At 42.5% G+C, this 576716-nt stretch overlaps 4 protein-coding genes, 3 long non-coding RNA genes and 1 other non-coding gene across 57 annotated transcripts; 5 read left to right on the top strand and 3 right to left on the bottom strand.

Moving 5' to 3' along the window:
* Positions 1-26032: 26032 nt before the first annotated feature.
* SORBS1 (sorbin and SH3 domain containing 1) lies at positions 26033-280535 on the top strand. Of its 50 annotated transcripts, XM_064374041.1 has the most exons (36): positions 26046-26111; positions 31465-31557; positions 98361-98446; positions 148179-148233; positions 151821-151886; positions 154982-155077; positions 157095-157223; positions 167136-167162; positions 167279-167391; positions 172214-172930; positions 173544-173912; positions 177585-177729; positions 182778-182807; positions 189589-189761; positions 191468-191531; positions 193382-193456; positions 193780-193842; positions 205049-205096; positions 205219-205348; positions 208781-208895; positions 215074-215157; positions 219016-219081; positions 219639-219740; positions 223354-223403; positions 233935-234107; positions 236749-236834; positions 240343-240510; positions 245335-245381; positions 249790-249904; positions 250058-250183; positions 252670-252864; positions 254391-255164; positions 269348-269407; positions 269997-270187; positions 273724-273836; positions 277164-280535. In XM_064374041.1, the coding sequence occupies exons 4-36, from the start codon at positions 148224-148226 to the stop codon at positions 277229-277231; spliced, it is 4788 nt and encodes a 1595-aa protein (XP_064230111.1). In that variant the 5' UTR covers positions 26046-26111; positions 31465-31557; positions 98361-98446; positions 148179-148223; the 3' UTR covers positions 277232-280535. The 50 variants fall into 50 exon arrangements, with proteins under 50 accessions (XP_064230112.1, XP_064230126.1, XP_064230128.1 ...); XM_064374042.1 differs by lacking the exon at positions 31465-31557 and having other exon boundaries at positions 26033-26111; XM_064374056.1 differs by lacking the exons at positions 31465-31557; positions 172214-172930 and having other exon boundaries at positions 26033-26111; positions 270129-270187.
* LOC135273995 (uncharacterized) lies at positions 167648-168573 on the bottom strand. The gene is made up of 2 exons (XR_010341772.1): positions 168485-168573; positions 167648-167906 (listed from the first exon to the last, which is right to left on the bottom strand). It is a non-coding gene; the product is annotated as an uncharacterized LOC135273995 (long non-coding RNA).
* A 24025-nt stretch (positions 280536-304560) lies between the features above and the next one.
* Positions 304561-361880, top strand: PDLIM1 (PDZ and LIM domain 1). The gene is made up of 7 exons (XM_064374090.1): positions 304561-304742; positions 327045-327196; positions 329765-329849; positions 334512-334711; positions 351413-351564; positions 360774-360891; positions 361348-361880. The coding sequence occupies exons 1-7, from the start codon at positions 304647-304649 to the stop codon at positions 361532-361534; spliced, it is 990 nt and encodes a 329-aa protein (XP_064230160.1). The 5' UTR covers positions 304561-304646; the 3' UTR covers positions 361535-361880.
* LOC135274030 (U6 spliceosomal RNA) lies at positions 318227-318333 on the top strand. Its single transcript, XR_010341848.1, has one exon. It is a non-coding gene; the product is annotated as a U6 spliceosomal RNA (small nuclear RNA).
* A 5843-nt stretch (positions 361881-367723) lies between the features above and the next one.
* Positions 367724-403484, bottom strand: ACSM6 (acyl-CoA synthetase medium chain family member 6). The gene is made up of 11 exons (XM_012439549.2): positions 403418-403484; positions 403039-403251; positions 397250-397460; positions 392280-392487; positions 388709-388852; positions 387471-387627; positions 386574-386656; positions 384544-384667; positions 378048-378128; positions 371533-371634; positions 367724-368001 (listed from the first exon to the last, which is right to left on the bottom strand). Exons 2-11 carry the CDS (start codon positions 403228-403230, stop codon positions 367861-367863), a joined length of 1443 nt encoding a protein of 480 aa, XP_012294972.2. The 5' UTR covers positions 403231-403251; positions 403418-403484; the 3' UTR covers positions 367724-367860.
* A 28207-nt stretch (positions 403485-431691) lies between these two features.
* Positions 431692-454542, top strand: LOC135273940 (uncharacterized). The gene is made up of 4 exons (XR_010341700.1): positions 431692-431957; positions 433160-433289; positions 452912-453032; positions 454447-454542. It is a non-coding gene; the product is annotated as an uncharacterized LOC135273940 (long non-coding RNA).
* A 2227-nt stretch (positions 454543-456769) lies between these two features.
* On the top strand, positions 456770-482089 carry CYP2C76 (cytochrome P450 family 2 subfamily C member 76). Its single transcript, XM_012439626.3, has 9 exons — positions 456770-457000; positions 461168-461330; positions 462739-462888; positions 465133-465293; positions 466520-466693; positions 467625-467766; positions 469832-470019; positions 480649-480790; positions 481438-482089. The coding sequence occupies exons 1-9, from the start codon at positions 456833-456835 to the stop codon at positions 481617-481619; spliced, it is 1470 nt and encodes a 489-aa protein (XP_012295049.2). The 5' UTR covers positions 456770-456832; the 3' UTR covers positions 481620-482089.
* On the bottom strand, positions 469051-553399 carry LOC135273996 (uncharacterized). Its single transcript, XR_010341773.1, has 5 exons — positions 553153-553399; positions 551029-551234; positions 513163-513255; positions 470759-470868; positions 469051-469555 (listed from the first exon to the last, which is right to left on the bottom strand). It is a non-coding gene; the product is annotated as an uncharacterized LOC135273996 (long non-coding RNA).
* Positions 553400-576716: the final 23317 nt, after the last annotated feature.

The raw sequence follows: 576716 nt of genomic DNA on the forward strand, positions 1-576716 counted from the left end.
ATCAAAAAAAGATAACGGCATTATGTGCCTCCTGATGGAAACACAAAGAGCTGGGCTGGGGGCCTGGGCTGGGCTCACGCCTGTAATCCCAGTGCTTTGGGAGGCTAAGACGGGCAGATCACCTGAGGTCAGGAGTTTGAGACCAGCCTGGCCAACATGGCAAAACCCTGTCACTAAAAAAAAAAAAAAAAGGCTGGGCCGGGCACAGTGGCTGATATCTGTAATCCCAGTACTTTGGGAGGCTGAGGCAGGTGGATCACTTGAGGTCAGGAGTTTGAGACCAGCCTGGCCAACATGGTGAAACCCTGTCTCTACTAATAATACAAAAATTAGCCTGGCATGGTGACACATGCTTATAATTCCAGCTACTCAGGAAACTGAGGCTGTAGAATCACTTGAACCTGGGTGGCAGAGGTTGCAGTGAGCCAATATTGCGCCACTGCATTCCAGCCTGGGCGACAGAGTGAGACTCCATCTCAAAAGAAAAAAAAAGTCTTTATGACGCAATCAGTGAAATTTTAACACAGAATTAAAATTAAATTATATTTAAGGAGGCTGGACGTGGTGGGTCATGATTGTAATCCCAGCACTTTGAGAGGCAGAGGCGGGAAGATCACTTGAGCCCAGGAATTCAAGACCAGCCTGGGCAACAAAGTGAGACCCTCCTTCTCTACAAAAAACAGAAAAAAAAAGAGCTGGGGCATGGGCATGGTGGCATGTACCTTTAGGCTGAGCTGGGAGGATCGCTTGAATCCATGAGGTTGAGGCTGCAGTGAACCATGATCATGCCTCTATACTCCAGCCTGGGTGACAGAGCCAGGCCCTGTCTCAAAAAAATCATAATGATAAAAAAACGATATTTAAGGAAGTATTATTAACTTTTTAGGTCTGATAATGATTTTGTGGCTATATTTACATAGTACTTATTCAGAGTTATAAATTGAAATATTTGTGGGTGAAATTATATGATTTCTGGTACTTGCTTCAAAATAATCTTTGGGACATTTAGAGGTCAGCTGATGAGAGCATAGAAAAGCTAGGCCGGCCTTGAGGGATGGTTCTTGGGGCTGGGTAATGGGTGCATAGGAGGCTACTGTGTCCTTTTTGTGTGTGTATTTGGAACATAATGAGCACATCATGGGTGTGTGTGCTAAGAAGGCATGGTGCTGGGTGCTAATGATTCTGAAATGATGCATCACCATCCCTGCTCTAGAGTTATGTCAGTCTGGTTCCCAAACTCTTCTCACTGAGTACCTCTTTTATTTTTGTTTTCCCTCATGAGTCCTGTGTTTGGGAGATTCTCATCACCTAATAAATGTATGTATGTATATGTATTTATTTATAAGGTAGAGTTTCACTCTGTTGCCCAGGCTGGAGTGCAGTGGTGTGATCTCGGCTCACTGCAACCTCTGCCTCCTAGGTTCAAGCAATTGTCATGCCTCAGCCTCTCCAGTAGCTAGGATTACAGGCACACATGGCCATGCCTGGCTAATTTTTGTATTTTTAGTAGAAATAGATTTCACCATGCTGGTCAGGCTGGTCTCAAACTCCTGGCCTCAAGTGATCTGCCCTCCTCGGCCTCCCAAAGTGCTGAGATTACAGAATTGAGTCACCACGCCCGGCCAATGCATTTATTATGTAATAATTTTAATGTACTCTTTGTGGTGTGTCCAAACATTTCTTCTTTTGTAAAGTCTTAAGGGAAGATTGGGAATCCCAAAGTCACCCAACCTTTTAATTTTACAGAGACAGAAAATGAGGCCTAGCCAGGGAGATTGCCCAGGCTACACGCATTGGCAGAGGTGAGACTGGAGTCCACTTCTAGAGCTCAGTCTCTGCTTGTCCAATGCACCACCACTGGCTGAGAACAGATGGCGTTTTGGAGTGTGTAGCTGATCTAGTTTACATAGTAGAAACAGTCACTGCATTAGCCTGTCACCTTCTCTTTAAAAAGTAATTGATGCCAATGTCTTCAACTTTTCTTTTTAAATTTTTTTCTTAATTATTTGTGTGTGTGTGTGTGTGTGTGTGTGTGTATGTGTGTGTGTTTGTAGAGACAGGATTTCACTTTGCTGAGCAGGTTGGTCTCAAACTCCTGGGCTCAAGCGATCCTCCCATCATGGCCTCTCAAAGTGCTGGGATTACAGGTGTGAGCCACCAGGCCCAGCCCAACTTTTCTTCATAAATTTTCTTTACTTGCCACCTTCTGAGACTATCCCAAAGCTGTCTGACACATTGCCAGTTACCTGTATGACAGGTTGCTGAGTACTTATTTTCTTCACCCCTCTGTAGTGCAGAAGGAAGCTAGAAAAGAAGTCAAGCACAGTCAACTACTGGTTATCCCAGGGCAGGGCGGCCAATTTTCCATCAATCATGCTGAAAACAAAACAAATGCAACCACATGATAGGGGTAGAAGAGCAATCATTACATTGCCACACTGAGTAACATATTTTTTTTTTTTTTTTAAGATTGGTGAAGTGCAGTAGTGAGAAGGTGAAGAAAAAGTAGAACAAGCAGTTTGGTCTGTAACTGACTGAACAATCAACTGAGATACTCACTGTCTTCAGAGTAGCTTTGATGTTAGTATGTCCGTCATTTCACCAGTCTCGCAGGATGTGCAGGTTGGTTTACTGAGAGTTCTCTATATCTGAGTGTTTATTACTTTATTTTGGATGCTTATCACAAACACTTTTACTGAAATGTTTCCAATGGTAAGTGCACCTCATCAATGTTTCACTTGTAACCTCCTCTCACTAGGAACAATTTTCCTGTCAAAATGGTAGAACCATGTCCTCCTTCCCAGCCTCTCATCAGGCTGACAATGGAGTGTGAGCAACCAACCTCACTTGCCAACATTCTCACATGCAAGATTGAAATCTTTAAAAGCCCTTTTGGATGGTACTGTGGTCAACTCTTGTCTCTGTGGGGAATTATTTGGTTTCCTTCCTGAATTTCCATCAGGGAGAGAAAGCAGCTTGATCTGCCCATAGCAAGAACAAGAAGTGACTTTCACAGCACTGATTGGAATAGAAAACCATCATCAGATCCACCTCCAAAAAAGCTTTCACTTGAAAAAGGATGTAGTTTCAGTTATTTGCTCCAATTTTTACCAAAAAGCTCTTGGGAAATCCAGAATTGCTTATATAAATTAATAAAAGAAGAAGCAAGAACTATAACTAGAGCTTAGTTTTGTCATTGCTACACTCAAGGGTCACCTGAAATGTGAATTGCAACATCTCAGTTTCTGAGTAGTAACTCTCAGCACCATGACAGTCCCTCAGGACGGGATTCTCCACCATGCCCCAGCCTGCCCACTTGGCCTCAAGTCTTTTTTCTGATATTCCCTGGGTACTTCCCAAGCCAACCTACTTGTTACCCTGCTTCCCTGACTTTCAGTGCTTGATTTCCTACCTGGAAACTCAAGTCCAATAACCACAACTACATATTATATAAGCTTAGCAAACTAGGCACAGAAGAGATCTCCTCCCAGTTGGTTAAAGACTATTTGGCACAAAACCTAGAAAAAAAAATCACAATTAATGGCAAAAGATTAAAGGTATTTCCATCAAAGCTGGAACGAGATAGACATCTATTACTGTAGTGGAGATCCTTTACTATTACAACAGGTAAGAAATCAAAATCATTCATATAGGTGAGAGGGAAAGAGAGCTTTCTGGTTTTTATCTGCCCTCACTGCTGACTGCTTCCTTCTCAACTTGGATTTTTACCTTTCCGTCTGTGGCAAGGAGCAGATGAAAAATGGCCTGTAGCTTAAGATGCCTAAGTGATGAGAAAATGAGGATTTACTGATTTTACTTTTACCATGTTGACCATTTTCTTCCAGCTATCTGCAGCCAAGGTAAAAGGCAGAACAGAATGGGCATTTTTTTTTTTAAATAATCTTACTGATTAGAGTTTCCATGCTATAAAGAAAGATAAGGGGAAAGAAAATAATCAAGAAAGAATTAACTGAGCAAGAAAGACACATAAAAAAGAAAGGGAGAATGGATATATGGTGTATACATGAATGAGTAGTAAGGAGTAGAGTGGAGAGGTAGGTGGAAAATGAGAATGAGAAAATGGGAAGAAAAATAGGAAATCACCTAGAAGCTTATCATGACTGAAAAAGTGTGGAGGTGGGCTGGGCACAGTGGCTCACACCTGTAATCCTAGCACTTTGGGAGGCCGAGGTGGGTGGATCACCTGAGGTCAGAAGTTTGAGAACAGCCTGCCCAACATGGTGAAACCCTGTCTCTACTAAAAATATAAAAGTTAGCTGGGCGTGGTGGTGGGTGCCTGTAATCCCAACTACTCAGGAGGCTGAGGCAGAAGAATTGCTTGAACCCAGGAGGCAGAGGTTGCAGTGAGCTGAGACTGTGCCATTGCACTCCAGCCTGGGTAACAAGAGCGAAACTCCATCTAAAAAACAAAACAAAACAAAACAAAAAAACATGTGGAGGTGTCCGAGACAAAGCTGGGGGTTAACAGGAGGTTTTGTTTTGTTTTGTTTTTTAACAGTCTCACTCATGAGGTTTTACCATGTTGGCCAGGCAGGTCTCGAGCTCCTGACCTCAGGTGATCTGCCTGCCTCAGCCTGCCAAAGTGCTGGGATACAGGCGTGAGCCATCGCTCCCAGCCAACAGGAAGATTTGACTGGGAAAAATGGAGCTTGTGTGGGCATGGAGAACCATTTAGGTCAGAGGTAAAGTTTGGGGAAGCTCTGAGTCCTTAAAGATGTGTCAGGCACTCTGCTAAAAGTGGTTTGTATTTATTGTCTTATTTAACTCTTAGAATAACTCTGTAATGTGGATGCCATTATTTTTCCCATTGTACAGAAGAAGAAACTGAGGTTCAGAGAAAGGAAGCATTTTGCCCATGATCAGTCTTTCAACAACGAGTGGAGCTGAGATTCAGCTGGGCTTGGATCTGCTGACTCTAGAGCTCTGGCTGGGTAATCTCAGCTTCCCTCTTCCAGATTCTTGTCTCACCTGACCCAGTTTCTCTTCTAAGATAGGGTGTATTCAGGGTAACATGGGAGGGATTGGTATGCATTTTATGAGTAGGTGAAAATTTATGGATGCCAATGGGACATCCATGTCAAGTGAGGAACCTTTGGAGAAGCTGGAGTTGATTAGTTTGGATGAGAGAAAGGTGGGACATTGGATAGCTGAAGCACTGAATAGAAGAAGCAATCATCTGCTGGGTTGTTCCAGAGAGGAGATCAGATGATGCAAATTACAGGAAGTGGATTACAATTCAGTCTTGGGACAGACCATTAAGGATTTCTGAAAATGGATGAGCTGCTACATGCTGTAGAAGCTCCCCATCACTGAAAGTGTCCAAACCAAGGTTCCATCATTCATTCATTCATTCATTCATTCATTCCTACAAATTTCTGTGGAAGATCCACAATATGTCATCGCTGTTCTAGGGACTGGGGTACAAAAGGCAACAAGACAAACACACTTACTACTTCCTAGAGACTTAATTTTAGTGGGAAAAACAGACAAACAAGGATGGAGACAATTACACAAATTACTTGTAAACCATGAGTTGTTCTATCAAGGAAACAAACAAGGGTCTGAGATAAGAAATAAGGGAGGAACTGCAGTTGATCCTGTTGGTTGATGCTCTGCTGAGGTTTACTTGAATCGCTTTTGCAGTTTTGATGTGCTGGTCCTTCAGCTTCTGTGTGCTTTAATTTTAAGGACTGGTACGTATAACTTTGTTCCAAGAATGGCCCTTCAGCTACCAGAGTTCTTTGCTTACATGCACAGAAAGACTTTTTAGCCAAGCACTCAGCTAGTCAGGTGAGGGTACAAAAGCCCAGTCCCGTTATCTTTAGGAGGAACAAGTTCTGACTGCAATATATTCCCCAGTTTTCCTGAGGAATCAGGCTGAGGCTGAGTCTGGGTCTGAAATCCAGGCTTCCAGGCTTTTCCTTGCCTGACGTCTTCCACTTCCCTGTCCAGCTTTCCCTATTTTCTTACTAGCTTCTGCCTGGGGCACTTTTTAAATAAAACAGTTGCTCATGAATTTCTGTGTCAGGGTCTGCTTCTGGGAACCCAGCTCAGGACAGAGAGAGAGAGTCATAATCTGATTTACATTTTTAGAAGGTACCTTGGTTCCTGGGGGAAGAATAGGCAGTAGGTCTGTTGAGGGCTGGTCGCCTAGGTAACGGGTGAAGGAGGCTTACTCTAGGAGAGTGCCAACAGACATGGTGCTAGCAGGAGAGGAGAGATCTAAGATCTTTTTTGAAGATAGAAACGACAAGGTCTGCTTGGGAGTGACTGAAGGAAAGGGAGGAATCCAGGATATCTCCTAGATTAGATGAGGACCTGTAGAGGTATTTTGCACAGAAATCCCCTCATTGGGTGGGAAGTAGAACTAGGTGATTTCAAAGGCTATGTATCCATTTGAAAATCCATCTGCAATGGCTGGACTCAGCAACTGAACAAAAGGTAGGAGCTAGAGATTTTTACACATGAGAACAAACATAAAACACAGAGGACATACATATAGACTGGCAGATCGCTTGCAAAACTTATTAAAGTTGCCCAAATACCTTTTGAGTTGTCTAATAGGGTGTTTCTATTTCCTGCTTCTGCAATGCCCCACCCACTTGAATCCAGGCCATGCCTGCCTTGGTGAAATGTTCTGGGCCTTTCTCTAGGTGGGAGTGTCAGTGTGAGAATCATGCTGATCTTCTTGGCTTGGCTATCTTATGCTCTCGGTGCCTTTTTTTTTCCAGACGAAGTCTTATTCTTGTCGCCAGGCTGGAGTGCAGTGGCGTGATTTGGCTCACTGCAACCTCTGTCTCCCGGGTTCAAGCGATTCTCCTGCCTCAGCCTCCCAAGTACTTGAAATTACAGGTGCCTGTCACCACGCCCGAGTCATTTTTGTATTTTTAGTAGAGACAGGGTTTCACCATGTTGGCCTGGCTGGTCTACCTTTCTTTTTAAAAGAACAGGTGCTAAGCTTTATTATCAGTATCATCATTATTATTGCTAGCATTTACCAAGCACTCACTAAGTGTCAGGTACTTTGCAAACATAATCTCACTAAACCTTCACAATAACTCTTTTTTTTTTTGACGGAGTCTCACTCTGTTGCCTAGGCTAGAGTGCAATGGCACAATCTCGGCTCACTGAAGCCTCCGCCTCCCAGGTTCAAGCAATTCTTCTGCCTCAGCCTCCTGAGTAGCTGGGATTACAGGTGTGTGCCACTATGCCCAGCTAATTTTTGTATTTTTAGTAGAGACGGGGTTTCACCATGTTGGTCAGGCTGGTCTTGAACTCCTGACCTTGTGATCCACCCGCGTAAGCCTCCCAAAGTGCTGGGATTACAGATGTGAGCCACCACGCTCGGCCACATAACTCTTATATTCCCCTTCTGGGATTGAGCCGTCATGGCTTAGCCATTTGCCCAAAGCCAATTAGCCAGAGAGTGGTTGAGTGGGGTTTTGAACCAGAAGTCCCATACTATATCCCAAGTTCTCAAGCATTGTGATAAACTGACTAAAAAGAGTAAACGCTTCCAGAGGAGCCTGTGGACTTCCTCCATCTACCCCAAACCCCAGCCCCCTCATGACTGCTGGGCTGCAGGGCAGCAGTGCTAGCTCTCACTTTCCCATCCTCCAGATTCTCTAAGCAGACACACCCATAGCCCTCTGTCCCCACCCAGTCTGTCATCCTAGTTCTTCATAGCACCTGTCTTGCTCTGCTCTAAACAGGGCACCCTCTGACCACTCTCGTGTCTTTCTTAGTTCCTAGTGCACAGTAGGAGCTCTTAAGGAGTCAGCACCCTGTGTGGCTTGAGAATTTCCTTAGAGATGACTCCAAAGTGACTTGTTTCGGGCAATTTGGATCCATTCCACCGTGCTCATCAATACCTGCTCCATGTGTTTGGCAATGAGGGGAGAAGTGGTTGACAATGTTCTTGACTGCTGAGAACTCACACTTAATGTCAAATATGTCATACAAGTGCCACATATCTAGACAGGTATTTCCAATAGCCTTATATCTCCGTGTTACGTACAAACTTTTTTTGTGTGGGTGCTGCAAAGAAAAATTAGTACTGGGACAAAGGATCGCTCAGCAAAGCAATTATTTTTACTTCCTACAGAAAGGGTACTCCCACTAGCAATCTTGCCACGAGAGTACAATGAACAAAGAAAAACAGATATATTTATTTCTTATGCATTTGGGGTTGTCCTTACTGTTGTGTCTGATTTCCGTTGGCTGGGGCCAGACCTCACAATCTAAACTAGTAACTTGAGACTTTTCTAAACAGGTAAAAGCAATGGAGAGCTGGGACATGCCTGTGAGCACATGCAGCACAGATATCCTGGTTAAAGTACAAGGACATAGAATGTACTATATGCCTGTAAGCATGTCTAACAGCTACATAGGATAGGGCTTTTAGCAAAAAGGCAAGAAGGCTTTTGAAAAAAGTGTTTAAAACAGACTATTATTTCTAACACTTATGAATTTTTCTTAAACAAGAAAGAAAACTTTGAAGAGGAACTTTTCTACTTCCCACACCCCAGTTCTCTGGAGATTTCAAGGGCCTTTTCTAGTTTAAGAGGGGATCCTCAAAGCCCAGAAAACTTCCTGCCATACATGAAAGCCTAATAGTCTGAAAGTAAAGGATTGGTTAGCTCACTAATTTAATCCACATCATGAAACATTATTTTAGACCTTAAAAAAAAAAAAAAGAAAAATCCTGAATTACATAGTTTCATACTATGTTGTGAAGCAGGAAAACAAAAGGTAATGCAATATTTTGTACACTATTGTCCCACGTACACGAAAAAAATAAATCGTGTATATGGTTAATAGCGATTATCTTGAAATAGTGAAGTTTCTGATTATTTTTGCTTTCTTCATTGTGGTTGGCTTTAAATTTGATTTAAAAAATAAATTATTCAGGATCCTGTCCGAAAAGACACACTGTATGATTCCAAGTATATGACTTTCTAGAAAAGGCAAAGCTGGAGACAGTGGAAAGATCAGTAGTTTCCAGGTGTTTGGCTGGAGGGAGGGATGAATAGGTGGAGCGCGGAGAATTTTTAGGGCAGTGAAACTACTCTGTATGACACTCCTATGTCAGACATATGTCATTAAACATTGTCAAAACCCATAGAATGTATACCACAGAGTGAACCCTAATGGAAACTGTGCACTTTGGCTAATAATAAGGTATCAATATTAGCTCATCAGTTGTAACAAATGACCCACAGTAATGTAAGACAGTAATAACAGAGGAAATTGTGGGGTGGGAATTTAAGAAGAAACTCCTTGTACTTTCTGCTCGACTTTTCTGTGAACCTAAAACTTCTCTAAAAAAATGAATATTACTAATTTAAAAAATAATAATGTAGTCTATATTTCAAACATGCAGAAAAATACAGCCTATAAAGAACACACATTTATTCGTCACAGATTTAATATGTTTTAAGATTTTGCTATATTTGTTTTAAATCTTTTTAAAAGAAATAAGCTGGGTGTGGTGGCTCACGCCTGTCATCCCTGTACTTTAGGCGCCCAGGGTTGGGAATCTCTTGAGCTTGGGAGTTTGAAACTAGCCTGGGCAACATGGTGGAACCCTGTCTCTACAAAAAATACAAAAATTAGCCTGGCGTGGTGGTGCATGCCTGTAATCCAGCTACACAGGAAGCAGAGGTGGGAGGATGGCTTGAGACTGGGAGGCGGAAGTTGCAGTGAGCCGAGATCGTGCCACTGCACTCCAGCCTGGGAGACAGAGCCAGACCTTGTTTCAAAAAAAACCAAAAAACAGGCCGGGCGCGGTGACTCACGCCTGTAATCCCAGCACTTTGGGAGGCTGAGGCGGGTGGATCACGAGGTCAAGAGATCGAGACCATCCCGGTCAACATGGTGAAACCCCGTCTCTACTAATACAAAAAATTAGCTGGGCATGGTGGCGCGTGCCTGTAATCCCAGCTACTCAGGAGGCTGAGGCAGGAGAATTGCCTGAACCCAGGAGGCGGAGGTTGCGGTGAGCCGAGATCGCGCCATTGCACTCCAGCCTGGGTAACAAGAGCGAAACTCCGTCTCAAAAAAAAAAAAACAAAAACCAAATTACAGAAGCAATCAAATCTCCTTTATGCCCCTCCTTAATTTCAACCTTTTTCCTCCTTCCCTGGAGAAAAGTCTTTCCATACATTTTCTAATACTTTTTATATGTAAGTCAACATAAACAATGTATAATATTGTTTCAGATTTTTTTTTGAGACAGAGTAAGGCATGATCATGGCTCACTGCAGCCTCTGTCTCTCAGGCTAAAGCAATCCTCCCACCTCAGCCTCTGGAGTAGCTGGGACTATACCAACTAATTTTTGTATTTTTGTAAAGGCAGAGTTTCTCCATGTTGCCCAGACTGATCTCAAACTCCTGGGCTCAAGCAATCCACAGGCCTTGCCCTTGAAAAGTGCTGCGGGTGTGAGCCACTGCTTCCGGCCTTAGAGCTTTTAACTTCTTAAAAATGGCACTGAATTATATATTAATACCTGGCTCTGCAAATTACCTTTTTTATTAACCTTATATTAACAATTAAATTATTTGTGTTGATATGTGAAGCTCTAGTTTATTCATTTTAATGGCTGTATGGTATTCCATTTCATAAAAATACTACAGTAAAAGGTTTCAAAATATTGTTCTGTTTTTTTCCCTACTTTTACCTGAAATACCACAGTAAAATAATGTTTTGGAATATATCTTAACAATATGAGGAAATATGATGTTAAATGAAATAAACAAGAGGCAGAATGTTATTTATAATATGACACAAAACACATATATGCAAAGTAAAATACTATAACAACAAATGTTAAAATGTTAGCAAGCAATGCTTTTTTTTTTGAGACAGAGCTTCACTCTTGTTGCCCAGGCTGGAGTGCAATGGCACGATCTTGGCTCACTGCAACCGCTGCCTCCCCGATTCAAGCGATTCTCCTGCCTCCGGAGTAGCAGGGACTACAGGCGTGTGCCACCACTAGGCTAATTTTTTGACATTTTTAGTAGAGATGGGGTGTTGCCATGTTGGTCAGGCTGGTCTCGAACTCCTGACCTCAGGTGATCCACCCACTTAGGCCTCCCAAAGTGCTAGGATTACAGGTGTGAGGCACCGTGCCCACCCCCCTGCTTTTTTTCTATAGGGTCTTGCCTTGTTGCCCAGGCTACCAGTGCAGGGTGCTATCATGGCTCACTCAAGCCTTGAATTCGTGGGCTGAAGGGATCCTCCCAATTTAGCCTCTTGAGTAGCTAAGGCTGCAAGTGCATGTCACCATGCCTGGCTGTAAATATACAAAAATATATTTATTTTTGTAGATAATATAAATATTTATTTTTGTAGATAAATATAAATATTTATTTTTGTAGAGACGGGGTCCCACTATGTTGCCTGGGCTGATCTTAAATGCCTGACCTCAAGCCATCCTTCCACCTTGGGCTCTTAGAGTGCTAGGGTTACAGGCATAAATAAGCCGCCACACCAGCAACAATACTATTTTTGGATTGTGAGATTATAGACCCTTTCCCATATTTCCTAATAAATAAGCATTGATTTTATAATTTTTTAAAAGTTACAAATAAAAGCATGCAGTACTACTGAAACTGGAGTTTGAGCTATGTAATCTGTGAAATTATCACATCCCTCTCCACCTCCATTGGCAGAGCCCTTCCATAATCTGTAAATAGCCCCACCCTGCTTCTGCCCAGGGGTCTCTCAGGGGCAGCAGCTGCCTCTGCAGCTCCCATATCTCCCTGGTCTCTCTGTGGCACATTGGTTGGTTTTTCTGATGCCTGATACCCACAGCACAATTGCAGGATTGGCTATAATTATGCCTGCAGTGATATTATGGGATGGGATATAAATATTCTTGCTACATGTGAACAGGGTTTATTTCTGTCCACAGTTTACCATCTGGTTGCAGCACACCCTTTTCTAGCTGGGACAGAGGGAGAAGAGCACTATTCAATCCAGAGGTGAAACAGGAGTCGGATTGGAGGTTTTAAGTAATCAGCTTCTGAAAAATAATCTCAACATGTGTGCTGCTGATGGGGCCATTGTGTCAGGAATCACAGGAAAGCAGCACAAGTTTGTATCAGGTTGATATTGCACCTAATGCAGAGGGGGCAGGCAAAGAGATCTCAATTTCTCTTCCTGCTCTGAGCTCAGCATGAAGCTCAGTCAGGCTGGCTCAGACCTTCCCAAGTCACAGTGCTCCCGTGAATGTGATGCTCCCCCGTGTACAGAGGTACCCACATCTCCACTTTCTGCCTTGATCTCCCTCTCCAGGTCAAGTCCTACATTTTCTCCTGCCTGCTGGATAGTTCCATCTGCCTTCCCTGCTGTGCCATCAAACTAGATTGAGAATTATTTGTTCTTAGATGCCCAAACTAGTTCTTTCTCCTGACTTTCCTATTTCTCTTAACAGCAACACCATGGTCCTAGTCATCTAGGGGATATCTTTGGTCAGCTTCTGCCTAGGACCTGGTATTCCAGCAGAAGGCAAATCTTGTCACACCTTCCTTGATGAACTTAATGCCCGATCTAGTACAGTTAGCTCCTGGTTGTCAGTGATTAACAAATGCTTGTTGGATGAATGAATAAGTCGATGAATGAAATGTGTCTTCCTTTCCATTCCTCATGATCACCTCCCTTGTTCCAGCCCTTATTACCTCACACGTGGACTATTACAGCAACCTTTCAACTGGTTGTTCTGCCTCTGATCTTTTTCAGCTCAGGTTCCTCCTGGTCCTGCCACGAGGCAGGTTGTCCTTATGTATCACCTAGGATTGGGTCATACACAAGGAGTCACCAAGGTTTTTAAACAGGGAATTACACCAGTTCCCTGTTTATAAACTTTGGTGACTCCTCAGTGGCTACCACATAAATTCAGTCATGAGCTTAGCTTTCAAAGCCACTGCACTCCAACCCCAATTAATATCTTTAGCATGTCACTAAAATTATTCACATTTCTAACCCTGTGTTCTGTTCTCACACATCTTTCACTGGACCATCTCCGTGGCTACGCCCAGGCCATTCTCTTAGTTTGAGCTAATGTTGCCATTTTCATTGGTTCTCCAAACCTTCCCATCTTTCAGAACCCAGCTCACCTTCCTTCCTTCTATCAAGTTTGCTCAGGTTATCCCACCCCTGAATTCCTGGCCTAGGACTGACTGTCTATGCTATTGTTGGGAAGCTAATCATGTTCTGCCTTGTGCCATGTTTAAATAAATTTATTGTTTATCTCTTGTTTTTGTTTTACCCTTTTCTATGCTTGTCTTAGTTTTCTAACTAGATCATACAATCCTTGCAGGGGAGACTATTCTGCCTTAGGGACATTTTTGTTTGGGTGTTTTTGTGCTTTATCCATCCCCTCCCCTCTTCCATGTCCATTTCCCACTATGACGTGTGACCTGGACCAGACATTCATAGTACCCAATCCCCTTGTCACATTGATTATTCCAGGGATGACTCATCGTGGTCCATGACCCCAACTCATCCAACCCCTGTTTTTTCCCAGTATTTGTCCAACTGAAGATAGTGGGGAAAGACCTCTCACCTCTGGATTCCCACAAGTGGAAAAGTGTCAATCTGAGACCACCAAGTTCCCCTTCAAGTGGAAAAAGGTGGAAGTGGCCTGGTTTGCAGTAGGAGAGGATGTGGCCAACACCCAAAGAAAAACGGTCAGAACTGAAAAGAGAGAACTCTGATGATGGCTCTTGGATTGCTGGATCCAATTGTGCCTAAAGTCAGATTTACCCTTAACATTTTAATTACCAAACCAGCAAATATCTCGTAAAGGCTAATACACCTTACTGAATTAAAAGAACGGGGCTTTAAATTGATTACATGTGTGCTATTTTATTACTTTATGTATTTTACTAAAATTTTCTGAGGATAAGTGTGCGTTAATCATTTTAGACAGTTTTGAAAATGCAGAGAAGTTTAAAGAAAAAAAATCATCATCATCCATATCCCCACTACCCAAAGTTACTGCTGTCTACATTTGGCATGCTTTTGTTCTATTTAATCCTTTTTTCTATATATACTTTTTATGAAGCAATGTCACTGTACTGTATGTTCAGTTTTATATTCTGCTTTTCTTTCTAATCACTGTATTGTAAGTAGTTCAGCATTCACTGTTTTATAAACTAGTCTCCAAATTGTTTATGTTTTTCTCTTAAAACTGTTCTTATTTTTTTAACTTTTGAAGACGAGGGCTAAGATGAGAGAGGGGAAGGGATTGGAAGAAAGATGAGAGAGATGCCAAGGAGAATACATGAGAAAGAAAGAAAAGAATGCAGAGATGACCCTCGCTTGCTTTCTTAGAAGTCCATATTTTATGCTGCCTGGTACCAGAGAAGATTTAAGGCACTGTTGTCCTTGTGGCCTTAGAACACCTCTCCAGGTTCTTTTTCAGTGGTGGTGGCTGCAGTGGCTGCTGTTATTCTGAGTGTCTGTGCCCCTGAGGCTGAGCCAGAGCCGGCTTCTGCAGGCTGCAATTCAAGATGGCCAATTCGCAATCCTAGCAAAATCAATCTATTGGAAACTAATGAGGCACAAATAGTTCATGCACTTTGAGGCTGATCTGCCAAATGAGATAAACAGGGCTCAATCAGCAGGGAAAATCAGTGATGCAAAAATTCATTTCAATCTAGCGTTATTTCCCCCTGGGATGCCCACGACATCACATTCTATTGTTTTGATGCTTCTGTGGCAATTCTTGTCTAAGCTTCTGTAGACCAGGCCAAGAGAACTCCCTCACTCAGGGTTTTATGCTTCCAGAGGCTGGTAAATGCCAAGATTTTGTGGCTAAGACTGGGAGGTCTGGACAGCCAATATTGTAAGAAGCAAAGGTTTTATGTTTTGTATATAACACTAACCTCTGTTTCTAAACCATCTTCTGTATTAGGCAATGTAATTAGCAAATAACATGATTATGAACTTTGCAAAAGAGCAAATCACAAAAGTATTATACTATTAATTCACATTTATAACACACAAAATATAGAGTAATATTTTAAAAATCCTATCATTTTTGTACGACTGTCTGTTTTTCCTTAAATGTTATACTAGCAAGATATGATCATTGCAAAAAATTTAAAAAGTACTGATAAGCAAAAATAAAAAAATTGTCATCTCTTATTTTTTATTTATTTTTTATTTTTGGAGACAGAATCTCGCTCTGTCACCAGTCTGAAGAGCAGTGGCGTGATCTCAGCTCACTGCAACCTCCACCTCCCAGGTTCAAGTGATTCTGGTGCCTTAGCCTCCCAAGTAGCTGTGATTACAGGCATGCACCACCACAGCCGGCTAATTTTTGTATTTTTAGTAGAGATGGGGTTTCATCATGTTGGCCAGGCTGGTCTTGAACTCCTGAGCTCAAGCAATCTGCTGCCTCGGCCTCCAGAAATACTGAGCTTATAGGTGTGAGCCACTGCACCCGGCCTCTATTATATATATTTTTAGAAACAGAGTTTCATTGTGTTGCTCAGGCTGGAGTGCAGTGGTGCGATCATAGCTCACTGCAGCCTTGAACTCCTGGGTGCAAGCAATCCTCCCACTCAGCCTGCAAAGAGCTGGGACTACAGGCTTGTGCAAATATGCCTGGTTAATTTTTTTGTTTTGTTTTGTAGGCAAGAAGTCTTCCTGTATTGTCAGGCTGGTCTTGAACTCCTGGCTTTAAGTGATCCTCCAGCCTCAGCCTCCCAGCGTGCTAGGATTACAGGTATAAACCACCAAACCTGGCCCCTCATCTCTATTAAATTTTATTTATACATGTCAAATTTCTTTCCATGCAGAAATATTGAAAAAATAAGATCACATAATTCGTGCTGTTGTATAACCTACTTTAAAAAATTGTAATATAGCCGGGTGCGGTGGCTTATGCCTCTAAATCCCAGCACTTTGGGAGGCTGAGGCGGGTAGATCACGAGGTCAAGAGATCGAGACTATCCTGGCCAACATGGTGAAACCCCATCTCTACTAAAAACAAACATTAGCTGGGCATGGTGGTGCATGCCTGTAGTCCCAGCTACTTGGAAGGCTGAGGCAGGAGAACCGCTTGAACCCAGGAGGCAAGATGCGGTGAGCCGAGATCCCACCACTGCACTCCAGCATGACGCCTGGTGACAGAGCAAGACTCTGTCTAAAAAAAAAAAAAATTGTAATATATTGGAGTTGCCTATTCTATAAAAAACAAGCCTTTTCTGCTGTCATAGTGTTGCTTGGATGGGTGAAGCCTCTGTTGATGCCCTGTGTGTTTAGAAACCCACTTGCTTCTCGAGAGGCCTCATTAGACTAGATGATTTGGCTCAGAAAAGTGGGGAAGGAGTCAGGAAACACCAAGTTTCATCCTAGATAAGGGGTGTTCTGCTCAAATTGGGGCCCAGGCAACAGGCCTAATCAGTCAGCTAGCTCCACCACAACCACTGGGGATAAATGTCCACCCACCTTCCTGTATGGGTTCATGAGGTTAAACCCAAGGATGACCAGCAAACTGAGGTTTGAGATCCAAGGCCCAGCCTAACCAAGAAGACTCAGGGTGGGGCCATGCTGGGGTCCTGTAGAACCTGTGGGGACTGTAAAATCATCGATCCTCTCCTTGAGAGCAAGAAATGAGTCAATTTATAGCAGTCTCAGTGCCCGGTAGAGTAGAAATTCAGTTAATATTTGTAGAATACAAGAATGATGGTTCTACTTCTTCCTAATCCTTCTAGTTTTGGCTCAGATATTATCTCCTCCAGGAAGCCTTCTCTAAGTAATACTCTTTTATTCATCATTTGTACCCTCATACTTGGATAAATGCTCTCCACTGAGACCCATTATACAACTTAACAATCAAAAGATGAATAATCCAGCTTAAAAAGGTGAAAGCTTTGAATGGGCATATCTTCAGAGAAAATATACAAATGGCCAATAAGTACATGAAAAGATACTCAACATCATTGATCATTAGAGAAATGTAAATCAAAACCACAATAAGAAGCCAGGCATGGTGTTAAGTGCTTATAGTCCCAACTACTCAGAAGGCTGAGGCAGGAGGATCAGTTGAGGCCAGGAGTTCGAGGTTTCAATGTGCTATGATTACATCTGAGAATAGCCACTGCACTTCAGCCTGGGCAGCTTAGAGAAACCCTGTCTTTAATAAAAATAAAATAAAAATAAAAAACCAACCAACCAACCAACCAGAATGAGATGCCACTTTATACCCACTGAGATGGCTATAATAAAAATTACACACAATAACAAGTATTGGTGGGGATTTGGAGAAATTGCAGCACATACATTGCTGGTGTGAATGTAAAATGGTACAGCTGCTTTGGAAACCAGTCTGGCAGTACCTCAAAAACTTAAACACAGAGTTTCCATATGAGCCAGCAATTCCACTCCTAGGTATATATACAAGAAACTTGAAAACATATGTTCATACAAAGACTTGTACATAAATGTTCATAGCAGCATTATTCATAACAGCTGAAAAGTAGAAACAACCCCAAATGTCTATCAGCTAAGGAACAGATAAACAAATTGTGCTATATACATACAATGAAATATTATTCAGCCATAAAAGGGGAAAAATACTGATACATGCTACAAGGATGAACCTTGAAAACATCATGCTGGCCAGGCGTCGTGGCTCACGCCTGTAATCTCAGCACTTTGGGAGGCTGAGATGGGTGGATCACCTGAGGTCAGGGGTTTGAGACCAGCCTGGGCAACATGGTAAAACCCTGTCTCTACTAGAAATACAAAATTAGCCAGGCATGGTGGCGTGTGCCTGTAGTCCCAGCTATTTGGGTGGCTGAGGCAGGATAATCGCTTGAACCCAGGAGGTGGAGGTTGCAGTGAGCTGAGATCGTACCATTGCACTACAGTCTGGACAACCAAAGCAAAACTCTGTCTCAAAAACAAACAAACAAACAAACAAACAAAAACATTATGCTAAATGATTGAGGCCAGATGCAAAAGGCCACATATTACATGATTCCATTTATATGAGATGTCTAGAATAGGCAAATCTATGGAGATGGAAAATATATTAGTTATCACCAGGGATTAGGGGAGAAGGAAAATGGGGAGTGACTGCTGATAAATAGTACTTTTTATGCATGTGGTGATGAAATATTTTAGAATTCGATTGTGGTGATGGTTGCACAATCTTATGACTATATTAAAAACCACTGGATTATATACTTTAAAAGGGTAAATTTCATGTATGTGAATTGTATCTCAAAAAAAGAGAAGAGTGTGTCTATCGCATTGTCCTGTGATTGACTATATTTATTGGTCTATAGGATAGCGTCCTTATTTTCTGGTTCTCCAACACTGAGACCTGGAACACAGTAGGCACACGATGTTGGTGAACTGAAGAGTTTGAGAGTTCTCTTTCTATAATCCCAGGGCCACCCCTCTGGCTGCTCCCTATACTCTGAGAATTATTTGGGAGTTAGCAGCCCTAGTCCAGGTATAACATCCTCTGGAATCAAAGAGTGGGCCTCATCCACCCAGCAGCCTATGGTTTGTATACCAACTGGGGAACCACGTTGTTTAATGTATTAAGGCTTGTCAACAGGGGCCACAACGATTCCAAGTGAAGGGGCTGCCGCTGAGGGAGTCCTTACTTTGCTCCTGTTGGAGGATTCACCACGAATAACCCTTCTTCTCCGGTGGAAGTACCCTAGGTTGCAACAGGTTCTGGAAACCTGGTTCTAGCATGCTCTCTGTTTCTGCTCTCCTTCTACTTCAAGGTCAAATAAAGAAGTCCTTGGTTCTTTTGGCCTAAGGGAGGAGATAGGTATCTCTGTCCAATTCTCCCATCTAGAAAAGTCCAGTTGCTCTCACTCCCTTGGCTGTAGGACATGGTTCTTTCAGAATATCTTCTTTTTACAAACTAAGCCACATAATTAGGTAGGTCATGCAAGCATGTCTTAGATTTGTCCATTTAAATAGTGCTCCAAACATCCCTGGAAACAGAGGACTTTTCCAGGCCTCCTCTGAGAGACAGCCTACGAACACCTGAATGAATCATTTAGTTCAGACAGTTGGGTGAGCAGGTGGTAAGATCCCTAAGGGGCATGGCCAGGTGACCAGAGATGGTTACTAAACTGCCCTTCAAGAAAGTGGGTTGAGGTAACTTTGCTTTGCTGAGAGGGGACAGGAAAAGCAAGTTCAAGGACAGACTTGCTGAGATAATGGAGAGGGGCTGATACCCAATGGGCGGTCCAGCGGCCTTCACTTCTGCCCTCCTCCACTCCCCGTAGCACTCCACATCTCCACTTGAGAAATGCTGAAGAAGTGGAATTAACCTTCCCAGGATATCCCTGGGACTTCATTTGGTCCTGTGTAATGAGTTCCCTCAGTGAACTCTTTTAATCACCTCTGACAAGCTTCCAGCAGCTTCCAGAACATCTGTTATTCTCTTAACACCATTGTTGTTGATTTTTTAACCTTGTTAGGGTTGTATTAGTGAGGCTAGCTGCTTGGTTTCTGAAGTTGCAGTGTTTTTCTCTCAGTCCATCAGGATGATCTCACTTTCTCTGGCTCTCTCCCAATTTCCCTGTGCCACCTTCTTCCTCCTCTCTCCCTCCTTATTCCTCCTCCCTGGCACCTCTCCTCATCTCTCCAGCCTCAATCACAATGCCTCTCTTAGAGTTATCAGCTGTATACTCCAACCTAAAAATGGTTTTCTCAAGTAAACACTTCATTAATGTAATTATTTTAGAGTAGTGAGTCTTCTAAGGTAAACTCAGCATTTTCTAACCAATAAATCCCCTGCCCCAGTCAGAAAAAAAAAACTGGTCTCTCAGCAGCTGCCTTCAGACTGGCACCTTGTCTTACCCTCTCCCAAACCACAACCTTCCATTGACACAGTAGAAGTTGATAGAAGTGCATTCTGTACCTGTAATTTCTCTGAAAGGTGTATTGAGGTCAACTTCCTCCTTTCCCCCGCTGCTGCTTTCCTCCCCTCGCCTCCCTCCCCTTCCCTCCCCTCCCTTCCCCTCCCCTCCCTCCCCTCCTCTCTCCTCCCTTCCCCTCCCCTCCCCTCCTCTCTCCTCCCCTCCCCTCTTCTCTCCTCCTCTCCCCTTCTTTCCCTTCCATTCCCTCCTTCCCTCCTTTTCTCCCTCTCTCCTTCCCTTTCTTCCTTTTCTTTTCTTCTTTTTTATAGGATTTTGCTCTGTTGCCCACACTGGAGTGCAGTGATGTGATCATGACTCACTGGAGGCTAGAACTTCTGGGCTCAAGTGATCCTCCTGTCTGAGCCTCCTGAGTAGCTAGGACTACAGGTACACACCACCATGCTCAGCTAATATATATGTATTTTTTTGAGACACAGTCTCACTCTGTTGCCCAGGCTGGAGTGCAGTGGCACAATCTCGGCTTACTGCAACCTCCGCTTCCTGGGTTCAAGCAATTCTCGTGCCTCAGCCTCCCAAGTAGCTGGGATCACAGGCACCTGCCACATTACCTGAATAATTTTTGTATTTTTAGTAGAGATGATGCATCGCCATGTTGGCCAGGCTGTTCTCAAACTCCTGGCCTCAAGTGATCCACTCGCCTCAGCCTCCCAAAGTGCTGAGATTATAGGTGTGAACCACTGTGCCTGGCCATGCCCAGTTATTTTTTAAAAAATTTCTTAGCAGTGCAGTAATGTCTTCTGTCTGAAAGATTAAAAAAAAAAAAAAGAAAAAAAATTTCTTTGGCCGGGCGTGGTGGCTCATGTCTGTAATCCCAGCACTTTGGGAGGCCGAGGTGGGTGGATCACAAGTCAAGAGATCGAGACCATCCTGGCCAACACGGCGAAACCCTGGCTCTACTAAAACTACAAAAATTAGCTGGGCGTGGTGGTGAGCGCCTGTAATCCCAGTTACTTGGGAAGCTGAGGTAGGAGAATTGCTTGAACCTGGGAGGCAGAGGTTGCAGTGAGCAGAGATCGCGCCTTTGCACTCCAGCATGGTGACAGAGTGAGACCCCATCTCAAAAAAAAAAAAAAAAAAATTTGTAGAGATGGAGTCTTGCTATGTTGCCTAGACTGGTCTCAAACTCCTGACCTCAAGTGATCCTCCTCCTTCAGCCTTCCAAAGTGCTGAGATTATAGGAATGAGCCACTGTGCCTGGCCAGGCCAACATTTTAAATGTCTTTATTTTGACTATCTAATAGCATAAAACAATCTCCAAGCCAAACCTTGGGTATTTGGTCAAATACAATACAATATTTGGGGTGTTATTATATGTAGATGTTTTCCTCCAAGCAACAACAGAAGACACACTGGAGCAAGTGCTTTTGGTTTGTTTTTATTATCTTCTAGAGACAGTGTCTTGCTCTGTTACCCAGGCTTGAGTGCAGTGCTGCAATCATAGCTTACCGTAATCTCACACTCTTGGCTCAAGTGACCTTCCACCTCAGCTTCCCAAAGCACTGGGATTACAGGGGTGCACCAGTGTGTCAGCCAGAGCAAGTATTTATAGATTGATAAACAGAGGCTCTCTGACTAGAGTCCTGGGGTTACTCATACTCATCCTAGTACTGCTTTCCAAGCACAGCAATCCCTACTTATCCTCTGGTTTTCTACCTGGCCCCATAGACTTCTCTTGACCAACCTCCACCATTTCACCAAACTTCCCTAAAGCATCATCCACTAGCATTGACCTCTAAGGAATGTGGAATTCTTGGCTCAGGTATTCCATCATCTTCAAATCAGTTCTGTGCCCTGAGGCACACGTGTGTAGATTTGCTTTTTGCTCAGTAATTAATCAGTAAGAAACAAGACAATCAGTTATTTAAGGAGTTTTGCTCTTTCTTGCTTTACTTTTCTGTAAGGTGCTACAGAGGCATTAGACAAAAATCATCAAGGGGTTTTTGGTGATACAGCAGCAAAACTCTTTGATTCATAAACCCCTTTCTCTCACTTGATTTTCTTCTTTTCCCCTGGTGTTCTCCAGCATGGTATTTCTGAAAATGACTATGGTCAGTATTTTGGGTAACTGGAAAAACAACTAACCAAAACCAACGTATTCTAAGAAGGCGTCTTTCTCAACACTGCCTCCTAGTAATGTTAAAATAATATTCACTTACTGATGCCTGTGTGTGTCGGGCAGTGTGTAAGCATGATCTGCTCTTTAGCTTGCAAGTAAACCTACGGAGGGTTTTGTTATCTCCAGGTTAGAGATGAGAGAAGACTGCACACTAGGCACTGGAGCCAGGATTCTGCCAGGTGTCTCCGGAGCCCACAGACTTAACCGCTATGCTACTGCAGCCCCAGAGCTCCGGTTTATTTCCCTCTCTCCCAGTCTGTGTGGTTCTGTAGATGAAGTAAAGGCTGATGACTCTGGACTGTCTTCTGAAAAATCCTGCTCCCTCCTTTCCTAATTCCTCACACATATGACCTGCTTGGGGGATGCTTCGCACAGCATGTTTATGATCCTGGTTTGTGTGCACGACTCTCTGCCTGATATTTTTATTTCTCTCCAACAGCGGAAGGACTGCTGGGAATAATCTGATACACATGAAGAGAAAATGAGGAGTTACTAATAAGATTAAATTAAACTTAAGCACATTTTAAACAGTGTGTAAAACACAGGACTAAGCACTGTTTGAGATGAGCAGACACAAGGCACGACCTCATGGAATTTACAATCTGCTGGAGAGAGGAAATGAGGGATAAGACTACACACAGATATCCAGGAGTTTATGCCAAATATGGGAAGTTCCATGAGAAAGGAAGAAATGAAGCCCTATGTAGGGCTGGAAGGCAAAAGCCCTCCCGTTTCCCTGGGGACCCAGGTTTAAGAGAAATGGTGGGGAGTGAGACTGGAGAACGGGAAGTTTTACTCAAGGCTCAGTCACTGATGCACTGACAAGGCCTTGGGGTTCACCCTCCCAGGACAGGTTACATAATTTACAGGGCTCTGTTCAAAAATTAAAGGCAGGGCTCTTTGTTCAAAAGAGAAACATTTCAAGATGGTGAGAGCAGAGCTAGCTTGTAATCAAGTGTGAGGCCCTCCTCAGCACAGGCTGCATGTCTACGGGGCTGGCCCTGCCCAAAGGAACATCCCTGGGCCTCTGCTTCCTTATGGCTCACCTTTGGGAAGTAGGGAGCAAGTCTCTCTCTCACCACCCTGTAGCCAGCACCTAGCTCAGGGCCTGCTGCCCAGATGAATTCATGAATGACTGGAGATAGGATGAATGGACATGATTACACCTGACAATTTCTTGGGTTGCTTTCATTGTTAAGACATTGAAAGACTGGCTGGGCACGGGGGCTCATGCCTGTAATTCCAACACTTGGGGAGGCTGAGGAGGGCAGATTGCTTGAGTCCAGGAGTTCGAGACCAGCCTGGTAAAATGGTGAAACTCTGTCTCTACCAAAAATACAGAAAATTACCTGGCCACAGTGGCGTGTGCCTGTAGTCCTAGCTACTTGGGAGGGTAAGGCAGGAGGATCCCTTGAGCCCAGAGGGTCGAGGCTGCAGTGAGCCAAGACTGCACCATTGCACTCCAGCCTGGGTGACAGGAGTGAGTGAAACCCTGTCTCAAAACCAGAAACAAAAACAAAAACAAAAACACAACCCATTGAAAGACCATGACTCTGAACATTTCTTGGAGGAGAAATCTGAGATGAGTCCTGAAGGACGGTAGGATTTCTCTTTCTGTTTTCCTCACTTTCCTTCCCTCTTGACTTTGCACTATTTTTCCATTTCTTTCATAAATCCTAGTGGCAATGTTATGCCTTACAGTGAGACATGCAACAGTCACACAGACTGGAAACAGCAGAGAAGTTCAATATTTGAGGGATGACTCAAAGGCTTAGGCCTCCCTTAAGATTCCTTGAGATGGTATAGATGAAATCTTCACTGATAAAGTCTTGTTTTTGGTCTTCAAATTATTTTGTTTTATTTTCGTTGGACAAGTTGGTAGATGTTTATGAAGAAAAAAATCAGAAGACTATAGATTAGCAAAAATAATTACTTGCAATCCCATAAGAATAGTTCTAACGGGATTGTAGTATAAAACTAGCTTTCAACTTTTTTTTCCAGTCAATAATACAAGCATCTTTTTTTTTTTTTTTTTTTTTTTTTAAGATGGAGACTCATTCTGTCACCCAGGCTGGAATGCAGTGGCACCATCTTAGCTCACTGCAACCTCTGCCTCCTAGGCTCAAGCGATTCTCTTGCCTCAGCTTCCCAAGTAGCTAGGACCACAGGTGTGCACCACCACGCCTGGCTAATTTTGGATTTTTTTTTTTTTTTTTTTTTTTTTTTTTTTTTGAGACGGAGTTTCGCTCTTGATACCCAGGCTGGAGTGCAATGGCGCGATCTCGGCTCACCGCAACCTCCGCCTCCTGGGTTCAGGCAATTCTCCTGCCTCAGCCTCCTGAGTAGCTGGGATTACAGGCACGCGCCACCATGCCCAGCTAATTTTTTTTTTGTATTAGTAGAGACGGGGTTTCACCATGTTGACCAGGATGGTCTCGATCTCTTGACCTCGTGATCCACCCTCCTCGGCCTCCCAAAGTGCTGGGATTACAGGCTTGAGCCACCGCGCCCGGCCATAATTTTGGATTTTTTACTAGAGTTTCACTATGTTTCCCAGGCTGGTCTCCTGAGCTCAGGTGATCCACCCCTGCCCACCTCGGCCTCCCAAAGTGCTGGGATTATAGGCATAAGCCACCGAGCCCAGCCTATTATAAGCATCTTTATGTGTCAATAAACCTCTTCATTTTTGTAGCCATTAATATATGATATTCTGTCATATGGTTGTACTGTCATTAACAAATGCACTCAAGTTCGATATGGCTGAAGATTTTTGCAAGGGCAGCTGACAAACATCAGTGGTGCTCAGCCCAAGGGGCAACTGTCTTATCTTCAGGGATGTGGGAACACCGGCATGGAGGGAGCAAGTTCCAGACCAGTACTTGCTGGCTCTGCGACCTTGGGCCAGCAGTTTCCTCACTCTGATCCCTGCCTCTGTTTCCTTTTCTGTAACTCTGAGGGGGACTAGAGGAGCTCAGGAGAATGGTATAGCACAGCGGTTAGCTCTGAACCTCATCCAACACGGTGCCTTCCCTCCACTTGCAGTGACCCTGTTGCATTGTATTCACTCTAGTTTTCACATTGCAGAGGATCTTATTTACTTGTTTGCCACTAAAATGGAAGTTTCCTGAAGGAAGAGGCCTTGCCTGTCTTGTTCTCTGCAGTTATCACCAGGGTCCAGCACTGCCACAGAGCCTCTAAAAATATGTGTGTAGCATGAGTGAAACCTCAGAGCCTGGGTTCAAATCCTGATTGCACCACTTGCTGTATGACCTCGGACAAGCCACTTAAAGTACACCTCAGTTTTCTCGCTTAAAAATAGTAATTATTTTCAGTTTTCCCACTTGGAAAATATGGATTAGTAATCGTTCCTCTCATCAGGCTGATAGGATCAAATGAGGAAATATCCAGGAAGCATTAAGGACATTGGCTGGTACAGAGCACACTAATGATAACAGCAAACGTTTATGTAGCACGACAGCCAGGCACTGATCTAAACGCATCACATATGTTAACTATGTTAAGCTTCACTAGATTTTACGACTGATGGGTAAACTGAGGTCCAGGGGTTAAGTAACTTATCGCTGTCATTTTACATCTAAGGCTCCTTCCAAGCTCTCCGTGGGCGACCCCTCTTGAAGGACCAGAAGGCGCGCCAGGCCAGCGTCCGGCCCAGTCCGCCCCAGTCCGCGGCCTGGCCAGGACGTAAAGGGTTACTCGGCCCGCGCGCGCGTTACCGGCGGGCTCACAAAGCCGGGAGACGAGGGCCGGGCGCCGGACGCTTCCTTGCCTCCCATCCGCGCACACGCCCCTTCCTGTCACGGCTGGGCCCGGCTCCGCCCCCTGGCGCCGCCCGCTGGCCGGGAGCTGCCAGAGTGGACGGTTCCAGAGGCATGCTAATGAGGGGGCGGGCACCGCAGCCCATTGGCTGTTCGCGGAGTGTCGGTGAAGTCAGCTCCGAGTCCCAGAAAAACAGAGCGGGGCCAGCTGCAGCGTGTAGTGCGAGAGGGGCGGACGCGCGCAGCCCGCCCGCCCGGCGACCAGCAAGGTAAGCCAGCGCCCGCCCGTCCGCGTTCGCCAGCTCGGCGGCGGCAGCGCCGGGGGTGTGCGCGGCCAGGCCCCCGCGGGCGGCGCCTTTGTTCCGCGCCCTGAGGAGGCGCATTTAAAGGGCCAGCTGTTGGAGGGACCTGCGGGACCCCCTCCCCCAGAGCATCCCCCGATGGGCATGGGGAAAGCGGTGGTCGCCTGCGGCCGAACCGTCCATCCTGCCTGCTCGGCGGATCCCTAGTCTTTCAAGGAAAGTTCCCCAGGGTGCGGAGGATGTGAGGGCTTCCAGGGTTGGGTGTTTTTTTTTTTCTTTCTTATTTTGGTGGGTGGGGGGTAGTGCGATCATGGCCTCTGCTAGCAGAGAATGTCCTCCCGTCTCAGGGTGGCTGCAATGTGGGTGGGTGAAAGAGACATCAAAGCCCGGATGGGTTTGTGCTGTAAAGTGAAACTACCGAGGAGGGGCACCTCTGCAGCAGCCAGAGGAAGGCGGAGGGAGCGAGCGGCAGGATGGAGGCATCTCAGGTGTGTTCATTCATCAGCATCCCCGGGAGAGGGCGGCGGGAGGGGCGCGAGGACGCCGCGGCTGGCCAGACCCGCTTGAATGAACCGGGACGAGTGTGCGCCGGGGACACCGCGCCTGCCCGTGCCGCCCGTGCCCCTTCCTTTCCCCGAGTGGCTGACAGCATCTTGCTAGGCAGCTCGTCACCGACATGGACAGCAAGCAACTCCTTTCTCCGAATTCCCCGGGCATCCCCCGCTCTCACCTCGCTGCTTTTCGACGTGGCTTCCTAGATACGCGGTAGCGCCATTCAAGATAGAGGGAAAGAGGCTTGAAGTCATTATGTTTCCTTCATGGGGGAATGTGCTGTCGATTTCTGCATCCCCGTGCATCCGCTGTCGTAAGATGGCTTTGAAATTCACCAGTGCATGCTTTCTTCAGGCAGACAAGAATTTTTTACGCTATTACATTGCTACATAAAAGCAGAAGGGATCCCACTGAGCGTGGCTCGTTTTATCCAGTCCCCGGGTTTTCCCAGCATGTTCTGGGCGAGCCTTTGGATTTTTGTTTTAAATACTGAGCGCTGGGATGCCCCTGTTGTCACAGGGCCGACCTGCTGAAATTGCTGGAATTGGTTTCACCGTCAATAGGAGGGAGGTTCATCTAGAGACATCATGGAACCTATCTGGCATGTCAGGCCTCTGACTCCATCTCTCCCCTCAACAGCCCCCCGCCCCCCGCCCCCCGCGCCCTTTTTCCTCTCTTAAGGGGAGGCTGGGGACGGATTGCCTGTCTTCACTCTTCTTGTGTTTTGAGCTCCTCTGCTTAGATTCAGTTCTGTGTTTTTGGTTGGAAAGGTAGCTTGGTGGTGATCGAAGAGAGGAGGGTTGGATTAAAAGTGGGATGGGCAGCAGAGGGGTCAGCAGCATCAATGATAGAAAACAGATGATGGACATTATCTCCAGCCTTCAGACACAGACGAGGTAGATGGCTGTCTTCCGAGTAAGGGGCATATGTTTGGGGCTGTGAGGGGGAGGGGTGGAGGAAGAGGATGCCTCCAGCAGTTTTCTGCCCTGCCCTCTGGATGCTGCTTTAAATAGCCCTTTGCCAACCAAGCTCTGATGTCTTCTTCTTGGCCTGAGGGGAAAAGAGGGAAGGATTGATCTGTTGGTACCTTTGCCCTAGGCACTGTTGGAGCAGATGGTTAGGAAAGGGTTAGTTCTCGAGGGGTTTCAGAGAGCACATTTCTCAGCTGGAGGGCCCTGAGACCACTCCTTTGGCGACTTCCCTGCAGGGAAATAGCAACTGAAATGAAGTGCTGTCTACCCTCTGGGGTAAAGAGATGGGAGGGTATTATCTTGTGGACGATACCCACTCTGTTGACCCTTTCCTTTTGCTACCTGCTTTCATTTGTTGTAGTTGGAGAGTTTCTGTAAACTTTTCAGTAGAGATTGGGCATATTGGGGAGTGGGTAGGAGTTACGGGAAAGGATGAGCAAATGCTTCTTCCTGGCAGAACAAAGCACTGTTCAGCTATTCCCCTCTTTCCCCTTCTCTAAAATAGAGTTCAATACAGATAGCAGAGTCTAGGGTTTTCTTTGCAAAGAATGAAAGGGCAGGGCCCAGGAAAGAAAGCTTTTATTGTGCAGCATTGATAATCATCAGATCATCCAAACTTATCTCTGGACCCCTCCCTGGACGTAGAGATTTGCTGTAGAGGACACTCCATGGTAGGATTTGACCTGTCTGTAGGAGAAAGGCAGGGATGGTTTCCAAAAGCTTTGGTGGAGGAGAGCTCTGGACCAGAGGCAGGTCAGCTGGCTTTGGTCCTGGCCACTAATCTTTGGGCTTTGGGCTAGTGGCTTCTGCTCCCTGGGCCTGTATCCTTGCTGATGAAGTGGAGGACGTTAGAGCAGAGGTTCTTCCAGGGTTCCTGACATCTCTACTGTTCTTAGAGTCACAGTTTGTGATGGCATTTTTAGGTTCTTGTTTGCTAAACTGATATTAAATTCCAGGTATTGCACAATGGCATGAAAGAAGCATTCTAGAACTCAGGCTTCTGTTGGACTCACATCTACCTTTTCCTTGATTGTGTGATTTGTGAGGTTTTACTGTATATAAATAATTCAGAGCTAGAATGGCCCAGAGTGAGAGGTACAGACCCCAGAGTGAGTGGTTGTCTGTGGGTGATGAGGGTGAGATGATAGATTGCTGAGAAGAGGGAGTTTCTGTAATTTCTCTTTCCCTGTGGATGTTTAACTTGCTGGGTTATTTATGGTTATACAGGTGAACGTTTACCTATCTAGAAGATGAGAGTTGTAAAAGACCTCTGTGATTGCCATGTTCCGCCCCCCAACTCACTGAGGAATTTGAAGGGGTGGGAGGTTTGGCCATTGTTTCAAGGTCACACAGCTGGCAAGGCGTGGAGCTGGGGTGGGAACTCAGGTGGATAGATGTAGATCTTGGTGGGAACTCAGGTGGATAGATTGTAGATCTTGGTGGGAATTCAGGTGGATAGATTTGTAGATCTTGGTGGGAACTCAGGTGGATAGATGTAGATCTTGGTGGGAACTCAGGTGGATAGATTGTAGATCTTGTTTTCTAGATGTATCTGGGTTGTTTATTTATCTATTTTTATTTTTGGTGGTGGTTGTTATTTTGAGACAGGGTCTCACTCTGTCAACCAGGTTGGAGTGCAGTGGCATAATCATGGCTCACTGCGGCCTCGACCTCCTGTGCCCAGGCAGTCCTCCTACCTTGAGAAACTAAGGCACAGGAGGTCGAGGGACCACAGGCACGCACTACCACACCCAGCTAATTTTTGTACTTTTTGTACAGGGTTTTGCCATGTTGCCCAGGCTGGTCTCAAACACCAGGACTCAAGTGATCTGCCTGCATTGGCCTTCCAGCATGCTGGAGTTCTAGGCTTGAGCCATTGTTTCTGGCCTATATGTATCTGTTAAGGCCCCTCTTCCTCTGAGAGAATTGATTCTAAGATGGAATAGGGAAACATGAGGAGGAAATAGGAGCACAGGAAGAGAGAGGCTGGAGAAACAGACAAGAGAAAACAGTAGGCTGGGGACAGGTTATGGGGGGAAGGGAAAAACACAGAAACCAAGCTTGGAGGAGAAAAGGATGGCACTTGAAAGGGGGAGGCTCTATTGTCTCTGAAACAGCTGAGCTCTTCTTCAGCCCTTGGGTGAAGTGAGGAGAGGTTTGGTAGACTAGGTTTGGGGGTGGGGTGGGGGATGTGGACTGAGACTCACTTGGAATCTCCTTGGGATCGTTCCTGTTGACCCTCAGATTGCAGTGTGCTGGAGGCTGCTTAGTTTCAGGACCAACTGAGGCCTTTAGATCCATGGGAGCACGCAGCACGTGGACATGTGGGAGGTCAGGTGTGCGAATGGTGATGCTGGCTGATGCTGAGGTGCGACTCAGTTCTACTCAAGTCCAGGTTTTTTTGTAAATGCAAAGCTCAAAACACTTTTCCATGGATTTCTTTTCAGTGCAAGCAGCATTTTCTTCTCTGAATGTTTTATGAGATAGTGTTTCATGTACTCCCTTTTCAGAGGAGACACTTGGAGATGAATGATTTACTGAATTGTGGCTCATTTGGGGGAGATTCTGGCATGTGACCTAAGCTAAGCTTCAGAATGTTTTAATGAGCAATTAAAGAGCTGTGAACAGTGGTTGACCAGAGCATTAACCATTCAAAGGCAAGGGTAAAGTGTGATAATAGTTCAAGGTCTGGAGCTACAGCCAACAGCTGGCCATGAACAATGTAATTAACTTTGGCTAACTCTTCAAGCCCTAGGAAGTGTCTCTGTGGGTCCTTTGGTGGCTCCCCCTTTTTGCATGTGATTATGCATATGGGCCTGTGCCTGAATCTTGCTGTCTCTCATTCCTCTTTTCCTATGTCTCCCTCCTCCATCCGTTTCTTTTTCTTACCTCTTTCTCCTTGTCCTCCTCCCTCATTCTTTCTTTATTGTCAATAATATATCTTTGTAGTTTCTTTTAATCTATTGTCATTAAAATTTAATGTTCTCTGTTCTTCATTTAAAATCAGTTGAGAGCCAGGCACGGTGGCTCACTCCTATAATGCCAGCACTTTGGGAGGCTGAGGTGGGCAGATCACCTGAGGTCAGGAGTTTGAGACCAGCCTGGCCAACATGGTAAAACCCTGTCTCTACTAAAAATACAGAAATTAGCTGGGTGTGGTGCTGGATGCCTGTAATCCCAGCTACTTGGGAGGCTAAGGCAGGGAGAATTGCTTGAACCTGGGAGTTGGAGGTTGCAGTGAGCCAAGATTGCACACTGTACTCCAGCCCACTCCAGCCCAGGTGACAGAGCGAGACTCTGTCTAAATAAATAAATAAAATCAGTTGAGTTCACTCTTTTTTGAATGTGTATGTGTTTTACACACAAAACAAAAAAGGGGCAAATAAACCAAATCCAATTAAATTGCTTTTTACTTCTGTGTGGCCTTCTATTGATTTTTTTCCCCCTTCTTCTTCTGTGGTCAGCAGTAGCTTTTTATAGAAAAAAAAGTTCCAGGTCTCTGTCATGTGGTTATTGTTTTTACAACAATAGGAAAAGTTTCCACCCTTGTATTGTGGACCACAAGGGACACCCTCTCCCAAGGGATGTACCCTGTTTCTAAACTTCCTTCCATGGAAAAAGTGTCTTTAATGTATTCTGTAACAGAGGCCTGAACTGTAAGGGGCTAGGGGTGCCGATGGTGAAGGTGGGGCTCTGCTCAGTGATTGCTGTGCTGCTTAGAATAGGGGCTGGCAAGCTGTGGCCTAGAAAATATATCTAGGAAGAATTAGCATCAGTGTTTTCTCTTTTTTCCTCAGGCTGTGCTAACCTAACTGGCTGTAGCAGGACCCAGACCCTTTTGGAAAAGAATGAAATGCTTGTTAACTGATTAGTGTTGAGTGGGACCCAAGGTATGTATTCTGCCCACCTTGGGAGGATGGGCAGCCACGAACAGGTTGCTGGTGTAAAGTCCCTGGATGCTTTGATGGATGGATGCTGTACTGCTTTCTGATTTTCTTCTGACTCTAATTAGTTATAGAGAGGATTGACTCTTGATGCTCAGTGGTCAGCAAGTAATTTAGCATCTACAGTGGGCACTGCAAACCAGAAGTCACCTTGAAATATGCAGGTGTTATATTAAAAAATCACATAGGTTTGTATTCTCTACGATGTATCTGTGCTAGTTTTAGTATAAAAGTATTTAAATTGCTTTACTATTGAATATAATTGACGTTGTAGGAAAATGTGTTTATCTTGGGCCTTCATTTGTCCCAGCCCTCCCAAAATATGCATAGCAGTCCCATAACCTAGCTGGAGAAGCCAGGGATAGGGTAGGCATCAAGCCTGCTGGTGCTGAGAACCACCCTTCCATGCTTTCCTACCGGCTCTGCTGAAACACCAGATGCCCAGTCATTCGCTATTCCATGTACCCAAAGGCCAGGCCCTCCTGCACCCCCCAACAGGACTGGCTCCCTCACCAGAAGGCCTTTTTCTGTGTTTCCTGGCTGATGCCTTCTCCTTTCAGACTCCCCTCACATCTTAAAGAGATGCTTTTCTTCTTGTGTTCAGCTTTCTACTTCTGTTGTTATTGCTGGTTCCCTTGCCTGTTTCCTCCCCCATATTCTGAGTTCTGGGAATAGAGTGAATCCATCTTTCTTCTCTTTTTAAATTAAATTTTAATTTGTATAAAAGTTTCACATATATATATACACACACACATATATATGTATGTGTGTGTATATATATACACACACACATGCACACAGAGAGTTTTGTTTGTTTTGAGACAGAGTCTCCCTCTGTTGCTTAGGTGGGAGTGCAGTGGCACGATCTCAGCTCACTGCAACCTCCGCCTCCTAGGTTCAAGCAATTCTCCTGCCTCAGCCTCCTGAGTATCTGGGACTACAGGCACCCACCACCAGACCCAGCTAATTTTTGTATTTTTAGTAGAGACAGGGTTTCACCATGTTGGCCAGGCTGATCTCGAACTCCTGACCTCAGGTGATCTGCCTGTCTCAGCCTCCCTAGGTACTGAGATTGCAGGAGTGAGCCACTGTGCTCCCCACACACAGAGTTTTAAAAGTCAAATAATACTACAAGAAAAATATAAAGGCTGGCTGGGCGCAGTGGCTCATGCCTGTAATCCTAGCACTTTGGGAGGCTGAGGTCAGCGGATCACTTGAGGCCAGGAGTTCAAGACCAGCCCAGCCAACATAGCAATACCCCATCTCTACAAAAAATACAAAAAATTAGCCAGACATGGTGGTTAGGATGTGGACATCTTTGGGGGGCTGCTGTTATTCTGTCTACAACAGTTACTTCCAATGCACTGAGCCGTTTCTCTTGGTCTCACTATCATATTTATTGTTACCTGCTTACAAGGCTGTTTTCTGATTGTTCATTTTAGATGTTTTATTTTTTCTTATTTTTGTTTTTCTAGAGACAGGGTCTCACTATGTTGAGACCCTGCTTGAGGCCAGGCTGGACTTGAACTCCTGGCCTCAAGCAATCCTCCTACCCTGGCCTCCTAAAGTTCTGGGATTACAGATGTGAGCCACCATACTCAGCTTAGAGGTTATTTTTAGATGTTACTGCTTTGTGTCTTACTATGGATTAGAGCCTCTCCTCTGCCCCCCACAATACTTCCCTTTCTCCCTATCCTCTCATTATAGCTATATCACAGTTTTTGATTACATTGATATTTGGTACTTTCATTATTTTGACTGTGTAAATAGTGTTCATGACAGAGCCATAGAGTATACTATAATATTTTCTTTCTTGTACATTTTTTGAGTTAATAATTGTCTTACATTTTCTATTTACTTAGTTTCTGTGTACTTATTGCTAATTCTCAGAGTATCTGACAGCATCTTAAAACATTTGTTTTATAACGTGTGTTCCTATTTATTTATTTATTTATTGAGATGGAGCCTTGCTTTGTCACCCAGGCTGGAGTGCAGTGGTGTGATCGTAGCTCACTGCAGCCTTGACCTCCTGGGCTCAAGTGATCCTCCTGCCTCAGCCTCCTGAGTAGCTAGGACTACAGGCACCACCATGTCCAGCTAATTTTTAAAGTTTTTTGGTAGAGATGGGATTTTGCTAGATTCCCCAGGCTAGTCTTTAACTCCTGGCCTCAAACAATCCTCCTTCCTCAACTCTCAAAGTGCTAGGATTACAGGCATGAGCTACCGTACTTGGGCTTGTTCCTTTTTATTTTATTATTATTATTATTTTAACCCCCACCTTGGAGACTTTCTCTTTCCTTTGTTCTTGCCCATTGACCTCTAGGCCTGTGGCATGACTCATCCTGGGAATTCCCTTACCTTATCCTGTTTCCTCTGTTGATTTATTCCTCCACAAGTTTCTGAGAGAGGGTCTGTGGAAGCTGATCACTTTAAACTTGCAGGTCAGAAAACGTTCATATTCTACATTCATATTTGATTGGTAATTTGATTAATCTAGAATTTGAGGTTGAAAGCCATTTCCCTTAGAATTTTGAAGCCATCATTCTACTATCATCTAGGTTCCAATATTGGTATCAAAATTCAGATACCATTCTGATTCTTGATCATTTATGGATAACCTGCTTTCTCACTGAAAAGTTTTTAGGATCATCTTTCTTTTCCTGTATTTGAAATTTCCTTGCTTTAAAAATGATTGACTTGGGTCTTTGGTGGGTACCTTTTTTTTTTTTTTAAATAGATAGAGTCTCACTCTGTTGCCCAGACTGGAGTGCAGTAGCACAATCTCGGCTCACTGCAACCTCTGCCTCCTGGGTTCAAGTGATTGTCATGCCTCAGCCTCCCAAATATTTGGGATTACAGGCATGTGCCACCACACCTGGCTAATTTTTGCATTGTTAGTAGAGACAGAGTTTCACCATGTTGGCCAGGCTGGTCTTGAACTTTAGACCTCAGGTGATCCACCTGCCTGGCCTCCCAGGGTCCTGGGATTACAGGTGTGAGCCACTGAGTCTGGCTGTTGTGTGCCTTTTTGATCAGAAGACTGATAACTTTCAGTTTGGGAAAATTTTCTTAGATAAATTTTAATAATTTCATTTTCTCCATTTTCTGTGTTTTGTCTTCGGAATGCCAATTAGTTGAATGTTGGACTTCCTGGATCAAGTTTATAATTTTAAAAAATTTTATTTCCTTTTTTCATTTTATTATATTTTTGTCTTTCAGAGAGATATCTTCAGCTTTATCTTCAACTCTTTTCCATTTTTAACTTTCTGCTTTCATGTTTTTACACGAAACACTAGCCCTCTGAATACTTGCTTTTCTTTTTTAGATTACATTCTATTCTTGTTTCATGGGTGCAGTAAATTCCTTTATATTAGGGTGGGTTTTTTGTTTGTTTGTTTGTTTGTTTTTTGATGTTTTCTGCTGTTCTCTGCTGTCTCTTGGAGGAGGATGTTTCCTCTAAGTCCCTTTTTCCACTTGTTTTTGTTACTGTATCTTCCATGGCAGTTATTCTTCCATGCATGCTGATCTTTGACTATTATGTTTTAAGAATGGACACCGAAATGCTGATCGGGCATCAATGCCACAAGGAAAGGACTTGCTAACTTAATTGTAGGTGATCCAGCAGAGAGCCCCCTTTTTCTCTACTGGAGCCAACTAGATGTTTTCTCTGGGGCTTTCCTGGATAGGGCTTTCTTGGAGAGGATTTTGCCTGAGGGTGGGGTGGGGTGGGGTGAGATGAGTAACAGCCTGACTGTCCGGCATTCTGGGAGCCTCCATGGGGAAGGGGGATAGGTATTAGCCTATTTGATATGCAGACTTTCACTCAATCCCTGGGTCTTTTGAAAGTTGCCCCCACCCACCGTGTCCCACCCCCACCCCCATCTCCACCCCCACCCCCCAGCTCCCATCTCTCTACCTCCCTCAGCTGTGTCCCTCCGTCGTTGGCTGTATCTCTGGTATAAATTACCTGATCAGTGGATCTCCACCTTCTGCTGGCTGAGGCAAGGAAATCACCAGGCTGAGCAGATTGCAAGAGGGACCCTAGGTCTGGCTGCTCTTTGTACCAACCTGCAGGCAAGGATTCTTCTTTTTAGCCTCATCCTGCTTCTCCCTTTAGAGCAGACAACACAGAAACCTAAATCAGCTACTGCATGGTGGTCAGTTCTCCGCTGCTGTTGACAGTAGCTCATCTGCTGGGGTCTCCTTTTCATTAAGAAACACATCTGTCTATTGTCCTTTTAGTGGGAGTCCAGAAGACAGCAGAAATAAAATGGGTGTTCAGCTCTCTGATTTGACCAAAAGTTTATTTCATTTCTTCATTCATATATTTAAATTTGTGCCTGATATAGGGTATATTCTCAAGAAATGTTTGTTAAATGATATGCATACATTTAGTCATCAGATTTCAAGAAACCAAAACATACAGTCTTACAAAAATAAATCCATCATTTATTCTGAGACACACATAATAACAGGCAGTAGATCCTGCCTATTCTCCCCATGCAGTGGAGGTTAGAAAGCACTGGGAGGGAGACAGTGTTATAGAGTGTTGCTGTCTTCAGTCCTGTCAGTAACTACCTGAGTCACTTTGAGAAGTCCCATAACCTTTCTGGGCCTTGGTTTTCCCAGCCTTAAAATAAGGTATTGGTCAAGGTTTGATTCAGTTCTCTGCATTGAGCACCTGCTGTGTGCAAGCCACAGTGCTGGGATTCTCCACATGTCTCTTCTAAGGCAGCCAATGTGGTGTTTTGTACTTATGTTTGTTTTGGCATGGGTCACACTGAGTTGATTATGTTTGGTTTATATGTCTTTCTCCTGGCTTGGTTCAGTGCCTTGTACAAAGTGAATCCTTTGCACATTTTGACTCTCCCTTTTCTAAACCAAGGGCTCCTTGTGAGTACCACGTCGTCATCCCCTGTAGCTCCTGTGTGTACCACAGTTGTTGGTACATAGGAGGTATATAGGAAATAGTGGATTTTTTCACTAAGGAGTACATCAAGGAAATGGGAAAATGTGAATTGTTCTGCCAGAATCCCCAGACCCTGCTTGGAGAACAAGGCTTAGCTTGTTGAGGGCCTAGCTGCACACTCCCTGGCGCACTTACGGAATCGGGGGACTCAAATACACTGATATTAAAGTCAATGGAGATAGCAATTCTGGACCACAGCTCTGACACTAGAGGATTGTTTTCTCCTAAACAGATCATAGTCATGTATTTGTTTAACAGGCCTTGCACTGCTACTAGTTAAAATCGGATTCATTGGAGTCTCACTCTGTCACCCAGGCTGCAGTGCAATGGCGTGATCTCGGCTCACTGCAACCCCCGCCTCCCAGGTTCAAGCAGTTCTCCTGTCTTAGCCTCCTGAGTAGCTGGGATTACAGGTGCCCACCATCATGCCTGGCTAATTTTTGTATTTTTAGTAGAGATGGGGTTTCACCATATTGGTCAGACTGGCTGGTCTTGAACTCCTGACCTCAGGTGATCTACCCACCTCCGCCTCCCAAAGTGTTGGGATTACAGGCGTGAGCCACCATGCCCAGCCCGTATTCATCTTAACCATGAAAATGAATTATAGATGTAACCCGGCATTAAGGTGTTTAAAAACATTTAAGTGTTTTTTTCATGACTTCTTTTGGTTTTCCCACACTTGAGAGTTTATGTGCCAGCACTAGTAACTAGAAATTTTAGGGAGATTGATTTAGCTCAGTGGAAGAATTTTTTTTTTTTTTTTTTTTTTTTTTTTGAGACAGTCTTGTTCTGTTGCCAGGTGCCAGGCTGGAGCACAGTGGCGTAATCTCAGCTCACTGCAATCTCCGCCTCCTGGGTTCAAGCAATTCTCCTGCCTCAGCCTCCTGAGTAGCTGGGGACTACAGGTGTGTGCCACCATGCCCAGCTAATTTTTGTATTTTTTAGTAGAGATGGGGTTTCACCATGTTGACCATCGATCTCTTGACCTCGTGATCTGCCCGCCTTGGCCTCCCAAAGTGCTGGGATTACAGGCGTGAGCCACCGTGCCCGGCCCTCAGTGGAAGAATTTTTTATTGTAAGAGCAACTTTCTACCAGACTGCATTAGGAAGCCCTGAATTCTGTGTCAAGCCAAGGCTAAATGTCCACTGGCCAGGGAACATGATGAATTGATGCCTGTGTGGGAGATGAGGTACTATTAGAGCACCTGAAAAGTCCTTTGCTTTTGATTTGTTTATCAAACAGTTGTTGAGCACCAGCTGTAGACCAGCGTCCATGCTGGGCTCTGGGAATATAGCAGCAAACAAAGAGAAATGGCACCCACCCTTTTGGAGTTTATAGATTAGAGCTGAGCTGTCCAGTATAGTAGCTACTAGCCACATGTGGCTATTTAAATTAATTAGATTGAAATACTGTTAAAAATTCAGCTTCTCAGTCATGATAGCCACATTTCAAATATTCAGTAGCCACGTGTGGCTAGTGACTGCCCTACGGTCAGCATGGACAGTTATAGAGTGTTTCCATAATCTCAGGAGAATCTATTAGGCAGGCTGGATTATAGAGCTAAGATTTCTGTGTTTCTGGACCAGACATTTATGATTAGCATTTCATGGTGGAGGCAGCTGAGGCAGAGAAAAACCATTTGTTTAAGGTTACGTAGCTGGATAGAACTGAGCTAGGAATAGATCTCTTATCTCTGAGTATGACTCTTCTCTCTCTGAGGTGAGGTAGGGCAACTGAGAGTATAGTCTTTGCACTCAGGCTGCCTAGGTTCAAATCCTGGCTTTGCTACTTCCCAGATTTGAGTCTTAGGGCCAGTCACTGCCCTGTGTCTCAGTAGTGTCACCTCTAAAATGGAGGAAGTAAGAGCACCTACCTCACGGGATTGCAGGGAAGATTAGATGGTCCAGTCATACAAGTCTTTAGAACTATGGACTGGGCATGGTGGCTCACACCTGTAATCCCAGCACTTTGGGAGGCTGAGGTGGGAGAATCACTTGAGCCCAGGAGTTTGAGAGCAGCCTAGGCAACATAGGGAGACCCCCATCTCTACAAAAACTTGAAAATGGTGGTACAAGCCTGTAGTCCCAGCTACTTGGGAGGCTGAGGTAGGAGGATCTCTTGAGCCTGGGAGGTTGAGGCTGTGGTGAACTGAGATCACAGCACTGTACCACTCCAGCCTGAGCAACAGAGTAAGACTCCATAAAAAAAAAAGGAAGGAAGGAAGGAAAGAATGAACTATGCCTGACACATAAATAGTAATCATTCAGTAAATTCTGGTTACTATTATTGAGAATGAGAAGGGGACAGAAGGTACTGGGAGAGCCAAGGAGACATTTTCACACAGCAGAGTGGAGTGGAGAAAGAATGTTGTCAGGCAAGGCTGTGCTTGTAGAGCTGACCGACCACCTGGGGAGAGACACGTAATGGAATATTTCTCAGCCGGGGACTGCTTCGGTCATGTGAGCTGATGTGAAAATGCCAGTATGTCCATTAAGCCCTCTGAGTGTCACAAGTGGTCACTAGTCCTCTGAACAAGGATCCTTTCAGTGTCTCCCTTCTCCTGGCTTGCCTCCATGCAGGCTGGTCGCTACAGCCCCTTCTCCTGTTCCCATACATTTCTTTTCCCCTCACTACATCTTCATCAGGGAGTGGATGGGACATTTACCATCACCCCGCCATGGAGCAGAGGACTGCACTGAAGGAATGCAGAAGAGAGTAGGGACAGAAGGCCAGCTGGGCCCTGGTATTTTCTTGGAGGTTTCTCTCTTGTTGGTGTCATTCCCTCTCTTGCTTAGTCTTTCACAGTGTTCTAGGGGCGCCCCATTTTGCTGGATGAGGAGAAAGAGAGCTCTGATGTTAGCCCCAGGGATGGGAGGGTGCCCCATTGGGTAGGTAAATCCCTGCTTATATGTGGAACTTTGGCTTAAGAAGTACTTTATTTATTTTTGAGGCGGCGTTTCACTCTTATCACCCACGCTGGAGTGCAGTGGTACAATCTCAGCTCACTGCAACCTCTGCCTTCTGTGTTTCAGCAATTCTCTAGTCGCAGCCTACTGAGTAGCTGGGATTACAGGTGCCTGCCACCACACCTGGCTAATTTTTTGTATTTTTAGTAGAGGTGGGGTTTCACTCCTGACCTCAGGTGATCCACCTGCCTTGGCCTACCACATTGCTGGGAGCCACCACGCCCTGCCAAGAAGTAGTTTAATAGAGCAGTCTCATCAACACTGTAGACATGTGCCCTGCCCTGTAGGAGTTTATTTCTTTATGAACACCCAGAGGGCAGGGCTCTTGTCTTCCCCAACAGACATCAACAGTGCATTTCAGGTTATGAAGTAGGAAGGTTCTAGTATGAAACAGTGTGTGTGGAGGTGCAGGTAGTGAGGGTGCTCTAGTGCTACATAATGGATGTGGCATCTTGCCTCACCCAGGGGAGGCACACAGGGAATGTAGTATAGGCCAGTGATGTACCTGAGGTCAGGTGTCTAGTAGTGGCAGACCTTAGGCTGACCTGTGAGGAGACTGTTCCTAGCAAGCCTGATTCTCAGCGTGGCACAGAAATACAGGTTCTCCCTGAGTACTAGTGATCAGGAATATTGAGTGCTTGGCTGGGCATGGTGGCTCACACCTGTAATCCTAGCACTTTGGGAGGCTGAGGTGAATGGATCACCTGAGCTCAGGAGTTTGAGACCAGCCTGGGCAATATGGTGAAACCCCATCTCTACTAAAATACAAAAAATTAGCCAGTTATGGTGGCGTGTGCCTGTAGTCCCAGCTATTTGGGAGGTTGAGGCACGAGAATTGCTTGAACCTAGAATGCAGAGATTGCAGTGAGGGGAGATTGTGCCACTACACTCCAGCCTGGGCGGCAGAGTGAGACTCTGTCTCAAAAAAAAAGGAGTATTGGCCAGTCGTGGTGGCTCACGCCTGTATTCTTAGCACTTGGGAAGGCTAAGGCGGGTGGATCACAGGAGTTTGAGATCAGCCTGGCCAATATGGGGAAGCCCCATCTCTACTAAAAATAAAAAAATTAGCTGGGCGTAGTGCTGGGTACCTGTAGTCCCAGCTACTTGGGAGGCTGAATCACTTGAACCTGGGTGGCAGAGGTTGCAGTGAGCTGAGATTGCGCCATTACACTCCAGCCTGGGTGACAGAGTGAGACTGCATCTCAAAAAAAAAAAAAGTAGTATTGATTGCTTGAGGCTTCACCTGTGATACAGTTTGGATGTGTGTCCCCGCCCCAGTCTCATATTGAAACATAATTCCTAATGTTAGAGGGGGGCTTGGTGGGAGGGGATTGGATTATAGGGACTGTTTCTCATGAATGGTTTAGTATCATTCCTTTGGTACCGTCCTCACGATAGTGAGTGAGTTCTTGTGAGGTTTGGTCATTTAAAAGTGTGCAGCACCTCCTTCTTTGCTTTCTTGCTCCTGCTCTGGCCATGTGACATGCCTGCTCCATGCCTGCTCCCCCTTCACCCTCGCCTTGATTATTAGTTTCCTGAGGCCTCCCCAGAAGCCAAGCAGATGCCAGCATCATGCTTCCTGTACAGCCTGCAGAACCATAAACCAATTAAATGTCTCTTGTTTATAAATTACCCAATCTCAGCCATTTCTTTTTTCTTTCTTTCTTTTTTTTTTTTTTGTGATGGAGTCTTGCTCTGCCACCCAGGCTGGAGTGCAATGGCGCAGTCTCAGCTCATTGCAACCTCTGCCTTCCGGGTTCAAGTGATTCTCCTGCCTCAGCCTCCTGAGTATCTGGGATTACAGGCATGCTCCACCACGCCTGGCTAATTTTTGTATTTTTAGTAGAGACGGGGTTTCACCATGTTGGCCAGGCTGGTCTTGAACTCCTGACCTCGTGATCCGCCTGCCTTGCCCTCCCAAAGTGCTGGGATTACCAGTGTGAGCCACCGAGCCCTGCCACAGGTATTTCTCACATTGCTATAAGCAATGTGAGAAAGGACTGATACAACCTGGAACTGTCTTTGCCAATCCATTCCTATTTGGGCCTTGACCTTCCATCATCTTGGGTGGTGGTCTAGCTTATAACGGTTACAACAGGAATGGGTGCTTGGTAGATCTCAGAATTGTCCTTCTGCTTGCATGTGTGAAAGCTCGTTATGCACTTATATAATGGCTTGTGCATTGATTATTAACATCAGCCTATGGGCTGACCTTTGAGCTTGGTTTCCTAGTATGAAAGGCCACTAGGACATACCTTGTGAAATTCAGTTTCTCTTTTTGCCTGGAGTCTGTGTGGAACCTGGTGGCTGAGCATACAAGCAGTGTTCCTTGTCTGATGTGTAAATAGATAATTCATTGACAGATTACTTTTCTCCACTTGGAATTTACCTTTAGTTGGGACAGATCCAGTGTTGGGTGACATTTCCTGTGAGCATAGAATTATGGTCAGGGGTTGTAACTGCTTATAACAAATTGACAGGGAGGCAAATGGGACTATTTGCCTGGTACATTGATGTAAGGGAGTCTTTCCAGTGCCGCTATAAGATATACAATGCTAACTCTTCTGGGCTTGGGCCTGCCTTTCTTTCTTTTTGGGTTGGAGTTTCACTCTGCCACCCAGGCTGGAATGCAGTGGTGCCATCTCAGCTCACTGCAGCCTCCATCTCTCCATCTCCTGATTCCTGCAGCGATTCTCCTGCCTCAGTCTCCCGAATAGCTGGGAATACAGGAACCTGTGACCACTCCCGGCTAATTTTTTGTCTTTAATAGAGACAGGGTTTCACCATGTTGACCAGTCTGGTCTAGAACTCCTTACCTCAGGTGATTTGCCCACCTTGGCCTTCCAAAGTGTTGGGATTACAGGTGTGAGCCGTCACAGGGCCTTTCTTTATAGACAGTGCACACAGGAGGCTGGTGATAGGTGACTGGGCAGGGTCTAGAAGCCAGGGATGAGGTAAGAAAGGCTGGAACTCGAGCTGGGAGATCTGAGTCGCTGCTCCAGTGGCCTGGCCAGTGGGGAATCTGAGTGGAAAGGCGAGGCAGGAGTGGGAACTGCTTTTAAGCAGGACAAAGTGAATTAGAGGCTCTAGAGAAAGAAAGCAAAATCCCAACAGGGATGGAAATGAGAGTAGCTGGAGAAAGCTGGGGCCTGTGAGAGCCGAGGGCCTGAGCAGGGTTTGGTGGTGGTTGCTCAAAATCAGGTTGCCAGGCCCATGAACCCAGGCCAAGGCAATGTTAGGCCTTTTAGGACTATTTTGTGTTTGCTTCGCAAGGCCTCTGTGTTGGACATGGTACATTAGTGAGCCAGCAATGGCAGGTGTGAGGGGGCGAGGCCCCCTAGGAACTGGGAAATATTAGTCATGCCTGAGCACTGATAGAAGATACAGCTCCTCTTCAAGACAGCTGCTGCCGGAGGAGGCCCCGCAGCCGCCAGCCTGCATTACAGTTCGTGGTTTTGCCTTTAATTATTAAAGGCACGGGCTATTTAAATACTCACCTGAAGCGTCATTGTGAATAATTTTCCCTTCCTGGGGTCAAACGAGCTCCAGCAGGGAAGGGGTTGTGTGGCCTATGGTTCTGGGCTCTCCAGGTGCTTCCCTCAAGGAAAGCAAGGATGTCATGAGGACATCGTAAGATGCCCTTGACAGTGGGTTGCCGAGCTCTCTGGACTGTCTTGCAGATTGGAATTTATTTTGAGTGAGTCCTTCACTTGAGGAGTATGGGGTGTTCCCTTTTATCATAGGCAAGGAAGAAACAGTGCTGTTAGAAGATGTGAAATATTTAACACTCCCTTTAAAAAATTAAACTGCTCAGGAGCCTTTGATTGGTGGTGCCTATGGCAACATGCATGGTTTTCAGGAGTGTCTTCTCGGAGCCCCTGGGCTCCTCAGAAGGGGTGATGTGGGGGTCCAGTGTTGGGACGGCTGGCTGGGAGGCCGAGAGCCCACCTGTTCTGCTTGGCTTAGAGGCTGGGCAGTAGCAGGGCTGAGCCAGTCCTTCAGAGGGTTGTAGTCAGGGGTGGCCTGTTTTGACAAGTGAAGAGGAGTAAAGGAGAGTTTGCTGTCCTTCCTGGGCTTGCTTAGTTTAGTTTATTCATTTGTTTTGTTTTCTTGGCCTCTGTTAGTCCCTGGTGCCTACTGTTCTCCATCCAGCCTCAGGACTTTGCGTGTGTGATTTCCTTAGCCTGGAGTATGAAGGGAGCTTTCCTTCCTTACCTGATTAATGGTGTTTACCCCTCAGATCTCACCTGGAGCCTCATGTTCTGGGGAAATTATCTCTGGCCCTGCTTCCTAGGTTACACTCTCCTGTTGGAGGGCTCTCTCTCATGGTTCAGTGGTCTTTGCTATACTTGTTTGGAAAATCATTGTTTACGCACCCTACCATTCTGTAGGGTTATGACCACAGTGGCCAGGGCTCTTTCTTGTCACCAGTATGTCCCCAGTACCTAGTATGGGCCTGGCCTACTGGAGGGTCCCTGCTATCTGTTCAGTAAATTAATTCATTTTTTCCTTTATTATGTTTTGGGTTCTGTAGAGATTCTAGGAATACAAGGAGAATAAAACACCCCCTGCTGTCCTCACCGAGCTCCCAAACTAGAGCAGTGGATAAGCAGTGCTCAAGATAGCCATTGAGGTGCAGGAAGAAAGCTTTATCAGTTGGAGTTCTGCTTATGCTTTAACTAAAGGAAAGACTTAGCTTTCCTACTTATAGGAGTACAGATTTTATAATTACTTTGTAAATATCCTCAAAACTATTTCACAAATAGGAAGGTGTGATCAAAAAGTTTGGAGACCACTGGTCTGACGGGTAGGCAAACAAAAGGTTTTTTCTTGTTTTTTTTTTTTTTTGTTTTGAGATGGAATTTTGCTCTTGTCACCCAGGCTGGCATACAATGTGCATCTCAGCTCACTGCAACCTTCGTCTCCTGGGTTCAGCTGTTTCTCCTGCCTCAGCCTCCTGAGTAGCTGGGATTACAGTCGAAAAGGTTTTTATGGCAAAGTGTGATGAACAGTATGTTAGGGCAAGTACAAGGTGCTATGAGGGCACGCAGAGGGGAAGCTGGAACCTGACCAGAGGACAGAGGGGCTGGCACATACAAGGGCAGGGTGGTATGAAGAGGCTTAGTGGACTGGGAGAAAGGCACATACTTTAGTAAGGCGGGAGGAAGGCCTGCTACTGGGATTGGGAGGGGTTAAGAGTTAGGAATACCAAGAGAGATGAGACTGGGTCCCTGCCTACAACATGGGCATAGTCTAGTAGTGGCGTAAATGTGCTTTAGGAGAGACACAGCATGAGAAATACTTGGCATTCAGAAGAGGATAGATATTTTGCTCAGGAGGGATCAGGCCTGGTCATGTGTTAAAAATGGAACGTGCTCATGATCACAGAGGCCCCTCTCTTGTAAAAGGGAAAAGGAGGGCGTTGGGGGTTGACTTCAAGGTTCTTTTAAAGTCCATCTCGGGAGATGTGAAGTTCTCCTTGGTCTCCTTCTACCCAGTGGGATTTTTTATTTTAATGTGATTTAGACCCCTCCTCAGGTTTTATTTTGCATGTTACAACATTGTATAGGAAGAAGAAAATGGCGTATGGTATATATACATAAGCATATTTGGTGTGTTTACGTTCCTGTGTAATCACACACACTCCCTTTTCTTTTTTTGTTTTCAAGTCCCAGGGCTTGAAGTAATTACGTAATTAGAATCCACAAAGAGTGTGGCTAGATAAGGTGTAATTAAAGAGGAAAGCCTAATTTTGGAAGAATGATAAGAGGTCATTTGACTCAGTCTGGGCCCAAATCCAATCTTGGAAGAACAGTGAGAGGTCATTTGGATGTAGGGAGCTTGAGGTCACCCAGGAGCCCAGACTGGCCTTAGAATTGGACAGATTCTGTTTCAGTTCACTGTGAAAGCCACTCATTGAGCATCCTCTTGGTATAGGGTATTGTGGGAGGCCCAGATATGAGTAAGGAACAGAAGTCCTAGATCTCAGGGAGAACCCGGGGGAACAGGACCTGAGAACAAAGTGGAGAGAGAACTGATGGGGTGATGTGGAAAGATTCACAGAACAGGTAGCATTTAACTTGTGCTTTGAAAGGTAAGAAGGTAAGGAGGGTTTCAAGAGCATGGACAAGAATTTTCTGGGTATATTAGAGACATTCATATAATATTTGTGGAATGAATGCCAGACTGAGGTTGGAGGCAGAAGGAACATGGCCATGTTGGTGGGTGGTCATTTTGCAGTTTGGTGATGAGGTTAAGCTTATACAGCTCAGATAGTGTGGTGACAACTTGCAGCTAGGAGGCCAACAGGCTTAGGCCCCGACTGTGTAGTGGGGATTGTGTGCAGAGGAGTCAGAGAGCACTCTGGACTCCCTGAGTCCATGGAGACTCAAAGGAGGCTTCCTTGTGAGAGGAAGGGAGGCTTCCTTGTGAAGGGGAACTTAGACAGAGCCTTGAAGGACCAATAGGAGGGAGGAAAGGAGAGAAGGGAGGACCCTCCAAAGGAGGGAATGACTTGGGTACCTAGAGAGGGATTAGAGAGGAGATCATCCCCGCAAGAGGAGAGGGGCACATAGGGGAGCAGGGTGAAACCAGCTTGGCTGGGGTGGGTAAGACTGGTTTCTGAGGGTTGGACATGTTGGGCAGGACAGGATTGATCCAGTGGGACAGAGGAGCCATGATAGATTATTGGACAGGTGAGTGACATGAAAAAGGCATAGTAGGGCCAGAGGAATCTGGCCCTGGTGGGTGGCATGGGCTCTGGGGAGCTCAGCCTCAGCTCCTGGGCATGAGGTGGTAGGGACCAGGCAGTAGGCAGTAGGCTTGGGAGGGTGGGGCCATCTCAGTTTCTTATCACGGAAGGGTTCTGGTCTTGATGCTCAAAGGATGAGAGAAATAAGGCAACGGAAGAACTGGAGGTGATGGCAAGGTCCCAGCCTGGGAGAATGGAGATACTTGAGACAGAAGGGGTACCAGCTGTTAAGGAAAGATTGTGTGAGTGGGGACTTGGTATATCAAGGGCCCCAAGAGCCCTGTTCTAACCCCCAGTTGTGATCTAGTGGAGAGACCTTAGGCCAATTGCTTCATCGCCTGAGTTCCATTTCATTGTTAGCAGGAGTTGCTGCCTTTACGGTTTCATTTCATATCAGCGCAGTCATTGCAGCCCTGGACTGAGGCAAGGGGAAGGGTCCAGGCTGGGGATTTGTGAGGCCATCCCTTAGAAATGAGAGAAGAAATGCATTGTCTTGTTCCTTGTTCTCCTGGAGTGAGCAAGAGCCTGGGGAAGGGCCTCTGACTGACCAGTTTGGATGCAGAGTTGTGGGGAAGAAGGGGCTATCCTGATTCAACCTGCCCATCTCAGGGTGGTTTTGAGACTCTTTGACGAAGGGGTTTATGAATTCTAAGCTTATGGAGATGTTGAGGTAAGTGCACCATTCTGGGGCACAGTAGGGAAGGGCTTAATCTTCCTGAATTCGCAGAAAGGATATTCTCAGGGTAGAGAACTGGTGGCTAGTGAACTCCTACCCAGTCTCCACAAAGCTAGTCTTTGGGAAACTTAAGGCCTTGGATCTTTAGAGACAGAGTCTACAGGGAGGGCTTCCTGGCAGAGGAGGACTGGTTAAGAGCCATGAAGGACGAATAGCATGTGAGAAAGGAGAGAAGAAAGAACTTTCCAGAATGACATGGAGTTATAGTATAAAATTCACAGAAGAGATTCCAGAAAGGAAGGCATATGTTTTTTGAATATGCACACCTACTGTGTGTATTCATTATTTCTCTGCCACGTGCTTTCATGATCCAAATTTGTCTCATTATCTTTACATCATTTCTGCCTCTTATTATCCCATGGTACAGATAAGGCAGTAGGATTAGAGGGGTGAGCTACTTTGCCCAAGGTCTCAGTGGTAGAGTGGGATTTCATTTTATTCAGATTTCTGACTCCAGTGGCAACAAATACCCCACCACCATATTCTGCTGGCTCTCTGAGAACACAGGAAAAACGGATAATGATTTGTCTACATGACTTTATTCCCAAGTTGAACACCTAAAATGTGGCTGCGGCTGCCACGCCTGCTGCAGCTTTGCAGTGCTGTGCAAGATTTTAGAGAGCAGTGATGGGAGGCCCTTAGAGCTCCTCGGAGTCTGAAGCCCTCATTTACAGATGAGGAAACTGAGGCCCACAGAGGAGAAGAGAGTGTGCCAAGGCCAGGGGCAGAATCGGGATGAGAACTAGAGGAGTCTGGAGACTTTGGCCCTGTGGCTTTTTAAGGCTCTCCAGGCTCCCTGTGTAAAAGTTTGTTTTTAAACAACAATGGGAACCTTTGTTTGGAGAGTTGGTCTGAGCAGGGTTGAATATGAAAGGCTCTTTCTGTGTGTGTGTGTGTGTGTGTGTGTGTTTCTTTCCTTTGCTTTAACTTTAGATGCCTTTGAACTAGCAGGAAGGATTCTTTCAGACCAAAGGTTGAGACTTAAGGCATTTAACAGGTGGAAAGAGCATAGGAAGGAGGGGGAAGATCAGAAGCCACAGAAATAGAAGACTAAACTCCAGGCTTGGATAAAAGGAATTTTCCAAGCTTGTAAATAATCACTAATGTTTATTGAACACTCACGGTGCCAGGCAGTCTTCACATGTCATTTATGTAACTGCCATTGCTTCCCCATGAGGTAGGTGCTGTTTAATTGTTCCCATTTTGCAGATGAAGGAACTGAGGCTCCAAGAGTCTAAGTGACCTATTTAAAGCCATAGAATTAGTACAATGTAGAGCCAGGACTCCAACTCGCCAGATCCTAAGCTCTACCTTTAACTCCCAAGGTATTCTATTGGACTAGGTGCTCCCAGGTGCCTGAGCATTTGAGGGTATATGAAATAGCACACTTAGGGAGGTCATCCTTTGGCAATGGTTCTCATGGGGGTGGGGATTTTACCCCTAGGAGACATTTGGCAGTGTCTAGAGTCATTTTTGATTGTCACAAATGTTACTGGCATACAATAGGTAGAGGCCAAGCATGCTTCTGAACATCTTACAATGCACAAGATAGCTCCTTGTAAGAGTTACCCTAGGCAGAAGGTCAGTAGTGCTGAGGCTGAGACCTGGTTGTATTGTTACCACTCAGAGCACAGTGCTGGTGGAAGGTCCCATCTGAGGAACTTGGGTTGTTGCTTTAGCTCTAGAGACTTACATTGTAACTTACTGAATATTCATAGTTTGGGTTCCTCACTGACTGAGCCTTGATGGGCACAGGTGGTGGTAGTGGTGGGTGGAGGCTGAGAAGAAAAATTCTAGCAAGGTGTGACCAGCTGCACCTTAGTTGCAGCAGTTGAGAGGTGGCTGGGGTCCACTCCAGGCCGCTGAGAATTGATTTGCTCACTTCATATATAATTGAAATAAGAATTCAGATGCACTTAATTGTGCTTTTTTTTTTTTTTTTTTTGAGACGGAGTTTTGCTCTTGTCACCCAAGCTGGAGTGCAATGGCGCTATCTCGGCTCACCACAACCTCTGCCTCCTGGGTTCAAGCAATTCTCCTGCCTCAGCCTCCTGAGTAGCTGGGATTACAGGCATGTGCCACCATGCCCAGCTAATTTTTTGTATTTTTAGTAGAGACGGGGTTTCACCGTGTTGACCAGGATGGTCTCGATCTCTTGACCTCGTGATCCACCCGCCTCGGCCTCCCAAAGTGCTGGGATTACAGGCGTGAGCCACCGCGCCCCGCCTAATTGTGCTTTTTTAAAATTTGTTTTTATTTTTTTTTGTGTGAGACAGGGTCTCGCTTTGTTACCTAGGCTAGAGTTCAGTGGCACAATCACAGCTCAAACCTCCTGGGCTCAAGTGACCTCCTGCCTCTGTCTCTTGAGTAGTTGGGACCACAGGTGCATGCCACCACACTCAGCTAATTTTTAAACTTTTAGTAGAGATGGGGGTCTCCCTATGTTACCCAGGCTGGTCTTAAACTCATGACCTCTAGTGATCCTCCTGCCTTGGCCTCTCAATGTACTGCAGTTGTGCTATTTGTTAAAAAATTAAATTATTGCTCTGACTACTCAGCATCAGAAACCTCTGAGAAAGGGATACACGTTGCAGTTACACTCAGATACAAGTATGCTGCTTGCCAAACTCCTCTGTTACCAGTTACTGTTTAATCTAAGGCGAATCAGCCCCGTCCACTTGGAGGAGAACTGCGCACAAATGTGGGGAGCCCCAGGACCCTTGGGTTTTACTGGAGCCTCCCATGCTGAGCAGGTCAGTCAGAGCAGCCCCTCCCTGAGGGCAGTGCCGAGGCAAGGGGCCACTACGTTTCCCTGACTGCTGTTGCTGTCCGCTCTCTCTTCCAGGTCAGACATGGAAAGGTGGCTCTGTGGGCATGTCTCAGCTGGTGACCTCCCCAGTTGTAATGTCTGCTCCAGCAGCAGCCCCTCCCTCTGTAACTCTGGTTGAGTGCTAGTACTGCCTTGCCAAGTGTCTGCTCTGGCCACAGACACATACTCATGGCCCTGCCTTTACCCTGCCTGCCTCTTTCTTTCTGTCACTTGGGACTCACCCCAAGGCCTCTTTCACGAAGCTCTCTGATCACTCCAACTAACAGTGTCCCTTCCCAGGCACCCTCTGCTCCAGTGACTTCTTTGCCTGTTTTTTTTTTTTTTTTTTCTGGAGACAAGGTCTTACTCTGTCCCCCAGGCCGCAGTGCAGTGGTGCAATCATGGCTCACTGCAGCCTTGACCTCCTGGGCTCAAGCAATCCTCCCACCTCAGCCTCCTGAGTCACTGGACTGTAGGTGTGAGCCACCATGCCTGGCTAATTTTTTTGGAAAGATGGAGTTTTGCCATGTTGCCCAGGCTGGTCTTGAACTCCTGTCATCCACCCACCATGGCCTCCCAAATTGCTTGGATTACAGGTGTGAGCCACCGCACCAGGCCTCCTCTGGCTTTTCATCTAGTTGTTAACTTCTGAGCCTTTCCTAGATCACCTTCTGACCTCTCCAGTGGCCCATTCACTAACTGTGTGACCTCAGGTGAAGCAGCACAGCACTGAATCACTTCCCTTCCAGCATCGGGGTAGAATGAGAGTCAGAGTTGTGGGACCTGGGGTGGTGTTCCTCTACAGTCAGTGGAAATTCAGGTTCTCCTTTGATCTCATACGGATTAATGGAGAATCGAGAACTGGTTATTACCAAACTCTTCAGATTAAGTAAGTAAGCTTCTTTATTAATTATTCACCTAGCAAATGTTTGTTGAGACCTGCTCTACCCAGGGACATGTCGTAGGTTCAGCAGGGGTGGGAGATGGGCATCTTGGGCCTTGCCCTCAAGGAGCTTATAGCCTTGTGGGGTGGTGGTTGTGTCTGTTCAAAGCCATAACAGGATAGCCTCTCCAGCACGTCACTCTGTGTCTGTCCTTAGGGCCAGTTACCACAGTTATGTGAGTGTGCGTGCACCTACCCCAACACTTGAATTAAAGTTCTGGGAAAGGTGGAAGTTTTTCAGTCTTATTTACCATGTGCTGTAGTAAGCAGGCAGTACATATTTGTTGGGTGAATGCAGTAATGAATGGCACTAGTTAAATTGCATTTTGAATGCAGGATGACATTTAGACCTACCTAGATGGGTAAGGGGGCATTAGACTGGTGGGGGATGAGGATGGGTGGAGGCAGGAGGAGGGACAGGTGTGAGCAAATGGACAGAAGACAGTGAAAGCCAAGGCAGGTTGGGCACCTGCAGGCCCACTGTGATTAGACCATGTGGCACAGTCAGAATGCAAAAAGGTTGTGAAATAAGTTGGGTCCAGATGGTGGAGATTCTTGAATTCAAGCTGTTAGAGGGATTGGATTTATTCTATGTAGTAGGATGACCTTGTGGTCCAGTTTCCCAGGTGCTTCGTCCCAGTGTGACTATTGCTAGTGCCCCCTTTCCCTCTCCAGTGTCCCTGCTTGGATGATAAATTGCATGGTCTTACAATCATCAAGGCTGTGTGGCACCCCTGAAGATTTCACAGTGGGCCATGGTCAAGCCAGCCTTAGGAAGGTCAGTGTACACAGTGCCTGCTGGAGCCTGGGGGGTAGATGAGGCGTCCTCTGGTCTAGGAACTTCAGGCCTGGGCTGGAGGAGCTGTAGTGACTTCTGAAAGGAGGAGATGGTCACAAAAAGAGACTAGAAACCCAAGTGACACCCACACATCATCTCTAAAAAGGCTCCAAAGTGGCTCTTCCAAGATAGACCCATTCTAAAGTTCAGGGCTCCTGGACAGGCATTTTTCTAACTTGAGGTTATGACTGATAAGAAACAAAACAAAACAAAACATTGTACCCACTTCCTGAGCAATTAAAAGTCAAGAGAAGCTTCTGCCCAGCCTTCCAAATGGCCTGGTAGAACTCACTGGTATTCACTTTCCTAAACCCCAGCATTGTTCCTTGGAATTCAAAATAGGTTATGAATGTGCTCGGTGTCAGGAAAGATAAATCTGTGAGGAGGACTGTAGTCAATACATTTCCTTTTTAAGTAGAAACAATATAAAGAGCTTAATTCAGCCCTGAATCAATCTCACTTTGTTGCCATGATTGTGTAAAACTTGAACTGCTTTACGTCCGTCTCACAATGTTTATATTTCCCCGATGCTCCCGTCTCAGCCGGCCCTGCAGAGTCCCAGCCTTTTTAGGCCATGTATGGCTCTCTCTTCTTGAGGCTGTTTTCTTGTGTGCTGGAAAGGGCTCTGTGAGGAGCAGTGATTTCATTTTGTATCTGGGGGTTCTCTTCAGGGTGGCTATTCAGTGGGGCCCCCAAATGAGCTTCCTTGTCTAAGCGAGTTGGAAGGCTAAATTCTTTTGCCTTTTCCTTTCCATTAAAAGATTATTAAATGTAAAAATAGTTTGATACATACACATGGTTTGGAAACCTAGACACTATAAAAATGTACACAATTTCATTCTTATCCCTGCTGGGTCCACTACACTCTTTTCCTTACCCCGCCCACATTAGCCGGAATGAACCAGTTTGTCCAGGGCAGTTCCGGCTTCCCTGTTTTGTTCCAGTGAATGATCAATCACACCCTCTTTCATTTTCAAAAGTGTCCCAGTTTAGGTGATGAATTATATATTATCCAACAGATAGGTAATTACTTTTATTGGTTTATTGTATATCCTTCCAAGATTTCTATATGCAGATATATACATGGGGAATGTGTGTGATATATATATTGCTTTTGCCTCTTAACCATGTATCCTAGAAAACTCTTATCAGTACAAATGGAGTGTCCTCATTCTGCTAAACTGTCTTTGGAGAGCGATGTTTGTAGAGACTGGTAGTCAGTTGCCTTTCCCTTGGTTTATCAATTTAATTGCTGGAGGCTTGCTGCTCTTTAGAGTGAAGTGATAGGCTATAGAAAATGAGGCTAGCTTCCTTCACTTAGGAAAACCCAGTTCAGTAGTAAACCCATCCAGGATGCATTTATGAAGCACGGGCTTTATGCCTACCTAAGATGGTACTAGGTACTTTGGATGAAGTGGTCTCTTCTTCATCTCCACATATTTAAATCCTTCAGGGTCTAGCTCAGATGCTTTAGCCCTCATGAAGCTTTCCCTGATTTGCTGGCCAGAATTCCTTGGCATCTGTAGCCATCTACTCATCCATCCATTTCTCCATCCATCATCCATCCATTCATTTATTCACTTCATCAACCAGTGCTTACAGAGTCCCTCCTTGTGCCAGGACTTTTGCTAGATATGTGAGGAGGAAAAAGATGTTGAGCCTCTTGCTACAGGAGACAGAAAGAGACAGATACGGTGCTGTGTGGTAGCTGCAATGATAGATATGCCCAGGGTGCTGGGGAAGCACAGGGCGGAGAGTGCCTGATCACTGAGCTTGGGAGAGTAGGGAGGTCTTCTGAAGAAGACACTTCCCCTAATGGGACTTGCTTTTCACTTTCTACTCTCTGTTTGCCTTATCCTCACTGTTAGACTGAGATCATTCCTGTTTTCTTCAGCTCTGGCCCCCTCCCTTGTCACTGCAACTCCTAGTATAGTCTTCATTTAATAGTCACTTGAATACTTATTGAATGGGGGAAAAAGCCAAAATGAATTAAATAGACCTATCCAAAGGATTTTAACATCAAAAAGAACAGGTGAGATTTTCTTTGCTGCCCTTGGCCTTCACAGTTTATTCATGCAACAAGTGTCCTGCAAGGGCTTCTCTAAATTGGTGCTCCTTCCCATCTCCTTTTATCCACACCACGCAGCATCTGTCCCCTGACCATCCCTTAGCATTGCCATGTTAGGAAACCTCTATGACTCTGACTAGTGTTGAAACAGCTGCATGATGAGGGGCCCCAAGTCCTACCCCCTCTCTGGCTTTGGTTTCCCCCTTGGAATTAGGGGCATAGCTGTGATCCCTTACGGATTTCTGACATTTCAAAAACAATGATTTTCAGACAGACTGATGGCTTAGCCAGCTACTTCTTTTATCTTCTTCTAATAAATCCAGTTTCCTTTGCTGTTTCCTGGTGCCACAGAGGGTGATCTGTCCAGGATAAGAGATAGCCAGGCCAGGAAAATGACCTTTTAATAAAGTTGAAAGGGCCACTGAGAGAGTGGGACAGCCAGCTGTGGGGCTGCGAGCCTCTTTGCTTTGCTGTGTGCTGGGGTCCACGAGAACAGAGGTCCAGGTCGTGACTCCAGCTGTGCAGCTGTGGAGGGTTGTCCTGGAAGAGAATTTTGGCTGAATATTAGCAGACAGTTTCCTAAAACTATACAGAAGCAGCCTTTTGGGGAAGAGGTGCTATTTGTTTGACAGCTCACAGTCCCCTTTTGGTTGTCCTCATTTGTTCTTTCTGCAGTTTTTCACAGGAAGTTTAACAGTGGGATGGTGTTTCTCTGGTAAGTCCATTTTGGACTGTTGCACAGTGTTGTCTGTGTGCCTGGCATCACACTAGACATCTCTACGTTCCATTAAATCACAGGTTCTTAAACTTGCAGCGTGCAAGAATCCCTTGGGGTGCTTGTTAAAAATGCATATTACTCTCTGGTGGGACCCAAGAATTGCTTTTTTTTTTTTTTTGAGACAGAGTCTCACCCTGTGGCCCAGGCTGGAGTGCAATGACACGATCTCAGCTCACTGCATCCTCTGCTTCCTGAGTTCAAGCGATTCTCCTGCCTCAGCCCCTGAGTAGCCGGGATTACAGGCACATGCCACCATGCACAGCTAATTTTTGTATTTTTAGTAGAGATGGGGTTTCACCATATTGACCAGGCTGTTTTTGGACTCCTGACCTCAGGTGATTTGCCCATCTTGGCCTCCCAAAGTGCTGGGATTACAGGCGTGAGCCACTGCACTGGCCGAAGAATCGCTATTTTTAACATATTCGCTAAGTTATGCAGGTCATACCCAGATTTTTTTTAGCTACAAGTAAGAAACCCCAAGTCAGATTGGCTATGTTCTGCAGTAGGCAGGCCTGTGTGAACCTACCTCCAAAGTTCGAGGATGCTGAGAGGCTGAAGAAAGAGGCATAGCCAGTTTCTCAGAAACATTCAATAGGGACTTAACAAATAGAAACCATGCCTATGTCTCAGATGGTGGTGAGACAAGATGGTGGATCCCTGTGCCATTGCCCCCAGACGCAGGTCTTATTATACTGTACCATAGGGAGGGAGTGATATAAGAAGGGATGTGAAGGACAACTGAAGTGTGATAACATCAAGGTTGTTTTCACCTAAGGGCAGGATTTATGTATGGGCTCTTACACAAGGAAGAACCGATAAACTGGAAATCTTAGAGGCCTTCCATGAACAGTGGTTAATCAGAAGTCGACCTGACGGATTAACATCCAAGATGGAGTTTTCTAGCCTGCACAGGATGACAACAGGGAAATTCATTGTCTTTCAAACAGGAGTGGTTTCATGTGGACTGCAGTGTAAATCATGCCCCCTGGAATTGTGCAATGGGGCGATTCTTAATCCAGACACAGGAAGGGTTTGGGATTGATTGTTTCAGTGGCTTGGTGATGTCAACAAGGCCCCAACTTCTTCCCATCTCTGCCGTTCTTTGCATTATCTTCATTTGCAAGCTGGAAATGAGACGGCCATAGCATTTCCAAACATCTCAGACACAGCATCCATAGGAAGAAGGGTATAGAAGAATTCTGGTGCTTCTTCTCAGGAGTCAGGAAGCTTTTGGAGGCACCACCAGCACTCTTCTCATCATGCCCTCTTGGCTGGAGTTGGGTCACTTGTCTTCCCTGGGTCAATCACTGTTGACTTAAAGGGTATCCAATTTCCTGAGCCATCTGGAGGAGAGGCGCATATCCAGACAGAATGGAGGCTCTGTCAGGAAGGAAGGAGCAGGAACCAGAGGCCAGGAAGGCTACCAAGGGGCCCAAGGTGCAGGTGGTGTGCAGGCCACACTTGGAGAAACCCTTCCTTCCACCATCTCGACAGCTGGGGGTTGTTGATCAGGTTATCTGTGTTGTGCAGATGAGGAAGTGAGGCTCAGCAAGGGTTAGTGGCTTATCTTAGATAACAGGCCTGAGAGGTTGTGGGGGTTGCGACTGAGTGAACTGGGGTGTTTAAGAGGCCCTTTTAGCCCCAAGAGAGTAACCATCCTCTTTTGCCTTCCTAAGGCGTCCAAGCAGCCCCCTTCATTTCTGATTCTCCTTCATGACTGCATTTATTTGTGGCAGGAGGCCTTCCTGAGTATTTCCTATGGGATGAAATCTCGGGGCATGAGAAAAATATATATATTGTGTTTTCCCCTCCAAGTTGACTTTGCCTGAATATAATTGAAGTAATATCAGTTCCTATTCTGGGGAGAGTTAAAATAATAAAACATAAGAGATTGTTGTTAGGATTTAAGATCACACAATGTCAGGAGGCTGAGACTTGAACCTGGGAGGCAGAGGTTGCAGTGAGCTGAGATTGCGCCATTGCATGCCAGCCTGGGCAACAAAGCAAGACACCGCTCAAAAAAATAAAATAAAAAATCACACAGTGCACATGTTGGCTCCTGTGCATATTATCTTAAATCCTAACAACAGTCCCTTAAGTTAGGTTTTATTATTTGTATTGTGTGGGTGGGGAACTGAGACTTGGGAAGGTGGAGTTGACTGCGGTGGGTTGCACAGCTCGCTGTCAGTGGTGGACCTGGGATGGGGGATTGCCTGCCTGAAAGTCTGTGCTGCTTCTCCTTGCCATGCTGTGGCTTATCAGCTGCAGCCAGCCTTGTTATGCCCCTGAAGGCAGGTTCTCAGGGAAAGAGGTTTTAGTGTCAAAAGAGTTCCAAATGAGCTGAATGTTTCCTATGGGAATAATTCTCAGAGCATTAGGAAAAAAATATCCTGAACATAATAAACACAAGAAAGAATCAGGAAATCTGGTTTGTTATGTAGCAGCTAAAATGCAAATAGGGAAAACTTTCAAAAAAGCTTCAAGGGTTGTTGGCTTTGAAAATGGAAGGCCCCAGTTAAATGGTGAGAAAACGATACTGGGTGCAGGAGACAACTGATACATGTGGCCACTGTGGCAGCAGTGAGTGCTTGGTGGAAAGTCTGTACACCTTGCTGTGAGCCCCAGTTCTGCTGCTTTTGAACTGTGTGACCTCCTGCAAGTCACTTAGCCTTTTAGGGCAGTTTCTGCACATGTGAAATGGGGCTCTGGCTGGCAGTTTGGTGGGCAGAGGGAGCCTGGCCAGCTGCACAAGGCCTTGTGAGGGAGTAGCAGGTGTAAACCACAGACTTGGCATCTCTGAGTTGGAGGTTTAGTGCTGCTCTACCTGGCTGCAAGCTGGTACTTGCCTAGAGTGCAGGGGCGTGGCAGAGCATGGCAGAGCATGGCAGAGCAGGCTGAGGGCAAAAGTCTGGCTTTGACCTCTCAAAGAGAAATCATCTTTGCCTGAAAAGCCCCTCTCTAGCTGTGGACATTTGGAGAACCTCCCTTGGTGCTTTGCCTGGCCTGTGCGCCAGGGAGTATTGCGTGGGGACCACTGCCTCCATAGATGCCCTAGGGGAGGTAACATGAACAGGATGGGCAGAAATAAGTGCGTGGTTATCAGTACAGAAGGTACAGACTGTGGCAGCTGTGGGAGGGCCTGAGGCTCGGGAAGCTCTGGCTAAGCTGGGAGGAGGGAGTTGAAGGAATGTGTTGAGGGTGGACCACAGGTGTGTGGGGGTACTGACAGGGGAGGACCTTTGCAAGTGCTGCCAATACAACTCTCTGATCATGGTGGCTCTGGAGAGAAGGTGACTTGACTTTGCAGATTTGAGCAGAGGAAATACTGAAGCATTTCTTTCCCCCAGCAGAGCACATCTACAACTTTGTAGGGTTTTGAGTCTGTAGTGAGATATTTGAGATGAGTTTCTCCCGTTCATTCTTCCTGCCTTCCTCCCTTTATTGAACACCTTCTAAATGTTGGTTGAGCAACTTCTGCATGGCAAGCTGAGCTTGGGGCTGAGGTTTCAAAGAAAATAATTGTTGCTCTCAAGGAGTTGTCTCATAGGTAAGCAAGATGATTACAAAGCTGTGTGATAAGTGCTAACAGGTAAGTACAGGGTCCTCTGGGAGAGGTAGGAAGGAACACCTGGTTGTGTCTGGTGGAAGGAGGTGACACCTGAGCTGCAACTAGGATGAAGGGAAATGCAGCAGGTGAACCAGACTCTTGGAAGGCATTCAGTGCAGAGGGTGGTAACAGCATTCATTCATTCATTTAATTATACTTTAAGTTCTGGGGTACAAGTGCAGAATGTGCAGATTTGTTACATAGGTATACATGTGCCATGGTGATTTGCTGCACCCATCAACCCAGCATTCATTCTTGTAATAAAAGAGTTCATGAAGACTTTCTATCTGACAGTGGTGATGCAGAGATGGATGGGACCCAGTTCCTGCCCTGCAGGTGTTCACAGCCAGGGGAATGGGAAATGGTAGTACAGGTGCTAGTGTTTGGGGTATAGACAGAGTTCCGTGGTAAGCAACACAGGGACCCTGCTGAATGCAGTTATGGATATTTGCTTATCAGTCTTCCTCCCAGGGACCTCTTTTGCAGGTTCTTTCATTGGTGAGAACTGTGTTTATGGGCCTCCTTGCTGTCTGCTGCCCTCGGGGTTGACCATGCCCTTCAACAATTTGGATTATGCAGTGAGGCATCTATTCTTATTTCTAGCTTTCTTCCTTGTGGAGGCATTATTGGACTTAGGAAGCTAGACTTGGGCAAGTCACTTCACTACTTTGGGCTTCATTTTTCTTACTTACAATAATAGCCCATTGGACCAGGTCAACATTTCCTCAAGAATTGTCTAGGGACCACCTACCTTTGAATGGCATGGGGTGCTTACTGAAATATGGAGTCCTTATTGGGCTATGCCTCTTTCGCATTCATACAGTCAGCCTCTTTAGGTGCTAGGCCTGGGGTTCTGCATTTATCAGGCACTCCAGGTGATTCTTAAACATCTTAGAGTTTTGGGACCTCTGGTCTACAAGATATCAATCTGCAATCTTTTCTGCCCCAATCTCCTCAGCTATATGTCTACATGGAAAAATAAAATGTTAGCTTTTTGAATGTTTTATTGTTGTAATGATGCCCTTGGCAAACTGCTCCGCAGTTTAAGTGTCCAGAATCTTGACAATGTGTGTTTATGAACTGTTCTGCAGGCTGGTTTTGATATTCCTTAAGGAAGAAAAGCCTTGTTAACAGGCACCTGAATGTGGCTGTCAGAATCTGTTTAAGAGCTGAATCACGACAGCAAACACTCATCTGAACCTTTCATATCTGGCTTTGGAGTATATGACTTGCTTCCCTTTTCTGAGTCATTCTCTCTTGGCCTCCTGCATTCTGAGGAGGTAATTTGCATTGTCTAACGTTGGAGCCAAAGGTTTCAAATTCTCTGACAAATGGAATCTCCGCTTTGGTTTCAAGCTTACCATCTTTGTAGGGTCCTCCAGGGAGGTTCTCAGTGTTTTAATAGTTGCTGTGTGGGCTCTCATTTGTTGGTACTGTGTCTGTGGAAACAGTTTTTTTTTTTTTTTTTTGAGACAGAGTCTTGCTCTGTCACCCAGGCTGGAGTGCAGTGATCTCAGCTCACTGCAACTTCTGCCTCCCAGGTTCAGGTGATTCTCCTGCCTCAGCCTCCCGAGTAGCTGGGATTACAGGTGCCTGTCACCACGTCCAGCTAATTTTTGTATTTTTAGTAGGAATGGACCTACCTTGCTTTCACCATGTTCTCCAGGCTGGTCTTGAACTCCTGACCTTGTGATACATCCGCCTCCCAAAGTGCTGGGATTACAGGCATGAGCCACCATGCCCAGCCAGAAACAGTTTTTTATATACAAAGTAAGTAAACTGAGACTCTTGACCTTTAACTGGCTGCCTGGGATTCTTCTTAGTTACTTATCCTTTCCCCTCGGAAATCTCCTAGTTGCCTCTAAGACTTCACAGTGTTGGTGATTTTGAGAAGCTGTTGCCTAAGAACCACTCTAAGGGTGACCCCTTCATATCATTCAGGTGTGAATGAAATGAATTTTTGGACAAGGGCTGGACCAGGCACAGCACTGTATTCTGACCCATTATGAAGAGGTAAACCTTCAAAAGTGGTATCCTAGATCTTAGAAATAAAAAATTGTCCTCTGGGTCTTTATTCATTCCTGATTCTATTATTCTGTGTTTTAGTTTTCCTTGATGAAATCAATCTGTAAACACAGAATTTTGCACTATTAAATTTTAATGAATCCCTTGACATTACCCAGGTGGGGGAAATTCAGAGCTATCTTTAAACAATGTGGTAGATGCAGGTACACACCCAAGAAGGCAGAGCCGGGTGTGAGCCTTCTCCGTATTCTCCAAGGGTCGTGCACAGTTCTCTGCCTACAGTGGGTGCCCAGAAAGTGGCTGTTAGAAGAATGGACTTTTAAAAAATAATAGACTGATAATTAAACTGTCAAAGGTATGGAATTCAAAGGGTGGCTCAGTGTGGTTTTGAATTTGCTCTTGTTCTTCCTCAAGTTTAATTTTCATTGAAATATCAATTAGATGCAGGATTAGTTGCAATGCAGAATGGCAGAGAGGGGAAAAGGCAGACGTTGTATGCATTTTAAGTTCTTTGGTACATCTGTTGGTTGTTTATTATTTGCCAGTCACTTTGTTAAACAATCCCAAAAGACTGACAAACCCCTTCATTTTGTGTCCAGGGAAATTGAGGCTGAGAAGTGCAATAATTGGTGTAAACGTATGTAGTGAAGTTATTGGCAGGCTAGCTGACCATTAGTCAGGAAGGATTTATAGAGCGCCACCTCTCTACTGGATCACACAGGAATTAAATTTAGCTTTGTGAAAAATGTTAGAGGTGATGGAGGTCAACTATACACTGTCTTGGGGTGTGTAGTCGCTTTGTGATATTTCTGTTACGTGGCTATTTGGTCTCTGCTTGCATCTTTCCAAGGATGGGGAGCTCACTACTTATTGAGGCAGTTCATTTTGTTTTTGAATTATTCTAATTGTTAAAATTACTTTTTTTTTTTTTTTTTTTTTGAGACAGAGTCTCACCCTGTCACCTAGGCTGGAGTGTAGTGGTGCAATCTCAGCTCACTGCAACCTCCGCTTCCTGGGTTCAAGTGATTCTTCTGCCTCATCCTCCCAAGTAGCTGGGATTACAGGTGCCCACCACCATGTCTGGCTAATTTTTGTATTTTATTTTAGTAGAGATGGGGTTTCCCCATGTTAACCAGGCTAGGTCTTGAACTCCTGACCTCAAATGATCTGCCTGCCTTGGCCTCCCAGAGTGCTGGGTTTACAGGCGTGAGCCACCATGCCCGGCTAATTGTTAGAATTCTTTAATATGAGCTGGAATCATCCTGTATCACCGTTTTCTCATTTAGGACCCATGTCACATCCTGTGATTCATTCCTTCATCCAAGCATATGTATTGAGTACCGACTGTTTTAGGTTCAGGAGAAATAAGAATAAACAAGGTAGACAAGTTTTTGCCCTCTTGGAATTTAGAGGCTGGTGTTAGTATAGTGGAAAGAAGATTGAACTATATGTCAGAAAACCTGAGTATAAGCCAAAGAATTTTACACAAAGAAAGAAAATAAGAAATGAAGGTTATGTAACACTTAGAAACTTGGCTAAGACACTTGAGTATCAGTTTTCACTTCATTTAACAGAGGACATTATCCCATTGGACCTTCCAGAGCAGTGAAGGCTCGCTGGGATACTGTACCCTGAAAAATGTTAATTGCTATATATTACTAAGAGTAATAGTAGTTCTTGCTTCTATAGAGTAGTTCTTAAATCATGGTCCCTGGGGACCACTAGCATCAGCATCACCTGGAAACTTGTTGGAAATGCAAATTCTCCAGCCCCACCCCAGACCCGCTGATTCAGAAACTCACAGGATGGGACCCCCAAAATCTCTGTTTTACAAGTTATCCAGGTGAATTCAATGCCTTTCCTCGTTGGAGAACTACTGCTGTGGGTTAGAGCAATAATTCTCAGCCTTGCCTGCAATTGGATTTGCCTGAGAGAAGGGGGCACTTTTGAAACTAATCTGCTTCCCCCACCTCCTCAAAAGTTAGATCAGAATATGGGGCAGGGCCTGTGCAGAGGCTGATCTGCAGATGTGGCAGGTCTGAGAATGCTGCTCCGGCCACAGGTCCCAGCCCAGAGGGACAGAGGGTTAAGATAAGGTGCAGCAGCCTTGGAGTTACCTGGTTTGGTTTGAGTCTGAGCTCTGCCCCTTCCTGGCTCTGTGGCCTTTGGCAAGAAGACTCTGGCCTGAGTTTCCTTATCTGCATAGTGAGGATAAAAATGCCCATCCCTCAGGGTTTTTGTGACATGTCATTGTTGAGACGATGTGTACAAGCCCACAAGCATTTGTTAGGTGCAGGGATGATGAAGGAGGACTGAACTTAATGATGGTAGCTGTGGGTATCTGAGGGCGATGTTGCTCACCTTTCCTTGCAGCCCTCTTTGCTCCATACCAAGGGTCTTTAGCTCTTCCATCTGGGACGTAAATTCCATCCCCCTGTTTTAGAAAACCCCATTTTGTCCATTTCTCTCTTTAAAAGGTGGTATCCAATTTGACTGTATCTATCAAAATTGCAAAGATACCTATTTTATTCTGTAATTCCACTTTGTGGAATCTGTCCCACAGATATACCTGCATATGTGAACAAAGATGTATGTCAATTTCTAACAGCATTGTTTGTGGTAGCAAAAGACTGGAAAACCTAAATGTCCAACATTATAGCATCTTCATGCAGTTGAAGACTGTGCAGCCACAGAAAGAAGTGAGGCAGCTTTTTAATTACTCACATGGGATTCTATAGCATATATTTTTATGTAACAAAATGGTGTGAAACTGTATAGTGTGCTACCATTTGTGCAAAACCAGGACAGGACATTTGCTTGTATGTACATTTCCTACGCCTGGAAGGGTACAAAGGAAATGGGTAATGTTGGTTGTTTTTGAGTTGGGGTTGGAATAGGGATTTTTCACTGTAAACCATTGGGGGTCTTTTGAACCATGTGATTGGAATCCATTAAAAACAATACATTAAAAGAAGTGTGGTGCCCTGAGTTGAATCCTCCACTTGTGGCCTGACCACAGCAGGGTAAAGTGGGAGTATTACCATTTTTTCTGTGAACCAGATGCTGTCCTACTTTTAATGCCATTGAAGATTGCATTACTCTGGGCACAGTGGGCTCTGATGAACCTTGTGGTCAGGATGGCACCCTTCTCTGTTTCCCATGAATGGTTGCCAGGATAGTTCTCGTGGACTTCAGGAAGTTGAGACCTGCCCCCTGCCTGTACTTACACAGTCGCCTTTGTTTTTGGCCCAGAATGCTGGGCTGTTAGGGTCATTTGAATCTTGATTCTGTCATCTATAGCATTAGCTCTTCTTCCCACTTTTGTGCCATCTGAGGGTTTGATAAGCCTCCCCTTCATGTCTATCTCTAGTCAAGTCATTGTTAGAAGACTGTGGACAGTGTGTGCCTAAGAATCAAATACTGTGTCATGCCACCAGTAATCCTTCTCTAGCTTGTCATGCAGCCATTAGTGATGCCAGTGTATGCATTTACTCACCAGATGTTTATGTGCCCATTATATGCCAGGCACTGTGCCAGTGCTGAAGGTACACAGAAATAAGACAACTGTCCTGCCTGGAAAGAGACAGCTTGAAAAGAGATCATGATTGGCACACTTTTTCTCTAAAGGCCTAGATGGTAAATATTGTTAGCTTTGCAGGCCATACATTCTCTGTTGTAACCAGTCAGCTGTGCCATTGTGGCACCAAAGTAGCCGTAGACAAGGTGGAGACAAGTGGCGTGGCTGTTCCTAAAAAAACTGCAAAAACAGGTGACGGGCTGGGTTAGGTCTGTGGATGATTGTTTGCTGACACCTTGTCTAGTAGAAAGACAAGTAATTCAGTCAAGTTTAATAAGTGCTCTGAGAGTGTATGCACAGAGCACAATGGCGGCCCAAAGGAGGGAGTGATGTACGGTCAGTGGGGTAGTAACCACCTAGCTAGACAGTAGTGCAAGCAGCTTCATGCTATTTCACTATCTTATCTACAAGTGATAGTTTTTCATAGGGAGTTTTTCTAGATGCTATGCTGAAATCTAGGTGCATGATATCTTTGGCATCTCACCTGACCTACCAACTTGGTAACCACAAGAGAAAAATCAATTGGTTTTTGGCATGCCTTTGTCATTGTGGATGCACATTGCCTTTTCCCAGTGTTCACATTTTTTTCAAAATGTTCCCAAACCATTTGTTCTATAATTTTGCCAGGAACCATTCTTGGTCTGTAGCTGTCCAGACTTACTTATTTGTAGACGTCAGGATCGCCCACTTCCCTTCTTTAAAATCGGGACATTGGCCCATGTCTCCTTGCCTTAGACCCCTTTCTCATTTGTGTGATTTTGAAGTTGATCAATAGAAATTCTAAGAAACTTTTATAATCAGTTAAATATGTATGAAAGAAATTTTATGTTGTCGAAAGAAAAATTGGAACCACATCAAAAAGTGGAAATCAGTCATGGCGTTGCTGCTCCAGTGTTACCTCTGCTAACATTTTAGTGTTGCTTTTGGCAAATACATGAGAATTAATCAAAGCTCACAATCATATCACTCTGGAAGGGCTGTGGCTTAGAGGGGGAGCCTGATATGTAAGCTACTTGACGTTTTAGAGGGGCATAATTCAAGTGTATTTAGGGAATAGTGAAGGCATAAAGGAGAAAGGGGTTTATCTCACTTGAACGAGTGGATGTCTGGGAAAGGCTCTATAGAACAGGTGACCCTTGATAATCAAGTAGAAGTAGTTGCAACAAAACAGAATTGCATATGAGCTACTGTTACAACCATGTACTAAATGTATTTTTTTTTTTTTTAACTGCAGGGAACTGTCCTAAAATAATACTGTGGTTGGAATATTGCGGTTGGAATGTTGATGAATGTGGTTTTATTTTCTCTGGTTTTCCAAATGGGAGTCAATTGCTTCTTATAATTATTTTTCTTAATGTAACACATGCATATCCTTATCCTCAGGAACTCAGGGCTGCAGAGCTCAGCTGCAGTCTGCTGCAGGGTCATGGAGCCATGTTCCATGCAGCCCTGTCGTTTTCATAGTGGTAGCTGAGGATGAAGTAGATAATCTAATAATTCTGATAGCCCAGCCCTGGGAGGAGTCTAGTCTTAGGTTTGGAACCTGAAAGTTTCAGACAAATCTTGGAATATAACTTGAATACAATAGTGCAGATTGCTTCTTCACAACCCAGCCTGATTAGGTGAGACCTTGCTTCTCTGTGTTGAAGTATTTTACTTAGCAAGAATTACTTGCTTTTAAAATGTTCGAGTGCAAAAGCATGAGGTAATGGTTTGGGAGGTAAGTGACATTATTCGGGGCATAGAGAAAGTGTTTACACGTTTATTTCTGACACACAGATTTCCCACCCCCAGCATTCGTTCCCACCTGCCTTATCCACAGGCAGAAGAGAGGGCACCCAGAACTGAGGAGGGTCTCCAGACATTCTGAAGTCCTGTCTCACTCCTGTCCACCTCTGGGGAAAAAAGAAGTGTAGTTGTTGGATTGTCTAGGGTCCAGATTTTGGTGCTGCTTCTTAACTTGCTGTGTGACTGTGGGCAGTCTTGGAGTTCAGCTTTTCTTCTCCATTAAATTGGGATGATAACAATGGTCTCAATTGTAAGAATTGATTGAAGCAGATAATGTATGTAAGCACCAGCTCAGTGCCTGACCTATAAACAGGTACCCAATACATCATGGCTGCTTTTATTCATTATTACTGTTTGATTGTTAGTGCCAACCATGGAAATTGGCTCTTGTGTGTCCCCTTAGTGACCATGCAGAAAGAACTCTGGCCAAGCATTCATTATCAGTATTTGGCACCCATATAAATGATCTGCCCCATGGTTCTGAATATTGACATGAAGTTGGTGGGGCGTGGAGCACTAGTGGGATTTGTGGTCCAGCAACACAAAATAATGTTCAGTGAAATTTCTCTTCAGAGATTATTTTTCACAAAAGGCTTTCTACAAGAAGGCTTGTGTTCATGAAATGCCAGGTGCTGTGTGTGTGATGGCATCATGTTGATGAAGGCAGTGGTAAACTGGGAAACATGCATATGTTAAGTAGGGACTCAAGAAATAAGTATGGGTTGAATAGAAGAACAAAAGGGGAATAATTAGCAACAGGGAGAAGAAAAGGGAGAAAAGGAGGCACCTCTGGGTTGGGCCTTGGAACCCTGTCAGAGCTTTCGCACCCTTCCTGTCTCTCTTTAACCTATAACCACATTGGGACCTGGCTCTGAGCTTTATGAAGCCTGGAAAACTTGTCTTCTTGAAGTTAGTGATGTGATTTCATCCTTTTCCCAGACACGCCATTTTCACTTTCTTACCACTCTGAGATCCTACTAAATTCCAGATTCAGTCTTATTGGTGACCAGAAACAAGATAAAATTAGAGAGGCAAGGCCGAGTGCAGTGGCTTACACCTGTAATCCAGCACTTTGGCAGGCCTAGGCAGGGGCATCGCTTGAGCTCAGTAGTTTAATACCAGCCTGGGTAACATATCGAAATCCTGTCTCTATAAAACATACAAAAATTAGCTGGGCATGGTAGTAGGTGCCTGTAGTGCCAGCTACTCGGGAGGCAGAGGTGGGAGGATGGCTTGAGCCCTGGAGGTTGAGGCTGCAGTGAGCTGTGATCGTGCCCCTGCACTCCAACCTGGGTGACAGAGAATGAGACCTTGTCTCAAAAAAGAAAAAAAAAAAAAAAACAAATTAGGGAGGAAGCTCTGTCCTCAATCAGGAAGGTCTAAAGGGAAGATAGGCTTAGAAGTCAAGAGAGAGGAAGATGAAAGAGTTATCTTTGTCAGCTTCTTAAGATGAAAAAGGCTAACTTAGGGCTGACATGCTTCTCGGTTGCACTGAGTGCCGAGCTCTCTGTGTACTGTTTCCCTTTGCTTGCTGATAAATATCAGCTGTATCTGAAGGTATGGTGTGATGTTCAGCCCTTCTTCATTCTTAACGTATCATGGCCATTAGGGACTGGGAGGACAAAGGGTCAGGCACAGCGGGTACCTTTTTAGCACTGAGGTCTGGCACATAGTAGGTGTTTAGGTGTTTAATAAACACTCGACTATCTGGTTTTCTGGTTCAGAATCCATCTGTGGCAATTACTTTGAATTCAGGGCGTGGATAGAAATGAAACCATTCTTTGTGCATGTGTTGTTTTTAAAATATATTTGAGCAGTATGATAGATGGTATTGAGAGTACTGAAGTAAATATATAAAAAATGCTTTAAACATCTTTTTGTGGAAATGTCCATTTTGGCAAATTTTACAGAGATTAAAAGTCTGTTGGTTTCAGTTTAGCCACCAACTACCCTTTTTCCTAATTTGGAGAACCATAGCTGGATCTAATAGATTAGATTCTCAGTCTTTCTGGATTCTCTTAGACCCCCAAGCATTTATTGCCAGATTGTGGGAGCATTTTGTGCCCTTTGAGTATGCATGCATTAACACTTCCTTTATTTTTAAATACCTTAAAATTTTAATTTTATAAAGTTATATTTTGCTATTTAATTTAAAAGGGTTTGCTTAAGTATATTTAGGCATTTAAAAGGTTTTTCTTTTTTGTAGTGGAGTCTTGCTCTGTTGCCCAGGCTGGAGTGCAGTGGTAAGATCTCGGTTCACTGCCACCTCTGCCTCCCAGGTTCAAGTGATTCTCCTGTCTCAGCTTCCTGAGTAGCTGGGACTACAGGCCAGCGCCACCATGCCCAGCTAATTTTTGTATTTTTAGTAGAGGTGGGGTTTCATCATGTTAGCCAGGCTGGCCTTGAACTCCAGACCTCAAGCAATCTGCCCCTCTTGGCTCCCAAAATGCTGGGATTACAGGTGTGTGTCACTGTGCCTAGCCTAGAAGCTTGGTGGTTCCACTTAATATTTGTCAGTTTGCTTTTCTTATTTTGCAGGAGATTGGTACTGACTTAGTACAATTATTTTGTCAGGGTTTGCTGGTTCTTTGGTGTTTGATGGTTAGAGTGGAATTGCAGAACTCCCTTTTGAAAGGCCTTGGTAAGTATGGGGAGAGGAGAGCAGGATCAAGGCTATGAGGCAGCTTCAGGTTGGGTTGACTTAGCATGGGGCTTTCTCTTTACACTGTTCCCCTTTCTGTATTTTTCCTTCTCCCCCTCTTTCTGTCCCTAGTTTCCCCCTACTTTTCTGCTCCTGAAATATTTTATGTACATTGCTGGATTTGGTGCATCTAGGATTATGGTAAAGAAGAGGGATTTTCCTTCCTTCCTCCACTCCTCCCCTTCTGCTGTTGCTTAAAATTCAGATTTTATTCTGACGGACATTTTATAGAATATCTTTGGCCATTTCCTCCATACCCTGTCATACGTGTAAAAGTCAGTATGGGTTTGGCAAAGAGTATAGAGCTCAGGAGTCAGCTACAAATGGATGTCAGTTCTTTCGTGACTCCTGTTTTGGTTCTGGGGTGACTGTGCTCATTCTTGGTGGGGACCTGCAGGAGGTGGTGACATTCACAGGCGCTGGTGGCAGCGCAGGCTTGTGTGCTGCTGAAGCCTGGCCAGCACCAGACACCTTGGCTCCAGCTCTGCCCGTTGCTGACTGCATTTGGCTATTGGGTTTTGGCTTTCTGAAGTGTCGTTTGTTTCAGCCATTTAGCCTGTTCTGTTTCACAGCCTTTTCATCGTAGGAATCACACAACTTGAGCATTTTTGACCTTGTAAGGCTTTGTAGAAGAGACTGTGGAATTCCAGATCACTGTATACAGGAGTGCAGGGGTTGAAGTGAAGGACAATCTGTTACTTGGATGGATGGCCTTGGTCTCTGAAGACGGTCCCTGCAGTTGGTCTTGGGTGTGTGTTGAGCACATCCCAGAGGGAGGTGGGGCTGCACAGAAGACTGCTGATGGGCATGAGCACAAGGGAGACTTGGAGACTGACACCTGCTTCTTTTGCAGCATATGGTATTTTTTCAGTTTCCCACAGGAGAGAGGGAGGTTTGGGTTTATTTAAGTGTATGGTAAACAATCTCCTTTCCCTTATTACTTATCTTTGCTTTATTCCAAGGCAGTTTCAGGGGGCCTAGTAGAAAAGTCAGTGGCCCCTATCATTCTTCCCCTCTCTACCAGAAAGCTCAAAGTTTCTGGCTAACCTCCAGTTTGGGTGAGAGAGAGCTGAGAGGCAGTGTGGCTGGATCCTGGGTAAAGGCCAGGCAGATGCAGTTTCATGATAGGTTCTAACTGGCAGGTGTTTTTATGTGCTCAACAGCATCATGTCTTTTCTCTTCATGGCCATCTGGTTCATTCTTTAACATTACTGGGGAGGAAGCCTCCCTGAGGTCCAGGAGGTAAAATGACTTACTCTGGGTCACATAGTAGTGGACGAAAAAACTAGAATTGTACCTCTTTTCTGTTTTATCATGTTGCATTGAGTCTTTAGTGATGCATTGAGTCTGTACATCCTTCACAGACTCTTAGAGAAACTTATACCTAATATGGTGATGGATGGCTGAATATGGCTAAGAACACACACTTTGCGATCTGATTTGGGTTCTATTAATAGTTGTGGCTCTGCTACTTATCACTATGTGATCATAAGTATGTTCCTGATCTCCCTGAGTCTCAGTTTCTTCATCTGTAGAAAGGGGATCATAACTACCTCATTAAGTTTTGAGGATCACCCAGGACTATTGCTTGGTACATGTAGACACTCAGTACATTGCAGCTGGCAGCATTGTTTTCCATACCTTGCTGTAGAGTGCTGTGGTGAGGCTGGCATCCCTCCACTTTGAGATTGAGGTAGGGAGAACTGCAGCACATTCCAGACCTGCCTGGATTCCTGTGCCATCTTTGCTTCATTCAGCACATGTTCTTTGAGCAGCCTGGGGCATGTGCACTCATTGGAAGAGGATGCCTGTGGATTTAATAACTTGTGCATTTAATAATCAGCCTTTTTGGCTGAGTGATATGGCAGCAGTAGATTGATTTTATTGGGGCAGAAAAAGAGTTGTGTGCTTCTCCAGGTAGCCCTGAGTCACACGCCTCCGACTTGTTATCTGCATGTATGCACAGTCAACTGTACACAACCTCCTCTTCCCTGCCCACCTGCTCTGGTGTGATTCTACAAATATTTGGGTGCCTACTGTGTTCCAGGCACAGGACAAAGTACCAGGGGAAGGTACATTGATGAGCAGAAACAGACCTGAGCCCTGACTTCATGGAGTTTGTGAGGTTGTGGGGAAAACAGGCATTAAGCAAAAAAGGGTAAAATTATAATCAGTGTAAGGCTATGAAGAGCAAGTACTTGGGGCTACTGAAGCAGGTACTGGAGAGATTTGATCTAAGCTGGAAGTCCAAGGAAGGTTCCCAAAGAAGTGGCAGGTGAGCTGAAGGAAGGCCAAAGGGGTGAGGAGTGGGTGATAGCAGGACCTGACTCTTGTGCCATTCCCCGAGCCCAACAGCCTTCTTTCTTTTCCTTGGTTCTTTAGGAGGTAGTTAATCCTCTTGAAGTCAATCTTCATGTTATAATTTCAAATGTATGCTATTTCTTTTTAATTGTGTAGTTTTCAGGGAAAAAATAGTATGGTCACTACTTTAGGAGTTAAACAATATAAACTGCAACCACTTGTTGAATATCAACTGTGTGCCAGACACAGTATGCATTTCCTTCCTTCCCTCCCTCCCTCCCTCTCTCTCTCTCTTCTCACCAACCCCCCACCTTGACAATGTCTCACTCTGTGGCCAGGCTGGAGTGCAGTGGTGCGATCTCTGCTCACTGCAACCTCTACCTTCCCAGTTCAAGAGATTCTCCTGCCTCAGCCTCCCGAGTAGCTGGGATTACAGGCACGTGCCACCACACCCAGTGAATTTTTGTATTTTAGTAGAGACGGAGCTTCACCATGTTGGCCAGGATGGTCTCGCCTTGGCCTCCCAAAGTGCTGGGATTACAGGGATGAGCCACCATGCCCAGCCCACAGTATGCATTTTCACTGAATTTTCTCTACAACCCTGCAAGGTCAGTATTAGGATTCCTGGGTGAAGAAACTGATGATCGAAGAGAGGCTAAGTCACTTGGGCTTTTGTCTCATCTTGGTTACTGATTAGAAAGTTGGGATTTTAACCCTTTGGCTCACTGCCAAACACACTTGGGTCCTCTGCCTCTCCCTCTCACAGACAGCTTTGTGGCTTGACCTGGGGATCCAACCACTATCTCCATGTCACGTCCATGGGAAAATGCAATCTGATTTCCAATCCTCCAACTTGAAAATGAACTTTTGGCGCATGGCTGGTTTATCGGTTGAGGGCAGCGATAGAATGAACCAGATGGCCATGAAGAGAAAAGACATGATGCTGTTGAGCACATAAAAACACCTGCCAGTTAGAACCTATCATGAAACCGCATCTGCCTGGCCTTGTTGTCAGACTGGCATTGAGACTAAGTGGATCTGTCTCGCAGTGGTTTTAAAATCACTTTTTCAGTTCGAATCCAGAATTAATGGAAGCTGGTTTTGGAAATAGCCACTTGAGGTGAGTAACAATGGACCAGATAAAAAGAAAGTCAGTTTCACCCCTTTTGTGGCCAGCATCCCTGTGGACTGTGGGGAAAAAAAATGGGTGTGGGCTGGTGACTTTTAATTATTTAGAGTTAAATCTCTAACTTTCATGTGATTTGTTAATGAGTGGGCTCTGGGTAGTTACTTCATCTAGCTGAGCCTCAATCTCCTTCTCTGTAAAATGGGATAATGTAGCTTATTTACTTCCGCATTGCTGTGAGATTCAAATGGAATTACAGAGCTTTAGGGTTAGAAGAGGGTATCCCTAAGATAATATATTTGAAAGTGTTTTGTAGGCCTGTGTCTACGATGCTACTTTTGTTGATTTACCGCCGTGGTTCATATTATTATTAGTAGCATAACAGATTGGCTTTTAAACTTTAGCTGTATCAGCATCATCTGGAAGGCTTGTTAAGACACAGATTGCTGGGCCCCTCCTCCAGAATTTCTGATTCAGAAGCTCTAGGGTGGGGCCAGAGGATTTTTATTTCTAACAGGTTCCCAGGCAATGCTGCTGGGCTGGTGACTGCACCTGGAGACCTACACCACCCAGATCTGGAGCTGCCAGGCCCAAGCTGCTGCCTCAGGCCTAGAGAGTGGCAGGTGAAACCCACTGACCTTGGTGGAGAGTGGGTGTGGATATCAGTTCAGGGTTATCGTGTGGCCAGACAGAGCTGAGTTGGCATTGGCAACCCTAGGTCAGGGACTGTGATGTCTGGAGTGGGGTGGAGGTAGCCTTTCTGCTCCCTTGGGTCCCTTAGGATTTAAGATGGCCTCTCTCAGTCACCAATTCTCAGGGCTGTGGTATATGGGGCAGAAAGTACCTCTCTTGTAGGGTGCTTTGGGCCAAACTTGGATAGACCTATCCACATTGGTGAACTCCTTCATTCTTTAGGCTAACTCAGATCCATCCAAACTCAAGTCCCCTTGGGCTTCTGTAAAGAAATCACCTTCTTTCTTATGATTTTCCAAGGGTGCAGTGAAGGGAGAGTTTCCTTCTGGGGCTGGGTGCCTCATCCTAAGAGATTTCCTGTCTCTCATCCTAAGAGATTTCCTACTTCCTCATCCTAAGAGATTTCCTACTTCCTGCTCCAGCTACATTTCTTCCCCACCCCAGCCCATGTATGACTTCTCCTTAAATCTCTTTCTTAATTGAGATAAGCAGCCTTTTTAAAAAATTACCTCCCATTTCAGAAGAGGGCAGACTGGAGCAAGCTAGCAGCAATTTTTGCACTTTTGGGATCATACTGAGTGGCTTGTTAAAGATGCAGATTCCCTGGCTATCCCCTCTAACATTTTGATTTCTTAGTCTCGAGAGATCTCAGAAATTCTGATGCAGGGGTCTGAGAACCATACTTAGGGAGATAATCAAAGAGAATTTGACTTGCTTTTCAGTCTGTTGACATGTGGTGGATGCTGCAGCTACCCAGCACCCACCAGCCCCTGCTTGGACATCTGTCCTCGTTAGAGTCTGTACTTGAAAGCCTATACCTCATATTTGAGAGACAAAGTCATGGTGTGGGAGGGGAGTGGGGTTTGCTTAATGGTTGCTTTCTTGGTCAGCCAGCTGCAGAGTTTCCATTATGGCCTCTAAAGAGGTCTTTTTACCTGCAGTATCTTCCATCGATATTCTGCCTTGTATGCACTCTACTCCTGCCTCAAAGCCTGTATGAATCTGAAGTCAAAGTGACTTTTGTAGCCCACACTTGGTTCATTCTCACAACGTCTCTATGAATGATGATGGGTCTTTGGTTTTTCTTTTGCCTTGTATGGCTAGCTGATTAGCTTCCATTGGGCTGATTTTGTCTCTGAAATTATATTGTAAGCATCATGGAGGTTGTGGGATCTACATGGTGTTGGGCATACAGTTATCAATGATTATGGGTAGCTTGGTTCACTGTGATATTTCTGGGGTGGAGTGACCGTTGTTTGATACCTGCTTTGACAGATGTCAAAACCATGACAATAAGGGTCTAGAATTGACTTGATCTCCGCAATATCTCTTAGATGCAAAGACATTTTAGGTATAGGCCTTTGAGTATCAGTGCCATCAAATAGTACTTCCAGGGAGAACCCCAGGGCAAGTCTGGGTCCTAACTGAAACCGGAGGTTTTAGCCAGAAATAAACCAGCATCAGGAAGGGAGCTGGTCAAACACTGTTCTACTGCATCAGTGGGTGGCAGAGGCTGCTGGCTAGGACAGAGTTAGCTGGCATCAGTCATGGCAGAAGATGACTCATAAGGCTAGTTGAATGTGTGTGTATGAGTTTGTGTGTGTGAGAGAGAGACAGAGAGAAAAAAGATTCTTACTTCAAACAGCATTCTTCCTGTGTCTCCCGAGGATGTATTTTTTCCCCTCAGATGTTTCTTTTTTTCTACATAATAGTCAATGTTCAAGATTGTGTAAAAAAAAAATTAGGAAATGATCCAAGAACCCAATATTCAAAAGGACCTGGGCAAACTGTCAGCATTTTGTCAATGGCTCTTTCTAGCCTGGGTTGCTTGTGTGGTGGTGTGCCAGATCCATCCAACAAGGTTGCCACTTGCTTTGCCTGTTCTTTGCTCTCAGTCTAAATAACTTCTTAATTCATTCTAGTCCTTTTAAATTTTCATGGCTTGCTGCATTTTGTTAGCTCACTTAAAGTGAGAACATGGAATCAATACAGTACAACCACAGACCCAAAGATGGTTAGACTTACATGAGTCCTTTCTAGATGATCCCATCTGGCCCACAGAGATTGTGAGCGCATTGGTGTTAGGGTCCTAAACCCAGGTGTCCCATGTCTGAATTTAATTTTCTTCTCCCAGGTCTGCACCTGACACCCTTGCGATCCTGATTTCCCTCTGCTCTTCCCTCAGCCAAACTGATGTGTGGCCCATAGAGAGAAAAAGGTTTCTCAGGCCTGAAGTAGAAGGAACCATTTAAGGACAAGGAGACCGATGCGGAAAGGGATGTTGTGTTTAAAAATGGGCTGGGAATAACACTGGCTGTGAAAACATTATCAAAAATCTGCAAAATCAACACTCTTTCTTCCTGGTAAACATGAAAGGCTCGGCAGCTGCACCTCCCTCACATGTGTCTGGCCAACTGCTGCTCGGGACATTGTGCCTCCCTCAGCGGCTTATGGGTGCTGACTGAAGCCAGGATTGGCTCTTTGCTGGATCAAAAGGTGTGTCAATGTTCTGAAATGCCATACCAGTCGAGGGTTCAGTTGAACTTAACTCTAGCATATACCCGTCCATCTGGGTTACGTGGACACTTTGATGCGCCCCATGTCCCTGGTGAGGTTTCACTGCGTCAAGATCCAGGGCAGGCAGAACTGACCCTCCCATTTAGGCAAAGGTGACTTGTGGGTGATTTCTTTCCATCAGGATCTTCACCCTCTCGGTCACCCCATAACCTTATACAAGAGAATTTGTTTATTTCGGAGAATCAGCCCACACACAGGTTTGAAGCAAGTCCAAAAGGAACATTTGCTACTGTATGAAAACTTGTCTCATCTTGCTGTTGTTTGATGAGAACTGGTCCATTACTCCTCCCTGACCCCCGTCAAGTTTCCGACATCATTTGTAGAAAACTTACTATCTGGAAATTTACTGGTTTCCCAGAACTGGAGCTATTTGTCTGAGTTTCTTTTAGAGAAAGCTGAACTGCCTTTTTGGTGCTCCTATTCTTCCTCCCCAACACCCCCCATGTATCTTCATAAGGAGATGGCTTGGAAATAGTTACCGAGAAGAATGCAGCTGTGTACTCCAGTCTAATTTCCTGGAGTGTGAGCCATGTCAAAGGACTCGGATTCTATTTTTGACATGAACTCAGGGATGTGCTGCAGAGACAGCAGCAGGTGCGCTGATTTCAGTGGAGCGTCTAACCAGAAGAGCATCTAACCAGGAGGCTGTGGCTGAAATAGGATGTGGGGGCTGGATGATAAGGCTACAGATAGATGCACTGTTGGCTGAATTATCAAATCAGATTTACATCCTCAATTCAGGAGGCTTCTTATGATGTTTAGAATTGTGCTTGGACCTACCCTGTCTTTTTTTTTTTTTTTTTTTTTGGAGACAGAGTCTCGCTCTGTTGCCCAAGCTGGAACGCAGTGGCATATTCTCGGCTCACTGCAACCTCTGCCCCCTGGGTTCAAGCGATTCTCGTGCCTTCAGCCTCCTGAGTAGCTGGGACTACAGGTATGTGCCACCATGCCTGGCTAATTTTTGTACTTTTAGTAGAGATGGGGTTTTGCTGTGTTGGCCAGGCTGGTCTCGAACTCTTGGCCTCATGTGATCTGCCTGTCTTGGCCTCCCCAAATGCTGGGATTACAAGCATAAGCCACCGCGCCTGGGTCTGGCCATTTTTGATCAGACACTGGAGCTCCGGAGGGCAGCCCTGTGAAGTGGGCAGATCTCTCCAAGCTGGGAGACAGAGCTGACACTTCAAAGAGTGATTAGGACCTAACAGCTCTTTTAAGATGTGTCTAGCATCTAGGTTACAAAAAAAATCCTGTATGTGTAGGGTGGGAGTGACCTGATTTTAAAAGAAGCTCTTGTGAAAAAAGACTTAGCCATTCTGGATGACCAGAAAAAGGGTCAGGCCCTTCTTAGCGGGCTGGAGGAAGAGGTGGTTCTTTAGCAAGCTCGGATAGCTTTGGGTTTGCCTTCTGGGGCAGTTGACTCTCACGTATGGGGTGATGCTGGGCTGGTGCCTCAGGAGCAGAGTCACTTGGCTTTGACACTAGCCCTCTTCCCACGAGCCGTCTCTCCTCTAGAAAACTACCCTCTTCCTGATACAAGGCCTTTTCCATGTCTACACTGGCTTCTCCAGGCCGGAGTCAGGGCTTTTCTCATTTCTGAGGGTTTTTCCAACTCAATCCCAAAGGCTGCAGCTGCCTTTGATGTTGAGAAACAACAACAACAAAACAACAAGCAAGAAACAAGGCAGCAACATAGGCTGTAGGAGACGCATCCACAGGCTGGGCGTGGCGATTCTTGCCTGTAATTCTAGCACTTTGGGAAGCTAAGATGGGAGGATCGATTAAGGCCAGGAGTTCGAGACCAGCTTGGGCACCATAGAGACCCTATCTCTGCAAAAATAAAAGTAGAATTAGCTGGGCATAGTGGCGCATGCCTATAGTTGCAGTTAGTTGGAGGCTGAGGTGGGAACATCTTTTGAGCCCAGGGTGTTGAGGCTGCAGTGACCCATATCTTGCCACTGCACTCCAGCCTGAGCAACAGGGTGAGATTCTGTTGCTCTGGAAAAGAAAATGTTCTAAACAGAATTCTTTGTATTTTAGTTTATAACTTAAAACTGAGGAACATTGAATTCTATTTTGAAAATGTAATAAGAAAGTCATCTTAGTTCCACATTGCATCAGGTTACAGGTGGCATGGAAAAGGTACAGGTGTGAGAGAGTGAGAGAGGGGAATAAAACAGGAAGCTGGGGTGGAGAGGGAGGCTAGTGACAAATAGGGTTGTGGGGAGAAGGAGAAAGCAAAGAGAGGCTTGCACAGAAAGAGAGAAACACGCATGAGCAGGCTTGTGAGCCAAGTTAGGAAACAGCACAATTTGAGGTGGAATCAATTTGTAGTAAGGATCTTCTCCTATGTCCAGAAATTCTGAAAAATCACATCTTTGCTTTCATTTTTCTTCCACTTTAAAAAGAAACAGAGACAGGCTCTTGCTATGTTGTCCAGGTTGGCCTCAAACTCCTAGGCTCAAGTGATCCTCCCCAGTAGCTGGGACTACAGGTGTGAGCCACTATGCCTGGTAACACCTTTACTTTCCAAAAACTTTTGACAACCTGACATGCCTACCTGTCTTTGTAGAATGAATGCTTGATATTGACTGATGATACTATAAGAAGCAAAGACCCAATTTATTTAATAATCTTCAAAATAAAAAGCTTTTTCTCAGGACTTCAAGATGAGCCCGGCCAACATGGTGAAATCTTGTCTCTACTAAAAATACAAAAATTAGCTGGGCATGGTAGCGGGTGCCTGTTATCCCAGCTACTTGGGAGGCTGAGGCAGGAGAATTACTTAAACTGGGGAGGCAGAAGTTGCAGTGAGCAGAGATTCCACCACTGCACTCCAGCGGCAGAGCAAGTCGCTGTCACAAAAAAAAAAAAAGTTTTTCTTTTTCAGACAAAAACCTTATTGTTTTAGATGAGCCCAAAGAGTTAAAGAAAATTGCCTGGATTGCTATATGAATACACACACATACACACACACACACACACACACACACACACATATATATGTGTGTGTGTATATATATATATAGAAAAGGAAATACCTCCATATCATCCAGTGGTTTTTTTCTGCGTGGTAATTTTATGACTATTTTTTCTTTCTTTCTTTCTTTTTTTTTTTTTGGAAGAGTGAGTTGTTTTCTGTTTTTAAAAACAGTGAACAGGATTACTTTAATCAGAAAAAGAGTTATTAAGATATAATGCTCTGCTTGAAACATATGGAGAAACAATATTTAAATATAGTATTAGTTACCTAAAGTATTATTTACTTACCTAAAGTGTTATTTACCTTTTATAGCTTAAGTTTGGAAATGCATGCATTTAGTGTATATTAACCCTTCCCCGCTTTCTTCTAGCTTTTAAAATTTGTCATTTTTACCAAAGTTACACAGGCATAGAGTTTCAAGAGTCACATCCTTCTACAGGACCACAGTCTCCTGCCCTGTCACCTTTAGCTCCCTGCTGCCCCAGTGGCAGCCCCTTTAAAATCTTAGCTGATTTTTTTGGTATTTATTTCCACATTTGAAAGTAACCTGTATGTTTTACTACCTTTTGCACATCATCTATTAACTTGTCACCATGTAAGATGAAGATTTGGTTCTCTTTTCCCTTCCCCTCCCTATATACCATCTCCCTGCTTTTTTTTGGAGGAAGAAAAATTCTATCTTCTCTGAAAATCCTGGGTGTCATGCCTTATCTGAGAGCAACAAGGTTTCCTTATTTGGAGTAACATGTGCATTCTTTGGCCTTTTGTGATTTTGCCAATAAGACTTTTAAAGTCTGTTCCAAAACTCTAAATTATTGGCTTGAATTGGGCCATGTGTTGCTATGAGCTCTGTAGACCAAATAAAACCAGGGGATTGTCAGAATCTGGATTGAATTTAAGGCATCTCCTGCAGGTTGTTTTTTTGGACCAAATTACAGATTACCAATTATTATCCTTTGCTTTGGTCATAAAAATAGAGTTTAGAGAAAATATACCACCCTAGTTCATTGTTTGCTGGCCTCTGGTTAACTTGGGGGTAGGGTTGTCCTAGAAGGCGCCTTCCTTAAACTCTCAGTTTCGGGAAACTCTCAAAAGACGGCTCCTGTTGATATTTGGTGATGTACAGGGTTTGTGGGGCAGTGGTGGAGTCCCCCAGCCAGGAACCCGGCTGGATTTGTGTGAAGTCCCAAGAAGTGTTGCCTTTTCCAAAGGGGCTGCTACAATCCAGTGTCAGGAATGTGGACTGTTATCTGAGTTTTGACAGTTTCACTTTGTTCCCAGGGCCACCCCCAGTCACCTCCAAATTCTTTGTATAATTCCAGAGGCCATTCCTCTGGGCTTATCCTGCTTCCTCCATGCTGATGAATAACTCCCACCTCCTGCCCTTTATTTCTCTATTTATGGCCCTTCTGAGCTCTGGAGAAGACTTCACTGGGACTGACGTCAGTGAGCTTAACATCTTTCTCATTAATGGGCAATAAGAGAAGCCAGCAGGGCAATGCTGTAAGAAACTTGAAGACTCTGAATCTTAAAGTTAGTAGGGCAGTTGGAAGCCACAAGGTTTTTATTTTTTTTAATAGAGACGGGGTTTCACCAGGCTGGTCTTGAACTCCTGACCTCAGGTGATCTGCCTGCCTCGGCCTCCCAAAGTGCTGGAATTATAGGCATGAGCCACTGCACCAAGCCAGAAGCCACAAGGCTTTTACAACTCTACTTGTGTACCTCTGGCATTGAGGAACTCACTCTCTAGGAGCCACTCTTTCCAATGTTGGATGGCTCTTCTCTTTGGAAAGTTCTTTCTGCTGATCTGACATTCTTGTCTGGAACTTTCATCCATTTCAGAGGATAGGAGCATTCTTGACAGTGCAGTTTGTCTAACCAGTCAACACATTACTCTTCCTTTTGTTCTGACATAAGTGGCATAAAATGGAGTAATAGATGCATTTTGCATAGTTAACAGGCACTATACAAATGCAAGAAACATTATTGATTGGCTTTTATGGTTTAGATGAGTCTGACTTGAACTTTCAGCATCACGTACTCCATTAGTTGAGAACATTGCAGTGACCTCTTTTAGGAAACAGTTTCCTAGAGATTTAGTCAGTGTAGAAAAATATCATATTCAGCCTTTATTCCATAAAAAGTGAAAAATATTTATATATCTGAATAGTCTGGGCTGAGTGTGCCGGCTCACATCTGTAATCCCAGCACTTTGGGAGGCTGAGGTGGGAGGATTGCTTGAGCCCAGGAATCCAAGACCAGCCTAGGCAAGATGTCAAGATCCTATCTCTACAAAATAATAAAAAAAATTAGCTGGGCATGGTGTTGCACGCCTACAGTCCCCTCTACTCGGGAGGGAGGTGAAGGCAGGAGGTTCTTTTGCACCCAGAAGTTTGAGGCTGCAGTGAACTATGATCACACCAATGCACTCTCGCCTGGACGAGAGAGTGAGACTCTGTCTCAAAAAAAAAAAAAAAAGAAAAAGTCTGGGCCACTACTTTGGCTTAGATGCCCTTTAATTTCTCTTCCTTTCTTCCTTTCCTTTCCTTCCCTTTTCCTTTTCCTTTCCTTCTCTTCCTCCCTCCCTCCCTCCCTCCCTCCTTCCCCTTTCTCCCTCCCTCCTTCCCCATTTCTCCTCCCTTTCTCCCTCCCTCCCCTTCTTCCTTCCTTCTCTCCTCCCCTCCCCTCCTCCCCTCCCCTCCTCCCCCCTCCCCTCCCCTCCTCCCCCCTCCCCTCCCCTCCCCTGCCTTCCTTCCTTATTTTATGGTGTCTTGCTCTATCTCCCAGACTGGAGTACAGTGGTATGATCTCAGCTCCCTGCAACCTCTGCCTTCCGGGTTCAAGCAATTCTCCTACCTCAGCCTCCGAGTAGCTGAGATTATAGGCACGTGCCACCACATCCAGCTAATTTTTGTATTTTTAGTAGAGATGAGGTTTCACCATGTTGGCCAGGCTGGTCTCGAACTCCTGACCTCAGGTGATCTGCCCTCCTTGGCCTCCCAAAGTGATGGGATTACAGGTGTGAGCCACTGTGCCTGGCTGCTCTTTAGTTTCTGTGTCCCGCTTCTTCCTTTATGTGATCATGTGTGTACGTTTAGTTCTGTTTTTTTGGAGAAGAAAGATATTAAGTAAGAGCTATACTGTGATACATTTAAAAATGAAATTCTGAAGTTGAAGATTAAATTACTTAGACATTTTATTAATTGATATCTTTCAAGAGGAAAAGATCCTGTTTTATGCAAGGGTAAGATTAGGCTGTTTTTGATGAAGGGATAGCAGAATGGTTAAGAACAGGTTTTTTGAGTGGTGGCAGCTTTATAATCCCAGGGCCTACCCATTACTCACCTCTAAGTGCCTGTATTCTTTCCCAAGTCCTCACCCATCTGTGACTGGATATGGTTAGGGAGGAGGACCAGTTTTGTAAATACCAGCGCAAGTATCTTCTAACTGTATTTGAGTCTTGAAAAAAAATGAGTCTAACATGCAGCTGTTGGCCGGGTACGGTGGCTCACTCCTGTAATCCCAGTTCTTTGGGAGGTGGAGGTGGGCAGATCACTTGAGGTCAGGAGTTCGAGACCAGTCTGGTCAACATGGTGAAACCTTGTCTGTAGTAAAAATACAAAAATTAGCCGGGTGTGGTGGCGTGTGCCTGTCGTCCCGGCTACTCGGGAGGCTGAGGCAGGAGAATCGCTTGAACCCGACAAGTGGAGGTTGCAGTGAGCCAAGATCATGCACTGCACTCCAGCCTGGGTGACAGAGGGAGACTCCGTCTCAAAACAACAACAAAAAAAACCAAGCAGCTGTTATGCATTCTCCCACCTGCCCTAGGATTTCTCATACCTTTGCCCTCAAATGCTTTCTCTTTGGAAAAATCACTTAGATGCAGTTTGTTGAAACTGGAAAGCAAATTATTCTTTCCATAGCTCTGGCATAAGTGGCATTAGAAATGGTTTTATGAGGCAACCGTAAAAGGAGCTGGTTTTCTCAGTATTTAGAAAACTGTTGTTTTCTAAGTACTAAGTGTATTGCCAGAGGTTCAGTTTTGTTTTTCTTATTATGATTTTGATTTATTTGAGTCTGATGGAATGGTATCAGTGACATGAGGAATAATTACAGCATCTTTTGAAATTCTGTCCTGGAACCCCACCAGGAACTGACCCAGATTGGTGCCAAGGTACACATAACAGGTTTTAGGTTTTTAAAAATGCTTGTTGGAAATGCTAGACTTTTTGATATTTAAAGAGCATTGTTTTACTGGGTGGGGTTCTTTTTTGATCCTCTAAGTTTAAACTTCTTAGTTCAGGGGTGGCCAGTGACCATCCCCAGTGTTGTGAGAGTTTAAGAGGCCTCTGAGAGGCAAGACCTGCACGTGCGTGCGTGCACGCGCGTGTGTGTGTGCACATACGTGCACATATACACTCACATTTGCACTGTCTTAATTTTGTCAAGTTTTAAGCTTTTCTGGATTTGCTGCTTTTACTGAATCTTCAGAGATGCTTGCCATCTTAGGAAATTTATTGTGATATTCAGTCTTTAAATATAGATAAAAATGATTTGCTTTAAAACACGAAAAAGAGAGATTAGCAGCAGTAAATTAACATGTTAACATTGGTGGACAGATTCTTGTGTTTTCTTTGAGACTTCCTCTGTTTTCTCAGCTTTCTCTGATTAACATGTATTACTTTTATATTAGAGAAAATAATTTGTAAGAAAAGCATGGTTGCTTTGAAATTCATTCTCAGTCTGGCGATGGGATAACAAGGTAGAGAATACAAGAAGGATGACAGATTGGAGCTTAGGTAAGTCGGGAGCCAGGGCTGCTATGGGAACAGTTGTTCCTAGCCTTTTTGTCATCAAAGATGCCCTTCTTTTTATACTTACTTATTTTTCTTCTAAACCCCCCTTGCTCTGAAAAATGTCATCTAACCCAACACCATGTTTATTAAGTAATAATAATATTTCTCCACTCCCGATGAATCGAAGATAGACTTAACTGCCTATCAGAGTTACCTGAGTCTTTATGGAGTTGATATTGTTCCAGCTGAGAGTAAAGATGTGTGGTGTTTGAATTGACTCTTGTGTTAAACATTCATCTGTGTCCTCCACATTCATTTCTACCTGAGCAGAATTATCTGGGTGTTGGACCCAAGGCTGAGGCTCTGCAGTTAGAGCTCTTCTGTGTTTTCCTTCTGATGCTGGAGGCAAGAAATAGGCTTTTTATTTTTGACTGGGAAATGCCTCTTCCAACCCCTTTTGGTCCTAATCTAAATGAGAAAGGAACGAATCCCAACTCCAGCTTCCACATACTTAGGAATAAACCCACTCCCATGGAGTCCCGCAGAACACGGGAGGAGGAGCTTCTGGCACCTCCCAGCTCTGCATTCCAGTAATCTGGTCACCTTTTCTGAACCTCCTGTTGAGGAACTGTGAAAACAAAGAATGGTAACCATACAAGGAAGCAATCCAACTCAAACATAATAAAAATTAATTGAAAATGTTAGTGGATCTCTTGTTGAACACCAAAGAGAGGGAATTAAATTATTAATGCAAGAAAAATATCTTTAAGATCCTTTCTCCTCTACCACTTCGTGTCCCATACATGACAGCTGCTCCTCTAGAAACTCCCTTTTACTTTTCATCTCCTTACTCTCCCCAGCCCTCCAGGAGTAAGGGGCATAGAAAGCCTCCCATCCCTTTCATCCGGATAGATAAGGAAGCTAGAGGGGAGACTTCTCTTCTTACAGGATAACCTCAGTTCTGTTCCAAGGATAGGGTGTAGAACAAGAGTTTATAGGGTTTTTTTTTTTTTTTTAAATGGAGTCTTGTTCTTGTTGCCCAGGCTGGAGTGCAGTGGCATGATTTTAGCTTACTGCAACCTCCACCTTCTGGGTTCAATAATTCTCCTGCCTCAGCCTCCCAAGTAGTTAGGATTACAGGCACCGCTGACACGCCCAGCTAATATTTGTATTTTTAGTAGAGACAGGGTTTCACCATGTTGGCCAGGCTGGTCTTGAACTCTTGACCTCAGGTGATCCACATACCTCAGCCTCCCAAAGTGCTGGGATTGTAGGCGTGAGCCACTGGGCCTGGCCAAGAGTTATTAGTTTTTATTGGAACGTGGACCCCTTTGAGAACCTGATGAAAGTTTTGGACACTTTTTCCTGAAAACTTGTATGATAAAAACTAACATTTATGTTGTAGACATTGTGCCAGGCACTTAGGTGTATTACCTCTTTTGATGCTCGTCACAACCCTGTGAGGTGTAGGCATTGTAATCTCTGTCCTGCAGATGGGAACACTGAGCCATTGAGATGTTAAAAGATTTGTCCAGGGATACATGTACAAAAAGTAGTGGAGTCTGCATATAATTTTAGTTGGTGCTCAGGTTAAGATCTTCAGCTCTAGATTATGAGCTACCACCTACAATTGCTTAAAGACAGAAGTTTGTACATGTAACAGGGTAGCAGGTGGATACTAACCCCCAGGGCTGGTGAGCAACCTGCTTGTCAGGGTGGTGAAGGAAGGGAGAGGCTGCTCTTGGCTCCTGGTTTGCAGAGTCCTCCCCCGTCCTCTTGGACCAATTAGGTAAGTCTGCGTGTGGGTTTCTAAGTATCTGTGCTTTGCAGTGATCCCACACAGTTATCTAATTGGCATTTAATGTGAGCTGGGAAGTCAGACAATCTGGGCTTCTCTCTTGGTTTTGCTACCAACAAACTGTGTGATGTGGGGAGCCATTCAGACCCTATGTGCTCATCTGCAGACCAGGGAGAATGAACTCTGGACTTCACTAGGATGGGGAGGGTCTTGCTACAGTGTGAGAAAGTCACTGCCCTTAAGGTGTCTTCCTGTGGCCCATAAGTGAATGACCTGCTAGAAATAGTGTGCGCATCTTTCTCTTATTAAGAATAGGGGTCCCAGAAACTGACCTGTGATTGCTGACCACACTTGACACCTGCAGTTTTTGGAGCTGCAGAGAATGTTTTTCTTTCTCTCTCTTTTTTTTTTCTCTTTCTTTCTTTCTTTCTTTCTTTCTTTCTTTCTTTCTTTCTTTCTTTCTTTCTTTCTTTCTCTCTCTCTCTCTCTCTCTCTCTCTCTCTCCCTCCCTCCTTTCCCTCCTTCCTTCCTTCCTTCCTTCCTCCCTTCCCTCCCTTCCCTCCCTTCCCTCCCTCCTTCCCTCCTTCCCTCCTTCCCTCTTTCCGTCCTTTCTTTCCTTTTCTTTCTTCCCTTCCTTCCTTCCTCTTTCTTTTCTTTCCTTCCTTCCTTCATTTGTTTCTTTCTTTCCTTCTCTCTCTCTTTTTTTTTTTGGGATGGAGTCTCACTCTGTTGCCCAGGCTGGAGTGCAATGGCTCATTGCAATCTCTGCCACCCAGGTTCAAGCAATTCTTCTGCTTTAGCCTCCTGAGTAGCTGGAATTACAGGCATAAGCCATGACGCCTGGCTAATTTTTTGTATCTTTAGTAGAGATGGGGTTTCACCAACTTGGCCAGGATGGTCTTGAATTCCTGACCTTGTGATCCACCCATCTTGGCCTCCCAAAGTGCTGGGATTACAGGCGTGAGCGACTGCATTCGGCTGAGAATGTTTTCTTAGAGCTCTAATCAATGAAAAGTAATAATTAAGATTTTGTAATAGCTTGTACCCTCTCTTCTCCCTTTCCTTTTTCCCACCTGTTTGGCCATGACTCCCATGACAGGTATCCTTAAAATCACAGAGCTGTGAGACGGCAGTGCTGGAAAGGAACTTGATCACCTATGGCCAGCCATGCCATTGTGCAGAAATGGAAATAGGCTCAGAGAGGTACAGAAACTTGCCCAAGGCCACACAGCTAATCCATGAGAGTAGAGACTGGGTGATATTCATCATAGTTTTCCTGTTTTCATCCTCACTGCCTCCCAAACTTCCTCAGTGCATGGAGAATGAAGGAACGAACCATTTGCACAAGCAGAGCCATTTTAGAAGTTCTTCATGGTGCTAGGTCCACAGTTCCTCACATTCAGATCATTGTTAACTTCTCCGAGCACCAAGAGGACTCTGCTGTAGACAGGGACCTGGGAAATACCCCTCTCTATTTACTGCTTTATCCCAGGTGTAGAGATGGATATAGCCAAACAGTGTGTTGAGAAGCTTTTGGAGGCCAGGGTGATGTGGTTTCTGGGGTTCTCTCTGCAGCAGAGGTCTAACTTGGATATAACGATCATCTTTTCTGAAGCTGGACCCAGCTGACCTGAGTGGTGACATTTAGGGCTACTAGGCATTAGGTTCTAGCACCCACCACCTTGCCGCATGCCACTGTGAGTGTTCATGGACTTTCTCTTCTTCCCTCTGCTAAAGAGAATTCTGTTTTCTATTACTCAGCTTTCCTAGTAACTCTACCTTCTAAGGAGAAGTTTCTCTTGGTTAGTTTAGTGCCTGGGGCTTTTTCATATGGAGTCAGGGCAATGAGTAGAGGGTGAATTAGAGAAACAGAAAGTGGGGATGGCGAGAGAGAGAGAGAGAGAGAGAGAGAGAGAGAGAGAGCGAGTGAGAGAGAGAGTGAGACAGAGAGAGAGAGAGAGAGAGAGAGAGAGTGTGTGTGTGTGTGTGTGTGTGTGTGTGTGTGTATAAGCAGATACTGGCATCTGAAAGGGGCCAGTACTTGTAGGTGAGAAGAGAGAATGGAGATCAAAGGAAAGGAGAAGAGAGAGGGAAGTGTTTATCAGCTGGGGTTTAGGGAGAGTGAGATGAAAAGTAAAAGGAAGTTTCTAGAGGAGCTGTCTGTTTAGGATATTAAGTGGTAGAGAAGGAGAAAGCATTTTGAAGAACTTTCCTATGCATTAATAATTTAATTCTCTCCTTTTGGTGCTCGACAAGAGATCCCCTAACATTTTAAGTTAATTTTTATTATGTTTGAATTGGATTGCTTCCTTGTATGGCCACCAAGTGGACACTGGGCTATGTGGAGACCCAGTTATGTTCAGGGACACTGGTCTGTTCTATCTGGGCTAAAGGTGAGGCAGTAGAGGGTGAGAGGCACACTCTGGAAGGTGGGCGCCGGGGGACATGCTCTGTGGGGGGTGGCCCGGGACTGATTTGCTGAAGTCAGCATGTACTTAGTGTTACTTCATTCTGCGCAAATCTCAGATCATTTTCCTGTGTTAAAAATAAAGACATATGTCAGAGTTCTCAGATTCAGTGCTTATTTACTTCTTACCCTATCTTCAAAAATAATTTGAGGCAGTTTGAATTTAGTGGGGAAATGTGGCAATTTATTCAGACTGTCTTTTTTCCATAAATAGAACGGAAATTTGCTTTGAGAAGGAAGAATATGTTGAGTTTCTAGGCCACATTTTACTGACAGAAATATTATTGGGGAAGGATATTTTAATTTTTGTTCTCCAAGAAATTGCTCTTTTGTACTGCTTTGAGGTGGAGGTGGTTTAGCACAGAGAGGATTTTTAAACCAAGGGAAAGAGCAGTGACTGTTTGGCTTAGATAAAGAGAGTACTTTCTTCTGTTTGTGCCTCCTGGGGTCGAATCGATCTGTGTGCGCTGTCTGTCCAACATTCATATTCATTGAGATGACTTTTTTGAGTGGCTAAAGTCCCTAGAATAAACAGGCTGTTGAGACTTGCAGGTCTGTGCATGGAGCTTCTTTCTGTTGGCTCCCAGAAGGGCAGAGCAACGCTTCTGAGGAAGAGTAGCATCCAGAGGACTGACTTGCAGAGTGTTAAGGCAACAGTACCAGGCAAGGGCAGAAAAAAGACCCGCCTGGTACTGCTGGTAAGTAAATAAGCATCATAGTCTTATTTACTTATTTATTTATTTTTAATTTTAGAGATAGGGTCATGCTATGCTGGCCAGGCTGCAGTGGTTGTTCCCAGGTGCGATCATAGGTTGCAGCTTTGAACGCTTGGCCTCAAGCCATTCTCCTGCCTCAGCCTCCCTAGTAGCGGGGACTATAGACTCGCACTACCGTGCCTGGCTCCACCAAGGTCTTTTTAGCCCAATGGCCACGCTGTTGGGTACCTTGAAATTGTCCATATTTTTTGACCACCTCAAGGGGCTTTGTGTGAGGGCAGGAAGTGTCAGCTGCCTTCTGATGTTTGAAGCAATGCCCAGGGCAGATGGTGATTTCCTACCTAGGTTTGAAAGATCTCAGGAAAACAGTCCTCTGCTGGGGAAAGGCCTGTGACCAGTTCCTGGTCTCGCCATGGGTCACACTTGCCTTGTTCAGGCTGGTCTGTCTGCCTGGCTGGGGAAGTCCCCAGGGAGTCTTGCCGAGATTGGTCACAATTTCTCAGCTGTGTCAATGTTTCTCAAGTGACTTCTAGACCCCAGGCATCAGGATGTTCTGAGGCACTTGTGGGAAATGTGTATACCTGGACCCATACCAGGTGGACAGAGTCAGAATCTCTGAGGGGTTCGGGCTGCCCAGGTGATTCCTTTTACCCTGTAGATGTAGAACTGCTGTCCTACTTGCTTCCACTGTGCAGAACTGGACGTTGTGATTAGTAAATTTGAAGCCAGATGATACTGGACTCAAATTTTGTGTCCTTAAAGAAGGCGGGGAAGGAAGAAGGGCTGGCAGTCTGCAGGTGTTGGGTACCAGCTGTGTGAGAAGATGCGTGGTTAGTGCTTCCAGCTCTGCTCTTTTATTTGTGCTCAGCAGCAGCCCAGGGTGTGGATGTTATCATGCCTATGTACAGGGGAGGAAACTGAACATCAGAGATTGAAAGCTTGTTTAACATCACACAGCTGGTAGGTGGAAACCAGCATGGCCAGCCTTCTTGCCTTTTCAGTTATGACTGTAATCCTCACTCTAGAATGATGAGTATCTCCTTGAGTCTGGCTGTGCAGTGGAAATATGATTCAAACTACATAGGTAATTTAAGACTTTCTAGTAGCCACGTTAAAAAAGTAGAAACAGACAAAATTAATTTTCACAACTTTTTTTCTAACCCAGTATATCCAAAATATTATCATTTCCATATGTAATTGTATAAAAAAACCTCTCAGATATTTTACATTCTTTTTTCAAATTCTGAGTCTTCAAAATCCAATGTGTACATGACTCTTACAGCACATCTCAAGTCACACTAACCATATTTCAAGGGCTCAGTGGCCACCTGTGGCTGGAGAGGTATGCCCTACCCCACTGTCCAGGTAGCCAGGGGACAGAGTTTTCTAGATCACTGATTTGGATGGATTCATGCTGGACTGACTGCATGCGTGTCACCTGAGGAGCAGATATTAAAATTCCTCCATCAGACTGGAGCCCCAGGTGATCTTTTTGTATAACTTGGTTGGAAATGGCTGTGCTAAAAACATTCACTGGCAATTTACTTGGATTGTCTGTGACTATGCCCACCCCCTTTTCAGGGACAGTTGCATTCCAAGCACGTTCTCTGGGAGTGGGTGGAGTGGTGGAGTGGTAAAAAAGGTGGGGGAATGCACACCCTAAGGGCCTGTTCCCTACCTTACTAAATAGAACTATAGTTTCAGTGGAGAAAATAAATCCTGTTTATTTTTCGGGATGTGATCATGCATAAGGGGTGGAACCTTTCCTTTTGATGGCTGAGAGTGGGATCCTGTGTTCTCAGGAAAGGTGAGACGAAAGAACCAACATACTTAGGGGAGAATGAGATATTGTGTACTTAAGCTGTGTTGTTTTCCAGTGGTTTGATTTTAAGTTTTATTTGCTGACTTAGAGTAAGAAATATGGCCCAACAGAGTTAGAGTCCAGGGGTCTAAACCTCAAAGCTTCAGAGGTCGGGCAGGTAGCACGAGATGAAAGGTAAGTGATTGAAGACCAAACTGTTAGGAATGTTCTCCTCTCTCACAAAAATGTTGTGGTCTAGGGCCGGGCGTGGTGGCTCAAGCCTGTAATCCCAGCACTTTGGGAGGCCGAGGTGGGTGGATCACGAGGTCAAGAGATCAAGACCATCCTGGTCAACATGGTGAAATCCCATCTCTACTAAAAATACAAAAAATTAGCTGGGCATAGTGGCGCGTGCCTATAATCCCAGCTACTCAGGAGGCCGAGGCAGGAGAATTGCCTGAACCCAGGAGGTGGAGGTTGCGGTGAGCCGAGATCATGCCATTGCACTCCAGCCTGGGTAACAAGAGCGAAACTCCGTCTCAAAAAAAAAAAAAAAAATGTTGTGGTCTTCCCTTTTTCTGGAAACACAAGACTGCTGTCTTTCATTTTCCTGTTTTTGATAGATAAATATTTATCTTTTGTAAGAGAAAAACCAGTGCATGCAACTGTGATCAGTGGCAGCCAACACTCAGTTTTGGTGTTAGGGAGATGAATCGGCGAGCCATGGCCACTTACAGGGCAGCAGCTACTACCCTGATCCTTCCAGTTGTTACCCTTGAGGCTCAGTGTTACCAAATCCTGTTATTTTTAAGGAGAAGCCACATTTTGAAATTGTAAAATCTTTGGCTTTATAAATTGTATTGTAATTTTAAAATCATTATAAGGCCAGGTGCGGTGGCTTGTACCTTTAATCCTAGCACTTTGGGAGGCTGAGGCTGGTGGGTCACTTGAGGTCAGGAGTTTGAGACCAGCCCGGCCAACATGGTGAAACTCTATCTCTACTAAAAATACGAAAATTAGCTGAGCATGGTGGCGGGAGCCTGTAATCCCAGCTCCTAGGGAGGCTGAGGCAGGAGAATCACTTGAACCTGGGAGGTAGAGGTTGTAGTGAGCTAAGATTATGGCACTTCACTCCAGCCTGGGTGACAGAGCAAGACTCTGTCTCAAAAAAAAATCATTATAGACTTACGAGAAGTGGCAACAAATGGTACAGAGGGATCCTGTGTGCCCTTCACCCCACTTCCCCAGTGTTAATATTTTATGTAGCTATCGTACAGCATCAAAACCAGGAAACTGACATTGCTGCAATCTTTAATTCTTTTTCAGATCTCGCTTGTGTTATATGTACTCATTTGTGTGTGTGCATATGTGTATGTAGTCCTGTGCAGATTTGTATAATCACCACCATAATCAAGAAAACCTTTGAGGCTGGGCACCGTGGCTCATGCCTGTAATCCCAGCACTTTGGGAGGCTGAGGTGGGAGGATCGCTTGAGCTCAGGAGCTTGAAACCAGCCTGGGCAACATAGTGCGACACTATCTCACTAAAAAAAAATAATAAGAAAATCTTTGGCTTTTAAATCATTTGTGCAAATATAACATATTGAAAACTTTGTTTAGGTCTAAAGAACATGCCATAGGCCTGGTGTGGCCTGTAGGATCTCCAATTTTTCAATCTCTATTCTAGTCTAGCCCTTTCTTTCTTGTATCCAGATAAAATTCACATAACACAAAATTCACTGTTTTAACCATTCAAGTAGACAATTCATTGTTGTTGTTTTTTTAGCATATTCACAAAGGTTTGCAACCATCATTACTAATTCCAGAACATTTTTGTCACCCGAAAAAGAAGCTCATTTAGCATTCCCATCCCATTCACCTCTACCCCCTTTCCCCAACAACCAGCAATCTACTTTCTGTCTCTATGGATTTGTCTATTCTGGACATTTCATGTAAATGGAATCATACGGTATGTGACCATTCATGTCTGACTGGGCCTTTTATCTTACAGAGGAAGAGACTTAGGGCCAGAGAAGGAAGGTGAGATGCCCATGATTATACTGATGGTGAGCGCCCTAGTCTGGACTTGAACCCAGAACCAGTATTCTTTATAACATACCTTTCTGCCTCTCAGCATTCAGATCTTCAGTTTTATGATGATGATGATAAGACCACCACCCCAGCTACTTCTTTTCAGTTGGCTTTAGTAAGCATGCATAATAACAGAATATTTCTGTTACTTGTGCTGAGTATTAACGCTCTGCAAGGAGTCACTTTGGAAATGGGAATTGTCAAGGAGAAAACAAGGTAGTTTAGTTCAGTGTATATTTATTGAGTGCCTACTATGTGCCAGGCTCTGGGCCAACAAGGATGAATTGGATGGGTCCGAACTGTCAAGGGGCAGTCATTTGAGGGAAACAGAGATTAAAGATAATTTCCAGATATTGAGGGCAAATATGACTGTGGGGCAGAGGGAAAGGGTATTAGTTCCAGCTTGGGGGTGAGGTGGTGGTGGTGGTGGTGGTGGTGGTGGGGCAGAGGGAAAGGGTATTAGTCCCAGCCTGGGGGTAGGGTGATGGTGGTGGTGGGGCAGAGGGAAAGGGTATCAGTCCCAGCCTGGGGGTGGGGTGATGGTGGTGGTGGTGAGAGATAGCTTAAGGGGTGGAAGGAAGCTAACAGGTAATGAGGCAGCAGAAAGATGTTCTAAGTAGTAAGAGAGACCTGAGCGAAGGTTTAGGCATGGTGGATCCAGAGAGCTGGGCCATGAGCTCACTGGTGTTGATGGAGGACCCACTGGGGTATCAGAGATATGGTTCGAGGAGTGGGCTTGGGTCAGATCCTTGAGGGTCGTGAAGTCATAGAAGGTCAGATACCCCTGTGGATATCTTCATTTTTCAAGCTGAAGATGGCTGAATGGAGGCAGAGTAAGAGAAGCCAAACATGGGAATTGGGTTTCCTGGGAAATACCTAGGTCTGAGCAGTTGGGGGTAGTTGGGGGTATATGGTGGTGGAACCAGTATCTAAATAGCAACAGATTGAGAAGAATCAAGGCAAGAGAAAGCAAGAGACCCATTCTAGAGGCTATGATGAAGTCCTGCCCATGCTTCATACCACGATGAAGATGCCATGGGGTGTCTTTCAAGGGCTTTCAGCCCTATTCCCACTGGCCTGCCTCCTCCTTGTTTACCCACCCACCCACTCAGCAGCATTTCACTGAGTACTTGCTATGTGTTGTATTGCTGAGGGTACAGCAGTAAACAAGTTGGGCAAAATTTTTGCACCTTAAAGGGAAATATGGATAAATAAGATAATTACAGATTGTAAGAGGGTCTACAAAAAAGGTAGTTTTTGCTGGTGAGAGTAAGGTTAGGTAGTCTGGGCTGGCCTCAGTGAAAAGGCATATTTGATCTGAGCTCTCAAAAGTGAGAATGCTTTCTTTCCCTGGCAAGAAACCTGGAAAGAGCTTTGCAGGCAGAGAGAACAGCAAATGCACAGGACCTTAGTGGGACGGACCCGCTGGCGTGGGGTACCTTGGGCTTTGTCAAAATTTTTTCAGGGGGTCTCAAATCAGATAGAACAGGTTTCTGGCAATCTGGCCCAGTTACACTGTCTTAGGAAATGGAAGGGGGAGGAGAGAGAACCATTAGCTTTGGGAGGAAGAATACATACCCTAGTGGAGGAAAAATTGTGAAGTCATTGTGAGTCATTGGACGTAGGCATGCTTTTTTTTTTTTTTTAAAAGGGGGAGCTAAACTCATTTTGTGATTTTAAACTAATTTTGTTGTACTTCATGAGCTTTGTGTCATTCAGAGAACTTGGAAACATTCATTCTCCCTCCTGCTGAATCAGCGGAGTAGGTGGAAGAGCTTTAAAAAGCTCTCAAGGACCCATCTTCCTTTGCCAATGGATGCAAGAGGAGGACAGCTGGGCAATCGGAACAGAGCCAAAAGGTGTTTGGGAAGTGGGAGCCACCTCAGCATTGAGCACCCAGGAAGCTTCAGCGGGGTTCAGGTCCTGGAGATGTTGGCACTGGTTATGGCCCCAGTCGGTTTTGTTAGGGAAAAGAGAGAAGTCCTTTTCAAGGTCAAAAAAGGGATTCATTTTGCATATTAGAACATCATCTTAAATAAAATAATGCAGTGTGATTTAAAAAAACAAACAAACAAACAACAACAACAAAAAAACACTGCCCAAACATGAAATGGATAACTTCTGATTTGTTTCCTTCCCAAGGTGGTCAGCCTCAAGGCCAGTTGGGTATTTGCTCCCCTGGACTGCCTGGGTTTGTTGATGGAGGAGTTGGAATTTGTGGAGGGAAAAGAAGAAGGGAGTATGCCATGAGCTCAGAAAGCAGCTTGGGCCTTGGATCCAGAACAAGGAGAGAGGGACCAAGTCTGAGCTGAGTGGCATGAAATTTGGGGTGTATTTTGAAGGAAAGGGGGCTCAAAGGTACTATATTAGGATACAGTGAGCTAGTCAAACAAAGACCCCTTAAAATTGTAAAATGACAGCAGTAACAAGGTAAAACAGAAATGATTATATGGATCCCTGTCCATGTATAGGTTAGTGGGACAACAGTGTGAAAATGTAAGTGACTCATGGTAGGAAGGAGGATACATGGGGCTATGAGAACATGTAACAGGAGAGGCCAGAGTGGTCCAGAGTGGGTTGGGTAGTCTGGATTGATGTTTGGTAGGAATGAGGGTGGCGGAGGTGACTTTCACAAGGGCTGGTATCAATCTGTATTCTTGGGATGGGGGAGGAATAAGGGAGATGATGGATCGAGGTCTTTGGCAGGGCTTGGGACAACTCTTGTGAGGTCTTTTGGAGGGTTGCGTCAGAGAAATGCTTTGTTTTAGGCCAGGGTATAACAGTACTGCAAGGAAAATTAGTGAAGCTTTTAAAAATTGAGGACCACCAGGAGGGAGCAAATAATGATCTTGAGCTTTTCCTAAACTTCCTTCTCCACCATGCTCTTCCAAGTTTGCATTATGGTTCACGCGGAGGATCCTTAGGTTGATGGGGACACCTGCCTGTCTCCTTGTTCCTTGGAAGGATAGTGTGGATTGCTGCTGGGCCTTGGCAATCAGGAAGGCTGACCTTGGTCAGCTGTGGGTTTCTCTGGTGCTGGCTGCCTGACGGTCACCTAGTGACACCTTGTAATGTCAGGGAAGAGATTTTTGCAGGCTGGTGCATTCAGGGAGCCAGTTTACTCCGATCTGTCCATCATCTTTGTGGTGCACGGCATTTACTTTGCCAGTCTTGGCTTGAGATAGCTCAGGTCGTTACATGACCACAAAGTGGAAATCTGGAAAGAGAAGTGCTCAGCCAGCCTTGGCAGGTTTCCAGACACTGCACTGATCAGTAGAGTCCTGCCCTTTCGTGGGCAGGAAGGACCTGATCAGAGTGCTCTGTGCCTTGGAGCTGTTCCTCGAAGGCCACCTGGATGACTGGATGCTCCCACAGCCTTTGTTCTGCCAGAGCAGCGAACCCACACAGGTGTATGAAGGCTCAGATCTGCTGCTGAGATTGAACACTCCCAATCGTTTACCTGGAGGCACTGACACTGGGTCATGGTATACAAGAAATATGGGGAAAGAGGAAGGCCCCTTCGTTTACCCATTTGCTATTCTGGCTGCTGGCATTTTTTTTTTTTTTTTTTGAGATGGAGTTTCGCTCTTGTTACCCAGGCTGGAGTGCAATGGTGCAATCTTGGCTCACCGCAACCTCCGCCTCCTGGGTTCAGGCAATTCTCCTGCCTCAGCCTCCCGAGTAGCTGGGACTACAGGCGTGCGCCACCATGCCCAGCTAATTTTTGTATTTTTAGTAGAGATGGGGTTTCACCATGTTGACCAGGATGGTCTTGATCTCTTGACCTCGTGATCCACCCGTCTCGGCCTCCCAAAGTGCTGGGATTATAGGCATGAGCCACCGCGCCCGGCCTTTTTTTTTTTTTTTTTTTTGACATTTATTTAAAGGAAGTTGTGATGGTTGTCATAGTGAGATGCAGAGAGTGGGTAAACATACCAAAATGTGCTCCTCCCCTGAAGTCTGGATCCTTGGCTCCTTCCTGGAGGATGATGAATTCATGTCCTTTAAGAGGTTGTTTTGGATCTTCTGAGACCTCTGGGTGAAATATACCCTTTTCGTATTGGACATCAGAATCACCTGTGGAGAGGTTCTGGACAGTGCTTGGACCTCCAAACCAAAGATTCTGATTTAATGACTCTGGGACATAGGGGATTAATTCTGTAGGTGATTCTAATTTTCAGCCATACTTGGGAACTTAACCACTAGTTACTGGTCCAAGAAAGCTCTTCAATTCTTCAGGTGAATGCTGCCTCCTTGTTTCCTCATACAGGCCTTGAACCGGAACCCTAGCCTTGACCACACGTTTGTTCTTTCCTCTTCTGCGTGCTGCTTTCCAGCCTGTGTTTTGGAGTGCTTTTCCCTGGCTTTGACTCAGCCTAGATCAGGGCTGGTGGCTCACTTCTTTCTTATCTATGAAGAAAAGGATAACTCTATGTGGGGATTTTGAAGGGCTGATCTTCTGGAACATTTTTTCACAAAGCTTCCTGCTTGAGGCTCAAATTCATAGTAGCTTCTTGCTGTGGAAATCCAGGCCCTGGGGTGGAGATAGACAGGGCAGCCTTGTGACTGGTATAAGAAAAACCTCTTTATTTACTCCCTTCTGTACATCATGAAAGGCTTAGTATTTCTTTTCTTTCTTTCTTTCTTTCTTTTTTTTTTTTGAGACTGAGTCTTGCTCTGTTGCCCAGGCTGGAGTGCAGTGGCACGAGCTCAGCTCACTGCAACCTCTGCCTCCCAGGTTCAAGCAATTCTTCTGCCTCAGCCTCCGGAGTAGCTGGGACTACAGGCGCGTGCTACCACACCCGGCTAATTTTTTGTATTTTCAGTAGAGATGGGATTTCACTGTGTTAGTCAGGATGGTCTCGATCTCCTGGTTTTGTGATCTGCCCGCCCGGGCCTCCCAAAGTGCTGGGATTACAGATGTGAGCCACCATACCCAGCCGAAAGGCTTAATATTTCTACCACCATGTTTCTTAGGCCCTGTAGACTCTGGGACAGGAGACTCCAGGGAGTCATAGGTAGGCATTGCCAGGGAGCAGGGCTGAATCAGTAACATTTTTGATATGGGCGCTTATCAAGATGAACTTCTGTAAGTGCATATGTAGGGCTGTGGATCAAGTCCCAGCAGATGTTGGGTCATGTGGCATCAGGCAGGGACTTTTAAGACCCAGAGCTAATAAGAGATCTGAACAAGACCAAATTGGAGGGGGCTGTTCTCCCCTCCTTGCTTTTGCCTCTGTTGTCCTCCATTCCTCACTGTGCCTGGTCCACTCTCATCTAAGCTTTAGGATTTCCTGAGGCCTCTGGCTATGTTAGGAAGTATCTCTTCACCTCTACTGCATCAGGTGCCCCTGCTCAGTGCTCCCATAACACAGGTGCATCGTGGGCTCACTACATTTACTGTAGAGGGTATAGCTCAGGAGAAGAGCGTTTGACTGCGGATCACTACACTTACCCATTATTTTATCATTCATTTTGAGTGTCTGGATCTATCTTTTATTCAGACAGAGCAACTTGAGGGTCTTGTTCACTTTTATATCTCCATCACGTTGCATACTTCCTGGTATGCAATAGGGCTCAATAAATATTTGTTAAGTGAATGAATCCATAAATTTTTTGTGGGAGTGATATAAATAACTCCTATCAAGATCTTATTGTTGAACACTGCTTATTTATTACAGTGCTATTACCTTGCACATAAACTTATTTACAGTCTTGTATTCAAGATGCATGTTAAGGGAGATTTTTCTAGCATAAAGAGCATTCCAGATAGTTTGGGACACTGAGCATTTTTGATGTATGGCAAGCATTTTAGTGGAAAGTGCAGTGCTTCAACTGTATTTCCTTGACTTTAATACTTCTCTGGAACCTGAATATTATTTCTGATAATTAATTTTAATTAGTTAATTGTGTGTGTGTTGTTTATTGTATTAATTTTTTTGCTTAATAGTATAAGACTAGTATGTAGTCTAGCATAGTGAAGGAGTCCTGGATTAGATAATCGAGAGAAGTAGGTTGAGCTCTGCATCTAACTATGGGAGCAGGCAAGTCAGTTTCCTGCTTACATTCAACTCGTAAAATGGGAGTGTTGTACTTGTTTGGGGGTTGCAATTGTCTACTCCTACAGGAGTGAGACTACCAACTTGAGTTATTATATGTGCTCTACCATTTCTTTTTTCTTGGAACTAGGACCCTTTTGTTTTCCCACTTTTGTTAGAATTATAAGTAGAAGAAAATATTTCTGTACCACAAGAAAAACAATAATGCAAGGGCAATGACTAATAATAACCCCAGTTCTTCTCTGTGTTGAGGAGACAATAGGGAGTGGCGGGGACTGTGGTATATTGGAGCAGCCAAGCCTGACTATGAAGGGCGACTGCTGTTAATGCTTAGCCCTACCTGATTATTGTCAGACTAAATGTGGGCCATGTTGACAGGTCTGTTTTTTTTTTTTTTTTTTTTAAAGAGAGGCCAGAAGTCAGTTTTTGTGTGATAGCTCTGATTTTTACGTTTGGTTCAGATTTTCTAAACATGTCCATAGATGAAATGTAACACTTCCACAGTCTGGATGTCACCCACTGTGCTTTCAGTTTGTGATCTCTGTTAAAGATGAACTCTAAAGCTGCCTTCTGCCCAAGATTCTATAATTCTGATGGGGACCATTTCAGCTGGTGAATTAAAGATTCTTCTACTTTGGGAAGTCAGAGTGGGGAAGGGAGTTGGGCTAAAAGAGATAGGGGCTTAAGCCTAAATTGCCTGGCAATTGATGTTTAAATGAGTCCCCTTGGGGAGAGGCCCCAGGGTGCCTGTGATTCATACCAGGCATTTTGTACGTTTGTCATTGCAGGAGTTGGCATCCTTTGGAAGAGTTCCTGAAACCTTTCTGCCCAGAGCTCCTGGACCAATGCATCTTCCCACCACCTTAAACCACTGGTGAATATATATGTTTTTTTCCTTTTTCTCAGTGAAGGGAAATACTTTGTTAACTGTAGAATGTGATTTGCAGAGAACCATGCTATTCTTTCTATTATAGAAGGAAGGATACTGGGCTGGGCCTAGACATATCTGGGTTTTGGTACTTACTTGGTTCTCCCATTTTTACTGTGGGATTATAGGTGAATTCTTTGACCTCCCAGGCCCCAGACAGAGAAACATATCCTGCTGTTTACAGGATATGTTTGCTTTGCAGACTAAAAGAGATAATGTGTGCAAGAAATAATATATGCAAGAATGCTTATATTTGCCCAGGGAGAGTAAAGTCTTGGGCAAATATAAGGTAATACTATTTGGCTCTGAGAGGCGGAGCAAGGCAATTCTCCCCCTACTCCCTACATTTATTAACTTTATTAACATACTTTTTCAAGTTGGAGTTCCAGGTATAAGTGTTACAGTGTAGCTGCCATACCCAGCCCAGTTCAACTGACCACCAGATTGGGGCTTCCTGCCTTGGCTTTTTAATGTTCATAGACATCTTCATCTGCTAGTCTCATAGTGGTATTCAAGCAGGGCACTTCTGAGCCAACAGATACATTAAAGTGTGAAAACCGGTATGTTGGAAACAATGTTTTTTTTTGTTTTGTTTTGTTTTTTTGAGATGGAGTCTCACTCTGTCGCCAGACTGGAGTGCAATGGCACGATCTTGACTCACTGCAACCTCCACCTCCTGGGTTCAAGCGATTCTCATGTCTAAGCCTCCTGAGTACCTGGGATTACAGGCACATGCCACCATACCCGGCTAATTTTTGTATTTTCAGTAGAGATGGGGTTTCACCATGTTGGCCAGGATGGTCTATATCTGCTGACCTGTGATCCGCCCACCTTGGCCTCCCAAAGTGCTGGGATTACAGGTGTGAGATACTGCGCCCAGCCAACAGTGGGTTTTAAATGCTTATTTTCTGAGACTTCCAGAGTGGTTCTTTAAGAGATTTGCACTCTCTTTTTTTTGCCTTCCTACCAGTATAACTGCCATTTTCTTGAAAGATGAATTAATGACATTTCACAATTACCTTTATTTTTATTTGAGATCAGAGAATTTCACAGTTAACAAATGTTCTTCCTTTTTTGAAAGAAACTTAATTACTCATCACAGCAGGTACACGTCTTGCCTCTATGACAGTTGAAAGAGGCAAAAATATGTCCTTAATAATAGTGTGTTCCAGTGCTGAGGTGAGAGTGCCTGCAGGTATGCTAGCTAGTTGATGTTGAGGTCTTAGGTGAGATATCGAGGGAAAGGACCACCATGAGCTAGGGATGCTGAACAACCCACGCATCTTTATTTCAGCTACTCTTTGTAGAGAAAAGCTGGCCTGTTTAACACTGACTCCCTGGTCAGCGCCAGCGATGTGGATCAGGTGCTCTCATGACCCATTGAGACAGATCCCAGTGGGATGTCTACCTGGTGAGCTTGCAAGGTGCTGGGGGTTGGGACAGGAAGGAAGCGCAGTCAGTTAGGATAAGCAGGCCCAGGATTAGGGAACCAGCTCAGCCACAGGAGCATGGCTGTCCAGGCTGCCCTGTCCAAAGGGACATGATGGACATTCTGAGTCCCAGAACCTGAATCCCATCTAGGCAGGAAAATTTCTGTAGTGGAAGTCCTCAGGGAAGCAGATGGCATCAGGTAGCAGGACACTTACCCATTCAGCAAATAAATATCAATGCCTGCTCTGTGCCAAGGCACTGCTCTGGGCCCTGGGGTGGTCCTTCAGCGGTGAGTGGGAATGATAAATAAGAGTGTGCGCTCCATGAGGGCAGAGATTTTTGCTTCTCTTGTCTTGTTCACTGTTGTATCCTCAGCTCTTAGAAGAGCACCTCACACCTGATGGGTGCTCACTAAGTATTGTGAGCAATACTTATGAAGGAAGCAAACAAATAACTAAATAGACATTATAACTTCAGGTAGTAATGAGTGTTATGAAAACAGTAAAACAAGGTGAGGGGCTGGCGTGACTCTTTTCCAAAGAATGGTCTAAAAAGGCTTCTATGCCTGTGAGAGAGAAAAAGAAGGAGATTGATTTTGTGCAGAGACTTGAGTGGTGTCAAGGAATCAGGGGAGGAGTGTTCAAGCAGAGGGAACAGCAAGTGAAAAGAAAGGCCTTTGACGCAGGATAAGCTTGACATGGTAGAGGAACAGGAAGGCAGCCAGTTTAGCTGGACTTGAGCTGGGGGTGTTTATAGGGAGGATGAGTGATATGAAATAAGAGTGGTAAGTGGGAGCCAGACCCTGTAGGCCATGGTAAGGAGTTTGATTTTTACTCTGAGAGTGATTGGATTTCATAGTCCATGTGATCTTCTTTGTGCTTTAACATTTTTCCTCTGGATCCTGAGTGCAGAATAGATTCTAGGGGCAAGAGAAGAATCTGTATAACCTATAGGAGGTCCTTTCAGTGGTCCAGGCAGGAGATTAGGGTGTGGCTTGGATTAGAGTAGTGAGCATTGACTGATATGAAGAAGTGGTCAGGCTCAGGACACATTTTGAAGGTAGAGCCTGCTGGGTTGCATGTGGGATGTAAGAAGAGTCAAGATTAGTCCAGTGTTTTTGGCTAGGCGAATGACTTTGCTATTCACTGAGCTAAGGAGCAAAGAGGGATGCTAAGGGTTCTGTTGGGCCATCTTAGGTTTGAGATGCCCATTCGATCTTCCCATAGAGATGTAGAGTTGACTGGGGCCGGAAATGGTATCTCTCAGAGTCATCGGCATATAGATGATATTTAAAACCATGAGACTGAATGAGATCATCTAGGGAGAGAAAGGAAGAGATGCGTAGGATTTTTGACAGAGAAAAGAGGGAAGGCGAAGGCAAAGGGTAGATTTTCCATATAAAGTCCCTACTAAGAAGTAAATGTGAAGACATGCTAATGAATATGGTTTTCATTTTATGCAAATATGAATTATACAAATGAGATAATGTGATATAAAAGTAGTCATAAAGCCTCACCTTATATAAAAAGTTTGAAATGCTGTGACTTCCCCAAATCAAGAAAACTAGTTTTAAGATTGCATAATCATAAATCTGGTCAGCTGAGTGAATTATTAGCAAGCAGGAAGATCCAGCAGCCTTTGCCAATAGCCTATAAGCTACATTGCTCTTATGCACTGGAACTTCTACAAGCCATCTCAATGAGTAAGTTTAATTTACTGTTGATACATTTTAGGTATTTTTCTCATTCAATAGTTATGTCATCCAAAAGTTCATCAATTGAGGGTTCACTAAGTGAAAACATACCTGAAAATCAGTAATTTTTCAATGAAAAGTTAAATGTGATAAAATTTTCTGAAGAAGGCCCAACAGGCACCATGATTTACAGGGCTATAAGTTAGAAGATATTTATAATTATCTTCAAAATATCAAGGATAAATGCACAAGATAAAAAATATACTGTGATGTTTGTGGTAGATGTATGCATTCCACCTACCCCTTACCTGCCGTTGACTAATATGAGAAAATTAGTTGACTCTTACACACTGTCATCTATTTGTGGGCTTCTGGCATAAAATGCAGCTGCTCCATATTTGCTTTGTCTGTTTCCTGGACAAATCGTCCTACTGAGCTCCTTCCATCTTCTCACTGGATGCCTTAGTTTTCCCATTTTCAGCTCCTAGTGAGTTCCTTTAGTCTTGCAGTCTCCAGGCGCCATAGACATTTTTGCCTCTTACCACCGTCACTGGCTCCAAAGTCTGTCTGCCTCCTCCCCCTGACTGCCTTTGTGAGCCTTTCAGTTTAGGAACCTTCCAATTCCCCTGCCCCAAAAGCTTTTGAAGATCCTCAAGATTTCCTTCTTTGAAAACATTTTCACTCCTTCCCTCAACTTCAACCCCATGTGGTCTTCTCAGGCCTTTTGTGGAAATGATGACAAAAGAGAGGGCAGGGTGATCAGCAGCATTCTAGAATGGGATCTGTTCTTCCCGTGGGTATGGGCAATGCTGACTTGCTTCTACATGTATTTAAAGACTCTCCAGCTTGAGTGAAAACACTCTGAGTGGTACTTCCAGAACATCTAATCTCTAGAAAATGAGCATTGATTGTGTAATGTTCTATGTCTATGACCGACGGTTTATGGCAAATGAGGGTTTCAGGGGAGTGGTATTTATGACGAATGGCCTCAACCCTGGTTTTCATTTGTTGTCTTTTCTCACAGAGTGGCACCTAAATAAAATTAAAAAGAATGAAACTTCCTGACAATCATAGGGGGAGGATTATTCCTTCTGCTTCCTTCTTCAGTAAGTGATTTCAGGAATTAAAAAAAGTATGGGACCTTCCCATGCCCCTGGAGACTTAGAGTGGTGGGACATTTAAAAACTGGTGGTATCCTTCTTAAGTTAAAAAAACAAAAACACAAAAACAAAAAACTGCTGAGGCTGTAGAATAGTCTTCAGTGCTTGTCTACTTGCAGACCATCTCAGGAGGAGAGGCCTGAGATATGTAGCTACTTTAAATTTTTTTTGTGTTATGTTTGTGTGTTATCTTTTAAAAGGATAATAATAGTATGCCTTTTATTCTTTACAAATGATCTAGAAACATTGAAAATTTCCTGACCAGTTGGTTTTATAACTGCTCTTGCTGCATGTATCTTCTGATTGAGGGCATCACCTGTTCACAATGCCTTTAACAGGTTGGAGACTTCATATTCATTAACAACTTGGGACTGGAGTACTTTGACTTGAGTTTCAAATTTTGCACATATGGGGATATGTCAGTCAGGCCAATTTCTTTCTTTCATCCTTTTCCTTATTTCTAAAAAGGATTTAAAGCTGTTTGTGCTCAATATATTTTTTTATTCAGCAGCTTTAGACAAATATGGATTTGAAATGAGGTAGTTACCATGAGTTGACCCACAAATTATGGCCATTTCAACTGAACGTCTCACTGCTGCCCTTTAGAGCAAGGTCTTCTTGCATTGTGGAACAGAACAGGATTGGAATCCTTTGTGGTTGATAGTTTTTAACCTCGGAGTTCAGACAAATTAAAAAGCAATCCAAACCCATTTTCTTTGTCTTAAGAATCCCAGCTACCCTAGGAAAATGCTCAAAATAGAATTTGTATAAGTTGCCACCTCTCTGAAAGAGTCATGTAGAATTCAGTGTCCAGAACCAGTGATGCCATTCACCACACTGCTGTTTGGAGTGTGTGCTGTTGGGGGCAGCTTCTCAGGGGTGGTTGTCTAGAAGTATCTCCCTGGGCTGCCATATTGCTTTATGTCACCAGAGGTTCATAAGGCCACTTTCTGGCCAAAGTTATTGTGACCTATAATGACATGATATTCATTTCATGCAACAGTGACATCTCTTAGGTGTTGGTGTTTCTCCAAGAGATTTACACATTTGGATTTGTACTTTTTAAGCAAGCAGGAAGTTGTATCAACATTTGCTGGCCACATGTAAAAACAAGATACTTTCTCTTTTTCCATCTACTGACTACAAATAGAGTGTGGAATATATTTTTTGTCTTTCTTTTTTTTTTTTTGGTCCTGGTTCAGAGAAGTAAACATTAAATTGTATTAGGGTCGTCACTAGAACAAGGAGATCAGCATCATCTCCAGTGATTACTGCAGGTCATGGGAAGAAATCATTCTGATTGTTCTACTGACTAATTTAGACAAGGCACCATCTGATGCCTACTTCACAGCAGTGCCCTCAGCCTGCTGTCTCCTTATCAACATAGAGATGACTCACTCCATGTTTTCCTCACTCAGAGAGAATTTCTCTAGTCTGCTGATTACGGCAGTGATTAAATAAAAAATGGTTCCTGCAGAGGTGTGCTTGAAAAAATGACTGTATTATTTGTGCTTGTTGAACTTTGCATAATTCAACATTCACTATTATAATCAGTAAGGTATTGGTTTTTAGACTTTTTGAGTGAAGGGTCAGGAAGCCCTTTAAGGTACATATGCACATACATAATTTCTATATATAACACACACACACAGACACACACACAGACCCACACACACACACACACACACACACACACACACACACACATATATATATATAATGCATTTTTAGGAGATGGCATTCCCCTGCCCAGTTATCATGCTTAGTCACACATTTCATTCTAAATGTGTCTGCTGCTGGATAACTCTATGTGGCAGGTAGGTGCTCGCTGTAAAAGATGGCTTTTCTGATTAGATCTAGGTGAAAGATTGGGAAAGATAGCTATGTTCAAGGCAGCCTAAGTTCAATAAAATTTACAACTTTGAGAATTGTCCCAACATGGACTCAAAAGCTGGAAATAGTCTCTTATATAAGTGGCTAATCCTTTTAATTAAAAAAGGATGCAGAAGGACCTTTACCCTTTTTGTTATCTTTTTATTAGAGACAGGGTCTCACACTGTTGCCCAGGCTGGAGTGCAGTGTACGATCATGGCTTACTGCAGCCTCGACCTCCCAGGCTCAAACAGTCTTCCCACTCAACCCCCTAGTAGCTGGGACTACAGGTATTTGCCACCATGCCCAGCTAATTTTTGTTTTTTTTTTTTGTAGAGGCAGGGTTTTACCATGTTGGCCAGGCTGGTCTCGAACTCCTAGGCTCAAGCTATCCATCTGCCTCTGCCTCCCAGAGTGCTGGGATTACAGGTGTGAGCCACCACCCCCAGCCTCTTTTTGTTTTCTAACAGCTAATTTCATTTTTCAGCAGAATTCATGTTTCCAGACATTGTATTTATTCCCTGAATTAATCATATTTATAGCATTTTTGTCTTCTGTGGCCGAGTTGCAAGCTAGCTGGCCACAGAATACCAGTGTTTTAAAAGTTTTTAAAGTAGTGGCCAGAGTTTTAAAAATTAGAAAATTTCATGATCGAGACTATCTTGGCCAACATGATGAAACCCCGTCTCTACTAAAAATACAAAAATTAGCTGGATGTGATGGCATGTGCCTGTAATCCCAGCTACTCCGGAGGCTGAGGGAGGAGAATCGCGTGAACCTGGGTGCCGGAGATTGCAGTGAGCTGAGATGGCACCACTGCACTTCAGCCTGGTGACAGAGCAAGACTCCGTCTAAAATAAATAAAAATGAATGAATAAGTATCAGAAAATTTCACATAATTTGATTTCTAGCTACTTGTGAAAAACTAGAATATCTAGCAGTACTGGGCTTTATTCTTGCATGGGACAGTGGGCTGGAATGGAACAGAGGTTGTCCCCTCAGGGGAGGGAGTCCAATTTGCTGTGGCCCCACATCACCTGTTTGCTACCTGTTTGATCCTCTCAGGCTTTTGGTTTTGTCACCCCTGACTTACTGTTTGTTTAAAATCTTATCCTAAAAAAACAAGAGATCTTTAGGTTAAAAAAAACACAAGATTTTGATATCCCTCTTTTTTTCTTTTTTGAAATGGAGTCTCACTCTGTTGCCCAGGCTGGAGTGCAGTGGCGTGATCTCGGCCCACTGCAACCTGCACTTGGACAACGAGAGTGAAAATGCATCTAAAAAAAAAAAAAGAAATTTGTGTGTTTTTAACTAAGGGGAAGGAAAGAAAGCAATAAGGTAATTTTTAAAAAGTATTCTTTACAAATATCAAGTCATTATATTAGTTTTGAAACATACAGTGTCCTTTGTATAATGTGATTTACTCATAAAAATACCATGGTGGGAACATTTATACAAATTTACTAATGACATTGGCTCTTAGATATTTCCATTTTTATTTTTCAAATAGAAGTGAACTACTGAACTCAAAGGAGTTGAACCTTTCTTAGTTTTTTTTTCCTTTTTATAGTCAGATAAAAATATAAAACTGTTCAACAGAAGTTACCAGTGTTTTAATGAAACAAATAATTAGTTTTTTGGGCCCAGTACCTTCTAAAGCATCTGCAAATTCTAGAAAAGGAACTTCACACCAACAAAAAAAACCCCACCCAACCTAAAACTTGAATAACTGTGTGAACTGAATTTGAATCATTCCTATTTTGTGAGCCATCATGATCTGAAGTTTGTTTCTTCTCATATTGCCTTTTCCGTCCTGAAATCATTCTTGTAGAGTGCTGAAGACTAAATGCTAGCCTGATGGAGACCGAATCTCAACCTTTTTCATTTTTTAGCTTCCTGGTTTTGGGGTGAGAATTCATCAAACTCTTGGTATATGTGACTTACAACCAACCCTACAACAACCTGCTGTCTCTGAGTTTTAGTTGTTTCTGATATAAATATGATCATGTCTGGCTTTCCTCAAGCTCTGACATTCTAGAATTCCACTGTTCTGTCACATGCTGCACACACTCAGTGCTGGAGAAACCTGGAGTACTGGCCACATAACAACTTCTGTGGGGTTTGAAGAGCAGAGTCCCAGTGGAGAAGGGTTCCTAATGCCATCGTTTATTTTTCATGGCTCCCTGTAATAAACACGAAAGAAGAACTGGATATCGTAGCTCTGTTTAGTAGATAGTACAGAGGTAAATCAGGCAGAAGAGTTTTCATCTTCTTGTCATCCTGCAGAATATTTCTGATGACTAGAGCTCAGAGGTCTGTAAGCCTACCCATGGCGGTGCTCATGAGACTTGGACTACCCTAATACTTGGATTTTACAATCCTAGGTTATATTTTCCCTTTATTTTTTTGTGGTGAGTCTAAAGCCAGTTGAACACCATTTCTTGGCTGTGTTGAGTCAAAATTGTGACCAGGACAAAAAATAAATGGCGCAGAGGCTTTGGCAGAGTAAACAAAACATTTTATAGAACATGCTCAGCACAGGATAGTGTAATGGAGGCTGCAGGGGGTGTTTTGCTGTGGGCCTGTGTCAGCAGTCATTGGCTAAGAGCTTATAATGGCACTTACAGCATGGTACAAATGTATATATACACCCACAAAGCATAGTGTACTATATGTGCAATGTACTAAACCTGTTGTGCTTATATTTTATGCTAAATATATTGTTTTAGGAAGTTATTTCCAAAATAGCCAAAATACATCATTAAAATGATTCAGCGATGCTCAGGTTGGCATTAAGTGGGCTGTATGTGTAGGAGCAAAGAAGAGACCAGAGTTTTGAAAACTCTGGTTTTAGAAAGGATTTTCTTGGCCAAATTCTAGACTCCATTTCTGGTTCATATGTCTGATGATACTGTGTATTTTGCAGCTCTTTAGATTGATTTGTTTATTCATTTATTCAACCAATACATATGGAGTAGCTCTAATATTTACGCAGGGCCTTTTGGCATATGGAGTCCATTCATATACCTTATCCCACCTAAGTGTGCTTGTTTCAGAATCTAGTCACATGCATGGGCAACAGCAATCTCTATTTCTTTACAGAGTTTTTCTCTTTGCTTTCTTTTGTGCTTGTAAGCAGAGATAACCCGTGGTTTTGTCTGCACCATTAGAAAGGAGCTTAGGACAAGTGGGCAGGAGGGTTGCTATGGGAGTTGTGCTGGACAGTCATTCCCAGGAACAGAGGAGGTGGGAATCATCGACTGAGCATGAGAGTGGGGTGGGTGGGAGGGATGTGGTTGTGGCTTTGAGGAAGATGGAAACTATTTGGAACAGCTGACATGGGCTGGGCACTGGGGGCTGAGCAGGAGCTGAAAGCAAGGCCTGCCTGGTGACTGAGAGGAAGCTTCTGTGTCAGCAGGTGTGGCCTGGATGTGCAGGGTGGCAGGTGGAGCTAGATGAGACTCAGGGACAAAAGGAGAGGGCTGGGGGTAGGGGTGGGATGGTCGCTTGGCTGTCGATATAAGGGGACTTGGAGGAGTTGTTTCTGAACCCTGATGTGGCCATATAGGGAGCTGTTGAGGTGAACCGCAGGGGAAGTACAGGGGCCTGAGGGTGCTTGGCAGTAGCTCTTTTTAGCTTGGCTTATAAGGCCTTTGATCTCTTAGCACTCCTCTCACCCTGCATGCCCTACTGGGCCGTTCTTGAGTGCATACTATCATGTGTACGTACTATTCCTTTTTTTCTTTCCTTTGGCCTAATTGCCTCCTACCTCAAGTGTTAGCTGAGGGATCACTCCTGGGCAGCTGTTTCCGATTGCTGTCTGCACTGTCCTGTGCTGGAACCCTTCACCCTGTCCACACGTCTCTCCCTTTGTACTGTAGAGGCTCATTTATAAGTCTCTCACATATGTGGATCGGAAGGTTCCTTGGGTGCAAGATTGTCCCTAATACCCAGCACCTGGCATGCAGAAGCGGTCAGGAAATGCTTGCTGAATGGATGTATAACTCTTTCGTTGTATCATTAGTAGCATAACAGAATGAGAGAGCTGAAAGACACCTACAAGAGCTGCTAGTCTAAGTCATTTGATTCATGGTTCACAGAGAATTGAAACTCAGAGGAGTTGAATGCCTGGCCTGATGTCACACATCTTGTCCCAGGCAGAGCCAAGACTCAGGTTCACCTCCTCTGACTCTAAATGCTGTGCCCTTTCTGCTACACCACAGTGGTCTCTAAACGTTTTTTATGTGTGTGAAGTTAGCAGCCCTTTGCCTCTGCTTAGTGCCTGGATACAGCCTAATATCACTATTCATACTGTTATCTAACTTTTCTCATGGGGGTGTCCTGACGACGCGGAGAGCTTTTCCTCTGCATGCATGATGCCAGGTTTACAACAGCCCTTACCTCACTGCTTCCCCTTCCCTTTCCGGTTTGTCCTAGTTTATCTTTGGGCAGGGTAAGCATCAGCAACTGTTTCTAAGTAAATAGAGGAATTGCAGATTCAGGATTTGTGGTTTCAAACGTTCAGTGCCTTTCGCTTCAGCCCATCCCCTCCTGGCTGCCATCACTGCTACTCCTGTCTCCGCATTGCCCTGATTCAGCATGTGTTGAAGACTGGTAGTGCACAATGGAAGTTTCTTTCTTGGGGCAAGTAGAAGAACTGACAGAACATTGAAAAGGGAAGCCAAGAGGGAGAGAAAGAGAGAGAGAGAGAGAGAGAGAGAGAGAGAGAGAAAGAGAGAGAGGGAGAGTGTCAGTCTGCTGTTTTCTAGACCCATCCCTGGAAGATGGGATACAAGATGGCCATCTAGAAATGCTCGTTTGTATGTCTCCCTTCTCCAGAGTGTGTCTCTGAGCTTTTGGGCAACACTTGACCTTCAGTATGTTCTGTTTAGGGTTAAATTTGCAGCGAGACTGAGGCTGGGGTGTGGCTAGTTCCCTTACAGCCTGTCCATGGATGACGCAGTTTTGTGAGGTTGGTTCCAGATCGCCGCGGATCATCTGACCTCTCTCCCCATCACCCTGGTCCGAAGTATCTCAGGGTCAGTTCCAGGACTGAGTGCTGGGAGCGGGGGTGATTGGTTTGAACCTTTGGTCTCCTCTGTTAATTAACTAAAGAGTGCATAGCTAAAAATGCCTGTTTTGGGGAAAAGGGTCCTGGAGACCAGAGTCTTTAAATCCTTCACTACTTTAAGGAGCTCTGCAATATTGTTTCCCTCAGCACTTGTATATTCCCCTCACCTAATTTTTTTTTTTAAAGTAAGAAGATGATGTGCAATTCTCCCTTTAGCTCAGAAATCCTATGGCTTGGAACAAGCCCAGTGTCTTCACTCTTAGAGATTTCTGAAGCCACTTTGGACCTTCTTGGCTTCTAGCCACATGGGAGCCTGCATCTGATCCTCCCTGGGCTGGTCTTAAGTTCCAGGCATTGAGCTGGAAGTACATCAGCCAAGGATTTGGCTGTGTCAGAAAGTATTTTGATTTGCTATATTCTCTACTTGGCATTTACTCATTTCCTTCAGGGACGTCCCCTTCCTTGGAAAAAATAGCTCCAAAGATGCTTGTCTGACTGAGGAGCTAAAGAAGGAGTTCAACCAGGCGTTTCCATTCAGGGATCTTGGTTTGGCAGTCACAGGTCACTGAGTGAGAAGGGTGTCACCACACTTAAAATGCTCTTGACATACCCCCTCCCCTCCTGCCAGCAGTGGTCTTTATGGTGGCTAGTTTTGAGAATGACAGCCTGGAGACCGATTGGACTAGCAGGCTTGGACTAGCAGACTTTAACAAGCATGTATTTCTAAGGTGTCAGCCATCACACTGCTTGGCTGTGACCTTTAGGGAATTTCCTAAGTGGTGGCTTTCCTTGTACCATAACCTCAAGCTCTCCTCCAGGTATGCATGATTTTTCTGTGTAGTGCCAGGAAATTATGGTTATAAATGAGAGACAAGGGGCTCTGTGGGGGTCCCAGAACTGTGTGGGATCCTGTCTGTGAAGTTACACTCATCTGAGCTATTGTTCTAATAATTCTACTTTTAAAAAGGGAATTGATTAATTGATACTTTTTCACAGTGAGCCTATGTCAGTTCTTGGAGTGACACCAAAAGAAAGAGTCACTGCTTTCTTTTCTTAGCTATTCATCTATTTAATATTCTAGGCTAGAATTTTTCAGGACATTGATGCCAAGCTTCTTACTGTATACTTCTAGACCCTTCTTAATGTTAATTATTTAGTTCCTCAATTTTCATCACCTTTCCTCTTCTCAGAGGTTTGTGAAGGATTACTGATAGTGAGTCATCAGTGACAGTTCACATTCTTTTAGCTGTCTATGGATACGGTTCACCTGAGCCTGAAAACCCAAAAAGGAGTAGCTTTCAGTTAAAGGGGCTGGGGCTCTCCTAGATCACACCTGTCTTCTGTCTCAGTCACCTCTTACCAGAGTCTTCCTTTCCAGTAAGATCATTCTCGTAGTTGGAGGAGGTGGAAGCAACACGGGGATGAGTGGCTTGTCTTATAACATCATGTGGGCTTCTTCAAGCAGGCCTGTTTCATACTCTTTGCTTTTCTTCTTGGTCTGATCATAGATATTTTTAAAGAGAACCCCCAAAACAAAACCCTGATGGTTATTCTGATTTCTCATGTTTTAACTCTTCCCAGATCTTAGCCCAAGCTTGTCCAACCTGAGACCTGCAGGCTGAATGTGGCCCTGGATGGCATTGAATGTGGCCCAGCACAAATTTGTAAACTTTCTTAAAACATTATGGGATTTGTGTGTGTGTGTGTGTGTGTGTGTGTGTGTGTGTTGTTTTTTGTTTTAGCTCATCAGCTATCGCTAGTGTTAGTGTATTTTATGTGTAGCCCAAAACAATTATTCTTTCCAGTATGGCCCAGGGAAGCCAAAAGATTGCACATCCCTGCCTTAGCCTGTTGGACTTTCTTCTGACCATAAATACTGCTGTCCTTTGTTCAGCTTTGACTCCATTCCCTCTTCCTGTGGCCCAGACATGCAGATAGAGCATTCTAACATTAGGAGTGCTTTGCAGCCACTAAAAGGACTTTCTTAGTGCCTTCCTGGCTCCCGACTTTCTCCACCCTCTTTGGACCACAGAGTTTTTCTCCAAGCTCAGATAACCTCTGACTCCTCATTTGCCCTTCCAAAAACTTTGCTTCACACCATGGTGTTCTCTCTAATTTTAAGCTGTGACTTGCCCTCTGGGCTGCCAGGCATAACCGAACAGGGCTGAGTTAGTGACTTGGGTCAGGATTCAGCTGTGCTGACCACCCAGAACTTATTCCCACTCCTACTCCCCAAGAGATCAGCTCTTTGGGACTCCCACCCAGGGCAGGCCTGGGCTGGGTCCACCAATGCCTCTGCCAGAGTTGCATTCTTCAGGAGCATCTGGGCCTCTCCCTGAGCTGAGGCACAAGACCAAGGCTGCCCAGCCCCTAGGTCAGAGACTAAAGGAAGGAATGGGCTAGGGATAGGCTGGCCAAGAGTCCAGACTGCCTGAGCTGGGAGTAGAGTATTTGGGGAAGGGAAAAGAGGAGGAGGTTAGAAAGTTTGTGATGACTCTGAAGACTCTCCAGTTTGTCCCAGGGGGACCCAGGCCGCCAACTGTTCACTTTTCTACAGCTCAGTGTTGGGAGTATACTTTCTTTTGGAGTCGCCCATCCTATTTTGGGATGACTAAGTCAAAGGAGTAGCTCTATCTTGGTGCTTGGAAGTGCCTCACATTTCCTCATTTTAGACTTGCCATTCCTATAGAGACAAGCACCTTAATTCCATTATTAAAGATTCAGGATAATTAAGACTCAGGCTGGGTTGAAATTTATCTCTTTACTGTCTATGGAAAGGGATTTAAGGAGAAAAATCACTGTGAGGGATGTCGATTTAGGAAAGCTTTCTAAAGAACCCACTTTAGGAATGTGCATTTGCATATAAACAATGAAAGTGCTAATTAAAATGATTCTCACATCATCATTTTGGCAGTGCAGGGACTGCTGCTTGGCAACACTTACGGAGTGGAAATGAGTGTACTTTGAAAATAATAAAATATTGTTCCATCCGTTGAATCCACTAAGACATGAGGTCTTTTTATTTGCAAGTCCCTGTGCTAGAACCACGGCGTGTGTTCGTATTGGTCGAGAGTATAAAACCTAGTCCTTGCCCTCTAGGGTGGCCAACTGAGGGGTTTTCCTGAGATAAAAGACTATCAGGAAAGCCCAGGAAGAACCAGATTGAGTCGGGCACAACCTACCTTGGGAGTTGAAAGGCTGGTAGGAATGAACAGTGTGACTCAAATATTTCACTTGTTGAGATAGGCCATATCTGTTCACATTATTTTAGAAACTTAGCATTTTGCCCTGTAGGGCGTTTTTGCCCTCAAAATTGAGTAGTCTAATTCCCTTTTGAAGCGAGAGCACAACATTTAAAATATTTCTGTCATCATTGTCGTTACTGGCATCAGCTATCACTGGGTGCCTGCTGTTTGAGGGTGGGACTTTGCCCTGGAGAGTGGGGGTGGGCCTGATCTGGCCTGGAGATGATGTGAAAACCTTTTAGCTCCTGGGTGAACAACTGCCACCTTATCTTTTTTTTTTTTTTTTTTTTTTTTTTTTAAGAAGAATAGTGTTTTAGAACCTGGAGCCTGGAGTGCAGTAGATGCAGAGTCAATATTTGTGGATTGAAGTTTATTAACTTTGTGGTTTAGAGTTCAGGGTCTACGGTCACATAGACTCAGTTTCAAATCCTGGCTCTCTGCCATTTGCTTGCTCAACAATCTTAGCTTGTGACTTACCTCTCTGAGCCTCATTTTCTTCATTTGTGAAATTGAGATAAACATAAATTTAGTTATTACATAATATTAATGTTCATAGGATAATTGTGACAGGCTGCATATTGTGGTATATAGTACCACAAACTCGAGTCAGGCTGCTAAAGTTCAAATCCCACTTACTAGTATCATAATCTCCAGCAAGTTATTGAACCTCTCTGGGCCTTAATTTTCTTATCTATAAAACAAGGATAATAATAGTACCCTTATCAGAGGGTCGTTAGTTGTAAGAATTGTCAAGCACCTCATCCCAGCCATAAGAAAGCATTATATCCATCTTTACTAAACCTTAAAAACTGTGAAACTATTATTAATTATTTGATTTTGGTTCTTATAGAAATCCTGTGAGGTTAGATCCAGGGCAAGTATCACTCCCCACTGCCTCATTCCCTATTTGTTATTGCTGGTTTTGTATTTAAGGGGGAAAAAATGAAGTTCTGAAAGGCTAACGTGGTTTTGCTGAAGGGAACCTGGCTAGTAACTGTTATAACTGGAACTAGCAAATGTTATTACTTGCTATAAAAGATACAGGTGTGCCTATACACATTTATTGAGGGCATGAAGATATTAAGGCTTTACTGTAATAAATCTGAAGATAAGTGACTAGTGTATCTCCCTCTTTTGCACCACTACCCCCACACCATGTGCCAGATCTGCTGGCATACTGCTAACTCATGTTCTTTGTGAATGAGGGCATTGAGCTTGTGCCCTCTCATTGGGTCTTTGGGACTTACTAGGGAAGCCAGTTTAAACCTCGTCCAGATTCTATAACTGCATTCAAGTTAGTGTTACCTGCTCTCTGGCTGGACTTCCTTTGGAGACCAGAAGATTCTACTGTATTTTAAAACCTGATTTCAGAACCCCTTAGAGGAGCCATCTCATTTGAGGGAAGCTCAGGCTTAAAAAGCAACACTCCCCTCCCCCTACCTTTTTATTTGTGATAGGAACTCTTCATTGCTCTTTAGAAACTTAATTAGGAGAGCCGTATATCAGGGAGAGTAAACATAGCTTTAAACACTTGCCAGTCTCTTGTCGCTTAGGCAGTTATCTTTAGATTTTTTTTTTTTTTTTTTTTTTTTTTTTTTTGAGTCGGAGTTTCGCTCTTGTTACCCAGGCTGGAGTGCAATGGCGCGATCTCGGCTCACCGCAACCTCCGCCTCCCGGGTTCAGGCAATTCTCCTGCCTCAGCTTCCTGAGTAGCTGGGATTACAGGCACGCGCCACCATGCCCAGCTAATTTTTTTGTATTAGTAGAGACGGGGTTTCACAATGTTGACCAGGATGGTCTCGATCTCTTGACCTCGTGATCCACCCGCCTCGGCCTCCCAAAGTGCTGGGATTACAGGCTTGAGCCACCGCGCCCGGCCTATCTTTAGATTAAAACGTTCTCATGTTTGTTCATAAACATGGGCACTTTAAAACATGCTGCCACGTGAGAGGTTAAAACATAAATATTATCCTATATGAGCAATGAAAGGTGCTTTAGTACTTAAGTCCTATTTTTGAGCTATGGAATTCAATTCCTTCCTGTTGCCAGCTGAACCTGGGACTCTGATGTATTAGATGAAAATATATTCCTATCTTCAAACGTGGACAACAACAGGACATTCTGTCCTCCAAATTTCAGTGTTTGAATTGGGTGTTACAGGAAACTTGGCACCCTCTCTTTTCAAAATAATAAACAGACATGATGTGGCTTCATGTTTCATCTGATGGGGCTTAGATGCTATTGCCTCATAAAGGCTGATTCACAGACAAATGGAAACTAATTATAGTAGCTTAAAAATAATATCTCTGTTTAAATTTGGCAAGACAAGATGCCTCACATGCTTTGCAGGACATGAGAGACTCCGTTTCTTTGGTGGCATGGAGGTGACATACTCATTTCTTTTTCAGCCACAGTGGTGGTGCTGGTTCATTACCTGCCATCTTTATTTTTTTGAAGGATTTCTTGTGATCTCTCACGTATACCCCACGCACAAACATTAAACTACCTCTTCCTATAATCTATACAGGGAGTTCTTTCCTGCTATCTGTCTTCTACATTTTTAAGAAACAAATGTCTTGGCTGAAGAAAGTAGATGGCATTTTTTTTTTTTTTTTTTTTTTTTTTTTTTTTTTTTTTTTTAGTTCTAAGCGTTTCAGAATCTCTACTATGAAAAATTGCATGAAGTTATTCACTTCTGTCTAAGGAATGAATAGAGGATGTCTGTCATAAGAGACTGTTCTGATTACTTTTATTCTATTCATCCTACCCAAAACTGTGCAGTAGGTTGGAAAACAGTTTTAATTTGTTTTTGAATTTTTAATAAGTAGGTGATATACAAAATTGACCATGTGCAAAATTTAAAAATTAGCAAAAAAGTTTTCAGTGAAAAGTAAATTTTATACCTCTCTCATGTACCTATCTCATCATATCTAGGTACCTTGCTTCAGAAGCAGTCCTGAGCACCATTTTATTCTATACTGTTCTGGAGATTTTCTAGACATTTATAAATATGTGTGTGTGTATGTGTGTGTATATATATATTTCATACACATGACATCATACTATCTACAGTTTTTTTTTTTTGAGATGGAGTCTCACACTGTCACCCAGGCTAGAGTGCAGTGGCACGATCTTGGCTCACTGCAACCTCTACCTCCCAGGTTCAAGTGATTCTCATGCCTCAGCCTCCCAAGTAGCTGGAATTACAGGCACCTACCACCACACCCTACTAGTTTTTGTATTTTCAGTAGAGACGGGGTTTTACCATATTGGTCAAGGCTGGTCTTGAACTCCTGACCTCAGGTGATCCACCTGTCTTGGCCTCCCAAAGTGCTGGGACTACAGGCATAAACCTCCACGCCCAGCAATCTATAATATTTTGAACCATTTTTATTTAACTATCATCTTGGTGATTATTCCACAGCATGCATTGAGGTACCTCATTCTCTTTGACAGGTGTCTAGTTTCCCATTGAGTAGATGTGCCATTATACATAAACAATTACCTATGAACAATAGTTAGGGTGTCTTTATCTTTTGCCCATAAAATCTTGATATAATGAATAATCTTGTACATTTGCTGTAGGATAGGCGGTTTGTCTCAGAGGTTACAAGCAGGGCTCCGGAGCCCAAGGGCCTGGGGTTTAAACCGTAGTTTCTTCATTTACTATTGAAGTATATGGTCTTGGCCATATACTTATCTCTCTGTGTCACAGTGTCCTCATGTGTAAGATCGTGTTTATCTTGTAGGTAGGATGTAATGGTTAAAAACTCTAGTCTAGCTAAAGCTTATAGACCTATGCTGAACATGTAGACACAGGTCTGTTTGTATTTACTAGTGTTATTTCATATGATCTGGAAACACACGAATCCTAAGCTGTTCTCATCTCTGCGTGTTTCTAAACCATCTCAGTGGCTTTTAGAAACTGTACCACAGTTGTTGGGTCTGTGGCTTGTATCTCTCTCCTTGACTTATTCAGATGTCACATTTGTCTTTCCTTCGTCATTCCCTTGTTGCTTTTGTGTAACATCCTGGAGGAGAATAGGGAAGATGGTTTTTCAGGCCACTGTACTCATGTGTTCAAACCGCTTTAGAGGTATAAAATGTATTGTCAATGGTGATAATTTTAAACAAATGGTCTGACTCCCCCCTGCTCCATTCATAGTTAATTTAGAACTTCACAATACTTAAATATTTACATTTAGGCAAATATATAGCTCGTGTGTATGTATGAGTCAATATTTAGTGAATGATTTCATCATGTTTTAAGTTATAAGTTGAATCTTGAGAAAAGACTGTGTCTTTACCCTGCTTTAGTCAACTTTGGAGGTGGATGTTCCAGAGCCTTACATCACCTTAAAAGACTACTAGTTGGATTCAGACAAACCAGAGCTAAAATTGCTCTGGTTTGTTAGCTGTCTGACCATGGGCAAGTCACTTAAGCCTCCAAAGCTTTGATTCTTCATTTACAAATGGATCTACCTCATGGAACTTTATAAGGATGACAGGAGAGAGTAGGCGAAGGACTCAGCAGGGTGCGTCACAGGGAAGGGGCTCAAGGGCCATCTGTTCTTCCCTTCCCTCTCCTGCCTTCCACTTCCTCCTGTCACTGCCCTGCGGTCCCCTGAAAGTACCCTCCTTCACCTTTTCTTTTCGAGACAGGGTCTTGCTCTGTCACCCAGGCTGGAATGCAGTGGTGTGGTCACAGCTCTCTGCGGCCTGATCCTCCCAGGCTCAAGTGATCTTCCTGCTCAGCCTCCCAGGTAGCAGGGACTACAGAGTGCACCACCATGCCCAGCTGATTTTTATTTTTATTCTTCATAGAGATGGGGTCTCACTGTGTTGCCCAAGCTGGTCTCAAACTCCTGGGCTCAAGGAATCCTCCCACCTGGGCCTCCTAAAGTGCTGAGATTACAGGTGTGAGCCACTGTGCCTGACCCCTTCTCTGCCCTAACCTCAGTGTTCTTCCTCTCCACTCTCCTCCTGACTCATGCCCTATGATTTACCAGTGTGCTTTTCCTGCTTTTACTGGGAGGGCAGTTTACAGCTCAATTGTTGTCACTTGCATCCTACCTTAAACGTTAACCAAATGTTCAATGAATGAATGCCTGCACATGAGTGAATTAGAGGCAGATTTACCATCTCCCTACTCCAAGGAGGTTATTACTATTTCACTGACAGCAGTAACTAGCAACAGCATTGCAAAATCAGAATTGGGGGCACAGTGGTGTATGGTAGCCCCTGAAGTGATAATAGAGAATGGTATTTTCAACCTTCATTATTCCTTTGAAACATTTTGCCATGGCCCACTCACAAAATCCTTTCCCCAGATTTTTTTTTTTTTTTTTTTGAGACAGAGTCTCACTCTGTTACCCAGGCTGGAGTGCAATGGCATGATCTCACCTCATTGCAACCTCCGCCTCCTGGGTTCCAGCAATTCTCCTGCCTCAGCCTCCCGAGTAGCTGGGATTACAGGCACCCACCACCACGCCCAGCTAATTTTTTGTATTTTTAGTAAAGACGGGGGTTTTGCCATGTTGGCCAGGCTGGTCTTGAACTCCTGACCTCAGGTTATCCGCCCACCTTGGCCTCCCAAAGTGCTGGAATTACAGGCATGAGCCACTGCACCCGGCCCTTTCCCCAGATTCTATTGGTTGTTGTTGGCGAATGTGGCAGGGCATAGAGGCAATGTCAAGAAACTTTAATCTCATCGAAGCTCTATTAGAATGGCACTTGCATGAGAACTACATTGATTCCTTTGGCCCCCACTTTTTGAGGAAAGCATGGGCTGTTGGCTTGCAGATTTAGTGGTCCTTGGTTTAGGTTGTTGGAGATGGACTGTGAGGCAGTGGAGGTTTGACCTGGGGAAGTAAAGCTGCAGATGGAAAGGGAGCAGGAAGACCTTTGCTAGCTCCTCCACATCACTTATTTGTAGAGGAACTACTCTATTTTGCATTAAGTGTTTTGCTGCGAATTTTTGAGATAGCAGTCACACCCGTATTTAAATGTTAAGAACCAGAGTGTTCTCCAAAGACATACATGCCAGGTCTCTTCCAGCTCCAAAGGCTATGATTTTACAAACACAAATACTGGGATAATAGGAACCATTGTTTCCACTTGGAATGCTCTTCCTGTTCTTCATCTCTTTCTTACACAGGCCTTTCTGTCCTTTAAGGTCTAGCTCAATTCTCATTGTCCAACTTTTGTAGTTCTCTTACTCTGGAATTTTTGGCAGTTAGTTAGATATGGCATTGTGTGTTGAAGTGTGGTTCCTTAAACCTGTTGTCATTTAGGTGTTTTCATGTGTTTATGCCTTGGTCACCCCCTAGGTCTTTACTCTTTAGGGCAAGGTGCTACCCATCTCCTGTACCCCTACTGATGGATGTAGTGTAGTGGTTCTCCACAGGTGCCTCCCAGCAGCAGCATCACCTGGGAACTAGTTAGAAATGCACTCAGACCCACTGAAGTAGATAGAAAGCCTGGCGCCGGGGCTCAGCAGTCTGCCCTTTAACAAGCCGTGCTGGTGACTCTGCTGTATGCTGACTTTTGAGAACCTTTAGTGTAGTGATAAGAGCAGGGGGATGAGGGTCAGAGAGACCTGGGTTTGAAGCCAGCTGCACTATTTACTCTATGACTGACTTTGGGAGAGTGAATTTTTCTGTCTTCTCTCCTCTTCTAGGAGTATTTTCTAAACATTGATTATGCAGGTTGTTAATGGGTACCCTAAGGGTAGGGGTGGGTGAGGGGTTCTGTGGCCAATTAAGTTGGTGAAATGCTGCTTTGGCTAATTTAAACAGGATTCTTTTGGGCAAGACTTTTCAGATGCCTAAATATGTCCCTGAAGGTCTCTCATGGATGTTGCAAACTTGCAAGACCCTGAAATCTGCCGCATACTTGCTAACTTTTCCGGGAACACACAGTGTTTTGTGGAACACATTTTGGGAACTGTTGCTTTAGCTAATCTAAGGGTGCTTTGAGCCTCAAGGTTTTATGGCCTTGTAAATCAGTGAGACATTTAGAAACTTCACATACAGATTCAGTCAGACATGGTGCCAGAATCTATAATTTGGGTAAACCAGGCTTATAAAACAAGTTGAACATGTAGATGATCTGGAAGTAACTAAACATTAGAGAGTAAAGGGTTACATTTTTAAAATAAGTGAGTTTTTCTTAGGTAGAAAATGGTATATTAGGGGAAGATAAAGAACGGGACATGTCATTTACTGAGCATTTTGGAGGCCTGGCAGGAAACATATGGCACATTTAAATCAGGTAATTTAAGGCAATTTTAATGAAGGAACTATTTATAAAGGGTGTGGGCAGGGCTTGGGAGAAGCATCAGCGATGACGCAGGGTTTGATTTCTCTATGTACCCAAGGTTTTACATGTATCTCATTGTCATCATAATAGTCCCAAAAGAGGTCTTATTATTTCATACCTTGCAGAAGAGGAGAGTGAAGCCCAAAGAGGCAAAGCAAAATCCTCTTAGATATGACCTGAGCTGGAGGAGGTGGAACTCAGCTCTGCCCTGACATGCCCCCTGCCGGTACCTCCTGTCTCACATTTGTTTAGGCTGAGCCCCCTTATTTCCTTCAGTCTTTCTCTGTATGATGAGCCTGAAAACATTGCTTTGTAGAAGCTCATGTTTGGAGCTGGAGGTGTTGCACTGAGCTATCTGTAGACAGGAGAGAATAGCGTCATAGGCAAATATATAGATTAATAAGAAAAGTGTGCAGGTTCCATATGTGGGAAAGAAAGAAAGATTGTAAACACAAATTTTCATGTCTAGGTGAGTTGGGGCTGTGGAAATCTGTCATCCATTCTTTCCCAGGATCTATCCATCCTAGAAAATCTTTCTGGAGGAGAGATGGGAGCCATGTAAAGGACATGATGTGGCAGCTTAGCTCGTAGGGGTTGGGAAGAAGGAGAGGGAACATTTTTCAGATGGGGACCACTGCTTGGGAAGGCCTGGCAGTGAGAGTGGAAGGCAAGGGTGCTCCTTGCGCAGGTGCCTTAACCAAATGGCAGTGCAGGCAGTTTGGAGAAGGGGTCACCATGGGATCTGAGGGTGCCGCTGACCACCAGTTTTTATATCTGGGCCATGCTGTTCCAGTGAAGTCCCTTTAGCCTAACACCTTTGTTAGAAGATGGTAAAGGTTGAATTTTCTAAGAACCAATTTTACTTCCTTTGGGAAGTTTCAGTGTATACAAATGCTCAATTTCTCTTAAGCCCAAAGACAATGTAGAAGTCATGTTTCCATGGAGGTTTCTTTCCCCCATGTCAGTCTGAATTTGGGTTGGCTTTTAACGCTCAATTAGAATACTTCTTAAGGTTAAGTACTTTCTATTGCAAAAAACAAAAACACCTCTCAAATCCTGTGCACAGGATCTGCCTTTGAAAACATCTGGTAAAAATAACAAGTCACTTGGAAAACTGTGATTCTCAGATGGACCCCCGCCTCTTGGTTAGTGGGGAGTCACTGGGGTAAACCTTTATTTCCTGTTGCTTCCACACAGCCGGCCCTTCACGGAAATATTTCACGTGTTTCCTCAGGCAGCAGGGAACCTTGAAGGGCAAACAGAGGGCTGGGGCCCCAGATAGGAACAGAGTTGCTGTCTCTGCCCAATAGCGCCTCAGGGTGCGTGGAGAGCCAGCCACAGCCTTTGAAGCTGGGCCAGCTCCCTGCCCCAAACTGCTGAAAACCCCAGCTCTCCCCCAGGCACAGGCAAGGCCCGAACTTGCCACACCTCTGGCTCTTTTTACAAGAGAGAAGTTTTAAAATAGTCTTAAATGTCAGACATATTTTTTTTCACAACATGCCTCAGACATCTCATAAATTATTCTGCAGTAAAACTTTAATAGGAATGTTTAGAAAATGAAGAGTTCTGGTCAATGGAGTTTTTGGTAACTTACACAACTGTTAACCCCAAATCACCCTACTTTTTTGTACCCCAGAACTCATTGAAGAAAATCGTTTAAAAATAGATGATTTTTCTGAACTCATGTTGGAGGCTGTCTTTGATGACTGAGGTCTTATGTTTCTTCATAATGCTATGTGTTAGTTTGAACAATGTGATATTCCAATATTTAACTATTTTGTACTTTAAAAACGTAATTTGTGATGGTTCGGTCTGATAATAATGTAGGAAGTATAGGAGCTTGAGTTCAGTGTTTTTTGACCAGAACATACCTAGAAAGTTGATTTTTTTCCTTAGGAAAAAAAAATCTGTGATATCTACCTTTCTTGCCATTTGCTTCTTTCTCATGAATATGGGTAATTAAAGATTCTGGTTGCAGAATTTGCATCGTTGCTCAAGCTGTGTCTGCTGTCACATTGGCTCCACACTGGGGGCTCTTACAAATATGTGTCACATCTATAGCTGTAGAAATAATGAGCTTTCTTTTGTGTGCACATGCTTCTGTAGATAAGCCTGTGAGCCTTCCTTCCTTTTGTGGTTTCTCAGTATTGTGGCTTAGATTTATTTCTATTTATAATCCTTACTGTCTTGATTTATTTAGTTATTAGTTTCTGAAACGTTGGAATTTGGGAAAAATTTTTAATTATTGGGACAGAGATAGATAATTTGAAGCTGGGGATGTCCTAACAAGTCTGGGATATGGGCTGCATCACAGAATCATGATCATCAATGCCCAAAGTGATGCTGCATAGATGCCTTTTTGCCCATAGGAAGATTCAATGATATTAAGATGCTAATGGAGCTGGGTGCAGTGGCTCATGCCTGTAATCCCAGCACTTTGGGAAGCTGAGGCGGGCAGATCATGAGTTCAGGAGATCGAGACCATCCTGCCCAACATGGTGAAACCCTGTCTCTACTAAAAATACAAAAAATTAGCTGGGTGTGGTAGTGCATGCCTGTAGTCCCAGCTGCTCAGGAGGCTGAGGCAGGAGAATTGCTTGAACCTGGAAGGCAGAGGCTGCAGTGAGCCTAGATCGTGCCATTGTACTCCAGTGGGGGTGACAGAGACTCTGTCTCAAAAAAAAAAAAAAGACAGTTGCTATCGTACTTCATTTCATGATATTTCTCATGCTTTAGAAATTGGACTTGCTAATTTATCAGTATATTTCATTATCTAGAACATTCCATTAACTCTGTAGATGGCAAATGTTTGAAGTGAGAAGATATTTTCAAAGTGAGGGTATATTTCCTAGTATCTTTTGCCTTTTTATGTGAAATCAAATCAACAAAATCTCTACTGCCCCTTTACTACATCCAAGGCACTGTGTTAAAATTCAGAAGGCATGTTTGCAGTGGCTAAAGAATTTTGCTCCTCTTTAAACATGACACTATCATGACATTCTCCTTACCGTTTGGTCTGTAGAAGGTAAAGCCAGTAACCTATGACTTGACTCAGGACAGCATCCTGTGGGGAAGCAGTGCTGTGCTGAAAGTTAGAGCCCTTGTTTCATTCCTGTCCAGGTCCCAAGCTCACTCTGACTTTGTGGATGGACTTTTTCCTTTTCCACCTGGACTGCTTCCTTATCTATACAACGAAGATGTCCAACTACTTCATTTCTAAGGTCTTTCACGACACAGTAAACCCAACGGTGTTTTTTAGTGACTACTTTCTACTTCACAGGGTCCTGAGATAGTTCCAAGTAAGCATAAGAGAGCATCTCATACCTGGATGTTTTCAAGGGTCCCTCATAGCTAAGTAAACCAAGAAAATATATCTGTGGGCCATTCTGCAAGAGCAGAGAGAATGCCAGAGTGTGCAGAGTATTCATTCCCTCCTTCAGAGAGTTATGCGTGGCTAGGAGAAGAATAAATGGACCTGTCACATACGTGGGACAAAGAGTGGGCTAGACAGCGAGCACCCTGAGTGACAGTTGTTGTTTATCAAACACTTGCACCATCTCCGACTCTGCCAGGTGCTCTTAATTGCTTTACCTATAATATCCTTCTCAAGCTTTGTAGTAACCACCTGAGAGGAGTGCTCTGTTTACCCTGTTTTACAGATGAAGAGACAGATAATTTGCCCAAGGTTCCATACAGTAAGTGAATTTGTAAGGCTTTGAATTCGAGCCTACATTCATTTTTCTTTTTTGTTTTTTTTGAAGACAGAGTCTTGCTCTTTCTCCCAGGCTGGAGTGCAGTGGTGCAGTCTCCGCTCACTTCAACCTCCACCTCCGGGTTCAAGCGATTCTCATTCCTCAGCTTCCCAGGTAGCTGGGATTACAGGCACAGGTCACCATGTCTGGCTAATTTTTGTATTTTTAGTAGAGGTGGGGTTTTGCCATGTTGGCCAGGCCGGTCTTGAACTTCTGGCCTCAAGTGATCCTCCCACCTTGGCCTCCCAAAGTGCTGGGATTACATGTGTGAACCACTGTGACTGCCTGAGCCTACATTCTTAATTGCCTTGCCTCTGAGAGAAGATGAAGGCACAAATAGACGAAACAGGACTCACTCATTAAAATAAAGCATGGAATTGCCAGGGATTAACAATGGCAGGAGAATGAGACATTTGTGACCATGGGCTACTTAGGTGGACCTGTTTCCTAAGGGTTCTCTCACGTTGGTTACCTGTCACTGCCTTGTGGGCCCTGGGGGATACTGCCTCTCTGTTAAGAATCTGGCTCAAGCTTGGCCAAAAAAAAACTCCTGCCAGCCCCCCTCCAGCATTCTACCAGTGCTAAAAACAACCTTGTATTTATTGAAACTTGGGATATCTTTTCCACTTGAGTTGACCAGAGCCAAGTTAAGGGAGTAAACAGCTGGACTGAAACAGCCACTTGGAATTCGAGGGTGACCCCAGTAGTATAACTATCCAAAGGCTTTAAAAATCCCTTTCCAAATTTTCCAAAACTTGGTTTTACTTTAAACTGGCATTTCCCTTTTAATGCCTCCATTTGCAGAACCTAAAATTCCCAGTTTTGGAATTCATGTTGTGAAGGAGTCAGAGTGAGCAATGTGAAGTGTCCTCACTAGCTCTCAGTTTATTTCTTGGATGGAAGGGATCACTTGTATCTGCTCATGGGACTGAGGACAAACTTCTGTTTACTGTCACTCTTTTAGCAGCCATCATCAGTGGGACACTGGCCAGGGGTCACATGACTTTAAAAAAGAATCAGTGTCTTGCTTTTAAGCACCCTCTCTGTGCCTTGGATAAGACCACTGCCCCCTTGAGGGGCAGTGATAATGTTCATCTCTGTAGCCTGGTACTGAGCACAGCATGTGGCACCAAGGAGACACTCCATAAACACTTGGCAAATTTGTTGGGCACATTCTTTTTAATCACCATACAAATGAATGCAATGGAAAGATGTTTTTTAAAATGAGGTGAGTGCTAGGAAGGGAAATGCATTGCAAGGCACAGCTTTGTAGTACGAGGCATAGTAGTTCTTAAGAGCCCTGGGATTTAGGGTCAGATAGATTGGGTTATATATCACAATTCCACCACTTCCTGATACGGTGACCCTAGGGAAGACGCTGGATCATTGCCTCCTTTCTAAATTGGTAACAGTGCCTACAGGGTAAGGCTACTGGATTAAATGAGATATTGTATGTAATGTGCTTAGCATGAGGGGAGACTCTTGATGATAACAATAGGTTTTTTTTCCCCCCTAGTAATAAGTAAAGTACATCAAATTTAGCTTCCCTTTAAAAGAAGTGGGAAACAGAACTTGTGTATATGCCCCCTCCCTGACCAAAGAAAAAAAGTTTGCATGTTGCAGAGTGGTATAGTACTGAATATTTTTCAATTATCTGGATCAGAGGTAGGTTCAGCAGGATATAAGTGGTAGTTGTGGAAATGTAGTTCAACAGATTTCTAAAGTCTGGAAAACTCTTTATATAGAAACATGCAGAATTAAAACCATATTTCAGAGCTTTTATAGCAAGAAGGAAAATACTTATGAGACAATGCTATACATACACTGTAAACATAACCAGATTATATAAAGAAAGATTACAGGGAAATTCAGCAGAATAGTGAGATTGTGTTAGGGTGGTGACATTATGGATCTTTTTAAATTTCGTTTTCAGATGTTTAGTTGTGTGCTTATATTTCTTTTGTAGTTTAAAAAATGCTTTTTAAAAAACAAACCTATTCAAAAAGAGCTTCACTCTTGAAATGAGATGAAAAAGATTCTTCTTAAAAAAAGTTTGATACTTGAATGGCCACTTTTGAATTTTTTGGTTTTAATTATTTTTCTAATTTCTTTCTTTAAGAAACTTTTTCTTTTGCTGAATAATTAATAAAGACTATACTAAAAAAATGAGTATACTTAATGAAAACACATTGAGAAGTTGGGAATTTAAGAGTTTGATGCAAAATGAAAATTTTCCTTTAAAAACAATATGATAGGATAAAGTATTAATGGACTATTAGAAATCAAAACCTGTCTAATTAAAAAGCAAACATTTGCTCTTTAGATGGCATCACAGATGTATCAAATACATCCATTTTTAGGGTTATAGTCATTTTATGGATTATGATATGAAATAGTCTTAAATGTAGGGTGCATTTTAATTCTTTGCTTTCCTAAACATCTAGGCTTAGAAATATTTAAGTTAATGGATGAATATAGTCCTAGTAAACGTTTCACTTGGAAACCCTATGCCAGACTGTGTGCAGATGGGGCAGCAGTCATGACTGGCAGGCCCTGCAAGTGAAATTACATTTGCACATTGTTTTATTCATTGTGAACATTTTGTAGGAAAGAAAGGAAAAACGGTCTCCCTGCTTAATGCAATTCTGACACAATCAGTACAAATTATAAATTACATTCAACATGATGGTACAAATTAATGAACATTTCCAGCTTTGTGTGACAGTTTGAGGTTGAGCATCAGCATTTAATACTTGGTGTTCAAGTCACTTGGTTGTATTGACCAACATTTCTCAAAGTATAGCCCTAAATGACATCTGCCAGAAATGCAGATTCCAGGGCCCCCTTGGAACCTCAGAATCAGCATATCTAGGCCACAGAACTTGTAATCTGCATTTTAAATAAGTGCCTCCCCAGGTGATCCATATAAAGCAGTTTTTTTGAGGCTCTCTAGTACAGTGGGAATATTTGCAAAGATTATTTGTTATCTCAATTTAAGATACTTCTAAATCCAGAGGATACAAATTTATAATGAAAATTTGAGAGCAAAGCTGACTTATTTTGGGTCCATATTTTTGCTTAGGAGTGAGATTTGAGGCTTCAAGGCACTGTGGATAGTGTCTTCAATTTGTGCAATAAAATTAAATTTCAAAGTCCAAGTTAGAAGTTTAGTTATTCTTACATGTGAGAATACTTTAAAAATACTCCTGCTGTTTTTCCAAATTCTCCAACTTATCAGAGTTGACTTGGAACCAGCATTGCAGGTTGTAATTTAAAATACCTTTTCAATATCAATAAGAAAACTTGCATTTGAGAAAATCATTGATTATTAAGTCATTTGTGAATTCATAAAACAGTAAATTTGAAGAAAAGGGGATGAAGACAGAAACCCAATGTTATATCAAGGATTGTAACTAATGTTTATTTCAATAAATATAATTTATTTGGGGGTAAAAGTAAAGACAATATTCAGTTATCTGCCAAAAAGATGATGATGGTTTCATTAGGGTCTTCCAACCACATATGTACACTAAGCAGCATTTTTGCTTTTAAAGTAAAGAAATGAAAGCCAAAAAGGGGTCAGTTTATGTCTGGCCGTACTCTGTATAAAATTATTAATTTTTTTTTTTTGAGACAGGGTCTTGCTCTGCCTCCCAGGCTGTAGTGCAGTGGTGCAATCACAGCTTACTGCATCTCAAACTCCTGGGCTCCAGCAATCCTCCAACTTTAGCCTTCTAAGTAGGTAGGACTGCAGGCACACACCACCACACTTGACTAATTTTTGTATTTTTTTGTAGAGATGGGGTCTCGCCATGTTGCCCAGGCTGGTGGCACAAACTCCTGAGCTCAGGCAGTTCACCGCTTCGTCCTCCCAAAGTTCTAGGATTATAGGTATGAGCCACGGTGCCTGGCCTAAATATATTTTTAAGGGACTAACAATTGGGATTAGAGGGAAGCAATCACTTTGAATATCTTAAAACTTCTTTGAGTTTAAAAGGGATCTCACATAATGTATCTGTGCTTAAATATTATTTCTTACTGTCACTTGTGTAGACTTTGGTGATAGAAGAAATAAGATTTAAATAAAACTTTAATCTCTGTTTAGTGAATATACATATATATTTATATCTTTATAATTTTAATGATTTTTGTAAAGAATTGGTCTTTTTTCCTTGCTGAAATAGTGTTTGGGTGGGGACACATTGGTTTCCTTTTCATCCCCCATTTTGCTCATTTTTGGGGACTTCTCGCTCCTGTGTCTCATTTTCCTCCATCTCCTGTCCATCCTTGGCAGCAGTGGGTCAAGGAGATTGAATGTGGACCTTACACATCCTACAGAGAAACCACCCTTTGTTTCCAGGCAGGATCAGAAGTACTTGACTATGCAGCATTTTGGTTTCGCAGCTCCGGGCAGCCCCAACGCTGCAAAGGCATCTTCACATGGGAAGAGTCACACTCTAAGGATGATTTCCTTATCTTCCTGACAGTTGCCTGAAATCTCCCTTCTAGCACTGTGATCTATGAGCTCTCAGGCACTCAGTTTATTTTCTTTGCTAGGAATTTCTAGAGCCATGGTTGGGTCACCCTTTGCTTTCCTGGCAGCTGGCTTCAGTCTAAACTTAATGAGGTTGCAGAGCTGAGGGGCCACGGAGGGGTTTCCCCCGTTGGAAGGACTCTGGTGCTTGTCCCTATTAAAGGAATAAATGCTGACTGCTGGGTGACTCCAAAGAAGGGCTTTTCCAGCCAGTTTCCATGTGGTCAGTGTCTAGGGCACATTCCTGAGCCTGCCGACTCCTCCTTTTCTTCTCTTTGGACTTTGGTGTAACCAGCAGTGAACTAAGAGTGTATTTTAAATCACATGTAGATGTAACTTTTGGAGTTGCTGGGGATTTTCTGTCCCTAGCCACTGGTCAGACAATTTAGCAAATCTTGTTGGCAAACTTGTGTAGCCATCCTGGATTTCATGCCCACCCCCCAACCCCAGGCCTCCCTGCACCTGATTTTCTGCATTTGAGCTTGCTGGTTAGTTGTTAGAGCTGCGATATTCACAGAGGGGAATTTGAAATGCTTCATTACCATTCTAAGAGTTCAAGTATTTTTTATTTCTGTTTTTAGTATGTGCTTAAGACACGTATTTTAGCTTTTTTCCCTTACAATCTAGTGTATAAAAATCTTTTTAACTTAGACTTTTCATTCTTACAGAAGAAAAAGCTTATTTATTTTTGTACTTTTATTATTAAACAGATAGGAAAAAAAAGTCTACAATTATATGCTTCTTAAGCTGGATTTCCTCCAGAACTGTAATATATTCACCAAACTCCACAAATACCAAAGCTCCCTTTAAGCATGTTGGGAACCAACCCAAGAGTTCTAAAGTTACATTTTCCTAAAGGATTTTTGTTGCATACTTGGGAAAAAAAAAAGGTGAGTGGGGAGGTGAGGTGGGGATTCTTGTATGGGACCTGTATCCTTTCCCCCATCTGTATAGTCTTCTTAAAATGCTGTCTGTCAGACTTTTTGATGGTTTGCTCTTCAGATATTCAAGATATACTATAGATTTAAACAGTGAGATCCACTATTCAATGCCCCACATTTAGTGAACTTTTATTGAATGAATGAGCTCAGAAGCACCAAAGGACATTTGTTTGTGGACTTGCTTTAAGTTAAAGGGTTTTTTTTTGTTTTTGTTTTGAAATGGAGTCTCGCTCTGTAGCCCAGGCTGGAGTGCAGTAGTGTAATCTCGGCTCACTGCAACCTCTGTCTTCCAGGTCCCAGTTCAAGCAATTCTCCTGCCTCAGCGTCCTGAGCAGCTGGGATTACAGGCATGCATCACCATGTTCAGCTAATTGCTGTATTTTTAGTAGACATGGGGTTTCACCATGTTGGCCAGGCTGGTCTTGAACTTCTGACCTTGTGATCTGCCTGCCTTGGCCTCCCAAAGTATTGGGATTACAGGCGTGAGCCACTGTGCCATGCTGATTTTTTTTTTTTTTTTTTAAGGAGAAAGCTGACCTGAGCAAGGTGTTGCATGTCTGTAGTCCCAGCTACTTGGGAGACTGTGTCGGGAAGATTGCTTGAGGCCAGGAGTTCAAGCCTAATCTGGAAAACATAGCAAGGCCCATTCTCTAGATAGATGGACGTAGCTAGATAGTCATTTATTCTTCAACTCAGTACTTGCATATATAGTTTTAGTTTTAGAGACACTTGAACCTATGTAAATGTTAAGAAACCTTAGATTTTAATTCTTAACTGCTGGCTTTTCCTTTTTAAGGAAGGAAGGGAATGCCACAATGAAATTTTAAAAGCAATTTGAAATATTTTAATGCCCTCATGACTGAAGTGACTGAACAAACACCATACAGCCAGACATAGATGACTGTCTTCAGGGAGTGTAACATCCAGAAAGCAGAGCAGGACTACAGACATAGTAATTGCAACATCTGCTGCTGACATGGCTTACCCCTTGTCCTGTGGAAGGGCTTGGCAGGATGAGAGTTCTTTGTTTTAGGGGGGACGTGTACCTGGATGTTGCATTTTCTCATCTCAGTGGATTGATCAGAACTGTAAAGCCCATGACATTTGGAAACTGGTTATTTTCAGCCCTGAAATGCCTTTTTTTCTTTTTTGGTAGGGATATTTGGGTTTTTTTATAGACTTAGGGGTACAAGTATTGTTGTGTTACATGGATATGTTACATAGTGGTTAAGTCTCCAGCCTTGAAATTCTATGATGCTCTGAGTCCTCTGGCCTCATGAAACATTCTTGAAGACCGTATTGCCTTGTTTTTCTTCTTGTTTTTTTGAGATTGAACTCAATTACTGGCCTGTTACGCAGACAGCCAAGGGCACTGCTGTCCTGTAGCCTGCAAAGTTCTGCACAAATGCAGGGTGCTGGATGGGGTCACTACAAGGTTTGTGTTGAGTTTTCTCTGCACAAGGCAAAAGCCTTCATTCCTGGCAATGCCCTTGTCTCCATGCAGGGTCCAGTACATTGTTGTTACAGTAAAACAGTGACTGACTAGAGCCTTTTATTAACCATGATTTCTACTTCTGACTCTCCTCACACTTCATTTTTGGAGTTAAAACAGGATAAATAAACTAATTAAGTCAATAGGTGACCGTTTACTGAGTTCTTTCTGTGTGTCAAGCACTGTGCTATGTGGGTAAATGGTTGTCTAGATTAATTCTCACAACAGGAAATTTAGTGCTGCTTTTTATTCCCGTTTTGCATGTAGGGAAGCTGTACAGTGGTAGAGTCACTGCCTGAGCACCTAGAATTCTTTACTAACAGAGTTGGGTGTGAATAATTTAATTAGTTTCTTAAGATCTTAACACCCTCCCTCCCTGCCCCCTGCCACAGGCATCCTACACTAATTGGAATGGAATACATAGTTCTTTTCTTCCAACATGGTGTGTTCCATTGATACAAGTTGTGAATTGTGATGACAAGGCTATTTTGTATTGAGAACTATTCTCTTTAACATTTGTTAGTTTGGAAATGATCTCCTAAATGTCCCAAACTCTGTCACCTTTTATTCCATTGTAGTGGTTGATATCATAGTGTCTTTATTTAGTTAGCAAGCTTCTTTGAGTTCTAAAGGATTTTTAGACAGCTTTTATTTTCTGATGATTTTATCTTGTCAGCCACCAAGGCAATTGGGCAGAAAAAAAGCTTCACTGTGGGCAAAAGTAGCAAAATGAGCTTTAGGGAGTATACTCAGAAAATCACATTCTCTCAGTAGTTTTTGCTGCACATAAACAAGAGAACACAATGTAGAAACTGTTACCTATGGTTGCTGCCATCAAGACTTCTATGGAGTTTTCACAGCCAAATGAGCAGAACAGGTTTTCTGGGAGCTTCTCTCCTGGCCAGAGAGGGTGTATATGGTTGAGGGATATTTCTTCTTTTTTGGTCTCATAAAAAGCAGTGGGCACCACTGCCCCTCCTGTGGCCCAGCCAGCTCACAGCTATGTCAGCCTGCATGCTCTCCCTGCCCCAGGGACCCACCTCTGCAGTGTATTCTGCCTGCTTCAGCCAGATTCTTCCTGCTTAAGTCTTTGTCTTAGCTGGTTTCTTGCTGCATAACAGAATACCCCAGACTGGGTAATTTATAAAGAGTAGAGGTTTACTTGGCTCACAGTTCTGGAGGCTGGGAAGTCCTAGATCATTGAGGGGTCGCATCTGGTGTGGGCCCTCTTGCTGCATTCTAACATGGCAGACTCATCCTTTTATCAGGAGCCCACTCTGGCAATAATTAACCCACTGTCTTGATAATGACAGTTAATCCATTCATGAGGGCAGAGCCTTTTTGACCTAATCACCTCTTAAAGGTCTACCTTTTAATATTGTCACATTGGCAATTAGATTTCAACATGAGCCCTGGAGGAGACCTTCAAACCTTTGCAATCTTGAATTTGGAAACTTCTCTTCTGCAGAACTTTCCTGGGTTACACGGCCCAACAGAATGTCATTGCCTGGCATTCAAGGCCATTTTGTGGTCTGTGTACACCATCTACGTAACGTTATTTTTATATACTCTGCAATACAAACCCTTCGCATTAACTGAATTGGACTTGGATCTATTCTGTGTGTGTTCTGTGCTATGTTCTAAATATTACCGATGTGAGAACTGCTTTGGAAACTCTGGACACTTTGTGAGGAAAACAGTTTGTTGAAAGCAAAGGACATGGTAGACAAGTTTTTGTTTGTTTTGAGACAGGGTCTCATTGTGCCACCAGTGCTGGAGTGCAATGGCAGGATCATGGCTCATTGCAGCCTCGACCACCCAGGCTCAAAATCAGTCCTGCCACCTCAGCCTCCTGAGTAGCTGGGACTACAGGTACACGGGATCATGCCTGGCTGATTTTTATTTATTTTGTAGGGATGGGGTTTCACTGTGTTGCTTAGGGTGGGCTCATGCGATTCACCCACCTTGACCTCCCAAAGTGTTGGGATTATAGGCATGAGCTTCCACGCATAGCGTGGAAGACAGGTTTTATATATCCTGGAAAAAGTGATAAAGTTAAAAAAAAGTTTTACACGTAAATCACGTGATACCTATCCAGTGACTCCATGAATATTAACTGTGGGGAGAAAGAGGAGACTAGTTACTTTACTTCTTATGGAAAGTTATGAGAAGATTCCGCTGTTAGGGGAAGACAGACATGTCTGAGGGAGAGAAAGGTGTCCTAAGCTCTTAAAAGGAGCACTGACTGAGACTGTTCTTTTAATTAGCTTGAAAAGACTCACCTGTCTGTGGTTGAAATAGAACATCCAGGTGAGGAGAAAGTGGTTCTGACTCCCATGCCAGATGCTGTTAATAATGGTGATCATGCTGAAAGCAGCTAAAACTTATTAAACATTTTCCAATATTGTAGTAGGCACTGGATGTAGATGGCTATTATTATTCCCATTATATAGATGAGGAAACTGAGGCTTAGCAAGGTTAACTGATTATCCGCAGAACATACATCTAGTAAGCATCAGAACAGCAACTCAAATCCAAGTTACACTAAATCTAGGGATGTTGGTGGGTGTTGTTGCTTCCTAAAGTCTGTTAGAAAATGCTGTATGTGATCTTACCCCCTTTTAACTTCTCCTAATGAAGACTTTCTATAAAGAAATTGATACCATGAGAACTACAGGGCTATTTTGTGCTTTTGTCAGCATATGCCTGGGTATTTCCCAGGTAAGTTGTGAAGCTTGGCATTTCTCTTAGCTGGAAGATACCTGCAGCAGAGGGCAGTCCATGGATACTCTCCCATGCTGTTTGTTGTGATTCTTCAAGGTTTCAAGGGTTAGTGTTATCTCTCCAGTTAGAATATAAAGTCTCTGAGGGCAAGCACCATCTCTTGTCTTGGTTGATAAATTTGGTTATTTTATTTTATTACCACAGCTTGATAAAAAAGCCCCCAAAGACGATCCACTTGTCTAGTTTTTTCAGGTCTGTATATTCTCCAGGCAACCTTTGTACAAGAGTATCTTGCTGCAGGCAGGGACTGTTCTGTGCCTCCTTGGCTGAGGCCACGTGGCAAAGTGGAAGGAGCCTGGGTTGAGGAGCCAGAGCCAGGACCTGTATTCCAGCTTTCCCACTTGCTTCTGCAAGACTTTTCAAGGAGTCTTCTTTTATTGAAGCTCAGTTTCTCCATTTGCAGAATAGGTGTAGAAACCTTACTGGGTGCTCTGAGGAATAGAAATGACATGATGTGTCAAGTAAGTGTTTGGGAAATGAAGACATGGTTCACCTCTGCTTCTGTAGTGTGAGCACAGGGCCTTGCACAGAATGCATACACAATCAGTGTGTCTTGATAATAATGGTTTGGTTCTTTGGCACCTGAACCTAAGGAGGGAACAACTGTGAAGTCTTTTAAAACAAGATACTTTTTATTAAGAATGTCCTTCACTGACAGACTTGGCATAGGAAGGCAGACCTGGAAACGGATTGTTTGATTCTTGAATCCTACTTTTTGGTACGGGTAAGTACTGGTAATACCAACCTCATGATCAGATATACAGTGATCACATTCATTAGTCTGTTAATACAATAAACAAAGGATAACAAAGAATAGACCCAATACCTTTCCTAGAATACTTTTCCTTTTATAACACAACAATTTACAGAGTTTCATATATACAGTTATCTCTTGGTGTGCAAGACAGATTGGTCCAGAACCCCATGTATACCCAAATCTGAGCAGACTTAAGTCCTGCAGCGGGCCCCGCAGTACTCACATATAGGAAAAGTTGGCCATCCACATATGCAGGTGCCACATCCTACAAATGCTACATTTTTTATCCAAGTTTGATTGAAAAAATCTACATATAAGTGGACCCTCACAGCTCAAATGTGTGTTACTTAAGGGTCAGCTGTACTTTAAAATTTAATCTTAAAGAACAACTTAATGTGCTGGGTGCGGTGGCTCATGCCTGTAATCCCAGCACTTTGGGAGGCTGAGGTGGGTGGATCACCTGAGGTCAGGAGTTTGAGACCAGCCTGGCCAACCTGGCAAAACCCCGTCTCTACTAAAAGGTGCACACCACCAGACCTGGCTAATTTTTGTATTTTTAGTAGAGATGGGGTTTCACCGTGTTGTCCAGGCTGGTCTCAAACTCCTGACATCAAGTGATCCGCCTGCCTCGTCCTTTCGTAGTGCTGGGATTATAGGTGTGAGCCACCATGCCTGGACTAAAGTACTATTTTAAATTTCCTTTTATTGATGAGTAAACTGAGGCTAACAAATTAAGGGAATTCCCAGTTTGCACAGCCCTGCCAAAGTTTGGATTCAAACTGAGTTCTTCTGACCCGGCTTTTTGTTTTTTCCCTGCAGCCACTAGATACATATACAACTCAAGTCAAAATTATGCGCCAGATGCCCACTGAGTCAGGGTCCTTCTAAGCCTGTAAAATAGGCAAATTGTGTGTGTGTGTGTTTATATGTGTATCTGTGTGAATATAAACACATAGATACTAGTTTATATATGTATTAATATATAAATGTATAGTAGATGCCAACCTATTTCCTGGTAGTCTGAGAGACAACATAAATTAAAAAAAAATACTTTCATTGAATTTTTGCTGTTAGCTTGATATTATGTTGAATGTTTTAGTTTTGTTTTTTTTTTTAGATGGAATTTCACTCTTGTTGCCCAGGCTGGAGTGCAATGGCACGATTTTGGCTCACCATAACATCCACCTCCCAGGTTCAAGCGATTCTCCTGCCTCAGCCTCCTGAGTAGCTGGGATTACAGGCATGCACCACCACGCCTGGCTAACTTTTTTGTATTTTTTTAGAGACAGGGTTTCTCTATGTTGGTCAGGCTGGTCTCGAACTCCTGACCTTAGGTGATCCACCTGCCTTGGCCTCCTAAAGTGCTGGGATTACAGGCTTGAGCAACTGCACCTGGCCTTTTAGTGGTTTTATCTTGGTTTGAAGAAAACTCATTTCAGAAAGTTGTACTGTAATTTCAGAGGTTGGATGTACCTTTTATACCCGATATCTTCAAAAATAGGCAATTTTAGTCAAAATTAGGGTAAAAATAAATGAGGATAGAGAAAATTACCTAGCATGATATAATTCACTGGGTGAGTGATGGGAGGCAAGGTCTTGCATTTAGTGCAGTGAGGTACTATGATCTGACATGGTCCATGGCCCCAGAGCCTGTGCTCGGGGATTATTGATTTTGGGCCTGTATATATGTGTTCCACCTCAGTTACTAAACAAATGCCACCGAGAAGAGAGGTTTTCTCAGAAAAGATGGTGTTTACAGTGTTTCATATTACCTTCTTGGTAGGTTAGTATATATTCAGTTACAAGTTCAAAACTTCTTAAGGAAAATAAGCAATTCCTGAACAAGCCAGTATTATGAATTGAGGTATTTGAGTTATGTATTTGCAAAATACCCAAAGTCTTTTTACTGAATGGAGCCTCTGTTCCCTCATTCCTGAGCATGGTATGGGCCTGTACTGCAGATGTCTGTATAATATATGATGTGGTAAATACATAGCCTTAGGGATTTTGTGGTTTAAAAGAAAAGTTGAGAGAGAACTGTGGATTGTCTGTAAGAGCGGAGACCTCTCCTGCTATATCAAACCCACCCTGCTTTCCCATTTTCAAGCTCCAACAGACTGTTTTTCAGCTTTTTAATGCATTTTTTTCCCAGCCATACACAGTACTTCTTCGTGTCATTTACCTATATTATGGACTATGGCCCAACTTTGATTCTTCTGAGAATCCAGACTGCTTTCATTCATGATCTCTCACTGGTAGACATTGTATAGTGACCGCTTCAGAAGAAAAGTGGCTTCTATGTCCTCAGCTTGCCTTTATTAATTTGAGGTTCTGTATTTATAATTTAAACAGAGCTAAGATGTCTTGCTTTTATCTCATGAATTTGGGAATCTGCCCTATTGTGAGTTATCTGGATTGTCTAAGGAGAAGGCTGCAAATGTACTGGATGCCACAATTAGACAGCTTTGTTTTGGTTCTGTAGACACAACCATATTTGGGAAACACAAATAGGCCAGTTTTTGCATTTAAGACTTGTCTTGGTTAACAATGCGTGTTTTAGAAACTGTGTGTGCCCAGAGTTTTACGTATAAAGGATTTGAGAAGGAGCTCAGGGCTCTGGAATGGCATGAAGTCGAGTTAGAAGCAGGGATTGGCAGTGAGCAGGCCCAGGGAGAAGTGGGGGTACTTTGTGTGTTGTCACCTGGCAGCCCCTGCTGACTATTTTAAGATGAAATGTTTTGGTGCGATTGCTTCTTTAGGAAATCTGGTTGAACAGTTGAGTCTGTTTATTGCCCCTTTGTCCTCCTAAGGAACTTCATGGGAGTAGTTTGGCTTCATTAAACAAAAGCACTCACTGGTGATGAATGTTGGAATCCCACAAGTTGTATGGAAGATTGCATCAGGTAGCTCTGCCATATTCTAATGGACATGACTGTCAGTGGCATTTTTAGCTTGTCTCCTAGAATTTTTTCTTTCAAGTTCTAAAGATTACATAATTACATATCAAATGTCATGTAGGAGCTAAAAAAAAAAAATTACTTATCATTAGAAAAGAAACATCATAGGCCGGGCGCGGTGGCTCAGGCCTGTAATCCCAGCACTTTGGGAGGCCAAGGCGGGCGGATCACAAGGTCAAGAGATCAAGACCATCCTGGTCAACATGGTGAGACCCTATCTCTACCAAAAATACGAAAAAATTAGCTGGGCGTGGTGGCACTTGGGAGGCTGAGGCAGGAGAATTGCTTGAACCCAGGAGGGGGAGGTTGCAGTGAGCTGAGGTCACGCCACTGCACTCCAGCCTGGCGCCTGGTGACGGAGTGAGACTCTGTCTCCAAAAAAAAAAAAAAAAAAAAAAAAGAAAAGAAATGTATTATAACCATATTATAAACAGTTTGGAAAATAGAAAAAATGTTATCTATAATTCCATGCTGACACAATCACTATTAGAATTTAGACATATTTTCTTTTTAATATATGCATGTGTTTTTCCTACTATATAATTATAATCACAGAGCCGGGCATGGTGGCTCATGCTTGTAATCCCCAGCACTTTGGGAGGCCGAGGCGAGTGGATCACCTGAGGTCAAAAGTTCAAGACCAGCCTGGCCAACATGGTGAAACCCTATCTCTACTGAAAATACAAAAACTAGCCAGGTGTGGTGGTGTGCGCCTGTAGTCCCAGCTACTTAAGAGGCTGAGGCAAGAGAATCACTTGAATCCGGAAGATGGAGGTCGCAGTGAGCAGAGATCACACCACTGAACTCCAACCTGGGCAGCACAGACAGACTCCATCTCCAAAAAAAATTATAATCACAAATATCACACAGACTTATACCCTGCTCTAGTCACCTCATCTTATGAGAAGTCTTTTCCAATGTTGTAGGGTCTATGTTAGTTAATCTCATAACTGTTCAACAGTCCCCCCCAGTGGATATGTGGTCAGGTAATTAGCTTCTCTGTTATTGAACACCAGAGTGTTTCAAGGCTTTCACTATTATGAATAAAGCTATGGTAAACATCTCTGTATGTATAGCATGATTGTCATTCAAGTTTCTTTCTTTCTTTAGACTAGATTCTCCTAAAGCACAAGGATATATGGTACATAGCTCTTGGTGTGTATTGCTGAAGATAATGGTAAAAATGTAGTGTCACTGGCTGTATAGGAAAAAGCCAGTGTCTTTGCATTTTTCCACATTATTAGTTTTTAAAAATTTTGGACTAATGTAATAAGTAGAAAAAAACGATTAATCGTTTTTTTCTACTTATTACATTAGTCCAAAAATTTTATATATATATATAAAATATATATATAAAATTTTTTATATATATATTTATATATATATATATTTATAAATAAATATATATATGTATATTTTTTTAAGACAGAGTCTCACTCTTTTTGCCCAGGCTGGAGTGCAGTGGCATGATCTCAGCTCACTGCAACCTCTGCCTCCCGGGTTCAAGTGATTCTCCTGCCTCAGCCTCCTGAGTAGAGTAGCTGGGACTACAAGTGCCTGCCACCATGTCTGGCTAACTTTTGTATTTTTAGTAGAGACTGGGTTTTGCCATGTTGGCCAGGCTGGTCTCAAACTCCTGACCTCAGGTGATCCGGCCCACCTCAGCCTCCCAAACTGCTGGGATTACAGGTGTGAGCCACTGTGCCAGGACTTAATATATTCATTAACTAGTTGGGTTAAGTAAATGTTTTATCATAGATTTGTTTATTATTTGCATTTTCTCTTCTGGGAATCATTTCTTCATGCCTCTAAAAATATTTTTTCTTGGCAATTAGTATGATGACATTAGATTAAGGATATTAACCCGTCTATTTTGTTTGCTGCAAGCCATGCATTTTAATATGTAGTCAATGTAACATATAATTACAAATTATGTCTTAAATTCTGTTTTTTGAAGCTGAAATAATATTGCATTTATAAGAGTTGAAACTGTTTGGGGGGCTGAATTTGCTTGTTGGAACAGAAGTCAAGATTTTTTGTTTATTTAAAGGCTCTACTCAAGTATAAAAGGTAAAAAAAAAAAAATGATTACAGATTTATCGGTGGTGAATGTTCTAGCTCCAAATCTGCCCATTCTCTGGCATGGACCTGGAATGAGAGTTTGATAATGTTAGTGGAGTTTGGTCATGGGCTTTCTGAATTTTGTGATCATAAACAGGTCTTATTAAAACGAGTTCCTGGCTGGGTGCAGTGACTTATACCAGTAATCCCAACACTTTGGGAGGCCGAGGGACATGGATCACTTGAGGTCAGGAGTTCAAGACCAACCTGGCCAACATAGTGAAACTCGTCTCTTCTAAAAATACAAAAATTAGCCAGGCCAGGTAGCACATGCTTGTAATTCCAGCTACTCAGGAGACTGAGGCACGAGAATCACTTAAACCTGGAGCGGGGGCAGAGGTTGCAGTGAACCAAGATTGTGCCACTGCACTCCAGTCTGGATGAGAGAGTGAGACTCTGACACAAAGAAAACAAGAGTTCCTCATCTTTATGACTTTTAATAGAGATCGAAACCAAAACTATTTCCAGCCAGTGTAACCACAGAAAAAATAATAATAAAGTAAAATAAAATAAAAACTAGGTGGAAATAAAACCCTTTAGTTTTTGTTGGACCAGTGCATCTGGCTATTGGGATTGGCCTTAAATTTGGGAGAGATGAAGGAAAGGGCATTAGTGGGAAGCAACAAAGATTAAAGTCTTGGAAATGGGGACTCTTGTCAGAATTCAGTAGGAATAGCAAGTATGGTAGACGTACAGTTTAGGACTCATGGGAGGATGTGAGGGAGATGAGACTGGAAAAGTAACTGGGACGTGATCCTGCAGGGCCTTATGGCACATTAAATTTGGACTTGAATTTTTAGATCCGTGTTTCCAAAAGTGTGACATTTGAGGTGATTTTAGAAGGCATGCCATTGAACATTTGAAAATTTTGGTATTTACTCATTCCTTGATTTTCTTTCTCTCATGCAGAATTTATTCCTTTTCCTTTTGCATTACCATGACACAAGCCAGATTGCTAGCAGAAGGGTTATCCCATTGTATTATATTTAAATGGGCCACATCTGCCACCCTACAACCCTGTGATGGCCTCAAAGACAGCAATCGTATCTGATCGTGTTGGTCTTCCCTGGGCTAAGCACTTTCCTGGGTTCAGAGTAGGTACTAAAGAAATGTTTTTGAATTGTATCATCAGGCCTGTGTTTTAGATGTAATATTCTTTCCTGGAAGCTTTGCTGCCTTTCCGTTGCCCTCCATACTGCCGAGGGAACCCCTCTGAGTATATGGGAGCCCTGTGGATTTTTTCCCCCATTGAAATTTGACCCAGGTTGAAGTGAAAGCTGGGGAGTAAGTAGGTGGGTGCCAGCACAGTGGCCGGAGGGGGCTCATGGATCCTCCTTCAAACAATGTTGGAAAACCAGGAAACTGGGCTGGGTAACCTACATATATCCTTCTGGTTCTAAAGCGAGCATGTCGTTGGAACGGAATAAAGACTAGCTTAGGGCCCTCTGGTTCCCTAAACTCCTGAAGAACTAAAGAGGCCCTGTTCTAGAAGGATCCTTATGGCCCAATGTAAATCAGTTCACAGTGACACTTGGAAATCAAGACCAGAAAGTGTGGGGAGGAGGAAGGAGTTAACTGTCTTAAGTGCAGTGGAAAGATCAGTGTAGCCCTGACCACTGCAGAAACCGTCGGACTTGGCCATGCATGTGCACTGGAAACCTTTCTGAAGGCCATTTCAGATAATTGGTTAGAACGGAAACTGGGTTGGAGGGACTCCAGGAGGAAATGAGAGGATGTGGAGGATGGCCTTTCTGATGTGTTTTCCTATTGCTCCCTCTCCAGAAACATTGGTCTTTTCACAGAAACTTCATGCTTGTTGTGTTCGGAGCTCCCAGCAGTGTCATGGGATTCTAGACTGAAGTTAATGTCAGGGTCAAGTTATCCTACTTTGTTCCCCTTGAAAGGAAGTATCAGTGACTCAGTGTTTATACTTTCTGGCTTTTTGAGGAGCCTTCTGCATCCTTTGCAATAATGTAGAGGCTGCATTTGAAGAGAAATAACATTAATAGAGATTGAGAAGAGAAGGAGCTATTGAAAAATTGGAGAAACGTGGCTCTGCTAGTGGATCAGCAAAGTACAAAGAAATAAGGCCAAGCATTTATTCTGGGCTTTGTATGCTGTCTCTATTCTTTTCAAGCCATTGGAAGTAGCTGCACAAATATAAAATCAAGTCCCAGATTAGGTTTTTTTTTTTTTTTAATGACAGGGTCTCACTCTGTTACCCAGGCTAGAGTGCAATGACACAGTCTTGTCTCACTGCAACCTCTGCCTCCTGTGTTCAAGCGACCCTCCTACCTCAGCCTCCAGAGTAGCTAGGATTACAGGCGTGTACCACCACGCCTGGCTAATTTTTGTATTTTTGGTGGAGACAGGATTTCGCCATGTTGCCTGGGCTTGTCTTGAATTCTGAACCCAAGCAATCCACCTGCTTTGGCCTCCCAAGTGCTGGGATTACAGGTGTGAGCCACGATGCCCAGTCTCAGATTTTTTTTTTTTTTGAGACAAAGTCTTGTTCTGTCACCCAGTCTAGAGTGTAGTGTGATCTCAGCTCACTGCAGCCCCCGCCTCCGAAGTTCAAGTGATTCTCCTGCCTCAGTTTCCAGAGTAGCTAGGACTACAGGCATTCACCACCATGCCTGGCTAATTTTTATATTTTTAGTAGAGACAGGGTTTCACCATGTTGATCAGGCTGGCCTTGAGGTGCTGGGACCTCAAGCGATCTGCCCACCTTGGCCTCTCAAAGTACTGGGATTACAGGTGTGAGCCATTGTGCCTGGCCCCAGATTGGATTTAAAGCTAGGGCCTAACAAAATACCTTAGACTAGGAAGAAAAAAAGAAAAAAATAATCATAAAGCTAGGGCATAACCAGCCTTTTGTTCAAGTGGGGAGTTGGCTTCCTTTTAAAGAGCCATAGTGTAGTTAAGGAGGCTCTTGGTTATCTTGATGGTACGACTCCGAAGTTAGGTTCTGAAGGTTAAACAGAGGCGAGGGAAAAGGCCATGATGGAGCACCTACTGCATGTCCAGTGCTGAGGATGATGCAGTTTTTCCTCTCCGGATAATTTACAATCTATTGTTGGGGCTGGAAGAGGTATGGAGGCAAAACACCATAGTGCATAGGAGAAGCTGGAGCATGCTGGCTAGGAGATTTAACCAAAGGCTCTTTGTTTTCCAAGAACCTTGCAGGACCTTGAATTCATTTTTATAGACATATTCAGTTTCTCCCTAGTATATATCCCTAAACTATCCATATAAGGACCTTGTTTCCTTCCCTAGTAAACAATCCATATTTAGTTGTTTTTCAGCTGGAAGCATGAGTATAACTTTAGCTTTTTAGTAATTAATCATTTTGTGTCATCAAAACTTATCATAGAATTATAGGGTCATGGGATTGGCAAGGTGGGGGACAATGTGGAACAATTAATTATCTGGATGCTTTCTTAACAGCTCTGGCTGCTTCACATCTTGTTCTTCTCATGGAATGTCTGTGTTGATGCTGTGGTACTTTGACCAAGTATGGCAGGTCCAAGCAGCTCAAAGCATGGACTGGCAGTTTGACCCCTGGCTGGCACACCCCAGCTGTGACACTGCTATAGGTTCCTATAACTCACTAAGGGAATTAACTGCACACTTGCAGTTATCTGATTTTGCCACTAGATGGTACACTGTTGGTCCTTTTGGCTTTTACCCAAAGGTGCCTGGCTCATTTGGAGGGGACTTGTAAGAGACATTCCAAAGACGTACCATCATGTACTCAACCAAATCAGGCTTTTTACAGCTTGGTTTTTAAATAAACATTAAGTGTTAGAGGTTTTTATGTAAAATAAACTCTCAACTTCTACATCTGATTATAATGGCCCATATTATCTCTAAGTAAACAGCAGGGACTAGACTATGATTTTCAAAGCTTTCACTTCTGGTCAAGCTCAGTTTGTGCAGTTCCATGGATGTGTCCTCACTGTCCAGGCTCTGAGCACTTAAGTTTGTAGAGACACAACCACTGCTGAGCCACTTGGGATTCAGATCTGGTCAGCCTCATGTCAAGGAGAGAGGAATGAAGATTCTCCTCTTCAGATGGAACCTTGGGGGCTTCTCCCTCCCATATTCTACTGGTCAGAGTTCTTGAGTGGCAGATAACCAGAAACTACCTCTGGTGAACTCAAACTGAAAAGGGATTTATTGGCAAGATCTTGGGTAGTTCACGGAGTTTATGGAAGGTTGGAGAACTGCACTCAGAACTGGGGCAGGAATTCCAGGAGGCTGAGCTGGCTGGGATCAGAGCCAGAATCAGGCCCTGGAATAGTCTGGATAGGACATTGCTGCTGTTGCTACCACACAGGGGGACCGGACCGGGACACTCTCCTTGGCACTGATGCCGTTGCTGCAGTTCTTTTTCTTCAATCAGCCTGTACATCCTGAGCACTTTTGATTTTGTTTTAAACTCTCCCTTGTTTGTTAGTATCAGCTGCTGCAGATTTAATCACCAGAGTGAGAACAAACAACAGAACCTGCTACTCAAAAATTCTTCATGTGCAGAGCTGGTACTCACCTGTGCATTGTCATTGCTGCCTACTATTGTCATATTGGCTCTTAAAATATCAAAATAGTCCGTTAACACCCAGGATCCATTCTCTTTCTACCCTCTCACCATCCAGCCATGAAATGGTTAATAGCAGGCACAGGGAGGGGCCTCCCAGAGAGTGGTGCAACTGGTGTCTGCTCCAGTTGGTAGACGTTTGTGGCAAAATGATGGTTAAGTATTTTGAATATTATCCCTGACCATGTCTATTTTAGGTCAGTTTGTAAGATGGGCTGACACTTAGTAGTTTCTATATTGAGAAATGTGAAATATGCAAAGGGCTACCCACATATGACAGTGATTACTCATCATGTATGAGTTGAGGTATCCTTTTTGTTTGGCTCATAAGACATCTCCGTGCTTTGTACTTGCTTTTTAAATTAAGATGAATTAAACTAAGCTATACAAAGGGATTATGGAGTGTTATTACAATGAAATACAGCCATTAAAATGGTTGATATGCTGAATATATAGAATCTGACAAAAATGTTCATGAAATATTTAAAAATCGGAACACAAAGCTGTCCAGATATTATGTTTACAACAGTGTATATGCTATTTGTGTATCTAAAGTCTAGAAAGGACTTATAAAAGAATGAAAATAGTTTGAGTTAAGATAGCTTCACAGTTAAATCAGAAGGATTTCTTCAATAATGCTATAAAAATTGAGGAAGGGCCAGGTGTGGTGGCTCACACCTGTAATCCCAGCACTTTCAGAGACTGAGGCAGGAGGGTTGCTTGAGGCCAGGAGTTGAGGCCAGGTTGGGCAACAGAGAGATACCATCTCTATCTACAAAATAAAAATTAAAAAAATTAGCCAGGCATGATAGCACATGCCTGTGGTCCCAGCTACTTGGGAGGCTGAGGTGGGAGGATCACTTGAGCCCAGGAGGTTGAGAGAGGCTGCAGTGAGCTGTGAGCACACTAGTGCACTCCAGCCTGGGTGATAGCTCAAGATCCTGTCTCGAAAAGAGAAAAAAAAAAAGAAAAGAAAAAAATTAAGGAATAAAACCTTAGCATAATATAATTGCTCATGAAAATTATTTATATGGTGGGAAAAATTATAGAAAAAAATAAAATTATTTATAAAATAAAAACATTTGGATGGTATCACAGCAACCCTTTTGATCCTCGTAGGCAAACTAAGGTACGAAAAATTAGAATTGGAAAACATGAGGACATACAGATAACAGCAGGTTGTGTGTTTCTCGATTGAAGGAACAGATGTTTCCACACCTTAGAGAACTGTCTGGGGGGACAGCTCTTGAAGGTCATAGATAGTCTCAGATGTATTTGACAGTGACAGAGGCAAAGTTACTGCTGATTTGGGCTGCAGGGACTGACTTAGAATGATTTCCTTTTCATCCCTAGTATTCTATTCTGTTAATTACAAGGATAGGAAGTAAAGCAACCATCCAGAAAGGAAACCAGTATCCAACTTCAGCTTTATTTCTTTTTTAAAGGAAGCTAAAGCGTGTCGCCTTTTGCAGACCTTTAAACCATATCTTCACATCCCTATTACAGAATTTGTGAACTAGGGATTTCCTCTACATCATTGCTTCTCATACCTTAAAATGCAAAGGGAGCACCTGGGATTTTGTTAAAATGCCCATTCTGATTCAGTAGATACAGGATGGAGTCTGAGTTTCTGCATTTTCTTTCTTTCTTTTTTCTTTTTGTAGATGGAGTCTTGCTTTGTCACCCAGGCTGGAGTGCAGTGGCACATACAAAGTCAGCTCACTGCAACCTCCGCCTCCCAGGTTCAAGCAATTCTTCTGCCTCAGCCTCCCAAGTAGTTGGGATTATAGGTGCACACCACCACACCCAACTGATTTTTGTATTTTAGTAGAGATAGAGTTTCACCATTTTGGCAAGGGTAGTCTTGAACTCCTGGCCTTAGGTGATCTGCCCGCCTCAGCCTTCCAAAGAGCTGGGATTACAGGCATGAGCCACCATGCCTGGCCATGTCTGCATTTTCAGTAAGCTCCCAGCTAATGCCAATGCTGCTGGCCTGTGGACCACACTTGAAATATCAAGGTTCTACGTATCCTGAGGACTTGTTTTTCAGATTGTGTGACCTTCAGATATGTTCAGTAAGACCTTACTAGTCAAAGTATGTACAAGACTTGTAATTTGAAAACTATAAAACATTACCAAGAAAAATTAAAGAAGACCTGGATAAAGGGAGAGCTAGGCCATACTCATGAACTGGGAGACTCAATGTTGTTAAAAATGTTACTTTTTCACAGATTGATCTGTAGATTCAACATGATTCCAGTCAAAATCCCAACAGAATTTTTTTTTTGGTAGAAATTGATAAGGTAGTTTTAAACTTTATATGAAAATGCAAAGGACCTAAGATAGCCAAAATGATTTTGGAAAAAATCTCAAGTTGGAAGACTCACTGTATTAGGCCATTCTTGCATAGCTATTAAGAAATACCTGAGACTGGGTCGTTCATAAAGAAAAGAGATTTAATTGGCTCGTAGTTCTGCAAGCTAACTGCATGGGAAGCATGGTGCTGGCATCTGCTTGGCTTCTGGGGAGTTTCAGGAAGTTTCCAATCATGGTGGAAAGTGAAGAGGGGGAGCAGGTGTGTCACATGGCAAGAGCATAAGCAAGGGTGGGGGAGGTGCCACACAACTTTAAATGACCAGGTCTTGTGAGAACTCATGATTGCAGAGTAGCACCAGGCCATGAGGGATCCACCCCCATGATCCAGACACCTCCCACCAAGCCCACCTCCAACATCGGGGATTACATTTTAACATGAGATTTGGGCAGGGACAAATACCCAAACTATATCACTCACCTTACCAGATTTCCAGACTATGTAAAACTATAGTAATCAAGACAGTGCATTAGATAAAGACAGCTCACTGTAACAGAAAAGAGTCCAGAAATTGACCCAGCCATATCTAACCAGTTGCTTTTTGAAAGTGTTATGCTAAATGAGAGAAGCCAGACACAAAGGATTACTTGTACTATGGTACCCTTTATATAAAATCCTCGAAAAGGTAAAACAATAGTAATAGAAAACAGATCATTCATTAACAGAGAACTGAGATGGTACTTGGCTGCAGAGATACACATGGAAACTTTTTGGGGTGATGGAAAAGCTGTATATTGTGATTGCAGTGGTGGTTATAGGATGTATATATTTGTTAAAACTCATCGAATTATACAATTAAAATGGATATATTTAGTTGTATATAAACTATAACTCAGTAAAAGATCTGCTGGATATATATTAGGGCATTATCGGTACAATTTAAGCTTTCTTCGATTTGAAACCCTACTAAATAAAGGGGTCATCCATTTGAACATCAGGGATTGGTTCCCACCTCCAGGTAGTAGAGCACAGTGCATAGGAACTTGGACCAGAAAGTCAGGCTGTCTGGGTTCCGGTATCAGCTCCTTCACTGCGGCAAGCACATGGCTTCACCTGTCTGTGTCTCAGTTTCCCCATCTGTGTGAACTAACATGATATTAGTGCTTACCTCATAGGGTTGTGAGGGTCAAATGCATTAATATATTTCAAGCATTGAGAACATTTCCTTGTGCATAGTAAGCTATATATAGCATTCAGTATAATAATTAAGTTTTCAAATCAGTTTGTGTTGTGATTTTACCTTTCTTCTAAAATGTGTTTTTTCCCCTTTACCCTCACTTTAAACAGTGTGCACTCATATAGTGTGAGGTTTTTAATAGAATGTTAGATCTGAAAGGGGTCTTGGATAACATCAGAACAAATATGGGCAACAATATTGAAACCAGTGAGGCTGAGTGATGTGCCCAAGGTCACAATAATATGTGGGTGACCATGAACCAGAAGCCTGGCCAGGTGACTCCTGGTTCAGCTCTGTTTTATCAAGGGTTACAGTGTTTGCATTTTTAATACTAACCATTGGGATTGATCGCGAACCTGCCATTCATCAATTGCATTGTGTGGTGTTTGTTTTTCTACAGAGCAGTTCAGAGCCCCAGTTGCAGACAACTTGTCCTGCCACCACCATGAGCTCTGGTAAGTCATTTTAAACTCATCTTTCTCTTGTCATGTCTACCAAACTGGGCAGTTTACCCAGATTTCCTACGTACTCTGAAGGCCCCAGTGGCATTTTTTTTATTTTTTGCAACCTGGGTGAGTGCCAAAGCTTTGTCATAAGTTGTCATCATCACTATCACCACCTTCATGGTTAATGATTTTTTGAGTGCTTACTCATTACTATTGCCAAAGAACTGTGCAATACACTTTACATGCACCTGAGCCCTCTATCTCTTTATTGAGATTTAACTGGCATACCATAAACCACAGATATTTTAAGTATACAATTTGATAAAATTTGACATATGTATTCATCTCCTTGGCATTTCTTAATCTGAGTGACTGCAGCAAAAGTAAACAGATTGGCCATAATTGCTCCAGGATGTGAGCTAATCTAATGCTTCCTTCATCCGGGATAGTACAGCAGTTTGCTCCCTCTTTTGCTTTGCCTTTGGTAGTAAAAGTCAAGACCTAAAGAAATAATCAGTTTTGAGTATTTTTTGTTTTGAGCTGGGGTAGAAAACACGGGTTAGGGAAGACAGAGAGGGGAACAGATCCCTGCTCATCATGCAGCCAAGAGCTGTCAGCTTTCCAGCCCAGAATTGGAGCAGAGGAGTTTCCATCTGGAGATTAAGGCCCACCTAGGCTACTGAACATGCCCTGGAACCTCCTGAGACCTGCAGGTGGGGCAGGCTGTGGGGTGGGAGGATGACCCTGTGGATATCTCATTCAGGGTCTCTCAGTCCTGCAGTATTTTGTGAGTGTTGTCAGTGACCTCTGTGGATTAAAAATCACCCTTTTCCATTTATTTACTAAGTTCTGAGTAGGACAATTTGTAGTTAAGACCTAGGAAGACTCTGGGGTGGAATGGCTCAGGTCCACACCCTGACCTCCTTGTTTACTGGTTGCGTAGCCTTGGGCCTATGGTGGACCCTTCTGTGCATTTTCCTCTGCAAAAATGGACATAATAAAAGCACCAGTTCATTGGGATTTAGTGAGGATTAAGTGAAGTGATGCTTTTTATTTATTTATTTATTTATTTTGAGATGGAGTCTTGCTTTGTCACCCAGGCTGGAGTGCAGTGGCGTGGTCTTGGCTCACTGCAGTCTCTGCCTCCTGGGTTCAAGTGATTCTCCTGCCTCAGTCTCCTGAGTAGCTGGGATTACAGGCATGTGCCACTACATCCGGCTAATTTTTTTTTTTTTTATGTATTTTTAGTAGAGACAGGGTTTTACCATGTTGGCCAGGCTGGTCTCGAACTCCTGACCTCAGGTGATCTACCTGTAGATGTGAGGCACTGTGTCCGGCCTTAGGCAGTGCTTTTCAAGTGCTGAACTTTGTGTCCAAGGAATGGCGAGTGCTTCATCTTTGGATTCTTACTGTTACAAGCTCAGAGTTCCTCCCTGCAAAGCCAGGGACTTGGCTTCTCAGCAATTCCTTGAGTGCTTTTGCTGCGTGCAAAGAGGCTGTGCACCTTTTCCCCTCCAAGCGGGCTTGGTACTGCCAGTCGCTCCTGCTTCATAACTTGTTTTGTGTTGTCTCCTTGGCTTTTTGCTTTTGTTGTCATTTAAAACAGGCCATGGTGTTTTGCTTTATTTTGCTTTTAACTTTTTCTCTGTAGCCTAAAGCTACTTTCTCTTCCAGTGTCAGAACTGGCCTAACTTTGCATTGCCACTCCTGGCATTAAGGGCCAGAGAAGGAGGAAGGGAGGGGCCTGGAAGAAGGGTGTGGAAAAGCCTGGGAGACTTTTCCCCAGAATTGCTCTCTCAGGTCGGGGGCTGGAAGGAGGCATTGCCTAGGAAGAGTTCAGAAATTCTGGAGCCTTCGACCTGATGATCCCCTTCTTGGGAATTTCTGTCTTAATTCCAAGGAAACAAAAACATCACCCACATGAAGCAGGGAGTGGTGGTGGTGGGGTATGAATAAGTACGTTATGTGTATTTACTTGATGGAATATTACGCCGCTCTTAAAATAGTCATTAAGAGAAAAGTAGCTACATGGAAAATATTTGTTTTAATCACCGGTGGAAAGAGCAGTGTAAAAATGGTGGATTCTCTTTATCCCAAGTTTGGGCCGGGCTGCCAGTCACCAAGAGAAGTTCTTCACCTGTATGATCTTGTTACATTCTCCTGGAAAACCCCCACAGACGGGGCGCAGTTTGCCACCCTCATTACACAGATGGAAAAACTGAGGCCCTGAGGGGTTAATAATATGGCTGGGATCACTCAGCTAGTGTGTAGTGTTGTTGAATCAAACTCAGGAAGTTGGACACCAACATTGTGCTGCAGAGGTTTGAGTTTCAGGAGATGGAGTTACTAATTTTTAATTGCTTTTCTAAAATTTCTTCAAGTTTGGTTGTTACATTTAATTAAAAGAAAGGAAGAACATGGGGCTGGGCCTACTGGTAGCTCAGAGCCACACTAGCTTGGGGAGGCCTGGAGCAAGGCCACAGTCACAGAAGGAACTAGAGCAGGTACTTGGATTTCTGGCCTTCTCACCAGCACCATCCTTCCACGCATCTCAGAAATGAGAGCTCAAGGGAGATATCTGGGAGAATTAGCCTTCCCCTGTAGGTGGATGTGGGGAATTAACAGGATACAGTCTGTGGGACCAGCATGGGAACATCCAGGCACCAGGTGGGGCAGTGGCCCTGCTCATGTCTGGCCACAGGCAGCATCCAGACTAGCCTGTCGGTGTGGTTTACAGCAGGCGTCCACCCTTTGGGGAGGCTGATTGTTAAGAGCTTAGGTTTAGTCTCAGCCTAATGAATTACAGGGGTGTGAGACTAAGCTTCAGTCCCAGCATTTAGAGATATAGAATATATATCTATATGTATACATCAGGAAACCCAAATGTTTATCCCATTTGGGTAGTAAGAAGATGAGCTGTGAGATGGGCAGACCAAAGTTCAGATTTCAGCCTAGTGATTTTGGGCAGGCCCGGAATCTTCTCTGCCTCAATTTTCTGCCTCAATTTTCTTATCTATAAAATAGGCATTCCTAACTCCTAGTTCTTGAGGTCTGAGTCTTAAGGATAAAATGAGATGCTAATTATGGAATGATAAGCATGGATCCTCAGATCTAGGCAAGTCAGTGTTTAAAAACCCAAACATGATTATGTTTGTAGCGTGGTTAACTCTGGGCTTGAAGGGGGTTCCTGCAACACACATGTCCCAGGGTGACATGGCCTGCCTGCCTGCCTTTCTTGGCCTGCCTCCATCTATTTGGGATGGGGACCTGGGTGGGGCTTAGGTTGCAGGTGAACAGGGAGGGTCTCAGTTTCTGTAACTGAGCAGAACTCAGGAAACTCTCAGCCAACACAGAAGACATGACATCCGAGGAGAGCCTCAAGGGTGCGTGGAATTTCTGTCAGGTAAGAAGGGAGGAGGAAGCATTCTTGGCAGAGGGTCTCATAGGAACCGAGGCCTAGAGGTCTGAAAGTATCTGACAGGGCAGGACCCCTCTGCTTCCTCCTGACTCTGACCCCAGCACCTGGTGCCATGCAGGACTCAGTAAGCGCTGGGAGGGCATACTCACAAACCTCATGCTCTCTTTCTTTCTTGCAGAATGTGATGGTGGTTCCAAAGCTGTGGTGAATGGCTTGGCACCCAGCAGTAATGGGCAAGACAAAGGTAAGGTTCTTAGGGAGACGTCTGCATCAGTACTGGAAAGTATTTCTTTTTTCTTTTTTTTTTTTTTTTTTTTGAGATGAAGTTTTGCACTGTCTCCCAGGCTGGAGTGCAGTGGCACAATCCTGGCTCACTGCCACCTCTGCCTCCTGGGTCAAGCAATTCTCCTGCCTCAGCCTCTTAAGTAGCTGGGATTACAGGCACCTGCCACCATGCCCGGCTAATTTTTGTATTTTTAGTAGATACAGGGTTTTACCATCTTGGCCAGGCTGGTCTTGAACTCCTGACTTGGTGATCCACCTGCCTTGGCCTCCCAAAGTGCTGTGATTACAGGTGTGAGCCACCACGCCCGGCCTGTACTGCAAAGCATTTCTAAAGTTGTGGAGTATTGCAGGCTGGGGCCATCCCATCTGCCTGGTGTGAACATCACTGGCCTAACCAAGACATAAACTGGAGACGTGTTCCCCAAACTGATTTTCTGAGACCTGGAACCTGTTCTTGTATTTCAGGAGTCTGAGACTGCCATTTTCCCACCGTGAGGTATTAAAAACTTTCCCTAGCTCACAAGGTTGCTGTGAATAACTGATCAGATACATGGACCAATGCATACTTCATATCTGGTACAGATGGTATTTATCAGCCTGAAATATCCCTTGCTCAGCCTTTCACCTTCACCTATAATAAACAGTGATGTGTTCACAGTCTTGACCTTAAGGCAAGAGCCTAAATCATTAAAATAAATTATTTCATTGGCATTAATTTTATGCACATCCTCTCATAGTTTCAGTTTTTAAAAATTTTAGGAGAAAAGATTTAAATGTGAAATGGATGATGGATGTGATGACCTTTGCGTTACTCCTTGGCCTGGAGACTTTCATCCTGACCTCAGTGTGGCTGCGCAGATAGCCTGGCTACAGGGCCCATGGTGCCACTTTCACTGCGTGGTGTGATGGACACTCCAGCTGGAGTGACAAGGCATGAGTTCAAGTCTCAGCTCTGCCAATCATGAACAGGACATCTTGAGAGGTCCTTTATCTTTGTGGGTGTGGGTTCCCTTATCTACAAGATGAGGGAATTTTATGATCTGCTGTATTTATTTCTGCCTCAAATTCAGAATTGGAATGAACACTCATCCAACTAAATCTTATGGTATACAAGAGGAAGGGCGAGAATCCTGGCATTGGGCATTTAAGTCAAGATGCATTTCTCAAAGAATAATTTCAAACAATTTGGCATTTTGACCTTTGTAATTTCCATCTGGATCAGCAAAGCGTTCCTTTTAAGACAAGGCAAAGTGTGAACTAAGAGGAAGCAGCTGTAGGGGGTATGCCGAGAGACTAGGAGGGGTTGAGGTACAGGGCCCAGGTGGTGTGGGGGTGGGTTCCTTGGTGGCAGGAGGGGACCTGCCATGCTCCTGTTCTTGCCTCCCTGCCTGGCCTCCCATCTGCACCCCTGGTGTGGAGTCCTGTACAGTCTCTACCAAGTTGTACTTAGGGGACTTTGAGGGGCAGTGCTGTGGAGTGGCTGCAGGCATGTGTTTAGCATCCAGTGAGGAGCATAGGAAGGGGTGGGGCCCTGTGTGTTTAAAACCTGTGGGGTCATCAACCCCATCCATGTGAACTAATTTATACAAGAGACTTAAGGCATGTGGAGGAGGGTGGCATGTGGAGTGGGCCCCATTCTCTCCTTGGTGAGACGCACCTTTGTCTGGAAATAAGCAGGCAGAAGTCATCTGAAGGGCATCAGAGTGGCCTGAGGTCCCTGAACCGGAGCTGGGATAGCTGAGCTCCAGTCTTAGCCTCTCTGTCTGAGAACCGAATGAGCCTGAGCAGTTTGCTGAGCCTCTTGCTTCCTCTGAAAATGGTTACAAAAATATCCCCCAAGCCCATCTCCCAGGTGGAGCAGACAGAAGGATGCTGTAAGAGCACATTTGTCTTTAATACATGCAGTAGTGTCATTCACAACCTAGTCCTGGATGGCCAGGCGCCGTGTGACTGCCCTATACCTTACGAGGTGAGCTGACAGCAGGATGGACTAGAAGGTGCACTGCCCCTGGCCGACAGGCCTCCCTTCTGTTGCCTTGACAGACTCACCAGCACGATGCTGACTCTGCAGTGGTGATCTTGCTCCTAGGCAGCCCTACCTGCTGTGATTCTATAGATCTGTGGCCACAATTGACTTTGGCACCCTCGCACAGAGCTCCTATCCCTTTTTATGTGCTGCCGTTAAGAGAGAGTACGAGGGGAGGCCTCACAACAGGCTCGTTGTGAAAAGAGTTAGGGATGTGCCTATCATGAGATTACAGAATCTGGGCAGGCAGGGAGCCCAGAGACCCTGCAGATAGATAAGTGTGAGCACCCAGGACATTTGAGCGGTGGCCTTCACTGCATCCTGGGCAGGCAGCCCTGCTCTGCCTTAGCTCAGCTGGGCATCGGGGTCCTGGGCTGTACACTTGGGTGCTGCCCAGAGACTACATATGCTCTTGGACACTTGGCACCTCCTGACCAGGAAAGGGTGGGTTTAAGCAAGGCCATCTGCTGTCCAACAGATAGGGGTTCTGATTTGCTTGGGGCCAGAGGGCTATGATTGTCAGAGCAGGAACAAGACCCCAGAAGCTATGCTGTGGGGGAAGTAGCTCTGATGGCAGAAGGGACCAGGCAGCTCATGATCTTATTCCTTTGTTCCTTCACTCATCTGGAGCCCATGGGCCACAGCCCTCCTCCTTGAAGCCCACTCCCCAGCCTTCTCCCAAGAAGCCCTGTGGACCCTGGTGCTCTCCTCTTCCTCCGTTTGCCAGGCCATCTGTGCCTCTGTAAATCTTTGTCCAGAGCCTTGGCAAGCTCCTGGTGTGGCAGGAGCCACCGATCAACACTGACCAGCTGTATTTGGGTGATTATTGGGGGAGAGGGGTCTGTTATCTTGGCCTAGAACTCTAAAGAGAGAAAGCAGGTTATTTTTAATTACTGCATCTACTGCCCTTTGTATTGTTCTTGTTGTGTGGGCGACTTCCTCCTATTGTCCCTGCCCAGTTCCTCAACTGCCTGAGTGTTTCCCAAATGTTCTTTCTGGATGCACCATTTACCCTTTTGTGTTTTCAGCAACTGCCTACCCTTTACGTGCACGCTCTATTTCTGCTGTTAAAATCATTCCTGTGAAGACAGTGAGAAACGCCTCAGGCCTAGTTCTCCCTCCAGGTATCTCCTTGGGTCGGTTGATTTTCTTTAATTGTGAGCGGATCATGGCATGGTTTTCCTTTCTTCTTTTCTTCTAACACACGCTTTGAGCTGAATCCTTGCATGTTTAGGAGGCATTCCGTCTCACTTCCTCAGCTTGTTTCCTTTGTTCTTCTGTGTGCGTACGTGAATGTCTGTGTGTGTTTTTCTGGGAGCCAGTGAGTGTGGGGAAGAACTGAGGACAGAGGCCTTGCCCCTCTTTTCTTTAGGAGAAGGGTCAGTCGAGAGCCTCAGCTTTCACTTTGGGATGGGGCTGAGGTGCATGGACAGCCTAGGCTCTCCCTAGAGGTTTCCAACTCCAAGTACTTTAGCAGAAACTGCAGTCTCCTTGAGAATTAACCCGGTCTCACAGAGAACCTCTGAACTGGGCTGAATTTGAAGCAGCTGCCTTAGGTGTCAAACCTAGACTCGCCTCTGTGATGCTCACTGGGCCATCCCAGAGCATCCCCTGTGCCTTCCCTGATTTTACCTGCAGCCACTTCCTGCCTCTCCCCTCCAGGGGTTGGGGGAGTTACAGCTCAGATGTCAGTTTTGTACAAAGTGGGACACATGAGGCCTATGCAGTACTTTTTCCAATGGCGCTTTCAGAAGTAACTGGGCTGTGTGTTTAGGAACCTATGGAAGGGCTGCACCTGTCAGTGTGCCCTTCATCCTTTTGAAGTGACCAGGAACCAGTTTTCCCACTAGTTTGGTGACATCAGTCACTTAGCCTTTTGATAGAGTTGGATAGGTCAGATGCTCTCCAAGGCTGATGCTTGCCCCACCACACGTTGTGGGTTTCATGCATTGCGTTCAGTACAAGAGGTGCTGACAAGGCAGGTCTGTTCTCTTCTCTAATGCTGATGATCATTCTCCCTGAGTTGTTGGAAGGGGGCTGCTGACATGGAAAGCAAGGAGAGAAGAGGCTTTGCTTCTCCCTGCCCTCGGACGGGAAGGGGGTGAGTTGGACGTCTGAACTCACATACCCAAACACACACCCTGAATGTCAACCTGCAATCCTAATTGTGACAATTTTGGGTCAGGAATCTAGGCTGTGAGCAATCTGAAAACAAAACAAAACTGTGGTGTTCTGCATAACTCAGCTGCACATAAAGAAACACTGGAGTGTGTGCTTCCCAGAACTGTGTGCCCCGCCCGGTTCCCTGCCTGCCCATGACTGATTTTCTGCAGGATGGTATTCAGATCTTTTGAAGCGTATTTTTAGATCTTTCTTGAGGAAACTTTCAAAGTTGACCCAGGTCTGTTATTAGGTCCTAGTGAAACTGTAGGAGATGCCAGGACCCTGGGAAGACAGCTGAGGCTCAGTGGACACTGCTCATTGAAGGATTTAGCCTTTTGGGTCATTTTTGTTGCTGTGAGTTTTCTTTGATACGTTTGGAAAGTGAGGCTGTTACTCATGAGCTTTCTCGCCAGGCAGCTTATCCTTCTGTCTCAGCAATTTGGGAGTCTTGACTTGCCGATCCAAGGAGATTTGCTTTTCCTTTTCCCACTGGAAAACTGCAAGGAGTAGTTGTTCTCTATAGAACACCACCCCTGCCCCTACTTCCCTACATCGCCAGCTTGGTTTTTAATGAGAAGGATGGTCTGGAAGCTTGAGACATCTTTCATAAACTTTCTTGAACTGTGCCTTACTAACTGGTCAGAAGTCTGCTCACCAACCCAAATGTCATTTAATAAAAGGCATAAATCTGCTTTTATTTTGAAATGTTTTCAGCTGATACTGTAACTCATCCATTTACTCTGAACTCACCATTGCCGCCATGTTCCCCTAACTTCATGATGCACAGTAAACCTCTGAAAACTTGCCCCTCTCCACCACCCACAGATTAATTTCCATTGGCCACAAGTGTTTGAAGACTTTACGTGGCTGTAACCAGGTTCATCTCATTCCCTAGCTATAACAATTTGCTAACCAACTGTCCTTTAATCTTTCAGGAGTCTTGGATTCAGTCTTCTCTTTTGGACCTTTTCTTTTCAGACATGGATCCCACAAAAATCTGCACTGGAAAGGGAGCAGTGACTCTCCGGGCCTCGTCTTCCTATAGGGAAACCCCAAGCAGTAGCCCTGTGAGCCCTCAGGAAACCCCGCAACACAAAAGCAAACCAGGTGCGCTGAGGCTGGGGGAGATGTTCAAAGCCACATGGGAAGGTTGGGCGGATGCTCTGGTGTTTTTGCTTAGGAGGGTGTGAGTTCATCAGATGCCTCCTGGTTCTCTCAGGGTTCCCTGGGATAGTCAGCTCCTTTTGATGGGTAGTGGTCAAAACCCCAAGCTAACAGTCACGTGCTGCAGATGAAGGCACAGAAATGACCACCACTTTATGTTAGCTTTGACTGAGCAGGTCATCCTGTGACAAGAGCCAGTGATCTGCAGATGGCACTCATGCAGATGGAAATGACTTAGGGCATGGGGGGTAAACGGTGAGATGGGCTAGAGGTTGGGCTTCTCAGAGCTCATCCCTGAATCCTAGAGGTTTGCTGTGGCCTGTCCAGGCAGGGCTGGGCTGGAGGTGCAGCCAGGGGAGACTAAGAGGTGTGGATGACCTTGCTTGCTCCTGGGAAAGCAGAGGTGGGCAGGGCTCGGCCTGGGATGGCCACAAGCCAGCTGCGGGAGCAGGATCAGGAGAAGTAGTTTCAAGGCCCAGTGTAAACTAGGAGCAAAGGGAGATCGAAGAAGCCACATGAAGCCCATCTCCCCACCTTAATCCATCACTTGAGAAACCTGAGGTATTGAGGTTTAGAACTGGGACTTCAGGGCCAGGCGCAGTGGCTCATGCCTGTAATCCCAGCACTTTGGGAGGCCGAGGCTGGCAGATTGTCTGAACTCAGGAGTTCAAGACCAGCCTGACCAACATGGTGAAACCCCATCTCTACTAAAAATACAAAAATTAGCTGAGTGTGGTGGCACGTGTCTGTATTTCCAGCTACTTGGGAGGCTGAGGCAGAAGAATCGCTTGAACCCAGGAGGTGGAGGTTGCAGTGAGCTGAGATTGTGCCATTGCACTCCAGCCTGGTGACAGAGACTCCATCTCAAAAAAAAAAAAAAAGAACTGGGACTTCAGAATCTAATAGATTTCTGTGTACACCCTGCTAACCCTAATGAACTGTAGAATGGGGTTGGTAACTGCATCTGCCTCATAGGATCATTTTGAGAAAGAAGTATATGAAGTACTGTGTATCATGCCTGGTGGTATGGACTAGACTGTCAGATGTTACCTGCTATTTGATTATGGTCAGATTATTTTGGCTTCGCCAGAGATGACTTTCCATGGCCCAAGTATTCTGGGAGTTGGCAAATGCTGACTTTGAGATCAGGCACAGTTAGTTTAGGGTGAGACAGCGCCTCTCCACTCTGTAGGGCAGTGGCTTTCATACTTTAGCTGCATCAGAATCACTTGGAGTAAAAAGATAGGTTGCTGGGCCCCAGCCCAGAGTTTTCGAATGTAGGATTCCCACTTGCAGGTCTGAGGTAGGGTCTGAAGTTTTGCATGTCTGACAGGTTCTTAGGTTGTGCTGATGCTGCTAGTGCAAGGACCGTATCTGAGAGCTGCTGCTGTAGCGGGTGGGAGCTTGCTTTCTTGAAGGAAATGCAGGGAGCAGTCGAATGGAGGGAAGGACCACTCCCTTGGGACCTGAGAGGAAGGGCAGTAGGGTGCACAAACCCCTCTAGTGCAGCAGGAGTGGTGTGTTGTGATAAGATAGACGTGATATGTAGGATGGAAATGGCCAGACCTAGCATCCTGGAAACTGATTTTCTTCCTGCCCAACCACCCATAACAGGTGTTGGAACACATGCTGGTGGATGAGGCCAGGCTAGGGTTTGAGCACAAACCCCTTTCTAGTGATGTTGGTCCCTGTGAGGGCTTCTTCATCCTTAGGCTGAGGGAGGCCCGAGCAGCCCACAGCCTTAAAAGTCGACAGAGTAGCTTCTTGGTCCTATATTCCTGAGCCCAGCCCTGACTCCTGACCCGCTGCAATTTACTTTTCTGCTCTCAAAGGTGGGGGTGAGGAGAGAAGGCAAAGTTGTTTTATTCTAGGGCTAACTTCATCCAGCCTTTCCAAGCCTAACTGGGAAGACCCAGCTCCCAAGCTAGAGAGCGTTTGGAGAAAAAGAGAGAGTCCCTAAGGGATGATGCAAAGAGAAAGGCCTTATGTGCAGTCCCTTGGCCCAGTCAAATGACCTTACAAACCGCCTGTCCCATCCTCTGATCGAAATGGAGAGGGAGCCTGGAGCTCCCTCTAGTGGTTACAGTGTGGCATTGACGTCGAACACAAATATGTCCACCAAGTGCACGCCTGTACCAGTGCCTCCCAGTACCATGTGGATTATTTATTTATTTATTATTATTTTTTTGAGACAGGATCTCACTCTGTTGCCCAGGCTGGAGCACAGTGATGCAATCATGGCTCACTGCAGCTTTGACCTTCTGGGCTCAGTCTGTCCTCCTACCTCAGCCTCCCAAGTATTGAGGTGCACACCACCACACTTGGCTAGTTTTTGTATTTTTCTGTAGAGACAGAGTTTTGCCACGTTCCCTAGGCTGGTCTTGAACTCGTAGGCTCAAGTGATGCACCTGTCTCGGCCTTGCAAAGTGCTGGGATTACAGGTGTGAACCACCATGCCCTGCCCTGTGTATGGATTTGAGGCACTGTTGGAAACACTGTCTTATCCCAGAATATGTTTGTGTCTTACAAATTTCTACCAACTAATTAGGTGAAAAGAAACTTCACCAAATCTGTTTCACCAAACCATAACCACATTGTTTTAAAATGCAAATACTGTACTCGTAAGAATTAAGGGATAGCTATCATTCATTCACACCTTACAGTAAGTTCATCTTTGTGAACTGAGATCATCAAATTCAAATGAGCATACATTCATTCAGCATTATCTGTGCGCCAGGTGCTAAGCGAGTTACTTGGGATTGTGATGAGAAAGGAGGAAAATAGAGCAATTCTAGGTGCATTAGTTGAGGGCAAAAGGCAGTACATTATTGCAGCATGAGTCAGGTGTGGACTTGCAGTCAGCCACCTTGCTTTTGGGCTGTGGGTAAGTCCTAGTGACTTTGAGCCCATATCAAGTATGAGGGTCTAGGGTCAGATGCTTTCCAAGCCTTTCTAGGTCCAGAATGCTCTTGAACTTAGGAAGTTTGGAAATTAGCCTGACACACATGGAATCCCTTTGATTGGGGATAAATTTAAGATGGTACAGGAGGGCAGTTTGGATGAAAAGGAGCAAGCTGGGTTTGAGAAGAGGAAACAGAAAAAAAACCCACATGCTCATTAAGGGTACAAAGCAGGCTAGAATGAGTTAATGCTGGGGAGTGGGCTTAAAAGAGGGCGTGAGTGGGCCAGGCACGGTGGCTCATGCCTATAATCCCAGCACTTTGGGAGGCCGAGGTGGGCGGATCACTTGATGCCAGAGTTTCGAGACCAGCCTGGCCAACATGATGAAACCGTGTCTCTACTAAAAATACAAAAATCAGCAAAGCATGGTGATGCACACCTGTAATCCCAGCTCCTCGGGAGGCTGAGGCAGGAGAATCGCTTGAAGTAAGATCATGCCACTGCACTCCAGCCTGGAAGACAGAGCAAGATGCTATTTCAAAAAGAAAAACAAGAAGTGAGGATGTGAGTACAGACAATTGAGGAATGGGAATCTTGTTCCCTTACCATGCTACCCATTGGCTAGCATCCTGCTGGCTCTTGACTCTGGCAGTGTCCATGTGAACCTCCAGATGACAACTTGCTGGCCCATACCAGTCTATTGTCCTGTCCTGGGGCCTGGGAGCTTCTGGGCCTTCCCTGGCTTCATAAAAACAGTTTTCAGCAGTATTTGCAGACAGCCATGCCTAGTCTGGACGGGGAGCCCAAGGGTGAGGCAGTGAATGGCTCTTGCCAAGGATTGCTTCCTACTCTCAATGCGTTTGCAGACAGCTAATGTTAGATGGCATCTGGCTCCCTCCCTTCTCTCTAGGGACAGCCTTTGTCCCCCAGCTGCTCTGTCTGTTTCTCTCTGACTTGCTCCTCATTTGCCACCTTCTTCAATGCCTATAGGTGTCCAGGTTGCTGACTATTTCCCTGGACTGGAAGCTCCAGTCCCTACATGGCTCCCTGATGCCTGCATTTCAGAGGTGCCCCCTATTTATAGTTCTTGTCCCAACTCCCTCATCTGGGAGAGATAGATGATATAGTTCTGGTATCACACAGTTCTCTATTGAGGCTGAGCTCTGCCATTTACTGTCTTTATGACATGGACAAAGTACTTTACAGGGCTTCAGTTGCCTTATCTGTAAATTGGAGGTGACTGTAATAGAGTTGTTGAGATTAAATGAGCTTGCCCTTTCCTTCCTTCTTTCCTTCCTTCCTTCCTTCCTTCCTTCTTTCCCTCCCTCCCTCCCTCCCTCCCTCTCTTTCTGTCTTTCTCTCTTTCTTTTCTTTGACAGAGTCTCACTCTGTCACCCAGGCTGGAGTGCAGTGGTGCGATCTTGGCTCACTGCAACCTCCGCCTCCCAAGTTCAAGCAATTCTGCCTCAGCCTCCCAGGTAGCTGGGACTGGGATTACAGGTGCCTGCCACCATGCCCAGCTAATTATTTTTTTCTTTGTATTTTTAGTAGAGACAGAGTTTCACTGTGTTGGTCAGGCTGGTCTCGAACTCTTGACCTCATGACCTCATGATCCACCTGCCTCTGCCTCCCAAAGTGCTGGGATTACAGATGTGAGCTATAATTTTCTTGTCAACCATTTAGCACAAGACCAAAGTAAGTGTCCTTTAAGGATAACCATTCTAGTTCCTGCAGGTCAAGAGGCTTGTTAAACATAATTTCAGTTTGAAGCCATGAGGGCCTGATTCTAGCATGGTGGCAATGGGAATGAAAAGAAGAGGCTGAGGGTAAAAGTGTCTTTTGGAGAATGAAATGACCAGGGCTCCTCGTGTTGTATTTAAGGAACACAGAGAGGCAAGACTCCAGGAGATGTCTTCCCTGGTTGGCTAGGAGAGTAATTGTGGCACTCATGGAGATGGGGGGGATTTGTGAAGAGTGATGAAAAGAATGTTGAATTCCATTTTTTGACATGTTGAGTTTCTTGGCAAGGGAAGGACTTCTAGGAGAATGTTTCTAATGGGAATTTGGAAATTTGGAGTCCAGTGCATGGATTTGGAAGCCATCTGCATTCACATGAACTTTGAGAGAATGGAGACATTCTCGGGGGTGGAGTGACAGAGCCCTTGAAACTGCCCAGTTAACACTCATTCTCCAGACTCCTCCATTCAAGTGGTGGCTTAACTCAAGATCCCTGACCACAGCTTCCTGATCAGCCGCCTCATCTCTGATAGTGGACCTTGGTTTTTGGATCAGAACAATCTGAAAGGAATGGCAGTAATCTTAGTACCGACTCCCTTCCCCTCGAAGAAGCCTCATCACCTTATCCCTGCCTACTGACCTCGTTGCCACACCAGGTCTGAGCATTGGCCATGTTGGTTCAAGAGTGACTTAATCATGTCCCGGGTCAGGATGTTTTCACTCCAGACAGGGAGCCTGAGCTGGTGGTGGGTGTGATACGAAGCTTCTTGTCTGGTATAGTCTAAAGATCCTGTGGCTTGATACATCAATTCCTGTGTTCTGAGTCAGATGCCAAGGTCAGTTAAGCCCTTATATTTTGTTAATTCTGTACCAGTTGGCTCCGGTCCTTATTGTCTGATTCTTGAGTGCAAAGTTAGCTTTGGACGTAAAGACTGTTAGACCTGCAGTCAAATTATTTCCTCTGGTTTGACTCTCACATTTGCTTTCCAGAAATGGCAGTAGCAAAAAGGTACTATAAGAAGGTTAACATTGAAGCAGTTAAAGGTACCCCATACTTTCATTAAATGAGAGTCTTTTTGATGAGTACATGTGTGAGAATTAGAACCAGCTGAGAAGTTGGAGGGAAAAGTCCTCACAAGAGTTCACCCTTCCTTCTGACACCAGGTGCAAGTTCAGGGGATTCCCAAAACCACTCTCAGGTTTGGTAAAATGCTAGAGGGACTCACGTAACTTATTGAAAGCTGCTACACTCAGGGTTATAGTTTATTACAGGGAAAGGATACAGAGAAGATGAACATAGGGTGGAGTCTGGGAGAGGTACCAAATGCGGAGTTTCTGTTGCCCTCTCTGCATGGAGGCAGGACATGTTATTTCCCAGCGCTGATGTGTGACAGTGTTCTCAGAGCATTGTCAACCAGGAAATGTACCCGAGCCTTTGTGTTCAGCGTTTTTACCGTGGCTCCGTTACATAGGCATCTCAGTCTCCAGGCCAACTTCCTAATCGGTTGAGCTCTTGCTGGCCCAAAGCCCCCATCCCAAGTCACATAACTGGTGGACTCAAAGCCCCAGATAAACAAAGTCACTCCTATCAGGCATGACTTTCCAAGAGCCCAGGGATTACATCCCAGAACCTGAGGGCAAAGGCCAGACCTCTTTTTGGATAAAGTTAAATTCTCTACTGTACAGCATGAATACAAAATAAACACAAATAAGATTTGGAACACCCTTAGATTTACTATAACACCTGTCATCTACCTCTTGAATACTCTCATGAGAACACATCAAGATGACTCAATGAAAATTATCCTAAGATCCCAAGAAGAACTGATCAGCAAAAGACTTTAGAATAGGTCAAAATGAAATGAGCATAGAACGAAATAAAATAAAATATCAGGAGGCTACAGCCACAGGCCAGAAAAGATTGCAAATAAAGAACAGCTAGAGGAAAAGATAAGGCCAAGTAAATTATGCTTCTTGCGGAAAGGGTAGGTCTCTCAGGACTGCAAAAGCTCTCTAGGATCCAACTTTCCAAGGCACTCTCCCAACCTTGGGAGCTCTAAGGTAACATTTATTGAAAGAAGCATTTTGACAGTCTCTTCAATCAGGAGTTAATAATGGATGATTGTGTGTGCAAAATTTCATACTGCTCCATGCAGGCACAAATGGCCCCAGTCTGCTACCAACCTTCCAGGTTCAGAAAATGAGGTAATAGAGGAAGGATGGTAAGATGTCAGAAATACAGCTGTCCTTTAACAAAAAAAGAAAGGAACATTTAAGAGGTCCTGGGAACTGCCTTTTTGGGGTAGGGTAAGGAGATAGTTTTAAAGACTTGGAATGAGAAGAAAAAGCAGATCTATCCCTAAGGATCTTGTGTTCTTAAAGCTATTTATCACATGGCAGAGATCAACAATGCTCATTTTTGTTCATGGGTTTTTTTCCCCTTATGCTTTGAATTCTGATTTTGCAAAGCACATGCTTTATGCCAGATACTTTCATTTAGTCCTTATGATTCAAAGAGGTAGATATTAACTCCCATTTCACAGGTGCAGCCAGGTCACTTGCTGCAGTGTGTACAGTTAGCAAGATAGAGACTCAGGGCTGACACTAGGCAATCTGATGTCACAATGATGGTCCCGTCATGATACCTGGAGGTTTGGAAGAACAGTTCACATCTCAGCTTTTCATTACATCACTGTTTGCCAGTGTCACTTGAATAGAACCAACCCAACTGAGAACCAGAAAGTGGGCAAGATAATGTGTTCCCAATTCCATGTACAAAGTTTACATCCTTCATTAGAGAGCCCTGCACTCAGAACGTGTTGACGTTTCGTATATGCATAAATCTAATAAATTTGATAGACTTATTTGACAAAGGTAGACTAGAAATAGCAACTTAGAAGGTGGAACAGTAGAAGTCATAGCTATGAGGAAGGACAGTGGACCATTTGTCGGAGCATGTCACCTGATGTTTAAGGGCCTGCCAGGTGTGAGGGGAGCTCTGGACCAGGGATCCGGTTGGATCCAACAGGGAGTGTGGTATACTCGGAGGTACTTTCATGTACTTAATCTTTTATTCTTAAAGATTCTCCAGTTCTCCTGTAATCCCAGCACTTTGGGAGGCCGAGGCGGGTGGATCACGAGGTCAAGAGATCGAGACCATCCTGGTCAACATGGTGAAACCCCGTCTCTACTAATACAAAAAATTAGCTGGGCACGGTGGCGCGTGCCTGTAATCCCAGCTACTCAGGAGGCTGAGGCAGGAGAATTGCCTGAACCCAGGAGGCGGAGATTGCGGTGAGCCGAGATCGCGCCATTGCGCTCCAGCCTGGGTATCAAGAGCGAAACTCCGTCTCAAAAAAAAAAAAAAAAAGATTCTCCAGTTCTTCAATTGGAGAGAATCAAAGAATCATACTCCCTGTGAGGAGTACAGGGTAAGGATTATATTTTATAGATGAGAAAGTGAAATTTAACATCACTCAGAACCTTTACCCTGCCTTGCTTTTTCTTTTTGGCCCCCACCAACTCTCTGAAGCATAGCATCCATTTCATGACTAGTAGTGAGGCTGGTGGCTGGCGGGGGTGATATGTTTGGATTCTGGAGACTTGGGCCGACTGCTTTGTCACTTCCTGGCTGTGTGACTTTGGGCAAGTCAGGTGGCCTCTCTGTTTCCACATCCATGAAGGAGAGTGACTACCTACTTCACAGAATTGTTGTGTACACTGAACTCAAACTACATGGGTGTAGCAGTGACTCACAGTGGCACTTAGAAAGATGTTGAGTAAATGTCTGTAAATCTCAACTCGGCATCTGGAAAGCCCACGTCTAGCCCTGGAGGAATGGAGGCTTGGGCAATAAGACTGCGGTATTAGTCCCTCTTTCTCTACATGGTGAGGCAAGAGGAGGCAGCCAAGGAGAAGGGGTTAAGGCTTGGCCAGATTAGGGATTGGCAAACCGAGGCTGTGAGTGAAATCTGGCCTGTGCCTTTTTTTGTACAGCCCTCGAGCTAAGAATGGCTTTTACATTTTTTAATGGTTTAAAGAAAAATCAAAAGAAGAATGGTATTGTATGCCACATGAAAATTATATGAAATTCAGATTTTAGTGTCTATAAATAAAGGTTTATTGGAACACATCCATGCTCATTCATTTACATATCATCTGTGGCTGCCTTTGTCCTACAAAAGCAGAGCTGAGTAGTTGCATCTGAGACCATATGGCTCATAAAACCTAAAATATTTACTATCTGGCCCTCTATAGAAAAAGTCTGTGGACCCCTAGGTTAGATCAAGGATAGAGAGTAGAGACAAGAGATGATACAGAAGATGATGATAAATAGCGAATATTTATTGAACTTTCCCAGGCAGGCCTTTCACATGCATATATGTTCTTATTAACAATACTTATAAAACAGGCATATCATTATCTCCATTTTTCAGATGGGCAAACTGAGGCTTATAACTTGCCCAGGGTCATAGAACCCTTAGGTGGTAGACCCAGGATTTGAATTGAGGCCGAGCTGCCGTCCCGGTTGGGCTGGTAACCACTGCACTCTGCTGCCTCATATGTGGATCAAACTAGGAGAGGTTTAGTATCTCTGAAATGCATCAGACAGTGGCTGGGAAGGCTGAAGAGAGACAAGGATGCTTTATAATGTGATGAATACTCAGGAAGGGTGATTAGATTTTGAAATGTTTATGTGGCTCATTTAATGGAAAGAAGAAAAGCAGACAGGAAGAAAAAAAGTCTTTATCACAGCAGATACCTCTCGGCTTAAGTCATGTTCTGCCCCTTAGCCCAGCACCACCACCCCTGGAAAGTATGTTTAACCACTTCTCTCTCTCCTGGGCCTGTTAGTTGGGAGCGGTCATTCTGAGCCCACAGCAGGCTCGAGGAAGGGGAATGAGAGTCAGTGAGTAGGGACTAGCCAGTAGAGAATTCTGTTGCCTTTTTGTCTGTAAAACAAGAATGTCAAGTAACAATTGTTTCTTCATCCCTGTGAATGTGAGCCTTGTGTTTTCAAAGGTCAGTGCCTGTGAGCACATCATGGTTTCGAGTGGGTTCCTATGGTAATCAGGCCATCGTGACTGAGGGCATTTTGTGTCAGACAACGGGGTGCTGGATTTTCATCCTTCTATGCAGTTCATGCTTGTTTCCTGCAAATGTAACCATTTCTGTTTTCCCCTTTTCTTGCTTTTATCCTTTCTGTACCACATGTAGGGCTGGAGCCAGAGCCTTCGTCAGCAGGTATGATTTCTCTTGCATTCTCACTGTCCTGGCTTTCTAACAAGGACCCCTGAGTTAGAGGGAAACCAGAGAGTTATTCCCTGTGAGTGAGAGGTTTTTTCCTTCCTGTTTCTCAGATGAGTGGAGGCCTTCTTCCAATGCTGATGCCAATGGAAATGCCCAGCCCTCTTCACTCGCTGCCAAGGGCTACAGAAGTGTGCATCCCAACCTTCCTTCCGACAAGTCCCAGGTAGGCATGTGCGCAAGGGGAGGGTCGGGACTGGTGGAGCGGTACCTGTTCTTGAGTCTCTTAACTTAGGCCGGTGACTTCCTGCTTTCCCAACTGGATAATGGAATAGGTTTCAAGCTTTTGGACAACTCCAGATAAGCTCTGCAAGGGCCAAGCTAGGGGGAAGTTGGGTCAAGGGGAGGAGAGGCATGGAATGAGGCTGGTCTGCACCAGAGTGTTGGAAATAGGCCCTGAGGCTTTCTAGGTTTGTTATGTATGTAGAAGTGTTCTGAAAGAGGGAATTCATTTAGCCCTGGATACGTAGGAAGAAGATCTGAGATGTTTAAAAAAAAAATTATATAGAGTGTAATATTCAAGAGAAGAATGTATCTTGTGTTTATTTCAGTTGTTTTCTGGAGATGGGGCTGTAAGAACTCCAGCGACAGTATCCTTAGATTCAGATCAGGTAGCTGTGACCAGGCCCTAAGTCCAGCAGCCCAGGAACAGGCAAAATGTCAGTGCAGCCCAGCTCTATCCTACAAAAGAAAATCCCCCACAGCTGTACAAATTGGAGTAAGGATACCTTTGCTTAAGTCTTTCCCCCTTAGGTGGCTTTCCTGATCTTTCTTCCTTCCCTCTCCTGTCGTTACTTTGTCATTTTGATGAAGGGAATAGACCATGTTTTAATTTAGGTGATCTGTGATGAACGTTTTTACATACAGGAGCCACATCTGTGGAATGGACTACTACTCCTTTCTCTCCCCTCCTCTCCCCTCCCCTCCCCTCCCTTCCCTCCCTAGTTCCCTCCCTCCCTCCCTCCCTCTTTTTTTCTCTTTCTGCCTCTCTCTTTTTTTGAGACAGGGTCTCTATCTGTTGCCCAGGCCAGAGTGCAATGGTGTCCTCATAGCTCACTGAGGCCTCCAATAGCTGGCCTCAAGTGATTCTCCCACCTTGGCTTCCCAAAGTGTTGGGATTATAGGTGTGGGACTCCACATCTAGCCTAGTCCTTTCTCTTAAAGGAAGCTGTGCTGCTCAAAAACGATTACAGAAATGTGTTCCTTGTGTGGTCTATTTCCCTGTGCCTTCCTTCTGTGAAGGTGTTCTCAAAACTCACAAGAAGTCTGGAAATTCTGCAGGTTCTTCTTAGTTTCCACCCCACTTCTCCAATGATCCTCTGGTTCCTGCTTCTGAGGATGTAAAATTGCACTTGCTGCTGAAATGAAGCTGAATCAGAGATGATTTTCTCTCTCTCTACAGATGCCTGTCTTCCCCCAGCATGGAATTGGTTGCTTAATTGTCTGCCTCGGGCGACAAACACATTTAGCAACAAACACATTTAGCCTTTCTGCCACCTGCCGTGACTTTCCTCCCTAGGTACAACCATATGCATCCAGGGTCACTGGTTAGAACCAGGATCTGTGAAAGAGCCTGGCTTTCTGAAGTCCTCATTAGACACAGGGACTGGGGAGGTCACTTGTCCCGTAAATGACTTGCCATGGTTTTCCCATTCCTAAACCCTTTCACAGTGTATAAATGTGCTGCCTGTGGCAGACACACTTCCTTTTCAGCCATCTCATGGGTGTCATCAGCTCTATGCAGATTAAGAAACAGTGCTGATTAATTCAGACCAAATGTAGAAGCATGTCCTCTTCCACTATCAGTGACTTAGTTCAAAGGGTAACTTAGTAATTCTTTTTGGCTTCTGAAACAGCTTTCTTGAAAAGATAATTTTAAAAACATGTGAAGTAAATACAACTTCTTTTAAAATACATTTATTTCACACAGCTTTATTGAGCATCTCTGTTGTGTTGCGATCACTGTGTGAAACACTGCCCTCAGTTTATAAGGGTGAACACCCTATAATATCTTTTACAATGTGTGTTTTCTTATCTGTTATTATCCAGTAATTTTCTTTTTACTGGGGTTCCCTTTAAGGGAACCTGGTAAATTGCTGATAAAGAGGTTTTATCCTGCATATTCAGTGTAAAATCAGTCATCCAAATTTCAGGAACCTTTAGGTCACACATTGGAAACATGACTTCTTGTCTGTATAGTCATTGCCAGAGCTGTAAGTAGTTGATAGAAATATATAAACTATAAACATACCAGCTTATTCCAGAAGCCTCATATTTTCACTGACCCACCTTCTAAAAAGATACATAGAATTTCATTTGTAGTCAACTGGGCAGAATGCAAACTGCCTGTGTGGTTCCTGCCTGTGTGTTGTATTGTGTTTACAACACAAAACAATTCTTTAGGACTAAAAGAAGCCCCAGGGCAGGAGACCTTTGGTCTGAGTGCACTGTTGATCCTCTGGGGAAGTGTCCTCTCTACAGGGTCAAAGCCCTGGGAAGGCTCATGGCTGATGTAATGCATCCCTGGCACCATATATGGCAATAGCTGAAATAAGTTAGAAACTCACTGAAGCTGATTTCTATCTTTGGACAAGAAGAAATCACATATGGGACATTTGAGCTGCCAGTAAAAGTAAATCTGAGCTCAATCTTGTGCTTACCTCCCTATAGCCATTATCAGCGTGCCCAGCAGTCCCTTTGGTGCGTGCTAGCCCAAGTGATTTGTTTCTAGAATCCTTTAGTCTGTAAACATGCTCACTGAAACCAAATGAGTTCACCTGAAAGCTTTTGCTGTTGCTGACTACTAGAGAGGGGCTGTTCATTTTAGTTTCTTTGTGTGGTACATATCTGCTGGCACTGTCATGGGTGCCCTGTGAAAGGCTAGGCATTGAATTAACCAATGATATCCAAGTGAGCTGCTTCTCCAATGAGCTTATTTGTACCTTGAAAACTGAGTTTAAGGAATAGGTTATTTACTATTTCTGGGTTGATGTTCTAATCTGGACTCATAAAACTTTTTTTTTTTTTTTTTGGAGACAGAGTCTTGCTCTGTCACCTAGGCTAGAGTGCAGAGGTGCCATCACAGCTCACTGCAGCCTTGACCTCTGGGCTCAAGCAATTCTCCCACATCAGCCTCCTTAGTAGCTGGGGCTGCAGGTGTGTACTACCATGCCTGGCTATTTCTTTATAAATTTTTTGGTAGAGACAGAGTCTTGCTATATTGCCCAGGCTCGTCTCAGACTCCTGAGCTCAAGCGATCCTTCTGCCTTGGTCTTCCAAAGTGCTGGGATTACAGACTTAAGCCACAGTGCCCAACCCATAAAACTTTAAAATATTTTTTACCTATTCACTCTTTCTAACATTCTTTCTTCTTGTCACCTGTGTGCCACAAATATAAGAATAAAATAAAACTAGCTAGGTGCATTGGCTCACACCTGTAATCGCAGCACTTTAGGAGGCTGAGGAGGGTGGATCACAAGGTCAGGAGTTTGAGACCAGCCTGGCCAATATGGTGAAACCCCGTCTCTACTAAAAATAAAAAAAAATTAGCTGGACGTGATGGCGTGCGCCTGTAGTCCTAGCTGCTTGGGAGGCTGAGGCAGGAGAATCACATGAACCAGGGAGGCGGAGGTTGCAGTGAGCTGAGATCGTGCCACTGCACTCCAGCCTGGCGACAGAGCAAGACTCTGTCTCAAAATAAATAAATAAATAACAATAAATAAATAAATAAATTCCAAATAGACCCACATTCTTGCACCCTCCCCATTTTTGGTCAAAATTCACTTGATGTTGACCAAACTCTAATATACTTCACTTGTGTGATTTGGAGGAAAGTTCTGGTTTTCTTCTAGAACTGGGATATCTTTAAGAATAGGAACCACTCAAGAAAATCTAGCAAAATGAAGTTTCCTTATCTCATAGTCTAATTATCAGTTGAGCTGCAGGTTGGCAGATGACTCTGATTGACATGAGAATCTGACTGGAAGGTCACCCCATTTCCTGACCCTCTGTTCCACTGAGACCCAAGGAGGAGCAGTGTTGAGAAGCGAGGGAATGCTGTGTGTACCTCTGGACTTGTAGTCAGAGCTTTGGGCTTAGGCTGTGAGTCTGAGGCTGATCATTTACCTCTAGGACTGATCCCCTTTGTGTGGTAGTGGGCTGGGTGAGACGGGGATGGGCTGGATTTTGATAAACTAGGCACAGTCCAATCCAGTAGGCCAATTAACTCCTTCATTGCCTGGTCCCCTTTTTTGTGTGCATCAAAAATGGGAGACTGTGTGCTTTTAATCTCATGCTTGTCTTCTTCTAATAATTAGTTTCATCAAATTATTTCCTTTGAGAAAAGAACACATGTGTATTCAAAAATCCTTAGCATTCTCCTCTTAGAGTGCTTTAATTTGTTATGCTTATGGAATTGAGTGCTAAATCTCAGTGACTCAAGACATCTGTCTCCTGTGAACACAAATAATGACTGTTCTTCCAATTCTTCTTTTCCTAAGGGAAAACAATGAAAGGCACTCAACGAGTTTCAGTGAACGTAAACTTTTAAAGCCAAAGGCTTGAAGATAAATCTTGAGTGAAGGAGGTTTAAGGGGGAGTTGGGGGCTTTGGGGCTTCTCCCACTGGTGCTTAGTTCACTTGGTGCCCTTCTTGGGTTAGGGCATCTAATAAAGATGCAGTCAGCCAAGGATTGGTATCATAATTAATGTAGAATGTGGCCTGCTATGGGCTGGGCTCAGCCTCCCTGGATGCAAAGGAGAGTCAAGCCTGCCTCTCTAGGTGAGTGGGATTCAGTCTTTGGCTTCACTCAGAGAGAATTGTGGATACTATGAGGAGTCTAACCCAAGGATTTGCCGAAAAACGTGTTAAGAATTGTTTTTGCTTCAGATCATGTAATGCTGTTGTTTCTAATGATCGTCCTTCTTTCCATTTCCCCTCCTCTTTCTTTTTTCCCTGTTTGATAACATATCTTGAAAATATTGCTAAAGGTTCTCTCTCCCCCACACCCTCCTCTTCCTAAAAAGGACCGCTTTGCATGGCAGTCCCCCACCATCCACAATACCTACAAGGATTCTCTCTACATGAGCTCACCAAAGCCTTACGTCCCACTCGGCACCCCCAGCCAGCAGAACCCCTCACACCCTCAGCCCATCTCTGTCCTCCTGGCAGCTGGATCGGCTCCCAAAGGTGTGGTGTGCCCTGGTTCCTTGCTTTCGGACTCCACGTTCCCCAGTGCTTCATCCCAACCCCAGCAGCACCGTGCAGCCACCAGGAGAGTTTATCATAAGAATGTGAGCTCTAACCCATGTCATAAGGCAGTTGGGAATAAAAAGGTCAGCAGCTTATATGTACCTTGTTTATCCAATAACATTTGCCTGGCGGCGTCAGAAAACTCCTCTCGTGTTGCACGTGACCCTGCCAAAGGCACTCCCTCGGAGGCTGCAGGCACCCGAGCACCGGCTCCCAGCCCTGTCTCCCGCACAGCCGGCACAGGAAAACCACCCCCTGCTCCTCCTCCTGACCCCCCCAAGCTATTCTTTGACATCCGTAAAGATGCCGTTAACCGTGGCGAGAGTCCTTCCCTGGGGACGCGGGCTTCGTTCCCAGATGTGAGACCACCTGTACTAGGCCCCCAGGTTACCTCTGATCCCGAAAAACAGAAGAGCAAAGAATCTTACCTTTTGCAGCCGAGTTATCCAGCCAAGGCAAGAAATGAGGAATGTTTGTGTGTCTTCTCCACTGTCTCTTTCAAAACTGATGAGAGCAGCTCATTGTTCACTGGGCTGCCCTACCCTCCCTTTCCTCATTAATATTGTTGTGGCTTGAATCCCGAATTCTTCTGTCTGCACATCTCAGCACAGTACTCTCTTTGTCTGTCTCTCTTTTCTGTAAATGTGTAAGTATGCTGGAGCGTGGAATCCGGAGACTAATAACATGGTGAGATATGCATTGTTCATGTTTTTTTACAAGGTGCCAGAGAAATTATATTTACTGTCAAGCTTTTAGGCTCTATGGCAGGGTTATGGGGTTAAACACCGCCTGCCTGCCTGTTCTGTTGTTCTCCCTTCCTCTCTCATAAAGTGTTAAAAGGATTCAAAAATAGATGGATGAAAAGCGGAGTTGGATGGGGTTCCCTCTGTGTCATGGAGTGTCAGAAGGCCAGCTGGCCAGCTCCGACTGTCTCATGTACCCTGAGGAAAGGGCACTGATTAAATATTTCTCAGAGTACCTCACTGCATGCCCACTCTCAACTGTTTAAATCTGGAATTCCTTCCTCGTGTCTTTCCCCTTTCCATAATGACCCCCTTATTTCCACAGGATGCCACTTCCTCCAGTGCAGCCCAGCCGGAGGTAATAGTTGTCCCTCTCTACCTGGTTAACACTGACAGAGGGCAAGAAGGCACGGCCAGATCGCCAGCACCTCTGGGGCCTCTTGGCCGCGTCCCCACAATCCCAGCGACCGCCTCTGCAGCCTCACCTCTGACCTTCCCGACTCTAGATGATTTCATTCCCCCTCATCTGCAGAGGTGGCCCCACCACAGCCAGCCAGCCCGCACCTCTGGCTCCTTTGCCCCCATTAGCCAGACGCCACCATCCTTCTCACCACCACCTCCGCTGGTCCCTCCCACCCCGGAGGACCTCCGCAGAGTCTCGGAGCCTGACCTCACGGGAGCTGTTTCGAGTACCGTAAGCTTGCTGGACTCCCTTCCCCACGGCTTTCCTGAATGTCTCCTCCAAGCAGTCACATCCCCTCTCTCACTGAAGCGCTGAGTTCTGAGGAAAGCACTGACTGCCGCTGTGCCTGCGTGATGACTGGAGCCGTGTTCCCTGTCACTCACGTGCATGCTTCCTGTGTGTCTTCCCTGGGTCTCTCGGGGCCGTTCCCTATCTCTGCAGTGCCTCGTCTGCTCTGTCCTGTTGGGAATACACGTCTTTCTCCCTCAGAAGACATTACCTGTGGCCTTGACGTTGACTGACCATGCTCTTCACAGGCCAGGCAGGTGGTCAGGTGGAGAGCCGAGGCAAGCTGAAGAATTATGGGAAAGGCAACGGCAGGTGTGGTGGGTGCTAGTTGCCAGGAAGTGGGGAGATCTGGGGAGGAAAAGACTCACTCTCTTGCTGACCTAGTGAGTAAATAAACTCTCTGTAGTATACAGAAATGACAGATACTAGAATTTTTTTTTTTAATGAGAGAGTTGAGTTTAAATGAGCAAGTGGGTCTGAAAGCCCTGTACAAATGTTAGGACTTTTACCTCAAAAGGCAGGCAGTTGCTAGAGCCCCTGAGGAGGAGGTCCCAGGAGACTTTGTGGCAAAACGGGTCACCAATGGTCATGGGAAGTCAAAGGGCCCAATGCCTCCAGTCCCATCCTGGGGGGTGGGGGAATAAGTTCCCATCACAGGTGGGAAAGCCCAAGTGCTTTAGAGAAAAAGCTGTCAAAGTGCTTGGGTCTCCTTCTTCTTTAGGAGCCTTGGGAATTGAGAGAATCTGATAACTTCAGTGCAAGTTGTAACATGGGAATATGTGAATCTCCTCGTAGGGCTGTGGGGTTTGGTGGGATCACGTAGTAAAAGTTCCTGTTACAGGGATTGACATAGAGAAGGTGGCTAGTGAATGTTAGCCATGTTGCTGAGGACTTGCCCTGGCAAATGAGGGCCAGAGTCACTCAAAAGCAAGTAACTGGTTAGTTAGCAATTCATCATTGAGTTTCTGCCATGGTCTAGGCATTCTGCTCAGTACCATGGGTACAACCATGAGTCAGGGCCTTGTTCTCAAAGGGTTTTTTGGAGTAGGAGGTCACTTCTCAAGCTTTGTGTACTTGGGCTCATCTGAGGGTCAGGGAGGCTTGTTTAAATGGTCTCCCCCAGGTTATACTCCTAGAATTTCTGATTGAGGGGTCTGGAGAAAAACCTGGGAATCTCACTTGGTAAGAAGTGCTCAGGGGTTTCAGATGCTGGGGTCCACACACTACATTTTGAGATACAGTCATCTAATGGGTCATGCAATTGACTGATGGAACTAAGCGTTTACTGACATACCTTTGTGTAAAGAGATATGCCTGCAAAACTGTTCCAAATGGCTTGTTAAGTCAAAGCCAGTCATGCAGAAAGCAGGAAGGAAACTTTTTATTTGGCTTATTAGATAAATTATAATGAGGCATCAAGCACATAAAAGCTGAGAACTGTTATGTCCTGAGCTGGGCCCTCTTCTGAAATCTCCAGAGCTGTGCAACGTAGTTAGGTCAGGACCAGGCCCAGCATGGCCTATGGGCTTGGATATCTTCTAGCTTTGGGTTTTGCAGCTCAGCTCCATTGGAGAAAAATGCTAGATTATTCCCTGATCTATTCCTCTCTACCTTCAGCTGAACTTAGAATTTAGAAGCCATTCTTGTTTTGGGGAGTTGAGGCATCTTCCTTTTGACATGGATTATGTTTGCCTGGAGCAGTGGGTAAAGTGAGTCTTACATTTAGTGTCATCCAGACCATTTTGAGCAGTTTTATTGTGCATCCTATAATTTATCATTTGTGTAGACCTAGGTTTTCATATCAAGTTTGTTTTAGGTGTACCAGGACAGATTAGTTGGGACAGTGTCTTCAATTTCTCAAACCTGACTAATCAGCCTGGTGTAGACCTCCCAGAAGGACCTCTGTTGGCCTGTTAGTTTCTGATTTGGCCCTGGGTAGCAGAGGTGAAAAAGGAATCTACTTGGATTCCTCCTCCTGCTCTGTGAATGGTATCTGAGTTGTGAGCTGACGCCTGCTCCATCTGTAGCTATTTGAGAGAAAGAAGGAAGAAGAAAAGTTATGTTAATTGATTTGAGCTCTTTTAGTCAATAGCTGTTTTTGTGATGTTCCAGAAATAAGACACAAAGTAAAATTTGTAAAATGGTTAATGTTCATATGATCCACCCAAACATCACATTAGACATTTATACTTTAAAGAGCTGTATGCCTGATATTTTGTGTTTCTTGGATGCATTCAGGGAGTTTTTTTAATGATATGTCATTTATCATCATTATATCACTTTGGAGATAAATTAGGAAAAGTGTAATTATTTTCCACTTTCTAAATAGAGGAATCGAGGTGAGGCAGTTTTGTATAAAATCATACTGTGCTTCTCAAGTCTTGAGAAAAGGTTTATTCATGAAATTGAGTTGCCCCTCATAACTAAATAGTGGCGGCTCTTTAGTGGACTTTCAGAAGAGATAAGCTGCCCTAGGCAGTGCTGTGACACTCCTACTGTGTGTTGGGAGCTGTCCTGGGTGCTGATGCCCACATCCTCTTTTGATAAGCACTTATTTTCTTGCTACAAACATTTGCTCAGACACACCATTGCTGGAAGATGCCGCCTGTCATTCACGTGGCATTTACTGAGCACCTGCTCTCTGCAGGGTGTTGGGCTAGGTATGAGTGAGGGGGTGGCCCTCATCCTGTGGGTGTTTTCACAGGAGTTGATCTCTGATTATTGCTTCAAGATAATTATTGCTTCAAGAGCAACTATCAAAATCTTGTTCTTAAAGCTTTTTAGGAACAGCATCCTCAATCTAGGGTTTATAAACTCAAAAATGGAAATGTATAGATATCATGGAGGAAACTGTCTAAATATCCTTACTACCTTTTGGGGTGTTACTTTGTTTTAAAAGACTGGCATTATCCCCAATATGCAGATTATAATGTTAGTATTGATGATTTTATTGGTATTTCTGGCAGATACTTCAGTTTTTAAGGTCAGGATTCTCACAAGTCTTTAGGGATCTTGTCACTTTAATATTAGAGTAAAAAAATGTCACAGTAGGATAGGATAATATCCAAATCTCAGAAGCAAGCATCAGGAAAATTGCTCAGTGAAGCTGATGCTAAGAGTAGCTTTCTGAAAAAAACTGTTGCTCAACTCCTTCCTGTTCTTACATTAATGTCTTCTTGTCCTCACGTTGTCTTACATTTCTTTGTACGGTGTACTAAACTTCCCTGATTTTTCCCAATTAAACCAGCTCTCGTTCTTGGATCGCATTTGGAATTGCATGGATTTTGCATGTTATTCTACTTTGATTTGAATTTGGTTTTTCAGTAACCGGATTGACCCACAACTGTTAGCAGGTGGACATAATGAATGATGTTGCTGAGACTTGCAGTAACATTCACCTTCCCTCTCTCCTCTGCCCTGTACTAATACCAGCAAAGAAAATAACCATTCCAGCTTAAACTTCTAACTGGAATTAATGATATGACATGTCTCATGGATTGCATTTCTTTTTATAATTAAGATAATTGTAAAGCTTTACATTTCTTCTTTTCAAAAAACATTAAAGCTAGCTTTTTACATATACAGTTAGTTACATTGTTTGTTTGTTTGTTTCAGGATTCCAGTCCTCTACTAAATGAAGTTTCTTCTTCCCTTGTTGGAACGGATTCCCAAGCCTTTCCATCAGTTAGCAAGCCTTCGTCCGCCTATCCCTCCACAACGATTGTCAATCCTACTATTGTGCTCTTGCAACACAATCGAGGTAAGAGAGGCTCATGCCCTACTCCCAGCCCACTGGAACCAGCGTAGCTATTCCATGATATCTGGGTCAAAAATTCTGTTATTTCACAGAAATATTCACAAATCCCATTGTTTCCCAAGGCCATTTGCCCCAGTTTACTCACTCTCGTGAGCCATAAAATAAACCCCGGCAGACAGAGGCCCCTGATTTGAGGTGATGTCAGCTGTCTGAATAAGTAAGCTGGGTTAGTTCCACTCCTTGGGTGTTTATGGTTGTCTTCTGCAAATCATATCATCAAAAAAAAAAAAAAAAAAGAAAAAGTTTGTGTCTCTTGATTGTAATTAGAGGTTTAGCTTCAAAAATCTAGGTACAATAATACCTCTTTTAAATAGTATCTGAAATGATTTAGTTTTTTGACATAATGAAATTTCTAGAGAGCAGAATTTGGAGTACCAAATTTTAAAAAAGAAAACATACTGTGTAGACCATTTTCTAGAATATAAAACATGTTTTTGTACCTTGAAAACAGAGTTCTTGACGACTCACTGGCCTTCATTCTTGCCAGCCGTTTGTACTATGTGGTTCTAGGCAGCTCTGCTTAGAGTTTTCGTGTTTGTTTTCTGTAGTGTCTCTGACTGCTTCTTGTTGGTTTTTCTACTTCTCTGAAAAGCAGAGGCTGGGCATGGTAGCTCATGCCTGTAATCCCAGCACTTTGGGACGCCAAGGTGGGCAGATCACCTGAGGTTGGGAGTTTGAGACCAGCCTGACCAACATGGAGAAACCCTGTCTCTGCTAAAAATTAGCCTGGCGTGGTGGTGCATGTCTGTAATCCCAGCTACTCAGGAGGCTGAGGCAGGAGAATTGCTTGATGGGAGATGGAGGTTGTGGTGAATGGAGATCACACCATTGCACTCCAGCTTGGGCAACAAGAGCGAAACTCTGTCTCAAGAAAATAAAAAGAAAAAGAAAAAGACAAGAAAAGCAGAGAAGCCTTGAGGTGGGGTGAAGCAGAAGTGCTTTGGGGTAGTCATTGTATATGTTGACCCTTCTGCTTTAAAATTCCAGATGGTGATTCAAAATCCCAAGTTTTCCTTTTCGGAATTCCATAGAGAAATGCACTTTCTCTTTACAAAAGTCCTTTGTAGCGTGAAATGTAAGGTTTTCAAGCTGTTTCTGCTTGTAGAAAGCGCTCATTCATCTGAATTTTCAGTAACGGTGGAGGTTTAATTATTTTGTTCAGAGCTCACATCATCCTTTTCTTGACGACTCTGTGCTCTCCTGCTTCATAGTTTTCCTCCATTCCCCTCCCCTCCCCCTTCCTCTCTGCATTAATTTGAATGAGAATGGGACTGGAGTCTATTTTTAATTGTTTTCCATACTAAATAGAGTTTTTCTGTTTTCTCCTTCTAACTTGAAAAGCAGATGAATAAAACATTTTTCTTTCACTTCAGAGTTTTCCATTAAAATTTTAAGGTTGTTTTAGTAGTTTCATTATTTTTTTCACTATGTGTAGCTCCTGTATTAATTTTCACCCATGAATCTGTGTTCTTCAAAAGAAAAGAAGGGCCCCAGCTCCCACAATGAACCACACAGGAGCCCATTCTCCTTCTGCGGTGCCATGCGCCTTACTGGCAGTGACTCTCCTTGCCCAGAAAGTGTCTGTAATACAGGACAAAGTAAAATTTTGTTTCTCTGAACTTCCTTATGACTCATATATATATTTTTTTAATTCAGTCAAACAGAAACAAGTTAGTTCCCAGAAGGACAGACAGTTTCTTTAAAGATGGGATTTATTCCCAAGGCAGCTTGGTTTTTGGGAAATGCCAAGTGTAATGTCAGCTGCTTCTGCCAAGTCCCTCTGGTGACACCTTGTGAGACATCTTTGGGCACAGAAATGCCTGTAGTTCCTTTTTGTTTTTTCTTGAATAGATTGATTCCTCTTATTTACCCAAATGCCTTTCTCTTTTGTCCAAGTCCTGCCCTTGGGTTTAAAAATCAGAATTGTGCAGCCTGAGACACACATCCTTCAGAAAAGGATACAAGTAATGGCGTTAATTTTTTGGAATTAAATCGTAGCTTTCCATAAAGAGCAAAACCATATGTTCACTAAGCAGGTAGGACAGGAAGAATCAAGAAGAATAGAAGAGCTTTGCTGGCCCAGCCCTGTGTTACTAATCATAAATGGGGTTTAGGTCAAGTGTTTTTGGCATTGCTTTGGAATTTGCCTAACCAGGCAGCTCTGCTTTGCTTCATAAACAGTACCCTTAAAAATAATTTCTTAACTATTGGAAAGTCTCCTGAGGGAATAACTTTACTCCACTTCTGGAATTCTAGTTTAGTCATACTAAAAAAGTGCCTCCCTTTTTTTTTTTTTTTTTAAGACTGTGCCAGGGCATAGTGTGGCAATAATCCTGTCTCTCCAAGCCAGCTTCCCCCTACTAGAAAGGCACTGAGGGGCACTCAGCCTCTGGGCTGGCACTGATGGTTGTGAACAACACAGCCCTTTCTGCCTCTTTTCTGAGTTTTCACACCACATGGGTTTGAAGGCGAGTCACTTACCATCAGTCTGGGAGGGAGACTTTGAATCGGAAGACTCTCAGGATTAAAAGAGATATGTGGGTCCCCTTGCTTAGGGCTTCTTGGTCTATGTGCATAGGATCCTGAGAGTCTGGTTAACCTGCAGGTTCAGCCTCACAAGGTTTGGGGTGGAGGAGAAGAGATTCTACATTTTCTTTTTTCTTTTTTTTTTTTTTTTTGAGACCGAGTCTTGCTCTGTCGCTAGGCTGGAGTGCAGTGGTGTCATCTCAGCTCACTGCAACTTCCACCTCCCGGGTTCAAGCAATTCTCCTGCCTCAGTCTCCCAAGTAGCTGGGACTACAGGCATCCGCTAACATGCCTGGCTAATTTTTATATTTTTAGTAGAGACAGGGTTTCACCATGTTGGCCAGGATTGCCTTGATCTCTTGACCTCGTGATCTGCCTGCCTCGGCCTCCCAAAGTGTTGGGATTACAGGCGTGAACCACCGCACCAGGCCCAAGATTAGACCACGTTGAGAACTAGAGCTCAGAGGTTCCCAGACTTACCTTACGGACACATGAAACAGTCTAGTTTCATTCTAATGCTTTAAAATAACAGCACTAAAAGTGGCTACTGTTATCTGTGTTGCATGTCATCCTAGGAAAGAAAGGCCATTTCACACCTCAGAACTGGAGACAATGGAGTCTTTTTTTTTTTTTTTGAGACAGGTCTTACTCTGTTGTCAAGAGTGCAGTGGTGCAATCATGGCTCACTGCATCCTCGACCTCCCAGGCTCAGGTGATTCTCTTACTCAGCCTCTAGAGTATCTGGGACCACAGATGCATGCCACCACACCTGGCTAATTTTTAAATATTTTTTGAAGAGACGAGGTTTCACCATGTTGCCCAGGCTGGTCCTGAACCCCTGGGCTCAAGGGATCTGCCTGCCTTGGCCTCCCAAAGTGCTGGGATTACAGGCATGAGCCACCGTGCCTGGCCAATGTAGTCTTATTTATTTATTTATTTATTTTGCAACAGGATCTTTCTCCATTGCCCAGGCTGGAGATCAGTGGCACAATCTTGGCTCACTGCAATCTCTGCCTCCAGATTCAAGTAATTCTTGTGCCTCAGCCTCTGGAGTATCTGGGATTTCAGGCATGTGCCACCATGCCTGGCTGATTTTTGTATTTTTTAGTAGAAATGGGGTTTTGCCATGTTGACAACGTGGTCTTTTAAATGGAATACATTCACTTCTGCTGGCTGAAGCTCAGCAGCCTTCAGAATAGTGTGTGGGAACCATAGGTCTCCTTAGTACCACAGGACACTTTGACATAACGGACAAGGAAACGGTGGCTGAGAGGTTTAGTGACTGGCCATTGTCATCTGGAAGTTACTGGCAGAGCTGAGGCCGAGCTGCACTGGGCTTCTGCATGTTCAGCCAGCATGAACCTCATCCACGTGGCAGAAGTGGCCAGGTGCTGCTTCCCAGGCCGTGAGCTCCTGGGCTGCTCCATGTTTACTTTGGGTTCATACTGATTGTAGCAGGAAGGTGGAGACGCAGCCAAGGGGAATGATGACAGTACCCACGGGTTGGCAAACTTTCTATTTTTATCTATGTGGCTGCTTTATATTTAGCAGCTGTGGAAGGTAAAGGTCATTTTTGTGCTCTCATCTCATAGCACGTACACATAGGACTCTGCAAAGGACATAGTGGCTTCCCTTCCATGCGAGTGCCCAGGATGGCGAGAAACCAATAGCCCTTCAATGCACAGGACCAGCAAGTTCTTGATGACTAGAATTGGAATGAACTCTGGACTAGGAGTCAGGAATCCAGGTTCTAGATCCAGCTGATTTTCAGAGTTATCTTGGGTGATTTGTGCCCCTTATCTGAAGTCTCCCAGCCATTGCTGATTTTTTAAAGATTTCTCTTGTAGTCTGGACAAGCCAGATTACTACAGTGGCTAAGGCTAGGCCTTAGTTTTCTCCTCTGTACAGTGGGAAAGAATAATTGTAGCCAACTAACTGCTAGAGTTGTTGCAGAGTTTTACAAGTGTTATTTGTAAAAGCACTAAAACAACTTTTGGCATTTAGCAAGCTCTCAAGAGATGGTCACTGACATGGTTATGATTATAATTACATTTCCCTCAAAAGGTACCAAGACTGGGGTCATAGAAGGTCTTGCTCACTTGAAGCTGGAGGGTTGGGTGGATTCCCTTCTGTGATGGAATCATTTTGAGATAAGATGTAAACAGCTAGAAAATTGTGGCAGTCCCTGAATCCTGGTGCAGATCTGGGAGTGGGGCGGGCTGGGAGACACCACACTGGCGTAGTGGGAGCCGCGCTAATGATGCAGTGGCTGATGCACGCTAATGATGCAGGTAGCCTGCAATCAGATGACTACGTGCACATTGTAGCATCTAAGTCCAAAGGACAGTGAGAGGATGCAGGGTTGAGATCCTAACTAGTTATGACAGGGCTTTTTGGTCTTGGTATGTACTGTATAAATCTCACTTAAACCATGTTTTTTTTTGTTTTTTTTTTTTAAATCACAGAACAGCAAAAACGACTCAGTAGCCTTTCAGGTAGGTGAGAAATATTTATTTACATGCTAACCCCTGTTCCTGTTGAAACCGTCTTCCGGTCACCACCCGATGTTCAATCAGCAAAATCTTCTGAGATCCTCTGATGTGTTTTGGGGGAGTCTTTGTTGTTGGACTACCAAGATGATGAAAATAAGCATAGTTCCTGCCTCCCTGGAGCTTGTAGGCTGGTGGACAGACCAGACCAGTGACCACACTAGTAAACATGTTCCACGGAACTGTGATAAGAGCCTTGATGGGTAAGAACAGCATGTTCTAGGTAAAAAGAACCAGGAGTCCTACTTTAGATGAGTGTTCATGGCAGGCCTCTCTGAAGAGGTCATCTTTCTGCTGCTTCTGTCTCCCGTCTGGGATGTGAGGAGTCAGGGGTTGAGAGATGTGGGTAAGTTCTCTCCTTTTTGGGTGGCAAGCCCAAATGCCAGTAGATGACCCTGGGGTGGTGGGTCCAGGTGAGAACCTTCAGACCAGCAGTGCCCAAAAGGCAGTGTAATAAATCTGCTTCTTGAACTTGAGTTGGCATCAGAAATTCCTGGAGAGTTTGTCAAAACTCAGGTTCCTGGGCCATGCCCCTAGAGATTTGGAGTTAATGGTTATGGGTGAGAATTTGCATTTCTTTTTTTTTCTTTTCTTTTCCTTTTTTTTTTTTTTGAAACAGAGTCTTGCTCTGTCACCCAGTCTGGAGTACAGTGGCACAATCATAGCTTACTGCAGCCTTGAACTCCTGGGCTCATGTGATCCTCCAACTCAGCCTCCCCGGTAGCTGGGACTACAGGTGTGCGCCACCATGCCCAGCTAGTTTTTTTAGTTTTTTTTTTTTTTTTTTGTAGAGTTGGAGTCTCACTATGTTGCCAAGGCTGGTCTCAAATCCTGACCTCAAGCAGTCCTCCTCTCTCGGCCTCTTAAAGTTCCAGGATTATAGGCACCAGCTACTGTTCCTGGCCAAGAGAATGTGCATTTCTGCCCAGCTCCCTGGAGATGTTGATGCTGCCCTGTGCTGACCACACTTGAGTGTGGCGGGTGGCAAGAGCCAACAATGGTGGGAGTGACCGCAAATATAATCAGACATACACAAATAGAATTAGCTCACCCCCTGATAAAGTGTGTAGGATTAGGACCATGTCAGAGTGGGGGGCGAACCCAGGAAGGGGAATGTGTAGCTATTTCCTTGTGGCTTACTATAGCCATTCTGCTTTGAATCCTGGGTCTGGTGCTGCCTCAGGCAGGTTATATAATGTCTCTGGGCTTCAGTTTTCTTACTGTCAAATGAGGAAAGCAGTGGTGCCTTCCAGGTTGTATGAAGATCAAATGAGATTCTGCTCATTAACAGCTCAGCACTGAGCTGCTGCTTAATAGATGTGTGGCTTAATAGATGTGCATTCCATTTACCAGGCAGCGCTCTGTGGGCTCACTTATCATTGTATTCAGGGCCTCCTTTGTATCCTGCACTGAGCTGGGATCTGAGGTTACATCAGAGAACTGTGCTGCCCTTGAGCAGCGAATAGTGTGGTGGTAACTGTGTGGTACAAAAGTGTGTAACTTTTCTTTGGTCATGGACTCCTTAGAGAAACTACTGAAGGCAATAGATTGATTCTCAAAACAAAACAAAAAAAGCCATACACGTGTAAGCATGTGCACATGATTTCTGTGGAATTGCACACACTCATGAACTTCAGGGTTAAGAATCCCTGATTGGTGGAAAACAGAAGCCACTGTTTTCTGAATAGCTGCTACGTGATTTCTGTGCAACTTCTTGCCACTGCTGTTCTGTGATTGGTGGTGAGCCTGGGTGGGGAGGACATGGGGTTCTCACACCCTCTCAGCCTTATCAGGACTTGGCTGTGAGACCAGGACAGGCTGTGGTTGAGCTCAAAGTGCCCTTGGCTGCCCCTCCTCCAGCTGCCACTCTCCAGCCCACTTCATTCCCTGGCCCCAGCCCAGGTTGCTAAGAGTGGTGGCTCTGAAAAAAAAAAGTGGCTCCTGTGGGCTCCTTCCTGTTGGTGGGAATTTGAAAGAAGGGTAGACAAGATGAAAAAGGCCTACAGCCACACATTAGGGAATGTAGAGCTTGGTCCTAGCTCCTTCTTCTTGGAGCTGTTTGTTTCTGTGGGAGTGACTTCTCTCTAAGCCAGTTTCTTCATATGGGAGACAAGGGTGGTAATCCTTGCCCCAGCCTGGAGGAGGTGTTATTGTGACAGGAAGGGGGAGGATGTTTTGTGCATTGAGAAGTAAAAATGTGAGTGTGGGGTGGCTCATGCCTGTAATCCCAGCACTTTGGGAGGCTGAGGTGGGTAGATCACAAAGTCAGGAGATGGAGACCATCCTGGCCAACATGGTGAAACCCCTTCTCTATTTATAATACAAAAATTAGTTGGGTATGGTGGTGCACACCTGTAAAAAAAAAAAGAAAAATTAAGGATGGCTCCACTGTGCTGGCAGCTCAGGCTCATTCCTTGGCTCTAAAATAAGCCTGATGCTATTGCTTTCCCTGAGTTTTGGGGCAGATCCACTGATGATGTTTGATAGAGTGGGGCCTAAAGTAGGTGCTCACTAAATATTAGTTTATGCTTTAAAAGAAGTAGTACCGCTTTGTTCAGGAGCTCCAGAAAGAGAGAGGGCTGGCTGGGTTGGCACTCTCCAGTCTCTTAGAGCAAGTAAGCTTATCCATCACCTATGGGGACGGGACTCCAGGGCTGCCAGACTCCCTCTCTGTAGCAGATTTTTGTTGAGCCTCCATGGGGTTTGATGTTCAGGGAGAGTCATCTGGGAATGAAGTCTACATGGTGTTCTCAGGTACTTCTCGGTCCCCTTGGGGAGACAGATGGGATAATAAGATAAGGGCTGGGAGAGCATGGCTGGCATAGGTATAGAGAGGCCATTGTTCTTCTGCAGAGAAGTGTGAGCATTGCTGTAATCCTCAGTCACCAGCTCTCCATGTGAAGAGAAGGGAGGCTATCCCACCTCCTGCAAACAGAGGCCCCATCTGAGGATGTCAGTATTGTCATTTATTTAGTGGCTCAGAACCTTTCTTTTTAAGGCACAGTATAAAACTAGGAGGCTAGATTTGCAGTGGCTCACACCTATAATCCCAACATTTTGGGAGGCCAAAGCAGGCATTGCTTGAGCTCAGGAGTTTAAGACCAGCCTGGGCAACATGGTGAAACCTCGTCACTATTAAAAAAATACAAAAAAATTAACTGAGGCCAGGTGCAGTGACTCACACCTGTAATCTCATCATTTTGGGAGGCAGAGCAGAGGTGGGCAGTTGGGAGGCAGAGGTGGGCAGATTCATTGAGCTCAGGAGTTTGAGACCAGCCTGGGCAATATGGCAACACCCCGTCTCCACAAAAAATACAAAAAAAAACTAGCCAGGTGTGGTGACACACACCTGTAGTCCCAGCTACTTGGGAGGCAAAGGTGGGAAGATCACCTGAGCTCAGGGAGGTTGAGGCTGCAGTGAGCCATGTTCATGCCACTGTACTCCAGCCTGGGTAAGAGAACGAGACCCTGTGTAATTAGGAAAAAAAAAAAAGACTAGAAGGAAATGCTCCCAGGGTGTTATGTGAAGGATCAGTTTTTTCCTACCGAGAAAACAGCAAGCCTTCATTGTAATACAGGTGTCAACGCCTGGCCGTGTCACCTGCGTGGTACAGTTAAGTGTCACTTTAGGTTTTCGTTGTATAAAGGGATGCTTTTTCTTTAGGGGCTCTTTGTATATTGAAATCCACTCAATGATGAGTCATATGACCACAGGCTTCTCAAGCAAAACAATTCAGGGCTAGTTTTTGTAGATCAAAAGGACTCTGACAGCTTTAGGACAAATCCATGGACTGTCAGCCTGATTTTGCAGTGAAGTGACTGTTATTAGAGCCACCTGCCCTAACCCTGAGAATGGCATGTCTGTGATCCTCACCCTGATCTTAAAGCCCCAGGTGAGACTGAGCTTGAAGTCAGCCTCATCTCTTCCCTTCTGCTCACACTCAACAGAAGGCCTTTCCAGGTGGGAGGAGAGTGCTCGGCAGAGCCACATTAATGGTAGAATTCGGTAACTCGAAATCCTTCTATTCTTCCAGGTTTCCTGCCAAATCCTTGGCCTCCCATTGGAATTTTCTGGGAGCATGAGAACCCATTCCATAAAGCCAATCTGGTCTTAACATCCTTTGACATTGACAGTGATGCTGCCAGGGATCAGGCTTTCCGAAGCACTTACTAAGCTTAGAAATCCTTTGGGTGTGGGCAGTCACCCCACAGAGGAGACTGAAAGTCTCCTGAACATGCTGACGTCATTGTTTCTCCCACTTCTCCAGCATCTCCTCCACTCACAGACATCTCTGACTTTGTTACAACTTTGCCTGTGTCCTCACATTCTTCCTTTGCTCCCGAGTTTGTCCCCCAGCCAACAGTCTGCACCTTATCCTTTCTCAAAGACGAGAACCTGTCCTCAGTCAATCAATGAGCAGGTTTTAACTGAGCACTTACTAATTGCCAGAGCACATCTTGATGCCCTTCATCCTTACCTCACGGCCTCACTCTCACTGATAGGATTTTAGGCTCCCTTGGCTTAAACTTTTTTTTTTTTTTTGAGGCCTAGTCTCGGTTTATCGCCAAGGCTGGAGTATCGGTGGCACGATCATGGCTTACTGTAGCTTCAACCTCCCAGACTCAGGAGATCCTCCCAACTCAGCCTCTCAAGAGCTGGAACAACAGGCATGTGCCTGGCTAATTTTTTAATTTTTTGTAGTTATGGGGTCTCGCCATGTTGCCCAGGCTGGTCTTGAACTTCTAGGTTCAAGCGATCCTCCTGACTCAGCTTCCCAATGTGTTGAGAGCATGAGCCACGGCACCTGGCCATCTTAAACCTTTTTGCCCCTAATCTTTTGACCCTCTTTAATTACCATCTAACACATTCCTTCCTCTGTGCTGAATTCCCCACTCACTCCCCCAGCTTCCTGCTCACACCATCAACCCTTTCCCTGCAATCTGGCACCCACCCCCGTTGCCCTCCTGAAGTTGCTCCCTTGGAGTGTTCCCGTGACTTCTCTCTTGCCTAATCTAATGCCGCCTCCTCTGCTTCAATTTCTGCGTTTTTTTTTTTTTTTGAGACACTTAACCACCCACTTCTTGGAGTTTTGTCTTCCCTGGTTCAGTGGCACCTTGTGTACTTTCCTGGTTCATCTCCTGTCCCTCGGACGACTTTGCATCCCTTTGGGGATTCTTTTGCCTTGCAGCTGTAACTGTGGTGTCCCTCCATGTGTAACTTTAGCGCTTCTGTCCACCACCGAGCTCTGCTATCTCCCTGGCATCAGCCATCACTTCATAAACATATGAAGAGTATAGTGCAATGCCTGGCCCCTCCATATTTCCTCTAGGGGTCTCTAGGGCATTCTTACTTGAGTATCTTGCTGTCTTCACAAGGTTACCATGATTCAAATGGAAGCAGCCTTTTTCCCTTCCCTTTCCCAACCCAATTCTAACTTCTGCATTTGGATTAGGCCAGGCTCCCAGACTTGAAACCTTGGTACTGTCTTTGGAGGAGGCAAGACAGGATGTGGTTCAGAGAGGACTGCTAGAGTCAGGTTGACATTAGGCCACATCACAGCTTGGCCACAAGCTGGTTGTGTGGCCCCAGGCAGGATACTTTAACTTCTCTGTGTATTGATCCTTTAACTATTAAAAAAAAAAAAGAGGTGATAATAGTTTCTTCCTCACAGATCACTGAGGGGATAAAATGAGATAATGTATATGAAGAGTTTAGTGCAATGCCTGGCATATAATTAGCTCAGTAGTTCAGAGACCCCCCCAAGTATTTATTTAAGCTGTTCCCTCTGTTTGGAGCACCCTTCACTTCCTGTGAGTTTGGGTGGCTTCTCTTCTGAGAGTCGGCCCTCATCACCATGCGTTCTCATTGCTGGCTCGCTTGCTTTTTCTGCCCGCTGGACTGTAAGCTCCCTGAAGGGTAGGATTCTGGAATACTCACCTACATGTCCACAAGGCAGAGCACAATGTCTGCCCAGTAAATAAATATCGTAGCTTGGAAACCAGATTCTATTAAGTAATTTTATAATCTGCAGATCATATCCGGTATCTTTATTAGTGCTCTGTAACTTCCAATCTTGAACAAAAATAATCTGTAATGTACACTTAGCAATGAACAGCTTCCTGAACACTTTGGCTTAAGTTATCCTGATAAGTCCTCTCACCACATTGCTGTGAGCTTGCCAATAGAAGTGTTATCCCTGTTTTTGGATGAGGAAACTGAGGCACAGAAAAGTTAAGTGACTTCCTCAAGAGGAATCAAAAGCTTTCAAGTAATGTTTAGCCCCTCCTGTGGTTCTACCTGTTCCTTAATTTCTAGAATAGTCAGAACTACTCAGTTGACCAGAGCACAATGTGTATACCTCTGCAAAGCTCTGATCACACTGTTGGCAGCCCTTTTTTTTTTTTTTTTTTTTTTGGACAAGATGTTAAATATTTTAGACTTTGCAAGCCATATGGTTTCTGTCACAGCTACTCAGCTCGGCCATAGTAATGCAGAGGAATCCATAAATAATATGTGAAGGAATCGGCATGGTTGTGTTACAGTAAAACTTTACTTATAAAAACAGGTGGCCAGCCCATGGGCCATAGTTTGCTGACCCCTACTCTAAGCAGAACTAATTCCAGTTGAGAATTAGCAAACACACTTCCCCCCAGCTAGCCTGTTCAGGAGTGTTTTGCTTTGCAGCTACCAAAAGAGCTTTAGCTAACAATTGCTTTTCATTTCCAGATCCTGTCTCAGAAAGAAGAGTGGGAGAGCAGGACTCAGCACCAACCCAGGAAAAACCCACCTCACCTACCAGGGCTGCTGAAAAAAGAGCAAAGGATGACAGTAGACGGGTGGTGAAGAGCGCTCAGGACCTAAGTGATGTTTCCATGGATGAAGTGGGCATCCCACTCCGGGTATGCATATTGACCTAGAAGTCCTTCTTAGGCTTCATCTTGAGCTGTGACAAGTGTACACCCTGAGAACATGCGAACCCCATCACACCGTTGTCTCTGTAAGCCCCATGAGTGCCAGAGCCCCCAGGAGCTGTTCTCCAGGCTTGGTGTACAATAGCTTTTCCCAAAGTGGGTGTTGGATGGTATAAGTCCTATGAATAAAGGATTTCATGGTCAAGTAACCATGAGGAAAAGCTGGGTGAGATTGAGTCAGAGAGATTTCTCTGCTGCAGAACTTTTCAGAGGCTTTGAGTCTGTGAGTGTTCCAGGGACAATGTTATGGGCAGTCTTCCTTCATTATTGTTCTGTGTTGAGAAATTCCTGGCCTTAGGGTTAGAGAATTCTGGGGAGAGTTGAGGCCCAAGGTCCCTGTTTATAGGTTCAGGAAGAAGATCCCCCTGGATGGGAGATCACTTGTCATCCGTAGTGAGTAGGGAACTCTAAGGGAACCTTGGAATGTATTTGGCCAGCCAAGCTTCCAGGACAGAGCAGGTCTCGTGGCATCCCTGACCCTGCTCTCCCCGGCAGCACAGGCCTGCCAGTCCTGCAGGCCCTTAGGAATTCCGGGGAAGCCCAACTTTTGGAACTGGATTCGGGTGAATTCCGTTCTTTTCCATGTGTCTACCAGACCATTGGCTGTAATATGTTCCACTGTGATTTCCATTTAACAAATGTGTGCTTTTGGAGGAGGCCGATAGAAACTGCAGTGGGCTGAGCCTCAAAAGAACTCTTCTGTGGTCCTAAGTAGTAATATAGAAGGAGAGTTATTCCTAAGAGAAATCACAGCTACCATTTGCTGAGTACATTATCTCATTTAAACATCACTCACTCAAGTCAGTAGTGGATACTAATATCATTTCCATCTTCTTATAGATGAGGAAACGGGGACTCAAGAGAGATTTGTTACTCATCCAAGATTGCACAGCTTGTGGGTGACAGAGTGGTCTGCCTGACTCCCAAACCCATACCCTAACCATCATGTTGGATGGCCCTTCCACTCACTTTTTCATCAGCTCTGTGACCTTGGGCAGTTCGCTTTGTCATTCTGTATTTCATTTCCTCTTCTGTAAGATGGGAGTGAAAATATCTTCTCTAGCCACCTATCTGTCACCTTTCTTGTTTTATTTTTATCTTAAAAAAAAAACAATCAACCATTCCAACATTGTGGTTAGGGTGAAAACTCTGGCAGTAGATGCTATAATGAGTTATGTTTTAATGTATGCATTCTAAATCTGGCCCTATGTAAGGTGACTCGGATACATTTCTACTGAATAATCTAGAATGGGTGGGGGCACAGCATGATAAGCAAATATTCTTTGTCTCTTGTATTTCTAGGAGACTTTCCTTCAGTTTGGCACAGTCTATATATGGAGAAAGATTCTCTCTAAAAATAAAATTTTAAAAATTTAAAAATGGGTACATTTCAAGTGGATCCTCATTCACTGTTTTCAAAATCTGTATCCTTTTGGCCAGATATTACTCTGTAGACTGAGGTTTGGGACCCCTGGTTTTCTTTTTCTAAAAAGTTTTGCCTTTTTAAAAAAGATAAATGTGGCTGAGTTTTGAATTCAGATATCACTACTCTCCATTTTGATTTTGAAATCTTAGGAGGTCTGAAACGCATCAGGATATTCATTTTATTTTACTTTGTCTTTGTTTTTCTACAGAACACTGAGCGATCAAAAGACTGGTACAAGACTATGTTTAAACAGATCCACAAACTAAATAGAGGTACTGATTTTCATTTGTAGAAGCTGCGCTGTGCTATGTGCCAATGCACTGACTGTTTTGCGGGCCTGAACTCACTTTGCTAGGATGCCAGAAGACTGGGTCCTGCAGTTGGACCTCATTAGGTACTGGTTTGCCTGAGCCCAGCCATGCACCTTCAGAGCATAGGAGGGAGGAGGCACTTGTGTGCCTGCCTCAGAGTTGGAATTTGAGGTTTGCTCTCCAATCCTCCCTCCCAGATGTGGAATGCAGCAGGCTGAGCCCAGCACTCCACCTGTGCTCCAGCATCTGTCTTTCTGGGATGTGAGCAGCTCCATCTCCCACCTGCTTCCAGCTTTAGGTACATCTCCCTGTGTCAGCCCATGACTGCTTTGTGGGCAGAGTGAGTTGAGAACACACAGAACTGGGAATTAAGAACACTGTTCTCACTTGGATTCAGTCTCCCAAGCCCTCAGATAACCTTGGGCCAATCATGTACCTTTCTGTGTTTGTTCTGCTTCCTTTCCTCCAGGGGATGCCACAGGGTCTAAAGGAGAACATATTTGGCCTTATAAAGTAGAATGCATAGTGCACCTCTAAGGCTATATTGATATGAACAATAATCTTCCCCAGCTGAGAGCCAGCCCTTGGCAGGGAGCCCTGAGAGTCAGTCAGGAGCTGACACACCAGAGCCCGCTCAAGCTGAAAGAGCAGTGCTTCCAAATCAGACACCGGCTGGGCTATCAGCAGGTGACCCAGCATGGAGAACCATAGGCCAGTGCTCGGGCAGGACATGACCCCACCAGCTCCCATCGCTGCCTGTGCTGCCAACCAGCTGATAGGCAGGATGTTACTGCACTGTGGGAAGGGTACCACTCCTCCCATGGCCAAAGCATCCTGCCCTTCCCCTTCCCCAAATCCAGTCTGGCTGCCTGGCATGGATGACCCGTGAAGGCAAAGAGAAAGTGTTCTGGTCAGTGTTCCCAGCTAAGCCCAATCTCTCTGATGAGCTGCAGATGCCAACTAACATCACTGTTAATTAACTCCTGCTGGGTTTAAAATGAACCTGAGTGTGCCCCTGTTCAAATTGTTTCTAAATATTGAAGTGCTCTAAATATTGAGGCATTTAGCATTTCCAAGTCAAGAGTAAATCCACTGTGGTTGGGTGGATGAGCTTGGTCACACTGGTGAAATTAAATGCTTGGATTTCTGTGATCAGATGGGGTTAGCTCCACTCATCACTTCTGAAGCCACTGCCCGTTTCCTCATGTAATCTGTGACTCTGTCACCTTCAGACCCCACTTTGGAAGTCTAATTGAAGAGACATGGATGCATGTAAATGTGCAAAATATGTAATTTTGCCCCACAGGCAGCTTTGTTTTCTCATGTTACAGTTCTTAACCTAAATTTTAGGTGTTAAACAAAACTACCTGCCTTTAAGGTAGGCAGAGGTATTTGAAAAATTAATGATCTACTTGTTTACTGAATGTCTACAACAAACATAAGTGTTGATTTAAAAAATCATTTTAGGATAGCATGTTTATTACCTACTATTTATTATCATACTTAATATTTCTTGCCTATCAAAAGTAAAAACCTGAAGCTTTATGTTAAATGTTTCTTGCCCATTGGAGCCTGTTCATGGCAATTCTTTGTCCAAGAAATGTAATGATATTGTCTCTTTCGATGTGTCTCGGTAATTCAGGCAAAAGGACTGGATTTTTAAAAGCAGTTTGAATTTCTTTCATATCACTAGTGAAGCTTAGTATGTTCCAGAATCCAAGGAGCCTAAGTTGTATGTGGATTCCTACTCGTTTATTCTCTCCATTTGTATCTTCCTCTATTCTCTCTCCCAAACCTGCTCCTCTGCCTAGACACTCCTGAAGAAAACCCTTATTTCCCTACGTACAAATTCCCTGAACTTCCTGAAATCCAGCAAACTTCTGAAGGTACCATAAACTTAGACAGCATATCTGTTGTCCTAGCTTTAAATTAATTCTTATAGTTCCATTGTAGGCATAAAATTTGGCTTTTAGATTTTGTTTTCATAGTTGTTTTTGGCTGGTGAAAATTTGATTTCACTCATTTGCATGATGTGCTATGTTAAAATAACCAAGTCCTTTCTAATTCATTAATCTATTTTTAAGTGTGATGCCCGTGTGCTTTAATAACACTAAAATAGGTAATCAGTCATTCAGAGTCCATTGGGATTTGTCAGTTCCTCTACTTACTGGTGGATAGTTTCAAAATCCACTGCTTTTCTCTGCTACAGAGGACAATCCTTACACTCCTACCTACCAGTTTCCTGCATCTACTCCTAGTCCTAAATCTGAAGGTAATTAAAGGAAAATTGTGTGCCTCTCTTTGTACTGGTGCTGCTACTTTCTTTTCCACCTTGGGGTTTTTCCTGGCAGCTATGGGCTGTTTCCCAGTCATTTGCTTCCCTCTAACCTTGTGTTTTGTGGTGGTGTCTCACTCCTTGCTGACTGTATCACCGGAGTCTATCCAGATGGTATTTCAGTCCTGTTCCCCTAGGGTTTACATGATTAATGGGGTAGCCAGTGTTAGCTTAGTTATAATGCTTTGAACATGTGGGGCTCTGGAAAAAAAGCTGCCTGTACCCAACTACCTAAGGCTTTGTACCTGAGGTGGTCACCTGATGCTGGTGGTTGAGCAGTGACTCAGGGAAGCTGAGTCATTATAGTGGGTGGTCAGGAGGTAGATCTGCCAGCTGTCAACAGGAAAATTATCTGGTTCTCACTCCCGCAACTAACTCATTGCTGGGGCCCTCAGGGTATCTCTCTTTGGTAGGGAATTGTATAAGACTCAATCAAATGGGAGATGACATTTCTTGAAAATAAGGGTTTTAGTGAATCTGGAAAACATTTTATGAAAGAGCTGGATAGGAATTTGTACCTGCTAGGGAAGACAGCCACATTTGTGTCTAAGAAATATTCTTTCTGGGGCAAAAAGTCTAAATGTCAAGGAAGTTTCTAAAATGTGAGTTAGGGGCAACATCTTGAGACTTATCCTAATAGCAGGGATTATATGATCTTTGGATGAGTGACCCAGAAGAGGGCGAGTAGATGTGGTATGGAGGAGGAAGTTTTGTTAAATGCTGTTCTAGGGTGAGATGTTGAGTGCTCCGAACCTCATTCATCCAAGTATTATTGAACACTTGCTGTGTGCCAGGCACTGTCGTTGGCAATAATGCCATGAATTGGACATGTACCCTGTCCTCAGAAGTTCCTATCTGGTAGAGGGTTCAGCAAGGCCACTTCAGCATACTGTGTCCAGTGTGGGGGCAGTTGTGAGAGCATGTGTCCAGAACGCCACAGAAAACCTTGCTGGCACATAATGGATCCTCAGTAATACCTGGAAAACACTGACGAGTGAAGGCTTTGGACTGTGAAGCCAGAGTTATTTCTTGGGGATGAATGCCACTGCCACAATCTTGATGCTTTTCTGCTCTAAGCAGCTCAGCAGACCATCCCTCTCAGCCCTTCCCATCATTGGTAAAGTTATTCATTCAGTTATTTACCAAACTCTAGTTGATCAGTCATATATGAGATGACACACTGGGATTTGTTGGATATAGTATTAGTTAAAATACCATAGTCCATTTTTGGTCTCTCATATGCCCCAGTAATTGGTTTCTAACCATTTCATGCCTGGGGCCCATTTTGAATGAAAAGAAAGGTCTACCGAACAAAACCAGATTTACAGAACTAAAAACATAATTTAATCCTGATCAGGATTCCTCATGGCCAACCAGAGTCTATTTGGTGTAAAGAGCCTAGTCTTTCTGTCTCATGGTACTGATTACTACACAAAAGCATTGGTGAAGTAACAATTGACTAAGTTGAGTTAGGGAGAAGTTTTTTCAGAGTAATTTCGACTAGTTGCATTTTTTTATTTGTGCTTTACTTGGACTTGTGAACCCAGCCCACTTGTAAGATAGAGTTTCCTTTAAGGCAATAAGCACAGAGCATGCAGAAGGCACAGCATCCTACGGACACAGGGAAAGGAAGGCCCACTTGAAGAAGTCCTGTGGAGAGGAACAGTGGCTCCCATTGGACTGGAAGACTGCCTTAGGCCTGCCACAGGCAGCACCCACAGCTTCTGTAGTCAGCTTGGCTGTTGATCCGAAGATGGGGTTTCACGGCCACACAGCCAGAGCTGTGTCATCAGCCACCACACCTAGCAACCCCTGCTGACCACCATGCCTGAGTTTTGGCATGCATCAAGTCCAGCACATGCGGGAACTGGATTTATTTTGCATAGAGGCAAAAACAATAAGGGATGTCATGAAAACTTGTCACATATAATTTAGAAGCAAACCTTACTGTTTTTTTATTTTCAGAGACGAAAAAGGGAGAAATACTCTTAAAGAATAAAAAGGAAAAAATTAGTTTGGACATAAAAAAAATTCTTAATAGCAAAGATGATTAGACTTTAACACAAGTTTCTAAAAAGTCATCCTCCCTGGAGAGCTTTTAAAAATAGGGTAAATTCCATCTCACGCCCTTACTCCTGCCTAGATGACATACCCAGGCATAGATCACTGATGTATTCAGTTAGATCAAGTCTTCTTATAAATGAAGGAAACATTTGTGCTAGATCATTTTAAATAATCACAGAGTTTTGGTTTTGAGGTTTTTTTTTTTTTTTTTTTTTTTTAAGTTTCAAGAGAGTCTCTGGGTTTCTTGATCTGATATGTGGTTTTCATGTTGTCTGTGAGCTCTAGCAGGGCCTCATCAGCCCTGTCCGTGGTGCTGCTCCAGCCCTGTGCTCCCGATCAGTGGCTCTGGGCTCACTCTTTGCACATCCTTCTTAACATAGGAAAGATGTAAGCCTTTCAAAGAAAGGCATTCAAGACAGATGGCACCTAGCGGAGGCTCTTCCCATAGATGTGAATGTGCGTTAAGAAACAGCGTGGACTGAGAAATCTCAGCCATCATTCATTCCAGAGTCTCTGTCCTGGGAAGAATGTTGTTTTTACTGCTGGGTTTTTTTGTTTGGTTTTAATTCAGAATTGGAACTAGAATTACTTGTAATAAACCTATCAAAGCCTAGCCTAAGGACTGCCTTCTCTGTCTAAATTCTAGTTGTTTATACAGTATTAAAAAGACATTTCTAAAGATCTCAAAGCTGATCCTCCTAAATAGTAAGGGACTGTGTGAAAGTTTGTTTATGCTGGCTTAGCAACCTTCTTTTTTCCCCCAGCTACAGTGAAAAAGCAAACTTCTGGCCAGACTTTTTGAATATAAATAGAATTATCATGTCTCAATCAATGAGGTTTAAAACTGTTCTTTTTTTTAAAAAAGAAGACTTTGGAAATTCCAAGAAGGAACAGTCACTTTTAATTTTGTAATCTTTGGAGACTGCTGTCTGTGGGATGGAAGAGATGTTAGCAGAAGGGAGAGGGGCAAACTGTGTGGAAATAGCTTCAGAGATGCAGCCCCCCCCCGCCACCTTCTCCCCTGTTGCTTTAAGGAACAGCAGTGTGGTGGCCAACATTTCAGCCCCTCACAGTGGTAATCCTATTAATAGTAATAGTCTTATAATAACATAACGATCACCTCAGTGACTCTGTGGCTGTCATTAATTGAACTCTTGCCACATACAAGCTTCTGTGCAGAATGTATCACTATTGTTATCTCATTTTCATTCTCCCAGCAGCCCCATGAAATAAGTCTTCATTTTATCAATGAGGAGTATGAGGCTCAGAAAGGTTAAGTAATTAATATATGCAAGATTACACAGTAAGTAGCAGAACTAGGATTCAAACCTAGGTGTTTGGGGCTCTGTAAACACAGGCTTTTACTCACGCTGCTGTACTCCCTGCGGATTCCTTTCCCTCTCCTGACTCTGTGTTCTTGGTTGTCCCCTTCTTGCCCAGAGGCTCTCTGGTATCTGACTCTAGGCATTCAGCTTCCCGAGTCAGTCCTGCCTCAGTCTGCTGAGTTGGTGCCTCTCAGATGGTGCCTGGGAATATACAGTTAGTGGCCTGGCGTGGTGGCTCATGCCTGTAATCTCAGCACTTTTCGGGGCTGAGGCAGGAAGATCACCTGATGTCAGGAGTTCAGGACCAGCCTGGCCAACATGGTGAAACCCCATCTTTACTAAAAATACAAAAAAATTAGTTGAGCATGATGGCAGGCACCTGTAATCCCAGCTACTTGGGAAGCTGAGGCAGGAGAATTGCTTGAATCTGGGATGCAGAGGTTGCAGTGAGCTGAGATCATGCCATTGCACTCCAGCATAGGTGCAGGGTGAGTCTTCATTTCCAAAAAAAGAATATATAGTTAGGAAAACTCCCCAAGTGATTGACACAGACAGGATTGAAAACCACTGGGATGGGAAAGTACCATTCCTTCCCAGCTCCCAAAAAGAGATGAAGAAACTTGCCCAGATGTAATTTTGGGAATTTGGATATAGGATGAGAATGGAGAATGTAGATTCCAAAGAATTAGCCCCCCTACTCTGAACACCCCTGAATGATGTTGGCTCACTTGGCACATTAGATGTCAAGAAGAGGGAGAATATTTTCAAATAATGGCTCAGAATTTGCAGCAAAACCAAGTAACTGGTATGTTACTTCATGGTCCATGGTCTCTCCTGACTTTTCATAGCCGGTGAGGACCCACTGGACCATGTTAGCAAGAAGCTGAGTCCAGGTGAAGCCCCAGAGACCATCTTTTTTCCCCGTGTGTTCGGATGCCTCTTCTACCACTTCAGGCTGGTGGTGGCCACTGCCACCTCTCGGTGATGTCACTCAAGACACCACCTCTAGGCATCCCCAGGTTGTGGTGTCAAAATGGTCTGTCTCAGTGCTTCTTCCTCATTCCTAGAAGAGATTGCAGTTAGGCAAGGATTTAAAGAGGATGATCTTCTCAGACACAGCTGTAGTTGAGTTACAATAATTCTCTACTGGCCTTACAGGATTTCTAAGAATAGCTTTATTTTGCCTGAGTTTAAGCAAATAGTTCTATTATGAAGATGCTTGGCCAGGATCTGTGCCTCCTGCTCCAAACTCCAGCCAGTACTGCCCAGGGGAGGGGCTGAGTCGCTTGCAGTGGTCACCTTTGCTCTCCTTATGAGAGCTGCCCTGGAGATCTCCACCTAGTAAGTGCAAAAGCCATTGACTGGCCTGCTGGATAGTTAAGAAACGGTAGCAGTTGTTCCCTCTCCAGCTTCACCGTCCAGTAATTCAATAGCAGATGAGGACGGTGAGTCTTCTCCTAATCTTATGGTTCTCCCAAACTTTCTCCTTTAACTTCTTTCTTGCTCCACCTCATTCTCTTCTTCAGAATTCTATTTTTTCTCTGACTATGTCTTCTATAAGTACTGTACACCCTATTGTGGTCTTTTTTTGCATCCTTAGAACTTGATTGCCACATCTGTAATCCTAGCTACTCAGGGGGTCAGGGCAGGGGGATCACTTGAGCCCAGGATTTTGAGGCTGCAGTGAGCCATGATCATACCACTAAACTTTCTCCAAAGTCTGGGCGACAGAGTGGAAACCCTGTCTCTTTTAAAACAAACAAACAAACAAAAAAACGAACTTTGGGAGACAGAGTAGAAACCCTATCTCTAAAGAAAAACAACGAACTTGATGGCCTTTAACTAAAACGTAGATGGCTTTGTACGGCTTTCCCCCAAGCTCCATGGGCTTCCTGACGTCCTTGCCCTTTTGTTTGTTCTTCCTTTCCCATCCCACCCAGACTCAGTACCCAACTCTACATCTGTGTCTTTTTCTCTGACTACTATTTTTGTTCATGGGGGCTGTGTATGACTATTTTTTTTTGTTTGTTTGTTTTGGAGATGGAGTTTCACTTTTGTTGCCCAGGCTGGAGTGCAATGGCACGATCTCAGCTCACTGCAACCTCCACCTCCCGGTTCAAGTGATTCTTCTGCCTCAGCCTCCTGAGTAGCTGGGATTACAGGCACACACCACCATGCCCAGCTAATTTTGTATTTTTAGTAGAGACAGGGTTTCTATATGTTGGTCAGGCTGGTCTTGAACCCCCGACATCAGGTGATCCACCCGCCTTGGCCTCCCAAAGTGCTGGGATTACAGGTGTGAGCCACTGTACCCCACCTGTGTATGACTATCTTTACCCTTTTATCCTTTCTCTTCGTGTGAGGGGTAAAGCCAGAGGAGGATTTATGTTGAACAATGGAAGAAAGATTGTGTTACAAACGATCCATTAATATTTGCAAAATTGTTTTAAGTTTAAAGGCCTGAGAAATGCATAAAATTGAACTTTAATTAATATAGGCAAGTGGTTATGCAAATGATTTTTGCCCATCAACCCATTTTAGTCAGTTATGTTGTTTTTTTTTTTTTTTTGAGACGGAGTCTTGCTCTGTAGTCCATGCTGGAGTGTAGTGGCGCAGTCTTGGCTCACTGCACCCTCTGCTTCCTGGATCCTGGTTCAGGCAATTCTCCTGCCTCAGCCTCCTGAATAGCTGGGATTACAGGCACACACCACCATGCCCAGCTAATTTTTGTATTTTTAGTAGGGATGGGGTTTCACCATGTTGGCCAAGCTGGTCTTGAACTCCTGACATCGTGATCCACCCATCTCGGCCTCTCAAAGTGCTGGGATTACAGGCGTAAGCCATCGTGCCTGGCCAGTTATGTAGTTTTTTAGAGCAACTGTCAAACAGTACTTTCTTCAGTTGTCTTTGAGATTTTTATAAATTCAATAACAAGAAAAAAAAGTGATTTACAAGCTTATTTAAAGTTACTGTGGTTGAAAAGGCAATTATGTGGCTCCTGGCAGTTGTAGGAGAGTGACAGTCCCCAAATTGAGCTACCAAGGAGAGATTGCCGAAGCCCAGAGGGGAATCACTGTGTAAACATTAGAGCTCAGCAGGACCTTCAGAGGCCTAAGTGAGTTGTTTACCCTGTGGAAATCCCATGCAGTGTTACAGCTTCCTGGAAATCACTGGCATAGGAAGGTCTGGGTGTTGCTGCCAAGGTTTGATGTCTGCTGCTTGGAGCTCTAAGCAGCACAATTAGCATGCAGTTCCACCATGAGTAGAAATCACACGACCTGTGCATAGCTGAGCCACTCTGGCATTGTTTTAAAGAGCCCTTGGAGAAATACTGAAGGCAGAGCTTCAGGTGCTAGGTAATAGACAATTTGTGAAACATTTCATTTAACATGTCTTAACTATGGTTAAGCATACTTGTCCCATTTGGCTAGCTCTAGTGTGGAGAAATGCAGACATGCTTCTTACACTGTTTTCCCATTCCTTGGTATTTCTAACTGCATACCCATCTTCCCCAGTGTGGACTTGGTCTCCCAGGAGAGGGCAGCAAGGAGCAGCAACTATTAATAGAAGATGGCTCATGCCTGTAATCCTAGCACTTTGGGAGGCTGAAGTGGGTAGATCACCTGAGGTCGGAGTTTGAGACCAGCCTGACCAATATGGTGAAACCCTATCTCTACTAAAAATACAAAAATTAGCCGGGCATCGTGGCTCCTCAGGAGGCTGAGACAGGACAGTTGCTTGAACCCAGGAGGCAGAGGTTGCAGTGAGCTGAGATTGCGCCACTGCACTCCAGCCTGGGTGACAAAGTAAGACTCCGTTTCAAAAAAAAAAGAAGATGTAGCAAGAATGACTCAGTGTTACCCATTGTCCCTGGAGACCAGCAAGAGGAAAACTAGAAATGTGAGGCAACTCAGAAAACTTGCTTAAACATCACTGACGGCGAGGGATGCAAAAATAGGGCAAAGGCTTCAGGGGCTGGAAATTGGCCCGGCCAGCAGTGCAGTGCATGCCTTGAGTTTCAAGACAACATGTTTCTCTGTCTCTTCCATAATGACAATGATGATGGAATAGCCAGTTTTTCAGCTTTCCCAGGATTGGGCAGATGAAGCTGGGGTGAAGGACAGAACACAGTAGGCATCTCTGTCACAGGGCTACAAGACGACATAGGGAAGTGGAGTCTGAAAGACCTTGAATCCATGCCTGCTTTGTCTTTCTCACTATGCAGCTAGGGGCAAATCTTCTTTTTTTTTTTTTTTGAGACGGATTTTCACTCTCGTTACCCAGGCTGGAGTGCAATGGCGCTATCTTGGCTCACCGCAACCTCCGCCTCCTGGGTTCAGGCAATTCTCCTGCCTCAGCCTCCTGAGTAGCTGGGATTACAGGCACACGCCACCATGCCCAGCTAATTTTTTGTATTTTTAGTAGAAACGGGGTTTCACCGTGTTGACCAGGATGGTCTCGATCTCTTGACCTCGTGATCCACCTGCCTCGGCCTCCCAAAGTGATCTTCTTAACCTACTTGGGCTTTAGTTTCATTGTCTGTAAAATGAGGGATTTGCTTCCTCTTGGAGTTTTTTGCAAGGTTTAAGTGAGATGACATTAGTAAATTGCCAGCCATTGTTAGTCACTTAATAGTGGAATCTACAATTATTTTTATCATAAGCTAAGGTAAAATAGTCTTCCATTAGATTTATAAGACAAGCATCAGAAATTAAAAAGATAGATTTTTACATGCCCTAAAACTTGTCCTATGTTATAGTTGTTCAGATGAATCTTTATGACTTCAGTTTGTCCTCTTAAAAGTCCATGAGCTGAAATGAAACATGTCAGAACCTGTGGACCCTTTGAGAGAAATGAAACCTTGTTCAAAGAGACCCTCCTGCCCTGTGTTAGCCTGGCGTAGGTGAGATTTCACAACCAACACTGAATAAGAAGCAAGCTTCTTTTTTTTTAAGAGACAAAATCTTGCTCTGTCATGTCACCTAGGCTGGAGTGCAGTGGTACATTCATAGCTCACTGCAGCCTCAAACTCCTGGGCTCAAGCAATCCTCCCACCTCAGCCTCCCAAGTAGCTAGGACTGCAGGTGCACACCACCTGCAGTGGCTAATATTTTAAAATTTTTTTGTAGAGATGGGATCTCACTCTTTTGCCCAGGTTGGTCTTGAATTTCTGGCCTCAAGCAATCCTCCTGCCCCAGCTTCCCAAAGCACTGGGGTTACAGGTGTGAGGCACCATGCCCATCCGAGAAAGGAGCTTTAAATACATTCAGTTCTTCAGATGCCTCTCTTACCTGCATCCCCCAACTCCAACTTTTCCTGCTTGTCCCTCTCCTTTTCAAAGTGCATACATTTTTAAACTTCCCAAGTAGTGCTATTTTCCCCCCATTTTATGAGAACTCTTTCTCATTTTCTCCTTCTTCCTTTTTGAGACAGAGTCTTACTCCATTACCCGGGCTGGAGTGCAGTGGTGTGATCTTGGCTCACAGCAATCTCCGCCTCTGGGGTTCAAGTAATTCTGCCTCAGCCTCCTGAGTAACTGGGACGACAGGTGCATGCCACCACGCCCACTAATTTTTTTATTTTTAGTAGGGATGGGGTTTCACCATGTTGGTCAGGCTGGTCTTGAACTCCTGACCTCAAGCGATCTGCCCACCTCAGCCTCCCAAAGTGCTGGTGTTACAGGCATGCACCACCACACTCAGCCAATATTTCTCATTTTCTTCTAATAAACCTTCTAGAATTCCACATTAGAAAGCTCTAGAGAGAAACATTTTTTAAAGAGCTCAGGCTTTAAAAAACAAACAAAACTGAATATTTAAATGCCATCCCTTTCCACTCAGTGAAAACTTTGCTTCTTACTTCATGAACCAGATAATAGTTATAAATTTCTTCATCTACTGATAAGCTGTAATTTCTCCATGATTCAGAGATGTACAGAGTTTTGAGCTAAAATGCTAGGCTACATTTTAAGCAGTGCATACATCAGTTTCTAACTAAGCTAACTTTTCATTTGGGGCAAGCAGCATTTTTTTTTCCTAATCAAGTCCGTGTAATCAAAGCTCATTTTTAGTTTTCTTTGACATGGCATTTTGTCAGTATAATCAGATGTTCTGTTTAAAAAAACAAAAAGCTGGCAACACACAATTTTTGAGAATAATCTTTCAGAAAATCTTTTTCTGGATCCTATTTTATCTTATTCCCCATTCTGTTTTCAGAAGATAACATAAATATGCTTACACACTCAGTTTAAAATAGTGAAAGGCTTGGCTGTATTGGTAGAAAAAATCTTAAGCCCTGTTCAACCTTGATATTGATAAATTCTTAAAAGTGAGGGAAGCAAGTAGGGGAAACAGATACCTGTCCCTGGTACCTGATGCCTGTCCCTTCTGTGGGCCAAGGGAGACCCGAGACAAATAAAAATTGGGGACAAGAAGGAGTGATTGTTAGCGAGGCTGTCTGAATAATACTTTACCCAAAATAATAGCAATGTCAGCTTACTTATATTTCATAAACTATTCTGGCCTTGTCTCTTCTGAAACTTAAAATGATTTGCATAGAAACAAGGACTTGATTAACATGAAGCCACCGCCATAGAGTGGATCCTTTGACTTGTCTTTGCAGGTTAGTTCCTATGCTTTGCTCAAGTTGTCATGAACTTTAGCGAATAAATTGGGTCTTCATTCTACGTTTTTGAATTTTGAATCCAGATTAGCAAGATGTTAGACAATGGGAAAAGCTAACTATTTCAGACTAACTCTTTTTGGAATAGTGCTTTGGAGGGATCATCATGGATGTAGTGACTAGATAGAGTGCATTTTTGGGACAGTCCCACTTTAAAAACCTGTTCCATCAGTGGGCCTGTGGTCTGACTTTTAGTTCAGAAGATACAGCCACTTCTGCAAGTGGTTCAGATCTTGCATAGGTTCTGCAAGGTTTAGAGCCCAGTGTTGAGCTTATGTAGGGATGTGTATCATGCCTTTGGAGAGCCACTTCCACCACAGAGACGTGTGAATTTGATTCGCTCCAGAGTTTCAGTTTAGATACTCACTCCGAGTAGTACTTTTGCAGAGGAGGCCATATGACCATGGGTTTGTTGTGTTCCAAGGAAGCAAATCTACTCAGGGAACCACATTGAGGTGGAATCAAAACAAACTTTGATGAAGGTTTTCTCCTATTCTTCTCTTAGCTGCAGAACTTCTTTGTTAATGATGTTGTGTATGAAAGCTTACCATATAAAATAGGTCAAAGCTGAGGCAAGGAGCTGGAAAACCCACCCTCTGGGCCTCTCATTCCCATCCATTAGCAGCCCGAGGCCCTGGTAAGAGGCCTTTCAAGACTGTTGAACTTCATGGGCTTAACCATACACTGAGCTTGGGGGAGCTGCCAAGGATCCATCTCAGCCCCTGCTTCCCACTCAGCCAGACCCAGACCCTGCATTCCAGCTTTGGTTGTGGGGATTCTCTGGAGGACGACCCTTGGCTGTTTGTCCCCATGCATTTCTGATATCAGGCAGCATCATCCGCCAGTTGTGACTGTCCTGCCTGGACTGCAGGTTTGGTTGGGTGTGCTCTACAAAGCTTGCTCCTCTCGAACGTGCTCTGCTGTGGTGTAGCTTCCGGCGCTTCACTCTTCTCTCCGCTGGGATCCCTAGTGGGGCTGGATGCTGGTACCAGACTGTGGAAATGGGGAACATACAACTTGGTTCTCTTACCTTAGACAGATTTCTTCTGACTACCTTTTGTTTTGTTCAATAGATGATGATTCAGATCTGTACTCTCCCAGATACTCGTTTTCTGAAGACAGTAAGTGACTTTGAATAACCTGGTTGTGGGGAAGGAAGGGAAAGTGGTGGATGAGGGAAGATATCATCCTGTTTTCAGTTTTCTTGAGTTTTAAGTCTTTTGTCTACACTGTCTTTCTTCAGCAAAATCTCCCCTTTCTGTGCCTCGCTCAAAAAGTGAGATGAGCTACATTGATGGTGAGAAGGTAGTCAAGAGGTCGGCCACACTACCCCTCCCAGCCCGCTCTTCCTCACTGAAGTCAAGCCCAGAAAGGTAAGTGCCCCCTTGTCTCTCATTCATCCAGCCTGGGTCTCATCAGTGTTCATTGAGACCTAGGAGCCTCCATTCTTAAGGAATGTGTAATTTGAGGCTGTCCTCTGTCACCTATTAGCAGTGACTTATTCTTTCTTAGTCTCAACGTCCTCCTCTATAAAATGGGGATAAAAGTAGCACAATTCCCATTAAGGATAGTGCAAGGATAAAATGAGATAATGCATGTTAGCATTCCTGGTAGCACTTGGCTTAGAGTATGGACTTAATTAATGTTGATTATCATTATCACTTTTTACATTTTCACAAGAGAAATCTTAACTGCAAGATTTGTCACATGTTGTCATATTCTTTGTGCATACTGTGCTTACATAGTCATAAGAATGACTATAACTTTAAAATGAAGCCACACTTTTTAATGTCCATTTACTCATGCAACATGTATTATTGAGACATAAGCCTTGGACTTATTCTAATGACAGCATTAGTAAATCTCTTAATGCCTGCAACTGAACAACACAGCAACCTCTGCCTCCCAGGTGCAAGCAGTTCAGCCTCCTAAGTAGCAGGACTACAGGTGTGCACCACCCCTCCCGGTTAATTTTTGTATTTTTTAGTAGAGACGGGGTTTCACCATGTTGGCGAGGCTGGTCTCAAACACCTGACTTGAGTTCTTATCTCTAAAAATTCTCCCTAAAGCAACCTTCTCATGCTGTTTGGACAGGTGTTCCATGCATCTTCCAGCCCCAGCTTACACCACTTCTCAACACACAAAAGGCTCTGGCCAAACAAAATTATTTACTTCTTCGTTAAATACACATCTAGTTTCACATCTCTGTACCTTTTCCAACCTCATAGGCAAATTAATGGCTGTTTTACAAGAAGCACACAAACTTAAGTGGCATCTACCTGCAGAGTTTGATAATTAAGTTGAAAAGCAAGCTGAGTATACCCACAAATCCCTTATAGGTGCCTTCATCAAGAACCCACTGGGTGTATTCTCTGCAGATTCAACCATATATTAAGGAAGGATCTAGGTATACATAAATCATTGTCTCTGCCTTCAAGAAGTTTACCGCCTTGCATGAAAAACTTAATACAATCACAGTACAAAGTACAGTAATGTAAAAATAAAACAATTGCAAACTAGAGTTTATAGTAACCAAAACAGCTTGGTACTAGCATAAAAACAGACATATAGACCAATGGAACAAAATAGAGAGCCTAGAAGCAAATCCACACACCTATAGTGAACTCATTTTCCACAAAGGTGCCAAGAACATACACTGGGGAAAAGACAGTCCCTTCAATAAATGGTGCTGAGAAAACTGGTTAGGCAGAAGAATGAAGCTAGACCCCTATCTCTCACCATACACAAAAATCAAACCAAAATCATTTACTGACTTAAATCTAAGTTTTCAAACTATGAAACTACTACAAGAAAACATTAGGGAAAATCTTCAGGACATTGATCTGGGCAAAAGTCTCTTGAGTAATACTGCACAAGCATAGACAACCAAAGCAAAAATGGACAGATGGGATCACATCAAGTTAAAAAGCTTTTGCACAGCTGGGAATACTGTCAACAACGTGAAGAGGTAACCCACAGAATGGGAGAAAATATTTGCAAACTACTCATCTGATAAGGAATTGATATCTGGATTGTAATAAGGAGTTCAAACAACTCTATAGGAAAAAAATCTAATAATCTGATCCAAAAAATGGGCAAAATATTTGAATAGACATTTTTCAAAAGAAGATATACAGGTAGCAACTAGGCATATGAAAAGGTGCTCAATATCACTGATCATCAGAGAAATGGCAAATCAGAAGTACAATGAGATATCATCTCACCCCAGTTAAAATGGCTTATATCCAAAAGACAGGCAATGACAAATGCTGGTGAGGATGTGGAGAAAAGGGAACTCTTGTGCACTGTTGGTGGGAGTGTAAATTAGTACAACCACTATGGAGAACAGTTTGAAGCTTCCTTAAAAAACTAAAAATAGAGCTGCCATTTGATCCAGTAATCCCACTGCTGGGTGTACATCCCAAAGAAAGGAAATCAGAATATCGAAGAGATTTCTGTACTCCCATGTCTGTTGCAGCACTGTTCATAATAGCTAAGATTTGGAAGCAACCTAAGTGTTCATCAGTAGATGGATGAATTAAAAAATGCAGTACATATACACAATGGAGTACTATTCAGCCACAACAAATAATAAGATCCTGTCGTTTGTAAAACATGGGTGGAACTGGAGATCATTATGTTAAGTGAAATAGGCCAGACACAGAGAGACAAACATGGCATGTTCTTACTTACTTGTGTGATCTAAAAATCAAAACAATTGAAATCATAGACTTAAAGAGTAGAAAGATAGTTAGCAGAGGCTGGGAAGGGTAGTGGGGGGTTGAGGGAGAGGTGGAGATGGTTATTGGGTACAAAAATTAGTTAAAATAAGACCTACTGTTTGGTAGCATGACAGGGTGACTATGGTCAATAATAATTACACATTTTAAAATAAAGAGTATAACTTAACTGATTGTAACTCAAGGGTAAATGCTTGAGGGGACGGATACCCCATTCTCCATCATGTGCTTATTTCACATTATATACCTATAGAAAAACATCTTACGTACCCCATACATATATACACCTACTATATACCCACAAAAATAATTTTTTTTTTTAAGTTTTAAAAAATTTGCAAACTATTTCCAAGGATTTTTGTGTCCTCTGAAATCCATCACTGGATGCCAGGTTAAGTATCTATGCCAAAGGCTGAGGTTGGTGGGTAGCTTGGAGGGGTGTGGAATAGGGAAGAATCCAATTACGGTAGCAGCTAACATTTTTTGTGTGGTTACTATGGGCCTGGCACTCTGCTCAGTGATTTACATGTGCTGTCTCATGTAAATTGTTTAGTCCCTACAACAACCCCATTTTTCAGATGAGGAAACTGAGGTACCAAGAGGTGAAATACTTGTCTAACATCACCTAGCTAGCAAGGGGTGTGGCAGGATTTGAACCACAGTCAACTGGCTCCAGGACCTGTGTTCTCTCTCACTGCACTGGTGTGAGCAGGAAGTACAGGCATGTCTGTGGAATGAAAAGCCCATGAGAGCGAAGCAAGGTGAAAGATTTTTCCAGAGCCAGCTTTGCTGCTGCTGCCTCCTTCCCTGCTGCTTTCTCCTCTCCCCTTCTCGGTGCCTGGTTTTGAGCACGGGACACCTCAAGCTTTAGTGAAGCGAACACTTAAGTTTAACTGGCTGTTTTGAGAAGCAAACCAGCACAACTAAATTGTTTGCCCTGACTCCGATTTTATGCTTTGGATATAAAAGTTCTTTGATTACACTACAGCCATCCAAAGTCAGACTGTGTTGGAAGCTAATGCCAGTTGTCATGAAAATAGCTCTAATAGAATTTTCTTTCTGCAGAAATGACTGGGAACCCCCAGATAAGAAAGTAGATACAAGAAAATACCGTGCAGAGCCCAAAAGCATTTACGAATATCAGCCGGGCAAATCTTCCGTTCTGAGCAACGAAAAGATGGTAATGTGCATATTAAAGTTCTTTTGTCTCACCTTGCCCATGTTCTTTCATCAGAATGCATTGTGCAGTTGGATTACATTCTTTCCCCCTTGAGATAGACTTGCTTTGTTTTGAAGACAATGACAAAAATGAAGTACTTTTACCCTTTTCATTTTTCAAGTGTTCATAAAATAAGTCCTGCAAGTCTGCTTTTAAAAAATCCTCTTATTGTGGCTTTGTTCCTCTTTTTGTGCATGGTTTTAATTGATATTAATTTTTCTACTAACATAAAGATTGATTTTGCTGCTGTCTTTTTTTAAATGTCTAACTGTTCATTTATCAAGTTTGTCTTTAAGTGGACCAAAGTCCAGTTTTTTAAAGTGACTCTGAATGGGCATAAATTTTGTACAAGTTACTAGAATGTCATTAAAAGCTACCTAATGAAAGGATGTTGTGACTTGGAAAAAAGGCCCTAGGCTGTTAGAATATATCTTTTAGGTCTTCCTTTTTTGACAAGTGCCATATTGAGGAATAATTTCATATTCAACCTGGTTTATGATTCCCTACACAAGTTCACATCTCTAAGCAATTATGAGTGGGGAAAATGGCGTGTATGGGTATAACAGACCATCCTGGTAAAGCGGCCTCTTCTGTGAAACAGGAAGAATTCTTACACACTGGTTAGTTTCATACCTGCCAATCATGCATCATTTTATTCACCCTTTATTAGAAAAAGCTGGTTCAGAATTGTGATCCTAGTTAAAGGGGTTCTCCAAAGCTCTATAAACATTGCAGTCCTCCAGCGTGACAGCAGAATGGAATTATTATGCTGGGGGTTGTTCTTTATTAAAATGAGGTCACCGCAGTGTATACAGAATAAGCAGGCCTTTGAAATGCAGGCTCAAATTATGTTCCCTCCACCTCTTTGGCTCTACATGTTTTGAAGGAAGAATCGATTTGACTTCTGCTGAGATAAAAATGTGACATCTCTAAAAGCACAGAAGGATAAGTCATTTTAATTAGGAAAAAAGGTCAACAGGTTACAGAAATACTTAGAGGTGTCATTCTTCAGCGTTCACTGTGCACCACAGTTATTTCAAGCAGAAAGTTCAGAGTCGAGCACAGAATTTTGCCTTCTCCCCACCCCTGCCCTTCTTTGGAGGTTCTCTGCTGTTAGAAGATACCATATGTAGAAATATGGAAGGTAACCTTGTGCCCAAATGCTCCTGCAAAGAAAGTCATTATTCCTAACACAAATAATAAGTCTGGGACCTATCATTACCTATTAATACATTTAAATAATTTCAGGGACTCTGTAGACCTTTGGGTATTTTTGTTTTGGCAGCATTACCATTCGTAGACTTTCATGGCGCTTACTGAAGTTTCCCTTTTCTTAATTTCTCCTTTTCTAGGAGAAATTAAGAAAACATAAATTTCTTAATTTCTCCTTTTCTAGGCCCTTTCCCTGTTTCTTAGTCATTTAACCACTACTCAGAACTAGGAAAAACATAGTTTAGTTTTTCTCACTGATACCGCAATCGTTTATGAGAATTTTTGATACCATAGTTCTTGGGATCACTTACGTTGTTTTTACAAACCCTGAAAAGTAACCCATAGTGCCTCACGGGACCCTCTTGGGGAGTGGTGGGGAGCATGCACAAGGATTGCAAAGCTCCTCTGTGTGGTACCAAGCCCTAGGCCAAGCCACTAATGGGGCATAAACATCAAAGGCAGGCCAGGGAGGACGAGGAGGAGGAATGTCCAATAGTTTCGTGCAGTACCTTTCACCCAATTTAGCTCTGTTTCTCCAAAGAGAAGTTTTTAATTTTAGAGAGAAACTTCAGTTGAATCTGAATCTTTTGACAGTCTGCCCTTCACAGTAGTTGAATTCATCCTTTATGTTTGATTTTGTTTCCTGCTGTTTTTATCACATGGACAGAAAAGGCAAAGTGCGAGTTTCAGCATGTGAGTCTTGGCTTTTGGTATCTATTATCTGGTTTGCCAGAATTTGAGCTTACACCCCCTCCGCCCAAATCCCCAAAAACACACACTTTCATTGTTAACTGTGGGTAAGTATACTAACTAGTGACTGATGTAGAATCTAAACCTGCTCTCAGATATGCACTACCTCATCTTGGGGGGAAAAAAAAAAAGCTTTTTCCATTTAAGGTACTTATGTCTGCTTAACTCTGGCAATTTAAATTGTGACTTCATAGGCACATACATGGTTAGTAGGAGAGATTGAATGTGTAAAGGTTGCCCTAGAGTGCACTTTGCCCCTGGAGCATACCTAAATCATTCCAGACAGATGAAAGAAACAACTGTGCTACCTTCAAAACCTCCTATAGAAGACTTACAACTTGATGACCTAGAAATCTATTTGAAAGACTCATATGAAGGTCTTTTTTTTTTTTGAGATAGGGTCTCACTCTGTCACCCAGGCTGGAGTACAGTGGTGCGATAATGGCTCACTGAAGCCTAGACCTCCCAGGCTCAGGCTATCCTCCCACGTAGCTGGGGCTACAGGCACGTGCCACCATGGCCAGCTAATCTCTTTTCTTTTCTTTTTTGAGACAAAGTCTCGCTCTGTTGCCCAGGATGGAGTGCAGTGGTGCAATCTCAGCTCATCGCAACCTCCGCTTCCCGAGTTCATGCAATTCTCCTGTCTCAGCCTCCTGAGTAGCTGGGATTACAGGCATGCACCACCATGCCCAGCTAATTTTTGTATTTTTGGTAGAGATGGAGTTTCACCATGTGGGCCAGGCTGGTCTTGCACTCTTAGCCTCAAATGATTCACCCGCCTTGGCCTTCCAAAGTGCTGGGATTACAGCTGTGAGCCACTGTGCCTGGCCCCAGCTAATTTTTCATTCTTTGTAGAGATGGGATTTTACCATGTTGCCCAGGCTGGTCTCAAACTCCTGGGCTCAAGCAATCTGCCCCCCTTGGCTTCTCAAAGTGCTGGGACTACAGGCTTGAGCCACCAAACCTGGCACATATGAGGGTCTTTATCTCTGCTTAGTCCCCTCTTATCATAGTAGGATACTTTTTTCTCTTCTTGCCTCAGAATTGGAGATCTGTTGGTCAGTCCTTGCTTTGTCAGAAATGGCCTTTTTCAGGACACGTTCTTTTATACCTTCCTCTAAAGTCTCTTACAGAAGTTCAGTTTGGTTAAACAAATATATATACATGTGTGTAGAACAATTTTTATGCACCAAACCCTGGGTTAGACATAATCCATTCCCATACATGTATAATAGGAAGGACAGATATTAAGAGAGTGATTACAGACACAGTGTATATTTGGAAGTGTAAAACAAGGGGATTTATCCAGCTTGGTTTCTTCCCAGTTCACCCTCACTTTGAGTCCTTCCCTGGCTTTTTAGCATGGTCATATCCCCTGTTTTAGCTTGTTGTCATCGAAAGCTTAGTGGGTCTTCCCCCCGTTGTGTGGAATATGCAAAGGGAAATATGGTGTAGTGTAAAGAACATTGAACTAGGAATTGCAAGATGGTGTGGGTCAAATGTGATAATATGGGTACAAGAACTATGAATATTATAAAGTGCTACACAAGCATACCACATTCAGGTTTGAAGTTAGTCTCTGGCTTCCATTCAAGAAGCAAAACTATCTTTGAGGAGAAGCCAGCATTTTTCTGGTGAGTTACCTGCCCTTTTCCAAAGATATTTTTTGAACTGGGAGAATAGCCTGTACTACTGAAGAACTTCACCAGAGATCATGGAGTTTTCCCTGCCTGCCAGGTCATAGTTCCTGCTCTGCATCCAGAAGGACGTTTTCTATTGGTCTGTTCCATAATAGGATACATAGCTGAGTTATACTTGACAAAATCAAATGCAGACATGAGGGCTGTGTGGTATCACCTTTTTAGCTTTATCTCAGGGCAGCTCAAAGGACTGAGGCCAGTTGCTCTTGCCTCGCACTGTTTGACATAGCCTCCTGATTCTATTATTGGCACAGCATTAACCTCCACAGTAAAACAATCTGCAGACAGCCTTTGGGAATAAAATGAGTTAATTACTTCAGGATCATGAGTACCAAAACTTTCAGACAGTTTCCCGAAAGAGTTGGTACATTTTATTTAAGAAAAAAGAGGCTGGGTGTGGTGGCTCATGCCTGTAATCCCAGCACTTTGGGAGGCTAAGGCAGGTGAATCACAAGGTCAAGAGATCGAGACTATCCTGGCCAACATGGTGAAATTCTGTCTCTACTAAAAATACCAAAATTAGCTGGGTGTGGTGGTGCATGCCTATAGTCCCAGCTGCTCGGGAGGCTGAGGCAGGAGAATTGCTTGAACCTGGGAGGCGGAGGTTGCAGTGAGCCAAGATCTGCGCCACTGCAGTCCAGCTTGGCAACAGAGTGAGGCTTCGTCTTTAAAAAAAAAAAAGGAAAAAAAAAAAAAAGCCTAACCTATTCCCAGAGGGCAGTTTATAAATAGTCTTTGTAAAAATAACAAACATGAAATAGATTTCATGAAACCTCATCATATTAGGATCTAGAAAGTCCCAATGTCTACCACTCCTGAATAGTTGTGTTCTTATAGGTATTATACCTCCTTTCACTCAATTGAATAAATATAGAATCCATTTACTATAGTGAGGGCAAGACTTCTCCTTCAGGATTTAAACCCTAAGTCTCTAAAGGAAATTGGAGGAGGTTTTATCTGGATGTAGGAGGACAGACCTTGTGTTTCAGTATGTATTTCCCTCCGATTTCAACCCAGCTTGATGTCAGTTAAAAGGTTCCCTGCCATATTTCCATATCTTCCTCCAGCTGTAGCAAAAGTGAAAGTAGTGCTAAAGATTCTTTTAAAGATCTTAGAAAAAGGGATTGGTAAAGGTCATTGAGAAAGTTAGCAGCCATTTCTACTAGCTACAAAAGGGATGTTAACTACGTTGTAAGAAAAGGACATTCAGGAAGAGCTGCTTTGTGAAGCACCAGCATTAAAGACCTGCACACCAGACATGGCAGCCCCCACTCAGGTGTTACAGTCCAGAAGTAGTGAGGTTTGTTGTGCAGTATTTTCAATCACAGTAGAAAGTGTATGCATTTTATATTTCAGGTTATTGTAGAAAATCACCCCATCTCTCTTTTTGTGATTATCGAAGTTTTTGAAACATATACATATTTAATTAGTCATGAACCTCAAACACTTTTGCCTGATATAAACATTTCTCCAATTTATTGAGGGGAAAACCTGATTTGCTTTGCATGCACGCATTCATTTTCCAACTAGTTATTTCCCGAAACGTGTTATTCCATGACATAAGGTGCCAGAACTTGATCCTTATTTGGTTAAATATTATATCCCATAGAATCAAATGATCAGTCTATTGATACCTCATAGTGTTATATAAAGTAAGAAATCTAACTTATTTTTGTGACATAACCCAGAAGTTTTTTCCCCTTCGTTCTGTTATCTGTCTTGTCTAGCTTTTCTTTCACTTTATTTTTTCCCAGTTCTTTAACATTTATTTGTTAAAACATGAAGTTTATTCTGTCTGTATTCATCCACCATGGATGCTTGTTTAAAATGTTTTTTCACTGTGTCCTCTGTCTTATATCACTTTTCACTTTCACTTTACTGTGTATGGGACATGGTTTCCTACCTACTCATGTGCCATTAAAGATGCAGTATTAACCAATTGGCTTTTTATAAAGTGTCAATATTTGCATTTATTTTGAAAACCTTAAGGCAGCTTTGCAAATAAGTACTAAAATTGTACTAGCCCATAAAAATCGTTTGCTCTACTCAACTGGCATAGATGGCTAAATGTTTGGTGTGCTCACCAGGTAATTTGCTCATAACTAATAGTTCTTGTAAAGGGCTTTCTTTTCTTCCACATTATTGAAAATTATTGCAGAATGCTGTTATGCCCAGATTCAGACTTGTTGTGTATGCAGCAGTGTGGTGCAAAGTTCTCCATCTGTAGTCCATTTTCCTCTGCCTTGGGGCTGAGAATGATTCACTCACTGTTCCCTGCCTCAATTTCCCTGTTTTTATAAACCCATCCTCTCCCTCCTGTTTTTGCTGACGTCAGTAAAAACAGATGATTGCTGCTGTTAAATGCAGTTGCTGTATATACCTGGAAACCACTGCATCTCTACTGGCCTGTTCCTATGTAATCTTTGCATAATGTTATCCTTCTCTTTCTTCCATTTCCCTATCACCAACCCCTATAGAGTCGGGATATAAGCCCAGAAGAGATAGATTTAAAGAATGAACCTTGGTATAAATTCTTTTCGGAATTGGAGTTTGGGAAACCGGTAAGTTTAATAGCTTCAGTGGTTATACACCTTTTAAACTAATGCTGTGGATGCATTGTTGCTGCTAAAGAATTAGATATTTGTAAGGAATTCAGGAAGTGGGGCCAGTCACGTTGGTTGTCTGTAGTGGGATTGTCTCTTCTCGCTACAACCTCTAAGCTTTCTTTTGCATTATTTCACTGAGAAAGGACAGTGAGCTCTGGAAGTATATCTTGCTGGAATATCCCAGAGAAACACAAATAATCATTGCTTATCTCAGACTTCCCCCAGTAACAACAAATATCACATGCCTTGTGGATGGCTAAAGACAAGCTGAAAATGCATTATATACTGAGAAGGCCAGCACTGTCTCTGCTTTAAATAGTATTTTTAAAAGCACATATGTAAATGAAGTCTCAGAGCAGGCCAACAAGGACCTCTTTATGCAGATGTGACCCACAAATGCAACCCCATTATGGATGACTTATAGGGAATGATTTCTGTGATGTAGGGTATTTCCAAAAGTTTGAAATGGGACTAAGGAATTCTAACATATTTAGTATTCAACCTATTCTTCCCCCATGATATCTCTGAGTTGGCTTTGGTACAAATTGACTTTTGGCACTTAAAGGAGGATTTTCTTAGCCTTGCACCAAAAGGAATATAAAATAGAAGGGAGAATTGAGCTCATCCTTCCTCTAGAGATGACTGGAAACTGACTTTAAAACTCTAGTTACTTCAAAATCTTAATCATTACAGCTGCAAAAAGAATTTACAGGTGGGGGAGTTAAGCATATAAAAACATTTTATTAGATGATTGTATGAGACTTTAAGCATTGGATCCAGCTTTTGAGTTTCTATGTTCTGGGGTGATAGTTTTATTTGCAGACAAGAGTGAACTTTATAGTTCAGTAAAATGTTTAAAATTTTTTTATTACAACAAAGAGAAATTAAGCTGGTGCTTAGAAATTGCTCTTTGATTTGGCAGTGCTGAGCTTTGAAAGTTCAGGCATCTTCTGAGTTAAGAGCACCAGACTTGCAAACAGCCTGCTTGTTCCTCTCTTCTGGTCCCTCCTAGACACTGTCTCCCGATAGCAGCTGAGCTGTCCTGGATGAACAGCGCCACCTAGTGACCAGTGGAGAGGGACACATCTGACCCAAAGTCTGCACCCTCCTCCCCTCCCCAAAGCATTGGTGCACACCTCATTTCTTCTCCTTTCTCTCTCTCTTTTTTTTTTCCCCTCTGCGGTTCACCATTCAGATATCAGTTAAGTCTGCCTCAGGCAATCTTTTCCACATGCAGTATTTAACAGTATCCTAACCCTTTCTCTTTTCTTCTTTTTCTTAAAACCAATTACATCACCAAAAAAAAAGCTTTTGCTGTGTGTTGTTGTTTCCTACCCCCAAACAGACCATGATTGGTGGATAAAGCAATAATGCCATACTTTAATCAAGGAAAGCAAAAGCTATTAAATTATGTTTAATAGAGTCCATGCCACTGATTTTCGATGTCTGTTTCAGAATCCACAAATTTCTGGCCATCTCATCTGCTAAATAACTAAATTAGTTTTACCTGAAATATTAGCTTTCAGGAAAAGTGGTGGAATTTTTCTTTCAAATTAGTTGTTATTGTTTTACTAAATCTATCATTACAAATAATTTTTGAGGATAATATACAGTATTTCAATGGCAGCATACATTAAATAGTCTCCATGCATAGCTTGATAAATTAATGCTATTGCTGCCAAAATCTTCAGTCCAGGTACCACACGGACAACTTCAAACAAATGTTGAGAACACAGTCCAATTGTATAGTGGGGCCTTCTTGTAGCTTGTATCCCTACCCCAGTGCTCTAATTGCCTTTTAATTATTTAAAGACTTAGAGATGCTTTTTCAAAATAGCATTTTCTCTGAAGCCACATGCATTCTTTGCACAGGCCTCAGAGTTCTTCTAATGAGATGGCTCCCTCTTGTGTAGGTCTTACTCTAAAAAATAGTACTGTGAAGACTTGCCAAACTAACTAACTAACTCCATGCCCATATCCTGAGGGACAGCCCTGAAATGAACAGCTCCTTATGGTCGGAGGCATCCTAAGGGTGGGCTTATTATCTAGTTGAACCAACAGGGTTGGGAGGAAGGTATGGTGAGGAGAAATTTTTTCTTCACTTCCTTCCCCAACTACTCTGCCACAAAAGAATAAGAGACATAAATAAAAGTGGTAAAAACTATAGAAGTTCTTTTGGAAAGTTTTTCAGCCATTCAGAAGCAGAGTCAAATTAAAACTCCTACCAGATCATGGCAATCAGTGTTTCTACTTTTGTTTTTTCCTCACACCAACTGGAGACCACTTTCCCTGAGTAAGACCTTCTGGAACTTTGACACTAGACATTTACCCTCAACTCCTTGCTTCCTCCACTTCTTTGCTTAAGCCACCCAAAGTGAACTAAAATTTCAGCAAGATGCTGACTAAAACTATAGCTATTTAGCTGTAACAAGTTGTTAGAATAGCAAATAGTTCAAGATTCCAGGGACCATTTTAGAAGGATTATTTAAAACCAGTTTAGTTTAATTTGTAAACACTGTTCTGTTTATTGCAGTAAAGAAATGACCATAAGTCATTAGACTTCAAAAAGTCTACTTCTGCAGGTGAACAGTCCAAGTGTATTAAGTGCTTAAAGATGAATGGTAATTGCTAGTATCACTTACTTTACGAAATGCAGAATATATGTGTGCAGAGATGATATTACTGACCTGTGAGTGTCAGTGGTGAACACATCTTGGAATCAGATTACTTCTCATTTGCAGATTTATTACAAGGAGCCTGGGAATCTACTTTTTCTTCTGAGTTGTTTTGCTCTGATTTCTGTAGAAATCGACATGATTTCTATATGTAAGAGCAAGTCAGAATTTCACAATGTAACCCGATTTGAATGCTTCCATAGAGTTGGCTATAATGAAATTTGCACAACATTTTAGGAGCTGTTGATGATTTATTTCTTACCACCCTAGAGGTCATTATGTAAGAAAATACAAGTCTAAATAGGCAGAACAAGTGAAGAGAGGATCCAGGGTTAGAAGTCGCCTGTAACCTCTGAATGTCCCACCCTCTGGACTCCTTCTTCATTAAGCTTACAATCATCTTTTGGCAGATTTCTGTCTTAGGAATGCAGCTCTAAATCTGACTTAAAGGGTTAAAAGACAAAACAAAAATAACCTTACAGTCCCCTCTTTAAATGTTAAACTCTGTTCTCTAAGGAGGATGAAAAGTATGTCTCTACCACTAATAGTATTATCAAGGTCTAGTTAAACTATAAAAGGAGATTTTTAAACTACTGGTATGAAATTGTCTAGTGCACTATTTAACAACCATTTTGTACATGGATTTCGTTGTTACAAACCATAGAAAGTACAGTTGGTTCAGTCCATTGACCACACCTCTAAATTCACACACGTGTTAATACACAATGAATTTTACAGCAGAAGACTGCCTCAAAAATGTAGACTCTTCAGTGTCAATCTTAGTTTGAAAAGAACAATAAGGAATTTAAAAGTTTCTAGTTTTGTTTACATTTGTGTTTATGCTTCCCCCCCTTGTTTTCTTAAGTTTTCAATATTTAGAATCCAACGATGAGTTGCTTTTGAAACATAGACATAGAAACAAACTTCCTAGGTAATGGTCCCAGCTCCCAAATCCTCAGGCTTCCCCTCCAGCAGGCAGCCTTGTGTCTGTAGGCAGCACCCACTCCCCTGCTTTTGAGTTCACCTTTCTGTGTTGATACAGTTCTCCTAGTGTGCCCCTCCTTGTTTGAGCCAGTCTCCATGTTTGTCTTTATGTCTTTATGCTCATTTCTTCATTTCCTCCTCTGCTTCCCGTCAGCCTCCCAAAAAGATATGGGATTATACTCCTGGAGACTGCTCTATCCTTCCTAGAGAGGATAGAAAGGTAATTCCGCTGTGCCTCCTCCGTTGGACTGTGTGTGCTCTCTAGCTTTGGTTAGTGTGAGTGTGTTGTGGGTTTGTTTTTTTCTTAAATCACTTTTTTAAAAACTTGATGCTTTTTTTTTTTTTTTTTTTTGGCTTGGTGATAAAACTATGTAACAAATTCTCTAAGACATATACTAATGTTTAGAGGTTTTTAAAGCAATAATGTATCCTTCTGACATAGAGTATTTGTCACTGTTACCACACGCTGAAAAAAGAGAAAATAGGCATTTCCTTAAAGGTAGGTTTTTGTAGTTCTCCTTAGCAAGTAGAATAGATTTTTTAAGCTCTGATTACTTCAGGATTTCTGCTTTATATGCCTAATGTTACATTCTCTGTTTTCATGTCTTTAACTAATTTCTGGTAAGCTCCCGTGTTTTAGTTGTGCTATCTTGGCCTTATGAAAGTATAACACTAAAAAAAAAAAATTCATTTTTTTTTTTCTAACTTAACCTTCCATTCTTTCTCCCTTTCCTCTAAACTAAAACATTCTTTCCCATCTTTTCTTTCTTGAACCAGACTAATCTAGACAAAGATCTCAACCTCTGCCAGACAGAGTTAGAGGCAGATTTAGAAAAAATGGAGACGCTTAATAAAGCACCCAGTGCAAACGTGCCACAGGTATTTCCTAGTTTTGCTCATGCCATCAGTTCCTTTTCAAGCTGTGCTTTGTTTTCTTTGTTCTGTGGTTTTTGATGTAGCTGAGGTGACAGATAGTGATGCTGGTTATTTTAGGCTGCATGGCTTTCTGCCTCCTGTTTTGGACCCTTCCCTCACCCCTGCCCAGTTCATTTTTGCTTGGTTTTCTTTTGAGCTTGGCATCTTCCTTAAAGGGGATTCTTCAGTTATATGCAGAGAGGCTGCGGATTGAAACTACTCTCCCACCTTATTCTATTTCTCTGCTTTCCAGGGGTGACCTTTTAAGTTCCCTTCCTTCGCTTCAGTTTCCTTGTCTTTTTGGCAGCCCTGGGAGATACCAACCTCAGAGATCAGTTTCAAAAACTCAGCAGCAGTGCTCTGGGTACCCTTTCTGTGCATGGCGCTGTCAGAGTAGTAGTGTTTGTCATTTTAAAGGTCAGAAAGTTCTCAATGAAAGATGCACTCAGAGGTCAGATGTCCTGGACACACAAAAAAAGTGTTTGAAACTAAGCCTGCATTGATATTTTAAAGGGAGCTATGTCAAAATGTGGTTTATTAAAGGGTGTTTGAGAGAAAGAGAAAGAGACACTGTGGTAAGTAGGTTTCCAAGGAGGAAAAAACCAAATGTTCCCAGTGCTGCCCGTAGGGCTCCCTGACAAAACAAAAGAGACTCTTAAAAGGAAAAGATATCTTTAAAGAAGATACAAAAGGAGGCCGGACACGGTGGCTCATGCCTGTAATCCCAGCACTTTGGGACTCTGAGGCAGATGGGTCACTCGATGTCAGGAGTTCAAGGCCAGCCTGGCCAGCATGGAGAAACCCTAGTCTCTACTAAAAATACAAAAATTAGCTGGGCATGGTGGTGGGCACCTATAATCCCAGCTACTTGAGAGACTGAGGCAGGAGAATCGCTTGAATTCAGGAGGCAGAGATTGCAATGAGCTGAGATCACACCTCTGCACTCCAGCCTGGGTGAAAGGGTTAGACTCTGTCTCAAAAAAAAATAAAAATAAATAAATAAAAATAAGAAGACAGAAAAGGAATATGGAGCCGAGGAGGCTAAGAAGGTCCACAAACTGTGACAGGAACAGAGGAAACTGCTGATGGGAGTCAGATTTTCAGCCCCAGTGACTTGGGCACAGAAGTCATGAGAGCAGCAGAGACTCAAACCAGGAAAGGGGTGAAGAGACTGGGGATTTGGCAGCAGCCAAGGGGTCTGGGATAAGAGAGTCAGGAGCCAAGGAGCTGCAGGTTGATTGAAGGTGTTAGGAATTGGGAATCCAGAGACAGCAGAGCATGAGGAAGCCAGCAGGGCTGGGGCTTAGGTCCAAGCTCTCTCTCGGTACTTGAAGGAGCCACAACGGGCACTGCACACATGGGTGAGGCAGACGGTGATGGGCGGGGCAGGCGGAGTGGGGTTAGGGGCTCAGTTTCCAATTAGGGTGGAGGAACCAGGTTAGCCACTGTGGAATTGAAGGTCCTATGTGAGAAGTGATCACAGCTAGTACTGGAGTGAGAGTGGTGGCTGCGGTTGTGGTGAGAGCCCATGCTGGGTGCACCAGCGTGCAGTGGGGAGAGCAGATGCAAGCGAGGTCACTGAGGATGTTGTGGTGGGACTTTTTAACTGACTGGTGTGAACAGCAAAGAATTGAAGGATGAGATTGAGACAAAGACAACCTTGGGGTTTTGGCCAGGCAGCTGGAAGATGAGGACTTGAGTACATTACAGAGGAAATCTGGGAACACGATCAGGGCAGAGGCAAGGTGAGGGAGCTGGCTTTAGGTAACTGACCTTTGAGGTGTTGGTTGGGTGTCATATAGGGAATATCTGGTAGGCAGTTGGAAGTCTAAGACTAGGGTTCTTGGAAGAGGCATGGGCTTAAGATGGGGATTGGAGTCACTTGAGTGGAGGCAATGGTTGAAGCCCTGGGAGTAGATGAAGACACCCAACTGGGGAGTAGATGACAGACTCAAGAGGGAATTGCGTTGAGAGAAAGGATGTGAAACTAACAACTACCCATGGGGATGTTGGGTGACGTGGAATAGGAGAAGGGGAGAGGGAGAGAAAGCAGAATTCACAGAGGCAGAGGGAAAAGCGAGTGATGGAGCAAGAGGAGAAAGTATGAGATCTTCCCAGAGGTCCAGAAAGATGAACTCCCAGGAAGGCCAGTGGATGTGATGACTAAGATGTTTCCAAAGTCTTTGGAGGTTGCCGGGTGAGTAAGTTCATGGCAGAGAATCAGGAACCTGCAGGGGTACAGCACTGAATGAAAAGATATGACCATGGAAGGAAGGAAGGGGAGTGTTCCCAGAGGACTCCACAGGGTCAAAGGTTTTTCAAGATGGAGACCAGGGCAAGGTCTTCCAAGGTGGAAGACCACACAGGTCAGTTGTTCAGAGGCAGGAGACCGAGGAAGGAGAGGATGGGCAGGCAAGACAGTACAGCCAAAAAGGCTAGAGGATGGAGGTGGAGGTAAGAGGGATGTGCTCCCTGTGGAATAATGGTGGTGGCATGGGGTGCAGTCCTCATCCCGGTGCAGAGGTGCCCTCAGAAATGAAAGCACACAAGCCCAACAGGTTTCAGCAGGCAGAGGGCTATGCGGGTGGGATTGCCTCTTCCCTGTCATTTCCTTTTCTCTCTTTCACTATCTCTTTCTTTTCTTTCTCTCCTTTCCTTAACTGTCTCTTCTCCAAATAGCTAGTTTTTCTTAAAATGGTCATTATTAGAGATGAGGCCATTATGTAAGGTAGGATTATCCTTAAAATTAACCTTTACATTGATTTATTCAACTACTACCTTATTTTTAAAAACAGGCATATCAAACCCTTTGCGTTTTTCTCTCCAAGGCAACAGAAACCCTAAACTACAGAATTACATTGCTTTTTTTCTGCATGTAGCTCTTGGTTGTTTTCTTCCTTTTGCGTGGTGCCTGGTAATTTTATAAAGCATTCCCTTATTCGTGCTGAAATGGTAGTTAATAGGGTTGGTGAAATTGCATTTCTCCCTATTTCTGCACTTCTAAATTTGCATACACAAAGTTATGCATAAGCATACACAAGTAATCTAAATACATGGTGGTATGTTAAAATACACTTTTGTGCATTCTGGACCTAAAGTGTTGGGTGACCTTCTCTCTGGATGTGGCATTTGGGGTGCATGATGGGATCTGCAGTCGGCTCAGAGGGGGTTTTGAGGGCTGTGGAGAAGCTGGTGGAGGATGTGCCATTCATGTCATTAAAGCATGTTGGCCCACTGGAGGGCCATCTGCCCAGTGACCTGTGACGGAAGACAAGTATGAGCCAGATGGCCTTCTCCTGACCCATCCAGAGGGCCTTGGGTGCATCCACTGAAAAGCAAAAGACCAGGAGTAGGAGAGCCCACCTGCCCATACGTTCTCCTCCCAGAGAAAGAGCACCGCCCTCCACCAGCACCGAAGACCCTTTCCATCCAGCCCCCCTGACTTCCAGAGGTCCTTATCTAAACTGGGAAGAGAAAGTGACCTCTCTCTTTTTCCTCTTGACTTGAAACATGTGAGTCAAAATAAATCATCTATATTATTTTTTTCTTCTTTCTTTTCTTTCTTGGACATTTACAGAGCTCAGCTATCAGCCCCACTCCGGAAATTTCTTCAGAGACTCCTGGATAGTAAGTTGCCATTTTACTTTGTTTATGTTGCTTAATATGTTAAATGTCAGAAATGAGAAGAGAGAAGCTTATATTTTGGACCCAAAGTGTGTTTTGTTTGTATCAGCCTAATGGCTCTGAATGATGTACAGTTTGGTGATAAGAAGTGATCTAATTGTATTCTTCAAATTGTTTTCCTTCTGTTCTTGCCTCCTCTTCTAAATTAATTTTGTGATGATTTATATTATCTTTCATAAACTTTCCCCCACTTTGGCATCTTTACCTTTAGAATGTGAGTTTGTCTAAGTTTAGAATAAAAGTTCTTGCCTGGCATTGTGGCTTATGCCTGTAATCTCAGCACTTTGGGAGGCTAAGGCAGGAGGATCACTTGAGCCCAGGAGTTCAAGACCAGCCTGGGCAACATAGACCCTGTCTCTACAAAAAAAAAAAAAAAAAAATTAGCGAGGTGTGCACCTATAGTTCCAGCTACTTGGGAGGCTAAGGCAGGAGGATCTCTTGAGCCCAGAGATTGAGGCTGAAGTGAGCTGAGATCACACCACTGCACTCCAGTCTAGGTGAAAGAACCAGACTCTGTCCCCAAAATAAAAAAAATAAATAAATTCTCAGCTGGGAGCAGTGCCTCATGCCTGTAATCCCAGCACTTAGGGAGGCTGAGGTGGGTGGATCATGAAGTCAATAGTTCAAGACCAGACTGACCAACATGGTGAAACCTCATCTCTACTAAAAAATAAAAAATAAAAAATTAGCTGGGCTTGGTAGCCTGCACCTGTAATCCCAGCTACTTGGGAGGCTGAGGCAGGAGAATCCCTTGAACCCAGAAGGTGGAGGTTGCAGTGAGCTGAGATCGCGCCACTGCACTCCAGCCTGGGTGACAGAGCAAGACTCCATCTTTTTTTTTGAGACGTTCTGCCATACTCTATCTTAAAAAAAAAAAAAAAAAAAGATGGAGGGAAGGATGAAGGGGTTGAGGGAAGGGTGGGGCCAAGAGGGGCTAATTTACCCAATTCTCACAGAGATGGGCATCTGTTACCCTCCGTCAGTTCTTAGGACTCTGTCTGGATGATGCATGCACACCCCACTCCTTCTTGGGGTAATGACCGGCCTCTTCCCCCCACCAAACCATCCTGAATCCTACAGCAAATTGCCTTTCTCGGCACTTTGCCATGAAGCTGTTATCCCAGCTGAAAATGTTCAGTGCTACCCTCACCTCCTGTTTTATATGCGGTAAATAGCAAACATTTTAGCTTGTATAGTTAGGCCCTCATGGAGCCTTCCTGTACCCAGGCTCATGTTAGTACCTCAATGGCCCTTACTTCTGTTGCTGAGTTATACTCTTGTATTTTTATACAAGAGTACTATAAACTCCTCGAGGGCAAGGCCCAAGTCTTCACAGTGCCTGGTGCACCCAATGAATTTAGGAAAGGAGCTTGTTCTGGTAGGAGCTTTTCTTATTTTATCACCATCACATATGTGTCTTGTTCTTTGAAACAGGACAATGAGGGGAAGACACACCTACTTCCTATTCTACTAAGGTTGAGTAAATCCACAATGAGCAGAGTTGCTGAGTGTATAAATGTTTTTGACAGATATTGTGGTCTCTGGGACATATCCTCCCTACATTGCTGGAGAATGTGCTTTACAAGAAGAGTTTCATTTGAAAGTCAGCAGGGATTTGGGTATTTTGGAGGAAAAGTTGAAAAACTTTAATAACTTTAATCTTTTTAAGGTAGTGATCAAAAGCTCTAGATACATTATGTTAATTTTTTTCTATAAATATATGTGTTTCATTATTAATATACCCAGGAGCATAAGAAGAAATTAAGAAGATATGTTAAGACAGCAGCTAGAGGAGGACTGCCTTAGGGAACAGTTCCCACCTCGGAGAGGGACTGTGTGAAGTCTCTTGTGTTCACTGTGGGGTTGGTGATTAAGTCACTAATATGACAGGTGTCAGGGTTCAGATGTAGCATCGGGACTCCTGCTCCCCACTCTGGCTCTGCAGCTCACTCCCTTTTAAAGAGCTTCCAGTTGAGCTGGGCCTTCAGCTCTAAAAATGACAAGAAGTCACAGGTCCTCTAGGTCCTAGCGATGTGCCTTCAGAGGTGAAGCCCACCAGATGACCCTAGGCAACCTGCAGATAAAGGGTGTCGTCAAGGCCACAGCTCCTAGCAAACTCTCCTTGGTCCCCCAGGCCACCTGTTTATTCTCAGCTTGTCACTTTGGCAGCCCCAACTGCCCATGTGAACCCTGCTGCCTGCTCTCCTCCTTTACCTCCTCACCTCCATCCCCCTAAACTGCACAAGGCAGAAAGGGCTTCGTTGGGTAGCTGGCTGAGTGACTTCCCTGGCTCTACTGGATCCAAGGCACTAAGCTCTGTACTCTAATAGGAATGTAGATATAGTCCCTTAATAGTTTGGGGACAAAACACACACACACAAATAAGTTTAGTAAATGAAAAGGCAAAGTGGCAAATGAATGAAGTAGACTGTGATGGTTACAAGTATTCAGGAGAAAAAGCAGCTACCAAAGGCAGTCAGGATAAAGGAGCACAGGTATTAAATAGTGTCACTTTAACAATTTATCGGGCATTTACTATGTGCCAGGCCCTGTGCTTAGTATTTTATCTACCTTACCTCATTTCACCCTCTGAACATTCCAAGATGGGGCATTTTTTTTTTCTTTTGAGACAGAGTTTTGCTCTTGTTGCCCAGGCTGGAGTGCAGTGGCTCAATCTCGGCTCACTGTAACCTCTGCCTCCCAGGTTCAAGTATTCTCCTGCCTCACCCTCCCAAGTAGCTGGGATTACAGGCCTGCCACCATGCCCAGCTAATTTTTGTATTTTTAGTAGAGACGGGGATTCACCATATTGGCCAGGCGGGTCTCGAACTCCTGACCTCAGGTGGTCTGCCCCCCGTGGCCTCCCAAAGTGCTGGGATTACAGATGTGAGCCACCACACCTGGCCAATCAGGCATAATTTTTAATCCCTGCTTTATAGATGAGGAAATAGGCACATCAAAGCAGTATAATGCCATAGTTCCACAGCAGGTACAGGGCAGAGCCATATCCAGATTAGGAACAGTGAAGTTCTAGGCCAAGGGACTGGGGTTGGCAGTAAACACATCTGCACCATACTGATTGAAAATTTGATAATAAGTTAGCAGAAGACATACCAAGGCTTAATGATTTTGAGCTCTTAAAAAACAATTTTTACCTGGCACAGTGGCTCACACCTGTAATCCCAGCACTTTGGGAGGCTGAGGTGGGCGGATCACTTGAGACCAGGAGTTCAAGACCAGTCTGGGCAATGTGGCAAAACTTCCTCCTTACAAAAAATACTGTAAAAATTAGCTGGGCTTGGTGGCACATGCCTGTAGTTCTAGCTACTTGGGAGGCCGAGGTGGAGGATTGCTTGCCTGGGATGCAGAGGTTGCAGTGAGTCAAGATCGCACCACTGCACTGCAGCCTAGATGACAGAGAGATACTCTGTCTCAAACACACACACACACACACACACACACACACGAAATAAACCCCCACAGTTTAAGCAACTATTTATGATATTGGGTTAGCAGGATTGGAGGGTACTAATGTAACCTGATTAAAAGAGCAAATTGTTTTCGCTCTGAATGTGCATGAAGATATTCAATCTGTTAATTTACAAGAGTTCTTATTTATATCACTGAAAATAGGTCTTCGAAGCCTCTGTTTTTCAGCTCTCATGAAATATTTGGCAGGAATAAATGAGTTTTTTCCTCCTGCTATTCTACCATTTGGGGATTTTTCAGTAATCGGGCTTGGTTTTCCCCCAGTTTATCCAAATGAGTAAGATTTTTTCATATCTGGAATTGGTGAGGAACCAGCCTAAGTGGGGTGCCTGACACAAGGGAAAGCGTATAGTAAATGTTTGCTCAGTGAATGGATGCATCAGTAGATCTTAATTAACTGAAATCCGACTTGGTTAGCACCGAGGCAGGCAGCTGGTGAATTGAATCTGGCCCCTTTCACTGGTTGGCCAGGAATGATGTGTAGGCAGAAATACTGGCAGGACTTGACCTTAACCCAAAGAATGAAGAAAGAGGAGTCACAGGTGGCCCAGGTTCAAAATTTTGTGGCAACTGGAGAAGTGATGGCATTGTTTTAAGCCCACTTTAATATCTTGGACAGACTTTGGGTTGAGACTTTTATTAATTAACACTGATTACATATGATAATAGTAAAAGAACTGGGAACAGAGAGGAAGGAATTCACCCATAGTCCCAATATCCTAATACAATTACAAGTCCTTGCCTTCAAAATATATATGTGTGTGTGTGTATGTGTATATATATATTTATAGTTATCATCACAGTGTGTGTCTAGTTTTATACTTTATTTTCCTAGCATTTCAGATCTATAAATCAGTAGAGGGAACTAATCAGTATTTTTCATTTCAGTGTTGCCTAACCAAAGAGCTTTACTCTATTTGACCAGCAGGTGGCACTCGAGAACAAGCTGTTCTTCCCTATATGGGGATGGTAGACTAGCGAACACTTTTTCCTTTTAATCTGATTTGGAAACAAAACACAGATCATAACCTGAAGAAGTATATGAAACGGCAAAGATTCGCCTGAACCTTACAAATGTATCAGAAATCTGTATGCATGTAGGCATTTAATTTTATAGAATCTTTATTCCACTAATATATATTGACCAACCAACCATACAAGGCACCAGACATGCAAAGATTAAGAAGATAAACTTCCTGGCCTCAAGGGGTTCCAGGTGTAATAGGGGAGACCAATTTGTAAATAACCAGAATCCAGTGGGGTGCATGCAATGATGGGGCCCAGGAGGGAGGAGTGAGCACCTATTGTTTTGTGGAGGAAGAAAGGTTAAGTTTTATAGAGGAGCTGCAAATAAAATGTGAATAACAATAACATTATAAATATAATTTTTTTCATACAGTAAAAAAGGCTATAAAATGAAACTTTTAGAGGATTATCTAGACTCCCTCCTGCAAAGCTACAGTTAACAAGTTAGGTTTTTTCCTCCTTCTTGAAATAACCAAATGATTTTGAATGGTGAATGTAAGCTTCATGAAGCTGGAACTTTTTGTCTGTTCTGTTGCCTGTTGAATCTCCACCTAGGAGAGTGACACTTAGTAGATGCTCAGTAAATATTTGTTGACTGAATAAATGAGCAGTAGAATGACATCATGAGATCTTTTCTAGACAGAGATGACTGGAGGGCGTCAGGGCTGGAGACTGGGGGAGCAATGTGTGTTTGTGACACAGTTGTGGGTAAATGATGATAAGGCGGGAGGTGGACAGTGAAGTGATTAATGTGAGCTGTGTCAAGGACAGGGAAGAAGCAGGGCTTGGTGACTGATTAGGCTTGAGGAGCAAGAACAGGGGGAAGGAGACCGATTTCCTAAGCTTTCTGGGTCGGGTGATGGGAGATGGTTTGGGACATGTTGAGTTTAAGATGCCCAAGGAACATCCAGGTGGATGTCTAGAAGGTGGTTGAATGTATGTGTATGGAGCTCCAAAGAAAGGTCTGTGTACATAACAGATTTGCAGGTAGATTTCTTGTACAATCTCCCCATGCCTATTAGTTTTGCAAATGAAAGAAATTGAGACCAAGAGAAACAGACTGTTTGCAAGTTTTTAAACGAGAGTGGGCTTGCCTCCACTGATCCACATTTCTTGCTGGAGTCAGGCAGGAATCCCAGTCTCTAGGACTCTGTCCACAGCCTCCAGAGCCTGCCCATTAGCACAATTGGCCTATCACTTCTCCAGTGCTAATGGGCCACAGTTGGCCCTAGGATGATTGCTCTGTTATCTCACTTTATTCTTCCAGTGAGTATGTTTTTGTTGAATCCCCCCGAAACTCAGCAGCCAGCTCTGCATCTCAGCCAGAGGTTGTATTCTCTGTGCTAGCTCTTCTTGGCTTGCTCTTCCTGAACCAAAATCTGGCTTAATCAAGGCTGCTCAGAGCTGAGCTTCTGAACTTAACTTGTTTTGTTAAGTACTCAGCTGCTTTTCCTGATTGGGCTTTTCTCAACCAGCTGAGGGGATAAAGCTCCTTCTCTTATCCTCTCTGATATATTTGGACAGAGCAAGTACTCTGTGACCTTGGGCAAATGCCTTTGACACTCTGGTCCTCAGGTTCCCCTTTTGTACAGTGAAACAGATGGTCTCTCTTCAGCATTAGAACAGCTGATAGATATGATACACTTAAAAACATTGTTGTGGCTGTGCGCAGTGACTCATGCCTGTAATGCCAGCACTTTGGGAGGCTAAGGCAGGCAGATCACAAGGTCAGGAGTTCAAGACCATCCTGGCCCTTGGTAGAGATACTGAAACCCTATCTCTACCAAAAATACAAAAATAAAATAAAATTAAATTAAATTAAAAAGCTGGGCATGGTGGCAGGCGCCTGTAGTCTCAGCTATTTGGGAGGTAGAGGCAGGAGAATTACTTGAACCAAGGAGGCGGAGGTTGCAGTGAGCCGAGATTGTGACATTGCACTCCAGCCTGGGTGACACAGCATTGCTGTAGAGCTCTTAGGTGTTGTTTTTAAACAAGGAGTGCCTCAGTTTCAAAATGTTACACATCTGGAAAAAGCATGTTTTCTTAGCTTTGGTATCAGAAAAAAAAAAAAAAACAATTGGCTGTGGCAAATCCATTTTGAGAGGTTTCCTGAGTGCTGGTTTATCATTCTGGTAGGAAGCCGGAAAAAATGGTGATAATGGGTGGAATAAAGCCAGAGAGTGAGGCGGCTGAGGTGTGGGGGTGGGATGAGATCTGACTGTTGGTGAGGTAGAGCAGAGGTATGAGGTCAGGCAGCCAGTTACGGCTGAGAGGCATGACAGAACAAAGTTATTAGGAACTCAGAAAATGGCTTAGAAGTTCTGGCCAGGCCAGGTGCGGGGGCTCACTCGTGTAATCCCAGCACTTTGGGAGGCTGAGATGGGCGGATCACCTGAGGTCAGGAGATCGAGACCAGCCTGACCAACACAGTGAAACCCTGTCTCTACTGAAAATACAAAAATTCGGCAGATGTCGTGGTGCACACCTGTAGTCCCAGCTATTCAGGAGACTGAGGCAGGAGAATCACTTGAACCCAGGAGACAGAGGTTGCAGTGAGCCAAGATGGCGCCACTGCACTCCAGCCTGAACAACACAGTGAGACTCTTTAAAAAAAAAAAGTTCTGGCCAAAGCTGAGGCAATTCAAAGGATAGCAGGGGCAGCAGAATGGAAGCTGCTGTCAGTCACTCTGTTAAAAGAAAAACTTTAGACAAATTAAATTCAGCAGATTTATTTAAGGCATAGAAGGATTCATGTTCAGGTAGCCCTCAGAACCAAGAGCTGTTCAGAAAGCTTCACCCAGCAACATGGGTAGGCAGCATTTATAAACAGAAAAAGACAGTGAGTACAGCTACAATTTGATTGGTTGCACTTCATGGTTGCCTGTTTGGGCATTTATATAGACATGGGCTGATCAATTGGCAGCCTGGGATTGACTGAAGCTTGGCTGCTGTAATTGGCCGAGACTCAGCTACTTGTTATAAGAATATACTCTTAGCTGGGTGCGGTGGCTCAAGCCTGTAATCCCAGCACTTTGGGAGGCCGAGACGGGTGGATCACGAGGTCAAGAGATCGAGACCGTCCTGGTCAACATGGTGAAACCCCGTCTCTACTAATACAAAAAATTAGCTGGGCATGGTGGCGCGTGCCTGTAATCCCAGCTACTCAGGAGGCTGAGGCAGGAGAATTGCCTGAACCCAGGAGGCGGAGGTTGCGGTGAGCGGTGATCGCACCATTGCACTCCAGCCTGGGTAACGAGCGAAACTCCGCCTCAAAAAAAAAAAAAAAAAAAAAAAAAGAATATACTCTTAGATTGTAGTTTTTTTACATACTAAATTAGGTTGCAGAAGAACAGGAATTTGAAGTATGAGGCAGCCTCAAGCCCAGTTTAGTTTACTACTCTCCAAAGCTGAGGGAGGTATGATAGGCCCAAACCAAGGTGGGCAGGGCTTCAGAGACCATACCTTCACAAAAGAGACCTCAGTCACCACCGCATTGGTCAGCGACGATATGGAACATCTATACATGGATGTTTTTGCTGTTGGGGTTATACAAAAAAGAGGAAACATAACAGTAAACTGAAGGGCAAATCAGAAGATGCAACCAAAGGAAAGAGAGTGGATAGTGAATAGGAAATTTGGAAAAGGGGCAGATTTATTTTTAATTAGGAAATTCAAAATTAAAGCCAGTTTAGATTAGCTCACATTTATTTAAATTGGCATATGGTGCCACAGCCTTGCAAGCTACCCTCAGGTTCTTCCATCTCCTCTAAGTAAAGAGGAAAAGCATTTGATCCCCATACCCAGGCCAGAGTGAATGAAGGAGGGCCCTGGGGGAGCTCTGACCCCCACCCCTGCAGTCCCCTGAAATAGGGCACATAAAGCCCTTAGCCCCAAGCGGCACAAGGTGAAGCTCAGTAAGTGGCAGCTTCTGTGAGGGGATTATGAGTGTCAGAAGCAATAGTATTGCTCAGGGACTTTATTATTCTAAGGTGGAGATGTCATGGTATTCTGCCAGAGTCCCCACCTCTTTTCCATTTCTGACTCCTGGGTTCTGGTGCCGCTTGTCTTAGGGGTGTATTCATGGTGAGTAACGCTCAGCAGTGGTGGCATATAGAGAGCTGGAGCATCTCTGAGTTCCCTCTGGTTCCTGTGGTGTGCAAGCCACTGCCTTCTCAGTTGCAGGGAAGTGTTCTATCTATTAATAAAACAGCAACTGAAGGTTGGGCACAGTGGCTCATGCCTGTAACCCCAGCACTGTTGGAGGGCAAGGTGGGAAGATCACTTGAGGCCAGGAGTTGAAGGCCAGCCTGGGCAACATAGCAAGACCCCGTCTCTACAAAAAAATAAATAAATAAACGGTAAACTAAAACAGGAGCTGAGAGAGAATACTAGAATACTATCTGTGTAGTGCTCAATGGCCTGGTTCAAGTTCCAACCCTGCCATTCTGCTAACCTGCCTGCTTTGACAAGTTACTGAATCTCTCAGTGCCTCGTTTCCTCATCTGAAAAATAGCAGAAGTGGGATGGTTGGGATTGAAGCGAGAATGATCAATAGGCACAGTGCCTGCCACATAGAACGCCTCACCAAGAGGTGTGTAGAGTTGTTTTTGCTGTCATTATTGGTGACCATGGGGGCACAGAGGCTGCAGTTATGCACAGAAAGAAAGACCAGCTTCCCGGAATGTAAAAGCATTGCATTATTGATCATTGCTGGATGAGTAGAGGGAAATACAGCTGGACAGATGTGTGATCAAGCAGTCATAGTTCATGGCCCCCGTAGAAGCTGGGGCGGGGGCAATATGGGTGTTCACTTTGTAATTCTTTAAGGTGTTCTATTGTATTAGATGATATTCACAATGAAACAGAAGGATGAAGGAATTCCACCTAGTAATGGGTCTTCAGAGCTGAAAAATCTATTTTGATACCAGTAAACTGAGTTCGGTAGGAATAAAAGCAGCCCAGCAGAAGCCTATGTGCTTCTGCAGGACAGGAGCCATTCACTTAACTGAGGTGTGTGTGTGTGTGTGTGTGTGTGTGTGTGTGTGCACATGCATGTCTGTGCATGTACATGTCTGTGTGTACATGTGTATGTGTGTCAATGACGGTATGTGAGTGGCAGGCATAGAAAAGTGGGATTAGGAGAAGGGAGGGACTCAGTGAGTAAGTACTCTTAATTTTTTTTCTGTGCCTCACCTCATTCCAAAAGGAATCTGTGGTAACTTGCAGAAATACCTAGATTTTAATAAGATAAAAAATGAATGGAGGCTATGAATGAGCAATTGTTTATGCTCATACTATATGTCATAATGTTCTGAACACAAACTTTGAAAGAAGCAAGTGCAAATTTGGCTGTGATACTAAGAGCCCATAGAATCCCAGGTTCCAATTTCACTTGGTCACTGATTTTCCTGGAGACCCAAGACAGTTGGGCCTCCCACTTTCATTGCTGATTTTAATATTCCAAAGTACTTATGAAGAATAACCCAGAAAAATAATCCAGGTAGTGGACTTGAAGTAGCTGACACTGGCTGGCTGCATGACAGAGGCACCACCCATGTCCTTGACTGCACTGTCGTGCGTGTAGCCACTGGGTCCTCCTGCCCTCCTGCTCTGTGTAGTTCTCCTTCTGTCTCCCTGATCCTTCCTCCAACCCTTCTTCCCCAGGCAGCGTTCGATAGAATTTTTCTTTTAAAGCCCAAATGCAGCCATCTCAATTAGAGAATTTTGCTGTTTGAGCAAGATTCCTGAGCATTCAGGGCTCCATAGGCCTGTCTGTAGAAATGTGTTTTTAAATAAGAGCACTCTTTAGAAAGGACAGTGCTTGATTAGGATGCCAGGAGGTATATTTCTTGTCCTCAGCAGGTAATGTGCTGTTTGAAAAATGTCAAAAGCGCTAACTCCTATTCTTATCTTTGTTTTTTCCCTTTTCTCTCTTTCTTTCAAAACTACCTGTTCATAGCATATATTCTTCCAACTTCCATGCAGTGAAGAGGGAATCAGACGGGGCTCCTGGAGATCTCACTAGCTTGGAGAATGAGAGACAAATTTACAAAAGTGTCTTGGAAGGTGGCGACATCCCTCTTCAGGGCCTGAGTGGGCTCAAGCGACCATCCAGCTCAGCTTCCACAAAAGGTAATAAACTGGGTGAAGCCTGCAGGCCTCTGTCTCCCATCCACCTCCATCCACTGAGCGTCAGCCGTGGTGAACCTCCAGCAATGGGGATGAGTCCCGCCTCGTTCAGACCCACATCCAGGCCTTGGAGCCCTCGTAAATTCCCTTCCCTATTTTCTTACCGGCCATTTTTCTTTCTGGTTTTAATAGTTTCCCTTTCTTTGATCCCCACCCCCCACCTTGCTCTCCTTGAAGATTTCTCTCTCTCTCTCTCATCCTAATTACCTTTTCTTAGAAATTAGCTGAGCTTTAGCCATTCCTAACTCTAGCAGAGTAGCCATTTTTTTGTTGTTGCATCCTTGCACCTGCTTTGCAGCACAGATTATTTTGCTTCCAGACATCGACTGGGAATTTTTTAAAAGCCCTTATGACCAATGAGCATGTTACCTCTCCTTTTTCTTTTTAGCAGCTTTCAGCTTTAACCTAATGGGTCTATTTATTTTATTCTGCATGCTTACCAGTGGATCGTAAAGGTGGGAATGCTCACATGATTTCTTCATCTTCAGTCCATAGCCGAACGTTTAACACTAGCAATGCATTAGGCCCTGTGTGTAAGCAAAAGAAGCCCCTGTCAGCTGCGAAAGCCTGCATTTCGGAAATCCTTCCTTCCAAATTCAAACCCAGGCTCTCTGCTCCCAGCGCTCTTTTGCAGGAACAGAAGAGTATCCTCTTGCCATCAGAGAAGGCTCAAAGCTGTGAGAACCTTTGTGTTTCTGGTTCTTTGAATGATTCCAAAAGAGACCTCCCCCTCCAAGTGGGAGGGAGCATCGAGAACCTGCTCATGCGCTCCCGACGGGATTATGACAGCAAGTCGAGCAGCACCATGAGCCTCCAGGAGTACGGCACCAGCAGCAGGAGGCCCTGCCCTCTCTCAAGAAAGGCTGGGATGCAGTTCACCATGCTCTACAGGGACATGCACCAGATCAACCGAGCCGGCCTCTTCCTGGGCTCCATCTCCTCCTCCTCGAGTGTGCGGGATCTCGCCTCCCACTTTGAAAAGAGTGGCCTGGCATTGTCCAGGGGTGAGCTGGGCCCCAGCCAGGAGGGCTCAGAAAACATCCCCAAGCATACTGTCTCTTCCCGTATCACGGCTTTTGAGCAGTTGATTCAGCGGTCCCGTTCCATGCCATCCCTGGACCTGTCCGGCAGGCTGAGCAAGTCTCCCACACCCGTGCTGTCCCGGGGAAGCCTGACTTCAGCCCGCTCGGCCGAGTCCCTCCTTGAGTCAACCAAGCTTCGTCCCAAGGAGATGGATGGGATGAACTCCAGTGGGGTCTATGCCTCCCCAACATGTAGCAATATGGCGCACCATGCCTTGGGCTTCAGGGGCCTTGTGCCTTCTGAGCCCCTCTCCACCTGCCCTGATGACCTGGACCGCTGTTCAAATATCTCCACTGACAGCAGAGAAGGCAGTGGCGGCAGCGTACATGGAGATTTCCCCAAACATCGCCTCAATAAATGCAAAGGCACCTGCCCGGCCTCATACACCCGCTTCACCACCATCCGGAAGCACGAGCAGCAGCAGACCTCTAGACAGCCCGAGTGGCGCCTGGATTCCAGAGGGGACAAGAGCACCCTCCTCAGGAACATCTACCTAATGAGCCCCCTTCCTTTCCGGCTGAAAAAGCCCCTCCAGCATCACCCCCGACAACCTTCCCCTGGTGACTCCTCAGGCCTGCTGGTGGGCCAGAAGCCAGACCTACCCAGTCAGCCCCATCAGGACCAGCCCCCTTCTGGGGGGAAGCCCGTGGTTCCCACACGCCTGTCTTCCCGACACACCATGGCCAGGCTTAGCCGCAGCTCAGAGCCCTCTCAAGAGAGACCTGCAGCCCTGGAGGACTACCCAAGGGCCGTTAATAATGGAAACTCCGTGCCATACTCAGACCACAGGCTGGACAGGAACAACAACCCTCAAAGTGAACTGGCACCGTCCCGCGGAGGTGGCATTTTGTGTGTTTGCCTAGTCTCACCTCCCCGTCCTCCACTTTGCTTGCATTACCCTTCCTCCTCTGTGCCCTTGGTGCTCATTTTCTGGTCTGTCCTTTGTTTTCTGTTTGTTTTGCTTGGCAATTAATCATGGCTCGTAGTGGCTGCACTTCTTTAAAAACAAAACCCCCATGTCATTTAGACTAACCACCAAACTGTGTTTCGAAAGAAAAATTGGCCGTTTAGCTCAACTGAGAAATGTGTTCATTTGAACTCTCGAACCCCTTGCTGTTTGCACCAGTTCCCAACGTACCCCATGGTTTTTTGAGAGGCAGCCTCTCTCAGTGGCCCTATATGTGTGTGTGTGACTTGTCCCTATAAGGTCCTGCACGCCTCTTTGTAGGGACACTTTACAAAGAAAGTCCTCTCATTTTGCTCACCTTTTGCCTTCTGAGTAGTTCTCTTTGCATTAAACTAGTTCACAAATAAATCCAAAAAACTGGGGCAGGGGGTGGAATTTGTTTTATTTTTTTTCCGTCAGAATTTGACCATTGATCGTTAATCAACACTGTCTATAAAATTTTGATATTTATAATAGATGAAAAGTGAACTCTCTTCCCAAGTTGGTTTCCAGCTAAATCTTTGCCTGTTTTAACTCTACTTTTTTGTTTTAAAGATTCAGAATCGCCAAGACATTTTATACCAGCTGATTACTTGGAATCCACAGAAGAATTTATTCGAAGACGTCATGATGATAAGGAGGTAAATCCCATCTTTTAAATCTCTTAGCTTTTGCTTGGAAAAATGTATGAAGAAAGTAAAGATTCTAGACATCTGTCAGAGAGGTGACATGGTCTAGCAATTGGAAGCAAAAATTGAGGCTTTCACAAGTGATTTTTTTATATGACCTAGGCTCAGTCACTCCTCTTTTGGTTGACTTTTCCAAAAAGTAGAACTGATTTCCCCACAGGCACTAGGTTATAAATGCCGGGTCCAGCCAGCACTGCTGCCTGGGAGATACAGAAAGAGGTTGTCCACTGCTGCACTTAATGCCTTGTGAGCTAGAAACCGGAGTTTGCTCTTTCATCCCCCGCAGCCCCACCCTTGGTAGTCTCCAAGGAAATCCACCCACATTATTTCTCCAATACTGCCCACCCCTCTGTTGGCACAAAACTTTGTTCAAATTGAGACGGATGCAATAGGAGAAAAAGGAAAACAAAAAATAGTAATGACCTTGATACATTTTATAAAACAATTTAAGGAAGTTGCCTATAACTCTGTTGCCTTCAACTCAGAAGAAGGCAGATAGACCAAGAAATGCTGGCAAACCCCAGCCAAGAACTTCAAAATGTGGATATTTTCTTGTAACTACTGAAATGCCTGTCCTGACATGGGGTGACTGGCAGGGCCTGGGAAAGAGTTCCTTTTCTTGGGGATTTGGGAAGAGGTAGTTCTTTGCATTAGCCAAGTGGGAAAAATCACAAGCTTCTGCTAGAATAAATCGTTGTGATTATGTATACTTTCTGGGCTTCACATCCCCAAGAAAGAGTCCTATAGATTAAACAAGCTCCATGCCCATATTCCTGAAATGAATTAAGAGGTGGAAAACTCACCTTGACCTGGTAGCAGTAGGGGAGGGTGTGCATATGTGCACCATTCTGTCCCATTCATGTTCAAGTCTGAAGCCCTTTTTCTCTGTTGTTTTGTCTTGTTGAGTAGTTCCAGAGTTTAGGTGGGGTTTCCTGAAGGATTTAGGGTAAGGCTGACTTGGGGATGAGTGGGATGATGATAATTATTGCCTCCAGATGGTGAAACAAAAGACAAAAATGAAACCACCATAGCCAGGCGTGGTGGCTCACGCCTGTAATACCAGCACTTTGGGAGGCCGAGGTGGGCAGATCATGAGGTCAGGAGTTTGAGACCAGCCTGGCCAACATAGTGAAACCCCATCTCTTCTAAAAATACAAAAAATTAATCAGACGGGGTGGCGGGTGCCTGTAATCCTAGCTACTCAGGAGGCTGAGGCAGAAGAATCGCATGAACCCAGGAGTTGGAGGTTGCAGTGAGCCAAGGTCACGCCACTGCACTCCAATCCTGGGCAACAGTGCAAGAGTCCATCTCAAAAAAAAAAAAAAAGAAAGAAAGAAACCACCATACCTTTCCCCATCTCCAGGTACAATTGAACAGTATTCAGTAAGAAAGTTGCACCTGTCCATGGAAAGAAACAAGAGGAAGCATTTGATGTACAGTTATTATTTGTAGTAACTTTCTCATGATGAGTGTCTATCAGGCCACAGAGCAGATTCATTTCTATAGCTCTTTGTTAGCTATTTCCTGCCACAAGATACGAGATTCCCAAGGCCTGGGCTGCTATGATGAAGGAAGATGTAATTGCATTTTAGTAATTTAAGCCCTAGTCTCTGACCTAGGAGGTTTTATGGGACAATCCTTGCCTATCATGGGTGGTGTAGTTTATCTAGTGTTTAGCAATTGATATATTAGAAGTTACATAAGAAGGTGAGCTGTTGTCTCCTGAATAACATTAGCTCATAGATCCTTAAAAGTTTTGTGTCTTTATCTGTGGTTTTTGACTTACATGGTTAAACTACAGAGTTGAGGGACTTACTAAGGTCAGATTCAATTACTAGATTGGGAGCTTTGCCCCATTTGATGTCCACTTCCATTGATTATGTTTAACTCCAGTCAGAACACAAGGGATTGAGTAAGAACTGTGGCAGTCTCAAGCATCACTCCATTCCCATGGCTACAGCAACAGCTCACACTTCCCAGCTCATGGGGTGTCAGTCAGGCCCTTCCCATTACAAATGCTTTATCACTAACATGGATAATAACAGAATTTCAGAAAATGACAACATGTCAGTCTTGGCAGGGACATTAGTGTTCATGTAGCCAAGCCCTTGTTTAGTCCAGGCAAGGACCACAACAAGGTGGTAGCTTGCCCAGGGCTGCATAGTAAGTTAACCTATACCCATAGCAGAGCTAGAAACCAGGGCTCCAGATGCCTGGCCAGTACTTTTTCTTTGGCACTGGGCTGTGCAAAGGACTTTCTCATGTCTTTTCTCATTTAATCTTTACAACTTACTTGAGTACTAGAACTCCCACAGCCATCTGATGAGTTGTCACTTTGTTATTTGTAGACCCTGGAGAAAAATTGGGCCCAGCGTCCTTTGGGGCTGCATGTCATGAGGCATGTAATTGCCTGCTGGAAGAAGACTGCTGTTTTCCAATGCTAAGAATTATCAGTTCTAATTCATGCTTTCCTACAAGGAAAGTTAATCCCAGGAAAGTAAGATTGTTATGTATCAGAAAACACATTAAAATTCTGTTCCATGGGGTCATTTTAATAGGCATTCAGGACATTTGGTAAAAACAACATTGTTTGATTTTTCAAAGAAGCCTTTAAAAATAGAAATAGATTGCTTTTTCCTTACTCTAGGAGAAAATATTTCTTCTAACCCCAGGTACCATTATTCTTAGGATTTTTTAATCTTTATATTCTCTGTCATTCCCTTTAACTCAGGTTCATTTCAAATCATTCAGTAAGAAAGCAACTGATGCTCTCTGTCAGCCACATAATTATTAGCCTTTGGTGCATATCCTAAGGCCTTCTAAAAATTGTGCCTAGGGAAAGAGTTGACTGGCCTAGAAGGGGCATCATCTTCCAAAATGAGCTGCTCCACTCCGTCAAGAGCATATTAGAGTAATAGATGCAGGAAGCGCAAAAATGACCTGGTGCCATAGACTTCACTAGCAAAAGCCTATAGCAGGTTTAATAGGCCTGAGATGGGCAGGAGGAATTGGCCAGCCCTGGTCCTGCCAGGGGGAATATGCTGTGGGAATATATCCCTGCCTGAACAGGGTAGAGGTGGTACTTCCAGCCTCCCGCTGTCAGCCCAGCATGCTTGGGAATGCCCTGGATGTGCCCCTGGGCTCACCTGGCCTTTGCTCCCGGGAGCAGGTGGCTTTGGGCTGAGCTGGGGGTGGGTAGTTTGCCAGAGAGTGTAATCATGTGGAATCATCCTTCCCCTATCCTGGCTTTCCCAGTGAAGAGCTGCCTCCTTTCCACAGTGCACGGAGGGTGGTTACAATGGGAGCGTAGTAGTTGTGGCTTTGAAGCCCCTCTGACAGCTGACCCTTAATGCTTCTGCCCTGTTCACCCAGCACCTTCTTCCCTAATGACTTTTGTTGGTAGTTTTCTAATATGCTGGACCAGACGATTCACTGCCCATTTTATGCAATTTTATGGCAGAAACTTTTAGCGGACCAGAGACGACTTAAGCGCGAGCAAGAAGAGGCTGATATTGCAGCTCGACGCCACACGGGCGTCATTCCGACGCACCATCAGTTTATCACTAATGAGCGCTTTGGGGACCTCCTCAATATAGACGATACCGCAAAAAGGAAATCTGGGTCAGAGGTCTGTTTTAGTCACCTCAATCTGCTGCTTGACCCAAAGCAATATTTGCCTATTTGCCTCCCTCAGCATTGCCCTCTGTAGGCCAATGTAGTTCCCCAAACAGCATCTGTCATCCTGGCTTCCCTTAGGCTTGCTTTGGCTTCTTGTGGCTGGTATATAGACATGACGCCATTATGTCCTGTGCTCTGTATGTTCAAGCATGCCTGGCTGGGGGACTGGGGTCTGCTGGCACACACCCCTACTGCATGCCTTAGAGCATTGGCTGCCTTCATGAGTCCAGCCCTCCACATCCTGCATTTTATCATGCTACTGTGTTGCCTGTGCGTTCTGTTTAGAAACCTCATACCTGAGTCCATATGCATTGGTAGCTATGATGTGGACAGCTACACAATTCTTCTTTGAAGAGATGGTTAATGAAACTTTACAAAAGTTAGCTTAACAGTACTTTATGCCATTTACAAAGGCCTCCAAATTTCGTGACATTCATATTGAACTAGAGAACAATACTGCTGCTCACATGTAGGTGGATGAATTGTGTGTTCAGTAGTGCTGCAGTAGTGTGCCTCACTGAAGAATTTTGAAGCCCAAAGACTTTCACAGTTAGGAGAAACCCACAGAGGATAAGAGAGTTCTCCAAGGGATGTTTCATTTGTTCTTTTAGTTTTGACATTTCCCGGCCTAGATTATGAAAGCTTAATATTATAAAGGAAAAAGAAGAACAAACTTTGAAGTGATTTTTATCCAGGTCTTGGCCTCCTGCACAAAGGTCAACATGTCAGAATTCTCATGCTAGCCAAATGCTGCATCTTGTGCAAGAGTTTATGCTTTGCCATGTAACCCTTAAGTAACCCCACTGAAGATGATCTCTTTTAGGAAAAACGTGTGTGTCTGGGATTTAGGGTGGGAGGTAGGGGAATGGGGGAGTAACACCCAATATATGTACTGTTTTATAACCTTTCAATACAGCAGATTAATATTTATGTTTCTATCTTTTGAGTAACAGGAGCACCATTGGCTATTCGTCTTTTTTTTTTTTTTTTAAAGAAATACAGCTGGGCATAGTGGCTCACACCTGTAATCCCAGTGCTTTGGGAAGTCAAGGTGGGAGATTTGCTTGAGCCCAGGAGTTCAAGACCAGCTTGGGCAACATAGTGAGACCCTCATCTCTAATTAATTAATTAATTAGATAGGTTGGTAGATAGCCCTACGTGGTGGCGCACACCTGTAGTCCCAACTACTTGGGAGGCTGAGGCAGGAGGGTCACTGGAGCCTGGGAGGTCAAAGCTGCAGAGTCATGATCATGCCACTACACTCCAGCCTCAGCAGGGGTAAGACCCTGTCAAAAAAAACAGAAGGTATCTGGGAAGAAGAGATAGTGAAAAGAAGGAGCCAAATTAAAAGAAAGCTGGCCAGGTTTAGTGGCTCAAGTCTATAATCCCAGCATACTGAGAGGCCAAGCCAGGAGGATCATTCATGGCCAGGAGTTAGAAACTAGCCTTTGCACCATAGGAAGACCTTTGTGCCACTGGGAACTAGTCTTTACAAAAGAAAAAAAAAAAAATGAAAAACTGAAAAATTAGCCAGGCTTAGTGGCACACGCCTATAGTCATAGCTACTTGGGAGGCTGAGGTGGGAAGATCACTTGACCCCAAAGTTCAAGGCTGAATTGTGAACACACCACTCCAGCTGGGTGGCAGAGTGAGACCCTGTCTCAAATTTAAAGAAACTTGAACCTATCTCAAATTTAAAAGAAAAAAGAAAACTGGGTGGAGAAGGAGACTAAAGTGATGGAGAAAAAGAAAATCTATCAAGGAAGAAGCAAAAGTTAGCAAGTGTTAATTGCAAGGAAAAGATAGCCCTTGAGCCCTCAACATTTCAGCACCTCCTCAAAACGGCCCTTCTCAGAAGGCTCTGGGCGTGGTTTGTCCTCACACACAGTCCTACCTGCTTGTAAGTAGAAGAAGATGGGAACAGGTAAAGGCACTAGGGCTCCACACTTACACATGTAGATGATATATGGAAACAAAAATATACCATGGGTGGAATAACCATGGACAGAGGCAGGCAAACTCTGCCCAACGAGCCTGCCTCCCTTGTAGAGCAACGTTTCTTAAACTCTGACAAGTGCGTTAGCATCCCCTGGAAACCCTGGTAAAATACAGACCCTGGGTCCTATCTGCAAAGTTTCTGATTCTGCAGTGGGGCCTGAAACTTTGCGTTTGTAACAGTTTCCCAGGTGATACTGATGATACCAGTTTAGGGAACACATTGTGAGAATTACTGCCCTAGAAGTTGACTGATGGACTTGAAAAAGTAGAAACCAACACATCCCAGGTGCACCCCACTGTGTCAGTGCACTTCAGTCCCATTCAATAGGACTTGGGTGACCACTGGTTCTGTGTAAGACCCTGTGGGAGGCAGAAAGAACTCAGCCTGTATGCCCTTGGGGAGCTGATAGTGGAAGAGGGAGACTGTGTTTTCTTCACAACATGCTGCTTTCTCATGCCCGAATCCATATGCACTGGTAGCACTTACTACAGTTACTAAAGTACAGTTATCTCTCCCCTGTAGTAGGTAACACAATACTGAAAAAGCCAGAGGAGGGAAAGATGGATTCAGTCTTGGGGAGCTATAGGGAGATAAAGAGAGAGAGGATGCTACTTTATATAACCATCAGTGACTCTCATACATGTCTTGAGTTCAATGGAATCAGTGAACTTTAACGAACCTTTAATGAAAAAAATATCTCACCACCACCCCTTATTAACTAACCTAAGCCTATTTACAAATTATTCATAAATTATACACCTATATAATTATTGATTTAATTGATATGAGCTATTGTTTTGACAGAACTCAGTTACCAAAGTGTGAATATGGTGCTGCTTTAGTATAAGTTTTTTAAAGTTCACATAGCTTTACAGCTGGGTGACAGGAGGTAACCTACTTCCGTGTATTTTTCTGTTGGAATCACTGTGAAATTCTTATCCTTATAATTTTGGTCATTTGGTTTTCTCTTGTGAACTTGTCATTTATCATTAACTCCACATCCATTCTTTTCTGGTTCATCTGTAACTGTGAAATTATGCTCTTTGGTTACAGACACAAACACAGGTATTGAAATTGTGTGGCTTTAGCTTGATTATAAGATGATCATTCACTTGGCCCCAATATGTATGGTATAGATAGGTAGATAGATGAAAACAGCATTGTGAAAATGCAAACTTTAAAAATACCTGTGGAAGGCTAGGCACAGTGGCTCACGCCTGTAATCCCAACACTTTGGGAGGCCAAGACAGGAGGACTGCTGGAACCGAGGAACCTGAGACCAGCCTGGGCAACATAGTGGGACCCTATCTGTATAAAAATTATCCAGGTGTGGTGGTGCGTGGCTGTAGTCCTGGCTGCTTGGGAGGCTGAGGTGGGAGGATCACCTGAGCCTAGGAAGTCAAGACTGCAGTGAGCCATGATTGTACCACTGCCCTCCAGCCTGGGCAACAGGGCGAGACCCTGTCTCAAAAAAAAAAAAAAAAAAAAGAAATTCTGCAGCTGGCCATGGTGGCTCACACCTATAATCCCAGGACTGTGGGAGACTGAGGTGAGTAGATCACTTGAGGCCAAGAGTTAGAGACCAGCCTGGCCAACATGGTGAAACCTTGTCTCTACCGAGAAATACAAAAATTAGCAAAGGGTGGTAGCGTATACCTGTATTCCCAGCTACTCAGGAGGCTGAGGCAGGAGAATCTCTTGAACCTGGGAGGCGGAGGTTGCAGTGAGCTGAGATCATGCCACTGCACTCCAGCCTGGCGACAGAGCAAGACCCTGTCTCAAAAAAAAAAAAAAGAAATTCCAGAGAGAGGAGAGGGTAGGAGGGGGTTCAGCTCAGGTGTAGCAAATAGATTTGACTGGAACAGGAACAGTGTAGTAGAGATAAAGGCAATTTGGTAAGAGTAGGGAGAAACCACCCAAAGGCCTTCACCTATGGCAGGAGTTGAGATTTGAACTGAGAGAAAGTTGAGAGCAGCAGCCAACTTCAAAGCAAGGAAGAGATGTGACGAAGAATGTTAGGAATGTTACTTGTGCTCCTGGGTGATAGATTAGAGTGAAGAGAATGTGAAATCAAAGGAAACTTTGTGCCACTGGGAACTAGACATCAGCTTCGAGTGACAGGGTTGTGGAGATATGGAGGTAAGGAGGGAGGTCCCTCTAGACTTAACAACAGACCTGACCAGGAAGTGGAGAAGGGGCAGAGGCTGACTCAGATGTGGGCATCTGGGAAGACAGGGCTACCCAGCGGGGTTGGAAGTCTTGTCAGGAGTCATTGGAGCCCAGGGACCACTTTATCTGGCTTTTTGGATGATGTCACATATCTTAAGAAATATAAGGAGTTGGAGATGATGTGAGAAGTGAATTGGCATTTCATCTACTTGCATATCATAATTTAAGCAAATAAATGTCCCCGAGGAATTAGACAGTAGGTAAGGAACATCCTAGGACTTCTGGCTGACTTTGTTATTTTGTTTGTGTTTTTTTAATAGCCATGGCCAGCATGTTTTGAGGAACTAGTCCCTCAACTTTGGGACCTTTCTAACCATCTCTTCCCCAGATCTGGCTTTTTAAGGGGATTCTTATGCACAACATACATAGTTGACTAAACGTTTATGTAGTGTCTAAGGTCAGACAAATGCAATTTTGTCCAGATTTCTACACTAGAACAAACTGGCTAGAGTGAATTTTTCTGCTTTGCTTTCTAGAAATTTGTGAAAATGTGTCCTTCTTGTACATGAATCCTGATTTTAACTTGTCATTGTTTCTTATGTTCAGATGAGACCTGCCAGAGCCAAATTTGACTTTAAAGCTCAGACACTAAAGTAAGTGCCACCAGTCATATTTGTTTATCTTCTTAGCTGCCTCTTTGAAATGCAACAGTTTGTTTATAGAGAAGAGTTGGATAAATAACAATGGTAAAAATTGTTAAAAAACAAAGCAGTAGTTCGTAGAGTTTGCTATGTGCCAAGCACTATTCTAAGTACACATACTCATTACGGAGTGGGTGCTGTGATTATCCTCCCTGTTCAAATGAAGAGACCAAGGGACTATATAAGGTTAAGAACTTGCTCAAGCTGGTGTGATAGAGTTAGAATTCAAACTTAGGCAGAGGTTGGGCTCTTGTACCCTGTCTCACCCTGCCTCCTCCTATGTAGGGGTTCTATTTGCTTAAGTGGTGGCTTGATCTGACCCATCTTTTCTGTGGAAGGATCTAGACCAGTCTCTAGGGAGATAACTTTACTCGTTTTGCTATAACGTCCCGAGAGATTAAAGTCTTGCATGAACCCACAGGAGACTAGCATTTCTCTAAGTGTGTTCCTCAGAGTGCTAGCCCTCTAAGATGTTTCTCAAAAAGAGAGTTCTGTTGTAGAATGAGTTGAGAAACACTGCATGCTATATCTATACCTCCCACCCACTTTGAAAAGATACTTTGTTGATGGCATATTAATAGCTCCGGAAGTCTTTCAAGAAAGGAACCTAAAACACGATTTGGGAAACGCTACCAAAGACTAGGTTCCATATGGAAACAGCTGGCTTTTTATCTAATTATGGATTAAAATAGTCCATGAGTTCTCATTGGCAGCTGAAAGTATGATGATCAGCAGCCATCCCATTGTCCTGCAGATGGACAGTTGCAAACCTGGTGATGAGAGGGAGAGCTTCCTGTCCTCAGATGCTGGGAAATGCTGTGCGGAGCTAACCAACCTGGGTTCTAATCTCCTCAACTGCAAAATGAGTGACCAGGCCACAGTATCCAGAACCTAGGCACAAATCTGGTACAGTTGGGTTTGTATGTGTTACTGCATTCCTTTAGTTTGTCAGCTAAAGGAGGTGGCTGTGTAACATACTGCAAACATTGTGGCTTTAGAATCAGGAAGTCCTGGGTTCAAATCCTGACTGTGCCACTTACCAGCTCTGTGACTATAGTCAAGTTAGCAAATTCTCCCTCACTCAGTTTTCTTTATCTGCAAGAGAAGGGTAAAAATGCCTCTCTTGCAGGGAAGCTGGGGTAATACCTGTAAAACATTTTGCATAGCAAAATTTAGTACTCAAAATATATTATCCTCTTCCCCCACTTTTTTTTTTTAAAAAAAAAAAACAGGATAACAGAGATATGTAAATTAATTTACAGTTTAATTAAGTAGGTACCTTTTTTCTTTGAATTGAGAAAAGTCTATGTGAGATTTATTAAATGGCATGGTGATGATAATATTACATTTTCTCAGATTTCATAGTCTTAAATTTTTTTTAGAGCAACTCTGTCAAATAGAACAGGTGAGAAAGCTGAGATCCACAGAAATTGTCACCTTTTATCAACATTGCTAATGCAGGAGAGAGGGTTCCTTCCTCCTGACTCAGTGTTTTCATCAAAACATGCTGCCTTCAAAAAACGTCAACAAAATTTAGTAGAAAAAGTAAATCCTAGCTCCATAGTTTTTCAAGCCCTTCAGTCACTTGGTTTTACATTTCCCCATAGTCAGTTACTAAAATAAGCATGCTGTCAGGGCCAGGCTTGGTGGCTTATGCCAGTAATCCCAGCACTTTGGGAGGCCAAGGCTGGCGGATCACTTGAGGTCAGGAGTTCAAGACCAGCCTGGCCAACATGGCGAAACCCTGCCTCTATCAAAAAATACAAAAATTAGCTGGGGATGGTGGCAATTGCCTGTAATTCCAGCTACTCAGAGGCTGAGGCCTGAGACTTGCTTGAACCCAGGAGGTGGAGGTTGCAATGAGCCAAGATTACACCACTGCACTCCAGCCTGGGCAACAGAGTGAGGCTCTGTCTCAAAAAAAAAAAAAAAGCATGCTGTGGAATACTTGATTCAACAAAGTTAAACAGGTTTCTTTCCCCTGGACTTCTCAGAGCCTTTGCTATGCTGATGTACACCATGATGTTCCAAAAAAGATCTAAAGTGAATCATATTACTCAAACCCTCTCATCAGCAGACCTGGTCACGTGGTTCTTTGGGAGCTAGGGGTATGGTTCATAGTACTGGAAGACTGCAGCCCCAAATTCCCTATGGTAGACTTCCATCAGCCACAACTACAAACCCCTCAGTTCCTCTCTCTCTCACACAAGTGGGTCCTTCACTTAACAGTAGGACCATTACGCTCCCACCTCACTCCACAGCTGCGAGATACTTAGTATAGCAAAGTTAGGAGCCTGCAGGTCTCTACAGGGGTGAATATGCTGAGGGTCTTGCTCATCTGTGTGCCCATGGTTTGGGTTGAAGGGAGGGGAATTCATAATACCCCCTCAAAGAGCGTTGTGGCAAAAATGTGGCCCAAGACATTCCTTCTCACAGAGATAAATGCCCACATCCCCTTTATGGACCTCTTGAGGGTTAGAATCCCGTCTGCCAATGTGAGACCCACAAACTGCCTTCTGCTTTTATTCAGCACAGAACTGACTTTCTGTAGTTTTCCAGATGTGCCCTCATTGTTCAGCTAGCACCCCTCATGTACCGTGGGCTTCCTGGCATCCTGCAAAGTGAGCACACGTCTTCCAAGTTAAATTGGAGACCTTTTATTTCATCCTATTGGTTTGACTCAAATGAAAAAGATCTATGTCATTTTTTTTTTTAATTCAAGAAAAAGTTATAATTTTTATCCTCCTTTTAAGTTTTCATTTGGTTTAAAATTTGCTTTTTTGTCTCTTTTTTTTTTTTTTTTTTAAAGAAGAGTCCTGGTTAAAAATTAACATCAGGCTGGGCTCAGTGGCTCACGCCTGTAATCCCAGCACTTTGGGAGGCAGAGGCGGGTGGATCACGAGGTCAGCAGTTCAAGACCAGCTTGACCAATAAGATGCAAACCCATCTCTACTAAAAGTACGATAATTAGCTGTGTATGGTGGTGCATGCCTGTAGTCCCAGCTACTCAGGAGGCTGAGGCAGGAGAATCACTTTAACCTGGGAAGCAGAGGTTGCAGTGAGCCAAGATCACACCACTGCACTTCAACCTGGGTGACAGAGTAAAGACTCCATCTCAAAAAAAAATATGTGTGTGTGTGTGTGTGTGTGTGTGTGTGTATAATTATTGAGGCAAGCAAAGGAATGGATATGGAAAAGCTGAAAAGGAGCACAAAGAGCATTTGAAGGAAAAACTACTTTTCTTTCCAATATCCCTATTCTATGTTAAAAAGCAAAGGAATTAGGCTGGGTGCAGTGGCTACATGCCTGTAATCTCAGCACTTTAGGAGGCTGAGGCAGGAGGATCATTTGAGACCAGGAGTTCAAGACCAGCCTGGGCAACATGGCGAAACCCCATCTCTACAAAAAAATAAAAATAAAATAACAGTTGGCCAGGCATGGTGGCACATGCCTTTAGTCCCAGCTACTCAGGAGGCTGAGGTAGGAGAATCACTTGCACCCAGGAGGTTGAGGCTTCAGTGAGCTGTGATCATGCCACTTGCACTCCAGCCTGAGCAGCAGAATGAGACCCTGACTCAAAAAAAAAAAGGGGGGGGCAATAGAATTAACATTTATCGAGTGTTACCTACCTGTACAACAGGCACCATCCTAGGTGTTTATTTTTAAATTGTCAAAGGATTCTCCAGCAACTCTGAGTTAGCTCTCAAGTTCACTTAAAGAAACAGTGTCGCAGATTAAGTATTGTGTCCAGGGTCCCAGAGCTAGTAAATTACAGGATTGGCTTTTGGACCAGATCTGCCTAACTTCAGAACCTTTCTATTGCATGATGATACAAAGATGGATGGTTAAATGGATGGGTAGGCAAATGGGAAATAGATGGAATGATAGAAGTATATCAGTATTATCACAAATAATTTGAGGGCAATTTAAAGCAACGAAGGCATGCCTTGCACGGACAAGGATCTTGAAGGTATCCTGAAGGAGACATGTTTCTTCATTTAACAAACATCAGTTAAGGCAGTTGGGTGCATTGCTTTGTGTTACATAAATATTCTGAGCATAACAGAGCATTCACAAAAAATGCATTTAGAAAACCACAACAAATTAATAGGGCCTCTGAGCACTTTCAAGGGCTAGTCAATTTGAATGTTAACATCCATCCTGCGAAAAAGTGGAAAAATGCCAAATGTGATGTAATTTCCTGAATAGTGGGATTTTTACTTCCAAATATGGAGCCTCCTCTCTGGAATTTGTCCCTTTTGACCCCACTTAAATGTCTCCTTTTGCTACAAAACTGAAGTGTCTTAATCTTACACATATTGAAACATCTGCTAAAATGCCATTGACCCTCTGTTGACAGGGAGCTTCCTCTGCAGAAGGGAGATATTGTTTACATTTATAAGCAAATTGATCAGAACTGGTATGAAGGAGAACATCACGGCCGGGTGGGAATCTTCCCACGCACCTACATTGAGGTACTGCAGCCCCTTTTCTTTCTAAGGAAAAGCCTGACCGTGTCCCAAGCACCATTTATTTACCAAATGCTTGTGTTTTGTTTCCTCCTTTTCCTCTTGTTTCCCTGCTTTCTTCTCTTCCCTTGTTCTCTTTTACCTCTTTCCCTTTCTCAGCTTCTTCCTCCTGCTGAGAAGGCTCAGCCCAAAAAGTTGTCACCAGTGCAGGTTTTGGAATATGGAGAAGCTATTGCTAAGTTTAACTTTAATGGTGATACACAAGTAGAAATGTCCTTCAGAAAGGTAAGCTGCCCTTCTCATGCCTTGCTTTGGGGGCTCTCCTGGATGGCACTGCTATGTGGGGAAGTGTGGCATTGCTATCACTTCTCTTAAGAGAAGTATGCCAATCAATAGTTGCATTAAGGGCTGGGTGTGACGGCTCACGCCTCTAATCCTAGCACTTTGGGAGGCCAAGATGGATGGATCACTTGAGGTCAGGAGTTTGAGACCAGCCTAGCCAACATAGTAAAACCCTGTCTCTACTAAAAATACAAAGATTAGCAGGGCATGGTGGTGGGCACCTGTAATCCCAGCTACTCAGGAGGCTGAGACAGGGGTATCACTTGAACCCGGGAGGCAGAGGTTGCAGCAAGCTGAGATTGCACCACTGCACTCCATCCTGGGTGACAGAGCGAAACTCTGTCTCAAAAAAAAAAAATTGCATTAAGGCCTGTAATCCCAGTACTTTGGGAAACCAAGGCAGGAGGCTCACTTAAGGCCAGAGGTTCAAGACCAGCCTGAGCAACATAGCAAGACCCCGTCTCTATTGAAGAAAAAAAAAGAATTGCATTGGGCAACTGAAGAATTTTCTGAGGTAAGGTATTTTTTAAATAAACCCTAGGCTAATGTCAGGGTTTAACTACATTGAGCTCACTGATTAAAGATAGTATTTCTGGAGTCTTAGACATCTTTTATAAACTGTTTTCAACCAACACTCAGTGAGCAACTGATGATGTGAAAATGCACTGTGTTGACGACTGGGTTTGACAATATATTGGTGTGACCTAGTGGAAAAAACAACTCCATTGATACCAGAAGTTTGAAAAGCTTTGAACCCAAAAGGCACAGGTTATCAGCTATGCAGATTGTGGGATTTAAATACTTTTTTCAAACCACCATTTTCTTTTTTCTTTTCTTTTCTTCTTTTTTTTTTTGGAGACGAAATCTCACTCTGTTGCCCAAGCTGGAGTACAATGGCTTGATCTTGGCTCACTGCAACCTCCACCTCCCAGGTTGAAGCAATTCTCCTTCCTCAACCCCCTGAGTAGCTGGGATTACAGGCATATGCCACCATGCCCAGCTAATTTTTGTATTTTTAGTAGAGATGGGGTTTCACTATATTGGCCAGGCTGGTCTTGAACTCCTGACCTTTTGATCCACCTGTCTATTCCTCTGAAAGTGCTGGGATTACAGGTGTGAGCCACCATGCCTGCTGCCACCATTTTCTTACAGAAAAAAATGAAGATAAATGGCTCTCTCCTAGGTGGTTGTAAGAGACTTAGGTGAAACAGCATATGTGAAGCCCCCAGCATGACACATGGTATCTGGTTTGTGCTTAGTAGACAGGAGATGCCAGTATCATCATCGTCATCATCATCATGCTTATTCAGAGCACAGTTACACTCTGCAGAGAAGTTCTTCTCAGAATCCAAACACTCTACGTGGCAAAATTCTCTGGCTTGCTAAAGTTATTAAGTTACTGATTTTATTGAGGATTGGGGGAAGTGAGCACATGTGTTAGAAAACGATGGGCCATCTTTTATAACACTGGAAGCAGCCCAGTTGCCGAACAGCAGGGGATCAGTAATTAAATCATTATATGTGTGTGCAACAGAATACCCTGCAGTGGTCCATTAAGCTATGCAAAGCCATTAAAAGTGTAGAATTTATTTCTTGATAAAGAAGGAGGTTTACTATGTGCTATTAAGTGTTTTTAAAAAAGCAAGTTGGAAAAGGGAAATACAGTTCATACTCAATTTTCTTTTATTTTATTTTACTTTAAGTTCTGGGGTACATGTGCATATCTTGCGGGATTGTTACATAGGTATACACATGCCATGGTGGTTTGCTGCCTCCATCCCCCTCGTCACCTACATTAGGTATTTCTCCTAATGTTATCTCTCCCCAGTCCCCCCACCCCCTGCTATCCCTTCCCTGGCCCCCCACCCATACTCAATTTTCATAAGGAAAAATATGTGCTGGTTTAATTCACATGCATAGAAGTAAATCAGGGGAGTCCATATGCCAAATATTAACAGTGTTTATCCCCAAGTGACAATGTGATGGGTGATGATTGTTTTCTGCTTAATGTTTATTTGTGTTCTGATTTTTCTATAATGATACATTAAAAGCTATCATGCTACAAAAGAAAGAAAAAAGAGAAACCCGCCAAAATCTTTGCCTTAGAGATGAAGATTGAATATCTCTCTGTTTCACATTAGATGAGTCAGTAACACTACATTTGCTCTCTGGCTTAGGGGCAAGAATCTGATATTGTCGTTTACTAAAATACTTAAAAGAACCAAGCTGAACTTTCCCACATCAAGGTAGCTCCACTGCTATTAGCATCCTCATGCCAGTGGTGTCGATTCCCTCCAGGTGCATCAGGGAAGGTTTTCCCTGAGCAAAGCATGTGATAAACAATGCAGGTTGTTGAAGTGTGCAGGCAGAGGCCCTAGGCAAGCAGAGGCATGCTAGGACAAAGACCCTCGCTTTGCTGTGTCTTCCAGGGTGAGAGGATTACACTGCTCCGGCAGGTAGATGAGAACTGGTACGAAGGGAGGATCCCAGGGACATCCCGACAAGGCATCTTCCCCATCACCTACGTGGATGTGATCAAGCGGCCACTGGTGAAAAACCCTGTGGATTACGTGGACCTGCCTTTCTCCTCCTCCCCAAGTCGCAGTGCCACTGCGAGCCCACAGGTATGTAAGCTTCTTGTCACTGGTTTTCATACTCAGCATGTGAGTTTTCATAGTCAACAGTGCTGATGGCACATGACCTCTCTGGGGTGGTTTTTGAGCACTGCAATTAAAAACTGTCTGCAGAAAAGCAGACTGTACACTGGACCTTGTCTTCATGCATACAAATGACATTTTCCAGTGCTTGGTTGAAGAAATGTTATCTCAGGGGAAAAAGAAGAGCTTCAGGTAATTGCTCAGGGGATAAGGTGACTAGGGAACAAGAGCCTTTATCAGTTGGTTCCTCCTGGGTAAGTTGTTGGTGTGGGTACCCCCACTGTGTCATAAATCCCATGGTCCAGCGTGGTCCTCAGTCATCTTGGCCAAAGTTGGCCTGCAGAAGACAAAGGCTGAAAAAGAGGCTTCCAGGTTCTCCTCGTCAGCCGCCTAGACCAGATCCAAGGTATTTTTTGCATTCACTGGAGCCAGGTGACTGGAACAAGTAACTTATAGCATCTCTGTCTCAGTGGGCTGAAAGGATGTTGGTTTATAAGCATAATAAGATGTTGCCTTTCCAAAACATTAATTATAAACAAACTTGTTCAGAAATATAAATTATTCCAAACCGATCCCCACTTTCCCAAAGCCAAGAAAATGTCCAAGCCTTGAGTTCAGGGTGACATGGTGGGGTGACATCCTGTGAAAGAGCCCAGCCAAACCACCATGTAAGTGGTAAGGAGGTCTGCAGAGGAACAAGAGTAGGACCCAGGGGTCCACGGTGACCCTGAGATGGTGCCTCTTGTCTGGTCCTCTAATCGTTTCCTTCTCTCCCACCTACTCATCACTGACCCCAGTAGAGGGTTCTTGGCAGAAAGCATTAAATGGGCTGACCCAGGGCTTCCTGCACAGTGATAGCTGCATCCTGTTGTCTTATAGGACAGGGTGTGTGACTGGAGCTGGACATTCTGCTTTGTAAGGATGCAGAGAGCTCAACTACATTCTTCACTTGACTGTGGCCAAGAGTGATTGTAAAACAAAACCACTACACTACTCATACTCCTCTCTGGAAGACTCTGCTGAGCTCCCAGAGAAAATAAAACCCCAGCGAAGGGCCACGGGAGTGCTGGGCCACCTTTCCCCATTGTTCTGGGTCAGGGATCTGGTGCACAGAAGCGGGGCAGGCTGGGGTGGAGAGCTTCCAGTGTGTCCCTTTGAAAATCTGATTCTGCAAAGCAGGCTGGCCTCATCCGTTGCTACTCTGACGGGACCTCTCTCCATCTCCACACCTCTTGCTGCTTCCTCCACCCCCTGCCTGTACACATCAGGCTCACTCTCACATGTGCTCACACGCACACTCACCCACATCCCGGTTTCTCCCCAGATGTAACCTAAGGATTTCCTTTTTGGACACCAGAGTGTCCTACTCATCCTCTCTATTTCATTCCTCTTTATATACCCCTGGTGATTATTTTCCTTCTTTTTCCTTTATGCTGACACGTGTACCTTTTGCTTCTTTCTTTTGTTTTCCTCTCTCTCTTCTTCTTTTTAAGTTTTCCAGTCACAGCAAGCTCATCACGCCAGCCCCCTCATCTCTGCCCCACTCCCGCCGAGCCCTGTCCCCTGAGATGCACGCCGTCACCTCTGAGTGGATCTCACTGACTGTGGGGGTCCCAGGCAGGCGTTCTCTGGCCCTGACCCCACCCTTGCCTCCTCTGCCAGAGACTTCTGTCTATAACACTGACCACCTTGCCTTGTCCCCAAGGGCCAGTCCCTCCCTGTCTCTCAGCCTCCCGCATTTGAGTTGGTCCGATCGTCCCACCCCACGATCAGTAGCTTCTCCACTGGCCCTACCTTCCCTGCACAGAACCTACTCCCTAGCACCCAGTTCCCAGGCCTCCCTTCACATCAATGGAGATGGTGGCGTCCACATGCCACCTTCAGGCGTCCGCCAAGATAGCTTCTCGCAGCTGCCGCTGGGGAGCTCTGATAGTGTCATCTCCCAGCTTAGTGATGCCTTTAGCAGCCAGAGCAACAGGCAGCCGTGGCGCGAAGAGAGCGGACGATATGAGAGGAAAGCAGAGAGGGAGGCAGGCGAGAGAGGCCCTGGTGGACCCAAGATCTCTAAGAAGAGCTGCTTGAAGCCTTCAGACGTGGTCAGGTGCCTGAGTACTGAACAGAGACTCTCAGATCTCAACACCCCTGAGGAGAGCCGGCCCGGCAAGCCCCTGGGTAGCGCTTTTCCAGGAAGTGAGGCTGAGCAGACAGAGCGGCATAGAGGTGGCGAGCAGGCGGGGAGGAAAGCTGCTCGCAGAGATGGGAGCCAGGTAGGACTGCAGCATGCCGCGTGTGCACTTGGCAGGGTGGGCTGCACGTCTCGCCCCTGGTCCATCTATGGAGGCCAAGTGAATGCTGGTGAGACCATTTGCTTGCCTCAGGAGCAAAGAGATGGCTCCGGAGGGAATGGGGGGCGGAGGTGGAGGGGACGTGAATTCAGGTGCCAGGACTGGATACAGTTGGAGGAAAAGGACAGGCTATATATATCTGGCCACTTGAGGTCATTGGGAAGTTATCTCTACTTTGGATGCCTCCCGGCCTGCCTCTCGTCCCATGTATGCCTTGGAGATGAGCCTCGGTTTGCTTTGACTAACACAGCTGAGAACACCAGGCTTCGGTGTGGTGTGGTGTGGTTTTATGTAAGATGCACTTTGTTTCCATAACCCATGGTGCTCTGCTAGTGCTCGGTTCTGTCAGGTCTTCGTCCTGTCTCGTGTTTGTGTGGGAATGCAGGGCCTTTGTTTGCCATGAAACAAAGGCATTTTGGTTCTGGAGAGGAGAATGCCCTGATGATGTGGGGTATCCTTGAATAGGCACCTCAGGGTTTTAGGTGAGTGTCCCATCTTATCTCTGGGTCAGCTACAAAGATTTCAGCATTTGGACAAAGGTAGCCTTAGGGTGTTTTGAGGCCTGAAATTTTTTTTGGAGAAATGAACCTAGCAACTAAATAAATCACAGTTCTGATTTTGGCTACGCTGTTTACTACTGCGAAAGTCAAAGACTTTGGGCACCTTCTCTGAAGCAGCCAGGAGAAGTTTTTGGATGCCAGCTTCACCTCTTACTGTATAGTGACTTGCGGGTTACTTCCCCTCTCTGAGACTCAGTTTCCTCCTCTGTAAAACGGAGGTGATAGCACCTACCTCAAAGAGTGGTTGAGAAGATTCTTTGAAATAATGTGTGTGAAAGACCTAGTATAAGGGCTTATGATCCTGGGAACATGGTCAGCACTTCGTAAATAGAAGCTACAGAGCCACTGTCTTGGGTGATCTAGAACTGCTTCTAGAACTGAGAATATTCTTAGAACCTCCTTAGACCCAGATTGAGTTCCTGAAGATGTCTCCAAGTCATTTATTAAGTATCTAGTATGTATGATATCTGCAGTAAATAGTGCTTAACCCTTAGGCTTGCAACCTCAGTTTCCCTTTGAGGCTGTAGTTATTCAGTCTATCAATAAGGCCTGCAGTTACCAGCCTCTGGGCAGAATACAGGGGTCATTGGTCTCTCCCCTTGGGGAGCCTAAGTTCAAGGCTCCTCAAAACAAGGAGGAGCCTAGCAAACACAGCAATATCACCAGGGCAATAATAGAGACATGCTCAGGGGACACAGGAGCACAGAGGCCTGAGACACACTAGGCCAGACCTCCAGCACCAGCCAAGCACATGTGGGCCCGTGGGCCAACACATCAGGAGTGGGGATCACTGAGGGTGAGCCAGCATGGGGCAGTTTATAAGAAATCAGGCTTAGCCTTTTGCTAGAAAGCCACTTAACCTCTAACATGCGAAGCAGGAGTGGAAGCAGCCGGTCCCTGGTAGGGTAGTCATAAGGATTCAATGAGCTGATTAATGGAAGGTGTTGCTTGGCATGTGCCAAGGCTCCATATGTAAGGTCTCCTGCTGCTGTGTAGGGCTGCAGGAAAGCAGCAATACCTGGCAAAGGCTTTTCCTGACCCTGGAACAGGTTGAGAAACGAATGGAAGAGGTGATGAAGTGGCTAATTGAAAAGTATTAAACGTCTCTGACACAGGAACAATTCTATAAACGCTCTAAGTCAACCCAACACTCCCAGGGACCTCCTTCTCGTCAGTGGTGAGTCATCATCCCGGCCCAATTCCAGCATCCCGTGTGTACAGGAAGTGCGCATGGTGCCGGACCTCCGGGTAAGGTTAGGGGTACATGCTTCCTGCTTCCTAAGGCAGGATAGGAGTGGAGTAGCTGGCAATACTGAAGATTATGTTGATTGGAAAGCCAGGCTTGTTGAAACTTGGTGTTCCTTTCTTGGTGGGTCTCCAGACCCCAAGTGTACCGCTTCCTGTCCCCTCCCTTCCTCCTGCCCTCCTAGCACAAGCCCCTTCTCCATGGGTGTGCCCAGGCTTTGGCCTGGGGCTCACTCCTGGCGTTTGTGTGAAAAGGGCCGCTGCCCACACCTCCCCTTTAGCCCCCTCACTTTCCCCTCCTGTGGCTGGAGCAGGAGTTAACAGCTCTGGAAACGGGGTCCTTCAGAAGGGGCTCCTGTGTCTTGGGCCCCCTTTGGGTGACAGACATGCTAAAAATGGAAAGGACTTGTATGACAACTGTTCTCTGGCAGCCCCATCAGGATGACGTGACCGCAGTCTGTGTTGCTTATTTGGAAAAATGCATTCCAGACCAGTTCGTGTATCAAGAAAATTGTCAGCCATTATTCTCCTTGCCGAACTAAACAGCTGAACTAAAAGTTCACTTTCATTGTAGGTATTGGGGAGGTAGGTTGAGAATTGACCAATAATGAGAGGGAATTTTACCAGAGAACCTTATATGAAAAGATGTTCTGAAATGTTATGATCATTTACTCTTTCAAGCATTTAGGATGTTCCATGTACTTTGCTGCAAGAGATAGAGAGGGATGAGCATCATCAAGGCTTCCATTTAGATGTAACTTCTAGGAAGCTGTTGGGGCCAAGGGAAAGTTTTCCTTTTGTCCTTTGAAGTTTTCCCTAAAAAAGCAAAAATTTTTTTCTTTTCTTTTCTTTTCTTTTCTTTTTTTTTTTTTTTTGAGATGGGGTCTCAATCTGTCACCCAGGCTGGAGTGCAGTGGCACGATCTCACTGCAACTTCCACCCCCAGGTTCAAGAGTCCTCTCACCTCAGCCTCCCCGAGTAGCTGGGACTACAGGCACATGCCACCATGCCCAGGTAATTTTTGTATTGTTTGGTAGAGACAGGGTTTCACCATGTTGGCCAGGCTGGTCTCAAACTCCTGACCTCAAGTGATCCTCCCACCTCGGCCTCCTGGGATTACAGGTGTGAGGCACCATGCTAGGCCAAGAAACAAATTAATAGACGAAAAGGCATACAGATTTATTTGATTATAGTTATATGTGAAATGGGATCCTTCAGAATGAAGACCCAACCACCCAATGGGGTGCAGGAGCTTATACCATCTTGAGGCTACAGAAGACTGGGGGCTCAGAGGATGACCAAAGACAGGTTATGGTGGTAAATCAGATTTAAGCAGCAAGACAGGTTATGGGAGGAGAAAAGTGAAGGCTTGACTGGCAAAAAGCGGGTCTTATTATGTAGATGAAAGCTCACAGGTAGCAGCCTCAGAGAGAATAGATGGTAAATGTTTCTTTTAGGCCTTTAAAGGTGTCAGACTGTCAGTTAATCTTTTCAAGATCTAGACAAAGGAAAACCTCAGAGAAATCCTGGCTGCATCAGTGCACTGATGCAGCCAGGATTTGTATTTGTATTTTCCTCTACATACAAATCTCCTGCACCAAAGACAGCTTTGCAGAGCTACCTCTTTTTGCTGGCTCTCTGACAGCTGTCTCAAAATATGTCAAAGAAATATATTTTGAAGTAAAATATTCTGATTTCCTTTAATGCCTTTCCTGACAGCCTCCCCTTCGCCTGCATGACTGGATTCAGTGCTCTGACTTTGTGCTGCCACAGCCCCTGCAGTGGTCTGGGCGAGCCTCTCTCTGCCTCCTTTGCTTGCCTGTGTTCCCATAGAGTATCAGTGCTCCAAGTGTGGGACCATGATACCTGATATGTGGAAGGCACTCAGTGAATATTTGCTGAATGAAAAAAAAAAAAAAAAAACACAGGTCACACATGGTGGCTTACACCTGTAATCCCAGCACTTTGGGAGGCTAAGGCAGGTGTGTCACTTGAGGTCAGGAGTCCGAGGCCCACCTGGCCAGCATGGCAAAACTCCATCTATTCAAAAAATACAAAAATCAGCTGGGTGTGGTGGTGCGCACCTGTAGTCCCAGCTACTTGGGAGGCTGAGGTGGGAGAATCGCTTGAACCCAGGAAGTGGAGGTTGCAGTGAGCAGAGATAGGGCCACTGCACTCCAGCCTGGGTGATAGAGCAAGACCCCGTCTCAAAAAAAGAGAAGACAAATAATGACTGACCCCAACTAAAGGATTTTAGGATCTCCACTGGGAGAGTAATACCTGTTCACAAATAATTATAATGCAAATAAGGAAAGAGAGTCATAAACAGTACACTCTGGAAGTTCAAGATGGGGAGAAATAATAAGCAACTGGGGAGGAAGGTGGTTACCTGGAGACTTCAGGAAAAAAATTGCTGGGCAGGGTGTCAGAGCCCCAGCATTGGGAGGTGGTTGACTTGAGTGTTGGTAAGAAGAATTGGCTGATAACGATATAGGTTTGAAGAAGGAAAGTTTATTAGAAAGAAAGAACGCTGAAAAAGGATGCAGCGCGGCAATCAGTGAGAGAGGACCAAGCGTGCTGTGGTGGATTTTCTTTGGGGGCCTTTAGGTGGGAGCTTAAGGGTAATTTGGACCATGCTAGCCACATAGTTCATGATAAATGATTACATCTGTAGATGTTTTGGTGCCTTAACGTCAGCAAGGGTTGCACAGTGAGTTTCGGCATGGCATTCCAGAGATGTGTAGAAATTCTAGTTACTTATAGTATTGGGGGGAAAGAAATCTGGAACCAGATGCCTGCTTTAAATGATAGGGAAGCCTAATTACTTCTAATTTTCCCAGATAAGGAATTTGACCTGTTTGATGGTCACCAGGTGGTTTTTGCTCCCTTCTAAATTTCTCAGATAAAGAATTTTTGCCTGCTAGATGGTGATTTTGCTCTCCTCAAAAAAGTAGCATTTAATCTGAACCTTAAAGAATAAGGTTTTCCCACAGGGGTACAGCAGGAGGGTGGCACTCAAGGCAGATAGCCCAAGCAAAGCCCCAGAGGTAGGACCATGAAAGGTGTACATGGAGAATGAAGCATTCCTGTTTGTTAAAACATGGGCTCTGAATGAAGAGACCGCCCCCCCGCCCCCAAACAGGCTTTGTGTGAGCAAATGGCTATTAATTCACCCCAGTGTGGGCGGGCTGAGTCCGAAAAGAGAGTCAGCAGAGGGTGGTGGGATAGGAGTTGGTTTTATAGCTTTGGGGTAGGCAGTGGAAAGTTACAGAAGTCACAGTTTAGGGTGGTTTTTGCAAACTGGGAGAGGGTCGTAGGGTCTGGCGTCACAAGGTTGTTCAAGGTCGGTTACAAAGTCCAATTGCCTTATCAGTTGAGGCAAGAATAAGGAACACTAGAGAATGTCTCAAGTTAATTAGGCACTGTAAGGGTTAATCATTCTTCCTCTTTTCATGGTCTTCCAGTTACTTCAGATTTTCTAATTCCTGGAGGCCCTCCAGAGGTGTACATGTGGGTCACAGGGGTTGCCATGGTGTCCATGGTGCCGTCAGTCAGCCTAAAAGACCTTACACTGGTTTGGGTGAGGCTTCTGGTGTCCACAGGTGACTAGAAAGAGGGGGGTTCTGGAGAAGCTTATGTCAGGAGTCACGGTGACCCTTTGAATCAGTCACCTGCCCACCTCCCTCAACTCTGCAAATGTGTGAACACTTCCTGTGAAATGGTTTGACTTTTGACTCCTGAACTGGTTTCACATTGGGTCAGTTGCTCGTGTTTTTAGGTGTGTTTTTTCTCTGAACAGCAGAAGAGGGTGAATGAAATTAATGCAAGGGTCTTCAGGGAAATCAGGGTGGGGTGGGAAGAGCACTAGATTGAGAGTCGGGTTCCCAAGTTCTAGCTCCAGCTCTGCTATTGGCTTGCCAAGTACCTTTGGTTGAGTCACTTCTCTTTTCTGACAGTGTCTCTGTCCATAAACAAAAGATTCAGATAAGAGAAACGCCATTCTTTTTAGGTTTGCTATCCTCTGATTAGGTGAAAATCCTGCATGAATTTCAGTTGAAATGAGAAAGAAGAACACACACAAAAGTTTAAGTCTGAGGTTTATTATCAACTTATAGACCTTCACGATGGAAAAATTGAAGTTTTTTCTTTTAATTTTTTTTTGATGGACAACTTAACTTATTGGATAAAAACATGCACATACAAAATGCCCAAGCATTCAGAATTATCAGCCAAGTTCTTGGATTTTCTTGGGCACAATTTTGGCCAATAACATTTAGAACAATCAAGAAAGTAGGCTGGGCATGGTGGCTCACGCCTGTAATCCCAGGACTTTGGGAGGCCAATGTGGGCAGATCACTTGAGGCTAGGAGTTTGAGACCAGCCTGGCCAAGATGGTGAAACCCTGTCTCTAAAAGAAATAGAAAAATTAGCCAGGTGTGGTGGTGCACATCTGTAATCCCAACTACTCAGGAAGCTGAGGCATGAGACTTGCTTAATCCCAGGAGATGGAAGTTGCAGTGAGCCAAGATCATGCCACTGCACTCCAGCCTGGGTGACAGAGCGAGACTCTGTCTCAATAAATATAAAAAAATTAAAAAAAAAGGTAAACAAAGAAAAGGAAAGTAAGGGGGACAGGTCCAAAGGTAGTAAGTTATCTCAATTCATTGTTCACAGTCAGTTATAGATCAAACTGATTGTTTCATTAAAAAAAAGAAAAAGAAAGTGAAGGGAAGATCATCTTGAAAATCCCATCATTTATTTACATGATCAAATATTTACTGAGTTGCTCCATGACAGAAGCACTATTTGCTGACTGGCATCCGGCCTTGGTTTTTAAGAGTTTTTACAATTTGTGAGAGTACCTCTTAAAATTTTTGAATTAAAAAGAATATTTAGAGACCTTCTACTCCAGTCACTGATAACTTTTTCTGGATCATGGAACCTTTGAGAATCTGAGATCAGCTGAGGACTCTTGGCCAGTAGTTTGGTGAAGAGGGTGACACATAGTTGTCATTGTTTCAAGAGGCCCTCACCCGAGTCCATCTGTGAGTTCTCCCAAGAGTCCACAGACCACCAGGTTAAGAACCTACAGTCTTTCACAGTGAGATGAGAAACCCACGGCCTGAGGAAAGTGACCAAACTTTTGTGATGTCAGTTTGGTTCCTAAAGGGAAGGAAGCTAAGCAAATAAAATCTCAGTATACAAGAAAGCTATGTGTCCTCAAAGCCTGTGTCTAAGAGGCATGAGAATAGACTATAGACTTAGAGAAAGGAGAGGAGGGAACATGACTCAACTGAAGACAGAAAGATGTGACTTCAGAGGGAACACTTCTCAACACAAGGAAACTAGGTGAGTTTCCAGAAAGCTAAGAAGAGAGGCATAGGCCTGCCTTGAGGATGGCAATCAGAAATAGAAGAGGAAGCATGTGATGTAGCAAGAAAAAAAATAAATTTCAGATGTTAAGATACTCAAATTAATATAGGAAACATCTTCCTTTGACTCACTCAGAAGGGAAATCTCTAAATAGAAGATTACGGGGTGGGGAGAGACGTTGGCTGCAGTACTTACAAAAATAAGCAGCAGGTATTCTCTCCACACTAACGGTAGGGAACCGGCTGGGCATGGTGGCTCAAACCTATAATCCTAACACTTTCGGAGCCCAACATAGGAGGATCTCTTGAGCCCAGGAGTTTGAGACCAGCCTGGGCAGCATAAGGAGACTATGTCTCTACAAAAATAAAAACGTCAGCCAGACATGGTGGCGAGTGCCTGTGGTTCCAGCTACTTGGGAAGCTAGATGGGAAGTTTGCTTGGGTTTGGGAGGTCAAGGCTACAGTGAGCCATGATCACACCACTGTACTCTAGTCTGGACAACACAGTGAGAGTGAGACCCTGTCTCAAAAAAAAAAAAAAAAAAAAAGATAAGGAAGTAAGACCCAGAGCTAAAGTGTCTGCCCTTATAAAGGTGTAAGGAGAATGGTGCATGCATGTCAGTAGAAAGTCCCAGCCACAGGGTATTGGACAAATTAAGGTGACCTGTTGGTCAGCATCTCTCTCTAGCTCCTCTGATGTCTTCCTCTGGCAGAGCACAAACCTCAAAGTTGAAGTATGGTGGAATGCATAGACCTTGGAGTCTGAGAGACGGAGGTCCCAATACTAACTGTTCACATTCCCAACTCAGACACATCAGGTCTTAGTTTTCTCATTTGTAAAATGAGGTAAATGTTGACCACCTTCTTGAGTTCTGAGAATTAAATGAAATATAATAGAGATGAAAGCAGCTAGTGCAGAGCATGTAATGGGACCATAAATACTTGTGTGATGTTGAGGTACCAGGGAAATGAAACTAAAGTAGTTTACTTTATCCACCTTAGCCTGTTCCACCTAAGAGAGAAAAATGGGGGGAAAAGAGAAGAAAGTAGAGAATGGGAAAACTATTGTACTTTGGGTTACGCAAATCTAGAATTTAGAAAATTTGGAATTTGTGCTTCCCAAATTAGTCTCTTCTACCTTCAGTGTAAAGTTATACACTATTCTTGGAAAGCCTTTGGTTTCTTCACACTTGACTATGTACCTGCCATTACTCCCCTTACTATTTTATGAAAGAAAGAGAAGACTTTATGATACTCTACGAAGAGAAGGCAATAAGTGTAGTATTGTAATCAGATTCAAATTACTGCAAAGTTAATGTGTTGTCTAGGGAGTCATTTGCTAGGAGATAAAATCTAGGTGATAAGCAATTGAACTAGTTGCTTGTAATTAATTTTATATTTAAGCTGTGATCTTTTTCTCAGTAAACTCAATAAGATAACTCAGTGGAATCAGAGGCTGTTTTGAGGGTGCTCTGGTGGTTTCCTGGAGCTGAAACCCAGGAGACTGAATTGTTTGGGACTTTCTACTCCTCTAGCAGAGTTTGCCCATCAGTAGGTGCAAATCTTCTACCACTATCCTGGGGCAATCATTTGGGATACTTCCAGAAGTGAGCACTACATCTGTATCTAGAGGCTGCAGTCAAAAGCCTTGCCCCACCCAGTCTTCAGTAAGCAGTGAGTAGAGTGCTGCCTCTGTTAAGCCAAGTCGGCCGTACCCACTTCTACTTCTTAACCCATAGGACAGGCACATTGCAATCATAGAGCATTAGAGCCAAAAGAGACGTTTATGTAAATTATGTCCAATCCTCTTATGTATTTTAGAACCTGAAGTCCTAAGAAGTTAAGCATTTTGTTCACAAGTAATCAATTAGTATAGAGCATGGCCTGGAACCCAGATTTTCTCACTATCCCGCTGGGAGGTCAGGGTAGGTCATCAGAAAGATGGGGTGGGGTCTGAGAAGACTCAGGGTATGAGACGACTAGAGGAATCCCATCTCTGTGAGACTCAGGCAGGTTAGGGGAGCAGCAGAGCCTTGTGCTATTTCTAGAGGGGATTTGGGGCCATAGAGAAGTTGAGTTTCTCTGTCCTGTCCACATCTTCAGGACTTCCTGCTGTTCTATAGCCTATGTGCAATTTATTTGGGCCCACAAGGACTTGGCACACACTCAAAGCTGGAAGAGGATGCTTAGTAACTCTGCGGTAGTGCCAGGCGTTCTGTGGATCCAGAGGGATTAACAGCTCCAGGGAGGCTAAGATCTGATTTCTCGAGGATTTCTGTGAACTGAAAGTAGAAGGGCAATAGCAAGGACACATGCAAGGTCACCCACTTGGGGAGGATGAAGCAAGCACTCCAGGCCAGGAGAGGCGACTTGTGTACAAATACGGAAGAAAGCACTTTCTGGATCAAGGACTGTCACCTGCTTACTATTAATGGTGGAAAGGAGGGGAGTGCAGTGTGTGTTGTGTGTGTGTGTGGGTATATGCAGGCATGCACTGGGCTGGTTGTTTTTATGAACATGTGAAAAACTGGAATGAATCACCAGAGTCGGAAATGTCCTTAGCATGAGATAATATTCCCTTTATTCTTAACCTTAGATGAAGTCCTTGTTAGAACTTGCATCTTCTCTTAGGCTTAAATAAGGGCAGATGCTAAGGACCTGGGGAGGGTTCAGAGCAGCACTGTCTAGTAGAAATATAATGTGAGCCACATGTGTGGTTTTAAAATGTGCTAGTAGACACAGTAAAGTGGAACAACTGAAATTAATTTTAATATATTATAACCTAATATATCTAAAAATTATTACTGAGATTTTACATTCTTTATTTTGTACTAATTTTTTGAAATCCAGTGTATATTTTCATACATAGTACATTTCACTTCATATCTGCGACATCTGAAGTGTCCAACAACCAGCTGTGGCTACTGGCTACCATCATGGACAGGATATGTCCAGAAGAAGCACCGTATAAAGCTGTAAAGTGATTAGAAAATGGGGACAGGAAAATAAAAAAAAATACCTAGAGGGGGAAAAAAATCTGAGGATAAGCAGCCTTCAAAATGAAGGGCTGATTCTTGTGATGGATAGTAATGGTTTCCATTTCCACTAGGTTCTACTCCCATGCCATGTCTTCATCCCCTGAAAAAAACTGGTTTACATTTCAGTTATATGTGCTATTTCACTTAAATCTAAACAGAGAGAAATTGAGTCTTAACTAATAGAATAAATGTTTATCTTGCCTTCTTCCTTCATTTATTCAACAAACCCTGAGTGAGGTACTCAGTCATCCCTACCTCTCAGGAATGGGGTTGTTCATACTATACAGATGTTAAAGCTATGGTGATGATGATCCTTAGCTTTGGGTATGGCCTGAGACCAAGGAAGGTACAAGGTGGGCCTCAGTATCCCATCCTTTCCAGTACTGAAGTTCACAGTTAATGATCAGACACTATCACTGTGTACCATATCTTTTATATAAGGAAATACCTTTGAACACCTTGAGTAAAAAGTATGCAAGAAGGGAATGATAGATAGTGCCTGTTTTCAGATGAGGCAGAAATTGGGTGTTGCTATCATAGTTACACAAGCAATCTAATCATGACCCAAGAGGGAGGTGGCAGGTGGTATATGGAGATTAGACATCAAAGGGCTCAGCTCTCACACTGCCTTGTGCAAACCTCACAAGGTCAGCTCCCAGCCACCTGGCAAAGGCCTGATGTTCTGAGACATTGTAGAAGAAGCATGAGATGGCCCCTTTAGTTTTATCTCTTCCTTTACTCCTGTCAGAATCCAAGGTGACTTGTTTGAGTGACTGCAGTTTAGAAGGGGTTTGGAGAACTTGAAGATGCTTCCCAAAAGGACAAGAGAGTATAGACGTGGGGCTGAGTGTGGTGGCTCATGCCTGTAATCCCAGCACTTTGGGAGGCCAAGGTGGGCAGATCATTTGAGGTTAAGAGTTTGAGACCAGCCTGACCAACATGGTGAAACTCTGTCTCTACTAAAACTATAAAATTAGCTGGGTGTGGTGGCCTTTACCTGTAATCCCAGCTACTTGGGAGGCTGAGGCAGGAGAATTGCTTGAACCTGAAAAGCAGAGGTTGTAGTGAGCTCAGATTGTGCCACTGCACTCCAGCCTGGGTGACAGAGCAGGACGCCTCAAAAAAAAAAAAAAAAAAAATTGTTGCCTGGGCTGGAACTTCTCTGAGCCTTAAATTCCTTATTCTGCACTCCTGAAGTCAGAAGGTTAGTGCAAAAGTCAAATATGTAATGGACCTATATGTGCTTATAAAATATCAAGTTCTTTTTAATATATCTGATTCACTGATCCTATTTTCAGCACCAAATTATTTGCTAGACAATTGATTCCAGTCACTCCTTTGGGATGAATGAAGTTGATCGAAGGATGCTAGGTTTCTGTAAGCTATGGATCTTGCCAGGAGATTGTTTACATCCTCTCTTTTATACCACATTTGACCTGAGGTCATGAGGCCGCCATGGAATTTGGAAATACTTTGTTTTTTATGAGCACATTTGTTTTCATGAGGTGTGACCCTGACCACCGGTCTTGGGATGCTGTAGCCAAAGAATCTCAACGTGGGGCAGTTGAGGTCCACTGCACCCTTGCTGCCTAAAGTTGGTCTGTGAACCAGCAGCGTCTGCACTACCAAGTAGAAATGCAGAATTTCACAATATAGCCCAGGTGTATCATGTCAGAATCTACATTTTAACAGGATCCCAAATGATAGCTGCATGCATTAAAGTTTAAGAAGCATGGCTCTACAATATCCCAATTAGTCATAGTCCACAGCAACCTCAGGTTAAACAGCTGCCGTGGCAGGCAACTCATTTCCTCTTGAGGCAGCCCCTTGTATTGCTGGACTATTCAAAAGTTCTCCCATCTGTCAAGTTGAAATCTGCATGTTATTGTCACCCACTCAAAGTGCCCAGAATAAGTTTCTTTCTTCTGAAAGCCCACATAGAAGGTGCTTGGAAATGTCCATTTCTTTCCTTTGTGATATGGACACCTTAATCCAGAGGCAGTGAGTGGAGGGTGGGTGGTGAGTGGAACCACAGAAGGTCAGCTCCCAGTCACCTGGCAAAGACCTAACATCCAGAGTCATTGTAGAAGAAGCATGTCATGGCCCCTTTAGTTCTGTCTCTTCCTTCACTCCTGTCAGAGTACAAGGTGACTGGTTTGAGTGACTGCACTTTGGAAGGGGTTTGGAGAACCTGAAGAGGCCTCCCGAAAGGACTGGGGTATTGTGGAGATGCCTGCCATGGAAGTTAGTCCTGCAGGGTGTGCTATTGAACGAGGACATTTACAGTAGAGATGAACAGGAGGGGGTGGTCTGGTGGAGTGGAAAGAGCAGCCAAGCCGCTTTACCTCTTACTGGCTGTGTGATGTTGAGGAATGCACGAAACCCCTCTGAGCATCAGCTTCCTGGGTTTTTTAAGAAAGCAGTGATAAACCCTGTCCTGCCTGACTCCAGGGTTTCTGAGGGACTCACTGAAGATGAGTTCAGTGAGCACACTGATAAGGTAGAAGATGGTCTGAGGATGAAAGACAAGGTCAGGTGGGACAATAGATGAAGCCAGGAGACAAGCGTACCACTGACTTGCTGTGTGACCTCAGGGAGGCTCTCACTCTGTCTGTGTCTCTCTGTGAAACAGTAGGTCATAAACAAAAGATTTCTAAGTGCCTGTCTAGAAGGCCCTGGAGCTGTGGCCTACTGCTTTTTTTTTTTTTTTTTTTTTTTTTTTCTGAGACAGGGTCTTGTTTTGTCACCCAGGCTGGAGGGCAGTGGTGCAATCATGGCTCACTGCAGCCTCAATCTCCTGGGCTTAGTTGATCCCAAGGAGCTGGGACTGCAGGTGTATGCTGCCACACCCAGGTAATTTTTGTATTTTTTGCAGAGACGGGGTTTTGCCATGTTGCCCAGATTGGTCTCCAACTCGCAAGCTCAATCAGTCCTCCCGCCTTGACCTCCCAAAGTGCTGGGATTACAGGCATCAGCCACCATGCTGGGCTGGCCTGTTGCTATTATTGCATGTTACCTGGAAGATTTTTTTCAAGGATGGCTCTTCAAAGTATTTATTTAGGAAAACTTCCTAGAGCTTGGAATTGAATCCTCTCTGGGGGACATAGTTCCAAACATTCTTCCAGTGAAGGCTTGGCCCCTGCAATGGAAGCCCCACTCAAAAGGCAGGTCTGCTTGGCCATGTTTGCACCTGTGTTTCTATGTCAGCATGTGGTACCTGGGTTGGTAAGTGAAGAGTGACAGTTTGGTCACACACAGTCCTATTTCTGGAAGCAAGTTCGGTCCTACAAGCTATCTGAAGTCATCTCATACCTCACCGGAGTATGTCATGTGCAGATTTTCCAGGGGAATGGTCTTGGTTGATACTTCATATATTGCCAAGGAAGTTCTCAAAAATGTTATCCCCTGTTTCAGTTTTTATAAGTTCTGAAATATAGCAGACCTGATCGTTCTATGAGCTTGCTCTTCCCGAAGGAGCTTCCGGTCAATAAAATAACCTAAGCTGGCTTTGAGTTCAGCAGCCTCCCCTAGATGCTTACTAGCTGAGTGTGAGAGGACCAATGTGTGCGGAGGGACATGGCTAAGATGGCCTTTCTGTGTCTCTCTCCTGCCACTCTGGGGACCCTGTGTTGTTCATCCTCACCTCAATGCAGCCATGTTTCCAATTTCCCATTTCATTTCCTGGATGCTTGCTTCTAACTCTACATTTGCATTTTCTTCTGTGCGCCCACCGTGTTGTTGTGGAGACTTGGTGGCCATAGGCCGCCAGTATCCAGTGTCATCCAAGCGTGATGGTGTGGTACGTGGATTTGCTCATGCTTTTATTTTGAATCCTTTCCAATGTGACATCTGCTAAAATGTCTCCCTTATAATTTGCTTGGTGATCACAGCTTTCTCATCATTCATTGAGAGCAGGACCTGATCTCACAGAATCTGAAAAGAGCTATGTGGTAAGATGCCTGTTGAATAAGACTGCAGCTTTTCTGAAGAGAATCCTTACTGATCCTTCTAGAATCTAGACTAGAGTGATGCCTGGTTAACCCACAGAACCATTATTTACAAGAATTCTGTGGCTGTTGTAGTAGAGCGAGATGTTAGGCCACTCCCTTACCCCCAACCCCTGGAAAAAAGCAGAGGAGTTTAGAGACAATATTTCTACTCTGCCTATATGTGGGATTAAATTAATATATTAGTGCATGATTGGGGATACATACTTGCATTTCTACCCTAAAGTATTACATTTGTAACAGTTACTCACTAATTACAGGCTTGTATGCTGCTGCCTTTTTTTTTTTTTAATATTCATACTAAATTCCAAATTCTTCTGTATCTTACCTGTTTTTCCATGCTTACGCCTGGATCCCTCCTGCACTCCACTACTGGAATATCTATTTTTTTAACCTGGATCTTCAACTCTGTTTTCTCCCTGGACTTATGTGCTTCGTCTGGAATGTTACATCTCTTCCTCTCTTTCTTTTTTTTTGTCCCCATGTTGACTGTTTTATTGGGGTTTCTGGATATCTCGGGGCCACCTCACAGGAAGCGGTTTGCAATGAGATCATAAACATTGCCGAAAAATCTGTTCATTACTGCAGCACTGTTTCTCATCCCCTTGACTTTCATCACAAGGTATCCCCTTCTGACAATAAATCATCTTTAATCATTTCTCAGCAACCTCAAGCCCAGCAGCGAAGAGTCACCCCCGACAGGAGTCAAACTTCACAAGATTTGTAAGTATTCCTGGTGAACTTCGATTCTCATGTTCTCAGTGGACTGTTGGTTTTAGAAAGTGGGTCACTGGCTGAATATGGGGCAAATATCGTTTGCGGGAATGAGTGAATTACTCCCTTGTTCTCTGCTGAGGATTTCTAATGAAGGCCATATTCCCCATCTGCCAAGGTGAAAACAGGTGGCAGGTGAATAAAGGCTGTCATAGACTTCTGGGAGAGAGGCAGGTAAAGCTTAACTGCTGTAGAATGGCAAGTGAGAGCTGTGCTGACTGGTTTCATTTCTAGTGTAGTGGGAACGTAGAGGAAGGAACAGTTAATTCTGATCAGCCATGAATGAAATGGTTGCTTCATTTATTCATAAAAAAATTATTGGATACCTCCTGTGTTTTAAGCACATAGGAAAAAACTGTGCACAGAGAAAGAGAGATTTGAACCAAGCATTGAAAGACAAATTGGATTCTGAGAGCTAGAAAAGGGAGGAATATGTCTTCCCAGAGGAGAGGACCACATATACAAAGGGACAGAATGGGTGGTATTTGGAGAACTTGAAGAGGCATGTGTAGCTGCTGTGTATGGTTCATGGAACAGATAGAGATGAAGCTCAGAGGTGGGGTGGGACCAGATGGCAGATTCCAGAATGCAGTTGAAGTAAGTTTAGATTTTATTCTGCAGGTACTAGGGAGCTACTGAAGATTTTTGAAGTAAGAACATATTGATCAATTTTGTAATAGGGAGATAACTCTGATGACAGAGTGGAGGGTAGATTTCATAGACCAGGGACAAAGATGTGTGTTAGGAAACATCAATCCAGCTAAGAAGCCATGAGGGCCTGAGCCAGGACAAAGCAGGCATTCTGTAACCACGGAAGTGCATATGATTACCAATGGAGATACAGGTAAAGAAGCCTAGCCAGCCGCAAAGACTGGGAAGGGGCAGCAAGAGATGCCGGCAAGGGTCTAAAGATGTTCACTTTCACAGAACAGCTGCAGCATCTGGTCAGCAGTGTCACCTGCCCCAAGAGGCCACGGGTGGGAAATGAGAAATGTCCAGCAGGCGTTTTCCATGGTGACTGGAAAAGTCACTGTGACTTCTGATGTGGCAGTGTTAGTGTTAGTAGACTTGGCGGCAGGTGCTGTTAGGAAGGGTCGATGGTGAGTGGAAGGCGGTCGAGGGGGGGCTACAGATAAAGGGAATAGTAGAGACAGGAGGTGTTTTTAGGGTGCAGAGACAAGCACATTTGTACCAGAGGAGAATGCCAACTAATGCAGATAAGATATAAGTGAAGGAAGAGCCTAGGAAGGGGGTTCAACATGGCCTGGAGAAGGGACCCTTCTTTCCTCTCATGTGGAAGCAGGGGCAGGAAGGTGAGTGAAGGCACAGAAACTGAAATCTGAGGGGAGAAGATTAAGGTGCTACCCACAGCAAATTTCCATCTCCAGAAGTCAGGGCAGAGTGAGAGCTCTCTTGGCTGAGTGTGAGGCACCAGGATTGACAGGATTGCTGGGGAAGGGACCCCATGGGACAGTGTCCTGAGGAGTATGAGGTTCATTCCAAATTAGAGCTGACTGGGGGACCCAAGCAGCAAGAGTGTGGGACTTTGTCCATTTTGTCTCCACTGTCTGGGAGTGAAAACAGAGAAGCAGATATTGGAGTTATTTCCCAGAGCTGAGGCTGGCAAAGCCGCCATGGTGGGAATTAAAGGGCCCAGGCATTCTAAGAAGCTGGCAATGGCATATATGGGGAGGCCAGCAGGGGAATCCAAATTGAGTAGGAGACAGAAGGCAAACACAGAAACATGAAAGCAAAAAAGTATTTACCAATTATAATTAATCAATCTGCATCTCTTAATTCCTCATTTGAGATCTTCCTTCTGGCAACCAGATCCATCCACCAAATTATCAATGTATTTGGATAAATATGAAGAGTGAAGTTGTCCCTCTGGTTTTAGCAGAGCAGAATGAACATCTTGTTTTTGGGAACTGACTCCACTTGCCTGTTTCTAGTCTCTCTTGCTTGCACACTGGAATTCATTGACATCTGCTAGAAATGGTGGATGATTGGCTCATTTACAGTTTTGCCTGCTACTGTTGTGTCTCAAAATAGTAAACAGAGTTGTGAAGTTGGTGCATAGTAGGTGCCTCTTATGTATTTGTTGAAGAAATAAATAAATAAATAAAAACAAAGCATTTCCTTGATACCAAAGCAGGGATCAGATTTCATCACAAGCAGTCCAGCTGTCTCCAGTGGCTATTAGAGCAGACAAAGCAGCACAGACCCAATGCCTTAGGCCAGCTAGCAAGTAAATAAAAATCTTGCCCTCAATTGCTCACTGGAATAGAAAAAAGCAAAAAGCTTTCAAGGGTTTCAGGAAAATGACATCCACATTTAAAAGCAGTAAATGAAATGTGTTTAGGCATGTAAAGAAACTCAAGATAGTTTTGCTAAACAGTGAGGAAATTGGAATGTACTTTTAATAGCCATATATATAGCTATTATATATATATTATATATGGCCATTATACACACACACTTTTTTTTTAAAACTAGTGTTTTATGTTCTCCATATGTATGACCAGACTGTGATGTCTCTGGGCCTAAGTAATTTCTGATTATGCTTGATAATTTATATATATTGTCCTATATTAAGGAAAAGGCTTGGTTTACTTTAAAGCAGGGGTCACCAACCCCCAGGCATTACCAACTGTGCTCTGCCTCCTGTCAGATCAGTGCATTAGATTCTCATAGGAGCATGAGCCCTATTGTGAACTGCACATATGAGGGATCTAGGTTATACCCTCCTTGTGAGAATCTAATGTCCCAATAGCTTCATCCTGAAACCATCCCCCCTGCCCCACACCGTCTGTGGAAAAATTGTCTCCTGTGGAACCAGTCCCTGGTGCCTAAAAGTTTGGGAACCACTGCTTTAAAGGCAGAGGTCAGGGTAGAGTAGCGGGTGTTCTAGATAAAACGGCTTGGGTATGGTAACCAAATGAAACTAAGAGGCTGGGCATAGTGGCTCACGCCTGTAATCCCAGCACTTTGGGAGACCGAGGCAGGCAGATCACGAGGTCAGCAGTTCAAGGCCAGCCTGGCTGACATGGCAAAACCCCATCTCTATCAAAAATACAAAAACTAGCCAGGCATGTGGTGAGCACCTATAATCCCAGCTACTTAGGAGGCTGAGGCAGGAGAGTCACTTGAACCCAGGAGGCGGAGGCTGCAGTGAGCCGAGATCATGTCACTGCGCTCCAGCCTGGGTGACAAGAGGAGTCTCAAAAAAAAAAAAAAAGAAACTAAGAGGACTGATCATGGCTTGTCAGAAGTTCTCCATCCCTCAGTCTTAATTAACTTATATGTGGAATGCATCTCCCCAAATGCTAAGTTATTAGGGAAACAGTCAATAAAATACTTTTATCCCCACTGATAAGTAGGAAACTCTACTGAAATGTTGATTGAACTTGTAATGAAGTTTAAAAATTTATTATTTAATTCTGTCAACCTTTGAGTCACTTAATATTCATTTTTCTCATATATAGATTTAGCTATCAAGCATTATATAGCTATATACCACAGAATGATGATGAGTTGGAACTCCGAGATGGAGACATTGTTGATGTCATGGAAAAATGTGACGATGGATGGTTTGTTGGTAAGAATCTCATCATGCTTTTCTTACTAGTTGTGTATTGAAGGAATAACAGGGGGATATGAGTCATGCAAAAAGCAAAGCAATCTTCTCTGCACAGAAAGAAGAGGCTTCTCCGCTTTTTATGACCTCAGGAAGGCTGGGCTGCCAGTCTGTGTTGCTCTTATGATGGTGTGGATGTTGCTTATGTTGGACCTGAAACCAAATCTGCTGCACAGAAGAGCAGTTGTCAAATTTATTAATTGGGTTTCCATTGATATTTATGTTGTGCATGTATCTAGTTTGCATTTTTAAATTTTATTTTTAAAACTCTTATGAAATAACGCAAAAAAGTTTAGACTGAGCCTATGTCTCTTACCATGAAACTCAGGCATATGTGTAGATGTTCTAAAGACCTTATTTACTCCAGCCTTTCAATAATATTAATCAAAGCAGCCTGCTTAATTAATGGATTTGCCTTTACAAGAAGGAGAAAGATCAACATTTATTGAGATTCTGTTACAAATAAGACACTGTATTTGACATGCTTTTATTGACATTCTCTCAACAAACAACCCAGTAAGATGAGAATTATCCTCATTTATCAGATTCAAAAACTGAGGCCCAAAGAAGTTAAGTAACTATGCCAAGATCACCAAGGTAGCAAAGAATGAGGCCAAGATTTGAACTCAGGCTACCCATCTCTCCTGAAATCTGTGTTCTTTCTGCTCAGGCATGAATATAATGTTGGGAGACACTAACCTACTCTTTGCCTCAATTTCTCCCTATACAAGTGGCTTTACCTTTATCATCTTTCTAAAGACCAGCTCTCCCCTGATTTTTCTGGCAAAGCTTTGCTAAAGCAAAGTAATATCTGGACTGGAGTGGTGAGGACAGCAAGACCTCAACGTGAATAAGTCAAAAAGATTTGCCTTGTCCTCACCAGCCTCTTAGAGAATGACCCCATCCTCCCAAGGTCCCCAGAAGGCTATGGCTCTCACTACCTTGAGTCATTCTGTTCAGTAGAAAGTCAGGTCTGAGAAGTCAGTGACCACTCTAGTGCAATGCAATCCAATAGAAATGCAATGTAAGCCATGTATGAAATTTAAAATTTTCTAGAAGCCATATTTTTATGGCTTTAAAAAGAGCTGCATGCGGTGGCTCATGCTTGTAATCCCAATTCTGAGGTCAGGAGTTGGAGACCAGCCTGACCAACATGAAGAAACCCCATCTCTACTAAAAATATAAAGTTAGCCAGGGGTGGTGGCGCATGCCTGTAATTCCAGCTACTCGGAAGGCTGAGGCAGGAGAATCCCTTGAACTCAGGAGGCAGAGGTTGTGGTGAGCTGAGATCGTGCCCTTCCATTCCAGCCTGGGCAACAAGAACGAAACTCCGTCTCAAAAAATGAAGAAGTGGCCGGGCGCGGTGGCTCACGCCTGTAATCCCAGCACTTTGGGAGGCCGAGGCGGGTGGATCACGAGGTCAAGAGATCGAGACCATCCTGGTCAACAAGGTGAAACCCCGTCTCTACTAAAAATACAAAAATTAGCTGGGCATGGTGGCGCGCACCTGTAATCCCAGATACTCGGGAGGCTGAGGCAGGAGAATTGCCTGAACCCAGGAGGCGGAGGTTGCGGTGAGCCGAGATCGCGTCATTGCACTCCAGCCTGGGTAACAAGAGCGAAATTCCGTTTCAAAAAAAAAAAATGAAGAAGTAAAAAGAAACCAGTGAAATTAATTCTAATGTGTTTTGTAAACCCAGTGTATTCAAACTGCTATCATTTGAACATATAATCAGTATTAAAAATTGTTAGTGAGTTATTTTACATACATCTTTTCATACCAAGTCTTTGAAACCCAATGTATGTTTTATAGTTACAGCACAGCTCATTTCAGACTATCTACATTTCAAGTGCTCAGTAGTCACATGTGGCTATCATTTTAGAGAGTGCAGCCCTAGTATGCACTAGTTGTTAAACTCTTTCAGGAATATTTATTTTTTTATGGGAACTTAGGTGTGGGAAGGAGCACTCGTTCTCTAATGGAGGCATCACCCAGGCTGAAGTACAGTGGCATGAACTCGGCTAACTGCAAGTTCTGCCTCCTGAGTTCAAGTGATTCTCCTGCCTTAGCCTCCCGAGTAGCTGGGACTATAGGCCTGCATCACCACGCCTGGCTAATTTTTGTATTTTTAATGGAGATGGGGTTCTACCATGTTGGCCAGCCTGGTCTCGAACTCCTGACCTCAAGTGATCTGCCTGCCTCGGCCTCCCAAAGTGTTGGGATTGCAGGCGTGAGCTACCATGCCCAGCCTCTTCAGTCACTTTGAAAAGTAGCCTTTTCAAACTACAAATAAAGCAGCCCAGCAGAACTCACCTTTATCATCCATAAGGAAAGATGCTAACTAGCTATGTGGGCCAAGGCAAGTTTCTTATTGTGTCTGGACCCTACCATCTCAGTTCTCTAACCTTCTTGGCCATTCTCCATAGGAGTTCAATTAGATGTTTTAGGTGTCCTAAGCTTTAACATATTTTTTTAGCTTAGAAGTTTGACTTTGGGTAGTAATTCCAACCCACTGGTAGTGGCTGCTTGAGATGCCATGTACAACAGGATTCCAAAGCCAAGTCTAAGCCAGTTAAGATAAGGGTGTAATGATCAAATTGGGATGTCTGCTAAAGAGAGGATAATGATGACACAACATATATCTGCCATTCCTGCTTTAGAGAGAGAATCCCAAGGGAAGGAACTAGATTAAGGATCAGCAGTTCTGCATGTGGAGCAGCCCAGGAAGGGCTTTGTTCCCAGATGGCTCAGCGCTCCTGGCTTAGCAGGAGCCCTAACAAGACTGGTATCAAAGACAGGGACTCCGTTGGGAGCTTAGGCACAAGCTCAATAGGAATGTCCTTTTGATGGGGCTTTTAGAAACTGCACAGTTTAGAAAATCTGAATCCCATGTGTCATCTTATGTCAGATAAATGTATGAATTTCTCCACAAAGCAGAAGTGTTGGAAAGAGCAATGGACTGGGAGGCAGAAGACCTGGGTTTAGATTCTGCCTCTCATACTTACTAAGCGGTGGGACCTCAGACATGTTACTTCCTCTCTCTGAACCTGGGTTCCTCCTTCTGAAAAACAGGAGTATTAGAAATACTTGCATTGCTTACCACCCAGTATTATTTGGCAGGCTAAGTGAGATAAGATAGGGGAAAGGACTTTGGAAACCATATGGTATTCTCTAAGCTGCAAGACTGTTACCAAGGGGCGTTTGAGCAGAAATCTGCAATGTGCTCTCTCAACTCACGTGAGTGGGTCTTCTCATGTTTTATATGTGTGTGTGTGTTTTTTTTATAGGTACTTCAAGGAGGACAAGGCAGTTTGGTACTTTTCCAGGCAACTATGTAAAACCTTTGTATCTATAAGAAGACTGAAAACCATGGAGATTATTTTTATTGGAGGATGAAGCATCATTCATGAACTGCTCTTTTTAGTTGAGTCAGTAGGAAAATTAATACAGTGGATAAAGTAAGAAGCAAAGACAGGGACAGAGAAGTGTTGTGTTTAAAGCCCAAGCCTGTCTAAGGTTACTGTATATTAGACAGGGCCGAACTAGTGTGCTGAGCAAAAAGAATTGAGGTAAATTGTATTTACTTAGTCACTTCTGGGAGCCACTCCAGCCTTTTCCCCTCCCCTCCACCTCTTGGGTAATCTGACCTGAAGCATAGTCCAGGAGCAGAGTTAGTCAGAAATGCCTCCTGCTGCCCCAGCCTTAGAGAGCCTCCCATCTCAAAGAAATTATTAAGCCTGAAGGCTTCAAGCCTAAGAATGCACCAAGACCCCCAGCCTACATCTCCTAGCTCCCCTGGAGCCGGCTGATCCTCTAACACTGCTGGAGGTCAGTCTGGGCTGCCTAGGCTGTCCCTTGACAAAGGTGGAGTCCCCCAAACTGCCCAACACCAAATCCTCACTCAACTTGCTGAGGCGTGGATGGAGAAATGGAGGCAAAACTTGCGCTCCCGATGCATTCAGCTTGAGGTGCAGCACTGCCATTGACTGCCCTGGTGTTCAGATAGAAAAGTACACAAGGTTTGCCCATGAGAACTGGGGAGCAGATGGCCAAGCAGATAGGTTACCAAGTGTATTTCCTGTGATTAAGTCAGGAAGCGCTGTAGCTCTCGAGGCCACTGAATGGTCCATTCTTTTCCCACATCCCTGGCTTTTATAAATGTTATCTTCAAGACAGTGCGCCTGCACTTATCAGAGCACTGTGGCTCACTTTTCTTTTCTGGCTTATGTTTGTCTGGGACAGTTTGGAATTGGGAGGCCTATTCTCATAGAAAATCAAAACGATGTTCAACAATTAATTTAACATTCACCAACTTACGCTGGCTGGGGGGACACTGATAAGCAAGACATGCCCTGGCTTTGCCGTGGCTCCAGATCTACTCCCTGTGGGAGTTCAAGGATCACACAAAATGTAGTAATCAGGGTTGTGAATTTGAGTACACCCTGGCAAGGCTTCCCTTCAGACTGAAGCAGCAATTCTGCCACTACCAGCAGCAACCAGGATGTCTGTCAGGGGGGTTGTTTCAGGAGAGAGAGGCCCCTGTGATGCCTGGAGTGCTTGGTCACAACTCTGTCCAGTTCAAGGATGTTTATTGGCCTCTCTCTTAAACCCCTTAATGAGACAAATACAGAAATGGCCCATTCCCTGCCTACTAGAAACTCAGAGGTGATTGGGGAGACAGACACAGGAAAAAGAGCATAATTAAGAGAGACTGTGATATGTGCTAAGAAGGGTGTGAGGGAGGAAGAGATGAATTTTCCCTGGAGGGATCCTAGAAAGCATTGTCATATTTCTGTCTCCATTAGCTCACTTTTAAACAACTAGGATGCTGGAAGAACCTTTGTCTGAGGGTAGTTCATAGCTGGAAATACTTGGAATGTTTTCCAGAGTCTCCAAATTCTCGTCTTCCCCACAGATACACATCCAAGTTCACAAATAGGAGTAGCAATTCTAGGAGATAGGGGTGTGTACAGGAACCCCTGGCTGTCTGCATATAGCTCACAATTACCCCAGGACCATTGTCCCAAAGTCTAGAGTCTTTACAGGTAGGCGAAATTTATTTTCAATACCTGTACTTCAGCTGCTGTCACAAATACCCATCTTAGGATCCCACCAGCCTCCCACCTCCCACCAGACAGCCACAGCACCCTCACTTTCTCCCTATTGTTCTTTCAAATTCTTTTCTCAGGAAAGAAGGTGCCACTAGTGCATTCACACTAAGGTGTAAATGATTGACAGTAGGAATGTGTTACCTCTTCCCACAGACAATTGTTTTTAAGTAGGACAGAGCAGGGCCTTTTGGGAATCCCAATGGAAAAGGCTATGGAACCGGAGGAGGTGAACTTTCTGGGTAGAAGGAGACTTCCTGATTTTCCTTAAGATCCAGTAAGAGTAAGACCTATTGCTTTGGAAGGTCTGCTCCACCATCTAAGAGCACTGTTTTTTTTTTGTTTGTTTGTTTTTTTACGGTCTCTGAGGGAATATAGTAAAAATGCATATGCACGTGCAGTTTGCGCGGCAGCATTTCACTTGTTTTGGAATGTATTGGCTAATGTGTTTCCTGGTCTTTCTTAGACGCAAACCATTAACAACACTATCTTATCGAATAGTTTTTTTGAGGGGTGCTTCTTGATTAGGTAGGTAGTTTTGAACATGTCTTTAAATACAGCTAGAAAATAAAACCAATTTGTAAAGCCACATTTGCATATGATGCCAGCCTCACGCATTTGTATATCTCCACAAATTCGGGTATGCCTCACCAATTTGCCCGTCTTTAATAAAATCATGTGTTAAAATTTGCATCACTTCGCCTTCCTATGTATGATGAAACAAGAAACAGAAGTTTCCAATTGCTCCTTTGTCTTCAGACATTTAGTAATATAAAGTACCTATTTTTATGCTGAAATGTTTATACAGGTTTATTAATAGCAAGTGCAACTCACTGGTGGCATGCCTTGCAACACATTTTGATATATTAGCCATGCTTCCGGGTAAAGGCAAGCCCCAAACTCCTTATCTTTTGCAGTCTCTCTGGGATCGGTAAAAAAAAAAAAAAAAAAAAAAAAAAGTCATGTGCTTAAGAAGTGGGACTGTAAATATGTATATTTAACTTTGTATAGCCCATGTACCTACCTTGTATAGAAATATAATTTTAAAAATTTGAATGGAAGGGGGGTAAAGTAAGGAAGTCATGAAGTTTTTTTGCATTTTTATTTAAATGAAGGAATTCCAAATAACTCACCCACAGATTTTTAACACAAAAATAGCCATTGTAAAGTGTTAAAATTTACAATAATTATTCTACTGGGGAGGGAAGGTAACTATAATCTCAGTTATAGTTTTGTTGTTTTTTTAATTTCATTATTTTGGTTTTTTTTTGTTTCTTTGCAGTCCTATTTATCTGCAGTCATATTAAGTCCTATTGCTAGAATAGGTTACTACCAAAAAGATTATATTCTGAAAGAAAAATAACTGACATTATATATAACCAATTAATTTAAAGTATTGCCATTTAAATTACACACTGAGAGCATGTACTATGCAGACATAGATTTTTCTGTTCATTTATTTTTCTTCATTGCAGTGGACTGATAGATGTGTTGAATTACTACATTTGCTGTACATATTATTTAATAAACTTTATTCAGAATTGCGTGGCATATGTTTGTTCTGGTCATTCATTGTTTCTTCCTTTGCCAAGCTTCTCAAATGAGACTTAAATTCACTGCCTCAATTTCTCATACCCTTCTTTCCATTCTTAATAATTTACCATCTGCCTTCTATCACCTCCTTGACGACACCACTTATTATTATTATTTTTTTTTGAGATGGAGTTTCACTCTTGTTGCTCAGGCTGGAATTCAATGGTGCAATCTTGGCTCACCGCAACCGCTGCCTCCCAGGTTCAAGCAATTCTCCTGCTTCAGCCTCCTAAGTAGCTGGGATTACAGGCATGCACTACCATGCTTGGCTAATTTTGTATTTTTAGTAGAAACAGGGTTTCTCCATATTGGTCAGGCTGGTCACAAACTCTCAACCTCAGGTGATCCATCCCCCTCGGCCTCCCAAAGTGCTGGGATTACAGATGTGAACCACCGCACTTGGCCCCATTTTACCATTATTTCTAAAATATGTTTTTATTTATTATGGTAACAAAAGTAATGCACAAATGTCTTTAAAAACAAAAGTAAAACATTTTAAATTATGTATAATGAGTCTTGATTTGCTCCACAAAACATGGGTATGGGAAATGACACAGCACTTCATTTTTCTTTCTTTTTTTTTTAAATTTATTTATTTTACTTTAGGTGCATACTATATCTGGCATTTATCCCCATGTTATCCCTCCCCACCCTTCCTCCCCACCACCCACTGTCTCTCCCCTACCCCCCACCAACTGCCCCCCAGTGTGTGCTGCTCCTCTCCCTGAGTCCATGTGTTCTCATTGTTCAACACCCACTTATAAGTGAGAACACACGGTGTTTGGCTTTCTGTTCTTGTGTCATTTTGCTGAGAATGATGGTTTCCAGATTCATCCAAGTCCCTACAAAGGACACTAACTCATCATTTTTTATGGCTGTGTAGTATTCCATGGTGTATATGTACCACATTTTCTTTGTCCAGTCTATCATTGATGGGCATTTGGGTTGGTTCCAGGTCTTTGCTATTGTGCACAGGGCTGCAATGAATATACATGTGCAAGCATCTTTATAGTAGAATGATTTATAGTTCTTTGGGTATATACTCAGTAATGGGATTGCTGGGTCAAATGGGATTTCTATTTGTAGATCCTTGAGAAATCACCACACTGTCTTCCACAATGGTTGAACTAATTTACACTCCCACCAACAGTGTAAAAGTGTTCCTATTTCTCCACATCCTCTCCAGCATCTGTTATCTCCAGATTTCTTAATGATCGCCATTCTAACTGGTGTGAGATGGTATCTCTATGTGGTTTTGATTTGCATTTCTCTAATGACCAGTGATGATGAGCATTTTTTCATATGTTTGTTGGCCTCATATATGTCTTCTTTTGTAAAGTGTCTGTTCATATACTTCACCCACTTTTGAATGGGGTTGTTTGTATTTTTATTGTATATATGTTTTAGTTCTTTGTAGATTCTGGATATTAGCCCTTTGTCAGATGAATAGATTGCAAACTTTTTTTCCCATTCTGTTGGTTGCCGATTCACTCTAATGATGGTTTCTTTTGCTGTACAGAAGCTCTGAATTTTAATTAGATCCCATTTGTCTATATTGGCTTTTATTGCCATTGCTTTTGGTGTTTTAGTCATGAAGTCCTTGCCTATGCCTATGTCCTGGATGGTTTTGCCTACATTTTCTTCTAGTGTTTTTATGGTATTAGGTTTTATGTTTAAATCTTTGATTTAAAATTAAATTATAAATCTTTAATTTATAATTAAATCTTTAATCCATCTTTAATTTTAGTGGAAGGTGACACAGGTAGGGGTCCAGTTTCTGCTTTCTGCACTTTGCTAGCCAGTTTTCCCAACACCATTTATTAAGCATGGAGTCCTTTCCCCATTGCTTGTTTTTGTCAGGTTTATCAAATATCAGATGGTTGTAGATGTGTGGTGTTGCTTCTGGGGCCTCTGTTCTGTTCCATTGGTCTATGTCTCTGCTTTGGTACCAGTATCATGCTGTTTTAATTACTGTAGCCTTGTAGTATAGTTTGAAGTCCGGCAGTGTGATGCCTCCGACTTTGTTCTTTTTGCTTAGGATTGTCTTGGCTATGCGGGGTCTTTTGTGATTCCATATGAAGTTTAAGGTTGTTTTTTCCAGTTCTGTGAACAAGGTCATTGGTAGCTTGATGGGGCTAGCATTGAATCTATAGATTACTTTAAGCAGTATGGCCATTTTCACAATATTAATTCTTCCTAACCATGAGCATGGAATGTTTTTCCATCTGTTTCTGTCCTTTCTTATTTCGTTGAGCAGTGGTTTGTAGTTCTCCTTGAAGAGGTCCTTTACATCCTTTGTTAGTTGTATTCCTAGGTATTTTATTCTCTTTGTAGCAATTGTGAATGGGAGTTTGCTCTTGATTTGGCTCTCTGTTTGTCTGTTATTGGTATATAGGAATGCTTGTGATTTCTGCACATTGATTTTGTATCCTAAGACTAAAAAAAGAAAAGGGAGAAGAATCAAATAGATGCAATAAAAAACGATAAAGGGGATATCACCACTGATCCCACAGAAATACGAACTACCATCAGAGATTACTACAAACAGCTCTATTCACATAAACCAGTAAACCAGGAAGAAATGGATAAATTCCTAGATACTTGTACTCTACCAAGACTAAACCAGGAGGAAGCTGAAACCCTGAATAGACCAATAACAAGGGCTGAAGTAGAGGCAGCAATTAATAGCCTACCAACCAGAAAAAGTCCAGGTCCAGACAGGTTCACAGCCGAATTCTACCAGACATACAAAGAGGAGCTGGTTCCATTCCTTCTGAAACTGTATCAAACAATAAAAAAGGAGAGAATCCTCCCTAACTCATTTTATGAGACCAACATCATCCTGATACCAAAACCAGACAGGGACTCAACTAAAAAAGAAAACTTCAGGCGACTATCCATGATGAACATTGACGCAAAAATCTTCAATAAAATACCGGCAAACAGATTGCAACAGCACATCAAGAAGCTTATCCATCATGACCGAGTACGCTTTATCCTGGGGATGCAAGGCTGGTTCAACATATGCAAATCCATAAATGTAATCCATCACATAAACAGAACCAAAGACAAAAACCACATGATTATCTCAATAGATGCAGAGAAGGCCTTTGACAAAATTCAACAGCCCTTCATGCTAAAAACTCTGAATAAACTAGGTATTGACGGAACGTATCATAAAATAATAAAAGCTATAGATGACAAACCTACAGCCAATATCATACTGAACAGGCAAAAGCTGCAAGAATTCCCTTTGAAATCTGACAACAGACAAGGATGCCCTCTCTCACCACTCCTATTCACTATAGTATTGGAAGTTCTAGCTGGAGCAATCAGGCAAGGAAAAGAAATAAAGGGTATCAATTAGGAAAGGAGGAAGTCAAACTGTCTCTATTTGCAGATGACATGATTGTATATCTAGAAGACCACATCGTCTGAGCCCAAAATCTTCTCAAATTGATAAGCACTTCATTTTTCTAAATCAAATTAATCTGGCTTGCCTGGTTCGGTGGCCACACCTGTAATCCCAGCACTTTGAGAGGCTGAGGCAGATGGATCATGAGGTCAGGAGTTCAAGACCAGCATGGCCAAGATGGTGAAACCCCATCTCTACTGAAAATACAAAAATTAGCTGGGCATAGTGGTGGGCCTCAAACATGTCTGGGAAAGGGGTCTAATAGTCTCTTCTTTCAAGGGTCGGACAGTCTTTAACACTATGTCCTGAATCACAGGCTCTACGAATCTTTCTTTCCAACAAATCCATCAGCTTACCTCCTAACTACAACCACTTCCACCATCATAGCCCAAGCCATTTTCTCTCACCTGGATCATTGCAATAACTTTCTAACTGGTCTTTCTGCTTCTGCTTTTGCCCCCTCTAGTCTAGTCTAGACAGAGCAACCAGAGTGATAGTTTTGACATTGGTCCAAAACCCTCTAGTGGCTTCTCACCTAGCTAAGAGTGGTACGAGGGCACGTCCATAGACATACTGCTCCTCCCCCTCCCCCTTATTCATCTCCTTTCCAGTCACACAGCCCTCTTTATGGCCTCAGACTTATCAAGCACATTTGAGGTTTAGGGTCTTCATGTTTGCAATCCCCTGTGCCTGGAAGGCCCTTTCCCCAAGAGCTGCATGGTTTTCTTCCTCCCCTCCTTTAGGTCTTCATGTTGCTTTCTCAATGAGGCTTTCTGTTACTGTTTTACATATATGGGAACCTATTGTCCCCGTCCCCTGATTCCACCCTCCTCTTCCTCCTCTTTTTCTCCATAATACTTATCACCATCTGAGATTTGACTTCACAAGCAATCCTGTAAAATCCGTGGGGTTAGTGACCCTGTTTTGCTAACATATGCCTGGCACCCAGGAGAGAGTCTAATGTGGCACTCAATCCTTTGTTGAGCAAATAAATGGATAAACGAGCCCTTGAGGCCAAAGATCCTAGAACTCAGAATACGTTCTGCCAACAATGAAAGAAGGGAAACATGCCATTTTCTTACAGTGGCAGAAACAACAAATTAGTCTTTCAAATTATGCTAGTTTCATACAAACATAGAAAGTGAAAGTTCTCTGTAATTATGCTTCTCTCACAGAGATCACTCCTATATATGGTCCTCCTAGCTTGCTTTTCTACACATACTAAACATACACGTCTCTAAAATGCTTTCTGTAGTCTCATATCCTTCTACTTTCCTTTAATAGAAGTTGGACATGTTTCCATAATTTAGTTAACCCTTTCTCTATTGATGATGCAAGCATTTGAGGTAATTGCCAGCTTTTTACCACAACAAACAATGCCGCTTTAAGGAGAATTACTGGCTCAAAGAGCAGGAACATTTCAAACCTTAAGAGATTTCCAAATTGCCTTCCCAGAAGTTCCAAATATGCTCCCACCAAGTCCATGGAAGCGTGTTTCCCACCACCCAATTAAAACTACTACCTTGTCCACTTCCATGAATTGCTGCTCCTTGGTTCACCCGCTGTTGGCTGGCCAGCGCCTTCTTAATGCTCTTTCTAGACCTTCACTGCATCTCAGCCCTCTGTTATTTTCTCTCAATACATGATCCTGTGGGGAGCAGATCTCTCACAATATAATTACCGCCAAAAGAGTCAATTGTGGGAGGGCCTTTTCAGTGATTAAACGGTAGAAGCCTAGGCCAGGCATGGTGGCTCATGCCTGTAATCCCAGCACTTTGGGAGGCCAAGGTGGGTGGATCACCTGAGGTTAGGAGTCCAAGACCAGCCTGGCCAACATGGTGAAACCCTGTCTCTACTAAAAATACAAAAGTTAGCTGGGTGTGGTGGCAAGTGCCTGTAATCCCAGCTACTCAGGAGGCTGAGACAGGAGAATCACTTGGACCCAGGAGGCAGAGGGTACAGTGAGCCGAAATTGTGCCACTGCACTCTCTCTAAAAAAAAAAAAACACCCAACACTGCTGCATTGGCTGAGACTCACCAAAGGGCATTGGAACTACCCTCAGTCAGGAGTTAATCCAGAGACTCAAATTTTCTCATCAGTATTTGTCTTATTCTTGGCATTCTGTTTGGCTACATTTTCAACTACTGAATGGAACACTGGGAAGCATGGCTGCAGGCTGCTCTAGCTGCATTTTTCCAACTCTCTGATTCCAGATTCTCAAGGCAAAAGGACCTTTTTATTTGGTTTTCCCTGTAAACAACTCCAGATGCTGGCAGGCTCAGCCTGGATATTTACTCTTCCCTAGACTAATCATTTTGACTAAAGAGGCTGGAATATGATTGGCAGCTCAACCAAAACCTCAAAGAATGAGGAAGAGAATGGCCAGGGGAGGGGGTGTCTGCTCTAAGAAGGGTAAAAGGAAGCTGAACAGATAACAACTCAATGGTCCACTGGACTTGGAGAGTGATTGTAACAAACTTTGAAACTGGAACACTGTTGTCCTGTCCCAGTATAAACTGCAGTGTGGTTGAAAGCAGGCTGTGTACTGAAGTTTTGCTAGCCAAGGTCTTGAGAATACAGTGGGAGGAGAAGTCCCAGAGGAGGGGCCCAATGTGACCAGGGGGGCACAGCACAACTGTATCTCATGCTAAAAATATCAGGACTTTAATGGAAAGGAACCAAATTCCTTCCTCAGAAGTCACAGTGGATGTTTGGATGAGTTGTATATGGGAGTATTTGCCAAGTCTTAGCACATAGAAACCCACCTCTCTCAGAAACACTTAACCAAGGCGTTTCAGGACAAATCAAAGAACTTATCACTTGATGCAGGTAATTTTTGGAACAAATTAGCCAACATTGTGCTTCATATTGAAAATATTATAGAACATTTAAGATAAATCCATAGATGCAAAAACCCATGATGAGAGGCTCTGAACGATAGTGTGATGCTCTGAAGGCCGTCCTGGAGGACAACTGCACTGCTCTTCCAGGACGCTCATTCCATGGTCGTGGGCCTTGTCAGGGGCAAAATACTAAGCAAACTAAGAGTCTCTGTCCTCTTATGGTTTACTTGTTTTTCAAGTAATATCAGACAAGCAGATGAATCTGCAAAAGGGAGATCAAATCATCTTCAATAGTAGCATAATGTAAATTGATGATCTCAAAGCATGGTTCATGGTTCCTTTGGAATCTCCAAGCCCTTTCAGGAGACTCATAATGTCAAAACTATTTTCAAATGATATGAAGCTGCTGTGGTAGTCAGCATCCAAGGACACCGCCTGTCATCCTCACCTCCTGGTATTCATGCCCTGTGTGGTCTCCTTCCCCATTCTATTAGAGTTGGTCCATATGACCAATAGAATGCTGCAGAAAAGTGACGCTGTATCACTTCCAAGGTTAGGTTGTAAAAACCTTGTGGCTTTTGGCCGGACGCGGTCGCTCACGGCTGTAATTCCAGCACTCTGGGAGACTGAGGTGAATGGATCACCGGAGGTCAGGAGTTCGAGACCAGCCTGGCCAACATGGTGAAACTCTGTCTTTACTAAAAATACAAAAATTAGCCAGGCATGGTGGTGGGCACCTGTAATTTCAGCTACTCGGGAGGCTGAGGCAGGAGAATCACTTGAACTTGGAGGCAGAGCTTTCAGTGAGCCGAGATTGTGCCACTACACTCCAGCCTGGGTGACAGAGTGAGACTCCATCTCAGAAAAAAAGAAAAATGAAAAACCTTTGTGGCCTTTGTCTCATGCTTGGCTCACTCATTTGGGGAGGACTGGACTACAGTTTAGAACTTCTAAGTTCCAGTATTTGGTTGTGTTGGATAAAGGCGCTAATTCCTGAAAAAAGGAGAGATACTGGAAAGAACAATGAGTTGGGCATCAGAAGACCTGGGTTCAAATGCCTCTTAGGCTTACTATGTTTTGAGACCTCAGAAATGCCACACACATTGTCTGAGTCCGAGTTTTTTCATCTAGGAGGGAAAGACGCCTGGACCAAAGTGAGGTTCTGCTAGGAAAGAGGAAGAAAAAGGAATGTTTGGAAGGCAGCCTGCAATGTCCATATTGAAGCTCTCCAGGCATTCTACTGCCTACTGTATACCAGCACTTTCCATGCATTATCTACTTTTAATACCACCTCGATGAGGAAGGTATTCTTACCTCCTTTGACAGGTGAGGGAACTGAGACGCAGAGGAGCTCAGCCCCAGGGTATCTGTGCAAGTACATGGCTTCAGTCTGACTCCAAAGCTAGTGTTCTTTCCATTGATCACACTCTACTGCCTCCAAGACACAGACAGTTGGAGCTAGACACAGTGGACCAGTATACCTCTGGATCACCTAAAGTTTACCCAAAGACTATAACATCTTCAAAAGCAACCTCATGGAATAATAGTGGTAACCATTTGATGAGCACCTACTATGTGCTTGAACATTGAAAGTTGCATAAAAGGTCTATGCCCCTTCTCAGTCTTCTGCCAGAGGCGAGACAGCAGCAATGGCATAGAAGAAATCTGCCAATTTCATGTCATCTCATTCTCCACCACTCACAAACCCCTCAGAAGTGTGGTCCATCCTCAAGCCTGTATTTCCTGACCACTACTCTCACCCCTTTTTCACCTGCACTGTGGCTCCCATATGTGGTGTTATAGATCTGCAAAGTTAAAAGTGGACAAAAACTTTTATTTCCTGTATCAATGAAGAATAACTCCAGCTGCAGTAACATATGGCCCAATGAATGCCTGCTTATGTGATGCAGATGTGCCTCATTATCTCATGGAAAAGAAGACAGGGCTCCGGGTCAGTATGTCCCCTGGCCTTTCTCTCATAATGGCAATCTGGCTACCACAGCAGCTCCAAGATCACATCCTCATACAACTGCATTCAAAGGCTGGAAGCAGGGGGCAACAACACAGGACAGAAGTTTTCTCTTTGCATGTTTTCAGGAAAAAAAAATTCTTTTCTAAAAGTGCCCCCCCCAGCCCCCCAGCATCTCATTGGCTAGAGGTGATCATGTGGCTACTCCTAACTACTAAGAAATTGCTTCCAGAGATCAGGCGTGGTGGCTCACGCCTGTAATCCCAGCACTTTGGGAGGCCAAGGCGGGTGGATCACGAGGTCAAGAGATCGAGACCATCCTGGTCAACATGGTGAAACCCCGTCTCTACTAAAAATACAAAAAAAAAAAAAAAAAAAAAAAAAAAAATTAGCTGGGCATGGTGGCGCGTGCCTGTAATCCCAGCTACTCGGGAGGCTGAGGCAGGAGAATTGCCTGAACCCAGGAGGCGGAGGTTGCGGTGAGCCGAGATCGCGCCATTGCACTCCAGCCTGGGTAACAAGAGCGAAACTCTGTCTCAAATAAAAAAAAAGAGAAATTGCTTCCAGAAAGTGGACAAGGCAGAGAGGCTGAGACTGGCTTCGGAGGAGCCAATCAGTAGTGGGTATTTTAAGCAAGCCCTTTCTGGGAGCTCTTTTTCTTAGGTTTCTGTGAGATCTTCCTGCCTTTTCCCTCAGTTTCTTTGAGTTCTTTCCTGGCTTCTCACCTTCTTCTCACTCCCTAACTGTGAATGTTTCCAAGTTTCTCTCTGTAATCTTAGCTGGGTAATCATCTATTCCTATTGTTTCAAATATCACCCCTTGGCAAATTACTTGTTTCCACTTTTTCTTTTTTTCCCCCTCCACTTTTTAAAATAAACAAAACAGTTATTAGCTAAAGTTTAAGAAGTAAAACGGGCTGGGTGTGGTGGCTCACACCTATAATCCCAGCACTTTGGGAGGCCAAGGCGGGCAGATCATGAGGTCAGGAGTTTGAGACCAGCCTGGCCAACATAGTGAAACCCCATCTCTATTAAAAACACAAAAAATTTAGCTGAGTATGGTGGTGGGCACCTGTAAATCCAGATACTTGGGAGGTTGAGTTAGGAGAATCTCTTGAACCCGGGAGGCAGAGGTGGCAGTGAGCCGAGATTGCACCATTGCACTCCAGCCTGGGCAACAACAGTGAAACTCCGTCTCAAAAAAAAAGTAAAACAAACTGAAAACTTGTATGATCAGCCAGGTGTGGTGGCTTACATCTGTAATCCCAGGACTCTGGGAGGCCAAGGCAGGTGGATCACTTGTTGGGAATTCCAGACCAGCCTAGCCAACATGGTGAAACCCCATCTCCACTAAAAATACAAAAATTTGCTGGATGTGGTGGCACGTGCCTATAATTCCAGACACTCAGGAAGTTGAGGTAGGAGCATCACTTGAACTTGGGAGGCAGAGGTTGCAGTGAGCTGCTATTGCACCACTGTACCACAACCTAGGTGACAGTGAGACTCTATTTTAAAAAAAGAAATTGTATAATCACCACTGCTGAGACATAACCTCTTTAAAGTGCTCTACCAAACATATATATGTATATAAATGATACGTGTATAAACTGCTTTTTTTACTTACTAGATTAAAAAATCCTGGCCGGGCACAGTGGCTCACACCTGTAATCCTAGCACTTTGGGAGGCTGAGGTGGGTGGATCACTAGGTCAGGAGCTCAAGACCAGCCTGGCCAACATGGTGAAACCTCATCCCTACTAAAAATACAAAAAAATTAGCTAGGCATGGTGACAGGTGTCTGTAATCCCAGCTACTTGAGAGGCTGAGGCAGGAGAATTGCTTGAACCTGTGCGGCAGAGGTTGCAGTGAGGCGAGATCGTGCCACTGCACTCCAGCCTGGGTGACAGTGTGAGACTCCGTGTCAAAAAAAAAAGTCCTTTCTTGACAATATATACTCATGTCTGCATCATCATTGTAATGATTACATGATATTCTGTAGGATGAACATGCCATGGTGTATTTAGCAATCCTCTATTATTGCTCTATTATTGATACCTGGGATGTTGTCAATATTTTGCAATTACAGAGAATTCGATAATGAACATCCTTTTCCATACTCTTGACACCTTGAATGGCTGCTTTTTTTCCAGATAAATTCCTGAAGTGAAACTGCTACATCAAAGAGTGTGCTGTTTTTAACAATTTTGACACCTACATATTTGTCATCTGACTGTTGACAAGACCTGTCAGTTCTTCCTTGAAAATTATCTTGGGTTTGTCCTTCCTCTCTGTCCCTAATAATCCATCATCTTACACCCTCCCTCAACTAATACCATTGCCTGAAATCTCGTCTTCTATGATAAAATGCTTCCTACCCACAAAATGGTTGTGGATTTGGAGGTGCCTTTGTCACCTTCAGTTTGGGAGTCCAAATGCAGGTGAACGGGACTTTAGTATTTTTGAAAAGTTTCCAGAGAATTGAAGAGGGGCTGCTTAACAGAGGGCTTTGGGAGTCAAGGAAGGCAGCTGTGGTAAAGGGGGCATGCCAGGGCAGCTGGTATGCATCTAGAGGCATGTTTAGCAAATTATGGGAGAAAAAGTCCAAAGGGGCCATGGAAAGAGGGGGAATCATGGAAGAGAGAGAAGAGAGCTTTCCAGGAGAGCTGCAAAAAGTAACGTAACAGGTAGGAAGCTAAGCTTTAATCCACTGGGCATTGAAAGGTCAACCCAGGGCAGGGTCAGGCCAGAGAGAAGAGTAATAATAGTGCCCCATTTACCTAAAAACAATGAAGGGCCCTGTATACAGTTAAGCAGCCTTTCCATGACCCTGCCGAGAAGGCCTACCCCCCTTTTTCAGTTAAGGGAAAACCTCTCTCGATCCTGCTCCTCCTCCAGCTCCTGCTCCATCTCTTTCTTTCCCTATAAGGTAAAACACCTCAAAAAAGCTGTCGATGCTTGCTATTTCCAATTCTAGTCCTCTCATCCCCTCTTGAACCACTCTATTTAGGATTTTGACCCCTGGTCTCAACAAAACCATTTTCTTGGGACCCTCAATGACCTTCCCAGTATTAAACCCTGTGCTTGACTTTCAGTTCTCAACTTTCTTGACTTTTCAGCAGCATTTAGGACACTTGACCTCTCCTGCCTCCTGCAGAGGCTTTCTTCACCTGCTTCCAGAATGCACCCTCTCCAGGCTCTCCCTGCTCCTTCTCAGTGTCCTTTGTTAGCTCCTTCTCATTTCCTAGGCCCCACCCTTTTTTCCTACTCCCTGGTGCCCACATCCACTCTTGTGTCTGAATATACTCTATATGCTGATCTCTTGCCTGGACTCTCCCCAGGAATCCAGACTCCTGTATACAACTGCCTGCTCTACATCTCCACTGACATATCTCATGGGTGTCTGAAACTTAAATATATCGCAAACTAAATTCCTAAATTCAGCAGTGTCCCCAAAAGCTGCTGCTTCCCCTTTTCAGTTAATGGCAATTCCATCCTGTAGCTTCTTTTCAGGCCAAAAAACATGACTCATCCTCAAACACCCCTCCTATATCTTACTTCCTATCCCTCAGCAGATGCTTTAAAATATAGCCAGAATCCAAGTGCTGCTACAGACTCCTCGACTCCCACCCTGGGCCCAAGCCAGTCATCAGCTCTCGCCTGGACGATAACAACAGCCGGTTACTGCTCCCCTGCTTCTGCGGCTTGCCTCCTCCATCTGTTTTCAACACAGCAATCAGAGTGCTGAAAACACAAGTCAGACCATGTTAATCTTCTGCACAAAGCCCTCATGACCTTCCCTCCTACTCCTGGTGCTTCTCAAATGCCCACGAGGTGCTGCCCAGTCAGACTCTCTGTTATTTCTCTGACTTCATCTTCCCCACTTTTTCCCACACTCCCTCAGCTCCAGCCCCACTGACCATCTTGCTGGTGAATGCTCCAGGCTTGTTCCCATCTTTGAGTTTATTATTTCCTCCACATGGACTGCTCGTCCTCCAGATATCTCCATGGATTGCTCATTCACCTTGTTTAGTCTTTCCTCAAATCACTTTCCCAGAGAAGTTTTCTTTCATTACTCTTGTTACTGGCATTTGCTTCATTTTTGACCCTGCTTTGTTTTTCTCCATAGAACATAACAGCGTGGATTGTACCATATATATATATATTGTTTAGAAAACATTTTGTTTGAGCTAGGCATGGTGGCATGCACCTGCAGTACTACCTGAGGCAGGAGGATCACTTGAGCCTAGGAGATTGAGGCTGCAGCTGCAGTGAGCCAAGATTATGCCAATGTACTCCAGCCTGGGTGATAGAGCTAGATTCTGTCCCTAATAATTACATATAATAATATATTATATATATAATATATATATCATGGTTGCAACATGATGTTTTTGAAACTCCTGCACTTCCCCTACATTTATCAGTTGGTATTTAGAATTCTACTGTAAGCAAGAACACTTGCTTCTCACCCATTCGACCATCCAACCACTTACCCATGCATCCATCCATTCATTTATTCATTTATTATCTGTATGGATTGTGGATTTTTATTGTCTCCAATGGGTTACAATTCCTTTCATAATTATATATAGGTATATAAATAATGGTCTGGGCACAGTGGCTACAAGGCAGTCAGATAACTTGAGATCAGGAGTTCGAGACCAGCTGGGCCAATATGGCAAAACCTTGTTTCTACTAAAAATACAAAAATTAGCCATTCGTTGTTGTGTATGCCTGTAGGTCCCAGCTTCTCAGGAGGCCGAGGCATGAGAATTGCTTAAACCCTGGAGGTGGAGGTTGCAGTAAGCCAAGATTGTACCACTGCACTCCAGCCTGGGAGACAGAGTGAGACTCTGCCTCAAAAAAATAAAAAATAATGAAAAACATCTTGTTTGGGAATAAATTCAAGATTACAGAAAAGTTACAAGAATAAGGACAGTAGAAACAGCATCCATGTGTCCTTTACCCAGATCCCCTTTTTGTTAATATTTTATCCCATTTGTTTCATTTACTCCCTACGCCCATCCTGACCTCAACACACACACTCACATACACACAACATTTTTCTGAACCATTTGAGAATAAATTACACATATTGTGGCACTTTATCTCTAAATACTTCAGTGTGAATTTCCTCAGGATAGAGATATTCTCTTACATAACCACAGTCCAGTTATCAATCAGTAAATTTAACATTCATTGATACAACACTTTTATCTATTCCATCAAATTTCATCAATTGATACAATAATTTTTTTTTTCTCTTATTTTGAGATGGAGTCTCGCTCTGTTGCCCAGTCTGGAGTGCAATGGCGAGATGTCAGCTCACTGCAAGCTCTGCCTCCCAGGTTCAAGCAATTCTTCTGTCTCAGGCTCCTGAGTAGCTGGGATTACAATGCCTGCTACCATGCTCAACTATTTTTGTATTTTCAGTAGAGATGGGGTTTCACCATGTTGACCAGGCTGGTCTTGAACTCCTGACCTCAAGCAATCCTTTCCCCTCAGCCTCCCAAAGTGCTAAGATATAGGTGTGGACTGCCACACCCAGCCTAATAATGTCTTTTATAGCATTTTCCCCTCTAGTACAGGATCAAGTAGAACATCAAATTTACACTTGAGTTGTCTATCTCCTCATCCTCCTTTGGTTTCTTTTTGGACACAGGATCTCACACGCTTGCCCAGGCTGAAGTTCACTGGCGCGATTTCTGCTTATTGTTGCCTCAACCCCGTAGGCTCAAGTGATCCTCCCACCTCAGCCTCCAGAGTAGGCGGGACTACAGGTGCGCACCACCACACCCAGCTAATTTTTGTATTTTTAGTGGAGGTGGGGTTTTACCATGTTGCTCAGGCTGGCCTTGAAATCCTGGGCTCAAGTGATCTGCCTGCTTTGGCCTCCCAAAGCGCTGAGATCACAGGCCTGAGCCACTGTACCCGGCCTATACTCCTTTAATCTGAAACATAGCTACAGCCTTTCTCTGTCTTAGAACTTTGCCTTTTTGAGGACTATAGTTCCACCCACATTCAGTTTTATTAATGGGGGTTGTCTGATGTTTCCTTATGATTAGATTCAGGTTATTCATTCCTTCCTGGAAGGTAGCACAAGGTGTGTCCTTATCCAAGTATCATGTCTGAGTTACACAATGTTCTTCTGCCCCTCAGGGGAATGTTAATTTTGATCTCCGGTAAGGTATTGTTAGAATTTGCCATGTATCATGCTATAGTCCATGCTATGGTTTGAATGTGTTCTTTTCCAAATTCAGGTGTGAAACTTAATGGCTAGTGTGATAGTATTAAGAGATGGGGCCTTTAAGAAGTGATTAGGTTATGAGGACTCTTCCCTCATGAATGGGATTAAGGCCCTTATGAAAGAGGCTTCACACAGAGTTTGGTTCTCTTGTCTTTCTGCCATGTAAGGACATAGTGTTTCTCCCCTCTCAGCCTTCAGAGCTGTGAGAAAATAAATAATTTCTGTTCTTTATAAATTACCCAGTGTCAGATATTCTGCTATAGCAGTACAAACAGACTAAGACAGAAAAAATGTTTGTGTCCCCGCCAAAGCTTCTATGTTGAAATCTAACCCCTAAAGTGATGTTATTTGGAGATGGGGTCTTTGGGATATAACTAGATCATAAAGCCTCCATCCTTATAATGGAATTAGTGCCCTTGTAAAAGATTGCTGGGTGGGTGGCTCACGCCTGTAATACCAGCACTTTGGGAGGCCAAGGCGGGTAAATCACTTGAGATCGGGAGTTCGACACCTGCCTGCCCAACATGGTGAAACCCCATCTCTACTAAAAATACAAAAATTAGCCAGGCGTGGTAGTGCATGCCTGTAATCCCAGCTACTTGGGAAGCTGAGGCAGAAGAATTGCTTAAACCCAGGAGGCAGAGGTTGCAGTGAGCCGAGACCGCACTACTACACTTCAGCCTTGGCAACAGAGTAAGACTCCAGCTCAAAAAAAAAAAAAGGAATTAGTGCCCTTGTAAAAGAGGCCCAAGGAGCTTGTTTGCCTCTTCCACCATTTGAGGACATAGCAAGAAGATGCTATCTATGAGAAAGACCCTTACATGATAATCCCCTAGTGCCTTGATCTTTGACTTCTCAGCCTCCAGAACTGTGAAAAATTGATTTCTTTTGTTTATAAGCTAAACAGTCTGTGGTGTTTTTGTTAGAGCAGCCCCAACAGACTAAGACACATCATTGCTGTTTTTTCCATTGCATCGAATAAGCAATCTGTAGGGAGATATTTAAGACCATACAAGCATCCCGTTCATCATCAAACTCACCTTGGATTTGCCTCAACTCCCTAGGCCCAAGTGATCCTCCCACTCAGCCTCCTGAGTAGCCGGGACTACAGGTGTGCGCCACCTGTAGTGATAATTCTTGTCTAAGTAATCTTTCCTATTATGGTTGCCAAATGATGCTTTTGAAACTCCTGCACTCCCCCTACATTTATCACTTGGCATATTAGTTCTACTGTAATCAAGAACACTCGCTTTTCATCCATTCATCCATCCATCCATCCACCCTTTCATCAATTTATTATCTGTGTGGACTTGTGGATTCTTATTTTCTCCAATGGGTTATAATTTCTTTTCCTTCTCCTCCTTCTCCTTCTCCTTCTTCTTCTTCTTTGAGATGGAGTCTCGCTCTGTTGGCACAGGCTGGAGTGCAGTGGCATGATTTTGGCTCACTGCAACCTCTGTTGCCCAGGGTTCAAGCAATTCTCCTTTTTCAGCTTCCCAAGTAGCTGGGATTACATAAATGCACCACCACGGCTGGCTAATATTTGTATTTTTGGTAGAGACAGGGTTTCACCATGTTGGCCAGGCTGTGCTCAAACTCCTGATCTCAAGTGGTCCACCTGCCTTGATCTCCCAAAGTGCTGGGATTACATGTATGAGCCACCATGCCTGGCCAATTCTGTATCATTTTACTGTTCAAATTGCCACACATGTGGCCAGTGGGAGCCCCCTGAAGCCAGGGGAGCATGTCTCTGGCTGAAGCCAGGGGAGCCCCCTGAAGCCCACGGAGCATGTCCTTTAACATGCCCCCATTACTTTTTACTTTTTTAAGTACTTTCTTACTTTATACATAATAAGCTATTCCAGGCTCATCTTGTACCTATCCTGCCACAGCTACCTATTTTGGAATTTCTCTGAGGGGGCATGGTTCCTTTTTATTTATAAACCAAGGTATGTGTACTGGGTGTGCAAATTGCTCTGGAATATTTTTGCTTTTAGGCCTTTTGGGCTGAAAAACATATGCATGCAAATACACATACATATACCTGTATATTCATGTACATACTTATATAAATACATACACACCTAGATGAACTTACATATGCAAAACATACCATATAGTTTACTTATTTATTTTATTGTTTGCCCCTTACACTAAAATGTAAGCTTCACAAGGGAGGATATTTTGGTCAGTTTTGTTTGCTGTTGATTTTCTAATACATGGAACAGTGTATAGCCAATGGAAAGCATTCAATAAATAGTTGTTGACTAAAAGACAATGAAGAAATAGCTCTAGCAGGCTAAATGGCTTGTCAAATCCTCATAGCTGACAAATGAAAGAACTCTTTTTTCTTTTAACCATGCTTGGAAGACTCCAAATAGGAGCTAAATCTGGCTGGGATAGTATTAATAGGTATCTTTATTGTGATTTTTCCATCTTTATTGTTTTTTCTGTCCTCTTCTATCTTCAGACTTCTGTCATTTGTATCTTGTCTTCTTACCCTCTGGGATTCATAATTTCAGGTGGTCAGTAGGTAGGAGTTGAAGGCAGAGGCTAGGTGGGCAGGCCTCTGGGTAGAAGAGGACCCCAGACCCACATTATCCAGCAGTGATGGCTGAGTTCCAGCCTGGTATGTGCCCTAGTGTAAAGATGGGAGGAGAGGGGGAAATGGTGGTGGTACCTGGAGCCAGCATTGTCACTGCTAGCTGGTTAACTGCTGTGTTCTCACCTAGCAGTAGCCCTGATGCTACCCAAGGAATGACACTGGAAGCAGTGTTGGAGGTAACCGGAGAGAATATGGACCCAGACAAGGTGAGTGAGGACCCAGCAGAGAGGAAGTCACCCTCTAGGAGCCCTGGTGTCATGGAAACTGGCCTTACCACTCTATCTGTCCTCAAATGCTATAAATAGTCAGCTTCAGTATCAGCTATGGCCAGACCAGGCCAGCAGCACAGGCAAACCCTGAGAGGAAATAGATTGGTGGGGGAGGATGGAGTTACAGAGACAGAGTGTATGGGTGGAATGAGAGGGGGTGACGGAAAGCCTTTGCCTGTCCCCACTGCATCCACATCAGATTACTGACATTCAGAGTCCTCCCCAGCAAAATTTCCAGCTTGTGGATCATCAATAATATTATTCCACCAGGCCATCCCGCTCCCTTCCCACTACCTTGTTCGTTCTGTCCCTGCTGCTTGTATGGCCTTTCTGCCTCCACAGTTGCTCATACTTTTAAAGTATGTTTCATATTCCACTTCCTCCATGGAGGAAACTGAAAAAGCCATCCCTGAAAGGATCTAGTCTAGTTCCTAGGTGCTGACACTTGGGCTGTGGACATCCCTGCTGGTAGAGAAGGAAGATTGAGCCCTTTGGACCTCCATAAATTGTGGACCTGAAGGGTCTCCTGGGGTCCTAGGAGGTCCTCTGAATAACCTTCTGTTCGGTTACAAAGCTCTTCACATTCAATAGCTCTTCCCCTGCCTCTCCAGCCCTGCTCCTGCCTCCTTTGCCCTGTTCCTTGGTTACTGAGTGATTTTAGGGAAGTTTCTTAGTCTCTGGGCCTGTTGCAGGCTGAATTTCCTGGTCCCAGAGACAGTTTATCATCCAGGATGTTTATTAAAGAAGGTCCTCAGGCTCAACACCTGAGGAAAAAAGCAGTGGGGAGGAGGATGAATTGGGTAGAGGAAAAGGAGTTGCCATGTAAGCCTGACAGCCTTGACTGATTCCATGGGGATCTCTGGAGTCAAAATGTCCCATCAGAGTTGTCCCATGTTATGCCCATATGGCCAATCTTTCACCCCCACCTAGATGATGTGTGACCCATGCAGGCAGCCTAGGGAAGGTGTGCTTTTGGGAAAAGCTGCTCTGTAGTAGAGGTAGTCCCTAAAATAACTAAATGCTGAAGGATGTCTGCCTCCTAGCACCTGGGACGGATCCTTTCATGAAGGGGGTTCTGGGCGGTGCCTTGGTGCCTCGGTGCCTCAGCCTTCTCCTTTGTGAAAAGTGCATGATGACACTTCACTGGGCTCTTGTTCCGATGAAATGCAATTGAAATGCATTGTAGAGTACTTAGTACATCTTCTGACTTACAGTCACTGCTTTTTTTTGTTTCGTTTTGCTTTGTTTTTTCTGATACAGGGTCTTCCTCTGTCACCCAAGCTGGAGTGCAGTGGCACAGTCAAGGCTCAAGACAGCCTCAACCTCCTGGGCTCAAGCAATCCTCCTACCTCAGACTCCTGAGTAGCCTGGACGACAGGCATGTGCCTCCACATCCAGCTACTTTTGTATTTTTTGTAGAAATGAGGTCTTGTTATGTTGCCCAGGCTGGTCTCGAACTCTAGAGCTCAAGCGATCCTCCTGCCTCGGCCTCCCAAAGTGCTGGGATTACAGGTGTAAGCCACTGTGCCTGGCCTAATTCATTAATACTAATATATGACATTGTCTTTTTGTTTTATTTTTTAAATATAAGCATTGAATATGAGCCACCCTATCTATGATCCTGTTTTGGAATTTCTTCTCCTTTTGATATTCAAGGATGCTTGAGACATTGTGGCCCAAGTTTCTCTCTGCTTTTGAGAGTACCGGTACCACCTGTCCAAGTGGAATGGGGACCAGGAGGAAGGGTGACCTAGCTATGGCCCTTGGGCTTACCCCTCAGTTCTTTTTCTACTCGGCAGGCCTCAGACGTGGCAGTTCATCTGCTCACACCTCATCAGTCCTGAGGGAATGCCAGTCAGGTCTGTGCCCAGGTAGGTGTCTTTATGTCCAGACGTCCACGGAGCATGATTTGTGCAATTGGAATCCCAGAGGCACCTAATCCCCAGCGGCCACTTCAAGATTTCCCGAGTCGGAGTGGAAAGCGGGAGAAAAGGATTGGGAGCTCAATTCCCTGATAAGTCGCTGGCACCGGGAGAACCTCTCCCTGCCGGGTCTCGCACGCAGACAGCTGCCTTGAGCGGCGCTGCGACGAGTTGCGCGAAGGGGACTCCATCAAAGACGCGCAGACTCTGGGAGTGGGGTGACACAGGATAGCACCGAGCGGGTAAAGATGTCTTTGTTTTGCGAGGCTCTGAGCCTGAGTTTCAGTTCTTTTCACAGGAAAGAGAAGCAAGTTGCTTGTTTGATCAGGGCGCCCGCGGCAGGCAGTTGCACCAGTTTGGAGACGTGAGAAGCGCTGCACTATCCGCGATCAGCCGCAGTGAAACCAGAGCTTCCGCTGGTTCTTTGGCTGGCTGGGTAAAGCCAGGCCTCACTTAGATCCCAGAGCCTACCTCCCAGTCAGGAGTCACATGCTTTCGCTTGGTCCCAGTAGGCCTCCGTTGAGTTACCTGGGCAAGTCCAGGACTTGTCCTGCAGTCAACAGAGACTCATTGTAAAGCTGAGCACAATCCTAGACTCATTGTCTTTAAGAAAGGGGGCTGTTGTTCCAGGAAGCAGTCACCACACAGTGGCTCTAAAGGGTCCTGGCAATTGCACCCTGGGTGTGGGGGTTGCCAGCTCTGCAGAGGCCAGGCTGAGGGAGCCAGGGCAGCAACCATTTCCCACCCAGTTCACATTGTAAAACTGGACTGAGAGCTGGAGAGACCACTGTCCCATCCTTGCATTTTCCACCCGCCTTGCTTCCACTTCTCCTCATTCTCCCTGCCTGTCCGTGAATACCCAGATGTTGAATGGAGGCTGTTTAGGTCAACAAACTTTCATGGAATATGTTATAATAATACAAATAAGGCAAACTGAAGTTCAGAGAGGTTGCTTAAGGCCATTCAACTAGCACTGGGCAGGAATCCAGGGTCTGAGGGAACTGGAAAGCATGAATTAATAAGTAATGGTGTTTAAGGTAAGAGCAGATGGTTTATATTTTGGGGTGAGGGCTGTCAATCTGTTTCTGGGTATTTTCTGAGTGCCCAGTTCAGAGCTAGCTGGCTGGGGGAGAGAAGAAGAGATAAAGAAGATAAATGGAGGCTGGGTGCAGGGGCTCACACCTGTAATCCCAGTGCTTTGGGAGGCCAAGGCGAGTTAGCCAAGGAGGCCAACTCCTGACTTGAGGTCAGGAGTTCTAGACCAGCCTGGCCAACATGGTTAAACCCCCGTCTCTACTAAAAATTCAAAAATTAGCCAGGCGTGGTGCCTGTAATCCCAGCTACTTGGAAGGCTGAGGCAGGAGAATCACTGGGACTTGGGAGGCAGAGGTTGCAGTAAGCAGAGATCATACCACTGCACTCTAGCCTGGGCAATAGCGTGAGAACCCATCTCAAAAAAAAAAAAAGATAAATGATCAGGTCTTTATCCTGAGACAGACTAGCAGTTAGTCTCCATTCAAGGAGCTGGGACCATTTTGATGTTTATTCTGAAAAATTTACATCATTATTAGAGGCAATTATTTTAAAAAAGTTCTCATTCTGTCTGCCAGTAGTTTTCCTACTTTCTCTTAATTTCAATAGGTAGATATGATTTTATTATTTTTATTTTATTTCATTTTTTGAGATGGAGTTTTGCTCTTGTTGCCCAGGGTGGAGTGCAGTGACACAATCTTGGCTCACCACAGCCTCCGCATCCCAGGTTCAAGCGATTCTCCTGCCTCAGCCTCCTGAGTAGCTGGGATTACAGGCGTGTGCCACCATGCCTGGCTAATTTTGTATTTTTAGTAGAGATGGGGTTTCTCCAAGTTGGTCAGGCTGGTCTCGAACTCCTGTCCTCAGTTGATCGATGCACCTTGGCCTCACAATTATTTTTTTTAACATAGGATACAAATAATTTTGTTCGACTCTTTTTATATATGTTGAAAACACATTTCCCTGTCTCTTCATAGCCTTCATGGTTATCATTTTCATGCTGTATACTCTTCCCTCTTACAGCCATACCGTATTTAGCCACTTTTCTGTTACTGGTTGATTCCAGTTTTTTTGTCATTATAAATAATGCAGCTATAAATATCTGTATACATACAGCATTTTTCTTTTTAAAAATTATGTCCTCGGAATTGTTGCCCAGAAAGTGGATGACTGGGTCAAAGGGTTGACTGTTTTATAGCTCTTGCAATGTAGAGCCAGACTGCAACTGAGAACATTTAACAACAAAGCAACTGAGGACTCAAGTCTCACAGATATTTTGCTAACATACTAGCACACTATGTCTGTATAGACTATTGTGTGAAATAAACACTTATTGACACCTACTATGATTGAAGTCCGTGCTAGCAGGGCACTTGGAATGAATGAAAGATAGTCTCTGCCCTCAGAAGCACAGAAGCTGTGGCTTTTTATCCTTTTTCTCCTATGAGGACAGAAAATATTCAAGATGGTTACACATCTAAGGAGAGACTCAGCATTTGGTGATTCCTGCAAACTCTGCAGGGACTTGAAATACTATCATGCTTTCTAATCAACAGAATCTTGACAAAGATAATGTATTTTTGGTGTTCATAAAGCACGTAACTGCTGACTGGCTGTAACACCATTCATTTTTCTCAGGTTTAGGAAAGAGTATCAGGATGCAAGAAGTTGAGAGGGCTGTGTAATAATGTAACTCCGCTTTAATTTCTAAAAGAAAACAAACGATTCCTGAACATAGGCGTTTGTGCTGTGACACAATTGGACAAGCAAGATAATCTTTTTATGTGTAAATCTGTGCGTAGGGCTCCTCAGTAGGTAGGCCAGAATCACAATGAGACAGAGCTGTGCACTGAACAAACTCATAGAGCATGTGCTCTATGCCAAGCTCTGTGCTGGGGCCTGGGTGCCAGGATGAATAGGTGCCAAGAAAACTGCAAAGAAACTGGGCCCAGAGAGGGTAAGTGGTCCTGAGGATGGCCAATGTGTTACATCCATTAAGTACTATGTGGCAGGTACTATTCTAGGTACTAGGGCACAGCAGTGATCAAAACAGATAAAAACCACTGTCCTTATGGAATTAATGCTGAAGAGTGGAGGTGGAACAAATAAATACACAAAATATAGAGTATGTCAGATGGTGATAAATACAAAGGAAAAAAATTAGGCAGGGGGAAGGTAATAGAGCATTCTAAAGAGAATATCGCAAATGGTGCTCAGAGATGGCCTTGGAAAATGACATTTGCTTTTTTTTTTTTTTTTTTTTTTGAGATAGGGTCTCACTCTGTCACCCAAGCTGGAGTACAGTTGTATGACCACAGCTCACTGCAGCCTTGACCTCTAGGGATCAAGCCATCCTCCCACCTCAGTCTCCTGAGTAGCTGGAACCACAGGGTGAGCCACCAAACCTGGTTAATTTTTTATTTTTATTTGTAGAGACAGGGTCTTGCCATGTTGCTGGGGCTGATCCAGAATTCCTTGGCTCAACTGATCTTCTTGCCTCAGCCTCCCAAAGTGCCGTGATTCCAGGCATGACTCACGTGTCCAGGCCCTAGAAAATGACACATGAACACTGAGAGTGGTGGGGATGTCTGGGAGAAGAGCATTGCAGACAGGGCCCTGAGGCAAGGCCCTGAGTCAGGAGCAAGGAGGATAGCCTGGCAGAGTGGGGGGCAGGTGGGGAAAGGGCAGGAGGAGTTGGGGGTCAGAGAGGGAGTTGGGGCCATTCTAGGGGTGGCCCTGTAGGGCATTGTAAGGATCTGGGTTTTTACCTGTAGTGAGGTGGGGATGCCAAGGGCAGCATAAGACGCGGTCTGGTCCGGCGTGGAGAATGCACTCCACTGGGAGGGCGTCAGGGAACCTGGCTAGAAAGCTGGTGGCAGGCTGGGAATCCAGGTATCCAGACTCAGCTCTTTTCTTGCACGTAGCCGTTGGACCGCCCCAAACTTGAGGTTTGAATTGTTGAAGTCGGAATCTACAGCTAACTCCAGTCTGGAGGAAAGATTTCTAGGAAGGTCTTGAAGTTCAGTTATAATCTGTGCGATGGTCTCATCAGCATTATGAAAGTTCCAGTATGAGGTTCTGTAGCACAGGGTCCGGGCAGTAGTCCAGATGCTGACGAGGGGTGTAGCCTCAGGCAAGTCTCGCCTCAGGCAGACTCAGTTACTTCATTTGTAAAATGGGACTAAACGCCTCGATTGCCTCAGCATCAAATGAGATCATTCGAAAGCACCTTTTAAACATCATTACTGTTTACAAAAAGCAAATGGGAAGTCGGAGCTGACTTCAGAGGGCTGACTTGGCACAGCACTTAAAAAAATTCTCGTTTTACAAAGCACCAGGCGCGAGTTTGTTTCGCTGTTGGTACCTGCTTCCCTCTCACCTAGCACCTGCCCTAGCCAAGAGCCGCGGTGCGGCCGTGCAAGCAGGAGGGAGGAAGGCGGTGTGGGGTCCTGGGCGGAGCTGCAGAGACCCCCGACCCCGAATCTGACTCGGGCTCTCTCGGCGGGACTCCGGGCCGGGGCTCCTAGGCCGGCGCGCGGGGCGGGGAGCGGCCGCGGGAGGGAGGACAGGCGGGGCGGCTGGCGGCTACGCGGCCTGGGCGGAGCCGCCCTCGCCCTGGCCCTCGCGGTTGCCCTGCCCCCGCCAGCCCCAGGCTCCCCGGACCCGCGCCGCCCAGCTCTTTCTCCGACAGCTGCCGGGGGAGCCCTGCACTCCGTGCCGCGTCCTGCCCGTCTGTCCCAGCAGGTCGTCGCCCGCCACAGCCGCGCCATGACCACCCAGCAGATCGTCCTCAAGGGCCCGGGGCCGTGGGGCTTCCGCCTTGTGGGCGGCAAGGACTTCGAGCAGCCCCTCGCCGTTTCCCGGGTAAGAGCAGGTGGGACGCGCGTGGAAGCGGGGCCCTCTGAGGGGCGACATGGGGATACCAGGGCCCCGCGCGCGCGCGCGCGCCGTCCCGGAGTCGGGACTGCCGCGGGGCGCGTCCAGGTGAGCTGTGAGCTGAGCGCTCTCCGCGCGCTCGGGCCCCGCCGCTCCCCGCGGCTCCTTCGCGGAGGCTGCGCTCCCGGGCTGGCCCGCCAGCCGCTGGCGCGCTCCGTGTCCGCCAGAAAAAAGAGGGCAGTTTTCGTTCCTTGGCCCCGGAAGCGCGGCGGGGCGGGTGTTAGTGCTTTTTCAACCGGCGAGGAGACAAGGGTCCCCGGAGATCCCGCGCAGTGGGAGATGGCACTTCTCCCTTCTTCCCAAATCGCAGTGCAGCCGAAAGCAACTGGAAAGTGAGGTGGGGTGGGTGGGAAGTTTACTGGGGTGGAGGGTAAGTGAGAGTAACCTAAAAAAACGAAAAAACTGGTTTTCCCCTCTTTGGACTTGATTCACGGCCGAGGCTCACCCCTTGAATGCCTTTTGGAAAATGTGCTGGATTTTGGAGATAAACACAACAAATAAACTCAAGTAAACCCTCTCGGTCATTCTTCCCCGCTCTGCGGAACGTGGCCATGCCGTCCTTCTTCCTAGCATTCCTAGATTATCTGGTACCCCTCCCCGCACCAGCCCTTTTCCTCAGGGCAGGAGTAGATACTGGGGTGGGGTTTCCACCTGGGGGTGGGGTGGTGGTGCTTGAAATCTCAGAGGGGCCTCGACTATTTAGAAGGGCTAACGTTGAATCAGGGGCCACCAGAACCGTTGCCCCCTAACAAAGTGAAACCCCCAGGGAGACCCATACTCAAGTGTTCAGAGGGCCTGGTTTTGACCATTTAATCTGGCCAAACACAAGGTTGATGTCCCACTGAGAGATGATCACTCACATTCAGTGCTTGGGCACCAAGAAGAGACTCAATAAATACCTCAAATGAGGAAAGGGAGAAAAGAAAGTCCCCTTTCTCCTCACCCCTGGCCACTCCTTGCTTGGAGGCGGCACATTCCATTCTTGGGCCCATCTGCCTGCTGGAGCTGCCCTTCAGCTTGTTTCCCAGGCCTTCTAAACATCTTTTTTTTTTTTTTTTTTGAGACAGAGTCTCGCTCCTGTCGCCCTGGAGTGCAGTGGCGCTATCTCGGCTCACTGCAACCTCTGCCTCCTGGGTTCAAGCGATTCTCCTGCCTCAGCCAACGGAGTAGCTGAGATTACAGGCACATGCCACGATGCCCAGTTAATTTTTGCATTTTTAGTAGAGACGGGGTTTCCCCATGTTGGTGAGGCTGGTCTTGAACTCCTGACCTCATGATCCACCAGTCTTGGCTTCCCATGGTGCTGGGAATACAGACCTGAGCCACCAGCCTGGCCAACATCCTTCTTTTTACTTGGGGTTTTGGGGAGGGTAGAGAAGAAGGGGAATAATCCTTATGGATCCTTTTGACTCAAGCCCCTGCCTCCAGCAGCCAAAGGAGTTTGGTGGGAGGTGCAGGAGAAGAATTGGTGGCTTCTCTTGACTTGTCTGCCAGCCACAGTTCTACTCATGCTTCTTTCCACGTTGGCCTGGCCCAGTAAGAAGGTCTTCTCTGACTATTTCACCCCTAAAAGAGTAGGTGGGCCATTTTTAGGGCCTTATCTTCCACCTGTTTGCCTTGTCCCACAGAGACCTCCGATTATTCTCAAAGGTACACACTGCCTTTCCAGCCACCAGCCAAATTCCTCAAGCTAAGAACTGTTCCTTCCCCAGATTTGGGCCCTTGCCCCCAAGCTTGGTGCAGACTTGTACCTGGCCAGGCTGTGTAAATCCTTGAAGGCTTATTAATAAATGCTTGTCCAGGGAGGACATTGCCTCTGCACATTTCAACTCGCTTACCTCATCGTCCATTTGTCCCTGTTCTTTGTGTCTATAATTAACCTGTCAGCCCTCTCCTCTTCTGAGATTTATATATGACATGAAATCTTTTTTTAAGTAGTGGTGGATGTATTGGCAATCTGTTAAAAGGGCAGTTACTGCCTTTCATTTTAGCTGCTTTTAAAAGTCTTATGGGGTGGAAAGCACCATACTCTGAATTCATTGGTTTTTTTACCTTCATATATTCATTCATTCATTTATTATTTATATTATTTATTTATGGTGTGTGCACATGTTTAATGAGCACGTATCATATTCCAGAAACTGTTCAAACACCTCAGAAATGAGAGGGCACAGCTCCACTCTCAAGGTGTTCATGGTCTACCGAGAGAAGCTAATCTTTATAATGCCCTTGGCAGGTGCTTTATTTGAAGAGTGAAAGTGAGTCAGAAGAGGTAACATTTTCATGCTGACAGTAATTTACTTGTTTCTCTTCAGCTCCTTCTTAACACATGAAAAAATTGTGAGCCCATTCACCTCTTGGGAATGGGAAAGTCATTGTCATAAAGGGACGCTGGGGTGGCCATTGTAGATCTGGTGATGGTCTGGTGTTTGCTTCTTACTTGAGCTATTCCTGGGGTGAACCTCCCACTGTCTGAGGCTACTTTCAAAAAAAATCTCTACAGTGGGGATAGCAAAAGCCGTTGGCTGTGAGTTAAGGTATGTGAGAGTGCTCTGTAAATAGTGATAGTGAGGAAACATGAGCATTGACAAAGAGTTGTACACACTTTCTGATTGGTAGGTATGCTACGTTATGTATCATCCTGGGTGGTTTGCTAGTATGGTTTTGTATATGTAGACTTTGAGTCTCCCCACCAAAGCAAACCATAAAATTAGGCTGGGAGAGGAGTGCCTTTTATTTAAATAACCATGTTTGCTTTCTCTTGCATGAATTATTCTGGTATTGGCTCTAGTTTTTTGCTAAACTGCTAAAGCTTCTTAATATAATGCTAATCTTATGTACTTGAAATATTTTTTATTTTTTAACTTATTTTTTAAATTGTGAAATAAAAATCTCATAAACACAAATGCATAACAAATGATTTTAAAGCAAGCACCTGTATAATCAACACCCAAGTCAAGAAATAGAATATTGCAGCACCCAAAAGTTTCCTAAATGTAAACCTATCTTGACATATGGTAATCCCTTCCTTGCTTTTCTTTATAGTTTTACCACCTACATGGTATACCAAATACTATAGCTTAATTTTGCCTGTTTCTGAACAGATTCATACAGAACACACACACGTGTGTGTGTGTGTGCATGTGTGAACAGCTTCTTTAGCTCTTTAATGTTTTCATCTAGTATCATCATCAACTAAAAATTTAAATCCAGATTTCCAGCTTTAAGTGGACATGGGCTAGCTTTCTTCTTTTATATACGTTGTCATTTAGTGCTCTTGCCTTGTATTCCCTGATGATCCAGCCACACATTTGCCACTGTTCTCTTAGATTTTTTCCTGTCAGTTCCTGCTCCAAATCAACACCTGTCCATTTCCTTGAGTTTTTTTGTTAGTTAAAAAAAAATTTTTATGTCAATTTCTGATTCCCTCTAGTTGCTTTCAAGGAAAGCCTTCAGAGAATCTATACCCAGGCCAACACTGCAACTCAGTTTATGTTGACTGTTTTTTTCTCTTAGCAACTGATAAAAGACAGGAAAGGGTGAGGCCGAGATCAAGGGATGCCCTTAGTTGGAGGAGCTGCTCATTTGTCTCTTGATTCCTGGGGAACCCTTTGCTATGAGCTGAGCGGTTTTGTGGCGAATGCTTATGCTCTTTTCTCAAGTATCCCAAGGGGTGCTTAATAATGGATACTGTGGCCAGAGGTCAGTTCTGACTTTTAAGCGTGGTATTTCCGGATTCAAATAGATTTTATATCATGTCATAAAGATTGAAAGAGAAGGGTTTGTCTGTCAGATTATGAAAAGCAAGAAATATCCAAAAAGGCTCATTATGTTTTAATGTCCATTGTGCTGCATGCTCTTAGTCTGTGAAATTGATCATCTGGAAAATATTGGCGACTTCAGCTGCTCACAGCTGACCTAAGGAGAGAGGGGGAAGAGGACAAATCAAAGAGAATGACATGTAAGTGAATGCCTGAGCCCACTGGCATGAGATTTACCACACTATGTTATCACCCTCTGACCAGATACTTTCCCCTCCCCGAACTCCTGATGCCAACCTTGCTGGTTTGTTTGAGGAGGCAAGAGGGAATAATGGCTTTAGGTTATTACAGCCTGGCAGATGGCTGAGAGGAGAGTGTCATCTGACCACCGGGGTCATATTCTTCTAGGCTGACCAGGACTGGGAAAAGCACCAAGGAATTGCTCTGTGCTGGGACCAGGATAGGACTGGCACATTCTTAGGCCATGCCTTACTCTTGCTCCACAGAGGAGAGGAAAGCTAGCATTCTTTGCCTTTTGCAAATAGGAAGGCTCAGGTGCCCACAGATTAGTCATTTGTTTGAATTTACATAATTTCTCATTGGCTGATTTACCACTAAACTTCCTTGTAAAGGAGAGGGTAGAGACTGGAGCAAAAGTGACTATGTCAGAAAACTAATTTTTAAAGGATGATCTCGCTTCCAATAGTTCTCAGGGGAAACCCTGGGAGAAGCTTCCAGGACTTCAGTTGGGTACCTGGTACAATGTCCAGGGCAGGGACTCAAGCTGAGCTCTAGTCCTGAGCACCTCAGTGGGTGATCCTGGGAAAATCATATGTCTTCTCTTAGGTTGAGTTCCTGGTAAAGATAAAATAAAATAATAAACAAGCAAGCAAACCCAGGGGTTTTCATTTGAATATGAGAGCCCACTTTTTTTTTTTTTTGACACAAGATCTCCCTCTGTTGCCCAGGTTAGAGTGCAGTGGTCTGATCTCGGCTCACTGCAACCTCCATCTACCAGGTTCAAGATTCTTGCCTCAGCCTCCTGAGTAGTTGGGATCACAGGTGTGGATCACCGCACCTGGCTAATTTTTGTATTTTTAGTAGAAATGGGGTTTCACCATGTTGGCCAGGCTGGTCTTGAACTCCTGGCCTCAAGTGACTTGCCTGCCTCTGCCTCCCAAAGTGCTGAGAATACAGGCATGAGCCACCGCGCCTGGCCTGAGCCCACTTTTTTATTGTTAGAGTGTCCTAATCTCTCATGGTATCAGTTGTACCTTCAATCATAAGTTGATTTAGAAAACACTATAAATTCAGGAATGTTTCAGATGAATTTGTGTTTTGTTAATCACAACAGCATCCATTTACATTTGAAAGATGTGTGTGAGAAATATTTATTTGATCTGCTTGCAATAATAACCATAGTTAAAATATATATAGGACTTTTAATATGCCAGGCACCATTCTAAGACCATTATACATTCAGTGATCTTCACACCTATTTTGTGAGGTGGGATTAAGATCCCCATTTTACAGATGAGGGAACTGAGGCATGGAAACATTAAGTACATTGCCTGCATCATATAGCAGTGAGTGGTAGAGCTGGAGTTTGGCTGGGCAGTCTGGCTTCCAAGCCTGTAGTTTTAATCTTTATGCCATAGTAATATTTTAATAGCTGCTAACATTTTTGAGTGCCTGCTCTGTGCTAAGCATGCACTTACATTGTCTTCTTCTGTATTCCCCATAACCCATTACAGAGGGACACAAAGTCAGACAATTGCAGAGTTGGGAAGTGAAGCCAGGCAGACTCACTCCCAGGCCAGCTTTAACCACTGTATTCTGCCTCCTAATAAGCCATAACTGTCAATGTTTCATTGCTAACTGTGTTACCCAGCACACAGCTCTGAAAAGTGCTAAGCGTGGTGCAGGCTTCAACATGAGGGATACGACATTTCTGGGCTCTACACCCTGGAGCCTCTCATGCCCCTGAGGTTGGCTGGGGTGAATCTCCAGTTGCCAGGTGGCCTCAGCTCAGAGTACCTCAGAAACCAGCATCTCCCTTCTTTGTTCCTCCTGAAAAACTGGAAGTTTGGCTGAGTGTGGTGGCTCACGCCTGTAATCCCAGCACTTTGGGAGGCCAAGGTGGGCGGATCATGAGGTCAGGAGTTGAAGACCAGACTGGCCAACATGGTGAAACCCCGTCTCTACTAAAAAATACAAAAATTAGCTGGGCATGGTGGCTTGTGCCTGTAATCCCAGCTACTTGGGAGGCTGAGGTAGGAGAATTGCTTGAACTGGGACTGGGAGGTGGAGGTTGCAGTGAGCCGAGATCGGGCCACTGCACTCCAGCCTGGGCTACAGAGCGAGACTCCATCTCAAAAACAGCAACAACAACAACAACAACAATAAACTGAAAGTCATGGCCCCACTGGGAGAATTTACAGTCCAGTTATAAGGTTCCATGCCCACATGGGCAGTGAAGGACAGAAGAGCAGAAGAGTGGAAGGACTGGCTAGAGAAAGACCTGCTTGCGGGGATAGGAGGGGATTTGGCAATGGTTCTTGTGGTAGATGAAGATGACCAGGTAGTGAATAGTTCCATCTTGTGGTAGCCAAGCTAATTCCAAAACCCAATATACCCATGAAACCTAAGACCAAAAATGTAATTCCTGTATGAATGCTAGCACCCTTGTGTGATTGTTGATACTGTTGTTAATCTCATCATGGGTAGATTGGGCTGCTCTCATCATGGGTAAATTGGGCTGCTCATCCGCAGCTGAGTTCTGTGCTGTACTTTCTCATATGTAGTACACTGTCTCCTTGGTAAATACCATAAATATTAAAAATGATTTTCTGAAGAACACAGTGGTCTTGTAGGAGCCAGATTCCTGACTGAAGACTCAGGGACTAATTTTTGTAGACATGACCATTCAATAAAGTAAGACAAAAAGAACATAGATGATAGGATGTAGTTTAGATAAAGATGTTGAAAATGCTTACAGAGGCCAGTGAGCCAATCACTTGGACCCCGGAGGCAGAGGTTGCAGTGAGCCAAGATTACGCCACTGCACTCCAGCCTGGGTGACAGAGCAAGACTCTGTCTCAAAAAAAAAAAAAAAAAGAAAATGCATACAGATAGATTAAATTTGGTCGATGCAGCTAATGGTTTGCACCCATTTCTTTAAAAAAATATAAAATATACTCATGCTTCTGAAGCTGAACATACCCATACCATATAACCCAACAGTTCTCCTAGTTAAATACTCAATAGAAATTGGGTCCACATGAGTGCTAAAGCACAGGTTTGAGAATTTTCCAAGCAACACTATTCATGATAGACCCAAATTTGAAATGGTTCACATGGCTAACAACAATAGAATAGATAAGTAGTTATATGATATAAAACATCACAGCCAGAGTAAAAAAGTTACAACTATGCACAGTGACACGAAGCAGAAACACACACACACACACATTGAGAGAAAAAGGCCATACCTAACAGTAAAGAGCAAATACTCTGTGATTCCAGCTACATAAAATTAGACAGAATTAATCTACAGTGTTAGTAGTCAGGATCGTGCCAGACCTTTTTCAGGAGGTCAGTGATGGAAAACGGGCACAAGGGAGGTTTAGCAGTTCAGGTAATGTTCTGTTTCCTTATCTCATGCTGTTTCCTTGGGTGTGCTCTGTATGTGAGAATCCAGTCAGCTGTATAGTTACTATTTGTACTGTATACATGTCATGCTTCAATAAAGGTTACATAGAAGCCCATGTAATTGTTTAAAAGATCAGACAATATAAGCCTACAGAAAGCATAAGGTAAAAGGCTTCCCCAGTCTTATGTTACAGAGGTAAACACAGTGAACAGCTGGCTGTAAACCTTTCCAGACTTTTTTCCATACATGTAGCATTTCTAAACCCAACTTACTATATCGCATGAACTATTTGGACTTCATTGCTTTGTGCTTTTTGCCTTATTTTTACTGTAACAAATTAAGAATTAAAGACATCTTAATGTCAAGGGAAAAATACATTTTGGTAACTGCTAGATCTGGTTCAAACCTTATCTTGTCCATTTACTGGCTTGTATGTTCTTGAACAGGTTAACTCCTGAAAATTCAGTGTCTTCATTTGCAATGTGGGAATAATAGTGCTTGTCTTCAAAGGTTGTGGTGAGGATTCAGGTGATATATAGATAGAGCCTAGTGGTACTATTAAACACATATTAATGGTAGCTACTATATATTGAGTGTTTATTAAGTGTCAGGCATTGTTCTGAACTCTTTACAAATGCAATCTCATTTAATCCTTCCAACAACCTAATGATGTTGATGCATTATAAATTTCATTTGCTAAATGAAGATACAGAGTCAAATAGAGTAAGTCACTCAAGGTTTAGTGAGTGTTTAGGCTTTGGGTTATGGGTGGTAACTGTTGGAGCTATTCAAAAGCACGTAGGGTTCATAGGAGCTTGTTTGGAAACTTTTGAGGAACTTGACTTCTTGATGGAGTCTTACTCTGTCACCTGGGCTGGAGTAAAGTGGCATGATCTTGGCTCATTGCAACCTCCACCTCCTGGGTTCAAGTGATCCTCCCACCTCAGCCTCCCAAGCAGCTGGGATTACAAGCATACGCCATCACTCCCAGCTAATTTTTGTATTTTAGTAGCGATGAGGTTTCACCATTTTGGTGAATAGGCTGGTCTCAAACTCCCTTCAAGTGATCCACCCATCTCAGCCTCCCAAAGTGCTGGGATTATAGGCATGAGCCACCACTCCCGGGCCTGATGACTTCTAAAGAAATTAGTCAGGGTATTCTATTTTGCTACCTGCTTTATTATATTCCTATCTGAGAAATGGTGGTCGATCTTTCACTCTGAGAGAATAGCAGGTCTTTTTGAACTGTCACCCCTTAGCACTAATAACTTCTTTTTGCACCATGCAGTGTGATGGATTAAGGCGCAATTTATCTACAAGCACCTACCCTTTTTTATTGCCTTATTTCCCTGAGTCAATGGTTATAGACTAACCAAGAACATTTTGAAACAGTTTTGTGTTTTCAGGTCACCCTGTATAAGCACATAGAGCTTTTGCAGCTATAGTGCAGCTGTGAAGTCTGTGCCGTAGCCTCTGCCCACAAACAAACTGAGTCAGAAGATTCTGGCTAAAGAGAGTTCAAATTCCACATCTAAATGGCCTCTTTGCAGGACTGGGTTCTGCTTTATCCCCAGTTTGGAATCTGTTAAATTTGTACCCAAATACCTTGACACAGCTATTAAATCAGCGGAGATTATGCTTAAAGTCACGTAGCATTGAGATTGAACTTGAATCTCACATTTCTTTATCCCAGATGTATATATTGCTGAATTGTAACTGCCATTATTTAGGCTGTCTCTTTCACTTACTTGTAGGATGGATTTAAGGCAACTGACAACACCAAAACATATTTACCATATTTAAAACACCAGAACACATGTAAGAGCTAACAAAAAGTGGAACATAGAAGAGGACAGAAGAGAGATGTGCCAGGAACTTTAAATCAGTTGGCTCTGTAATTGCACACTACATTTAGCTGTGAGTTTTCTGGCCACGGGAAAATAGGAACCACAGGTTATTTAGATATCTTGTTTGGAATTATTATATTTCTACTGGATAGACACAGTGGCTTATGCCTGTGAAACCAGCACTTGGGAAGGCTGAGAAGTGAGGATTGCTTGAGGCCAGGAGTTCAACACCACCCTGGCCAACAGAGCGAGACCCCATCTTTATTTAAAACAACAACAACAACAAAATTACTTATACAATGCTCCATTTGCATAGCATTTTCAGGGGTGTGAACCAACATTATAGGGGTTACATTTGTTTATTTGTTTGTTTTTGTTTGAGACAGCATCCTGCTCTGATGCTCAAGCTGGAGTGTAGTGGTGCTATCATAGCTCTCTGCAACCTCAGCCTCCTCCCAGCTTAAGCAATCCTCCCACCTCAGCCTCCCCGAGTAGCTGGGACTGTATGCCTGGCTAATTTTTAATTTATTGTAGAGACAGGGTTTGACTGTGTCACCCAGGCTAGTTTAAGCTCCTGGGCTTAAGCAATCATCCTGCTGTGGCCTCCCAAAGTGCTGGGATTATAGGCATGAGCCATCCCTGCCTGGCCTATTTTTTTTTTTTTTTAAGTCTGTTTTGGTAAAAGATAGAGAAATACTGTTCTAATGGATATTCTTTTCAAGGGCTTTCTATGTATTTTAAAGGAGTATAAATTCTGCCCTTGAAGGCGTTTCTGGAGGAGCTGAGATTTTAGGGTCTAATTGCTTTTTGTCTACCTGGTGACTTTAACTGCATTCAGGGAGAGAAAAGGGGAAAAGATAGTCATCATCTCTCTTGGTGTTTCCAAACCTGATGAGCATTAACATTTTCTGGGAAGCTTTAAAAAGGTATGGGTTATTGGGTCTCAGTGTATAGTCTGTCTTTGGTGGATCTGAGATGGGGTATGGAGCTCTAGCTATTTTTTTTTTTTTTTTTGAGATGGAGTTTCACTCTCGTTGCCCAGGCTGGAGTACTATGGCATGATCTTGGCTTACTACAACCTCTGCCTCCCAGGCTCAAGCGATTCTCCTGCCTCAGCCTCCCGAGTAGCTGGGATTACAGGCATGTGCCACAATGTCCGGCTAATTTTGTATTTTTAGTAGAGATGGGGTTTCTCCATGCTGGTCAGACTGGTGTCAAACTCCTGACCTCAGGTGATCTGCCTGCCTCAGCCTCCCAAAGTGCTGGGATTACAGGCGTGAGCCACTGCGCCTGGCCTCTATCTATATTTTTAATCCCTGCCCCCGTGGGATCTGATGACCAACCTGTTTCAAAACCATTGCCTCACCCTTGCAAATATCACAGTTGCCTGAGTATTGGTGAGCGGGGTTGATTTCTGGCCTGAGGTTTAGGTGCCAACTCCAAGGGGGAAAGTTAATGTTCCATGAAGAGTCAGGAAATTGACCTGTAGTCCCGTCTGCAAATAAACCTTCTAATAGAGACAGTTCTTCCCTCAAGAAAAAGAAATAAAACAAAAGAAAACAAAAACCTCTGCATTAGAACCATTTAAACCATTGACAAATATTTGGTTAAAACCCCCATGTCTGTCAAAAAGGCAACAGTATTATTTATTATCCAGGCTGGAGTACTTCTGAGAATGAAATGGGGTGCTCTTGATAATTAAGCTGGGAAAACAGGTCACTGTTTCGGACAAATTAGGACATTTGGTAATCCTAGTCATAAAGTATTTCTACGTATAATTGTGCTTTCCATAACTTTTAAACTGAGCCAGTGGTCACAAACTCATTTGTATGAAGGGGCTAAGAGCAACATAAGAGTTAAAAAAAATTTTTTTTTTGAGATGGAGTCTCGCTCTATCACCCAGGCTGGAGTGCAGTGGTGTGATCTTGGCTCACTGCAACCTCTGCCTCCTGGGTTCAAGTGATTCTCCTCCCTCAGCCTCCTGAATAGCTGGGATTACAGGCACCTGCCACCATGTCCGGCTAAATATTTCGTATTTTTAGTAGAGATGGGGTTTTGACATGTTGGCCAGGCTGGTCTCGAACTCCTGACCTCTAGTGATCCACCCACCTTCGTCTCCCAAAGAGCTGGGGTTACAGGTGTGAACTCCGTACCTGGGCTAAAATTTGCATTTTTAGAAAGAAAATTTACTAAAAAGGACTAATATGCTTACACTTATTTTTGTTAAATTCTGTATATGTTATATATGTAAATAAACATTTTAAAAAATGAAACTTTTAAGAAACTGGCATTGGGTTTATGTTGCCTAGAATTGAAGCATATGGCCTGTTTGCAGCAGGAGGTTGCCTGGTAAAGAGTATTTTTCCTCATCTCTGAGTCCCAGTGGGCTCCGAATGGGATCTCTGCTATGTTTTCTTTCTTTGCCCACCAAAACTGTTTCTTTGCTTGTGAGAATTACGTAAGAAATTTGCTTGTCTTGTTTGACAATTACATTTTCTTGCTGCTTTCATTTCTGCTTTAGTAATTTTACAGAAGGCAAATTATATTCCCTAGCACGGGGACAACGTTTTGCTCCCCTGAATAATCACAGTAAACTCTGACTTAGCCCAGCGTGTCGCATACAGAGCTCAGTGTGTTGGCTGAATGAACAAATGATGATGGATCAGACCTCCAAAATGATTTCCCCTAAAAACTGGCCCTCTTTAAGGCAGTAGAGAGGAAAAGCTTTGGAGTTGGGGTTTGAATTGCCTCACCCAGCAAGCTCTGCTCAATGATTTTTTCCCCATCCTGTATTAGAAGAGTCAAGAAGGTAGTTATATGGTGGTATAAAGTATAATTATATGTATATATTAGAATGGGAAAAAATGGCTAGAAACTTATATACCATAATAAATGAGTTTTGACTAGAGAGTGAGGTAGTCTGAAAATTAATAACTGCAAGAATGATGATAAATGGTAACAAGTACTGGGTTTCTGTGGCCGGGGCAGTAGAGCATGGTAGAGCCTGTGGCTAAATGGAGAGCATGTGTCTCATCTAGAGGATCAGAGGCTCCTCATTTGATGCTGATTGTTGCCATATGGGAATCTAGGCCCAGAATTGCCAGATTTTCTGATTTTTCAAAAGAAGCTGAGAATCTAGGGGTTTGAGTGAAATTTACTGATATATAAATATTGGCATGTAATTTAAATGTAAGAAAAAAACAAGATTGTGGGCTGAGTCTATTTCATGGGCCTCTAGCTTTCAATCTTGAGCCAGGGAGTTAAAGGAATCCCATCTAGCTGTCAGTAGAACATGCAATTTTAAGTAGGACTGCCTTCTGAAAGATCCACTAGGGAAAGCCAGCCACAGAATGGCTGGCCTAGTGGCTGGACGGGTGATCCCTTGAATGGGTTTGCTTCTTTGAGCAGCTATTAGAGAGTATCTGTCAAATACAGCCACCTTTATCTCAGCAGAGCTAAGGCTCAGTGGTTGTTTCTTGGCAGTTAACTAAACATGTCAGACACTATGTTTAAATTTATTTGTTGGTCTCCTAGTCTGTGTTTACATCTTCAGCCTCATCCCCTTCCTCTCCCTTCACTTGCTAAATTTCATCCATACCAGTCCACATGATGTTCTTGTAACTTGGCATGCTCTTTTTGCTTTTTTTCTGTTGTGGCTTTGCACAGGTTTAAGCAGCACCTCCTCCAGGGAGTGTTCTGTGAGTCCACCTTTAGGCTCCTATCGCCTTGTTTGGTTCTAGCACAACACTCATCAGCTGTTGCACATGTCTGCCTCCCCCAGGAGATTGTGAGCTTCTTGATGGCAGGCACCACCCTTTTCGCAGCTGCATTCTGGTTCCTTGTGTGGTTCCTGGAATCTACAAATAATAGCTCACATTTCTAGAGCCCTGACAGTGGGGACCCTGCCTGAGTCACCTCACGTAATCCTCACAATAGCCTTCTGATGTCAAAGCTGTTCTTTTCATCCTTGTTGAATCCTTGTTTACACAGAGGTAAAATATCCTGCCCAAGGACATTTAGCTTACAAGTCAAGCAGATACTGATCCCTGGCCATCTGACTCCAGAAACCACATATTAATGAACAAGTTACAGTGTCTTTCAGAATGTATGTAAGGATGTCTGATAAGTGAATGAACAGAGAGAGAAGGAGGGATGCTCACTTTGACAGCATATATACTAATATTGGAACGATACAGAGAAGATTAGCATGGCCCCTGCGCAAGGATGACATGCAAATTCGTGAAGTGTTCCATATGTAAAAAAAAAAAAAAAGGAGAGAGAGAGAAGGAGGGAACAGGAGAGGGATGAAGTAGAAACATGCTATTATCACTGAGGAGGAGGATTATATATATATATATATATACATATATATTTTAGATGGAGTTTCGCTCTTGTTGCCCAGGCTTCAGTGCAACGGCACAATCTCAGCTCACCACAAACTCCACCTCCTGGGTTCAAGTGATTCTCCTGCCCCGGCCTTCCGAGTAGCTGGGATTTCAGGCATGTGCTACCACACCTGGCTAATTTTTGTATTTTTAGTAGAGACATGGGTTTCTCCATGTTGGTCAGGCTGGTCTCGTACTCCTGACCTCAGGTGATCCACCCGCCTCAGCCTCCCAAAGTGCTGGGATTACAGGCATGAACACTGCGCCCGGCCAAGGAGGGTTATCTTTTTGTTTGTCATGGCCGATGGGTATGCATCCAGTTCTGTATAGCAGTAGTGTCATTTAGGTGTGTAGTTATTTAAATGTAAGTTGAAAAAAGTGGCAGAGCTACATCATCATCCTACTTTATTTACACCAGTTAGAAATGCAATTAAACTCCAAAAACCTTCTTATGTGCTCAGGACTGGCAGCAGTGGACAGGTCTTAAAGATGCATTATGAACTTGGAGTAGGGAACAGGTTGGCCTCTAAGCAAGCAGTGTCTGCCTGGGGGTGCTGGTGGGGACAAAGAGTGAGAGACACAAGAATGAATTGTGAAGAAAATGACAGATTGTTCGTTAGTGGAAATTGTTGTGCCTAAACCCATTTACTGTATATATATATATTTTTTTGAGACAGTTTTACTCTGTTGCCCAGGCTGGAGTGCAGTGGTGCAATTTCAGCTCACTGAAACCTCCACCTCCAGGGTTCAGTAATTCTCCTGTCTCAGTCCCCCGAGTAATTGGGATTACAGGCAGCGTGCATCACCACAGCTGGCTAATTTTTGTATTTTTAGTAGAGATGGGGTTTCACCATGTTGCCCAGGCTGGTCTCGAACTCCTGAGCTCATGTGATTTGCCCTCCTTGGCCTCCCACAGTGCTGGGATTATAGGCATGAGCCACCATACCTGTCTCCATTTATTCTTATGCAACAAGAGTTGTATGATCTAGTTGTATGGTCTCTGGAGAAGAAGCCTGGCAATGAGATGTTCATTGAACTAATGGGGATGAGTATATAATTGTTTTTCTTTTTCTGAGACAAGGTCTCACTCTGTCACCCAGGCTGGAGTTCAGTGGCACAATATCAGCTCACTGCAGCCTCCACCTTCTGGGCACAAGCCATCCTCCCATCTCAACCTCCTGAGTAACTGGTACTACAGGCATGAACACCACTTCTGACACATTTTTTTTTTTTGTATTTTGTAGCAACAGGGTTTCACCATGTTGCCCAGGCTAGTCTTGAACTCCTGAGCTCAAGGCGAGCCACTTACCTTGGTCACCCGCAGTGCTGGGATTATAGGCGTGAACCACCATGCCTGGCCTAGAATTTTTCATTTTTAAGAAATTGAAGCTGACTCCATTATAAGCTGATTCTGATGGAACTTGATGGTCAGGAGGAAATGAAAACAGATAGTATGGCCTAGTTGGCTAAGTGGGTGGACTCTGGAGCCTGCTGTGGCCTGCCTCTCACCAGCTGTGCAACCTCAGGCAAACTGCTTAACTCCTGTTCCTCCATTTCATCATCTGTAATAATGCAGATAACATTGTCTATCTGGTAGCATCACGTGAATATTGATGAGTTAACCCTTGCTAAAAACTTTGTCATGCTTGGTACATAAACGCTCATTAACTGATCGTTGTCATCATGATAATGATTGTGATAAATAGTATGTGGCGAGAGAGAGATCCAAGATGGCTGATCACTAGCAGCTTGGGCTCGTAGTTCCCAGTGAAAGCTCAGAGAACGAGAGGACGCCACACTTTCAGACGAATATTTGTTGCTCACGGACCAGGAGATTCCCAGCAGAGGAGCCCCACGTGTCACCAGGGCGACTTTTGTGGCCGGTGCGGCGGTTTTGCTGGTGCCTTAGCACGCCAGTTTTTGGTGCAGAGTCCGGAGACTCCCGGGCAGAAAAGCACCATCAATCTTAACACCGCTGTTTTGGCCGGTGCAGTGGATTGCTCAGATTTCTGCGCTGGGAATCAACAAGTTGGACGTCTGCTCAGAGACCTAGTTAGAAAGTCGGTAATTACAAAGACAACAGATGGACAAATATATAATGAAGGGAAGAAATCAGCGTAAAAAGGCAGAGAATACTCAAAATCAGAATGCCTCTCCCTCTACAGGGGATCGCAATTCCTCATCAGTAATGGAACAAGGTTTAATGGAGAATGAGTGTGTTCCAATAACAGAAGCAGGTTTCAAAACGTGGGTGATAAGAAACTTCTGTGAATTAAAAGAACTTGTTCTAACCCAATGCAAAGAAACTAAGAACCTTGAAAAAAGGTTTGACGAAATGTTAACGAGAATGGACAATTTAGAGAGGAATATAAGTGAATTGATGGAGCTGAAAAACACAACACGAGAACTTCGCAAAGCATGCACAAGTTTAAACAGTTGAATTGATCAAGTAGAAGAAAGGATATCAGATGTCAAGGACCAGCTCAGTGAAATGAAATGAGAAGACAAGATTGGAGAAAAAAGGATGGAAAGGAATGAGCAAAGTCTCCAGGAAATACGGGACTATGTGAAAAGACCTAATTTACGTTTGATAGGTGTACCTGAATGTGATGAAGAGAATGAATCCAAGTTGGAAAATACTCTCCAGGATATCATTCAGGAAAACTTTCCCAACCTGGCAAGGCAGGGTAATATTCAACTCCAGGTAATACAGAGAATACCATAAAGATATTCTTCAAGAAGACCAACCCCAAGGCACATAATTGCCAGATTTATTAGGGCTGAAATGAAGGAGAAAATACTAAGGGCAGCCAGAGAGAAAGGTCAGGTTACCCATAAAGGGAAACCTATCAGACTTACAGCAGATCTCTCAGCAGAAACCCTACAAGCCAGGAAAGAGTGGGGACCAATATTTAACATCCTTAAAGAAAAGAACTTTCAACCCAGAATTTCCTATCCAGCCAAACTAAGCTTTATAATCGAAGGAAAAATTAAATCTTTTGCGAACAAACAAGTACTTAGAGAGTTCACCACCACCAGGCCTGCTTTACAAGAGCTTCTGAAAGAAGCACCAATGAAAGGAACAACCAATATCAGCCTTTCCAAAAATATACCAAAAAGAAAAGAACATTAACACAACGAAAAATTTACACTAACTAATGGGCAAAACAGCCAGCTAGCATCAAATGCCAGTATTAAAGTTACATATATTCTAATCGGATAAAAAGCCAAAACCCATTGGTATGCTGCATCCAGACCCATCTCACATGCAATGATACACAAAGACTCAAAACAAAGAGAAGGAGGATTTATCAACCAATCAGAGAGTAAAAATAAACAAATAAATAAAAAGCAGGAGATGCAATTCTCGCCTCTGATAAAGTAGACTTTAAAGCAACAAAGAGCAAAAGAGGCAAAGAAGGACATTACATTATGGCAAAAGGATCAATGTAACAAGAAGAGCTAACGATTTTATAGATCAACGAGACAGAAAATTAACAAGGACATCCAGGACTTGAACTCAGACCCGGAACAAGTAAACTTAATAAACATTTATAGAACCCTCCACTTCAAATACAGAAAACATACATTACCACCTCACACCTACTCCATAAGTGACTGCATAATTGGAAGTAAATCACTCCTCAGTAATCGCATAGCATTTCATAGGTTTAAATGAAATATTGGTTGGCTGCTCGTTTGTTATTTTCTTCCCTTATTCCTTCCTGTTTACATCAAGTATAATTATTGGTATAAAAGAGGTTTTCAATACCCATTACTAAACTGCATTCTAGCCTGGGCAAGAAAGCAATACTCCCATTCTCTCTCTCTCTTTCTCTTCCTTTTTCTTCCTCTTCTTTATTCTTTTTCTTTCTTTCTTTCTTCCTTTCTTTCAAAAAAAAAAAAAAAAGTATGTGGCAAGGATTGGAGTCCACCATTCAAGACAGGAACTACCCAGTGTTGGAAGCACAGGCCTTCTCTCCTGTAGCCCTTGTGACTTCTGTGTTATCATTTGTATATTTTATAAGGGGTGGGGTTACTGGTCCCCAGATCAGTACAGGGCGGGGAGTGACTGTCCTGTGGTGGGGAGGCACTCAGCGGCAGGAGTTTGTGACACTCAAGGTCCTATGTAGAAGGCCACTGCAGATGAGTCTCCTGAATTTTTTTTTGGCTTCGACAGTTGAGTTTGGAGCCTCTGCTTGTGGCAGTGTGCTAAAGCAAAAAGGAATGGAATTTGCAATGAGAGAGCCTTTCAAGTTCAGGCTCAGCCTTTAGCTGTGTAAACTTGAACCACTCACAATTTCTCTGAATATCAATTTCCTCATCTGTAAAGTTTAATATGTTGGTGGTGAGGTAATCATATTATTATCTCAAATAGGAGATGGTATATGAAAGGGCTTTGGAAAAGGCAAATCCCATAATTTGTTTAAATCCATTTTTTTTTCCACAAAAAAGATAGTTCATAAAAGAATGTGAACTAAATCTGTATGTGTAATTTCTTTCAAGTCCTATCTGATGTTGTCTTGTGACTTTCTGAGATTTCCTTTGGCTTCCTACCTGTTTGGCTTAAAAAAAAAAAAAAAAAAGAAAGAAATTAGACGAAAGATAGGATGACCAGACCTCAATTACTCAGGCTTGGGGCTCCTAAGACTGGTTCTGGCTTGTCCTGGACCTGTTGGGATATACTTAGCAGAAATGTGTCTCCCACAAAGTAGGTGGAACCAAATGCTGGAGATTCTGGACTTAGCAGTTCAGCGTAAAAAAGTGAAAGGAAACTTCTTTTTCATCTTCTCAACCTCTCCAGTTCCAATCTCATTATTTTAGTTTTGTGAGTGGTCATGCTTCAGGACAGCAATGTAGAGGGAAATGATTATTTGATTTTTGAAATAAAAATATTTTTAATGTTTTTGAAATAATATATTTTAAAGGATACAATGAAGCAGCCTGATTACATTTTTAACAACACTAGGTGTTTTAGAGCCAATCATTTATTATACGGATATTTATTGAGCACCTACTGTGTTCCAGTTATTGAGTCCTGAGGATATTGTAACTGCCCAATGGGTTCTTGCCCATTGCGCAGATAGAGCTGATTTATCAGACGGGATTTGAGCTAGAGAAAGTTTGATACACGTGGAGCTGGAATACTAAAGTTTTATTATTACTCAAATCAGCCTCCATGAAACTTGAGGGCTAGGGTTTTTCAAAGGTAGTTTGGCAGGCAGGGGGCTAGAGAAGGTGAATGCTGATTGGCAGGGGATGCCATCACAGGGGTGTGGAAAATGGTGTGTTGAGTTCGCTTCTTGGTGGGAGGCATCCAGTAGTCAGAAACGCAAAAGCCTGAAAGGACATTGAGAAAGGCCAATCTTAGGTTTTACAATAGGGATGTTATTCAATCTTAGGTTCTACAATGGGGAAGTTGCAAATATTGTGAGCTCTGGAATAATAGCTGGTAATCATTTAACTATGCCTGCATCTTAGCAGAATTCCGGCCCCTCTCATCCTCCTAACCTGATGGTCTTTCATTAGTTATACAAAGACAGTTTAGTTTTGGAAAGTGCTTTTATCATTTAAACTACACTCCCAATGTTAGCTTTGTTGATGCCCAGGAATGGCCAAGGACAGTTTGGAGGTTACTGTTAAAATTTTTGCAAATCACAGCACAGAAGGCAGAACAGAATCCTGCCCTGCTGCACCTTACTGCTAAGTAGGTCTTTCAACATTAAACAAACAAACCCACCAAAGAGGTTTGCAAACATAAAGTGACCAGCGCCATGAAGTAAAACCAAGTGTATTAAAAGGACGACTGTGAGGGTATAAACTGGAGGTCAGGGAAGGCCTCTTTAAGAAGAAGGGTTGTTTACACAGACACCTGGAAGATGAGAAGTTAATCAGGCAGAGGTAAAAGCAGGTGTGAAAGTTTTGTCACCCTGTAGCTGGAGCCCAGTGGGGAAGAGGCATGATGTGGGTGGGGAGGGAGGCATTGGCTTTAGTTGCCTTGTTAAAGATTTTGGATTTTGTTCGAAGGGGACTGCTCCTTGAAACTGCTAGATTTAGCCATGATAAATGAGTTCAATCAGGCATTATTCTCCTTGATTCAGGCTGCTCTCCTTGGAGTTAGAGTTTGCCGATCAAGAACCATTGCCAATCCCAAATAAAGTGATGCATACGGCCATTTAAAAAATGAGGCTGCGTTGTCCTTTAGTAACAGTGAAATGTATATGAAGATGCGCCAGATCAGCCATCTCAGGACGATAGGTCAGAAAATGAGAGGAATGTTTTTTTTATTGCATGCACTGGATGACTCAGAAGCTAACTTCCCATTGTTGACTGAAATGAGAGCGGCCTGTGCTTGCCGGGATAAAAAGTCCTGTCTCAATGGCTGGATGAGGGGAAGATGGGAACCTCGAATCAAGAGGTTTTCGTTTCCTAAAACCCAGATCTCTGGTAAACAAATGATGGGAAAGCCAGAAAGGGTTGGGAGGTCAGGATCTCGGTACTGGTTTCCACATCCTGCCACATTCCGGGAGAGTTTTGCCTGATAAAGTCATAGTATGTACAGGCCAGAAGGGACCTCAAGGATCAACTTGTTTTGTTCTCATTTTATGGGGTCAGAGTGCTGATGGGGAATGCACCATAATAGTGACACCACACCAGCTGCGCCGAGGGCTAATCGGAAACTGTAGCTGCTGAAAACTGCATCAGATATGGAGGTTTAGGGACCAAATTGTGTGTCCTGGTTTGGTGTCTTGAAGAACCTGTTACCTGTGGTTCAGCCATGAGGAGACACCCAGGTGTTCACAAGATCTTCCTCAACTGGATCCTGAGAGTCAAGGGCCTTCTCCAAAGGATGGCTAGAGCCCTGTGGGGACTGGGAGCCTGGGGGTGTTACTGCCACCCTGCTCCTGAGGGGCTTGGAATTCCTATCCAGGAAGGTCTTGTAATGTGGAAAAAATGTGAACTACCCTGGGACGATGATAGTGTTTTTAGTATACCTTGGTTTAGAAAATCTAACCAGACACCTTGGTTAGAAATAGTACTCTGAAGTGAGTACTATTTCAAAATGAGTTTGGATCTTGTTCGTCATAACAGCATCTGTATTCTCTTGAGAAATAGTTGTACATCAGTGATATGTATTGTGTCCTCATGTATTTCTCCGTAGGCAGATGAATTTAAGGACCTATGGCAGTAATTGATTGCCTTCCCCCAGGTATCACTGATCTATTAATTTGGAACCACTGGTTTTAGAAGCATCAGCTCCCAGCGCAGTGGCTCATGCCAGTAATCCCAGCACTCTGGGAGGCTAAGGTGGGCGGATCATGAGGTCAAGAGATCGAGACCATCCTGGCCAACATGGTGAAACCCCATCTCTACTAAAAATACAAAAATTGGCTGGATGTGGTGGTGAGCACATGTAGTCCCAGCTACTCAGGAGGCTGAGGCAGAAGAATTGCTTGAACCTGGGAGGCAGAAGTTGCAGTGAGCTGAGATCGCGCCGCTGCACTCCAGCCTGAGTGACAGAGAGAGACTCTGTCTCAAAAAAAAAAAAAAAGAAAAAAAAAAACAGAAGCATAGCCTGCAGAAAACCAGCCACCTATAGGGGATGACCCTAGTCATTCTGGGAGAGTAAACCAGCATAAACTTATACCACCATACTTTGGCATATCCTTGATTGCTTTTAACAAGTTTTTTAAATGTTATTATTATTATTTTTAAAGACAGAATCTTGCTCTGTTGGCTGCTGTGGTACAGTGCCGAGATCTTGGCTCACGGCAACCTCCACCTCCTGGGTTCAAGCGATCCTCCTGCTTCAGCCTCCCGAATAGCTGAGATCACACCCGAATGATTTTTTTATATTTTTAGTAGAGACGAGATTTCACCATGTTGGCCAGGTTGGTCTCAAATTCCTGACCTTAGGTGATCCACCCACCTCGGCCTCCCAAAGTGCTGGGATTACAGGCATGAGCTACCATGCCTGGCTAACAATTTTTAAATTAAATAGTAATTCAGTATTATTGTAAGAAACATTGCAAAACTGTATAACTGTGAACAGTTTAGTGTGCAGTGTTTCTACTTTCTTTTGCATATATAACATTATTAAGATTTTTAAAGAAATAGGATGTTATCATAATGTTCTCTAAATGTGTGTATGTTTTTTAAAATTGTAATTGTTAAGTAATTTTAAGGAAGCAAACATGGTTCAGTGGGAAGGACATCAGATCTGTTCAGGGTTTGTGTTCTGGCTCAGTAATACACTAGTTGGAGGATTAGTAATATAATAATATACTAGTTGGGTGATCCTGGGTAAGTCACAGGTCTTTCTAAGCCTCAGTTCCTGGTCTCTGAAGTGGGGACTGCTATTTGTCCTCCTTTCTCACAAGGTCGCTATAAGGATACAATAAGACCATATTAGAAAAGCACTCTTGGTAGATGATAACACAAATGATTGTTATTATTTAAGCTTATGATTTCAGCCCTCTTTTCTTTTTCAGGGCTTTGCTCCATATCAGTGAATACTTAACCTGGTGGTAACTTAGTGGTTTGGAGACAAATAATAACTAGCCTGTTCTCCTATTTTTTTCTAGGTCACTCCTGGAAGCAAGGCAGCTCTAGCTGATTTATGTATTGGAGATGTAATCACAGCCATTGATGGGGAGAATACTAGCAATATGACGCACTTGGAAGCTCAGAACAGAATCAAAGGCTGTGTAGACAACATGACCCTCACTGTAGCCAGGTGAAGCCTATGGAAACGTTTTGTTCATTTCTGATTCACTAGAAGCTGTTTGTGGGGAGGAACTGCCTTCCCTATCTCAGAATCCCCCAGGCCTCCTAGCCCAGTGCCATGTATAGGTTTGTGGCATTTGAACTTCAGATTGCTTATTTCCCCTCTGTTATTATTATTATTATTATTTTTGAGAGAGAGTCTCACTCTGTTGCCAAGGCTGGAGTGCAGTGGTGCAATCTCAGCTCACTGCAACCTTGGCCTCCCGGGTTCAAGTGTTTCTCTTGCCTCAACCTCCTGAGTAGCTGGTTTTACAGATGTGCGCCACCACACCTGGCTAATTTTTGTATTCTTAGTAGAGATGGGATTTCATCATGTTGGTCAGGCTGGCCTCGAACTCCTGACCTCAGGTGATCCACCTACCTTGGCCTCTCAAAGTGCTGGGATTACAGGAGTGAGCCACCATACCTGGACCCCCCTCTAATTTTCACAGTGCTTCTTATGATGTGGGCTTCTTTCAATAAGATATCTGCATTTTCCCTTGATCCAACTCAACTAACTAAAATTTTGAGAAGGTAAATGTCCTGGCCAGGTGTGATGGCTCTGCCTGTAATCCCAGCACTTTGGGAGGCTGAGGAGGGCGAATCACTTGAGGTCTGGAGTTTGAGACCAGCCTGGCCAACATTGTGAAACCTTGTCTCTACTAAAACTTCAAAAATTAGCTGGGTGTGGTGGCATGCACCTGTGGTTCCAGCTACTTGTGAGGCTGAGGCAGGAGAATCACTTAAACTCAGGAGGCTGAGGTTACAGTGAGCCAAGATAGTGCCACTGCACTGCAGCCTGGGTGACAGAGTGAAACTCCATCTCAAAAAAAAAAAAAAAAAAATGTCCTTAGGATGCTGCTCTTACTGCTCTATGCTGAGCAGTGGGTACCATGCCAGGAAATTGCAGTAACAGAGAAAAACTTCAACACATTAGCAGCAGAGTGCTGAGTATAACTTTAAGTTGATAAGCAGGGAGAGCTGGGGATAAAAGAATGAGTGAGGACAGCACCTCCAGAGTTGTAATTAGGGTTGAATTTCCATTCTTCTTTTGTTTAGCCTTGGAAGGGCAGGATTTCAGAAGTGATTTGGCTCAACCCTTAGTGGCTCCCTGTTTCCTACTGCATCAAGTTTAGATGTTTCATTCTAATCATCTGTTATTTCACTAACCTTAGCTGCCACAGCTCTTTGTCATGAACGCTTTGCTTAGATTCTCATCTGTGAAGTATGTAGATAAGTATGGTTGGGCACAGTGGCTCACACCTGTAATCCCAGCACTTTGGGAGGCGGAGGCAGGTGGGTCACCTGAGGTTAGGAGTTCAAGACCAGCCTGGCTCACATGGTGAAACCCTGTCTCTACAAAAATACAAAAAAATTAGTCAGGCACGGGGTGGCAGGTGCCTGTAATCCCAGCTGCTCGGGAGGCTGAGGCAGGAGAATCGCTTGAGCCTGGGAGGTGGAGGTTGCAGTGAGCTGAGATCGCACCATTCATTGCACTCCAGCCTGCTGACAGAGTGAGACTGTCTTTAAAAAAAAAAAAAAAAAAGAATAAATATGTTCTACCTGCAAGAGAGGAAACAACTATACTAGTGAAAACCGAGACTCAAGTAAAATCATTGCTCTGTGATTGGTACAAAGAAAATAGTTTATAAGTGCAAAAAAGGCATTCTTTTCTTTTTTTTTCAAATAAAGTCTCCCTCTGCCACTCAGGCTGAAGTGCAGTGGTGTGATCTCAGCTCACTGCAACCTTCGCCTCTTGGGTTTAAGCGATTCTCCTGCCTCAGCTTCCCAAGTAGCTGGGATTACAGGCGTGTGCCACCACACCTGGCCAATTTTTGTATTTTTAGTAAAGATGGGGTTTCACCATGTTAGCCAGGCTGATGTTGAACTCCAGACCTTAAGTGATTCACCCTCTTCGGCCTCCCAAAATGTTGGGATTACAGGCGTCAGCTGCCGTGCCCAGCCAAGAGGCATTATTTTCATGTGGGTCAAATAAGCTTCACAAATATGTTGGTTATTTGGTCTGGAGCAAACACACTGGGTTGAGACAGAGGAGAAGTCCATTCTACTCTGAGCAGAGATAGGGCCGTGTGAGTCATGCTCAGGAACACGGAGGAGGGCCATCTGCTGGTGTCAGCTATTCAGAGTGTGGTGAGGGGGGATGAAGTGCTTGGGAAGCCCCTTGGGGGTGTGCTGGGGAGCCATCAGCCATGGATGTTATCAGATTGGGGTATTTATTTATTTATTTATTAATAATAGAGACAGGATTTCACCATGTTGGTCAGGCTGGTCTTGAACTCCAGACCTCAGGTGATCCACCCACCTCGGCCTCCCAAAGTGCTGGGATTACAGGTGGGAGCCACCACACCTGGCCCCACATTGGGGTGTTTAAAAAATTAACCTGGTGGCAAGTGGAAGATAGGGCTGATGGGAGGGTGCTAGTTCAGAGGCTAGTCCAGGAAAGAGGGGGCATTTTTCCAGTTTCTCTTTAGTATTTATTTAGCATGAATGAAACAGCAGCTTTGTTAATCTGTTGCAGATCTGAACATAAAGTCTGGTCTCCTCTGGTGACGGAGGAAGGGAAGCGTCATCCATACAAGATGAATTTAGCCTCTGAACCCCAGGTAAGTCCTTGCTGATGTTGGCTGCTGCTCTTACCACCCAGCACTTTGCCATTCATGGCACTGCTCAGCACATTCCTGTTTTTCCTGCCCTGGTGGCCTGGGGATAAGACTGCAGGGACAGCCCTCCACTGTCACTGCTGCTTATCTGGCTCTTGTTCAGTTCTTCCCGTAAGGGAACTGCAGGAGGAAAGGGCTGGAAAACCCCAGGGCAGTGACGCTGTGTCTTGGGCTGGAAGCAGGGGGTCGGAAGGCGATAAGGAAAGTCAGTGGAAGCCTTCCTGCGTGGGAAGGGTTGGCTGGATCACAGTGAAGTCAGGGAGCTATTCAGCTCATTATGGATTTCAGCAACAAATGAATCATGACAGGGATGAAAATAAGTTTAGGTCTAGAGGCCTAGAGTCTAGAAGAAATAGCGGGATATGTAATAGGAAGCCCTGCTTCTCCCCATTGTATGCCCCTGTCTGGTTTCCATGAACCCTGGAGTGGAAATCTCTATTTTTGTTATAGTGAAACTTCTAGTGAGACTTTAAAATTACTAAAGTAGCAATTAATATAAAAAAAAGCAGTACAATTTATCAGCCAGATAGAATTTCTCAGGACAGTAGACTGCTCTAAGATCCCATATTTGTAAATAAATCTCTCAGTAGTTAAATTATAGGTGATTGTATTTGTTTCTGCCTTATATACATCTAAATTACCTACAATGCATGGGTATTGTTTTTGAAATAAGAGACAAAGAAAGATGTTTAGAATATCTTTTGTAAAATTCCTCACACCCAACATGCTACTTGTCACAAAGTATGTGTCTGTTGGATACATTAATAATTAAATGACAAATTAATAAATAAATTGATAATGCCTTTTGAAAATTTTAGACTGGTTTGTGATGGTTATGCATTTAACTCAAATTGAAGATTTGGAATTTAACTTATTTTTTTAAAATCTGGGATACTATTTAGTTGTTATGGTGAGTTAAGATATAATTAAAATACAATACATAGCTAGCTATCTTTTTTTTTTTTTTGAGACAGAGTTTTGCTCTTATTGCCCAGGCTGGAGTGCAATGGTGCAATCTCGGCTCACTGCAACCTCCACCTCCCAGGTTTAAGTGATTCTCCTGCCTCAGTCTCCCGAGTAGCTGGGATTACAGGCATACACCACCATGCCTGACTAATTTTGTATTTTTAGTAGAGCTGGTGTTTCTCCATGTTGGTCAGGCTGGTCTCGAACTCCCGACCTCAGGTGATCCACCCACTTCAGCCTCCCAAAGTGCTGGGATTATAGGTGTGAGCCACCAAGCCCAGCTAGCTAGCTATCTTTTATACATAAAACAGAAACTTGTATGAAGTTGAACTCACTTGGTATATTAGTGTGTGTTAGTTGGGTGGTTGGATATAAATCATATTTTCTCAAATAGAATCCATTAAAATTTCAAAAATGCAGTCATACAAAATTTTTTCCATTAAGATAGTAAAAATAATTATTAAAAATCTAAAGAGTCACATTAAGGATCATTTTGCATCATTTCAAAACTGATGTGAACATATTATTCTAAACAACTCCTCTCAGGAAAGTTTGTAAAATGGTACTGGTCTATACCCTGGAAGTTGTGCAAACTAATTTAAAACATGCCACAATTAATTTCAGTTTCCTTGGGAGTTCTCAGTTACTTCATTAAATTTATTATAAATGTTAAATTTTAATTGCTAAATTTTTATTTTGGCATATTTTATAACATACAAGGAATGATTTCGTTTTAACATGGTCTATCTGAAATCCTTATTTTCATGTAAATAAGGTAATTATGTAAATTTCAGTTATAGTTTTCATTTGTAGTATATTTGAATTTTTATTTTAAATCTATAAACCAGTTACCTGTATTAAGCTTTTGGATAGTTCTCTTCAGATGACAGAAATTCTCGAATACTTTAAAACCTAATATTTTTCTTGTGATTCCAGTAATGCTTTATTACTATAAGAAAAACTTCTCACCGTCATTTTTCCAGAGTGTTTTACTTCCAGCCATTCTAAAGTAGAGAACAAATGAGTAAGAGCAGAGTTCATCTATAATAAAAAGATCTGTTGGTTCATGTAATGCCAACCAACACCCTGGCTTATCTGAGGTCAGCATAGTTACACACCTAGTTTGTATTTCCTCATTATTGAGTTTCCTTGGAGACTGATAAATACAAAGCCCAAACAATTACATCATCCCTTCCAAAAGCAAGCCCTGAATCTGCCTGCTTTCTGGAAAGACCAGCCAGTATTCAGATGAGGCTAGAGATATTCCTTTTATGTACAAACCAGATACATTCTTGAAAGATTCTTTATAAAGTGAAATCAGAATTTTCAACCTGAATTTTCCATTGACTTCCATTCTAATTGGAAATGTGTTTCTGTGGAGGGAGAAGGGAACAGATCCTGGTTGTATATGTCTCATAGGCCAGGCACTGTACTTGACATGCTAGTAACTCACACAAAGTCCTTGTGAAGGTTTTGTCTTCTTCATTTTAAAGATGAAAAATGGGCTCAGAGGGGTATCCCTTGCTCATGGCCAAACAGGAAATTGCAGGGAAAAATTGAGCCAAGACAGAAAAATGAAGACTCTTCCCTGGGGCTCTGCGTCCTCTGCTGCTCCTAGGAATTGTCGTGGAGGTGGAGAGAAGAAAGAATGACCACCCTGACTGCGGTATGCAGGCAAGGGTCCCAGGCCACCTATCTGTAAATCTGCTCTGTCTTCATGACCGTGGCCTTCAGTTAGTATGTATGATTTCTTTGAGTAGCTGTGCCATAAAATTTACTTAACTACTCATTGATAATGGCTGAAGTTTTGTGTTGTTGTTTTATTTTTTATTTTTTTGAGACAGAGTCTCGCTCTGTTGCCCAGGCTGGAGTGCAGTGGTGAGATCTTGGCTCACTGCAACTTCCGCCTTCTGGGTTCAAGTGATTTTCTTGCCTTAGCCTCTGAGTAGCTGGGATTACAGGCATGTGCCACCATGCCTAGCTAATTTTTGTATTTTAGTAGAAAAGGGGTTTCACCATGTTGGCCAGGCTGGTCTTGAACTCCTGTCCTCAGGTGATCCTCCTGCCTTGGTCTCCCAAAGTGCTGTGATTACAGGCATGAGCCACCACGCCTGGCCTGTTTTGTTTTTTTAGAGATGAGAGTCTTGCTTTGTCACCCAGGATAACATGCAGTGGTGTGATATGGCTCACTGCAGCCTTATCTCTTGGGCTTACACAATCCTCCTGCCTCAGCCTCTCAAGTAGCTGGGACTACAGGCATGCACCATCATGTCTGTCTAACTTTTTTTTAGGGATGGGGTCTTACTATGTTGCCCAGGCTGTTCTCGAACTCCTGGGCTCAAGCAATCCTCCTGCTTTAGACTCCCAAAGTGTTGGGATTACAAATGTGAGCCACTGAACCCAGCCAAAAGAAAAATATTAAACATAAAAATATTTCAGGTTGTTGTCTTTTAAGTTAGTTATGCAATAAAGCTGTTAGTTTTCATGAATGTTTTTAAAGAAAGCATAAAAGACTTGAAAATTTAACAAAAAAGGAGAGAAAAAAAGGAAGCGCAATAGATGACAGGAACTTTTTGAGTGGCAGCTGTTCTGGGCCTGAGTGTTTAAGAAAGAGACCAGAGTTCAGGAAGATTTTTCTGGAAAACCCAGACACTAAGACACATTTTGAGTTCAGCAGTCTGCACAGAGCATGCATCGTCTAGAAGCCATGGGTTGATCCAGATACCCATATAGAAAGGACCTTGGTAATTGGGCCATCAGAAAAGCTGTGATTCTGGCAGTGGGTAAGAAAAAGTAGAAAAGCTGTAGTTTTAGAAAACAAGAATGTTAATTTCAAAAGTGGTTTTGGGGGTTTGTAAAGGAGCTCTGAGATGTGGTAGCTGTAGTAATTATTCACCTGACTCCTAGCAGGTCTAGGGTGGGGGTGGAGGGTACTTTCTCAAATTACAGAAAGAGGGGAATGAGAATACAAGAAATTCAAAGTCCTTTTCTGCAGCTCTGCTGGGTACCGCCCCTGTAACAGGTATTCCCTGACCTTCTATCTGATTAGCCTTGTCTTTTTCCCGTAAGAAACAATAGATCCTTAATTCCCTTTACCCTTGTTCTGCAGGAGACTGAGACCATCTCTGCCTAGTCAGCAGCTGCTTCCCCTGTGACACCATACCCTCTTATCTTGCTGGTCTAACTTGCTCACTTCTGGAGAATGTATCTCCACCTTTTATCATCCCCTGCATTGCATTGACCAAAGTGACTGCATGTTCCTCTCCGCCTAGTGCTTTAATCCCTTTGGTATGTGCCCTGAAAGCCTGTTTCAGCTCTGACTTGAATCTTACAGCCCAAAGCATCAAGGGCTGTCCTGCCTAAGGGTGCCCAGAGGGTAGGCTTTGCTGGGCCTCAAGAATCAGAAGGCAGAGATGATTCAGGGGGTGTGAACTTGCACAGGTGCCCATTGTGAGGAACTGCCCCAGTCATTGCCCATGTGTCTCAGTGGGTGTGCCAGAGCCCCACAGCTAAAGTTTGTGTTGAACTAGGGCCATTTAGCAGCAGAAACACACTCTCCCTGGTGCTCAGCCTGCACTGCCCATCAAGGGGTATGCATTGGATGCCCCCGTTGATTTCTCCTCTGATCCCTGCCTGCAGGAGGTCCTGCACATAGGAAGCGCCCACAACCGAAGTGCCATGCCCTTTACCGCCTCACCCGCCTCCAGCACTACCGCCAGGGTCATCACAAACCAGTACAACAACCCAGCTGGCCTCTACTCTTCTGAAAATATCTCCAACTTCAACAACGCCCTGGAGTCAAAGACTGCTGCCAGCGGGGTGGAGGCGAACAGCAGACCGTAAGTAGCCCAGGAGTCCTCTGAGCCAGTCCTGGGAGGGGCTTTTCACATCAGGACCAGGGTTGCCCAGGCAGGTGAAAGAGGGTTCAGCCACTACTACGGGGAGAAAAATGACTACATTAGCAGAACACTTCCGTGTTCATTTTCTTCATCTATACAAAGGGGACAATATCTCCTGCTTTGTAGGGTGGCTGTAAAGGTAAGAATTCACATGTAAAATGCCCAGCATTGTGTCAGGCACAAACAAATCAGTTAATCCTCCAGAACTGTTTTTATTTATGTCCTGATTTCTGTGGTCATCATCTTCTAATTGACCACAGTCCTTCCTTGACAGGGCTGCTGCTTCCCAAGAAATGCTTCAGTACTATTAGTCAGGGAGTGTTTGCGAGAATCTAGAGTAGTCCGTGCTTGTGTTCACGGTCTGAACTAAGCAAGGGAGAACTACTTCATGCCGCACAGTTTTGGTGAAGCAGTGTTTGCTTTTACCTCAGAGTGGACCAGAAGTCATGAAAAAAGAGAGGTCTTCGAAAATGTAAATGGTTGTCCTTAGGAATAGGCTCTGATCTGGGGACAGAAGCAGGCTTAATAGAGGTAGGGCTGCAGGTGGAAAGGGGAGATGCGTCTAAGGAAGTACCTTGCTGGGGACTGAGGAGGCATGTCCTCTTCTGTCACGGATAATTTGGCTGCAGCTGCCTTTGAGTCTTTATTTATTTATTTATTTTGAGACAAAGTTTTGCTCTGTCACCCAGGCTAGAGTGCAGTGGCTCTCGATCATGGCTCCCTGCAGCCTTGACTTCCTGAGTTCAAGTGATCCTCCCACTCCAGCCTCCTAAGTAGCTGGTACTACAGGTGTGCACCACCACACTTGGCTAGGTTTTAATTTTTTTTATAGAGATTGGGGTCTCATTATGTTGCCCAGGCTGGTCTTGAACTCCTGGGCTGAAGTGATCCTCCCACCTCAGACTCCGAAAGTTCTGGGATTACAGGCGTGAGCCACCAAGCCTTTTGAGTCTTTGTTGGAGTCTCCTGATTGCCCAGAAGAGGGGCCCAGTGTCTGCTCCATCTCAGACTCTATGAGGATGAATCTAGAAACACTGGGAATACCAGCAAAGAAACTGGGTTTAAGGATGGGTTAGAGATGGGGCCACTTCTCTGTGGGTGTAAAGGGGATGGACTAGGATAGGAATTGCCCGCTCAAATACCCAAAAGTGTCAGGCAGGATGAGGAACTGAGGCAGAGCTCTGAGTGTAAACAAGGGTGCCAGGTGGGGGTGGGGGTGGGGGTGGCAGCTGGAGCGTGCAGAGGGGACGCCGCTCCTCAGCTCCAGCCACATGCTACATGCAGGTCCTATTTTTGCTGATTATTCCATTAAAACAGAAGTTGGAAAGCCTCTTTTTATCTGAAATCTCCTGAATTTTGAGTATTGGTGACATTTAAATTTTGTTGGAAAGCACCGTGTGCTCCAGACTTGCCTGAGTTCTGAGAATCTTTCCCACTTGGAATCCTCAATTTTTGTATCGACTCTGAAGCCCACTTTGCCATTCAATTTCTCCCTAATTCACCTTTAACAAGAACCTGCTTAACTCTCATGGTAATTAAATTGCAAACCAATGGCTTCAAATGCAGGTTAGGAGAGGTTAAGATACCAGAGGTTCCAAACTACTTAAATGTTTGGAAAGGGCTGTTGTAGCAACTCCTCTCAAGGGCTCCTTGGCTATTCATGCATATAGTCTCCCCTCCCCTCCCCAAAGAGACACAGACGTTATTGGACACCCATGGCATGTGGGTCCCTGTGCCTGACACTGAGAGGACACTAAGATTTCTTTTAGCATTTCTTCGAGTCTAGTAGGGCAGACTTTTTTCCATGTGACTTCGGCTTTAGAATATGTTAAAGGTTACTGGTCATTTATCATAGTAACCAAAGCAAAGTGGCCACCAATACTTCTTCTTCCCCCAATTCTGTTTCTTGCAAAGGCTTACTGGCTTGAGATGATGCCCTTCCAGGTGACCGTGGGGACATCTGAGATACCTGAGAAACAATGTCATACTGGGCCCCGTAGGCTTTCCACAGACACACCCTGAAGGGAAGCTTCCAAGCAGCTCAGGAGTGGTGGAAACACTGGGGCTGTGATCCTTGTTTTTAGCTGCTTTGGTGCTGGGGAGGCTGAGAACGTGACCCTCTTTTACTGTCCCAGAGTGGAATGTTCCATGATCTAGACTTAATAACCCAGGAAATGACACATCCTTAATTGAAAGAGCTGCTATGCATTGGGAGAACTATGTGCCTGAGAAGTATTTTTAGTATGACCTTGGCTATTTTTCCTTCATTAATGTCTTTCTTCTTCTCTCATGTTCCCTGCCTGCTCCCTCCCCGAGTCTGAAGCTGCCAGGCAGCTGTGCAAGCCTTTCCTCCAGCCCCTGGACCAGATTGTTCGGCTGTAGTAGTTTTCGAATATCAAAATTTGTCTCTTTGCAGATTTTCTCAGCAGAGAGCAGCCCATTTCTGTTCCATCCCACACTCTTTGAGGGTGAATCCAGAAACAGTGGGAATACCAACAGCCTAAGGCAGAGGAGCTGCCTAACTGGCCATGCTGCCTGTATGGGGAGGGGCGTCTCGGCTTGCTGGTATATTTCTAGTGCATTCCCACAAAGAACGATTCTCCTGTGAGCCCAGCAGTCACCGGGTAACTTTGCTTGCTCAGTCAACACAAGTCCCAAGTGCTCACTCCCTCCCACTGTTTTGTCTGTGAAATTCGCTGAGGTTCCAGAATTGGCTCACTACATACTTTGCATCTGAGGTCATCACCCATTCTCTGGGGCTTTTCCTGGGTTTCTTTGTCCTGTGCTCTTCAAAGCATTGTGGTGTGTCTGTGGCTATCTGTCTTGTAGGTCTTTACAGAGCTGTGTCCCCATCAGCTAAGAACAGAGATAGCATTGCCAATTGGCACGGCAGGTGAGGGGGTTTCTCTACTGTTCTTCCTCTCAGTGCATGCAGTGGAAGGGGAGGTCCTCAGCGGCCTTTTTCCTCTAGGTCAGTTCAGCATAATAATCATTTATTGAGTACCTACTATGTACCAGGTAGATGAAGAAAATGTTGTCAGTTCAGCAGAAAGCTAGCAGCTTTCCTCTGATCTCTTTTAATTGAGTTGAGAGGACCTGGTCAAAATCAGAAAATTCAGAACCCAGATTTCATTATTTATATGATATTGCCTGATACTTCCTAAAGGCTTTGTAGATAGAGGGTCCTGAGCCTTGAATTCCAGCTCTGCCTCTTACTAGCTGTGTGACCTTGGGAAAACCATGTAACATCTCTGAAACTCAGTCTCCTGAGCTCTAAGGTGGAAATAATGCTAACTCCTTTAACACCAGGTTGTTGAGACAATGCAATGGGATGTGCACAGAGCACTCAACACAGTGCCTGGCCCCTGGAAGGTGCTCAGTAAATGCTAATTATTGCTGACTTTACTGTCCATGAGGAACTCCATCCTCATCACTTCTGAGAACTGGAGACTACAGAATTGTGGAGGCTCATAGACAAATGTAATAGAGAAGACTTTGCTATGGCTGACTGGTATACTTCTTTCTTTGCCAGTATCGTAGCTTAAATTCAGCCAGCCCACATAGCTAATCCACTTACTGATGGGGTGGTGTTCTCCTTTGTGGAATGATTGGAGAGCTCCTGTAACCAACACACTAGGCCCTAGGTAATAATAGCTCTCCCACACACTCATGAGGGAGATTTCTAAGCAGCTGTCCTGGAAATAAAGGGATGCATCATTTTCTATTCAAATGTTGATATCAACCCTGGCTTCTTCAGAGCTGAATCAGAAGTACACCTCTATGATGAAGGCTGCTTGCCCCTCTAGCTCAACTTGCTGCCACCCACAGAAAACTGGCTTTGGTGTATGGGTGTTCCTCTTTCTTCTCCTGGTGCCCATAATTACTCCCCTGGTTTCCTATTGCAGGACTAATATGTATGCCTTTGAAGACCAAAACTTAGGAAGCATACAGGTCAGGCTTCCCTTCTGAAAATGATTACGTAGGTTTCCCAAAATGGGAACATTGGGGTAATCAGGCTGGGACATCTCATTTCTTGGGATATGAGACAGAAAAGATTTTTCTGAGTCTGACTACCTCCTTTACCCCTACCGACACAAAAAACAAGTATTCCTCTACGTTGTTTCCAGTTAGCACTTAACTTCCACCGTTTGGGGAAAAGATTTCTTAAAATTAATTAAAATTTTTATTTTGAGATAATTATAGATTCACTTGCAGTTGTAGGAAATAACACAGAGAGATCCCCTATATCCTATACCAATTTCCCTCAATGGTAACATCTTGAAAACACAATAGTAACAAAACCAGGATATTGACATCAATACACTCCAGATACTGAACGTTTCCATCTCTGCAAAGATTTCTCATGTTGTTTTTTTATAGCCACACTCACTTCCCCCATTCCCTCACCCTCCTTAACCCATGGCAGCCCACTCATCTGCTCTTTATTTCTATATTTTTATTATTTCAAGAATGATATATTAATGGAATCATACAGTATGTAACCTGGGATTAGCTTTTTTACTCAGTATAATTGTTTGGAGATTTATTTAGGTTTTTGTATCAGTAAGTTTATGTATCAATAGTTTGTCCCTTTTTTTTTCTGTTCTATGGGTTTGTCTTCTTTTGTTATGTTAAAAACCATAAAATTTATGATCTTAATCATTGTGTACTGTAATGTTTACTATATGTACATTGCTGTGCAACACATCTCTAGAACTTTTTTATCCTGCAAAACTGAAACTCTATACCCATTGAATAGAGGAGAAGAAAGAGGAACACCCATACACCAAAGCCAGTTTTCTGTGGGTGGCAGCAAGTTGAGCTAGAGGGGCAAGCAGCCTTCATCATAGAGGTGTACTTCTGATTCAGCTCTGAAGAAGCCAGGGTTGATATCAACATTTGAATAGAAAATGATGCATCCCTTTATTTAGTGGTTGTCAGGGGCTTGAGAGATGGGGAAAGGCACCTTTCCCCATCTCTCAAGCCCCTGACAACCACTATTATACTTTCTAAGAGTTTACTTTAGATATCTCATATAATTGGAGTCATGCATTTGTCTTTTTGTGACTGGCTTATTTCAATTAGCATAATGTCATCAAGGTTTTCCCACCTTGTAGTATATGACAGGATTTCCTTCTTTTTTAAGGCTGAATAATATTCCATTCTTTTTCACATTTTCTTTATTCATGTTGATATGGTTTGGCTGTGTCCCCACTCAAATCCCATCTTGAATTTCCACATGTTGTGGGTGGGACTCAGTGGGAGGTAATTGAATCATGGGGCAAATCTTTCCTGTGTTCTTGTGATAGTGAATAAGTCTCATGAGATCTGATGGTTTTAAAAAGAGGAGCTTCACTGCACAAGCTCTCTCTCTTTGCTGCCATCCATGTAAGACATGATTTGCTCCTCCTTCCACCATGATTGTGAGGCCTCCCCAGCCATGTGGAACTGTAAGTCCAATTAAACTTCTTTTTTTGTAAATTGCCTAGTCTTGGGTATGTCTTTATCTGCAGCATGAAAACCCACTAATACACATGGTTTTTTCTTTCTTTTTTTAATCACTGTTTTTATTCTGGTAAGCATTAAATAATTTCAATTTCTAATGAGGCAGTCTAATATCACATAGGAAAATTTCAAGTGACAAGAAGGATATATGTCAGGAGCTAATTTTATTCCAAGAGGTAAAGATTCTTTTGAAAATTTAGTATATGTAAGATAATAATTATTAAAAAAATTTTTTTTATTATACTTTAAGTTCTGGGGTACATGTGCAGATTGTGCAGGATTGTTACATAGGTATACATATGCCATGGTGGTTTGCTGCATCCATTCCCCCGTCACCTACATTAGGTATTTCTCCTAATGTTATCCCTCCCCAATCCCCCTACCCCCTGCTATCCCTCACCTAACCCCCTTATCCCCCAATAGGTCCCAGTGTGTGATGTTCACCTTCCTATGTCAATGTGTTCTCATTGTTCAACACCCACCTATGAGTGAGAACATGTGGTGTTGTGTTTGATTTTTTGTTCTTGTGTCAGTTTGCTGAGAATGATGGTTTATGGACGTTTAGGTTGCTTGCATCTCCTGGCTCTTGTGAGTAATGCTGTAATGAACATGAGTGTGCAGATATCTCTTTGAGATCCTTCTTCATTTCTTTTATATATAATCAAAAGTGGGATAGCTGAATCATATGGTACATCTTTAATTCTTTGAGGAATCTCCATACTGTTTTCCATAGCAGCTGCACCAGTTTACATTCCTACCATCAATATATAAGGGTTCCAATTTCCCCACATCCTTACCAGCATTTGTTTTATGTCTTTTTGATAGTGGCCCTCTTAACAGGTGTGAGGTGATACCTCATTTTGGTTGGATTTGCATTTATTTAATGACTAGTGATGTTAGATATCTTTTCATATGCTTGTTAATCATTTTTGGCTAAATGTCTATTCAAATCCTTTGCTCATTTTTTAATTGAGTTATTTGTTTTTTGTTGTTGAGTTGTAGGAGTTCTTTATATATTCTGGATATTAATTCCTTATCACACGTATGTTTTGCAAATTATTTTCCTATTTTGTAAGTTGCCTTTTTGCTCTGTTGTTTCCTTTGTGGTGCAGAAGTTTTAAAGATTGATGTAGTTGTATTTGTTTATTTTTGCTTTTGTTGCTTGTGTTTTTGGTGCCATATTCAAGAAATCATCACGAAATTCAGTGTTAGGAAGCTTTTTTTAATTTTTATTTTTTAATAGAGGCAGAGTCTCAGACTGGTCTCGAACTCCTGGGCTCAAGTGATCCTCCCACCTTGGCCTCCCAAAGTGGTGGGATTACATGCATCAGCTATAGGACCTGGCCCCCTATATTTTCTTTTAGAAGTTTTATATTTATAGTTTCTTGTCTTATGTTTAGATCTTTAATCTATTTTGAACTATTTTTTCTTCCTTTTTTTTTGTGACAAAGTCTCATTCTGTCACCTGGGCTGCCATTCAGTGGCACGATTTTGGCTCACTGAAACCTCCACCTCCTGGGTTCAAGTGATTCTCCTGCCTCAGCTTCCTAAGTATCTGGAACAACAGACATGCATTACCACTACTGGCTAATTATTTTGTAGTTTTTGGTAGAGATGGAGTTTCACTGTGTTGGCCAGTTTGGTCTCAAACTCCTGATCTCAAGTGTTCCACCTGCCTTGGCCTCCCAAAATGCTGGGATTACAGGTGTGAGCCACTGTGTCTGGCAAAATTATTTTTTTATATGGCATTAGGTAAGGGTGCAACTTCATCATTTTACATGTGAGTATCCAGTTTTTCCAACACCATTGAAGAGATTATTCTTTAACCATTGTGTAGCTGTGGCACCCTTGTCGAAGATCGTTTGACAGTGTATACAAACGTTTATTTTTGGGCTCTCTATTCTATTTTATTGGTCTCTATATCTGTCTTATACTAGTACCATACTGTTTCATTACTATAGCTTTGTAATATGTTTTGAAATATTGAAGTGTGAGGCCTTCATTTTTGTTTTTCTTTCTCAAGATTGTTTTGCCTATTTAGGGTCCTTTGAGATTTTATATAATTTTAGGATGATTTTATATAATTAAAATTTTATATAATTAAAATTATATAAAATATTCCTAAAATTATATAAAATCACCTTGCTGGTGATCTTAAAGGAAAAGCTTTTGATTTTTCATATTATAATTTTATAATAATAATTTTATAATTATATAAAATTATATAATTTTATAATTATTTATCTGCAAAAATTGCCATTAAGGTTTTGATAGCTATTGCATTGAAGATGTAGATTACTTTGGGTAGTATAGATATTTTAACAATCTTAAGTCTTCCATTCCATGAACATGAGATGTCTTTTTGTTTATTTGTACATTGTTTGATTTCTTTCAACAATGTTTTAAGTTTTTAAATGTTTTATAATTTTAAAATTGAGTGTACAAGTTTTTCACTTCCTTGGTTAAGTTTATTCTTAAGTATTTTGTTCTTTTTGATGCTATTACAAATGAGATTGCTTTCTTAGTTTTCTGTTTGGATTATTCATTGTTACTGTATAGAAACAACTGTTTTTTTGTTTTTTGATTTTGTATTCTGCAACTGTGCTGAATTCATTTATTAGTTCCAGTTCCAACAGTGTGTATTGTGTGTGTGTGTGTGTGTGTGTGTGTGTGTGTGTAGTGGGGGGAAATCTTTAGGGTTTTCTGTGTATTCGATTATTACGTCTTTGAACAGATATAATTTTACTTCTTCTTTCCCAATTTGGATGCCTTTTATTTTATTTTATTTTTTTGAGACGGTGTCTTGCTCTGTCACCCAAGCTGGAGTGCAGTGGTGCAATCTTGGCTTACTGCAACCTCTGCGTCCTAGGTTCAGGTGATTCTCCTGCCTCAGCCTCCTGAGTATCTGGGATTACAGATGTGCACCAGCACACCCAGCTAATTTTTGTATTTTTAGTAGAGACGGGATTTCACCATGTTGGTCAGGCTGGTCTCAAACTCCTGACCTTGTGATCTGCCTGCCTTGGCCTCCCAAAGTGTTGGGATTACAGGCATGAGCCACGGTGCCTGGCCTTGGATGCTTTTCATTTCTTTTTGTTGCCTAAGGTCTCTGATTGATTAGGACTTTCAATGCTATGTTGAAAAGAGGTGGTAAAAGTTGACACTCTTGCCTTGCTGGTGATCTTAAAGGAAAAGCTTTGATTTTCATATTGAGTAAGATGTTAGCTCTGGACTTGTCATACGTGGACTTTATTATGTGGAGGTAATTTCCTTCTATTCCTGTTTCTTTGAGTGTTTTTATCATGAAAGTTTGTTGAATTTTGTCAAATGCTTTTTCTGGATTCAGATGACTGTGGTTTTTGTCCTTCATTCTGTTAATGTGATGTGTTACATTGATTGTTAAAACATCTTGGCATTACAGGAATAAATCCCACTTGGACATGGTGTTTAATCCTTTTAATATGCTGTTGAATTTGATTTGCTAGTATTTTGTTGAGTATTTTTGCATCAATATTGATCAGTAATATCAGTCTATAGTTGTTTTTTTTTTTTGTAATATGTTTGTCTGGTTTTGGTATCAGAGTAATACTGGCCTCATAGAATGAGTTTGGAAGGATTCTCTCCTCTTCAGTTTTTTGGAAGAGTTCGAGAAGGATTAGTTTTAATTCTTTCAAAATTGCTTGATAGAATTCACCAGTGAAGCCATCTGGTTCTGGGCTTTTCTTTGTTGGGATGTTTTCCATTACTGATTCAACCTCCTTACTAGTTATAGGTCTGTTCAGATTTTTATTTTTAATTTTTTATGACTCAGTCTTGGTAGGTTATATGTTTTTGGGAATTTATCCATTTTTTCTAGGTTTTCTAATTTGTTAGTATGTAATTGTTCATAGTAGTCTCTTATTGTCCTTATTTCTGTGGTATCAGTTGTAATGTCTATTTATTTATTTATTTACTTACTTACTTACTTTCTTAGAGTAGTCTCTCTCTCTCTTGCCCAGGCTGGAGTGCAGTGGCTCACTGCAACTTCCACCTCCTGGGCTCAAGTGATCCTCTCACCTCTGCTTCCTGAGTAGCTGAGACTACAGGCATGTGTCATTATGACTGGCTAATTTTTTTTTTGTAGAGATGGGGTTTAACCATATTGTTCAGGCTGGTCTTGAACTTCTAAGCTCAAGCGATCCTCCTGCATTGACCTCCCAAAGTACTGGAATTATAGGTGTGAGCCACCACATCAGACAGTATTATAATTTTTGCTCTGTCAAAAAGAATTAGAATACGTTGAGAGGGAAAGTATTTTTAAAACCCATATTTTTGCTTATGGTTTTTTTTTTTTTTTTCATTCTCAGTATTCCAAGATTACTTCTTTTTTTTTTTTGGTAGAGTCTTACTCTTGTTACCGCCCAGGTTCGAGTGTAGTGGTGTGATCTCTGCTCACTGCAACCTCCAGCCTCCTGGGTTCAAGTGATTCTTGTGCCTCAGCTTCTCGAGTAGCTGGGATTACAGGCATCTGCCACCACACCTGGCTAATTTTTGCATTTTTAGTAGAGACAGGTTTTTGCCACATTGGCCAGGCTGGTCTTGAACTCTTCACCTCAGGTGAGCCACTGTGCCTGGCTGGTTCCTTCTATTACTATTATTATTTTTTGCCTATTTAGAGAACTTCCTTTAAACATTTATTTATCTCTATGCTCTCAGTTTCCCTGTGTCTGAGGATGTCTTGATTTCTCCTTCATTCTTGAAGGATATTTCCACTGGATACAGAATGCTAGGATGGCAGTTTTTTCTTTCAGCAGTTGAAAACATTGTGCTACTTCCTTCTTTTCTTTATGGATTCTGATAAGAAATCTGCTGTCATTTGAATTGGTTTTCCCTTCTAGATAAGGTGTCATTTTTCTCTTACAGCTTTGAAAATTCTTTCTTTGTTTTAGTTTTCAGAAATTTATCATGATGTGTTTGGTGTGGATTTTTTTAGGTTTATTCTGTTCCATGTTCACTTCACTTCTTTATGTCATTTACCAAATTTAGGACACCTTCAGACGTGATTTTTTAGTACTTTTCCAGTCCCCCCTTTTTTCTCTTCTTCCAGGACTCCATTGACATGAATTTTGGATCTTTTATATATTCTTTTATATATTCTCATATAATATATATATATTATATATAATATATAATATATATAATTATAGATATCTATATATAGATATAGATATCTATCTGTATCTATATAGATATAGATAGATATCTATATATAGATATCTATCTATATCTATATAATATATATAATTATAGATATCTATATATAATCGTGCCACTGAATGGCAGCCCAGGTGACAGAATGAGACTTCGTCACAAAAAAAAGGAAGAAAAAATAGTTCAAAATAGATTAAAGATCTATTTAAGATATCTATATATCTATATAATATATAATATATATCTTTTATATATTCTCATAGGTTTGTAAGGCTCTTTATTTCTTTTTTTCTCCTTTTTTTTTTTTTTTTTTTTGAGATGGAGTTTTGCTCTTGTTGCCCAGGCTGGAGTGCAATGTCACGATTTCGGCTCACCACAACCTCTGCCTCCTGGGTTCAAGCGATTATCCTGCCTCAGCCTCCCAAGTAGCTGGGATTACAGGCGCCTGCCACCATACCCAGCTAATTTTGTATTTTCAGTAGAGACAGGGTTTCTCCATGTTGGTCAGGCTGGTCTCAAACTCCTGACTTCAGGTGATCCACCTGCTTCAGCTTCCCAAAGTGCTGGGATTACAAGTGTAAGCCACCACCCAGCCCCCATTCTATTTGTCTATGTTCTTGAAATTGGATAATTTCTATTATTCTACCTTCCAGTTCACCAATTCTTTCCTTTGTCTCCTTCATGCTGCTGTTGAGTGTATCCACTGTGGTTTTTATTTGAGTTGTTATTTCATTCTTTATATGTTTTTTTGTTGAGACTTTTAAAAATGTGTTTCAAGTGTGCTCATAATTGTTCATTGAAACATTTTTATGATGACTGTGTTAACATCTTTGTTAGGTAATCCCAACATCTCTGTCATCTTGATGTTGGCATCTATTGATCTTCTTGGTTCTTCTGAGAGATGATCTCTTCCTGGTTCTTCTGAGAGAGGTGATTTTCAACTGAATCTTGAACATTCTTGTTATTATGTTATTAGATTCTGGATCTCATTAAAACCTTCTGTTTTCACTGGCTTCCCCTCAGATAGGGGGTTGGGGTGCTGACTCATTACTGACAGGTGGGGATAAAAAGTCCAGTTTCCCCACTCTGCCATCTGTTCACACCTGAGGTCACTGGGGCCACTCATTACTGCTGGATGGGGTGTGAGTTCTGGCCCAATATGGCCTCCACTAACACCTTATGGGTGAGTGGTGGCCTTGACACTACTGAGCAGTGGTGAGAGCCCTGATTCTCTCCTAGGTTTTCTTCATTACAACTGGGTAAGGATGAAATCCAGACTCCCTACTGGGCTTTCTCTGAGCGTACCCCAGTGAGGTAGTTGGGGAACCTCATCATAGCCTGGTGAGACTAGAAGTCTGGACTCTCCACTTGTCCTTTCCTGGCTGGAGAATAGTGGTTGTTGTTTCAATGTGTTGTGTCTTGCTGGGCTGCCCCTTTCTGATCATTGGGTCAGAGATAGGAGCCTTCTCTTGAGACTTCTTCTGTCTGTGCCCGTTACTGTCCAGGTTGCTGCCCTCAGCTCCATGTCTGGGATGTCCAAGGCAACAAGAGCACCATGGGAACTCACCACCATGGTCCTCAGGACGCGGGGTCCCTAGCCAGTCTGCCTTCTGTTGCCCTCTCAGAGGCTTCTCATGTTTGCTTTATATGTAATGTCCAGGGTTTTGGGTTGTACTGGGTGAAATGGAAAAATATGTCTACTTCATCTTCTCAGACAGGAAGAAGATTTTTATGAGGAGACCATCTTCTCCTGTCCGGATGCTTTCAATAATTCACATAATTCCCCTTTCTATCCTAATCTTTGTTTTATTAAAGTATCAAAATTTTCTTACTATGTGAGAAAATGACCCTACTAAGGTTGTGTCAGCAATGATAATTTTTTTCTTATGGCTGTCTTGTTTTAGCTGAGATTTATATACAGATAATTAAGTGGCTGCCATAGATGATGGCCCAAGTTAATAAAAGCCCCTTTGTATCGTTACTCTGGTCACTTCATGGTTTTGATGGAGTAGACTTTCTATTTTTGAGATGGAGGGATGCACTGCCTGCATCCCTAAAGCTGCATCCCAAGGTTGCTGGGCTGACCCATGCCCCAGAGCCATGAGCACACTGCTTTCCATCCTCCTTATCCTTCTGATCCTCACCCCAGCTGCCCTTCTGGCTGGAGCAGGTGTAAGAGTTGCATAAAGTCTGCAGGCTCAGTCTCCAAAATCCTCCTGTGGGAGGTGGGCTCAAGGGGAGTTTCTTCTTATGTTCTAAAGACCACTGGGACCTTCCTACTCCTGGCTGTGTCAGCCACCTCGTTAGGTGGGGATGGGAGTGGCTTGGCTAGAACAACCCTGGGTCCCACAGGTCAGGTCCTAAAATAGTGGGAGAAAATGTTAAACATTTAGGAAACTGATACACATCAGCTCCCAGGGAGAAAGAGGAACGAGGAAACTGTGTAATGTATTGTTACTCAAAGTAGTTGAATTTGCTTATATTCTTGTATTTTGTTATTAAAACTGTACAGAGTGGGTTCAGAAGAAAGTGTTTATTTTCACTGTTCTACCCTCAAAACTTTTTCTCCTGGAGACTGAGTGGTGTGTATTATATTTTCTGAAGCCATATCATTGTAGTATTCTTTCATTGCTGTTATTAATATAAAAATGAGATTTTTTTGCTCTATTTCTCCTTCATATTTTTGTCATTATTATTTTTTAAGATATTGTGATATCATGTCAATACCTTGTAGTCTAGTGTCTAAGACTTAGACTTTGGATCTTAGGATGTTATTTTTGAGTCAGGTGTACCCATGCCTGAAGTAGGGTAATAGAAATGGAAAGTGCTTTATAAATCGTCCAGTGGTATAAAGATACTATCATTATTTGAGAAAAATAGTGAGCTGTTTTTGTTTTTGTTTTTGTTTTTTTAAATCACAGAAATCCTTCACAAGATGATTTTCTGTAAGAATATGTGATGGCCTTGTGGTTTGGGTTCTGTCATTTTTTTGAGTGTTCTGTCGGTGGCTTCCAGACATAACATACACCAAAGAAGAGGAAAAATCTTTCCCAAGAACATTCCATAATCTGATCTCAACTTTAAAATAGTTCTAAGTGTAATAGAAAAAAGATTTATCCAAAAATAATGTAATATGCTTATTATAGGGCAAGTTCCAAACTCGGGACTTAAAGAGTCAGGCATATAACTCTTAAGAAAGGGCTGGAAACATGAGATAAAGAAAGACCCTTGGTTACAACAACTCCCCCAGGTGGTTCCATCGCCTGCCGTGGGAGGCACCCACAGTTCCCTGCAGGTGTGGGAAGAGGCCAAGCAGAGGGCAGCTGGAGTGGGCAGGACAGGCAGGGATAGCTGCTTTCCCTCCCCCAAATGCAGTCAGCAGGAGTGACCAATGAGCCTTTCTACTGAAATTCTGACCTTCTTTGGCAGTCACAAAGCATGTCACTCTTTGGGTACCTTTTCCTCTATTGTGAGGACATGGTTGGAGTGGAAGGGAAACACCTGGAGCTTGATTGCTGTGATTGACTCTGCCTTTAGCTGGGAACCCGAAGACTGAACATGCCCCAGAGGTTGTCTCAGAAAAGAGAAAGGAAGAAAGGAGAGGGAGAAAGAAAGAAAGAGGAAAAGGTAACTTGCAGAGAATTACCCAGGGAAAACACATACCCTGGAAATGAATAAGCATGATTGATACAATTCATTTGCACCTGTGAAAGTGACGGCAGCCCTAAAGAGAGACTGGTTAGAGTTGCTGAATAAAACCATTCCTGGCCACTGCCTGCATCCCTAAAGCTGCATCTATAAAGCTGGAGACTTTATAGCTTTTTTTACTCAGGAAGCAAAATTCTTTATATATAGAAACCTATCATCTGTATCAATAAATTGCCCCACCATCTGATATTTGCTCTTTGGTTCCACTGGGCACACTGGCCTTCCTCCCTAGCAGCTCAGGCTGAGAGGAAGGAGGTGATCTGGGGCCAGGAGGTGGGGCTGCCCATGTCCCTGGCACAGCCCTCAGAGGCCAGCTGCCTTGCAGGACCTCGTGAGCCTGCAGGAACAGGGAGAGCGCAACAAGGAGGAAGGAGGCCTTGGACCCACTCTGCAGTATTCATTCACTTGCCTGATGCCTGCTGAGCTATGACCTGTGCCAGGCACTGATCCAGGCCTGGAAATATGATGGGGAACAAGACAAGTCATGTCCCCCGACTCCTGGGGCTTACTTTCCAGTGGGGAGACAGGCAACAAAGAAATAAAGGAATACAAGTAGAATACATGCTGACAGAGCAGGTGGGGAGTTAAGAGTGATTGTGGGCGATGTGGCGGCCTGTTTTAAGTCGAGGTCAGGAAGGCCACTCTGAGGAGTGCACTTGAGGAGAGACCTGGATGAAGCATGGGCTGAGGGTGCAGTGAGGGCACAGGCTGTGAGGCTAGTGTTTGCCAGGCATAGCAGGAAGCCTGGTCTCGGTCAAGTGGAGTGAGCCAGGGCTGGCAGGGGATATGTCTGGAGGGAGAAGCTTGGGACATGTGTGTTAGGGACTTTTTCCTCTGTGATAACATTTACTCCAAAAAAGTTGAATTTGATGAAACATATATTTTATTATTAAAACTAAATATTCAGTGCTAAGTCAAATGAGAATACATTGAGCCAAAGCATGACACAGTCTGATTCATGTGTTTAAAATATCACTCTGGGCTGGGCACTCTGGCCCATGCCTGTAATCCCAGTGCTTTGGGAGTCTGAGGCTGGAGGATCACTTGAGGCCAGAACTTTGAGACCAGCCTGGGCAGCACAGCAAGACCCTGTCTCTACAAAAATAATGACAAAATTAGCGGGGGATGGTGGTGCATCTGTAGTCTTAGCCACTCAGGAGGCTGAGTCGGGAGGATCTATCTGTTGAGGCCAGTAGTTCGAGGTTACAGTTATCTATGATTGCACCACTGTACTCCAGCCTGGGCAAGAGAGTGAGTCCCTGTCTCTAAAAACATAAAAAATATCACTGATATTCTGAATAGAGGACATCACTCTGGCCTCTAGTCAAAAATAAGACTGTCCTTGGGTCGTTAGTGATAGCAGAGACAAGTTACACATCTTGTCAGCCGTGCTGGTAAGGGGTGGCATGGCTTGGACCTGGGAGAGGTGGGGAGGTGAGAAGGGGTCAGATGCAGGATAGATTTACAGGTATAGCTGATGAGAGACTACCTCCCTGTCATTGTCCACCGCTTAGAAAGTGGAGCCCTGGGGAAAAGAGGTGGGCTCTGCCTGTCTTGTCCTGTTCTGGGTCACCCAGAATGACAGGAGGAAGGTAGGGAAGACAAGGCCTGGCTTGCCCGGTCCCTGGGCCTGAACACTTCATGGTTTACAAAGCACTTGCATGTCCCAGCCTCACCACCAACCTGTGAACCAGGCAAGGAAGGTACTGTTACCTCTGTGTTATAGGTGAGGAGACCCAAGCGCCTGGCCTTGAGAATCAGGAGGTATTTATAGACAGGGAAAGCACTGTGAGATAGTCAGGAATGCAGAACACGAGATTCCTGCTCATGAAAGCAATGTTTGTGGCCCATACAAGGGGGACCTGGCTGAATTCTTTGTGGTTGGGCAGTGGTTGACATGTTTTTCTTTTCTAAATTTTCTCTGGACATAATGCTGTTGATATAATTTATAAAGAGATAGAGCATTCCCATTCCATGGGATTAGGCCAAAAAGTAATTGAACTACTGAAGCTATTTAGAAGAGCCTCTGATTGTATTGAAGCAGCAGCCAGCTCTGACTACAAAGACGTCTCACTTTCACTGTGCTGGCAGCAGGTCTATGGCTGAGTTAGGAGAGGGCTTGAAGGTAATTTCTATCTGTCCTTCAAATCAGCGGTCTCTTTGCCTGGAGGAGGTTCCCAGTGAAGTTATTTTTAACTTCTGTCATGTCCTAATCAATTTTTCAAACATTCTTTACAGCTTAGACCATGCTCAGCCTCCAAGCGGCCTTGTCATCGACAAAGAATCTGAAGTTTACAAGATGCTTCAGGAGAAACAGGAGTTGAATGAGCCCCCGAAACAGTCCACGTCTTTCTTGGTTTTGCAAGAAATCCTGGAGTCTGAAGAAAAAGGTAATCAGCTCCATCCGCAGTCAGAGGCTCTTGTTCAAGGTCAGATGTGAGAGTCAGTCATTGTGGAAGCACAGGTGAACACACCCTGGAGCCTGTTTTGGAGGGCATGGGCTTTTAAAATGCTGAAATTCTTTAAAAGCGATAGAGAGAGGAAGAGAGAGAGAGAGAGGGGAAGAGAGGGTGCTGATCACATCCTCCCCGGGTCTGTATTTAAGAAACTCCAGGCCTGGCCAACTGTGTCCTATCACATGAGCAAGAGCATGCAGAGGTTGGGGTGAGCCTGACTGCTGTGGGAACCTGTTGGTCTGTCCCTTGGCCATTCATTTGCTTTGAGCCCAGAAACAATACCTTGGTGGTGGCTGAGGAAGGAGTGATGAAGGCCATGGGCAGTGAGCAGCAGAATGAGGATGAAGCAGCCCTCAGTGAAGCCAGGGGCTGGCTTTGCTTTATGGCTTGTGTTTGTATTTGCTGTAGGGTGGGTGCCCCCTTGAGGGCTTGAGACCCCCCCTTGTGGCCGTGTTCTTACTCTGTGACCTCCAGCACATCTCTGAACCTTCCCAGGCCTGTTTTCTCACCTGTCCATCAGGGATAACAATCCTTTCCTCTAAGATTGTCGTGGTCATGAAATGGCCTAAGTTGTGTAAAACATCCATCACTGTAACCGAGTACTTGCTGCATAGTTATTGTGATGTTTGAAATGTTGTGAAGAAGCTTTCTTGTCCTTGGGGTGAGCTTTGATGTTGAGGCACCCAGGGCCACCCCATAGGGTGCTGCAGGTCTCAGGAGACATGCTTCTCCCTGAAGACTTGTGATCATGTTTAAGTGGATAGCAGTAAAAGTATCTTCACTTAATAACAATGGTATAGGTTGAGAAATTGTGACAGGTGGATGTATTGAAGAAGGGATGCTTTTTTCCCCTCACAAAAGCGACCTGTGGATCAGCAGCCCTGACACCCACCTCGTCCCAGGTGGATCCTCATCAGCACCCCCTGTGACACTCGTGAGCAGCCTCTTCCAGAGAGCTGGGTTTTGCATCCTTCCCTAGTCCCTGTGATGCCCAGCCCTCCACACTCTCTCTTCCTTTTTCTTTTTTGAGACAGAGTTTTGCTCTTGTTACCCAGGCTGGAGTGCAATTGCGCCATCTCGGCTCACCACAATCTCTGCCTCCTAGGTTCAAGCAATTCTCCTGCCTCAGCCTCTCGAGTAGCTGGGACTACAGGCGCATGCCACCATGACCAGCTAATTTTTGTATTTTTAGTAGAGACGAGGTTTCACCATGTTGACCAGGATTGTCTCGATCTCTTGACCTCGTGATCCACCAGCCTTGGCCTCCCAAAATCTCTTCCTTCTTTGAGGCTTGGGCACCTCACTGCGATCTTGCTTTCTCTGCCCTCTTTATCTCTCTCACGGACCCATCTGAAAAAAGACAGTGGATGCTCCAGTGAGGGGACACCTTGTAATTTTGAATGTGAGACCTGCCTCAGCCAGGTTGCAAAAGGATTGACATGTTGGCTGAGAGCCTAGTGCCCTCTGGAGGATGAACCTCCCTCCTCAGTGTCCGCTGCTGAAGATTCAGCTCACTGGGGAGCCCTTTCTGAGCAGAAAGTTCCCTGAACACACCTGACACCTGAGCTTCCTCCCTGTTTGTGTGGTTTCTTTAGAGAGAGTGGCAATATACAACCGTAAGGAATTAGGAAACGATGGGCCACGTGTTTGCATGTGCTTCTTTTAGGCTAAAATGTTATTATTCTACCACTGCTTTCCTCTTTTGCTTGGAGTAGCTGAGCAGCTGGGAAGTAACGAGCCATACTTCGTATCAAGTTCCAGTATTAGCTTTGTCTGATGAACAACTTGGGGGCCAACCCTTGAGGATGACAGCTTTGCTAAAACGTGGGAAACCACAGCTTATTTTACTCTTACGTGGATGTGAAACCCTTCAATGAGAGGCAAGGTCAGTTCATCTGTGCCCAAATAGACAAATGCTGCAGAGCTCATCTGGGCTTACAGAGAAGGACCTGAACATTGATTTGGAAGCTCCATGCTCTTCAAGATCTGGACTTCTATCCTGCACTCTAGCCACCAAATTTGTGGCTTCCATTCCCAAGGTTACTTCGTGGTCCTGGTTGGCCGCTGGTGTTCCAGCCATCACACTTACTTCCAGGTGACAGGAAGGAAGAAGTGAGATAGGGCTAACCAGGGAGTCCCTATTTCAGATGAGCCAGCATTCTCCTTCCCAGAAGTCCAACGTTACTCTGCCATTTACATTTTATTGAACATGATTTAGTCACGTGGCTACACCTAGGTAAATGAGAGTCTGGGAATTCGGATTCTTTTTAAAAAAATTTTATCCCTTAGTCTGATGCTTCTTGCCCCAAAGAGAATCAAGATTCTGCTAGAAGGGAAGAGGGAGATAGCAAATCTTGTAGTTTCTCCTGTGTCTCTTAATGTGTACCTGCATTAAATCTTTACTGACTGTAACAGGATAGATTCCATACTAAACATTCTTTATATGCAGAAGGCTCTTGGGAGAAGAAACCCAAATGCCTGTTTTTTTTGAGACAGAGTCTTGTTTTGTTGTCCAGGCTGGAGTGCAGTGGCACGATCTCGGCTCGCTGCAACCTCCACCTCCCAGGTTCCAGTGATTCTCCTGCCTCAGCCTCCCAAGTATCTGGGATTACAGGCATGCACCACCATGCCCAGATAATTTTTGCACTTTTAGTAGAGATGGGGTTTCTCCATGTTGGCCAGGCTGGTCTTGAACTTGTAACCTCAGGTGATCTACCAACCTGGACCTCCCAAAGTGCTGGAATTACAGATGTGAGCCACAGCACCTGGCCCCAAATGCCTGTTTTTGTTTGAGCTAAAATGGTGAAAGGTTAAGGCAGTAAAAGCAGTTGATGAAGGGTCCTGTCATTCAGAAAGGCCTCTGGTTCAGAAAGCAGTGCTGCGGGCCAGAAAGAGCACTGGCATCCAGGATCTGCCTCTGCCTGCTGCGACACCTCCAGCAAGTTGCTTGCAGTTCTAAGCTCTAGTTTCTGCACAGGTCCAATGAAGCGAATAACTAGGACCTCACGGGATTATTTACAGGTTTAAGTGAAGCTACGTCTGTAAACTGCTGTGTGCACAGTGAGCGAGGCCCCCAAAGGAAGCTTGGCTACGGCAGGGTTTGGTCATAAACCTTGAAGACCCAACACAGGTTGTCTCATTTTGGGTAAAATTCAGCCTCTAGACTAGGAGAAAGGGCTCTTGGTTCCTCAAACTTTATTTTGTTCTGGATCCAATTCCAAAACTTGCAGGTAGAAGAAGCCGTTATGTTAAATAAAAATTGTGGTGAAATATACGTAACATAAAATTTACCATCTTAATAGATTTTCAGTGGTATTAAGTACATTTATGTGATTGTGCTACTGTCATCACCATCCATCCTTTTATTTTGCAAAACTGAAACTGTTCCCATTAAGGAGTATCTCCCCATCCCTCGCTCCTCCCAACTCCTGGTAACCGCTCTCCTACTTGTCTCTATGAATTGAACTGCTCTAAATCCCTTACATCAGTGGCATCATGCAGTAGTTGTCCTTTTGGGTCTGGTTTAGTTCACTTAGCGTAGTATCCTAATATCCTCAAGGTTCATCCATGTAGCATGTGTCAGAAATCCTTTCCATTTTAAGGCAGAATATTATTCCATTGTATATGTATACTACATTTTGTTTATCTATTCATCTGTCCATAGAAGGAGGCTTTTAATGATTGGAGATTTGGAAGGAGCAGTCATGGCCAGAGGCTCTGAGATGAGAAAGCTGGAGACTTGTTCAGCAAGTACTGAGGCTCATTTTGGCTGGTGCCCAGGGTTCCAGGTGAATCCTCGGGTGATCTCGAGTTAGATATGGGGTGCAAGTTAGATACTGTGTGCAAGGTTAAGAATCATGAGCTTGATTCTAAAGGAGTGTGGAGCCATGCAAGGTTGTTGAGCAGTGAAGTGGATAGAAAAACAGCTGTGGTTTATTTAGCTAATTTTCACTTTTTTTTTTTCAAAAAATATTTGGGATACAGGATTCACTGGAAGAAGAGGCATTTGGAAATTTTTGTAGTTGCCCAGAGTCCAAAGGAAGCTAGTATTTTCAATGTAAGCTAGTTGAGAAGAAAGGAAGAGAGATTTCTTTGGATTAGCCTGTTGGCTGGATAAGCGAGAGAAAAACCTTGAAGCCAGCAGGTGGCGCCGCAGGGCTGAAAAAGCCACAGCGAGTCTTGTGGGGCAGGCAGCCTGCTCTGCCCCAGCTGTGCCCAGTTTTATCCAGGTCAGGTCTCTTCATTCTAGAAACAGATGTGGATTCTCCTACCAGGTGGAGATTGCATGCCCCTCATAGCTTTCTTTCATTCTACCTTTTTGCAGCCTCTCTTTTTTCCTGGTGATTTTACTGTGGATTGAGTGAGTTATGTGAAAAAGCCCATTGCGTAAGAGAGCCTGACCTTATTGAGCTGGTTCTCAGCCCAGTCAGTGCCTTTGCAAACTGCCCAGGTATGCAGAGATGCCGCCATTTCCTTCTTGTCATGGGCAGGTAGCCAGGTGGCTTCAGCACCATCAGCCAGAAAATGAGGGAATCTGTTTGGGATGCTTGAGGCATGATGCTTGGAGCAGATGCCCACCCAGGCCCTTCTGAGATCCCTCTAGGCAGGGCCAGGATCAGGGTGAGGTCAGGGAGGCATTGCTTTGAGTGTGATTTTTTTTTTTTCTTGAGATGGAGTCTTGCTGTGTTGCCCAGGCTGGAGTGCAGTGGCATGATCTCAGCTCACTGCAACCTCTGCCCACTGGGTTCAAGTCATTTTCCTGCCTTAGCCTCCTAAGTAGCTGGGACTACAGGCATGTGGCACCATGCCCAGCTAGTTTTTGTATTTTTAGTAGAGATGGGATTTCACCATGTTGACCAGGCTGGTCTCGAACTCCTGACCTCAAGTGATCTGCCCGCCTTGGCCTTCTATAGTGCTCGGATTAGAGATATGAGCCACTGTGCCCGGCCTTGAGTGCAGAATTTACGGGAGCACTGGAAAACTCAATAATCAAGACACCAATGGCATTTAAATGCAATATTTTAAAAAATACAGGCAAAATATATAATGAATAAAATTGGAGCTTTGTCCTCCTCCCAAAGGAAGGGAGGGAGGCTTGGGAAGGGCAAGAAGGTAGGTACCTTGGGCTCAGGGAGAACAGAAGCACAAAGGTGGTTTCTTCTTATGCACCTGCTGGTAGGCCCAACTAAGCCTTCCCCATGCCCATCTGTAGAGCTCACCACTTAAAACCATGGCATCTCCTAATCTCTGCCCCATCTCATGTGCTGCCAGGTGGACATCTGTGGGCATCAGTTCCCAGTGATGAACCATCCCAGCTTGGAGCAGGGAAGCCTAAGTCTGAGCCATGACACCATGATAGGGCTGTTGAGAGTTCAGGCTGCATTCACATATACCCTCTTGTTGTTCCCCATAAGCCAGCCAAGTACCCCAAACCAGCTCTCCTAACAGCAGTGGGTAACCCGTATTTATGAGAGCTGCTGGACACCTGTGGCTCTGCTGGGCTTGGCAGGGCTGGACCAGGCCCCCTGAGTCCTCTTCATTCAAGCCCAGGGAAGGGAGAGGCACTCTGGCACTTGCTGTTTTCATGGCAGAGGCAATAGCTCTGTGGGGACACGGCTACACCACACAACACTTAGCGTTGCCCTTAGTGCTTTTGCCTAAACAAGGCTCACATCCTTGGCCAAAGTCTGGGGATGGGGAAGTCTATTCCATTGAGAGCAGGGTTTCTTAGCCTTGGTGCTATTGACATTTTGGGCCATATGAGTCCTTGGTGTGGGGCTGCCCTGTGTATTTTGGGATGTTCAGTAGCATCCCTGACCTCTGCCCACTAGATGCCAGTGGCACTCCCTTTCAGTGTGACATTCGAAACTGCCCTCTGGGAGACAAAATTGCCCCCAGTAGGGAACCACTGACTGAAGGTAAGCGTGGCAAGAGAGGGGCGGGGTAATTGTGGTCAAAATAGTCAACCATGTATTCTAAATACCCCGTGTTGCCGGGCACAGTGGTAAAAAACTAATAAATAAATGTCCATTGTGTGAACATGTGTCTCTATTTTTGGTTCAGAAGGATTGGTCAGCATATAGGGACTCACTTTCTGAAAACACAAGAGAGCTAAGGCCCTCATCCATCAGCCCCACGATTGCCCGACGTGACTGCAGTCATGGGGTGGCCCTCTTCTCATCCCCTCGCCTGGCACAGGAAGCTATTTCTTTGCTCTTGCCCAGTGGTTCTTGGATCAGAACCACCTGGGAACTTGTTGAAAATGCAAAGTCTTAGGCCCCATTCTGGGCCTTCTGGATCAGAAACTCTGGGGGTGGGGCCCAGCAATCTGCGTGTTAACAAGGCCTCCAGGTGATTCTGATGCACGATCAAGTTTGAGAGCAGCTGCTTTAGTCTGAATAAATGGGTTTAGCCAGGAGTGTAGAATTGAATCTCCTGCACCTGGAGATGCTCATTCAGCTGGTCTATGGCAGAGCCTGGCCTGAGGATTTTACAAAATTTCTTCTGGGGCCTGGGATGCTCACAGGTGCCTGTTCAGAGCCATGCCTGCACAGAGTCTTGGGCCAAAGCATGTTGGACTAACATAGGCACCATCATGGATCTGTCATGTCATTTTATCATTTATTTCAGCGTATTTATTGAGCCTCTATTTGCTATGCCCTCACACTAGGCTCCATGGGGTATTGAAATGTACATAAAAGAAGGCACTTGTGCACAAGTAATTTGCAGTCTAGGGAGAGAGACATATAAATAGCTGACAAACATAACAATCCTGCAAGGCTACACCACAGTACAAAGGTAAGTTCTGCGGAAGCACAGCAAGTTGAAAGTATGGTAATAATAGCAATATTAACAGCTTACCATTGGTAATAGCCACCATGGTACAGGGCTTTGTTGCCTAAGATGTGATGAGCTGGGCCTTAGGCAGCTCAGCATCTAGCTACTAGGAGCTTATTTTACATGCACTACAGAAAGGCTCCTTTCTCTGCTCTGTAGGAGATGATTGTCATCTGGCTGCTGCTGTAGCATGCTGTACTCTGATGATTCTGTTCTTTCTGTGATGTGGATTTCTTTTTTTAAAAACTTTATTTTTAAATTTCCAACTTTTAAGTTCAGGGGTACATGTGTAGGATGTGCAGGTTTGTTAAATAGGTCACCATGTGCCATGGTGGTTTGCTGCACAGATCATCCTATCACCTAGATATTAAACCCAGCATCCATCAGTCATTCTTCCAGATGCTCTCCCTCCCCCACTCCACACCATCCAATAGGCCCAGTGTGTCTCGTCCCCTTTACCCCATGTGTCCATTTGTTCTCATCATTCAGCTCCCACTTACAAGTAAGAACATGTGGTATTTGGTTTTATGTTCCTGGGTTAGTTTGCTGAGGGTAATGGCTTCCAACTCCATGTCCCTGCAAAGGACAGGTTCTCGTTCCCTTTATATGGCTGCATAGTATTCCCTAGTGTATATGTATCACACTTTCTTTATCCAGTCTATCATTGATGGGCATTTAAGTTGATTCCATGTCTTTGATATTGAATAGCGCTGCGTTGAACATAAGCGTGCATGTATCTTTATGAAAGAATGATTTATATTCCTTTGGGTATACACCCAGTAATGGGATTGCTGGGTTGAATGGTGTTTCTGCCTCTAGGTCTTTGAGGAACCACCAGACTATCTTCCACAATGTTTGAACTAATTTACACTCCCACCAACAGTGTAAACGTGTTCTTTTTTCTTCACAACCATGCCAGCATCTGTTGTTTTTTGACTTTTTAATCACAGCCATTCTGACTCACATGAGATGGTATCTCACTGTGGTTTTGATTTGTATTTCTCTAATGATCAGTGATGTTGAGCTTTTTTTCATGTTTATTGGCCGCATGTATTTTTTTTTAGAAAAGTATCTGTTTATGTTCTTTGCCCACTTTTTAATGTAGTTGTTTTTTTCTTTTATTGAGATGGAGTCTTGCTCTGTTACCCAGGCTAGAGTGCAGTGGCACAATCTTGGCGATTCTTCTGCCTCAGCCTCCTGAGTAGCTGGAACTACAGGTGCATGCCACCACACCTGGCTAATTTTTGTAATTTTAGTAGAGAGGGGGTTTGACTATGTTGGCCCGGCTATTCTCAAACTCCTGACCTCAGGTGATCCACCAGCCTCAGCCTCCCAAACTGTTGGGATTACAGATATGAGTCACTGTGCCTGACCTATTTTTTTCTTGTAAATTTGTTTAAGTTCCTTGTAGATGCTGGATATTAGACCTTTGTCAGATGGATAGATTGCAAAAATTTTCTACCATTCTGTAGGTTGTCTGTTCATTCTGATGATAGTATCTTTTGCTGTACAGAAGTTCTTTAGTTTAATTAGATCCCATTTGTCAATTTTTGCTTTTGTTACAATTGCTTTTGGGGTCTTCCTCATGAAATCTTTGCCCATGTCCATGTCCTGAATGGTATTGCCTAGATTTTCTTCTAGGGTTTTTATAGTTTTGGGCTTTACATTTAAGCCTTTAATCCATCTTGAGTTGACTTTTGTATAAGGTGTAAAGAAGGGATCCAGTTTCAATTTTCTACATATGGCTAACCCGGTCTCCCAGCACCATTTATTAAATAGGGAATCCTTTCCCTATTGCTTGTTTTTGTCAGGTTTGTCGAAGATCAGATGGTTGTAGGTGTGTGGTCTCATTTCTGGGTTCTCTATTCTGTTTCATTGGCCTATGTGTCTATTTTGTTTTTATTTATTTTTAATTTTAAAAAATTTTTTTCCTTTTTTCCCCCAAGTATGCCCTACATATTTGCAATGTGTCTATTCTTGTACCACTACCACGTTGTTTTGGCTACTGTAGCCTTGTAACATAGTTTGAAGTTGGGTAGCGTGATGCTTCCAGCTTTGTTGTGTTTTGCTTAGGATTGTTCTGGCTGTTTGGCCTTTTATTTTTGGCCAAGAGTCAATCTCCTGTTTTATAGAAAAAGAAACTGGGGACCAAAGAGGTTAAGCAATGTGCCTAGAATACCATAGCAGAATCACTCCAGTTCCCATGGCCTTGCCTGAACACGTATTTGTAAGTGGTTCTGAAAAGCTGAGGGATACTTATACAATTCTGCCCTTCCTGGACAATGAGAGTGTTTCCCTCATTTCAGGGGATCCCAACAAGCCCTCAGGATTCAGAAGTGTTAAAGCTCCTGTCACTAAAGTGGCTGCATCGATTGGAAATGCTCAGAAGTTGCCTATGTGTGACAAATGTGGCACCGGGATTGTGTGAGTATCTGCTTCCCACAGCCTTTGCAGGCCCTGCAGGTTGGGTAAACCATGAAAATGTGGAAAGTGCTGGATGTTGCACATTTTGGTTGGGATGGAGGCAAATCCCTCCTGGAAAAATGCAGTAGAGAGGCCGGGAAGGTCCTGGGTCCCGGAGCCAGGTTGTGAAGGTTTTCCTTCACTGCAGAGCCCTTAGGTTATGAACATAAAAAAGGAGAAAAATCAGGACTGCCCTGTTGAAGTAGGAGGGGCTTCCAGAAAAATGTCTCTGGACCCTGGGAAGAAAAAAAGCAAGTGCCTTATGATTGGAGGCCAGTTGGGAGGCCCTGGTTTCCCCTGTGACGGGTCCCTGGGGAGGAGCCCCAGGCCCCTGCTCTGGAAGGATGGTGCAGAGCTCGGGTGCCACCTTCAGGTGCTTGTCACTGAGAGAGTCCTTTCCCTCTCTTGCTTTTGTAGCGGTGTGTTCGTGAAGCTGCGGGAGCGTCACCGCCATCCCGAGTGTTACGTGTGCACTGACTGTGGCACCAACCTGAAACAGAAGGGCCATTTCTTTGTGGAGGATCAAATCTACTGTGAGAAGCATGCCCGGGAGCGAGTCACACCACCCGAGGGCTACGACGTGGTCACCGTGTTCCCCAAGTGACCCAGCAGATTTCACCACTGTTCTCAGCCGACCTCTGCTGCAGCTTGTTGTCTCAGTGTTCTGGCCCTCTCCTGTCTTGAAAGTTGTCTGCTTACTTTGGTTTTCCCCCTGCCCATAAAACATTGAGTCCCCTGCCTTGGTTAATTGACTCACACCAGCTGTGTGATCCCCGATTTTACAATAAAAGGAAAACTGTTTTGTTCAGTGTACCCTTGCCAGCAACCCTGTGTCCCTTCCTCCCCTCTGTTCTCTGCTGCATTTGGACATCAACCAAATTTGAACCCAATCAAATATAATGTGCCTGACATTGATTTAGTTTTTACTCAATAAATTTATAGACTCCAAAGCAGTGTGGTGTCTGTTATCTGAGCACGTGTCCCGTTTCCTACTCCAGCCTGATGAAATTTCTGAGGCCTGTCCTCTTGTTTTGGGTTTCTTGTTTATCTTAGATTTATTGGCCTTTCAACTTGCATCTTGACAAGCTCTGTTCTTATATTTCTTTGAAGCTTACTTGAAATCCTCTTTGTCTAATGCTAATATAAGATATTTAACTGTTTTAATGAAATGAAGTTTTCTTTGTATTGGGCTGTTCTGAGGCTTAGCTGAGGAAATGAATGCTTCTCAAATAAAAGGTGGGAGCTTTAGCAGTTGGCTTGGACACATTCCCCAGTAAGTCTCTCTCCAGGCTGGTTGCTGCCATCCCAGCTGCTCTCCTTTGTGAGGGGCAGCAACCTTAGGAAAGTGTCCAACAGCGGCAGCAACCTTAGGAAAGTGTCCAACAGCAGCAGAGAGCCCAGGACATGGCCACTGTGCCCTCCTCACAGAGGAGACTGGGGACCCTGGCTGCTAAGAAAGAGTCCTGAGTCAAGATCTGAGGTCACCGCAGTTTATCTCCTGGTGACTAATCCCTCATGGGGTTAATTGCTCAAACAGCGGTGCCCCCATCCCTCCCAACACAGACTAAGTGGTTGTTATGAGAGGTGGACAGGGTATTCCAAGCAACCTTCCTTCCTCCAAAGGAGCAACCATCTATCCTTGATCAGTGCTCACCACCCTCAGTAATAGTTTGTGACCTTGAATTATGAATGGACTGACACGGTACATACTAAGAGTAAGAATTTCAATCAGTGCGAGGATTTCATAACAGACTCTGAAGCCAGAATGTACCATGGACAGTTTATGCACATGAGCACTTTTAGTGCTTCAACAAGCAGAACTTAAACTGTTGAGGCAGAAAATCATGTCATGTTAAAGCTCTCAATTTTTTTTTTGCAGTTTATTAGTTTTTTTTTTTTTTTGAGATGCAGTTTCACTCTTGTTGCCCAAGCTGGAGTGCAATGGCATGATCTCGGCTCACTGCAACCTCCACCTGCCGGGTTCCAGCAATTCTCCTGCCTCAGCCTCCTGAGTAGCTGGGATTACAGGCACGCACCACCATGCCCATCTAATTTTTTTTTTCTTTAGTAGAAACGGGGTTTCACCATGTTAGCCAGGCTGGTCTCGAACTCCTGACTTCAGGTGATTGGCCCACCTCAGCCTCCCAAAGTGCTGGGATTACAGGCCTGAGCCACCACACCCGGCCTAGTTAATTAGTTCTTACTTTAAACCCCATCTACTTCTTAGCTTGTAAAAGTCAAGATGACTTAAACTTTGCAGTTTTCAGAAATCAACATAAAATGAAAAGTTTCTGAACCACAGCAGGTCTGTCTGACTCATTTACAAAGACATTAACAGTTGTGATTTGGATTTTGATTGTAAGGAATAGATGAGTCATAGATTCTTAGAACTTTCTGCCAATCAAATGTCTGACATTTGTCAGTGTTACTTCTTAGGTGTGGGTCTTCCATACAGATATCTTGCTTCCAAGGGAGGCCAAACACCAATAGCATCAGGTGACCATTATTATTATTAAATATAGCCTCTATGGGGAGTTCATTTCCTAACTGAATGAAACACAATGTCAGCATTACCACCCCTAAGTGCAAGCTGTGTTATGTGGCTAAGAACTTAGCCCTTCTTTTCCCCTGGCATTTGGCATATAAAAATATTTCCCGCTCTGTGAGGCGTGGTGGCTCATGCCTGTAATCTCAGCACTTTGGGAGGCTGAGGTGGGTGGATCACTTGAGGTCAGGAGTTCCAGTCCTGGCCAACATGGTGAAATTCTGTCTCTACTAAAAATACAAAAGTTCACTGGGCATGGTGGTGCACACCTGCAGTCCCAGCTACTGCCTCACTGGAGGCTGAGGCAGGAGAATTACTTGAACCTGGGAGGTAGGGGCTGCAGTAAGCCGAGATTGCACCACTGCACTCCAGCCTGGGTGACAGTGAGACTCCGTCTCTTAAAAAAAAAAAATTCCTGCTGAGAGCAATTTGAGATTTGGCCTATTTTTTGTGCTTCACGTCTACCATATTTATCTGATTGTTTCTCTTTCATGCTTCCTCTAAAATGAAAGAAGATTGGAAAGAGCAGTCTAACCCTGTAACCATCTTTAATTACTAAACTTTCAGAAAATTTCCTGAAGAGGAAAAAGTCAGCCAGTCATACAGACTTTGATCAAGCTGTTCTCTCTGACTTGGTATACTTTTCTTGAACCTCTTGATTCATTTAGCATTTAATAAAGTTCTGTTGTCTTTGAAGATTGAGCCACCCCCTCCTCCAGACAGGCTTCCTGACTGCCCAGCATGACTTGGATGCCACTCTCCTATGCTCCCATACCCAGGGGACACTTCCTTTTTGGCATGCATCACACAAGACACTAATCACCCATCTCCTGGAAGGACAGAAGTCTCCATGAGAGCTGATCCTTTGTCTTTTTCAGCTTTTTCTCCTCAGCACTCAGCTCAGTGCCTCACAAGTGGCAGATAGCCCACAAGCTTGGTAAATCTGTAAATGGCTGATTGCCCTGTAATCCCAGCACTTTGGGAGGCCAAGGTGGGCGGATCACGAGGTCAAGAGATCGAGACCATCCTGGTCAACATAGTCAAACCCCGTCTCTACTAAAAATACAAAAACCAGCTGGGCGTGGTGGCGCTCGCCTGTAGTCCCAGCTACTCAGGAGGCTGAGGCAGGAGAATTGCTTGAACCCAGGAGGCGGAGGTTGCAGTGAGCCGACATTGTGCCACTGCACTCCAGCCTGGTGCCTGGCAACAGAGTGAGACTCTGTCTCAAAAAAAAAAAAAAAAAAATACTGATTGCTGCTTCATCGCTGTCCAATAGAACTATGATGCAAGGCATGAATGTAATTAAAAATTCTCTAGTAGCAATGTGAAAAGAGAAAAAAACAGATAAAATTAATTGTAATAATTATTTTTTATTTTTTCGAGACAAGGTCTTGCTCTGTCACCCAGGCTGGAGTGCAGTGGCACAATTATGGCTCACTGCATCCTCGACCTCCTGGTCTCAAGTGATCTTCCCACTCCAGTCTCTTGAGTAGCTAGAACTACAGGTACAAGCCACCATGCCTGGCTAATTTTTATATGTATATGTTTTTTGAGACGGAGTCTTTGCTCTGTCATCAGGCTAGAGTTCAGTGGAGTGATCTTGGCTCACTGCAACCTCCGCCTCCCGGGTTCAAGTGATTCCCCTGCCTCAGCCTCCCAAGTAGCTGGGACTACAGGCGCACACCACCATGCCAGGCTAGTTTTTTGTATTTTAGTAGAGACAGGATTTCACCATGTTGGCCAGGATGGTCTCGCTCTGCTGACCTCATGATCCACCCGCCTCGGTCTCCCAAAGTGCTGGGATTACAGGTGTGAGTCGTTTTCCTCGCAGTTGTTTTAAAAATACTCTGCACCTGCCTGTAGGAAACGGCGCAGGGGGAAAGGAGGCAACCTGAGCGCCTCCGGCTTTCCTTTTGGAGGACGCGCACCCTTCGCGAGCACACGCGCGCCTGGGAAGGGCACAGGGGCGCGCGTGCGCGGCAGCGTCGCAGTGTGCAGCCAGATTCGGGAGCGGCGCGCGTGAGTCCCAAGGCTCCTTGCGGGCCGGCGTCCCACGCCGAGGGTGGTGGCGGCCGGCTTTCCAGAAAAGCCGCACACCAGGCTCAGTTCTGCTCGGAAGCAGGAGGCGACAGCAGAGGAAACTTCAACCCGGTAAAGTGCTCGGTCGCGGGGACATTTGTTTCCTCCTGCCGCTCACCGCCTCTGCTCTAGTCCCTCCCTCCGGGAATCCTTAGAGCGCCCTTTTTCCCCACTCTCTCGCATCCCGCGTCTCTCCTGTTTGCCCCAGCGTGGCTCAGGGCGCTAGTTCTGCACTCTTCAGTGGACGGCGCCACCTGCAGTTGTTTCTAGCGGGAAATGGGGCAGCCGCACCCCAGCACTGCTGAGTGCCCAAGGATGGTCAGCCGGGGAGGACAAGGAGCTTCTTTCGGCGATTCTGATCTTACCGTACAAAGCGGAAAGAACTTTGAGCGTCAACGGCCTCAACTGAGGGGCTAGTTTGGTTACGAAAATTTAAGACAAATGATTAACCAGGGGCGTCCCGCGCCCATTTTCTCCTCCTACACAGTCTTTAAAATCCAGAGAAGGGGGCCGGGCGCGGAAGCTCACGCCTGTAATCCCAGCACTTTGGAAGGCCGAGGCGGGCGGATCATGAGGTCAGGAGATCGAGACCATCCTAGCTAACACCGTGAAACCCCGTCTCTACTAAAAATACAAAAAATTAGCCGGGCGTGGTGGCACGTGCCTGTAATCCCAGCTACTTGGGAGGCTGAGACAGGAGAATCGCTTGAACCTGTGAGGCAGAGGTTGCAGTGAGCTGAGATCGTGCCGCTGCACTCCAGCCTGGGCGACAGAGACTCTGTCTAAGAAAAAAAAAAAAAATCCAAAGACGTGGGGGATGGCCCATTTTGACTGTCTGGAGTGTTGCAAACACTGCTGTGATGCCTGCTCTGAGAGCTGTGAGGAGGGCTTGGGAATCGATGCCACTCAACCACCCCCACACTTAATCCCAAGGGTAAGAGAAAATGCCTAATTTGCCAGCGCCCCAGGTGCAGCGGGGCTAGGCAAAGGAGGCATTCTCAAATTGGAAACAACCTCAGTCACCATTAACAGAATGAATAAATTCTGGGTGTATTCACACAATGGAATTCTATATAGCAATGAAAAAGAATGGACTGTTGATCCATACAACAACATAAATGATTTGTCCAGACATTATTATGTGAGAAAGAAGACAGACACAAAAGAGTACAAACTGTATGATTCCATTTATATGAAGTTAAGGAACAGGCAACATTGACCTGCCCTTTAGAGAATAATGGCTACTTCTAGATGAGGGGCTTAAGGTAAAAATTGAGAGCAGTTAGATGCAGAGGCAAGTACTTCATTCACTGCTACTGCAGCAGAAGTGCTCAAGGGAGAGTGACTTCCTGAGCAAAATTTAGTTGGGGTTGTTTAATTGGGTCAAGGATTAGAGTGGAGAAGTGGTGAGAAAGCAAGGTTGCTGACTCAGGTCCCAGAAGCAGTGGCATGTAATAGCAATGAGGCCATAAAGCCTACATCTTGATTTCTATTTCTCAGCATTCCTGTGATTTTTGTGGTCAGCAAGGTCTGAATCAGGATGGCCCATGGTATTTACTTGCCACCATCTGCCCTTGGAATTTATTGCTCCTTAGAATTTAGTCTACTTCTGTTAGTCTCTGAAACTGTCTTTAGGCAAAGAAATACAGTCTGAAGACTGGGCATGGTGACTCATGCCTGTAATCCCAGGACTTTGGGAGGCCAAGGTGGGTGGATTGCTTGAGGTCAGGAGTTCAAGACCAGCTTGACCAAAATGGTGAAACTAAAAATACAGAAATTAGCTGGGCATGGTGGTGGGTGCCTGTAATCCTAGCTACTCCGGAGGCTGAGTCAGGACACTCACTCCGAAGTTCATGAAAGAAGTACAGCTTTCACAGAGGTATGAGGACATGAGAGAGCCATGGAGGCTAAAAATATCCTATACCTCTATCTAGATGGTTACTGGGGTGTGTATGTGTGTAGACATCCATTGAGCTGTGTACTTATTGGTCAAGAAAAACTTATTTAAGAAATGAATTTATATATTTAATTGCACAGAAAAATATTTCTATTACATTGTTGAGTGAAAAAGGCAAGTTATGCTTGAGCATTTCTCCCTGAACTCACTTCTACCAAAAAAAAAAATCTACATATAAGAAGAAAGAAGACTAGAAAAAATACTCCAAAATATGAGATGGTGGATGAGTTTTATTTTTGGTTGTTTGTATTTTCTAAACTTTAGAAATAGAATTCCTATGTATTGGAAGCGGTCCAGAGTCTTCTCCAAATTCCCACAGCCCCAGGCTCAATAGCAATAACCACAGCATTCACAGCCTCTGACCCAATGCATTGGCAACATCATCAGCTCTACCAGACAACCAGAAGTAGCCATCTTCATCCATGATCCCTCTGTCACCTGTGAGGTAAAGCATGTGGCCTCTTGCTGAAGCATATTCCTCCCAGCTCACCTGACAGAATGACAAATCCAGAAACCTACATTTACTTCCCTTTTACAATCATTTAGTGATATGAATTGAGCACTCTGGCTACCCTCAGGAGAGACTGAGAAAAATAAGTCAGGATCCCCACTGTCCAGGGGATCCCACACAGAAAACACACAAGGAGAAATTTCCTTGGTCATTTCTCTTAACTTCAGCGGTTTTTTTTTTTTTTTTTTAATTTTTATGTCTCACTAGAAACAGGAGTAATGATGACACTTCACTCAGAGGTTTGTCCTGAGGCTTAAATGAGGCAAAATGGACACAGCATTTTAGTACAGGGCCAGGTACAGTATGTGTAAGGGTTGTTGGCTGCTATTTTCTCAGGCTCGTCATCCATCGGATGCATTCGCTGCTCCCTGTCTTTGAATTGTACCTTTTTCATACTGCCCGTGACCAAAATTCCATCAGAAAAAGGTGGTTTTAGATTAAGGATCTTAAACCAGAAACACAATGAGAGTGATTGGTGAAAATGTCCCTTTGCATGAGGCAGGCCCATTTTGCTGGAACATTCTGTGGAGTGTTCACAGATTCTTTATTTTTTTCTTTTTATTGAGATGGAATTTTTCGCTCTTGTCGCCCAGGTTGGAGTGCAGTGGCATGATCTTGACTCACTGTCAACCTCTGCTGCCCAGGTTCAAGGGATTCTTGTGCCCCAGCCTCCCGAGTAGCTGGGATTGCAGGTGCCAACCACCACACCTGGTTAGTTTTTTTGTATTTTAATAGAGATGGGGTTTCGCCCTGTTGGCTAGGCTGTTCTTGAACTCCTAGCCTCAGGTGATCCTCCTGCCTCGGGCTCCCACAGTGCTGGGATTATAGGCGTGAGCCATCATGCCCAGCCAGATTCTAACAGCATTTGACTCATTGCCATAGAGACCATGTCACCAATTTATCCAGAGTCTTAGATCTAATAGACAGCCTGCTTATTAGAGTCCTAATAAACTTTAGTGAAATGCTGTGTAAGCAGCTCATTTTCAAACAGCACAATAATCTCAGTAGGTATATGACATATCTGGGTATTTTCTTTGAAATCTCTATCTTATGGATGAGAACAAGATTTTAAAGTCTCAGCATATTTAAGTTGTCTTATCAAAGTTTGGAAATATTAAGCATTATTCTGTCACAGAAATTCTTAATATTAAAATATTTAAAATATTTTACCTAGGCTTCAACTCAAAAACATTACAAGAAATACTCAAAGAGACATTTAAAGAGTTAACAAGAATACTCACTGAAGCAGTATTTATGACATAAAACGTTGGAAGTAACCAAAATTTTAAACAATAGTAGATATGTTAAATAGATCATGATAGTTCTCCTTGATAGGACTGTATAAAATTATTAAAAATGTTTTTATATAAGGTCTGGGTATGGTGGCTCACATTTCTAATCTCAGCACTTTGGGAAGCTAAGGTCAGGAGTTCCATCATGGTGAAACCCTGTCTCTACTGAAAATACAAAAATTAGCTGCGCATGGTGGTGAGAGCTTGTAATCCCAGCTACTCAGGAGGCTGAGGTTACAATAAGTCGAGATTGTGCCACTGCACTCCAGCCTGGGTGACTGAGTGAGACCTTGTCTCAAAAAAAAAGTTGTCATATAAGATTTACTGATATCTGAAAATCATGAGTAAAAAAACTGATACAGTGCAATCCCATTTTTATTAAATAATATATATAAGTAGAAAAAGAATGAAGGATATATACACACCAAATGTTATAGTGGGTAATAATGGTGGTATGAGCTTACATGCTTTTCTTCTTTGGTCTTTTCTATATTTTTGAAAGTTGTCTATATTGAACACAAATGAGTTTTATCATCAGGAAAGATTAAACAAAGTATTTTAAAAGTAATTAAAAAAAAAACCCCAATAGAAAAAATGGACTGCTCATTTTTATGGAATAATGCCACCTAATTAATGTATCAGAAATAGCAGTTTGGGCCGGACACTGTAGCTCATGCCTGTAATTCCAGCATTTTGGGAGGCCGAGTTTGGTGGATCACCTGAGGTCTGAAGTTCGAGACCAGCCTGATCAACATGGTAAAACTCCATCTCTACCAAAAATAAATTAGCTGGGTGTGGTGGCGGGTGCTTGTAATCCCAGCTACTCGGGAGGCTGAGGCAGGAGAATTGCTTGAACCCCGGAGATGGAGATTGCAAGTAAGCTGAGATCAAACCACTGCACTTCAGCCTGGGCGACAAAAGGTAAACTCCATCTCAAAAAAAAAAAAAAAGAAAGAAAAAGAAATAGCAGTTTGAAAATCACCATTCTGCACTGCCCATCTTATTTATTTATTTTTGAGACAGTGTATTGCTGTGTTGCCCAGTCTGGAGCACAGTAGTGTGATCACAGCTCATACAGCCTTGATGCCCTGCACTCAGTTTATCTTCCCACCTCAGCCTCCTCAGTAGTTGGGACTACAGGTGCATGCCACCATGCCTGGCTATTTTTGCATTTTTTTTTTTTTTTTTTGTAGATTTGGAGTTTTGCCGCATTGCTCAGGCTAGTCTTGAACCCCTGGGCTCAAGTGATATGCCCATCTTTGCTTCCCAAAGTGCTACAATTACAGGCATGAATGATTGTGCCCAGCCACTCTCTATTTTAATAATTGTTTCTGAAAAGAATCATCTATGGATGCTAAAATGATTGGGTGAAAGTTAATTGGATAACAAGATATTTACAGAGTCTCGAATTGTTATACAACAGGTTATTACTAATTACAAACAGGAAAATGTACCTTTACAATGGAGAGAAATGGTACTTCCTTAATCAAAAGATCAAAATTATCAGCACACAAAATGAGACAACACAATGTTTCCCCAGTATAAGCAAATAAGAAATATATATCATCTACATAATATTATTGAGAAGGACATTTATCTTGGATCTCATTATGAGGAAACAATAGATAAGTCTAGAAAGTGAAGCATTTTCTAACACAATAGTCCTCTACTTTTCAAAATGTCCATGCCATGAAAAACGTGGTGGTGGGACAGTTATAGATAAAAATAACTAAAGATAGAGGAGAGCCAAATAAATGCATGAACCTTGATTGAATTCTGGATTTACAAAAGCTATAAAATACATTTGAATACAATTGAGAAATCTAATCACTGGATATTAGATAGTATTAAAGAATTATTTTTTTTCATAGATGTGATGCTATTGACGTTTAAGAAGAAAGTCCTTATTCTTAGGAGAATGCTGCTGAAATATTTAAGGACAAAGTGTTGTAATGTCTGCACTTATTCCCAAATGTCTCTTCAAAAATGTACAAATGTAAAGTAAATGAGGCAAAATATTATAAGAAGTGAATATAGGTGAGAGATGTACAGGTAGGTGTTAGTTGTGCTACTATTTAAACATTTTTGGAAACTCAAAAATTTGCAAAATTGAAAGTTGGGACAAAAGTATTTGGCAAACCATAAAGTACTCAACAGTTATGGCACTATGATTAGTAGCAACAATGAAAGTATTTAGGAAAAAAGAAAATTTTCTTACCATGTGTGGACAGTACAGAGCAGCAGGTTGGTTTTGTTTTATGCGGATTGCAATATTCCCTTCTTCCCCAAGAGGCAAGACATTTGAATTTTCATCCACAATCTGAAATTAGATAATCACTAAAGGAATATTCCTTATAAACCATTTGTACTTTTCTTAAAACACCACAAGATCTAAACTTAAGCCTTACTACCCTCATTTAAGATGCCAGGAAAGCGCTTGGTTGGTGTAGCTAGATACTGGGCAACCTAAGAGGCAATGTGGTTCAGTGGTCAGTGTGAGGGTGCCAGAACTGGAAATATTTGGATTTGGATGTCCACTCTGATACCTTCTGACTTTGAGAATCTTGGATGCTTCTCTGAACATCAGTTTCCTCATGTAGAATATCAGAGATTTAGAAGTGCATTTACTATACAGCTTTATTGTGAGGATGAAATAAGATGATACAGGTAAGGGCTCCATTGTGAGGATGAAATAAGATGATACAGGAAGGGCTCCATTGCCTGGTTAGTGCAAAGTTTTAAGAAAACCAGCATCTCGGAAAGCCCTTTCAAACAAGGACACTTAATTAGCCATCTTATGTATAAGAGAAGAAATATAAAGAGCATGAAAATTTAAGAACAGATTTGGCAGTTTTATAACAGTCTAGGAGGTGGTGTTATTTTTTTCCTATTAAGAATTAGGCGGCAGGATAGGAATAAATAAAATACAGTTTGAAAATAATGAGTTATTTCAGCCGAGTGGCTTCTTTATTGATCTAAAATGGAAGGGATGACCATGAAGTAATGTGACAGGAGTTAAAAAGTACGCTGATATGCTAGCTCAATTTTGAGGGCTACAACCTTCCCACTTGTCACCTTGGAAAGCAATGTTCATATTCATTTTGAATTTATTATCCTTGTTGAATACTTTGAAACTTTTCTGTAGAAACTACCAGCCTTAAGGATCAGAAGGTCTTCAGAGATAGTACATCTTCATACTTTGATGGCAAACTTTAGACTTCAGGAAAAAAAGTGGTATTTAGTACTAAGTTTAGTAAATTAGGTGAATTAGCTAATGAATATATTTTTTAATGAGATTTTTAAAACTTTGTTTTCAATGAAATGTTTTCAATGAAATTGTTCTATTAATTTTATTTTTTGATTGTTTATTGATACTATATAGAAATACAAGTAATATAATTTTTTGTATATGGCTTTTATTTCCTGCAACCTTGATGAACTCAATTATTAGCTCTAATAGTGTGTTTGTATTCCTTGGAATTTTTTTAAATTATACTTTAAGTTCTGGGATACATGTACAGAACATACAGGTTTGTTACATAGGTATACATGTGCCATGACGGTTTGCTGCACTCATCAACCCGTCTCTACATTAGGTATTTCTCCTAATGCTATCCCTTTCCTAGACCCCAACCCCCTGACAGGCCCTAGTGTGTGATGTTCCCCTCCCTGTGTCCATATGTTCTCATTGTTCAACTCCCACTTATGAGTAAGAACATGCAGTGTTTGGTTTTCTGTTCTTGTGTTATTTTGCTGAGAATGATGGTTTCCAGCTTCATCCATGTCCCTGCAAAGGACATGAACTCATCCTTTTTTATGGCTGCATAGTATTCCCTGCATGGTGTATATGTGCCACATTTTCTTTATCCAGTCTATCATTGATGGGCATTTGGGTTGGTTCCAAGTCTTTGCTATTGTGAACATTGCTGCAGTAAACATACGTGTGCACATGTCTTTATATTAGAATGATTTATAATCCTTTGGGTATATACCCAGTAATGGATTGCTAGGTCAAATGGTATTTCTGGTTCTAGATCCTTGAGGAATCGCCACACTGTCTTCCACAATGGTTGAACTAATGTACACTCCCACCAACAGTGTACAAGTGTTCCTATTTCTCCACATCCTCTCCAGCATCTGCTGTTTCCTGACTTTTTAATGATCACCATTCTAACTGGTGTGAGATAGTATCTCATTTTGGTTTTGATTTGCATTTCTCTAATGACCAGTGATGATGAGCCTTTTTTTCATGCATTTGTTGGCTGCATAAATGTCTTCTTTTGAGAAGTGTCTGTTCATATCCTTTGCCCATATTTTGATGGGGTTGTTTGTTTTTTTCTTGTAAATTTAAGTTCTTTGTAGATTCTGGGTATTAGCCCTTTGTCAGATGAATAGATTGTAAAAATTTTCTCCCATTCTGTAGGTTGCCTGTTCACTCTGATGATGGTTTCTTTTGCTGTGCAGAGCTCTTTAGTTTTATTAGATCCTATTTGTAAATTTTGGCTTTTGTTGCCATTGCTTTTGGTGTTTTAGTCATGAAGTCTTTGCCCATGCCTATGTCCTGAATGGTATTGCCTAGGTTTTCTTCTAGGGTTTTTATGGTTTTAGGTCTTACATTTAAGTCTTTAATCCATCTTGAGTTAATTTTTGTATAAGGTGTAAAGAAGGCATCCAATTTTAGTTTTCTGCATATGGGTAGCCAGTTTTCCCAATATCATTTATTAAATAGAGAATCCTTTCCCCATTGCTTGTTTTTGTCAGGTTTGTCAAAGATCATATGGTTATAGATGTGTGACATTATTTCTGAGGCCTCTGTTCTGTTCCATTGGTCTATATGCTGTTTTGGTACTGTAGCCTTGTAGTATAGTTTGTTCCTCAGAATCATGTCATCTGTTGAACAGAGATAGTTTTACTTCTTCCTTTCCAGTTTGGATACTATTTCTTTTAATTGCCTAATTGCCCTGGATAGAACCTATGTTATATAGAAGTGGCAAGAGTGATTATTCTCGTAAGTCCTGATCTTAGTGGGAGCACTTTCAGTCTTTTACTGTTGAGTTTGATGTGAGCTATGGGGTTTCTATATGTCTTTTATCAGGTTGAGGAAGTTTCCTTTCATTGCTAGTTTGTTGAGGTTACCATAAATAGGTGTTGGTGATTTGTCAGTGATTTTTCTGTGTCTGTCGAGACGATAATGTGATTTGTGTCCTTTGTTTTACTAATACAGTATATTAATTGTTTTTTATAGTTTGAATCAACTTTGTATTTCTGGAATAATACTACTTGATTATGGTATATAATCCATTTATATATTTTTTGTTAGGTTGGCTGGTATTTTGTTGAGTTTTTTTGGCACCTATAGTCATAAGAAATATTAATTTGTGGTTTTCTTTTCTTTCTTTTTTTTTCTTTTACCTGTACATATCAAGGAAATTTGTGGTTTTCTTTTCATGGGATGTCTTTGATTTTGGTATCAGGATGATCCTGGCTCATACTATGACCTCATTTTGAGGTACAGCCTCCAAAATTGTGTATATTTTTGGGGAGAGTTTGTGAAGGATTAATGTTAATGCTTCCTTAAGTGTTGGATAGAATTCACCATGAAGTGATCTAGGCCTGGCTTTTTCTTTGTGGGAAGTGTGTGTGTGTGTGTGTGTGTGTGTGTGTGTGTGTGTTTTGGATGGGGAGTGTAAGCAATGAAGTTATGATACTTCATTTTGACAAATTAAAAAATATGTCTTTCATCTTCCCCCTTTGTGTGGGTCCTCTTCTCCTTTCTCACCTGAATTAAAAAATAAACCCTCTAGTGAGGTACAGTTGACATGCAAAAAGCTGTCCATATTTAATGTGTACAACTTGATGAGTTTGAAGATAAGTAAACACCTGTGAAACTGTCACTACAATCTATTCTGTAAACCTATTCATCACCTTCAAAAGTTTCCTTCCACCCTCTGTCTTATTATTATTTTGGTAATAAGAACACTTAAGACATTTCCTTAGCCAGATTTTAAGTATGTAATACAGTGTTGTTAACTGTTGGCATTATACTATACAGTAGATCTCTAGCAGTTACTGTCTGTGTAGCTGAAATTTTGTACCCCTTGATGAATACCTTCCTGTTTTCTCCTCTCACCAGCTCCTGGAAACCACCAATTCACTTTCCAGATCTATGAGTTAGACCTCCCCAACCTTTTTTTTTTTTTTTTTTTTGAGGCAGAGTCTTGCTCTGTTGCCCAGGCTGGAGTGCAGTGGCGTGATCTCTCTGCTCACTGCAACCTGTGCCTCCCGGGTTCAAGCAATTCTCCTACCTCAGCCTCCTGAATAGCTGATATTACAGTCATGTGTCACCATGCCTGGCTAAGTTTTATATTTTTAGTAGAGATGGGGTTTTGCCATGTTCGCCAGGCTGGTCTTTAACTCCTGGCCTCAAGTCTACCTGCCATGGCCTCCCAAAGTACTGGGATTACAGACATGAGCCACTTCACCCAGCTGATATTGTTTTCTTAATTTACTTTTTGGATAATTTATTGTAGTGTATAGAAACACAACTGATTTTTGTACATTGATCTTGTGTCCTGAAATTTTGTTAAATTTGTTTATCCTAATTTTTTTGGTTAATCTTTAGAATTTTCTACATATCATATGTAGAAATATAATTTTCTGCACATCCATAGGATCATGTAATCTGCAAACAGATAATCTTTTTTTCTGATTTGAATATTTATTTCCTTTTCTACTTACTCTGGCTAGGAAGTATAATACTATGTTGGATAGAAGTGGAGAGAATGTGCATCATTTTCTTGTTCCAGATCTGAGAGAAAAAGCTTTCAGTTTTCAATTCAGTTTTTGACCATTGAATATGATGTTAGCTGTGTGCTTTTTGTATATGGCCTTTATTGTGTCTAGGTAAATTCCTTCTCTACCTAATTTCTTGAGAATATTTATCATCAAAGGGTGTTGAATCTTGTGGAATGCTTTTGCTGTATCTTTTGAGATTATCATGTCATCTTTGTCCCTCATTCTGTGAAGGCATTTGGTGCTGGGCTTTTCTTTGTTGGAAGGTTTTTGATTACTAATTTAATCTTTTTATTAGTTATTGGTCTGTTCAGACTTTTTAATGCTTTATGATTCAGTCTTGGTAGGTTGTATGTTTTTAGGACTTTATCCATTTTTTTCTAAGTTGTCCATTTTGTTGACATATAATTTTTTTTCTTATTTTTTTTGTGAGATGGAGTTTTGCTGTTGTGGCCCAGGCTGGAGTGCAGTGGTGTGATCTTGGCTCCCGGCAACCTCCACCTGCTGTGTTCAAGTGATTCTCCTGCCTCAGCCTCCCAAGTAGCTGGGATTACAGGCACCTGCCATCATGTCCAGCTAATTTTTGTATTTTTGTAGAGAAGGGTTTCACCATGTTGGCCAGGATGGTCTTGAACTCCTGACCTCAAGTGATCCCCTCTGAAAGTGCTGGGATTACAGCCTCAGCCCCTGAAAGTGCTGGGATTACAGGCATGAGCCACCATATCCAGCCCTTCAAGAAATATAAAGTTTGTTGATTTTGTGGGAAGATTTTTTTTTCTAAGAAAATCCTAAGGAACATTTTAGTTTTTATTTCTTTTTTTTTTTTCATTTTTGTTCATACTTTAGTATGCAAGAACATTTTAATTTTTACTTATTTTTTGAGAGGAAAATTACATGCTTATTGTATTCATGTCTCTAAATGCAAAGGCCCAAACAAACAAAATTTAAGAAATTGAATCCAAGAAAACAAAAAGAAGAAATGCAATGAAAATTTAACATTTGAAAATATTTTTAATTAATTCCAACTTCTTAATAGGGAAAAACTATTTTACCTTTTTAACAGAATCAGAAAACATATTTAATATAATGTAATACCTATTTATGATTATTGGAAAAAAACAAACATATAAAGCTCGATGAATTAGGCTAACTTCCACACCCTGTTAAATAATATGTAGTAAAACTAGATAGGCAAACAAAAAACAAAAAATAGAACTCTACAATAAACATTATCTTTAAAAAAATGGAGTCAATTTCAGAATATACAATAGTTAAAGTAAATACTACTATTTGTTTCATTCAGGTTGAGAGCTTTCTATTTCCTTTTGACCAATGTTAAAAAAAGGCAAGAAAGGCATGAAAGCAAAGGACTATCTTAAAATGAATAATGGTAATTTTATAACTGCTGCTAATTTGAGCCTGCTTTTATGTAATAAAATCCTAGACACAAGCGTTTGTCCTACCATCTTAGTATTGCTACCTATGCCCATACCGTGAACTCAGCTACACCATTTGAGAATCACACTACAGTATTTATAATAATCAATACCCAAGCAGCTTAGACTTCCCTCTTTAGTGTATTTTTAGTCAAGTACAGAACACTTATTATGGTGCATTGAAAACAGTTGTCTATATTTTGCATATATCTTTCTAATAGCAAATATATTTTTCCTTGCATTCTCCATGTTTGAAACTTGAACTACATTAAAGGAATATTCTGCAAAATTGTCAGCATCTCCTTCCCTCATTGCTGTGTCTAGGTTTTGTATTCCAGAAGAATATTGAGGGGGAAATAAAAGCAATAATGTGAGATTATCCTTGAGGTGCATTTAGAGAATGCTGAAGTTTCCTTCTTGCCTACCTCTATGTTAGCAATTTAGATAAACAACTGTAAAAGCTCACTTAATAATAGCTGTCATAATCATTACTATGATCTCCTACCTGGACAATATAAGGTGGCAATGGCTTCCCCAGAGAGCCTGGCTTCAATTTTATTATTTTGGAAGTGGCACAGAGTAGACCCTGTTTAAAGATATGCAGACAAGTTTTTATTTTTAAAAAAGCAGTAAATTAATGGATCTAGTCATTGATCATAACCAGACATTATATGCCTCCTAACAGAACAACATTACACAGACTAACAAGTAATCTTGATTAAAAAAATAAGCAAGAGTGCGACTAAACCTCTAGGTCAATTTACTGGAAATGCAGGAGAACAGAAGAACATGTAAACCACACCATAAGGATGCAATTAGCAAAATCCAAGCTGTGAAATATTCAAAAGAACCAACAACTCAGTTTTTTAAAATAACAAATTGCAAGGGTAAAAGAAGGTAATGAGGAAATTCATAGATTAAAAGATACACTAAAGACTTATCAACTAGCCACAATGTGTGAGCTTAATTGGAACAAATGGTAGCAAGAAAACATACATGACTTAGATGATGGATGAAAATGTGAATGGTGGATATTTGTTGATAAGAGGCTGTGCTAACCTACTCTGTATTAGCCAGACAAACTCCATCTTGCAGAGAGTAAGACAGACTCCATCTTAACCTCTCCCTCACTCCTCCCGCCATTTCTCCTTTGAGTGCATATCTGGGTCATGTTACTGTGCTGGGTCATGCTGTACTTAGAACTATAGAAACATATAACCATTGTAACTATATCCTGCTGGCAAGCTCACTTGTTATTGTGAATACCCCCCTTGATTGATTGTATGACAAGTACCGAATACCCGCCTTGGAAACCAGCAATCATGGGAATCACTTGTGAATACCCTCCTTAGTAATCAACAATTCATGGGAACCTCCTGCCTCCTGGTTACTAGCCTCCTTATCTAACTCACTTGTTCTGCTTCTATAAATTCTGCTTCAGTTAGGCTCCTCCTCCCCTTTCCTAAGCAAGATATAAAAAGGAATCAAGACCCTTCCTTGGGGCCAAGAGATTTTGAGCACGAGCTGACTCTTGGTCGCTGGCAATAAAGGACTCTCAATTGGAACTCAGAGGGTGGCGCTTTCCTTCTAACTCGCTCAGGTATAACAAAGCAATTGTTAACTTTTAGGTATAATTGAAAAATATGTTTGTTTTTGGAATCCTTGTTTTTTAAAATATGTATACTGGAGCTGTTTATGGATAAAATATAGTTTTTGGGATTGAAGAGGAATAATGATAAAACAGGATTAGCCATAAGGTAATAATTGTTGAAATGGGCAGTGGATACATGGGAATTCAATATACAGTTTTGTCTATTTTTGTATGTCTTTTGAGATTTTAAATAATAAATGTCTCAAAAATAAGTAATTGTTTTAGGCTGCTGAGAAATACTTTAGCACAGCATGTAGGGCACCCCAAAGAGGGCACAGAGGTCTACCTTGGAGGGCACGAGAACTGGATCTTGTATGAGTCAACCATGGATATAATGGAATGGAGAAAATTTTATTTATTAAAATTTCACAGAAACCAAGTAAGATGGACCATCCTGGAGAGCCTGCTTCCTATGAGGGAAATTGTCTGAGTGAGGGACTTGACATTTCTTGAAGGGCTGAGTACCGTGAAAAATTTAGGGGCTCAGACTCCTGAATGGCAAGGCAGAATGATAAGTGCAGGGGCAGGGGATGGAGCAGTACATGATGGGCTTCTCCATAGTGTCCCAATCTATGTTAAAGATACTCTGTTTGTGAATTCACAATTGTGATTTCCTCTGCTGTGGAAAACAGCAATGACAAATATCTTTGTACCAATTGGCATGTGGCAAAATGGAGTCAGCACAAACAGATGCAGGAAAACTGGGAGAAACTAACCCCATTCACTTTATTTTACAACTCCAGTGCCATAGCTTTTGCATTTGATGGTTTCTGTACCCCCAACACTCCCTCTACTGACTTCTCTTTCCTATCTTGGCTTAGATGTCACTTCCTCCCGGGTGCTCTGATTCCCCAGGCCAAGTTAGATGTCCCTTCCATGCATTTCCAGTGTAACCTGTGTTTCTGCTTCATCATGCTTTTCCCACTATACAACAATTATTTGTTCATTTGACAAGTACAGGAATTATTTATTATTATTATTTAAAACAGTAGAGACTGAGCTTACTATGTTGCCCAGGCTGGTCTCAAACTCCTGGGCTCAAGTGATCCTCTTGCCTTGGCCCCCTAATATGCTGGGACTATAGGCATGAGCCACTGTGCCCAGCCTGGAAGAGGAATTTTTTCTGTCTTCTACATAGTTTTTCTCCAGTACCTATTGCTGAGTCTTACATGTAAAAGAGACTTAATATTTTCTTATGTTTACATGCTAACAAATTGGAGGCCCCAGATTTTGAATGTTTTTGAGGATGGTCATAGTGATCTCCTTGTAGTGTACTACGATAAGTAGTTTTATGGTTCCTTTAAGAACTCCTCCTTCTTTGAATATAATCTGGTGGGACTATTAATCATGGTTCTGTAGATTCACTTTTTGGGATGAACAAATATCCCAGGTTAGGACCCTTAAATTACAGTCCAAGGGAAAAGGATATGACAGAAGCCTGGACAATCAGAGTCTGTTCCAATAATTTTCCAAAGTAGAGGAAAAGTTGGGCTATTTTGACTTGTCTGAAGGAGAGGTAACACCAGAGTTGCTGGTGTTCATCTTGTCTGCTTTGTGGAAGAAACTCATCAGAGAACAACTCACAGAAAAAAGCAGATGGAGCAATTGAGAGGGAGAGAATGAGAGAGAGCTGATGTTTTAAGAGTTAATGTGTTTTAGTTCCTGGTGTTTTGGCCCCTCCAGTCTTGATTTCATAAGCCCCCTTGATGCTGTTCCCAGCAAAATGGATTTTTAATTTCCACTTTTGCTTAAGCTTGTTTGAAATAAGTTTCTGTCTCTTGCATCCCAAATAATGCTGGCTAACACAAGACTCCTTAGCTATTGCCAGTATATTATAGTTAAATGAAAGATATACATTTTCTCCTATGCAGGCTGTATGACAAACTAAAAATCCAAAGTTTATTAGGTGTTGCTGGAATCATATCAACTTAGAGTGTCAACTTTGCTTATTTCAGATATTCTGAGTGTGAGTCATATTTGTATTTCATAAAAAGAAAAAGCCAAAAGCAATATTGCCTAAGATGTGCTGTTTTGCTAAACAGCATCTTTCACAACCTGAGATCAGTGAGGAAATACAGTGCAGTGAGTCCTGGGTGCTGACAATGTCAACTTTTTGGATGTAATTAAATAGCTTTGTGAGTGTGGTATAGACAGAATCTGAGACAGAATTTGACCATTTCCCAAGTTTCCTCTTTTATAGTTTTGAATTGTAACCTGCCTACCAAGTGTGAGCTTGACTATGAGGTCTCAAAGATTTGAATCTTGTGTTCTGAATTTTCTTTAACTTTCTAAGTCAGGGTGTTTCCTGAGCCAAGTGGAACTACATAGCTCCACTAGGGTCCTCAAACTATAGACCTCTCTCCAGAGCCTGGGCTCTCAATTTGACTGTTTTGTCTTCTCCCAGGCAGGCTGAGGTTTTCCTAGTCACCACAAAATGCTTTTGGAATTAAAAAGACAAACTAAGTCCTATAAAAAGGCTTCGGTGTTACCAAGATTATGGAATTCCCTTCTTAGTATAATTCACAAAACAATAGTAATATATAAAACAAATGTAAGAAATCCCCCTGCCCCCCAAATTCTTATTTTTCCCATGCTGGCTATTTGAATGTTTAAAAAATATTGGTTATTCAATTCTTTCAAAAATATTTTGTGTTTCTGCTTCTGAGGTAGCCTATTTTATGAACCATCTAGCAGTGAATGCAGTTAATCCAGGCAGCACTTCCCTATTTTCTATTGTTCCTCTCTAACTGGAAAACACTGAGAGCAATCCATGTAAAAATTTGGCCACCAGCCTAAGGTACCAGCTCTAGATTCCTGTCTATGGTGTTTCCATCATATAAGGTTTTCTGCTTATTTCTCTTTTCCTGCATTCTCATCCTCATGTTGTGAGAACAGGGCTGTTTGTTCCCCTACTCTTCCTGTCCCTCCAGAAACTTTCCATGGTGTGCTCTGGATAGACCATCAATTGAGTGGTTAAGGAACTATTCTACATCTACATCTATATCCTTCTCACTGGCTTTTCTTTTTATCAGTTGGCTTTCCAGAGACCTGGCTCTTCCATGGGAAGAGGTTTCTTTTTTTTTTTTCAAGTAGGGGATGTTGATCCTTTTATAATCCTTGGGTTTGGCATCTTCTGAGCTCCCAATACCACCTCCTGACCCTTACTTCTCTGACTCTTGTGCAATCCCCTTGTCGTTTTTTATTTTATTTTATTTTTTATTTTTGTTTGTTTATTTTTTAAGAGACAGAGTCTCCTTATGTTGCCTAGGCTGGAGTACAGTGGCTAGTCACAGGTACGATCCCACTACTGATCAGCACGGGAGTTTTGACCTGCTCTGTTTCTGACCTGGGCCGCTTCACCCCTCCTTAGGCAAACTGGTGGTCCCCCATTCCCAGGAGGTCACCATGTTGATGCCGAACTTAGTGTGGACACCCAATTGGCATAGTGCACTACAGCCCAGAACTCCTGGACTCAAACGATCCTCCAGACTCAGCCTCCTGAGTAGCTTGGACTACAGGCATGCGCCACCGCGCCAGCCCCCTTGTCTTTTTGAGACTCACGCCATTTACTTTTACCACCCTATACTACTCTCTGTTGTTATAATTTACCAACCTCTCAGTCATTCTTTATCCATTAAAGCCTTCAGCATGAGGTTCATGATCTTTCCTTTGACTCCATGTTCCACTGTCATCCCTAATGCCTCCTATATCGATATGAATGGTCAGTTCTACCCCCAGTCTCTTCCTTTCTTGATCCTGATCTCCAGAGGGTGTCATGACACTTAATCCATCTGTGGCCATGTCCTTGTATTGGCATCACCTGTAAATGATCTATCTCTGAAATCATCAGTCTATGCATCTTTACTTTTGACTTACTACTTCTGTGGACTCAATTGCGTCTCCCCAAAACGCATGTGCTGAAGCTCTACTGCTCACTATGATGGTATTTGGAGATGGGATCTTCAGGAGGTCATTGGGTTTAGATGAGGTCATGAGGGTAGCACCTTCATGATGGGATTAGTGCCCTTATAAGAAGAGATGCCCATGTGGTGAATTGTGTCTGTCATCCTAGTCTGGGATGCTGAGGTGGGAAGAACACTGAGGCCAGGAGTTTGAAACCAGTCTGGGCAACATAGCAAGACTGTGTCTTTGCTAAAAAATAAAATAAATAAATAGCCAAGCATGGTGGTGCACACCTGTAGTCCCAACTGTTTGAGAGGCCGAGGTTGGAGAATCTCTTGATCCCAGGAGTTTGAGGGTTCAGGGAGCTGTGATCACACCACTGCACTCTAGTTTGGGGCAACAAAGCAAGACCCTGCCTCTCTTTAAAAACAAACAAACAAACAAACTGAAAGACACTAAAGATCTTGGAAAGAGCTTGGTCTCTCTCCCTGACAGGTGAGAACACCATGATTAGTTAATAGTCTGCAACTCAGAAGAGGGCCTTCACTAGAACCTGGCCTTGCTGGTACTCCAATCTTGGACTTCCAGCCTCTAGAACTGTGAGAAAAATAACTTTGGTTGTTTAAGCCACCCAATCTATGATATTTTGTTACAGAAGCCTGAGCAGACTAAGACATTTACCTTCAGTCCTTCCAGCTCCATTGACATCTCCAGTGCCTTGTCTTCTCACCACTGATCTGCCTTTTCTTGAATTCCCTTCCTTCTCTGATCAGCTTAGTTTCTTAGTCTTTTGTCTTAATGCCAATATCCCTAGATGCCTTGCCCTCTGCCCTTTTACTGGGCAGCACTTTTTATGGTCTCAGAGGCAGTGACCCCGTATATTTTGTATACATGGGTGTACCTTCTTGGCAAAATGTTAATCCTGCTTCAATCTAACTGTCCACTTTTACCATGCTTTTCATCTGTGTTTTAGAGTGATACTGGAGAAAATGACACAACTAAATAGATTAGTGACTTTGAAGACTAACGCTCTCCAACCTCAAACGTGCTCTTATCATTGCCCATTTCTCCTTTATTTTCACAATCTGCTATTTCTTCCATTTTCAGCAATGATAATTTTAAACAACCTCCACTCAGACTCCTACCCTATCATTTTTTTCACCTTATCACATGACATTGCCTTATACTCCACAAAGAAGACAGGAATTGTCAGGTGGAAACTAGCTCAGCTTTCTGCTGTGAAATCTGTAAGTTTGTAAGTTATCTGTACCCATAATTCTTTGTCTTACAATGGAAGTGGGGTCTCTCTAGTTTAAGCCATTTCCTCTTCCAGTGCTTAAGATCCAGGTCTGCATTTCTAATGAGTGCTTAGTACTTTGACAGTGTGCTTACACAGTGAATGGACAAGTTTGGTTTCTGGATAAATAGTGAATCAACGTCAACTTACAGTTTCCGTCTGCCCATAGCCTTCGTAGATGTTCAACTTAGTGGTGCGTTTCCAGTCCTCAATCACCCCAGGGCTGATGGGTCCTCCTGCAGCCACACAATGCTTCAGACTCTTGAATCTGTAGCTGGAGAGGCATCAAAAATTGTTCTTAGCCTCAGGGTATATTCTACTAATAACAGGTCTGTTAGAATCCTGGAAAAATGATGCAGATATTCTAATACAGGAGGTGCTCATTAAATGGTAGTTTATGTTCTTATTACTATTCTATTGGATAATCTATTCAGACACTCCAGTTACATCAATCAGCCATAAAGACTCTGATTTACTCTTCTGGACAAGAGGCATTAATGTTAAAAGCAAATCAACCAGTGCTAACTGATGACAGGAAGTCAGCCTTCTGCAGCAACCCTTCTGAGTTTTTACCTCTCCCAAAGCCTGAACTGTGTATGAAGGTCGTGTCAGCAATGGTAAGGTAAAAAAGAACTAATTTTCTGAAGTCTGGAGGTAGAAAGAAAGCCACCAATTTTATAAACTAGGCTTAAAGTCTATAGATATTATAAGTTTCCCAGTGCCCCGAATACACAGAATAGTAGTGAACATTTTTTATAAACTCACAATTCATTTTATGTTTATTTGATTTTGGTGATGTGCAGTGGAAGGGTCAAGAGTGGGAAGTTTATAGTAAAACTTTTTATGGTCTCAGATAGAGGCAGTGACCCTGTATATCTTCAATATATGAGTGTACCACATTAATGGTGATGTGGTAGCTTGTCTATATTAGATAATAACTGCCTGCCCAGTTAGGTCCCGAGACTAAGAAAGCTCAAAATTGGAGAACGGATTCTGAATTAATTCCAAAGGCACCAATACATCATTGCCTTTATATTATTAATTTCAGGGTATAAGTGAGAGGTGACTATTTTAAAATTTTTAAGTGTTTTTCTTTTAAGGGTTTAAGAAACAATCTGAACATTTTCTATAAGACGGAATGTTGCTGAATAAAGATATACTGTATTTAATCATAACTGTTTTTAACTGGTCCACAAAATGCCAGTGAACTAGGCATTTCTTCATGTCAACATGATTTAATATGGTGATATTATTTGCTATCACAGTTGTTTCCTTCTGTAGAGTTTATGTCCTTGCCCACATAGCTGAAATGAAATTTAGAGTTAAATGATTATTAGTAAACTCTAAGGCTTGATACAATGCTTGAGAACCTGTGATTTCTCATTAATCTTTATCGATGATGATTGGCAATTCCACTTCTCAGTTGGTGCCCTAGGGAATTCTAGGGTGTGTGCAATGATGCTCATTTTAGCAGCTTAGAAAAGATTAAACTATCTTTGATAGGTACTTGGCTCATTAATGTACAGTTCATTCATATTCAGGAATACTATGCAATGATTAAAAATATATTACACATATTATCATAAATACAGCTTTAAGGAACAGTGTGAAATAAAAAATGCAAGTTTCACTATGATATAAACAGATGCCATCTAATCCCACCCCAATATCATAATATGTTTCTTTTGGGATAGATGGATAGGTAGATAGACATAGGTATAAATTTATTTTAAAGGCCTAGAAGAATTCATTTCCAAGAGGGAAGGTGGTCTTTGTCTTTAACTCATTTCCCGTTTGCTCTGAGAAATGAGTGCTGGCAGTGAACTATACTTTTTTTTTTTCATAATGGGAAATAGGTTTAATGTTTACTTTTTAAATTAGAGGTAATATATTTGTCTTTAATGTTTATCTTTTTAAAGGGAGGTATAATTAAAATTTAGTTAAACAGACTCAACTTTCTGATTATAATTTAATTTTATGTTCTGGGCCAAGATAGGGACTTCAAGTTGCAAGGGAATAAAAAATCCCACATGCTAATAGAGTTATTGTCATCAGTGGCAGCCAGACAGGTTTGTTACCAAAGGGTAGGATTGGATCTACTTCAACAGATTAAGGGTTCCTAATTTTATTTATGGTACCATAAGTGGAAATAGACTCTCTCCTGAGGGATCCTCTCTTACCTGGTGAAACACTTGTGCTGAAGCAGTTCATGGTACATCTCTGGATTTGCAGATAGAGTGGTGATGGGAAATCTGGACAGGACCTGGGCCCCAAAGGAAGGAAAACAAAAATATGCATGTGAGGTGGGAGAGACAGTGAGAATGTGGGGGAAAAGATCCAGGGAAGAGGGCCATGGACTTTGAAACTCAGCTCGGGGATGCCTTTTATCTCAAAGAATTACTGATTCCCCGCCTTCCATACCTTGGGAGAGAATTTAGTGTTAGCTCTGTGAACTTAGAAGCTATCATGTTAATCACTGATAACTGAATGGATACACAGTGAGACATTTACTTCTGGATCCAAGAAGCCTTGTTTTGATCTTTGTTGCTTTAAATAATAAGCCTAGATATTGCCAGCAAAATTGTGGATTGTGGAGCAGTTGAGAGGTTAGCACAGCAGTGTAGAGATTGTGCTGTGGAGTCCAGTAGACCACAGTTTAATTCCTAGTTACACCTTGGCAATTCTTTAGGCCAGTTACTTAACCTCCACGAGAATCAGTTTCCCTAGTTCTTCCCTCACAGGGTTCTTGGGGAGATGAAATGAAATAATCCATATGAAGTGCCAGTAAGTAATCAATAAATGATAACTGATATTAATATTACCTTCTCCAATATCACTATTGTCTTTTAAAAGCTTCCTTCTCAGTGATACAACAGAAGTAGCCAACTCCTAATTACAAAGCCCCTAGGGAAGTGAGAAGCCATTGCTCTCACAAGCAGGGAGAGCATTTTCAAGTCAAGATCACACTCCAGTTTTAATTCTTGATTTGCCCAATTCTGGGCATGAGTCACTGGGCCATTGTTAATGCCTGTCTCTTTTCTTTGTCCCACACATCCCACACTAGGAACTGGTCTTACATTTAGAACAGTCTCAGGGCAGAAGGTTGGCATGTGACACAGAAACAGACAGGCTCCTTGGAGCCAAGCTCCCAAGACATTGCTCAGAGATAAAGATCCACCAAAGGCATCACCCAGACTCCACAAGACGTCTGTCGGCTGTAGATCCATCCACTGTCTAAAGAGAAATAGGAAGGCCATTTGAATTCTCTTGTGCTGGTACTAGCAACAACAATAGTACTTGCTATTATCAAGCACTGACCTGTGGAGATAAACAAAGATCACACAAATGAAAACAAACAAAGGCTATAAGGCCACGAGGCCAATGGACTCCTTAAATTTTTTCAGTAACAGTCTTAATTGGCATGGCATCACCTTCCAGGTTTTATGGCTTTCAGAGGTCTCAGAAGTTATCCAGTAGGCACTTTTATTAATTAATGGATTGAAGAAGTCAATGATCTCAGTTTCCCCTATTTTTTTTCTCTACCTGATATCTACTGGCCATTGTAGCTTATGAGAGTCAAAGACTTTGAGGTGAAGGTGAGCAACATACACCTATTTCCCCTAAGGGACCTTTGGGTAGAGTTTGTTAAGAGAACTTGAGTGTGGAATAACAACACACAACCATTTATCTTAGGCAGAATTGGATGTAAGGTGGAGAAATGTAACCCCAGACAAACCAAGCTAAAACAAATGCAAGCCATTTACTTCATTGTGTGTTCGACCAAAGAGATTGAAATCAGTTTCAGTGTTCTTTGAATTTGCCAAGAGATACAGTATTCATGAAGTACTTAACTAATTTTCTTAAGAAAGGGGTAGTGTGATTAGTGTGATTTTCATCTTAGAGGCTGACTCTAGAACCCAAGCCCCTTATCAATTGTGACTCTACCTCTGTGTTTATCACTACAGATAGTGGTCAACACAGTTGTTCACCCTGATGCTGGTAGCATAGAAAAACAAGTAACATCCCACAGTGTGTCTTTGGGGTGATCATCCTGGATCCTTCACCTACTGCATGGAATCCCTGTTCTTCCTCTTTTCCCTCCTGCATACTCTTAGAATTTTGAACTGTAGTAATTTGCTTTTGATTATTTGGGGTATGCCTTCCCACCCTGCTCTCAGCCCTATTCCTTCTCTCAATATTGACACTTTCTGTAGTCTTCATTAGGAAACTTCTTTCTTAGCTTTAGTCTTATGAAGCTCCGTTTACCTGCAAGAGAGGAACTTTCAGGTTTGTACAGGCTGTGGGAGAACTGTACCTGGAAGTCTGGCTGAATCCCATTCCCAAACCGTACTGGGAATACTCAACCATTTTGGGAGCTCCTGTTGTCCCTTTGGTGAAGAATATGGCCATTAGATCTTGGCTCTTGGTCCTCACGCAGGTCTGCTTTGGAGGGGCGACTCTGTAAGTCATGAAAGAGGCAACAGGTCTAAATTTAGGTTCTCTGACTGAGTGCCTAGGCCCTGAGTTTGGTAATCTCTGATTTTAAGAAATAACAGCTGGTATCTTGGAGGATGATTTGTTAGAGGGGCAGCTGCCATTTTTCCCTTAAAATTTTTTTGCATTAATTTTTGTTGCATAAGAAATATATGATGCATTTACACTCCAGCCTTCTTTTTCTCAGTAAAAGACCCTCTTTATTCATTCAATTGCTCAAGTCAAAAATCTGTAGTAATTCTTATTGTTCCTCTTTCCCCATCTCTCTACTTACCGATCCAGCTATCTGTGCTGCATCATAACCATCGTCAAGCCCTGACAACTCTACTTCTAAAACATGTGAGAAGTTATCCAGTAGGCACTTTTATTAATTAATGGATTGAATAAGTCAATGATCTCAGTTTCCCCTATTTTTTTCTCTACCCGATATCTACTGGCCATTGTAGCTTATGAGAGTCAAAGGCTTTGAGGTGAAGGTGAGCAACATACACCTATTTCCCCTAAGGGACCTTTGGGTAGTTTGTTAAGAGAACTTGAGTGTGGAATAACAACACACAACCATTTATCTTAGGCAGAATTGGATGTAAGATGGAGAAACTTAACTCCAGACAAACCAAGCTAAAACAAATGCAGGCCAGTTACTTCATTGCATGTTCGACCAAAGAGAACACTATCTCTACACTATCTCTACTCATGGATGGGATTAAGGTGGAATGAGTGAAATATCTGCTACAGGTGTGATATTTAAGGGGCTACCAGCAAATTCAGTAGTCAAATAATATTTTAGTGAAATGGTTTTAAATAATCAAACCTAATGCAAAAATCCATGATAAATAAAATATCGAAATTTAAAACAAAGATAGGACAACAGGCACTTCCAAACTGTTCAAATATTTTCAGTATGATTTAGAAGTGAGATTCAGCCTGGCTTCAAGATACAGTCCTCACACAGCCTATAATTTAGTCAGGCACTTGCATGACTCACCGTACGTGTCGGCCTAGTCCTGTCTCTTGTTCCAGTAAAACTTTTTTTATAAAAATAGGCAGCTGGCCTGTCATGAGAAGTTTGTCAATTTGATTTTTTTAATTAAAAAGTTTTTTAATTATTCAATTGAAAAGAGCATACAATTTGTAAAATTATAAAGTATGATATATGACAAATATAAAAAATAAATTTAAAACTTCAATTATAAAAATTGTTTTATAATTTAATTAAAAATTATTTTAAAATTAAAATATTATTTCTCTCAATCACTGGATTTTCTTAGTGCCCTTTTCTATTTTGTGCCTGAGGCAAGTTCCTCATTTGCCTGGCCTGTTTTCAATCCTGTTTCCACTGCCACCACCATGGTCCACACCAGCACAGCCTCTCATCTGGACCACAGCAACAGCCTTCTCCTGGGTCCCTTTACTACTTCTCTTGTCTTTTATTTTTCAGACAGCACTGAAAGGAGTTTTAAAATTGTGGCTGAGATAAAGTCCTTCCCTTCAGTGTTTCCCAGACTACTCCTACATGACCTGCAAGACCTGCCGCAGTCTCCCCTTCCCTTGTTCTTTCGCCTACTCTCCCGCCACTCTTTTCCCCACTCACCACACTTCAGGCACCCTGGTGTTCTTTCTGTTCCACATATAGGTCAAGCTCGCTCCCACCTCAGGTCCCTTACCTCAGAGTTCTCTCTTCCAGGGACACTGTTCCCGTAGAGCTTCCAAAGGCTAATTCTGTCATATTCAAATCTCAGCTTATCCTCACTTCAGAAGTCACCAAATCTAAAATAATTCCCCCATCTCCATATCAGATAAATTTATTTAATTTGCTCGTTTTGTTTTGGAGTTTCTTTTGAAAACTTTATTATCTTGATCATTTATGTGTTTTCTTGTCCATTTTGTTGTCTGTGATATAAAATCCATGAGGGTCGGGCTTAGCCTATCTAGTTTACTTTTTTTTTTTTTTTTTTACATCCCTGGACACTGAAATATTGCCCTCTAAAGACCACATTTATGATGATCAAACTTAATAACAGTAGTCCTGCCTTATCTGTGGAAGATGCATTCCAAGACCCTTAGTTGATGCCTGTAACCACAAATAGTACTAAGCCCTATATACACTATGCATTTTCCTACACATGCATACCTATGATGCAGTTAAATTTATAATTAGGTACAGTAAGAGGTTAAAAAAATGATAAAACAGAACAATTATAACAATGTACTGTAATAACAGTTATGTGAATGTGATCTCTGTACTCTCCTATTTTGGACAATGGTTGACCACAGCTAACTGAAACCGCAGAAAACAAAACCACAGATGAGGGGAGACTACTGTGTTTAGCTAACTTGAGGATGAACATGGCATTATCTTGCTATTTTAATAAGTATTTCCCCATATCCCAGTGAGGGTGAAGGTTTTTTTTGTTCTCGTTGTTTAAATTTAAGGGTCTCTGGGTTACCCTCTCTTGTTACATGGATATATTGCATAGTGGTGAAGTCTGGGCTTTCAGTGTAACCATCACCAAAATAGTGTACCTTGTACCCATTAAGTAATTTATCATTCCTCATTGTCTCCCATCCTCTGACCTTTCTGAGTCTCCAGTATCTATTATCCCACACTCTATGTCCATTTGTACCCAGTATTTAGTTCCCACTTAGAACATGTAGTATTTGACTTTCTGTTTCTGTGTTATTTTACATAAGATAATGGCCTCCAGTTCCATGTTGCTGCAAAAGACATTATTTCTTTTTCTTTTTCTTTTTTTTGAGATGGAGTCTCACTCATTCCCTCAGGCTGGAGTGCAGTGGTGCAATCTCGGCTCACTGCAACCTCTGCCTCCCAAGTTCAAGTGATTCTCCTTCCTCAGCCTTTCCGAGTAGCTGGAATTATAGGCATGTGCCACCATGCCCAGCTAATTTTTGTACTTTTAGTAGAGACAGGGCTTCGCCATGTTGGCCAGGCTGATCTCAAACTCCTGACATCAAGTGATCTGCCCGCCTCAGCCTCCAAAAGTGCTGGGATTACAGGCATGAGCCACCATGCTTGGCTATGATTTCATTTTTTTAATGGCTTGATCGTATTCTATTGTGTGTGTGTGTGTGTGTGTGTGTGTGTGTGTGTGTGTATATAAGCTTTTCGCTATGTTTTTTGTAATATGTTTATATTTCTATTACCTAATTTTTTACCCTTTCAGAATGAATGGTCAGATATGAATCAAAATATAAGACTTTCACTCAGACTGAGAACTTGTAGGCCAGGCCAGGGATGCTTGTGTTGGGGGGTTACTCTTTTCACATTCAGCTTTTCATTCTGACCACTCACACCACCTTCTCGTGCATCATCTCATCTTTCAAAATCAAACATTTTCTAGATTTAAAGCATCTCATTTTCAGTGTCCACTTACTGAATCAACTTCTTGAAATCCAACCACCCATCATAGCTCTTATCTGACACCAGGAGCTTGGTCTTCAAAGTGGGGCAGTCGGACACAGCAGAGTTTACAACTGGGGCCATAGCTTCATCGGCCACAATACATTGGGCTTTAGACATGTGTAATCGATAGCGAATTTTCTTGGCAGTCAGCTTGGGGCTCCCAGGCACAAAGGTGATTCCTGAAAAAGTCACAAAAGAAGGCTTCATTTCTATCTTTTGAGTAGAGAATATTTCCTCAAGCATCCTGGCAGGCATGGATGAGGTCTCTGGGTTACCCTCTCTCAGGAGTCTGTCTTTTCTAACGATGTAACAGGATGGCAGCTAGGGAAAACCGAGACAGGCAGGAGACTGAGCCCACTGAAACAATCCAGTGATCAGTGGCTCTACTGCTGTTATCCTTTCACCTCAAGCAGGTCCTGAGTTTATATGGCTAGGTGGCAGACCACCTATTACTTGAAATATAGCCTGATTTTGAAACTATGATGCAAAGGGATTATGGAAACTTCTTTGTTTTCTCATAGCTTGAGAATGACTTTTGCTGTGGATTTCTAGATTTGCACTGGAGACAAGACAAAACAAAAAGATCTTTCTGCCTCTTTTCTGGGGCTGTTTCTGTAGATTCTTCTGCACTCATCACATATCTATTACGGACTTCCTATGAGACTGGCATATACTGGGTGCATCTTTGTGCCAGAGGCTGTTCTGACAGAGACTTTTTTTCACTTTTCAAGCTTGGAGAACTAGAATACCTCTAGGATTAACTATTGATGTTCTTGTTTGTCTTGCAGTAATGCTTACACTCTCAATTACAGACCTATTGATTTTGGAAAAGAATCTGGTTTTACTGGTGAGGGTCCTTCCCACATTCTTCACCTTTATCTTCTGATTCTTATATTAAAATCTCTTGGGCCCCATAAAATGTCATTATTCATAATTGCCCAAATGTGAAAACAACTTAAATATCTATCAAAACTGATTAACTGATAAATGAAATATGGTATATGTATTTACATAATGAAATGCTATTAATTCATAAAAAGAGTGGAGTACTGACAATGCTGTATCGTGGGTGAACCTTGAAAACGTTACGGTAACTGAAAGAAGCCAGGTACAAAAGGCCACATGTTGCATTCTGTTTGTATGAAATATCTGGAAGAGGTAAATCCAAAGATAGGAAGTAGATTAATGGTTGCCAGGATTTGCAGAGAGGGGAAAATAGGGAATGACTGCTAATGGATTTCTCTTTGAGGCAATGAAAATCTTCCAGAATTAGACAGTGATGTTGCCCAGCTTTGTGAATATTCTAAAAACCACTGATTTGTACACTTTTAAATGGTGAATTTTATAGTATGTAAATTATATCTCCAGAACAAAGTCATAGGAAACAGGATCTGGAATGGAATGGGGAGTTCATCTAATTCGAGTTACTCACTGGGCTGTTGGGAAGGCTGAGGGACACAGTGGAAGGGACTTGTTCAGCATCACCGATTGTCATCTTATAGCTATCAGGTTATCCTTTAGCATTGTGTGTGTGTGTGTCTGTGTGTGTATATCTGTGTAATTGTGTGTGACACAGAGAAGTATCTTTCTTCAGATAACTACAAATGCTTTCAAGTGTCCCCACGCTTAGATGAAGCATTTGAAGAGCAGTGCCAAGTAATGTTAATTTATTCTCTATTGATTAGTAAGAACTCTTTCTATATTAAGTCCGTCAACCACTTATCTTTCATGAGTGTTGCAAATATGTTTTCTATTTTGGCATTTGTCTTTGCCATGGTCTGAATGTGTGTGTGTCTCCCAACCCAGATTTATATGTTGAGATTCTAAACTCCAAGGTGATGGAGGTGAGACCTTTGAAAGGTGATCAGATCACGAGTGGAAGTCTTACGAATTTCATTAGTACCCTTATAAAATAAGCTCCCAAGAGATCCCTCATTCTTTCCATCATGTGAGAACACAGCTAGAAGGAGCTATCTATGAATCAGAAAGTGGGCCCTCACTGACATTGCATCTACCTTAATCTTTGACTTCCCAGCCTCCAGAGCTGTGAGGAATAAATTTCTGTTATATATGAGTTACTCAGTTGATGCCATTTTGCTATAGTAACCCAAGCAGACTAAGGCACTATTAATTTTTTTTGTTGTTGTGTTTTAAGAAAAATTCTAGAACTTTATAATATTAGAAACTATATCTAATAAGGAATCTAGCAGCTTTTCTTTTTGTTTACAGATATAATGTTGAAATTTCTTGTGATAATGTAAGCATATGTTAAAAACTAATTTAATTTTATCATGTTGAGTAATTTATAATAATTGAGAGAGCATGCACATGTTGTTAGAGCTGTCACTGTGAAGCATTCTGGATGCCACAAAAGGGCACATCAGCTATAATCACGTGGACAGGTCTCATATATATGGAGAAGGGAGGATTGCACCCTGTTCCTCCTCCAAGTTGGCCACACATATGCTCCTTGTACATTATAGTGATTTTTTTCAATGAATGAAATTTTCAAAATTTCATTAAGTGTAATACATCTTTTTTTTTTTTTTCTTTTTTATTCGGGCATCTGGTGCCATGTTTAGAAAGCCTTTCCCTGAGTTTATGTACTCACCTATATTTTCTTCCAATACTTAAGTTCTTTTTGATATTTCAATTTTTAGTGGTTCATTTGAAATTTATTTTGGTACCTTATTTGGAGGTAGAGTTATGACATTTAACGTTTTCAAACAGTTATCTTTAAATCATTTAAAAATTAATCAGCACTTTCATTTCTGGCTTGAAAAGACCTGATAAATTCTTATATATACTTCGGTCTGTTCTGAGCTTTCAATTTTGTTTTCATTCATTTGGCCTTATACCATCAATAAGCAATTTTAATTATTGCAAGTGAAAATGATAGCACCGCTTTGGACTGGTATGTGGCCAAGGAAATCACTATGTGTAACTTGGCCTCAGGTAGGAAGAATTTCTGATGACCCAGACTGAAGTGGTCCATGTCCTTTCTCAGATACGGATCAATTGTCCCTGAGGATAACTCAGTCCTCAGGGAATTGGGGAAACACTGGGAGCCTAGGTAGTCCTGAGGGTAGGGTTCAATCCCTTCCTCTCTTCTGCATGCCCCTCATAACTGACAGCTGGCATTCTCAAAGACACCTGCTCTTTGAATCACTTTTCAGGGTGTTTTTTTTATTTTTTATTTTTTATTTCTAAATCTAGCATCCCTGTTAGCAGGCAAAGGCAGTAGGCCAGGCCAGTTGTGGCGACTCCTAATGAGTTTGGCCCATCCCAGAGGTACTTTGTTTTTCATAGGCACCTCCCAACTACCAAAAAATGTGTCTATCCTAAGAATAGAAAGTCAGTTCCCAGGTCTTTGTAAGAAAGAAAGAAGAAAGAAAGAAAAAAAAAAAAACAGAAAGTCAGGTACTGTAGCAGACAAAGAGGAATAATATCGGGGGTGCGCTCCTTTCTAGTATCCTTCACTTCTCACTATTGTGAGGGGGCTCTTAATTGAGGCATTTCTGTTTATGTTGAAGGAGTGAGCCTCAGAGCCATGGATGGGATGTCAACAAAGAGCAGCTGTATCTTGGCTGATCCCAAGCTCATTCAGGGTGACTCACAAGGACTCTCTAATACTGGATGTAGAGCGGTGATCCCCAATGTTCTTGGCACCAGGGTTTTGTGGGAGACAGTTTTTCCACAGACCAGGGCAGGAGGATGATTTCAGGATGATTCAAGGGCATTACTTTTATTGTGCACTTTAGTTCTATTATTGTTACATTATAATATGTAATGAAATAATTTACATATTACAATTTACCATAATGTAGAAACAGGAGGAGCCCTGAGCTCGTTTTTCTGCAACTAGAGAGTCCCATCTGGGAGTGATGGGAGACAGTGACAGATCATCAGGCATTAGGTTCTCATATGGGGCACACAACCCAGATCCCTCGCATGCGTAGTTCACAATAGGGTTCGCGCTCCTATGAGAATCTAATGCCACCTCTGATCTGATGGGAGGCAGAGCTCAGGTGGTAATGCAAGCAATGGGAGTGGCTGTAAATACAGATGAAACTTTGTTCACTTGCCCAGTGCTCACCTCCTGCTGTGCGGCCTGGTTTCTAACAGGTCATGGACTGGGGATCCCCTAAGGTAGAGGACCCTTTAGAGATATTCCCACATTCTCTCTCTCTCTCTCTTTTTTTTTTGAGACAGAATCTTCAGAATCTTCCTCTGTCACCCAGGCTGGAGTGCAGTGGTGCGATCTTGGCTCACGGCAACCTCCGCCTCCCAGGTTCAAGCAATTTTTGTGCCTCAGCCTACTGAGTAGCTAGGACTACAGGTGTGTGCCACCATACACAGCTAATTTTTTTTTGTATTTTTTAGTAGAGTCGGGGTTTTGCCATGTTGCCCAGGCTGGTCTCGAACTCCTGAGCTCAAACAACTACCCGCCTCCGCCTCCCAAACTGTTAGGATTACAGGTGTGAGCCACTACACCTGGTCCTCCTACATTCTCTTTTTTATAGATGGGGAAACAGGCCCAGAGAGGGTAAGATGTGCATGCTCTGTCTGTTGCTTTGATGATGACTGTTAGGACAGAGGTCTACGGTTCCTTGAGGTGATAAATGGCCTATAAGCTAAGTGCTCTGTGGATTATTTACTCTTCACAACAGTTCTTTAAGACTGGACTGTAACAGTTCTGTAAATATGGACTATTACTGTCCATATTTAATAGACAAGGAAATTGAAGTTTAGAAAGGCATAATTTACAGAGGTGGTAAGTGGTGGAGCTGGATTCAAATCCAGGTCTGTTTAAAGATCCCCACACTGTGGGAAGAATTCAGTCATCAGATGGAGATCCCTCTAACATCTCCATTTGGTGAATAATTGAGATTGGGATTCAAATGAGCCTCCAACCCTGGGGGTCCCTCTCCCATGCCTCACCCAAGTGCACACAGGCCATGCAGATCCAGTAGGCTTCAGGTGTTGGGGGTAGGATTATCATCAGCCGGTCTCCGTGGCTAAGGGCACAGGTGTCTGAGAGGATGCTGGCAGTCTTCTTGGAGAGTTGAGTCATCCTTTCAAAGCTCCATTTGTCCTCTTCTCCTTTGGCACTAACCTCCCAGAGGGCAGGGTAAGGCTCCCTGAGTCCATCCTAGATAGGATGGTATTTGAAATATTGAATATTAGTCAGTGTGGACATTGGCTATGGGAGGCCACTGTTGCCAGATACCACCCTCAAGTGGCTAGATCTTGAGAGGCCAGGATGCCTGGGCCTAGGGAGAGCTACCGTTTCTCAACTGGCACAGAAATATTTACCGTTTACCGACATGACAGTCCCAGTGGGTTTCAACATAATGTCAGGCATGAGCCTAGGGAAAACCTCCTGAGAGAACCCAGCATGTACAGTGAAACCAGCCCTGCCCAGGAGGGCAGAGATTTCTCTGGGCATAAATCCCACTACTGGATGTCTACCCAAAAGAAAAGAAAACATTATATAAAAAAGACACCTGCACTCATGTGTTTATAGTAGTACTCTATTCACAATAGCAAAGTGATGGACTCAACCTAAGTGTCCATCAATAGATGATTGGATAAAGACAATGTGGTATACATACAACATGGGATATTGCTCAGCCATGGAAAAGAATGAAATCCTGTCTTTTGCAGCAACATGAATGGAGCTGAAGGCCATTATCCTATGGGAAATAACTCAGAAACAGAAAACCGAATACTGCCTGTTTTCACTTATAAGTGGCAGTTAAACAGTGGGTACCCATGAACATAAAGATGGAAATAATAGACACTGGGGAGGGGAGTAAAGTTTGCAAAATTACCTATTTGGTACTATGCTCACTGTTTGGGTGATGAGTACATTAGAAGCTCAAACCTCAGCATTGTGCCATCTATGCATGTAAGAAACCTGCACATGCACCCCCTGAGTCTAATTTTTTTTAAAGATTTCTCAAGGCATGATCCTGTAAGTAGAGAAGAGTGCCCTCCTTCAAGCCCATTAGTATTCTATTCCTGCCTTCAAATATACCTGTCTTCCAATGCAGCTTATTTTTCAGCGGGACAAGTTTTGAAGGGAAACAGTTTAATTTCCAATACATTTTAGTAAATGCATGGATGAAGCTACCTAGAACTTTCAGAACATTTCCATTCTAGCTGAGCCTTCTCCTTCTTGACAAACAGCACGAGTTGCCCTCTTCCTTCCTCCCTTTTTTCCTCCTCTCCCTCCTTTATTCCTTTCTTCCTCCTTTCTGTCCTCTCTCTCATCTCTTTCCCCTATCTCTCGCCTCTTTCCTCATTCCTCCTTTCCTTCTCTCCTACCTGCCGAACTTAATTTCTTTCTTCCTTTACAACTTTCTTCCTCCCATTGTCTCTTTCTCTTACTTTTCTTCTCTTTTTCCCATCTACCCTGGAGCAGCCCATAGAATTGCTACTTTGTTCTGACTGTTTTAGAATTTCTTATTACAACAATGAGAATTGGCAGGGATGTGATAGGCCTTCCCAACAACTTCTCCTCCTATGACCAATAACAACAAACACAACTGTATCTCTCCACTGTCATTAATTTTTATTTTCTTGTCAACCATGTGATATGATGTGGTTCAGGTCTAGGTCATCAGTGACAATTTTATGTGGCTGTGGAAGTAATTTTTTTTTTGAAATGGAATCTCACTCTGTCTCTAGGATGGAGTTGAGTGGCATGATCTCGGCTTACTGCAACCTCTGCCTCCCAGGTTCAAGCAATTCTCCTGCCTCAGCCACCTGAATAGCTGGGACTACCGGAATGCCCTATCATGCCCAACAAATTTTTTTGTATATTAGTAGAGATGGGATTTCACTGTGTTGCCCAGGTTGGTTTTGAACTCCTGAGCTCAGGCAATCCACCTGCCTCAGCCTCCTAAAGTGCTGGGATTACAGGCATGAGCCACTGCACCGGCCGTAATTTTCATTCTTGTTCTATAATATCTTTGCATGACCCAGGTAAGAACTCTGCTCACATCACTCAAGCACCTTTAGTGGTTTGCCACAGCGCATCACATCAGGTCCAAACTCCTTGCCTAGGCCTTCAGGGCCTCCCTTTTTTTTTTCTTTTAAGGGTGATAGAATTTACTGATTAACAGACTAGTAAAAATGAAAAGTAGTGAAAATACCAAGAGTTTATGTACGTATGAAGAAACATGCCCTATCACACAAACATGCCATTGACTGTGGGAATTGGTACTTTTTTTCTAGAAGGCAATCCAGAAATGTGTTGCCTGAATGTTTACATAGTACATTTGATGGAGTAATTTCACTTCTGGCAATTTAAATGAAGAAAAGGATATAGATGCCCAAAGATACTCATTTCAGCATTGCTTAAAATAGCAAAAAAAGTTGTAAACCACTTAAAGGAGTAACAATAAGGGATGGATTAAATACATTTTGGTTCAATACTCAGCGAAATACTTTGTAAACATAAAGATATTAAGGTATTAGGTAGAATGTTTATTGATGTTGAAAGGTAGTTTCTATAGCACATTGTTTCCACATTATATTATTTCTCCAGTGCGTTGTTTCTTCATCATATTATTCCCACAGCATAGCGCTTTCACAGCACAGTGTTGGAGGAGAAAAAGAGCAAGTAACAAGTGTGATTCTAGGTTACAAATCATTATACACAGAATGACTCCATTTCTGTGAAAGCAGATGATCTGTAAAAATCAGTAGAAAAGAAAAAAAGCCAAGAAATACATATGAAAATTACCAGTGGTTATCTTTGGGTAATATCCCATATTAATTTTTTTTTCATTTTTACCAGTATTTTCTAACCATTCTATAATGAAGAGCTCTTAAATGATAAAGGGTTGGACCAGATGATTTGTAAAGTTCCTGTCGACTGACGTTTTGGGCATCTGTGATTGATGCCCCAAGTGACTTCAGACAATTCATGTTTAGTTGGGCCAACTGTGTGGCTTTTGGAGCCCAAGCCTCTGCTCACAGCTGCAGTCTTCTGCATTCCTTGCCCTCCCCGCCTCCCCTCTTCCGCCGACCCCCATCACTGCTCAACTGTCTTGTCTCTCAGCCTGGAAGCTTCTGCTGGGTAAGGCCCAGCTGGGCCTTTGTCTGTAATCTGTATGCTTAATCAAGAGCTGAGCAAATGAACAAGGCTCAGCATGGTGCCAGATGCCATGTGGGCACAAAGAGATAAAAGGCACAATGCTAGCCCTAGAATCTTACTGGGACCCAGGACTCACACTTAGTGCCTGGTTGTAGAACACTATAGAGTCCAGCCCTATAAGGTTCTGTGAGGCCCTCCCAGCTGGTGTGGAGACAAGAAAGTGTAGAAATAGAAGACACAGACACAGAGATAGAGAAAAGAGAGTCCACTGCCAACCAAAGCATGGAGACCTGCAGTGGCACCAAGTGCCTGGATACTCTGACTTTTATTGAGTACAAAGCAGTGGGTGGGGAAGGTAGGATGAGGTAATGGTGGTCAGTGATAGGGTCAGGTAAATCACCTGTCTTGAAGATAGGGGGCCCAGGAGTTTCAAGTAGCTGAGGCAAGGAGAAAACCTAATGCGTGAGTGCTCTTCGCATGTTTGTTAGAAATGTCAAGGACATTAATTCTTCTGAGAAAAAGAGAAACCAGGTGCAGAAGCAGAGTGTAAGAGTGGACATGGAACGTGACCACTGAAGCACAGCATCACACAGAGATAGTTAAACCCCTGGATGTCTGTCTGTGGGCTTTCCTGACAGCCATCAGGCCTTGCCACAAGAGCTTGGAGAAGCAGAGTTTTCTCCTAACTTCCCCAGGAAGGAGATGTCTCAGTCATTTTGGATATCTCCTTCCCTAGCTGACTAAACAGCGGGTGCTTTCACAGCACTGGCGCTGCCGCACAGCCGAGGCGCCCTCCAACAGCCCTTATGCAGGTGTGACAGAGGGCTTAGGGCATCTTGCCTTAAGATCACTTTGTTCACAATGTCACCTCAGTTACATGCTTCATAACCCGACAGTCATTAGCAAAATTAAAGGTTATATTGAGTATATATCTTTATGATTATAAGTAACTATAAGATTATATATGATTATATAAAGGAATAACTATATGCCTACATTTCTAATTATTTTCTAAATCAATATTTATATGGGAACAGGCTGAGGCTTCAGACCCTTGCCATGGCACTAGTGGGGTTCCCCTCTACAGAACACCAGCTAAGAAAAGCAGAGGAGGCTTAAAATGTACTCTCCTTTTATGTGGTCTCTTTGGGCCGATTGGGAGAAAGAGAAATCAATAGTGTAACTGTTTTGATACTGAATATTGACAAGCGTCTTTTTGAAATAAAGAGCCAGTCCCTCCAAAAAAAAAGAAAGAAAAGCAGAGGAGAGAGAAAGCAACACAGGCTGGGCTGGAAAGACAGAATGGGTGGGGAGGGCACCCCAAGAGGAGGCACAGCTCAGCAAAGGTGAAAGCCCCCCAGAGTCCTTCAGGATACATGCCTCAAACCTTTTCAAGGAGCTTTCACAATCCTTGCTCTACAGAATTTTTGTTCTTTGGCCCAAATGGGTAAAAAGTAAGTCTCCTAAATAGAAGTCTTCCCTCTAATCTAACCCTAGATGATGCACCAAAGGCAATAAAAATCTTTTGCACAAAGACAATGAATTACTGTTTTGCCCACTTTCCTTACTCCTCCTAAAGTGGGTGATAAAGGTGGGGAAGGCCAGGAAGGGGCCGGGGGAGGGGAGGAGGCTAGAGGGACAATCAGACATGACACATGCAAATAACGCTCACTGCCCACCCTCCACATGCACTGGATTCTCCTGTAGTCACCACCAGCCCCATTTGATCGAGGAAATGAGACTCGGAGAGTTAAAATGGCTTGCTCCAGAGTCACCCAGCCAGAGAGTGAGCAAGGCAACTCCATGCAGCAGGACCTTTCAAAATTAGACTCCTTCCTGCCTTTTTTCTCCTCAAAACTCAGCACTCTTCCCTACGGCCCTATACCCAGCCAAACTATTCCTGCATACTCTTCCTTCCTTCCATCATGTCTCTACTCGTGATTGTTCCTGCCTAGACAGCCTTTCCCCATGACTTTTTGTTGAAATTCTTCTCATTCTTCAGGATGCAGTAAATACATCCTCCTTTACCAAATCTTTCTAGATTGCATTTTCCAGAGGCATACTTATACCTATTTCCTTTGGCACTTCTTTTTCAGCACTTTGTGGCTATCATTTGCTTTAAAGAAAAACACTACACAATAAGCTCCTTTTGTGTTTGGCTTCTAAAATTTTGTATGTGCTAGAACATGCTAAAAAATGTTGGTTAATTAGAAACAGATCATATTGCTCTGATAATAGGGATAATAAAAGCTAACTTTTATTGAGTGCTTACAGGGTGTTGATTCCTGTGCTAAACAGTTTTTATTGATTGTCTCATTTAATCTCAACAACACTGTGAAAAACACACCATTAATATCTCCATTTTACCGATAAGAAAACTAAGGTCCTAGAAGGTAAATAACTCACTCAAGGTTGCATGGTTATTTAGCAGCAGAGCCAGGATTTCAATATAGAACCATCTAGCTGTCAAGCCTATGTTCTTAGTCATTTTACTGTAATTTCTTTTCTATGAATTTGCACTTTCTGGTGCCAGCCATAGATGGGATTTGAATCTCATGATCTTTGGACACTTTATCAGTTGGCCTTGGCCAAAGTTTCAAAGTTAGAAAACAACAAGTTTTACCTTTTCCAGCTGGGACCACTGATCCAGCACATCATTTGCAAAATTAAAGTGCTGGGAAACTGCTTGGCCTAGGGACCTGAGGTCAGGAGGTCTGATGGTCTGAGCAGGAAATTTTCGGTTTGGATAGCAGCAGGCTCCAAATCCAAGTCTGAAACACTGGGCCAAGGAGAAGAGTTGAAATCGGCCTAGCATTTGGGTCAGACAGGGAACCACCTAGGTAAATTGGGGGAAAAGACAGGGAGTAGTTGAGCAGCTCAGAGAGGTTATTAATTACTGAGGTTACAGTACTGAGAATGAATTCATAAGGCAAACAATTTCCTTATGAGTACAAGCAACAGTCAGACCATTGTAGAGGAAACCCATGAGCACAGATACTTACCAATTCCAAGAGGAGTTTCTATGGGGGGGCTTCAGATGTTGAGAGGATGGTAGAGCTGTTGCCTTCTGTCTCCTCTGAGAACTGCTTACCTCTTAAAATTTAGTTGCCAGCTCTGGGGAAGGAGGCATTTCCTTGGTCCTAGAACAAACTAAGTCCTGGCTCACTTTATTGGCTCTCAAGCCTAACAGGCAATCTCTTTTTGCTTCTGGGAGATAAAATCTATGGGCTGTGAGCTAAGTTGAAGCAATAGGTGTGTGTTCCTTTCTAATACTATGTCAGGAGAAACAGGTCACAGACTATTGTGCCAAGTGTGGTGAAAAGATGATGATGGACACAGAGTTTAAATGAGATTTTGTTGCTTACAAAATCCTGCACTGCAGAAAGGGAAGAGGGGATTGCTCATCAGCTAGATGAGGTAACCATACCTCTTTAACCCACGGAGACAAGAAGATAACAGGTTTTTTTTTTTTTAAACTGGCCCTGTGGGATTGCCTCTCAAGGTAGTATAGGTGAAAGTTTTGTAACAATCAAGTAGGGAGTCAGACCTCATGATCCTCAGCAGAGGAGGAGAGGGTCCACCTTGGAGTCTAAAGTTAGCAAAACTAAAATTTGAAAGGGGGTGTTTATAATATACATTTAAGAGGGGTCATAATATTTGTCTAATAAAATATTGAAGATTTTTCATTTTAAGATTTTAATTTTATAACTATGTGAAGTATAACTTGGTTACTGGTGGTTGATATTCATCACAATTCGCATCCATGTTTCCAGTTACCAGAGGGAGTAAAATAATGTCAGATTTGGATAATGGGTTGACTTATTCACATTCTAGAAACCTGAGATTTAATGGTTTCAATTTGATGATACTAACCATTGCAACTACATCTAATATTAGAACTAAAATATTCTAATAGGTTATCTAGTCCAAGTCTTGCCTAAAACATGCTGCCTTTAAGATGAATAAACTCCTTATTGTGGTGCATTGGTTAGATAAAGGTTTGGTTGCTTCAACAAAGACACAAAATAGTAAATTTGTTTCTTCAATTGACAGTCTGAGCATATGCAGTGAAAAGCTGTTTGTATTAGGGTTCTCCAGAAAAACAGAACCAATAGGAAATAGAGAAATAAAGATGAATATAGATACAGATAGGTGAGAGGGGACTTACTAGGGGAATTAACTCATATGATTATGGAGGCTTAGAAGTCCCATGATACAAGCTGGAGAACCAGAGAAGTTGGTACTATGTGGCTCAGTCCAAGTTTGAAAGCTGTAGAACCAGGGAAGCCAATGGCATAACTCTCAATTGGAGACTGAAGGCCTGAGAACCTGAAGTTCTGATGTCCAAGGGCAGGTGAATAAGGGTGTTCCGGTTCCAGGAAGGAGAGACATAGACAGACACACACACACACACACACACACACACACACACACACACACACACACACACACATACACACGGAGAGAAAGAGAGAGAGAGGACATTTTCCCTTTCTCAGCCTTTTCATTTCATCGGCCAACTAGATGGTGCCCACCACATTGAGGGTGGATCTTTCCCATTCAGTCCACCAACTGACACACCAATATCCTCCAGAAGCACCCTCACAGGCACATCAAGAAATGAATGCTTTACCAGCTATCTAGGTATCGCTGAATCCAGTCAAGTTGACACCTAAAATTAACCATCACACTGGTTTAGCATCTCCACCATTTCAGGGACCTAGGTTCTTTCTGTAAAGTTGCTCCACTATCTTTAGGGCATTTCTGAAACAACTTGACATCATGTTCATATTCCACCCAGTGGGACGGGAGAGTGGTGAGGGGAAGAACATTCCTCTTGCCTAAGTGAATAGCTAGAAATTTTAACACATTACTTCTGCTCATATTCCACTGGTGCAAACTTAAGTTATGTGGCTTCAGAAAGAGTCTGGAAAGTATGATCTTTATTCTGAGTGCTTATATGCTCAGCTAAGAACTGGAGATTCCATTTGTGCGAGAGAGATGTGGGCATGAATATTGAGAAACAACTAGCATTTTCCATCACAGTCTACCCATCAACTATCCATGAACACACATAAAACATTTTTCCCATGCATAGAATATTCTCCAAGAAGCATAACCTTAAAGTCTCATTGAATTGCTACATCTAACTCAAAATTCAAGATAGAGGGTATTGCTCAGTTCTCTTCAACTAATAGGGATGGGGTCCCTGCCATCTGGCAAACTAGAAACTAAAATGTAAGTTACTCTCCAAACAACCCACTTTATAGGTCTGAAATGGGAACCATAAAATTGCATGGAAAACTCCAAGACTGAAAAGAGAAAAACTAGCAATACCCAGCTGACTTGGACCCAGCAGTACCCACTTGCCAAATCCTGCTGGCCAGGAATGGTGAAAGCATCCATTCTGGCAGTGTTTAGGTTCTCAACTCATCTGGCAGGCACTAGTTCTGCTTTCTGGGAGGCAATCCCACCTTTGCTGTCATCTCTACATTTGGCTTGTTTTCTGGAAAGCCATTTCTTGTTTGTGATCCTCTTTGGCTGTATCTGAAGTGGCACTGGTGAATATGCCTTTCTTGAGGACAGCATGGCTTTTGTAGCCCACCTCATGCTGGTGCAGAATTGGGGGCTCAGGAGTTCTATTATGGGTCAAACTAGTCTATGCATCAGAAAGGCTAGGCTTATGAGTATTTTTTTTTTTTTGTCATACAGTTCCATCAAGCATTTGGCTTCTGGTCTGCTTTCCTCAGATAAATTCCATGTATAAATAGACATAATCAAATATGTTGTCAAAATATAGCTTTCAGGCCTGGAAAGTATGATCTTCTATATACTGGCTTCTGGGCTTCACCAATCCTTCCTACTAACTTATTGGTAGCTAATTTGAGACAATTAAAAGTTATGGGTTTGGGTAAAATAGGAATACATGTAATCAGTTTGCCTTTGGGTTTGCTGTATGGAGAAGGTGACTGAGAAAGTCTGGGTACACTGTCCTGCTAAAGTTATCTCTTTCTTTTACAAATGTTTTATGGTTTTCAGTTTACAAGTCTTTCAGCTCTGTGGTTCAATTCATTTCTAAATATTTTAATTTATTTTTCATGCTCTTGTAAGTGGAATGGTTTCCTTGATTTCCTTTTCAGATAGTTTTTAGTGTATAGAAACGCCACTGATTTTTTTGTGTTTTATCTCCTGCAATGTTACTGAATTGGTTTGTTAGTTCTAATGGATTTTTGGTGGTCTTTAGGTTTTCTCTCTATAAGATCATGTTTTCTGCAAACATTGGCAATCTAACTTCTTTCATTTTGGTACAGATGCCTTGTATTTCTTTTTCTTGCCTAATTGCTCTGGTTAAAACTTCCAATGCTATTTTGATAGAAGTGGTGAGAGTGGGCATTCTTGTCTTGTTCCTGATCTTAGAGGAAAAGCTTTTAGCTTTTCACTGTTGAGCATGATGTTAGCTGTAGGTTTGTATATATGGTTTTTATTATTTTGAGGTACATATATGTACCTTCTATATGTAACTTGTTGAGAGCGTTTAATGTGAAGGATGTTTAATTTAAAATCTTTCAGTGCTTTTTCTGCATCTGTTGAGATAATCGTATGGTTTTCTTCATTTTTCTATTATGGTGTATCATATTTATGTAAAATTTTATCGAAGGCAAAAGAATTCCATAGTGACAGAGGACAGATAATTAGTTGTCTAGGACAGGGGAGAGGCAGTTGGATTGCAAAGAGGAACAAAGGATACATTTTGAGGGTTATGAAAATATTCCATATCTTGATTATGGTGATGGTTATTATTAATATAATTTTAAAATCAGTAAGCTATTTTCATTTTTAAAAGTGATAAGAAATCAGAAAAATGTAATAACCAAGTCCAAAGATAAACTCTATACCAAAAATGCATTCAAATGAATAAAAATCAAAGATTTAGGGTATTATATAATCTGCATTTTCAAAGAAAATATTTTCTCAGTACAATACTACATAATCAATCTAGAAATTTTGGAAATAGAGATGTATTGGGAAAAAGAAAGGGAGAGAGAGATCCAAGATGGCTGATCACTAGCAGCTCGGGCTCCTAGCTCCCAGTGAAAGTGCAGAGAACGAGAGGATGCCACACTTTCAGACAAATATTTGTGGCTCACGGACCAGGACATTCCCAGCAGAGGAGCCCCACGGGTCGCCAGGGCGACTCTTGTGGCCGGCACGGCGGTTTTGCTGGTGCCTTAGCACGCCAGTTTTTGGTGCAGAGTCCGGAGATTCCCGGGCAGAAAAGCACCGTCAATCTTAACACCGCTATTGTGGCTGGCACAGTGGATTGCTCAGATTTCGGCGCTGGGAATCAACAAGTTGGACGTCTGCTCAGAGACCTAGTTAGAAAGTTGGTAATTACAAAGACAACAGACGGATAAATATATAATGAAGGGAAGAAATCAGCGTAAAAAGGCAGAGAATACTCAAAATCAGAATGCCTCTCCCTCTACAGGGGATCGCAATTCCTCATCAGTAACGGAACAAGGCTTAATGGAGAACGAGTGTGTTCCAATAACAGAAGCAGGCTTCAAAACGTGGGTGATAAGAAACTTCTGTGAATTAAAAGAACTTGTTCTAACCCAATGCAAAGAAACTAAGAACCTTGAAAAAAGGTTTGACGAAATGTTAACGAGAATGGACAATTTAGAGAGGAATATAAGTGAATTGATGGAGCTGAAAAACACAACACGAGAACTTCATGAAGCATGCACAAGTTTAAACAGTCGAATTGATCAAGTAGAAGAAAGGACATCAGAAGTCGAGAACCAGCTCAGTGAAATGAAACGAGAAGACAAGATTGGAGAAAAAAGGATGAAAAGGAATGAGCAAAGTCTCCAGGAAATATGGGACTATGTGAAAAGACCTAATTTACGTTTGATAGGTGTACCTGAATGTGATGAAGAGAATGAATCCAAGTTGGAAAATACTCTTCAGGATATCATTCAGGAAAACTTTCTCAACCTGGCAAGGCAGGGTAGTATTCAACTCCAGGTAATACAGAGAACACCACAAAGATATTCTTCAAGAAGACCAACCCCAAGGCACATAATTGCCAGATTTATTAGGGCTGAAATGAAGGAGAAAATACTAAGGGCAGCCAGAGAGAAAGGTCAGGTTACCCATAAAGGGAAACCTATCAGACTTACAGCAGATCTCTCAGCAGAAACCCTACAAGCCAGGAAAGAGTGGGGACCAATATTTAACATCCTTAAAGAAAAGAACTTTCAACCCAGAATTTCCTATCCAGCCAAACTAAGCTTTATAATCGAAGGAAAAATTAAATCCTTTGCGAACAAACAAGTACTTAGAGAGTTCACCACCACCAGGCCTGCTTTACAAGAGCTTCTGAAAGAAGCACTATACATATAAAGGAACAACCAATATCAGCCTTTCCAAAAATATATCAAAAAGAAAAGAACATTAACACAACGAAAAATTTACACTAACTAATGGGCAAAACAGCCAGCTAGCACCAAATGCTAGTATTAAAGTTATATATATTCTAATTGGATAAAAAGCCAAAACCCATTGGTATGCTGCATCCAGACCCATCTCACATGCAACGATACACAAAGACTCAAAACAAAGAGTAGGAGGAAGATTTATCAACCAATCAGAGAATAAAAATAAACAAATAAAAAGCAGGAGATGCAATTCTCGCCTCTGATAAAGTAGACTTTAAAGTAACAAAGAGCAAAAGAGGCAAAGAAGGACATTACAGAATGGCAAAAGGATCAATGTAACAAGAAGAGCTAACGATTTTATAGATCAACGAGACAGAAAATTAACAAGGACAGCCAGGACTTGAACCCAGACCCGGAACAAGTAAACTTAATAAACATTTACAGAACTCTCCACTTCAAATACATAAAACATACATTACCACCTCACACCTATTCCATACGTGACTACATAATTGGAAGTAAATCACTCCTTAGTAATCGCATAGCATTTCATAGGTTTAAATGAAATATTGGTTGGCTGCTTGTTTGTTATTTTCTTCCCTTATTCCTTCCTGTTTACATCAAGTATAATTATTGGTATAAAAGAGGTTTTTCAATACCCATTACTAAACTGCATTCTAGCCTGGGCAAGAAAGCAATACTCCCATTCTCTCTCTCTCTTTCTCTTCCCTTTTCCTCCTCTTCTTTATTCTTTTTCTTTCTTTCTTTCCAAAAAAAAAAAAAAAAAGAAAGGAAAATTATCTTGGTCCCTGTGGATAGGTATTTATAGTATTTTGTGGTATTTTTATGTAGCAGTTTTTCACTCAATGGGCAGAGCATATGTACTTTTAATTATACTATATAGAAACTCCTGATTTCTGCTTTCTTTTATCTTACATTAGCTCAAGATTAGGGTCTCTATCCTACAATGTCTTCAAAGCATGTGAATTTTAAGAACTGCCTAATAGTCCACCTTAAGGGTGTAAAATAATTTAACAATTCCTTTTCAATGTATAATTTAGATTATTGTTATATTTTTACTATAATAAGTAATGTCCTGCTATAAGTTCTTTGAATGCACCACTGGTTATTTTCCTGGGGTAGATTACTAGAGATGAAACTATACTGAAAAAAAAGGATGTAAATATTTTAAAGCCTTCAAAGACATATTTTATTATTCAGTTGCCTTTTAGGATGCCTGTGAGAATTCATGATACCGCTAACAGTATACAAAAGGGCCCACTAACTACTTAATATATACTATTTCTTTTTTTTTGATAGAAAGGATTTCTTTCTTTCTAAATAGAAGGAATGTATATATTGAAGTTTTAAAATTGAGATTATACAGTTGTCTTATTCACTGAGGTCTTCACTAAAAGATTATTTTACAAGTTTGTTTTGATTTCAAACATAAATTAGTGTTCATGTTAGTAATTTGATGGGAAACAAAAAGAGGACCTAGGTTTTCTTTTGAACATTCATGAATTGTCTGGGATAAATCCTTTGGGAAATATCCCAATGTACATCCAGGCTGTATGAAAAAATGGTAACATTTAAAAAATACAAATAGCAATTAAAATTTTGTATTGAAGAAATAATATAGAAATGTCATTTCTATATTATTATGTAGAAATACATTATAGATGTAACAAAAAACAGCTGTTATTATAGTTGTACTGGGATTATTCCATTAACCCATGCTTCTAATACCATTTTAGTTTTTGTTTAGCATTCGTTTTCATTCTGAAATAGGGCACATAATGTCCAATTTTTAATTATATAAAAGATTTCATACTAGAGGATTTTTGTGTATTATATGATAAAAACTCTAAAAATAGAAGCTTATTAGAAACACAATCCCAAATAACCCACTTGTGAGTAAGAACATAGCGTGAGTGAGAATGTAGGTCTTGTGACTTATAGCCCAGATCCACATTTCATTAAGCATTTTAAAATGTAAGACATGATTACTTTGGTCATGTCTCCATTTGCCACCTGGTTACACATTAGAATGACATCTTTACTGACCAGAAATCTATAACCTATGACAGTTATTATAGGAGATATAGGAGGCACTCTTGCACTTGAGACAAGAGCATTGTTGTGTAGAAATTTTATTGATTGTGTTAAAATTATCTCCGTGGGCTAGAGAACATATAGCATGACCTTTATAATGAGATAGGCATTGACTGAATGCAAGGTCTCAACACTTACTAGGCTGTGTGACATTGGACAGAGTGCTTCATCATTCTGAGACCCAGTTTTTAAGGAAAAACAACTGTCTACTTTGTAAGCTTGCCAGCAGGTTTAAATGTAATAATGCGTGGGAATGACTTTGCACCATGCCTAACATCTAGTAACAGCTTAATTTATGTTAACCCTTATTGTCGTATAAGAATATAAGTTACCTGAGAGAGGAACCTTGTCAGTTTGTTCTCTGCTGTATCCCAAAGACCATGAATCATGGCTAGTGCATATTAGGCATTTAATAATATCTGTTCGACAAGTATTAAGCAGTCTTGGAGGGCAGAAAGTGAGTGGAGATTTTTAAATAATACAATTTTTTAAATTATACTTTAGGTTCTGGGATACAGGTGCAGATCATGCAGGATTGTTGTATACGTATATACATAGCAAGGTGGTTTGCTGCCTTCATCCCCCCATCACCTGTATCTGGTATTTCTCTCCACGTTATGCCTCTCCACCCTCCCCATTACCCGTCGTCCCTCTCCTACCCCCCCCAACTGACTGCACTGTGTGATGCTCCCCTCCCTGTGTCCATGTGTTCTCATTTTTCAACATCCGCCTATGAGTGAGAACATGCGGTATTTGGTTTTCTGTTCTTATGTCAGTTCACTGAGAATGATGTTTTCCAGATTCATCCATGTCCCTGCAAAGGACACGAGCTCATCATTTTTTATGGCTGCATAGTATTCCATGGTGTATATGTGCCACATTTTCCCTGTCTAGTCTATTGTTGATGGACATTTGGGTTGGATCCAAGTCTTTGCTATTGTGAATAGTGCCCCAGTGAACATACATGTGCATGTGTCTTTACAACAGAACTATTTATAATCCTTTGGATATAAAACCAGTAATGGGATTGCTGGGTCAAATGGAATTTCTATTTCTAGGTCCTTGAGGAATCGCCACACTGTCTTCCACAATGGTTGCACTAATTTTCACACCCACCAACAGTGTAAAAGTGTTCCTATTTCTCCACATCCTCTCCAGCATCTGTTGTCTCCTGATATTTTAATGATCGCCATTCTAACTAGTGTAAGATGGTATCTCAATGTGGATTTGATCTGCATTTCCCTAATGACCAGTGATGATGAGCATTTTTTCATATGTTTCTTGGCCTCATATATGTCTTCTTTTGAAAAATGTCTGTTCACATCCTTCTCCCACTTTTGAATAGATTTGTTTTTTTTCTTGTAAATCTGTTTTAGTTCTTTGTAGATTCTGGCTATTAGCCCTTTGTCAGGTGGGTAGATTGCAAAAATTTTTTCCCATTCTGTTGGTTGCCAGTTCCCTCTAATGATGGTTTCTTTTGCTGTACAGAAGCTCTGAACTTTAATTAGATCCCATTTGTCATTTTGGCTTTTATTGCCATTGCTTTTGGTGTTTTAGTCATGAAGTTCTTGCCTATGCCTATGTCCTGAATGGTTTTGCTTAGGTTTTCTTCCAGGGTTTTTATGATGTTAGGTCTTATGTTTAGATCTTTAATCCATCTGGAGTTAATTTTAGTGTAAGGTGTCAGGAAGGGGTCCAGGTTCTGCTTTCTGCACATGGCTAGCCGGTTTTCCCAACACCATTTATTAAACAGGGAATCCTTTCCCCATTGCTTGTTTTTGTCAGGATTGTCAAAGATCAGATGGTTGTAGATGTGTGGTATTGCTTCTAAGGCCTCTGTTCTGTTCCATTTGTCTATGTCTCTGTTTTGGTACCAGTACCCTGCTGTTTTGATTACTGTGGCCTTGTTGTGTGTTTTGAAGTCAAGCAGCATGATGCTTCCAGCTTTGTTCTTTTTGCTTAGGATTGTTGTGGCTGTGCAGGCTCTCTTTTGGTTCCATATGAAGTGTGAAGTGGATTTTCTGGTTCTTTGAAGGTCATTGGTAGCTTGATGGGGATAGCATTGAATCTATAAATTACATTGGGCAGTATGGCCATTTTCATGATATTGATTGTTTCCAACCATGGAATGTTTTTCCATCTGTTTGTGTCCTCTCTTATTTCCTTGAGCAGTGGTTTGTAGTTCTCCTTGAAGAGGTCCTTTACATTGTTGGTTGTATTCCTAGTTATTTTATTCTCTTTGTAGCAATTGCAAATGGGAGTTCGCTTTTGATTTGGCTCTCTGTTAGTCCGTTTTTGGTGTATAGGAATGCTTGTGATTTCTGCACATTGATTTTGTGTCCTGAGACTGCTGAAGTTACTTATCAGTTTCAGGAGATTTTGGGTGGAGATGATGGGGTCTTCTAAATATACAATCCTGTCATCTGCAAATAGAGATAATTCAACTTCCTCCTTTCCTAATTGAATATCCTTCATTTCTTTTTCTTGCCTGATTGCTCTGTCTAGAACTTCCAATACTATATTGAATAGGAATGGTGAGAGAAGGCATCCTTGTCTAGTGCCAGATGTCAAAGGGAATGCTTCCAGTTTTTTAAAGTATGATATTGGCTGTGAGTTTGTCATAAATAGCTTTTATTATTTTGTGATATATTCCATCAATACCTAATTTATTGAGGGTTTTTAGCATAAAAGCTGTTGAATTTTGTTGAAAGCCTTCTCTGTTTCTATTGAGATAATCATGTGTTTTTTGTCATTGGTTCCATTTATGTGATGGATTACGTTTATAGACTTGTGTATGTTGAACCAGCCTTGCATCCCTGGGATGAAGCCTACTTGGTTGTGATGAATAAGCTTTTTGATTTGTTGTTGCATTTGGTTTGCCAGTATTTTATTGAAGATTTTTGAGTCAATGTTCATCATGAATATTGGCCTGAAGTTTTCTTTTTAAGTTGAATCTCTTCCCAGTTTTGGTATCAGGATGATTTGGTCTCATAAAATGAGTTAGGGAGGATTCCCTTTTTTTGTATTATTTAGAATAGTTTCAGAAGGAATGGTACCACTCCTCTTTGTACATCTGGTAGAATTTGGCTGTAAACCTGTCTGGACCTGGACTTTTTTTGGTTGATAGGCTATTAATTGCTGCCTCAACTTCAGCCCTTGTTATTGGTCTATTCATGGTTTCAACTTCTTCCTGGTTTAGACTTGGGAAGGTGCAAGCGTCCAGGAATTTGTCCATTTCTTCCTGATTTACTGGTTTGTGTGCATAGAGTTGTTTGTAGTAATCTCTGATGATAGTTTGTATTTCTGTGGAATTGGTGGTGATGTCCCCTTTATAGTTTTTTATTGCATCTATTTGATTCTTCTCTCTTTTTGTTTTTGTTAGTCTGGCTATTGGTCTATCTATTTTGTTGATCTTTTCAAAAAACCACCTCCTGGATTTATTGATTTTTTGCAGTTATTTTTGTGTTTCTATCTCCTTCAGTTCTGCTCTGATCTTAGTTATTTCTTGTCTTTTGCTAGCTTTTGAGTTTTTTTGATCTTGCACCTCTTTCAATTTTGATGATAGAGTGTTGATTTTAGATCTTTCCTTGCTCCTCATATGGGCGTTTATTGCTATGAATTTCTCTCTAGACACTGCTTTAAATGTGTCCCATAGATTCTGGTACGTTGCGTCATTGTTCTCGTTGGTTTTGAAGAACATCTTTATTTCTGCCTTCATTTAATTGTTTATTCAGTCGACATTTAGGAGCCAGTTGTTCAGTTTCCATGAATTGTGCAGTTTTGAATTAGTTTCTTAAATCCTGAGTTCTAGTTTGATTGCACTGTGGTCTGAGACTGTTACGATTTTTGTTCTTTTTCATTTGCTGAGCAGTGATTTACTTCCAATTATGTAGTCGATTTTAGAGTAAGTGCGATGTGCTGCTGAGAAGAATGTATATTCTGTGGACTTTGGGTGGAGAGTTCTGTAGATGTCTGTTAGGTTTGCTTGGTCCAGATCTGTGTTTAAGTCCTGGATTTCCTTGTTGATTTTCTGTCTTATCGATCTGTCTAATATTGACAGTGGAATGTTAAAGTCTCCCACTATTATTGTGTAGGAGTTTAAGTCTCTTTGTAGACTCCCACACAATAATAGTGGGTGCTCCTGTAATAGGTGCATACATATTTAGGATGGTTAGGCCTTCTTGTTGTATTTATCCTTTTATCACTATGTAATGCCCTTCTTTGTCTCTTTTGTTCTTTGTTGGTTTAAAGTCCATTTTATCAGAAACTAGGATTGACATCCCTGCTTTGTTTTGCTCTCCATTTGCTTGGTAAATCTTCTTCCATCCCTTTATTTTGAGTCTATGTGTGTCTTTGCACATGAGATGGGTTTCCTGAGTACACCACACCTGTGGTTCTTGGCTTTTTATCCAATTTGCCAGTCTGTGTCTTTTGATTGGGGCATTTCATCCATTTACATTTAGGGTTAATATTGTCATGTGTTAATTTGATCCTGCCATTTTGTTACTGGTTGGTTGTTTTGCCCTTTGGTTGGCGTAATTTCTTCATTGGGTCATTGCACTTTCCCATTCGGTTTTTTTTTTTTTGCAGTGGCTGGTACTGATTGTTTCTTTCTGTGTTTAGTGCTTCCTTCAGGAGGTCTTGTAGGGCAGGTCTTGTAGTGACAAAATCTCTCAGCAATTGCTTGTCTGTAAAGGATTTTATTTTTCCTTCACTTATGAAGCTTAGTTTGGCTGGATATGAAATTCTGGGTTGAAAGTTCTTTTCTTTAAGGATATTGAATATTGGCCCCCACTTTCTTCTGGCTTGTAGGGTTTTTGCCCAGAGATCTGCTGTGAGTCTGATGTGCTTCCCTTTGTGGGTGTCCCGACCTTTCTCTCTAGCTGCCCTTAGCATTTTTTCCTTTGTTTCAACCCTGATGAATTTGACGATTATGTGCCTTGGAGTTGCTCTTCTTGAGGGATATCTTTGTGGTGTTCTCTGTATTTCCTGTATTTGAATGTTGGCCTGCCTTGCTAGGTTGGGGAAGTTCTCCTGGATAATATCCCGAAGAGTGTTTTCCAGCTTGGATTCATTCTCTCTGTCCTCTTCAGGTACACCAATCAAGCATAGATTAGGTCTTTTCACATAATCCCATATTTCTTGGAGGCTTTGTTCATTTTTTGTCACTCTTTTTTTTCTTTTCTTGCCTTCTCTTTTTATTTCATTGAGTTGATCTTCAATCTTTGATCTCCTTTCTTCCGCTTGATTGATTCGGCTATTGAAACTTGTGTATGCTTCCTGAAGTTCTCGTGCTGTGTTTTTCAGCTCCATCAAGTCGTTTATGTTCTTCTCTAAGCTGGTTATTCTTGTTAGCATTTCGTCTAATCTTTTTTTCAAGGTTTTTAGTTTCTTTAGTTTCTTTACATTGGGTTAGAACGTGTTCCTTTAGCTCAGAGAAGTTTGTTATTACCCACCTTCTGAAGCCTGCTTCTGTGAATTCATCAAATTCATTTTCCATCCTGCTTTGTTCCTTTGCTGGTGAGGAGTTGTGAGGAGTTTGTTCCTTTGCTGGGAGAGGTGTTCTGGTTTTTGATGGTTTCATCCTTTTTGCTCTGGTTTCTTCCCATCTTGTTGGATTTAGCTAGCTTTGATCTCAGGTAGCTGTTTGGGAGGCAGCCTTTCCTTTGTCTGCCTGCAGAGGCACTGCTGGGCTACCACGGATTCAGTGGAGCTGCTGCATATTTTTCCTACGTCTTTTGTTTACTCAGGAAAATTAGGCTGGCTTCTGCAACGGCAGTTGCCCATCCCCCTGCTGAGCTTGATCATTCCTGGTCGCCCTCTAACTGATGTCTGGCTGCGAAACTCTGAAGTGAGAGTTTTTTAGCCTGCTAGTCTTTGTGGGGGAGAGACCCACCCTGCTGTATGGCCTGTTTTCCCTGCTTTCAGTTCTCCTTCTTTCTGGGGGGCAAGTAGCTCCATCCCGCCGGCTTTCTGGTTTTCTTGGTGTCAGCCAGTGCTTCTGCCTAAATCTGTCCCAATAGCCCTGGCACTGGCCAAAGTTGCTGCTCAGTCCTGTTCAGGCAGCTCTCAGAGGCTTTTCATCCTGGTGAAGATCTCCTGTTCTGTGGGTTGTAGAGGGCTTGAGTGGAGCACTGGATCTGAACCAAAGTCCCAGAGGGGGAGATCCCCTGGTCCTCCAGTTGGTTGCATGCACCTCCTGGGTGGGGCTTAACTTGCCCTATTTGGTTTATACCCACTGTCCAACCAGACCCACAAAATGAACATGGTACCTTCTTTGGAATTGTGGAGACCACTCGGCTTCTGCATCTCTCTTGCTGGGAGCTGCGTTCTGGAGCTGCCTTTTAATCGGCCATCTTGGGACCCTTCCAAATAATAAAATTTTTTTTTTTTTAAAGTCCCATTGTCCTACAATACCGATTTCTCTTGCATATTTAGGAAATTGAGGTTTTTCTTCTAAAACATGCTGACATAGTGGGAAATAGGATGCAAAATTTGCACGAATATTTAAGACAAAGTTGGAGGCTTCCAAGAGATTTTGTGCTGGGGTGGCTGCTTGTTACAAGCTCCCAAAGCTCTGAGAGGACAAAGCATTCATCCTCCCTTGGTGGAGGCTGTGAGGCAAGAAGGTTTGGAGTACCCAAGCCTTGAACTTTTAGCACAGAGTGTTCAGGTCTTTATAGTTTGGGCCCATGGCACGGGCAGGTCACGGGTCTGTGGCTCCCTGTGACCTTTACCCTCCTTGCCAAGGGAAAATGTGACTCTCCAAAGCAAGAAACTTGAGGGCATTTGTTACCCTAGCCCTGGAATCTGCCCAGAGCCTGACAAGGAACAGTGATCTTTCAGCTTCATCATAGGGCTGGCACAGGTGGTCACTGCCCTATGGATCACCCAGCTATGTCAGGCAACCTGGACCCCATCTGTGGGGATGTGAGGAGGAAAATACAAAAGTCTGTATGCGGGCAATGAGAAGGCAGATGCAGGAGAAACCTCCAGGCCTTAACTACCCAGTCTTGGATCTAGGGTGGAGAGAGAACGTAGTTGGTGATCATGTGCACTTACACTCTAGCATCACCAGGTGGCACTGTAGCCTCGTGTGTGGCTCTGAAAATGAAGATTTGGAAGGAGATCATCACAATATTTAACAAGCTCCTACTGTGTACCAAATCATTAATTTCTTGCGCAACCTAATAAGCTAGGGATTCTTATTATATATAGTTTATAAAGAAGGACATAGAGACATAAAGAGGTGAATTAACTTGCCCAGATCACACAGCTAATAAGTGGTAAAGGCAGAACAGAATCTAAACAGTGTGGCTTTGGAGCACACATCCATTGATTCAGCAAGTGTTTATTGAGCACCTGCCATGTATGAAGCCTTGTGCGATTAACTAGGGCTATAATTAATGATGTAAAAATTACAAATCACTGACACTTTCTAGAGTTAAATTTTCTTGTTTTGTAGGTTTCAGGCACAGAACTGTGTAGACAGTTATAGTGAAACTGATCCCACTACTGATTATGACAGGAATAACCATACATTTAAATGAGCTGGATGTTTTATATGTATTATCTCATGAAATATTGACAGAAACTGAATAAAGAATGAAACTTTATTGTTCCCATTTCACAGGGAAGGAAATTGAGGTTAAGAGGGGTAAAGTAATTTTGCGTGGCATGAAGTAGAAATTTGAAGTACAGGGATTTGAAGTTGGTCCTGTCCTTTTCTGAAGCCCCCATGCTCTTGACCACTGTGGACTCAAACATCACCTTGTTTTTCCACTCATTCAACAAACATTTTCTTGGGGTGGCACTCATTATGCACCTCTGTTCCCATTCTGCAGGTGGTGAAGCCCTCTACTGACCCCACAGTTCCTGTCCCATGACCAGGGCCAGCTTGCCAAGGAGCTACAGCAGCACATAAAGTCAGTGACAGCCCCATGCAAGTACCTGAGGAAGGTGAGTGAGCACAGACAGATGGGGCCTGGTGCCCTTGCGCAGTTTCTGGCTCTTGGCTGCCCTACGTCTTATAGGGTGGCCATGCTGAGGGAAGCTTAGGCAGTCACAATACTGGCCTTTCCTTTTTTTTTACCTTCCATCTGAGTGGATTAGGGATGGGGTGAAGTAGTTGACTTATTTGGATGAAAACCACTATCTGTGTCAGAAACCCAAAAGGAATCATTTCTGAAATGTTAACCTAAAGAAAAACAACCACGCAAATGTTGAATGATACTTAAAAAAGTTATTTATAATCCTGCAAAATTTGAAAAGGAAATCCAAATCAACAGCTTCTAAACTATTTTTTTAACATTACTTACAATAAAAAATACATTCCATATTGCATATATATGTTATATATATGAATACTAGAATTAACACATTTATTTTATAACATATAATACATTCTTGTCTTTAATTCTCATTTATTTTAAATGCTGTGTGCAGTCTACAAAAAGTTCAATAGTAATAATTAAATTATTCATTAAATTGAACATTTGTAATTTATTATTATTTTTTGAGATAGAATCTTGCTCTGTCACCCAGGCTGGAGTGCAGTGGCACGATCTCAGCTCACTGCAACCTCCATCTCTCCATCTCCCGGGTTCAAGTGATTCTCCTGCCTTGGCCTCCTGAGTAGCTGTGACTACAGGTGCCCACCACCATGCCTGGCTAATTTTTATGTTTTTAATAGAGAGGGGGTTTCACCGTGTTGGCCAGGATGGTCTTGATCTCCTGACCTCGTGATCCACCTGCCTAGGCCTCTCAAAGTGCTGGGATTACAGGCATGGGCCACCATACCTGGCCACATTACTTGTAATTTAAAATGGTAATCTGAAAAACAGTCTTTTATTTTTGAGATAAAAATATTTTAACAGTATACTATTAAAACACTGGCTATGAAACAGTATGCATAGTTTCATCCTATCCGTTAGAAAATAAAACTTGGAAGAATATATATGAAAAATAGTTAACATTTCCTTTTTGGATGAGTTCATGTCCTTTGCAGGGACATAGATGAAGCTGGAAACCATCATTCTCAGCAAACTGACACAAGAACAGAAAACCACTGTATGTTCTCGCTCATAAGTGGATGTTGAACAATGAGAACACATGGACGCAGGGAGGGGAACATCACACACTGGGGCTTGTTGGGGGTGGAGGGTGCTAGGGGAGGGATAGCAGGGGGTGAGGGTATTGTGGATTGATAACATTAGGAGAAATACCTAATGTAGATGACAGGGGGATGGATGCAGTGCCAAGGCACATGCCTACCTATGTAACAAACCTGCACAATCTGCACATGTACCCCAGAACTTAAAGTATAATAAAAAAAATTTCCTTTTTTGTAATACTTTGTTGCATTGTCTGAATATTGACAGTCAATACACATTATGAAGCTACATGGTTAACATTGATTGAGTACTCACTGTGTATGCCAGGCCCTGGGCTCAATGCTGTATGTGCATTTTTATTTCATTTAATCCTCTCCACAACCTGAGATAGCTAACCCATGTTACAGAGGTAAAACAGGCTCAGAGGCTAACAGTTAAATGCCTGAGGTTGCAGTTAATAAGAGGAAGAACTGTAACTGAAACCTATGTGTGTCTGACACCCAATTCAAGTTCTGATGTTAGGCTAGTCTGCTTAATAGAGCGTGGGATAGATGGTACATGCCTGCTAAGATGGGCTAGATATCACTGTAGGTCACAAACAGCCTTAAACAGTGGAGGTTGACAACAGTGAAGGTTCTTTAACTGCCCATACTCCATGTCCACAATGGCTCTCCTGGGCCCTGGGCTCTACATCTTCTCATTCTGCCACCAGGATGAAGGAGCAGCCTTCATATGGAACCTGTCAGCTGCTCTAAGAGATGGAGGAGTGGGTGGCCAGTCTCAGTGGCTTCCAACTCTTCTGCCTCAAGGTGACATGCTTTGCTTGCATTCATTTTGGGTCAGAGCAAATTGCATGGCTCTACCCACCTTCAAGGGCTCACGCAGAGAACCTGAAATACTTGGTGGACTCCATTAAGGCCATGATATGGTATCAGCCTGTATAGGAGACTGTGGAGGGGCAGAGGGGGAGAGTGAGGAATTGGTAGGAAAGGACAGCAGGACTAAAGCACTGCAAATTTGCTTTATCTTCAGCCAGGTGGAGTTTGTCCCAGAGCTGCCAAAAACTTATCACTGGCAAGATTAAACAAGGTGAATTTCAAAAAATGGAGATTGGTCAGATGTAATCGGCAGTGAACTCAGAATTGACTGAGTGACATTGAGTCAGTAAATCCCTGACTGCCTTAGTGACCCCATATGCTGCCTCAGTTACCCCATATGATAGTGCTGAGGATGGGAGCATTCAAAGAGTTGATTTGGAAGGATATCAAGAGTGTGAAAATTCCAGCATTTTAGTTCCTTTAAGTTAAATCCAGGCACTACCTTTCCTGCAAGTCCCCTGTTCCTTTCGGATTGCACAGATGTGAGTGCTCAGATTAGGGCTGGAGGTCATTAAATATTGGCTGGTACACTAACAGTGCCCCTGTGTCTTGCATGTATTCTCTGCATTTTTTTGTGCTAAGCACTTACATAAAACATCCTGGGACCCAATTCTTCCTCCTTATTCTGTTGTCTCTGGGTGACTCAAGTGCCCATTTAATGACCAGGACACAGAGGTCTCAGAGGGATCCTCCATGAAGCCCCAGATGCCAGCCTCTGCCCTGCTGAAGTTTGATACAAGGAACAGGGCATCTTTTGTGGGGGGCAGTGGTTAGCCAGGCTTGGTGACTCTGTTTGCTCATCAGACCATCCCACACCTGCCACCTCCAATGAATCTACTGCCTCTGTGCCTGCCTGTACTGCTGAAGCTCCAGTGGCTGCCTCAGCATCTTAGTTTGGGTCCAATTCCGCTGAAGAGGGACCTGCCTCCTGGGGACCCAAGGGTTGTAGAGGACTCATTCAGCTGTCCCCAGGAGTGCCCAGACTTTCATTCCTATCCAGGACCTAGGAGTCCTACCCCCTGGCCCTCCCTCATCAGCAGTAAATGATGATTTACTGCTGTTATCATTATGACTGCCTCTAGTGGCTGAGAACTTCCCAGGGTGCCAGCTCTGGAAGGAAAGATGCTTTTGGGAGGTGATGACACCCAGGTACACAGGTGCTCAACAGATTGCCTCCTATCCTCATATAGTCTTTTCATGCAGCCTTTGGCATTCTCATTGTATGAAAGGAAACCAGCCCAGGGTCACACAGCTGGTCAGCAGCACAGCTGGTTTCAAATCCAAGGTGCCTGGCCCTGCCTCCATGAGGAACCTGCCTGCAAGGGAGGTTCACACTGGCTTGGGGAGCCTTTCCTGGGCTGCATAAATAACCTACCCTATTTGAGGCCCCAAATCCTGCTCACATTGTCTTCCTTTCCCTGTCTCTGCTTGGGCTGTAATCAAGGTGACCCCTGCAACCTGTTTTGGACATTGTGGTAATCTCCACCATTCACTTTTGGGCTAATCTGGTCTCTCCTTTTACAACCAAGACAGCCCAAACTGGGGGTATTTATGCAGGTGACAGTATACAAATATAATTTAATTTCATTGTTTTGTTATCTCTGTTGTTTTTTTTTTGTCATGCTTGTTTTTTAGGATTTCTTTCTATTTATGGTAAAGGCATTGGCTTTCTCTTTGTGGCATCACTTAAATATTTCATGTTTCCAATAACTTTAGGTAATAATAAATGGTAAAGGGATTTAAAGAAGTGGTTTTTAAGTTGCCAGAAGCCTGGGTGAGTTTGGGCACACTCTGTATAATCAGGCAGAAGAAGGCCTTTGAGAAGTTTAGCTGAAGACAGGACCAGGAAAGGTGATGGCCGGTGGGGGGGTCTGTCCTGGTCACTGGGCCCCTGGGTCCTGCCCAACTTCTTGGCACTCCCCACTCATTACTCCTGGTGCTGCCTAGCCCTCTGGGTATTGTGGCCAAATTTCCCAGGAGAGAAGCTGATGAACTTTGTCTCTTGAAATGCACAGAGTCCTTGGACATACGTGGGAAGTCAATCATGAGAGTCAACTTGGTTTTCCTTCCCTCATTAGGGTTCAAAATTTAGAGCCCATGCTCACCGGCAGTAAGATGACATAGATAAGTGACATCATCATCCCATTTCAGATGTTAAAATGTCTAGGTGGGTTAGGAATGCTTTGGGACCACACAGCCTTATGCCACAAAGTGGAATCCCAGGCCAAAGGGAGACATTTTATTGCCATATTATGATTCTATCATAGAGTGCAAAGGCAGTCTTGTTTCATTTTGGATTCTTTCTTATCTTTATATCTCACTTATACGGGCACTTTGAATTTCCAAGCATATGAGAATTTTTGGTTAGGTTTTTATCATTGACTTCTAGCCCAATTATATGATCAGAAACATGTTATGTGATTTGATTCCTCTGAAATATAGAGATTTGCTTGATGAACAAAATAAATCAGGTTAATTTTTGTAAACGTACCATGTGTGCTCAGAGTGAAGGTATTTCAACATTTATTCCCAAGATACAAGGATGATGGACAGATGGCTACATGAATGTGATAGAAATGGTTTACTATGTGTACCTTCTACATCCTACTGATGTTTTGTTGCTTAGTATATGAATTGCTGAGAGGGGGCTGTGGAGCCTCCCACTTTGATTGTGCATGAGGTTCTTCCTGCCATCTGCCATCATTTGTTTTTTATGTTTTGCAGCCAAGACTGACCATGAGGAACCCTTGGACCTCAGGAAGGAAGGAGTGGCCCAGAAGCAGGGACAGGGAGCTGGTTGGGGAGGACCAGAAATCAGAAGGTCTCTGAAGGTTCTAGAGAGGACCTGTCTTTGGAATGGCACATAGGGGGCTCAGGTGGGGAAGGGGGCATTGGAAGAATGTGGGCGTCACGTGGAATGTCCACTGTGAGGCACTATGTATGGGGCTGAAGATTGATGGAGAGGGTGTATAAAGCCCCAGGGTTGCTAAGGCAATGCCCAGACAGGAAAAGGCTTGGTAGAAACCAGAGCCTTGGTCTCCCTCTGACTGTTCCTGAGCCTCCTGCTCTCCTGCCCCACTCATTCTGTTTTGCTGATCGACTTTTTCACTGACCTGGAGCTGAACCTCCCACTAGTGCTTGAGGATTTAGTTTTAACTGGGTCCTTTCCCAGGGTTCCTTCTTTTTCCTCCTCCTCCTTCTCCTCCTGCCCCCACTCCAGGTGCCCCCCAACCCACCTTGCCTTCCCTTCCCTCCCCATCGCTAACTGCAATTCCACCTCCATCCCCATCCCCTTTTCTCCCCAGCCCTAAACCACCCCCACCTCTGTCCTGGCTGCCTCAGGGTGCCCTGAGAAAACCAGGACATGTGGGTGCAGTGGCTGCTGTTTTGGCTCCTCCTGCTGGGGTTTCCCAGCCATCAATTCACCCATGTGAGTAGATCCTGGACCCACAGGGTTTCTTCCTTTTCATTGGGCTGTGTCACCCGACGTGAAATTACATTGTTCATGCCTGTAATCCCAGCACTTTGTGGGGCTGAGGTGGGCAGATCGCTTGAGACTAGGAGTTCAAGACCAGCCTGGACATCATAGTGAAACCTCATCTCTACAAAAAATTTTTATAAAAAAATTAGCCCTGGTGGCATGTGCCGGTAGTTGTAGATACTGGAGAGACTGAGGTGGGAGGATCGCTTGGGCCCAGGAGTTGGAGTTTGCAGTGAGCTGAGATTGTGCCACTGCACTCCAGCCTGGGTGACTGAGTGAGACCTTGTCTCAAACAAAACAAATCAAAAACAAAGTGAAATGTCCTTTGAGTTTTGTGTCATTTGGTTTGATGACTTTTTAGGAACTTCTGAGTCATCCATGTCTTCTGATCTTGGGAGTTGCCTCCAGGGAGTCTGTGTTCAGTTAGTGTGATGGGAGCTGGAGAAGCCATTCAGATGGGAGAATAAAGGGCTGCACCCTGCTGGAATGTTTGGAATGTAGGAGTCACTAGGAGTGACATGACCAGGATGTGAATGAGGATTGTATTGTCCTTTGTTTTGTAAAATCTGTCTTGTGCAGATCATTGATTTACCCAAAGCAGAAAGGATCTTAAAATCCTTATGATTGTCCAAATATAAATAAGTGACAGCTTTCTACTTTGAAAGGTTTTTTTTTTAATTGCATTTTAGATTTTGGGGTACATGTGAAGAACATGCAAGATTGTTGCATAGGTGCATACGTGGCAGTGTGATTTGCTGCCTTCCTTCCCTTCACCTATATGTGGCATTTCTCCCCATGCTATCTCACCCCAACTCCCCACCCCCCGCTGTCCCTCCCCTATTTCCCCCCAACAGACCCCAGTGTATAGTGCTCCCCTCCCTGTGTCCATGTGTTCTCATTGTTCAACACCCGGCTATGAGTGAGAACATGCGGTGTTTGATTTTGTGTTCTTGTGTCAGTTTGCTGAGAATGATGGTTTCTTGGTTCATCCATGTCCCTACAAAGGACGTGAACTCATCATTTTTGATGGCTGCATAATATTCCATGGTGTATATGTGCCACATTTTCCCTGTCCAGTCTATCATCGATGGGCATTTGGGTTGGTTCCAGGTCTTTGCTATTGTAAACTGTGCTGCAATGAACATTCGTGTACATATGTCCTTATAGTAGAACAATTTATAATCCTTTGGATATGTACCCAGTAATGGGATTGCTGGGTCAAATGGAATTTCTATTTCTAGGTCCTTGAGGAATCGCCACACTGTCTTCCACAATGGTTGAACTAATTTACACTCCCACCAACTGTGTAAGAGTGTTCCTATTTCTCCACATCCTCTCCAGCATCTGTTGTCTCCAGATTTTTTAATGATTGCCATTCTAACTGGCATGAGATGGTATCTCAATGTAGTTTTGATTTGCATTTCTCTAATGACCAGTGATGATGAGCATTTTTTCATATGTATGTTGACCTCATGTATGTCTTCTTTTATAAAGTGTCTGTTCATATTCGCCCACTTTTGAATGGGCTTGTTTGTTTTTTTCTTGTAAATCTGTTTTAGTTTGTTTTAAATTCTGGATATCAGCCCTTTGTCAGATGGGTAAGCTGCAAACATTTTTTCCCATTCTGTTGGTTGCTGATTCACTCTAATGAGTGTTTCTTTTGCTGTACAGAAGCTGTGGAGTTTGATTAGGTCCCATTTGTCTATTTTGGCTTTTGTTGCCAGTGCTTTTGGTGTTTTGGTCATGAAGTCCTTGACTACGCCTATGTCCTGAATGGTTTTGCCTAAGTTTTCTTCTAGGGTTTTTATGGTGTTAGGTCTTATGTTTAAGTCTTTAATCCATCTGGAGTTAATTTTAGTGTAAGGTGTCAGGAAGGGGTCCAGGTTCTGCTTTCTGCATATGGCTAGCCAGTTTTCCCAACACCATTTATTAAACAGGGAATCCTTTCCCCATTGCTTGTTTTTGTCAGGTTTGTCAAAGATCGGATGGTTGTAGATATGTTGTGTTGCCTCCGAGGCCTCTGTTCTGTTCCATTGGTCTATATCTCTGTTTTGGTACCAGTACCATGCTGTTTTGATTACTGTAGCCTTGTAGTAGAGTTTGATGTCCGGTAGTGTGATGCCTCCCGCTTTGTTCTTTTTGCTTAAAATTGACTTGGCTATGCAGGCTCTCTTTTGGTTCCATATGAATTTTAAGGTGGTTTTTTCCAGTTCTGTGAAGAAGGTCATTGGTAGTTTGATGGGGATAGCATTGAATCTGTAAATTACTTTGGGCAGTATGGCCATTTTCACAATATTGATTCTTCCTAACCATGAACATGGAATGTTTCTCCATCTGTTTGTGTCCTCTCTTATTTCGTTGAGCAGTGATTTGTAGTTCTCCTTGAAGAGGTCCTTTACGTTCCTTGTTAGTTGTATTCCTAGGTATTTTATTCTCTTTGTAGTAATTGTGAATGGCAGTTCGTTCTTGATTTCGCTCTCTTTAAGTCTGTTATTGATGTATAGGAATGCTTGTGATTTTTGCACATTGATTTTGTATCCTGAGACTTTGCTGAAGTTGCTTATCAGTTTCAGGAGATTTTGGGCTGAGACAATGGGGTCTTCTAGATATACAATCATGTCATCTGCAAATAGAGACAATTTGACTTCCTCCTTTCCTAATTGAATACCCTTTATTTCTTTTTCTTGCCTGATTGCTCTGGCTAGAACTTCCAGTACTATATTGAATAGGAGTGGTGAGAGAGGGCATCCTTGTCTAGTGCCAGATTTCAAAATGAATGCTTCCAGTTTTTGCCCATTCAGTATGATATCGGCTGTTGATTTGTCGTAAATAGCTTTTATTGTTTTGAGATACGTTCCATCAATACCTAGTTTATTGAGAGTTTTTAGCATAAAGGGCTGTTGAATTTTGTCGAAGGCCTTCTCAGGCCTTCTCTGCATCAATTGAGATAATCATGTGGTTTTTGTCTTCGGTTGTGTTTATGTGGTGAATTACATTTATAGACTTGTGTATGTTGAACCAGCTTTGCATCCCTGGGATGAATCCTACTTGATCATGGTGGATAAGCTTTTTGATGTGCTGTTGCAATCGGCTTGCCAATATTTTATTGAAGATTTTTGCATCTATGTTCATCATGGATATTGGCCTGTAGTTTTCTTTTCTTGTTGAGTCTCTGCCGGGTTTTGGTATCAGGATGATGTTGGTCTCATAAAATGATTTGGGAAGGATTCCCTCTTTTTGGATTATTTGGAATAGTTTCAGAAGGAATGGTACCAGTTCCTCTTTGTATGTCTGGTAGAATTCGGCTGTGAACCCATCTGGACCTGGGCTTTTTTTGGGTGGTAGGCTCTTAATTGCTGCCTCGACTTCAGACCTTGTTATTGGTCTATTCAGGGTTTTGACTTCTTCCTGGTTTAGGCTTGGGAGGAGGCAACTGTCCAGGAATTTATCCATTTCTTCCAGGTGTTCTAGTTTATGTGCGTAGAGTTGTTTGTAATAATCTCTGATGATGGTTTGAATTTCTGTGGAATCTGTGGTGATATCCCCGTTACCATTTTTTATTGCATCTATTTGGTTATTCTCTCTTTTCTTTTTTATTAATCTGGCTAGTGGTCTATTTTGTTGATCTTTTCAAAAAACCAGCTCCTGGATTTATTGATTTTTTGAAGGGTTTTTCGTGTCTCTATCTCCTTCACTTCTGCTCTTATCTTAGTTATTTCTTGTCTTCTGCTAGCTTTTGAGAATTTTGATCGTGCTCCTCTAGCTCTTTCAATTTTGACGATAGGGTGTCAATTTTAGATCTCTCCTTCCTTCTCACGTGGGCACTTATTGCTATATGTTTTCCTCTAGAGACTGCTTTAAATGTGTCCCAGAGACTCTGGTATGTGGTGTCTTCGTTCTCATTGTTTTTGAAGAACATCTTTATTTCTGCCTTCATTTCATTGTTTATCTAGTCAACATTCAAGAGAAAGTTGCTCAGTATCCATGAATCTGTGCGGTTCTGGGTTGGTTTCTGAATTCTGAGTTCTAACTTGATTGCACTGTGGTCTGAGAGACTGTTTGTTATGGTTTCCGTTCTTTTGCATTTGCTGAGGAGTGATTTACTTCCAATTATGTGGTCAATTTTAGAGTAGGTGTGATGTGGTGCTGAGAAGAATGTATATTCTGTGGATTTGGGGTGGAGAGTTCTGTAAATGTCTATTAGGTTTGCCTGTTCCAGGTTCGAGTTCAAGTCCTGGATATCCTTGTTAATTTACTGTCTCGTTGATCTGTCTAATATTGACAATGGGGTGTTGAAGTCTCCCACTATTATTGTGTGGGAGTCTAGGTCTCTTTGTAATTCTTTAAGAACTTTCCTTATGTATTTGGGTGCTCCTGTATTAGGTGCATATATATTTAGGATTGTTAGCTGTTCTTGTTGCATTGATCCCTTTACCATTATGTAATGTCCTTCTTTGTCTCTTTTGATCTTTGTTGCTTTAAAGTCTATTTTATCAGAGATGAGAATTGCAACTCCTGCTTTTTTTTGCTCTCCATTTGCTTGGTAAATCTTCCTCCATCGCTTTATTTTGAGTCTTTTTGTATCCTTGCATGTGAGGTGGGTTTCCTGGATACAGCACACTGATGGGTTTTGGCTTTCTATCCAATTTGCCAGTCTGTGTCTTTTGATTGGGGCATTTAGTCCGTTTACATTTAGGGTTAATATTATGTGTGAATTTGATTCTGTCATTTTGATGCTAGCTGGCTGTTTTGCCCATTGGTTGATGCAGATTCTTCATTGTGTTGATGCTCTTTACCATTTCGTGTGTTTTTGGAGTGGCTGGTTCTGGTTCTTTTCTATGTGTAGTGCCTCCTTCAGGAGCTCTTGTAAAGCTTGTCTGGTGTTGATGAAATCTCTGAGTTCTTGCTTGTTCACAAAGGATTTTATTTTTCCTTCACTTATGAAGCTTAGTTTGGCTGTATATGAAATTCTGGGTTGAAAGTTCTTTTCTTTAAGGATGTTGAATATCGGCCCCCACTCTCTTCTGGCCTGTAGGGTTTCTGCTGAGAGATCTGCTGTGAGTCTGATGGGCTTCCCTTTGTGGGTAACCCGACCTTTCTCTCTGGCTGCCCTTAGTATTTTCTCCTTCATTTCAACCCTGGTGAATCTGATGATTATGTGCCTCGGTGTTTCTCTTCTAGGGGAATATCTTTGTGGTGTTCTCTGTATTTCCTGGACTTGAATCTTGGCCTGCCTTGCTAGGTTGGGGATGTTTTCCTGGATAATATCCTGAAGAGTATTTTCCAGCTTGGATGCATTCTCTTTGTCACATTCAGGTACCCCTATCAAACGTAGATTAGGTCTTTTCACATAGTCCCATATCTCTTGTTGGCTTTGTTCATTCCTTTTTACCCTGTTTTCTCTAATCTTGCCTTCTCGTTTTATTTCATTGAGTTGATCTTCTACCTCTGATATCCTTTCTTCTGCTTGGTCAATTTGACTGTTGAAACTTGTGCATGCTTCATGAAGTTCTCATGTTGTGTTTTTCAGCTCCATCAATTCACTCATATTCCTCTCTATGTTGTCCATTCTCGTTAGCATTTCGTCAAGTCTTTTTTCAAGGTTCTTAGTTTCTTTGCATTGGGTTAGAACATGTTCTTTTAGCTCACAAAAGTTTCTTATTATCCACTTTCTGAAAGCTTATTCTGTCATTTCATCACACTCATTCTCCATCCAGTCTTGTTCCCTTGCTGGTGGGGAGTTGTGCTCCCTTGTAGGAGGAGAAGTGTTCTGATTTTGGGTGTTTTCATCCTTTTTGCGCTGGTTTCTTCCCATCTTTGTGGATTTATCCGCCTATCGACTTTGTAGTTGCTGTCTTTCTGATTTTGGTAATTTTAAGTCTGCAGCAGCAGAACTTATAAACCCCCTTTTTCTTCCCTCCTGGTGTTCTGTCCCATGGATTTAGGGCTTTATGATTTTCCGCTGTCTTGTTGTTGCTTTCCCTGCCCACAAGGTGGCAGCCTAGTCGCACTCAGCCTGCAGAGGCTTCACTGAGCTGTTGTGGGCTCCGCCCAGCTTCCTTGTGAACTTGCCTGCAGTCCTGTTTATATGGGTGTAGTTAGAACTGCTTCCGCTATGTTGGCCCACCCCTGTAATGACGGAGTCTCCGTAGTGGTGGATTACCTTGGTTAAGGCAAATTGCCCTGGGAACTGCAGGGTGTGTCCTAATGGAGGACGCCCATCCCCCACAGAGCTGGACCTTCCCGGGTTCAGTTGTGTTTCCTGTGGCGCTTTCTTTGCTCTGGAATCTCCTGGCTTGATTCCCTGTTTCAGCTTCCCTTGCTGGCTTACCGGGGACTCAGTCTCACTCTGCAGGAGGAGCCACTGCCCCTGCCTCAGGGTGCAGGCCGAGCCGCTGTGCCAGTCAAACCAGCTGCGCTGGCGACCCGTGGGGCTCTTCCGCCTGTGAATCTCCTGGTCTGTTGGCAGTAAAAATCCGCTGCCCAGTGAGCCGTTGAGTCAGCTGAAGCAGCGGGTCTGAGATTTGTGGCGCATTTTTGCCCGGGGAATCTCCTGGCTAGACTCCCTGTTTCAGCTCCCCTTACTGGCTTACAGGGGACTCGGTCGCACTCACTCTGCAGAAGGAGCCGCTGCTCCCTGCCTCAGGGTGCAAGCCTAGCGGTCGCGCCGCTCAAGCCAGCAGCACTGGTGACCTGTGGTGCTCTTCCCCCTGTGGATCTCCTGGTCTGTGGGCAGTAAATATCCGTCTGGAAATGCGGCGTCCACTCACCCTCTGCACTTTCTCTCGGAGCTGCAATCACGAGTTCCTCCTAATCAGCCATCTTGGATCTCTCCTCCTCATAATAGCTTCTAATGATCCTTTGTATTTTTTTAATATCATCTGAAATGTCTCTTTTCTATCTCTGATTTTATGTATTTGAGTCTTCCTCTCAATTTTTACTTAGGTATTCTAGCTAAAATTCATTGATTTTCTTCATCTGTTCAAATACCAACTCTTTTTTTTTTTTTTTGATGTTTTGAATTACTTCTCAGTTTGTATTACATTTACTTTTATGCTGAGGTTTATTATTTTCTTCTTTCTGTTAATTTTGATTTTATTTCTTCTTTTTTTTCCAGAAGTGAGTTATCATTTAGTTATAATTTTAGATGAAACTTAAAAACTAATCAATACTAAACTGAATTTTTGTTTTTACTTCTTCCAGCAGTTCAGTGTGTACTAAAGTTAAAAAAAGATAAATCATCTGAAGTTCAAGTTATAGTACATAATTGATGAGAAGTTTGCACTTTGTGTTTACAGAATCTTTAGATTCTTAGCTTTCAACTGCATTTTCACAGAGCACATCAAGGGATTTCTTCATCACCCTGCTGATTTGTCTTTCTTGTCTAATGTTTTTTGCTCTGTGGAATGGAAGCTGTGCCAAAGGGAAGCTCCCACATGGCCCAACTCCTCTCCCCATTGTTGATAAATATTCTACAGTTAAATAGTAAGAACATCAGCAAATCCATAAGCATGGTAAGTATGACTAATTTTCTTTTAGTTTTCTGCAATGAGTAAGTCAGATAGTCCCATAACTAAGCAACATATGGACCCCAGATAACACGTTTTAAAGAGATGCCTTTACAGAGAAGTATGCATTAGACACCCAGATATGACTTTAGAATATATTCAGATAGAAGAACGTGAGATCAATAAATCCAAAAGAAATGAAGAAATTAGCAAGCCAGAGGCAAATAAGTATTTACTCCAGAATGGAGGTTTCATCTGGAAAGCAGTTATAGACTGTACCACCTAAGAGGAATATGGTGGCTTCCATTTATATAGGAATTCATTTAGATTATATAAATTGTTTGTCAGATTGCTTCACTTGTGGATTAAACAAATAACGCACCATCTGTCATTAGTACAAGAGTGCATTTGTATCAGTGAATCAGAAATAAGTTGTATACAAAGTACTCTCAAAGATTAGGACCAGTTTCCTTGTTTGTATATGTCGAGAGCCCAGTTGTTTGTGAAGAAAATGTTTTTCATAATTCCTTATTGATCTCAAAGTTTATCAGCGGTTCAATGTGGCAGCAGTTACCCAAGATGGGAGTCATTCCTACCACCACTGGAACATTGCAAAGATCATTGATCCATGTTATGATTGTTGACATTACCAGGAGCAGAAATTCTCTGTTGATATTATAATCCAGGTTGCTTTTTGTGTAACTATTTTTTGGTAAATACTAGTGAAAATGGAACAGCTTTCAGTTGTTTAAATAAGCGCTGATTTACAGAACCATAGCACTAATTTTTCCTAAAGTACAGATGAATTAAAATCAAGGACATTACTAAGGGTTCAGATCTTTCATATTTCATACTGTAGTTCTCAATAAATGAGTCAATAACTTCTCTACTCCAAGTTGTTTACATAGCAGTTGCTCTCTAAAGCCCGAAGGAATGATCTGGAATCTGTCTTTTCCTTGAGAAAGCCAGTTATCAGACACTGTCCCTGGAAGTTCATTCTTCCTATGCTTTGGCTTTGGATTTAAAGAGATTGTGTCAGCACCCCAGCTTGTCGATTTGTTAATTCACATATTTAAGCAGGATTTAAACCTCTGTAAGCTTTAGATTCCGTTTCTTTAATATGTAAATAAGAAATATTTTGCACAGGTTACTAAAGTTTTTTTCCAACTTCAGACATTTCCTAATGAATTTCCAAACATTCTTTACAGCTTAGACCATGCTCAGCCTCCAAGCAGCCTCATCATTGACAAAGAATGTGGAGAAACAGGAGTTGAATGAGCTCCTAAAACAGTCTATCTTTCCTGGCTTTGCAGAAAATTCTGGAGTCTGTGGAAAAAGGTAATCGACCCCACTTGCAGTCAGAGTTTCAAGGTCAGTTGTAAGAATCAGTCACTGTGGAAGCACAGGTGAACACAGCCTGGAGTAGGTGGAAAGAGTACAGTGTGATTTGGAGGGCATTGGCTTTGAAAATGAAGAAACAGAGAGGCAGAGAGGCAGAGAGAGAGAGAGAGAGAGAGAGAGAGAGAGAGAGAGAGAGAGAGAGATTGAACTGATCATACCTTCCCACCTGGGTCTTTCCTTGGCCATTTGGTTTGAGCTCACAAACCACACTCCAGTGGTGGCTGAGGAGTGGGAGTGGGTGAAGTCCATGGGTGATGAGAAGCGCCATGAGATTGTATTAGTGCCTAGGGAAGACAAGTGCCAACTTTCTCCTGGGGCACTTGTCCTCTTCAGAGCCTGAGAGTCCTAGTGTGGCCATGTTCTTACCATGTGACTTTAAGCAAATCTCTGAACCTTCTGAGGCCTGTTTTCTCATCTGTCCATCAGAATAAAATCCTTTCTTCTATAATTTTCATGGACATCAAATGCCATAAATTGTGTAAAACATCCCTCACCATGACCAACTGTGTGCTTCAGTATTATTGTAACTGCCAGTATAGTTGGGTTTCCTCTCATTTCTGGGGAGTCCCTGGGAGTCCCCAGAGGATGGGGAGAGGCCTATGGTACAGGATCTCATATGGGGAATATCCAGTTTTCTTAGAACGAGTACATCTAATTTTAAACAAAACTATAGGGAGGGCCTGTACCCATTTTAGCCCTGTTTTCTGACACACTTTCCCCAAGCTGTTTTTAATAGTCAGGTTCATTCACTCCACTTTGCCTGAATTCTGAGGCTGGTAGGTGGCTTATAGCTTCCAACTGATTCCTAGCATTCTTGCTGTGCTGTGTACCAAGTTGGTTACAAATGCAGGCCGATTTTCTGAGCCCACTCGCAGAGGCAGTCCAAATCTAGGGATGATGTCTCTCTCTCTCTTTTTTAAATACATATTTTATTGCATTGTAGGTTTTGGGGTACATGTGAAGAACATACGAGATTGTTAGATAGGTACATACATGGCAATGTGGTTTGCTGCCTTCCTCCCCATCACCTATATCTGGCATTTCTCCCCATGTTATCCCTCTCCAATCCCCCATCCCCTGCTGTCCCTCCCCTAGTTCCCCCACACAGACCCCAGTGTGTGATGCTCCCCTCCCTGTGTCCATGTGTTCTCATTGTTCAACACCCACCTATGAGTGAGAACATGCAGTGTTTGATTTTCTGTACTTGTGTCAGTTTGCTGAGGATGATGGTTTCCAGGTTCATCCATGTCCCTACAAAGGACATGAACTCATTGTTTTTTATGGCTGCATAGTATTCCATGGTGTATATGTGCCACATTTTCTTTGTCCAGTCTATCATCGATGGGCATTTAGGTTGGTTCCAGGTCTTTGCTATTGTAAACTGTGCTGCAATGAACATTCGTGTGCATGTGTCCTTATAGTAGAACGATTTATAATCCTTTGGATATATACCCAGTAATGGGATTGCTGGGTCAAATAGAATTTCTATGTCTAGGTCCTTGAGGAATCACCAGACTGTCTTTCACAATGGTTGAACTAATTTACACTCCCACCAACAGTGTAAAATTGTTCCTATTTCTCCATATCCTCTCCAGCATCTGTTGTCTCCAGATTTTTTAATGATCACCATTCTAACTGGCGTGAGATGGTATCTCAATGTGGTTTTGATTTGCATTTCTCTAATGACCAGTGATGATGAGAATTTTTTCATATGTTTTTGGCCTCATATATGTCTTCTTTTGTAAAGTGTCTGTTCATATCCTTTGCCTGCTTTTAAATGGGCTTGTTTTTGTCTTCTAAATCTGTTTTAGTTCTTTGTAGATTCTGGATATTAGCCCTTTGTGATTGCAAAGTTTTCTTCCTATTCTGTTGGTTGCCGATTCACTCTAATGACTGTTTCTTTTGCTGTGCAGAAGCTGTGAGGTTTGCAAAAATTTCTTCCTATTCTGTTGGTTGCCGATTCACTCTAATGACTGTTTCTTTTGCTGTGCAGAAGCTGTGGGGTTTGATTAGGCCCCATTTGTCTATTTTGGCTTTTGTTGCCAATGCTTCTGGTGTTTTAGTCATGAAGTCCTTGACTATACCTATGTCTCGAATGGTTTTGCCTAGATTTTCTTTTGGGTTTTTATGGTGTTAGGTCTTATGTTTAAGTCTGTAATCCATCTGGAGTTAATTCTACTGTAAGTGTCAGGAAGGGGTCCAGTTTCTGCTTTCTGCATATGGCTAGCCAGTTTTCCCAACACCATTTATTAAACAGGGAATCCTTTCCCCATTGCTTTTTTTTTGTCAGGTTTGTCAAAGAAAAGATGTTTGTAGATGTGTGGCATTGCCTCTCAGACCTCTGTTCTGTTCCATTGGTCTATATCTCTGTTTGGGTACCAGTACCATGCTGTTTTGATTACTGTACCTTGTAGTATAGTTTGAAGTCAAGTAGCATGATGCCTCCAGCTTTGCTCTTTTTGCTTAGAATTGACTTGGCTATGCAGGCTCTCTTTTGGTTCCATATGAAGTTTAAGGTGTTTTTTTCCAGTTCTGTGAAGAAGGTCATTGGTAGCTTGATGGGGACAGCATTGAATCTGTAAATTACTTTGGGCAGTATAACCATTTTCATGATATTGATTCTTCCTAACCATGAATGTGGAGTGTTTCTCCAACTGTTTGTGTCTTCTCTTATTTTGTTGAGCAGTGGTTTGTAGTTCTTGGACCTTGAAGAGGCCCTTTACATTCTTTGTTAGTTGTTTTGCTAGGTATTTTATTCTCTTTGTAGCAATTGTGAATGTCAGTTCATTGTTGATTTGGCTCTCTTTAAGTGTGTTTATTGGTGTATAGGAATGCGTGTGATTTTTGCACATTGATTTTGTATCCTGAGACTTTGCTGAAGTTGCTTATCAGTTTCAGGAGATTTTTGGACTGAGACGATGGGGTCTTCTAAATATACAGTCATGTCATCTACAAATAGAGACAATTTGACTTCCTCCTTTCATAATTGAATATGATTTATTTCTTTTTCTTGCCTGATTGCTCTGGCTAGAACTTCCAGTACTATATTGAATAGGAGTGGTGAGAGAGGGCATACTTGTCTAGTGCCAGATTTCAAAGGGAATGCTTCCAATTTTTTGCCCATTCAGTATGATATTGGCTGTGGGTTTGTCATAAATAGCTTTTATAATTTTGAGATACATTCCATCGATACCTAGTTTATTGAGAGTTTTTAGCATAAAGGGCTGTTGAGTTTTGTCAAAGGCCTTCTCTGCATCTATTGAGATAATCATGTGGTTTTTGTCTTTGGTTCTATTTATGTGGTGAATTATGTTTATAGACTTGCATATGTTGAACCAGCCTGGCATCCCTGGGATGAAGCCTACTTAATCATGGTGGATAAGCTTTTTGAAGTGCTGTCGCAGTCAGTTTGCCAGTATTTTATTGAAGATTTTTGCATCTATGTTCATCATGGATATTGGCCTGAAGTTTTCTTTTCTTGTTGAATCTCTGCTGGTTTTTGGTATCAGGATATTGGTCTCATAAAATGATTTGGGAAGGATTCCCTCTTTTTGGATTGTTTGGAATAGTTTCAGAAGGAGTGGTAACAGCTCCGGGATGATGTCTCTTAAGAGAACATGAGTCACTTCACGGGTCTTTTAAGTCTGTGTCGGGTAGACTACTACTCACCCGGAGTAATACATAGCAGAACCAGCAGATATTGATTACCTCCACATTTGGGCATCTTGGTGAAGTCCACTTGCAGGTTTTCAAAGGGAGCGCTTCCATAAGCCTGGATTCCTGGTGGGACCTTAGGGCCTCATCTGGCATTGTGCTGCTTGCATGTTACACACTGCTGCATCACTGTTTTGGCTAGTGCAGATAAATCAGAGATGTAAAAATATCAGCCCAACAATTTTTCAAGGGATTCTTGGCTGAAGTGGGAGGTCTCATGGAAAGTGAATACCACCACAGGTCCTAGCAGTTGTGGCACTGTTACCAGTCCATCTTGCAGGCATATCCATCCTCCCTCCATCTCCTTTATGCCTTCAGTTTGGAGGAAGCCTCTTCCTCCTCTGAGTAAACTGGCACTAATTCTGGAATTTGGGGCAGTAGGGGGACCACAACTGAAGCCCAATATGGGATGGATTTGGCCTTCTGGGCTTCCACGTCTGCATGGGCATTCCCCTTGGCTATTGTGGTAGAAGTTCGTTGATGTCCCTGGCAATGCACGACTACCACCTTTTGGGGCTTCCATACCACTTCCAGTAGCTGCAAGATTTCCTGTTGGTATTTTATTTCTTTTCCTCCAAAGTTAAGTAGACCTTTCTCTTTATACAATGCCCCATGCACTTGGAGAATGAGGAATGCATACTGAGAGTCAGTAAAGATGTTAACAGTTTTTCCTTCACTCAATTCTAAGGCATGAGTTAGAGCTATTAGCTCTGCTTGCTGTGCTGAGGTGCCTTGAGGTAATGATTTTGCTTCTATGGTTGAGTCCAGAGTAACCACCACATTCTTAGCACACCTTTCCCCTAGAGGGTTGACAAAGCTGTTTCCATCCCTGTACAGTTCCCAGTCAGCCTGAGCCCATGACTGGTCCCACAGATCTAGCTGACTGGAGTAAACTGAGTCTAGTACTTCTAGGCAATCATATGTTACCAGGTCCTCTGACAACGGGAGCAAGGTGGCTAGGTTTAAGGTGTTGCATACGTCTGTCATTATGTGTGGATTTTTACACAGCAAGCCCTGATACTTAGTTAATTGGGCATTGGTGAGCCAATGACGGCCTTTTGCATGCATTAGTGTGACCACAGCATGAGGGGATTTTATCGTCAAACTCTGTCACAGAGTTAACTTGTTTGCTTCCTGTGTCAGTAGGGCAGTAGCTGCTAGTGCCTGGAGACACAGAGGCCATCTCTTGGAGAGACTGTCCAGTTGTTTAGACAATTATGCCACTGGTTGGGGCCATGGGCCCATGGCCTGCATGAGGACTCCCACTGACATTTTCTCCCTCTCAGACACATAAAAAGTAAAAGGCTTTGTCAAGTCCAGCAGCCTGAGAGCTGGGGCAGACATTAGCTTTTCTTTAACTGAGAGAAGGCCTGTTGTTCTGAGCTCCATTCAAATAGTTCATCTCCCTGCTTTGTGGCCATATACAGAGGTTTTGCTAGGATTGCAAAGTTAGGAATCCACAGCCTGCAGAATTCCACATCCCCTAAGAACTCTCATACCTGTCTTCAAGTCTTTGGCATGGCAGGTTACTGATAACCTGCTTCTTTTCTATTTCTAGGCTTCGCTGCCCCTGCTGGATAGTAAATCCCAGATATTGTACCTGTTGTTGACAAATCTGGGACTTTTTCTTGGAAGCCTTGTATTTACAGGTCTCCAGATGTCTGAGCAGTGAGTCAGTTCCCTGGACACATCCAGGTGCCACCGGGTGTCCCAGCAAAAGATTATCCATGTTACTGAAGCAGCACACAACCTAGGTCCTTGGCAGAAAACCTCTGGAGGTCCTGGGCCAGTGCCTCTCCAAAAATGGTTGGGGAGTTTTTAAACCCCTGTGGAAGCTGAGTCTAGGTGTACTGTATGGTTACACCTGACTATGGATCTTCCCACTGGAAGACAAATAGTTTCTGGCTTTCAGGGGCTAACCGGATGCTGAAGAAAGCATTTTTTAAGTATAAACAAGTGAACCAGCTGGCCTCAGCTGGCAATAGCCCTAGGAACATATAAGAATTGGGCACCGTGGGGTGCAAAGTCACCATTGCTTGGTTGACCAGGTGCAAGTTCTGCACCAGCTGATAGTCCTTGGTGCCCAGCTTAGGGATGGGTAAGAGAGGAGTGTTCCAAGGATACTGGCAAGGAACTATGATTTCAAAGGCTCTTAAATGCCTGAGATGGACCTGGATTCCCTCCAAGAACTCTCTTGGGACTGGGTGCTGTCTCTGTCTGACTGGTAGTGCCCCTGGCTTTACTTCAATAAGCACCGGGGCCTGGTTTACTGCCAACCCTGGGGGGGTTGTCTTCTGCCCAGACCCATGGCCATCTCTTGGCCAGCACAGGGGTTAAATCTCAGCCCGGCTCTTTTTTTTGTTTGTTTGTTTGTTCGTTATTTAGTCTTTCATTGACCCACTGCCTTTCCAGTCTCATGCCATTGTTCTGGGCATTACAGATACAGTGTTGAACAGGATGGGTACCATCCTTTCTTTGATGGAGTTAGTATCTAGGGAAAGCAGACACTGAAGTAATTGATTATAACATTGATTAACTGCAAATGTGATTCCCTACTCAGTAGCAGTATAGAGGCTGCAGGCAAGGACACCAGTTAGGGCTAATTACAGTAGCCCAGCAGGGGGAATTAGGGGCCCTGGACCTGGGAAATAGCAGATAAGATGGAGATGAAAAGACAGCATTGCAAATATTCTAGAAAGTGATAACTTGTTGAATGAGGTGGGGAAGGAGGATGAGCAAATTGTCAATGATGTTTCAGCCTGAGTGTCTGGGGGGAGCAGTGGTTTCACACTTTGTAAAGGACAGTAATGTCTTCTAAGTCCTTTCTATTTCTTGCATTTATGGTCCTCAAAATTGTTCAGCATCTAGGGTCTTGTGTTTTCTGCAGAACATAATGAAATAATGATATTTGTACTTTGCAAATATAATATATAATTTTTGATAAGTCAAGCATCATGTTATGTTAATTTCTATCATAAGCAAGTAAAAATAGATGCTTCAGGTTGAAGTAAAAATTCCAGGACAGTTAAAATTAGAAAATTTAGTCATTAATTTTTTTCTCTGACAGACTAGGAAATGACTTTAGACTTATACTACTTTAGCTGCAGAAAACCTTGATCTGGCTTGAGGATTCCAGGATTCTTTTTTTTTTTTTTTTGAGATGGAGTCTTGCTCTGTCACCCATGCTGGAGTGCAGTGGCAAAACCTCAGGTCACTACAACCTCTGCCTCCTGGGTTCAAGCAATTCTCCTGCCTTAGCCTCCTGAGTAGCTGGGATTACAGGCGTGTGCCACCACGCCCAGCCAATTTTTGTATTTTTAGTAGATATAGGATTTCACTATGTTAGTCAGGCTGGTCTTGAACTCCTGACCTCATGATCCACCTGCCTTGGCCTCTCAAAGTGCTGGGATTACAGGCATGAGCCACTGTGCCTGGCCAATGCCAGTATTCTTTAAGAACACCATTGGAGGACCTCTATCCTGTATGGTGAATTAGGGCCCTTCCTGTTGGTACTTATAGAACATATCATAGGTATACTAGTTTTCCTTCCTAGTATCAGGGAAAGGACTAATAGAGGGAGAAGGAATAGCCCTATCAGGGGGATTTTTGATGCTGATGCTGGTAGAGAGAGTATCTGTCCTATCCTGAAGCTTCTGGTGATACCAGGATTGGAGGAATTTTCAGTCAAGAATGGGGCTTTAAAATAAAGTGAAGAAAGGCAAATAACCCAATTTTTTAAATGGGCAAAAGATTTGAACAGACATTTCTCCATTATCAATGCCAGTAAGCACATGAAAAGTGGTCAACATCATTGATTGTTGGGAAAATGCAAATCATAATGAGATGCCACATCATACTTCCTATTTTGGCTATAATCAAACAGACAGACAGACATGGAATGTGGAAAGCAAAACTCTGTGAAATGATTTTTTTTTTTTTGAAATAGGATCTCACTCTGTTGAAAGCAAAACTCTGTGAAATAATTTTTTTTTTTTTGAAATGGGATCTCACTCTGTTGCCCATGCTGGAATTCAAGGCATAATTATTGCTCACTGCAGCCTCAAACTCCTGGGCAATCCTCTGGCCTCAGTCTCTGGAGGGATTACAGGCATGTGTCACTGCTCCCAACTTTGTCTTCAATTTTCAAACAAAATTTCCAGAGCACAAATTATTAAGCAAAAGAACCCCCTGAGAAAACCAACACAAACACTAAATGCAAAAGGCTAAAGAGCATATAAGTAGCCAAATTAATGGTACTCAGAGAAGCAAATTAAAAGACTAATTGCCAGAAAATACATTTTAACTGTTAGACTTGGAAAAAATGAAACATCTAGACAGTGCCAGGTGGTGTTGGGGATGAGGGATTTAGGAATTGTCATGTGCCACTGTTGGGTATATAGGTTGATGCAGTCATTCAGAAAACTTTGCCTTTCTGTATCTGGCTAGGTATCCCCCAAGAATTCTCATCTACATAGGGGGTTGCTTTGGCAGTTGACAGTTGGAAGCAATCTAGTTATCCATCTCTTAAGAACTGGATTAGTAAAATGTGTCAGATACATCTGAAGCAGTTAAAAGCAACAATCCAGACATACAGATAGCAAGATGGCTAGATCTTAAAAATGCTGAGAAAAGCAGAAACTGAATTAAATATATACAATTTTAAAACACACGTCCAAAAAATGGACATCATACCCAAAAGTATACAAAAGAAGGATACATATCTAAAATATCAAAATAATTGCATGTGGGGGAAGGGGAATGGAGCTAAGCAATGGAAAGAAAAGTGCACCAATAAAGGGATGGATGGATGGAGAGATGGATGGGGGATGGATGGAGGGATGGTAGAGAGATGGGGCGGGGCATGGGTAGATGAATGAGTGATGTATGGGTTTCTCAAACAAGAGAGGGACCTTGCAAGGACTTCCAATGACAGTATGCCTCAACCGAGGAGAACAATGACATCAACCCTCTGCATGAGAAGTGCCATCTCAAAAAGAAAATCCCTAAATATCAAAGTGATCTCTAGAAACCCTGATGAATTTCATCAAGAAAGCATTTTCAGGGCAAATTCTATTAAGACCTTTGCCTTCTTGATTAGCTTTTTATGCAGCACTAAAGATCTTTTTGAATATTACTTGTGCCAGACACTGTTCTAGATGCTGGCGGTGCATCCATGAAAAAAAACAAAGATCTCTGTCCTCAAGAAGCTTATATCTGATGATGAAGAAAGACAATAAACATAAACATAGTAAATATATCAATTATATAATATAATATTATTATAAGTGTCTTTAAAAAAACAAGAAAAAAGGGGTAAAATAGATCAGGAAGGTGGGAGGCAGATTTTTAAACAATTATTATTAAATAGAGAAGTCACTTTGGATCTCACTGAAAAGGTGACTTGAAGAAACTGAGGGAGGAAGCTAAGCAGATATATGAGACAAGAGTTTCCAGGAAGATGAATGAGGTGTGAGCAAAGTCCCCGAGGCAGAAGCGTGCTAGGAGAGGAGTGTGGCTGGAGCCACGTGAGGAAGAGGGGAGCAATGGAAGTCACAGAAGCAAGGATGGGGCTGTGTTTGGGCAGCTGATCATGCGGGACCTCAGGGGAAATTGTCAGGACTTTGGCTTTTACTCTGAGTGAAAAGGAGAGCCATTGCAGGGTTTTGAGCATTCTGGTCACTGTGATGAGATCAGACTGTGGAGGGCAGGGGTAGAATCAGTGAGAACAGTTAAAAGGCCAGTGTAGGAATCCAGGTGAGAGACAGTGGCAGCTTGCAGCACAATGGAGGGAATGGAAGTGGGTAGAAACCATTAGATCTTGGATGCTTTGTTTATTTTGTTTTGAAATTTTAAAATATATATAATAGATTTACTATCATTTTTATTTTATGGAAATTGCATCATATTAGATACATCTTGCTTTTCTCACTTATCAATAAGTTATGGAAACTTCACCAAATCGTCTCATATAAAGTTAATTCTTTTAGTGGTAGTGAGATGCTGCACAGTGTACATTCAGAAATGTATTCAACTACTGTCCAGGCATACCTACAGATATTATAGGTTCAGTTCCAGACCATTTTCATAAAGTGGCTATTGCAATAAAGTAAGTCACACACATTTTCTGGTTTCCCAGTGCATATAAAAGTTATATTTATATTATGCTGTAGTCTATTAAGAGTGCAATAGCACGTCTACAAAATGTACATTCCTTATCTATAAAATTCTTGGCCAGGTACGGTGGCTCATGCCTATAATCCCAGCACTTTGGGAGGTTGAGGTGGGTGGATAATACCAGCCTGGGCAGCATGGTGAAACCCTATGTCAACTAAAAATACAAAAATTAGCCAGGGATGGTGGTGCGTGCCTGTAGTCCCAGCTACCTGGGAGGCTGAGGCAGGAGAATTGCTTGAACCGGGGAGGCGGAGGTTGCAGTGAGCCATGAAGGCACCATTGCACTCCAGCCTGGGCGACAGAGTCAGCCCGGCTCTTTCAAGAAGAGTCTCCACTCCTCCTCCTGCAGGACTGTGAGGGCCACGATAACTCCTGCCTGAAGCAGTTTGAGCTTCAGGGGGCCCTTATCATTAAAAGTGACCGTAGCTCTTAGTGTACTTAACAAGTCTCTCCCCAAAAGGGGTAAAGGGAAGTCTGGCATGTACAAAAACTGATGCATGATCTCATGGCCTCCTACCGAACAGGTTCATGGTAAGCAAAAGGTCTGTTTCTCTGAGACTCTGGTTGTTCCAATTATATTTATTGTCATGCTGGACAATGGGACTATAGGCTGGGTTACCACCGAGTGCTCTGCTCCTGTGTTGAAAAGGAAATTAATGTTCTTCATCCCCCATTGTTATCCTGACCATAGGCTCTTTGTGGGTGGCTGAGCCTGGTCCCCTTCAGTCCAGTATTCCTTCAGCTAGGGTAAATAGGGTTCCTTCTCCCTCTGCAGTGGCTCCTGACTCCTCACCTTCCTGTTTTTTTTTCTTTGAGGTTGTTTACTTTTCCAGTGCTCCATCTCCTTACAATAAGCACATTGTTTTTTCAGTAGAGGCTGGCTCCCAGGCTGGGCCCATCTGTTCGGACCCCCACTTCCCTCGCTCCCTGAGGGAAGTTTTCCCCATGGCTGTGTCTATTATGTCAGGATTGGCTGTGGCTAGCAGGTGAGCATTCTGCTTGGCCGTCATTCATCCTTTCTGTGAGCTGTTCTGCGGTTAGTGAGAACCTGATGTGCTACTTCCAGCAGCTGAGCAGTAGTCATAGTCACAAACCCAACCTGTTTCTGGAGCTTTTTCCTAATGTCCTCCGCACTTTGCCTAACCAGGGTTATATTGACCATTGTCTGATGTTTAGGGCTCTCTGGGTCAAATGGGGTGTACATCTGAAAAGCCTCACCTAGCCTTTCATAGAACCACCCAGGGCTCTCATCCTTTTCCTGCTTAACCTCTAACACCTTGTGAAGGTTTGTTGTTTTTTGAGACCCTCTCCTCAGTCCCTCCATGAGGGCCTTTCTGTATTGGAGTATGTTCTCCATACTCTCATGCTCTTTGGGTCCCAATGGGGGTCTATGGTGGGCAAATGTATCTTAGCATACTCCTGAGGGTTCTGAAAATCACTTGGGGCACTCTCCAGTGAATTGGTAGCTTCCTGGGGCATTCTCCACCTCTGGTCTGTGTTGAAGTAGGTTCATAAGCAGTTGATGACAGTCAGCCCAAGTGGGGTTATGTGTTTGGATAATAGTTTGCATTAAATCTGTCATGGCTTGTGGCCTCTTTGTATATGTGAGAGTGTTCTGTTTCCAATTAAATAGGTCAGTAGTGGTAAAGGGCTGGTACACATATGTCCATCTTTCCCTCATGTGTTCCTCCTCTTCCACTGCAGTGTAACACTGCTCTTTCAAAGGCATCTGTACTCCAGGTTTAGACCACAAGTGGGCCACCAGGGGAGGGATTTCTTCTGGTGGGGCACTACCTTTTTCTTCCCTTTTGGGTGGCCTGGGGTTCTGGGACTCAGTGGTCATTCTGGTGCTGTGGGCTCTAGCCCCTCTTCCCTATAGCGGGGAGTTTCCAGTGGAGCCGGAGGCACCCTAGGGACAGGTGTTGCTTCTTCCAGCCAATTATTTTCTGATTCTGGGTCCACTAAAGCCTTAGGCTTCTGCTTCTTCTGGCAAGTGGAGTATGAATCTCCTTTTCCTAACTGTCCCTTTGGTACAAGCACTGCTGTAGCCTGTCCTCTTAGCCACTGTGAGGGGTTCAGTACTAGTTGAAGCCAGCTATCTGTAGGGGAACTGGTCTGGATGTCCCAGCTCACCTGTAACCTGATGCCATACTCACTTCGCCTGTCGCTGGCCACCCCCTTATGGCAGTGTCAAACCCTTTTGGGTTAAGGTTGGTACAAAATAGCAACATGGTCTGCAACTTAGTCATATGAGGTGTACTGTGGAACCACGGCTCAAAGCACACTTTTGCTTTGGACTGAGAGGGGGAGCCAGAGCTCTCCACTTGATGAATGTCTCAATCTTGCACTTGCTCACACTTGCACACTCCTCCCACCAGCCAAATCAGAAACAGAAACAAACTTAAGTTGCCAGAACTAGCTTACAAGGAAACAAAATTAAGAACCAAAGTATTAAAGTCAGCACTCCATGGGTGATCAAGCCACACTTCCACTCAGAGGGCATGGGCAAAGTTTCAAGCAAGCTTTCAGGGTTGACCTTACTGTGTTTCAGTTGTCTGGATGCCACCTAGTGTCGGTTCCTTCCTGGTGTTCAACCGCTGTGCCAATTACCACGGGGGTCTGCCTGGTCTCACCTCAGTGAGGTTGTCCACTGAGAAAGTGAAAATGCTCTCTCAGAGGTGCCCTTAGAACTTGTGTCACCTGAGCTAAACAGAGTCTCCCACAGGGATGCTCTGCAGGGCAGGCCAAAACTGCCTAAGAGGCTGTCCTGGTTGTCAGCCAAAGCAAGTTTTGCTTCCTGGTCAGGGAATCAGAAATGTAGCAGGACAACCCATGAACAAAGCCACACAGACACTGGAGTGAGGAAGCAAGAGACCTTTAATTGGCTGTGGAGTCTTGGTGGGCTTACATCCCAAATACTGAGCTCCCTGAAAACCAGTTTCTTTCCCTTTTTATAGGCTTACAACTCTAAAGGAGAAACTGAGGTGAAACTGTGTCATTGTCCATTGGCTGAACAATTGACCTCACGGTTTTTGGATTCATTGATTTGCTAGTTTATATGTGGCACACGTGGGAATGGTCAGGAGAGTGGGCTTACAGAGACAAGACAAAGGCAGTAAATCATTAGTTGGCAGAGGTATTTCCAGGAGGGAGTCTGGATCATGTAAACATGGAGAAGTACTGGGCTCTGGCCAGTGGGGGTAGCATTCTTTGCAACACTTTCAAGGTTTATAGATAGCATAGACGCTGGGAACTGAAAAGGGTGTTATCTTCCCAGTTCCTGGGCCTCATTATGGCCTGGTCAGTGGCATCAGCAAGTCTCCTGACCACTGATTCTAACTTCTTGGTATGTTATCTCTCTTTCCCTCCCTTCCATCAGGAGGGTGCAAGGCTTAGAAATGGGGGCCTCCTCTTTTACTATCTTTTAGAAAGACTTCTGGTTCAGAAAGCAGCACTTTAGGGTAGAAAGGTCACTGGCATCCAGAAAATTTCTTTACAGAGCCACCTTCTTTTGGAGAATGTTTTCATTGGGTATATAATTTTGTGTAGTTAAAAATAATTTGTGAAAGTTTTCTACATTATTTTTTTCCAGCATTTTCTTTGCTCCATTCTGCTTCTCTTCTCCTTTAGAGACTCCAATTAGATACATAGTACCTGGCTTAATATGACACCAGATGTCACTAATGTCCTTTTTTATTCTTTCAACTTTGTTTATTATTTTTTCTCTCTGTGCTGCAATTTGTATAATTTTTATTGAAATCTTCTGTTTGGTTCAATTTGCTGTTATGTCCATCCAATGCATTCTTCACTTTAGATACTGCAATTTTAAATTCTAAAATGTCTATTTGGTCTGTTTTAGGGTTTTTTTTCCCTCTGATAAATGTGTTAATACTTTTATTGATTATCTCCATTTCCATCTCTCAATTATTTAACATATTTTTGATAGATAATTTAATGTCCTTTCCTGCTAATTTCAACATCTTGGTCATCTATGGGTCTGACTGATTTTTATTTGCATAATGTGTTACATTTTTCTGCTTTGTTTCATACCTCATAAGTTTTGATTGTGTGCTAGAGACACTGGATACTTTGGTGTTACAATTCAGTTTTAATAAGTTTCAGTTAATTCACTTCATTGTCTTCACAGCAGGATCACGCCACTTTCTTCAGCAGGGCTTGAGATATAAGCACCTGAGCCTTTTTATTTGCTTTCCAGCTGAGCTTCCAGCTTTTCATACTAAGGAGAGATCTCTTTTTCCAGCCCAGCCTCAGTGTGCTCTACCCTGCTGTGTGTGTGGTAAATGTCTGTTGGGGGAAAACTGACAGTAAGGAATGACCTTTGTCTAGGGCTCCTTTAGATTACTATTTGGTACTCTAGGCCACTCAGTCATTCAAAATTCAGCTATTCCTTGTTACTCTCTAGGTGTAAAATGGCCTATCTAGGAAGAACCTAACCTCCTCTGGAATTGAGTTGCGCCTTCAACTCTCCATCAGATCAGTAAGATTATGTTGCCTCTCCAGTGTGTTCTTGATGTTAATATGGGAACAGTGGTCTTTTGTGACCATCTACAATGTAACCAGAAGTGAAATTTCACTCTTTGGTCCTATTCTGACCCATGTATTTTTTGTCCCAAATAGGCTTTCTAAAAATTTAAACAGCATGTCATGAAGGTAAAATTATTTGAATGAATTTACACAATCAGTTACAGGGCAATATTTTCTTACAGAATAATTGTGTGCTAGCGATCTGTGAATATATCATGTGTTATTCGAATTACATAATGTCATGTCTATGGAGCATAAAACAAGTATAGGCACAGATGTATTTGTCACTTAATACGACTGTCTTTTTATTGCCAGATGTAGATTTGACTCTTTCTTCCTGGGTCCATGTTTGTGGTGCTTTGGTGCCATCAGATCAATTAAAAGACCTTTTAATGGATTTTGTTGTCTAAGTCTATTTAAGGGTTTCTCATTAAATGTAGTTTCTGTTTAAATATATAGTATATTAAAATTAAAAATATATATGTTTCCTCAATTACTTACTAATAAATATTTCATCATAAACCCTTTAAGAAAGAGTGGACCACAGAACAATTATGAAATACACACAAATACCACCGAATAAATGAATACATTTAACAATCATTGCTTCCTCTTTGCTCACTGTCAATACTTTTGTTCTATTTTTAGCATTGCTTATCTTAAATAAGTTATATTTTCTTAATATGTTTAATGTTGCTATATATATATATATATATATATACATATTTTAATTTTGCATTCTACCTGCTTTCATTGGGAAGAACAATAATGAGTTGCTATAAAGAAATTTCAGAGGTGGGTCATTGATTATTTGGCTTACAGTTCTGCAGATTGCACAAGAAGCATGAGAGTAGCATCTGCATGACATAAGTGCCTCAGGTTTCTTTCACTCATGCTGGAGGCAGAAAGGAGCCAGCTTGTGCAGAGATCACATGGTAAGGAAGGAAACGAGAGAGTGGAGGAAGTGCCAGGCTCTTCTTTTTGGCTTAAAACATATATTTTAATTTTCTGATTTTCCATAAGGTAATTTTGCTATTATTTATTCTTTTTTAAAAAATTAATTTTAAGTTCCAGGATATATGTGCAGGACATGCAGGTTTGTTAAATAGGTAAACATATGCCATGGTGGTTTGCTGCACCTATCAATCCATTACCTAGGTATTAAGCCTAGCATGCATTAGCTATTTATCCTGATGCTATCCCTCCCCTTATCCCCCCCACCGACAAACCCTAGTGTGTGTTACTCCCTTCCCTGTGTCCATGTGTTGTCATTGTTTAGCTCTGACTTATAAGTGAGAACGTGTAGTGTTTGGTTTTCTGTTTCTGTGTTAGTTTGCTGAGGATAATGGCTTCCAGCTCCATCCATGTCCCTGCAAAGGACAGGATCTCATTTCCTTTTATGACTGCATAGTATTCTGTGGTATATATATATGTACCACATTTTCTTTATCCAGTCTATAATTGATGGGCATTTGGGTTGATTCCATGTCTTTACTATTGTATAGTGCTGCAGTGAACATAGGCATGCATGTATCTTTATAATAGAATGATTTATATTCCTTTGGGTATATACCCAGTAATGGGGTTGCTGGGTCAAGTAATATTTCTGGTTATAGGTCTTTAAGGAATCACCACACTGTTTTCCACAATGGTTGAACTAATTTACATTCCCACCAACAGTGTAAAAGCATTCCTATTTCTCCATGCCATCTGTTGTTTCTTGACTTTTTAATATTCTGACTGGCATGAGATGGTATCTCATTGTGGTTTTGACATGTATTTATCTAATGATCAGTGATGGCGAGCTTTTTATCATGTTTGTTGGCTGCATAAATGTTTTCTTTTGAGGAGTATCTGTTCATGTTCTGTGGTGCCAGGCTCTTTTTAACAACCAGCTCTCCTAGGAGCAAATAGAGGGTGAATTCACTCACTCCCCTCCTTCCACAGGGTGGGCATTGATCTATTCATGAGGAATTAACCCCCACCCCCAAACACCTTCACTAGGCCCTATGTCGGAACACTGCCACAATGGGGATTAAATTGACCAACTTCTCTCCATTTTCTACTTACCTGCTCTTACTTCACCTCCAGTAACTACTCTTAGATTCTGTGCTTCTATGACATCAAGTTAAAAAATTTTGATCTCACGTATTAGTGAAATCATGTGGTATTTGTCTGTGTCTAGCTTATTTCACTTACTGTGATATCCTCCAGGTTTACGTCAGATGACAGAATTTCATTCTATTTATGGCTAACTAGTATTTCATTATCTTTCAACCTAATGTTAAACAGTTAGGTTATTTTCACATCTTTGTTATTATAAATAGTGCTGCAATAGATATGAAAGTTGAAAATCTCTTTGACATTCTAATTTCATTTCCTTGAAATACATATCTAATAGTGGCATTGCCGGATAATATAGTAGTTCTAATTTTAATTTTTTGAGGAACCTCCATACTCTTTTTCATAATGGTTGTACTAGCTTTCTGTCCCATCAACAGTGTGTAATTGTTCCCTTTTTCTACATTCTTGCCAACATTGGTTTTCTTTTGTCTTTTTGATAATAGCCATTCTAATTTGAATGAGATGGTGTTTCATTATCCTTAGATTTGCATTTCCCTAATGATTAGTGATGTTGAACATTTTCATATGTCTTCTTTTGGGAAATGTTTATTCAGGTTTTTTGCCTATTTTAAATCAGGTTATTTAATTTTGGCTGTCAGATCCTAATTGTTCAGCTATTCCCTTGACAGAATCTTTAATACAATTGACAAACCAGTGTTGGTTGTAATAAATGAAATGTTATATGTAAATTTTCAGTGCTGCAAAAGAAGTAGCACTTGAATATAAATTTTCTCTCAGCAAGGCAACTTTACTTTCGGCAGTAAGGTACACTCACCAGCAATTTGCCACAAGAGTACAAAGAACAAAGGAAAGGCAGACATATTTATCCCTTACAAACTGATCCCTACTGCTGTGCCAGGTCTGCCTCCATTGGCTGGAGCTGGGCTTCACAATCCAAACTATACCAATTGACTAATAACCCAAAACTTTTTCTAAAAGGGTAAAGGCAAGAGAGAACAAAGGAAAAGAGGAAGTTATTTATGAAAGACTTAAAGAAGCAATAACAGTTCCAAATAAGGAAGGAGAATTAACTATGGGCTGAGGCATGCCTGGACTTATCCAGACATGTCAGGGCAAATATGTGGGCTGTAGTATAAGAACTAGGAACACAGAATATACCTATTTCTTTATTATAACCAACAGCTACTTAAGATTATTAACAAAAGGCTTTCGAGTAAATCAACCTTTGAAGAAGTTATTATTCATCCTTAATAAACTAAGAAGAAAGCTTTGAAGAGGAACTTCTATTTACTTTTTCTACAATTTCTCCCTCTTTTATTTTATAATTTATCTTCAAACTTGTTTAACAGGTCTTGTCTTAATTGTTCTGTTTGACTTCCTAAAAGGTTGAGGAGATTCTGGTAAGAGCTGTGTTTACTAATTTTTGTACTAGTCCTTGGACGTATGATGTAACACCGCACCCAACTAGAAAGAGTATACTCATTACAGTTGCTACAGAAGTGAGAACTGAGGCTACGGTCTCTTTCCATTGGCCCAACCATCTTTCTAACCAATTTGAGATGGGGTTATTGATTCCAGAATTCTTAGCTAATTCATTTGATAAAGCTCTAAGTCCTTGTAGGGCTCATGTCATGCTTTCATTGGGAGCAGTCTTGTTTGGGATGAAAATACAGCACTGAGTTTGAATCATAACAAAAATACCACCATTTTCTGCTAATATCATATCTATAGCTATTCTGTTTTCCTAGGCCATTTGGCTAGTAGATCCTAATTGTTCAGCTATTCCCTTGACAGCATCTTTAGTATAATTGACAAACCACTGTTGATTGTAATAAATGTAATTTATCCAATCTACATTTTATTAATTGTTACCCACCAGAATAATGTTGACTCAAATCCTGCAGCTATCTGATCTTGTGCTTTGAATTCCTCTGGCACTCCTCTGAGACCCCCCAATTGCCTCTAAATAGATATGGGAATTAAAAGATCCATAAGGGGCTTCTCTTGTTTGTCAATTGCATATTTTTACCTTTTCTGGTTGATGAAATGCCAGGGTGAAAGGGATAACCAATTGGACTAGAGTGCAAGTACCGCTTGAATTGTTTGGCAGAGTGGCCAGTAAGAGACTTCTGCAATACCACCATGTATTCACTTGGGGATGAATAAGTGTGGACTGATGGGGTCAGCTCTTGGAAGTGCCTGATTTCACTGCATCCTGTTAAGTTTCCAAGGAATACTTAGTTTTCCTCCTGTCATGAGAGACATAAGGCGAGCTCTGCCTTGGAAGATGGAGGCTGGATGGCCCTCAGGGGCTGACCCACAGGGTGTTGAACTTCCAGGATATAGCAGAGAAAGAACTTGGCACAATTTGTTATTCCAGACCATGGGATTTTGAAAAACAGCTACCATGCACTCCATATGTGCTTGATGAGACAATCATCTAAGTGGAAAGGGAAAATCTGGCCTCTGGTCTACTGGGTGTACAAGTGTTAACAGTCACTTTTATTTAGAGTGTGGATGGAATATTTAATCCATTCCAGCCAGGCATTTGCATCTTGGTATCCTGTCTCAATTGCTAAAGTTTGTTTCAGATCATTTACTTTCACAATGGGTATCTTAGTCCTATCATCAGGTACAGGAGTAACAGGTTTTTGGTCTAAAACTGAGAAGGGGCTTTAAATCAGTGCAAATCTGCCTTGTAGAGATCCAACGTTGGTATTGAGTGGCCCAAAGAACATAGTTCCAATTACTATGTAGTTGCCAGGCTATAGAAGTAAAGGAACAATGTCTTGGTTGTAGGTAATCACAACTGTGGGAATTAGGGGTAACTGTGGAGATTAGAGGGCTAGGGCAGAGATATTTATCTGAAGAAGCTAGTTGTCTTTGGTTCCTTGAATTCCCACAAGGTACAGCAAGACAAGCATCAAATATTATAACTTAGAGGAGTCTGATCTAGTCACAATAATAATAAAGTGAGTACTGGTAGAAGGAGGAAGAGGAAAAGAGAGCATAGATAAATTAAGCTTTTCTTAATTTGGTAGGGCTTGACCCTGAAACAATAGTCCATGATTCTGAAGGTGGTGGTACTTTTTTGACTGGAGTATGATGCATCCATCCTTTCTCTGCTCTGTGGACAGCAGCCTCAGTGGTCAACAGCTCAAGGTAGGATCCTTCCCAGTATGGCTCAAGTTTTTCCTCCTTCCATCCTTTGATGAGAACATACTTCCCAGGCTAGTGTTGATGTACTGGAAACTCTAAAGTTGGTGTCTGTGCTAAAATACCTTTAGCTTTAAGAGAGGAGAAGGTAGAAGAGAGACCAAGTATATAATTTCTAAGAAATTGGTCTTTTGTTTCAAATGTAGGAACATCAGCCAAGGAATGTAAGTAAGGCAACCCATATAACATTCCATATGGGGATAATCCTACATCCTTCTGGGGAGCTGTTTTAATTCTTAATAAAGAAATAGGAGGACATTTTGTCCATGCCAATTGAGTTTCTAAGATTAGTTTAGTTAAATGATTTTAAGGATTTCATTCATTCTTTCTACTCTTCCAGAGGAAGAGGGATACCGGGGAATATGATACTCCCATTTAGTATCTAACACTTGAGCTAATTTCTTGATTATGAAGCAAAATGTGTTCTATTGTTGAATCAATATTTTCTATCAGTCTAAATCTATGTATAATATGCTCACTTAATGACTTCATTACTAGTAGTGGCTTTTGAAAAAGGAACAGCCTTCCTTTTGAAAAGTGAACAGGGGTGAAATAATCTACTATTAACTAGCAAGTATTTTAGCCGACTAATGGGGCATTTCAATGTAATCAACTTGAACACTCTGGAAGGGTCTCAGCTTCAGAGTTCTTCCTCTGAGAGGTAGTTTTCTTAGTGCCTGTTTATTGGTTTTCCTGCAAGTTAAGCAACTATCTGTGACCTGTTTGGCTAAGGTATAAATTCCAATACACCCATAAACTCTCAGAGCTCCAATTCTTGCTAGTTTTTCTTACTCAGCTTGTGAGAAAATAGGAACTATAGTAGAAAAAGGAAGACAAGGAGTTAAATGAAAAATAGGTGTGTTAGAAATAGCAGCCTTCTTGGCCACTTGATCTGCAAGATTATTTCCTTGACTTTCAAATGAAAAATCATGTAAATGTCCAGGAATATGAACAATAGCTATTTATTCTGGAAACTAGAGATTATTTAGAACATGGACAACTAATGTCTCCTGAGCAAGATCTTGGCTTCTACTGTTAACAAGGCCTTGCTCAGCCCAAGTTTTCCCAAATGTGTGAGATACCCCAAAGGCATAGAGTCAGTATAGATGGTTCCTATCTGGTTTTCTAAATATTTTAAAGCCTGACTGAGTGCAAATAGTTCACAAGCCTGAAAAGATGAACTATTGGGTAACCTCCTGATTCTACTTCCTTAAGAGTTTCCCCATCAATCACTGCTCTTTCCTGCACTAATTAAATGGCCTAAATATTTGATTTCAGGTTCCACATGTTGGAGCTTTCCTATATTTTACTTCTTTGTTTTCTAAAGTTTTTACTTTAAATCCCTCTTCTTTTACCCAAGAAACCATCAATTCCACTAGAGAGCAATTTACATCTGCTGGGGGAAAATAAACAGATGAATGAGCTGCTTAAGGAGAAGGTGGGGCAGCTGCCTGAGGAGGAGGTGAGTTAGGATTGAGAAATGGGGAAAGATGGTCTAAAGTGCCCCACTTACATGCTGAGTTCTTGTTTGGTTTGAGGCAAGGGCAAGGAATACAATTCCTTCAACCCATTCAGGCCCTGTTCTTCAGATGATTTAACCTCAGACATTTTGTCACTGTTTCCTTCTTTAAATCCTTTAAAGGGTAAAGGAGAATAGGCCCTTGTTGCCTACATAGGGCATAGTCTATCTCTTCCTGTGAGACAGGCCTCTTGTTGTTGACATACATTGTTAAAAATTAACAGACCCAATTCTCATCTGACCCAAATTTTGGCCAGAAAACTGCAGGCTTAAGGATTGATTCTTGGGTCCAAATAAAACAGCAATATTTTATCATTTGCTTCATTTTCTTATGTTTAGTCCTTTCATTGTCCTTTCAGTACTTTAGCATGAGCCCTAAAAAGCTGTTAGAGGGGATTCAATCAGCCTCACCCTCTTTCTTTTTTTCCTGTTTTACTCTCATCCTCACTTTACTATGAGCATTCCCCATGTTGGGTATCAGATTGGCCCAGTCTCTCACACCAGAGATGTCTCACCTATCCTTTTTCCCTGGGAGGCTCAATCTCTCAGATCTCTCAGACAAGAGATGTCTCACCTATCCCTTCTCTAGACATTTGCCAAGGCTCAATCTCTCAAATCAGAGATGTCTCACCTATCCTTTTTCCTGGGAGACTAGCCTTCCTTCCCTTCCCTGGAGGTCTGCTACACTCCTTTTCATTCATGTCACCCTCTCTGGCTGCTCCCCCAGAGAAGAATTAGGCCCCCTTAGCATCGGTGTGCCAGTATAAGCCCCATGGCAGATCTGCCCTAAGCCATATGAGGTATCCAAGTAACTGCAGAGAGGACCTACTCACTCTGTCCAGCAGTAGGACTTGTTACCATTCACACAAGCAACACTGCATGCTGTGATGCTTGCAACCATTCATGTACACACACAAACACACACACTCTCCACCTCCAGAATATCCCGACCACCAAGTAAATACTTCATCACTCTTGTGACTTTTCTTACCTTAGTCTGTGCACAGAAGTTGCCTGGTTACCACAGTGTAGCAAGCCATTCTTCTCCTGCATTGCTGAGAGTTCTGCTTTAATTCTCACACCAGGTGACTTGTGGCTCTTGACCCCCAAAGCCACCACAATGAGGCAGTAGGGTGCCTTCTCATGAGAGAGAGCCAAAGACTACCCCAGAGGGGAGTGGATCCCCATACAGGCTACTAGAATTGTTATATGTAAATTTTCAGTGCTGCAAAAAAAAGTAGCATTCAAATATAAATATTCTCTCAGCAAGGCAACTTTACTTTCTGCAGAAAAGGTACACTCACCAGCAGTTTGCCATGAGAGTACAAAGAACAAGAGAAGGGCAGACATATTTATCCCTTATGGACTGGCCTCTGCTGCTGTGCCAGGCCTACCTCCATTGACTGGAGCTGGGCCTTACAATCTAAACTATATTAATTGGCTAATAACTCAAAACTTTTTCTAAAATGGTAAAGGCAAGAGAGAACAAAGAAAAAGAGGAAGTCATTTATGAAAGACTTAAAGAAGCAATAACATGTCCAAATAAGGTAGGGGAATTAACTATGAGCTGAGGCATGCCTGGGCTTATCCAGCCATGTCACAGGGCAAATATGTGGGCTGTAGTATAAGAACTAGGAACACAGAATATACCTATTTCTTTATTATAACCAACAGCTACTTAGGATTATTAATAAAAGACTTTCAAGTAAATCAACCTTGGAAGAAGCTATTATTCATCCTTAATAAGCTAAGAAGAAAGCGTTGAAGAGGAACTTTTATTCACTTTTATTTTCACTTTTATTTTCTACAGAGTCTTCTCACTTTTTACTCAGGTATTCTGGCTAAAAGTTCATCAATTTTCTGCATCATTTCAAATACCAACTTGTTTTTTTGATGTTTTTAATTACTTTCCAGTCTCTACTGCATTTATTTCTGTGCAGAAGTTTATTATTTTCTTCTTTGTATTAATTTTGATTTTATTTTTTCTTGTTTATACAGAAGTGAGAGTTATTCAATTATTATTTTTGGAAAAACTTAAGAATGAATCAATACTGAACTGAATTTTTGTTTTTAATTCCACCAGCAGTTCAAGGTGTACTAAAGTTAAAAAAAAAAATCAATATCCAAAGTTCAAAGTCTTAGTACATAATTGTTGAGAACCTTGTACTTTGTCTTTACAAAATCTTTAGACTCTTGTCTTTCAACTGCATTTTCACAGAGTACATCAATGGATCTCTTTATCATTCTGGCCATTTGTCTTTCTTGTCTGATTCTTCTTTTTCTGTGGAATGGAAGCAATGCCAAAGGGAAACTCCCACCTGGCCCAACTCCTCTCCCCATTGTTGGAAATATTCGACAGTTATACAGTAAGAATATCAGCAAATCCATAAGCATGGTAAGTATGACTAATTTTCTTTTAGTTTTCTGCAATGAGTAAGTCAGATAGCCTGATAGCCAAGCAACATATGGCACCAGATTCCAAGTTTTATAGAGTTACCTTTACAGAGAGCTGTTCATTAGACACACAGATATGACTTTAGAATGTAGACAGATAGAAGAAAATGAGATAGGTAAATCTAAAAGAAATGAAGAAATCTGCAAGTCAGAAGCAAATAAGTGTTTACTCCAGAATGGAGGTTTCAACTGGAAAGCAGTTATAGACTATAACAGCTAAGAGGAATATAGGGACTTTCATTTACAAAGGAATTCATTTAGATTATATAAATTGTTTGTCAGATTACTTTACTGGTGGATTAAACAAACAATGCACCATCAGTCATTAGTACAAGAGTGCATTTGTATCAGTGAATCAGAAACAACTTATATACAAAGTATTCTCAAAGATTAGGACCAGTTTCCTCGTATTGTATATGTTGAGAGCCCAGTTGTTTGTGAAGAAAATGTTTTTTGCAATTCCTTATTGATCTCAAAGTTTATCAGCAGTTCAACATGGCAGCAGTTGCCCAAGATGGGAGTCATTCCTGCCACCACTGGAACATTGCAAAGATCGTTGATCCATGTTATGATTGTTGACATTACCAGGAGCAGAAATTCTCTGTTGATATTGTAATCCAGGTTGCTTTTTGTGTAACTATTTTCTGGTAAATGCTAGTGAAAATGGAACAGCTTTCAGTTTTTTAAATAAGCACTGATTTACAGAGCCACAACACTAAATTTTCCTAAAGTACAGATGAATTGAAATCAAGGAAATTACTAAGGGTTTTTATCTTTCATATTTCATACTGTAGTTCTCAATAAATGAGTCAATAACTTCTCTACTCCAAGTTGTTTACATAGCAGTTGCTCTCTAAAGCCTGAAAGAATGATCTGGAATCTGTCTTTTCCTTGAGAAAGCCAGTTACCAGAACACTGTCTCTGGAAGTTCATTCTTCCTATGCCTTGGCTTTGAATCTAAAGAGATTGTGTCAGCACCCCAGCTTGTCCATTTGTTAATTCACATATTTAAGCAGGATTAAAACCTCTGTAAGCTTTAAATTCCATTTCTTTAAGATATTAATAAGAAATATTTTGCACAGGTTACTTAATTATATCATACATTGAAGAAGTAATTATGCTCCACACTTTGTGTGGTGCATGCTAAAGATTTTCAATGGCAAAAAAAAATTTAAAAAGACCCTAACATTATGGAACTTGCAGTTTAGAGGAGGAGAATGTATTTATGAACCAACAATGCAAGTAAAGTTATGATTACAAACTATGTAACAGGGACGTGGTAGAAAGAGACCATGTAGTTTCAAGGGACTAACCAGTTAGAGGAGCAGTCAGCAAAGGGTTCTCTGAGGAAGTGAAGTTGGAGCTGATATGTAAAGAATGATTAGGAATTAAACAGATAAAATATCAACAAAACCCAATTTCATGTGTTTTCAATCTGAGGGAGAATTGCTTCTGTCAGTGCAAAGAGTCAAATTGCAAAATATTTGAAGAGATTTATTCTGAGCAAATATGAGTGACCATGGACCATGGCACAGCCCTCAGGAGACCCTGAGAATATGTGCCTATGGTGGTCAGGGCAGGACTTGATTTTATACATTCATACATTTTAATATATACACAGGAGACACCAGTCAATACATTTAAGATATACATTAGTTTGTGCAGAAAGATGGGACAACTTGAAGCGGTAAGTTGGGGGAGTGCTTCCAGGATATCAGTAGGTTTTAAAATTTTCTGATTGGCAATTGGTTGACAGAATTATTGTCAATAGAAAGGAATGGCTGGGTTATGATAAGAGGTTATGGGGACCAAAGTGTTAACATGCAGATGAAGCCTCCAGGCAGCATTCTTCAGAGAGAATAGGTTGTAAAAGTCTGTGTTGATGTTAAATGCTCTGGTCAGCTTTTCTTGAATTCCAAAAAGGAAGAGGGCAGAATAAGGTATGTTCAAGCCCCCTTCCCATCATGGCCTGAATCAGTCTTTCAGGTTAAATTTGGAGGGACCTGGTCTAGAGGAGGAAGTCCGTTTAGATTGCTTGTGGTAAGAGTGGGCAGGCTCGGTTGGAGGGGGGGGGCTTTGAATTTTAATTTCAGTTTACACTTCTCTCCCCAAAACCCTGAAAAGAGGACCAATGTGTTTGTAGTCCAGAGAGTACGTAAGAATATGGTACAAACTGAGAGCAGAGAGGGAAGCAGGGGGGCAGAACATGTAGGCTTTGCATGGATGTAAAGAACACTGATTTTTATCATAAGAGCAATATGATGTCATAAACATGCTTAAAGGACAGTCATGTTTACATCTTCCTTGTGAAAAGGTCACTATTATTTGTAGAATAAATTTTTAGGGCAGCAAAAAAAGTTCTACAATAGACAAGTTAAAAGAGTATAAATCTTATATCATTTAGGATACCACATAAGGTGATATTACAGAAAGACGATGCTAAAAGAAGATAGGAATTTATTTCTGTCTCACATAAGGATCTCTGGGTGACTGCTGGTGACTTGCCTCTCCTTCATGATGTCATTCAGATAACTAGTTTTTTTATTTTAATCTTTTTAGTTCTAGTATTGAAGCAGGAGCAGCAAGGAACAAACCTCTCGAACATCAAACTGAGGAAGGAAATGGCTTTTTATTCAGCTGGGAGCTGCAGGGGTCTACAGCCTCATTTACTGAACTTCCGGAGAAGCAGCTTCTTTCCCCTTTTATAGGCTTACAATGCTAAAGGGGAAACTGAGGCAAAGCTATGTCATTGTTCATTTGCTGGATATCCGACCTTACAATCTTTTGGCTTCATAGATTTGCTAATTCATATGCAGTATGAGTAGGAACAGACAGGGAAGAGGGCTTACAGAGATAAGACAAAGGCAGTAAATTATTATTTGACAGAGATATTTCCAGGAAGGAGCCTAGATCATGCAAACATTGGGGCATGACCCAGTGTTGGGCTCTGGCTGGTAATGATAATATTCATTTACAACTCTTTCAAGGCTTATAGATAGCAGAGACACTAGGAACTGAAAAGGGGGAGTCATCTTCCCAGCTCTTTGGTATTTTATTTTATTTTTTCACCCTCCTTCCCATCCAGAGGAGAGGAGGAGGTGGAGGATAGGAAGAGGGAGGAGGGGAGGGGGGTCTTTCCTCTCATTTGTAGAATGTATTTTTAGGGCAGCAAAAACAGTTTTACAATAGGCAAGTTAAAAGAGTGTAAATCCTATATCATTTAGGATACCACATAAGCTGATATTACAGAAAGATGATGCTAAAAAAAGATAGGAGTTTATTTGTGTTTCACATAAGGGTCTCTAGGTGAGTGCTGGCGACTTGCCTCTCCTCCATGATGTCCTTCAGATAACTAGTTTTTTTTTTTGTTTTAATCTTTGTAGTTCTAGTACCTTGTGCCCCTAGACTGTTTTTCTCATTTGCGTGGTCACAGTAGAGGCATCTCCATTCTATTATTTCAACACATAGGTGGGGCAGAAATGAAGGGGAAGTAATTACCTTTTATGCACCAATGTAGAATTTTAACACAACACTTGTGTTTACATCAGTTCATGGAAACTTAGTCATATGGCTGCATCTATCTTCAAGTTAAGCTGGGAAATATCTAAGACCACACTGCTATGTTATGCATTATAAAAACATGGCACTGTCTGGTGCTAAAAAGAAATTATAGAGAACAATGATGGACAATTATTAGACTACACCTGAGGAAAGGAAATGGGCTTCCCTTAATCCAAAAAAGAAACACAGATTTACTCTAACTGTAAGAAAAAAAGGAGAAAGTTGGTATAATTATTAGTTTGGCATAAAAAATTAATAATATAATCGGAACAAAATGCATAATATGCCCCCTGTCATATAGTAGGGGCTGAAGAAAAATAAATATTGAATCTGATACACTAATATCATTATTACTAATAAAATAATGATCATTACTATTCAAATACTTATTTCTTATCAAATAATTGGTTCTAAAAGATTACATTTTATATAATAGGTGGATGAATGTTGAAATATCTTTCCAGCAAGATTAAAAATATTTCCCTCACTTATCTACAATTTATTTTTGAAATTCACACTTCACTTGCATTTGCTATTATTTTTCCAGCTAGCAAAAGATTATGGCCCTGTGTTCACTGTTTATTTTGGCATGAAGCCCACCGTGGTGTTACATGGATACAAAGCAATTAAGGAAGCACTGATTGATCATGGAGAAGAATTTTCTGGCCGAGGAAGTTTTCCAGTGATTGACAGAATTACCCAAGGATTAGGTATGCTTCCCTTTGGGGTATATGTGTGGGTTTGTAAGTTGTAAAAACTTCAGAAATTCTAAGAAATTTATAAATCATAAGTATTTAGAAAAATTTATGAAACACACTTCATATTTTCTGTATGAGGCTAAGAATAATTTTTCTATAAAGGCTCATTAATTTATATTTAAAATTTGTGAAAGTGACACATTGATCCCACTAAACATTAAATTCAATGATAACAAGCCATCTAACCACTAATTTTCTATGAATTCATTACAAAGACAAGTTCATTGTAAATTATGGTCAGTTAAAATAATGGAAAAACAACAGAGAGATGAGAGAGAGGAGGAAAATCACCAAATGATCATATTCACCAAATATTTTGCTTCCTGATCTTAGTCATGGATATGCAGAGATTGGTTTAGGAAGCTTGAATTGTGTGCATGGAACCACATGGGTTTGGAAAATGTCCATCTTTACCTTCAAATATGATTCTAAAAAAGCATGAAAAATACTAGAATCCAAGAGAATACAAAGCATAAAGCAAACATGTGTTCTGAAAAGATCATGGAGAAACATATAGTGAGTATGTAGCAGAATTGATACTAGAAAAAGCTTATTTGATTAAGTACTTCAACTTTCTTCTATTTGTTTTTAAAGCTAGCCTTAAACTGTCCAGTCTTCTGGTGGATCACAGGGTTCTGGCCAACAGAGATATGATCTGAATGGGGTCCTGACCTCTTCTGCATTGTTCTCTAAGAGGCTTCCTGGAAAAATTTCGTATGAGCTTATTTTCCCCTTGATCTGGTCTTGACTCTGGCAGCTAGTAGTGAACTTCTTTGGTGTTTCCTTCCATATTTCATGGAAGAGAGTTAACAAATAGAGGGGAAATGTTAAATGGGTGAGTTATCTCTTTAGCAACTATACCCCTTATCTGAGGAATGGATTGTTAGGTGATTCCTTCCAAAGAAAAAGTGCTGTCTTACATTATCCTGAGAAATCCCCCCTCTTGTTGTTTCTCCTAAAATTCACTTACAGTCTGAAAAGCCAGCCCTGAAAATTAACGTATGACTAGGACTCAACATGTTTATTGCTGTGGGATCATAGAGCATTTTGCCTTTATGATTTTTAGCATCCTTGTAAAATGGGACAAAACATTCAGTTCACAGAGTTATTTTGAGTTTTAGTAAAGCTGGTGGATAAAGAATAGTTTAGCAATATGCAAAACTGAGAATCCTGACAGTTAAATAGTAGTTTGGGTTAAGAGAGGAGGCAGGTAAGGGAGGGCTCAATGGGAATTCCTGAAGCTGACACCATTATATTTATATCCCTGCTGAAATGTCAGTATCATTTCCTGAGATGAGAACTCTCAGCTCGTATTCATGACAATGAAGTATATTTTCTCTTTTTTCTTTTGTGTTGATAGGAGTTGTTTTTAGCAATGGAGAAAGATGGAAGCAAACCCGACGTTTCTCTCTCATGGTTTTGAGGAATATGGGGATGGGGAAGAAAACAATTGAAGACCGAATTCAAGAGGAAGCCTTGTGTCTGGTGGCAGCATTGAAAAAAACCAATGGTGTTTATTTCTGCGTATAATTAACACTAATTATTTGGGTAGAATAAATGGTATTGTAAATAGACTACAAAATATTATGATGGCTGAAGAATCATAGTTTACTTTTTGCTTGTATAACCGTAATTAAGAGGTGAAGTGTTTGGAATAATAATCTTTTTAGGTACCAGGTTAATTGGGCTTTGATACCTTCAGCAAATGTCTTTCAGTGTTGTCGATGGCTCATCCCTCTGTGTGACAGAGGAAGGAGAAATGGGGAAGTTAAAGAGCAAATACTATTTGGGCCATGCATAGAAGTCACACACATAACTTCTCTCATACGTACCACTTAGTAATGGGGCTATACCTAACTGCAAGAGAAGCTGGAAAATGTGGTTTACTCTGCACACAAAGAGAACATGAATTTTGGGAGTCAGCTAACAGTCTTGGCCACATAAGCTTAAAATTTAGGTAACTTTTCTAGTAAATTATTTAAGAACAATGCAGGGGTTGCTAACTACCTCCAAAGTGTAGGGCTGCAATTCACCTCTCATGAAGGAGTGTGGATATGAAGAAATAGAACCACAGCAGCACAGATTCCTGCAGCATCTAGATATGTGTGTGCACATGCAGGGCTGAGAGAGGAGACAGGGAAGAAAGGAGCAGGCAGGGCAGGCAAGGGGTAGGATCAGCATCATAAGATACATGTGGTTTTTTATAATCTCATACATTGAATAAATATTTTTATGTGTCTAACTTGTCAATGTTTTCAAGAACATTATTAGCTGGATAGTAGAGTAATCCATTATTTTGGACTTACCTGAGTTTATTTAACTAATCCTCTATTTTGTCCAGATAAGTTGATTCTAGTTTTTCATGCTCATACTATACAAAAGTGCAACCCATATTAATTGTTTTTAATGTCTGACTGCTTTCTTTGAATAAAATTTGAAAATAGAATTGATCGAGCAATGAAAATTGGGTTTTGGTACATATTATCTGTGAAATTATTTGTATCCTTAATTTGTATTGAAGCAGAACTTATTATTAACTAGTTCAACTTTTCCCATGGTGACTATTGCCTTATTGCAACTTCCTGATTTATGATCATCCCAAATATGCTTGATTCCACTTAGTTATTATCCCCTCACACTTTTGGGGAAGCCCATTTCATCACCAATAACCCTAACAGTTGGAAATTATTTTCGTATGAGAAGAGCTAATTTTCCTTGTAACTTTTACTTTTTGATCTCAGCTTGCATTTTTCTTCTAGAGTTGTAGGGTTGTGGTTGTCACCACACACAGGCAGGAGGGACATTATTTCTCATCCAAAATCTGGTTTAGATGTTTACACTAATGATGCCACACAAATACCAATAGGATGTGAAAGTTTTATTACTCACATAGTGTTGCTTTCAATGAACAGCAAGATGATACCCAACCAGGTCCCAAAATAACATTGAAAGAGCAGGGAGAGGATAGTGGCATGAAGTTTTTGTGGCAATTAGGGGTTAGGGCTGGGTTGAAGATTCCTGTGTGCAGGCCAGGGCTTAAACTTCCTGTTTGTTCCATAGGAGGGAACACAGTTTGTGTGGCTTAAAATTCCTGTTTGTGCCAGAGGAGGGAACCCTTAGGCATTTTTTTCCCCCAGCTTTTCCAGATGGGATTGAAGGGGAAGAGTTCAGCATGAGTCTTCAAAACTTCTACCAGTGGAACATCAAAAAATGAGGCCATGGTCTTTATTGCATATAGGAAACCTATTTCTACCCACAATGTATTTTTCTATAATTCCAATTTCTCTCATTTTTATCTTTTAAAAAAGACAACTTTATTTTTCAGCTGTGTTTTGTAATATTCTATTTCAAGTTTCTTCAGTGTTTTGATTTTCTTTTTACATTATTTAGTTTTCTGTTGGCATTGCGAGGACACATCAACACCGACAATTAAATCCCATACATTAAAAGATATTTTAAATGGCTTCTTTTTATTTTGTATACCTTCTTGTGAATTAGAACATTTTCAAAAATGATATAAATAGGCTTCTTTGGGCAAATTTATATAAGTAAACTTGTCTGGATTAGACAGTTTTATTTGGAGAAGCACAACACATTTTATTTAGGCATTTGAAGTTTATAGTAATGGTGGCATGTTCAGGTAGTTTCTATTCCTAAAACATCTTAGAAGTCAATCATTTTGAACTATTTTAAACAGTCAATATTAGATTTATATGAAAATTATGTACTAACTTCTGACTGGTATTGTTTATAGCATCTCCCTGTGATCCCACTTTTCTTCTGGGATGTGTTCCCTGCAATGTGATCAGTGCCATCATTTTTCAGAATCGTTTTGACTACAGTGATCAGAAATTTCAAACCTTGCTCAAGTATTTCAATGAAAACTTTGAAAATGTGAGCACCCCTTGGATACAGGTAAGCTCAAGGTTCTTTTTGAATGTGTAATAGTTTTCTAGCTTATCTATTGCTCATACCTACCCCGTCTCTCTGCCCTATTTAAAAATGTTCAAAGTAATGCTTCTCAAATTCTCATTTGCAGCCCATTAGTGAGTTATCAAATCAATCTAATGCAATAAAACTGAAAACACAAAATGAGATAGAATAGAAAAAATATAATCTCAGAGTGCTTCATTTATAGCAAGATTTGTTTCGTTAAAACTTTTGTTTTTTTTTTTAGATTCTCAGATATAGAAGATAGTGATTTAAGATGTATTTCTTATTAAAGTACACAGTCAGAAAATGTTAGTAACCTATGTTTTACAATCATTAACAACTAAAATTCTATACTGATCATCAAGTTATGATGTGTCCTACCTTCAAAGGACCCTAGAGAATAAATAATCTAATGTCTTTCATTTACTGGAATGGGAAACTGACCCAGAGCTATTAGGTATATTTTCCAAAATAGCCTAGCTAAATCAATAAACAAGCAGAATCTAGAATCTAGATTTAATTATTCCATATCTAGTTTGATTCAAGTTGCCAGCCTCAATATATAATGTTGATGCCTTCCAAGATTATTAGGTCATTCGGGTATTGTCTAAAACATGTTCTGTAAACCCTAGGACCAGCAAAAGAGTGAGTCTGGAAAATATGCACATTCTTCAGGTTGGAATGCCTAAATATTTTCTCTCTCTCTCTCTCTCTCTCTCTCTCTCTCTCTATATATATATATATATATATATATATATATATATATGTACTATTTCTTCATTATAACAAATGAGTATGCATCTTCATAAATTTTTAGACTATCCCCTGGTAAAACATGTATTGGGTATACTGGTATGAACAGAGGGTATTAGCTCTGAGATCACTAGTTCGGTGTGGTCAGATTGTTAATTAACCTTATGAACTTCAATATCCTCATCTGAAGAGAGGTGACAACAGGAGTAATTTCCTGACTTCCTTCAGAGAGTTATGGTAAGGACATTAATGTGATTGACCTTGAAGTTGCTTTTTAACCTGTGCATACTGTCTCTACCTACTTTTTCAGTGCTCTGTCCTTCAAATTCTGAATGCCTTCTTGGGCAGGAACCATGTCTATTCATCTTTTTCTACTTAGCATATAGCCAGTGTCTGATAAATAATAAGGTCTGTGTTTAGTGAATAAATTAATGAAAGATTCTTCTTTCTTTCAGCTCTACAATGCTTTGCCCTTTTTACGGGTTCTCCCAGGAAGTCATAATGCGGTATTTAAAAACTATGCCTTGCAAACAAATTTTATTTTGGAGAAAGTAAAAGAACATCAACAATCTCTGGATATCAGTAATCCTCGAGACTTTATTGACTACTTTCTGATTAAAATGGAAAAGGTATAATGTGATCCTGATTTACTATTTTATCATTGTGGGTGACATGCCTCATGGATATGCTTTGGTTTTCCTGGTAAAACTGAGATATGAAAACAAATTCTCTGTTCTAAAGTGTATTCATTGTTCATCCTATTACCTGTGTAAGCCATATTGAGTGTCTTGGGATATTTCTAAGTTCTCACTTTGAAAGACTTAAGTTTTATGTTTACCATGTTAAAGCTGGTTCTTTATCTGGGGGCAGATCAAAACACACAAACACACACAAGCACACATCCATTCAAGACTGGTGATAACATATCATGGTTCCATGAACAGAAGATGTAACTAATGAGGGAACACAGGAATGGATAGGAACCCAGAAAGACTGACTTTTGAAAATCTCTAAGAAATATTCATTCACAGATGAAGTAGATTTGAGGAAACTCTTAGATAAACAGGGAGGAGAAAATAGTTCCAGGAGATGCTGAGTGTAGTAATCAAGTTTGTGAAATTTTCAAAGAGGCTATCTTGATTGTAATTGAGGAACAGTGGTGGCTGTAATGACTGATGGAGTTGGAAATAGTGCTGTAGTTTGGGCGTGTTTAGTTCCAGAAGCTTTTGAATGAAAAATTAGACATGATGAATAGACAATAGATGCTAGATTTGACAGTGATTAGCAGTGATAATTTAATAAAAAGTATGTTTAAAAGAAATTACAAAGGGAAGTGATTGGCTCCAGGGAGTAAGAAAGTGAAGAATCAGAAAGGACTTGAAGTTTTATAACTCCAATTATATTTTAACAGAAATACTAAGACTTCACCTCACATAATCTTTACCCATAGCACACCCTAATGTCTGGTTTAATTTGCCAGGTATTAATGTCATATTGAACAGTGTTGTGTTACTTGACAAGCTTTTTATTTATTAAGTAATTCTAATGTGTCATTGCTAGGAAAAACACAATAAACAGTCTGAATTTACTATGGACAACTTGGTTGCTACCATATGGGATATGTTTACTGCAGGGACAGAGACAACGAGCACCACAATGAGATACGGACTCTTGCTCCTGCTGAAGCACCCTGAGATCTCAGGTATGATCAGAGATGATGGGCAGGATCAGATTTCAGGTAAAAATGGACAGAAACACTGATAGCCATCCCACCATTTACCTGCCAACGCAATGTACAAGAAAAGTTCTCATTAGTGCATCTACCTACCATTGGTTGGGTTCAATTCAAGTTAGTTCATAGTATAAAAAGAGAATAAAATGTTTAACTAATGACAGAGATTTGAAGGGCAGAGGTCATTATTCTCCCTGCTATGGTGCAGTATTCTTGATTTGGGTTGGAGCAGTTGCAGTAACAGAGTTGTCTCAGGATCTGGAAAGAACTAGCCTTTCTCATTCCCTCAACAGTTCTCACTTGATGTGCCTTCCATGTTTAGATAAATATATTTTCATCAAAAGATATTTCTACTGAAATGCATCTGCAATGTAGGGATTCATTCAATAAAGTTAGAATCTTTCTCCACCAAACGACTCAATCTCAAGGGTTATACGCCCTCTCCCACATTATTTTCTAGAAAACCCTTTTGGATAGACACATTTTTTCCTCATAAACATAATTTCTCTTTCAAATTTAACTTTTTCATTTTTCCACCTCTTTTTTACTGAGTCTTCATCTAAGAGGATGTTTCTTTCACTACTGTATCATGGTTTTTGATTTGGTGCATTGAGACATATTTAGTATGATTAAACCTCATGAAGCTTATCTCCATTATAGCAGCACCAAAATTTTCCCCTTTAAGGTTTTTTTGCCCTCCCATTATAAATAGATGTTTTCTGAGTACTGAAATTTAGAAGCATATCCGCAAATTTATTTTGTGACATTGTGAGATATGGTGCTTCTCTTTCTTTCATTTGACCCAGTCTTTGTTAGCCAAATACTTCCCTTTTATAAGACCTATGTTGATTATGACCAGAATTTGTATATGACATTCCTCTCCAAACCTTTCAATCTTTTGCACATTGCAAATACTCTGTGTTATATTCCTTATCACTCCCAGTTTCATTTTCCAGTTGGATGTTTTCTTAAGTCATGTCCACATATATTTTTCTTTCCTTTCTATACTCATCTTTTACTGTGCTATTCTATTGAGCATTTCAATTGTATTACTAGTTCCTGACCACTTTATGTCTCCCCTCTCTTCTATATAAAACTCCAGCCTCTCAGCCTGAGAAGGGGATATTTAAAACATGCCTCAAATTTGTTTTATTTTTGATAGCTATCAAACTACAGAATTTGCACATGCTCTATTACAAAGACAGATTCTTCAGCTAGTACATAAAAAACATTTAACTAAAGCAGCAGTGTGGCATTGTTATTTTGAAAAATGAGTTATAGACTTTCATAGCAGTGGCTTTGAATTCTGATCCTACTAATAGATGGCTTGTTTGACCTGCAGACACATGACTACTCTCCGTATCTCTGATCCCTTATCTGTTCAAAGGGGATAATACTGGAAAGACCTCATATTCCCTGAGCATTCTAAGGAAAATTTATTTACTTCTCTGGACTTTTTTCTTTGTAAAATATATAAAATAATACCTGACACATAGAATTTTTTGAAGAATTATAAAGTAATACAATGAATAGTGCAGTATGTTCATCCTATATTAGTAATACTTTCTAAATAAATGTTAATTTCTAATTTTCTGTGCTGAATCAAGTAAATATATTTTTCTATTTGTTAAGCGTTTCCTGAACTATACTGTGTAGTTCTTAGATTATTGAAACTTAAATATTTAAGAAAAATTGGCATATATAAAGTGGTTGAACTACATGATCTTCAGTGATTCTTCAGAATCCCAGATCTTTGAATCTGTCAAGAAAAAGTACACAGAGTAGGGAATCAGAGTTGAGAACTGAATGTCATCATGCAATTGTACTTCATACCTGCATATATTTAAGTATCTAATGAACTTTCAGTTTGTCCAAGAAATGCAAACTGTTTTTTTTTTTCATTCCTGTGGAGGTGGTAACGTAATATTCCATCTGCCCATTTCAAATGACAATGGGACAGTGATGAAAGGATCAAACAAGTGGTACTTCAAGTTTTTTTTTCATTTCACCTAAATTCTGATTCCTGCCTTGCCAGCTAAAGTGCAGAAAGAAATTGATCAAGTGGTCGGCAAAAACCGAAGCCCTTGCATGCAGGACAGGAGCCGCATGCCCTACACAGATGCCGTGGTGCATGAGATCCAGAGATATATTGACCTCATCCCCATCAGCCTGCCCCATGCAGTGACTCAAGATACTCGTTTTAGAGAGTACTTTATTCCAAAGGTGAGAGATACTATGTCTATACCCTTCCTTAGGAGTCTTAGGCCATCAAATGTCATAGTGGTAGAACTTTAGATTGTCTAATCTTCTACAGGTATGGCACAGTCATAACTCTGGCATCCTATCCTGTGACCACATACTTCTTTTCTTCTAGTTTTTGATACACATTTCTAAATATGATAGTGCTTAGACTCCCACAGGATTTTCAGTGCTTTGATAGCTCCACACTCTGCCTGTCCATTGGCCCAATGTGCTATCCTGTCCTTTGCTTTCAATTTTATGTTTTATTACTCCCACCAATTAATCAGTATCCTATATCCCCACCTCCTTCTCTACCTTCCTTATCACTTACTTGTGAAAAGTCCAATACAAAGGTCTCCTTACTCCCTGTTGATTTTTGGCTACTGATCCCTGCTGGAAAAGACCATGCAGCCCAGCAGGTTGATATTGTTATCATCAATTCCAAATGTGTTGGCTTAATTTTGATCAATGCCAAATGAATCTTACCCAATAATCCTGCTTTATAATGGTAACTCAACTTGCTCCACTATATCTTTCAACCTAGAACTCTTTTCAATCTTTCATTATCTTCTTTTTATTAGGCAACCTTTTTTTCCATCTCACAGTCATTGGAAGTGGACTCTTCTAATGCCTACTTGGCTACATTCACACCCTTTGATTCTCTCTCATGTAGTTGCTGTGACAGAAGGACTGTCTTTTGATCTAATAGAAGCTATTTTACCTGTGGCATGGATCCCTTCTGTCTTACTTTTCCAATGATCCTCCTTAGATAATTATTTTCTCTTCCTTCCTCTTCATCATCTCCTTTCTTGCTGGCTCCTTTGTATTAGCCTGTGAGCATCATCAATTCTTTTTTTATAATTTATGATTGACACATAATAATTGTACATATTTATGGATAACAACATAATGTTTTGAAACATGTATGAGTTGTGTAATGATTACATCAGGATAATTAGTATCTTGATTACCTTGAACATTTATCATTTATTTGTGATAAGAGCAGTCAAGAACCTCCCTTCTAGCTATTTTGAAATACATTTGTATTAGTCCATTTTCATGCAGCTGATAAAGACACACCAGAGACTGGGCAATTTACTAAAGAAAGAGGTTTATTGGACTTATAGTTCTACGTGGCTGTGGAGGCCTCCCAATCATGGTGGAAGGCAAGGAGGAGCAAGTTGCATCTTACATGGATGGCAGCAGGCAAAGAGGGAGGTTGTATGGAGAAACTCTAATTTTTTTGTTTCCTCTTTTTTTTTATTTATTGCATTTTAGGTTTTGGGGTACTTGTGAAGAACATGCAAGATTGTTGCATAGGTACACACATGGCAGTGTGATTTGCTGCCTTCCTCCCCATCACCTATATCTGGCATTTCTCCCCATGCTATCTCTCCCCAGCTCCCCACTCCCCACTGTCCCTCCCCTATTTCCTCCCGACAGACCCCAGTGTGTGATGCTACCATCCCTGTGTCCATGTGTTCTAATTGTTCAACACCCACCTATGAGTGAGAACATGCGGTGTTTGATTTTCTGTTCTTGTGTCAGTTTGCTGAGAATGATGGTTTCCAGGTTCATCCATGTCCCTACAAAGGACATGAACTCATCGTTTTTTATGACTGCATAGTATTCCATGGTGCATGTGTGCCAGATTTTCCCTGTCTAGTCTATCATCGATGGGCATTTGGGTTGGTTCCAAGTCTTTGCTATTGTAAACAGTGCTGCAATGAACATTCGTGTGCATGTGTCCTTATAGTAGAATGATTTATAATCCTTTGGATATATACCCAGTAATGGGATTGCTGGGTCAAATGGAATTTCTATTTCTAGGTCCTTGAGGAATTGCCACACTGTCTTCCACAATGGTTGAAATAATTTACTCTCCCACCAACAGTGTAAAAGTGTTCCTATTTCTCCACATCCTCTCCAGCATCTGTTGTCTCCAGATTTTTTAATGATTGCCATTCTAACTGGTGTGAGATGGTATCTCAATGTGGTTTTGATTTGCATTTCTCTAATGACCAGTGATGATGAGAATTTTTTCATATGTTTGTTGGCCTCATATATGTCTTCTTTTGTAAAGTGTCTGTTCATATCCTTTGTCCACTATTGAATGGACTTGTTTGTTTTTTTCTTGTTTGCTTTTTTTTTTCTCTGTTTTGGTACCAGTACCATGCTGTTTTGATTATTGTACCTTGTAGTATAGTTGAAGTCAGGTAGCATGATGCCTCCAGCTTTGTTCTTTTTGCTTAGAATTGACTTGGCTATGTGGGCTCTCTTTTGGTTCCACATGAAGTTTAAGGTGTTTTTTTCCAGTTCTGAGAAGAAGGTCATTGGTAGCTTGATGGGGATAACACTGAATCTGTAACTTACTTTGGGCAGTATGGCCATTTTCATGATACTGATTCTTCCTAACCATGAGCATGGACTGTTTCTCCATCTGTTTGTGTCCTCTCTTATTTTGTTGAGCAGTGGTTTGTAGTTCTCCTTGAAGAGGTCCTTTACATTCTTTGTTAGTTGTATTCCTAGGTATTTTGTTCTCTTTGTAGCAATTGTGAATGGCAGTTCGTTCTTGATTTGGCTCTCTTTAAGTCTTTTATTGGTGTATAGGAATGCTTGTGATTTTTGCACATTGATTTTGTATCCTGAGACTTTACTGAAGTTGCTTATCAGTTTCAGGAGATTTTTGGGCTGAGACTATGGGGTCTTCTAACTATACAATCATGTCATCTGCAAATAGAGACAATTTGACTTCTTCCTTTCCTAATTGAATACTATTTATTTCTTTTTCTTGCCTGATTGCTCTGGCTAGAACTTCCAATGCTAAATTGAATAGGAGTGGTGCAAGAGGGCATACTTGTCTAGTGCCAGATTTCAAAGGGAATGCTTCCAGTTTTTTCCCATTCAGTATGATATTGGCTGTTGATTTGTCATAAATAGCTTTTATTATTTTGAGATACGTTCCATCAATACCTAGTTTATTGAGAGTTTTTAGCATAAAGCGCTGTTGAATTTTGTCAAAGGCCTTCTCTGAATCAATTGAGATAATCATGGGGTTTTTGCCTTTGGTTCTGTTTATGTGGTGAATTATGTTTATAGACTTGCGTATGTTGAACCAGCCTTGCATCCCCGAGATGAAGACTACTTGATCATGGTGGATAAGCTTTTTGATGTTCTGTTGCAATTGGTTTGCCAGTATTTTATTGAAGATTTTTGCATCTATGTTCATCATGGATATTGGCCTCAAGTTTTCTTTTCTTGTTGAGTCTCTACCAGGTTTTGGTATCAGGATGATGTTGGTCTCATAAAATGATTTGGGAAGGATTCCCTCTTTTTGGATTGTTTGGAATAGTTTCAGAAGGAATGGTATCAGTTCCTCCTTGTATGTCTCGTAGAATTCAGCTGTGAACCCATCTGGACCTGGGCTTTTTTTGGTTGGTAGGCTACTGATAGCTGCCTCAACTTCAGCCCTTGTTATTGGGGTGTTCAAGATTTCACCTTCTTTCTGTTTTAGGCTTGGGAGGATGCAAGTGTTCAGGAATGTATCCATTTCTTCCAGGTTTACTAGTTTATGTGCATAGAGTTGTTTGTAATAATCTCTGATGATGGTTTGTGTTTCTGTGGAATCTGTGGTGATATCCCCTTTATCGTTTTTTATTGTATCCATTTGATTATTCTGTCTTTTCTTTTTTATTAATCTGGCTAGTGGTCTGTCTATTTTGTTGATCTTTTCGAAAAACCAGCTCCTGCATTTATTGATTTTTTTGAAGGGTTTTTATTTATGTCTCTATCTCCTTCATTTCTGCTCTGATCTTGGTTATTTCTTGTCTTCTGCTAGCTTTTGGATTTTTTTGATCTTGCTCCTCTAGCTGTTCAATTTTGATGTTAGGGTGTCAATTTTAGATCTTTTCTTGCTTCTCATGTGGGCATTTATTGCTACATATTTTCCTCTAGACACTGCTTTAAATGTGTCCGAGAGATTCTGGTATGTTGTGTCTTCATTCTCATTGGTTTCGAATAACATCTTTATTTCTGCCTTCATTTCATTGTTTATCCAGTGAACATTCAAGAGCCAGTTGTTCTGTTTCCATGAAGCTGTGCGGTTCTGAGTTAGTTTCTGAATCCTGATTTCTAACTCGATGGCACTGTGGTCTGAGAGGGTGTTTGTTATGATTTTCATTCTTTTTCATTTGCTGAGGAGTGATTTACTTCTGATGATGTGGTCAGTTTTAGAGTAGGTGTGATGTGGTGCTGAGAAGAATGTATATTCTGTAGATTTGGGGTGGAGAGTTCTGTAAATGTCTATTAGGTTTGCTTGGTCCAGGTCTGAGTTCAAGTCCTGGATATCATTGTTAATTTTCTGTCTCGTTGATCTGTCTGTTATTGACAGTGGAGTCTTAAAGTCTCCCACTATTACTGTGTGGGAGTCTAAGTCTCTTTGTAAGTTGTTAAGAACTTCCTTCATGTATCTGGGTGCTCCTATATTGGGTGCATATATATTTAGGATCATTAGCTCTTCTTGTTGCATTGATCCTTTTACCATTATGTAATGTCCTTCTTTGTCTCTGATGATCTTTGTTGGTTTAACGTCTATTTTATCAGAGACTTCCTGCTTTTCTTTTGCTCTCCATTTGCTTGGTAAATCTTCCTCCATCCCTTTATTTTGAGCCTTTGTGTATACTTGCATGTGAGATGGGTTTCCTGGACACAGAACACCAATGAGTTTTGGCTTTTTATCCAATTTGCCAGTCTGTGTCTTTTGATTGGGGTGTTTAGCCCACTTATATTTAGGGTTAATATTGTTATGTGTGAATTTGATCCTTCCATTTTGATGCTAGCTGGCTGTTTTGCCCATTAGGTGATGCAGTTTCTTCATTTTGTCAATGCTCTTTACCATCTGGTATGTTTTTGGAGTGGCTGGTACTGGTTGTTCCTTTCTATGTTTAGTGGTTCTTTCAGGAGGTCTTGTAAAGCAGGCCTGGTGGTGATGAAATCTGTGATTAATTGCTTGTTTGTAGAGGATTTTATTTCTCCTTTGTTTATGAAGCTCAGTTTGGCTGGATATGAAATTCTCGGTTGAAAGTTGTTTTCTTTAAGGATGTTGAATATTGGCCCCCACTCTCTTCTGGTTTGTAGAGTTTCTGCTGAGAGATATGCTGTGAGTCTGATGGGCTTCCCTTTGTGGGTAACCCGACATTTCTCTCTGGCTGCCATTAGTGTTTTCTCCTTCATTTCAACCCTGGTGAATCTGATGATTATGTGCCTTGGGATTGCTCTTCTTGAGGAATATCTTGTGTTGTCTGTATTTCCTGGACTTGAATATTGGCCTGCCTTGCTAGCTTGATGAAGTTTTCCTGGATTTATCCTGAAGAGTATTTTACAGCTTGGATTCATTCTCTCTGTCACATTCAGGTACACCTATCAAACGTAGATTAGGTCTTTTCACATAGTCACATATTTCTTGGAGACTTTGTTCATTTCTTTTTATCCTTTTTTCTCTAATCTTGCCTTCTCATTTTATTTCATTGAGTTGATCTTTGACCTCTGATATCCTTTCTTCTGCTTGGTCAGTGTGACTGTTGAAACTTGTGTATACTTCACGAAGTTCTCATATTGTGTTTTTCAGCTCCATCAATTCACTTATATTCCTCTTAAGCTGTTTATTCTCGTTAGCATTTTGTCACACCTTTTTTCAAGGTTCTTAGTTTCTTTGCATTGGGTTAGAACATGTTCTTTTAGCTCAGAGAAGTTTCTTATTACCCACCTTCTGCAGCCTGTTTCTGTCAATTCATCAGACTCATTCTCCATCCAGTCTTGTTCCCTTTCTGGTGAGGAGTTGTCATCCCTTGGAGGAGGTGAGGCATTCTGGTTTTGAGTGTTTTCATCCTTTTTGCACTGGTTTCTTCCTATCTTTGTGGATTTATTTACCTGTGGTCTTTTTATTTGGTGACTTTCAGATGGGGCTCTGAGTGGATGTCCTGTTTGTTGATGATGAAGTTGTTTCTTAATTTTCCTTCTAACAGTCAAGGCCCTCTGTTGTAGGACTGCTGAAGGTCCACTCCAGGCCCTGCTTGCCTGGGGATCACCTGCAGTGACTGCAGAACAGCAAGGGTTGCTACCGGTTTCTTCTTCTGCTATCTTTGTCCCAGAAGAATACCCGCCAGATTGCAGTCTGAGCTCCTCTTTATGAGCTGTCTCTTCGGATATAGGGGGATCAGGGAACTGCTTGAGGAGACAGTCTGTCCTTTATAGGAGCTCAAGTGCTGAGCTGTAAGCTCTGTTGTTCCATTAAGAGCTGCTGGGCAGGTATGTAAGTCTGCTGCAGCAGAACTTATAAATGCCTTTTTTCCCCCCCGGTGCTCTGTCCCAGGAAGGTAAGACTTTATTTATAAGTTTCTGTCATGCTGCTGCATTTTTTCAGGGCTGCCCTGCCCAGCTAGGAGGCAGCCTAGTCACAGTCTGCCTGTAGAGGCTTTGCTGAGCTGCTGTGGGCTCTGCCCTGCTGCTGTGTGAACTTCCCTGCAGTCCTGTTTATAGGGGTATATTTAGAACTGCCTCAGCAATGGCGGCCCGTCTCTGTAATGGTGGACAGCCTCGGCAATGGTGGGCCGCCATGGCAATGGTGGACTACCTCGGTAGTGGTGGACTGCATTGGTAATGGTGGATGCCCCTCCTCCACAGAGCTGGACCATCCTGGGTTCAGCTGTGCTTGCTGTGAAACTCTCAATCCAGAGCATTTCAGATTGCTGATTTTTTTGGGTGTGGGACTGTCCGAGCCTGATCACCTGGCTCCTTGCCTCAGACCCATTTTTTTTTTCCAGTTTAATGGGTGACTCTGTCTCCCAGGCATCCCAGTCACCAGTTGAAATGGCACCCTTATTTGTGTGATTTCTTGTCATAGACCCGCTGCACCAGCTCAAACAGCTGCTGGAGACTCGGGGTGCTTTTTCGCCGGTGAATCTCCTGTCCTAGCTCCCTGTTTCAGTTCCCATTTTTTCAGTTGAAAAGGTGACTCTCTCTCCCAGGAGTTCCAGTCACTAGTTGGAAAGGCACCCGGATTTTTGTGAGATTTTGTGCAGAGACCTGCTGCGCTGGCCGAAACAGCTGCACTGGGGGCTTATGGCACTTTTTCGCCCCAGAATCTCCTGGACTGGCTCCCTGTTTCAGTCCCTTTTTTTTCAGTTGAACAGGTGACTATCTCCCAGGTGTTTCAGTCACGTGTTGAAAGGGCACCAGGATCTGTGTGATTTCCCATGTGGCAACCCACTGCGCTGGCTGAAACAGCCACACTGCAGATTTGTGGCACTTTTTCGCCTGGGAATCTCCTGGCCTGGCGCCCTGTTTCAGTCCCCTTTTTATCAGTTGAACGGGTGACTCTGTCTCCCAGGCTCTCCAATCACCAGCTAAAATAGTGCCTGGACCTGTGTATTTTGTGCGGACACCCGCTGCGCCAGCCAAAACAGCTGCACTGGTGACCCATGAGGTTCCTCTGCCTGGGAATCTCCTGGTCTGTGGGCAATAAAAATCCGTCTGGAAATGCAGCGTCCACTCACCCTCCATGCTCTCGCTGGGAGCTGTAATCCAGAGCTGCTCCTAATCAGCCATCTTGGATCCCTTCTCCTTTCTGGACTTTCTCATCTATTTTCTTGGTCTGTGCCTTTCTTTTTATGTCAGTGCCATGTTGTTTTGGTACTTTGTTATATATGTGTGTGTGTTTGTGTATTTTGTTTTTGTTTTTGTTTTTTTTGAGATGTAGTTCCACTCTGTCACTCAGGCTGTAGTGCAGTGGTGCGATCTCAGCTTACTGCAACCTCTGCCTCCCAGGTTCAAGTGATTCTCCTGCCCCAGCCTCCTGAGTAGCTGGGACTACAGACGCCCACCACCATGCCTGGCTATTTTTTGTTTTTTTAGTAGAGATGGTGTTTCACCATGTTCGCCAGGCTGGTCTTGAACTCCCAACCTCAAGTAACTGCCTGCCTCAGCCTCCCAAAGTGCTGGGATTACAGGCCTGAGCCACCATGCCTGGCCTTTGTTATATATTTTGAAGTTAGGTAGTATGCCTTAACTAGCTTTGTTCCTTTTGCTCAAGATTACTTTGTCTACTTAGGGTCTTTTGTAGTTCCACACAAATATAAAGGTTGTTTTTTCTATTTCTGTGAAAAATGTCATGTTTATTTTTATAGGCAGTGCATTGAATCTGTAGATTGTTTTGGATAGTATGAATATTTTAGGAATTCAATCAGTGAACAAGGATATCTCCATTTATTTGAGTCTTCCATTTTTTTCAGTGTTTTATAATTTTCATTGTATAGACTTTTCACCTCCTCAATTAAATTTATTCTTAGATATTTAACTTTTGTTTTCTTACCTGAACACTAGGACTTCTGGTACTATGTGGAATACATGTGGTAAAAATGAGTATCTTTGTCTTGTTTCAAGTGTTAGATAAAATGTTTTTTCAGTTTTTTCGTGTTCAGTAAGATGTTGGTCGTGGATGTGTTCTACATGGCTTTTGTTATGGTGGAGTACATTCCTTCAATACATGTTTTTGAATGTTTTTATCATGAAGGGAAGATGAATTAAATCAAATGCTTTTTCTGTGTTTATTGAGATGTTCACATGGTTTTTGTCTTTCCTTTTGTTTATATTATCTATCTCTTTTATTGATTCGTGTATGTTGAACCACGTTTGTATGCCTGGGATGAATCCGACTTGATGATGTTGAAGAATCTCTTTGATTTGTTGTTGAATTTAGTTTGCTTGTATACATGTTTTTTTTTGACGGAGTTTTACTCTTGTTGTCAAGGCTGTTGTGCAGTTGTGCAATCTCAGCTCACAGCAATCTCTGCCTCTTGGGATCAAGCAATTCTCCTTTGTCAGTCTTCCAAGTAGCTGGGATTACAGGCATGTGCCACCACACCTGGCTAATTTTGTATTTATAGTAGAGATGGAGTTTCTCCATGTTGGTCAGGCTGGTCGTGAACTCCTAACCTCAGGTGATCTGCCTGCCTTTGCCTCCCAAAGTGGTGGGATTACAGGCGTGAGCCATTGTGTCTGGCTTACTTATATTTTGTTAAGGTTTTTTGCATCTATGTTCTTCAGAGACATTGACCTGCAGTTTTCCTTTTTTTTGTTGTGTCTTTGATATCAGAGGAATAATGGCCTCATAGAATGAGTTTGGAAGTATTTCCTCCATTTCACTTTTTTGGAAGGATTTGAAATAAACTTTCTCGGTGTTTTTAAATTTGGTAGAATTCAGCAGTGAATATAAAAAAATAGTCTTTGGCTTTTCTGTGGTGGGAGATCTTTATTATTAATTTAATTTCATGACTCAATTATTAACTTATTCAGGTTTTTTAATTTGTTTGTGATTCAATCTTGGTACATTATATGAGTCCAGAAATTTATCATTTTCTTCTAGATTATCTAATTTGTAAGCATGTATTTGTTAATAATAGTCTCTAATGATATTTTGCATTTCTGTGGTCCAGTTGTAATGGCTCTTTTTTGTCTTTCATTTTACTTATTTTGATCTTCCCTCTTTCTTCATAGTCTAACTGAAGGTTTGTCAGTTTTGCTTATCATTTCAAAAAACATCCCCAAACTCTCTCTTTCATTGACTTCTTTGTATCTTACCTAGTTCCTATATTCATTGTGTATTTCATTGATTATGCTACAATATTTACTATTTTTGTGCTTCTACTTACTTTGGATTTGGTTTGTTTTTGTTTTTCTAGTTTCTTATGTTGTAGTGTCAGATTGTTATTTTGAGATCGTTCTCTTTTTGATTTAAGGGTTGTTTTAAACTCCATTCTTAGCACTGCTTCTACTGTATTTCATAGGTTTTGGTATATTGTACTCTCCTTATAATTAGTCTTAAGAATTTGTAAAATATTTCCTCTTAATTTTTTAAATTAACTCATTGGTTTTTTATAAACATGTTGATTAATTTTTAGGTATTTGTATACTTTCTGTTCTTGATTTCTAGTTTTATTGCACTGTTTTCAGGAAAAACTTGATTGAGTTTACTTTCAAAAATTTGTTATACCTTGTTTTGTGGCTACCATATGATTTATACTGGAAAGTGTTTTATGCACTGTTCAGAATAGTGTATATTTTGTAGCTGTTGGGTGGAAAGTACTGTGAATACCTACTAAGTCAGGTCAAAGGAGCAGTTTAACACTATTGTTTTTTGGTTGATTTTTATGTCTGAATGATCTGTCTATTGCTGAAAATAGGGTGTTTTCTTTTCTTATTTTGGAGTCTGTCTCTCCCTTTAGGTCTATTAATATTTGCTTCATATATTTAAGTGCTTTGATGTTGAGTGCATGTACATTTATAATTTTTATATCCACTTGATGAAATTCCCCTTAGTTTTATTGATCACCTTCGTTGTTTCTTTTGACAGGTTTTAATTTAAAGTCTTCCCTTGGAATTCATGGGGAATTGGTTGCAGGACTCTTTGTAGATAGTAAAAACCACATAAACTCAAGTCCCATAGTCATCCCTGCAGAATCCACACATACAAAATGTCAGCCTTTCTTATCTATGGCTTTTGCATCCCATGAACACTGTATTTTTATCTGACTTATCTTTTTCTCTTTCATTCAGGGCACAACAGTATTAACAGATCTGACTTCTGTCCTGTACGATGACAAGGAATTTCCCAATCCAGAGAAGTTTGACCCTGGCCACTTCCTGGATGAAAGTGGCAACTTTAAAAAGAGTGATTATTTCATGGCTTTTTCAGTAGGCAAGCAAGCTTTCTTTTTTCTTTTTATGTGTACATTAGGAGTCAGGTGAGATTAGGAAGTGCTCTGCATGGAGGCTTCTTGAAATTGCCTGTCTGTTTATGGAGTGGTGAATGATTAGTAATGGCTAAGGTGAGGGGAACTGGGTGGAAGATGTGGAAAGAAATGACTCCCTAAGAATTGCCTGTGGCCAGTTGGTGACATTTCCTTTTATAGCTGGCAATAATAAGCTCTCAACCATTTTTTTAAAAGCAGGTATGTGGCAGGATTGATTATCCTTTAGAATCCAGATGAGAATGAATAAATATATTTATTTGTCAAGTCTAGGGTCAGAAGTATATGGAGAAGTAGATACAGTGTTGTGTATCATGCTAGTTAGGATAGATATGTGTGTGTGTGTGTAAAGGTGTCACTGGCAAGTTGCAGCACAGCAGTTCTAATGTGCATGTACAAAAAAGATTTTTCATGTAGTACCCACCCAGAAATAGCTGCTAAAAAAATGAAACCAGGTTTGGGTGTAAGTAGAAAAAGCTGTAGGTTCATTATTCATTCATTAATATATTTCTTCATTCCATATTAATTTAAACCTTTCTGTGTGCTAACTCAGCTCCAGAATTAAATGAGTAATGAACTTGTGTGTTACTTTTAGGAAAAAGAGCTTGTGCTGGAGAAGGCCTGGCCCGCATGGAGCTGTTTTTAATCCTGACCACCATTTTGCAGAATTTTACCTTGAAACCTCTGGTTGATCCAAAGGATATTGACACCACCCCAGTTCACAAAGGGCTTGGCTCTGTACCACCCTTCTATAAGCTTTGTTTCATTCCAGTCTGATGAAATGTCAGGCTGCTAGAGCAAGGCCCTTCAGTCTCATGTGAAAAAGCCAGCTGTTTCCTGGCTTGTGTGTCAGCCATCCTCTACTCCTTCCTTAAAAGCAGGAAGGCCATCTCTGAGCCCTATCTCTTTTAATTTTACCCAACCTTCAAAATCCATTCCAATTTACCCTGTATGAAAGAAAATTTATTTTTTAATCTCCAATAAAATTCTGCTTGTAACATAATCCTACATTGTATCTGTAGTGCATATGAAATGGAAAGCACTCTATAAATGCCATACTTGGCTTTGCTGCCACAAATGAAAAATCAGAAATTATCCTATGAAATTTTAAAAAAAGTTAAAAGTATTAAAACATGAGCTTTATTAATCTCTCACTCCTATCTGCCTATGGGAATGATGTCTTGACAGATTAACTTGTATACTTTCTGTCTTTTCCCAGTGTTTATTAAAATATAATTACATGTGTATATGTGTATGTGTTGCATATATATGCTGTGTATGTGTATGTGTATACATGTAGGGAAAAAAGAAAGGAAGCTCATTCCAGCCAAAGGGAATAATGTGAGATAAACTTGAATTAGCCAGTCTGTCTCAGGATATCTTTTCTTTTTTTCCCCTAGTGGTTAAATACACACATACATGGACACACACAGATGTACAGACTTATTAAGGCAAAGAAGAAGGGAATATGTATTTGACATATACAAACAGAAATACATGTGTGTGTTTTATTTGTGTATGTAGAATATAGCTGTGATTTGGAGGTGACATTTAATAACATCATAGATATTTTAAGAAGCAATATAAATAAACATAGCTCACAATATCCTATTAGACGGCTATTCCATAGTTTAGGAATTATTTCCATCTTCAAGGATGTTTAGGTTATTTTTGAACTGTTGTTAGTACAAATTCTACTAGATGCATACATCTTATACTGTTCTTATACTATTTCTTCAAGGTGGTTTTATAGATATGAATGGCTGTACCATAATGTATAGAATCTTTTACCTTTCATAAATACTGGAATATAATTTACTAAAACTTACATATGTGTTTACTTTTCTACCATGAATATAATAGAAAGACTATTTCCCCAAATCCTTGTAAATACTGAAGATTAAATTCTTTGGTAATTTTAGTAATTTTGGGTTATCTTTCATGGATTTTTCAAGTAGAAAATCCTGTCATCTACAAATAACGTTTCAGTGTAATGACAGAAATTTTTAAGAAATAACATGTACTAAATGTCTTTGCTTATATGTTTCTCTTTCTGTTGTTCCCTCTCAGTTACCCATCTCTTTCTCACATATATATGCAAGTATGTATTTTTATGGAAAATAGTAAAATTGTAAAAGTTTGTAGAGATAGGATAACAGAGAGTTTAGAAAATTCATATTGGGAAGCCTGATATTTTATGCAATTTAACTTGAAATAATTGCTGATTTGAAAACAGGAGCTGAGAGGCTGAAATGTTGAATAAAAAATTTCTTTTAGAAACTTTAGAATTGGGAAAGAATTTTTGGCAAATTTCCAGAGTTAGAGGACATTAAGTGGAGTTCAGAGCTTTTCAGGTAAGAAAGACCAAGTAAGCACTTTTACTTCAGTTGAAGCCAAAAGGCCATAATGAAGGTTTGCAGACAAGGATTAGAATATACCTACAGTTGAAAATTTATAATAAGGTCATAGTTTTGTTTTAAATAACCCCCTAAACATTTTCTTATCTGCAGACATTTTTGGCTAGAGAAAGGTAATGTCCTGCTTTCATAGACTCTCAAAGTTACATAGAGTTGAGGGCTTAGGGCCTTCTCAGATCTTTCCTAAGCTTGTGTAGCTTTTTATGTTTCAGAAATGTGTCACTGCTCATCAAAGCTTTCTGTGAGCATCTTATTTTTCAGTTTCTTCTTTTAAAGTTTTTAGTTAGCTTAGCAGATTTATAAAGTGCCGAGGTAGGTGTGACAGGCATTCTCCAACATGCACACAGAGCCTCTTGCAAAGACTGGAAACTTTATTTGTTCCAGATGTCTAAGGAAATTACTGTTCAATTGTTAGCAGAGCATTAAGCTAATTGAACAAAGTATTAAGTGGGCATAACAAAGGGAGATTTACAGAATTATTTCAGAGATGCCGCTAAAACACAAACTGGAGTAAAAATGCCTTAAGTCTTCAGAGTACAAATTTGTAACTGAATAGAATTACATTGCTGGTGGTGAAGGAGAATGGGCAGAGGAAATGAATACAATGTTATATATATTTTAAAAATACATTACTTGGCTCAGTGCAGAGGCTCACACCTGTAATCCTAACATTTTGAGAGGACAAGGCAGGAGGATCAGCTGAGGTCATTACTTCAAGATTAACCTGGCAAACATGGCGAAATCCTGTCTCTACTAAAAATACAAAAATTATCTGGGTGTGGTGGCATGCACCTGTAGTCTCAGCTACTTGGGAAGTTGAGGCAGGAGAATTGCTGGAGCCTGGGCAGGCTCAGGTTTCAGTAAGCTGAAATTGAGACACTGCATTTCAGCCTGGGTGACACAGTGAGACGTCTCTAAAATAATAAAAATAATGCAGAAGAAGGCTTCAGAAGGTGGGTAATAACAAATTCCTCTGAGCTAAGGGAGCAGCTTCTAACCCAAGGCAAGGAAGCTAAGAAACTTTAAAAAATGTTATACAAATTGCTAACTAGAATAACGAGTTTGGAGAGGAACATAAATGACCTGAAGGAGGTGAAAAACACAGCACAAGAACTTCATGAAATATACACAAATATCAATAGCTAAATCAACCAACCAGAAGAAAGGATATCAGAGATTGAAAATCAACTCGAAATGAAATAAGAAGACAAAATTAAAGAAAAAAGTGAAAAGAAACAAAGCCTGCAAAAAATATGGGACTATGTGAAAAGACCACATCTACCTTTGATTGGTGTACCTGAAAGCTACAGAGAGAATAGAATCAAGTTGGGAAACACTCTTAGATGTTATTCAGGAGAACTTTTTCAACCTAGCAAGAGAGGCAACATTAAAATTCAGGAAACACAGAAAACAACACAAAGATACTCTTCAAGAAGAGCAACCCCAAGACACAGAATTGGCAGATTCACCAAGGTTGAAATGAAGGAAAAAAATATTAAGGGCAGCCAGAGAAGAAGGGTGGGTTATCCACAAAGGGAAGCCCATCAGACTAACAGTGGATCTCTTGGCAGAAACCCTACAAGCCAGAAGAGAGTGGAGTCCAATATTCAACATTCTTAAATAAAAGAATTTTCAACCCAGAATTTCATAGCCAAACCAAACTTCATAGGTGAAAAAGAAAGAAAATCCTTTACAGGCAAGCAAATGCCAAGAGGTTTTGTCTCAACCAGGCCTGCCTTACAATAACTCCTGAAAAAAGCACTAAACATAGGAACAACTGGTACCAGCCACTGCAAAATCATACCAAATTGTAAAGACCACTGATGCTATGAGAAACCAGCTGGCATAATTATGACAGGATCCAATTCACACATAACAATATTAACCTTAAATGTAAATGGGATAAATGCCCCAATTGAAATACACAGGCTGGCAAATTGGATAAAGAGTCAACACCCATTGATGTGCTGTATTTAGGAGACCCATCTCACGTGCAAAGACACATAGGTTCAAAATAAAGGGAAAGAGGAAGATTTACCAAGCAAATGGAAAGCAAAAACAAAACAAAACAAAAACATGGATTGCAATTCTAGTCTCTGATAAAACACACTTTAAACCACCAAAGATCAAAGGAGACAAAAGTGGGCATTACATAATGGTAAAGGGATCAATTCAACAAGAAGAACTAACTGTCCTAAATATATATGCACCCAAAACAGAAGCACTCTGATTTGCAAAACAAGTTCTTAGAGAACTACCAAGAGACTTAGACTCCCACACAATAATAATGAGAGACTGTAACACCCCATTGTCAATATTAGATCAATGAGACAGAAAATTAACAAGGATATCTAAGATTTGAACTCAGCTCTGGATGAAGCAGATCTAATAGACATCTATAGAACCCTCCATCCCAAATCAACAGAATATACATTATTCTCAGCACCACATTGCACTTATTCTAAAACTGATCACATAATTGGAAGTAAAACACTCCTCAGCAAATGCAAAAAAAAAAAAAAAAAAAAAAGTATAACAGTCTCTCAGACCACAGTGCAATCAAATTAGAACTCAGGATTAAGAGACTCATTTGAAACCAAACCACACAACTACATGGAAACTGAACAACCTGCTCCTGAATGACTACTGGGTAGGTAACAAAATTAAGGTAGAAATAAAGATGTTTCTTGGAAACAATGAGAACAAAAACACAATGTACCAGAATTTCTGGGACACATTTAAAGCAGTGGGTAGAGGGAAATATAGCACTAAATTCTCACAAGAGAAAGCAGGAAAGATCTAAAATTGACACCCTAATATCACAATTTAAAAAACTAGAGAAATAAGAGCAAACAAATTCAAAAGCTAGCAGACAACAAGAAATAACTAAGATCAGAGCAAAGCTGAAGGAGAAAATTAATCCAGGAGCTGGTTTTTGGAAAAGATCTACAAAATAGACCGCTAGCCAGACTAATGAAAAGACAGAAGAATTTTCATTCTTTGTCTTTAGAATTGCATCTATTCTAAAGACAATAAAAAAATCATAAAGGGGATATGATGCAATAAAAAAACCATAAAGGGGATATGACCACTGATTACACAGAAATACAAACTACCATCAGAGAATACTATAAACATCTCTATGCAAATAAACTAGAAAATCTAGAAGAAATGGATAAATTCCTGGACACATACATCTTCCCAAGACCAAACCAGGAAGTTGAATCTCGAATAGACCAATAACAAGTGCTGAAATTAAGGTAGTAATAAGCAGCCTACCAACCAAAAAAAGTTTAGGTCCAGATGGATTCACAGCCAAATTCTACCAGAGGTACAAGTAGGGGCTGGTACCATTCCTTCTGAAACTATTCTAACCAGTAGAAAAAGAGGGAATCTTCCCTAACTCATTTTATGAGGCTAGCAACGTCCTGATAACAAAACCTGGCAGAAACACAAGGAAAAAAGAAAATTACAGGCCAAAGTCCCTGATGAACATTGATGTGAAAATCCTCAATAAAATACTGGTAAACCCAATCCAGCAGCATATATAAAAGTTTATCCGTCATGATCAAGTTGGCTTCATCCCTGGGATGCAAAGCCTGGTTCAACATATACAAATCAATAAACGCAATCCATCACATAAACAGAATGAATGACAAAAACCACATGACTATCTCAATAGATGTAGAAAAGGCCTTCGATAAAATTCAACAGCACTTCATGTTAAAAACTCTCAACAAAGTAGGTATTCATGGAATATATCTCAAAATAATAAGAGTTATTTATGACAGACCCACAACCAATATTATACTGAATGGACAAAAACTGGAAGCATTTCCTTTGAAAACCAGCACAAGACAAGGATGCCCTCTCTCGTCTCTCCTGTTTAACATAGTATTGGAAGTTCTGGCCAGGGCCATAAGGTAAGATTTTTTTAAAAGGGTATTCAATTAGGAAAAGAGGAAGTCAAATTGTCTCTTTTTGCAGGTGACATAATTGTATACTTAGAAAACCCCATTATCTCAGCCCAAAATCTACTTAAGCTAATAAGCAACTTCAGCAATGTCTCAGGATACAAAATAAACGTGCAAAAATCACAAGTATTTCTATACACCAATAACAGACAAACAGCCAAATCATGAATGAACTCCCATTCACAATTGTTACCAAAGAGGATAAAATATCAAGGAATACAACTTACAAGGTGTGTGAAGGACATTTTCAAAAAGAACTACAAACCAATGCTCAAGAGAGTAAGAGAGGATGCAGACAAATGGAAAAAAATTTTATGCTCATCAAACTATACTAAAAGTCTAAAGTGACCAAAACAGCATGATACAAAAACAGATATATAGACCAATGAAGTAGAACAGAGGCCTCAGAAATAACCACACATCTACAACCATCTTATCTTTGACAAATCTGACAAAAACAAGCAATAGGGAAAGGATTCCCTATTTAATATATGGTGCTGGGAAAACCGGCTAGCCATATGCAACAAGCTGCAACTGGATCCCTTACTTACACCTTATACAAAAATTACCTCAAGATGGATTAAAGACTTAAACATAAGAACTAAAACCATAAAAACCCTAGAAGAAAACCTAGGCAATACCATTCGGACATAGGCATGGTCAAAGACTTTATGACTAAAACACCAAAAGCAATGGCAACAAAAGCTAAAATAGACAAATGGGATCTAATTAAACTAAAGAGCTTCTGTATCATCAGATACAGATGAACAGGCAACCCACTGAATGGGAGAACATTTTTGCAGTCTCTTCTGACCAAGGGCTAATATCCGGAATCTACAAAGAAATTAAACAAATTTACAAGAAAGAAACACCAAAAAGTGGATAGAGCATATGAACAGACACTTTTCAAAAAAAGACATTTATGTGGCCAACAAACATGTAAAAAAGCTCATCATCACTGGTCATTAGAGAAATGTAAATCAAAACCACATTAAGATATCATCTCACACCAGTTAGAATGACCATTATTAAAAAGGAAACAACAGATGATGAAGAGGGCGTGGTGAAACAGGAATGCTTTTACACTTAGTGGGAGTGTAAATTAGTTCGACCATTGTGGAGGACAGTGTGGTGATTCCTCAAGGTTCTAGAACCAGAAATACCATTTGACCCAGGAGTCTTATTACTGGATATATACCCACAGGATTATGAATCATTCTACTATAAAGACACATGCACATGTATGCTTATTGAAGCACTGTTCACAATAGCAAAGACTTGGAATCAACCCAAATGCCCATCAAGGATAGACTGAATAAAGAAAATGTGGCACATATACACCATGGGATACTAATGCATCCATAAAAAGGATGAGTTCATGTTTTTTGCAGGGACATGGATGATGCTAGAAACCATCATTTTCAGCAAACTGACACAAGAACAGAAAACCAAACACCATATTTTCTTACTCATAGGTGGGAGTTGAACAATGAGAACACATGGATATAGGGAGGGGAACATCATACACCGGGGCCTGTCAGGGTATTGGACTAGGGAAAGGGATAGCATTAGGAGAAATACCTAATGTAAATGATGGGTTGATGGGTACAGCAAACCATCATGGCACATGGATACCTAATGTAGCAAACTGCACAATGTGCACATGTACCCCAAAACTTAAAGTATATATAAAAAAATATTAGTTGCTCCAATACATGAACATGTATATCTTTTCATTAGTTGGAGTCTTCAATTTTTTCAATGCTTTATCATTGTTATTATAGAGATCTTTCCCAATCTTAATTAAATTTATCCCTAGGTATTTTGCTTTTTTGTACTTATTATAAGTGGGATTGCTTTCTTTTTTTCAGATAATTTGCTATTGATGTATAGAAACACTACTAAACTTTGTATGTTGATTTGATATCTTGTAACTTTACTGTTGTAATTTGTTGATTGATTCTAAGAGTTTATTTTCTGGAGTCTTTGGGGTTTTCTATATAAAGACCATGTTGTCTGCAAACAGAAACAATTTGACTGCCTGTTTTTCAGTTTGGATGTCCTTTACTTTTTCCTCTTGCCTGACTGCTCCAGATAGGACTTCTAGCATTATGTTAAATAAAAGTGGTGAGAGTGGGTATCTTTATGTTGTTCCAAATCTTAAAGAGAATGCTTTCATCTTTTCCCTGTTTGGCAATATGTTCATGATGGATTTGCTCTACATTGCTTTCATTATGGTGGAGTACATTTCTCCTATCACTATGTGTGGAATGTTTTTATTTATTTTTTATTGCATTTTAGGTTTTGGGGTACATGTGAAAAACATGCAAGATTGTTGCATAGGTGCATATGTGGCAGTGTGATTTGCTGCCTTCCTCCCCTTCACCTATATGTGGCATTTCTCCCCATGCTATCTCTCCCCAACTCCCCACCCCCCGCCGTCCCCCCTCTTCCCCCCAACAGACCCCAGTGTATAGTGCTCCCCTCCCTGTGTCCATGTGTTCCCATTGTTCAACACCCGTCTATGAGTGAGGACATGCGGTGTTTGATTTTGTGTTCTTGTGTCAGTTTGCTGAGAATGATGGTTTCCAGGTTCATCCATATCCCTACAAAGGACACGAACTCATTGTTTTTTATGGCTGCATAATATTCCATGGTGTATATGTGCCACATTTTCGCTGTGCAGTCTATCATCGATGGGCATTTGGGTTGGTTCCAGGTCTTTGCTATAGTAAACTGTGCTGCAGTGAACATTCGTGTGCATGTGTCCTTATAGTAGAACGATTTATAATCCTTTGGATATATACCCAGTAATGGAATTGCTGGGTCAAATGGAATTTCTATTTCTAGGTCCTTAAGGAATCGCCACACTGTCTTCCACAATGGTTGAACTAATTTACACTCCCACCAACAGTGTAAAAGTGTTCCTGTTTCTCCACATCCTCTCCAGCATCTGTTGTCTCCAGATTTTTTAATGACCGCCATTCTAACTGGCATGAGATGGTATCTCAATGTAGTTTTGATTTGCATTCCTCTAATGACCAGTGATGATGAGCATTTTTTCATATGCTTGTTGGCCTCATATATGTCTTATTTTGTAAAGTATCTGTTCATATCCTTCGCCCACTTTTGAATGGGCTTGTTTGTTTTTTTCTTGTAAATCTGTTTTAGTTTGTTGTAAATTCTGGATATCAGCCCTTTGTCAGATGGGTAGGCTGCAAAAATTTTTTCCCATTCTGTTGGTTGCCAATTCACTCTAATGACTGTTTCTTTTGCTGTACAGAAGCTGTGGAGTTTGATTAGGTCCCATTTGTCTATTTTGACTTTTGTTACCAATGCTTTTGTTGTTTCGGTCATGAAGTCCTTGCCTACGCCTATGTCCTGAATGGTTTTGCCTAAGTTTTCTTCTAGGGTTTTTATGGTGTTAGGTCTTATGTTTAAGTCTTTAATCTATGTGGAGTTAATTTTAGTGTAAGGTGTCAGGAAGGGGTCCAGTTTCTGCTTTCTGCATATGGCTAGCCAGTTTTCCCAACACCACTTATTAAACAGGGAATCCTTTCCCCATTGCTTGTTTTTATCAGGTTTGTCAAAGATCGGATGGTTGTAGATATGTTGTGTTGCCTCCGAGGCCTCTGTTCTGTTCCATTGGTCTGTATCTTTGTTTTGGTACCAGTACCATGCTGTTTTGATTACTGTAGGCTTGTAGTATAGTTTGATGTCCAGTAGTGTGATGCCTCCTGCTTTGTTCTTTTTGCTTAGAATTGACTTGGCTATGTGGGCTCGCTTTAGGTTCCATATGAAGTTTAGGGTTTTTTTTTCCAGTTCGGTGAAGAGGGTCATTGGTAGTTTGATGGGGATAGCATTGAATCTGTAAATTACTTTGGGCGATATGGCCATTTTCACAATATTGATTCTTCCTAACCATGAAAATGGAATGTTTCTCCATCTGTTTGTGTCCTCTCTTACTTTGTTGAGCAGTAGTTTGTAGTTCTCTTTGAAGAGGTCCTTTACGTTCCTTGTTAGTTGTATTCCTAGGTATTTTGTTCTCTTTGTAGCAATTGTGAATGGCAGTTCGTTCTTGATTTCGCTCTCTTTAAGTCTGTTATTGGTGTATAGGAATGCTTGTGATTTTTGCACATTGATTTTGTATCCTGAGACTTTCCTGAAGTTGCTTATTAGTTTCAGGAGATTTTGGGCTGAGACGATGGGGTCTTCTACATATACAATCATGTCGTCTGCAAATAGAGACAATTTGACTTCCTCCTTTCCTAATTGAATACCCTTTATTTCTTTTTCTTGCCTCATTGCTCTGGCTAGAACTTCCAGTACTATATTGAATAGGAGTGGTGAGAGAGGGCATCCTTGTCTAGTGCCAGATTTCAAAGGGAATGCTTCCAGTTTTTACCCATTCAGTATGATATTGGCTGTTGGTTTGTCATAAATAGCTTTTATTATTTTGAGATACGTTCCATCAATACCTAGTTTATTGAGGGTTTTTAGCATAAAGGGCTGTTGAATTTTGTCGAAGGCCTTCTCTGCATAAATTGAGATAATCATGTGGTTTTTGTCTTTGGTTCTGTTTATGTGGTGAATTACATTTATAGACTTGCGTATATTGAACCAGCCTTGCATCCCTGGGATGAATCCTACTTGATCATGGTGGATAAGCTTTTTGATGTTCTGTTGCAATCGGCTTGCCAGTATTTTATTGAAGATTTTTGCATCTATGTTCATCATGGATATTGGCCTGTAGTTTTCTTTTCTTGTTGAGTCTCTGCTGGGTTTTGGTATCAGGATGATGTTGGTCTCATAAAATGATTTGGGAAGGATTCCCTCTTTTTGGATTATTTGGAATAGTTTCAGAAGGAATGGTACCAACTCCTCTTTGTATGTCTGGTAGAATTTGGCTGTGGACCCATCTGCACCTGGGCTTTTTTTGAGTGGTAGGCTCTTAATGGCTGCCTTGACTTCAGACCTTGTTATTGGTCTATTCACAGTTTTGACTTCTTCCTGGTTTAGGCTTGGGAGGAGGCAACTGTCCAGGGATTTATCCATTCCAGGTTTTCTAGTTTATGTGCATAGAGTTGTTTGTAATAATCTCTGATGATGGTTTGAATTTCTGTGGCATCTGTGGTGATATCCCCTTTATCATTTTTTATTGCATGTATTTGGTTATTCTCTCTTTTCTTTTTTATTAATCTGGCTAGTGGTCTGTCTATTTTGTTGATCTTTTCAAAGAACCAGCTCCTGGATTTATTGACTTTTTTGAAGGGTTTTTCATGTCTCTATCTCCTTCAGTTCTGCTCTGTTCTTAGTTATTTCTTGTCTTCTGCTAGCTTTTGAGTTTTTTTGATCTCGCTCCTCTAGCTCATTCAATTTTGATGATAGGATGTCAATTTTAGATTTCTCCTTGCTTCTCATGTGGGCACTTATTGCTGTATATTTTCCTCTAGAGACTGCTTTAAATGTGTCCCAGAGATTCTGGTATGTGGTGTCTTCGTTCTTGTTGGTTTCGAAGAACATCTTTATTTCTGCCTTCATTTCATTGTTTATCCAGTCAACATTCAAGAGAAAGTTGTTCAGTTTCCATGACGCTGTGCACTTCTGTGTTGGTTTCTGAATTCTGAGTTCTAGCTTGATTGCACCGTGGTCTGAGAGACTGTTTGTTATGGTTTCCATTCTTTTGCATTTGCTGAGGAGTGATTTACTTCCAATTATGTGGTCAATTTTAGAGTGCGTGTGATGTGGTGCTGAGAAGAATGTATATTCTGTGGATTTGGGGTGGAGAGTTCTGTAAATGTCTATTAGGTTTGTTTGGTCCAGGTCTGAGTTCAAGTCCTGGATATCCTTGTTAATTTTCTGTCTCGTTGATCTGTCTAATATTGACAATGGTGTGTTAAAGTCTCCCATTATTATTGTGTGGGAGTCTAAGTCTCTTTGTAAGTCATTAAGAACTTGCCTTATGTATCTGGGTGCTCCTTTATTAGGTGCATGTATATTTAGGATCGTTAGCTCTTCTTGCTGCATTGATCCTTTTACCAATATGTAATGTCCTTCTTTGTCTCTTTTGATCTTTGTTGCTTTAAAGTCTATTTTATCAGAGATGAGAATTGCAACTCCTGCTTTTTTTTTTGCTCTCCATTTGCTGGGTAAATCTTCCTCCATCCCTTTATTTTGAGCCTTTGTGTATCCTTGCATGTGAGATGGGTTTCCTGGATACAGCACACTGATGGGTTTTGGTTTTTTATCCAATTTGCCAGTCTGTGTCTTTTGATTGGGGCATTTAGTCCATTTATGTTTAGGGTTAATATTGTTATGTGTGAATTTGATACTCCCCTTTTGATGCTAGCCAGCTGTTTTGCCCATTAGTTGATGCAGATTCTTCATTGTGTTGATGCTTTTTACCATTTGGTATGTTTTTGGAGTGGCTGGTACTGGTTGTTTTTTTCTATGTGTAGTGCCTCCTTCAGGAGCTCTTGTAAAGCAGGTCTGGTGGTGATGAAATCTCTGAGTACTTGCTTGTTCAAAAAGGATTTTATTTTTCCTTCACTTATGAAGCTTAGTTTGGCTGGATATGGAATTCTGGATTGAAAGTTCTTTTCTTTAAGGATATTGAATATTGGCTCCCACTCTCTTCTGGCTTGCACGGTTTCTACTGAGAGATCTGCTGTGAGTCTGATGGGTTTCCCTTTGTGGCTAACCCTACCTTTCTCTCTGGCTGCCCTTAGTATTTTCTCCTTCATTTCAACCCTGGTGAATCTGACAATTATGTGTCTTGGTGTTGCTCTTGAGGAATATCTTTGTGGTGTTCTCTGTATTTCCTGGACTTGAATATTGGCCTCCCTTGCTAGGTTGGGGAAATTTTCCTGGATAATATCCTGAAGAGTATTTTCCAGCGTGGATTCATTCTCTTTGTCACATTCAGGTACACCTACCAAACATAGATTAGGTCTTTTCACATAGTCCCATATTTCTTGTTGACTTTGTTCATTCCTTTTTACCCTGTTTTCTCTAATCTTGCCTTCTCCTTTTATTTTATTGAGTTGATCTTCGACCTCTGATATCCTTTCTTCTGCTTGGTCAGTTTGGCTGTTGAAGCTTGTGTTGTGTTTTTCAGCTCCATCAATTCACTTATATTCCTCTCTAAGTTGTCCATTCTCGTTAGCATTTCATCAAGTCTTTTTTCAAGGTTCTTAATTTCTTTTCATTGGGTTAGAACATGTTCTTTTAGCTCACTGAAATTTCTTATTACCCACTTTCTGAAGGCTGATTCTGTCATTTCATCACACTCATTCTCCATCCAGTCTTATTCCCTTGCTGGTGAGGACTTGTGATCCCTTGTAGGAGGAGAGGTGTTCTGGTTTCGGGTGTTTTCATCCTTTTTGCGGTAGTTTCTTCCCATCTTTTTGGATTTATCCACCTGTCGACTTTGTAGTTGTTGACTTTCTGATTGGGTCTCTGAGTGGACGTCCTGTTTGTTAATGATGAAGTTATTTCTCTTTCTTAGTTTTCCTTTTAACTGGCCTCTCTGCTGTAGGACTGCTGAGGTCCACTCCAGGTCCTGCTTGCCTGGGGATCACTTGCAGCAGCTGCCAAACAGTAAAGGTTGCCACCAGTTTCTTCTGCTTTGTCCCTGAAGGATACCTGCCAAATGTCAGTCTGAGCTCTCCTTTGTGAGGTGACTCTTTGGATATACGGGGGTCAGGGAGCTGCTTGAGGAAACAGTCTGTCCTTTATAGTAGCTCAAGTGCTGATCTGTGAGCACCATTGTTCATTCAGAGCTGCTGGGCAGGTAAATTTAAGTCTGCAGCAGACTTTTTTTCCCAGGTCTTCTGTCCCAGGGAGTTAGGGCTTTATGAGTTTCTGCTGTGCTGCTGTCTTTTTTTTTTCTTCAGGGCTGCCCTGCCCACAAGGAGGCAGCCTAGTCACTCTCTGCCTGCAGAGGCTTCACTGAGCTGCTGTGGGCTCCACCCAGCTGCCATGTGAACTTCCCTGCAGTCCTGTTTATATGGGTGTAGTTAGAAATGCCTCAGCAATGGTGGCCCGCCTCTGTAATGACGGACTCTCTCTGTAATGGCGGGTTGCCTTGGCAACGGTGAGTTGCCTCAGCAATGGCAGGCTGCCTCAGCAATGGCGGACTGCCTCCGTAGTGGTGGAGTGCCTCGGTAATGGCGGATGCCCCTCCTCCATAGAGCTGGACCATCCTGGGTTCAGCTGTGCTTGCTGTGAAACTCTCAACCCAGAGTGTTTCCAATTGCTATTTTTTTGTTTTTGTTTTTGTGGGGGTGCAACCAGCCAGCCCTGATCACCTGGCTCCCTGCCTCAGAGCCTTTTGTTTTTTAGTTGAACGGTCGGCTCTCTCCCAGGTGTCCTGGTCGCCTGTTGAATAGGCACTTTGATCTGTGTGTTTTCCCGTGTGGCGACCCACTGCACTGGCTGAAACCACGGCTCTGAGATTCGTGGTGCTTTTTTGCCTGGGAATCTCCTGGCCTGGCTCCCTGTTTCAGCTCCCCTTGCTGGCTAAGTGGGGACACAGTCCTGTTCACTCTGCACTGAGAACTGCCGTGCCAGGGTGCCAGCAAAACAGCCATGCCGGCCAAAACAGCCATGCTGGTGACGTGTGGGGCTCCTCTGCCTGGGAATCTCCTGGTCTGTGGGCAATAAAAATCCATCTGGAAATGTGGCGTCCACTCACCCTCTGCGATTTCACTGGGAGCTGCAATCCTGAGCTGCTCCTAACTGGCCATCTTGGATCTTCCTTGCAGTGAACTTTCATGCAGAGAAATTTCAAGTGGATCTTGAAGGATGCGAACAATTATAAAAGACACAGCCCGTGGATGGTATTCTTGCTGTTAAGAAAGGGATGGTTGATGGCTGACATGCAGGACAAGAAACATCTGCCTTGTCACAGGGGATCCCAAGATGACCAAACAAGGCAACTTGTGGCAAGGTGGGGCACTGCCCCACCCAGGAGAAGCATGCAACTGACTGGAGGACCAGGGGATCTCCCCCTCTGGGACTTCAGTTCAGATACAGTGCTCCACGCAAGCCCTCTACAACCACCCACAGAACAGGAGATCATTGCTGGGCTGAAAAGCCTTAGTGAGCTGCCTGAAAAGGGCAGAACAGCAACTTCAGCTGGCCAGCACAGGGACTGTCAGCATAGATCTAGGCAGAACCACTGGCTTACACTGAGAAAGTCAAAAAGCCGGTGGGACCGAGCTACCCACCCCCCAGTAAGAAGGGGAATGCAATGCAAGGAAACAGCCCAAATGGCAGGATTGGTACCCCTGACACACAAAGCCCAGCAGGCCAAAAAAACTCTCACTCCAGAGTTAGGCACCCAGAATGTCCATTAGAGAGTGATCAGGAATGATCCAGGTCAGTGGGCGAAAGGGAAGCCACCATTGCAGAGGCCGGCCTAATTTTCCTGAGTAAATAAAAGATGCAGCAGCTCCACTTAATCTGTGGCAGCCCAGCAGCACCTCTGCAGACAGACAATGGAAAGGCCACCTCCCTAAGCAGCTACCTGAGATCAAAACTATATAAATCCAAGAGATGGGGAGAAACCAGTGCAAGAAGGATGAAAACATCAAAAACCAGAATGTCTCTTCCCTGCCATGAGATTGTGACTCCTCACCAGCAAGGGAACAAAGCAGGATGGAGAATGAATTTGACAAATTCACAGAAGCAGGCTTCAGAAGGTGGGTAATAACAAACTTCTCTGAGTTAAAGAAACATATTCTATCCCAATGCAAAGAAACTAAAAACCTTTTAAAAAGGTTAGATGAAATGCTAACTAGAATAATGAGCTTAGAGAAGAACACAAACAACTTGATGGAGCTGAAAAACATAGCACAAGAAATTCATGAAGCATACACAAGTTTGAATAGCCAAATAGATCAAACAGAAGAAGAAGAAAAGATATCATAGATTGAAGGTCAAATCAATGAAACAAAATGAGAAGGCAAGAAAAGAGAACAAAGAGTGAAAAGACCTCACCTACGCCTGATCAGTGTACCAGAAGGTGATGGGGAGAATGAATTCAACCTGGAAAACACTCTTCAGGATATTATCCAGGAGAACTTCCTCTATCTAGAAAGGTAGGCCAACATTCAAATACAGGAAACACAGAGAACACCACACTGATACTCCTCTAGAAGAGTAACCCCAAGACACATAATCATCAGGTTCACCACGGTTGAAATGAAGGAAAAAATACTAAGGGCAGCCAGAGAGAAAGGTCAGGTCACCCGCAAAGGAAAGCCCATCTGACTCACAGCAGATCTCTCAGCAGAAACCCTACAAGTCAGAAGAGAGTGGGGGCCAATATTCACCATCCTTAAAGAAAAGAACTTTCAACCTAGAATTTCATATCCAACCAAACTAAGCTTCATAAGAGAAGGAGAAATAAAATCCTTTATGGACAAACAATTGCTGAGAGATTTTTTCACTACCAGACCTGCCCTGCAAGAGCTCCTGAAGGAAGCACTAAACATAGAAAGTAAAAACCAGTACCAGCCACTGCAGAAAAGAACCAAATGGTAAAGACCAATGATGCAATGAAGAAATTACACCAACCAAAGGGCAAAACAACCAATCAGTAATAAAATGGCAGGATCAAATTCACACATAACAGTATTAACATTAAATGTAGATGAACTAAATGCCCCAATTAAAAGACAGAGATTGGCAAATTGGATAAAAAGCCAAGAACCATTGGTGTGTTGTATTCAGGAAACCCATCTCATGTGCAAAGACACACATAGACTCAGAATAAAGGGATGGAAGAAAATTTACCAAGCAAATGGAGAGCAAAAAAAGCAGGAGTGGCAAATCTAGTCTCTGATAAAACAGACTTTAAACCAACAAAAATCAAAAGAGACAAAGAAGGGCATTACATAATGGTAAAAGGATAAACACAACAAGAAGCGCTAACGATCCTAAATATATACGCACCCAATACAGGAACACTTTGATATATAATGCAAGTCCTTAATGACCTACAAAGAGAGACTCCTGCACAATAATAGTGGGAGATTTTAACACTCCACTGTCAATATTAGACAGATCAATGAGACAGAAAATCAACAAGGAAATCCAGAACTTGAGTGCAGATCTGGAGCAAGCAAACTGAATCGACATTTACAGAACTCTTAACCCGAAATCCACAGAATGCACATTATTCTCAGCACCACATGACACTTACTCTAAAATTGACCACATAATTGGAAATAAATCACTCCTCAGGAAATGCAAAAGAATAGAAATCATAACAAACAGTCTATCAGACCACAGTGCAATCAAATTAGAACTCAGTATTAAGAAACTAACTCAAAGCTGCACAGCTTAATGGAAAATGAACAACTGGTTCCTGACTATAGACTGGATAAATAATGAAATTAAGGCAGAAATAAAGATGTTCTTCAAAACCAATGAGAATGAAGACACAACATACCGGAATCTCTGGGACACATTTAAAGCAGTGTTGAGAGGGAAATTCACACGATAAATGCCCACATGAGAAGCAAGGAAAGGTCTAAAATCGACACCCTGCCTTCCAAATTCAAAGAGCTAGAGGAGCAAGATCAAAAAAACTAAAAAGCTAGCAAAAGACAAGAAATAACTAAGATCAGAACAGAACTGAAGGAGATAAGACACAAAAAACCCTTCCAAAAATCAACAAATCCAGGAGCTGGTTGTTTGAAAAGATCAACAAAATAGACCACTAGCCAGACTAATAAAAAAAGAAAATAGAGAAGAATTAAATAGATGCAATAGAAAATGATAAAGGGGACATCACCACTGATTCCACAGAAATACTAACTACAATCAGAGATTACTACAAACAACTCTATGCACACAAACCAGTAAATCTGGAAGAAATGGATAAATTCCTGGACACTTGCACTCTACCAAGACTAAACTAGGAAAAATTTGAATCCCTGAATAGACCAATAACAAGGGCTGAAGTTAAGGCAGCAATTCATAGCCTACCAACTAAAAAAAGCCCAGGTCCAGACAGGTTTACAGCCAAATTCTACCAGACGTACAAAGAAGAGCTGGTACCATTCCTTCTGAAACTATTCCAAACAATACAAAAAGAGGGAATCCTCCCCAACTCATTTTATGAGACCAACATCATCTTAATACCAAAACCAGGCAGAGACACAACTAAAAAGGAAAACTTACTTCAGGCTAATATCCATGATGAACATTGACACAAAAATCTTCTATAAAATACTGGTGGGAGGGATCCAAGATGGCCGATTAGGAGCAGCTCTGGATTGCAGCTCCCAGTGAGAGTGCAGAGGGTGAGTGGACACCAAACTTCCAGATGGATTTTTATTGTCTGCAGACCAGGAGATTCCCAGGCAGAGGAGCCCCGTGGGTCACCAGCATGGCTGTTTTGGCTGGTGTGGCAGGTCTCCACACAAAATACTCACATGGGTCTGGATGCCATTTCAGCTGGTGACTGGAGCACCTGGCAGACAGTCACCTGTTCAACTGATTAAAAGGGGACTGAAACAGGGAGCCAGGCCAGGAGACTCCTGTGCAAAAAAAGGGCCACAAATCACCAGCGTGACTGTTTCAGCTGGTGTAATGAGTCGCTGCATGGGAAATCACACAGATCCAGGTGCCTTTTTAACAGGTGACTGGAATGCCTCAGAGATAGAGTCACTCGTTCAACTGATAAAAAGGGAACTGAAACAGGGAGCCAGGCCAGGAGACTCCCGGGGGGAAAAAGCACCACAAATCTCCAGCGTGGCTGTTTCAGCCTGTGCAGTGGGTCGCTGCATGGGAAATCATACATATCTGGGCACCTTGTAAACAGGTGACTGGAACGCCTGGGAGACAGAGTTACCCATTCAACTGAAAAAAAGGGGACTGAAACAGGGAGCCAGGCCAGGAGATTCCCCAGCAAAAAAGCACCACGAGTCTCCAGCGGCTGTTTCAGCCAGCAAAGTGGGTCTCTGCACAATAAATCACACAAATCTGTGCACTGTTTCAACTGGTGATTGGAACACCTGGGAGACAGAGTCAGCGATTAAACTGAAAAGAAAGGTGTCTGAGGCAGGGAGCCAGGTGATCAGGCTCAGCCAGTCCAACGTGCACAAAAACCAGCTATCTGAAATTCTCTGGAGAGTTTCACAGCCGAACCTGGGAAGGTCCAGCTCTGTGGGGGAGGGGCATCTGCCATTACTGAGGCAGTCCACTACTACCAAGGTAGTCCACCATTGCTGAGGTGACACGCCATTACAGAGTGAGTCTGCCATTACAGAGGTGGGCCACCATTGCTGAGGCAGTTCTAACTATACCCCTATAAACAGGACTGCAGGGAAGTTCACATGACAGCTGGGTAGAGTCCACAGATGCTCAGCAAAGCCTCTGCTGGCAAACTGTGACTAGGCTTCTTGCTGGGCAAGGCAGCCCTCAAAAAAGGCAGCAGCATGACAGAAACTTATAAATAAAGCCCTACCTTCCTGGGACAGAGCACCTGGGGGAAAAAAAGGCTGTTATGAATTCTGCTGCAGCAGACCTAAATGTACCTGCCAAGCAGCTCTGAATGGAACAACAGAGCTCACAGCTTGGCACCTAAGCTCCTATAAAGGACAGACTGTCTCCTCAAGCAGCTCCCTGACCCCCCTATATCCAAATGGTCACCTCATAAAGGAGAGCTCAGACTGACATCTGGCAGGTATCCTTCTGGGACAAAGATAGCAGAAAAACAACCTGGCAGCAATCCTTACTGTTCTGCAGCTGCAGCAGATGAGCCCGAGGTAAGCAGGGTCTGGAGTTGACCGCCAGCAGTCCTATAGCAGAGGGGCCTGTTAGAAGGAAAACTAAGAAACAGAAATAACTTCATCATCAACAAACTGGACATCCACTCAGAGACCCTATCTGAAAGTCACCAACTACAAAGACCACATGGAAATAAATCCACAAAGATGGGAAGAAACCAGCACAAAAAGTATGAAAACACCCAAAACGAGAACACCGCTCCTCCTCCAAGGGATCACAACTCTTTACCAGCAAGGGAACAAGGCTGGATAAAGAATGAGTCTGATGAATTGATAGAAACAGGCTGCAGAAGGTGGGTAACAAGAAACTTCTCTGAGCTAAAAGAACATGTTCTAACCCAATGCAAAGAAACTAAGAACCTTGAAAAAAGGTTTGACGAAATGCTAACAAGAATAAACAGCTTATAGAGGAATATGAGTGAATTGATGGAGCTGAAAAACAACACGAGAACTTTGAGAAGGATACCCAAGTTTCAACAGCTGAATTGACCGAGCAGAAGAAAGGATATCAGAGGTCAAAGATCAACTCAATGAAATAAAACAAGAAGTCAAGATTAGAGAAAAAAGAGTAAAAAGAAATGAACAAAGCCTCCACGAAATATGGGACTATGTGAAAAGACCTAATCTACATTTGATAGGTGTACCTGAATGTGACGGAGAGAATGAATCCAAGCTGGAAAATACTCTTCAAGATGTTATCCAGGAAAACATCCCAACCTAGCAAGGCAGGCCAATATTGAAGTCCAGGAAATATTGAGAACACCACAAAGATACTCTTCAAGAAGAGCAACCCCAAGGCACATAATCATGAGATTCACCACAGCTGAAATGAAGGAGAAAATGCTAAGGGCAACCAGAGAGAAAGGACAGGTCACCCATAAAGAGAAGCCCATCAGACTTACAGTGGTTCTCTAAGCAGAAACTCTACAAGCCAGAAGAGAATGGAGGCTAATATTCAACATCCTTAAAGAAATTTCAACCTAGAATTTCATATCCAGCCAAACCAAGTTTCATAAGCAAAGGAGAAATAAAATCCTTTACAAACAAGTAATTGCTCAGAGATTTCATCAAAACCAGGCCTGCTTTACAAGACCTCCTGAAAGAACTACTAAACAGGAAAGGAACAACCAGTACCAGCCACTCCAAAAACATACCAAATGGTAAAGAGCATCAACACAATGAAGAAACTGCATCAACTAATGGACAAAACAACCAGCTAGCATCAAAATGGAAGGATCAAATTCACACATAACAATATTAACCCTAAATGTAAATGGGCTAAATATCCCAATAAAAAGACAAGACTGGCAAATTGGATAAAAAGCCAAAACTCATTGGTGTGCTGTATCCAGGAAACCCATCTCACACTCAAGGATACACATAGACTCAAAATAAAGGGATGGAGGGAGATTTACCAAGCAAACGGAGAGCAAAAAAAAAAAAAAAAAAAAAAAAAGCAGGAGTTGCAATCCTAGTCTCTGATAAAATAGACATTAAACCAACAAAGATCAACAGAGACAAAGAAGGACATTACATAATGGTAAAAGGATCAATGCAACAAGAAGAGCTAACAATCCTAAATATATACACACCCAATACAGCAGCACCCACATACACGAAGCAAGTTCTTAATGACTTACAAAGAGATTAGACTCTCACACAATAATAGTGGGAGACTTTAATACTCCACTGTCAATATTAGACAGATCAATGAGACAGAAAATTAACAAGGATATCCAGGACTTGAACTCAGACCTGGACCAAACAAACCTAATAGACATTTACAGAACTCTCCACCCCAAATCCACAGAATTTACATTTTTCCCAGCACCACATCACACCTACTCTAAAATTGACCACATAATCGGAAGTAAACCACTCCTTGGCAAATGAAAAAGAATGGAAATCATAACAAACAGTCTCTCAGACCACAGTGCAATCAAGTTAGAACTCAGAATTGAGAAACTAACTCAGAACCACACAGCTTCATGGAAACTGAACAACTGGCTCTTGAATGTTCACTGGATAAACAATGAAATGAAGGCAGATATAAAGATGTTCTTCAAAACCAACAAGAATGAAGACACAACATACTAGAATCTTTGGAACACATTTAAAGCACCATCTAGAGGAAAATATATAGCAACAAATGCCCACAAGAGAAGCAAGGAAAGATCTAAAATCGACACCCTATCATCAAAATTGAAAGAGCTAGAGGAGCAAGATCAAAAAAACTCAAAACCTAGCAGAACACAAGAAATAACCAAGATCAGAGCAGAAATGAAGGCGATAGAGACACAAAAAACCCTCCAAAAAATCAATAAATCCAGGAGCTGCTTTTTCGAAAAGATCAGCAAAATAGACCACTAGCCAGATTAATAAAAAAGAAAAGAGAGAAGAATCAAATAGATGCAATAAAAACGATAAAGGGGATATCACCACAGATTCCACAGAAATACCACCATCAGAGATTATTATAAACAACTCTATGCACATAAACTAGTAAACCTGGAAGAAATGGATAAATTTCTTGACACTGGCATCCTCCCAAGCCTAAACTAGGAAGAAGGTGAAACCCTCAATAGACCAATTACAAGGGCTGAAGTTGAGGCAGCAATCAACAGCCTACCAACCAAAAAATGCCCAGGTCCAGATGGGTTCACAGCCGCATTCTACCAGACATACAAAGAGGAACTAATACCTTACCTTCTGAAACTATTCCAAACAATCAAAAATGAGGGAATCCTTCCCAAATCATTTTATAAGACCAACATCGTCCTGATACCAAAACCCGGCAGAGACTCAACAAGAAAAGAAAACTTCAGGCCAATATCCATGATGAACATAGACACAAAAATCTTCAATAAAACACTGGCAAACGAATTGCAACAGCACAACAAAAAGCTTATCCACCATGATCAAGTAGGCTTCATCCCAGGGATGCAAGGCTGGTTGAACATACACAAGGCTATAAAAACAAAGACAAAAACCACATGATTATCTCAATAGATGCAGAGAAGGCCTTTGACAGAATTCAATAGCCCTTTATGCTAAAAACTCAATAAACTAGGTATTGATGGAACATATCTCAAAATAATAAAAGCTATTTATGACAAACCCACAGCCAGTATCATACTGAATGGGCAAAAACTGGAAGCATTCTCTTTGAAATCTGGCACTAGACAAGGATGCCCTCTCTCACCACTCCTATTCAATATAGCATTGGAAGTTCTAGTCAGAGCAATCAGGCAAGAAAAAGAAATAAAGGGTATTCAATTAGGAAAGGAAGAAGTCAAATTGTCTCTATTTGCAGACAACATGATTGTATATTTAGAAGACCCATCATCTCAGCCCAAAATCTCCTGAAACTGATAAACAACTTCAGCAAAGTCGCAGTATACAAAATCAATGTGGAAAAATCACAAGCATTCCCATACACCAATAACAGACTTAAAGAGGGCGAAATCAAGAACGAACTGCCATTCACAATTGCTACAAAGAGAACAAAATACCTAGGAATACAACTAACAAAGAATGTAAAGGACCTCTTCAAGGAGAACTACAAACCACTGCTCAACAAAATAAGAGAGGACACAAACAGATGGAGAAACATTCCATGCTCATGGTAGGGAAGAATCAATATCGTGAAAATGGCCATAATGCCAAAAGTAATTTATATATTCAATGCTATCCCCATTAAGCTACCAATGACTTTCTTCACTGAACTGGAAAAAACCACCTTAAACTTCATATGGAATCAAAAGAGAGCCTGCATAGCCAAGTCAATTCTAAGCAAAAAGAACAAAGCTGGAGGCATCACGCTACCTGACTTCAAACTATACTACAAGGCTACTTTAATAAAACAGCATGGTACTGGTACCAAAACAGAGATATAGACCAATGGAACAGAACAGAGGCCTCGGAGGCAATGCCACACATCTACAGCCATCTGATCTTTGACAAACCTGACAAAAACAAGCAATGGGGAAAGGATTCCCTGTTTAATAAATGGTGTTGGGAAAACTGGCTAGCCATGTGCAGAAAGGAGAAACTGGACCCTTTCCTGACACCTTACACTAAAATTAACTCCAGATGGATTAAAGACTTAAACATAAGACCTAACACCATAAAAACCCAAAAGAAAATCTAGGCAAAACCATTCGAGACATAGGTATAGTCTAGGACTTCATGACTAAAACACCAGAAGCATTGGCAACAAAAGCCGAAATAGACAAATGGGACCTAATCAAACTCCATAGCTTCTGTACAGCAAAAGAAGCAGTCATTGAGTGAACAGGCAACCAACAGAATGGGAAAAAATTTTTGCAATCTACCCATCTGACAAAGGGCTAATATCCAGAATCTAAAAAGAACTGAAACAGATTTACAAGAAAAAAAACAAGCCCATTCAAAAGTGGGCAAAGGATATGAACAGACACTTTATAAAAGAAGACATATATGAGGCCAACAAACATATGAAAAAATACTCATCATCACTGGTCATTAGAGAAATGCAAATCAAAACTACATTGAGATACTATCTCATGCCAGTTGGAATGGTGATCATTAAAAAATCTGGAGACAACAGATGCTGGAGAGGATGTGGAGAAATAGGAACACTTTTACACTGTTGGTGGGGTGTAAATTAGTTCATCCATTATGGAAGACAGTGTGGCAATTCCTCAAGGACCTAGAAATAGAAATTCCATTTGACCCAGCAATTCCATTACTGGGTATATATCCAAAGGATTATAAATCATTCTACTATAAGGACATATGCACACGAATGTTCATTGTGGCACTGTTTACAATAGCAAAGACTTGGTACCAACCCAAATGCCCACTGATGATAGACTGGACAGGAAAAATGTGGCACATATACACCATGGAATAATATGCAACCATAAAGATGAGTTCATGTCCTTTCTAGGGATATGGATGGACCTGGAAACCATCATTCTCAGCAAACTGACACAAGAACGGAAAACCAAACACTGCATTTTCTCACTCATATGCGGGTGTTGAACAATGAGAACACATGGACACAAGGAGGGGAGCATCACACTCTGGGATCTATGTGGGGGACCTAAGGGAGGGACAGCGAGGGGGTGGAGGGTTTGGGAGGGATAACGTCGGGAGAAATGCCAGATATATTTGATGTGCAGGAAGGCTGCAGACCACACTGCCATGTACGTACCTATGCAACAGTCTTGCATGTTCTTCACATGTACCCCATAACCTCAAATGCAATAAAATATATTTTAAAAAAGTTGTGCCTCCATGTGGAACTGTAAGTCCAATTAAACCTCTTTTTTTCCCCCAGTCTCATGTCTTTGTCAGCTGTGTGAAAATAACTAATACAATATCCTGAAAAATTATGTGCCTATACTAAAGAAAAGGCATAAGCAGAATTGTTCACAACAGTCTTCTTCAAAATAAGCCTGAACCAGAACCAACTCAATATTCATTAACATTACACTAAACATACCATGTCATATTTACAGAATGGTAAATAATACTACTGTCAATAATAATAAAACAGTCGGGGAGATCGATCCAAGATGGCCACTTAAGAGGAAGTCGGGATTGCAGCTCCAAGAGAAGGCGCAGAGGGTGAGTGGACGCCGCATTTCCAGACGGACTTTTACTGCCCACAGACCAGGAGATTCACAGGAGGAAAAGCCCCACGGGTCTCCAGCGCCGCTGGTTTGAGCGGAGTGGCCGCTCAGCCTACACCCTGGAGCGGGGGGCAGTGGCTTCTTGCGCAGAGCGAGAGAGACAGAGTTCCCTCTGAGCCAGAAAGGGGAGCTGAAGCAGGGAGCCAAGCCAGGAGACCCCTGGGCAAGGGAGTGCCACGAATCTCAGAGCCGCTGCTTCGGCTGACGCAGCGGCACACAGGGCAGTGGATTTTAATTGCGCGGAGAAGCTCCCCGCATTCCCAGCGCCGCTGGTTGGACCGGAGCAGCCGCTCGGCCTGCACGGGGGGCGGGGAGCAGCGGCTCCTTGAACAAAGTGAACGAGACTGTGTCCCCTCTGGGCCAGCAAGGGGAACTGTGGCAAGGAGGCAAGCCAAGAGATTACAGGACAAAGAGGGCCCCTCTAGAAACACGGCTGAACCCGGGACGGTTCAGCTCTGTGGGGGAGGGGCGTCCTCCATCGGGAAACACCCTGCAGTTCCCGGGGCAATTTTCCGTAACCAAGACAACCCGCCACTACAGAGACTCCGTCACTACAGGGGCGGGCCAGCATAGCGGAAGCAGTTCTAACTACACCCACAGGACTGCTGGGAAGCTCACACGGAAGCTGGGCGGAGCCCACAGCAGCTCAGCGAAGCCTCTGCAGGCTGAGTGTGACTAGACTGCCACCTTGTGGGCAGGGAAAACGGTAGCAACACAGCTGAAAAACATAAAGTGCTAAACCCCTGGGCCAGAACAACTGGGGAGAAGAAAAGGGGGTTTATGAGTTCAGCTGCTGCAGACTTAAAATTACCAAAATCAGAAAGACAGCAACTACAAAGTCAATAGGCGGATAAATCCACAAAGATGGGAAGAAACCAGCGCAAAAAGGATGAAAACACCCAAAACCAGAACACCTCTCCCCCTACAAGGCAGCATAACTCCTCACCAGCACGGGAACAAGACTGGACGGAGAATGAGTGTGATGAAATGACAGAATCAGCTTTCAGAAAATGGATAATAAGAAACTTCTGTGAGCTAAAAGAACATGTTCTAACCCAATGCAAAGAAACTAAGAACCTTGAAAAAAGACTTGACGAAATGCTAATGAGAATGGACAACTTAGAGAGGAATATGAATGAATTGATGGAGCTGAAAAACACAACACGAGAACTTCGCGAAGCATGTACAAGTTTCAACAGCAGAATTGACCAAGCAGAAGAAAGGATATCAGAAGTTGAAGATCAACTCAATGAAATAAAACGAGAAGGGAAGATTAGAGAAAACAAGGTAAAAAGGAATGAACAGAGTCAACAAGAAATATGGGACTACGTGAAAAGACCTAATCTACGTTTGATAGGTGTACCTGAATGTGACGAAGAGAATGCATCCAAGCTGGAAAATACTCTATAGGATATTATCCAGGAAAACTTCCCCAACCTAGCAAGGCAGGCCAAGATTCAAGTCCAAGAAATACAGAGAACACCACAAAGATATTCCGCTAGAAGAGCAACCCCAAGGCACATAATCATCAGATTCACCAGGGTTGAAATGAAGGAGAAAATACTAAGGGCAGCCAGAGAGAAAGGTCGGGTTACCCACAAAGGGAAACCCATCAGACTCACAGCAGATCTCTCAGCAGAAACCCTACAGGCCAGAAGAGAGTGGGGGCCGATATTCAACATCCTTAAAGAAAAGAACTTTCAACCCAGAATTTCATATCCAGCCAAACTAAGCTTCATAAGTGAAGGAAAAATAAAATCCTTTGTGAACAAGCAAGAACTCAGAGAGTTCATCACCACCAGACCAGCTTTACAAGAGCTCCTGAAGGAGACACTACACATAGAAAAAAACAACCAGCACCAGCCACTCCAAAAACGCACGAAATGGTAAAGAGCAGCAACACAATGAAGAATCTCCATCAACCAATGGGCAAAACAGCCAGCTAGCATCAAAATGACAGGACCAAACTCACACATAACAATATTAACCCTAAATGTAAATAGACTAAATGCCCCAATCAAAAGACACAGACTGGCAAATTGGATAAAAAGCCAAAACCCATCAGTGTGCTGTATCCAGGAAACCCACCTCACATGCAAGGATACACAAAGGCTCAAAATAAAGGGATGGAGGAAGATTTACCAAGCAAATGGAGAGCAAAAAAAAGCAGGAGTTGCAATTCTCATCTCTGATAAAATAGACTTTAAAGCAACAAAGATCAAAAGAGACAAAGAAGGACATTACATAATGGTAAAAGGATCAATACAACAAGAAGAGCTAACGATCCTAAATATATATGCACCTAATACAGGAGCACCCAGATACATAAGGCAAGTTCTTAAAGACTTACAAAGAGACATAGACTCCCACACATTAATACTGGGAGACTTCAACACACCGTTGTCAATATTAGACAGATCAACGAGACAGAAAATTAATAAGGATATCCAGGACCTGAACTCAGACCTGGAACAAGCAAACCTAATAGACATTTACAGAACTCTCCACCCCAAATCCACAGAATATACATTCTTCTCAGCACCACATCACACCTACTCTAAAATTGACCACATAATTGGAAGTAAATCACTCCTCAGCAAATGCAAAAGAATGGAAACCATAACAAACAGTCTCTCAGACCACAGTGCAATCAAGTTAGAACTCAGAATTCAGAAGCCCACCCAGAACCGCACATCCTCATGGAAATTGAACAACTTTCTCCTGAATGTTGACTGGATAAACACAGAAATGAAGGCAGAAATAAAGATGTTCTTCGAAACCAACGAGAATGAAGACACCACATACCAGAATCTCTGGGACACATTTAAAGCAGTCTCTAGAGGAAAATATATAGCAATAAGTGCCCACATGAGAAGAAAGGAGAGAACTAAAATTGACACCCTATCATCAAAATTGAAAGAGCTAGAGGAGCAAGATCAAAAAAACTCAAAACCTAGCAGAAGACAAGAAATAACTAAGATCAAAGCAGAAATGAAGGAGAGAGAGACACGAAAAACCCTACAAAAAATCAATAAATCCAGGAGCTGGTTTTTTGAAAAGATCAACAAAATAGACAGACCACTAGCCAAACTAATAAAAAAGAAAAGAGAGAATAACCAAATAGATGCAATAAAAAATGATAAAGGGGATATCACCACAGATGCCACAGAAATTCAAACCATCATCAGAGATTATTACAAACAACTCTATGCACATAAATTAGAAAACCTGGAAGAAATGGATAAATTCCTGGACCGTAGTCTCCTCCCATGCCTAAACCAGGAAGAAGTTGAAACCCTGAATAGACCAATAACAAGGTCTGAAGTCGAGGCAGCAATAAAGAGCCTACCACCCAAAAAAAGCCCAGGCCCAGATGGGTTCACAGCCGAATTCTACCAGACATACAAAGAGGAACTGATACCATTCCTACTGAAACTATTCCAAATAATCCAAAAAGAGGGAATCCTTCCCAAATCATTTTATGAGACCAACATCATCCTAATACCAAAACCCGGCAGAGACTCAACAAGAAAAGAAAACTACAGGCCAATATCCATGATGAACATAGATGCAAAAATCTTCAATAAAATACTGGCAAGCCGATTACAACAGCACATCAAAAAGCTTATCCACCATGATCAAGTAGGATTCATCCCGGGGATGCAAGGCTGGTTCAATATACGCAAGTCTATAAATGTAATTCACCACATAAACAGAACCAAAGACAAAAACCACATGATTATCTCAATTGATGCAGAGAAGGCCTTCGACAAAATTCAACAGCCCTTTATGCTAAAAACCCTCAATAAACTAGGTATCGATGGAACGTACCTCAAAATAATAAAAGCTATTTATGACAAACCGACAGCCAATATCATACTGAATGGGCAAAAACTGGAAGCATTCCCTTTGAAATCCGGCACTAGACAAGGATGCCCTCTCTCACCACTCCTATTCAATATAGTACTGGAAGTTCTAGCCAGAGCAATCAGGCAAGAAAAAGAAATAAAGGGTATTCAATTAGGAAAGGAGGAAGTCAAATTGTCTCTATTTGCAGACGACATGATTGTATATCTAGAAGACCCTATCACCTCAGCCCAAAATCTCCTGAAACTGATAAGCAACTTCAGCAAAGTCTCAGGATACAAAATCAATGTGCAAAAATCACAAGCATTCCTATACACCAATAACAGACTTAAAGAGAGCCAAATCAAGAATGAACTGCCATTCACAATTGCTACAAAGAGAATAAAATACCTAGGAATACAACTAACAAGGAACGTAAAGGACCTCTTCAAGGAGAACTACAAATCACTGCTCAACGAAATAAAAGAGGACACAAACAGATGGAGAAACATTCCATGTTCATGGTTAGGAAGAATTAATATCGTGAAAATGGCCATACTGCCCAAAGTAATTTACAGATTCAACGCTATCCCCATCAAGCTACCAATGACCTTCCTCACAGAACTGGAAAAAACCACCTTAAACTTCATATGGAACCAAAAGAGAGCCCGCATAGCCAAGTCAATTCTAAGCAAAAAGAACAAAGCAGGAGGCATCACACTACCGGACTTCAAACTCTACTACAAGGCTACAGTAATCAAAACAGCATGGTACTGGTACCAAAACAGAGATATAGACCAATGGAACAGAACAGAGACTTCGGAGGCGACACAACATATCTACAACCACCTGATCTTTGACAAACCTGAAAAATACAATCAATGGGGAAAGGATTCCATGTTCAATAAGTGGTGTTGGGAAAACTGGCTAGCCATATGCAGAAAGCAGAAACTGGACCCCTTCCTGACACCTTACACTAAAATTGACTCCAGATGGATTAAAGACTTAAACATAAGACGTAACACCATAAAAACACTAGAAGGAAACCTAGGCAAAATCATTCAGGACATAGGCGTAGGCAAGGACTTTATGACCAAAACACCAAAAGCATTGGCAACAAAAGCCAAAATAGACAAATGGGACCTAATCAAACTCCACAGCTTCTGCACGGCAAAAGAAACAGTCAATAGAGTGAATCGGCAACCAACACAATGGGAAAAAATTTTTGCAGCCTACCCGTCTGACAAAGGGCTGATATCCAGAATTTAAAATGAACTAAAAAAGATTTACAAGAGAAAAACAAACAAGCCCATTCAAAAATGGGCGAAGGATATGAACAGATACTTTACAAAAGAAGACATACATGAGGCCAACAAACATATGAAAAAATGCTCATCATCACTGGTCATTAGAGAAATGCAAATCAAAACTACATTGAGATACCATCTCACGCCAGTTAGAATGGCGATCATTAAAAAATCTGGAGACAACAGATGCTGGAGAGGATGTGGAGAAATAGGAACACTTTTACACTGTTGGTGGGAGTGTAAATTAGTTCAACCACTGTGGAAAACAGTGTGGCGATTCCTCAAGGACCTAGAAATAGAAATTCCATTTGACCCAGCAATCCCATTACTGGGCATATATCCAAAGGATTATAAATCGTTCTACTATAAGGACACATGCACACGAATGTTCATTGCAGCACAGTTTACAATAGCAAAGACCTGGAACCAGCCCAAATGCCCATCGATGATAGACTGGACAGGAAAAATGTGGCACATATACACCATGGAATATTATGCAGCCATTAAAAAGGAGGAGTTCACATCCTTCGTAGGGACATGGATGAACCTGGAAACCATCATTCTCAGCAAACTGACACAAGAACACAAAATCAAACACCACATGTTCTCACTCATAGGCGGGTGTTGAACAAGGAGAACACATGGACACAGGGAGGGGAGCACTATACATGGGGGTCTGTTGGGGGGAGGGGGGATAGTGGGGGCGTGGGGAGTTGGGGAGGGATAGCATGGGGAGAAATGCCAGATATAGGTGAAGGGGAGGGAGGCAGCAAATCATACTGCCAGGTGCGCACCTGTGCAACAACCTTGCATGTTCTTCACATGTACCCCAAAACCTAAAATGCAATAAAAAAAAAAATAAAAAAAAAATAAAACAGTCAATAATAATAATAAAACACTGTTGCTTGTGAACACTTGAATGAATCTCATAGATGTAAGGTTCAACAATGGGGCCCAGACATAAAAAATACATTCTGTAATATTCCATTTTTTTAATATTACTTGAATATAACCCTCTTTGACACAATCAACCTTCATTGATAGAAGTCAAAATAACACCATTTTCTCTAAGGCAAATGTACCTGAAACAGGCATAAGGGAGCATTTGGCATAAGTGTTCTAGATCTTGATGTGAATTGGGTTCTTGAAGGTTTATACATGTGTAAAAATTTGTTAATGTTTATACTCAAATCCAGTTAAGAGCAATAATATTATTTTATATTTCAACAGAGCAAAAGAAAACATCAAAGAACTAGACATGATAAAATAAGACATACCAAGTGTAGTGGTTCATACCTGTAGCTCTAGCTTCTTGGGAAGCTGAGATGGGAGCATTGCTTGTGCTTAGGCGTTTGCGTTATGCCTGGATAACATAGAGAGAACTCATCTCTAAATAGAAACAAAAACAAGAGACGTAGAGAAGTTTGAGAATAAAATATAGATAACAGAATAAAACCCACATTAATATATATCTTAGAATTCTGTGAATGTAGTATAATAGTAAATATAATTACTATATATATAGAAATAAATTCAAAGGTCCATACAAGCATAACAATAGAAAATATTTTAAAATGTTAAAAATTTTCCAACTAAAAATATACTAAAGTGAATTGCTTAATGAATGGTTTCAATAGCAAATATTTGATAGCTAAATAGTAAATTGAAAAATATATGAGAAAATAGCATACAATCTGAAGAAAAAATACAGAAAAAAGGCAATAAAGAAGCTTATAGAGCTTAAGGTGAAATTAGATTTCCCAATGAGAGAAAAGACAGAATAGAGAAGAAGCTACTGAAGAGATAAAGGCCTGTAATTTTTCAGAGCAGATTAAAGATATCAAGTTACATATTGGAGAAGAGCTATGAATCTGAAACAAGATATAAGAAAACATGTTTAGGCAGATAATAGTAAAAAGACTGAAAAACAAATATTAAAGAAAGGTCCTAAAAACTGAAAGAGAACAAAAAGCATTTCAAAGTAGCAACACTATTTCTAACTTCTAAATAAAGGCAATAAAATTCCAAAGAAAATAGAATAATATAATCTAAATGCTAAAAGGAAATAACTGCCAGTCTATGCTACTTAATCCAGCAAAAAATATTCTTTAATAATGAAGAAAATCAGACAGGACATCAATAAGAAAATATAGGACTTGAACAATACTATAATCAGTTGGACCTAACAGACACATGCAAAGCACTGCACCCAACAGTAATTAAAAAACACATTTTTTCAATGCGTATGGAACCTTCTCCAAGATGCAAAATATGTTAGTAATACATGAGTTAAGAAAAAGTTGTTTAGGCAGATAGAATACAGGAGTCCTCAGTAAGGTTTACCTTTTAATAAAAAGCAGCCCCAAAATAATTCTTTTCCAACAAATACCAGCCTGTATAATGGGCTTGCTGACATAGACAAGAAAGCTGGAAGCTTGCACAGCTGAATGCCATCAGTTGTGCCAATATGAAAAGACTACCTGGGACTAGGGATGTTCAAAATAGCAGCTACATCTTCCCTTCTCTTTGCCAGCCATGTGTACCGTAAGGAGCAGGCAACATGGCGTCAGTCAAGCAACGACCCCACTTGCATAGTAAGAAGATTAGGTTGGGGTGGCCAGCTTCCCCACATACTATGTAAACCTCACACCTGGTCCAACCAATCTGTGGGCCCTGTGTAAATTAGGCACTGCCTCCTCAAGTCTGTCTACAAAATCTATTGCACTCTGCCATTGAGCAGAATTTTTATTTGGATGCCCCTCTCTCTCACAATAGAGAGGCCATTCTTCTCTTTCTTTTGCAAATAAAACCTCTACTCCTAAACTCACTCTTTGCGTGTGTCCATGCCCTTAGACTTCTTGTTGCAATATGATGAACCTTAGGTATTTACTTTAGGTAATAACGCAGTTTCATACTGGGGACTCCTTCAGGATCCCAAGATACAAGTGGACATTTCAAAATCACTCTTTTGACTTGGTCTGGAGAGCACATGGCCTGCCAAAGTCGTTCTGTGCCCTTAGGAGATCACAAAGCATTTCAAGGTCACCAGAGCCCTCTAGTGGAATTGGAATCCTCTCCATAAGGCACATTGTTGGTCCTCTGCTGAAACACTCTTGCCTCCCAATTCTCCTCTTTTTGTGCCCCTCAACTAGAGACCAGGCTTCATATTGCTTCCGTGAACAGAAAACTTTCCCTTCAACAATTAGGAGTAAAATGTCCTCCAAAACCAAATTTTAGTTTCAATACTGTCCCATCAGCTAGGAAACTGACTTTCAGGCCCTATGTTCTTTTAAGGCACCTATTCTGCTCCCTATTAAAATGTTACTTAAATAGTAAGGGGATTTTAAGTCTGCAAGTTAACCGAAACCATTCCTTAAGGGTAAATGCTTTACCATGGGCCATAATATCTAGACTAGAAAAGCAACTTCCAGGGTGTATTAGTCTGTTTTCACAGTGCTGATAAAGACATATTCAAGACTAGGAAATTTACAAAAGACAGATATTTAATTGGGCTCATAGTTTCACATGGCTAGGGAAGCTTCACAATCATGGCAGAAGGCAAGGAGGAGCAAATCACATCCTACATGGATGATGGCAGGCAAAAAGAAGAATTTATGCAGGGAAATTCCTCTTTTTAAAACTATCAGATCTCATGAAACTTATTCACTATCACAAGAACAGCATGAGAAAAGCCTGCCCTCATGATTCCGTTACCTCCCACCAGGCCCCTCTCACAACACATGGGAATTCAAGATGTGATTTGGGTGGGGACACAGCCAAACCATATCATTCCACATGTGGTCCCTCCCAAATCTCATGTTCTAACACTTTAAAACGAATTATGCCTTTCCAACAGTCCCCCAGAGTCTTAACTTATTTCAGCATTAACTCAAAAGTACATAGTCCAAAGTCTTTTCTCATCCAAGACAAGGCAAGTCCCTTCTGCCTATGAGCCTGTAAAATTGAAACAAGTAACTTATTTCCTAGATACAATGGGGGGTACTGGCATTGCATAAATACAGCCATTCTGAATGGGAAACATTGGCTAAAACAAAGGGGCTACAGGCCCCATGGAAGTCCAAAATCCAGTGGGCCAAATATTAAAGCTCCAGTGATCTCCTTTGACTCCAATTTCACACATCCAGGTCACACTGATGCAAGATCTTGGTCAGACCCACCCTGTGGCTTCACAGAGTACACTCTCCCTCCTGGCTGCTTTCGTAGGCTAACATTGAGTGTCTGTGACTTTTCCAGGTGCACGATGCAAGATGTTGGTGAATCTACCACTCTGAGGTCTGGAAGACAGTGGCCCTCTTCTCACAGCTCCACTAGGTAGTGCTCCAGTAGGGATTTGGTGTGGAGGCTCCAACCCCACATTTTTCTTTTGCACTGACCTAGCAGAGGGTCTCCATGAGAGCCCCACCTCTGTAGCTAACTTCTGCCTGGACATCCAGGCATTTCCATTCTTCTTCTGAAATTTAGGTGAAGGTTCCCAAATCTGTTCTTGACTTCTCTGCACTGGCAGGCTCAACACCATGTGGAAGCTGCCAAGGCTTGAGGCTTATATCCTCTGAAGCCACAGCTTGAGCTCTTTGTTGGCCCCCTTCAGCCATGACTGGAGTGACTGGGATATAAGGTACCAGTTCCTAAGCTGCACACAGCATGGGAACCCCAAGCCCAGCCCACAAAACCGCTTTTTCTTTCTAGGCCTCTGAACTTGTGATGGGAGGGGTTGCCATGAAGACCTGACATGCCCTGGAGACATTTTCCGCATTGTCTTGAGGATTAACTTTTGGCTCCTCGTTACTTATGGAAATTTGTGTAGCAGGTTTAAATTTCTCCTCAGAAAATGGGATTTTCTTTTCTATTGTATTGTCAGACTGCAAATTTTCTGAACTTTTATGCTCTTTTTTCTTTAAACTGAATGCCTTTAACAGCACCCAAGTCACATCCTAAATGCTTTGCTGCTTAGAAATTTCTTCTGCTGGATATCTTAAATGATTTCTCTCAAGTTCAAAGTTTCATAAATATCTAGGTCAGGGGCAAAAAACTGCCAGTCTCTTTGCTAAAACATAACAAGAGTCACGTTTGTTCCAGTTCCCAACAAGTTTATCTCCATCTGAGATCACTTCAGTCTGGACCTTATTGTTCATATCACTATGAACATTTTTGTCAAAGTCCTTCAACAAGTCTCTGGAAGGTTCCAAAATTTCCACATTTTCCTGTCTTCTTCTGAGCTCTGTAAACTGTTACAACCTCTGTCTGTTACCCAGTGTCAAAGTTGCTTCCACATTTTTGGTTATCTTTTCTGTAGTGCCCCACTCTACTGATGCCAATTTACTCTATTAGTCCATTTTCACACTGCTGATACACACCTGAGACTAGGAAGTAAAAGGGGTTTTAATGGAATTACACTTCCATGTAGCTGGAAAGGCCTCACAATTATGGCAGAAGGCTAAGAGGAACAACAGGCCAAAAAGGGTTGTGCAGGGAAACTCCAATTTTTAAAACCATCGGCTTTCATAAGACTTATTCATTATCACAAGAACAGCAAAGGAAATGACTGACTCCATGATTTAATTACCTTTCACCAGGTCCTGCTTATACCTGTGAATTCAAAATGAGATTTGGGTTGGGACACAGACTAACCATATCATGGGGGAACCATCTGAGGCAGCTATTGAGTGTTGTTCCAGCCCTTCCAATCCCCCTTATCTGGGGCCACCTCCCACTGGACCATCAGCTCCTCTACCCCCACCACCTCCAAAACTCTCCACTCCCCTAGCTTTACATTTATGCCTACAGGAAATGCCCAACAGCGGTGATGCCACTATAAGCTCCCTTCTTCTTGCAGGACCTTAGACAAATAAAGGGAGACTTAGGCCAATTTTGTGATGACACTGTAAGGTATAAAGAAGCTTTCCAAAACTTAAGTGTTTGACCTCTTGTGGAGGGTTGCTATGCTGCTCCTAAGCCAAACCCTAACCACAGCTGAAAAGCAAGAAGCTCTGCAGGCAGCAGAGAAATTTGGAGATGAGCAGTATGTCTTCTATAGTAGGCAAAAAAGGAAAAGATAATATAGGGAAGGTGAAGAAATTGTGGAAACACCATTCTCAATAAGAAGAGAGGCAATATCTTTTGACAACCCTAATTGGAACTTCAATGACACCACAGATGAATTTAAAAAGAAATGGTTTCTATGTGCATATTGGAGGGCCTATGAAGAATTAGGGCCAAGCATCTTTATTACTCTAAACTGTTTGTGATAGACCAAAAGTCAGATGAGAATTCCATAGCCTTTATGGGAAGTTTGAGAGCGGCACTAATAAAGCACACCTCCTTAATCCCCCAATTTGGTTGAGGGACAGCTCATCCTAAATGACAAATATATTACACAGGAAGCTCCTAATAATAGAATGGAACTACAGAGGCAGGCTATAGGATCATATAGCACCTTGAAGAACCTCCTGAGGGTGGCCATCATAGTCTTATTATAGGGACCAGGAGGAGGCCAAGGAGAAAGAGAGGAAGTAAAAGAGAACAGAGTCTCTAGTAACTGCTTTCCAAGCTTGCAAACTCCAGGATCCCCAAGGTGCATCCGTTAGTTGTTATCAGTGCAGCCAGTCAGGGTAGTTTAAGGAGTGCCCAGGCAGCAAGAAGAAACCACCATGACCCTGTCCAGAATGTAATGGGGACCACTCGAAATTGGACTGCTCCCAGAGATAAAGGTCACTGGGTTCAGAACCAGTCTCACAGATGATCCAACTAGACTGATGTGTCCTGGGGCTCAAACCTCTGGCTTCAGCAGCTCAAGCTGCAATTACAGCACAGCAGCCCCAGGTGATTCTGAAAATTGAAGAAAGAAAGGTAGACCTCCTTCTGGACACTGGAGCAAGCCTCTCTCTTCACCTTTCTGATCCAGGCCTCCTATCTTCCCATAAGTGTGGGGGCATCTAAGAAAAATATCTGATATTTTTCTCAACCCCTTATTTGCAGTTTGGGGGACCTATTATTTACACATGACTTTTCAATCATACCTGAAAATCCCACTCCTTTATTAGGTAGAGACATTTTGACTCACATGGGGGCCAACATCCTTATAGCTCCAGGACAAACTCTTTGTCTCCCCTCTGGTGGAACTAATATCAATCCAGAAGTGTGAGCAACCCAAGGAAGAGTAGGTTGAGCAGTAACCACTAGGCCAGTCCAGATCTATCTTAAGTGTCTCACTTCTTCTCTCAACCAAAAACAATACTCGCTAAAGATGGAGGTTAGGGAAGGGCTAGAAGCCATTATTAATAAACTGAAGATGCAAGACCTCCTCAAACACTAAAAAAGCCCCTTCAACACCCCAATATTAGGAATGCAAAATCCCAATAGGGAATGGAGACTAGTTCAGGACCTCTACCTCATTAATGAGGCCATAGCCCCAATCCATCCAGTAATACCTAATCCCTATTCCATGCTAACCCCAATACCAGAAGGAACTAAATAATTTGCAGTCCCAGATTTAAAAGATGCTTTTTTTTCTGTAAACCATCACATCCTGACTCTCAATACATTTTTGCCTTAGAAGATCCCTCTGGCCAAATTGCCCAGTTAACATGGACAGTGCTGACTCGGGGATTTTGAGATACTCCTCGTTTGTTTGGACAGGCACTATCAAAAGACCTCTTTGAGGTTTTTCATCTTCAGGTCAGGGTCTTGCAATATGTGGATGATATACTACTCTGTGCTCCAACTGAGGAAATTTCTCAGGAAAGCACTGAAGTTCTTAATATATTAGCTTACAGAGGATATAAGGTTTCAAAATATAAGGCCCAGCTTTGCAAAATCTCAGTGAAGTACTTGGGTGTAGGGCTGTCTGAAGGGACCAGAGCATTAGGGGGAGAAAGGATTAAGCTCATTTTCTCCTTTTCCCTCCTCAAAACCCTAAAGCAACTAAGAAGATTTTTGGACATTAAAGGATTGTGCAGACTATGGATACCTGGGTATGGTGAGATAGCCTGTCCTCTATATCATCTCATAAAAGAAATGCAAGTGTCTAAAACTCTTCTCTTAATCTAGGAATCTGAAACTCAAAAGACCTTTAACCAGTTACAACAAGGCTTGCTTAAGGCACCAGCCTTCAGTCTTCTTGTAGGGAGGGGCTTCAATCTGTAAGTATCAGAAAGAAAGGGAATGGCCCTGGGAGTTTTAATGCATGCCTGAGGATGAGCTCAACAGCCAGAGGCTTATCTGAGTAAGAAACTTGATATGGTGGCTAAAGAATGGCCAGCATGCCTCTGAGAGATTGCCATGGTGGACTTACTGGTCCCAGATGCCTCCAAATTAACACTGGGAAATGATTTAGCTGTTTACACCCCACATAATGTGGCAGGATTACTGTCCTCTAGGGGGAGCCTTTGGCTAACAGATAGCCAACTCCTTAAATACCAAGCTATCTTATGAGAGGGTTCCACCATCCAGGTAAAAACTTGCTCTTGCCTAAACCCAGCCACTTTTCTCCCTGAGAAAACAGTGGAAACAACATGACTTGAACAAGTTGTGGTACAGACCTATGCAGCCAGGGAGGATCTCAGAGAAACTTTCTTACATACTGGACCCTCTTTATGGATGGAAAGTCCTTTGTGGAGCAAGGAGTCCATAAGGTGGGATATGCAGTAGTCACTCTGAATTATGTTATTGAAAGTGCATCTCTCTCTTCAGGCCTAAGCACTCAACTAGCTGAACTGATAGCTCTTACAAGAGCACTCGAATTAAGCAAGGAAAAGGTAGCTAACATTTACACTGACTTCAAGTATGCTTTCTTAGTTCCCCATGCTCATGTTGCCATTTGGAAGGAAGGACACTTTCATACTGTCAATGGATCCCTTACAAAATATCATCAGGAGCAGATGATTGTAGATGCATGGCATTACTTCTGAGGTCTCTGTTCTATTCAATTAATCTATATCTCTGCTTTGGTATCAGTACCATGCTGTTTTGATTACTGTAGCCTTGTAGTATAGTTAGTTAGAAGTCAGGTAGCTTGATGCCTCCAGATTTGTTTTTTCTTGCTCAGGATTGTCTATTATACTGAATGGGTGAAAACTGGAAGCGTTCCCTTTGAAAACTGGCAAAAGACAAAGATGCCATCTCTTATCACTCCTGTTCAACATAGTATTGAAAATTCTGGCCAGGGCAATCAGGTAAGAAAAAGAAATAAAGGATACTCAATTAGGAAAAGAGAAAGTCAAATTGTCTCTATTTGCAGATGACATGATTGGATATTTAGAAGACCCCATGGTCTCAGCACAAAATCTTAAGCTGATAAGAAACTTCAGCAAAGTCTCAGTATACAACATCAATGTGCAAAAAGCATTCCTATACACCAATAACAAACAAACAGAGATCCAAATGATGAATGAACTCTCATTCACAATTGCTACAAAGAGAATAAAATACCTAGGAATACAACTAACAAGAGATGTGAAGGACCTCTTCAAGGAGAATGACAAACCACTGCTCAAGGAACTAAGAGAGGACAGAAGCGGATGGAAAAAACATTCCATGCTCATGGTTAGGAGGAATCAGTATCGTGAAAATGGCCATACTGCTGAAAGTAATTTATAGATTCAATGCTATTTCCATCAAGCTACATTGACTTTCTTCACAGAATTGAAAAAAAAAAAAAAAAAAAAAACCATTTTAAACTTCAAATGGAACCAAAAGAGAGCCCACAACCGTCTGATCTTTGACAAATCTGACAAAAGCAATGGGGAAAGGATTCTCTATTTAATAAATGGTGTTGGGAAAACTGGCTAGCCACATGCAGAAAGCTGAAACTGGATCTCTTCCTTACACTTTATACAAAAATTAACTCCAAATGGATTAAAGATTTAAACATAAGACCTAACACCATAAAAACCCTAGAAGAAAACCTAGGCAATACCATTCAGGACATAGGCATAGGCAAGGACTTCATGACCAAAACACCAAAAGCAATGGCAACAAAAGCCAAAATAGACAAATGGGATCTAATTAAACTTAAGAGCGTCTGTACAGCAAAAGAAACTACCATTAGAATGAACCAACAGCAAAAGAATGGGAAAAAATTTTTGCAATCTACCCATCTGACAAAGGGCTAATAACCAGAATCTACAAAGAACAGACACTTTTCAAAAGAAGACATTTATGCAGCCAACAAACATATGAAAAAATGCTCATCATCACTGGTCATTAGAGAAAGACAAATCAAAACCACATTGAGATACCATCTCACCCCAGTTAGCATGGCGATCATTGAAAAGTCAGGAGACAACAGATGCTGGAGAGGATGTGGAGAAATAGGAACACTTTTACACTGTTGGTGGGAGTGTAAATTAGTTCAATCATTGTGGAAGACAGTGTGGTGATTTCTCACAGATCTAGAAATAGAAATATCATTTGACCCAGCAATCCCATTACTGGGTATATACCTAAAGGATTATAAATTATTCTATTATAAAGACATGCACACATATGTTTATTGCTTAACTATTTACAATAGCAAAGACTGGGAACCAACCCAAATGCCCATCAAGTATAGACTGAATAAGAAAATGTGGCACATATACACCATAGAATACTATGCAGCCATAAAAAGGATGATCTCATGTACTTTGTAGTGACATGGATGAGGCTGGAAACCATCATTCTCAACAAACTGAAACAAGAACAGAAAACCAAACACCATATTTTCACTTATAAGTGGGTGTTGAAGAATGAGAACACATGGACACAGGGAAGGGAACATCACACACCAGGGCGTGTCGGGGCATGGAGTGACTAGGGTAGGGATAGCAGCGGGTGGGGATATTGGGGAGGGATGGCATTAGGAGAAATACCTAATGTAGATGACAGGGGGATGGATGCAGCAAACCACCATGGCATGTGTATACCTATGAAATAAACCTGCACAATCTGCACATGTACCCCAGAACTTAAAGTATAATAGAATAAAAAATAAATAAATACCATCAGGAAATTAAGTTATTATCCTCAATTTTCCTTACATAAGAGGTAGCAGTTAATCATTGTAAGGGACATCAGAATGGAGTAGGTAAAATAGCCATTGGAAACAAGTTAGCTGATCAGGCTGCCAAGTCAGCAGCAAGAATGCCTCAGGGTGTTGGCGCACTTCAGCTCCTTTAATCTGGGAAGGCTTAGTAAGAAATTTAACCTCAGTACTCCCCTGCAGAAATGGAATGGGCCACTTCTTTAGGGTATGCTTTCCAGTCCTCAGAATGTTTACAATCGAGGATGGCAAGCTCCTCTTGCCAGCCTGCAGCCAATGGAAAGTCCTTAAAACTCTTCACCAAACTTTCCACTTGGGAAAGGATAAAATTTATCAGTGTGTCCAGAGATTGTTTTCAGGAAAGAGCTTATTAAGAACAGTCAAACAGGATGTTACTGGTGGTAAAGTCTGCCTTAAAAATAATTCCCTTAACAAAGGGCTCCTTACTTCTCAAACCCAAAGGATGGGAAGCTATCCAGGGGAGGGCTGGCAAATAGAGTTCACACACATTGCCAAAGATGAAGGGCATCAAATACCTCCTGGTATTGGTAGACATTTTCACTAGCTAGGTACAAGCATTTCCGTGCCATACAGAAAAAATCCTCTGAGGTAATAAAAGTGCTAATTAATGAAATTATTCCCTGTTTTGTCTACCTAAGTACCTACAAGTGACAGCAGCTCCTCATTTAAGGCAGCAGTCACACAGGGCATCTCAAAGGCACTAGGCATACAGTATATACTCCATTGTGCTTAGAGACACCAGTCCTCATGAAAGGTAGAGAAGACAAGCAATATCATCAAAAGATACCTCAGGAAACTGTCCCATCAAACTCACCTTCTTTGGGTCACTATTCTTCTCATGACTTTACTGTGAAAATTAACTCAACTAGAAGAAGCCCAAGCCCAAGAAATAGGACCTCGTTTATTTAACCCAGGAGATTTCATATTGGTAAAAGCTCTCCCTTCCCTCTCTACTTCCCTATCTAGAAAGGGCCCTGCATTGTTCTTCTTTCAATCCCCTCAGCAGTAAAAGTTACAGGTATCAGCTCTTGGATACATCATACTCAAGTCAGAGTCTGAAAGCTGAGAGAGCAAACCCTAACCTAGAGAAATGCCCTGGTTGTCAATGTGAAGAAATAAGAGATTTCAAGCTGGAAATCATAAAAGATAAGTAAATGATTAAAGACTACTCATCCTACTTTGTCCCATCTTTACCTTACCAGATACATTTAGTCATTTCTACCTTTTCTCTTGAGATTCACTGCCAGGTATTAGAACTTTTTAAAATTCATACTTGCAGGCAGATTTTAATTATTCATGGGATTGCATTTGTAACTTCATAGACCCCCAAGGGAAATGTTATGTCTTGGTGAGTAAAATTTTAAATAGAAATTATCTACTACACCACACTTTCAGAAATTGCTATACTCACTCTATTATTTGCAGTGGGATTATATACTGTAGCACCTTCAAATTGAAACATTAGACAGTTTTTATTGCTGTAGCATTTTACTTAATTATTATCCTTATAGCAGGGATAATAGTTACCAACAAAAAGGAAGCATATAAGTTTTACTATCACTGAGTCTGCTAGAATGTTTTATTGAGTTTGGTAATATGTCACACCTTAGCTATGCAAAGGTTATAAAGAGATTTTATATAAGAAAGAATCTTTTAGGGTAAATTCTTATCCTAAAGAGAATAACTGGTAGTTTAAAAAGAGGGATGTTTGGGATAAGTCAGAAAGTTTAAGCATTTTCTTTTTTTATTATTATTATACTTTAAGTTCTGGGGTACATATGCAGATCGCGCTGGTTTGTTACATAAGTATAACATGCCATGGTGGTTTGCTACATCCATCCCCCTGTTATCTATATTAGGCATTTCTCCTAATGTTATCCCTCCCCAATATCCTCACCCCCTGCTATCCCTCCTCTAGCTCTCACACCCCGCAACAGGCCCTGGTGTGTGATTTTCCCCTCCCTGTGTCCATGTGTTCTCATTGTTCAACACCACTTATGAGTGAGAACTTGCAGTATTTTCTGTTCTTGTGTCAGTTTGCTGAGAATGATGGTTTCCAGATTCATCCATGTCCCTGCCAAGGACATGAACTCATCCTTTTTTATGGCTGCATAGTATTCCATGGTGTATATGTGCCACGTTTTCTTTATCCAGTCTATCACTGATGGGCATTTGGGTTGGTTCCACATCTTTGCTATTGTAAATAGTGCTGTGATGAACATGTTTGTGCATGTGTCTTTATAACAGGATGATTTATAATTCTTTGGGTATATACCCAGTAATGGGATTGCTGGGTCAAATGGTATTTCTATTTCTAGATCCCTGAGAAATCACCACACTGTCTTCCACAAAGATTTAACTAATTTACACTCCCACCAACAGTGTAAAAGCATTCCTATTTCTCCACATCCTCTCCAGCATCTGTTGTCTCCAGTTTAAGCATTTTCTAGATAATCTGTGGAAGTCTTGAAAGAATTAATAATTCCAGGAGAGATTTAGCCAAGATTAACACTAAAATTACTCTAGCCACACGATAATGTATTTCTCCCACTTATATCACAAGTTATAAAAGATGACCTAGACCTAAAATTATTCCCTAAGTCAAGGGGAGAATATTTGTTTTTCTCAAAAAAATTGTTGCTTTTCTATCAATGCTTCTGGTAAAATACAGTGACATCAGCTGGAGGCAAACCGGTATTTCAAAACATCAGAATGACTGACAGGTATCAAACTACTGTCATGGTTCTGGTCTATAGCACCCCTACTAATAGTGGTAATTTTAATTCTCATATTTAAACTGAAATTAATCTCTTCTCACCTAGAAGCAATTGAACTCCAAATGGTGCTGCAGACAGAATACTCATACCCACACCTTTCTTCTGAGTTTTCTTAGATCAATCCCAGGAGGAGCCCTAGCTGCTGCTCCCTATATAAGACCTCTTTTCAGCAGGAAGTAGCCAGAAAACGTCATTGTTCAACACTCCCTAACAGTAGTTAGGGTTACCACTCCTGAGGGAGGCACAATATAGAAATTAAGAAGAAATTATTTAGGCAGATAGTTAGGGTATGGTAGTCCTCAGTAAGGTTTTCCTTTTAAAGAAAAGCAGCTCCCAAATCATTGTCTTTTCCAACAAATAGCAGCCTATAAAATGGAGCTACAGACATAGACAAGCAAGCTAGAAGCTTGTATAGATGAATGCTGTCAGTTGTGCCAATAAGAAAAGGCTACCTGGGATTAGGCATGTTCAAAATAGCAGCTTCATCTTGCCTTCTTCTTTCCAGCCACATGTAGAGTAAGGAGCAGGCAATGTGGTGCTGGCCAAGCAAAGCCCCCATAGTAAGATTAGGATGGGGTGGCAAGCTTCCCTGTTTGAAATGTAAACCTCACACATAATCGAACCAATCTGTGGGCTCTATGGAAATCAGACAACATGTCCTGAAGCCTGCCTAGACAATTTGGTGCACTCTGCCTCAGAGAAGAATTCCCATTCAGGTGCCCCTCTCTCTTGCTATAGGGAGATTAGTTTTTCTTTTTTTTTTTTTTTTGCCTATTATACCTCCACTTCTAAACTCACTCCTTGTGTGTGTCGGTGTCCTTAATCTTCTTGGCATGAGATGAGAAACTTTGGGTATTTACTGTAGACAATGATGCCACTTTATTAGGTCACAAAACAAGTCTTAACACATTTGAGAGATTTCACAGAAGTTATTGAAGAAGTCTGGCTACAAAAGGCTAATGTGCACTGCTCTCATGGATAAAATAAAAAATGGCGAGTAAATGGTGGTTCTTCAACTGGAACATCTAAGTGGACACCTTGGGATTCATCAAAAAATCAATTCAACTCAGAGAAAATGGAGAGGAGTGAGACTGGATGACCACCCATCTGACAGGGGCATGAAGCCAGAGAAGGCTTCCCTACTATGGACAAACAGTGAGTGAGAGTTCCTAAGGCCCATACATCTGCCATGAAACTTTTCAACCCTTGGTTCAGGAAATCTCCCCATGAGCCCAATCTACTGGGGCCTTGACTTACATGCTCCCTACACTTCACAGTAGCAGCTTTGTGCTTCTCTGGGATGGAGCTTCCAGAGGGAGAGGCAGGCCTCCATTTTTGCTGTCTCACAGCCCTCAGGACTGTTGCCTTCAGGCTCAGTGCACAGTGACTAAGGATTGGTGCAGACTCCTGACACAATGCAGGCACCCCATGGAAAAGCAGCCAGACTCTTTTTAATGCAAATCCCTAATTCCCCTTCTCACTGAGCAGGGCTTCCCAACCTGGGATTTCAACCACCCCATGCAGGGGCCCCTGTGCCAGTAGCACCTCTGTGCTTTCCAGAGAAAGAGCTTCCAGAGAGAGTCAGATTGCTATTTATTCTGTCCTGTGGCCCTTGCCAACTATTGCCTTCAGGCTCTGGAAAGTGCCTAGTGATTAGAAACTCTCACAGACACTCAGCATAGCTTAGCCACCCCATGCAAAAGTGGCCAGACTATTCCCCACACAAGTTCTTGTCCCTGCTTTTCCTCATTGGGTGGATGAGGCCTCTCAATCTAGGACTTTAACAAAACTACCTTGCTACCACCTGAACACTTCAGTTGAGCTGGCTCTGCATTTCCCTGAAAAGGAAATCACAGAGACCACCTGTAACGCTTCTGCCATTGCAGCTCCAGTGGTACCACCCTGTTTCAGGCTGTGAAAAAAAAAAAATGTACCTCCAGCATACTGCAGCCACCATATGGAGAGGAGTCAGTCTCATTTATCTGTGAGCCTCCCCGCACAAGTCTTCAACAGGCAGAGCCCTGGCTCTGGATGAAGATTAGCTGTCCCATTTAATGGTATGTGTGAGCATACCTCCTCACAGTGGCTCTGAGATTCTGTGGGGAGGAGCTCCCAGTAGCAATTGACAGCCCCTCTACCACTGCCACTGCAGCATTTCTACCCTTACTGCCCTTGGACAGGGGAAGAAACAAAGCCTGAGTCTTTACCTGAATTTCAAGAATGCCACAATCACCATATGGAGAGGAGCCTGGTCTCTACTTTCTGTGAACTCCCAAGCTCTCCACCTCCACTGCCCACTCCTCAACAAACAGAGTTCACAGCTCAGGCCAGCAGTGCAGCTGCTCCCACCCATGGACTAAACATATTAGTAGCAGAACCTCTGTGTTTTTATGAGATGGAACTTTCAGAAGCAACAGAAAGCTCCTCTGCCACTGCCACTGCCATTGGTACTGCCCTTGCTTTTGCCAGACTGGGAAAGGAGCAAAGACCCTGAGTGCTTTAACCACACCTCCAGAAAGCTGCAGTTGGCCTAAGGAGAGGAGTCCAGTCTGTTTCACCCAGGACCCAATTGCCCCCCTGCTCATCAACAGGTAGAGCCCCTCCCCTAGCTTGGTTCCACAGTGCAGCTGCCCCATTCTAGGTTGATTTCACTGATTGGTAACAGCACTGCATTTCTCTGGGATGCAGCCCAAAGAAACAAGGGAAAGACCCTCTCCCACAACCACTGCTAAGGTCCTATGCCTGCTGCCTTGAAGCTGGGTAGAAAACATAAGTCCTGAGGTTGCCCCAGAGCTTTGGTGTGGAGCTCAGCGGTCACAAGCTAAGATCTGCAGCCAATTCTCAACTGGGAGAGAAGACAACATTTTCAGAGCACTGAGAGGAAGCATGGCTGCAATCATGAGGAAATGCAGAGAAGCCATGTGGCCAAGCAAGAATCTACTTATGGACCGTAACACTTAAGTTCCATCAAGGATGATAGCCCAAAACTTCAACACCAAAAATACTTTGCTAATATAACTCCTGTCAAACCAAGGACACAATGTCAGCACAATTAAGACCCTGCAAAAAGCAGGCCCTCTTAAAACATTCAGAAATTAAGTCTACTGACTGTGCTGAATTTACACTGCACTTAAAGAAATACCAACCCATACAGATGAGAAAGAACCAGAGCAAAATCTCTAAAAACTCACAAAGCCAGAGTGTCTTTTTTCTCCAAACCACCACACTAATTCCCAACAAGGGTTCTTAACCAGGCTAAAATGGCTGAAATGACACATATAGAATTTAGAATATGAATAGGAATGAAGATTATTGAGATTCAGGATAAACTCAACACTTAATCTAAAGAATATAAGGATTAAAATAAAATAATATAGAAGCTGATAGACAAAATAGCCACTATAAAAAAAGAACCAACATGATCTAATAGAGCTGAAAAATACACTACACAAATTTCATAATGCAATCACAAATATTAACAGGAGGCATAAAGGAGCTTCTGGGGTCCTGGAATTTTTTTTTTCTTGGCCTGTTTGTTGGCTACACAGATATATTCACTTTGTGATAATTCATTGAGCTATATATTTAGGACATGTGCAACAATCTCTATGTATATAATTCTTCAACAGAAATGGTTATTTAAAAATAAACAACTTGACAGGGGGCAGGTTGAAGATCTCCAAATAGAAGCAGCTGTAGGCAGAGGCTCCCAGAGGAACCAAAACAGCATGAAAATTTTGTACCAGCAACCAAGGTATCCAGATTCTATCATCAGGATTGACTAAGTTGGCATAACCCACGGAGAGCCAGGGAAAGCAGGGTGGTAGGTTGGCCCACCTAACAGCTACATGGGGCAAGGGGAACCCCCACCCCCAGCCAAGGAAGGTGATGAATGAGCATGCTACCCAGCCTGTGAAACAGTGCTTTTTCCATGGGTCTGTACAACCCACAGATCAGTAGACCCCATTTGTGATCCCATGCTACCAGGCCTTGGGTGTCAACCACAGAGCTGCACAGATTCTCAACAGCCAGTCAGCTGGAATGTTCCTAAGACTACCAAGTTCCTGGAAGGAGGGGCAGCCATCATCACTGCAGCTGCCTGTTGTCTAAGCTATTTGAGCTCCCTGGGGGAGGGGCAGCAGCTATCAATGCAGCTGCTGACTGCCTAAGAAAACTGAGCTCCCCAGGGGAGACATAATAGCCATCACTGAGGCTGATAGCTGCCTAAGACACTGACCTCCTGTGGGGAAAAGTGCGGCAGCTATCACTATAACTCCAGGTCATGGTGTTTTTTTTCCCCCCTGCTGGAGCTGGGGAGACTGGATGGCTTGGTTCCAAAAAGTATTCTCTAAGTTTCAGGAGATTAAGCAACTTCAGCAAAGTCTCAGGATACAAAATCAATGTGCAAAAATCACAAGCATTCCTATACAACAATAACAGACGTAAAGAGAGCCAAATCAAGAACGAACTGCCATTCATAATTGCTACAAAGAGAATAAAATAACTAGGAATACAACTAACAAGGAATGTAAAGGACCTCTTCAAGGAGAACTACAAACCACTGCTCAACAAAATAAGAGAGGATGCAAATAGATGGAGAAACATTCCATGTTCATGGTTAGGAAGACTCAATATCGTGAAAATGGCCATACTGCCCAAAGTAATTTACAGATTCAATGCTATCCCCATCAAGCTACCAATGACCTTCTTCACAGAACTGGAAAACAACAACTTAAATTTCATATGGAACCAAAAAAGAGCCCACATAACCAAGTCAATTCTAAGCAAAAAGAACAAAGCGGGAGGCATCACACTACCAGATATCAAACTATACTACAAGGCTACAGTAATCAAAACAGCATGGTACTGGTACCAAAACAGAGATATAGACCAATGGAACAGAACAGAGGCGTCGGAGGCAACACAACATATCTAAAACCATCCAATCTTTGACAAACCTGACAAAAACAAGCAATGGGGAAAGGATTCTCTGTTTAATAAATGGTGTTGGGAAAACTGGCTAGCCATATGCAGAAAGCAGAAACTGGACCCCTTCCTGACACCTTACACTAAAATTAACTCCAGATGGATTAAAGACTTAAACATAAGACCTAACACCATAAAAACCCTAGAAGAAAACCTAGGCAAAACCATTCAGGACATAGGCATAGGCAAGGACTTCATGACCAAAACACCAAAAGCATTGGCAACAAAAGCCAAAATAGACAAATGGGACCTAAACAAACTCCACAGCTTCTGCACGGCTAAAGAAACAGTCATTAGAGTGAATCGGCAACCAACAGAATGGAAAATAATTCTTGCAGCTTACCCATCTGACAAAGGGCTGATATCCAGAATTTACAACGAACTAAAACAGATTTACAAGAAAAAAACAAGCCCATTTAAAAGTGGGAGAGGGATATGAACAGATACTTTACAAAAGAAGACATACATGAGGCCAACAAACATATGAAAAAATGCTCATCATCACTGGTCACTAGAGAAATGCAAATCAAAACTACATTGAGATACCATCTCATGCCAGTTAGAATGGTGATCATTAAAAAATCTGGAGACAACAGATGCTGGAGAGGATGTGGAGAAATAGGAACACTTTTACAGTGTTGGTGGGAGTGTAAATTAGTTCAACCATTGTGGAAGACAGTGTGGCAATTCCTCAAGGACCTAGAAATAGAAATTCCATTTGATCCAGCAATTCCATTACTGGGTATATATCCAAAGGATTATAAATTGTTCTACTATAATGACACATGCACATGAATCTTCACTGCAGCACAGTTTACAATAGCAAAGACCTGGAACCAATCCAAATGCCCATCGATGATAGCCTGGACAGGGAAAATGTGGCACATATACACCATAGAATACTATGCAGCCATCAAAAACCATGAGTCCGCATCCTTTTTAGGGACATGGATGAACCTGGAAACCATCATTCTTAGCAAACTGACACAAGAACACAAAATCAAATACTGCATGTTCTCACTCATAGGTGGGTGTTGAACAATGAGAACACATGGACACAGGAAGGGGAGTCTATACTTCTGGGGTCTGTTGGGGGGAAATAGGGGAGGGACAGTGGGGGTGGGGAGATGGGGAGAGATAGCATGGGGAGAAATGCCACATATAGGCGAACAGGAGGAAGGCAGCAAATCACACTGCCACGTATGCACCTATGCAACAATCTTGCATGTTCTTCACAGGTACCCCAAAACATAAAACGCAATTAAAAAAAAAAGTATTCTCTCACAATGAAGCACACTAGCCGTGTCAAACCTTAGCCAGGCTTCCTCTTTAGGCTAACCCTGACCCATCCCTCTTCAGTGGGCAGGGCCTCCCTGCAGGAACTCCAACAACTTTAGCCAGGGGCTTAGGAACATAGCTCTGATATCCCTGGGCCTGAGTCTCTAAAGGGAGTAGTGGCTATAGTCTCTACAGACCAGCATACTGATTTTTTCCCCTGCTAGTGCTGAAGAATCCGGATGTGATGAGAAAGAACCAGACCAGATGAGTGGGTTTCCCCCAGCAGAGCACACACCCCCTACCAAGTGACAACCAAAGTGCTTCATTAAACTGGTCCTGGTTCCCATTCACCCCAACTGGATGAGACTCACCAACAGGGGTCACCAGGAACCCTATACAGGAGTGTTTCTACTGACATCAGGTTGGTGCCCCATGAGGTCAGACACAACAGAGGAAGGAGCAGGCACCCATTTTTCCTGTTGTCCAGCCTCCTTGTTTCACATCTCCAGGTGCTGGACAGACCCAGATGAATATGGCAGGAAGTGAACCCCCAGCAAACTGCTGCAGCTGTACAGAAAATGGACCTAACTAATGAAAGAAAAACAAACAAAAAGAAAGCAACAACAGCATCAACAGAAAAGTCCCCACAAAAACCTCATCCAAAGATCAGCAGCCTCAAAGATCAAAACTAGACAAACTCATGAAGATGAGATAGAATTAATTAAAAAAAAATGCTGAAAACTCAAAAGGCCAAATCTTCTCCAAATGATTGAAACACCTCACCAGCAAAGGCACATGTCTGGATGGAGGCTGAGATGGACAAATTGACAGAAGTAGGCTTCAGAAGGTGAGTAGTAACAAAGTTTACTGAGGTAAAGGAGCATGTTCTAAGCCAATGCAAAGAAGCTAAGTACCATAATAAAAGGTAATAGGAGTTGCTAACTAGAATAACCAGTTTAGAGAGGAACATAAATGACCTGATGGAGCTGAAAAATAAAGCACAAGAACTTCATAATGTAAAAACAAGTATCAATAGCTGGATCAATCAAGTGGAAGAAAGAATATCAGAACTTGAGGACTATCTTGCTGAATTAACGGCAGACAGACAAGATTAGAGAACAAAGAATTAAAAGGAATAAACAAAACCTCCAAGAACTATGGGACTATATAAAAAGATTGAACTTACAACTGATTGAAGTACCTAAAAGAGACGGGGAGAATGGAACCAAGTTTAAAAACACACTTCAGGATATCACCCAGGATAACTTCCCCAACCTAGCAAGAGAGGTAAGCATTCAAATTCAGGAAATAAAGAAAACCACAGTATGATACTCCATGAGAAGATCAACCCCAAGACACATAATCAACAGATTCTCCAAGATAGAAATGAAGAAAAAAAAATGTTAAAGGCATCCAGAGATAAAGGCCAGGTCGCCTACAAAGGGAAGCTCATCAGACTATTAGTGAGCATTTCAGCAGAAACCCTACAAAACAGAGAAGAGTGAAAGCCAATATTCAACATTCTTAAAGAAAAACATTTTCAGCCCAGAATTTCATATGCAGTCAAAGGAAGTTTTATAAGTTAAGGAGAAATAAAATCCTCTTCAGACAAGCAAATACTGAGGGAATTCATCACCACTAGGCCTGCTTTGCAAGAGCTCCTGAAGGAAGCACTAAATATGGAAAGGAAAAAACCAGTACCAGCCACTGAAAAAAATACCAAATTGTAAAGACCATCAATGCTATGAAGAAACTGCATCAACTAAGGTGCAAAATAAACAGCTAGCATCATAATGACAGGATCAAATTCACACATAACTCTATTAACCTTAAATGTAAGCAGACTAAATGCCCCAATTAAAAGACACAGACTAGCAAACTGGATAAGAAGTCAAGACTCAGGGTGCTGTATTGAGGAGACCCATCTCACATGCAAAGACACACAGAGGCTCAAAATAAAAAAAAGGATAAAAATTTACCAAGCAAATGGAAAGCAGAAAAAAGCAGGGGTTACAATCTTAAGTTTCTGACAAAACAGATTTTAAACCAACAAAGATCAAAAAAAGACAAAGAACATTACATAATTATAAACAGGTTAATTCAACAAGAAAAGATAACTATCCTAAATATATATGCACCCAATACAGGAGCACCCAGATTCATAAAACAAGTTTTTAGAGACTCACAAAGAGGCTTGGATTTCCACACAATAATAGTAGGAGACTTTAATACCCCACTGTCAATATTAGACAGATCATCAAGGCAGAAAATTAAAAAGGATATTTAGTACTTCAACTCAGCTCTGGATCAAGTGGGCCTGATAGATTGCTACAGAACTCTCCATCCCCAAACAACAGAATATACGTTGTTCTCAGTGTCACATGGCACTTACTCTAAAATTGATTATATAATTGGAAGTAAAACACTACTTAGCAAATGCAAAAGAACTGAAATTCTAACAGTTTCTCATACCACAGTTCAATCAAATTAGTACTCAAGACCACACAACTACATAGAAATTGAACAATCTGCTCCTCATGACTCAACCCAAAAGCTCCGTAAGCTGATAAGCAACTTCAGCAGTCTCAGCATGCAAAATCAATGTGCAAAAATTGCAAGCATTCCCATCCATCAACAAGACAAGCAGAGAGCCAAATCATGAATGAACTCCCATTTACAATTGCTACAAAGAGAATAAAATACCTAGGAATAGAGTTAACAGGGTATGTGAAGGACCTCTTCAAGGAGAACTACAAACCACTGCTCAAGGAAATAAGAGAGGACGAAAGAAACAGATAAACATTCCATTTTCATGGATAGAAAGAATCAGTGTCATTAAAATGGCCATACTGCCCAAAATGATTTATAGATTTAATGGTATTCCCATCAAACTATTATTCACATTCTTCACAAATTAGAAAAATCTAACTTAAAATTCATGTGGAACCATAAAAGAGGCTGTATAGCCAAGACAATCCTAAGCAAAAAGAACAAAGCTGGAGACATCACACTACCTGACTTCAAACTATATTACAAGGCTACAGTAACCAAAACAGCATGGTACTGATACCAAAACAGACATATAGACAAATGGAACAGAATAGAAATCTCAGAAATGAGACCACACATCTACCACCATCTAATCTTCAACAAACCTGACAAAAGCAAGCAATGAGGAAAGGATTCCATATTTAACAAATGGTGCTCGGAGAACTGGCCAGCCATATTCAGAAAATTGAAACTTAATGTTTTTCTTCCACTTTATACAAAAATCAACCCCAAATGGATTAAGACTTATAGATAAAACCCAAAACTGTAAAAAAAATCCTAGAAAAAAATCTAGGCAACACCATTCAGGACATAGGTATGGGAAAATATTTTATGATAAAATCACCAAAAGCAATTGCAAGAAAAGCAAAAATTGACAAATGGAATCTAATTAAAGAGGTTCTGCACAGCAAAAGAAACTATCATCAGAGTGAACAGGCAACCTACAGAATGGGAGAACATTTGCAATATAGCTATCTGACAAAGGTCTAATATCCAGAATTTACAAGAAACTTTAAATAAATTTACAAGAAAAAAAAAACCAATAAACCTATGAAAAGGTGGACAAAAAATATAAACAGACACTTCTTAAAAGAAGACATTTATGAACACATATGAAAAAAGCTCAACATCACTGATAATTAGAGAAATGCAAATAAAATCCACAATGAGATACTACCTGATGCCATTCATATCAAGTTAAGAAATAACAGATGCTGGCGAGGCTGTGGAGAAATAGGAATGCTTTTACACGGTTGGTGGGAAGGTAAATTTGTTCAACTATTGTGGAAGACAGTGTGGCAATTCCTTAAGGATCTAGAACCACAAATACCATTTGACCCAGCAATCCCATTACTGGGTACATACCCAAAGGAATATAAATTATCCTGTTATAAAGATACATGCACACATATGTTTATTGCAGCACTATTCACAATAGCAAACACATGGAATCAACCCAAATACCCATCAATAATAGACTGGATAAATAAAATGTGATACATATACACCATGGAATATTTTGCAGTCATAAAAAGAAATGAGATTATGTCCTTTTTGGGGACATGCATAAAGCTGGAAGCCATTATCCTCAGCATACTAACACAGGAACAGAAAAACAAATACACATAAGTGGGAGCTGAACAATGTGAACACATGGACACAGAGGGGTGAACAACACACACCAAAGCCTGCCAGGGGTAGTAGGGAGGGGAGATCATCAGAATAAAACTAATGCATGTGGGGCTTAATACATAGGTGTTGGGTTGATAGGTGCAATAAACCACCGTTGCACATTTTTACCTAAGTAACACACATGCACTTTCTGCACATATATCTCAGAACTTAAAATAAAATTTAAACAAACAACTCTTGCCAGGAAAGGTTTCTGACTCTTTCTGTGGAGCACTTAATGCTGATGACATCTTGTCCATTCACTTACACAGAGATGGAAAATCTTATTGATGTGAAGTCACTAAACAGGGAATTGGAAACCTGGATTAAAAAACAATGTCTTGGCCGGGCGCGGTGGCTCACGCCTGTAATCCCAGCACTTTGGGAGGCCGAGGCGGGTGGATCACGAGGTCAAGAGATCGAGACCATCCTGGTCAACATAGTGAAACCCCGTCTCTACTAATACAAAAAATTAGCTGGGCACGGTGGCGCGTGCCTGTAATCCCAGCTACTCAGGAGGCTGAGGCAGGAGAATTGCCTGAACCCAGGAGGTGGAGGTTGCGGTGAGCCGAGATCGCGCCATTGCACTCCAGCCTGGGTATCAAGAGCGAAACTCCGTCTCAAAAAAAAAAAAAAAAAAAAAAAAAAAAAAAAAAACAATGTCTTCTTCTCATTCATAGGTAACATTCACCTCACTAAGCCATCAGTTCCTTAGTCCTAAAGATAAAGTAGAGAATTAGGATAGTGGGTCGCTGAGTTTCCGTCTATCTCTAATTACCTGTAATTCTCTCATTTTATAAAATAATACAGGCAGGAGTCTCATGATAGGAAAAAGGAGGAGAGTAGAGACATACATCTCAGGGAATAAAGCAGATTATCTAAAGGGAGCCAGTGTTCATTTTAACCATAATAAGGGAATGTGTTTATTTCAGAGTTTAGAGCAATGTGAATCAGGCATCAAATTACTGGTTCTCTTTGTTCTAGTATAAAAAGTTTACCATGACCCGGGATCATGCAGGTTCGAAAGGTTATTGAAACAAACTTTCCTAACCCCCATTTTGATCAACTGATGCTGCAATGATTAACTCAATTGTTTATTTTGAAAGTCACTGATTAGAGGAAATAATGAAATGGTGTATCACTGTACACATTCATGAATGTTGAACTGAATAATTTGCTTAGAGAGAAGATTTTGAAGTGCAAAGTTTATATGTACGAGCATCTGCAAATGCCATGTTCTTGGCCAAGATAATAAGTCTCTGAGTCTTGATTTCCCCATCTTTAAAATGGGGATGATTTTTATCATAATGAAGGAAATTGAGAGAATCAAAAGTGATATAATGGGTGTGAACATTCTCTGTGAATTATCAGAGTCCCTGAAAACATGAGAGTTAAACATTGTGTAATTGGAGTCTTGACAAAAACTTAATTTTTCTTTATTAACAGCTTAGAAATAATTATACTGACTGATTTAAAATAAATATAATAATATCTCTACAGGACATGCCTTTTCACAAGCATTGCCATTAGTTGTCTAGCAATATATATCATCCTAATGATATATCATCCTAATGATAATATATATCATATATTATATATATATATATAATATATATATCATCCTAATGATATATAGCAATATATATATAGCCTCCCTGTTTCACATCTCCAGGTGCTGGACAGACCCAGATAAATATGGCAACCTAATGATATCATCCTAATGATATATATTATCTGCATGCTCACTGAATTCCACCTCCCATTCAGGTTTGCATATTGTGGTTCTTATGTGCTATAAGTTTGTTTAATGAAGTTTCCTCCTGCTATCCATCTTCAATACACATACCTGTATTGTTCTGCCCATCCTTACTTTCTTGCTGTGCTATATTTTGCTTCATTATTTCTGACAATGTTACAGTAAAAAAGCAACAGTAGCAGACTTATCTGGTGGTGAATGGCAATGGTAGAAACTATAATTTCTTAAGCATTACACACTAAGTTCTCTGAGATTGGCTAAGTTTTCAATTATACTGAGCAAGTTTCACCTCTGCAGTCACAGAAGGAGAGACCACTATCTGTTTCTTTCTCTTGCCTGATTGCTCTGGCCAAGACTTTCAGTGCTATGTTGAATAGAAATGGAAAAAGAGGGCATTCCTATCTTGTTCTATTTCTTAAGAAAAGGCATTTAGCTTTTCCCCATTCAGTACAATGTTAGCTGTGGATTTGCCACATATGGGCTTTATGATGTCATGTTTCTTCTATGCCTAATTTGTTGAGAATTTTTATCATGAAGGGATGTTGAAATTTATCAAAAAATTTTTTCTGCATCTACTGGGATGATTTAAAATGGGGATGATTTTACCATAGGTGAAGGTAGTTAAGAGAATCAAAACTGATATAATGGGTGTAAACATTATGAATTATCAGAGTCCCTGAAAACATGAGGGTTAAACACTGTGTAACTGGAGTCTTGACAAAAACTTATTTTTTCATATAAAACAGCTTAGAAATAATTATCCTGGCCAATTTAAAATAAATATCATAATATCTCTACAGGACATACCTTTGCACAAGCATTGCCATTAGTTACCTATCACCCATTGACTAAAATGGGGATTAGGAAAGGTTGATTTGATAACCTTTTGAACTTGTGTAAACCCAGGTCTTCATGAACTTTTTATACTAGAACAAAGAGAAACAGTAGTTTGATGCCTGATTCACATTGCTCTAAATTCTGAAAGAAACACACTCCCTTATTAAAGATGGGTTTTTGTCCTTCATTTTGTTGATCCAGTTTATCACATTTATTGATTTGTGTATGTTGAACAATCGAGCATCGCTGAGTAAAATCTCAGATGATTATTGTGTATGATCTTTTTAATGTGCTTTTGGAATCAACTTGCTAAAATTTTCTTATAAATTTTTTTCTGCAATGTTCATCAGGGATTTTGGACTCTAGCTTTCTTTTTTTTTTTTCTTTTTTTTTTTTTTTTTTGGTTCTGTTCTTTGTTGGCTTTGGTATCAAGGTAATGGTAGCTTTGTAGTTTAAGAAAGATTGTTTCCTCTTTCATTGTTTTTTCTTTTTTTTTTATTATACTTTAAGTTCTGGGGTACATGTGCTGATCATGCAGGATTGTTACATAGGTATACACATGCCATGGTGGTTTGCAGCATCCATCTCCCCATCACCTACATAAGGTATTTCTCTTAATGTTATCTCTCTCCAATCCCTCCACCCCCTACTATCACCCCCACAGTCCCCCAACCCACAACAGGCTCCAGTGTGTGATGTTGCCTTCCCTGTGTTCAAGTGTTCTCATTGTCCAACACCCACTTATGAGTGAGAACATGTGGTGTTTGGTTTTCTGTTCTTGTGTCAGTTTGCTGAGAATAATGGTTTCCAGATTGATCCATGTCCCTGCCAAGGACATGAACTCATCTTTTTCATGGTTGCATAGTATTCCATGGTGTATATGTGCCACATTTTCTTTATCCAGTCTATCAATGATAGGCATTTGGGTTGTTTCCAAGTCTTTGCTATTGTAAACAGTGCCACAATGAACATACATGTGCATGTGTCTATAATAGAATGATTTATACTCCTTTGGGTATGTATCCAGTAATGGGATTGCTGGGTCAAATGGAATTTCCATTTCTAGATCCTTGAGGAATTGCCACACTGTCTCCCACAATGGTTGAACTAATTTACACTCCCACCAACAGAGTAAAAGTGTTCCTATTTCTCCACATCTTCTCCAGCGTCTGTTGTCTCCAGATTTTTTAATGATTGCCATTCTAACTGGTGTGAGATGATATCTCAGTGTGGTTTTGATTTGCATTTCTCTAATGACCAGTGATGATGAGCATTTTTTCATGTGCTTGTTGGCTGCATAAATGTCTTCTTTTGAAAAATGTCTGTTCATATCCTTCACCCACTTTTTGATGGGGTTGTTTTTTTCTTGTAAATTTGTTTTTGTTCTTTGTAGAGTCTGGATATTAGCCCTTTGTCAGATGGGTAGCTTACAAAAATGTTTTCCCATTCTGTTCATTGCGGGTTCACTCTGATTGTTTCTTTTGCTGTGCAGAAGCTCTTAAGTTTAATGAGATCCCATTTGTCTATTTTGGCTTTTGTTTCTTTTGCTTTTGGTGTTTTAGTGATGATGTCCTTGCCTATGCCTATGTCCTGAATGGTATTGCCTAGTTTTCTTCTAGGGTTTTTATGGTGTTAGGTCTTATGTTGAAGTCTTTAATCCATCTGGAGTTAATTTTAGTGTAAGGTGTCAGGAAGCGGTCCAGTTTCTGTTTTCTGCATGTGGCTAGCCAGTTATCGCAACATCATTTATTAGACAGGGAATTCTTTCCCCATTGCTTGTTTTTGTCAGGTTTGTCAAAGATCAGATGGTTGTAGATGTGTGGCATTACTTCCAAGGCCTCTGTTCTGTGACATTGATCCATATCTCTATTTTGGTATCAGTATCATGTTGTTTTGATTACTGTAGCCTTGTAGTATAGTTTGAAGTCAGTTAGCATGATGCCGCCAGCTTTGTTTTCTTTTTTTGTTTGTTTGGTTTTGCTTAGGATGGTCTTGGCTATGTGGACTCTTTTTTGGTTCCATATGAAGTTTAAGGTGGTTTTTTCCAGTTCTGTGAAGAAGGTCAATGGTAGCTTGATGAGGATAACATTGAATCTATCAATTACTTTAGGCAGTATGGCCATTTTCACAATATTGATTCTAACCATGAGTATGGAATATTTTTTCCATTTGCTTGAGTCCTCTCTTGTTTCCTTGAGCAGTGTTTTGTAGTTCTCCTTGAAGAAGTCCTTCATATCCTTTGTTGGTTGTATTCCTAGGTATTTTATTCTCTTTGTAGCAATTGGGAATGGAAGTTCACTCATGATTTGGCTCTCTGTTTGTCAGTTATTGATGTATAGGAACGCTTGTGATTTTTGCATGTTGATTTTGTATCTGGAGAGTTTGCTGAAGTTGCTTACCAGCTTAAGGAGATTTTGGACTGAGATGATGGGATCTTCTAAATATACAATCATCTCATCTGCAAATAGAGAAAATTTGACTTCCTTTTTCCCTAATTGAACACTCCGTGTTTCTTTTCCTTACCTGATTACTCTGGCTAGAAATTCCTGTACTATTTTGAATAGGAATGGTGAGAGGGCACCCTTGTCTAGTGCCAGATTTCAAAGGGAATGCTTCCAGTTTTTGCCAATTCAGTTTGATATTGGCTGTGGGTTTGTCATAAATTGCTTGCATTATTTTGAGGTACATTCCATCAGTACCTAGTTTATTGAGAGTTTTTAGCATAAAGTGCTGTTGAATTTTGTTGACGGCCTTCTCCGCATCTATTGAGATGATCATGTGGTTTTTGTCTTTGGTTCTGTTTATGTGATGGATTACGTTTATAGATCTGTGTATGTTGAACCAGACTTGCATCTCCGGGATGAAGCCTACTTGATTGTGATGGATAAAGTTTTTGATGTGTTGTTGCATTTGGTTTGCCAGTATTTTATTGAAGATTTTTGCATCGATGTTCATCATGGATATTGGCCTGAAATTTTCTGTTTTAGTTGTATGTCTGTGAGGTTTTGGTATCAGGATGATGTTGGTCTCATAAAATGAGATAGGGAGGATTCCCTCTTTTTGTACTGATTGGAATAGTTTCAGAAAAAATGGTACCAGCTCTTCTCTGTACATCTGGTAGAATTTGGCTGTGAACCCATCTGAACCTGGACTCTTTTTGGTTGGTAGGCTATTAATTGCTGCCTCAACTTTAGACCTTGTTATTGGTCTGTTCAGGGATTCAACTTTTTCCTGGTTTAGTCTTGGGAGGGTTTATGTGTCCAGGAATTTATCAATTTCTTCTAGATTTACTGATTTATGTGCACGGAATTGTTTGTAGTAATCTCTGATGGTAGTTTGTATTTCTGTGGAATCAGTGGTGATATCCCCTTTATCACTTTTTATTACATCTATTCGATTCTTCTCTCTTTCTCTTTTTTTTTTAATTAGTCTGGCTAGCAGTCTATCTATTTTGTTCATCTTTTTAAACAACCATTGATTGTTTGAAGGATTTTTTGTGTCTCTATATCCTTCAGTTCTACTCCGATCTTAGTTATTTCTTGTCTTCTGCTAGATTTTGAATTCTTTACAGACAAGCAATCGCTGAGAGATTTCATCACCGCCAGGCCACCACCACAGGAACTCCTGAAGGAAGCACTAAACATGGGAAGGAAAATGGAAAGTACTTCACTGCTAAATGTACCAAATGGTAAAGACCATCAACACCATGAAGAAACTGCATCAACTAATGGACAATACAACCAGCTAGTATCAAAATGGCAGGATCAAATTCACACATAACTATATTAACCTTAAATGTAAATGGGCTAAATGCCCCAATCAAAAGACACAGACTGGCAAATTGGATAAACAGTCAAGACCCATTGGTGTGCTGTGTTTAGGAGACCCATCTCACATCAAAGACACACATAGACTCAAAGTAAAAGAATGGAGGATGATTTACCAAGCAAATGGAGAGAAAAAGAAAAAAAGCAGGCATTGCAATCCTAGTTTCTGATGAAATGGACTTTAAACCAACAAAAATCAAAAGAGTCAAAGAAGGGCATTACATAGTGGTAAAGTGATCAATGCAACAAGAAGAGCTAATATCTTTAAATATATATTCACCCAATACTGGAGCAGCCAGATACATAAAGCAAATTCTTAATGACCTACAAAGAGACTTATGTGGGAGACTTTAACACTCCACTGTTAACATTAGACAGATCAACATGACAGAAAATTTACAAGATATCCATGACTTGAACACAGATCTGTACCAAGTGAACCTAAGAGATATCTACAGAAGTCTCCATCCTAAATCCACAGAATATACATTATTCTCAGCACTGTGTCACAGTTACTCTAAAATTGAACAAATAATTGGAAGTAAATCACTCCTCAGTAAATGCAAAAGAGCAGAAATCAAAACAACCAATCTGTCAGACCACAGTGAAATCAAATTAGAACTCAGGATTAAGAAACTCACTCAAAACCAATTACATGGAAACCGAACAACCTGCTCCTGAATGACTACTGGATAAATAATGAAATGAAGGCAGAAATAAAGATGTTCTTCGAAGCTAATGAGAATGAAGACACAATGTACCAGAATCTCTGGGACACACTTAAAGCAGTGTCTAGAAGAAAATTTATAGCACTAAATGCCCACATGAGAATCAACAAAAGATCTCAAATCGACACCCTATTATCACAATTAAAAGAACTAGAGGAGCAAGATCAAACAAATTCCTCTTTAATTTTTTGGAATAATCTGAAAAGAGCAGTGTCAATGCATTGACCAGTTTCATGGAATTCAGCAGTGAAGCCATCTATTCTTGATATTTTCTTGTTAGCAGACTTTTTATTACTGATTTTCTTCTAATATTTACATGTCTTTTCTATTTTTCAGTTCTCAAAATTCTATGGCCTTATTTCCACTGTGTATTTTGGCATGACATTCACTGTGCTATTTCATGGATTGGAAGCACTAAAGAAAGCCCTAAATAATATGAGAGAAGAATTCCTAGGAAAAGGCAGTTTTTAGAAAAGTCAGTGACAGAAAAATTTAGTAAACTGCTTGGTAGGTGTGCATGTGGCTGTATGAGCACTGGTAATGGGGGTAGAGAGGATGAAGAGAACTGTAGAGCTCCTTAGGTGGCACATTGCCCATCCATGTGGCTGCCCAGTGTCAGCTCCTACTTCCTTGCCTAAAATGTTTCTCCTAGTTTCTGCTCTTCTTCCATTGGGATTCCATTTCAACAATGGAATTGTTTCAACAATGGAAAGGGATAAAAGGAGATCCAACATTTTTTCCTTATAACCCTGTGGAATTTTGTGAAGAAAAAGAGGAGCATTGAGGAATGTATTCAAGAAGCCCACTTCCTAGTGGAGCAGTTAATAAAAACCAGCCGAGGGTGACTTTCTGCTCTGTGTCACTAAACTTAGCAGACTGCTCTCTTCTCTAATGATGTCCTTGAAAACATAAAAAAGGTGGCCAAGGCTTTCATAATAGGGAATAGTTGTCAGTCCTTATGTTGAGGAGTGAGGTTTGAAACAGAGATGCAAGAGAGCTTCAGAGCACTACATTTTTTGTGTTTCTACACAATGACTGTACATGCAGTATGAGTATAAAATGATCATTTAATCTTATTTTGCACAAAACATTATTTTCAAATCATGTCATGAAGGTACAAGGTTTTGAGTCTCCTATTTTTGAAGAAATTGTTAACTTTATTTTAAATTCAGGGGTACATGTGTAAAATTCCTATATAGGTAAAATTGTGTCATAGGTGTTTGTTGTACAGATTATTTCATCACCCAGGTATTAAGCCTGGAATTCATTAGTTATTTTTCCTGATCCTCTCCTTTCTCCACTCTCCATTCTCCAGTAGGGCCCAGTGTCTGTTGTTCCTCTCGATGTGTCCATGTGTTCTTATCATTTAGCTCCCACTTATAAGTGAGAACCTGTAGTATTTGGTTTTTGTTTGTTTGTTTCCTCATTAGTTTGCTAAGAATAATGGCCTCCAGCTCACTCCATATCTCTGAAAAGTACATGATCTCATTCTCTTTTATAGATGCATAATATTCCGTGTTGTTTATTTACCACATTTTACTTATCCAGCCTTACATTAATGGGCAATGAGATTGATTCCATGTCTTTTTTAAAATATATATATTATTGCATTTTAGGTTTTGGGGTACATGTGAAGAACATGCAAGATTGTTGCATAGGTACATACAAGGCAATGTGGTTTGCTGCCTTCCTCCCCATCACCTCTATCTGGCATTTCTCCCCATGTTATCCCTCCTGAATTTCCTACCCACCCCCCGGCCCTCCCATACTTCCCCCCAACAGACCCCAGTGTGTGATGCTCCCCTCCCTGTGTCCATGTGTTCTCATTGTTCAACACCCACCTATGAGTAAGAACATGTGGTGTTCGATTTTGTATTCTTGTGTCAGTTTGCTGAGAATGATGGTTTCCAGGTTCATCCATGTCCCTATAAAGGACACAAACTCATTGTTTTTTATGGCTGCATAGTATTCCATGGTGTATATGTGCCACATTTTCTTTATCCAGTCTATCATTAATGGGCATTTGGGTTGGTTCCAAGTGTTTGCTATTGCAAACAATGCCACAATGAACATACGTGTGCATGTGTCCCTATAATAAAATGATTTATAATCCTTTGGATATATACCCAGTAATGGGATTGCTGGGTCAAATGGAATTTCTATTTCTAGGTCCTTGAGGAATTGCCACACTGTCTTCCACAATGGTTGAACTAATTTATACTCCCACCAACAGTGTAAAAGTGTTCCTATTTCCCCACATCCTCTCCAGCGTCTGTTGTCTCCAGATTTTTTAATGATCGCCATTCTAACTGGCATGAGATTGTATCTTCTTTTGGGGCCATTTCCACATTCTCCATTTCCTACTACTTGTTGTTTTAAGAGCAAAAAGGATTCAACTGGTGAGTATTAGTACCAAGTAAAATACAATGTAAATTTGGACATAGAACTTCTGATTTTAATTTAGTAAGATAAATGGTGTTTTCCATATTCCTTTTAAGTTCTGAGTTAAGTCAAGCATGTTCCAGTTAAAAACTGCAAGCATTATAAAAAATGGTGTCTGGAAAGAAAAATTGTAAGGCTTTTCTGGAGCCTCTTTCTGCAGCTCAGAGATGATGTAAGCTGGGAGAGAGGGGATGCCATCTTTCTTGGCATAAGTTTTTATTTTAGAATGCAAAAAGAACTAATGCCAGCTGGTAATAATTCCATTAAAAAGCAATCTTCCAGAGATGAATGCTCAAAATAAAATTGACAATTGTTTGTAATAATAAATTCATTTCGAGCAGGAAACTAGTAGCTTTCATCTCTTAGATGACATAGTGAATGTTATGCAATTTTGTGCCTGATTCTCTTAGAAGATAATTTCCTGTGAGTTTACAAAAAGGGATAAGGTGGAATGTTAAGAGTCATTTAGGAACCAAATAATGTTAACCAAAGATCACAGATGTGGTTTATCAGCAAAAAAAAAAAAAAAAAAACTACCTTGTGAAACTTAGGTTATATGTCTTAAGGAGAGGACCAAGGAGTAAAAATAGAAGAAAGGTATTTATCCTACTCCTAAACAGTTTCCATGGTATCCTTCAGTTAGAAACCATAAATAGACAGACTTGTCTAATATTCTCTGATGAAAATTTTATATTGGATGATCAACATGTATTTGTTAACCTGGTTAAATATTTTCTTTGTAAGGTTCGTTTGCCTCCTGCAAATTTAACAGAATCTCTTGAACATGATAAACAAGCCTAAATTAAAATTTTTAAAGATAGAAGTAAATCTATGTCCTTTCCAAAGGACTTGCTACAGGTGTTCTAATAAAATCTTGTGTTTTTAATGCTCTCTTCTGGAAAATTATTGCTTTTAATTAACCTAGCACCTTCCTTGACTATAAGCATTCTCTGATTATATCTGAGCAGTTTATTGGTTTTGGAACCAGCCTGCCTGAATTTAAATCCTGGCCCTGCTGGCTGTGAGAATAAAATGGAACTGTTAAGATTAAATCATTTAATATATGGAAATAATTTAGGGCAGTGTTTGCTTAAACATAGGCTCTCAATACATATTAGCATCTTAAATATCGCTAATATTATTGTTGTCTGGCTTGCATTTACTAAGTTAGTATTGTAGAACAAAGCCACCAACACAAATGGAGCGTCTCTGTAAAAACGATATCCAAGTTTCCAGTTGGGATTTAAGTGAGAAACAAGCCTAGGGTGAATGTTGTGCAGGCAGTGGGAAAATGGCCTTCTTTGTTACAAATCACAGAAGCGAAGCAAGATGGGTCTGAGGTGTTGGCCAAAGAAGCAGAAAGAGAGAAATACAGGATCCCAGGTATTTCCAGCAAAGCCGGGGAGTGAGACTGTAGGAAGGTCTGGGCTGGGCTGAGGCAGCTGGAGCAGATAAAGGGTGTTGTGAGTTGGGGGTTGGTAAGGCTGAGGCCTGTCTGCATCTTTCCCAGTGAAGTATAACTGATTTCCTATCCTTTTATGATTTGGGGCATCCACATGCGTACTTGTGTACGTGCGGTTAATTCTGGTAACTATTATCTTTTCTCAGGTATTTTACTTTCTTACGCTTAGCTTTCTTTTTTTCCTATCCCTGTGGGGTTGGAGTATCTTCCAGCCATGTCTTTAATGAGGCTACTGGGGTTGAAGGACACAGAAAATAGCTCTTTGAAGTAAGAGAGAGGAGGATGACTGAGGGGTGCTTCTGAAATGGTGACTGCTGCCAAGAGTGTCCACACCTAAGTGCTGGAGCCGCCTGTATTTGTCTGTTTTCATGCTCTTATAAAGAGCTGCCTGAGACTGGGTAACTTATAAAGGAAAGGGGTTTAATTAACTCACAGTTCAGTGTAGGTGGGGAGGCCTCAGGAAGCACAGTCATGGTGGATGGTGAAGGGGAAGCAAAGCACCTTCTTCACAAGGTGGCAGGAAGGCAAATGAACACAGGAGGAACTACCACCCACTTATAAAACCCTCAGATCTCACAAGAACTCATTATCATGAGCCCAGCATGGGAGAAACCGCCCCTGTGATTCAATTACCTCCACCTGGTCTCTCCCTTGACACCTGGGGATTATAATTCAAGATGAGATTTTGGTTGGAGGCACAGCCAAACCATATCACCCTCAGAGCCCCAACTTGGCATTTTAAGGGTGTGAGGCACAAATTAATCACAATAGTCACCATTTATATTGGCACTTAGAAAGTGCTGTGCATTTTTCTTAATTTATATATATCTTTCACATAATCCTCACAAAAACCCTATCAAGTAGTCTTGTCATTCTGTTTACAGGTGACAAAACTGAGGCCTAGTAAGATTCAGCTACTACCTAGGTGACAGAAATAGTAAGTGGTGGTGTCAAAATTCAGTCCCAGGCAATGTGACTGAAAGGTCTGAGTTCTTAATTAGCTCAAACAGCCTCCGTTCTCGGTTTCTGTCATCATCTACTTAGATCTCATTTCTCCAAATGTACAGATCCTTCTTAAGGTGCAGCAGGCCAAAGAGGGTCAACAATATTGAAAATGATGGCAGTGAGAACTTGCAGCTCCTATATGACTCTATGCTCTTCTCTATACACCTTAATACTCCTAATTTCCATTTCCCAGCAATGGTGCCACATGCTCCTTTTAGGTCTCCATGCTGTTGTTGAACACATACTTTTTTAAAAACATGCACAGGCATAGCTTATTTATTCTTTATGCTGGCAAATAAAAAAGTATTTATTAATGAGCATTATAATTCATATGAAATGTAATTGGAATGCTTTCAGAATTCAGATGTTCCTAACCTTCAGGATTAGACATAAAAAGAGGCTGAGGGTTAGCCCCTCTACAATCAAAAGAAATGCCTTAAACGTTACAGAACAAAGGATCATCCCCTATGACTGAGCACATGGTCAGGCTCATGACCCAGCGCTAATATTGATTAGTTAGTCAAGTGGCTTCAGCTCACTGGGCACAACTTCTTCATCTGTCCAGAAGTTAGACAAGCCTATTTGAAGACCCCATTGACCTTTCAAGATTTTCTCGACCCAATTCCCTTCCTGCCGAGATCTTGAAGTTTGTTTTTTGTTGTTGTAGAGACAGGGTTTCACCATGTTGCCCAGGCTGCTCCTGAACTCCTGGACTCAAGTGATCTGCCTGCCTTGGCCTCCCAAAGGGCTGGGATTACAGGCATAAGCCACTGCTACCCAGCAAAAAGAAATCTTGAACTTTTTATAATCACTTTTTGAGATTTCTAAGAGGATTTCTAGTGGTTTTCTGGCAGGAATAGCTGTGAGGTTTGGGAAGAATTATAAGAGCACCCTGTAGGCGGGGTGAACCAAAGGACCTTGAGATTGTCCCTTCTTTCTTTGCTGTAGTTTTCACAGGGCTGGTGGTTGCCAAGTGAACAGGGGCTGGAGGTTGCTGTTTGTAGAGTCTCTGTTTCAGCCAGATCAACAAAGCATAATTCCTATGGGCTTTTCAATCTCCACATCTTTGGCACACATAACCCTGTGCTGGACATTTTAACATGGGGTTCTGAATCGGCAATGGATTCCCATGTCCCGGCAGATGGCCACAGAAGTAGTGCTTGCTGATCTGGTCTTGGTGAATTCTGTGAAACTGTCCCACCACCTATGTTGTGTGTTGAGCTTCCTTTCAGAATAGCAGTCACTTGAGGTAAGGGAGCTATCACTGGTACTTAGGTACACAAGTTTCAAAGTGAGGATTTCAATATGACTTCACAGGTTTTATAAAAGAAATATTTGCATTTTTGTGTTTTTCTTCCCTTCTAAGAGTGCTTGCAGCAGGGTTGGAAAATGGGCAGTGGAAGAGAAATGTTCTTAGGATGTAGATGATAAAATCATTAGGAAGAAGACAAGAGACTAAGGAGAAAATTAGAAACAAAACTTTCATAACAAGTGATGAAATAATACAAGAAATTTATCACTTGAAGGAACCTCAAGGGAAAGGAAAGGATAGTCTAGGGTCTGAGGCTCAGTGAAAGTGGCAGTCCTGAAGGTATTTTAGAAATATCAAATGACATACACACATGCACAAACACACATACAGCCCCAGATGAAGGTTATTGTAAAAAGAGCCACATGAAATTCATTATTTTATCTACTCCTATATGATGTATCCTAGCCTTGATAGTAGGATTTAAGGAAGAAATTTCAGCCAGATCCCAGTATGAGGAAAAGGCATTCTTCTCCCAGACATCTGTTTAATTTTTCTTACAAATATTGTGAAACTTACAATGAATTGTGATTTCCTCTTTCCTTTGACTGCTAAGAATCTCAGAACAAAATTTAGTCACTGTGTAGGCTATATAGTATACATTTTTGTATGTTTTGTTTTCTCCTATCCTTATTTTTCTTTTCTTTAATATCCTCAATTATTCATGTTTATTCTTATAAGCATCTACAAAATCTTTTGTTGGAAGAAATAGATATATACCTAGATACTGAGAAAGAGAGGGAGAGAGATTAAGAACTTAAATGGCTCTGAGAGGCTTCCTCTGCAGATGTGCTTATTTGTAGATGGTCTCTCTCTCTATATAGTTTGCCACTAAAGTCAGCAACCTGCTAAGTGAAAAATCTTTGAAATAATCTCTGAGCAACTGGAAGGACTGAACAATTAAAAATCTACAGATGGTTGCGTGTGTAGGGTTAATTTTAACACACCTCACAGAGCAGTGTTTCTCAAAGTGACATCCTTAACTCTCGACTTAGAATCACCCAGAGTTTGGGAGAGCTAAAAATACTGATTTCTAGGTATCACCTAGACCTAACTAAATTAGTAGATTTGATTTAAAAATATCTTAATACCCATCCTAGTACCCCACCCAAGAATTAATAAAACCCACCGTTAGAAAACTAGGAAATAAAAGATCACAGCTCTCCTCCTGAAATTTAATGTGTTGACTTCTTAGGAATGGCAGGATAGCTCTAGGTTTGTTTGTTTTTTTAAAGAGGTAATAGGTGGCAAGAAGTTAAATTATGAGCAGTAATTTTAGAGCAAAGCAGCAAAATAAGAAAGATAAATTCGAATTTGGACTTGGTAAGGTTTGACAACAAAGAAGTGTGGCTTAATGATAAAAGTGGCAGGTTTTGATGAGGTGTCCATCTGAAACTAAGTTGAAGTAGGAAACAACTCATCAACAGGAAAAAAGAAGACGTGGGCATTCCCCACTTTTAAAGTGTAAAACTTACTGCCATCGGGTTTTATCCTTCAAGGAACTTTTCCTGGAGCTGTTCCCTTCACTGGGGCTGTCCTCCTCCTCTGTCTCCAGACTTCGGCTGCAGCTCCGGATGACCTGAAAGATGCTGTTGACAGTGGACTCCTTCTCTGAATTCTTCAAGCCATTTTGTCCCACTCGTTGTCAGAAATTATCTTGTCCACTGTAATCTGCTACAAACTACAGAAAAATACATCGAGAATTTGCTGTTGCAACTTAATATGCCTGGAGAACCTACTTGGCTAGGGAAGCAAAATCATAAAGTAATAAATAATGGCATTTGTGCCTATTTTATGGGAAAGAAAACAAGAGCCTCCAGGAAAAACATTTTTTCATTTCACCACATGAAATATCAAAACTCACCCTTGTTACCACTGAGACAACTTTAATCCCTCTAGGAATCGACACTCCACTTCACATTTAAAACACTAAAAACAATATTATTTCGGGGTTCCCTAAGGAGAAGATTAGCCACTTCGCAGAGGAAGGGCATGGTTATTTTATCCTTGTAGTGAGAATTGAGAAAAACCATGAGTAAAGTATGCTATTCTACGGAACCAGATAAAATGACTAGGCCCAAGCAAAACACTGAGAAGAGGTGATGTTTTGCTTTATTGCTCGTGTCCTATAACAACACAGTGGCTTCTTCCTGGCTTTTAAGCTCTTATTGTTTGTACAGTTGATCAGGAAGCTCCTCCCATCAGAGGTGAGAGCTGTGCCTGGGATAAGAGACATGGAGGGAGGGGTGTGGCCTGGGAGGCTTCCTTTAAGCTTCCTCCTCCATTTCTTGCCGTTTTATCCCAGCTCATAACCCAGAAAGATGCCGGTGGTGTTGCCTGTACCTGTCAGGGGCTCGTAAGTCTTCCTGATATCAGGTGATGCCTTTGCTCCCAGGTGACACAGAAGAGGCTGAAGGTTGCGGAGAGTCTTTCCACTCCCATGGAGAAGGTGTGTGCATGACTCTCTCTTTCTCTCTCTCTCTCTCTGTGTGTGTGTGTGTGTGTGTGTGTGTGAGAGAAAGGTCAATAGTGGGTTCCATCATCATGGCACAAATGATACTAGATTGGGGTTCGGTCCTGGGTAAAGAACTTCCCAAAATCTCCATAAAGCTTTTTCCATTTAGTCACTTCTTTCATTTTAAAATACCTTAGAGAAAGGTTTCCTTATCTTTTCCCTCCAGTTTGTCGATCCCTCTTCTCTCCAATGCCCGATGTCCTGGGTCAAACCTCACACCATCCCTTCTGCTCTGGGAATCAGGAACAGGAGGCAACGGGCCTGGGAGGAACAAGGCCCTGGGGATCAGGAGCCTGGAGCTTGTCTCTAGATGAGGCTCCAGGCTCCCCAGCATTTTTCCACAAGGGATGGAAAGAAGGCAGTGTTGACTTCCCCTCTTTTTTCTTCGACTGATGTGGAAAACTTAATACGCTTATTGACTTTCTTTATTCCTTGCATCCAGACATTCCCACCCAATAAGAAAAACCTGTCAATCTTTGAAAAAAAAATCTAAAACAACAACCTTTTCAACTTGTACTTACACATTAAACCTAATACATTAAAATTAACTTCACAGGCCGGGCGTGGTGGCTCATATCTATAATCCCAGCTCTTTGGGAGGCTGAGGCAGGCGGATCACCTGAGGTCAGGAGTTCAAGACCAGCCTGACCAACATAGTGAAACCCTGTCTCTACTAAAAATACAAAATTAGCCAGGTGTGGTGGCGCATGCCTATAATCCCAGCTACTCGGGAGGCTGAGGCAGGAGAATTGCTTGAACCTGGGAGGCGGAGGTTGCGGTGAGCGGAGATCGCACCATTGCACTCCAGCCTGGGCAACAAGAGCAAAACTGTGTCTCAAAACAAACAGACAAACAAAACAAACAAATAAAAAAACTGACTTCAGAATACTATGCCCCACACAGTGCTAGCTGGCATCCTTTTCTTCAGAACATCCAAGGATCTATGTGTTACCCAGAAACAGTAATAACAACTGTTAACCCTGTGTTCAATCAGTGATCATTTCTTTAGTGAGCACAGGTGGGGCCTGATGAGACAGGCGGCAACAGTGGCTCCTCAGGCCACGATGATTCTGAAAGGCCTTACCTCTAAAGTCTCTTCTCGGGAATTGTACCGCGGGCAAAGCTTCATGAGGCCGGAGGCGCCGTCGAGCACTTCACAGAGCTCCTTCAGAAACACCCCACAGAACGGAACCACCTTACAGCCAGGGATGTGCAGGGCACGCGTCACCACCTTTCTGTACTCACAAGAGGACTCATGCTGGGCCATAGCGTCCTTCAGGCTCCTCATGGTCTCAATATCAGACTGGTCCATAAACTGCCACATTTTTAAAACTTTTCTTGACCTATTGCAAGTAAATGACATTTTTTAGTCTGAAGGAGAAATAATATAGTTTACAGCAAGGAGCCTAAATTCCATACAAATTCATTCTCTTTGTTAATTATTTTTTAAGGTGGAGTCTCGCTCTGTCACTCAGGCTGGAGTGCAGTGGTGCGATCTCAGCTCATTGCAACCTCTGCCTCCAAGGTTCAAGCAATTCTCCTGCCTCAGCCTCCCTAGTAGCTGGGACTACAGGTGTGTGCCACCATGACTGGCTAATTTTTGTAGTTTTAGTAGAGATGGGGTTTCGCCATGTTGGCCAGGCTGGTCTCGAACTCCTGACCTCAGGTGATCTACCCGCTTCGGCCTCCCAAAGTGCTGAGATTACAGGCGTGAGCCACCGCACCCGGCCCCAAGTGTTCTTTACTTGTTAATATTTATGTAGGGTTCCTATTCCTATCGACTTCCCCAGATAATATGAATAATACTTTCGTAAATTGAAACTAGAAATTAAATAGGACAGATACAAACAAAAATAGGTATATTGGCCGTGTTAGTTATGGAAGCTGGGCACTGAATGTAGGTTTGAGTGTTTCTGGCAGCTATGGCCAAAAGGAGAAAGCAGAGGGTAATAGGGTTTGTACAAATATTGATGGAGGAGGACTGCCTGGGGAACCTGGCCCATCTGGTCCTTTTGATCTTTTAAATATTACTCTTGGATTAAGCCAGTCCCTTAGTGATAAACATAAGGCCATTGTTTTCACCTCTTCTGTATAATTGATTTTTCCTGAATCAAGCTTTGACATGAAGCCACCAGCCCATTTTGGGGGACCTTGTAAAGTATTCTTTGCATAACAGGATGTTAGGTGGGACTTTCCCTATTCTGAAACTCCTGGTGAGAACCACAGGTGAGATTGCACCACACCTTCTAAAGAGAGGCTGTCACAAGGTGGTGCCTGAACTTCTCTGCCCACTCTCCTTCTGCCCATGCAGAGGAAGTGGATCTGAGCAGATAGGTTGGGAATATTTCTCCGGGGAGAATTGTGGGAGGGCTCACCTCTCTGTGAGAGGAGGAAGTGCAGGGGGCGTTAAGTGAATTCCATGGGGACATTGAACTGTGTCCCGGGCAGTTTGTGGATCACATGGACTGGTACCTGACTCTTGCCTAAAGACTTGAGGCTAGATGGAGCTGCCTGATGGCAAAGGGAGAGAGAAGATTCCAGTGGATACGTCCTGTGCTTGCAGAGTTCGGAGGGCAAAGTGCTGAGTCTTTTCTGTGAGTCAGGAGGGGACGCTGTAGAAAGAGGAGGGGCTTGAACTGTCTTGAAGGGCTTGCCTGCCCAATGAGGTGACCCTAGCAGAAAGGGCCTGTGAGGACAGGACCCCCGGGGAGTGAGGACTAAGAGGCTGATCAGAGGGTACACTGCATTTCACTAGGTAATGGTGCAGTGGGGAGGTGGGGGAAATGAATAGAGTAACTAGTAAGAAAACTTAAAAGCACCCTCTGTTGGTCTCTGTGAGGGCACCAAGGCCAGATTTCAACTGCCCCATTAGGTAACACTCTGTGCTCCCTTTACCCCCATCCTTTCCCTTCTCCTCTCCTGTCCACTTTTTTTTCTGCAGAGACCCAGTTGAAGAGAAGAGGGAGAAAAAAGATAAACCCTATCTTCCCCATTACTACAAGTCTCTGAGATTGGTTGGGCTGTGAAACATGGGGAAAGGGAAGAAAATGTATATTGAATAGAGATTAAAATTTTGATTTAGAGTTGGGCGTGGTGGCTGAAGCCTGTAATCCTAGCACTTTGGAAGGCTGAGGCAGGCGGATTGCCTGTGGTCGGGAGTTCAAAACCAGCCTGGGCAACATGGTGAAACCCTGTCTCTACTAAAATACAAAAAATTAGCTGGGCGTGGTGGTGCACACCTGTAGTCCCAGCTACTCAGGAGGCTGAGGCAGGAGAATCGCTTGAACCCAGGAGGCGGAGGTTGCAGTGAGCTGAGATCACATCACTGCACTCCAGCCTGGGCAACATAGTGAGACTGTGTCTCCAAATTTTTTTTTTTGATTTAGATTAAACTGGATTACAAAATCATTGTGTAATATATAAGGCATCCAAAAGACATAAAGAAGTACAACATGACAACGCCCATGTGCCAACCTCTCAGTTTAAAAAATCAAAGATCAACAATGTGGTTGAGGCCCTAGTGTATTCCTCCAAGAGCACACACTCTATTCTTCCCTCGCCAGACTTTGGGGTTCTCTTTTCCTTAAAATTCTTCATACTTTTCCAATATATGCATATATCACTAAGCAAGTTACAGAATTGTTCATGCATTTTTAAACTTTATGTAAATAGTATCACATGGTAGATATTCTTAGACTGAGGTCCCTAGTCCCTGGGCCACAGACCAGTACTGGTTCACGGCCTGTCAAGAACTGGGCCCCACAGTGTGAGGTGAACAGTGGGTAAGCAAGCATTACAGCTTGAGCTATGGCAGCCATCAGATCAGCAGGTTCTCATAGGAGCACAAACTCTACTATGAACTGTGCACATGAGGGATCTAGGTTACACGCTTTTTATGAGAATCTAATGCCTGATGATCTGAGGTGGAACAGTTTCATCCAAAACCATCTGCCCCCCCAACCCCATATCTCCAGTCTGTGAAAAAATTGTCTTCCATGAAACTGGTCCCTTGTGCCAAAAAGGCTGGAGATCATTGTCTTCCTTTTTCTTTTTTTAACACAGCCTTAAGTTTGCAAGATTCATTCATGTTCAAGAGCGTAGGAGAATGAGATAGTGTGTTAACTGTGAAAGTGACTGGAAAAGATCTCTCAATGTAGCAGAATCTAAGGTTGCAGGAGGGAGAGCCAGTTGAAAGGTTTGAAAGGCAGACAAGTCAGAAAAGTAAAAGGATTTCATAATTTCATCCCACTAAATCCAGCTTGTCTTATACCTGGATTCTTATAAGACAGTGAAAATTCTTTTTTGGGGAATGAAGGGGAGGTACAAGAAATGAAGTAAAGGAATGAATGAGACATGGTTCTCATTGGTTTCTTACTGTGTGAGTAATGGAGTAGTTATGGTTCACTTGGGGACAAAGGGCAAACTCCAACAAAGATCAATTCTTTATTGTTGAATTGAGAACTGACACTACTTTTAAAAGTTTTATTTAGCTTTATGATTATAAAGGGACTAGATACTCATTGTAGAAAATCTGGAAAATATAAAAAATATAGAAAAACCATTTATAATTCTACCATACACAGATATTAGGTGTATTTCCTTCCAGCCTTTATCCTATTCTTGTCTACATGGGTATATAAATATTGCTGAGGTTATTAGGGATAGACAGTTTTGTCCCCAGATAGATTCACATATTATGTGTTACCTGTTTTCCAACTATATAAAAACTTTTCGGGTGGGTGCAGTGGCTTATGCCTATAATCCCAGCACTTTGGGAGGCTGAGGCAGGGGAGATCACTTAATGCCAGGAGTTCTAGACCAGCCTGGGCAACATAGAAAGACCCCATCTCTAAAAAAATCTTAAAATATAGCCATTGTGCTGGTGCACTCCTGTAGTGCTAGCTGCTTGGAAGCTGAAGTGGGAGGATTGCTTGAGCTCAGCGTAAGAGGTTACAGTGAGCTATGATCCTGCCACTGCACTCCAGCCTGGGCAATAGAGCAAGACCTTGTCTCTTAAAAATTTGTTTTTTATCTCATGTCTGTAATCCTAGCACTTTGGGAGGCTGAGGCGGGTGGATCACTTAAGGACAGGAGTTCGAGAGCAGCCTGGCCAATATGTTGAAACCCCATCTCTACTAAAAATACAAAAAAATTATCAGGGCATCATGGCAGGTTCCTGTAATCCCAGCTACTCAGGAGGCCGAGGCAGAAGAATCGCTCAAACCTGGGAGGTGGAGGTTGCAGTGAGCTGAGATCACACCACTACTTTCCAGCCTGGGTGACAGAGTAAACTGTGTTTAAAAAAATTGTTATTTTACAAATATCATTTTTGATGACTTTATAATATTCCATTATCTGGATGTATTACCTTATTTCCTTTAATTATTTTCCTATTGTTGTTCATTTGGGTTATTTTAAATTGGCACCATGACTGAGTAAATATTGATTATAAATCTTTGCACTTCTTACTAGAGGCTTAAAAGAGCTAAGAAATTAGTTAGAGGAAGTAAAATACACAATGTCTATTAAAAACCAAAGTCACTTAATAACAAGTGTGCTTTCTCTTCCCATTTAATTGCTTAAAAAGTAAAAAATCTCTATTTTGTTGATAACAATTTCTTGTCTAAAAGTGCACACATGAACTCTGCCTCCATAATCATTGCATCATAAGAATATCTGGCCACTTATCTCCTGTGTACAGAATAGCTGTGAACAAAAGACCTATTATACCTGGTACTTTTGCCTATCTATCTGTAAAGATCAATTTAGTTTTTTTTTTGTATTGCATTTTAGGTTTTGGGGTACATGTGAAAAACATGCAAGGTTGTTGCATAGGTGCATACGGGGCAGTGTGATTTGCTGCCTTCCTCCCCTTCACCTATATGTGGCATTTTTCCCCATGCTATCTCTCCCCGACTCCCCCCACCGCTGTCCCCCCTACTCCCCCCTAACAGACCCCAGTGTATAGTGCTCCCCTCCCTGTGTCCATGTGTTCCCGTTGTTCAATACCCATCTATAAGTGAGAACATGCGATGTTTGATTGTGTGTTCTTGTGTCAGTTTGCTGAGAATGATGGTTTCCAGGTTCATCCATGTCCCTACAAAGGATGCGAGCTCATCGTTTTTGATGGTTGCATAATATTCCATGGTGTATATGTGCCACATTTTTCCTGTCCAGTCTATCATCGATGGGCATTTGGGTTGGTTCCAGGTCTTTGCTATTGTAAACTGTGCCGCAATGAACATTTGTGTGCATGTGTCCTTATAGTAGAACGATTTATAATCCTTTGGATATATACCCAGTAATGGGATTGCTGGGTCAAATGGAATTTCTATTTCTAGGTCCTTGAGGAATCGCCACACTATCTTCCACAATGGTTGAACTAATTTACACTCCCACCAACAGAGTAAAAGTGTTCCTATTTCTCCACAAACTCTCCAGCATCTGCTGTCTCCAGATTTTTTAATGATCGCCATTCTAACTGGTGTGAGATGGTATCTCAATGTAGTTTTGATTTGCATTTCTCTAATGACCAGTGATGATGAGCATTTTTTCATATGCTTGTTGGCCTGATGTATGTCTTCTTTTGTAAAGTATCTGTTCATATCCTTTGCCCATTTTTGAATGGGCTTGTTTGTTTTTTTTCTTGTAAATCTGTTTTAGTTCGTTGTAAATTCTGGATATCAGCCCTTTGTCAGATGGGTAGGCTGCAAAAATTTTTTCCCATTCTGTTGGTTGCCAATTCACTCTATTGACTGTTTCTTTTGCTGTGCAGAAGCTGTGGAGTTTGATTAGGTCCCATTTGTCTATTTTGGCTTTTGTTGCCAATGCTTTTGGTGTTTTGGTCATAAAGTCCTTGCCTACGCCTATGTCCTGAATGGTTTTCCCTAGGTTTTCTTCTAGGGTTTTTATGGTGTTAGGTCTTATGTTTAAGTCTTTAATCCATCTGGAGTCAATTTTAGTGCAAGGTGTCAGGAAGGGGTCGAGTTTCTGCTTTCTGCATATGGCTAGCCAGTTTTCCCAACACCACTTATTGAACAGGGAATCCTTTCCCCATTGCTTGTTTTTATCAGGTTTGTCAAAGATTGGATGGTTGTAGTTATGCTGTGTTGCCTCCGATGCCTCTGTTCTGTTCCATTGGTCTATATATCTGTTTTGGTACCAGTACCATGCTGTTTTGATTACTGTAGCCTTGTAGTATAGTTTGATGTCTGGTAGGGTGATGCCTCCTGCTTTGTTCTTTTTGCTTAGAATTGACTTGGCTATGCAGGTACTCTTTTGGTTCCATATGAAGTTTAAGGTGGTTTTTTCCAGTTCTGTGAAGAAGGTCATTGGTAGCTTGATGGGGATAGCATTGAATCTGTAAATTACTTTGGGCAGTATGGCCATTTTCACGATATTGATTCTTCCTAACCATGAACATCGAATGTTTCTCCATCTGTTTGTGTCCTCTCTTATTTCGTTGAGCGGTGGTTTGTAGTTCTCCTTGAAGAGGTCCTTTACGTTCCTTGTTAGTTGTATTCCTAGGTATTTTATTCTCTTTGTAGCAATTGTGAATGGCAGTTCATTCTTGATTTGGCTCTCTTTAAGTCTGTTATTGGTGTATAGGAATGCTTGTGATTTTTGCACATTGATTTTGTATCCTGAGACTTTGCTGAAGTTGCTTATCAGTTTCAGGAGATTTTGGGCTTGGATATACAATCATGTCGTCTGCAAATAGAGACAATTTGACTTCCTCCTTTCCTAATTGAATACCCTTTATTTCTTTTTCTTGCCTGATTGCTCTGGCTAGAATTTCCAGTACTATATTGAATAGGAGTGGTGAGAGAGGGCATCCTTGTCTAGTGCCAGATTTCAAAGGGAATGCTTCCAGTTTTTGCCCATTCAGTATGATGTTGGCTGTTGGTTTGTCACAAATAGCTTTTATTATTTTGAGATACGTTCCGTCGATACTTAGTTTATTGAGAGTTTTTAGCATAAAGGGCTGTTGAATTTTGTCGAAGGCCTTCTCTGCATCAATTGAGATAATCATGTGGTTTTTGTCTTTGGTTCTGTTTATGTGGTGAATTACATTTATAAACTTGCATATATTGAACCAGCCTTTCATCCCCAGGATGAAGCCTACTCGATCATGGTGGATAAGCTTTTTGATGTGCTGTTGTAATCGGCTTGCCAGTATTTTCTTGAAGATTTTTGCATCTATGCTCATCATGGATATTGGCCTGTAGTTTTCTTTTCTTGTTGAGTTTCTGCCGGGTTTTAGTATTAGGATGATGTTGGTCTCATAAAATGATTTGGGAAGGATTCCCTCTTTTTGAATTATTTGGAATAGTTTCAGAAGGAATGGTACCAGTTCCTTTTTGTATGTCTGGTAGAATTCGGCTGTGAACTCATCTGGACCTGGGCTTTTTTTGGGTGGTAGGCTCTTAATTGCTGCCTCGACTTCAGACCTTGTTATTGGTCTATTCAGGGTTTCGACTTCTTCCTGGTTTAGGCTTGGGAGGAGGCAACTGTCCAGGAATTTATCCATTTCTTCCAGGTTTTCTAGTTTATGTGCATAGAGTTGTTTGTAATAATCTTTGATGATGGATTGAATTTCTGTGGAATCTGTGGTGATATCCCCTTTGTCATTTTTTATTGCATCTATTTGGTTATTCTCTCTTTTCTTTTTTATTAATCTGGCTAGTGGTCTATTTTGTTGATCTTTTCAAAAAACCAGCTTCTGGATTTATTGATTTTTTTTTGGTAGGGTTTTTCGTGTCTCTATCTCCTTCAATTCTGCTTTGATCTTAGTTATTTCTTGTCTTCTGCTAGGTTTTGAGTTTTTTTGATCTTGCTCCTCTAGCTCTTTCAATTTTGACAATAGGGTGTCAATTTTAGATCTCTCCTTTCTTCTCATGTGGGCACTTATTGCTATATATTTTCCTCTAGAGACTGCTTTAAATGTGTCCCAGAGATTCTGGTATGTGGTATCTTCATTCTCATTGGTTTCGAAGAACATCTTTATTTCTGCCTTCATTTCATTGTTTATCCAGTCAACACTCAGGAGAAAGTTGTTCATTTTCCATGAAGCTGTGCAGTTCTGGGTTGGTTTCTGAATTCTGAGTTCTAACTTGATTGCACTGTGGTCTGAGAGACTGTTTGTTATGGTTTCCGTTCTTTTGCATTTGCTGAGGAGTGATTTACTTCCAATTATGTGGTCAGTTTTAGAGTAGGTGTGATGTGGTGCTGAGAAGAATGTATATTCTGTGGATTTGGGGTGGAGAGTTCTGTAAATGTCTATTAGGTTTGCTTGTTCCAGGTCTGAGGTCAAATCCTGGATATCCTTGTTAATTTTCTGCCTCATTGATCTGTCTAATATTGACAATGGTGTGTTGAAGTCTCCCACTATTATTGTGTGGGAGTCTAGGTCTCTTTGTAAGTCTTTAAGAACTTGCCTTATGTATCTGGGTGCTCCTGTATTAAGTGCATATATATTTAGGATCGTTAGCTCTTCTTGTTGCATTGATCCTTTTACCATTATGTAATGTCCTTCTTTATCTCTTTTGATCTTTGTTGCTTTAAAGTCTATTTTATCTGAGATGAGAATTGCAACTCCTGCTTTTTGTTGCTCTCCATTTGCTTGGTAAATCTTCCTCCATCCCTTTATTTTGAGCCTTTGTGTATCTTTGCATGTGAGATGGGTTTCCTGGATACAGCACACTGATGGGTTTTGGCTTTTTATCCAATTTGCCAGTCTGTGTCTTTTGATTGGGGCATTTAGTCCGTTTACATTTAGGGTTAATATTGTTATGTGTGAATTTGATCCTGTCATTTTGATGCTAGCTGGCTGTTTTGCCCTTTGGTTGATGCAGATTCTTCATTGTGTTGATGCTGTTTACCATTTCGTGTGTTTTTGGAGTGGCTGGTACTGGTTGTTCTTTTCTATGTGTAGTGCCTCCTTCAGGAGCTCTTGTAAAGCTGGTCTGGTGGTGATGAAATCATCTCTGAGTTCTTGCTAGTTCTCAAAGGATTTTATTTTTCCTTCACTTATGAAGCTTAGTTTGGCTGGATATCAAATTCTGGGTTGAAAGTTCTTTTCCTTAAGGATGTTGAATATCGACCCCCACTCTCTTCTGGCTTGTAGGGTTTCTGCTGAGAGATCTGCTGTGAGTCTGATGGGCTTCCCTTTGTGGGTAACCCAACCTTTCTCTCTGGCTGCCCTTAGTATTTTCTCCTTCATTTCAACCCTGGTGAATCTGATGATTATGTGCCTTGGGGTTGCTCTTCTAGAGGAATATCTTTGTGGTCTGTATTTCCTGGACTTGAATATTGGCCTGCCTTGCTAGGTTGGGGAAGTTTTCCTGGATAATATCCTGAAGAGTATTTTCCAGCTTGGATGCATTCTCTTTGTCACATTCAGGTACCCCTATCACACGTAGATTAGGTCTTTTCACATAGTCCCATACTTCTTGTTGACTTTGTTCATTCCTTTTTACCCTGTTTTCTCTAATTTTTCCTTCTCATTGTATTTCATTGAGTTGATCTTCAACCCCTGATATCCTTTCTTCTGCTTGGTCAATTCAGCTGTTGAAACTTGTGCATGCTTCATGAAGTTCTTGTGTTGTGTTTTTCAGCTCCATCAATTCACTCATATTCCTCTCTAAGTTGTCCATTCTCGTTAGCATTGCGTCAAGTCTTTTTTCAAGGTTCTTAGTTTCTTTGCATTGTGTTAGAACATGTTCTTTTCGCTCATGGAAGTTTCTTATTATCCACTTTCTGAAAGGTGGTTCTGTCATTTCATCACACTCATTCTCCATCCAGTCTTGTTCCCTTGCTGGTGAGGAGTTGTGATCCCTTGTAGGAGGAGAGGTGTTCTGGTTTCGAGTGTTTTCATCCTTTTTGCGCTGGTTTCTTCCCATTTTTGTGGATTTATCCACCTGTTGACTTTGTAGTTGCTGTCTTTCTGGTTTTGGTAATTTTAAGTCTGCTGCAGCAGAACTCATAAACCCCCTTTTCTTCCCCCCAGGTGTTCTGTCCCAGGGAGTTAGGGCTTAATGATTTTCCACTGTGCAGTTGCTGTTTTCCCTGCCCACAAGGTGGCAGCCTAGTCACATTCACCCTGCAGAGGTTTCACTGAGGTGCTGTGGGCTCCGCCCCAGCTTCCGTGTGAACTTCCCTGCAGTCCTGTTTATATGGGTGTAGTTAGAACTGCTTCCACTATGTTGGCCCACCCCTGTAGTGACGGAGTCTCTGTAGTGGTGGGTTGCCTTGGTAGATTGCCCTGGGAACTGCAGGGTGCCTCTGTAATGGAGGACGCCCCTCCTCCCCAGAGCTGGACCGTCCTGGGTTCAGTTGTGTTTGCGGTGGTGCTTTTTTTGCCTGGAAATCTCCTGGCTTGACTCCCTGTTTCAGCTCCTCTTGCTGGCTAAGAGGGGACAACATCTCATCTGCTCTGCCTCCGGAGCTGCTGCATCAGCTGAAGCCATGGCTCTGAGATTCGTGGTGCTGGCCTGGCTCCCCGTTTCAGCTCCCCTTGCTGGCTTAGAGGGGACTCAGTCTCTCTCACTCTGTACAGGGAGCCGCTGCCCCAGGGTGCAGGCCAAGTGACTGCGCCTTTCAAACCAGCGGCACTGGTGACCCGTGGGGCTTCTCTGCCTGTGAATCTCCTGGTCTGTGGGCAGTAAAAATCCGTCTGGAAATGCAGCGTCCACTCACCCTCTGTGCTTTCTCTTGGAGCTGCAATCTCGAGTTCCTCCTAACTGGCCATCTTGGATCGCTTCCAGATCAATTTAGTTTTAAGCCAAATATAGGAGCATGAAACTAGGCAGCAGTGGGTCTAGGGTGTGAGACAAAATGCACTGGGATCAGTGTTGAGATCTGTCCTGGTTTGAGATTATTCCTCATTTAGGGAAATCACCAAGGTCTATGGTCATCTTGGTTTTGGATTTAAACTAAGTTGAATCTTAAAGTCCCATTCACTCTAGGGTTCCACAGGTCATTCTGAGGCCATTCTTGTAATAAGAGAATCTAGAACATGGTATGTGGCAGCCAGCCTCGAAGATGGCCTCCCATGGTCCACACCTCCTGGTTTTGTGGCTTTGTACAGTCTCCACCCACAAGGAATCCATGCTGGTCCTATGTGATCAGTACAATATGGCAGGAGTGACAGTGTGTGATTCCTGAGGCTAACTCATAAAAGGCATTGCAGCCTCTGCCTCCCTCTCTTGGATCATTCACTTTGGAAGGAGCTAGCCACCATGCTGTGATGACAGTCATGTCATGGGGTCAGGAAGTGAGGTCCCTGGCCAACAATCATCACCAGCTTGCCAGTCAGACACAGAATGATAAGCATCATTAAAATAAAATGACCTTATCAAAATATGATAATTCTTTTCTTAAAAGAAACATAATACATGCTTTCTTTTTCTTTTTTTTTTCCTGAGATGGAGTTTTGCTCTCGTTGCCCAGGCTGGAGTGCAATGGCGTGATCTTGGCTCACCGTAACCTCTGCCTTCTTGGTTCAAGTGATTCCTCTGCCTCAGCCTCTGGAGATTACAGGTGCCTGCCACCACATCGAGCTAATTTTTGTATTTTTAGTAGAGATAGGGTTTCACCCTGTTCATCAGGCTGGTCTCAAACTCCTGACCTCAAGTGATCCACCTGCCTCAGCCTCCCAAAGTGCTGGGATTACAGGCGTGAGTCATCGTGCCAGGCTGAAAGGTGACAGTTTCTTCAGACTTGACTCTAGGTAGGTCCTCCTAAGCACTCAGCTTGGAGCTGCATATGTGAAGGCAGAGCAGGAATTAAAGGAGAAAATACTGAGAAGAGTCCAAAATATGATAAAGAGATGAAAAAAAAAATGAAAGGAATGGTTGCTCTCACCTCTTTCCTATCCCTACACAGAAACAAACAGGAAAATCAGAACAACAGGGAGTGTTAGTGATAAAACAGTATAAGCCAGATGCCCTGGAGTAGTTAATAATCTTTGTCTTCCCTTCTGAAACAGACTGAAGTAAAATGTGCTGGGCTACCTGCCACCCCCAAGCCCAGTACTGAGCCTAGTGGGCTCCCAGCATGTATCTTTGCCCTCCATCTGTTCTGGACTTCACTGGGCCCTCAGGTGGCATCAGGAGAACAGATCTGGAATCAGACCCTTGGGACAAACCCTGGTCCACAGCATCCTAGGAACTGTCTGGGATTCCTAGTGCTGACCCCGCTCCTGCAGCTATGAGCAACCGACTTGTCCTCTCACTTGGTTCCTTGGTTAAAAGTCACCTTTGTGAAACCCTGGCTTACTAGAACAAGAAATTATTTTGCTAATAGAGACTGAGTCATTGGTGCATCCATCTAACTCTTCCTTTAGTCTGACTGGCTTTTGATGAGCCCTATCCTACAAGGGGATACCAGCAGCAAACGCTTAGCCTCATAACCCTACTGAGTCTTTGAGACAGAAATTCAAATCCTTCTCACAAATGAAAACGAGATCCTGAAAAGTTAGAAAACAGTTTCTCAAAGTCACCCAACTCATTAGTTGTTGAGGCCTCCGGCTATATTCTTTCCATGGGTTTAGCTCCTTTCTGGTTGAAAGTGGTGGCAAATCAGGCTCTCTGGAAAGTCATCGTTCTTTCAGGCTGTTCTGATACCATGCATTAACTTTCTAGTCCAGTGGCTGGAAAGGGTGAACTCAACTCCCCCTGGAGAGGTCTGCTTCACAGGGCAGGTGGAGACCACCATTTGGTTTGTGTCACAATCCTGATCACTTAGCCAGGTTTATTTCCTATCAGTCAAGTCATTTTCCATATATTTTCCCACAACGCTAGGAAAAAAATAGTGATACCATATTTCACATGGAAACCTAATTTAAACCAACTGTTCCATTGCTGAGTGTGAGTCCCCAGGGCCCCTGTTGTTGAGATTACGTAAGCACTGTTATCATAAACACACACACACACACACACACACACACACACACACACATCAACATCTGCTTATAAACCTCAGGGCCAATTCTTATTATGGTCTGATGTATTCATAATTTTCTAAGCATTAAGTGGAGAGAGGGTCACTGCTAATTATGAAATAATAAATGACACAAAAAGGAAATGAAGATCCAGTGACAAATGTCAAAATGTTGACCAAAGCATAAAAAAGGTGGTCACATTTGCTAAGTGGAAAATGGGATGTGTTGCCAATCCAGAAGGAATTTCAGGGCACCGCAATCACACAGAAAAACAAGAAAATCAAATAGACATAAGGTACTATGGTTTAGGCATACGGCGTGCTACTTGAGCAGGAAGGTGTTAACGGTAGCAGACTGTTTTGCTTATTTCAATAGTAAGCACAGAATAAGGAGAGAATCTGGCCCCCAGCCCAATTCTTTAAGCACCTCTCCCAGGAGGTCTGGGCTTAACCTGACATCCTAACTCCCTGGACCATGCCCACAACTCCTCCACAATTGCCCCTCTCCAGATATCTTTCTTCCTTCCTTTGCTTTTCTCAGTACTCTTAGGTCTAGCCAAACAGAACCGTTTGCTCCCTCTTTTCACATCGAATACCTTATTGGTGTCACACACACTCAGTTTGGAAGGAATGTTCTTGCATCATTCAAAATGACCTTGCCCTGGTCTACCATGTCTCTTGTGTCCTCTGTAAAGCCAAATCTTTACCTTGGCCCACCAGGTCCCTGTCCATTCTCCAACCTCACCTTACCCGTCCCCTTCTTTTAGGGAGGTAAACTAGGCTTTTTAACATCTCAGGAATCTTGAACAGGTTGTTCCATCTGCAGGAAGCCTTCCCCATCACCTCAGATTCAAATTTTTATTATTTTTTTGTAGAGATGGGGGTATCACTATGTTGCCCAGGCTGATCTTGAACTCCTGACCTCAAGTGATCCTCCCACTTCTGCTTCCATAGCACTGGGATTACAGATGAGCCAACACACCCAGCCTGGTATTTTATTCATCTAACCCTACTCATCCTTTAGGCAGCACTTCCTGAGTCCACGCCATCAGGATCCTACCCTGGGCCCCAGGCTTCAGAAGGCTCCACACTGGCCCTCGTCCAGCTGTGCCCTCTCCATCAAGCAAAAAGTCTGTGGGGTGGAGGGGACATGCCTGTCCACAGGCTGTGTACTCACTTCTAGATCATTTACCCCTTGTAAACCCAGACCTCCCAAATTCCTTGTCCAGATAGCACCAAGCCCACTGCTGGTCTGCAAGGGCTGTTTATCTGGATTGGTCCTCCAGAGGGTAAATTGTAACCTCTAGGCCTAAAGCCAGGCCAGAGGGCAATGGGGGGTAGATGTGGTGTGTGGTCAGGGTTTGAACTTGAGGCCTGAGGTATCCACATGCTGGCACACAAGCCAGGATGGGAAGAGAAGGCAGAAGGCCAACATGCTGGGGCCCCCCTTCTACTTGCACCTTTAGGGGTAAAGGGTGAGGATGCCTCCAGGAGTCTGATAAAAACATCATTTTCTTGAGCAGAACTTCCTTGACTTCCCACCTGGAGTGTGTTGACACACTGTGTGTTCTGTGGTGCCCCCACATCACCCCGACCCTAGTGCACATTTAGTGCTGTGATCCTCATGAAGGCAGATGCTGGATCTGCTATGCTCACAGTAAGTAGCAGTGTCGGTGACCTGTCAGGATCTCAGTAAGTTTAAACAAGAGTCAGTGAAGGAGTGAACATGTGAATGAATGAATGAAGCTCACCTCCTCTAGGGAGGTTTTTCTGATGGTTTACCTAGCACCTTCCATTTCATTTCTTCCTATTTCTCTTTGACTTAATGTAGGACCTTGAGTCCAAAGTTTCACTTGGATTCTCACCACTGCATGGGTTTGCCCCTGTTTATTTTTAATATATTTGTGTGCCTGACTCTTTCACATGGGTCTGTTCTGTCTCCCCCAGCAGACCCTAAGACCTCCAGGACAGTGACCATCTTTCCCACATTTCCAGCATGGAGTTGCTCAGTGTCTCTGGCAGACAGGCAGGCCATCCAGAGTTCCAGGAGCCCATGGGCAGGGAGGATTCTCAGTGTCCAAACTCTCAGGGATTAGATTTGGGAAAAGGCCTGAACACTTCCCAGTGCTATTCCCAGGTCCAGAAAAAGGAGACAAATGACTTTCTGCTAAAAAGTTTCTTGAATATGCCAAGTGGAAGTTTTCATAGAGCTGATCCTTTGTAATGGGTATCTGGTCACTCTAACCGCAAAGGTTGAACTCAAATGGTAAAGTCTCCAAAATACAATGAAAGTCTAGACAAAGCTACTTTCAAGTAGTTTACGTGTAGTGCACATCCATACCTGTTCTCTATGGAGGTTTATTAAAACATCTTGAGCTACCGCATGTGGGCATATACACATACACGACATGCATATATGTGTGTACACAGGCACAAATGCACACACACACACACACACACATCCATGCATAGGCAGTGCCCCTCAAATGTGGAGCACTGACATCAAAAGCACTTGGGGGCAGTGGTTGGGTGTTTGTTCAAATGTAGATTCCAAGGTCTCACTCAGACTGAGAAATCACTCTCTTAAGGCCAGAGATCAATAACTTGCATTTTTAGATAAACTCCCTGGTGATTCTTATATCCATTGGAGTTTGAGAACTCACCCAGGTTCTCAGTGACCTTTTTCTGCACCCCAGGGCCTTGATTCAGAGTTCAAGCATCATTTCTGTAGTACCAGTGCACAATTGTAAATCACCTCTCCTGCCTCACTGGTTAACTGTACCTGAGGCTGAGACTGTAACCCATTTGGAACAAGGGGACGCTGGAGGGAGGCAGCACAGCGTAGTGGTGGAGACTGGCACTGGAGTTGGGTGGACCTGCATGCACTCCCAGCCCCACTGTTTCTTGTGTGTGCCCCGGAGGCAAGCTGTCTAACTGCTCTGAGCCTTGATTCCTTTTCCAGTAAAATGGGCATGCTGTTTATCTCCTAAAATTGCTGTGAGTATGAAGATAGAGAGGATATATAAAGATCTCAGCATGATACTTACGTCTTGCCCGCAGTTTGTAAGAGAGAGTTGATTATTCTTAAATTCTTCAACTATAAATCCCTTAAATACTGTACTCAGAAATTAGGTTCCAAATTCAGTAGAGTTATTTACTGTTTTAAAATGAGCTATGGAAAATATTTTCACTGAGATTTGCAAATGCCATTTCTAGGTAAATGGAATTTGGAGAAATGCCAACAGCTATGCAGAACGTGTTATTCTCTTCTCTCTCACCATACTGAATTGAATTGAATGGCTAATTCCTTGTGAAGCCAGTTATTAAATGCTGTTTCCAAGTAAGCCTCATCTCATGCATATTCTCCCCTTTGTAATAGTATTAATTGATACCACTAGAATAAGGTCCTGGTTATTTCATTGCATTTTAATGTGATGGGATTAAAATCCATTGCTAACAGTTTACATAAAATGTCTTGATATAAGTGAGCTGTTAGCTCCGAACTATCCTGTTCCTATTATAGGACCATTTATAAATCAATTTATTTTCCTCTTTGCATAATTTTAATAATCACAATTATCATAACGACAGTCTCTATGTATTTGGTATGCTTGTGAGAGGGACACTGCTTATCCTATCTGTTCAGCTCTACAAGGCCAGTACTAACACTGTTCCCATTTTACAGATGAGGAAGGTGAGATTTGGAGCGGGTAAACTAGCTCACCCAAAGCTTAAATACCTGGAAAGTAGGAATGGGCCAAATCAAAATCCTGTGCTTTTAAATCACCACGCTCTACTACCTTCCATTTTCTCTTTTATGAAGATTACACTCAACAGTAAATGAGAATGTTTGCTAACTTACTGTTGAGTAATTGATACTCCTAGAATAGAGTCCTGGTTATTTAATCCCATTTTAATATGATGAGATTTAAATCCACCACTAAACAGTAAATTAGACTGTTTAGTAACTTACCATTTAGTCTAATCTTTATAAAAGAGAAAATGGAAGGTAGTAGAGCATGGTAATTTAAAAGCACAGGCCTTTAAATTTTCACTCTGTCACTTGTGCTGGGAAACAGAAAAACACAGGATCTGGAGCCAAAAGAATGTAGGTTCATTTCTTGGCTCTGCCTTTCACTATTTCTGTGACCTTGAGCAAGTTTCTTACCTACCGTGAGACCCTAGTTCCTCACTCATAAAATGGGGATAATAAAATGCCCTGTATCATAAGGAGTGTGGTGACTAATAAAAGGGACAATAAATATAAAGGACTCCGGTGACTGGTGAGAAGTAGTATATGTTCGATAAATGTCAACTAATATTGATAATTAAAAAATAATAAGCAGCTCCTTCTTCAAGATGTAGCAGTTGTGGAAACAATGTTGGCCTTTTTATTACAGTGCCAGCTTCCCTTCACTATTTAGCAGAGAGGGACTTTCCAAGGATTAGATTCTCTGAAAGAATATCCTTCATTTCTTTTAAAGAAGCCAGAAAGGAGAGGCAGAGGAAAAGGGGCAAGGAAAATTTTCAGAAAGAACATATCAATAGAACATCCAAGGAAAGTTGGCAGTGAAGGGTGGGAAGCAGAAGAAGAAGTGGTCTGGGTCAGGGCTGTCTGAGGAGGTAGGGACACAGGGACATGGCCTGGTAGGTGGGTAAGTCCTGGAAAAATAGTGGTGAGTCATAGGTTCTAAAAGGGCAGCCACCCTGAGAACCCAGGGCCTTTGTCCAGGAAACATCAGGTACACTGGACTGCGGTTACAACATTTGATGGACTGGGATTACCCCACATCACATGACATTGGCCATTTCAACATCTTTCTTGCTTTTTGAAAAGTTCATCATCTTTTCCCGGCAAAGAACAGATCCCAATTCTGAGTAAAAACTAACAGCTGTACATGAAAGGCAAAAATTCTAGGATGTTCAGCGCAGGATAAAATTACTGGATGTGCCTCACCAACTACCTAAGATATAAATTGTGAATGTCCTGAAGTGAGATCGTGTAACTGGGGAGTGGTAACTGCCCTGGTGGAGTGAAGCAAAGGAACCTGAGACTGACAGCTGAGAGCCTGGAATTCAATTCGGAGAGTCAAACAAGGGCCCAGTAGCCTGGCTGCAGCTCTTCCAAGCTGCACTTGGTACTTCATTTGTCTTGTTTGTTGACTGGCCTGCTTATTCATATGTGGCAACCCTCTGTAGCATTAGATTTGAAATCTTGATGGGCAGACTGATCTGCCAATTTTGAATTATTCCCACATGCTCCACACAAAACAGATGCTCAACAAATATTCTGGAAATTGTTGTTATCTCTTTCTGCTCCAAAGACCCCAGATAGAAACAGGTCAGCAATGTTTTGTGGTAGTATTTCCCAAACTGTGTTCCAGGGAACATGTTCTACCAGATGTTAAGTATTGAATATTTTGTTAAGAAAGTATTTGGAGCGATATAATTTCAGGAAATTCTAGGATAAGCATTTTGGGAGGCCAAGGTGGGTGGATCACTTGAGGTCAGGAGTTTGAGACCAGCCTGGCCAACAGGGAGAAACCCTGTCTCTATTAAAAATACAAAAAAAAAAAAAAAAAAAAAAAGCCAGGTATGGTGGTATGTGCTGTAATTCCAGCTACTCAGGAGGCTGAGGCAGGAGAATCACTTGAACTCTGGAGGTGGAGGTTGCAGTGAGCTGAGATCACACCACTGCACTTAGACTCTAGCCTGGGTGACAGAGGGAGACTCAGTCTCCAAATAAATAAATAAATAAATAAGAAAAGGTTTTTAGGGGCAGGATTTTTTGGAGCCTTTTGTATGCTAACACACACGATAAATCTTTAAGAAACAGCTAATATTCAGTGTTTCTCAAGTGCTTTTGACCATGTAATTTTTTTCCAAAGGAACATCAATTAATGTTTAAAAGAACTGTGCAATATTGACAGGGGTCTCTCGACTGTGCTCAATTGACATTGAGCTCTTTTAGCCTGAAGTGGACATAGCAGGGGCTTGTTTCCATCAGTAGTTTAGATGCAACTGGCCAAACTGAAATACACCCCTCCTTCTCTAGAAACTACTTGGGATGGGTGGGCTCCAGGAGGCAGAAATAGAAATAGCAGCATAGGGTTTTATAATTGGTGTATAAATCCAGAATCAATATATCATTGGAGGAATATTAAAACCAAGACATGAAGGAAGTCTTTTCTTTAGACTCCAAAGTGAGGAGATGAAGGCCAACAGTTATTTCATAGCCAAGGCTGTCATGACGGAATAACCCAGACAGCAGACCAACTTTAGCTATGTGGTTCTACTACATAATGCAACAACTAGTAAGTTAATGGACCATAGAATGTTTGAGTTGGAAAAGACCTTAGATATTATTTCGTCTATTTCTTTTATTTGATAGATGAAGAAACAGAGAACCAGAGATGTTAGGTGACTTGCAAAGGTCACACAGTTAGTGAGTGGTAACGCTGAGGCTAGACCCCAGTTGTCACCTCAGGACACCTTACAGTCATAACTTGCTGGGTTTGTTATCTCTGTGAAGACGGTCTGATACATCGCCATCTGCCCTCCTTCCATGGGCCCTCACAGGCAGGTTCACTGGGTGAAGAAGTGGCACATGAGGAGGACGAGGAGAGCTGAGAGCAGCAGCAATTGCTAAATCACTAACCTCAGATGGCTTAAGAGATGGGGCAGTGGGTCCTAGTTAGGCAAAAGCCGGGGAACAAAAGGTAGAAGAGACTGGGCCATGAAAACAAGGGTGCCCAGCCTAGGGTCTGCCACGGCACAGCTCTCAGCAGGCTGAACGGAGTCCAAGAGGTGGCAGTGGCGGCAGACTTGTCTGCAGAATTTCAAATATGCTGGCCTTGAACTTTTCCCCTCTAGCTTCAGCCAGAAGGACCACCAGCTGTGCCCTGCAGACCAGGCTACAGAAGGGAAAAGGCAGAGGAGAATGGAGATTTGGGGAAGAATTCTAGAATGGAGGACCCAACAAGGAAAACAAGAGAAATAATGGTGCCATTGCTGTTTGTCTTCATTCAGAATGGTCAGAGAGGGAGAAGACGAAGAGATTTTCTGCTTCCTTGAAGAGGGGAAGCTGGCAGGAAGAGCCTCCAGGGAAAATTCTGGCTAGGATCTGTTTTAGGAAAGAAGGGAGCAGCTGCTCACCAGCTGCTGATTATGGGCTGAAGACCCTGATTAACAGCTCAACAGGTACAAAGCCAAGGTTAAGAGTCACAGGAATTCAAAGCCTAGGACCTGGGGAGGCTGAAGTGAGCCTCAGACCAGCAGAGGAAGGGGATTTATTTTGCAGACTGGGGCCATGTAGCTGGCAGGACTTGAGTGATTTTGGTGAGCAAGCTCAAGTTAAAACCTGCTTGTTTTCTTCAGGGTGGTCAGTTTAAAAAGTTCGGGGGTGTATTGATAGTTCCTGTAAAAGTAACAGACCTGTTTGGGGGCCTAGGGGTCTGGTAATTTAAGGGTCACATAGATTCTTAGTAAGAGGGAATGGGGGCCAAATACCAGCCTTGCTTTTTTTTTTTTTTTTTAATAGAGAAGGGATGAGTTTTAACCTCAGAGGAGTAAAGACATGTTGTATATCTGGCTCAAGAAATCTCCTTAAAAAATATTTACTTGGGAAGTGCTTACGGCATAGATGCTAGAAACTGAAAAGTAAAAGAACACCATTCAAATATTAAAACATGACATCTTATACCAAAAACAAACAAACAAAAAAACACCCACCCTAACCAAAGCAAAAAAAGATATGTTTTTGGCCTGCTGACTGGACAAATACTCTGTACGCGATGCATAGGGTAGCCCAGGTTTGAAGTCAGAGGTGCTGGCTTCAAGTCTCAGCTCTAGTATCACCAATTGTAAGATACTGGGTCAATTACTTAATCTCTCTTCTATGCCCTTCCATTAAAAGCAGGCCTATGAGCAACATCTACCTTACAGAATCGTGGGACTAAAGGACATAATATGAAAAGTGCTTTTGGATACTTAAACCCATAGTTGAAAGATTAGCCAATTTTACTAGTATTAATAGGTACACAGTCAATGATTTCTAGATATAGCATTTGATTTTGTGAGGCACTTGCATTAAACTGTGGTGTTTCTTTGAATATGGCAATTACAATTTTTGAAGCATCTTATTACATGTCCCTTGCTGTTCCACCACTTTGTCCCTCTGCAGTCTCTGCATTGGACAGCATTATTTCTTATATTCATGCATAGAACATGTCTACATTATAGCCAGCCTCATGCTTGGAATTCTATGCTTTTATATCTTATCTGGGAGAGGTAAGAAATTTGTAAAGGATATTTTTGTGTCCATGAGGTACTACAGGCAAACTGACATCTGCTAATAAGAGAACCAAAGCAAGTTTTGCTATGACTTGATGAGAGCTGAGTATATAATATAAAACAAAGAATATCTGAAAACTATTTGCATATAAAATGGACTAAAAGATTTATTCTATTTTCTATTTTTCAAAGTGCTAGAAAAGTCAACACTTAAATGTTTTTATCAAGTATTATCTGAAACAAAATTGGCAGGCATGTATATATATTTTTTCCTTTTATTTTTTTATTTTTTTTATTTATTTTTTTTATTTTTTCCTTTTAACTCTAAGTTAGTAGACTCTACCTTCTATCAAATATACCCAACACCTGTAGCACATAGACTCAGGCCAAATTTTCCTAAAAATGCTGGACATGTTTTAATATTTTAATGATAAAACCCAGATGTCCTGTTTTACATGCCCTGGAAGAAAAGAAACATACAACCTTACAGAGGACTGTCACCATTTTAAATCTGATTAAACTCTATGCCAAACAAGGAGTGGAGAGTATGATGTTTGTACAAACAATCCTTTAAAGAATATTTTTCAAATCCACTTAAATGTTCTAGAAAACTTCTGAAATGTGAACCAGCAATATTTATTTACATTCCACCCCTGGACTGAAGTATTAGTTTGGGGTCATGCGTTGGTGCTTAGAACTGGAATTGTGATGATGATTAGTTTGGTTCTCCAACCTGTATTTTGAGGCCCACATGCAATGAGCCCCACTTTGGTCACTTATGCGTATGTCAATACTATTTAGAACCCAGTGATTCTTAAATGTAGCTTGGTTTCAGAACCACCTGGGAGAGTTTCTTCAAAATATCCTATTGTAGGCTCCACAGTTTTGTGTCTAATTCAGTAGATCTGGGGAGGGGAATAGGAATCAGTCCTTACATAAAGTTTTCCTAAGTGATTCTAATAAATGCTTGTATTTGAGAATCACTGATCTAGGGCCCTGGCTATTTACAACCTTTATTGTGCATGGGGATCTTAATTAAAATGCAGATTATAATTCAGTGGGTGGGGGTAGGAGCAGAAGATTCTGCAGTTTCAATAAATTCCCAGATGACACTGATGTGCTGGTTGGGGGACTATACTTTGCAGTTTGTTCTCTTCTGTCTCTTCCAATCTGGAATAGTTCCACTATTGTTCCCTGTCTTCCCTGTCCTTATGTAATTTCAAAGATTTACAGGTCTGACATTCCATAAGATGGCACTTAGCCTGGATCTGTCTGATGTTTCATGACCAGACTTAGGTGATGCTGTCCAGACACAAATACACAGAATGAAGCTGGGCTCTGCTTGGTGCATCACCCAGAGGATACATGATGTGGAGCGTTTGCACCACTGGTGATGTCAATCTTGATCACCTGGTCAAGTTGGTGTCTGCCAGGTGTCTCTGCCACACAGTTACCATTTTACCTCTGGTAATTTATTAGTTTTTGTGATGCCCTATTCCAGGAATGCACTAATATCCTACTCCTCATGTACCCTCTATTACTTGCTTTCATTGACAAATACCACCGGAATCGCCACTTCTATGACAGCTACCAAATGGTGATTTATATTTCCTTCATTATTTCTATATTTATTAGTTTCATTCTTTGATAAGAACTTTCCTTTCTTTTCCATTTATTTAGTCACATATTCATTTAAACTGGCACAGTCAAATGGATTATAATTTTTTTCATCGTACTGGAATCCATTACTCTATTTATTTTGAAGCTCAAATGATCCCAAAGTGGCACCTGGTCCTTTTGATATGTTTCCATCATCATTGGAATATTTCCTTGGTTTCTGGCATAATAAGATGTTTCAGATTTATCTTTAATTTTCCCTGCTCCAGTCATGAGACCAGCCGTTTTCCCCAAGAAGCCCTGGTTTCTTTTTAATAAAGAATAGTATTTAGAATCCAATATCTGTGTGCTTAATGTGCTCATTGCTACTGGAGTGCCATTGCTTTGAGTTTTCCTAAGCAGACAGAACTTGAAAAAAAAAATCTACACACACACACACACAACGATTCCCTTATTTATCTGTGTATATATACTATAAAAGCATACATTCATAATAAAATCTTTATTTCAGATTCAACACCTCAAAGTTCTTTCTAGCCTTCTTATTTTCTGTGTTTGTATCATTTCCAACAGTGAAAGTCTGGCTTTTGTATAGTTATCCTAAATATATTTGCTTATTTACTCATCAATGTAGTTATCTGCTCAGAGTAACCAATGTCCAACCATTTGGGCCTTCCTTCTGTCTCCCAGCTGTGTGTCCCTTTCTCCACTCTGCATCTTTGTGTGCTGGGGGCATGCCCCTGATGTGTCACTAGTGTGCTTCTGTGCAGCTCCCATGCCCCTCCCATGAGCCAGGTC

The sequence above is a fragment of the Aotus nancymaae genome, unplaced genomic scaffold (genome assembly GCF_030222135.1).
Source record: "Aotus nancymaae isolate 86718 unplaced genomic scaffold, 86718_ANA_hifiasm-v0.15.2.pri h1tg000010l, whole genome shotgun sequence".
NCBI lineage: Eukaryota > Metazoa > Chordata > Mammalia > Primates > Aotidae > Aotus > Aotus nancymaae.

What these genes read in the sequence shown, in the direction of transcription:
- CYP2C76 (XM_012439626.3), top strand. Translation starts at nt 456,833, where the DNA reads ATGGATCTCTTTATCATTCTGGCCATTTGTCTTTCTTGTCTGATTCTT. An exon ending in TCAGCAAATCCATAAGCATG is followed by an intron (nt 457,001 to 461,167) that starts GTAAGTATGACT and finishes TTATTTTTCCAG; the next exon opens with CTAGCAAAAGATTATGGCCC. An exon ending in TTCTGATTAAAATGGAAAAG is followed by an intron (nt 466,694 to 467,624) that starts GTATAATGTGAT and finishes TGTCATTGCTAG; the next exon opens with GAAAAACACAATAAACAGTC.
- PDLIM1 (XM_064374090.1), top strand. Translation starts at nt 304,647, where the DNA reads ATGACCACCCAGCAGATCGTCCTCAAGGGCCCGGGGCCGTGGGGCTTC. An exon ending in AGCCCCTCGCCGTTTCCCGG is followed by an intron (nt 304,743 to 327,044) that starts GTAAGAGCAGGT and finishes ATTTTTTTCTAG; the next exon opens with GTCACTCCTGGAAGCAAGGC. An exon ending in ATGACCCTCACTGTAGCCAG is followed by an intron (nt 327,197 to 329,764) that starts GTGAAGCCTATG and finishes AATCTGTTGCAG; the next exon opens with ATCTGAACATAAAGTCTGGT.
- ACSM6 (XM_012439549.2), bottom strand. Translation starts at nt 403,230, where the DNA reads ATGCTAGGCCGATTTCAACTCTTCTCCTTGGCCCAGTGTTTCAGACTT. An exon ending in GCTATGGGCAGACGGAAACT is followed by an intron (nt 378,129 to 384,543) that starts GTAAGTTGACGT and finishes ATCTTTAAACAG; the next exon opens with GGTCTACTCTGTGCCACTTC. An exon ending in TGCCACCTTATATTGTCCAG is followed by an intron (nt 371,635 to 378,047) that starts GTAGGAGATCAT and finishes ATCTAATTTCAG; the next exon opens with ATTGTGGATGAAAATTCAAA.
- SORBS1 (XM_064374042.1), top strand. An exon ending in AAAGGAAATCTGGGTCAGAG is followed by an intron (nt 240,511 to 245,334) that starts GTCTGTTTTAGT and finishes TCTTATGTTCAG; the next exon opens with ATGAGACCTGCCAGAGCCAA. An exon ending in AATCTGAAAAGAGCTATGTG is followed by an intron (nt 269,408 to 269,996) that starts GTAAGATGCCTG and finishes GCCACCTCACAG; the next exon opens with GAAGCGGTTTGCAATGAGAT.